At 42.2% G+C, this 447500-nt stretch overlaps 16 protein-coding genes and 2 long non-coding RNA genes across 56 annotated transcripts in view; 12 read left to right on the top strand and 6 right to left on the bottom strand.

Moving 5' to 3' along the window:
• Nucleotides 1-31916, bottom strand: part of LOC118312719 (hedgehog interacting protein) — a 32618-nt gene extending 702 nt beyond the window's left edge. The window contains exons 1-13 of one of the 2 annotated variants that reach the window (XM_035637552.2): nt 31033-31916; nt 26983-27175; nt 22274-22418; nt 20298-20499; nt 14392-14543; nt 12369-12542; nt 12130-12273; nt 11788-11906; nt 10408-10531; nt 9579-9724; nt 8396-8477; nt 1993-2141; nt 1-1837 (exon numbers count right to left, since the gene is read on the bottom strand). The exon at nt 1-1837 is cut by the window's left edge and continues 702 nt beyond it. In XM_035637552.2, the coding sequence (XP_035493445.2) occupies nt 1641-1837; nt 1993-2141; nt 8396-8477; nt 9579-9724; nt 10408-10531; nt 11788-11906; nt 12130-12273; nt 12369-12542; nt 14392-14543; nt 20298-20499; nt 22274-22418; nt 26983-27175; nt 31033-31338 (2133 nt within the window). In that variant the 5' untranslated portion in view covers nt 31339-31916 and the 3' untranslated portion in view covers nt 1-1640. Of the gene's footprint in view, nt 1838-1992; nt 2142-8395; nt 8478-9578; nt 9725-10407; nt 10532-11787; nt 11907-12129; nt 12274-12368; nt 12543-14391; nt 14544-20297; nt 20500-22273; nt 22419-26982; nt 27176-30435; nt 30577-31032 lie in introns of those variants that run through there. The other variant, XM_035637553.2, reaches the window with a different exon arrangement.
• Nucleotides 31917-66234: 34318 nt separating this feature from the next.
• On the top strand, nt 66235-83700 carry si:dkey-27h10.2. 2 transcript variants are annotated; one of them, XM_035637584.2, is made up of 10 exons: nt 66235-66407; nt 67557-67766; nt 67906-68001; nt 68866-68904; nt 69104-69180; nt 69670-69766; nt 69859-69945; nt 72981-73226; nt 73440-73535; nt 82791-83700. In XM_035637584.2, exons 1-9 carry the CDS (start codon nt 66374-66376, stop codon nt 73490-73492), a joined length of 939 nt encoding a protein of 312 aa, XP_035493477.2. In that variant the 5' UTR covers nt 66235-66373; the 3' UTR covers nt 73493-73535; nt 82791-83700. The 2 variants fall into 2 exon arrangements, with proteins under 2 accessions (XP_035493477.2, XP_035493476.2); XM_035637583.2 differs by lacking the exon at nt 82791-83700 and adding an exon at nt 81528-82139.
• A 3075-nt stretch (nt 83701-86775) lies between these two features.
• On the top strand, nt 86776-116591 carry frem3 (Fras1 related extracellular matrix 3). The gene is made up of 24 exons (XM_035636736.2): nt 86776-91987; nt 92438-92527; nt 102856-103002; nt 103832-104062; nt 104155-104280; nt 104523-104774; nt 107676-107825; nt 107916-108125; nt 108768-108965; nt 109056-109220; nt 109547-109729; nt 109860-109990; nt 111074-111232; nt 111430-111733; nt 111803-111934; nt 112021-112352; nt 112804-112996; nt 113086-113190; nt 113684-113811; nt 113909-114043; nt 114251-114377; nt 114498-114685; nt 114777-114923; nt 115014-116591. Exons 1-24 carry the CDS (start codon nt 86959-86961, stop codon nt 115554-115556), a joined length of 9405 nt encoding a protein of 3134 aa, XP_035492629.2. The 5' UTR covers nt 86776-86958; the 3' UTR covers nt 115557-116591.
• Nucleotides 116592-116764: 173 nt separating this feature from the next.
• On the bottom strand, nt 116765-125428 carry smarca5 (SWI/SNF related, matrix associated, actin dependent regulator of chromatin, subfamily a, member 5). Its single transcript, XM_047333823.1, has 25 exons — nt 125132-125428; nt 123910-124026; nt 123635-123801; nt 123435-123535; nt 122745-122845; nt 122436-122615; nt 121760-121915; nt 121536-121667; nt 121304-121372; nt 121080-121189; nt 120742-120968; nt 120489-120610; nt 120201-120353; nt 119981-120113; nt 119593-119741; nt 119356-119478; nt 119160-119267; nt 118906-119019; nt 118694-118816; nt 118455-118587; nt 118232-118350; nt 117866-118078; nt 117653-117763; nt 117046-117105; nt 116765-117010 (listed from the first exon to the last, which is right to left on the bottom strand). Exons 1-25 carry the CDS (start codon nt 125216-125218, stop codon nt 117005-117007), a joined length of 3114 nt encoding a protein of 1037 aa, XP_047189779.1. The 5' UTR covers nt 125219-125428; the 3' UTR covers nt 116765-117004.
• A 1173-nt stretch (nt 125429-126601) lies between these two features.
• Nucleotides 126602-135408, top strand: usp38 (ubiquitin specific peptidase 38). 3 transcript variants are annotated; one of them, XM_035636740.2, is made up of 12 exons: nt 126602-126659; nt 126736-126799; nt 128336-129026; nt 129958-130093; nt 130316-130445; nt 131015-131116; nt 131519-131677; nt 131864-132057; nt 132137-132230; nt 132327-132433; nt 132814-134140; nt 134771-135408. In XM_035636740.2, the coding sequence occupies exons 3-12, from the start codon at nt 128345-128347 to the stop codon at nt 134942-134944; spliced, it is 3105 nt and encodes a 1034-aa protein (XP_035492633.2). In that variant the 5' UTR covers nt 126602-126659; nt 126736-126799; nt 128336-128344; the 3' UTR covers nt 134945-135408. The 3 variants fall into 3 exon arrangements, with proteins under 3 accessions (XP_035492633.2, XP_035492632.2, XP_035492630.2); XM_035636739.2 differs by having other exon boundaries at nt 126628-126799; XM_035636737.2 differs by lacking the exons at nt 126602-126659; nt 126736-126799 and adding an exon at nt 128195-128212.
• A 2564-nt stretch (nt 135409-137972) lies between these two features.
• gab1 (GRB2-associated binding protein 1) lies at nt 137973-190122 on the top strand. 13 transcript variants are annotated; one of them, XM_035636774.2, is made up of 14 exons: nt 137975-138510; nt 138621-138778; nt 174157-174285; nt 174656-174821; nt 177310-177538; nt 177719-177811; nt 178289-178974; nt 180437-180531; nt 181055-181355; nt 183759-183851; nt 185470-185563; nt 187321-187396; nt 188039-188167; nt 188287-190122. In XM_035636774.2, the coding sequence occupies exons 2-14, from the start codon at nt 138707-138709 to the stop codon at nt 188443-188445; spliced, it is 2322 nt and encodes a 773-aa protein (XP_035492667.1). In that variant the 5' UTR covers nt 137975-138510; nt 138621-138706; the 3' UTR covers nt 188446-190122. The 13 variants fall into 13 exon arrangements, 11 of the variants coding, with proteins under 11 accessions (XP_035492667.1, XP_035492670.1, XP_035492663.1 ...); XM_035636770.2 differs by lacking the exon at nt 187321-187396 and adding an exon at nt 186234-186357 and having other exon boundaries at nt 137978-138510; XR_004794191.2 differs by lacking the exon at nt 187321-187396 and having other exon boundaries at nt 137973-138510; nt 188287-188306.
• A 1078-nt stretch (nt 190123-191200) lies between these two features.
• inpp4b (inositol polyphosphate-4-phosphatase type II B) lies at nt 191201-364885 on the top strand. Of its 11 annotated transcripts, XM_035636274.2 has the most exons (24): nt 191201-191319; nt 202310-202381; nt 251104-251292; nt 257966-258010; nt 267367-267485; nt 272613-272729; nt 294387-294466; nt 312603-312714; nt 315774-315843; nt 318279-318426; nt 324923-325053; nt 331514-331618; nt 335396-335504; nt 343554-343737; nt 350244-350579; nt 351726-351864; nt 355100-355272; nt 356101-356224; nt 357589-357715; nt 358022-358162; nt 358525-358622; nt 358818-358930; nt 359748-359902; nt 361914-362104. In XM_035636274.2, exons 3-24 carry the CDS (start codon nt 251208-251210, stop codon nt 362086-362088), a joined length of 2886 nt encoding a protein of 961 aa, XP_035492167.2. In that variant the 5' UTR covers nt 191201-191319; nt 202310-202381; nt 251104-251207; the 3' UTR covers nt 362089-362104. The 11 variants fall into 11 exon arrangements, with proteins under 11 accessions (XP_035492167.2, XP_035492168.2, XP_047189601.1 ...); XM_035636275.2 differs by lacking the exon at nt 202310-202381 and having other exon boundaries at nt 191213-191319; XM_047333645.1 differs by lacking the exons at nt 202310-202381; nt 251104-251292 and having other exon boundaries at nt 191251-191319.
• LOC118312028 lies at nt 233213-234883 on the bottom strand. Its single transcript, XR_004794139.2, has 2 exons — nt 234624-234883; nt 233213-233893 (listed from the first exon to the last, which is right to left on the bottom strand). It is a non-coding gene; the product is annotated as an uncharacterized LOC118312028 (long non-coding RNA).
• Nucleotides 364886-365765: 880 nt separating the features above from the next.
• On the bottom strand, nt 365766-369323 carry LOC118312025 (interleukin-15). Its single transcript, XM_035636281.2, has 6 exons — nt 369185-369323; nt 367646-367704; nt 367341-367428; nt 367081-367125; nt 366486-366614; nt 365766-366170 (listed from the first exon to the last, which is right to left on the bottom strand). The coding sequence occupies exons 1-6, from the start codon at nt 369251-369253 to the stop codon at nt 366066-366068; spliced, it is 495 nt and encodes a 164-aa protein (XP_035492174.1). The 5' UTR covers nt 369254-369323; the 3' UTR covers nt 365766-366065.
• Nucleotides 369324-369748: 425 nt separating this feature from the next.
• LOC118312026 lies at nt 369749-371818 on the top strand. Its single transcript, XR_004794138.1, has 2 exons — nt 369749-369890; nt 370129-371818. It is a non-coding gene; the product is annotated as an uncharacterized LOC118312026 (long non-coding RNA).
• Nucleotides 369906-377545, bottom strand: znf330 (zinc finger protein 330). Of its 2 annotated transcripts, none has more exons than XM_035636279.2 (10): nt 377427-377545; nt 376889-377075; nt 376787-376806; nt 376617-376687; nt 376135-376211; nt 375297-375423; nt 375072-375176; nt 374889-374935; nt 372118-372235; nt 369906-370485 (listed from the first exon to the last, which is right to left on the bottom strand). In XM_035636279.2, exons 2-10 carry the CDS (start codon nt 377006-377008, stop codon nt 370220-370222), a joined length of 951 nt encoding a protein of 316 aa, XP_035492172.1. In that variant the 5' UTR covers nt 377009-377075; nt 377427-377545; the 3' UTR covers nt 369906-370219. The 2 variants fall into 2 exon arrangements, with proteins under 2 accessions (XP_035492172.1, XP_035492173.1); XM_035636280.2 differs by lacking the exon at nt 377427-377545 and adding an exon at nt 377175-377420.
• Nucleotides 377546-378521: 976 nt separating this feature from the next.
• On the top strand, nt 378522-394750 carry rnf150a (ring finger protein 150a). Of its 2 annotated transcripts, none has more exons than XM_035635990.2 (7): nt 378522-379283; nt 384998-385248; nt 386364-386435; nt 386664-386746; nt 386946-387042; nt 387211-387421; nt 387806-390326. In XM_035635990.2, exons 1-7 carry the CDS (start codon nt 378830-378832, stop codon nt 387925-387927), a joined length of 1290 nt encoding a protein of 429 aa, XP_035491883.1. In that variant the 5' UTR covers nt 378522-378829; the 3' UTR covers nt 387928-390326. The 2 variants fall into 2 exon arrangements, with proteins under 2 accessions (XP_035491883.1, XP_035491882.1); XM_035635989.2 differs by lacking the exon at nt 387806-390326 and adding an exon at nt 390333-394750 and having other exon boundaries at nt 378530-379283.
• A 555-nt stretch (nt 394751-395305) lies between these two features.
• LOC118311885 (aminoacyl tRNA synthase complex-interacting multifunctional protein 1-like) lies at nt 395306-402307 on the top strand. Of its 2 annotated transcripts, XR_007031388.1 has the most exons (5): nt 395306-395752; nt 397635-397834; nt 398609-398777; nt 399116-399416; nt 401071-402307. XR_007031388.1 is itself a non-coding variant. In XM_035635994.2 (4 exons), exons 1-4 carry the CDS (start codon nt 395380-395382, stop codon nt 399280-399282), a joined length of 909 nt encoding a protein of 302 aa, XP_035491887.2. In that variant the 5' UTR covers nt 395306-395379; the 3' UTR covers nt 399283-402307. The 2 variants fall into 2 exon arrangements, 1 of the variants encoding a protein (XP_035491887.2); XM_035635994.2 differs by having other exon boundaries at nt 399116-402307.
• An 884-nt stretch (nt 402308-403191) lies between these two features.
• On the top strand, nt 403192-421128 carry tbc1d9 (TBC1 domain family, member 9 (with GRAM domain)). Of its 4 annotated transcripts, none has more exons than XM_047334089.1 (21): nt 403192-403938; nt 408721-408831; nt 410473-410591; nt 411139-411367; nt 412171-412432; nt 412994-413201; nt 413358-413564; nt 413695-413859; nt 414168-414318; nt 415195-415409; nt 415520-415637; nt 415767-416052; nt 416193-416322; nt 416636-416734; nt 417006-417074; nt 417348-417594; nt 417700-417765; nt 418142-418225; nt 418373-418441; nt 418972-419075; nt 419181-421128. In XM_047334089.1, the coding sequence occupies exons 1-21, from the start codon at nt 403818-403820 to the stop codon at nt 419988-419990; spliced, it is 3870 nt and encodes a 1289-aa protein (XP_047190045.1). In that variant the 5' UTR covers nt 403192-403817; the 3' UTR covers nt 419991-421128. The 4 variants fall into 4 exon arrangements, with proteins under 4 accessions (XP_047190045.1, XP_047190044.1, XP_047190046.1 ...); XM_047334088.1 differs by having other exon boundaries at nt 403193-403938; nt 418139-418225; XM_047334090.1 differs by having other exon boundaries at nt 403193-403938; nt 417348-417588.
• Nucleotides 421129-423641: 2513 nt separating this feature from the next.
• On the top strand, nt 423642-427000 carry ucp1 (uncoupling protein 1). 3 transcript variants are annotated; one of them, XM_035635991.2, is made up of 7 exons: nt 423642-423802; nt 424051-424187; nt 424471-424669; nt 425427-425624; nt 425744-425845; nt 426197-426377; nt 426509-427000. In XM_035635991.2, exons 2-7 carry the CDS (start codon nt 424062-424064, stop codon nt 426621-426623), a joined length of 921 nt encoding a protein of 306 aa, XP_035491884.1. In that variant the 5' UTR covers nt 423642-423802; nt 424051-424061; the 3' UTR covers nt 426624-427000. The 3 variants fall into 3 exon arrangements, with proteins under 3 accessions (XP_035491884.1, XP_035491885.1, XP_035491886.1); XM_035635992.2 differs by having other exon boundaries at nt 423664-423802; nt 424054-424187; XM_035635993.2 differs by lacking the exon at nt 423642-423802 and having other exon boundaries at nt 424055-424187; nt 424428-424669.
• Nucleotides 427001-427074: 74 nt separating this feature from the next.
• Nucleotides 427075-434332, bottom strand: elmod2 (ELMO/CED-12 domain containing 2). Of its 4 annotated transcripts, none has more exons than XM_035635996.2 (9): nt 434048-434332; nt 431588-431735; nt 431466-431494; nt 430361-430458; nt 430123-430252; nt 429215-429348; nt 428418-428486; nt 428141-428274; nt 427075-428031 (listed from the first exon to the last, which is right to left on the bottom strand). In XM_035635996.2, the coding sequence occupies exons 2-9, from the start codon at nt 431730-431732 to the stop codon at nt 427865-427867; spliced, it is 906 nt and encodes a 301-aa protein (XP_035491889.2). In that variant the 5' UTR covers nt 431733-431735; nt 434048-434332; the 3' UTR covers nt 427075-427864. The 4 variants fall into 4 exon arrangements, with proteins under 4 accessions (XP_035491889.2, XP_035491890.2, XP_035491891.2 ...); XM_035635997.2 differs by lacking the exon at nt 434048-434332 and adding an exon at nt 433858-434009; XM_035635998.2 differs by lacking the exon at nt 434048-434332 and adding an exon at nt 433862-433993.
• gprin3b (GPRIN family member 3b) lies at nt 433693-442059 on the top strand. Of its 2 annotated transcripts, none has more exons than XM_035635988.2 (2): nt 433693-433794; nt 439153-442059. In XM_035635988.2, the coding sequence occupies exon 2, from the start codon at nt 439241-439243 to the stop codon at nt 441437-441439; it is 2199 nt and encodes a 732-aa protein (XP_035491881.2). In that variant the 5' UTR covers nt 433693-433794; nt 439153-439240; the 3' UTR covers nt 441440-442059. The 2 variants fall into 2 exon arrangements, with proteins under 2 accessions (XP_035491881.2, XP_035491880.2); XM_035635987.2 differs by lacking the exon at nt 433693-433794 and adding an exon at nt 436552-436988.
• A 4350-nt stretch (nt 442060-446409) lies between these two features.
• The window catches only part of zgc:154142 (uncharacterized protein LOC555481 homolog), a 17757-nt gene continuing 16666 nt past the window's right edge, over nt 446410-447500 (top strand). Inside the window, exon 1 of the mRNA XM_035638294.2 lies at nt 446410-446639. Coding sequence (XP_035494187.1) covers nt 446483-446639 — 157 coding nt within the window. The 5' untranslated portion in view covers nt 446410-446482. The remainder of the gene's footprint in view (nt 446640-447500) is intronic.

Below are 447500 nucleotides of genomic sequence, written 5' to 3' on the forward strand. Positions count from 1 at the left end.
TTTGAGCTGCTTCCACAGTGACTCGGTGGCCCCTCAGAATCTCTGAACGTCTCAAATCAAAGACACATTTCTGACAGTGCTAACGGCAGCATGTGTCAGAAGAAAAAAAAAAAAAAATAGACAGACTGCTCCGAATTACTCTATGCAGGCACAGACATGCATTACTTTTATATTTGAATAAAAAGTCCTCAGTCCAGAAAGAAATGTATCCTCACGTGTCTTCCTTGGAAGCTGCATATGTATATAAGTACAACATGAAATGACATGAAATGACAAAGCTTAGTGTAAAACTGCTTTCTATAAACACCATTCTCTCCCATATATTATTACGCTTAAAAAAATAAACCCTCCTCTATGATAACAATAGTAATGCTATAGTTTTTTTTTTTTTGCAATGCTAAGTATTACTTAGGTAAGCTCTATTGGAAATATACATCACTGCGCTAGCTCTTCCCTTTTTTTGAGTCCAGGTTCAGTTTCAGTGTGTGACACAATGAAAGGAGTTTGTTGAACCATACCGTGCTAGTGTGGTGTGTATGTGTGTCTCTTGTGTGTGAAACTACTACTCTCAATACGCTTTTTAATAAATGTTTAAATTCATTTTGTATAATAAAGTGAATAAAAACAAAAATGAATACAGTGCATGGGAGCTAACAACTCCGTTCAGATTGTATGAAACTGGCTTTGACAAAGTAAAATGTTCTCACTCAGTCGTTCCTATTCCTGTGAGGTGACAGTCCTCTGTGGTAGATCCATTCTGTACATTGATAGCAAAAGTGTTGGAAAACAATGTACACATACTGTATACAGTCATAGCTTTTTATGACAATGTGCCCGCAAACTAAATACAACGTCAAAAGTGAGACAACATGGTTTATCCCTCTTGTATGAGGGCCTTTAGAATAGTCAAGCACTGTGGGCTCTGACCCATGGTTCTCTAGACTTGTCAGCCTTTTAGAGCTGAAACTGAGGTTCCTTCAAAGTCTGTGTATTGTGTGTTGACATTTATTTTGGGTTCTGGGTACTCAAGGGACCATGAACACAATTTGGATCTTGAGCCATGCCACTCCTCACAATTTGAATCCTTAGAGAATCCCTGAACAATCAACTGTCTCCACTGAAATGCCTTAAACTCCATCTTTTTTTTTTGGGGGGGGGGGGGGGGGGGGGGGTCTTGAGTAAGGCGACAGATAGCCCCTGAAAAGATCCAAAGTCTCAGGTCAAAATGGTCTATTCCTGTTGGAGCTCCTGTTCCTGTGGAGGCAGACGTTTGCTGAACGAGAGAGGAAACATATTAGTGGAACTTCCATAACTTGGCCATGCTTGTCAATCATCTCGCTGCTGTCTGCAGGTCTGTCTGAAATGTGAACACGGCTTGGATGCCAGGCCCGGTCCACAAGAGCGAGTAGCTTATAGGTGAAAAGAGGACCGGTTCATTTTTGGTGATGTTGATGAAAAGAAGTCTGACGGGGATCCTTTGTGTGTGTGTGTATTCGTATGTTATGTGTACATGCCTGTGTGGGTGTGAGGGATGATAAGAGGCCATATTAAGGGCACCTCGATAGAGTTTGCTGGTGGTGGTAGGTAGATTTATGTCAACTTGAGGATGATGGTGGGGAGCAGCCCCCCTTTGCGCACCCCTATACGATATAGCTGGTCAGGTCTAGGAGGTACGAGGTCATGTCAATGATGTGGTCCAGTATACCGTCTTTTTCCTGGTCATTGGGCATACCCCGCTCACTCTTCTCGCACTGGGTGCCGGAGTAGCCGCTCTTGCACAGGCACTTGTTGGGCTCCATACAAACTCCCCCATTGCGACAGACTGGTTCACATTTGGCTGCGTCACAGGGAGGGAAAATAGAGACGATTAAAAGTCGTGAAAGAAAACACACGCTGGTGTTCTGGGGAATTCATTCAAGTCCAAAAAGAGATCAACTAGGTTTTTGATGATTTATGGATGTTTGTCCAGATGATACTGCTCAAGGTACTCACCAACTCGACAGAAAAGTCCCTCCCAGCCGGGGCTGCAGCAGCACTTGCCAGTAGGAGTGCAGTGTCCGTTCTTACAGTGTCTGGAACAGGCTGTCATCAGCAGCTCTGGAGGCTCCACCGGACGCTGGCACTCCTTAGGGGCATGAGGCCTGCAACAGTTGTCAAAAAGTAGGAGGGAAAGTCAGAATGTGGTTGACACAAGCGTCCACGTGGCATGGTTACAAATTAAACATGTTGGTGGATATTATGGTGACTAAGAGTTCAGTCTTGAGTTCCACAGCGAAAATGTGAGTTCATTTGGTGGGAATGACCGGTATAGATGGGTGTCATCTGCGTAGCATCGAGAAGCCATGCAAGCAGATAACTGGACCCAAAAAAGTGGAGCATATTATGAAGAGAAGGGGCCCCAACATCCAGCCTTGGGGCACCCCTTTGGGGAGGGGATGGGATAAGGACATCTGACTTGGCCAGAACACGTTGCACTTTGCCCATATTGGAGCGTACAGATGGCAGGATGCTGTAATCCACCGTATGAAAAGCTGCCGATAGATCTAGCAAGATAAACTTCAGCAGGGTCGAGTGAAGGCTGAGTGGTTCAGAGAAATGGCAACTCATCCGACCACCTTTTCAGTAAAGGAGGCAAAGATATCCGTTTAAAGGTTAGTGTCTGGTGGAAGTATGAGTAAATTTTAAAGGTGAAAATTTATGGTGGCAAGGTGGAAAATAGGATTATAATCTCAGATGATATGCAAGGATTCACCATCAACTTCCATCAACTTCTGTAAATAACAATTACGTAGGAATACAATTGTTTTTCTTTCTAGATTCCTAGATATTGTAGATTCATAGCATGTCAGTTGTGAATGTCCTGTCTAAATTGAAGTTAAACTGTACAACTGGAACAATATCCATATTAAGTGTGGTGATTTTATTATTTTGACTCGTTTTATTCTTAAATTCTCTCTACTTGAAGAACAAAACAAGGCACAGGGTTAACATAAGGTTCGCATACAAACATGATTTGAAAAACACACACACACACACACACACACACACACACACACACACACACACACACACACACACACACACACACACACACACACACACACACACACACACACACACACACACACACACACACACACACACACACACACACACACACACACACACACACACACACCATGTGCGTAAAGTCTGAAAACCACAGAGACATACTGTGATCGTTCCATATTAAGACAAACAACCAGACACGCACAGCAGCAAATGGGCTGAAACAATCATTTCATATCACGCTCTACAAATCTGGAAATAATACAGCGGGGGTGTAATCAAGGTCAAATGTGAAGCGTGCGTTACCGCCTGTCGCCCACTGGCCACACACACACACACACACACATTTGTCTATGTGTTTGTATTTGTGGAAGAGAGAAAAACAGAAATAAAGATATATATAGCTGATGGCTCTGTTGTACTAAGGAAAAAAGCAAATTAGTCATCAATGTTTGTTGGACATTGAAGGACACACACTCACAAGGTATCGATTAGTGTGTGAGTGTATTTATACCCTCATTGCTTCCCTCTCTAGAACAAATGTTTAATCAGCAGTAGAAACCAAAACCAGGTGGAGGTTGTACATTCTCCAACCAGGGTGATATAACAAATGAAATCAGCAACGTCTTTCATTATCCGTATTACACGTGTGATTGCAATCACTCTTAGATGCTCTCAGTGTCTCACCTGTGCTGACCTATACTCGCACAGTAAATTTTATTTTTCTACTTCCTACTGTACATGTTTGACTTTGTGGAAAGCTACAGATTTCAGGTTCCACTAAAAAAGCTGTCAGCCAGTGAATAAAAGAGCGTAACTACAAAGTTGTGAAATGACGACCGCATTTATTTAACTGCGTGAGTGTTTACTTCCCAGTTTGAAAAACATGTTCAAAGGGCTCTGACAGTCACACCGACCGACGCCACTGTGACTGTGTGCGTTAAGGTTGCTTTCATTTTGGAGGATGGATGGTGGATGGGAAGGTGGGGTGTGTGTGTGTGTGTGTGTGTGTGTGTGGGGGGGGGGGGGGGGGGGGGGGGGTTGATTCCCATGCTCCCATCAGCACCCAACTCCAGACTCCATCCACACTGGCTTTGTTGTTGCAGGCTGCATGTAGTTAAAAAAAAGGGCGAACGAGGGAAGCAAACAGAAAGAGAGGGAGAGAGAGAAAGCGTAAGAGTCCCTGGAGGATTGGGGGGGTCTGCAGCTAACACTGTTAATAGTAGACAGGGGTCAGCAGCGCTACTAAACAGTTTGTACGACTGCCAGGGTGGCTGTGAAAACAGCACCTGCTGGTAGCGCCACTTGACAAAGGCAGCTGGGTCAACAGCCACTGTGGGAATTCATCAACTTTGGGAGGGGTGGTGTATGTGTGAGAGCGAGGGACCGGGAGAAGGGTGACGGTGCTCACACACGAGGTAGTTACATTGACAGAGAGCGAGATGACGATGATGATGACGACAAAACTCGGATGAATGAAATCGCAGCTCACGACCATCAATAGAAAATTGGAATAGAGCAGAAAAGCCAGCAAAGTGCATGACTGCAAACGTGAGGCGGAGAAATAGGAAGAGTGACGTGGGTTAAGAATGTCGTTCTGTCTTTACATCAGCTAAACATTAACATATCTAAACACTGACTCCCATTTAGATCTGTGCCATCAGACCAGTGAGGATGGACCGCCTCAAATTTGTTCCTGATCTATTTGATTAATATGTTTTCTGTTATTTCTGTGTGTGTGTGTGTGTGTGTGTGTGTGTGTGTGTGTGTGTGTGTGTGTGTGTGTGTGTGTGTGTGTGTGTGTGTGTGTGTGTGTGTGTGTGTGTGTGTGTGTGTGTGTGTGTGTTTAGCTTGTTGGCTCGCAGGGCCTATTTGATTGACATGAGGTATATGTGAGAAAAGGGCTGTGGAGTGGTGTACATTGTGCACACTAACAATGGCTTAATCAAACGGCCCAGTGTGGTCTCTTTTGCTGTTTTGTCATCCGACTCCATTGTTTGGGGGCTTCTTTTGTAGCTTCATTCCCTGTTTTAATTGTGCAAGAAATTTACTGTGTATTGTAGGAGCCAGGGCTATTCAGCGCGACTGGCAAGCAGCTTTGTCAAGGGGAGGACCACAGCAGAGATGTAGGAAGATTTAGGAGGGATAGGAAAATAAAGGAAAGGGTTTTTTTTTTCTTCTTCTTCTTTCTGCAGCGCGCTGGGAGCTAGCATACCACACGCTCACACAGGCTCGCAGATGTGCACGTTCGCGTGTACCCACCACCCACACAGTAAGACAGAGAGGCACACATACGAGCGCCCACAGTTTCCTTCCTTCTCCTGCACATCCAATGACTTGTGACTTTCATGGCTGATGCAGTTCGTTAAAAAAAAAAACGTCCCAGGACCCTATGTGAAGTCCGGAGTCGTCTTAAGGTCTCTGCTCGCCGTAATTCAAAATGTGCAGCATTGCAGCTGGTAAAAAAACGGAACGTGTAAAAAAAAGTCTGTCATAATAAAGCTTCCCTTTTCTCCTCTGTGGTGAAGGGCAGTAACAAACACAATAGCAAAGTGCATTTTACACCAGAAATCAGCAGGAGGTTTGGCTCTATGTATCGATATCAGGCTATTGCCAAGGACCAACTGGAAGAGTGAGGCAGATTATGTTCACGCATGGATGGAGGGCAACATGTGCCTTTTGAGTTATGATATTAAAGACATGCAACTTTATTATATGGCTCCCGTGGCGTATTACTTATCTGAAACAAATCCCTGTCTTGTGCTGTATCATAGTGTCATTGTTTGTTAGCATGTTTCTTCTCTCAAAAAGAAAGGCGTCTTTTTCTAGCATTTTTTTGCTCCTGGCATAAATATAATGCTCTCACTGTACAAATAATTATGTTATTAAATGCAGACTCCCTGGGACTGAAAAGCAGCCAAACTTGCCAACAAATACCTGCCTACAGTATGGGAGGAATCAAACTGTGGTTTCACTCCATTTGAGGACGACTGCTTTGTTCAGTTACTGTTAAAGGGAGATTATTGAAAAGCAAAACAACATTGCATTGTCTCAAATCATACTGTACATTTATCTACACATTATACTCTTAAATTACTACTATTTTTGATAATCCCAGAAAGCCTGTTCATGTTTTATGTAGAATAATTTGAATATACTTGTCTTTTCCTTAAATAAAACATACATGCATGGCTGCTTCTTTACCTTTGGGATTAACAGAAGAGAATTGAAACTCAGAGGTTCAGTTGTTCTGAACCTTTAAACGCATCTCAAGGTCATCGTATGGTGTTATTATGAGCAGACACATTTCTATCCCATTTCTACACCACAAACAAGAACTGTCATGCTTTCTCTCTCTGTCTGCCTCTCTCTTTCTCACCACACACATTCAGCATGTTTCAAAATGCATGGTGGCCTATTTATTATTGGAGGGGTACTCAAACTGACAAACAAATACCTAGAAATGAAGTCATCTGGTCAGGACATGTTTACACAAATACTGCTGAGGGATTTTATGGCTGATGTTTCCCTGTAAGCCTTTACAGCTCACCCGAACAGTCCCCCTCCCATGTTCCCAAACACAGTTGATCAAAACACAGCGCTAGATGCTATACTGGACCACAAAAACCACCATACCCTAAAACAAACCTCTTTCGGAGAAGGCTGCATGGTCCAGATGTCCCTGCAGTATGAAAGAGAGAAAAAAAAAAAGGGGAGGACCACCAGACTTGATAACGCGCTGAGGTCAGACACGTTAGCTACCCCATTTACTCTCCCCTGTCACCCCCTCTCCATCCTCCCTGTAACAAGATCCTAATAACGGAGCCAGAATGTACTAGGAGTCAAGAATCCAACACCACAGGGTCCACGCAGACTAAACAAGTCCAGCTGATGGTGGTGGAAAGAATTGTTCTCCAGGAGAAATGCATCCAATGGCCATGCCAGAAAACATAAATATGGAGTGGGCCACCAGGGCCCCTTTGAAACATCTGTGGTGTAATTAATTGCGCTAATGCCTGGGTGGCACTGTCGTCACCCAGGAATAATCAGCTGTGGATACGTTTCTATTATTGTTTGAGGCATGCAAATTTCGCTCTCTCCACGCCTGCTTCTCTTACATTATCTGCCTCCCTTAATCAAATCTGGTCCGGCCTAAAGAAATATTATTCGTTTGGAACCTTCCCTGTGCATTCAGTAAGTCCACAGTTGGACACGACCCACTTACTGACCTGAGCAGACGGGCCAACCCTGGTAGGATCTCACTCTCTCAGCTTCCTACAATACGGTTCTGGTGAGAAGATTTAAATATGGAGGGGGAGCATCTTAAAAACCAAAGAAGTGATTGATTTCAATTACAAAGGCTGCTTATGTTTGCAGGGATTTCTTTACTGCCGGAGTAAATTATCAAGACAGAAAAGCTCATACATCCCTGCTGTATCGTGTGAGATAAATTCATGCCCTGTCTGCATATTTTGGGACTTGAGTGACAAATGTTGACCACTTGCATGTACTCGGCTTTGCACAAACAGTTTACAGATCCATCATTATGGCAAGGATTTCCATACTGTAATGCATATGGTAAGTATTATGAAACAGTGACACACACACACATTCACAAACACACACACATACACACTTGAATTATGAAGTTGCACTTGTGCACACATTCCAGTTGTTTAACATCAAGTAATTAAGCACTAGCCTGCACGGACATGGTCTGGATTGCACCACTCCAAGACTACTGCAGCGTTGTTGAACTCCAATCACATAATGAAAAATAAAACGTCCACAATACATTATAAGTATGACCATGTGCATACGTTTTCGACATGTGCTTCAATAGAATGAGTGGAGGTCTCTTTGCTTGACAACAGGTGTCTTTGTATTTCCCTCACTCTCAGCAGAATAAAAACCCTGCTGTCCGAAAATAACCATCGGGCAATAGTTACTAAAGTGAACGTGGCCAGCATTTGTTTTGGCCAAGGCAGATGGTGATGTGATGACTTGTCGAAGCGGCATAAAGGTTCTGGTCCCAGCGATATGTTAAATGAGTGGGAAGGGGACACGTGTGAGTTAAGAGCACTCCAGCAGGAAAATTTGAAAGAAAAAAAGTCACCACTGTGAAACGTTATTATTGATCCATGCATGTCAGATCTTCATATGCAGTTTGTGGGATTATCATGGTCACACGATAAAATTAAGCCAGCATGAAATCAGGGGTGGTTGGCTAGTTTGTTGGAGTCTCATTAGATGGCATCTATAAGTAATAAGACTCAGCTCTATACCACCATATTCTACAAACAAATGAGACTGCCCCCAAAAGCAAAATAATACGTTTTGATTGTACCTTTTCGGATCCATCAACTTGTAGAGTTTCCCACTGTGTGACTGTGCCAGGCTTTTGCTGCTTGCCAGTATGTAGACTTCACCTGAAAAAGAGAGGAGAAGTTACACCACAAAATCCATCTGCACGATTTGCAATACATCTTTTTCTAATGTGCTGAATACTTCCCAGTGATTAACCTCATGCTTGAGGTCACAAACATGTGCAATAACACTTAAACATGAGAAAAGGAGACAAAAAGACAGGACTAAGGACGAGATGAGGAGAAGCGAGCATAGCTAAAGCTTCTGCAATGCTGCACTTGCCAAAGGACTTGCAGAAAGAGTTTAATGGGACAATTGGATACTCATGACTGGGAACCAGGCGGATAATTTAATGAGGAAGAAGCCTGCGAGAAAATTCCATAAGGGGACAAATTGTAAACATGTGCCCCCCCCCACACACACACACACACTTCCACGAATCTTGCACCACTTGCAAATCATGATCAATCGCAGGGATCTTTAAATGCCTCATCAAATAAGTCCAACACCTGGCCAAAGCTGTGATTACACATTTCTGATGGCTGTGTCGGTGATCCACATCATATGTTCATTGTAATCAGAAACACCAGGGCCGACAGTTAATAATTCTGTGAGACGTCTTGTGGGGGTCAAACTGATTAAATGTTCTGTATCATACTAACCCGCTCACCTCAGATCACCCTTTCTTATCTTAATTCTGCAGCCACCAGGTAAACAGTAACACATCTCTTTACCCGTCCAAAACACTGCCTTGTAGGTGGCCCAATAAACTAAGTGGGTCTTTGGAGTATCATTGCTATTTTATGGAAATGACAATTAATCCCTCAGGAATTATATACTATTTAATATCCTGTTGGGAATGTGCCACAGGGGTAAAGTCAGTTTTCAATGTCTTCCTGCTAGGTGTTAAACTTTCCATGATATAAATTAAAATATGAAAATTGATAACTGACTCTAAGCCAGGACTTTTCCAAGGTTTTGACATCCACTATTCGTCATTTGAAGTAAAAAAGTTGTCGAGGGTTCCTGTTGTAAAAACCTCTGAGTAAGTTCAGAAACGAAACAACAGAAGCAAGAATAAGCAAGGAAAAGCAAGACTGAGAATTCAAGACGAGACGGAAAACAAAAATAATCAAATTCCTCTTCATCGTTGCCCCACTAACCCTGTTCATCCTCTCCGAAACCCAAGATGTGTCCCATGAGCATCGAGCCGCAAGATCCAGCCGAGCCCAGACACAGAGCTTTCTCCTGCCACTGTTCACCAGTTGCTGATGTTGACAACGTCGACTTCTGGAGGATTCGCAAGTTACTGGGGCAAACAAAACACATACACAGAGTAGGGTTATTTACTACAGTTACTGCTGTGTCTGTAAATCTCATATAGACTGTCAGATGACAATGAAAAATATCCCATTTCTTACACTTATGAAATACAATGCATTTAATTTGCAGACGACTTTAGAGCTGAGATCTGGAAACAGGGACAACTTTTACTTCTCACAACAAGGTTCACTGACCCATTTTCCTTTTCCACCTTAAGTCTTAAATGGCGTTATTAAAGACCTCTGCTTTTGGTTTCAAAATAAACAATAATGCTGGAGCCTTCGCTTAGCCACAACAAAATGCCTCCAAATTGTAAAGAGGCACAGAATTAACTGACCACACACTAAAAAGCAAACTTGTTTCCCCCCATGTGCGAGGAACTTTGTTTACTTTGGCACGGCAATGCTAAGGACACATTCTGAGTTGTGTTGATCTAAAAAGAGAATAAAGATGTTTCTAATAACCCTAGAATCAACTGAACTAGGACACCAGATGACACCACAAGATGAAGCTCATATAATGTATGAAAAATAAAAATGGAAGGAAGGCCCAGCTTTCTGACATCCGTGTACACAGGGAGTCTATGAAGATTTCACAGTATCGCAACTTAATGCTCAGTTAGATTATTAATCAGGACCGTTTCAATAGTCAGCCGTTTCTCTTACTCACCCATTTTTATCTCCAAACACATAACTGCCGTACAGTCTTCGTGACTGGCAGCCCCTGTAGATGAAGCCTCCCACAGGTGGTGCCCCTCCACTGGAGTGCAGGTCATACACAGAAGGCTCATTTTCTGAGGGACAAGGATGTAAAGGTCTGATTTAGGCACTTCTTATTATGCCGGTTATTGTACGTCACCAGCAGATGGTTTTATCATAGTATATTCCGTCTCACTGAGAACCAAGTCACTAATCACAATATTCATGAATCTGCATCCTTCAGGGGCTATCATTTACTGATTTACTTAAAGGTGTATTACTGTTAATGTCTATAGTAAGTGTTGTTTTGTTTGTGTGGGAATAGAAATAAAGATTGAGTGTATGGTTGTATGGTTCTTATTAGAGACACACATCAATCTGAGGCAGGTGAAGTTACCCAAAGAAAAAATGGTCAGTCTTGTTATAAATGGGACAGAAAAATAATTGAAGACTTCTTCTTCTTTTTCTTCTTCCTGGGATGTTGAGGCCATGTGGCACATTTTTTAAAAACAATTGACTTGGCAGGGGGAAATAAAAATTGGAGGTTTGCTGCCTTTAAAACTTTATGATCCAAGACTCAGTCTGCTAATTTCCCAACTGTAGCCACTTTGGAGTTTGGACAACTGGCTAAATAAGGGATCTAGCCAAGTGAGAGTTGGTCTGTGACAAGAACCAGCACACTGAATTACTGTAGTGAGAGATCAAGGCTGTAGGATTCCATTGGGTTGCCAAAGCAACTCTCATAGTGGAAAAAGATAACCAACCCAGTGTGATTTCAAACCAACAGCGCCAATTAGTTTTCTTTGTGGAAAGAAGTAGGCAAAGCATTGTCGAGGCACTGGTGTTATTGATTATTTTTCTTCAATGTGGGAAGAAATGGGCCCCTGTCAGCTGTGCTTTCAACAATGTTAAACCATCATCTCGACAGTGACTGTTGTTGACAGCTTTAAATCTTACTTGTGGACAAATTCTCACATTCCCTCAGCAAATCTAAAATCCACAAGGGAGGAATCGTATTGGGATCACACAATTTTCACATTAAAACTTCACAGTCTCTGCGCTCAACCCGGTGTGTGTTTTCTGAACGTGTTGCCAAAATACCATGTTCTTACAAAATGAAAGACATTTGTGAAAACATGTCAGTTTTAGCTGAAACAAATCCGAAAAGGTTATCCAAGAGGTTTATAGATGTTCATTTCTTTCTCAAGACGTAATGCCATCAAACAAAACCCAGGCAAAGATTGCACTCAGTTGCCTTTATCGTGAGCTACATCAATATTGCAAAAATGATGAACTCCTTCCAAGATTAAAAAAAAAACCTTTGGAAAATGTCATTGAAGTTATCACCCACCATAATCTTTCCCCTTGGTAATCTCCAGTATTCTTCCTGAAGTTGCGTTTTTGCCACTGGCATCTGTACAGAGGATTAAGAGACTCCCGTTTTCCATCTGAAGCCGATCAACTGCACACCTACAGAACAGGACACCAGGCATAAATACAGGAGTATCTGAAGTGATGTCTTGACACCAGCTAACTACAAGGTAGCATATTGGCAAAAGAATAGCCTGAGTTGCGTAATTCTTTCCGGAATAACAACAATTATAAAACAGGGCATTAGGGGTAGCTGCTATGAAAAATATTTTTTTTTGTTGTATTTTTCAACAAAAAAAAAAGGTACATTTGTTTCACTCACCTGCCTGGGTCATGTAATCCATGGGCAAAGATTTCAGGTGGCTGGTTGGTGCTGTTGAAGTACGGGTTGTTTCGCGGTATGGAATAGGGTGACGTACAACAGTCTGTGTCCACATCGACCCGTAGGACGGACCCTGTGAAATCACTGCATTCAAACACACAAACAAAAAAACATCTTCACAATGGTACCAATCTTGAGATTGTAACGTTTATACGTGATTCTTTGACATGGAATTTCACCTGAGTCCATCCATTTCCTCCATGTCATCCAGGGTGATCATGCCATCTCCCAGGATGATGTGCAATAGACCATCAGGGCTGAACAACAGTTGGCCTCCAAGGTGCTTCCTATGCAGCTCCGCTACTTCCATCAGCACCCGGACCGTCCTGGTGTCCACTTGGTTTGGGTTTTTCCTGAGGAAAACATTATCGTTGTCATTTTTGATTCAGTCGATGCAAAAATTACTGTTGCCATGCGGCAAAGTGACTAATATGACAGTGACAGTTGGCCTGAAAATGTCCCTCGATTGTGAGAGAGGCCACAGAAGAAATTAAATTTAAATATGTGGCATAAGACATGATTTCATACATGAGTAGACACTCTGATTACTTTAAAGGATAATGGTGTTGGTGGGTGAAATGATACCATGAATAAGAAAAGCTGACGTGACATACCAAACAAAATCCCACATTAAATGAGATTAAAAACTCTTGTCGTCTGGAGACATTTAGTCTGAATCTATGGCAATACCTCATTCAGTTAAAGACAGTGGGTGGAACTCTGAAGATGTAACACAGGCTTCAAAATGTTGCACAATTCCTGTTGCAAAGTGAGGATTTGGCTTCACGGTATCAGTTGCAAATATTTAATGATGCGTTATTTTGGGTAGTTTTTGAAAAACTGTTTGCCAAAGGAAAAAAAAACAACTTTCTTTAACTATCGTCAAATACTTTAAGTGTCATTTCTCGAGTGGACCCTCAAATTAAAGACTATATGCTGCAGTCACAAAGACTGCATGCCAAGGCTATAATTAAGATTAGATCATTAAGTTAAACACACAACTGTGATTATGTAAATTAAAATGTAACACTTAAACACGTTCATGGGAAAATATTGTTTTCTTAATCACAGGTCATTGTGAAGGGTGTGTGAAGTGTCAAGACAGCAAAAGGCAAAATGTCGTTGTCATCAGACAGTGTTGCAAAGGAACAGCACCAAAAGTCAGTTTGCTGGGGTGTTTGACCTACGTTCCAAATCCCTGTAAGACAAAAATTGCTTTCATTCCATGTTTAGAAAAATGACTGTGTCCATGAAGCTTTCAGATTTACTGTAATTAACGTGGTTCCTGGTAAAAAAAAATATGTCTAATGAATGTTGTTAGTTTAAATGGTCATAATGTCAATCCTTGTAGGATTTTGTGATCAGAAAGATTCTCTTTTTGTCACTTATTGCATCGAAAGTGCCAACTGTACCTTTTTATACTATTAAAAAATTAGAAGATGAATGAAAACATACTGAAAGCCAGATTGTGAGAATTTTCACTCACCTCTGTACATCCACACAAACTGACCACATAGTAAAAATCCCTTTTGCCTTTGAAATGTTTTTTTTTTGCAAAGGCAAAAGGTATATAATAATCCACAGTGATTAACAGGTAAATTGGCTTCCGCCCTGAGGCTGCGATCATAAAAATACTTGTATGTGTGCAGTTTTTAAAAACTAAGACGATCTCTGTTTTAGCGCCAAACCAAAAAATAATCCCGGTCAATACAAACGCCTGAAAAAACATATCACGTTCTCTGGGCATGTGGGTGCCGGTGTAAACAGCAGGCAGATTTTCTACTCTGCAGTTGGTTGCTTAGTTACAGATAATACTATGAGTGAGAAACAACAATGGTGAAAAAGTAAGAGCGGAGATTTCTTTCACTGGGCAAACGACAAGGTGGAACGGTTACGGATAGTAATTGCTAGCCAGGCTTTGCAATCACCGCTTCAGTGCAGACGACTGCGTCGTAATTTTTTCTAAACTTTTCGGTTTTTTTGCCCGGCCCAGACTACAACGTAGCCCCAGAGTTTTCAAGCTTCTCTTTTTTAATGGACGCTTGAAAACTCTGGAGTAGTGTGGATGGCAGGCCTAAACGTAGCAGCAGTGATATGTGAAACGTAGTAATGTGGATGTAGCCTGAGGCAGGTGAAGTTTATGTGTCCTTTCAGGCATTGAGCTTTGAACACTCACACACACACACACACTTCTCCCATTACCTTGAAACGGTGTATTCAACCACACGGAGAATGTGGTCGTGTGGTCCGATGGCCCAGCGCTCTTGGTTGGTGGTGTAGGAGACGTAGAGCTTTCCATTCTTCTTGTAATTGGGGTGGAATGCCAGGCTTAGCAGGCCCCTTTCATCTCCACCCTGCAGTCAGATGAGAAACACAAAAGATCCAGGAGTTAATTATGTCCCTCCTCGGCTTCTGCTTTGGCTGTGTGGGGTTGGAATCACCCCCCTCGGTCATCTTCATCATCACCAAGAGACCACAACATGAAATCCTCTACACACCGATCACCCCCCACCCACTTTAATTCTTCAACCTCTCTAATCCCTCCTTTTTTTATTTATCCATCACATTCCCTTTCACACCCCTGCTATTCTCTCATTCTTTCTTTTTCTACCCTCGCCTGTTTCCCTTCACACCTTCACCAGCCTCCTTGAATATACCATTACCAACCATTATAAAGCATTTGACTCTGGGTAGAGCTGCACCTCCTCTACAACCCTGCCTTTGCCCAGTCTTCTCTCCAGCCTGGTTATGTGCGCTTGTCCTTAGGGTCGGGGGCCCCTGTGACGCCCCGGCCCTCCCGGTGGCCTCCATTGTGCAGTGATTTGTGTGTGTAATCTTTGGGGGATATCCGTGAATGCTGCGCTGAGTGGCTGAAAGAATTTATTAGCTCACTCACAGTTCATAGAGAGCACAAAAGTGCAGAGTACTTCAGTCCATGCTTTTTGCCCCCCGTCCCCTCGCTCTTTCCCGGGTTTACTCAGAAACCATGCAAAATTCGCTGCTTGGGTGGGGGTGGGGGAGCGAAGTAAAAGAGGAAAAAAGAAAACCTAAACAAGGAAGAAGCTGCCAACTCCCACTGTCTTGGCAACATGTTTAGAAAACATCTAAATTGCTTGTGTAATATGTAAACCTTTGTCTCACCCCGGAGGCCGCTACATCACTTGTCACTACCCTGGTGGTCCTCCCATCATAGTTAGTTGTAATAATCAACTATAGCATTTCATTCCCTAAGCAAGCAAGCAAGCCATGCTGGCCCTTTATTTATGTTGTACTCAGCTTCACCATTTTTTCTTGACAGATAAACTGAATGCCGGGCTCAGGTGTGAAGGATGTTTATAAAGTGGTCCCTGTATGTGAGTGGGTATCGCTCCAAAACAGCTTGGTTCGTTTTCACTTACAGGGTTGTCTCGTCCTTCAGGTATTCACTCTCAGAAGAGTAAAACGAGGGGGAAAAAATCTGTCTTGTTCTGCAGTGGCAGGCTCTTGTCTCTGTCACACGCCAAGGGACTGGATCTCGTAGTTCTGCATGGACTGCGTTAGGCCCAGCCCTGTCAAAGGCAGCAGTGACACAGGCCGCATGCGAATGCACTAGAGATGACTCTTAAGTGAAGGAATGCACTTGAAGTACCAACGAGCAACAACAGAGGCCCACACGATAAGCCAGAGGGGTTCAATAAATCTGAGAGTAAAGTGAAATGTTGTGAAAGTTGACAAATAAATCTCCACGCCAAAAGGCAGAGATCCTCCGCAGCAATTTACGACTAATACTAAATGTCAGATCATTGAAGTCAAATAAAAAAAGGAGTTATGTGGGTGTGGATGCAGAACATTATACAGCTGCATGTTAGTTGGGAGCAGAGGGGACTGCAAAGTTTTATCTTGGAAAAGAAAAACTCTCCACCCCCTGCTGGATCCATATGTTGGATTTGGGGAGGCAGTGACCCACAGCCACAAAACAAACTCACCATATGGAGTGGGTCAATCACCACAATTCCGAACAGGCTTAGATGAGGAGCCAGAGGGGGGACCACCAAGACACACAGTGGTTAAATGGGCTGAAATATTAGCTCCCTCGCTAATGACCAGCTCCTTCAGCAAGAGGCGAACAGCAGAGCTGGCACCAGAGCCGTAAGAAACAAACTTAACCCTAACCCCAACACTGCATCAGAGAGCCTTTCACTGCAGAGGAGGTACCTTGATTAAAAAAGAGAATGTGTCAACTTGACCACTGATCGTGGTAAAATTGCTGCCAAAGCTGCAGTAGGTAAGATATTCTCATTCAGCTCAAAAAACTAATACTATGAATAAACAAGCTTGTCTAGAGAGTGCACAAACTGCAGGTTTCCCAAATTTGCTGTTATATTACTACAACCTAGGCTGTGTTACGCTTCATATTTGCATCATTCAATTCATTTTTTTGTAACTTTTATATGGACTTCACTTCCATCTGCCATCTCCAAACCTCTGTCAAACTATACAAAATACTCGGCTGTGTCAACTTGAATAACAATCCCCTTCATTTTTTCCGCACATCTTTGTCTTTTCTTTTTCTTTTTTTATGACTGCCATCAATTCTTCCACAGCCGGGCAAGGGTTCGATTGAATCTCTCATGAGGTATTATCTCTTCATTTTTCCACAAACACCTGCCTCTGCATTCCTTTTTTCCCTCCAATTCGGTTCTCTGGGGTTCCGGCTCTGGCACTGTCAACGTGTTGGCGTCATTCCACAGAAAGCTGGGAAAGTGAGGTGCAGGGATGAGGAGCGTTTTGTTATCTCACATCTCACGGCACATTACATGGAGTGCTGACCCTGTCCGAGTGGCGGAGGCAATGACACACAGCGCTATGATTTCCAATTCTGCGGGGGCAGCTGTCTTTGAGTGCCGGTGACGCCATGCATTGTTACCCTGAACCTTTTGATCCTTCATCACTGGCTCGTGGGCCCATCCTCCACCAAAAGACATTCCACACGAGTTGACTGGAGCAAAACAATGTCCACGCCCTTCACTCAAAGACCACCTGAAGCCTGTAAGCTCACATGATTAACCATATATTGGGAACCCTCCACCTGTTAATACATTAATCCTACGGCAAATACATTGGAATCAATCCTGTCACCAACCAATATTATGATATAATCCCTAATTATGATATCAAATTTTGGTGGCCAAAATGATCCACAATAGCAATATTATCGCAATATATGCAGAACATTTTTAAATTCATCTTTAGCTTTTTTATTGTGTGTTTTGTCTCTTTTTTGACAATTTACACGACAAAATGCTAAAATTTCGGCCAGATATTTTGCAGCATTACAGCAAAGAGATGTGTCAATTATCTAAGAGACACTTATATTAAATTATTTATACCACGTTATAATATGTATAACGTGGTATATACATATTAATAGCATATCAATTCTACATTTTTTTTTGTTAATTTCCAGATTATCATGATTACCGGTTGCCTGCTACATGTCTGTGAGAGCACTTCAGATGTCATGAGCAGACATCCCACTGTCTGAGGATAATGGTGAGATCAACCAGAGTGTGACCCCACCCCAGCTTCTCGGCAGGGAAAATAGAGAGGATGAGTAAGGTTACTTATTTTAGTCTGTATTGGAGCAGCCCCGAGTCTCTGATGACACCGAGAGTGCAGAGCAGCAGACAGAAAGAATAACATGAGTTGAGTTATTCGTTTTAACGCTGACATATTTTATGTCCCCCCCCCACACACACTCCTGTTAAACAGGCTAAACGGTAAGCTTTGGTGTGCTGCTCACAGATGACTACTGTCACCATCAACTACTGTCACCATCAAACATGTGACCCTTGAGTGTCTTTCCTGAAGCTGTGCAAAGCCAGATGTTGCCATTGTTTGAACAGAGGATGCAGCTTAGTGTCTAACAAAAAACACGATATATCACAGAATATAGAGGTTTACAAGCATATCAAAGAGTATAATATTTAACTATTCTATGTACATATTTATCTAAATCAACCAAATATTGTATGCTGGAAGTTTTGCTATTGACAAAACACACAGACCCGAGGAGATGGGAGTCGTACAAAACCTGCATCATACTCATAATTTAACTCAAGTCATCTTAATTAACTTAAGTTTTATTTAGTTGCCTGCTGGTTAATTTTTCATTCATGGTGGTGACAGAACTGTATGTATTGTTGAGACTATAAGTTGTAATTGACTGTATTTTCATATTGTATGGTATGTTTTGTAAATAGCTAAACAAGAAAACTCACTGACTAGAGTGTTTCTCTCTCTACTGTGTTAGATGTGGAGCTTGCATGTCTGAACGCTGCAGTGTAAAGAGTTAAAAATACTGAAAAAAATTAAAGTTGTAACTAAAAACTTTTCAGTATGTATCATTGACAAAAATGTTGTGTGTGTGTGTGTCTGCAAGCGTGTGCGCGTTTGGTGGTGGTGGTGGGGGCTGCAGTACAGAGATTGAATTTCAGGAGAAGAACACCCACAGTGCAGCAAGGAGCCCACACCACCGCAGTGGAGCATTGTTTCTGTGCAGTTCAGCTTAATTGGCACCGGGGGAATCCATGGAAGGAGGGGGATAGAAGAGCAGGAGGAAACACAGAACATTACAATCAAAGCATGTGCATGGGTCCGATGATAAACCTGTTATCTGCCTCGTCCCCTGGGTGCCTGTGTTCCTCTCTCTGTATAGAGGCAGCTCCATCCTGTTGATGCTGCCAGTAAACACCTCAGCCCTCCCCTTGTCCCGTCCACCCCGTGTGGCTGGGAGCCCGTTCTGGCAGCCAACATCCCAGAATAGGACCCCTGGGGCCTGCGGGGGATTGAGCCACGTCTAATTGTCATGATGACTTTATCCACAACCAGTTTGGTTTGAATCATGATAAGAAAGCTGAGCTGAGTATCCTGCAAGGGGCAGTTGCATATTCAAATGCTTTGCTCCGTTTGACTCCTCGTAAGCAAGGGGTCTTGTCAGTGGAGGAGCAGGAGGCATGCATGATAGATGAACTTCCTGTCTGGAAGTGTGCCTCCTAAACATCCCAGCTACCCCATCTCCCTGTGCGATCTAAACAATTACTGAACAATTTCCAAATTCAAAATCCAAGATCCAGTTATGATTTTGGATAAGAAAATAAATAGCAAGTTACTCCGGAGATTAGATTGATTTGAGAGAGAAGTGCCACACCACGACAAACATACTCTATGAGACAACTGATAAAATTCCAGCATCTGCAATAGCCTCAAAAGATACTGTATAGATGAGAACAGATTTACTTCTTCATTAATTTTTACTGCCTTGCCAGTGTTTATTTTTCTCAGATAGGGCGTAAAACACACGTAGAAGATGTGTTTACTTGCCCCTGACATCCTGTCAAGCAGACGAGGTAAATGCAACATCGGTGCTACTTCCTGTCGGAAATACAGACACATCAGTCCGTTGGGTTCTACTCTCTCTGTGCTGCAAATTACTCAACCCCCATACATTTTTTTAAAGAGAGAAAGACATGGCAAAAAAGTATCACAGACACCCGATAAAAAAGCTTTTTCGTTGAAGTGAATAGAGTTTAGACAAGGTTGCAATTTAAACCAAAGAGAAAATTGTTTAACTGTCATTCCAGAGTTAGTCACTATTTAAAGTATTGAGTAAGTCACCAGTGAAATTCCTTACAGGAGCAATGTGGGAGAGATTAAGAAAGCTGTTAACCCATCTTGTGAGAATTAGCAGAAAATTAGCAGTGAGCACAATGTGCACTGTACATACAGTTAATTGGGAGATAATAACATAATGATTAGCTGTGATCACATTTGATGAATGACTGCTTGTTTGGTGCACTTACATAATTGAATGCTAATAGTGAGCAGGCACCACTTTCAAGGGATTTGTCTTGGCTGGAAGTGTCCCTCGCACGTTTACATAGGTGCAAACAGTAAAGACCAGGATTGTATCTGTACCAAATTACTTCCCTAATATAGAAATATATCAAAAGATTATTTCATACTCCCTCAGCCAGGTAACTTCCCTTAACTCTTTCTTGCTGACATCTGTGCTCAAACCACATCCATACTCTCATACCACCGATTCAATTCCTTAGGATCAGTCCTACCTTCAGGCCGCTCTGCACCAGCTTGTGGATGTCCAGGAAGGGCTCCTTGATTAGCTCGAGGTCATGGTTGAGTATCCTGACAGTTCCCTCCCGCTCCAGGACAAAGAGCCGCTGAGATCCGTCCCCACAGTGCAACACGGCCACCGGCTGCCTCAGACCACTCAACACCTCATGGGCACAGTAGCAGTTGTGTTTGTGTTTCCTGGGTAACGAGGAAGATACAGAAGATCAGAGACTGACAGTGGCGGTGAATTAATCCACTTATAAGTTGGAAGGGACATGAGAAAATGTGAATCTGTCACTTTGCTGTTTAGGGGAGTAAATACGACAACGACTCTATCAAAGTGTGCTCTTTCATCTCTTCTGCTATCATTTTTGCTGGTTTACTAATTTGGTGATTTTGCCATTTGCCAAGGTGGGGGAAGAAACAGTGGAGCAAGAGTGTCACTGACAATCCAAACACATCGACTGTGCACCAGCCTGAACCCCCCAGCGCACTGCACACCATTGATCTGAGCCATTTTTATGATCTAAGTTGGCAGAGGATTATGTCTGCCTTTATTTTTTTACATAAATTATGCATTCTTAACCAGGAAAAAAAAAATCCAGTTTTTCATCCTGTCTTATTCCAACCAGTATCCCTCAAATGTAAAAACGTGTGGTCAGATTTTCAATCTGCAGTCTTTAATATGAGAGATAAAGTTTGAATGTGTACCACTATATCAACACACATTCAAAATTCCGTCATAGAGTCATATGCGCATCAGTCAGGCTGTGATAGTCACCAGCAGATTATGATATCCCAAAAATATTAAAGGACATTTTATTCAGAGCCATGAAATATTATAGGACTAGTAATACCCATCTCTCTCCTCTAGATCAATGAGCTGTCTCACAACCATCTGTCCTCACCAATTTCCCATCTCTGTCTTTCCATGTTCATTCAAAAATACCAGCTCATTCCGCAAAGAACTCCGTGTCTGTGTGCTTCCACTTCATCTTTGACAAAATTAGCGTAGGAGGTTCACAATGACCCTACCATATCTACCCTCCACTGTGCAGGTATCTTTCTCACCTGTAGAAATAGCCACTTGTGTGCAGAGGCCATACATTTTAAGGTCAGAGATATACTTGCATGCTGTTCAGCAGAGACAACCAGATGCGTCATGAGAGCGATTGTTGAAATACTTGCAACGCGTGTACTACGGATGTTACCGGATTATTCCACTAGAGGGCACACCACAGAAATCCGACCGTACAGAACTACATGGTTACTCTGGAGGAGGCCTTTGGTTACTTTTGAGACAACGGCAGAAAAGGCGTGACACCATCGTAGATGATTGAATTTAACAAACATCGTGACAATGGCGAGTATGTGTCATGTGTGCTCCTGCACTGCCCCTTACTGTTTATGTGCACATTGTATCTAAGTTTATCTGCTCTATGGCCCTTTCCCCCAACCACCAACAAACAGGAGTTTATGTCTGAGAGTAGAACCCTCAAAGGGATAAGGTGCAGAAGCAACAAATGAACCCTTGACTCTCAAACTTTTAGAAGTTATTTGACTGAATGTTGGTTGCTTCTATTCAGGTGCAAATGCTTCTTTGCCTTCTTGCCTCAGGAAAACTGAGATGAAAGGCACCCCTCACCCCACCCCACCTCGTGGACAAAAGGCCAAAGCCCTCTGTGATGTACAGACCTTTGCAGTGAGGAAGACAAACAAAATGATGCAGGATAAGCATTTTCATTATGTGAGCAAAGCTGAACAAAGGCAGTCAGGACAAACTTTAGGATTAGGTGAACATCTCTGACTGAAAGTATGGACCATGTCAAAATGGACCAGTGAACACAAAACATGTGACAGAGGCTGCGCCTGTTACTACAAAAACATAGAAATTTCGGCTGAATGTCATGAATTTGAACTTTGGACTCAATCCTCAGAAGGAATAAAACATGGTAAAAGCCAGACTACAAACCTGCTGATATCTTCTATTGTCTCATCTCCCAAGTAGTTGGAATCTTGCCCTTGTGGTTGCTTTCGTTGAAAATCTGGAAAGCATAGACTGGAATCTCTCCTCCCATAGTATTGGCAGAACTCATCCACATCGGCTTGAAACAGTTCTAGCAAAAAAAACAGATACAAACATAGACAGGCTCTTTCACTCACTGTGCACACTGCATGGTTAAATGACTTCACAAACTGGGCTCACGGAGCTTTAGAAACACAGGAAATCAATGAATATTATCTTAATGTTGTTTTTATGGTACTTAAAGTTGTAGATTGTGTCTGCATTGTACGTGTGTGCTTGCCTTGCATGAGTATAAGAGAGAACGGAAGAGTATATGAGACAGAGGAAGACAGAAAGGATGTGATGTGTGTGTGTTGGGGTGGGTTTGAGTTATGCTTGACGAGCCAAACCAAATTCTGGCTAGACTGGGCTGAAATGAACAAGTGAAGAGAAAGTGGGCCAAACCAAATGGATCACAGATTTTAGACAAGGTTCCGCAATGAACTATGCTTCCTCCAGAGGGGAAAGGTTACATTCTCAATTTTAGTTTACGCTATCATTATTTTGATTCATGAAATGATGCCTGTGCCCTCGTCCTAATAAATTTCTACAAAAAAGAAATCTCTGAGCTTGGCTTTCGTTGAAACCAGTTCTGCAGCATGGTAGTCGATGATGAAGCTCCTGAAGGATCCCTTCATTAAATAATAGCTACTTTAGATTATTAGTTTGGATTGTCAGCGTGCACCATCTGCCAGGGTCTGGTGAATTTAAATGGAGAAGGGAAAGCATATTGGAAATGGATAGCAGCACCTCGGCAGTGGCTATACGAGGTTTCCTCCTGAGGTGGACATCCAGGCTTCAGTACATAATGAAGAATTTGAAATATACCCAGTATGAAACCGGGCACGATCAGAGCTGAAATTTTCTCTCTTTGCCATTAAAAACTTTATACAGCAACCGGCTCTTTTTTGAGAGTTGGCTTGGTGTGTTGGTAGTTTACTAACATTCCCAAAGTAGAGTTCTTGAGAAGGATGATATATCAAGGGGGGAGATTTTTTTTAATATTCTCTATACCTTCACCCCAGAGGCAGAATAACATAATTCTGACAGACACAAGGCAAAGAGAGCCTCCGATATGATTACGACAAACTATTAACTGTGCCTTTTAAACTCTGGACAAAAGTATTTAAATTCCAAACAAATTTAAAGATGTTTTTTTTATGTTCTGCAACTTAACACTGTATAAGAAATAGCAAATCCAAGCAATGATGCCCTGACATGCCATCACAAAGTCTTGACCTTCCAGCTTGTAAAGTAACTTTCCCTAATCCAGCTGGTCTGGAGCTTCTGCACACACAGACTGAACACACCCGAACACAAGCCCAGTCAAATTATCAACAAAAACAACACTACGTAGTATAAGCAGAAAGAGAGAACCAGACGATAAACACTGACACAGAAACTCCCATAATTCATGGAAATTTAAAATGATGGTATTGAGAACTTATTTTATTCCGTGGGCAACATTTAAACCTGCAATGAGAATACTTTAAATTCTAGCTGTACAGACAAGTTGAAGTATACACCTTGTCACAAGTCAAAGGTTCACTCCACCGATGACTCCACCACCGATGATGGTTTTCCTTTATAAAACGGTTTACTCACTTAATTGGAGCTGAAACCTTTTCCTTATTTCCTCAATTCTTGGACATCCAGAAATGTTCTTGTTCTATGACCACTTCAGACAAGTCTGGCTGTTTTGCATTACTGAGCAACACATGGGCACAGCATGGGAAATGAAGTAATCAACCTGTTAAATATGCCATGTAATTCTAAATAAACAGAAATGTTTTCAGGGTGAAAGATATCATTTGTTTTTGCTGCCAAACAAAGACACGATGTCGAAGTATACTGGCTGGCTTGTATTTTACAAATTCAGCATGTGAATTCAAGGTAAAAGTGCCATCACATCATTCCTTATTTCCCTTTAGCCTGTTCGTTTACCCAAAATGTTTCATTGCCAAAGCACAAAGCGATCCGCATAAACATGGGAGTCATGCACAGCTACGCCTCCAGCCAGTGCAGTCACAACATTATTCTCGGCAAAAAGCGGTGTGTGCAGTGGTTCTCAGAGGCCCTTTGCGACCTAAAAACAATCCTGACAATATTGTTTCCTTTAGTCAGTCCCTCGGAGGACAGAGGAGAGCAAATACACCAGTGATAAAAACACAAACAGGGCTCTCCCTGTCCCTCCTTTCATCTCCCTCTCCTGCCCCACACCAACCGCAAGGGCCGACCGCACCAAATACTAGAGGTGATAGGATATCCCCTCAAACATCTAAACACAACATGAGGATCAAACACACACCGAAACACACACATCTCTGGCTTTACCACCCACCCTCTCGTGTCTGCAGTTATCTTAACCATGCTGGTTGGGGACGGCGGGTGCAGGGAAGGAGGATGAGTGAAGAGGGGAGGAAGATATAAGAAAAGAGAGGAGTGCAGGGAAGGTGGGAGGCCCCGTCGGCAGAAATGAGAGTCAAGGCAGTAAATGTCTCTACTGAAAAATAGGTGCTAAGCACGCGGCCCAATCAAGGGCCGGGAGGAAGTCTCATGGGAGCAGGTTGACAGTTATGGATGCCGTAAAGGCTACTGTTTCATTTTAAACACCTTTAAGAAGAGGAAGAAGAAGAAGAAGAAGAACTACAGGAAGCCCATGTAAAAGAAAAAAGATAAACAAGACAGAGAGAGTGCAGAGGAAGATAGAAAGGGAAGTGGAGAAAGGGAGAGAGGGAGAGGGAGAGACAGAACTCTGTCCATATTCCTGGCTCCCCAGCGCTAAAGTTATACTTCCATCTGGTTATCTTCCAAGGCAACCTGGGTGGCCCACCCTAAGTACTTGACATCTTGATGCACTTCAGCAGTTTTACATACACACAACCTTTGTAGAACAATAAATGTGTCATTCGTCACCACATATGCTGATCTGTGGAGGGTTGAAGGGGGTGTGAGCGGGGAGGAGCACGGCAGTGAACAGAAAGGGGGGGGTTCTTCTCTGGATTCCTCTCTTGAGCTTTTTGACTCTCCGAGCCCATATGTCTGTCAGCTTATGAGAAAGTAATGTCATTCCAGACGAGTCTTCTTCTTCCCTCTATTCTATTCTCTGCGGGGTCCCGCTCGCCACCCTCAGAGTGGTTCGAGCGTTGTACATTACATGCCAGCAGGCCATTAGACGCAGACTTGGATGGATGGACTCGGGTGGAATGTACGCGTTTGATATTTGACTTGAGCTGCAGCATACCATGTGGGTGGGTTGCAGACAAGTGTGTTTGAAACTGTTCTCTGTTTGCAAATCTCGGCAGATCTAATCAGTCTGTGGCGACAGAGATTGGAAGAAGACTTGGCTGGAGGAGAAGAGACAGTCAAAGAGTGTTTGATCATGTTTGGTATGCACTCTGAAGGCACAGGTACCTGTGATCTTGCATCCCTTCAAAGGGAATTCTTCTGAAGACCAGATGCTTTCTGGGGGGGGGGGGGGGGGGTCCTATCATTTAACAGTCCCATATCCACTAGGAAAACGTTGCCCCCCTGTTCTGTGGATCTGCCATATCGTAGTAGAGCTTATGGTCAGAGACGACAGGGGCCGGCAAAGCAGTACTTCCACCTATGTTTAGATTCATGTGAGCTTTCTACTTAAATTAAAACATACTGACGACAGAGCATGAGACACAGGTTTTTAAGTGACGGATTATGTCTGAGAAAGGCGAGTGCCAGGCAGTCATGTCTAGACCACTGCTAGGGTGAGTATGCATCCCGAAAACAGAATCAACTCCAGGAGTTGAGTCTGGAACAAGCTCATAAAATAGTTCATTCAGCTCCAATCAAGTTGTCTGGTACACTGGTCAGACTGGACCTGCTTTTGTTAGTGCATATGAGAAATGTGCTCTCACATCAATCATTGCAAATTTAATATTTTCCATTGGCATGTAAGGAAACGCCTAAAATCTGTGTATTGTTACTACAATCAAATCTTAGGAAAAATCAAAAATCTTTGCAAGTTTATGTTGCTTCAAATAAACTTTCAGAATCTAAACAAACCCAACAGAAACAGAACAAAGGTTGCTGCACCTAGTGCCATAAACGCAGTGAGACTGAGAGTAGTGCACATTAAAAAGCACAAATATCGACCAAATACGTCTGCGGACTAGTCAGCAAACTAGTTTTGTGTCTGCATAGGCAGAGAGTGGCGGCTTAATTTACTGATGCATTAAAGTGCAACAGTAAAGCAGAGAGCGAGGCAGCGAACAAGCAAACGGGTGAGACGAGCTCAGCAACAAATGGAGGTGAGGTCAGATGAGGTAAGAGCTGGATAAATAAATAATCACAGACCAGACTACTGACGCACCATTTCTTGCATAAGTCCAAAAATCTGCCACTTCTACATGTGCGAGGCTGAGTCTCGATGAGAAATGAGGCCTGATGTGAATTTTAATTTGTCACAAGCAGAAGTGTCATGTCGAATGCAGGAGGGACTGCAAAGAGCAAGCACAACGTATTGCCTACTTTCACGTTCCTCTATTCATGTGTGTGTGTTTGCTTGTGTATCACTAGAGTAACCGCACAGAAGCTCTAATTAAAGTCACATTCATGATCATTATTAGCGGTGTAATTACCTGGTATGTGCCCCCTGCAGGTGTAGTAGAACTCGCGGCAGAAGTCCTGGCAGAGCCGCGGCAGGTCTGGCTCCCTGTGTGGCATCTTATCCATGTCCAAGGAGTGGAACAACACCTGGGCATTGGGGGAGCAGCGAGCACACTTGATCTCCTCCAGGAGACGTCCACACTCGGTGTTGTTGGTGGAGAAAATCTGGAGACCACAGGCAACAAGGACCGATGCCTGATTAAAAACGGTGGGCTGTTAACTTCTACCTCTGACTTGACATTGCACAGGGAAGCCAACGTACGGAAATATTAACACCATGGACATTGCACCACAAAGCAGGGAAGGTTAAGATGGCAGCGTGATCTTTCAAACGTCTATTATCTTAAATTCCTCAAAACTCGAGACGCCGTTTAAGATTTTTCAAGAACTAGAACAAATTATCCCAGCGAGCCCAAATTAACTTTTATGGGCAAGTATTAGCCCCATAAAAGTTTGCAGCTAACTTCGTCAATGCATGTATAATCAGCCCATGTAATGTGTAACATTAATGGTTTTAATTAAATGTTTAGATTGTCCTGACAATAAAAAACAGACGCCGTAGCACTTTCCATCCCTCAGCAGACTTTTCCACTTAACAGCTCCAAATTAGGTAATCCCACCCCAGGTAACACACAGAGAGGACGGGATCTCTACCCAACAAAACTACTCTCCAGAGATACAACAGCACAGTCGGATAGCAACTGCATGTTAACAACACCTTGCTCCCATATGTTACATGCAAAGTGAGACAAAGTCTCTGGCTCGCAACAAGGTGTGAAGCAACCAGTTGTTCCTGCTTCCTGCTGCCCAGAACATTACCTCACACGTCACGTCATGTGCTGAGCGAGAATCGTCGAGTTTTGTTAATATCCTACATTATTCTTGAAAAGCGGTTCAGTTGGGATAGTTGCAGCAAGGGTTGGTGTTGTGCTGAACAATTTGTTCACACAGCAAAAAAAAAAAAATTGCATCTCCATTGCATTGTGTGTAAAATTAACATTTTGCTTTTTACGACCTCATGTACACAAACTGAATCACATCACAGCCCTGAACCCTGAAAAGCACACTAATATTTAAACTTTTCTTACGCTATCCAAACAACATCGCATTGCTTATATCCACTGCAATATAATTTGACAACAATTTTTGGTAAATGCTGAGGTTTCTGAACGCCCTGTGTCTGTTTGGGGAAATAGACGTTGAAATCTCATTCCCCGCCTACTTACCCAGGTTCACAAACAGTTAAAGTCAAATACAGTTCCCCCATGTCTGACAGATCTCAGGGCATGAAATGAATGGAGCCAAACAAGAGCCTCCTAGGTTGACATGGGGTCATTACACAAAAGTACACAAAGAGTTAATCCAGAAGAAATTAGCAGGATTATTTACATAACAAATTAGCTGTAATAAAACACAATGTAATCTGTTTTAGGTCAAGAGCTGTGCTGCTTGGGCAGGCAGGCAGGCAGGCAGGCAGGCTGGTAGTGCTTTGCTCTGTGTGAGGTCCATGTGTAAACACCAATTTAGAGATAGACAGACACATCATTCCCACTCTGGTATCAACAAATTAGCAGTCTGTCGAAGTCAATTACACCAGCCGACCCAAGGCCAACATATGGACGCCGTACACTTCGCTCTGATTGCTGAGCAAACTGCAACTGGGGGGAAAAGGATTTTCTGTTTAAGTTGTACAGAGCTGTGTTTACCCAACAGGTGGCAGAACCCTCTGGCAGAACCCTGAGGGTCAACCTGAAAATACACCGACATACCACAGTGAAATCCCTCTGCACAATAGGCAGCATGAAGAACAAATTGAAGAGAAAAACTGAATGAACTCCAAATTGAATCATGTTATTGCCCTGACATTTCATCAAACTGTTGACATTTTCCTAAAAAAAGAGGGAGGGGGGTGGGGGACCCTGTATGTGCGCTGTGTTCTTCTGTCTCCATGCCCTCTACACTCATGCCATGTCGTGTTGTGGGCATGCCCGCTCTCCTGCTCTAAATTGCCCATTGATTCTGTGTGCCATGGGCTGGCACAGGGTCCGCGCAGAGTAGCATTTGTGTTCTCTCAGCCGTGCCCCGTGTCCATATGTTGCTGGGATGGGCTCCAATGTTGCCATCATCCAAACCAGAACAAGTAGACCTTTGTTTGTTGTCTTTTGCTGAATCCCGGGGCGAGTGTGTTCCTCAAAAGCGGGGAGAAAGATGGCAACGGGGCTCAGCTGTTGCACTTTTGCTGAGGACACGCTATAAAAGCGGGTCAGGAACTGAGCCGCATTCGGCAACGTTGGAGCCTACAAATACATTTTTTAAATACCATGAACTCGGATCCACTTGACATTTTCCAAAAAGTTGGCTTCCGACCAGGCGGCATGTGCGAGAACATTCATGTGGAAGAACGGCTGTTGTATGATTACCGCCGTTTCTTGGATAGCATCTGCATAATGGCTTCTGCCACTCAAACTGCCGGAACAAACATTTGAATACAGAATGCCACACTCGGTAAAAATCACTCGTCTTCTAATTTGCAAGAAAATCTGTGATGCTCTGCAGACCTCATATGGTCAGAAGGACTGGGGGGGCGGCACACACTAAACACTAAGCTTTAACAAAGCACTTGTCCTCAGGGGAATAGGTGTAAGTTAGTTGGCAGGAGGATGTAGTGAAGGACACACACACACACACACACACACACACACACACACACACACACTCTCTCTCTCTCAAAGGCATTAACGCTTGGACAGGGCTGATGACTGGGGGTGGGGAGGGGAGGCGAGGGGGGTGATGTTCTCCAGCTTCTCCCATTAGCGAAACCAACAAACACAATGGTGTTGTTGTTATTCTTTTGCCATAATCAGAAAGGGGCTCCGTGTGTGGGCAGTGTAGTGGGGAGGAGGAGGAGGAGGAAGAAGTCGAGTTCGTCCTAGTCGTCGTCACCCCCCCCCCCCCCCCCCCCTCTCTCTCTCTCTCTCTCTCTCCCCCCCTCTTCATTTGCATGACTTGAACGAATTAAATGATGCAATATGTCTTTCTCGTCGCGACACAAAGTGAGCTACCACGCAGCCACCGAGTGATTCGAGGGGTGGCGGTTGGTCTCCGCACGAGAATGGCCCCGGCGAGGAGCCGACGGAGAGTCCGCTACAAGTTTGGCGTCCCTCCCTTTTGTCCTCCCACGGAAACCCCGAGCAGATGTTTTTAAAAAAGAGCCCAGTAGCTAACGCGACGTCCATGCTAACACGTACGTCGGCAGATGCTAGCGCGGTGAGAGCGCGGTCAGGTAACGCGCGAGGGCATCCGGGAGTTCGCTCCGGAACAAACACAGAAACAAAACGAGTGAACGGGAGGAAGAACAAAAAAAAGTTGGGTCTCATCGAACCCAGCGACAGCAAGCGTAGGGAGAACAGAATAAAAGTTACTACCTTTGTTTTGTTCTCGGCGGTTCAGTAACAGATTAGCCCGGAAGCCATTTCTCCTGACAGTCGTAGCGGAGGGCAGCGAGACGCGACGTAAATCGGCGAGGGGTTGCCATGGTAACGCCGGAGCGCATTGGACACGCTGAATTAGAGCTGCGGCAGATTGTGTGAAGACACCGGATGAACAAAAATAAAATGAATATTTCAAATTAAAAAGTGTATATTTTCTTGATTTCACAACGGGTAAGCAAACCATATCACGACAATAAACCGACTGGTCACGCATAAAGTCACCGATGTGTAATTATTCGGGATTTCAAAGTCAATCATATGGGTCTTTTTTTTTCTTTTTTTTAAACTAATAAAAACGTTGATATGTCCCTGCAGCCATATGTTAAAACAAGACTTCTTCATCGGGACAACCCGAGGCAGCATGGCCCAGGGCAATTCCACCCCCCCATGACCCCCACGTCCCCCAAATTCGGCAATAAGACAGGCAGACAGGCTGTAAATGCAACTCGAAAGAACAAGACAACTACAACCCATCAGCATCCTACTTTGGACAATAAAGCAACGTGGTGCATGGATAAGGCTTTAACCTACCCTGGCATCCCTGCTGTGCAGGATCTGATAGGCGGCTCTCCTGGTGGGACAGCAGGACACGCGGGGGTACAACCTGTGGCAAACTTCCCCGCCGCCGCCGCTGCTGCTGGTGCTGCTGCTGCCGCCGCCGCTGGTGCCATCAAGCAGCACTTTCCTCTCCCGTTTCTTCAGCCGCTTGGGCAAGCTTCCGTCGTAACATCGTCTCCTCCGGGGGCTGATCTCTCCCCTCTCGCCGAATTTCGCGTCTCCACATTCCCACACGTTGACCGCGATGGCCAGGACGAGCACAAATTGCAAATGCTTCATAGCTTATTTAAAAGAAGGAAGAAAAATACTACTGATAGAAGTGAGCCGAAAACAAACAAACAAATGACCTTTTTGAAGGTGGGAGGATTAACCTGCTATGCAATATATGTCGTTTTGCTTTTTTTATTTGGGCTATATTTCTCCGAGCAGCACAAGTCAAATGACAAATGAGCAGGTGTCCTAAATATGATTCGCTGCCCTAAAGAAATGTGTCTTGGAGAATAAATAACTGTTGCTTCTGCTTATGATAGTGCAACTCGGGAATAAGAAATGGAATAAAAACTACAATAATAGCAGAACAATGACACAATTTATCCTGATGAACGCAAAAAAAAAGAAAAGAATAGTCAAGCCCCCCCCCCCGCAAAAAGCACCGTGTTCTGCAAAAAAATAGAAGAGAAAACAAAAAGAGCAGTGTCGTTCCCTTTTCAGATGTAAATCCTTCTCGAGCACAGCGCGGCGGTTTGTGCACGCACGGGGGGTCAAAACGCACAACACATGAGAAAAATAAAAGTTGCCTCTCTGCTAAAGTCCTCGGAGCGCTCACATGTTTCCCCGTGCTCTTTCCTCCTTCTTTTTAACCAGCGCGCGAGAAGAGGAGCGAGCACCGTGACGTAGGACTTGACGCGGGGGCGCGCGTCATGTGGCCGCAGCAGTCGCGTCCACGTCGAGGTGGAGACCGGTTACCTGCCTGTCACACGGCCGGAGCGGAGGGGCGGAGGGGCGGGGGGCGGGGGGGCCGGAGGGGCGGGGGTCTCTCCGCCGAGCGAGGAGGCAAAAGAAAGCGATCGCCCCCCTCCTCATGGCAATCATCCTCTTCACTCTTGAATTTATGATGCAAAGCAAAACATGTTGACGAATTTACTGGCTTGGGCGACTTACTGTTGCTTCAAGCCTTATTTTTTATTTTTTTCTGATTAAACTTTTGGAGGCGTTTTGAAAGTAACTTACACCGTGCTGTTGATACTGTTATCAATATATTAGAGGGATTCAAATATATGTTAGATGAATTTCATTTGTCTCTTGTTCTTGAATAACTCATGAGAGAGGCAATGGAGATTTATTCAATGCCCTATATGTATATGGGGAATATTATGTTGTTGTTTGACCCTTGTTCCTAAATACCGTCTAAAATGTTCATTCTGGTAGAAATGCATACATGAAGATTCATATAAAAGTGGCTTCCATGTGAATCAATCACTGACCTGATGCCCATCAATTTGTTGCCCTGCAGTTGTCTCACACACTGTAAGACTCATTCTAATGCCAGACCGAAACCTGGGACAAATCTTTCATCCCCCTCTTCAGAAAAGTCACATGAAAGCGATCTGAGAGGGAATGTCCCAGTCCAACCATGACAATTACTGGAGAAACAACAGCCTCCCCACTCTTTTTTTCTTCTTTTCTTTTTGGGATACTCAGAGAATCTAAAATCAGTTACATTAGCGGCACCTGTTCTTACTTGGGGGTCTCCAGCATTCACCAGAGCCTCCGCTCAGCTTATCTACAGGAATCTGGAGCGGGTGGAATCCAGGAGGGGTTGGTTTGATTGTGGGCAATTATGGAAATGACTGTGTGCTATGAAGCCATGGCAGACCCTGCCAGATCTGACCCCCCACCCTCCACATTCTTTACGCTGCCCAACTGGAGACATTTCAGGACCAAGTATAGCCAAAGTCCTACTGCCGTATTCTGAATGTAAAGGAGGGAAGGAACAGGACCATGTGCAGGGAAGGAATCTGCCACCAACCACCACCGACAACACTTGAGCTCCGGGCCGAGCAAAGGAATAAAACTGCGCCGCCGAACAGCGTAAAAACATGTGGCATGCAGCTGTGGAGCGGAGAAGAGTGCATCTGCTCGGAGAGATAGACCATTGGAGAGAATCACAGCTTGACAGACCTAAGGAAGAGACTCAGAGCAGACACATACACATCAAGAATTAAGTAAACAGCTATGTAAAAAGTCTTTTGCAATCTACACATTATTAAACAATTATTCAGTATGAATTTTTGGTTTCAATATATTTAGTGGGGACGAATTCTGAAGCTCCCTCTGCTTTAATATGTCTCCTTATAGGATCATGCTTGCGACTCAATATTGATCTGAATTAAACATTAGCGTCATAATTCCAAGAAAAGAAACCATCTGCTTTGCCCTTTTTCTTTTCTGCAGGGTCAGTGGGGGAATTTTATATGCCCTCAGCTTCTGACCCTCAGAGAGGATATCCCAGAGGATGATGGTTAGGGTTTTCTGTGACCACATCAGGATCAACAACATGAGTCTGGAGGTCTGCGAGCTCTCATTGCCGCCTCCACTGTTTCCCAGACGGAGGAGCTGTTCAGAGTTGACTCAGTTCTCTCTAACCTGTTTCTGATTCTGCATTGTCTGCTCACACATACACAACGAGACTGATGACAGAACTACAATTTGTGCTTTTTTAAGTTCTTCCCATTCCAAGTAGGCAAAAACCTCCTCACACCTCAGAGTTGATAGTGGTTTTTGTAGAGGTGGCCAACATCATGTGCATCCAGCTGAGCTCATCTGTGTGGGCTGCCAGAAAGTTAGATTTGACTCCGTAATAATCAAAAAACAGTGAAACCCATGAGGCAGAACATTAAATGAGCCTTAAACACTTTCTCATAGCGCCACCATGAGGTTCATATTTCTGGCGTTGAAATATCTCAGGAGGTACTATGTCCCTCTCAGATTGAATTGTAATCATTTTTGTGGCTTCTCTGACTTCTATCAGGTCAAAATTTACATTTGTAATTTGTTGAATACTTTGGTTTTTGACTAAATACCTGCAAAACCAATGCATTTGGATTTGTACTTAATGCAAGAGGTTAATTGTTTTTGATTCATTGTGGAGCGTCTCATTTCAGCGTGATATCACCTCGCCAACACGAGACGCATGTGCCATCAGGCCTTATATTGCTTCACATTTCCCATAGATGTTGTTTTTACTTAGTAATACAGTGCAATGGTGATCCTCACACAGATTTATTGCACTGAACCAATGTAGTGCACAGAATTGTCCTTAATGCAGGAGCAGAAATGGGCCCATAGTTTCATTAGAAAGTTGAAATCCAAATACCTTTTTTGGACTCACATTGAAAAGGCTCACAAAGGTGTTACCTGAACGGAGTACTAAGCAGACACGAACGCCAGATATTTTCTGGAGTTTGCCTTTCACATATGATGAACGCAGCGGGAGATTGTCCCATTTAGACGCGTTCGCGCCAACAGGACCATTTCCGGAACATTCTGGGTAGATCATGCAGGAGGCAGGACATGAGGATGATTCCGCTACGGAGAGCAGTGTTTTTGTTTACAGTCATCGACGCACCCACTCACTCGCTGTGAATCTTCCAGAGATGTCCGATGCGGTGTTCTCACGTGGGCTCGCTGTGACATTTTGAGGGAATTTACAGTACATTTAGGTACATATCTGAAAATCAGACTTGTGTATTCTCTCAACGCAGAATTGGAGCATATACAGCGCAGTGCATATGGTATGCATTCAGAGAAGCAATGCGAAATCACATATATTACACCATTCTTCTCAACGCCATCGCGAACGTGAAATCATTAATGTCAGCCCACTGCTAACAGCCGCTCAACCATGTGTGTACTTTTCTTTCACGGCATCCATCCCTCACCTTGCAGCACACAGCAGCATTGTGTTACTCTCACACCTTCTTTAATGGCCCAGCTTTGGCAATTGTACGCCCTGAGGCATACAGCGCTCGGAAAGTGTTCACAATGTCATTAATAGTCCTGACAACAGCTTAATGAGCCTCTGCCATCTGTTTATGAAAGCTTCGGGGAAAAGCAGGAGAGAAACCAGAAAAATCAGATCCAGTAGCAATTTCCAGCTGTATGAGTGCGCCTGATTTCCACTTGAGCAGATATAAACACATGAGGACATTTTAAGTGTAGTGACTTATGCAGCGTCATCTACAGGGAGTCAGTGACTGAGCCTGGGCTGTCTGCCCGGTATCAACAGCCTCTAAATCACTGGCCTCAACCATCGGACCACACTACCTCGCCTTTAGCTTCCTCGCCCCTCCTTCCCCTGTACCACCCTGGAGTGTCCTTAGGCCTTGTTTGGCTAAAGTATACACATGGCATGAGTAACTGAAGCCACCCAGGGCTCCCTGGCGTAGTGGCACGAGACATGTACCGGGTTGCACAAGTTGAGAAGACAAAGTGTCCTGTAACTGTTTACGCGATACTCAATGCCCGATGCATACAAATGCATACAAATACACACAATACAACGACACAGCTCCGGGGAGATAAATAGAGCAACACTGACTTGTGCTGCTCCTGACTGGAAATGTAGGAACGTGACCGGTCGTCCACTTGGGAGAGAGTTAGCCTTTTCTGATGGTTTTTTTCCGCCCAGTAACTGTCTAAATTCCAACTCTGGGAACTTAGAAGTGGTCCTTCTATCTCGCTTTGATCACGTCTTTTTCTACTCCCAAAGTGGAGAGAAGACAAGGATTGAAGTGACCTTAGCTCCGTCCTGTTAGTACTTGGCTAATTGCCTCTGTAGTCCGCTTTGAAAAGGGACTATTTCCACTTCCTCCCTGTTGCAGTTTCTTTGGTCCTTTCTGAACCCTATAATAGAGAATAGCACAGTCCCCCTAAGGCATGTAAGAGGTTAATGGGCGGATTGATGACTCTTTGTGGTCACTTGTTTGTAAATGTTTCCATCAGGGTTAAACAGATCCCAAAGTAGTACCATGTCAGGCAACGTACATATGTGTGCAAATTGCAGATTCATTACAGTGAGAATCACTGTGCTGCAAATGAATTTGGTGGGACGGGGTTGAGGGCGTGAGGGTGGTGGTAAGTGTAGTCTGGTGTGGGCAGCAATGATGGTGGTCCCTGACTGTCGATGCGCTCTCCCTTCATTCCCTCCCTTTACTCCCTCATTCCCAGTACCCCGCCGTCCTCAGCCCATCTGTTCCTGCCTGGCCTCTCGGGCTCTCCATCAGGTAGGCCCGAGGTATTGAGTGCTCCTCTCATCTCATGGCATCTGAACAAGCCAGGCAGAAGAGCGTGTGTGTGTGTGTGTGTGTGTGTGTGTTTGCGCGTGCACCTTAGAGACTATGTTTTGTTTTTTATACGTACGGTCTAAAAGGTTTGATAAATGAGGGCCCACCAATGTCATTAGCTGGCTATGAACTCGCCGCTGAGCAGATCAGCTCAAGGGGAAATATTTAGCGTTAAGAAGCAAAGTGAGTGAACGTTGTGTTCAGACATCTAGGAAGAACAGGTGATATCAAATGGCACATAATTCAAATCCGTTTTTCTGTTGCTGATTTGCTCGTCAAAGAGATTATTTTGACACCATTTCAGTGTTGCCCCCTTCAGAAGCAGTTTCTACCTTTAATAAAGAACCGTGCGAGTAAGTTCACGCCCCAAATTCTTGCTTGCTTGGTGGATATGGAAGGCATCAATACTCACTCTAAACTTTCACATTTCATTTAGCGAAACTGCAGTGTTGCTTTACTACCACATACTGTATATTGAACTTTTATCATTCAAACAAAAAGGCTAGCAGAGACACGGGGCTGATTAATCAATTCCACCCTTATTTAGATGAAGCAAATGGAAAGTATTTTTACTTCCAATATTTGGAAAAGTAGCTCTCAAGGTGGTCCTCAGCATTCAGCGCTTGGAGGGACGATCGGCTTCATAGTGCAGCGCTATACTGTCCTCTCAAAAGTGGACATTATATGTCTTTCCCAAGGCTTGTGGTCAATTTTGAAATCCCAGTCACACAGTTTCTTTGCACTGGAATCGTTTTACAGCAGAAAAGGAAAGAGACCAAAGGAACAGGCTTTCCAGTGAAGGCAGTTAGGTGTGGGATCAGCTAGAATTGTTTTTCTCTCTCTCTCATGTCCCATTCAAAGGTCACTGTTTGGGAACCCACTGTGTTTGATTGTCCCAGGGAATTGTTTTGAGGTCTCATTTCAGAGTAAAATTTCCTTGTCTGGCCGTCAAAAAAACAAAATGAAAACTTCCCCTTTGTCTGGGTTCTGATTACCAGGCGTGAGTCATTTTTATAATATGTCATATGCCAGGATGTTTTTGTTCTAATCCTTTTTTAGTTATTCCAAGGTACGTCTGCCCGAAAACACTGCCCAGTTATTACAGTAAACATTTAACACTTTTCACATTGCCTCCCATTTCAAACTGGTCTCTTTTGGGTTCTTGTTTCAGACTAGCCGTGGAAGGTATTTGGTGTTAGCTTTGATACACCAGCTTGGAAACGGCAGTGCGCCAGATTTGCTACTGCTTTTGTTAGCCTCACTCACTTTAAACTCGGTGTGACTTCAAAATGCTTCATTCGTTATGTCCAGATGCATTTCCAGCTCGCCCCTGCTTTTATTCTTTATGTATCGCCTAGCACTTAAATAGCTACAAAGTCTCAGAATTGGTCATGCACAACTGCATGTTAGTCAGATGTGTTTCGCCTCCTCGGGGCCTTAAGGTTTTCATTAGCAGCAGAGTGAGTGTTGTGTCAGATGGTGGTCCTTTGTTGGCCCCAGTGATGGCAGGTTTGAGTCAGTTGTTACATTTTCACACACACAAGAAAACAGGTTACTGGAAAGAATCAGGTGCAATCAGCAAACCCCAGAATGGGTTTATATCTACGGTAATAACCTTGTTCATGTGAAATCTGTGTTTGCTACATGCATGGTCATTTCATGTTGCAATTTGGGGAGCGCTCAGGATTTTTGTATGACATACTTACATCCTGTCGTCATCACCTATGTGGGTTGCGACTACCTTTACTTGACATTGATTGGTTTGTAGACGGGGCGTGTGTCTGACGTTGGTGTGTTGTCAATTCGGTGGGTAGCAGTCTTTCCGTTTGATTGGTGAAAATGAAACAAACCGTTACCACTAAAAATCTATTGATCAACTGATGGAGAGCACTTGCTTCCCCGGCCTAAGGCCTCTCTCAGCGGGGTCCATCACAGACGAATGGGGTCAGTGCCCTGTCTACCACTGTATGTACCCTCTCCCATTCCCCAAAACCTCCAGCACATTGACACATAGACAGACGGGCTGTCTCTCATTTGGTCTGAAACCTGCACATGTCTTCCATACGTACGCTTAAACCAATCTGCACAACAACATAAAACATGCAAACAGTTGCAGGCTTATTACCACCAAGCACTCACAAACATAAACACTGCTTCATTATCTTCAACTCCCTTCATAGCCATTTATAGCAGGCAGCAAATTAACTAAGGTCAGTGACCACAAACACAGGACGCATGTTTGTACTTTCTTGTGGGAAAGAGCATTTTGTAAATAATTTTAGAAACAAAGGATAAATCAGTGCAAAACCCAAGCAAAAAAGTTTATCTTCAGCTAATTGCAAATACGCAGAACAGAACTTTTTTTGGGTGCAGTCCCCACTACATTCCAGATGCTGATAGCAGTATTGGACCACCAAGGACTTTGGGTATACTTACATGACCTGTGATGCACAAAGACTGGATAAGCAGCAGTTTCTTCTGCTGCTGATCCTTCCTCTCCATGTCAGAGACATGTTTTTGTCTGTAAGCCTGTGACTTTTTTTTCACTAGTCTATAGGCAGATTTTTGAATTCTGTGCGTGGCCATATAGCTTCAAAGAGATGAACACAACAAGAATATTAAAAACACTGTTGGACAGAACACAATGTCCAAAGTTTTCAGAGGCACTGTAACTCCAGCTCCAATGAAAATGTCCACAATCAGAGCTGTTGAGAAACCTGCAACTTGTTTCTGGAAAGACACACTATGATGTTATTTATGCATTTATTTCTAAAAGCAATGTATAGCTGCTTTCAGACATGCACTTAAGTCCGAAAATGTTCCTAAAACTTCTCCCCAGGGGGTTCCTGCTGTTGTGAACACGTGTGACTCGGACAATCTCCTGCTGCATTCTTCATATGTGAACGGCAAACTCTACCGTGATGTTGACATTTGTTGTTCAGAGTGAAATGGCTCCACAACTACTGGCTAGACTGCAATTTGCGACACACACTAATATTCCCTTGAGATTCAATTGTAATAACTATGGTGATATCCCTGACTATTCCCTCACATCATAATTGAGGTCAAATTTTTAAATTGCCCAATACATAAAAAAAACCTTCAAAATGAAGGACATTCCCATCTGCCTCAACTGTACTTTGTATTTAGTGCTAATTGGCAGACACATATTAATATGCTAAACTCCCCCTAACCCTAAGTACAGCCCCACTGAGCTGTTACAGTCAAATAAAACCAAAACTACCTCCATGGAGACCACAAGGAGTAATAAAATGTGTTGGTTGTTTGTTTGTTTGCTTGTTTGCTTGTTGGTTTGTGTGTTTTGTGATTTTGGAGAACCAAGACTTTGGCCTATGTACATAATGAACTTTAAACCATAATCGAGAACAGCGGTATTGTCAGAAAAAAGGTGGCCTGTGTGAGCAGGTGTTTGCCGTTGATACTCGTGGACGTACAGTTTGTGATTGTGTGCTGCAAAATGCTAGTTTTACATTCCGCCTTTACCAGAGGGATATAAAGAACCAACAGCAGGCCGCGGCTCGAGTGAGTATTCCTCAGACACAATGTCTTTGATTAGTGGGGTTGTTATGATTTTACAGGCCAAGACATAGAAGCCATATGGTATGTTTTTTATTAAGATGCCAAATGAACTGAGCCTTTATGTTCTTGTGGTGCACTCGGCCCACCTAAAGAGCTCTGTGAATTCTGATATGCAAGGGAGTGTTGACTGAACTCGACAATTCTGGTGAGATAAACCAGCAAGGAAATTAGATGACGGATCGTTCATAAATCATTTGTGCACCACAGTACAACATTCTGATGCATTTCAACACTTGTGTTTCCTTGGGAAAGGAAACCCCCCCCCCCCCCCCCCCCCCCCCCACACCAGTCTTTCACAACATGTGGCTTGCATGCTGTTTCAAGGAGAAAGAGACTGCCAAGTATCACTGCGTACTCCAAATATTTGTGTGGTCAACTGGACAGTGCTGTTGTGGTTGAAATCCCATCAGTAATGTTCAAACGCTCCTGAACCCATTTCATGTTTTACACTACGCTGCTCAAGTGTTGTGCATCATTTATTTTGCTGTTCAATGGCTAAAACGTGGCAGCTATTCAGAGGGGGGGGACGTCTTTCCGTTGTCCTGTTCTAAATGAACGGCGTGAACTTTTGGTACACATTGTAGCATTGGAATAAGCAATGAATGTGAGTTTCATTACATTATAAAAACAAATAACAAAAACTTTGTGTGTTAAGGGAAGTTCTGACCGGTTTGTGGATTAATACCAGTGATCAGGTGGTTGCATTGAAAGGTGCTTTTAAGCTTTTACAAGTTACTTTTGAGTCCCAAATCTGAAGTGTGAATGAGGGTGGAAAAAAATACTCTACCCTCTGTAATTTCAGTAAATCTATCGATCCTATCTGCAAATAATTCTTTAGTTTGCATCAATAACGTTTTGGGAATCTCTTCTGTCATCCCATTTGTTACTGTTGTGAAAATTTGACTTTGTTGCTTGTATCATTTACAGGGTTGGGTTAGGTTTGCTACATCCTATAGTTATGGTCTGTGTATACATGTCCATGAACGTTGTGGTAAAACACAAGATACAAACACTCTTTCCACTCTTCCAGTTGTGAAATTGTAAGTATTTTTGAATAAATATAGTAATTGAAGCTGCTTTCCACTCTTGCACATTTGTACAAAATAAAGACTTTTCCCAATCTTTTGCATTACATATGCACTTCCTCCAGTGTTTTCCTTTGTCTAGCTTAAAACCTGGTGCTTACAAGGTTGTGTCAAGGTTGTGTTTGGATGGCTACCACAAAGAGTCAAGCTATATCAGGTGACCGATATTGTATTTTGCAGTATGGTTTTCCACAGTCACAACATACAAACTCAGTTGCTGTAAGCTCTGTGTTGATTCATCACTGCTGTAGACCTCTGGTGTTGACGGAAATGTAACGTTAGAGCGAAACACAAACTGGAATTCTCCCCCCTTTTTTTGAAACGGAGGAAAATAATTCCATTTATTGGAAATGGCGTGGTCTCCAAGATCAACTGCAAAATCCTGGACAATCTTAAATCACTGTGCCTGCAGCCTCATTAGCAGCAGCGGAGGGGAGGAAGCCGTATTTTAGCAAATGTTTGCATACCGACGTGTGACAACTTCTCCAGTGGCCAAACAGAGAGGTGTCATGTGTTTGTACCTGTCTTTGTTGAACGCTGAGCAACCAGCAGTTTAGTCATTTTCGACCCTTGTAGATCTATACGGACCAAGTTATTTTCCATCATAACATACTGTCTAAAAAAATTGCCTTCTCGCAAAAAATTGTGCAACCTTGATGTAAAATAATTGCAGCAATTGCAGAAAATTGTTGTACCCCCACTAGGAGAGTGTCAATTTACTGTATCTGTGGCCGACTTCCCCATATTTCTGGTCTGGTTATCGACTTTTGAGAATTGTCATGCATTTAACTTCTTTTTTCTCATGCAAAATTGTAGAATTTTATCGCTGGTGGTACTGTGTTGCTATTGAGAGAAGAAAGACTTTAAACGAAGCCACTGGAAATTATTTATAACATGGACTATACACCTTGAAATGTATATGTCTTGTCCTGTGGTATCAGAATGATGGTCCGTACAATTTAACATTTCAAGTTAACAAAATACCACACATACTGTACATAAAGGAGGCAGAGCAGTACACAGATTATGCCAATGATAATTGTTTAGTGGGTTGTTTGGACTTGCTGTGTATCACAGTGTGGAGTCCTGGCTAAATATTTACTGGTGTTTGGGTGGGGGGGGCATACTTGGCCAAGCTTGTGTCTCTGGTTCAGGAGCAAAGAGATGGGGGGGATGGGCGGGGGGTTAAGATGGTGAAGTCATCGCCACCGACTGACGTTGTTAGCAAACCAGTGACACTTACGCCTGACCCTTTTACCATTTAGGGGGCCATGGACTGATATGAGTGTTATTGACCCAGAGGCCATTCGTGGCATGTTTAGGGTCTGCAGAATATATCCCAAGCTTTAACCTATACAACGGAGCCAATTATAGCTGCGAAAGGCCAAACAATACAATCCATCAGTCAGGTTTTTCGGGTAAACAGGAATGGGCGGCCCATGTCGGGGTGTAAACTCCAAATCCCAGAAGAAGCTAAGGGTCAGTGGAGCTGTTTGATTGTCTAATTGGGGGGTTGGACTCTTAGTGAGTGTGTGTGTCTGAGAAAAAGAGAGAATGAGAGATAAAAAATAATAATAAGAGAGCGCAAGGGAAACTGTGTGTGTGTGTGTGTGTGTGTGTGTGTGTGTGTGTGCATCCCTGCTTAAACACGACGGGTCTGGAGGCACCGAGACACCTAATGAATGTGTGTTTGTTCTTCAGACCCCACACACCTCTGTTTATTTGAACATGGGATAGTGTTCCTGAGCTGTTTTATCCTCCGTATGTTTGCCACTTAACACGTGAACCGCAGGGTTGGCCTGTGCTGCGCTGTGCAACACATTTCAAAAAAAAAAGAAAGAGAGGGGAAAATATTAGTCAGCCTGATAATAATGTTGGACAAACAAACTTTATCTTGTAGTTTGTGGATACAGTGTTCCTCTTCATTATTGTTCAGTCTTCATTATGGAGCAGGGTGATAATCCAAACAGCTCCAGTGCAGACGGTGCCAAAGGCAACGGGCCAGCGGAAGATTGGCGGTCGGTTTAGTGTCAATGATGTGGTGATGTGGGTCAGGGATAGCAGCAGCAGCGGTCATTGCACAGTGGCTAAGAGCCCAGCCAGACCACCGGGGAGGAGGCCTTCGCTTCTTTCCTCGGCCATCAATCACTCACATACACATAAGCAAAGATATATACAAGCAAACATGACCAGACGCTCATCTTTGCACCTCACCATTACGTATAATTTACATTTACTTTTGAAAGTATTACCTCCGCAGAAAAGATGGTGTAATTCTCACTATGCTGTATATTATTAATGCCACATCTGTAGATTCCAAGCACTGATTGATATGTTATTCTTATATGACCAATTTGTTTTTTCTTTAAATGTTCCCCTCGGTTTTGTGAAAGTGGACAGTGCCTCAAAAGTGTCAGAGAATGAGCCCTGAAGGCGAGGGTGTACCGAAGATGAACTAGCTCATATGATGCGACATCTAGACAAGTTTTAAGGCAAAGGATGTTCATCGTTGCTCTGAACATTTTGTCTAAAAGGCAATATAAAAAAAACCTGCCACGTGAGGGAGGGCCGAGATGTCTAAAATCGTTCCAATTGGGATAAACTTTGACGCGTTCTTCTCTGATGCATTCATAGTATTGCATTAATTTGTTCATACAAAAAGTGACACGAGTAATTGTGTGAAGAATCAACATTTGGACAGGTTGAACAGGATCTTCTGTTGAAGTCTACTGACACGTTAGAGCCCCCCGGGGTCAAAACGGGGCCTTGATAATGACTGCCCTGCAGCTTTACACTTGCAGATAAGGAGGTTTAAGTCTCTTACATCAGGTCCCTCCCTCAATGTTCAGAGCCATGTAGTTTAGCTTACATAGGAAAGTGGCCAAACTAGGATGAACACAATTCCATGTTAATGTGACACGTGTCTTTCTTTCTACCTTGAATAGTGTGTTCATCACCACAGGCCAACCAGGGCAGACAATATACAGCATGTGGAAGTGATGAAGCTGTAATCTTTTGGTTTTGGTTATGAAATACAACATCTCAGACTCCAGGGATATAATGACAACGATCTGGGCTCATTTGCATCTTTGCGCCTGGTGTTTTGCATTACCACGAAGATTCCCTCTGCACCAAACCTGCTCAGCATTACATGTGTCAGTAATGGTGAAGTGTGTCTGTGACCTGTGAGACCTCGGTGAGTCCTCTGCGGAGGCCTGCTACTCATCTGGTGTTAGCCGTTTCATGCTGGTGTATCATCACTGACAGTTATTAATGTTTATGGTTATCTGCATGAAATTCACTCTGACAGTGTTGATGAGAGGGATGAGATGAGTGTTTGGGGCTGTGGAGGAATTTTGTGAAAGTTACGATGTCATTCACGGCGCCGTGTGCAGCATGATGATATATCTGACTCAAATGAGCTTTGTGATTCAATTAATATAAGCTTTTTAATTCATAATACATCAGCATGGACCGGTCACTTGTTCTTGATTAACTTCGCACGCACGCGCGCGCACACACACACACACACACACACACACACACATACACACACCCTGATGTAGCACCTCTTCAATTCACACCAGCACTTGCTATTCTTCGCTGGTGGTGTGATAGTATTCGCTGGGAGTCGTTCCTCCTGAGTCTTTCAGTTGTCTGAAACACTCTACTTCAGCGCAAGGCCTTATTGCCCACCCAAAGAGGTTATAGGGATTCTCGACTGCCCTCTCTCTCCCTAAGTGGGTGGTCCTCTGGGGTATGGCTGAGGCACAGGTGGAGCATTGTAGGGGTGCTCACAAAAATAACCCCCCCTCTCCTCTTCATCAACCACCCCTTTCCCCCACCCGTTTTTTTTTTCTGCCACGCCTGCTCTACAGAAAAGGTAGACTAAATTTTGCAGAACCCTCCATTGGACCGTTAAGGCACTAAACACTGAAGGTGAAATGTTGACATACACAAACCTGTGTGTTAGTCACGCTGGGAAAAGCTGAGCAAATTAAACACATATACAATACAGATGTCTCTCTGCCATTTCAGCCAATGAGAGCTTCTTTCATACATATTTTTTTCTTGACGGCTTTGAAAGTGCCATCATCACAAGGTGCCTCACAAAACATTATCCATAATAACGTTTTCCCCACAAATACCATGGGCAACAAACTCAAAAAAAAAAAAAAAAAAAAAAACACCCCTCCCCTACAAAAATATTCCCATGCTCTGGTTTTGTAAATAATTATAGTTCTGCTGAATCTGTTTTATAAAGTTTACATGGTAGGTTCAGTGCACCCTATCTGTTATTGGGAACCCAGGAAAACCACCAGTAAGATGTTGATATATGGCAGCTCTGGTGTAGTGCACAAGGCATGGATTACTTGGGACCATAATAAACAGGAGCATAAAGAAGGATCTGTCCAGAATGGGGTGCCCTGCGAGGGGTGACTCTCCTCCGACCTCCTCGTCTTAATATCAGTGAGTCTGTCTCCAGCTTTCAACCTTCTGGGTAGGTAGAGATGCAGGATGTAATCAAACACACACACACACGCTCTATCTCTCTCGTCTAATACAATTGGACTGTGTGACATGGTTGGTGAGAGGCTGCCAGCCACCTGCTCGTGTGTGTTAACAGAATGATTTACTGGTACTGGTTGGGACTGCAGTCTTGAAGGTACAGACAAAGAACACATGTTTTTGATAACCATACAAGCCCTGAAATGACAGGATATCAGCAACGTACAGGTAAAATGATGAGAAAAAAGAAGTTTGGCACGCAAAGACTCATAATAGAGACATATTTGTGCAGGAATATAGCAGGTGCTCCCCATGACCAAGCTGCAATGCCAGTGTGCACAAAGACTTGGCTGTGTGCTCCATCCACCTGCACTTTGGTAAAGAGATGCCAGAATTTCTGATTCAATGAACCATTTATGAAAGGTTGAGTAATACACTGTCTGCAAGCTTTCCACCTGTACACCAACACAGAGTGCATTGCGCCCCCAAAAAAGAAACTTGAAAAACTTTTTGATGGGCATCCTACTGCTGAAAAGCAGTGTCAAAAGATTGACGGCTGCGGCAACATTGCCAAACGCGCAGTGACAGGTACCCGCAGACAATGATGTGACTGACGACGGGTCGTCCAACTTCATGGGAGGCTAAATATCCAATATCAGAGTTCCTATCCTCTGACGTCTCACATAACTTCCTGCTCAGATCTTTGCGAGGGCCAGATGGTTACATTGGCCACTGGGGATTGCAAGAAGCCCAGAGAGACAGTTTTACAATGTGCAATTATGGGACAGATAAACTAAACGCTCAACAAAGCAAGGCATTTCCCCGGCTTCTAGACTTTGATAAGGAGCAAGCTGCATTCCTTGGTCAATTTACTGTCTTCAAAATTGAAATACCAGTACTAATGAAGACTCTTACTGTGGCTTGAATAGGAGATTTTTGTCTCAGTTTAATGAGGCCACAGCACTGTAGATATACTGTAAAGCATGCTTCACTGATCCAACTGTGGAACCATTGTGTGCTTGAAAAGCTTTGCAAAGCACTCAAAGCTGTTTGATTTGTTTTCGGGCTTGGTCACATGCCAATTGATGCTAAAGAGGATAGAGTTTCTTGACCAATGAGCGGGGCTCCACATATTGCTACACTCAGAGTTCAGCCTGTTTTGTTCCACATTAACATTTCACAGAGAGATCAGGCGCCTGCCCTCTGCGCTTTCCTCCAGGGAGCAAGAATCCCCCACAAACTGACACTGATACAATCTCCAGGTAATGGCTGCCTGCCTGCAAGCCAGAGGGTGTCTGAGGCTATACTGTGTGTGTGTGTGTGTGTGTGTGTGTGTGTGTGTGTGTGTCCGTGAGTGTATGTGTGTCCGTGCGTGCGTGACCGCACCACTGGTGTGGTCACAGGGCCAAAGTTCACTCAGAAATGTGTGGCCCGGGGTCGAGAGGTGCTATGGCCTCCGTTAACGGCGAGGGTAGAGTTTCAACCTCCAACCTCACCCTCTCCTCTTTCTCCAGGCTCCTCTGCCACTTACATTTCTCACCGTGACACGTATGACGACCCCCACCTTTTAGTCAGGTGACAGAGGCTTGATGGAGGTGAAGAAAGAGCCGACAACAGAACAGGCAGGGCAGCAGGGTGTTAAAAAATAGAATACATTTCACTGGTTTGGTGGTTCGGTTGTGTTGACTTGAAGAAGGCCACCGTAGAAGGTTGAAGAATTTCAATACGGTGACTAAAAATACTGTACTTCGGTGTAATTTTGATGTACTTTGTGCAATATACTTTATACTTCTACATAACAATATTTCGCAAGTAAATAATGTAGTAGGTACTCGCAAAATTTAACTCGAAATTGATAGTTTTCCAGTCACTTTGCAGGTGAAGAAATTGTAGTCGTTCTTCCGCCTTAATGCATAGTGAGTCCTTTTAGCTTTGTTTTGGTCTCCACCAACTCTTGAGAAAATGAGCTCTATTTCGATGCCAAATGCTGCAATATTTTCACAAAGCAAGTTGTTAACTTTGACTGATTAGCATTTTGTGCTGAGCAGGTACAGTAAGTCACCTGCCTCAGCTACAAAGCTGCGTGTGGTGAGAGCGAACAGTAAAAAGTTGTAGTAGTATTAGTAGTAGTAGTAGTACAAGGAACTTAAAAAAGGTATATGGAGCTCAGGGTGATTGAGTGATGAGTATATGTGTGTTATTAAATAAAATAAATTAAAGCAGTGATTTGATCCCTTTTTACACTAAAAACATTGACTAGAGCAGCTTTAGGTAAAAAATACAAATTTTAATGCTTTTTCCACCGCAACATCCAGCGCTGCTTTTTGGATTACAAATCAACATGAATGCTCGACCCTGCTGAAGTGTCCACAAACAGAAGCTTTCCCCCAGCTCTCCAAAGCAGTTTTAGCAGCGATCTGTTCTAGTAATTTATGGTATTACTGGAGTGCATCATGCAAATATGGACACAGACGCAGACATGCCCACACAAACACATACACACATTCTCAGCCGGCCCCGTTTAAGTGTTCCCCAGACAGTATGTGATCCTCAGACAGGACAGTGCTTCCTCCTCGAGTCATCGGGTCTTGTCTGAAGGATCAGTCTGGCGAGGTCATCCAGACAGAGAGAGAGAGAGGATCTCTCTCTGCTTTATGATGCTCCTGAGCCAGGTCTGAAGAAATGTTGTGGGTTGTTGTTTTTTTCATTTCTGGCTGATCTGATGTTACTAGCAAATGTTGTTGACGTCTTTTTCAGATTCCATCCATGTTTTCGTGTGCGTTCATGAATCCTGCAATTTCTGTCTTCCAAATTTTCTATCCTTTTATTTACACTTTGCTGTCACTCGACCTTTTTGAGAAAATAGACTTTCTCATGTGAGTTTTATTAATTTTCATAATTGCATCAACATTACTTCCTATGCTGTGTTCTCTCTGTTGTATTTTTGTGCCTTTGCAGCTCTTTGCCTCCACGCCTGGTTCTGTCTCGCTCCCTCTGTCTCTGTCTCACTGCTGGTGTTTTTCTGAAAAATAACAAGGTCTGGGGCTGTGCGTGTGCATGTGTTTTGCGCTGGCTGCACAGGCTGGATGGGCTGGCTGCACTGGGCTGGCTTCTTGTGTGGTCCCCCGGCAAACTTTATGATTTATTCAGCTAAAGGCAGAGGAGCACGACCCCCAGTGACCACAGAGAGAGAGCTGCACGTGGGTTTAATGATTTCACCGCAAAAATGTCTGCTATGGCTGGGCCTGCGTGGAGCTCAGAGCCCCCCCACTGGCTAAACGGTGGGGAGGGAGGGCTTGAAAAGACAGCTCGGCTGACCGGCCTGAGTCAATTCAAACACTTACGACTACACATCTACCGGGAGGGATTACGAGGGAAGAAGAAGACGGACAGAAAGCTACATCCGATTGGCATGTTCCAAATGTTTTAAGCTCATGTCCTTCAAGGAATGCTCAGTGATTCCTGTATGCATGTTGTTATTCTTTAACACACATTCTGTGCTATTTTTCTGTCTCTGTCCCAGCCCCCTCTGAGCCTTGTAGCCACTGGGAGATTTCAGAGGCATTATTGAAATGTGGACACTGAGGATGATGTAACCAAGCTTTCAAGAACAGGGAGAGGGGGCAGAAATAATAGGAGGTGGGGTGGGGTTGGTGTTTGGGGGGGGAGGTATTTGGCATATTTTTCTCTGTTGGTGTCCAGGTCTGCTGGCTGGAGAGTGACTGCTGAGGGCTTGGATCTGGATGCTACGCTCGGTGCTGCTTCTCTCTCTCCCTGTTTGGCTACAGCTCCCCAGAACAAGATGATGTCATTCACAGGGATTTGTGAACATTCTTGATAAAGAGACAAAATCTCGGGGGCGAGCCTAATTATGCTGAGTGTGAACAGGTCAGAGAGCTATACCGCTCCTCTTTTCTCATTCAGGATAACTCATCTCCTAGTGGTTCGAAATGATTTTTTTAGTTTTAATTCTTGCATCCTTTAAAGATTATGAATCTGGAAAGAGGAATATTTTATGCAAACCAACTATGCTTGACGTGGAATTTATGAATGACTGCTGACAGATAATACATTTTGACATGTTATAGTAGAAATGGCAAGGGTATAAATAATATAATAATACAATTAATAATGGCTGAATTCCATTTAACATCTTCAGTTTCATGTGCATGTTGTCACTGTCACACTGTCCTGGTTTTACAGGTGAATGCAGTCATTTCAGATTCAAAGGGCATTTCAAAGTTTCGCACAACACTGAATATGTATATTTTAGTTTTCTTGTTTTCAAATCTGCGCAATCACCATTCACTCAGACAGTTACGTTAAGATGCTGATTCTGACTGTCTTGCATTCAGAGTAAAACATTTGCGGACATGCATTGCAGTTAGCCAATGGTGTTGTTGATGGGGATTTGGACGCTTTCCACCGATTCTCCTGGTTCTGACGGTTCGATGGATGCGTCAACCGTTCAGATTGACAGCTGGGCTGCTGAGCTACGGCCCTTCGAATTTTACAGTGTGACGCTGCCAGCTCTGACGTCATCACGCCGCACTACAAAGATCGTTTTTCAGAGACAGATAAGAACTCGTCTTTGATAAACAGTTTGAGTGAAAGTAAATGAGTTTTGCAGTGAGTCCGTCGGACCATGTCCCTTCTAAAGCCTGTAACTTCACTCTGCTTCACTTCATCAGCATGACATTTGGCACAGATAATGTTCAGATGTTGTTCTATGGATTTCTAGAGAAAGGGGCTTCATCTGGGTTATTTCATTGGGGTATATTCACTCTGAATTCTTTTGGCGAACATGAAATCTTTCATTTATGTTGTGTTCCATCTTTATTTACCCAAACATCTATACAGAATTTATACATCTATACAGAATCTATACTTTAGTGTTACCTTTATACAGATACCAAGATTATTCATATAGACCTTGTAGTTGCAAAGATATACCCATTTCATTTTGGGCATGTCATTTTCGAACAGGGACCTGCGAAAAGGGCCTCGAGCTTAAAGAGCACTGGTCACATGAATTTAACAAAATTTCAGTTTTAAAGATTTGCTTCTGCACATCAATCTATACCGAGGGCTTCCTGTCATGGACAGAAGCTCTTGCAGGATAGTGTAACTTACCTCCCGAGCAGCTCTTTATGTGTGTCAGAGGGTGAAGCCATATCAAACCAGTCTCGTTACAAGCTCATTCCACAACCCCAGGAGGGATTACACAATGGTCAGTGCGTAGTGGGTGTGACACAGGCTTCTCCGTCATCCCCAGGCTCAGAGCTCACACTGAGTAATGAGTCCACCCAGCAGAACCTCAGCACACGCCCAGGGCCCAAGGAAACGTATGCGCTCACCATGTCTGGTATGACAACCCCCCACCCCCCTCCGACTAGCCAGGAACAGAGACTCATATCTGCTACTCTGTCTTTGATCCCCAACAATCCCTCCCACAAAACATATATTGTGGTTTTTACATGGTGAGCTATGTAAGCTTTCCAGTAGCATCTCAAAGGTCTTCAGTAAACACACAGATGTACACACACACACACACACACACACACACACACACACACAAACGCCTGTGTCTGCCTGTCTCTCTTCTTTCAGTATCTCTTTTTTTCTTTCTTTCACACACACACACACTCATGCTACCAGGTCCAGACATAAATCAATATGACTCAAAATGCAAAGAAAACACTGACCCAAAACATACAGAGAGGATGAAGGCATTTATTTGCTCAGCGTCGTCTGCGATGATAAGTGAATGGACCCTATAGTTTGCTGAGAAAATGGAGGTGGAATTAATTGATGTGCAAGCAGAGTAATTCAATGTCCAGGGGTCTGTTGAGCCCATTACAATCGACTGGGGATTTTCTCGTGATATAGGTCCTGGGTTAGCTCCTGAACGGACCTCCATTACTGCTTGGCACAGAGAGAAAGTGTGGAAAGGGTAGGAAGAAAAATAGGGAAATCCACCCTGCAACTAATTTCACTTATAACTGGGGAGGAAATGGGGGTCGGTGGGTGGAAGGGGTGAACGTCAGGGCGGGCAAGGAGAGGGTCCTTCTTCGTCTCCTCTTTTGCTCTGTCTCACCTTCTTGTCGTTCTGGCTCCCTCCTCCCACCTCTGCGCTTCCTCCTGCTCCCTGGAATAGTTTGGTAATGTCAATCAGTTCCAAGTGTGACAAATCCTCGCTGCTCCCCTGCTCTCCGACCCTCCCCTCCTCACACTGCCACCCTGTCCCTGTTTAAGGAGCGTTTGTTTTGGGGCCCTGTCACCACCCGTGGACTGTGTGGTTCCAGCCACGATGGTGGCGAACCGTCTCTCGCTAATTACCGCACTCCCGATGAGTCACAGAGGGAGAGAGACAGAGAGGGAGTCGCTCTCCGCTATTTTTGGCCCCTGACATCGGCCCCATAGAGACTTTCCCCCTCGGTGCCAGCCCCTCTCTCTCCCTCAGATCTCTGGACCTCCTCAACAGATGAAACGAGCCCTCTGAGGAGGGCCTCCGTCTCTGGACCCGCTGTTCTGTTTGCTGACCTGGTGTGAACAGCTGCCTGTTTTGGTTTAAGTCGAACACACAAGCATCCATACACGCTGTGTTTGGGTTTGAAGGCCTCTCTCGGCGGGTCCTCCGCGTCCTATGAGTTATGACAAACGTTATTATGCTCCCTTTCACATTATTTTAGCACATGCTGCCAGAGTAGATCGCGGTGTTTGCCTAGACCATGGGTCATTTGGCCATCCGCTGTTTGAACAGCTGTAATGAGCACTCAACATTAATAACTTCACCATGGAGAGAGAAAGATTGGCAAAAGATGGAGTCTCCATTAATGGAAAAAGAATTGAGACGGTAATATTTGCTCAGTCAATACTGTGTCGTATTTTTTGTGATTTAGGCAACGGAGGACCCACAGACTACTCAACTACACTGCCATTGGTCACAGAATTCATTTGCTTCTATGAAACTATCCAGTCATCTGACTGGTGGGAGTTCTACATTTCTCCATGTTTATTGGTTGGAGAATAGAAAAACATCCTCAGGGAGAAAGCGCTTGCCATTAGAAATTTCCATTTGTCACATTTGGAAACAAGCACATTTGTTTCATTTTCACAAAGACATATTGGGAGTAGTAGTAAAAACTACTCACACCGCTTTTGAGCCACCGCAGCATGACCCAAATTAGACTTTATGTGCCACTTTGTAATGACTAGCTAGAGCCCCAATTTTACCCTTGAGAAGACTTAAATAAGGAGCCATTTGCTCTGGCATCAGTGGTGTAGGTAGCAGAGCAGCAGGCTGGCTGGCTGGACATGTGCTCTCAGCCAGAGCAATCTATCATTACCGGTGTAATAAGGGGAGCAGCCTTTTTTTCTTTTCTGTCTTAAAATTGAGAGCAAAATGAATGCTTCCACATAAAGTGATAATCATGAAGTTGTGCCAGAATGAGATGCTGCCAGAAATCCACAAGTACTCTGTTTTTTTCTGCTTTAGTCTTTTTCATCCCACTGGATTTGGAGAGCTCATCGTTGGCTGATTGCTGTCTAACTTAGAGTTGATGTCCACGACTGCCAGGTCTTCCAAGGTCACAAACGCAGCTACTATATTTGTATTTTTTTCATGTCAAGGTTCAGGATTCTTATATTGCCATCTATCTGTTATCTCTCTCTCTCTGTGTGTGTGTGTGTGTGTGTGTGTGTGTGTGTGTGTGTGTGTGTGTGTGTGTGTTCCACAAACTTTTTTCCTTGTGCAAATTAAAGGATGCTCAAGGTCATTTTGGACATCCCTCAACCAGCCTAAGTTTTCATCTACCTTACTGTTTGACGTCCTGACCTGCCATCCGAGAGAAAGAAAGATATTGTAGTATTGAATATTGCCCTTGTCGGGGTCTTATTACAGTAAGGTTTCACTTTGAGACTGAGTTTAGGTCAGCCGCTGTGTTGGAAATCACTCATTGTTGTGTGGTCTCTCTTCCATTTTCCATTGTGTGGTCAAGAGAATTGCGAGCGCCTTGTACAGTGCTCCATCCTGCCCAGTCAACAGAACAGTGGGGCCTCTCACAGCAACCAACAGCCATTTGAAGATGAGGTTTGTGGCTAGTTTCCACTCACAACGCCAAGCTGTCTCTGATTAGACCTGGGATCTAATTTGAGAAGGGGGCTAAGAGTGGGTTCGGGGGTGTGGGGGGTCTGTGTGGCGCAGCCATCCTCTCCAAGAGGGCTCTCCGCTCAAGGGCTTGTGTGCTTGACTTTCTCTCAAGAAATACATCCTGATGGGACAAACAAAAGTACAAGACGCACAGGCAGAATTGGAGATTTATATACGACCAACATCCTCCCTGTGTTCTGTTCTTTTTCCTGCAAACTGCAGAGGAATCCTTAAAACCCCCAGCCATCTACACACACACACACACACACACACACACACACACACACACACATCCTGGTCCCAGTAATCATGACGCTGGTCGACCCTCTGACCCAAATGATGTATTTCTGTGCAAGTGTGTGTTCTGGCTCCAGTCTGGGTCATGCATTGTCGGGAATGTTGATGAAAAATGACAGGCCATTATTACATGCCACGGCTGTCCCCTCCTCTCTCCCCCTGCCTCACCAATGATAGGGGGGATACTCTTGAAAGATACTTGTGTCCGTATCGAAAACCACAGCCGCTGCTCAAAAAAAAGTGCTATGAACACCCATTTATAAAGAACTTTGTGGAATCTAAACTTGAATTTTTTCCGTCCCTGTTTTGATCAGCTACCACCTTTTTTTTTTTGCAGCCGACCTCCCTCATCCTACTCCATTAGGTTCTTATGGACTCAAGTTTCTCTGCGGAGGTCATTGTAGTGCTAATGTTCCGCAGGGTGGGGAACAAAGCGCAGGGCATGTAAAAGAAGCCCGGGTTCCTGAGGGAGGAGATCAGGCAGCTGCAGGCAGGGGGTGTGAAGGTTTAGGTTACCTGCCTCGCTGCCTGAACACACTGACTCCTCTTCTCACGACCCGGGACCACCTGGGTAGCTGGCGCTGCCCCGCGGGGAATCAGATCATTTGGACACAAGCGAAAGGGACACATGAAGCGGAGTTCACGCACACAAACAATAAATGATGATCACACACCGAGGTGATGAGCCCACACATCTCCTGCCTCCACTGACCCATATCGGCTGAGCACAACTCCCAGGGTCTCGCTCGGGTGTCAAGAGGTGCCGTGGCTGTCAGTGACGGTTGACCCTGCACCAGTTCTCTGATATCTCCTGTCACACATCACTGCCCAGGAAGCACTTTCCTTTCTCCTCTGGTCTCTGCACACTTCATCATGCTGTCTGACTACAACAAGGTTCAAACCCCAGACTGCTGACCAGCGTCTGCGCTGTTCGTGTGTGTGTGTGTGTGTGTTTGTGTGTGTTTGTGTGTGTGTGTGTGTGTGTGTGTGTGTGTGTGTGTTTAGCAGCTCTTGTGGATTATATGTGAGATTACTTTCTTTTTTTTTACCATAAATCATTACATTTTTGCTCGTAGTTTGACATCGGTGTGTGTTTTAGGTTCTGTGCTTAATTTACATACCTAAGGTTGATACTTGAGTTGAACTGATGATGATGATTATGTGACAGGGCTGAACGCTCTGGTTTTTTGGAATCAGATCGTGAGTGAAAAACAGACTTTTAACTTTTTAACTTTTTTAAGAGCAAAAAGGGAAATTTGAACATCTATAATTCCATGACCTCTGTGCAAAATCAGTTCACTGATGAGGATCATGTGCTACGATTGAAAGCTCCAGAACAGCTTGGATCTTGAGGTAAAATAGTTTTGTCAATAACAAGATAAGGAGAAAATCAACAATATCGTCCATATTTCCATTAGAGTTTTCTTAAACTTTTCTTGTGTCTTTATGTTTTTATATAATTCCCTCTATATATTTATATTATTATAATTATGTACAGTATATCTATTTTATAATAACAATGTGAAGACAGTGGGAAAAGTGTTGCTCATAGCGATAAACCTATGGATAATTATCACCTGAATCTGACAAATCATCTTTATGGAGCTTTGTATTGAGTTTCAGCTCACCACGAACCACAACTATTACTTTCTTGGCTCACTGCTCTCATGGTGCAGTCTTCAGGCACAGCAGGCTGTTTTTAAGTGAAGAAAAACCCTTTACCTGTTCAACATCACGCAGCACAAGGACAACGTTACCAAGTAGCAGCTGGAGAGCATAGCGGAGCATTTAGCAGTTGAGAGACAGACATTTCCTCCAGGAGTTGGTAGAGCACTGGATGGGGAGGTACGGTTCATGTTACCCTGCTGCTGGGTGCCAAAAAATATTTTACTGTTGGTCTAAGATTAAAAATAAGAGTGCCTGCTCAGAGGTGTTCCAAAACTTAGGAAAGATCACCTTAAAGAAAGCCTAATGTGTAATTTATTAGGTGGGGGCATGCATGATTTCCTCTCAACTCAATCATAATACTTAAAATATTTCTACAGTGAGTAATGTTTGAAATAATGAGCAGCTATGGCCACAATTGGTGGTAATCAAAACTAGTATATGAAAATGAATGGAGTGGAACACCACACGGCCGGTATCTGTTCATATTGTAGTCCATATATAGCACATGTGCACATATGAATTACTTTATTTCAGTCAGCCATAATTTCCACCCATTTAAAAGAGCATGCAGATTAAAAAAAGACGCAGTGTGCCGAGAATAGCTCTTGCCTTAATATCTGGAAGCATTTAGATGTTGTTGTTTTTGCTCAGCAAACACTTCAAAGTGGAAAGAGTGCTGCGGTTGACCACAGGGGAATGAATATGGTTTCTGATCAGCTCGCTAAATACCTTCCACAGAGTAAATATGAAGGGGGGGGGGGGGGGGGAAGAGGTTAAAAAAACATCACAAGCCACCCTGGTGTAAATGCTAGCTGCTACTCACAAATGTGGTCTTCAGATGGTTTAAAATCTAAAGTGGTGTGTGTGAGCTCTTTATGTGGGTTACTCCACTGCAGTGTTGCCGTTGCAGCTACATAACCCAGCACCGCCGTCGCCCCGCAGTCCTCCCCTCCTCACAGACCAGCGTCTACCACTGAAGCCCATGCAGCCTTTTTTGGTGCTCTACAGTCCATCTACGATCGTGGCATCTTGTGTGCACGCGGGATCCGTCACTGGCCTTGGAAACATTTGTCACTCCCACCTACTTTTCAGTCTCACGTTCCGGATGGTGTTAACATAACTTCTTTTTTCTTTTTCCTTTTTTTTTGCCGCTACAGAGCAGCGCCTAACTTTATGCTTCGTGACCTGCAAATGCAGCGTTACACGGAGGAGGTATGTGAGAGTGTGACAGGTTGTTGTGGTGGTTGACAGCACCACGGTGCTGCTCACACTCACACCGTCTGCCCTGTCCGTGCCTCTCTGCGTGGCAGCCCCGCCGTAGTTCAATCGCAATCTTCACGTTTCCTGCCAAACCCCTGCTAATATTGCTCTTGACCACAGTCCCGGTTGGAACATGTGGACTGCAGTTTGACATCCACTTGTGCACAGGTCAGGATCACGGGTCAGGATGATGATGTGCACCTTCCTCTCCCTGTGATGTAATGTAAACAAGCCCAAGTGTATTACACCGGCCCGCTTCCTGCCGCTCCGTGTGTGGCATGGTGCGCACGTCAGCTGATGAGACATAAGGTCGGTCTGTTTGTGCAGTTGTAAATACATGGACTGTGAATAAAAGCAGCCAAATTACCAAGGACTGTTTTGATTTTGCTGTCAGAGTGCGGTGGGGAAATTTTTGCAGAAATTGATCATGACATGAAGCTGACAATGACATGAAAATCATTTTTGGACGCGTCTTTGTTCCTTTGAACATGGACGCCAGGAGTGAACACGTATTGCAACATGTTGTGTTTTTTTGTGGAATGATGAAATAAACAGAGCACAAAAGTTCTGAGAGGAAAAAGCTGGTGTTAGTCAGCGATACATGAACGTCAGGCATCGCTGAATTTCATTGTTGCCTGTTTCCTCTTAATATCTATAGAACGAAAGCCTATGGTTCGACTAAAAATGGTGATGCCTTGCACACTTTGTTACAAACTACACACTTAGGTCAGCCAAGGAAACATATTCAATGAGCAGCATTACCTGCAGTGTGTTGTTTTGATCTGGGATACTATCATTACACTGTATTGGTGCAGATGGGCATCACATAAAAAAAATTACGATAGTGTTGGGTCACCACGAGTCTCCAGTATCACGAGGGAATAAACGTTATATTTCCAAGAGATATTTCCTTCAACGAGTGTTTTGATGATGGCAGTGAAGGGTGCCATCTACAGGCACTCCCACACACCAAGTCCAAATTTCACACGAAAGAGAGAGTAAGAGTGAGTGAAAAATTCACTCGGAACCAAGCATATAGGTGAATCCTGGCAATGCTGCTTAACCCTTTGGATTTCCATAAGATGAGGGGGAAAAAAACATTCAGAATTATGATGTTTCTTCAGAAAAAAGATAGCATTTGTGGCAACGCAGGAGCGTAAAGGGCAAGGTGCAAGCACAATGTCCTCAGTTTGACACAGGAACAGGGACCCTTGATGAATGACATATAACTCTCTATGTCTCCGATATGTACTCCATCAGAACTCCTTGTTGGATAGTCGTTGGGTCGGAAACCCCCTGGTACCATTCCTTTTCCAACGTTGAAAATGTTATTTCACCCTTTAGTTGGAGGGTGCTTTGATATTTCAACTCCTACTGTCCACATGTCCAAGTGTTACTGACACTGACGCTGCAACCCTTCATCCCTTCTTCTCAGCTTTTAAAAATTGTCCATTGCCATTAAAAAGAATGAATTCAGAAGGTAAGATTCCCCATACACAGTTAATATAAATTGACAAATTGTGCATTTGTCAACAGCGTGGGGATTTTCAAGGATGACATCAGGTTTCCTCATGGATAGAAGCTCCATTGCAATCGATGTGATGTGAGTGAATGAGAAAAAGTGCTCTGTAAGGGTGGTCCATTTGCAAAGCCTCGAACATTTTGCAGTCGGTGATGAATATGTCCCTTAAAACATACAGAGGAGATTTTGTTTTCAGAAATAACAGGCTGTGCTGTGAATCTAAAGCTACCAAAACTTAAATTGGAAATTCATCTTTCATTTGGAGTCAGCAATGCCCCAAAACCCATTGAGGTGTATCTGTTGGCGAGACAAAGGCAAAGCAAAGAGAGAAAGTGGCAGGGAGCACGGTGCCATGACCCGGAGGTCGTTGGCAGTAGATAATCTGGTATGAGAACAACTGATAGCCTGTCAGTAATGATGGGGCCTAATGCCGGAGAAGAAAAAGGAGGGGAGCCCCAGAAGAAAGAAAGAAACCTACTGAGAACTCCCCTATGTTTCTTGTCATCTGTGTGCCAAATTAGGGTGGGGGTGGTTGGTGGGGGGAGGCAAAAGAGAGAGTGCAGATGGACCACACCGACTGACTGGTTGGAGTAATGTGGACGTTTTCTGTCCGGGGTCAGATATTTACTCCTAATTAGCTGGAGGAATGCGACGCATGAGAGCGGAACAGATACGTTACCATTTTGGCCGGAATTTCCTCTCCTTCCGTGGCATGCGCTGCTTTAACCTGATTAGGTATGGCACTTATCAGGGGAGATGAAAGCGCTCAGGGGATGGGTGACGCATTGCTGGACACCCCTGCTCCGCTCCCACTTCACCCCCGTTCCCACCACGACCCTCCCCGTGGGCATTGATGGTTGTATGGTGTGTCATGGTAGAAGGAAAACTCGGCACGTGATTTACAGTAAGGCCGACACCGTGCCCCTCGTTGCGGAACTGTTGCGGGGCTGCATCAAAAGAAAGTTGTTGGGAACAAACAAGCGGGAAGTCTTTCTATAAAAATATCTTTTTACTGAAGGTTCCTAACGTGAGATGAACAAGTTTTACGAGGTGGGGAAAGGGGTGTGCTGTTGTCAGGAAATGGGACAGTGTCCAGTGTGTGCATATGCATGTGTTTCCGTGCAAGTGTCAAACCAGGTAGCAGCCAGAGGAGATTTCATAGTAGCACTCTGATGAAGAGAAAAGCTAGGCACTAACTTCTTGCTGTTGATGGGTTAAGAGGCTTTAAAAGGCAGATTTAGTCTATATTATTCTATACTTGGTATTAGCAGGCCTGGTCAAGTATAGATTTAATATGCTGCGGTTTTCTTGAATAAAGGGCCAATCTTGGCATTGGGTTGTGGTATCTTTCTTCCACATTCATCACGTAGGCTACGGTAAGAATAATTTAATTAATATAATGAATTCAGTCTTATCCTGTCAATCACATGGGCTTTTTGTAGACATTTTTTAAAATTGAGCATGGAGATTTATACCACCACCCCTTACGTGACTCTGGTTAGTGGCAACCATGAGGTTGACATCATACATTTGAGTGAGATGTCTTAAATACTGTAACATTGGTTATTGTTTGCATGCTGGATGTTGTGTGCAAAGAGAAATCTGCTAGAAGCGCAATCTCTTCACGTGTGTTTCTGATGGGGGGAAAAACGTGTTAATCTCCATGTTGAGGAAGAGGCTGGTGGTCTTCCGACTAATGTGGTTCTGGACTCCGGCTAAACATATATTTTTCAGAAATTCTCAACATAAACAAAATCAATCACCAGCTGTCACACGAACCACCAGTGAAGTGGAACTCCATGATTACACGCTGTTCTTATCAGTGTCCATACATAACCTCACCTTTCTTTTTGAAGGTCATGAATATTCCTTTTACACTAAATGGCGTTACGATCTGTCTTCCTTCTCTGGCTGCATATTTCAGAATGGAAATGATGTCAGAATTCACTATTACTGCCATATGTCATATGAGAGCCATCACTTCTGAATGCAAGACCTACCTCTGCTCGTAGCCAGCGGCACATCTGTGTGCCTTCTGTGGTGGACTCTCCCTGCGTGGGCTTTAACCCTGTGTGTGTGTACGTGTGTGTGTGTGTGTGTGTGTGTGTGTGTCGGCGTGCGTGTGTGTGTGTGTGTGTGTGTGTGTGTGTGTCGGCGTGCGTGTGTGTGTGTGTGTGTGTGCTGTCACAAACAGTCGCAGGTGCGCCCCCAATTTGATTGCAACATCAAACGCCATCTTAGTCTCGATCAAATACACTGAGCGTGTTCCCCGCTACTCAGAACTTCAACATCCTGTACGTGATGTCCGACCCTGAGCATTCTGGGTGCCTCGGAGCTGATGGCTGGGTGAATGACCTGGATGGATTATGTGTGATGTGTGTTACAGTAAATGACAATGAGGTCACCTGTAATTTTCATCCTGTACCCCACACAGAGCTTGTTCCGCGGCTCTACTGCAACTGCTACTTGCTCTTCCTCTCTTCAAACCTATCTCTCTCTCTCTCGCAAACACACAAACACACACACACACACACACACTCACTCGCTGATGGTCTGCATTTGCTCAGGAGTTACTGGAACGGCTCTGGAACCAGGACATCCAGCCTCACAGCCTGCAGGTCTCACGGTTCCACTGATTGACCTGATGAAGACCAAAGGCTCCAATCACTGAGATTTGTGTGTGTGTGTGTGTGTGTGTGTGTGTACGTGCGTGCGTGCGTGCGTGCGTGTGTGTGTGTGTGGGCAAGGCAGTGTGTGAACACGCTTGCATGTGTGTCACCACCTGACCACACACACGGTTTGGATGAACCATTATCATTTGCACATTAGACTGTTGAACATACTCCAGAAAATCTGGGGCCAAAATCCTTCTTGTCCTTCTCTTCTTCTTCCTGCTGTCTTCCTTCTTTAATCCCACACAAGAAGACCCACATCAATGAGCTGCCGGGTGTGTGTGTGTGTGTCTGTGTGTGTGTGTGTGTGTGTAGATAGATACCAGTTGATTTGTAACTACTGCCTAGGTGGCACAGTTCAAATGCCGGTGTGCCGAAAGTGCTGTAGTCCTGACTGACTTTAAAAACAACCGCAAAGCTGCAACTCCGTTTGTTATTGTTACTGGTAATTATCAATAATCGATTCGTTATTTAGTCAATACAACGTCAGAAAATTGTGAAAAAATATTTCATGATTTACATTCACACGACTGTTGTCTCACTGCTACCTGAAGAAACATGCCCCCACCAACAACAGATTAAAGATCCAAATGAATTATTAAAAAGACAAGGTGATATTGAAAAGCGTCATCAGCTGCAACACTATCTGTGTCCTGTGGCTGCTACCACTGTTTTTCCCCCCTGTCAGTCTAATCCCACTACACTGCCGACTAACTGGAAGCCAATTTTAGACTCATTGTGTCTTATACCACACACAAACATTTCTGCCTTAGGCATTTATTTTTTTTATAATATTGCACCAGCACTTTCCTTGGCATTTACATTGCACTTGTTGCCTGCAGGCAACGCCTTCCCTCTCCCGTTTCCACAGCTAATACCTATTTATACAAGAGGTTCTGATGTTTCACTTCCCCATCAAACGCGGTAACGATGCCAATAAGCTGCTTTCATTCATCGAGCGCCGGCATCAGCTGAGAGATAAATCCATTCAATAGTGTGTGGGTGGTTTGGTCTGAGTTCGCTGGGTGGTCATATTTGGGAAATGTGAAGTCCAATAAAGGTGTATAATTTGGAGGGCATTTTCATCCAGATGTATGCGGTGGGTTCAACACTCGATGTTATATTTACAAGCATTGTCTTCATAATTCACTTTGGCAGGAGCGTTAAATTTAATGACGTCCCCCGGGAACTGTTCGCAAAATAAAGCACAGATCTTGCAGAAAATTGGATTTAGCAGAAGATTCACTGTGTGTTGTGTTTGGAGGAAGTCAAAGTTGCACAGCAATGAATTTGTCCTGCTCATGTACACTCAGACCGGGAAGACAACACGGTCATTGTTTGGCTGGGAAGATTTCCTGTGGATACGAGGTTGGCTGGTGTCACTGTACATAACCAGTCGAGGGATCAGGGAGCCCCATCGAGGGAAGTGAGTGACAGAGGGCAGCAGGGGAGAAAGAAAGGAGCGAATGAGTGTTCTGGCTTTTTGACCTCTTAGCATAAGAAGTCCTCTAAGTTCAAACTCCAGTGATTATAAGCTGAGCTGGTATTTAAAGTGCCCTTAGTACCCCCCCCCCCCCCCCCCCCCCCCCCTCACCTCCCCTCCCATCCTGTTCTGCCTCCCCCATTCACTGCAGGCTCGTGTTAGCCCTGTGTGCATGTGAGACAGTGTCTTCGACTTGCATATAAGAGAATAGCCCATGAACCAGTGTGTGTGTGTGTGTGTGTGTGTGTGTGTGTGTGTGTAGGGGTTTAGTAGAGTCGGTGGGCAGGGTCAGGGGTTGCCTGGTGGGGCTCTGGAGCCAGTGGGTCTTCTCCATTGTTCAGGCTAGAGGAGCCAAAGGGGGGCAACGAGTGCTGATGCCGAATGTATTCCCTGCTTACGGTAGGGGGTTTACAATAAGTGTGTGTGTGTGTGTGTGTGTGTGTGTGTATGTGTGTGTGTGTGCGTGTGTGTGCGAGGACCTTTGCTCCCACAAGGGGCGGGAAAGGGAGAGTAATTACAGATGATATAGGACCAAAGGGAGGAAATTGATTAAAGAAAATGGGTGACCAGGAAGTAAGCAGTGATCTTTGTTTCCCCTTCAATTAAACTGAAATGTCTCAGTGGTCGGTCTCTCTCTCTCTCGCTCTCTCTCTCTCTCTCTCTCTCTCTCTCTCTCTCTCTCTTTGAGCTGCATATGGTGGAGAAGCAGGAGTGTGGGGGGTTCTTTCACAGAAAGGGTGGAGGGGGTTACAGAGGTGATGTTGATGGATGGATGTACTCCCGGCTCTCTCTGGAGGCTGACACTCGTGATAACCTCCATATGCTACTGTATTCACTGTGTCCATCTGAGGAAAGAACACCATCTACCTGCAGCCTGCACTCTTGAGGAAGTAAAGAAGAGAGCCATAAGCTGCATGCATGTTCTGACCACCATTGCCACTGCTTTCATTAGTTAACTGTGAAGGCAGCAATGTTGTTAAATAGAAACTCAGTGGGCCAAGAAAGGCATGCAGTCCGACGGACACGTGCCCTCGGGTTAGCTGAACTTAGCTGGAGGAGAAAATAAAGCAATCGGCCAAATTGTGAACCAAATGCTGTAAACATCCATCACAGATTGCACACTGACTCCTTCTTTCAACTTTGAATGTTCTTCTCACAGTTGACAATCTTTAAAATTATATTTTTGGATGCACTGACTCTCAGTTTTACCTCCAAATGAAGTGCTTTAGATCATAAACACCACAACGAGCTCTCAGCAAACCCAGGTTGTAATCCGCTCATACTTTAGGGTACAAAATCAGATTTTGGAAAATATGATATTGTTTTGTTTAATATTTTCACTTTTTCCCTGCTTGTCTTCATTCAAAAATGTATTAAATTTGACGCTTGTTCATTAATTCTTCAACTAAACCATCACTTGCCTACATTTGACATTGGGAATGTTTATTTTCAATAAATGTTTCAAGGAAACCCTGGAAATAAGTATTGATACGGAGTGAATTTTCATGGTGAAATAAAGCATAGCTGAATTCAACAGAATTGAAAAAAGTTCATAAGAATATGGGGGGAAATGTGTAAAAATTAAGTTTCCAGTTGACTGTATCCTCAAACAAACTTTGAATTCCCCCCTTTCACTGTTGCCACTCTGTTACTTGCTTGGCAAATGTGAGTATACAGTATGAATAGTTTTACAAGGCCAAGGGAGAAATAGAAACAGTGAGGGTGGTGGTGATGTGTGAGTGTGTGTGTGTGTGTGTGTGTGTGTGTGTGTGTGTGTGTGTGTGTGTGTGTGTGTGTGTGTGTGTGTGTGTGTGTGTGTGTGTGTTTGAGGGAGGGGGGGGATTTGAAGAAAGAGAAAACAGGTTGTCAGTGTGGTTGAACAGCAAAATAGCATTTTCTCCCTCGGGCTCAGCCTCCACAGATGTTTCATTCAGGCCCCATGGCAGGGCCACTCTAAAAAGTGCTCCAGTCCCGACACAATTCAGCCCCTTTGTGCGCTGAAGGGGAGAAGCTCAGCCCACTGTTTACTGCTCGTCCACCCCCATTCCCCCTTGTCTAACCCCCCTCCTCATGTTAGCAGGCGGAACAATTGGGGAGGGCCTTGCCCAGAGCTGGGGCGGTGTGGCAGGTCAACAGAATGGGCTGTGAATCCTGTGCCTCTGAATCCTCCGGGTGGGTGGTCCAGCTCTCTCCCCTCTCTGTGTCTCTCTCACACACATACACAGAGTAACACACTCTCCTCTCCCCTCCCCTCCCCTCCCCTCCTCTCCCCTCCCTTCCCGTCCTCTCCTCTCCTCTCCTCTCCTCTCCCCTCCCCTCCTCTCCTGTCCCGTCCTCTCCTCTCCTCTCCCCTCCCCTCCCCTCCTCTCCTGTCCCGTCCTCTCCTCTCGGTGCTCATTAGCTCATCCACTGGGCCAAGCTCTCTGATATGGTGATAGGTGGCCCAGAGAGGAAGCCAGACAGGGGTCTTTCTTCAGGATTAGTGGACTCCCAGTTCCTCCTCACTGCGAGCAGGTCCCGCACAGGCCCCGGTCAGGCCGCTCGGCAAAGGGGGCCTGCGTTGGCCCACGTGGAGCCTGCCAGTGACTGGGTGGCAGTTCACACTAATCCTGCCGCTGATTACCACTGGCATGGGGGAAATAAACAGTAATAGATGAACCTACAACGCTGCACACACATACAACTCCACCCACACAAGGCAAGTCATGCTGACAGTAAAGTGAGAGTTACACACTATAATTTCAGGTTCGCAACTGATGACTTTTTCCTGATTGATTCATATGCCCATCATTTCATTCAACTATTTGGTACAGTGAAAGAAAATTGTGACAAATACTTACCTTAATTCCCCAGAGACCAAGAAGATGTTTTCAAATGTTTTGGTTGCCCAAAGATTCACATGTCATCATGTTTGAGAAGCTGCCACCAGTGAAAATTTGACATTTTTGCTTGATAAAATCAGCGCAATTATTATGCTGTTGTCAAAAATAGTTGCCAATTCATTGACTTTGTCAATGTCTTTGCCATTAAAATACATGATTGCTGTATTTTATGAAGCTTTTGTATCTCAATTCCTTATTCTTTTCTTCTTCTTCAGCACCTCAGACAGGAAATAAATGTAGTTTAAGATAGTCATACACTCAACAAGAAGAGAGGAGCAACTGTCTCATGCCTGTCTGGCATTTTTCCCCATAGTCACAGCGACATCTAGTGAGTAGAAAATAGTAGTGACAATAATGATAAAATTGGTGAACACTATCAGTTTCTCAATAGAAAACAAAATACAATTGGTAATCATACCTTTATGTTGAGACAAATTGATCCCAGGAAAATAACATTTTTGCTTTCACATTAAAGTGAACAGTTAAAGTTGGTACCAATGTTCCATCTCGTTCAGTCGATCAATCATCTTGAGATTCACCTCGAACCATCACATAAATGTTTTGTGAGCAATGAACATCTGCTACCTCACATTGCTGTGTAGCGAGAGGAGACTACCGCAGCAGAGTTCGCACTGCGTATTTCCTTTCACAACATTTTAAGCAACATTGTACATCCTGTAGTGGCTACAAGCATTGATCCTCTTTTTTTTGGTTTTCTTAGATGCGAGCAATACTGTGAAGCACTGAGTAAGACGAAGCGAATGACAGCATCATCTCGGGGTGTAGAGCTTTGATAAAAACATACATCTAGACTGTTGCTGCCATCAAACAAGCGCACGATGGAATTGATTGATCCTTCCTTCTTTATCATGGGTAAGGCTACTTATATCCTTGTGTTTACCATTGAAATGTATTGATGAAGTCGCCCAAAGGTTCTTTCTGTTTTTCAGATAATTTACTGCAGGTTGTAATAATGAGCCAGAACTTCAATGTGAACAATAATGTATTTTTTAAGATGATTATTGATGATTAAAAATGCAAATCAGATTGGTATGAGCTATATTGTACGAGAAACGCATAATTAGGCAAACGGTGCCACACCTCGAAATAAAGTACTTGCATGGCTGGTTCCCTTTTCTGTTCTCAGTTAAAAAAGCTCCTGTGAGGGTCGGAAAATTTGTTAATCCATGGTTTCACAGAAGACCCCCCCCCTGTAAAAAAAAACAACCAAGCCCATAGGTCATCTGTGCTCGCAGCTTATTGTGACCCATAAATACCTTTAGTTGTTCGCGTTGTATACAGAGTGACAAAGTGCACGTCAGGTAGCACATGCAGAAGTTTATCCTAAAGGCTTTCTGCCGAAACGCCTTTGCTCATGTTTAATGTTGTTAAAGAGTTTACTTTCAACCCAAATCGTGACATTTTCCTAAACCCAACCAACAAGCTTTGTTGCCTAAACTGCAACTTAAACTTAAGCGTCTTCCAGTTAAGCTCTCGAGCAGAAGGCCCTGAAGGCAAACTTCTCCCAACAGCTGTTGGGTGGAGGTTTAGGGGTGATGGATGCAACCACAAAGCACTGGACTTTGACATGGACTTTGACATTTGAAACTGCTTTTCATTTCCTGTTCGAAACCAATTTCAGTTTCTTTTAACCATGACCATTCCCCAGCCTTAACTACGACTTTATCATTACAATCGTGACGTCGATGGTTGTCCATCCATAACGAAAGACTTACTTTGACCCAAACATGACCATTCCACGAGCTAAACTACATTTTTATTCTTGACAACATGAGGTCCAGTATGCGTGCCGCCATAGGGTTACCATTTCAGGAGATGGTCCTATATGGTCAAATCCGATGTAGCTATCGGATATGATAGTCCAACATGAACTATGGCTCAGGTTGGGGAACTTGTTGGTTGAGTTTGTCGAATCTTAACTTGATTATAACCACAAAAAAGTAGCCAAGGTTTTTTTGTGTTCACCGATGGTGTTGAAAATGGTTGTATCCTTTCCCGCAGGTTTGGTTTTGGCTTCGGCCATAGGAGATGAGACAACAACAAATAGTGGGTCCACAGTTACATGGGAATTTGACGACCAGTTGTTCGACAGGAACAACTATAAATCTACCACTGTACCCTCCACCACCAGTGTCTCCAATATCACAAGTAACATGAACATCACAGACAACATCAACAGCACCACCATGGCCTCAACAACAAACCAGAAAGGTGAGAACCATTATCTGAACTATTGTGGCCTGGTATGTACACGTTGTAAATGTTGTATTCACCAAAAATCGAATCTATTCATGACCAGGCATTCCTGCTTCTTGGTTTTCTTGTGTATTCTCGTGTTTCTCTGATTCAGGGGGTGAAACTACTAAAGGTGGCAAAGACTTGGCCACACGTAAACCCACTGGTCCATTCAGAACCACATCTGCAAATGACAAAGAAAAAGACAAAAGTGAGTTGAGACTGCAGATGAATGAAGCGCATTCTACAGATTTAGTTTTTGTGACTTTTTTTTTTACATTATGGACTCAATGTACAATATAAAAAATGATGTGCAATTACAGTAAAAGGAATGAATGGTACGTCTAAAAAGATATTTAACACGACCCACTATGAGCGAGCAGCACCTCCTTTATTTCACACTCGTTGAATCAAAAACATTTAATATAATACAATGAAAGATTGTGTATCAAGAGACTAGGCAATGTGTCATTATTGTTTAAGATGCTGCTTTCATTGACCAACCCACAGGAAATGATCAACCTATACTCAGTTCTCAGCTCCACAGAGGTTTTCGGCATCTCTCAGTTAATTGTCTTGGTTTTACAATGTGCACTTTTACTGTTTAGATTCATTCTCACATTTCTCATCAACCTCTGGCCCTGTCAGGCAGCTACTTTGAGTGAAAAGGCTGTAATAATAATCCAACGCCACACTACCTGCCATGTACAGTTAGGACCAACAGACCGTTAGCAACTACCGGTGAACACAGTAGAGCATTTAACAGCTAATAAACCGGGTGTTACCCTGAGCAGTTGGAGGAGACTGAGGAAAATGAATAATGAACTTAGCTACACTCATCAGGTGGCTATAGAAACACATCTGTAAATCAATGTCTAGACGTATCAGGCAAAGGATCGCCAACACAAAGTTATATTTCACTGCTGTGTATTCAGCTTGCTCTGCTGCCCCCCAGTCGACATAGAAGTCAGCCTTGCGGCTTTAAAACGGGCAATATTAATAAGTTGTTGGTAGGTTTATTTATTTCACGAAAAAAACTGCGTCTCTAAAAAATAATACTGTATTTCTATAACAGCAGTGACCCCCAGGCCACGATCCGCAGGAAACACCACCGGTGAGTCATATTCTAATGTGGCCCAGCCGCCCAGAACATTTCCAATTGTATTAAATGTACAATGCACAATGTATATTTCAAGTTGTAGTAGGCTTAGGCATAGATGATAGATATATGTCTTTGTTTTGGAGCCGCATTGCTTAGCCACAGTGTGAGAGATGGCTTCGTCTTTACTAACATGACCCTGTCGCTCCTTCAGGTATTATCATCCTCCTGGTCATCATCGTGGCTCTTGCATTTGGAGTTATCTACTACATTGTGCGGAAAAGAGGAAGAGTAAGTAGGCATCAGGGGATTTCTACGTCTACCACAGAACGGGAATAGTTACCGTTGATTGTCATTAGCAACAGCCCACAGTTTAGTTGGAGCAGGCTGAAACTGTGCATAGCAACACCTCTGAAACACACCGTTTGACTTATTACTTCTAGTTCATTCAATCGATTCAAACAAGTTGCATTAATCTGTACAACCAGGACATGGTTGCCATTACATTTCAGTTTTTGTATGGATTAAACAAACAAGATGTAAAGTGTAGTGAGCAGTAGAGGTGCCGGTAGGGTGGTTTACTCACATGTGGACAGAACCAGGCAAGTTTCTACCCCCCCCCCCCCCCCCCCGCCTTCTGTCTATAAGATATGGGCGGAGCTAATGTTCTGCGGGCCGCAGCTTCATATTGTGCACTTGCATACGACAGCGGGGATCAATCAAGTGTCACATTGAATGTTGTGCGGCTCGTGTGTGTTTCTGAATCTCCTCTTCCTACAGCGATACTCTGTTGACTTCACATCCAGACAAGATGAAGCCAACATCCCTCTCAGCATTGTGGATCCCCAGATGCCCGCTGACACTGTTTCTCAGAATGGTCAGTCCAACTCTCCCGCGGACAGCAGTGAACGTATTTGTCCTTGACCACTGATGCACTCAAACACTGATCGCTGTACATTTTTATTTTAGGTCTGCAAACTTTTGGAAGTGCAGAAACTGCCACGAAAGAGCCTCAAGAACCGGAGGCAACACCTGCAGCACAAGCGGAACAGACAAGTGAGAGCAAACCTGTGACTGATCAGTATTTTTTTGTTGTTGTTTTCCTGCTGTATCAATGGAGCTCAGAGAAATAGGCACAGGTCACCTGTTTTAGGCGTGAGTTTAAACGTGTTGTGTGAGCTGATTGCTTTCTTTCCCCTTTCTCAAGATCGGTCAAAGTGAAAAAAAGAAGTACAGTGCGTGACACTATATCGACTCTGACACTAGTACAGATTCCGGCAGGTACAGCATACAGAATATTTAAACTTGAACGGAAAGTGCGTTTACTTCTCTACAGGCACTGACCTAACAAAATAATACTAATACAAATTATTTTTAAAAAATATGTTTTTTACCATACTGTATGTTGAACCACTTTGTCAGATACAACACCACAGTGTGTGTCATGTTATTGTGAACAGTTCATGTGGATTTTAAAGGAAGGAAATTAGACATTATGCAACCGCACTCACACAGAGCACAAGGAGCTTGTGTAAAGGCAAAAATCGGTTACGGACTTCCACTGAAACTTTTGAAATGTCTGTGGAGGGAAACTGTGTGCACAGCTGACAGTTTCTTTTTATGAAGGGAGGAAATTTTTTTCAATGTGACCTGCAGTACTTAAGTCCACCACTTGATGGACATGGAAGCCAAGTCAGCACATCACAAAGCAACGCAGTGTGCCTTGACTGCAGCCGAAATCCCATTGACCCTGTCATTTTACAATCTAGTAAGAGTGAGAGTTATTCTGGATAATTCAGATTCTGATTACCTCAGACTTCATAATATTTATGAATGTGAGGATTGCTTCTTCCGCGAGTTGTATGTTTTTATGCTACATTTTTTAATTATAAGATTGGTGACATATAGTACAATGGGCACAATCCAAAAACTGAAAACAACTTGATTCATGCTTCTTATTGTCTTGACATTTTCATTTTCTTTTTGAGCATGAATGAATTGTTTTCTGTTGGGTCAGAGGTCTATCCACATTGAAAGGTACGGGGTGCAGTCATGTCCGGGCCTGCCTCTTTGCCTTGAGCCACACTTTGTTAAAATGGACAGTGCTGATGGCCGCTTTAAAAAGCAGCTACCTTTCAAATGGATCTCTTCCTCTCATGGGAAAGAAATATTGAAACCCTACCGGCAGTCAGAGCAAGTGGAGATCCACATTTCTAATAATGCCCCTGGGTTGGTTGCTGCTGTTGTGCTTAAATTTGAATGCAGAAAGATTTATCTGATGACGACTACTTGTCCAGTGCACTCAGACTCACTTGTTTTATCTCAAGTGCTACCGAGTTACTGAAGGACAGACTCTTGACAAATTATGGTTTAGAAAAAACTCTAATTCCACCCAAAGCTTATCGTTTACAGCACCTAGTTGAAATGTCCATTTACTGCACAAGACAGGAAATAAGCACAACTCTGCTTAACAACAAGCCACTCCCTTGACCTCACTTAGTCCTACTCTCGTGATGAGGGTAGAAAATGAACTTCACAGGGCTCACTGATGACGAAAGTAACTCAGGGCAATAATGGAAAACGGTTTGAGGTAACTAGAAGATGTGAGCAATTCTCAGAAGCTTGGCATCGGCATCACAGTGGTACTGTGGTTAGCACTGTTGCCTCACAGCAAACCTCTTGGTTTGACTCCTGATTGGCCAGGATCTTGTCTTAGTGCAGTTTGCATCTTCTCCCAGTGTCCGCAGGTACTTTGGCCTCCTCCCACAGTCCAAAGACATGCAGATTGAGTTTAGGTTTTTTTGATATCAAGACTCAAAATTGACCATAGGTGTGAATGTGAGTGAGAATGGTTGTGTGTCTCTGTATGTTGGCCCTGTGATGGACTGGCGACCCGTCCAGGGTGTACCCCGCCTCTCGTTCAATGTCAGCTGGGATTTGCTCCAGCCCCCTGTGACGCTTGTAGGATAAGTAGTATAGATGACGGATGGATGGACAACATGGGTGTTTTATGGCAAAGGATACTGAAGTGAAAAAAGAGGCAAAACGTAGTCAATTGTTAGTCAGATATCAAGATGGATGCAGATAAAATCATCAGAAATCTGATTTGTCACTTCCTGTGAATTGAGTCTCAGTAACTCTTCTTTGTGTTTCTTTAATTGATACATCAAAAAAAACAACCTCTTTCATCAGAGAGACTTGGGTGAGGATGATAACGGTGACACACCAATAAGTACAGTCCACCCAGTGAAGCCAAGAAAACTGCGTCACTGACGCGCTGAAGAACAAAGCAGATCCCTTTCAAGGTGCACACGCAGGTTTTTGTCCGTTTCCAGTCCCGGCATATGGAATGAAACGAGAATGCTGAGCCGACAATCGGGTGGACAGTCCACCTGTAACAAAGAGCAGTCGTCGGGCCGTAAACCGGACGGACCTGATGATTTTCTGGAGGTTGGAATGCCGCCTGAGGAGCCTGCTCAGTCATGGCAGAATTATGTTGTGTTGAACAACGGTCACCTTCGTCTCCCCTTCATCTCCGCTTTCCCTCCACCTAACCCTGGGTCAGATAATGACGGGGCCGCCCTACTTTCCCACAGTCTCCAACAGCTGCCTGGTTGTAGCTCATTAGGACCTGGCCAGTAATCAGCCGCCTCATTACCAACATGGTGGCCCCCTCACATGCCTTTGCCCAAGAGAACCCCCCCCCCCCCCCTCGCTGTCAGAGAGAGCAAAACCACCCCAGGCTATATAAGTGAAAATACTGTTATTATGTGGCAGCTAAACACAGAATAGACTGACCTGAACAGCCAAGCCGCAGCGTCACAGAAGCCTCGGATGAAAGGGAAATGTCTCAACAACGTTACACAATTGATTTATTGCGAGACCATACAAATTGCAGTTTCGTGACTGTTGATTTTTTCCAATATATCTCAATAGAACTCAGCCCTGTGTGTTGCTTCAATTCGTCCACATGTTGTTCTGATTCACATTCGTGATGTTAACTAGACACAGAATAGAGAGCGGCATCAATATTCTCGAGAGCCACTGACAAATCTTTATGGTTTGCTCTATTTTTTTTTTGTCCTTCACAGCTGAGGCTGATGGGTCTGTTGCTGAAGCCAGCGCTGAGTCTGCAGCAGCTCCGGCACCTTCTCCAGACAGCACTGAGGACGAACCCAATGAGGACGTCGTGGAGCAGAGTCCTCCTGCACCTGTGCAGCCCAGCGGGGAGGAGAAAACTGACGACGAAGGCGCCGACTCCAACAAGACCTCAGTGGAATCGCTGAAAGAGACAAACGAGAACAACAGCAACAATGCTGACTTCAGTCAGAAGCGAGGTTGGTATTTTGAAATGTAGCCTCACATAGACAGTCTACATACACGTCCACGGATTATACTGTATGTCTACAGTACAGTAGACGTGAAACATTTACTCCAGCCCTGTTTGGGGGTTTATTTTGACAGAATAGGGACAGTGACAGCTCCTTTACTGTGTTCACATGGTTTTACGTATTAAACATCATAATTCACTCCTTTTGTCTTTTGGGCAGATCTGCATTCCAGCAACAGCTTCTGGGACGTTCCCCTCAACTGCCCAGTGTGACATCATTGCCTCGCTGCTCTTGTCCTGTAGCTCAAAAAACTTGGTAAGACAAAGTGGCCGAATTTACTCCTCCGATCCGATAAAGGACAGACGTCCACCTCCCAAACTGCAAGGCAGCACACTACATAGGACCACTGGGAGTGCTTATAGCCTCCCGTCCTGAATCATACCCCCAGCAAATAATGCACGGGGATATAGTCATCAATATGTCCATCTTTCTGCACGTCCGTCCGTCTGTAATGATTTAGTATCTGCAGCAGAAGCCAGAAACAATTTGCATTTTTTCACGAAAGGTAGTGAAATGGTTCTTTTTTATAGTGCTGTTTAAATAAAAAATAGATGAGTCATTATCATTATCATTTAAAATGGTGAAGAAATCTGCTTGTCCCCAAGAATTGTAAATCACATTGTTAGCCTAGTGTCCAGTAGTTCATAATAAATGAATAACAATATGGAAGCTACATCCAAAACTGAGCCTCATTACAAGAGACAGTGACACACAGTATATCATTATTCCAAACTTAGTTTTAATTGCTTTCATTCTTGTAATTAACTCAACTGCATCACACGGCCTCCATCATCATTATCACATGACCAAAGACTCACACTTCATGGTCATTTATAGGCCTGCGCCCCCAAAATAATTATGAAAAAGCGAGTACGAGTAGTAACATGGGCCCTCTCAGTCTTATCATCACGTGCTTCAGGATGTGAGGCCCACATCTGCACCTGCACTCCCTCCCGCTTCCTGTCCGCTCAGTGACCGCCGGGGGCCGAATGCCCGAGGGCCCGAGGAATTCGCGCTGCTCTTAACAGCTGATGATAAGCTCACATCTTAAAAGCTGACCGCTCAGGAGCTTTGTGTTCGCAGTCACGGATCATCTCCGTTCTCACAAAAACACGCCAGCTTCAGAAATCCCAAGCATCCCCATTTCAGCAGGTGTAATCTGTTCCAGTTCCATACTGCCTCTGTCAATAATGTACCAGTCCACAAAGGCAGGGGACAACTTAAACAATGAACTGAAAAACATCATAGCGAACTATGGAATCTAATGGGATAGTGTGATGTGTGATTTGTCACTGGAATCTGTTTTCAAATAGGCCTTTTTCACAGCAGACATTTGGACTTGTCATTGAAAGGACAAACAGGCACGATTAATAAACATTGAAGATGAATCTGTTCTATTCAGGTGTCCCAAAAAATCCTTTTAGAAAATGTTAAATATAAATCAATCAAAACAAACAAAAAATGTTTGTACTGACCGTTAGCTACGTAAGGCTTTAACCATTTCATCTCTTTCTTGATTAAGTCCGTTTATGGTAGATCTTTTTTTTCATACCTATACTCTGAGCTCTTAGCGCCGATCAACTCTGCATCAGGTGAGGAAGTAACCATCATAATGTGCTGACTTCACTAGCCTTTAACCAAAACCACCATCTCACCCTCACCTTGAAGACGATCGGGTCGACCTAATTTGTCAGCGTCTCACCTCTTCCAACAAAAGCATGCCTTGACCTCATAGGGGCCCGGTTTCAAAACAAACTTACCTCAATTGTTGGGCGAAACAATCAGCTTGTCCACCTGCTCCCATTTGTTTGGTGCACAGTTCCTAATTTGTCGACGGGGTGTGAAAGGGAACCGATCCCTGACAGATTTATTATCATATACAGTATATGTATCTTTTAGTTTGTCCAAAAAGGGTCATTTGTATTCCTGCAAATGACTTGATATTATTTAATAATAACATTAATATTTTAGGATGTGCGAGTTGCATTACAAACAGCTCAGCTTCTGCATTTTCAGGAATTCATCTACAGCGTAATTTCCCTTTATATGTCAAGCATTTGTTCATCACTTTAAACATTTATGACTAAATAAACAACAAAGTTAAATTTCAAGAAAAGAAAACAACGTATACTTAAACCCAATCAACTTCAACCTCAAAACTTCCCCATTTTTTAAAACTTTTTTAAGGATATGAGGAAAAAGATAATGAACCCAAAGGGATAAAGACTAAAGTTCCCTCTGAACATGAACACTTCCACCATCATCAGCCTCAAAACTGCATCTGCAGCATGTTCTGCAGGTGTAGCCCTTTAATGACGCGGGTGTAATTGCTATCTTCACCACTCTGCAACTGCAAAGTTTTCATCCTCCGATTTTTCTTCGACCCAAACTCGGTGGTTTGCGGTAGGAAGTGTCTGGAGGAAGGGGCAGAACCGTCCTCCGCCAGCTGTTTTCTTCTTCTTGTAGTGTGAAGGGGGTGTCAGCTTGCCCTTTTTTCCGACAGTCCCTCCCTTCTGTAAAGCTGCCCAGGTGTAATGCTCTACCTGCCAGTCTCAACCACATCAAAACTCACGAGCAGGAAGCCTCCCCTCACTTGTCATTACTGAGATAAAGATCATGCATTCACCGCATACACGATTTGGGGAGAGGGAGAAAGAAGCAACACCCCCCCCCCCCCCCCCCCCCCAAAAAAAGGAGTATGTTAACATTTTGCTGGTTGTCAACCAACGGTTAATGGTTGTCAAACCATTTATTCTCCTGAAGCCACACACAAAGGCTCTTGAGAGAAAAACAACGCTCTTCAGCCGCAGTTCCTATACCCACCTCGTCTTTGTGACCTGCCTCTGAACCAGCAGCAGCAGCTCCTTCCAATGAGAGACGCTGCAAATAAAACAAGCTGCTTTGGGCCGACGACCAGCCTCGTTGGTCTCACACAGTTAATTCTCAGTCTGTCGCTCTCTTTCCCTTCCCTCCTCCTCGCTGTGAAATATTCATCCCAGACGGGACAGACATTTTCCGCCAACATTAGCCATCAAACATGAAAGACGAACTCTGACTGGAAAATAACACTGTGAAGTCCCAGGTCTAATTATGCTGGTTTAGTTTATGACCTGTCACTTCAAATCCATTATCCACCGGCGCAGTTTTGCAAACAGCCATTCAACCTCAGTTTCCAGCTTGCTCATCACTTCCCATCCCAGGTGGGAATGAGTAAAGAGTTTCCCGAATTGCGTTATTTGCTTGTTTTGCGTTTTCATGTGTGTGTTCATTGTGTCATACTCTGGCGAGCTACAGAATACTTTCTCAGAGTCTAATCCCTACCCAAAAATCCCTTTATAATTTGAAGATCAACGGATTTTCAGTGGAACTTTGTTTGTTTCAAGTGGTTCCAATCAAAAGACGACACACGTTATTTCAGAAAGGGATTCAAAGATACACGTTCTCACATTCTAGGGTCTTTTGCAGAGGGACATTTTTCATCTCAAACCTCGGGCATCTTCACTTCCAGCCATATCAATAGCATGTTTGACAGCTTATACCAGAAGGTCTTGCACAAGAATTGTTTTACATGCTGTCACTTGTGTGGGTATTATGAGAAATTTTAAATACTTGAGATGAACAGGTCATTGCTTTCCATCACCTTTGAGTTATGATTTGTGGTGGTTTTTCTACCCAGGGACCAACTTGAAACATCTTAACAATTGTTTTTGTTCATTTTCTGCAAGGGGAAGAGTGCGGTCACAGGACAGACTACTTTCTTACAGTTTTAGTAAATGATCTACCGTCAGACAGCAATACAGCTATTTGCACAGATTGCACGAGTCAGTTGAGGTAACAAGGTCTAAGACTTATGATTATGTATTACGATTTTTTTCACCATTCCATTTTGTTGGGAAACATTTTTTTGGAAAAAGAATCCACATTTTCGTTGGGGCCGTCTTGACTCATGTACGACAGATTGAAACCTCCCTTTGTGTCTGTATGCACCCCGTGTATTAACCTCGCATGTCAGCTTCCTGCGTTAGGCCTATTCATCAAAACCCCGGGTCTTGTCCCTTTCCTCCTTTAGTCCCTTGACCTGAAGAGGTTCTGGTTTGTCCTTTTCAAAGGTCATAGGTCAGACAGTCCAAATTAAAGGGCTCGCAGTGAATAATGTGTCCTCAATGTCAGAGTCAACTGGCTCACATTCTTTGCCTGTCATTGAGCAAGTCTCTGCAGAATTGGATGTGTAGCGGCTGCTGTGATGTGAAGCTCAAACCAGGATACATTTCAACAAGAGCACTGCACATGACAGAACCTGAAACACATTAAAAACAATATTTGTGAGGAAAACATAGACGCAGACGTGACAAGCTAACCAGAGCATCAATTCTCCCTCACATATCTAATTCAAATTATTTTAATATTCAAACATACTGTTTTTCATCCTGCGGCTCATCTGTGAAAACAGGAAACAAATATCAAATTATTATAAAACATCATCAAGTGTGTTTAGAAGAAAGGGTATCACCCTAACTTATGTCTTAATTAATGTTTAATACATAATTTTCATGAGCAATTAATTAATTTATTGTACACATATAAACATTAGAAAGCTGTTGATAAAGAGACGTGAGTCTGTAATTTCTATTTTTATGTTTATTATAAGCGTTCTGTCTACAAGAAGTTTCACAGAGTGAAAACCTTCCTAATGCTTATAAGAGCTAATAAATCAACTTATCATGTTGGAACCCGATCCAATCCACAACTTGGCCAAAAGTTGTTCTATGTTATGGTTTATAAAGATTTATCGGTCCGTAAACCATTTGTAGATTTGTTAACTAATGACTAAGCCAATAGGCTTTAAAAAGCACAAAAGTATTCTCGTAAAGGATTTCTCCCTTGATGCCCCGACTGATATTCTTTAATTTAAGGAGATGTCCAAGTATACCAAGCCTTCACCTTCCCTATTTACACCATAGACATTTCAATTCTCCCTTTGTACTTCAGTTGATACATTTGGCATGCGGCCCACAAAACAATTATTTGGCTTTGTTTAGCGCTGCATGTTTCACTCTACACGACTCTCTACAAAGGAAACAAGGGGGTAACATGAAAACAATTTGTAGAGGACACACAAATATATTTCTATAATGAGAGCTCATCATGGGTTAAGTTGTTAACAATCACACCTTTGACATTTTGTGATCTATCGACCGAGCTACCTCTACTCTGCCTAGCAACTGATGCTTTGTTCTCATTGGTAATTCACCTCCTGTAACGAGGAAACAGCCGTCCAGTTTACGTTGAAGTAATGACAACTTACTGCAGTTTAGAAATTTGTCATAGTCACTGCTACGCAAGGATTTTAGTTTTTGTTTGCTGATTCCCTGGGGACAGGATTAGGTAAATGCTTTCATTATATTGATGACTTTGAAGAATTCACTGCTCTCCTGCTGTCACTTCACCCAAAAATGTGTGTACAGCTATGTGAGCGCCGTACAAAAATAAAAACCAAAGAAGGAAACAGGTCAATTTAGGTTCATTTAGGTTGTAAAATAAATGAAGGTTGTCTGCATAGATGTGTATTTACAATCTCTGAGCAAGGTATTTGTCAGAATTGAAATCTTAAGTGTTCATAAATCACCTAAACTGCTGTAGTCAAAGTCAAAGTCAAAGTGAACTTTATTACTAATCAAAACAATGCAACAGTCGTCACACAGAGGATTAAAATTGCGTTTCCCCATACTCCAAATGTGCAGTAATATATAACACACAACATATAGGATTGCAAGGACAACAACAAATAGACACAACATATGCAGACAGACAGTGGACATATACATTATCAAAGATAGTCACAGTGCCAGAGACAGTAACCACATGCTGACAACTCTGTATGGTGTGTACTTATAAGGTGCTAAATGTTAGCATGAACAATGATGACGATGATGTCAACTGTTGTTCAGAAGATAACATAAGGTAACCAGTTGTGCTAGCTTAGCTTAGCTAAGCTTGTTAACAGGCTAACCTGTTAAACCCGAGCTATGTCCGAGGCTGATATGAATGTTACCCGATGATGGCATCAAATGTATGGTCTGAGTTTTACTGCAGTTATTATTATACAATCCGGCCCATTCTTGTCAAGATTAAGTCCGGAACAAAAGTAGTGGACCAAACAACTGTTTGACCGACCAATGAAGCACAGCCGCCATTTTGACACGAATAGCAGATGAAAACAGGTGTTATTAATCACATTAAAGGGATAGTTCAGTGATTTTGAAGTGGGGTTGTATGAGTTACTTATACATAGTTAGTATGTTACCTTATGGACATGGTGATCAGCGATGTCATTTAACGGAGTTTGGAGGGGAAATGGAAGTAGCGTAAGTCAAAGTCCCACTGTTTCAGAGGGGATCACCGAAAAGTGTCCCCTCCAAACTCCGTTAAATGACATCGCTGATCACCATGTCCATAAGTAACTCATCCAACCCCACTTCAAAATCACTGAACTATCCCTTTAATTAAGACTCTGTTTTTACCTTTTGACACACGTCAAAATGGCTGCTGTGCAAAAAGGTCTATACTGAAAGCCAGGCTGCTTTTCTCCTGCTCTCCTCCTCCTCCAGGCTGGTTGAAACATTCCTGTCCTGACTTTGTGCAGTTGCTGTGATCAGGCCTGTTGAGGCCTCCTTACAGACGGGCCTTCATTCACCTGCTGCTGTTGCACTCTGGCATCAGGTCCACATTCCTCGGGCAGTGTCAAACTGTCAGAGTCCCATCGTGGCTTTATTACATCTCTGTCTCTCATCATTCACACAGAGTTAGAACCTCAGATGATGCTGAATGAAGAGTTTGTAAAAAGTTTCCTTTCTAATGCTTTGGGGGATGAGTTTTTTGATGTTGAAAAATGAAACAACCAGGATTTTTTTCCTGAAATCTGACAGCGAAGCCAGACAACAAGTGTAAAATATGTATAATATGTGTTTTTATACAGCACAATACTAAGATCCCCATAAATTCAGACCCAGTCCAGTTACTTGTCACTGACTTATTCTGAGTATTATGTTTCTGCATTGCTTGAATAATTCCAAGTTTTTATGTCTTATAAGTTTAATATTTCCATATGTTATAATATTTCCATATGTTATAATATTTCATGTCAGTAACCCTAAAGACACTCTTCACAAAAAATGCTTACAAGATCAGTTCAGTAACACGTGACTTTATGTTCAGCTGTGCACCAACGCCCTGTCACACATTCAGCAGTGTTACGAGTGAAGATTTTAATGGGAATTTAAAATAGTTAAATATCAAATTAAGGTTTTTTACTCTCCACAAAGGGCTATTAGAAACGTCATGTTTCCTTCAAAAGCAACATTTAACAGGACAAAAGGACTTACCCTCAATAAAAGTATCCACAAAGTCACAATTTTCCCCCCAAAATAGGGTAAAACAATGTGAGTTTTGTGGATTTTCTCTTTGTGTGTGACTGAAAGGGATGAACACGCAGGGGATTCAGTTGAGAATTTTTCTTCCACACTCCCAAATCCCCCTTGGAATGCTTGGTCTTTCAGCGGCCAGGTTTCACTATGGTGGCTTACTGGTCTCCACAGATCCCTATCTGTCCCTGTGGCTCAACTCAGCTCTGCCGCATAGACTTAGATCAATGTGGAGTCTCACCTGCAACCTGAGCCTCAGTAGTCACATTACTGGTCTAAAACCAAACTCTCTATATAGGATTTGGTTCAGATTAACTCAGGTCAAATTTGAGTTGGTGAGTCTTTGAGAACAAAACACCTCATTGACAGGTACAACTGGGTTGGAGCGATTGTCAAAGTGGGAAAATATCTGCGTTCTCAAAACCCTGTCGAAAGCATCCGCCACTGTCTTCAAGCACCTGGTGTAAAACGACCGTTGACACAAATAACTAGTCAAATATTTTCGATGAAACCCAAAATATTTATGCAGCTGCTTCATAGCTACGCGTAAATCACATCAATAGATTTGCAGTGGGATTATGTCAGCTATCCTTTCCCTCAAACAGATGTTTCGCCGTAGAGGTCAAAGTTCGTGGCAAAGGCCACATAAACTTGGCCAAAGCAGAAGTTACAAGTGGAAAAAGCAGGTGATTGCAGGACCCGGGACTGTGGGACAAAATATATTGTCTTTAATGATCTGTTCCCCTTTTTTCTCTCTCTCTCTCTCTCTCTCTCTCTCTCTCTCTCTCTCTCTCTCTCTCTCTCTCTCTCTCTCTCTCTCTCTCAGATTGAAGAAAAGATGAATGAAGGACACTTCTTTTCATACTGTTTGAAAATTTCAATTGGCTGTTGCCTTCCTAAACTAATGTGTTTTCCAAATTAAATGCTGAGCTCATCTTTTGAACAGTGCCTTTACTGGATCTACAGACTACCTGTTAATATTTTGGTACACTTTTGCAGTACGTATAAAAGATTTTTAAATTGTTACTGATGATCCTATTGATGGTTAGCAATGTAAATGAATTCATGTTGTTATATGAGTAAATACAAGCATTTGCAAGCTATATTCACTGCCCCTTCCCCAAGATATCCACAAAAGTACTTACTTTTCTTTACACATTTTTACACTTTATAAAAAAATATCCGTGAAGGTTTTTTGTATGCATTTGTATCATACGAGTATCATACAAATAATAGATACAAAGAAAGTTTATAATTATCATATTTAAGTAAATCTTCTGTGTAAATTTATAATTCAATTTTATTTTGATTAATTCTTTTTTCATTTTTTGTTGCATTTTGCTTTTCCATGCTCTTCAGTAGTAAATGTTCTGTTATGCTGAAAAATTGCTAAGATGTGAAGGTCATTTCATTTTATTAAATCAAACTATGTCCCATATCTTTACGGCCTTATTGACCATTAGACAGCAGTTAGTAACAGATAGTGGTTTTGGCCTCAGAACCAAGATTGACCCTGTGGTAAGTAAGACTTGATATTTCTCGTGTCTTCCTTAACCTGAAAAAAAAGAAAAATTGCTCAATTGCCATTTGTTAAGTATGACATACTATATCTCTGCTGCTCCCCTGCTGACTTTTACAAACTGTTCTTCAGATAGCCCCGCACTTGTTTTAACTGTGAGTGCGAACAGGAGCTCCAGGTGCAAACACACTGAGTTCAAAGTGACAGTGTGAAAAGACAGGAATCCCCCCCGACATTGTGCTGCACACATTCCTGGGTCCGTCGCATGGTTTCTCCTTTTGGAACCAGTGTTGTCTAGGTGTAAATGTGTAGATACATCATTACTGGTGCTAATTAAAAACTTTAACAGAGACTTGGGTGGAGGAAGAATAATATTTTTATGATGCAATGTATTAGATATGTCAGTGCGAGTAGGATAGAATATCTATTTCCCATTTAGTAGACAATAAAACTCACTTTATTGATGTGTGGCATTTGAGCTCATCACTAAAGAAACAGACTATATGTATATATATAGATTTCTATTTAATTTCATGAGCCAAATAATATTTTTATTATTTCCATCTACAGTGGTGTGTTGCCCAGTGTTTGGGTCTGATCCAGCTGCTATATCCAGCCTGTTTCCATGGGCTTCTGCTCTCCTTTAAAGACAAGTGATAGCGCCGGGCCGGCCTATATCAATCTGCCCGCAGGATGCTTTAATCCACCATTAAGCAGATGAAATGTTGCACTGAGCCTGCGGCGCAGCAGTGACGGCAGGAGCGGTTCTAAAATTTGTGCCCTTACCCCCTCAAACCTGACCGCAGTCATGGACACCCTGCACCAAACCACCCAGTGCAGCAGAACACAAGCCTCTTCCTCCCCGGAACTGGATCCAAATGTCTCAGGTCTCAGTATCCTCTATTAATACACTGTGTATATTTACAACAGCCCGGATGATTAGGATGCTAGCGAGTAGCGCTGGAGCAAAGAAAATGTGAGGGCAATCTTCTTTGGCTATTCTAAGGAGACAAGGAGTTTATTGGGGGTGAGCGACCTCTCTGATATCAAAGCTCACTTTCCGGAGCGACTTCACACATTCTCCCGTTGGTCCTTTAATTTTTTTTTCTGCGTAACCTTTATTTAATCACGTAATCTTGAAGAGATTAACATCTCTTTTGCAAGAGACATTTGAATACAGCAAGAAAACCCATATGTATGTACAGTGCAAAGACAATAAACTTACATATATAGAACAGTGCATTTCCATAAAAAACACCTTTAATTATGTTTCTTGGTTTAAAGTATGAAATCACTCAGTGGGGTTACATGATCAAGATTATTTTGCATTTATACAACATAAAAAAATCGAAATGAATAATTCCAAATCACGTCCTTAGTTTGATGCATGTCATTTGATGCATGTTCTTTCTCTCTGTTAAAGCTTCCATATATATCTCCACTGTCACTATCCATTAAAGACAAATGATCTATGTACCAACCTTTCTGTTATTCCTGGGAACCATCTTGTTTTTGTCATGTAGTTCATTCAAGAGAGAGGATGAGCAACATGCGAGAAGAGGACAGTTAGTGTTCATTCAACAAACGGTTGACCTTCTGTATTGTTTCCAGGTACACACATACACACACACACACACATACACACAAACACTTACACTGATACTCATCTACGCGTGTCCGGCACAGCTGGACAGCTGTTTGTCAGCTGTGTGAATGGTCGAGATGTTCTGGAGCGATAAACGCAAAGGACTCGCTTAGAATGTGAAGAATGATCTCTGAAGCGACTCTGTGGAATGTTAGAATGATTTAAGTCCATTAAGTCATATTTCCTGATGCATTTTTGACACCAATAACTCAACCAAACTGTCTCATTATTATAACAAATGATCTCTATTAATTTCACACCTAATCTCTTTTTTAACACGAAAACGCAGGTGTTTGCTTAAGATCTTGCATTCTGTGTTATTTGAGGGAAACAGGTTTCTGAAGAGCTTAACAATGGAGGAGTGATGGAGAGCTGGATCTTTGAACACAGTTTCCACTTGACAGACGGAACAACTGCACTGAAAGGAAAGAAGAAAAGTAAATCCCGTCTTCCCTTTGGGTGGCTGTTCAGGATACAGGGATGGGATCTAGCCTGTCTTTGTTTTCCATCTATCATGAGGTCATTAGTGCCTGCTGTCATCATGAGCTGGCCCCTGGATGAAGAGTTGATCATGGGCGGCAGGGCCGGCCTAAACCCAGCCTCAACCCAGCCTTCCGCTGTCCGTTTACCGTAGAAGCTCATTAACTTAAAGGCACGTTGTGTCTTTCTTTTATAAATTCGACAAAGACAAGCTAATGGCATAATGAATGCCCTGCTGCCGATCAAGAACACGCAAAATCAGTGTCTGTTTTCCCACACTCTTATACAGTACTTAAGCTGAAGAGGCACTTTCATTTCTCTTGGTTCATGGCCAAGGAAACAATATCAGAACTGTCTCTGTCCTCAAAGAATTTGGATCCAAACACAAATCTACGTTGCTGTTGTCTTGATATTTAGCAGCACACACCATGGGAGGAATGTGAGTGAAATCCAAGAATAACAAAGTATAAAAAGATTGCAGTGTTTGTTTCTATAGTTACACCCGGCGGTGTGAGTCCCCTTTTTATTCTTGGCCGGTCAAGTGAGGAGGGCAAGATTTATTTAGAGGAAGCAATGAAAAGTGTGATACAGAATGCCTGGATGAAATGGCACGTTTGCTATTTGGCCCACACTAAGGGGAAGTTTACTGAGTCTGTTGTCCTAAAAGCATTATCGCGTCCACTAAAGACAGGAACTTCTTTGAAAAATTCATAAATTAAATTGTCATAGTAACTGTGTATGTAATGAATCAGTTGCTAAAAGGTGTCAATGCAGATATTTCCCTTCAACACATTTTCAATCTTGCATTCTTGCATTAGAGATTCATCACTCAAGACTCTTTGATCAAAGGATTTTTTTTTTCTATGACGGCTTCACGTGATACATTTACAGATGTAAAAGAAAATGTAACTGACTGTAAGATAAGTCCTTCTGTACGGCAACGTTCCATCACTACATCACTGATCATAAAATGGAAAAATGTCAGAAATGTGGGTCACAATAGAGAAAGAAATGTGTGACAATGTTTGAGCAATGCACACAGATCACTTCATCGAGTGTCAGGCCCAACTCAAAAGATGATCCATAAAAGGCTACTAGGTATTTTTATCTTAACATGACCTTGTGCACCATACTGAGTACACATTCTGACATTCTCACCGCATCCAGTATGACTGCTTGATGTCTCCGTGCTGTGCTTCGACAGTATTACTGCAGAAGAAGCGAAGCAATCGTATTTTTCACCTTTATTGTTGGAATTACATTTAGATTTTTTACTTTGGCTTAGGAAAAAAAAAATCCCAACATTATGAATCAAATATCTTAAATCGCACATTGGCTCAATTAGAAAGGGTATTTCCATTTGAAACAGCATGATTTAAATTCTAGCCACGGCAGGACCAATGTGTGTTAAGTAACTGCATCTTGAAGAGCACTCATTTCAAAAAACACTGAGCACTTGAGCAGTATTTGGGCTGTGTTGCGTTTTGTGTGTGAGAGACCAAATACTTTGTCTCTACACCTGTCCTGCCAGCTGAGGCCAGGTTATTGTCCCTCCGTGCGGGACTAATGGCCACTCCGGTGCCGAGGTGTCCCTCTGACACGACCTCAGAGGCACTCTGACCCGTGAACAGAAAACAAAAGCCAGTGGAGGATCGTTTCACACAGCTCATGTGTATTGTCTCATTTTATTTATGACAAAGTTTGAATTTTTTGGTTAATTGTTGTTTACTGATGATATTTCAAGGAGTAAACGTAAGAACCTTAAATCTATGCTGATGCAAAAATGTATACAGTATAATCTAGATTCTCTCTAACACAATAGAACAAAGTCGTCTATAATAATCATATTTTCTTCAATTCACCCTTTGTCTGACAGTTGTAAGAGGCTGAGTTGTGCACTAATCATCACACACCAGAGTAAATAGCTGACAAAGGGACTTTTAAACCACTTGTAAATATTATCCAGAAAAATTGCTGTTCATTGCTCTATTTATTCAACTAAAGTGCACTGATGGGTGGATGATGCACTCAAAATACCTTCATTTACATGTAAAAGTTAATTTACAATTACATTCTTATGCGCACATCAATTTCCAGAAGTAAATCTTTAAAAAGATCAAGGAATGATCTGTTGTTATATTTTCAAATGTATTTATAAATTATAAATAAAATATAGAGACAGTGACAAGGTTTTGATTGAGCACAGATTACACTATATTAGGTTACTTTAGTTTTTTTGCTCTGACTTTTTTTTTTCTTTTGCACTGAGACCAGGGGAGAAGGGGGAGCGTTGGCTGGGGGAGCACTTTCACAGTCTTGTCCAATGGTCTTTCTTAAATTAGCTTTGGGGGCAGGAAGCTCCCACCCTGTGCTGACAGAAGGAGGAGCCTGTGCCTGTCACTGTCTACTGTTTCATTATTACCTGCAGAGCCCTGCAGCATTCACCACACTTGTGTGTCTGTGTGGCCACGCAGAAAGAGACAGAGGGGACAGACTCCAAGGCCCAAATAATCAGAAACTTTCTTCTTTGATGCTCTTTTTCCCTCAAGGGAGAGTTACCTGCCTGCTACTGCTGACTTGTAGAAACAAATTGCAAGGCAACTAGCAGTGGACATGGCTGGTTGTCAGCAAAGTTGCCAACTTTGTAAAAAGTGGGCATTTTTGAGATGCCTGCTCGTGACATTTTCTTTCAGCTTCTGTTTTGCCTCAGTAGATGCTGAACCATTTGACCCTGCTCACCTCTATCACCACAGATCAGGACCTAACGAAGACAACATCATCATTGCTAACAATGGGATCAGGGTGCCTTTTGGGAGGTCTGTATATCTAGAATCAGTGAATGACCTGGTAACAGAAGTACAGCCTGGTGACCGCTGCCACATCACAGTTTTGGACAACGACCCGCTGGCCCAGAAACCTGGGATGCTGACCCCCAAAAAGTTCCCCTGCTCATTTGGACCAGATGAAGTGAAATACACTCATTTTGGATCTCGGAGCCCCAGCAAGGATCGTGTGAAGCTGCAGCTTCGTTATGACTCCCAGACGGACACAGTTATCATCCCTTTCATGCTGGAAGTGGAGGTGGTTTTCCAGCAGCTTGAGATCCTCACCAGGAATATGCCTCTAAATGTAGAAAAGCTCAATGGTGACAGCAACCCTATTGACAAAAAGGGTCTGGAGTTTTCCTTTGAGGATGGTGTCACACAGTGTAAGATCACCTCACTGGCCGGCGCTGGAGGTCTTCCCAGGTATGGCACTCTTTTGAATAACCCCAGCAATGGCAAAATGATTGACTGTGATGAGTTTGTGAAACAGGGCATTCGCTACCAGCACACTGCTAAAACAAAGTCACCAAACAGAGACTATATACCAATGATGGTGGAGCTGCAGGACAATGAAGGCAACACTATAATGCAAGAGCATTTCCAAATGATGGTTAGAATCAGAGAGGGTGCAGAGAATAGTGCTCCTAAACCCAGCTTTGTTGCCATGATGATGATGGAGGTTGATCAGTTTGTGATGACAGCTATTACAAGTGACATGCTGGCTGCTGAAGATGCTGAATCTGACCCAGATGATTTAATCTTCAACATTACTTCACATCTGAGCCCCCAGCAGGGTTATATCATCAGCACAGATGATCAGAACTTGCCTATAACTTCTTTCTATCAGAGAGACATCAAAGATCTGAAAATAGCCTACAAACCCCCCTCAGAGGACTCAGAAGTAGAAAGGATTTTCCAGCTAGAGTTTGAAATTGTCGACACTGACGGTGCTGTGTCTGATTCATTTGCTTTTATGATTGTGGTGAAGCCTATGAATACATTGGCTCCTGTAGCAACCAAAAATACAGGGCAGCTATTGTTTGAAGGGCAATCCCGAGCACTCTCAAGCTCCCAGAATTTAGAGATTAGTGATGAGGATAACCTAGAAGATGTGAGAATCACTGTTGTTGATGGCTTAAAGCATGGAGACCTAACCATACTTGGCACTCGCAGGAAATTCTTTTCTCCTGCCGATCTAGACGCCGGCATCGTGGTGTACCAGCATGATGGCAGTGATACCTATAGTGACAACATTATTTTTAGGATGACTGATGGCAGTAATGAAGTGGAGTTTTTGTTCCCTATCACTATTGCTCCCACTGATGATGAGCCCCCTATTATCAATGCAAACACCGGTCTGGCGCTCTTCAAGAATGAAGTCATGCAGATCTCTCCTTTCATCTTGAGTGCAACAGATATTGATTCAGAAGACTCAACCATTAAGTTTATATTGGAAGAACCCTACTCCACAGTTGGAGAGCTGCTGTTAAGACAAGTTGAGCCTCCATCTGACCCGTCTCTCTGGAAGTTCAGCGAAACAGATGAGATGTTTGAGCAGGTGGTAACTGAGTGGTTTCAGCAAGATATTCTTGATGGAAAGCTGTTCTATCGTCATATCGGACCCCACAGCACCACCACTGTGATCGATCAGTTTGTGTTCCGGGTCCAAGATGATAATGACCCTCCTAATCAGTCAGGCGAGCACATGTTCACCATCAAAATCCACCCTGTTGATGACCTTTCCCCAGAGCTTTTCCCAGGCACCACCCTTCACATGACAGTTCAGGAGTATGAGCTGACACATTTCAAGAAGAAATACTTGTGTTACAGTGATTTGGATTCAGATGACAGGGACCTCAGGTATACTATCACTAAGAACCCAACTGACACAGATGAGAACAATCCAGCCCCCTTGGGGGAAATTGTACTGACGGACAGGCCTGACACTGTAATTACAGAGTTCACACAGGCACAGGTTAATCACCATAAAGTAGCTTACAGGCCTCCAGACCAGGAGCTGGGCATCACTCCAAAAGTAGCTCAGTTCACATTCATTGTGGAAGACACAGCTGGTAACACAGCAGATGGGCTATTCACCATTTTCCTACAGCCTGTTGATAACAAACCGCCAGTTATCACCAACACAGGGTTTACTGTAATGGAGAGAAGTACTTATATCATTACTAGGAAGGAGCTGCATGCCTCTGACACTGACACAGATGATGAAAATATAGTCTTTACTGTGACCCAGATTCCTCAGTATGGGCAGCTACAGTATTTGGGGATTGACATGTTAAACAGCGAAACATTTGTGCTTGAAGACATTACAAATGGCCGCCTAACTTACATCCATGGTGGAGAAGAATCCCTCAGTGATTCTATCAAGCTTGATGTCAGTGATGGTTTCCATGAGGTACCCATCAACATTAAGATCACCATTGAGCCCGTCGATGACGAGACCCCCACAATTATGCTCCCAGCCGGCCTGCTCGGAGCCACCATCGATGTACTGGAGAACGGAGCATCAGAGATTACAACTAATGTCATTCAGGGCCGTGATGAAGACACAGATGACCTCATGCTTACTTTTATTGTAGAAGAACCTCCCAGACTGGGTGAAATCCTGGTTAACGGTGCACCAGCTGAGAGATTCACCCAGGAGGACATCATTAATGGCATGGTGGTGTATGCTCATACTTCTGGTGAAATTGGTCCTTTCAGAGAGCATGACTCCTTCAACCTCACTCTGTCTGATATGTCAGATCAGTGGGTCGTTGGTGGCAACAAGGTCCAAGGTGTGAAAGTTCATGTCACCATTCTTCCTGTTGACAGCATTCCACCTATTGTTAGTGTCGTAGAGCAGTTTGTTGTTGTGGAAGGGGAGAAAAATGTCATTACTTTGGACCACATCCAAGCTGAAGATATTGACACAGACAATGACGATATCCTGTGCACAATCATTGTCCAACCAACGTCTGGATATGTGGAAAATATCTCACCAGCTGCTGGCTCTGAGAAATCCAGAGCAGGGACAGCCATCACTGCATTCAGCATTAAAGATGTCGCCCTTGGTCATATCTACTATGTCCAAAGTATCCACAAAGGGGTTGAACCAGTGGAAGACCGTTACACCTTCCGTTGTTCAGATGGTATTAACTTCTCTGAACGTCATTTCTTCCCAATAGTCATCATTCCAGCCAATGACGAGAAGCCGGAAATCTTTATTCGTGAGTTTGTGGTAATGGAGGGCATGAGTCTGGTAATTGATACACCAATTCTGAATGCAGCTGATTCTGACATCCCTGGGGATGAGCTGCACTTTGAGATCATCAAACAACCCACACACGGTACAATAGTTCAGCAGCTCAGCACTGGCACCATCCCTGTAGATAAATTCAACTTGGAACAAATCAAAGAGGCATCCAACATTGTGTATGAACATGATGACTCTGAAACCAAAGAAGACAGCTTTGAAATCAGACTCTCAGATGGGAAACATAAAGTGGAAAAAACTGTTCTTATCATGGTTATTCCTGTTGATGATGAGACACCAAGGATGGCTATAAATGATGGTCTTGATGTGGAGATTGGAGAGACAAAAGTCATCAGCAACAGGGTTTTAAAGGCCACAGATCTTGACTCTGAAGACAAAGACCTAATATATGTTGTGCGGTATGGCCCTGGCCAAGGTTACCTCCAGCGAATCAGCAAGTTTGGGGACGTTTTAGGAAACATCACCCTGGGAATGAATTTCACACAGGACGAAATTGACAAACAACTCATTCAATATGTACACACAGGCCAGGAGGGAATCCGTGACCTGATGAAATTTGATGTCACCGATGGCATCAATCCCCTTATTGACCGTTACTTTTACATCAATATCGGAAGCATTGATATGGTCTTCCCAGATGTTGTCAACAAAGGCGTGACTCTCAAGGAAGGAGGAAAAGTCACTCTTACCACTGACCTCCTCAGCACCACTGACATCAACAGTCCTGATGAATACCTCAGCTTTAGCATCACAAGAGCACCTAGCAGAGGCCACTTGGAGAGTTCTGACCAGCCAGGTGTTCCCATTTCCACCTTTACCCAACTGCAGCTTGCTGGCAACAAGGTCTACTACATCCACACCTCTGATGATGAGATGAAAATGGACAGCTTTGAGTTCGAGGTAACAGATGGTTACAATCCTGTCTTCCGAACCTTCAGAGTGTCCATCACTGATGTAGATAATAAGAAACCTGTCCTAACTATAAACAAGCTGGTTGTGGAAGAGGGAGAAACCAAACTCATCACACCATTTGAGTTGACAGCTGAAGATCGGGACACACCAGACAAACTGTTACGCTTCATAGTCACTCAGGTGCCAGTGCACGGGCAGCTGCTCTTCAACAATACCAAACCGATCACAACCTTTACCAAGCAGGACCTAAACGAGAACCTTATCAGCTATAAGCACGATGGCACAGAGACCAATGAAGACAGCTTCTCTTTCACTGTCACAGATGGCATACATACAGATTTCTATGTCTTTCCTGACACTGTGTACGAAACACGCAAACCCCAGATGATGACCATTCACATCAACACAGTGGACAATGGTGTGCCCCAAATTGTGGTTAATAAGGCTGCAGCCTCCCTGAAGGTCCTCCAAACTGGCCACGTTGGCTTTGTGATCACCAGCAAGGCCCTTCGATCAGAGGATCGCGACAGTCCCAATAGGGTCCTGAAATACAGTGTGTCTGAGGCTCCTCTGCATGGCTTCATCATGAACACTGCCCTGGGAAATGACAGCATCAACACCTTCACACAAGGTAAGCTAACATAACACCATTAAATCTTTCTACTAATTAATATTTTGAAATTTACAAGAGAGTAAATTGATATATTTGATATGAGGTTTACTCCATTATTACCGGAATCTGTAGTTTCCCTCACTTCTACAGAGCTTTTTACAATTTTGAGCTCATTGTATAGGTTTCATGGCCAAAAACTTCACTGTTTATGTTCACTGTCACTCAGCAGTATAGCAGGGTGTTGTTTTCAGCAAAGAAGCTCTGTTAGACTTATTATATATTACCTGCCAAGCACCAAACAGCACACACACAAAGTTTGCAACTACCAGGTGAACAAATATAAGTATTTAGCATCTTAAACAAGGAAATAATGTCTGAATACTTTGTATCACATGCCCTGTGACCTATATTACTATGTAGCCTAAGGGTTGTAACTAAAAACTTCTCTCCTTTTTGTCATACCAACAGCTGATATCAATGAGATGAAGATCTGTTACGTCCTGTTGGATGGGAGCAACGCCACAAGTGATATCTTCTCCTTCACAGTTGAAGACAGCGGTAGGAACCCTTCAAAAGTTCATACTTACATGCACTCACAGCAAACTGGGGCCCATTATCAAGGAATCATTTGCCTCGAGGCTGTCTTCAGACTTTATCCGTCTATTTTAATGGCTTCTTAAAATTGAAACTTCCTGCTCTCTGTCAATCTCCTGAGTGTTTGCATCACAAAGACTTAAGGCAGTTGGCCATGACTGACACCCAGTGTAGAGTCGCCATCTTTTTTGCTGGAAAGGGTAGCAGGTTTTAAGGACAGGGGTCAAAGGAGACTTAAGCCAAACACTGACTGTCGGTAGGTAAAAGTGAAAGAGGTGGGACTACCGCATGCTTTAAACTTTATTGTCAATGAACAATAGGGCCCATTCCCTCAGGGTGCGTGTCAAAGCTTTTAAATGTCCCCTTTCATCATCTGTTTGAAGGGACACTGTGAAATTGAAAGGAATGCACGATCAGATATTTTGTTTAAACTTCTTAGAATCAGTCTCACAAAAACCAAAAGCAACTTTCTGTTTGGCTTTGTAAATATCATTGCGAAATGCGAAAAAGAACAATATTTTTTTAATCATACCTTATGCTTTAAAGAATAATTGGTATTACTGCTAAAGCTTTTCAACGTTTTCTTAAGGACAATATTTAAATGAAGAGATTAACATATTTAAACTCAATTTTCTAGTTTAAAAGTTATCAGCATTTAATATGGTCATTTACATTTGAAATTAGATCCTTTCCTTTCTTTTTAGGCTAACTTGAGCGCTCCACAGATACTCATTGGTTTCAATTACTCTGTGTTTTTACTGAAGATTATATTTCCTTATGGCTTGCTGTCATAAAAGCATCCCTTTTTAAAAAATGTATTTATATCTTCCGGTATAATATGAGAACCTGGTGGTGGCTACTTTAAAATATCTGTAAACATGTTCTTGCTTAAATGATCCATATAAACACGATACAGACATGGCGATGAGTTACAGTATAATGTATAAACTCTGGGGATTGCAACATATCATACCTTCCATAGATTTACTGGGTCAGTACTACAAATAGATGCACAGCAAAAACATGCAGCAGGTGTCCTTAGCTATGTTTACCTGAGTTACGAAATACAAAACAAGATTTGAAACAGCAATTAATAAAGGAGGGAAAGTTTAATGTAATTAGTGTAATTATTCTGGATTGAGGGTCGTGTTAATGACAACGCCACCATTACCATCAGTGCCATTGAGAAGCCGCAGTCAGGATTATGTGAGCATTTGCCAAATTACTGTCTTTTTGTCAGCAAAGTGAAGCCTCATATTAACCTCAACTGAGTGCCTACAAATTAACTATTTCCCCAGAGTGTAAGTGGACCAGGTGAAAATTTAGCCCTGACGTTGCTTGAAATAGACAACATAGCGATTATTATCCATATCTATACTGCTCACCGATATTGTTACTAATATTTCTTTACAGTATATTGGTTCTTTGTCAACAAATGTTACCTATAAATCTGCCTAAAGCAAAGCTGTTTGGTATGTCTGTGTCTAAGTGGTGGTTTAACCACCGGACGGTAACAAAGGCTTCAATTAGCTCAGCAGTCCTTTTTTTGTTTGCTTTCCCACTTTGTTTAAGCTTCCAGCCAACTCATGTGAACCAGGTGCAGCGGCGCAGGCTACGACATAAAACAAAACCATGTTTCTGCATGACCACCTTTCCCATGGCACAGGCAGGGCCTGACACCACTGCACATATATAATTAATAGCATGTGCATATGTTATTCCACATGGTAGATAAAGTCAGGGGATACACATTCAGCACACCACATATACATAGTCATTCATGCAAGTCTGTGCACAAAAAACATCTGGTAAAAAGATCAAATAACAGATAAAAGTGAGATGAGCCAACCAGTGAATCACTAATGTGAGGTGTTGAAGAGGTGACTGCTGGAGTGGGGCGGTAGGGGGGCATTATCCTGGACATGTTGGGGCATGCCGTTGGAGAGAAGGCTAATGGTCAGCCTATCTAGTAATAAATCTAGGTGAGTAGGTGAGCTATTTGTGAGGGAAACAATTACTCTGTGTCAGTAGAGAATTGCACCTAGGATATTCCACTCAAACTGGCCTTAGTTAGTAATCTTCTCCCAGGTTTCAAAATTTGAGTTTACTGACTAGTAAGAATTGAACTTAGATAAATAGAAATTTGTTGCTTTTCAGAAATTGGTCTGACAGAGAGACAGAAACAGAAAAGTAAACTTCAATTATCCAAACAGAGAGTATCCTTACCAAACTCACCACAATTATTTCATGGGCTTTAAACCTCCCCTTTAAACAGTAGTGTTTCTTAGCCTGAATCGAGTTTAATCATTGTGTTTCATGACATAGCATTACAAAACAATTTAGCTAAATAAGTTCGTAAACACACCTTAAGTGTTACCTTGTGTCAGATGCACTGATATGCACTGATATGGGCAGCTGCTTAAGGGTCTTAGCAGCCTTTAAAAGGGACCTGTCACTACATGTACTGCACTGATGCTTCTTTACAGGTGGGTCGGTAATACAAACACACACACACACAAATCATTAACATATCCTAATGGAGTAGTGTGGCAGTCTTATAGGCTCAAATGTTCGCAACATGCATGTATGTCCAGGACATGAAGAACCTCGTCAGACTTTAAGGTGCCATGTGTGAAGTAGGAACAGCTTGTGTGCGGCCGGGCACAGCTGAAGTGTGTCTGTCGTAACTGTGCAACAACTGTGTCTTCGTGAAAGGTCAGGAGCGGACATTTAGCTTCATGTCGAGAGGCTCAGTGTGGACCTGCTGGTCAGTGGTTAAATTCCAACCTCTGAGAGGAAAGTTAGCTCTATCGAGTCAGGACGCATCAGTCTTCTCAACTTCTCACCTCTATGCAGAAAGAGAGAGATGAACATGATGACATGTAGAAAACATCCACAGCTGAAATACACTGGACAGACTGATCATATATTTTGACCAAAGCAGATGCTCAGGGAGTAAACCAGAGGAAGACGCTTTTTCAGATTTTTGGGGTCATATTCAGCGAAAGATATTTGAATCAAGCTAACTGGATAGTCTCATGTGGAATGTATGAGTCTATGAATAAACATATATACAGAAAAAAATGTACATATTTTAATTTACTTTTACAATGTACCTTGCTACCTGTTACCTGAGCATAGAAATCTTTTCCAAATGTTGATTTGAGCATTCAATTTGATACTACTTTCCAAATTAAATCCAGGTGAGACTGGAGCAGCAGTATTTTACAATTTCTCGAGAGCCTTACACAGTACAATGACCCACCAAAACTCTTAGAAGTCAAACATCTTCATTGTGAGAGCTGAAGAGATAGTCGAAAGAACAGCGATGTTCTTTTATCATGAAATCATATTTATTTTATTTGTTTGGCTGCAGCAATAAAAAAAATTTAAAGAAAGTAGCGTCATTATATAAAAATCAATCTCAAATAACTGTTTTGATGCCTGCTTTATCATATAGAATAAGTTATGAATTCTTGTAAAATACTCAAAATTCTTGTAAAATACTCAAAAAATTAAAAAAAAACTTAACCCTCCAGGAATGGTGTAGCAGTGACCCTCAGACACAGACTGTTGTTGTGTCACTGTCTGCTGGGAATTTCTATGGGAAAAGCAATAACCTGTGTGCAAGTGAAAAGGTCAGAAACTCCCTACGGCCATTCAAGGTATGGGATACTCAGGCAATATACTTGTTTTCACAAGAAGATACAGAGCTTACATATATCTTTGTTCATCGGACATGGGCCAGTAAGCCACAGGCTAAGAGAAGAAACGCTTACAGACGTGTCGGTACATCGGTAGGTTTATGTTCATTTGTAAGACTCGTGCCTGGTGCATTAGGTCAGATCTTTAGACTTTGGAATACATGTATCTTCAGCAACCCTGACTATTCTTGTCAATCTTAGTTGCAAGATAGTCTTAGATGTCATTGTAACACTTATCAAACTCTGATTAAGAGATACGGAATTAAAGACAGAGCCTCTGCATTCAAATGTGTTGAATCAGTCTCTGTGCTTCTCCCAATAGCAACAATATAGTCTTCCAGCCCTGGAGAGGGATCATAGACCCCAGTGGGTCTATGTTATGTGATCATACAGAGCCCTGAGAGGAATGCACTTCCTTGGAGACTCCAGACTCCAGGGCCACAGACAGAGCAGGGCCTGGAAGTGCAGTGGTATCCCGAGCAGACAGGTGTGTACGTGAGAGGGAAGGCTCAAGGGGGATCCCCTTTCAAAGTCTTCCGTCACCCCACTCCGAGCTCTGCAGAAATCCAAGCCATTCTCAGATAGCCCGATAACCCGCGGAGTCCACTGTTGGAGGTACCTGCTCTGGAGGGACACCCACATGGTGCAATGACACCATGAAAAAAGGGAAGCCAATGAAAAGGAGCTTTAAAATGTGAAAATGATTGGTTGTACTATAGTTGGACTTTGTTCAGTTCTAGTCAACACGGTGCGAAAGTTTTGCTGCACAGTAGGAGTGAAGGCTGATTGACAGAGCCATGTTACACCCCGACTTCCTAACTGTGGGGATCTTACACGTCAGCCATGTCAACAGTCACCAGGAGATTTATTGGTCGTGTCCCCTGTGACTAGGAGAACCTGAGGCCTCTCAGCCCCCCTCCACCACACCCTACTCTCTGTTCTCAATCTCCCTTCCTGTTCTTTTTCTTTTGTGTGTTCATCTCTTTTAGCTCGTCTCAATTTCCTTCTGTTGGATTTTTCTTTATCTCGTCTGTCTTTCTCCTCTTGTCCTTTTTCTTCAGCCTTGATTTATGGCGTTTTCAAGGCTGCTTGGGTGGGGAGTTATGATCTATGGCTCCAGTGGTTATTCTTATCAGCTCTCATATGGCAAAGCTGTCATTGAGTTACTCTTATTCTTGACTTTGTCATTTTCTTTTCAGCCACACCAGTAATGTGGCCCTACCCATGCTCTACTCGGCTCAACAGTTTGGTTCAGACTAAAATATTTTGACAACTTTTGAATGGATTGCCATTAGAGTTAGTTATGTTTCCCAGGGGATGTATCATACTGATTCTAGTGACATTGACCATGTTTGAGAGAAATGCATCAACAACTACTGTTGAAAACATTTCTGTTGTGTTCCCCTTAGAATAATTCTTTTCTCCCTTGTAATAATTTCTATCATCCATGAAAATGTTTGAGGCAACATTTGTGGACATTTGTGTTCTTACATGCAGCCCCTCTGGAAAATTTCATGGAAACCTCCAGACTTAATTGCATGTCTGAAAGCAGCTTAAGGTAGCAATTATTATTAGCATGCTGACATTTCGCTCACAGTACCACTGTGCCCAAGCGCAGCCTCAAAACTGTGTGTGCTACCATGGTACAAGACTGGACATTGTCTGTTGCAATCCCTAGATTTTGTCTCTTCCTCATTCATCACTCTGCACATAATAGCTGGGTGAAAGACAAATGATTCTTCTCAGTGACACATGTTGTTATTAGATTTTTTCCATAGTTTTGCAAACGTCTGTGTCACCATGTGCCACCCAGTGTGGCAAGCAAGGGTCAAAGAGGATGTGGCTATCAGGCCCTGTCAAATTATGACTTGCAACATCCTACCGAGATCTTTCACTAGCTGCTCTGAACCAAGGCAGCAATCTTGCCACTGCATGTGTTGATTTACAGCAAATGCTGCCACTGTCCGGATAGAATGATTACAGTTATGGATTCGTTTGATCATGCAGCATTGATGACATGAATTCCTTGGAATGCAGAAAGGAAGCTAATTTCGCGCTAATTGAAAAATCATTATTTACTTTTCAAAATGTGCAAGAATCTAAATGAATATTAACTTTTGAGATCTGCATGATTTAGTACAACATACTTCATTCAAAAAAATGCTTAACATACTTGGAAATATTCTCATATTTAAATACCAAACATAGCTGCCTGGAATCTCCCCAGTATTTATATCAACAGGGTGATTAATGAGGAAATGCATTAACGGCCATGCTTGTCACTTGATGAGGATATTCTTAGAAAGTTGCTCTTCCTTGCATCATGTTGGTGGACGTCAAAGCCTCATATTGACCTTCCTTTCCAACGATATATCTGGCCTTACCCACTATCCCCCTGCACCCTGCTATGTATGGTGCAGGCCACACGGCTGTGTAAATATGAGCTGATGAAGAATTTGCTGCCCACTGACGCGAGTGCGGGGAGAATCTGACGCTGTAATGTCATGTATATGTTTTGATGTTGGTTTGCTGACGCAGGATATTGGGTATTTGACATTCTATGAAAAGTATTCTCACGCTGAGTCATTCTGCCACGCTGCACCCTCATCCAAATTATTTCACAGTTTTAAATCTTTTCTGATCTTTAGTTGAATGCTGTAAGAAAAATAATCTATACATGCCACTTTGTGGGAAACCACTATGTGACATACTGAAAGGATCCTGTTAGTCTCACTAAAGTCCTAAATCGGTTAGAAAAACATCTCCTCCTCAATATTCCTTGCCTGCCGGTGCCAGTTATTATCATCAATCACAACGGAGCTAATTAATCAAATAGCTGCTAAAAGTGACATTTAGAAATATGTGTAGCCTATAAAACTTTTCATCCCAGCAGAAATTATGATGATTGTCAGTTTGAACAGCGAATGGAAACGTGAGATGCGCCAGGGAGCTACAGTGTGTATTGGATTTAATGACCAGTTTAATATAGTACGTGTGTCATAAAAATTGTAATAAATTACACCATCAATCATGCTTAAATTAATGTCTCAGCACCTTTTTTGGACTTTGGCAAATTTTTTACCAGGATCTTTAATTTGTCATTTTCTGTTCTGGGGAAAGTTAAACTGATTTTATGTTTCTCCAGAGTACTATAACTGTGTTACCCTGGGAAGTCTGGCATCCTGATTATTTCTTGATTTTTTTGCCAGCTCCAGCCTCAGTGTCTGACACCATGTACAATAGAAGTCAGAGAAAGGGAGATTCCCATCTCTCACACACTGGTGTGAACAAAGTGGAGGCGGGAGGGGAGGGAAGCCGTAGTGGTAGATCTGGCCCACCCAGACTGTGGCCTGCCGTCCCTCTCAGTTGTTCATCCCCTGAGCGAACAAAGCCGACACAGGGAGGAAGGGGAACTTGGAGTGTGTGTGTGTGCGCGTGTGTGTGTGTGTGTGGGTGTGTGTGGTGGGGGGGCGGGGGGTGTACAGCTGTCACTCTGCTCAAGGTAATATGGGAGTCTGGCGGGAGGGAGGGTTTCAGAGACAGACGGACGGACGGACAAAGACAATGAGAGCTTTGCCTGATGATCTTGAGCCGAGCCAGGAAATAGTTTTTCCCATCGCCATAGTTATATTATTGTGTGACTTCATACCACTTAGCGGTGGATGAGAGTGAAGGCGGAGGGAGGCCTAGGGGAATGGAGACGTGGAACTGACCGTTTGAAAAGTACAAGTAGTGTTGGTCAAAAGTCATTTGGTGTACTGCTTGTACAGCAAAAGAAAAGCACCTGTTGACCGCACAGTGTTGAACCCACCGAACAGGCCAAGGGAAGTCAGGCAGATGTCACTTATTCACATCTCCTCAGTCCTTTTGACTGTGAGTATCTATTCACTCTCCAAGGTTATTTGCCTGTTCATTTAAAAAAAAAGAAAAGAAATGTAATTTGAGCTTGAAGGTTCATCGTTCACCTTGGACATGACAGTTCGACAGACAATTCTCAGGATTTGGATTTGATTTTAGACCAATTGTCGAAATAAAGTGTGGCTTTTATTCTGTTCTCTTAGGTTTCAAAAGGTGATATATGAATAAAATCTCAATAACTTACTCTCCTACATTACAGGCTAATAAAAAGACCCTGAACCAGTTGACATTTCACGGCCCCGGTGGCAAGTCGTACAATCCTCTAACGTCATTTCACATACGTCACACATGTACATATCAGGTAGCACTGTGACAGACAGTGAAAGGTAACACATTTCATCAGCTTTTTTTCTTTTTTCTTTCTCAAATCAGTCACTGCAAAGGCGTTGTCTGTTTTAACCAGTCAGTTTGGCCAGCGCCATTTCATTTATTTGATTATTATACTCTTTATTTATTAAAAGAAAATGCATTGAATATAGTTATAGTAATGTACTCCAATTGATTCACTCACTGCAGTGATGCATAAAAACCCCAAACTTCCTGATTGCCTGATGCCAAAACAGAGGCGGCTTTTTCGTCTTGGCCGTGTTCATTCTATTAGCCACCGATTTAGTTTCTCCTCATATCAGCTCCAAATACTGCAAGGACACACGTACTCCAGCACAGAAACAAGAATCTGATAATTGAAGCTCGTAGCTGTACATCAGGTTGAAACCAGGTTGTTTTCTTTTTCGAGCCGAGAATTTGATTCCTCCTTGAGCGCGGATCGGAGCGAGAGTCTTATCAGTCAGGTGTTTCTTTACAGAGCAAAGTACAGCTTCTCTGTAGTTTCTGTACGGATCACCACAAGGGCATATGTTCTCTGAACTTGTTTTATGCATGCACTGTATCAACACTTGAGGAATTCGGGGGCCGAGCAAAAGCAGACATGATACATGTTTCCCATATTTTTAGCCGTGACTGTTGGAAACCTGAGCGTGGAGCATGGTCGAGGGCGGCCGCGCCCACCGCGCTCTGCTGCTCCGTGTCGCCTCTGCTCGCATTCATGTGTCTGTCTGTGTGCGGTAGGTGGAGTATGGTCGAGAGGAGAGGCGCTCTGATTATTATAGATGTCTGTTAGTGAGAAGAAAAGGAAACGGCCCTTTCGCGCGGTCTCATCACGTTTTCCAGGTGCCAGCAGAGACATGGTCCAGGGAATAAGAAATAAAAAACACTTCTCATTATCAGCTCCACCTGAACACGCCTCTGCGTTTTTTGGTGACCCTGGTTTGTCCCCGTTGTGACACGAGATGGCTCTGCTCCACTGTTGACATGTGGGCTTGAGGAAGTGGCCCCTTTCCCATCGGGAATGCCCACACTCAACCCCCCTAGTGTTTTCATTCTCCCCACTCACATAGCATAGAAGAACGCTGCCTCTTTTCTTCCTCGCTGGGGCAAAACTGAGCTCAATGCTGGCTCATTGTGTGGTGAGGCAGAAGATCAAGTATGATGCCCAGTTCCCCTTTGTGTTTTATCATTTCTGAGACATACTGTCTATCACACCGTATAGCAAATTATTACAGTTGATCCCATGCCTGTCCTACCAGACCTGCCAGTGGAGTTGCCTCCCGCCCCTGAGGGTCTTCAACAGAGTTAGGTCAACGGTGCTGCTGTCAGTGTGAGCAGCCGTGCAAGACTAAAGAGAGACTACCCTCTCTAACCCCTCGGATTCAAAGAACCCACTGAGCCTGACCCATTTCACGTCTCCCCAGTCACAGGTCACCAGGCTCCTCTCACTGGAGGATAAGACATTAGGGCGTTTTACCGCTGTTTGTTAGAGAGAGAAAAAATCCACATCATCCGACAGCACCCATAATCCTCAATATCTCTGGAGCAGTCAGTATCGAGTCTCTGACCAAAACTGACAGTTAGAGGGATTACACGAGTCATGAGATAGTGTGGATTAAGGACAGGATTGGTCCCATAGTTGTGGATCAGTGGCAGGTGATTTCTGAGCTGTGGAGTATTCACGTTGAGTGTTTTATGAGCACGGCCTCTCTCACAGAAAGGGAGAACTACATGAAGGGCACTTTGCATATTAGATTAGATTCAGTGTCTATTCTGCTGATTTTATCCATTATATAATAAACTGTGGTACGATAATTTAAGAAAGTGCGATTATGTCTATCTGGCAAAATCCAAAGTCTGTCTTTGCAGTCACTGTTTGAGGTCACTGTCGGAGCCAAAAGGAAGCTGCCGCCCACACTTAAACTGTTCTCTTGTTCGAGAGGGATGGTGATAGAGCGTGAGCATGGTGGATGTGAGGGGCCAGCTCATTAATGAGGTAAACTAAAGTATGACAGAATTTTTTTCCATAAGCAGACAGTGTTTGTATGTGCCGTATTCAGGGGGTTGAGAATAAAAGAGAACATCCGGTTGAGGTGGATGAGAATCAGGGGAAATGGGAGGCTCTTTGGGGAAGCCCTGGTATTAAGTTATCACGTTTCCCTTCCAAAATTAAAAAAGCCCATTTGATTCCTTTTATCCCTTAGACCGAAGCAGATTGCAGTTCATACGCCACACTGGCTCCTAATATGAACAAAAGAGGTTGTTTCCTTTCTAATGCAGTGCGGCCGAGGACGTCCTTCGAATTGAGTGCTGAGGCATTAAGCTTTCTTTCTCTCTCTTTAGGTGGAAACAAGCTGAAGCCTCAGCCCTTCCGGCTCAACTGGGCCTGGATCTCTCTGGAGAGGGAATACTACTTGGTGGACGAGGACGCCAAATTCCTGGAGGTGACATTGAAGCGCAGAGGCTACCTGGGGGAAACTTCCTTCGTCAGTAAGTGTTGACACGTCATGTATATTTGAAACATATTTGCTTGTCACTGGATTTTGAACCCACTGGTGTTACTATCATTAGTATGATTATCTTGAATTTTTAGAAATTAATGTGATAAAACTGCTATATTATGTATGTTCATGGATGATCTGAACAGATCTGAACTGAAAACACTATTATATTTTTATATTTTTCACAAAGAAGACGTAACTTTTTCTTATTTTTTTTAGACTTGTTTTCCAAGGGAGCTGCGATTTCTGTAGCATTTGTGTTACATGAAGGATAATGGCACTAGACAACATGCCCTTATTAAACTGACAATTTACAAAGAATTGTTGCCCCTTTAACCGTTCCCTTAGTCTGTGTTATGTCATTTACGTGTCGTTTTAAAGGCCAACCTTGCTATAAAACATCAATATGACCCTCATATCAAAAAGTCTGTTCAGATTCTGTTAAGGCTGCAGGGTGTCCTCAGTTCACCCGCAGAGTTAAACTGAAGAAAACCTAACAACTTTTTTCCTAAATGGTGCAAATTCTTTTGTTTCCATGTTTTACCGGTGCTCAATTCCCTCTCGTCTGTGACAGAGGTGTGATTGAGAGCACGTCTTTCCTAGAAAAGGTAATTAGGGAAATGTCAACATATTGGTCTCTGCCATGTGCATGCTACAAATTTATGACAACATAGTTTGTTGCCGTATGCTTCTTCCTTTGGAAAGTGCATGGGACGTGCAAAGGAGTAAAACAAAACAACACATATGAAATTATAGACTCAGATTTGAACCTAGAATGAATCTAATCTGTGTGGAAAAACTACCTCCCCCTCCCTCAGGTATTGCCACTAAGGATGGCACAGCCAAGAAGGATAAGGACTTCCGTGGCAAAGCCCAGAGACAGGTCCAGTTCAACCCCGGCCAGACCACAGCTACCTGGAGGGTGAAGATCTTCACAGACCAGGAGTTTGAGACCTCGGAAGCCTTTGAGATACAGCTGTCAGACCCAGTCATGGCGGTGCTGGAGTTTCCAGACATCGCAACGGTGGAGATTGTGGATCCTGGAGATGGTAAGAATCAGATATTTGAGTTTACCACCAAAAAAAAAAAAGGGAACTTGAACAGACCTGAATATATTTGATCCGTTTCTCTTCCGAAACAGAATCGACGGTGTTCATTCCTCAAGCCGAGTTCAGGATTGAGGAGGACGTCGGAGAGCTGTTGGTGCCGGTACGGCGCTCGGGAGATGCCAGCCAGGAACTCATGGTTGTTTGTTACACTCAGCAAGGTGAGATGAACCTGTATGCAGAGATGAGAGTTAATGAAAAACAAGCAGGGCGGCGGTGGTTCAGGACAACGTGAGGTCGTCCTAAATTACTTCTGACAGAGTAGGACTGTGACAGAGAGAGGGCAGTAAATAGCAACGCTGTATGAACATGAAGTTCCCCTTCTTTTATAATGACCCAGTATCCCTTCAATGAACAGCTGCAGTTAATCCAATATCGTCTCTCTTTTCCCATAATTCCTCAGCCACGGCCACTGGCACCATACCCAGCACTGTCCTGTCCTACTCTGACTACATCACCCGGCCCGAGGACCACGCCAGCGTTCTGCGGTTCGACAAGGACGAGCGCGAGAAGCTCTGTCGCATCATCATCATCGATGACTCCCTGTACGAGGAGGAGGAGAGCTTCAATGTCAGCCTCAGCATGCCCATGGGCGGCCAGGTGGGCGCCAACTTCCCCACCGCCAAAGTCACCATCTTGGCCGACAGCGATGATGGTGAGTGGCGTGGCGGTTCATCTATGAAACTGAGTGGACGGATAGATAGATAGATTGATAGATATAGATCTAAGTTTACCCTTCAGAATCTTTAGTAATGTAAGTTATTGCACTTTGTGCATATAAGGAGAAACAGCTACTCATGCAGCTATTTTCCTTTGATGGTCTTTGATTTGGATTCTTAGGTACTTATGGAAATATGAGGTCAGGGACAGATGGCGTCATGTGCTGTCGCGACAGTCCTACAGAGGGTCATGCTCGGTGTCCCTTAGATGCCCTACTTTGCCCGTTTGTATCTGCACACCATTAATAGACCAGCGACCACGGCCACAGTTCCCGAAACAAAAGCCCTGGATACTGCACTCGCGTCGATGGCTTTACAGTATTTTCAGGTCCATTACCTTTTCCATGCCTCAGACCAACTTCTCTGTTTACACACTCGGCTTCATTCATCTCCCACACTCTGTCTGTCTGGCTTGGTGTTAGAAACGAGATAACAATAGACAGGTATTGGAGAGTGGCGGAATCAGTGAATGACAGGCGACATCTGCCCGTTTGACAGATAAAAGGACTCCGAACCTCACTGTGCTCCTCGAGCGACCCCCCGTCCTAATTGGCATTCAGTGGAGCTCGGGGGGAACCACAGGGCATCCCTTTGTCTGCTGGGACCAAAAGGCAGGTGGCGGAGAGAGAGGGACTATTGTGCCGGGAATCCAAATGACTGGCATGTTTTGACCCTGCTCCTCTGTTTGATGGTAGTCAGTGCGAACCTGCAAGATATAAGATATTAGACTGCCTGCATTTCCATTTTTTTTTTAAACTGGAGAAGGAATGCTGCATTTTAAAGCCATAAATCAAAAATGTGTCATTGCCGTAACTAAATTCACAAACTGTCAAATTCCTTGAGGTCCCTCTAGTCCTTCTTCTGTAACAACACCACACATTTCTCCTCTGCCTCTCCCACCTTTCACCGAGGGCTAATTTTACTGCACTTCCTTCTTGTAGTGACAGACCTGCTCGCTGAGCAAGCATCCCTCCCATGCAATTTGGAACAGAGGCACAATTGACATTTATGTATAAATAATCAGCATGCATTCCCAGACACGTGAAGAGACAAGAGACGACCCCTCAGTGTAAACCTCTATTGTGGTTCCACTTCTTGGTGGGTCCTGAAGAAACAACACCCCACCGTAAATTCTGGTTCTCTCTCTGTGTGTGTGTGTGTGTGTGTGTGTGTGTGTGTGTGTGTGTGTGTGTAAAACCATCTGCCTGTCTGAGTCAACTTGTAGTTTGGAGTCTCGCCAGCATCAAGCCTCTTTTGTTGTTGTATTTGTCTTGCTCTTCCTCCCACTGATCTTTGAGGTTGCCATGTTGGCACTCATTTCCCCCCATACAACCCTCTGGTTCTAAAATGGCTGGCCTGGAGGGTGAAAGGCAGTTGAACGTGAGCCAGTAATCCGTCCTCCGGCATCAGTTGTCTGTTGCAGCATCAGTAAGCATCTAAATAGGAACAAGATTTGCCAATACTGCTTGAAAAGTAATAATTGAAGGAGCGGATGCTGATTCGGGGAGACGGAAACCTTGGATGTCTTAAGCAGAAGTATTTATTATAAGAGCTCAATATATATCAAGGAGATTTCTGTTTCGTTTACACAGATCAACAAGGTGGTCAGTGTACGGCGCCCCAAGACAATCTGCCTGTTCCCGGTCTCTGTAGTGTATTTAGTTTAGGGTAATGTCGTCATCTCCCCGCGACTATGACACCTGGAGAGAGAGACTTCAGCTGCTCGATGATTGTTGTGGCTTGCCACAGACAGGTTGACCTTGCTTGGTGCCTGAGAAGACTCGTCTTAACAGTTTCTCAGGGGAGGATAGACAAAATTCCACGACACCGCTCAAGCACTAATAATCGAAGGCAACCGTATTGTGAAACGTGATGTTTTTTGGCCTGCGGTCTTCGATGCATTGATTGAAAAACCTTTTCTGAGAACATTTAAACTTTAAATATATTAATATTTGATTGGTTGAAAGGCACATCCCAAACTCAGTAATTGCTTTAGTGCAAACATCCAACTGCTGTATTAGTTGTATTGTGTGTATGATTGGTCTTTCAAGTATTGTTCAATAACCCTAATGAAGGCCATGGGCTGAATGGCACCACATTTAAAGAAATGGTTGCCATAAGTGACACTTACTGGATAATGCAAAAAATTAGTTTTTGCCAAGTATATAGCCCAGAAAAGCGGAAGCTCAAAGTCTGCACTGCTATCAGTCGATCTTTAAGAGCACTGGCCGGACAGAGTGTGATGAAAACAAGCTTTATACGCTGGTGAAGAGAGATGAATTGTCAATGAGTTCCTGCAGGGGTCTGAATTCTTGCCCTCTTCCCTTTTGCAAAGTGGAAGGCTGCCACTCTGTCTCTGCCAACCCCCTCCTCCCGGGTGCTTATCAGCTGCTCCATCATCGCAACTTCCCTTCACTCATGCATCATTCTGTGTGCACACACAAGCACACACCTTATTCTCCAGGTTCAACTCAGCCCTCTGGCGTCGAGTTCAGACAAGGCGGCCTGGATTGAGATAAGTGGAGGGGAGGAAGGTGGACGGAGGACAGGATAAGAGGGATGACAGACAGCTCTCTTCCCGTCCTGACTCAAAGAAGGAGGGAGTTTGCTCGGCTATTCATGTCAATCCGACCCTGATCAGAAAAGCCACAAAATATGTGGTCAAGATATGTTCAGAAATCAACCAGAAATATGCAGATTGACAGTTTATGTTTCATATGACATGATGGTAAAGTTACTTTCCAATGACGTTCTGGCAGCTACTTTTCTGGCATACTGACCGGAGAAGGCCGGGTGGAATCTGTGCCATGTCTCATCTTCTTACTTGAATCCCACAGAGCCCTCGTTGTACTTTGGGGAACCAGAGTATGTTGTGGATGAGAGTTCAGGCTACGTTGAGGTGAAGGTTTGGAGGACGGGGACTGATCTGTCCAAGACGGCGACTGTCACCGTGCGCTCCAAGAAGAGCGATCCCGTCTCAGCAGAAGGTAAAAATCAGCATTTTGACAGAATCGACAGCTGTCAGTCGCAATATTGCGTTGCAGCGTTTATTAACGGCTTCCTCCTCCATCTGGCAGCTGGACTAGACTATGTCGGCATCAGTCGCAACCTCGACTTCGCCCCCGGAGTGACGATGCAGACGTTCAGAGTGACCATCTTGGATGATCTGGGTCAGCCGGAGCTTGAGGGGCCTGAGACCTTTGACCTCGTATTACGGATGCCCATGAATGCTGTGTTAGGAGAACCGAGCAAAGCCACCATCACCATCAACGATACCTTCACTGACTGTAAGTGTAAAAATACAGAAACAAAACAAATATATATTTGTATGTCCAAGTCAAGTATATTAAAAGTATTATATTTGCTGGTCTAAATTGGGTTTACAATTTATCCACAAATGTGGAAAAACTGGAAGCATAGCATTTGTAAGCGTCATGTAAACAGTTAATAATGGTAACTATAACACACTACTATTATATATTTGTAAGCACACATGAGAACATTGTTACATATTTGTTTATATTAATTGATTATACAAATGTACAAATCTTTCATATGCTCTTTTAAAAGTAGTCATGGGTTTAAAGTTTTTGAGACACATTAACATATTGACCTATAACAATTTCAGAGTCTGTTATGAAACATTTATTTACCGTTATAATGCTTATATAATCATAAGCCAGTGACATATCAATATGTATGATTGCGAATGGTATGTTATCCTGCATATTCAGTGTTGGGTGCTTCATAGCAGGTATACATGGTTACAACTACATCATCAAACTCTTTGAAATGTCTTTATATCTGCTTGTGATAACACTGTGGTGTGCCAAGGTGCTTTTGAATCAACTTTCATTTTTTTTTTCATTTTTGGCCTCATTCCAATTCGGCGAGACTCTCTTGTAACAGGTTGATTATTGCCGTTACAGTGCCAAAGGTTCAGTTTAAGGAAGGAAGCTACAAGGTGGACGAGTCTGACGGGGAGGTAAAAGTCATAGTGTACCGTAGTGGAGACATCCGTCTCGTGTCCACCGTGCGCTGTTACACCCGCCAGGGCTCTGCTCAGGTCATGATGGACTACAGTGAGAGGCCCAACACCGACGCATCAATCATCACTTTCCAACCAGGTGAGACGCGCCTCTCTCCATTTTCAATCCATCCGTTCTGCTCTTTCCTCGCAGCACTTAATTAAATGTGTTGTGAATCCTTTTCGCTAGGGGAGACCGAGAAGCCGTGTGTGGTCAGCCTGATGGATGACTCTGTCCACGAAGAGGACGAGGAGTTCCGCCTGGTCCTGGGAACTCCCAAGAGCAAGTCTCCCTACGGAGCGTCTATCGGGGAGCAGAAGGAAGCACTGGTCACAGTCACGGATGAGAAAGACAGTGAGTGTTTTATCAGTGTGTGATTATACCGAGCGGGATAAAAAATGTCCGTCAGGATACAGTGCAAATAAGTACATATGATTTTGGATCGATGCATTATTAGAAACTGACTAAGCTGAGCTTTTTTACTGCATCGGACAAAAAGGAAATGTCCAATGTCCATATTTTTATATTTCCAGAAGCAAGGAAACCACTTGTGTTGTTGTGATATTTATCTGCTGAAATTTAAAAGTTCAGATCCATGAGGTTTTCAAGTAAATCAATCCTGGTTTACTGGATATTGATGGTGATTTTTTCTCATGAGTTCCCTTTGTTTCCCATTCTAGAGTCCATCATCCGTTTCTCTGAGATCAAGTACAGTGTGCGCGAACCCCAGGTCAAAGGAGAGGTGGCAATAGTAAAGATTCCTATCCTGCGTATCGGAGACACCTCGAAGGTCTCAGTAGTGAGAGTGCACACCAAGGACGGCTCTGCAACCTCTGGAGAAGACTACAACCCAATGTCGGAGGGTAAGAGCCTGGTTTGGTGGCTACAAGGTTACACAGAAGCTCATCCGAGGCCTCCTGTCACAATCCAGTGTTGGAGATTTTTTTTACATTTCTGTTCGCTCCTCACTCACGCAGCGTCTTTGTTTCTTAGATGTCGAGTTCAAGGAGGGCGAGAAGGAGCACTTTGTGGAGATCGAGATCCTATACGACGGCCAGAGAGAGATGAGAGAGGCCTTCACTGTGCACATGAAGCCCGACGACAACATGGTGGCTGAAATACAGGTGAGACAAAGGCCACGCAATGAGAAACACACACACACACACACACACACACAATTAAAATAGAATAAAAATGGCGGCAAATCATGCGAGTGCACATGTACAGAGCTGCATATGTACACACGTGAGCGTGCGCCATGTCATGTCGGCCTGTGTCAAAATAGCCAGGCAGCAGCTGGCATTGCTGTCAGCACGCCTGAACCACGGAGTTATATAAAAAGCTTTTCCCGTCGGAATGAGATGCTGAGGGGAATGTCCCAGCAGAGCCAAACAGTAGACCAACCTATAAACAGAACGGTGTCATTCTACCCCTGTTCTCCACATCAGCCAGGTACCGTTCACGTGACAGAAGGAGCTTTACCTCGGACTAAACTGTTTGGAGCTTTCACTGTATGAGAAAGGAACGGCCCAATGGCACCCAATGACCACGATCCCCATAATCAGTTATTCTAATAAACGGTCAAATGTTTCAGTGTTTTTTTTATCTTCACCTGAATCAGAAGAGACTTTGTCACAAATAATCATGCTAATAACTTAATCCACCCACAGATAATAAGGCCTTTGTGCAAACAGTAGCTAAATTTAAAGTTTGTCAGACTCATGAGCACTGAGTTATGGCCCTGTAAGTTGATCGTGTTGCTGCAGCACCACATATACACTGTGTGTGTGTGTGTGTGTGTGTGTGTGTGTGTTTGTGTGTGTGTGTGTGAAATACCAACAAATGTTGCAGGATTGCTCAGAGAGCACAATGCTCTGAATTAAATACTGGCTGTCAATCCTAACGACTGTGTCCCATGTGTAAGGGAAACACCGAAGAGGATGTTACAGCTATAGATTTGTCTTGACACCAAGGCATTCAGAGAAAATAAAGAATGTTTCATCTGTGCTCCGCCAACACTGGTTTGTGAGTTACAGGGGAAGCGATTTGAAATGAAGGACCATCTGGCAGCAGCATCTGCATCTGAATCTAGTCATTTCTTCCTTTGTCGGTGGAAATGTACTGTAGCCTCACTGGTTCATTTAAAGTGTTGTTCCGTTTCTAAAAGTGGACAGCCGACTAATGACGCCCTTGCTCGTCCTTGCCAGATGAACAAAGCCATCGTGTACATCGAGGAGATGGACAGTGTGGCAGACGTCACCTTCCCTGCAGTGCCCCAGGTGGTTTCCCTGCTCATGTATGACGACACAGCAAAGAGCAAAGACAAGCCCCACCCGGCCAACGGATACCCTGTTGTGTGCGTCACGGTGAGTTGTTTTTTCCCACACTGCCCTTAAGCTTTCCAACCGAAAACAATCAACAACAACAACAACGGTTCCAGTGCTGATTATGATTTAGAATGTACAGTCTTGGCATTATTCTTAAGAAATTTAAAGCGGAAATGTGTCTTCGTTCAGCATCTGTCCTGCCACCGGTTTCATTCCGTCCTTCCCTTCTCTCTCAGGCCTGCAACCCCAAGTACCACGACTTTGATAAAACTGGTTCCATCTGCTCTGTGGAGAAGATTAACGACACCCTCACCCAGTACCGCTGGCTGGTCAGTGCTCCCACTGGGTCAGATGGCGTGACCAGCCCCATGAGGGAGGTGGACACCAACACGTTCTTCACCAACACCAAGTCCATCACTTTGGATTCAATCTACTTCCAAGCCGGCTCCAGGGTTCAATGTGCGGCACGAGCCTTCAATGCCAATGGAGATGCAGGCCTGGAGCTGTCCAGTCCCATTGCTGTGGTCAGCAAGGCAGAAGGTGAGTGGCAGAAGACACTTGGGAGACAAGTGCAGATCGAATGGCTTAACTGACCTAAACTCTCGGCAGGTATGTGTCAGCCTCGTATCCCGGGAACTGTTGGAGCCGAACCGTTCTCCGCTAAGATCCGTTACTCTGGCCCAGATGACCCCGACTTCCCCAACCTAATCAAACTGACCGTCAACATGCCGCACATGGATGGTGAGCAGAAAATCATTCGGCAACTTCTGATATATGGTCATTTTTATTCATTCAGCAGAGTGACAAGCTTTCCCCTCTTAAAACAGGCATGTTACCGGTGATCTCCACACGACCCATGTCCAACTTTGAGCTCACCCTGAGCCCGGACGGCACTCGTGTGGGCAACCACCGCTGCTCCAACTTGCTGGACTTCAATGAGATCCAAACCGGGCACGGTTTCATCACGGATGCAACGAAGAACCCGGAGATCATCGGCGAGACTTCGCCCTATCAATATAGCACCAATATGCGCTCGGCCAACTCCCTGCGCTTCTACAGGAACCTCAACCTGGAGGCCTGCCTCTGGGAGTTCACCAGCTACTACGACATGTCAGAGCTCCTGAATGACTGTGGAGGCTCCATAGGCACCGATGGACAGGTAGGAAGAGCAAATATTTGAATATAAGGTTTTAGGGTCACACCAGTTTTCAAAACTAGACTAAGATTTTATGGCAAAATCGCAAGGGCAAATTAAATCCACGCAAATTTTTGATTTGGAGTTCCGTTTGAATTAATGTATTTATTTGAAAACATTTTAAATATTTATATTCTTATTTCACCGCACTGCAGTCATTACTTGCATTAGGCCGATTCCCATTGTGCTCCTCTGGAATAACACTTAATGGGGCAATAAGCGATTCTAAAGCAATAGACGTTTTATAAAAATCTGCGCATATTTCCTCCCTGTCCGTTGGCCGTCGTTTTTGTGAACATTAGTGAACGTTGAAGGGCAAATGTGCACAGCTGACACTTTGCAAACGGTCTTGACAAACTGGAGGAAATTACTGAAGCTTATTGGTTGCGTTGCATTGCTTTCCCCACTCATTTAGGTGCTGAACCTCGTCCAGTCATACGTCACCTTGCGCGTTCCACTGTTTGTGTCCTACGTCTTCCACTCTCCCGTGGCTGTGGGAGGCTGGCAGCACTTTGACCTGCAGTCAGAGCTCAAACTCACCTTCGTCTACGATACAGCTATCCTGTGGCAAGACGGTATTGGCAGCCCCCCCGAAGCCGAGCTGCAAGGTACGTCGTAGGGACCGGTGCTGCTTGGGAGAGAAAAATGTGCATTAATTTGCACAGCACTGTAAAACCTATTTCCTCTGTTCTCATAGGAGCCATGTTCCCCACCAGCATGCGTATAAATGAGGAGGGCCGTCTGGTTGTCAACTTCAAAACAGAGGCTCGCTTCAGGGGACAGTTTGTTATGTCTCATCCAGGTAAGAGAGTGCTGCACGCACACACGTGCTGCACGCACATACATACACACACACACACACACACACACACACACACAGACACACAGACACACACACACACACACACACACACACACACACACACACACACACACACACACACACACACACACACACACACACACACACACACACACACACACACACACACACACACACACACACACACACACACACACACACACACACACACACACACAACCTATTCTGTAGTGTCATTCAATACAAGCAGCCTCCTATAGCATTACCCTGTGGCCCACATCCTCTCTTCATCTATTCCTGGAGTTCCACATTAGGGGGTCCTTCCTGTGTGAAAGTGCCAGAGGTCATTTCAGCAAATGTCAAAATCCCCGCTGCGGAGTTTACAGTTGGAGAGCAAGGGGCAAAAAAAAAAACAATACAAAAAGGTCACCAGTTCAAAGATTTATGACTCTGTGTGCGTGTTGGTTTCCAGGAACCAGCGTGTCGTCCATGGTGATGTGTGCCGACCACCCCGGGCTGACGTTCACTCTCGGCCTGGTCAGGACCGAGCCCACATACAACCAACCCATGCAGCAGTGGAGTTTTGTCTCGGACTTTGCTGTGAGTCACGACGCCGTGGAAACTCTCCCACCGTAGTACCGAGTTCACCGACTTAATGCAAAGTACTGACATTGTTCCTGTGTGACGTGTGCTGTAGGTGCGAGACTACTCTGGGACCTACACGGTGAAGATGATCCCCTGCATCGCCTCCCCCAATGGGGAGTTCAGCATCCCTCCTGTCTGCCACCCACGAGAGCCTCTGACCTTTGACATGGACATACGCTTCCAGCAGGTGAGCTTGGACATCCTGAAAAAAAATCTAGCAACCTAGCATTTCACCCACAATAGTGAGAACACATTTTTAAGAGGACAAATAACCACCGTAACATTCATTTAAACTTCAAAATAAGATTACGACGGTGCTTTTGTTGTCATATCTCCAAATGTCATGAGCACCCATCTGTTCTGGGTACGGTAACCCCTGTGTTGTGTGTTCCAGGTGAGTGACCCAGTTGCAGCTGAGTTCAGCCTCAACACCCAGATGTTCCTGTTGTCCAAGAGGGAGCTGTGGTTGTCCGATGGCTCCATGGGCTTTGGAGAGGGGAGCGACGCTGCTTTTTCAGAAGGTGCAACAACACTGCCATCTAGTTGTCTAGTAGTCAAATTACATCTGATTGGCCATGACCCCATGAAAAAACCCATGTTGTAGTCCCCTCCCTTACCATTTCCCCGGTCCTTTGCTTCAGGCTCCATGATCTACGGCCGTGTGATGGTGGACCCAGTCCAGAACCTGGGCGACTCGTTCTCCTGCAGCATTGAGAAAGTCTTCCTCTGCACCGGAGCCGATGGTTATGTCCCGAAATACAACCCCACGAACAAGGAGTATGGATGTCTGGCAGACTCTCCCACCCTGCTGTACAGATTCAAGATCCTGGTAAGGTGTAAAGGAGAACACTTTGCGGGTTGTTGTGGAGGCCAAACGAAGTAGATCTCAGTTCTGATTCCTGCGTGTGTTTGTTCTGCAGGACAAGGCCCAGCCAGACACTCAAGCTTCAGCATTTGGTGATGTTGCTTTTAAGGCCACACTGGCCCAAGACACGACCGGAGCTTTGACTTTGGTCAAACAGCCGGGATCGGATGGCTTCACACTGTCTTCATCTCCACTTTTCCAGGTCTCGATAAATATCCAGCTATATTCATGAATTGCGTAGGAAAAATACATGAACGAAGAAGTAACATGCTCAAATATCTTTCTTCTCCAGGTGGCTGCTGGTCGAGAGTGGTTCATCCACACTATCTACACTGTCCGCTCCAGAGAAAACGCCAACCGCAACATTGGCAAGCGCAGTGTGGAGTACCTCCACCACAGCATGTCCTCCGTTGAGCGGCCCCACGCTCGCCAACGCCGCGCCGCCCCAGCGTTGTCCAGCCCCACCGCGGCCCAGGACATCGGCGTCGACAACAACCGGGGCACCAACATCCAGCACATCGCTCTCGACCGAACGGACCGCATGGTGGTGAGCCAGCATCAACCCTGGTCGCCTCACCGCGACCCTCTCCTGGAGCGCCCCCTGCTGGAGAGTTCCGGCAGAGAGCCGGCCGACTCCTCCACCGTGCCTATGTTAGTGGGCCTCGCAGGCCTGGTCCTCCTCGTATGCCTCATCGCCACTGTTGTCATCCTGCTGCTCCGGCGCAAGAGGAGTGAAAAGAACACCCAGTTCCCTCCTTACACCACCTCCTCATCTTCTGCCTACAGCCAAGGCCCAGCGGGCATGTGGAGCACTCCAGACAGCTCTGAGGTCTAGATGTGGACCGGCTCCAGCTCGAACACCTGCTCACAATGAAAAAGACTATGACAGTCTCACTTCACCATTGTGCCTTCAATGCCCAACTCTTGTAGCACTGACGAACCAAGAACAACCTGGGAAAAGCACAATAAGTCAGCGCCGTGGGGCCTAAACGCCGAGACTGCACCAGTCTTCCGAGGCTCACTGATCTCTGATGATTGTTAGTTCTTGCTGTAATGTACCATAAGTTCTTGCAGCCTATTCTGAATCATGGATGTATGTAGAGGCCTTTAAAATATTCACCTGTCTCACCAGTTGCCAAGTTGTAATATATCCCTTTTTATTCTTTATCAAGTGTCTGCAAATGCATGAAAATCACAATTTAGTAAATGCTATTATTTACCAAGTAAAAGGCAACCGTTCAAAAAGTTCATGAAAGAATTTCCTATGTTCCTACTTTAAAAATAATTAGGTTTTTTTTATTATTACTGTAATTCACTCTGTTCATTATTTTGTTGTGTGTAGGGCAAAGTGGATTGGATGTTAGTAGAGGATGACCTTAATGAATGATGTGATAAATGATTTTTAATATTGATATTATTTGCCTGTTGTGCTTTAAAAAGCCTGCAACCTATTTGGCTCAATACCAAAGTGGTATTGAGTTAACAATACCACTTTGGCGTCATTGAAAGGGATTTTAAATGTTGTCATTTGTCTTTAGAATGGAGTTGGAGTTTTTTTTTCAGGTTATGTGGCTGAAGTCAGATGCAAAACAATCTGTGTACATACCAATGCAGGACTCTGGGAAAAAAAAAAAAAGGTATTACACCCTGGTGAAACTTGAAAAATAATTAACTATTCATCTTTTTGGTTTATCAATCAAGTTCTGGAAAAGCAAAGGTGCGGTATAAAAATTATAAATACTCTACAGGTAACAGTATATTTGAATGTGCCAATAGTTAGTAGAATTTCATGGCTTATTAATTTTGTCACTTTCAAGCGTTTGGATGTTTGTACAACTCAACTGCCAAATATAAATGTCCTTTTTTTGAATCAGTGTCTTATTTAGCAGAGTGCACACATTTTTCTTTTTTCTTTAAAAAAAGGGGAAGTTTATTTGTGATGTTCAAAAAACATTTTCAACTTCACATAGGAAGATAAAGAACAAATGTTGTCTTTAAAAAAAAAGCTACATATTGTTTCAAGCAATGGAATGTAGTACAACCAACAGGCATAAATACATTTATTTTAATGAAATACTAGTAAAAAAGAGAACAGACTAGCAATCAAAAAATAAAAAAAAACCCAGCACAGCTGCAGTGTTTAGGTCAGTGACAACAAGGAGCACATCCTAAAACCTAATACGACCAGATCAGTCCATCGGGGTGTTTTACACAGTACAATATCACGGCCTGCAAAACAAACACAGACACTAGAACTAACAGTACCGGAGCTGGCTGCACGCTTCACAAATTCTGATACTGTGGCTTTATGAACAGCTTCACAACTTGAGCTTCTTCCTGCGTCCACGACCGTCTGGGGTTCCCTCCGACTTTCTTTTCTGAGCCTGGAAAAAGAGGAGAAAGAGATGAGGAAAGATTTACTAGCAGCAAATAAGAGTATGGACCAAAAAGGGCACTGGGAGACGTTCGACATCGCGGCTTTCTGCCAGAAAAGTCTGAAGGAAACCGGGTGAGTTTGTATGAAGAGTGAAAAGGTCTGTACACGGAGCAGGTCATAGTTGATTAGTGGGACATTATTTTTCTACTGTTAACTTTTCAGTATTTATTCAGTTTTATTTTAAGTTTTTGTTAGGTTTAAGTGTCAAAACTACTTGGTTTGGTTACATTTAATCCAGAAAACCTCTTTCTTCCAGATAGCTTTGAAGAACAACCAAAAGTTGTCACAGAATGTCCAGTGAATTAAATTCAGACCATTTTATTTTGGCAAAGTTCTTGTAAATATGCTTGTGTTTAGAAATTTGATTAAATTTAGAAAAGAAAATAGATATTTCCATTCCACAACATAAGGTATAAAAAAAACAAAAAACATAAACCCCCCAGCTCTGGTGAAATATTGTTTTGAATATGTACAAAGTGGCTCGATTGACTTACTGAGGTGGTCTTTGGGCCTCGTTTCTTTTTCTCCGCCTTCTCTCTCTCCTCCAGCTCCATGTTCTCTCTCTCTATCAGTGTAATCAGCGTGTTGCATCGCCTCTGAAGCTCCTATACAACAAAATCACACAAAAAATTGTTTTAATCATCACGTAAGTTGGTAAACAAGTAAATAAATAAATGACAAATGGTGCAAAGGGGTGAAAAATTCACCATGGCAGTCCTGGATTTGAGGAACCAGTCGAAGCGGAACTGAGGTGAGTTACGGATGCACTGACGGAGCTCGTCATACACGCTCTCCTTGTCGAAGCCCAGCTTGTGTAGCATGCAGATGAGGAAGCGGTCCTCTTCCTCCGTGTAGTTCTTGCCTTTGTTGGTACCGTAGGAAATGCGGAGCTGATGGAATGGAGCCTTGTAGCGACCGATCTGAGCAAGGAGAAGAGAAACGCATTGAGGGACCGTTAATTAATTAGCAACAGAAGATAATGTGATGGAGAAACTGTTCAGGGATCAGAGCAAGATTTAGAGTTACAGTGGCTAATGAGATAAAGGTAATTACGTAGATTAAACCACGGCTACCTTTGAGTCTAGTGCTTTCTTGATGCTAATCCTTCTCTGAATCCTGGCCTCTCCCCTCTCTATCTGGGCCATGATCTTCTCGATATCCTGCAGCTCATTGCAGCGCTCCCAGAAAACAGCTGGAAGAACAAACACAAAGACATTCAACCACAAAATATGTGCCTAAGGCAAACGTTAAGGGCTTTGTTTTTCTGGGAAGGGGAGAAAATCAAGATTTAATTACCAGAATACTCCATGACCTCTTCTGGAGTTTTCCCCTCCACTTCTCTGGCAATGTTCTCAATGTCATCTCTTCCCCACTTCTCGTTGGCCTTGATGAACTGGTTGAAGTCACGTTTGTTCCAAATGGTAAATCCCTGCAATGACGGTGCGCTTGATTAAAGTGTGCACAAAACCCAGGTTTGTTTGGATTGGCAGCACATCCATCCTAAAATGATAGTGCTGACTGATAATATCCAGTACCTGTTGGAGCAGGTTCTCCTTCTCCTCCAGTTCCTCCTCTGTGAGAGCCTCGGCCTCATCGATCTTACCCTGCTCCTCTTTCTGCACCTGAGCAGAGTTTGGCATTTCTGGATTACGAGGAACCTAAAAAGACAAGAGCCGAGGAACGATTTAGAGACATTTATAAAGACGTTATTAGCAAAGATGCTCTCGTCTGATGAATATATTTGTACCTTGTAGCCAATGGTCTTCCGATAGAAGAGAATCTCCTTCTCTAGAAGCTCAAAGAGACGTGGAGGGAAGAACTGGAAGTCCTGCACATTTGGCTGCTTGGGAGGACGAGGAGCCTGGGAAATTGAGTCAAAGAGAAAACTGTTATGCAACAAACAGGATAACAAGCTGTCCATCATTAGAACATTGTAATTACACATTCTGTTGCATTCATTTTTTTCATCCTCAGGGTGTTTAAACAATGATCGGGCTATACCTTGGGTGCTTTGGGCTCACTGACTCGCAGGGCTTCTCTAAAGTAAGCATCCACTGCGTAGTTGGCTTTCCTTTCCCTCTTGGGTGGCTCGATCCAGTTGTTAATGACCTGAATGAAGACGAGAAAGTAACAAGGTAAAGCCTCAAAGGTTCATGTTGTTGGAAAGAGGAATGACTGATGTGAACGGACTCTTTACCTTTTTCTTCTCTCTGTAGTCCTCTCCTTCAAACGTGTACACGCTGCTGTTCTCTGTGTCCATGGTGAAGTTTCTCAGAGTGCTCTCGCCCAGGGAAGACATCTTCTCCTTCATCTCCATAGTCTAGCATATGACAAGATCGGAGTATTAATGTCGGTGTAAGATTTAACATTCAAACAGAATAGCTGACCTGATGTATAACCGTCCACAGACTCTCTCTTACGCATCCAGACTCACCTTTTTTTCACCTCTCTCCAGGATTTCATCGATGTCATCATCTGTGATCTCACTCTCTTTGGACGCAAACACGTGCGTGGCACCATGGCGAATGATGGACAGCATCTCATCCTTACCCAGCTTGTTTGCGCTTGGATCCACGAGTCTTCCTGTTAAGAACAAAAAAAGGAGGACATTGAAATCTCCCATATCTTATTACCATGTGAATTACAGCACCAAGTTCGATTTTGTCCTGCTATTTAAACTTCTAATTCTCGATCATTTCAGTCAAATTTGTTTTTTCAAGATAAGGGAGGTACAAAAACTGCTCTTGCCCTCCAACATCATTCGCAAAGATGCTAAAACGTGCCTTTACAAGCAGGGCTGACATTACAATCAAACGATTTACCTTGCTGGATGACAATGGAGTCCAGGCGTAGTTTCATCTCGGCCCTCTCTACGATCCTCTCCTCTACTGTGTTTTCGGTGATGAAGCGAAAGACGCGTACCTGCTTCTGCTGACCGATCCTGTGAGCTCGGTCCTGGAATGAAAGGAATAGTGTTCCAGTATGCAGTATCCCCTCCCTAGTGAATAGGCAACGGGGAAATCACAGCTTTGGGACACTCACCATGGCCTGCAGGTCAACTTGAGGGTTCCAGTCCGAGTCGAAGAGGATGACAACGTCGGCTGTAGCCAGGTTAATACCCAGCCCACCTGCTCTGGTGCTCAACATGAAGATGAACTTGGCGCTGTTGGGCTCGTTGTAGGCATTGATAGAGATCTGGAAACACACAGAGAAACTAAACACGTCAGTCTCTTTTATTACGCTTAATGTACAGTTATCTGACGGTTTGTAATCACTTTGTGTAAATCTAATCTCTCATAGATTAAACAATTTGAGGAGTAAGCCTCTCACCTGTCTTTCCTCGTGCGGCGTCTGACCATCCAAGCGGCAGTATCCGTAGTTCCTCCACATGCAGTAGTCCTCCAAGATGTCCAGCACCCTGGTCATCTGACTGAAGATTAGCACACGGGAACCTGGGAAAAGGGGATAATGGTTGTTAATTAAATGTACAGAAGATTGACACAATTAAGCGCCTTTTATTAAACAATGGAAACAATAGGGTTATATATAGAGACCCCACAGATCCCAGTGATGAATCACATACCCTGCACTTTCATCTTGGGTAGCAGCTTGTCCAACACTGCCATCTTGCCACTGTTCACAACCAGATGGAGGTCGGTTGTGTACGGAGGACCCGGCTCGGCTCCGTCAAACAGGTACGGATGGTTGCAGCATTTCCTGAGCTGCATGAGAACGTTCAGCAGGCGCATCTTGTCCATCTTACCCGCGGAGTTCAGAATGTCAATGTCCTTCATCAGAATCTTTGTGTACCTGACGGGTTGTAACGTGAGCCCATATTACATAATTGCGTACAACTTTTTCACGTCAGTATACGGTTATTTCGAAAAAAGATGCCCTGGGCTATTATTTTTTAAAGCTTACCACTCTCGCTGCATCTTGCTCAGGCCCACATACATCTTGATCTCTTTTTTTGGGAGCAGAGTTTTCTCCACATCCGCTTTAATACGACGGAGCAAGAAAGGACGTAGGACCTACACAAACAAAACAAAAAAACAGGTCAAAAAAATAATTTTTAAATAAAAATAATATATCTTAAAATGAACTGTTCAGTTTTAAGTTGTCAATTGAGTGCATTCAATACATACCGTGTGAAGACGCTCCACCAACTTCGTGTCACCCAAGCAGTTGTTTGTGTCGAACCAGGAGTCAAAGTCCTTAGGAGGGAAAAATTATATAAAATTAGTACCAGAAGGCAAATACACCTTTCCACTAAATAACTGGAACTCAGGATATTAAGTTTTCAGTTCAGAAAGCAGCGAGTTAATACTTCCTAGTAATGTCACTCCTTGATCTTGTGCATTCCTTATCAATACTCACCTCTGATGAGTTAAAGACGTCGGGCAGCAGGAAGTTGAGCAGAGCCCACAGCTCGTGCAGGTTGTTTTGAAGAGGCGTTCCAGTCAGCAGTAAACGATTGGTGGTCTTGAATTCTCGCACAATTTCTGATAGCTGTGGGGAAACAGAGGCACCTTTAGCTTTAATGGACTATCTAAAATAAAAAGTTTTTTGTGTTAAGATCCATTTTACTGTTCGAGTCTGACCTTGGATTTCTCGTTCTTGATCCTGTGGGCCTCGTCAATAACAAGGTATCGCCAGTTGAATTTCTTGAACACGGCCTTTTCAATGATGAGCATCTCATAGGATGTGACACACACGTCCCACTCTCCTGGCAGCAGCACATCTCTGATCAGGGCATTCTGTGAATGGAGCACAAATTTTAATCATGAGCATAGTTTTGGATTATCACTTCCAAATTAGCCAGAGTTATTTTTCGTTGGTAAAGCTAAAGTTAACCGTAGCCTTCAGTGACAGATTATCCACCTGAGAAAGAATCTCTTGCATGCTGTTGACATCTATAGCATCTCTCTTTCTCGCCTCCACACATACTCATTTTGACCCTCCCAGAGAAAGAAATTAAATCATTACATTATGTTGAGTTTTTTTTTTTAGATCACTGCTGGAAATAAAGCTGGTGTAACTTTTAATGTAATTTACCTGAATCTTAAAGACAATTTAGTTTTGGCCCATTTCATTAAGTCCAAACTAGAAGCCAAAATTGAGAGGCTGAAAATGCTGATTCTACAAAATTGAGGCTACTGTGCTAAGATGTGGCATGGTTGACACCAAACTTAGTTCCCCACTGTAAAACTAGCAAATAGGGCCATTACTAAAAATCAAACAGAATCCAGATAATCACAACATTCGGACAGAGCTTACCCTCTGCTCTCTGTCTCCGATCAGGCAGACTGCGCGAAGAGAGGGCACCCATCGTTTGAACTCATTCATCCAGTTGTATAGCGTGGACTTGGGCACCAGCACCATGTGGGGACCCGGAATGTTTCTGTAGTGCTTCATATAACCCAGGAGGGCAATTGTCTGGAGAGTCTTACCCAAACCCTAAGAAGGAGCAGACAGAGTGAGTTTGAGGCGGGACAGTAGATGATTACACAGGATACAAATATTTCATATATACATCCACATAAATGTATGGCTCAAACATTTGACAGCGGGTCAAAGAGTACTCACCATTTCATCAGCGAGGATGCCATTGATGCCATTCTCATACAAAGAGATGAGCCAGTTCAAACCACGGACCTGATAGTCCCTCATTTTTCCAGTTTTGACATCTAGATGAGAGAAGAGAAAACAAATAAACATCCCTTCTGCACGGGGTTGGACCATCTGGCGATTTTATATCATGATCTTTAAAACATCTACAATTTACTCGAAAAAAACAAAAACATTTGTATTAGCTGAGTAGCTGCTGCCAGAAAAGGACTTGACGTCAGTTGTGTTGCAGTGGTTTGGCTGTGCACAATCAGATATTTCTCAAATATATAATATTCAATATTATTTATATTGGATTCATACATTCAAATATAGTTAACCCGAAGACTCTGAGGGATTAGACTAGTCAGAGGATAAGATAAATGCAGCATGCGAGGGTTTAAGTGTGACTGGGGAGGTAATATTTTATCTAGCTGAGGATACGGTGCCAAAACTGTGGACAACATGGGATTTAAGACACTGTTGCACACTTTAGATTAACAGTATGATCATTTAAAAAGTGTTAGGAAACATCACAATTGAGTTTGTGGATCAGGGGTGTGTGTTAGGTAGAATGCCAGAGACTACTTCATCCCATAGTATGTATTCAATGTTCTGTTTTCAATGTTCCTTCCTCTCAAGCTTAAATAAAAATGTGTCTTTGCTTACAGGAAGGAGATTCATCAAAGCGAGCGCAGACATTAGTGGTCTTAGTGCTCTCGTTCAGTAGCTCTTCATCCTCCTCTTGCTCTGTGCGGCGATGACGGTTGCTGTCAAACACAGAAAATACACAATATGTCACTATCACAATGGGAGCAGAAGTGATGAGGTCAAATAAGTCTGGACTGTGTGCGTGTGTGTGGACTCACTCTCCAGCCGACAGCAGGTTTTGTTTCTCGTCTTTCTTGATACGAGGGCGTCCTGGTTTCATCTTCAGTGGAGAGGTGGGGGTCTTCTGTGCGGCTGGTTGGATGAAATGAGCAAACAACTCTGTTTGCTTCAGCAGATACTCGAATCTGTTGGTCCGGTCTGTTTGCTATATACACACACACACACACACCAAATACAGGAATTAGTTTTTCTCCCGTATTTATCTAAGAAAAGGGAGTTGTGGCATGCGATGTACATGCTCCAGAGCCCTTACCACTTTCTCCTCGTAACCTGGAGCAGAATCTTTGGTGGAGGAGGACGATGCATCTTGTCCATCAGGACCGGCATCTGAGGAGGACTCTTTTCCAGCATCTGAAGAGTCCGACTTCTCCTGAGTAGGAAAGATGTGAAGTGATAACGGTTGAGTTTAATGGCTTTTGTGTAGACACACTGATTAGTAATAACCGGCTCCGCTCCGGAACGTTCACTGCAAGTTGGAGGAAAAACACGGATTATGGTCGACATGAAACCTCGGATGGGGGGGGGGGTCTTTTACCTCATGGTGTCTTTGCATTATAATACATTTTTTTGTGTCAATACACATTATTAGAGCTGAAACAGTTAACTGAGTAATTGATTAGTAACGGAGTGCTAAATTAATCGCCAACTATTTTGATAATCGATTCATCGGTTCAAGTAGTTTTTATGATTAAAAGTCAAAATCCTCCGCTGAAATGTGACTATTTTCTGGATTCTTTGCTCCTCTGTGACAGCGGATGTATCACATTATATATATTTGGTGTGAGGACAAAACAAAACATCACCTCGGAGTTTGGGAAACACGGTCGACAACTTTTCACCATTTTATGAACCAAACAACTGTTCGATTAATCGACAGATGAATCGATAACGTCAGGTGCAGCCCTAAACTTCAGAGTCACCGTTGACTTTGACCTGTTAACTCCTGTGATGTTTGCATGTCGCAGCGGAGGTTGTGTCGCAGACCCCGGCGACAACAGCGTCTGTCCCCTCTGACAACAAAGAGGCTGCCGGGACAGCGGAGCGCGAAGACGCTCCTTCGTCGGTCTTCAGGCCGTTGAGTGAATCTGACCTGGTAATGAGCAAATAAAACACTCATACGACGACCTGCGACGCGCCAGTCACTGGAAGGCTACCGGGGCTAAGCTAACCGAGTGGGCGGTTATGAAACGGCCCGGCCCGGCCCGGCCGCTGCCGCCGCCCCGTGCCGCAGCCCGAGTGTCCGGGACGAGGCTGCTTCTGCCGAGAGCTAACGCTAGCGTCGCTAGCTAACTAGCGTCGCTAGCTAACTAGCGCGAACACAGCTCCGTCCGCACCGACGGCGTCGAAGTGAAAGTTTCGCGCTGCCGAGCTGGAGAAGTCCGCGGCCGACGGTCGGCCGGGTGCCGGAGATACGCACTCTTGCGGCGGGTTTCGTGAGAAACGTACGCGGCGTTGAGAGGAAGCGCATTTCTCACCTCCACTCCTCCTCCTCCTCCTCCTCCGGCTTCTTCAACTTCAGTCGCCTCTTCCCGCTGTTCCACGCACTTTTCGCTCTCGGACATTCTCTATCGAATTTCCCCGACAATCCAGGATATATCGTCCGTTATCGGGTGTCCTGTGTGGTCCCGTGTACGAGCCGTTGGCGGTTTACCGAACTTTGTCGCGCGAAACGAGAACTATCCTCTTGTTTTTAATGAAAGACCGAACGCACCGGTTCATCACAGGCAGCACTCGCGCGCTAGCAGGCTTATTTTTTTCTTTTTTTCTCAGGCACCCGCGTTCTCACGGCGCTAACGTTGCCCGGTGCGCGTACTATCGCGAGACTTGGTGATGATGCCTTCAGGACTATTTGTAAATCTTGGCTTCAAACAATATCATGCCTGCAATATTTTCGTGACATTCCCTCCTAGGCTGTTATCGTTGCTGAAAAACAGTCATTATTTTGCCTTTTCTTACAACAATGTCTGTGTCTCATGATTCTAACATTCATTTAATAAAGCATTTACAAGAATTTGGTAATTTAAGTTTAATATAATAATAATAATAATAATTTTATTTATATAGCACCGCCTTTCAGAAGCAGCTTAACAAAGTGCTTTCACAAAAACATACAAATCACAGACAATTAAAAAAAGGCATTCCAACAATAATATGGTTTTCAGGTCACATATCTGTATTAAAAAAAAAAGATATACAAAGACGACATCACATAAAAGCAAGTCTATATAAATGGGTTTTAAAAGTGACTGAGACATATTCTGCCAGCCTTATCTCCTCAGGCAGGCCGTTCCAAAGTCGAGAGGCCCTGATGGAGAAAGCTCGGTCATCCTTAGATTTGAGCCTCGACTTTGGAACAACTAGTAAAGACCCACCTGAGGATCTGAGGCTGCGAGCTGGCCTGTAGGGGATCAGCATTTAATGTAGCTTGGAGCAAGACCAAGCTGTGTTCTAAAAGTAATTAGGAAAATCTTAAAATCAATTCTAAAATTTATATTTGCTCTTTTTATTGTGGTTCCTTTGATTGCTCACGATCTGCGGATTTTGAGTGTAATAAGTGCCTCTCATGTCTGCAACCTTCAGCAAACTAAGCTAAAATCATTAAGTATATCAGAACCATTTGTAACCCCTACTTAGCAGCTTGCGATATTTTTAATGCGGGACATTTACTTGTGATTAAGTATTTTTTACATTGTGTTTTTTATGTTCTTCTACATGAAGGATGTGAGATCACCGGGGAGGGGGTGCACGAGTGGTATTTGAAAGCACCACATGAAGTGTACATAAACTTCACAGAATTTAATAAATATCTCATCGATCGTTGAACCGCATTTGAATGTTGCTATTCGGAAAACGTGCATAGACGTCGTGCGCAGAATAGCTTTGATCTATGATCAAAGAAAAAAGATTCTTTACTCTCAAAATTCAACTGCAGCAACAGGCAACGTCAGGACGAAGATTTCTTCGCACAGGGGTCCTACCAACATCTCCGCCCACAGAAATGACGTAGGTGGGGGGTTGATCAGCTGATTGTGACCGAACAAATGAACCAAAATAAAACGTTTTTTTTTCTTTTTCAAAGTCGTTAAACTTCGACTGACAGTCCAGGATTTTCAAGTTGGATACTGTTGACATGCTTTATTTGGGTAAGCACACAATATAAAACCTTTTATCACGCTCATATACGTATTAGCGGCATTTGTGCTAAGTCAGTGGCTCCCAACCAGCTAATGCCAGGCCTGTTTGGCTGCTTTGTTAATGTTCTATTGTTACAGGATGTCAATAACAGCTGTCACTGTGTAGCAGGGGAGCTGCTCCCAGAGGTTCAGAGTTGCGTTTGGCATCCGAGCCATGTTTTAACCGTCGGACGCACACAGTTGTCTGTTCATGCTAACGTTGCAGCTAGGCGTTAGCTAGCTAGCCGCATATTCCCACACGACCAGCACGTTATGCTCAGTTGTCGAGATGAAAAATAAGATATGGAGGAAAAAAAAAAACAGATTTCAAATATTGTTATACACATGTCACGTCATCATATTTTCGTTTGCCTTGGTTCTTATTTTGTCAAATCACGTAATTAATATGTGAATCGTAATGTGGTAATGAATTTAAAAAATAATAGTTGTACAAAAAACACCACATTATATGAGTTATCTGATTAGATAGAAAGATAAACAGTTTTAAGATTAAGATAAGGGGCTTGATTTATTCCCAGAGGGAAATTGCAGTGTTGTTCAGTCACTTGACATGGATGACGAAAACAACAAGGAAGGTAACAGCCATTGCATTTAAATGCAAACTTTCAAACAGTAACTAAATAGACTAAATTAAGTATATAAATAAATAAATAAAAGATAGTGGGATGGAATTATAGAACCACTGTACAATGGCTGTAATATAAGTCGAGTGTACATATATTTTTTATTATTAATTGATTAACCCAGCCATCTGTTCATCCATCCATTTTCTGCTTATCATCAAGGGTCAGGGAAATTTATTATTATTATGATTAATAAACTATATTATTATGAGTTATTGTTATATACTTTTTGGAAGTGCTCACAAAAATGTGATATGAATAGGAATATATATATATATATATATATATATTTTCCTGATTTAATTAATCACCCAGTGCATGGTTTTCACTGATATATTCATAGGTTGTCCAAAACAAGCATCAAATTGCATTTTATGAGATATTATTTTAGTGAGCCCAATTACTATTTAAACCTTAAAAACCATGGTAAATACGCAACCACTTTTCATCTGTTTTAGACCTGTTCTACTTTTCAAGTACATATTCTGAAAATATGTTTTACACTGGTGATTTAATTACATTTTTGATCAAAGATTAAACAACATCAATGCCTCAGTTACTTGGCTTCTATGAGGCTCCGTCTATAGCAGCCATCGCTGCCCATTCAGCTGAGTAAACATGTTCTATGGTTGTATGCCGACAGTGTTCACTCAGCGAATGCAGACAATTGGTGTGCTGTGACAGTGGGTGTGAAAAGAGCTCCACGCACCAGCGGCACCAAACTCACTCATGTGTTCAGGTGTGATTTAAACAGTGTAGACAAGTTGTTAAATCGCAATTGGAACACGCATATTTATGTTAAGGTGTAATTGAAGACGTTGTGCTTACGATTTTACAAGTCATCTAATTGTTTCCTCTGCAGATCGTCATCATGGACAAGATTTTGGAGGGCCTCGTGAGCTCTGATCACTCTGTTCTAGTGAAGAGGGCCATTGTGAAGAAGGTAGTGGAAGCAGCGGAGAAAGAGGTGACCGAGGAGCAGTGTCGGGCGCTGTTTACTGTCACCACCCGTCTCATCTTGCTCGGTGAAGATGCCTTCCAGAAGCAGATTGGCTCCCAGGTTTTGGAGGCCTATGCACGCTACCACCGCCCAGAGTTTGAGCGTTTCTTCAGCAAAGACTTTGTCGTCAGTCTTCTCCAGCAGGGCTATGGCCAGCTGAACCACAGAGACCCAGCCATAATAGACTACATTCACTGCTGCCTGCGGCTGCTCATCAGCTGCCCCTCAGTGTTGGAGATCTTCAGCATGATCCAAGTGGAGGTTTTGAGGATGGTGTGTGAACGCCCGGAGCCCGCCGTTTGTGCCCGCCTGAACGCTTTGCTGTCTGACTTTGTGCAGTGCATCCCGAGGGATAAGTCGGGCGTTTTGTTCTGCCAGCAGCTGGTCAGGACCATCAGTTACTTCCACTGCTTTTCCAGCCAAGAGCATGAGCTGAGGGAGTATGTGGGCCAGGTGACCAAGGTTAGCACACTTCTGCAGAACATCTGGAAGGCTGACCCCGCCACTCTGCTCCCCTCACTGCAGGAGGTCTTTGCAATTATCTCTTCCACAGGTGAGACACCTTCATCCCTTCCTTTCAAGATGGCTTTGATACATTGTGATGCAGTGTAGTATTTCATTCTAGAGGGGGAAAAAGCCTTGATTTTTCTTTAGAGTAAGTTATGGGAGAACTGGGTTTAATCGTGCAAAAGGTGGAATAATAATAATAATAATTTTGGATTTTATTCATACATTCGTAAAAATGTGTTGTTAGTGCATGATTGAGCACTTGCAGACAGTTACCATGTTTAATTTTGGTTTGTCGGGGGCCTGCCAATAGCTGACTTTGATTCACTGGCGTACAGGTTGGATGTTAATCCAACAACATTCACTATCATTGACACACTGATTGTTTTATTGTTAAAATATTGTTTTACAAACCAGTTGCTGTGAAGGTGTAGTTGAGTTCAGAACATTTCAGCCGCCGTTTCAGAGACTGAAGTGTGAAACGGCACAAAGTAAACAAACAGACAGGCTGCACTTTCAATGAAAGAGTCGCACTGGCAGCATGTGACAGTGAGCGATGCTAGCAGAGCTTTTGTGGGTTAAAAGGTCAGTCTGCCTTTATTTCAGTGACATTATTCAGGGGAGCTGCACTTGTAAAGTGAACTTCGCTCCATGGTTTACCGTTTCTGGTGGAGAAGACGCAGTCAGAAAAAAATCCACAGATCCACACTCCTCTTTACAGGTGGTACACAAAACAACTGTAGGACACAATAGAGAAGTGAGAGCAACAAAGGAAATGTGGTGCATGATATATTTTGATTATGGAGAGCAGGTCTGCTGTTAAAATCATTTAAATATGTTTCTTAATGTTAGAATAGGTCCACTTGAAGTGTATTAGTGGACTATTATGTATGAAGAAATGAATGTTGTACTCAGATACTCAACACAGACCTTGGATCAGAATTGAGGGTTAAAAACTTTAACAACAATTCTTGCAGACCCCGCTTTTGAGCCCTCCATCTCCCTTGCCAGCCTGGTCCAGCACATCCCCGTCCAGATGATCACCGTGCTCATCAAGAGTCTCACCACAGACCAGAATGTCAAAGACGCGAGCATGACTAAAGCGCTCTGCAGGTAAACCCCACACATTCACGTCTTTTGAGATAAATTACTAATGTTGACAAATTACGTGTGTTCCTCAAGGATGAGTTATGCATTTTTTTTTTCTGTCTTCAGGTTGCTTGAAAAAATATACTTTCACATTTCCCCTGCACATATCGCAAACTGTACATCTCTTTCATGTCAACAATTTTGCACAGCATCTACACTCAACACGCCCTCCTTCTGTCTGTCTAGGATGATTGACTGGCTCTCTTGGCCTCTGGCCCAACATGTTGACACCTGGGTCATCGCTCTACTGAAAGGACTCGCTGCAGTTCAGAAGTTCACAATCCTTATTGATGTCACTCTGCTGAAGATTGAACTGGTTTGTAGTGAGAGCTCCTTGTTTTTAAACATTATTCTTGGCCTCAGGAAGGCTAAATTGTAGAAACTGTGTACTTTTAAAATCTACAATAAAAACTAAAGCTGCTTTCAGACATGCAATCTAGTTCAGACATTTTCCCTCAAGTTTTTCGGGCTGGGTTCTATGTGAAAACGTTAAATGTCCCCAAATGTTGCTCCGGACACTTTCCGGAACTTTCCTGCTAGCCCCCGTCTAGCCCATGTGAGAATACAGCAGGAAAATCTCAGGTAGATTCTCAGTGAGTGTTGGTGACTGTAAACAAAAACACATCTTTCCACAGCTGATTGTCGTCATGTCCTGCCTCATGGATTCTCTAACCAGACGCCACAGAATGTTCTGGTAACGTTCCTGTTGGTGTGAATGCGTCTGACTTGTAGAGTCTTCTGATGTGTTTGTCATATGTAAACGGCAAAACAATTTTTTTCCGGAGTTCATGTCTGAAAACAGTTTAAGTTAGATTGTTGTAGTTCTTCGGTAATATAATTTAAATAAATGTGTTCATGGCATAACGATTATTTTTTAACCCACAGGTATTCAGTCGTCTATGGTACCCTATAGTGCGGCAGGGGGCGCTAGCTGTGCTCTCTCATATGCTGCTGAGTTTCCAGCACTCTCCCGAGGCCTTCCATTTGGTAAGGGATCTCCCGTCTCCTCACAGCCCATTTCCCTCTCATATGGCCACTTTATTGGTTTTCTCATTTTCTTCTCCTCTGGCTTAAATTACTTCAAAGCTGCATAGACATGTCCCAGAACCCCAGGCTTGGCACTGCTCTCCCACTAATGACGTGTGACGCACTGAAATGCAGAGCAATGGCCCTTGAGTTGGCCAATTTCGCTGGTATCTGAAAACACGGAACGGTCTCAAAGACACTCCGAAAATGAGATTGAACTCTCTGCGGGTTCCTAATGTGCAGCCACCCTCTGGCTGACCGTGCCGCAGATTTGTATGATTAATATTAGCAGTGCCTTCCAATGTTTTCAGCACCACAGTGTGCTAATCATTTTTCTCCTCCCTTCATCCCTCACTGTCTTAGGTTATTCCACATGTGGTGCATCTCGTCCAATCCTTGAGGACAGACGGTCTCCCCACCAGTAAAGCTTTCTTGCTGCAGTTCACCGAGCTCATACACTGCATGATGTACCAGTACTCCGGCTTCCCCGACCTCTATGACCACATACTAGAGGCCATCAAGGTAAAGAAGTGCAAGATACCTCATGCTAAAAAGGTTCTTATGTGATATTTAAAAAAACAAACATTTTAACATTTAATAAATAATTAACCCTCTCACAAGACTTGTTGTTGATTTTACCAGTGAATTAATAACCATGGTGCCAAGTTGGTTCGGGATCTGATAGAGTATCTGAATATGTTCTGCCAGGATATCCCAAAACCTGGAGAGGAAAAGATCAAACTGGTGTTGAATCAAAGTGCCTGGACATCGCAGTCAAACTCCTTTGTGTCTGGTCTGCTGAGGCAAGCGGGGAAGTCTGAGACGGGCAAGACGGGCCTGGTCAACCTGGGGAACACCTGTTACATGAACAGCATCATCCAGACCCTTTTCATGGCTACAGAGTGAGTCTCACACATACACACACCCACTTTTTAAGTTTTTATGAAACATTGGATTCAATATGAACCTTCTTTCTCTCAGTTTCAGGAGGCACGTTTTATCGTTACAGCTAAACGGCTCCAACACACTGATGAAAAAGCTTCAGTTGCTCTTTGCTTTCCTTGCGCACACTCAGGTTAGTTTTGCCTTGTGTAACGGATTTACAGAAAATATGGTCACTTGTTGATTGCAACAGTGGGATGACAGTTCGGCGTGTGTGTTTGTCCTATAGAGGGCAGCATATGCTCCCAAAAACTTCTTGGAAGCATCTCGGCCTCCCTGGTTCAACATGGGCTCTCAGCAGGACTGTTCTGAGTACCTCAGGTTTCTTCTAGACAGGTACTGAAGCCCTCCAACAGACTGTGTCAAGTTTGTGTATCGGTTAAGATTTTAAAAAATATATATATTTCCTGTGTTGTTCTCCAATGCCAAATTAATGGACATAATACAAAGTGTGTGCATCGTTTCTGCCTCACTGAGAGCAGAACATAAAAAGTCTGAATATAAAAGTGTTTTTATTTATTTCATAAAAGTCATATAAAGTATTTGGAGAGTTTAGTGTTGGTGACTGGAGCTAAATGGTGTAAACTGTGTTTTCTCAAGAACTACGTGATACTGTAGGACTCAGAACTTGTTGTTAAGAAAAGTGGTGCAAATTATGATCAATACACAATAGTATTTTCTCACGATGTTGATTGTCTCTGTGTCCTGATGTCAAGGTTACATGAGGAGGAGAGAACAATTCAGGTCTTGGAATCGGCTAAGCTAAAGGTGTCCTCCTCCGCTGACCCAAGCGAAAAAGACTCGACAGGTCAGACTCCTCCAGAGGAGGGGGAAGAGTTGCCTTCGGCTCCCGCGGAAACCAATGACGGGAAGACTTTGACAGAAACGATGTTCGGTGGGAAGCTGATCACCGGTATTCGCTGTATGCAGTGCAACTGCATCTCTGAGAAAGAGGAGCCTTTTACAGATCTGTCTTTGGCCTTCTGTCCCTCTGCCACCTCTCAGAATGGCCCTCAGACCGAGGGGCCCCCAGAGCAGCCCAAGGTTCTCTGTCAAGGATCTGTTAATGGTGGCAGTGAAATTCCTGAAGCAGGCAAAGCCGCGGCTAGCAATGTCCCGTTTGTGCCAGTGACAAATGAGCCTCCTCTCTCTGTGCCAGACCTGGTGAACTATTTTCTGGCCCCAGAGACCCTAGATGAAGACAATGCCTATTTCTGTGAGAAGTGTAGCTCCCTCCAGCGGGCAGAGAAGACCTTGAAAGTGGTGTCTGCACCCGAGTACTTGATCCTCACCCTGCTGCGATTCTCGTATGATGCCAAATGCCATGTCCGGAGGAAGATTCTGGACAACGTCACCATCCCGCCACTCATGCGACTTCCAGTACACGGCCCTTCAATGACTGCACAATGTTCCTCTTCTACCTCTTCTTCTCTGCAAGTGGATTCTCTTGAGAGCAGCGAGAATCTGGCCAAGAAACTCAAACCATCTCAGAAAGAGGAGGATGAAGAGGAGAAGGAGAGGATAGATGGAACAGAGCAGATAAATGGAGAAGAGGCCATGCCAGTGCTTTCCGTGCCCTATGTCCTCAGCTCAGTGGTGATCCATTCTGGTATGTCATCCGAGAGTGGCCACTACTACTCTTACGGCCGTAACATCAGCGGAGCAGATGGAGCGCAGCATCCGGCCAATCACTTTGTCCTCGAGGAGGACGTGGGGAATGGCCAGTCCGAGGGAAGCCTCGGCACTTGCTCCGCTCTCTCAATTCCTACTGGACAAGGAGACACAGTCCCCGATGGTATCCAGGAGGCGAGGGATTGGCTGCTGTTCAATGACAGCAGAGTGACATTCACATCCTTCCAATCGGTGCAAAACATTACTAATCGCTTCCCCAAGGACACAGCTTATGTGCTTATGTACAGAAAACAGGCGCTACAAGGGCAGGACGCAAATGGGGGACTCAATGGAATGAGATTGAGTGCTGAGCCTCCACTGCAGAAAGAGCTGCTGGATGCTATTATCAAGGACAATAAGCTGTTTTTACAGGTAAGTGAGGGTCAACCAAAGAAAAACCTACTTCTCCCACAACATTGTGGTACACATTTAAACACCCAGTGACCATAAATCACACCAAATAATGCAAACCAAGTGTGAGGTGATTCACATTTTCTTCCTGCGGAGAATTCCTTTGGATATTCCGGCTGCAAAACTTATTTTTCATGTTTTATTTCATGCATTTGACTTATAACGTCATTACTGCTAACCCCTCCTAAGTGTGAGGTTATCATGTGAAAGTATAGTATTATAAAAGATTGGCTCTTAGAGAAAACAGACAGCTATGGGTCTGAACATAATTTTTTTTTCCTGACTGTACTTAAAGCCAAATCTGAAGTACCCTGTTATACGGTGTCGGGTGTAATTTCACGAGTCATTGAACTGTGTGCTGTGTTTGGTTGACGTTCCACCACACTTGTGGAAGTGGAGTGCATAGCCTCTAGGGGGCGCTGCAACAATGTAAATTGACAACACTGGTGCCCTGTCAGTCACATAGAACTATGACACAGCAAAATTAACACTTTGACATGTATGTGTGGGTGTGTGTATGACTCTCGATTAATAGTTAAAAAATGAACTGATGTGTTAAAAAAATGTCTCCTTCCTTCATGGTGTCAACAGGAACAGGAGCTCAATGCTCGGACCCAGGCTCTCCAGGCCCCTTCATCTTCCTGTTCATTCAGGCCCAACGGTTCAGATGACAATAACCCACCAGGGAGCTGTGGCCCATCTGGAGGAGGAGGAGGCGGAGGAGGGGGAGGGGGTTTCAATACCATTAGCAGACTGGTATTCTGAACGAAATAAACGCTGCAGGAAACCTGCACAAACTGGCACTAAGGGAGTCCTGGCCTGTCAGACAAGAGCCTGAACTGTCATACCACAGATGTGCACATAACCTCAGAGAAAGCGGCACTGAAATGATCTAAGAACACACAAACATACATTGAGTACATGTACTTGTTCTGAAACTAGATTTGATTATGACTTCAATAGTTTTTACACCACTGTACCGCAAGTCAACGTTTAACTATGTTTGTATTTATTTTGTTTTTTTGTGATTTCAGTATTGTAATCTTGAATTGATCCTACAGATTCAAACCGAGGTAGAAAACACCCATTGGTGCGAGTGTGTTCTCTCCCTAAAATGAAAGTAATACGGTGAAGCATAAATTGATATTATAGAAGTAACTTAAATAACCGTGAGTTTCCTGATGACCGTTTCCATTTTACTTTGATTAAACTGTAAAATGTGTCTGGAACATACTCGTGTTAACTGGCTTGTTTATTACCTCACGCAAACATGCAAACACACGGAGGTGCAGAGCACAGCACAGAAGACAACGTGCAACTATATAAGATCAACTTTTTTGGATCTGTCATAGTTCTGAACACGCAGCTCACAAACGTTGTTTTTTCTTTTCTGGTTTGCATGCAGCTTTTTCTTCACAAGCTGTGGAGTTTGATTTTCATCCTTTTTAATGTGTGTGTGTGTGTTTTGGTGTTTTATAGGTTTCATATGCCATGCAATAAATGTACATATGACTTAAATATCATTTCTGAAAAGTAATGGATTAAAGTATATATGTGAAAAGTGAAAACTATGGGACATTAACAATATAAAGAAATTTTCAGTAAGAATATTCAAAGCTGTCCCCATTATCTTAGCTAGTGTGACTCGGGGGTAACTTTAAACATAGGTAGCGGCACATTTTAATGTATTCCTCTGATCTGATCATTCAGGGAGACTTTTGTGTTCAGGCGGATTTTTATGTGCCTTTTGATATTTAATACAGACTCTTGATATATGAGCATATCGGTGGGTGGATATTGAGGACTAAACCATAAATGTAATATTGAGATATGAAAGGACAAATGTTCAAAATAAATGAAAATTCTGGAAGAAAACAACATTATCGCTCAACTGAGCAATGGAAAGACGAAGCAGAAGGTGGTTTCTGGAGACCTTAAATGAATTTATGTGGACATGAACCAAACAGCAAAGCTCCTGTTGTTGTGCTGGAGTGTACCCAAGGGGCTGTGTCACCTTACTTGCCACATTTCGGCATTATTAATCAAAACGAGCAGATGTATCCTCACATTTGTAGCTTTGATTGCAAAATACCTCTTCACAAATGGAAGTAATAATGGACAAAACAGACTGAAAGGAGAACTTGGAAAATCACACGCACTCACTACTCCCGACAGTCTTAGGACATATGACAGTTGTACTAATAATATATTAATTTGCTATGCTATATATTGCTGTGCTATATTTGACCTATTTGCAATTGATCTGTCAAAAGTGCATTTGGAAAAATCAACCAAACCATTACTTTTTTTTGTTGTTGATACGTTAACTCCTGGGGATGGCACATTATTTTGTGCCTTTAAATTGTGTCTCATCTTAGCGAGTAGAGTTATGCAGCCCTGCAACTGCGAATATCATCAGTTGACCACAAGTGTGCTGTCATGCCCACTTAAACAAAAGATTTATTCATCAATAAAGCAACAACAGCAAGAGACAACATTAAAGATGCAGCAAATCTATGGTCTATCTTAGACGTACAAATCTCATGAAGTCTGTTGCACGGCACTGGAAAATAATTCATTAACTTGAATTGGTGTATTGTGTCTGCAGCCTTTTAATTGCTCCCTATTTCTTCATCAATACCGAGGAGGCTGTCGAAAGAGGCAGTGCAGTGTGCCTGTACTATGGAAAAGTCATTAATCACACAGACTAACAGGGAACATCCTCTGGGGGAAGTGTTTATAATTACAATAGCATTCCAGTAAAGATTCCTCAGATACCAAACTTAAGGTCCAGGAGAAGCACGTCTTTGCCAGTGGATTAGACCAGTTATATAGACGCTCTGTTGAGCCCAGGAAATCGATCAGGTTTCGGGAGGCAGATTGATATCAGATTTACAAGTATAACCGTTTCGCCCCCTAACCAATGTGGACAATTAAACCAGTACTGGTAAATAATTTGTTACATCCAAAGGAAGGATGCAAAGGAAAAGGATAAAAATCTTTCAGGGATAGTGTTTGTAATTTTGAGGTCATGTTGATAAGTAAAAAAGTACACAAATGTATTTGATACCTAAAACATACTGGATGCGCAGCTTAATTAGGCTAATAAAATATATATTTAAATATTTTTTGTACAATGATACATAATCGCAGATAATGCAGATAATGCAGAGGTCAATGGATCCACATTCCTTACATAGACATTACACGAGTTCTTCTTTGGGGAATACCCCCCACGCATTATGGATTGTGTCGATGAGACGTGCAGTGATTTATTGGGACCTTCCGGTTCACACCGAGGTGGCTCCTTCCTTTGTCGTTTCCTCCAGCTGTCTGGGGACACTTTTTTTAAATTCACGTAGAGGCGCTTTTTACAACCGCGGCTCATCTATCAAAAATCCCGCTCTTCACTTGTTGTTGGTCGTCTGTAGGGACGGTTTGAACTACATGTCCCATGGTTGAGGCTCCACAGTTTCCCCCTGCACACCGCCGCCTCCCCCGGTTCGTCCTCCAAGACAGCGCTTCAAACAATCCGGGAGTTACGCGAACATAACTTCCGGCTAGAACTTTCAAAGCAAATCTCGTTTGACGGTTTTTTTTTGTTTTTTTTTTTTAATTGACAAAGTTGTGCCTCATGGACACGAGGATCACGTCCAAACTAATTGTAATTAATAACTAGAAATAAACGTGGACAATGCCAGTCGCCGTCGTGTCGAGCAAACCCGTTGAAAGTAACGTTCTTTTATTTTGAAAGCAGCGCCCCGACACGTCCCGTTTCCTCTCGTCCGCTAGCTTGACGCCCCCCGTGTTCCCGAGGAGGGTGAGTTCAGGGAAAGACTGAGCCGCCCTGTCAATCACAATTAAGGAGCCATGGGAGTCAACTGCTAGGGAAGCTCGGCGGGGCCGCTGTGTTCACGGTGACAGCTCGGGTTCCTCCTTTGAAAGAAAAACAACAAAAAAAAACCTGCGCAGAAACGACAACTATGCGCCGGCTCACGGTGGGACATCCGCACCTCCCCTCGCCAACTGGGGAATCGCTCCACTTTGCCGGGAATTAGCATGAGGCGTGACATGTAACCGAGGAAAAAAACAACAAGAAAAACAACCGTAGCGACTTCCAGTGGCCTGCGTGTGTTTGTTTTTTCGTTGGTCGCCTACACCGCGTTGCAATTTGGAACCAAACACACGAGTCGCCCGTTGCTATTTGAACAAAAAGGCGGCGTCGCGGAGGTTCGTGCCCCCCCCCCCCCCCCGGGTCTCAGGATATACCCGTTTATTGGACTGCAACTTGTGGAAGAATTCCGGTTCTGTGCATTGTCAAGGGAAACTCGGTGAGTCCGCACTAACTCGACGCTCTAACTTCCCCGACCAACTTTTTTTATTATTATTTATTTATTTATTTAAAAAGCCTTTTGCGTGCGAACGTGTGTTTTTGTTTCAGGCACAAGAACGAGACGATCCCGAAGAGCAGCGGCGGCGGCGGCGGTCGCCACTCCGAACCGCGGGGAGAGCGAGGAAGGAGCAGCGATGAGCGGGGGGGATGTGGTGTGCTCCGGCTGGCTGAGGAAGTCTCCTCCTGAGAAAAAGTTGAGACGTTACGTAAGTGCACTTCGTCTCACCTTCGTGGCGTCGGAACGAAGTTAAACTGTTACATCGACGCGTCTCCCCATGCACGGCTGCGTGTCCTGGTGACAGACGTGTACGTGTGTGTGTGTGTGTGTACGTGTGTGTGTGTACGTGTGTGTGTACGTGTGTGTGTACGTGTGCAGGCCTCGTCGTCTGTGCCTTTTAACAAGTCCCTGTTTTTGCTGTTGTATTTGTTAGTTGAAGCCTGAAACTGTGTGTGTGTGTGTGTGTAGGTGTGTGTATATAAGTGTGTGTATGTAGGTGCGTGTATATATGTGTGTGTGTGTGTGTGTGTAGGTGTGTGTATATAAGTGTGTGTATGTAGGTGCGTGTATATATGTGTGTGTGTGTAGGTGTGTGTGTGTGTGTGTGTGTGTATATGTGTGTGTGTGTGTATATGTGTGTGTGTGTATATATGTGTGTTTGTGTGTATATGTGTATAAATATGTGTGTATAAATGTGTGTGTGTGTGTGTGTGTGTGTGTGTGTGTGTGTGTTCTCTGAGCTCAGTTTGTAAACTGAGTGTGACTTCACCATGAGTTAGCCAGTAGTAAGGCTGCGGTGTTGTTCAGGGGGAACTGAAGTTGGGGGCACATGGCTGGTGTTTTGAGACTTTTTTTTTTTCTCCCATGATGGGGCTGTTACTTCCCAAACGTTTTGGTTTTTTCCCCCACAGCATTTCCCCCCATGGCTGTGTGTGGATATGATGTTTTATTTTTCCCCTGAAGAGTAACATAATAAGCTGGTTGCCCCGAGAGGAATAATGTCTTTGCAGTCACAGTTCGTCACGCCAATGGTTAAAACGGGTTTACGCGGCAAGAAACAGTGCGTTGAAGGATGACCAATTTCCCCTGCACCGTTTCAGACAGCGGCTGTTAGTGAGTTGTCAGATGTACATTATGAAGTGTTGTTTGTCACAGCCACTGTAACAATTAGTGTTTACTGCTCCACACTGACTGATGAACTTTCACACTCGTGTTACTCACACAGATCCCCATCTGATGTTACATGCTCCCAAGTGATGTATAATTTTTGTGGAGGATATTCTAGCAGTGTGATTGCCACTGTTATGTGTGCAATGGTTTCGTAAGCCTTCAACAGCAAGCAGGTGAATAACTTGCTACACGCTTTACTTGTGGACCAGTGGGTATCTCTGTTATTGATGTTTGAATTATGAGGCCCGCAACTTGAGAGGAGGATATGTTTTCATACACACCACAAGTCCAATGAAATGTTTCCTCTGAGAGCAGTAGAACTTAAATTGTGGCAGAAACACGAGCTGTCCGTCATTAGTGATCGATTAGTGTCTGACTTAAGGAAGAGGAGGACAAAATCCTACTTCACTACTTGATTGTGAGAGTTTTCCTGTGTTAGAAAGATCAAAACATTTTAACTGCCAGGGGTCACCATATGAGGTGGGTGGGGCCTTAAAGTTCCCACGTCGGCTTGTGTATCACTTCCACATTACTCGATATGATCTCCAAAAACCAAGTACTGTCATAATGACCTAGAATTGCTCTTTCTCAACCTGTGTTGTGAGAATCATGCGAGCATCTTTTGATGCTCCTTACTATCAAACAAGATTATTGTTTTTGTTTTTTTATAATTTAAACCATGGCGGTTTGTTGTAGTGGGCCTTTTTTGTTGAGAAATTTAAAATCACTGGTTGGCCATGACAAGTCAGTAAACAAAGTCAACATGGGAAGGTTTAGGTACCTGCTACTACTCACCTCCATTTTTTTCCCAGACTTCTGTTCTGTTTATCGTAACATATAGTGACATTCACAAAAGACCGTGTTGGCTGCAGAGGCCAATTCTATAACAAGAGCTAAAACCAAAAATTATCATTATGGACCAATAATCATCACATTTCAAACCCCATTTCTACACTGACTTTATGGTGGATACTCGAGCCATCAGGTTAAGACTTCACATCGACATCACAAGGTTGGCCCTGAAAAAAACGTCCATGCATAGAATATTCACATACACTTTGAAGTTGGTCTCCCAGCGTCAAAGTAGTTTTTCACCGCAGTTCATCAACTTGATTGGCAAATCAAACTATATTCTATATTCCATGTTGCAATACAGCCACAAGATTTTATGTGATTTGCAAGTGGCCTTTTCTCCATTCACATAATACTGATTAACAGATAAGTGGGTGGTTGGTACATGGTTCCCCTCCCCGTGAAAGGCCACAGTGCTGGTCACATGAGGCTGTGTAATCTGCAGAACCGCTGACTGTCCTTTTTTTTGGCAGATGACAAATTGTTCGAATGTTACCTATCTGGCAACTCACCACCAGCTGTTTGAGTGGATGCCCCCCCCCCCCCCCCAAAAAGAGAGTTGTGTGGTTTTTATTCTGAAATAGAAACCACACAACTGGCAATGAAGCATTGTGGGTTTTATACGGGAAAGGATTATTGGGAAACGTTTAGGGCTGAATCTGGGAATTGTTTTGGTATTTCATTGGTTGCATCTTTTTTCTATTGTTGTGTTTGAAAAGAACTGTGTCAAGAGGAAGAACTTACTGGAAGTATTCTGCTTTTAACTTTGTTTCCTTGGATGACAGAGCAAAAACTGTAATTGGCTCAATGGTCATCTTACTTTTTAGTTACATTCCTGTTATGTTTAAAATGAATTAACTTTGCTAAACCAAGATTGAGCAGTTAAACTTAATAGGCAGTAAACTTTTTATGCACTTATTTCTCACCAAATAGTTTGTCAACGAGGGTCTGATAAAGGAATTAATAAAGCACTGGTTTGATAAGCACTAATTGAATTGGAACTGATACAAATCATTTGACTATCCGCTTGTAATGATACTGCTAATCCCAATTCTTATATTCCATCATATTTGGCCTTTAAAATTAATCAGATTACAAGTTAAACTGTCTCTAACAGGATTGAGGATTTTCATTTTACTTGAACCCAGGCTTCCATGTAAATAACCCTGCAGTTGTCTTGTATTTAAACAGATGATAATACCTATTTTGTTATTTCCCTCGAAATGTTAGCGGTTTCATATTTGCTCCTTTTTAAATATCCAAATATTCATGTTTTTGTGCTATCCTAAAATGTGTTGCGTTAATTTTGGGCAAAATCAATTTGACGTCCTCTCACCAGTGAAATGTACTTAGGTCAAGCAAATTCTTTTGACAGTTTGTTCTGCCAGCAGCTGATGGTTTTTCAAAATCCTTTTCTGAGGAAAAGAATTTTGATATTTCAAATGGTGTTAGTGAAAATATTGTCCCTTAAATATGCAGATTTCTCCCAGCTCCAGAGACTTACCTATTTCATGGCTGAATTATGTAAATGGTTAGTGTTATTCTTTTATGTTTTTAAAATGAACTATGCTTAAATTATGTATTGTTTAAATCAGCCAGATCTGATTCTTAAAATAACGAAGAAATGTTATCATGTATTTAGAAGAAAACTCTCTCGAAATCACTGCATTTGTTCTGAAACAAGTTGTGCACGCTCTGTTCTTACAGTCAACATCTGGATAATGACTGGATAATGGAAAAAATAAAATGAACCAATAGAACATATAACAATTATATGGGAGCATGGGATCACTGTTTTTTTAAATCCCCACCTCCAGACTGAGCAGCAGTAGATTAGAAGCCGGGGCCCCGCTTGCCTGATCAACCACTCAAAGCAAAGTTTGCCACTAAGGCTTTGCTGCTGATTGGTGGAGCTCAAAGGTGAAAGCTGCATGCGTCTGAGCAGCCACAACCGTCATGAGCTTCACACACCATTGTTATCCTCTTAATTTCTTACCAATAAAGTAAGCGTGAAGAGGCAATTCTCACAAATCAACCAAATTGTGGTCACTGTCCCATGATGTTGGTCAGTCACATCTCAGACAGCATTTAATATTCAGAATATGTGCCGTATTTACATTATTACCCTAGAAGTGGATTATTTCATTGCTGCAGTCAACACTTTCTGGCCATTAATATCTCATTCACGGACAGTGTGAAGGTATCTAACCACTATTGCTTTTGTAAGACCTTTCCCAGCCAGAGTTTGTCATAACTGTATCCTCTGCGGTTTTTCATTTCATTGACACTGCATTTTCCATCGGTTCTTTCTGTCCTCTTTCGTTTCTCTTACCTCTCAATTCTGTCGGGGTCCACTTTTAAAAACCCATTTCAAAGGAGCAGCTCTGGGACATCTGCAGAGTATTATCACAGGGACCTGAGGACTTGCGGTGATGAAGTTGCAATGTCCTTTTTCATCACCACTCTCACAAGAGATTTTGTGCACGTGAGAGTATATTGCCACATTATATCATCATGATATTAAAAAGAGATGGCGTGTTAGTTAGAAGGACATTGAAACAGGATTAGTAGGTAAGCAGATTGCTGGTTTGTCAACTGTGTATAACATAGTTTCATGTCAGTATCAGAATTTCATTCTTAACTAAAAGACTGTGGTTTTGTTGCTCATCCTGAAGAAATATGAACCACAGACTTATCAATTCTTATGTTAATTTCATCCCACATTTATTCTTGATCTTAATTAATTACAAAGAAGAATTCAACCCAACAGCTGCTTTTTTTATTTATTCTAATGCCCAGCCCCACTTTGGCAGAGCATTTTGTCAGTACATTCCTCCCACTGCACAAAGCAGTATGGACCATTATAATCCACGTAGTTCAGTGGCATGTACCCACTGGGAACAGATTAGGATTTTGCTGTACACTTTGTCCAGCCCTTAAAAGGGCCTCAGTGCTGGAGCACAACACTCCAGGGTAAACCGGATGAAGGAAAATATTGAACCCCGAAGGTCCTCCTCGATGGCTGTAAAGGGAGACTGAGGACATAGTCCATGCCGATCTTGAGTCCTCTCAGCTGGGACAAAATGCATTTACGGTACACACCACATTGATTGTTGGCCATTACGTCAGGAATGACGGTGAAAACAATTGTCATTTGCAAATTGCAGAAGAGAAATATGTACGCAACAAACTTGAAAGAGCAGTCAGAGACGAACACAAAGGCCTAGCTTTTTGATTAAGTAGCGGATTCATTAAATCTGCTTAGCAAGTGGAACAGAGAACAAACACTCACTTTCTCTTACCACCCCCCCACATGCTTGGAGAAACAAACGAACAAGCAACCTGTACGGGATGCAACAGAGGGGTATTTGTGCAGCATTAGCCTCTTAGTCTAACAAAGAAAAAAATTACTGGAGCATCCTGACGAGTCAGCACTGCATTTGGACCGAGCACACGTCTGGTGTGTGATCCACCACAGCTTGAAAATGGATTGCATGTGCCATTTATTATTTATGTCCATTACAAACAAATAACCATTAAATATTAATATCTGTGCTACTACAATAGTTATCCCTACCGCCCCACTTTTGTTCCAGACACAAAATATCATTGCTGTGTTATACATAGGCATATCTGTTTCATCGTTGCCAAACTGGCGCCCATTCTAGACTGTAAGAATACAATGGATACAGCAGTAAACATCTGTTATATTCTCAATGTGATACTTTTATCAGGAGGTTTTGTTTTGTAACACAGAGCACAATGTATATGTTTTTCAGAAGTGGACATCTTTTGTGTTCTTAACTGTTGTTTTTGTCTCAAAACACAAGAAGTCGACATGATTGCGGTTGGTCTCCATCTTCTTCTGGATATTTATTGAGTGTAGTAGTATGCTTGAAATCATGTCTCTGCATCATAAAGAAAAACACAACCACGGAAATAAAACCGTGGTAAGAGCAAACCTCTTAGGAAGTTGGTCACGGAGAGCATTTTTTACGCACATGGTAAATACCTCAGTCTTTGCCATCTTTCTTTGTTATACGCACGTTATCCGCCAACGTTTTTTGTGACAGCAGTTTTGAGAGAGTTCGAACATGAATTGAACACATAAAACACATGAAAAAAATTACCAAGCTGCAACCCTACGTGATTTCACCTATTGGCTGTGAACTGCCGTCTTGAAGCCCTGAATTTAGCATCTTGACCAGCGCCATCTTGTGTTTTTTACTACTAGACACAGGAGCGGAGGGTGGTTCTGACTGAGGGCTTGTCCACTGTGCACCCACTTACACCTGCAACCATGCACCAATTGGACGAGAACATCTGTCAATCACGCTGTAGCCACACTCCAATGTATACCGCGCTTTATCGTCTATTTCACTCTAAATGAGACCATAATTTACATCATGCTGTGCTGAAGGAGACTTGAAACTAGAGATGATTCCAGAGGATACAGTCTTCAGGCACTTCCGCTTGGGCTTCATTTTCTGGACCCGGTGACTAAGTCCATCTTTTATATACAGTCTATGTAAATCACCCAATCCGAGCCGTTGTTGATATTGCAATGTATCTCTGTGGTACTAACAGCAGTATTGAAAGGAATGAAACAAATCTAGCGCTGGTGTGTTTGTTCCCTCATTGGTATGCCACTGTCTCTGTCGCCATGTGGTCACCATTTCACTGTCTTACAGTTCTTTCTGTCATGTGGCTACCACAGCCTCCATAATTCACAAGTCCGTCAGTGATGAAGACTGCTGATTAGATTATTTGCCATTATTTGTGCTTAGGCCACATCCACACTAATACGTTTAGTTTTAAAACGCTCACTTCTGCTAGGCTTACACCTGACATCCACACCACTTGAGAGTTTTCAAAGCCCTAAGACTTTTGGAAATGCAGCTGGCCCCATTTAGTTTGAAAACTCTGGGGTGGATTTAGTCTGTACGAGGAGAATCCAAGACTTTTGGACACAATGCCAGACTATTTCACCTCCTGATAGGTTCTTATTATTCAGGACATATCCTTCCCTGATTTGTCTTATGAAGTGACCCTTTACTGGAAGAAAACAGATGACAAGGCAAAATGGATAACACATTGTTGTTAGCCTTGTTGTGTTTGCTAGCAGCTGTGAGCAGTTGTGCATTTCTTTTTAATATCCACTGCACATGCATGTTAGTGTGGACAAGATTATAGCTGATATAGTTAAACCACTGCCTTTTCAAAACAAAAACGGTGTGTACGTCGTCTTATCCGGTTCTTTTCACTGCAGATCATTTTGTGTTTGTTATGTAAACTAGATACCGTGATGCATTTAATGCAGGTTGTAGAGCGAAAGGGCTGCTTAGATCAGTGTTTAGATATCTTGTTGGCTCTCCCATCAAGACATTTACTAAAGCATAAACTCTGGTCTTTTTTGTTGAATAATGTGAAATTAACCCAAAGGTCACTGTAAAAAGGCAGGGCATGTTTTTTGTGACATTTTAAATAGCTTTACAGTTGAAAGTTGATGAAGTGGAACATGTTGGGTGAAGGATCAGTTAGAAACTGGCCGTCAGGTGTATATGTTCACCAATATGTGCTTATTATCAGTGGTTGAAAATGTTGTGCATGCCATAAACATTTTCTGAATTTAAAAAAGGGGTTTCAAATCAATACAACACAACAGACCTTAAAAAGTCATTTTTAAATTAATTTGTGTCTCAGAATCTGACCAAGAATGTATTGGGTTTACATCATGGGTGGCGTTCTGTTCGGATTTCGCACAATTTCTCCCTACATGTTTATTGTTGTATCCTTCTTTAAACGTGATCTGACGCCTTCGTGGAACAATGATGTTTTTGAATTAAGTTTGGTAGGTCAAGGCTGATGTGAAGCAAACAGATGCCTCTTTTTGCCTGGTGCAGCTGTTTACTGACCTGTGTGCCAAGTCCACAAAGCTGCTCGGGGAGTGACTGCAGAGAACTGGTTCTCATGCAGACTTGGTTTTCCTGTTTGAAACTTGGGAGCAGATTCTGACTTGGTTTTTCTGTTGGAATATAATCCTGTCGAGTCGTAAAATTATCCTTTTGTGCTATTTGTCACTCTGCCAAGTTGAACGGTTTCAAGTGCAGCTATTATTAAACGCAGATGACGGAAAGTCTTTGGCAAGGCTAACTGTACACATCATCATGTGTTTTTTAAAAAATGTCATTTCTTCTGATTCAGCCATGTGATTCTCCCATGTGCATTGATGTGCATAAATTTACAAAAATTTTCATTAATCAAGAGTCTTGCAGATTTGCTTCATAAGTTTGCTCTCTATTTCCAGAGTGTAGTTGTAGTCTGTTGTTGGCACTGAACAAGGCCAATAGGAGAACGCAGATGGCCAAAGACAGTCGACTCTAACAGACAAAAAGGCTGTAGGGGTCTCTGTTCCCATCAGATTACTGTGTGTGTCGTTGAGGGGGGGATAAACAGAAGTTGGACTGAATTTATGATGATGTGCATTCTCTGAATTCTTGCAAAACAGATGGAACTTATTCAAGACTAATGGTGTAGGACTATAAATATGTGTGAAGTGCAGACTGGGATATGCCACAATGGCAATCAATAACTTTGTCATCATTGCTGAGGGGGGTAAAGAGATAGCAAATGGGACGAGAAAGACTGCAGTGCTCCTCAGAGCTACACCATTAGACAGCCTCCAGTGAGAGCAGCCCTCTGTTCTCTCCCTCTTCCTTTCCGTTCACAGTGCTTCTTGGCAGGCACAGACGTCAGGAATGTGAGGTTGCTCAGTGCTCCTCTTTGCTGGTCTGCTGGGGTGTGAGCGCCTGGTCCTGGGCTGCTGCTGCTGCTGCTGCTGGCCGTGCAGCTTAGGCAAGGATGGGCTGGACTGCTCTGCAATACACTGCGCAGCAATGCAATGCACTGGCTGATTGTTGTTTCTGCAGCACTGGGAAGGGAGAGAAGCCGTTCCCTGGCGCCCCAACAAGGCATGGCCGCCCCTTCCTGTGTGAGGCGCTGATGGCTACCAGATGGTGGGTGAAGAGAGAGGAGGAGGGGTCCTATACTCTGTCCTTCTTATTCTCTCTTTATCCTTTTTGCCTTTTTATATATACTTTTTTTTTGTGATTGCATTCTTTTCTTGCAAAGTCCTTTTTTTCATAACCTCATCTTTATCTTTCTTTGCTCCCACAGCTTATAGTTCTCTAAATGAAGGATGATGAAAAGGTGAGCATGATTGTGAACATGAACTTGCAGGCTTCAAGCAAAAGAGTGCTCACGTGATCAATGGCTCGCTGAAGAAGTGTTTACTCTGAAGGCCTATTCATGTTGTAGGTTTTCTTTTAAGTTCCATGTCTAACAACAGGCTTTACTGTCACTATAGCTGCGATCCCCATAGAAGTCTGCACACACACACCTGTTCAGCAGCAGCGGAGCAGCACGTGGGAAAGGACTGAGTTGCGTGACCAGTTGATTCACTTTGAATCACCCTCTCCTCACCAACAGGAGGCCCTCTTAACGCGTAGCATTTAGTGACCACTATTAATCCTAGATGAGCCTCCAGGGTACATGCACAGTCACAGATGACTTTCTACACTTGCCTGGTGAAATTACCTCTCATACGCTCGTTTGGTGATTTGACCTGTTGGTGCTTTCATGCAGCCTCACCCTGAAGTTTTTTTTTATTGTTTTGTCTTGTTTCATATGAGCGCTTTGGGTACCTGAAAAGCGCCTTATAAAGTCAATATATTATTATTATTATTATTTGGAAACAAAACAGACACTGTAGGCTTTGGTGTTTTTGCTTAACAATGACTTTACAATCGATTGATCAACTAAGTATTTGGCAGTTATCTTACTGTTGATTTACAATTTGATTAATCGATTAGCTTTTCAGCTCAAAAATGAGATTTCAATGTTGTGCAGTGTTCAAAGATCTGCCAGTCAATTTGAAAGTGAAAGGGAGCGTAAGAGCGGGAGTGTTTTGAAATTTGTTCGCGCTTTTCCTTCATATTCATATCGACCACAGATTGCATCTGTAAATCCTGATTGCATTTGTTAAGGATTTTAAATCAGCAGTTCAATTTGACATCACAAGTTACATTTTGACTCAATGTTATCAGTGCAACCTTGCCTCAGGGCCACCACTCATGGACTGGAAAATGTCTGACTAATGTGGTGTTTATGATCAAGAGAAGCTATTGCTGCCAAACGTCTTGTGACCCAGACCTTTGAAAAACTTTTCTCTTTGTTGGGTAGGCTACTTTTTGTAAAGTACATTGTATAGTACATACAACTTCTGCACCGTAGAATGGTATTAGCAGATGCACGTTGCACCATAACCAAATAATTACGAGAAGTCCAAAAAAACTGTGTGCAGATCCTCCAGGCTTGCTGAACGAGACTTTTCCTGGGAGCTTTTGTCATTTTGCCCCAGCTCAAATTGAGCCACTGCAGAAGTATGGTGCTTGAAAGTGTCGGATGATTGTAGTGATCAGCCCTGAAGGCAGCACTTTTCTGTCGGAGAGTGTGCGACTGTATCTTTTCACATTTAACTCCAAAAGTTCACCTGTCATTTCCCACACGCCCACACACACACAGATGCAGCTGGCACTTTAGTTATGTGGTGCTGTGTGATCTGACCCTAGCCGCTGTGTCTGCAGCCCCTTAATATAGCCCACTGCTGTCATGGTAGTTTTTGCCCCTCTTTCCTAGCTCAGTGCTGTGTGAGCACCAATATGTGTGCATGTTTGTCCCATCTTGAGGACAGGCTTCGTTGAGGGGGGGTCAACCGAGAGACTAGAGACCACATGCGAAATATTGCTACTCACCTGTGTTATTTCCCAAGCTACTGTGAGACAGACAGGCCCGCAATAAAATGAATTTTGTCTGTATCGAATTTCCATTAATTTGTCTTTTCAATAGGTTTTGAAAGTCAGTGTCTTTTGTGTATCAGAGAGGCAGAGTCCCCATAACAAACCGACGTGGACAGAGAAAGATGGATGGCTCTTTGCTTTCACCAGTGGTCCTGTTGTGGCCAGTGTCCCTGATTGCATTAGAGTTACTATGGTGCTGCCCGATATCTTTGGCCTGGCCTCAAGCCAGAGGACGTGGTAAAACTTTCTCACACACACACACACACCCCCCCCCCCCCCCCCCCCCCACCACCACCACCAAGAGAGATGCAGGGATGCACCAGAGACCCCTGCTCTCAGAGAGTATTTGTTTCAAGCCTGACTGGAAGCTGAGAGTCTGCAGGACCTACTCCCCTTATCCACCTACTTTCTTGGCATTTCTCGGAACTTTCCCTGGCACTCCTCTTCTTTTTATGCTTATTGCCGGTTTGTGTTTGAAACTTGTGGAATATCTTGACCTTCTTCGCCTCAGCCCTTTAAGCCATGGCTTTTGGAGAAGCAACTAGTGTTTGAAATTCAAGCAGAGCTGAAGGTTGGTTACATCTTACTATTTCTTCACATTAAATAACAATTCAGTAATATAATCAAGTCTGTAAATAGTGTTTTCTGTGGTGTGGTGTCCCGTTGAACCCACTGACACTGTGGGAAGTTGCACAGGGGATTTCCAAAACAAGCTTTTTATGATCAGCAGCTGTAGTTACAGGTGTTTTATGTGACAGACCCATTTTGGATTTATGTTATATTCAGAGAGAACTTTAGTCACATAATAGTATTCTTTTGCGAGGCATATAATAACATACTAATTAGTAGTTGCACTAGCTTATGTGTCAAATCATTTAAATCTTGGAGACATCTTGAATGAGAACTTGTTCTCATCCAGTTCTTGTAACTTGTCGCGATTTGACAGGTCTTTATTCCTATATGCCACAGTCATGTTCCAGTGTGGTTATTTTCTTTTTACTTTATTGTCACGTACATACTTGGCTGGACTGAACAGTTTGACTGTGTACAGTCCAATAGAAGCTGAAAGGAGAATTTTTTCAGGCCCTTGTCAGCGGTCAAGGAACAGCGTGATCATGTGAACCAAATCCGCCATGCCAAAGGAATGTGTTGAATTCTAACGATGCAGCTTTGACAAGTGCATGTGACTGTGCGAGAGTGTAGATTGGCGAGGAGAGCAAAAGCAAAGGCAGATAAGATGAAAACTGGAGACTTTAAGTAGCAGGTATTCAAAAGAGAGACTGCCCTGGGACTGTCAAGGTTGTTGCGGAGCAAAGTGTACAACGGTTTGACCTCCTGCTTATCTAAAGAAAGTATAATAACTGTCTGACCAAACATCAAGGAGATACTGTGGGAATGTGATAAACGTGTGTTTTGGGGGGGGTAACATATCCTGAAGTCAGATGAGCCGGTCTTTATCTCTAGCACAGCTTTGGTTCTCATGCCTGAGAATTGGCTGCCATCTGCATTCACAAACCATCCTCAGAGTATGCAGATTGAATAGGGGACTGTATGAACAAGGGTAATTAAGTACATTGAGTCTGGGAACCATTTTCAGTGAATCCTCTCATTGGCTATATACAGTATAGAGGGGCCTTAGTAAGTGTAGTGTAAGTATATTAGAAAGGGAGTAATAATGTCTTTCCGTCAGTATGTGTCTTTTAGATGTGCAGTAAAACATAAGGACAGTCAAATACCTGTTCCTTCCATAAGGGGCTGATGTCATTCTAACAAGAAATGAATCAGATCATCGGAAGTCGTTTAGTCATTTTCTGATGGGCAGGAAAACGGTTGTAAAGATCTGAAAATGAAACCAAAATGTTCTCTTTTACTTCAATTAATGTCTACAAAATTTACGAAAACTGTATCAGAGGGTTTTTAGCCCAGCACATGTACAGTTGTATCACTTTTCCACCAAATAACCTCTAGTTCTTGAGCCGGTTCCGTTCAGGATTCTCTGAACCTTTGAGCTACCCAGTGGACCAGCCCACGTTTCCACCAGTTTTGAGTGAAACCATTGTAATGGAGCACAGCAGTAGTAAGTTGTTGTTGTTACAGATCTGTTACATATTGTGCCAGATCTTTTCCCAGCTATTTCTCACTTGCCTTCTTCACCCTTTTTCCAAATTTTTGAAAATGACACATTTACTTATATCGCCAAAGTTCACTGCTATTTGTTTTGTTCCCTCTGGGAACCAACTTGGTCCCGAAACATATTATTAACAGCTCAAAATTAGGTGCGAGAACTGGAACGGAACCTGTGTGAAAAAGGGGGTAACAGTAGACGTGACCAACAGTTGCTTTTCCATGTCCCAAGCTTAATATTGTTTCCTACTCAGCTGGGTAAAAGGTATTGATTGGTGACCTGGTTTCGCTCTTGCTGCCACAAGCCAACACGAGTGCATTTACACCACGCTGGAGGAGCAATAACTGCGAATTAAAAGGAAGTGAGAAAGATACTTAAGTAATAGGGCAAATGTTGGCAGGCTATGATTTTGGTTTTGGATGGCTTCTGTCATGCACACCTACGTTTGAAATTCCTGTCATTAAGACGCCATATTTAGGGCCCGAGCACGAGGTGCGCGGACCTGGGGCATTGCATGCACCAGGGCCGCATGCACCGAGGTGCAAGGCCCTATTGTTTCCGTAAGGATTATTATTATTATTCTTATTCAGCATCGTTCACTCATTTTACACCCTGTTCCCATATGCGAAAACGGATGAAAATTGGCACACACGTCAGAAACTGCTCCCGCTACTCAGGCCTAGAGGCCCGGCACTGGGTGTGGCCCAGGGGCTTCACAGCGCCCCCTGGAAAAATCAGCAGGTATAGGAAAAAAAAATTTGGAGTATCCTACATAAATGAAATTTGGGTGGCAGATACATCTTGTCGGACCTGACAAAAAACCTCTTGGCAAAATTTCCTATGACCAACAGGAAGTCGGCCATTTTGTGTCAAAATCCATATTTCACGTGCCATATTTTAATGAACTACTACTACAAATTTCACATGAGCTACTTCAAATTTGTTGTGTGTCATCTAAAGACCCATGGGATGAAACGATATCAAAAGCTTGAGTGTACGTCAGAGGCCCATGCTGTGACGGCGTGGCGAAAATGTGGCGAATTTCGATCCCTCGCCATGAAAATGGAAGTCGCTCGTAATCGAAGGTACATGCTCCGATCGGACCCAAACTTCTCAGGCATGATAACAGTCTCGCCCTGAACAGATTACCATGTCAATATTGGACATAGGTCATAGCGCCACCTACTGGCAACAGGAAGTAACATGTGTCTACACTTTTACGCCCTCTGTCTTATAGGTTGACCACATCATCGTCAAATTTGGTCAGCTAAGTTGTAAGAAGTTGCTAACGTGGTACTATGAAATTTGTGACCATATGTCAAACGCTGTCGCCATGGTGACGCCTTGTTCGCCATAAAATACGAATACATATTTGAGGCACTTATGATGCTTTGTGTCTCACGAAACTTGGCAGACATGTTCAGAGTGGCAAGACAATATGTCCGATATGTGTCTTTTGTCCAATTGTGTCAAAATGGCTCCATAGCGCCCCCTACAAAACTTAAAAGTCAATTATCCCACCTTTAAATTTGACGTAGAAGAACCAAATTCGGTGGGCTCATGTACCTCCCGACGACCTACGAAAAAGCCTCTTGGAGCAATTAGCTCCGCCCAACCGGAAGTCCGCCATTTTGATTTTACCTTGGCGTAAGGGGCGAACGGAAGGCCTCGTACTTTCGCGAACTCCTCCTAGGCGGTTCATCGGATCCACCTCAGACTTGGGCAACGCGTAGAGGAGGCCTTCCGGATCAAACGATATCAAAAGATTTTGTCTAAATCGAAAGGCGTGGCCGCGGTGAAGCGTGATTCGCCATGAACAGGAAGTTGCTCCAAATCAAAGGTACATGGTCTAATCTGATCCAAACTTCTCAGGCATGATAACAGTCCCGCCCTGAAAACATCTTCATGTCAATATTGGACATAAGTCATAGCGCCACCTAATGGTGATAGGAAGTTTGAAATTCTTCTTTTATGTCCTCTGCCTCGCAGGTTCACTGGAGCAACCTCAAATTTGGTCAGCTTAGTTGTGAGACATGGCTGATATGATACTTTGAAAATTTTGACCATGTGTCAAACGCTGTTGCCATGGTGACGCCCTGTTCGCCATCAAATACGTTACATATTTGAGGCACTTATGATAATCTGTTTGTCACGAAACTTGGCAGACATGTTCAGAGTGGCAAGACAATATGTCCGATATGTGTCTTTTGTCCAATTGTGTCAAAATGGCTCCATAGCGCCCCCTACAAAACTTAAAAGTCAATTATCGCACCTTTAAATTTGACGTAGAAGAACTAAATTCGGTCGGCTCATGTACCTCTCGACGACCTACCAAAAAGCCTCTTGGAGCAATTAGCTCCGCCCAACCGGAAGTCAGCCATTTCGGATTTTACCTTGGTGTAAGCAGTGAACGGAAGGTGACGTACTTTGACGAACTCCTCCTAGGCGGTTATTCGGATCCGCCTCAAACTTTAGCAACGCGTAGAGGAGGCCTTCCGGATCAAACGATATCAAAAGATTTACACCACATCGAAAGGCGTGGCCGCGGTGAGGCGTGATTCACCATGAACAGGAAGTTGCTCAAAATCAAAGCTACATGGTCTAATCTGATCCAAACTTCTCAGGCGTGATAACAGTCCCACCCTAAACACATCTATATGTCAATATTGGACATAAGTCATAGCGCCACCTAATGGTGATAGGAAGTTTGAAATTCTTCTTTTACGTCCTCTGCCTCGCAGGTTCACTGGAGAAACCTCAAATTTGGTCAGCTTAGTTGTGAGACATGGCTGATATTGTACTGTGAAATTTTTGACCATATGTCAAACGCTGTTGCCATGGTGACGCCCTGTTCGCCATCAAATACGTTACATATTTGAGGCACTTATGATGCTTTGTTTCTCATGAAACTTGGCAGACATGTTCAGAGTGGCAAGACAATATGTCTGATATGTGTCTTTTGTCCAATTGTGTCAAAATGGCTCCATAGCGCCCCCTACAACATTTCAAAGTCAATTCTAACGCCTTTAAATTTGACTTAGAAGAACCAAATTCGGTCGGCTCATGTACCTCCCGACGACCTACCAAAAAGCCTCTTGGAGCAATTAGCTCCGCCCAACCGGAAGTCAGCCATTTTGGATTTTACCTTGGGGTAAGCAGTGAACGAAAGGCGACGCACTTTGACGAACTCCTCCTACGGGACACGGGTAAGGGAATTTTCCACTTCGTGGCTGAGAATGAATGGGCATTTTCCTGCCATTGGTCAAAGGTCGTCACAATGGACTTGCGTCCCTGTTAGGGTGTCATATGGCTGTGACTAAGATCACGAATTGGACGCAAAGTGTGCTGAAGCCACTGCGCCTGTCGGTGGCGCTATCACTCCTTTCTGGGCTGGGGGGGGGGGCCCCGGGTATTGCCGTTGGACACAGGGGCCCCTACCACTTCCCTAACTCGTACACCTGTCCAACTGATGGACCTTTTTGTCCACTTCATTCACTTTGTAAATTTTTGGGTGTCCGCTTCGTGGTACATTTGTCGACATCGCAGAACTTGTCATGGTAGTACAGTACGGTACAGTAAATATGTCCAATCGGAGGAATATTTGTCCACTCTGGGTAAATGGCCCCCTTTTGCCCAAAACTCGCTTGCCGACTCTGGGGAGGGGTACCAGGGGCCCCCGGGGCCCCCGGGGGCCAAAAGTCCAATTAGCCCAGAACTCACTTGCCGACATCGGGGGGGAGAGGCCTGAGGGGGGCCCGGGAGTACCAGGGGCCCCCGGGGGCCAAAAGTCCAATTAGCCCAGAACTCACTTGCCGACATCGGGGGGAGAGGCCTGAGGGGGGCCCGGGAGTACCAGGGGCCCCCGGGGGCCAAAAGTCCAATTAGCCCAGAACTCACTTGCCGACATCGGGGGGAGAGGCCTGAGGGGGGCCCGGGAGTACCAGGGGCCCCCGGGGGCCAAAAGTCCAATTAGCCCAGAACTCACTTGCCGACATCGGGGGGAGAGGCCTGAGGGGGGCCCGGGAGTACCAGGGGCCCCCGGGGGCCAAAAGTCCAATTAGCCCAGAACTCACTTGCCGACACCGGGGGCTTGGGCACAAGGGGCCCCCGGGGGCCCCCGGGGGCCAAGAGTCCAATCGGCCCAAAACTCACTTGCCGACTTTGGGAGGAGGGCCCGAGGGGTACCTGGGGGCCCCTGGGGTAGGTTGCACTTCCACCGAGTGGACATGTTCCCCCCACGGAGGAGGACTGTGCTGGCCGGGTGGAAAAGACCACCTTGCCTTTGTCCAGTTGGAATACCCTGACCTCAGCTCTAAGGTATTTTGAAGTGTACGTACACTTCGCCGCCTATTTTTAGGACCCCCGGGGAGCCGGGCAAGGGGGGGTTGGGGACGTCCACTCCGCGACATGGGCCGCTTCTTGCCACTGGACGGTTTCCGGAGCCCGCTTCCCTAGGGTGGGGAAGAGAAATCGTCGCGTCCCGACCGGCCGTCGCGAGACCCGGCGGACGCGTGGAGAGCGGCTGCCGGCGCGTCCCCGACGGCGAGAGTGCGAGGGCCCGATCATCGCTGCTCGCAGCTTTAATTAATTTTTATGATTGCTTTATGTATGCAAACCTGATCATTAGCAGGATAAACAGACTCTTTCAGTCCCCTAATAATCTGATTAAAAGCCCAGTCAGAAGCCCAGTAATGTTCAGACCTTGCTAAAAATAAACTAGACCATTTGGAAACAAATTCCATTTGTGTGAAGGGGGTGAAACTAACGCTTAATACTTTGTTCAGCAGTTAGACGTTGTCATGTACTGTAACTGCTCACTCTGATTATTCTTTTTTGTCTTTAAATTAGTCTTTCATTGCATTTTTGAATTCCTTGACCTCTAATGCGACGTTCGCAAAGCCCATTCTGTCTCCTGTAGTTACTCAGCAACATGTACTTTCTACCACCAGTGGTTATTTCTGTGTCTCTCGCTCCCACAGGAACCAGTTGTGTTGGAGTAATGTGCACTGTTTTGTTTTTTAGCTCCATTAATCATGGTGGTTATTTATTCCTCTCACATGGTGCCACGCATTGTCATTCAGCTGCAAGTGACCCAAGAGAAACCGCTGCTGTGACAATGTCGTCCATTACTTTGTGTTGCTGTTTGCCAAGAAAATATTAGGGCAATGGCCCATGACATTCAGTTGCTTTAATGTTGGTTATATGTGTGTTAATGTTTTGTCATTATCATCATCTTCATCATCAACAAACATGTCGGTTGTTGTCATTATTATATAGGAAGGCTCTTTTTTTGTTTAGCTTTCCGTTATTTTATGTAAAAACAGAGGGCTGAGATCAAGGCGGTTTATTTCAAAGAACATACATTTTTAAAAGCAGTTAATGGATAAATATGGCGTTAACAGGGGGTCAAAACCTGCCATTTGGCCTCTCCGCAGGTGTATGCGTTAAAGACAAGTGGTGTGTGTCTTTGTGTTTGAGACATGGTGAGTGCCGGTGAGTTGAGTACGAATAAGTGCAGGCTGTTAGAACAGATCTACAGGCATTCATGCATTCACACACCCACAGAGGCCAACCCACAGCAAAAGAGAGAGGTAATTAAAAAATTAAAAAAGCTGACTTTTTTCTGTTATTTGCTTAATAGGTGAGTTTGAAAAATATTTTGCATTGTTGTCATTGCTGCCTGTATTGGTGGCTTGAAAATGAATGTGTCGGAGGGATTCCACGCATTCTACACGAAACGTGAATCACTGGATGGAAAACGCATGAGCACACACGCAGCACACAACCTCTCAGGTATGCGTTCTCACCACGCACATTCCCTTTCAACTGAAAGTGAAGCAGTATCATCTGAATGTGACAATAGAGAGTGGAGGTGTGTACCAGTTTCAGGGGACTGGCTGTAAAAGGAGGTGTGTCCTTGAGGTTGGCTGAGTAACAAGCCGAGGCATGCTCAGCAGCTCAGCTCAGAACAGGACACCAAAACACGGTTAATGCAACCACTGAGAATCAGCATGTTGTGTTTCGAATCTATGAAAGGCCACATTTCGGATTGGATTTATTTGAATACATGACACTGCATGCACTTATTCCCATTTTCAATAATTCATTCCAAATTTTCATTAACTGGAATAACTGGGAATCTAAGTTATACTTGAATCTTGATTTCTTATGTTCTTTTCTGCCGAGTATCCAGACACCACGACTCTGAACACAGAAGTGTGTGTCAGAGTCCATTTCCTTATCTCTGCACGCGGCATCTCAAGCCATTTCCTAGTGGACGGACTCTAGCAGGAGAGAGGGGCTAATTAGATCATGTCTAAGGCAACCTCTCACTGGCAGCTAAATGTGATTTGGAATAATTTTCATTGGATTGATTGGATTAGACTCCTGCTACTCACTGCATGGATAGGGATTAGGTTAGACGCGCACACAGGGTGGACTAAACAAGATAACATGGTACCTATTATCCAGCTTTTTTTTGGTGGGGGTAAAACCTTGAATTGTATTCAATCAAAAAGCCTTTAATATAGAAACTAGAAGCTTCATTGGTGCATACATTTAGATTATTATTATTATTATCATAATATATGCCTAATTTAACAAATAAGACACACTCACACATAAATTAACACACATACACTCACCCTCAGATGTGTTTGGTGTGGTTCCCCCTGCAGGAAGAAGTGGGGCTGTCCTATAAGTCTGCCGCTCAACTCACAACCTACTGTAGTGTGAAATCCTGTGGTTCACTGAAGAGGCCTACAAGGCTGTGCCATTGCAAGCTCTTACCAGAACATTACATGCAAAAATATATCAGTATCGGGTCTACATCATTGTAGACTGACCTCTTTTCACTGACTTGTGCATGTGCAGGAGTGAATCAAATGCCAAAGTGGGACGGTGCACTATTTGGTATGTGGGCGCAGAATGTTGAACAGTTGCTGATATATTTGGGATCTACCCACCTATCTTGAGCCGGCGTATCGTAGGTGTACTGTACCGTAGAAGCGTTGTGAAATGGGGGATGGGGTGGGCAGTTGTTGCCAGGGGAGGTGGTATGTTATTTTCAGTCCATTGTGTCTACTTCCTGTGGGTCAGGGGTTATTGGAGCAGGGTGTTGCAGACTTTATGGAGTAAGAGGAGGGGAGGGAAGTCAGCAGGGTAGGCAGGAAAGTGGCCATACTCACTCAACAACAGTGGCTGGTCAGCAGCTCCCTTACTTCGCTCGTCTCATAACGTTCCTCTCCGGGCAAAGCTTGGACTCTTCAGAACCAGGTACAGAGATATGACTTGAGTTTTAATTAACACTGATGCAGTTTTTCTCCACATTTTGTTCTTATTTTGATGATTTGAATACTGTTTTAAGCATTTCACAAGTATTCGCTTTGCAACTCGCAGCAGAATGTCAGGGATGCAGTCAACTATCAAGCCATTATTCTTCCAACATTGGTATGGAGATGTTAACCTTAAAAATATGGATGAGAGAAAGTGGATGGAAGCTTCATGACTCTTGCATAACCTGAACACTACCTTAATGGTGGTGTTGTTCGGGGAATCGGCTTGTTAAGAGCATCAGTAGTTGCACTGCGATTGATTGTTAAAGCAAAATGAATCTTTTATTCATATTGAAATAACTGAAATCTTCAGATGGCAACCTTTATTGCATGCTTGTATAGGAGTGTATGTTCATGGAGCAATGCGATGACTGTACATCACAGAAACACATGCATGATTGTGCAGTGTGTATGTAGGATGGACCCAAGATATGATGTTTTTTTCTGCATTAAATTCTGCTAAGAAAACAAGACAGCGTTATCCTTAGCCAGGAAGTGGCCATCATGAGTGTGGCCACTTCCAGCGAGAGCAGTGACTGATAGCTCTCGTGTGAGGGGGAAACTTGTGTTTGTGAGCAATGTTGTATTCCAACAAGACAGTTCATTCGTTCTCTAAGAATTATTTCCTCTTCTCTCAAAGTCTTTGTTCTGTGGTCAGGTGTCACTTTGTTTTGACGGTGAAGGGCAGACTTGGTGCTTGGTTGTTGTGCCCATATATTTTATTGGTCATTCTAAAGTTCCTACACCTGACAGTGTGGAGATAACACAGTCCGATGACAGTTTACCAGCATGCCTGCAGCTTTTTTTTGGTGATGGATAAGTAGCTTTACTCTGTTGCACCCATTGTAATTTTTAAAAAGTATAAATATTACAAAGGTCAACATAGATTTTCACGTTTATTTCAAGAATAGATGCTGTTTTCCCACAAATCATTATGACAAGCACGTAGCACACACAGTACAGTTTCATTCATTTGAAATATAGGCTGGGCCATGTATTAAAAAGTATTATGTCATACAGGTAAAGCAGTGGTAACACAGTCATCACTGTAAATGGCTTGCAGGGTTAACTCTAACATGGATGATTGTTGTTTTAGACAAACTAGAATAATGCTGCCTGATGCATACTGTATAAATGCAGCGGTGCTTCATACTATTTCAGACCAATGAAGTTTAAAAATGAACATCAAACTAACTACCTCCTGCAACTCAGGTCAAACATTTTGCACAAAACAAAAACCCATGCTGTATAATGTGAGCAAATCATCAACTTTGGTTGTTGAGTTTTCTTACAGTGCAGTTGAGACTCCTTCTGTACTTTCTCCTCTCAAAGCAGAGATGTTAAATATTTTAGTCCAACATGTGATAGATTTCCTTCAGTAAGTTCTAAACGTCCAAAGAGGAAAGACGGACTATCACTGTCCATGTGCATTGTTTTCTGGACAAAGTATGAGACAAGTTAACTGTCGGTACAGAAGGGGTTCTAAAGTTAGCCCCCGACAAACCCCCAAACACGACCACAGTGACAAAAGGAGGCAAAACAGGAAATCTTTTTGCCCAGAGTGTGTTTGGGGAACAGATGACCAGGAAGATAAAAAGCGCTAACAAAGTGGAAACTTCCACTGAGGGATGTTATTTTGCCTTGCGTGTGTTTTTTCTCTCCTTTTCTCTGTTTCACAAAGCCCCGTGTTTCCTGGAAAACACAGTCCGAGGTAGTCTGTTTTAGTTTTGATGAAAGGGCTTACAGTGCGAGGGCCCAACAGTTTCCTATATTATACGTAACTACTGACACTTCTGTGCTCCCTCAGTCATACATGATGTGAAGCGTTGTTAATATTTAAACCTGCTCCCTCCGAGTTAATGCTTTACCCTGTGAGCACGGTGTACGTCTGAAGCGAACCTATCTGAGAACTGTGGAGGGAGGCTGAGGGGGTGGTGTGAACCATCCTTGTTTTATGAAACTGAAGACCACTGCAGTAAGGCATAGCACAGAACTATTTCTTCACTTCCTCATGCTCTCTTCTGCTACCTCTTCCCCACCTTCTCTCTCTCTCCCTCTCTCTCTCCCTCCCTCTTTCTGTGGATACTCTAATGAATGATATGGAATGATTACTTGACGGAGAGTTCCTGTCCCCGCCCTGCGAGAAAGAGTCGGTGCAGCAGCAACAGCAGTTGCACACTGTCCAAGACAATGGAGTAACGGCAGGACCATGGTCTTGGACTTTATGGAATAGGTACAGGGAAACACCGTTGGTTGAGAATACCCCTCCAACAAGGCCGGAGAGGATGTGACACCTGCTGTTGAAAACTTTGGTAAGCACCACTTTGTCCGTCACAGATATTTTCTGTCAAAGCTTTGGTGGAAAAAGCTGAAGTCTGGCGGTCGTCTTCAGTTTAAAGTTGCTAAATTCTTCCAGCACCTGCTTCTGTATATTAGAGCTAATGACAGAGAGGTTGTGGTTACATCATATTATGTATAATAGTTTGAAGAATTGTGACACCATCTTGTTTTCGGGTAACCTGTGAAAGACCAATGAATTAAGAACACCTGTTTGGCCTTCAGGCGTGCTTTCATTTCAATGTTGGTCTCTGTGTGCGCTGTTTGCAAAGATAGCAGTATGACTACCAGGGTCTGTGTTCTTTGGACAGTTACCGTAGATTGTTGGGGCTGGGGTCAGATGGTGTCTGGCTGGGTGAGAATTTCACAGCTGCACATGAAAGCAGAGCGACTGTGGGATCGTGAATTGAGCGAGGGAGCGAGGGTGTGTGTGGCTGATGAAAGGAGGGAACTTGTTTGTTTTCATTATAGAGTAAGGTGCTCCTTATGGATCAATACACTGATGATGAGCATGCATATAGCATATAGGAGGTTGTCTTTGTCCTTGTGTTGACGAAGCTGCTGAATCTTGGTGTTTTAGTTGATATATGTTTTCCGTCTGTCTTTAAAGTATTTTGTAATATCAGCAATGTCCACAAAACTGAGCCACACACGCACACACACACGCACACACACACACACACGCACACACACACACACACACACACACACACACACACACACACACACACACACACACACACACACACACACACACACGGTCTTTACATTACACAACAGATGCCAGTCGACCAGTTTATTTCTGCCAAAGTAGGAATGCACAAATGTTACCTACATAGTTTCGCCAGCTGCATAAAACAACTGTTCTGTTTTTTTGGTATGGAGCCAACGTATTTGGCCTTGTTGTCTGTACAGAGGCTGGTGCAGGCTCACATTGCTGTGCCAGTGTCTGTACAGGGCATCATTAATGTGCTTTGTGGTTATGTAATAATTCAGTGTTAATGTTTTAAATAGTTCCATATAATTGTTTCTTGAGAAAATTCTCAAGTTGTTATTTTGTGGTTCACAGCTGGGTAATTTAAAATTCTGAATGAGAAATGTGTCCGTATTCTGTTACAGCATCATTAATAATATTATTTCCTAAAATGGATTTTTAAATAATTAAGTAAATATTATACGCATATACGTATTCAGTGAGGTCCAAAATACTCTTCCCTGGTCTCCACTGTATTTATATTTGTTAGCTTTTTTGAGGATGGAAATTTCCTAACTGTACTCTGTAGACCTGTTACTCATCATTTAGTCTTCTTGTAATAATCTGTCAACTTGAAAATGGCTCATCAGATCGTATGTGAGGCCTTGGCGTGCCGATGCGAGGTACGCAGTCCAAGGGTTTGCAGAACATTAAAAACTGATGTGTAGTTTCTGAGGGATTCTAGATTGGAGCTTTGGTTCTTGTGGAAGAATTGAGACTGAAGATTCTCACTGTTGTGTCTCTGACCTGTGTGGGAAGACGGGGCGGATGCACACAAAGCAAGGATGTGATGTTTCAGTGTAACAAAGATTTGTTCTTGTTTTCTCTTGGAGAGGAGCAAAAAACGAAGAGGTCGACTCTCACATGGGAGCAGCGCTATGCTGTGGCTGTGAATGATAATTGATAAGTTCAGAGACAGTTGGGAGTTAAACATCTTTTTTGTTGTGGGTGTTTCTAGGATGGACATGCAAGTGTTCAATAGGACACACACAGAGGCACACATAAGCTAATGTTGCTCTTACTTCAGTCTGTTTGCCTGGGTGGTCCTATCTTTAGCCCCTTTCTCACCCTATTCCGCTGTCATAAAAGACATTTATATTTTCCTACTAAATGGTTTATTGGGACAGTCAATCTTTGTCGGTCAGGGCTGTGTGATATGACCAAATATAGTGTGTGATGATAGAGATATGTTGTTTATTTCGTTGTGTTGCACACCACACAATTTAGGGCAATATGCTTTTGTCTTTTGGACAATTCTTTTGCGTTCTTGCACATGGCACAGAGGCAGGCAGGCAATGTAAGTGAGGTCAAAACAATCACACATGGAGGAGATTGAACTTGAGACGGGACAGGGTGGTTCAGGACAGGAGGAGAAGGACTCTGACCAGCCAAGACAAAACGAGGAGCTTGTGCCTAAAAGAAGGTCTACCTCAGAGTCTTACACGTACCCCGCCCCATAACAGACTTGAACACCACTAACCTCTTTTACCACTTATGCAAGAATTATGACAAACAGTGCAGGGAGAGAGAGAGAGAGAGAGAGAGAAAGAGAGAGAGAGTATGGATGAGAGCCATGAGAATACAGTCGAGATCTCAAAACAAACCCCAGACTGATGTTGCAAGAGCCTCCTGCCCATGACGCATCGTATAGCAAAGAATCTCCAAGATGGACGGAGTTAACAGCTGCTGTTGCATCTTACATCTGCAAAGATATAATCTCAATTTACTTTGTAAATTATATTTTACACATGGTGTTTTCTCTTTTATTCCTCACTGTTTGTCTGGGTGTGGCAAAGAATAATCAGAGAGATTGAGAACCACATTTGGTTGGACAAGATAATCAAATCATCAATGATTTGCCTGGTTGTTCTTATATAATTATTTCCTATCCGCAGCTCTCTTGAAGAGAGCTGTTAAGACTCTCTCTCCCCAAATCACATTTGTGAAGTTTAGAAATTAGTTGGACTTCTAAAGTTCAGACTACAGGACTTGCCGTCTTGTGATCGGGATCAGCTTCTGCACCTCTTGTTGTTGTCTTGTCTCCCCTCGCAGTTGATTTGTAGATTCCTGTATGCATTCACAAAACTCAGTACGCATTTGCAGATTCTTTTACACATTTACAAATCTAACTACACACACACACACACACGCACAAACATACACAGATTGAGATACCGTTAGACAACTCTCCAGTCGGAACGATCCGTCTGCTCTTCTGTGTCATCTTGCATACAGATGATGCCTCTTTTTTTGTTTTTCATCATCTTTGTCCTGCGCTCTCATTGGCTGTAGTTGACACAGATTTATCTAGATATTTAGCCCGCTGGAAATCTAGTCCGAGTCTGCAATGTGTGGGTGAGCCTCTGGAATCGCGCCTCTGAAGAGCTCACAAATGGCGATTGGCTACTAACGATTGAACACTGACTGGACTCAGATCTGGGGCTTCTGTTGGCGCATTCCCAAAATTTTCCTGCAAGTGAAAAATCGGGCTTCAAATTGTGTAACGTGAACTAGGTTTTGATTACCCGGCAGCATTACCTGTCTTTGTGCTGATGATTGGCCACTTTGTGTTACAACACAACACAAAAGCACACGATTTCCCCCAACATGCAGTTGTTAAGTTAGTAAAAAGTAAGAATAGTTGTATCAACCAGGATTTTAAAGTAGACTGAATAACAAAGCAATGACGGGGTTGAAATCATCTGGGCTGGAAGATTATCTTATTTCTTGACTCAAAGTAGTAGGCACTTTTGGAGAGGTCTCTCACTTTGTTGTTGTTGTGATTTTACTGCACTTACTGAGCCTCGAACCTGCAGCCTCGGGTAAGGGAGACAGACGAGCTAACCAATAGGCCTAAGTTGTAGCATCAGTGGCTAGCACGTCTCTTAAGGTGTGAGGTGTGGCCTGCACAATTTTTTTTGTTTTTGATTTAGAGAGCCAGGGCTTCGCTGAAAACCTGGATTTCTTTTTTTGGCGCACAAACGTGTATTGCTTTAGAATCGCTTAGTGCCCCTTTAAAGCCCCCAGTCACTGACAAGGTATCTTTGCAGAATCAGGAAAAGTGTTTGGGGTCAGTGCTATGCCAAGGGAAAGCTTTTGTGAAGCAGCCATGTAGAGGAAAGTGTCCATGCTGTGGCATCTCTGACCTATTTTTTATTGAGCGTGCAGATGGGAAACAGAATCATAAAGTCTCCCCAGGAAGCAGAAGAAGACTCACATCTAGGGAAGAGGATGGAGCCGTCAGATGCAACTCCAGAAAGAGAAATGCAAGGAAAGGGATTTGTCTATAATTATTTCAGCTTTGCACAGACCTCTGATTTGAATGTAAATGAAGAAATTAATTTTTTCATGCCTGTAGTCTGAGGACAATACTACATAACAATGGCTAGAGTCCATCAGGAGAAGCAACATGAGGGTGAGAAAAGGCAGGTTGTAATGCCATATTGACATGCTTAATCTGATGTCAGCCAGGACACAACACAGTGAAAGATCATTCTTAATCAATGTAAATAAAGAGAAAGGCTGTTGCAGTTGTTGTTGTTGTTTTTGTACCTATAGTTTTACTTCCAATTTCTTTAAGAGTTTCATGTAATTAGGTCAAACAGCACTTGTAAGAAACGTGTGACCTCCAATGTTGCTCTCTGCCCTTCAGCCTGAAAGCTTTGCCAGGTAGAGTCACAGAGTCGGTGTGTATTTGCAATAAAATTGGACAATAACTGATAGCGGTAAAGGCCAAAATTATAAAGCGAAGAGCCAGATTGTAACAAATATGGAATAACTCTGTTTGTAAATTAAATAATTCCACTATTATCAGTTGAATATGTCGGGCTGCACTCCCACTGCATTTTTGTAAACTTAACGCGCACCCTCTAGTCTCTCTTTGTCCCTCCCCCTCTGATTTAGCAGTGGCAGTTATGAGGTTCTGGGACAACCTGATTACATAGAACAGGAAGTCAGAGGAGGGAGAGATCTCAAACTGCAGACCCTCTCACACACACTGCGACATGATAAGGTCAGAATTTAGGCGCAAATAAGTATAACAACAACAACAAAAACAACCCGCCTGCTGACTCACCATCAATGACAGAAACTACAAGACAGAATGAAAACTGCTCTGGTTATTCAGCATGTAAGGTAGGCTTTTCAGACACACACTCAAAATATTCATCATGATTTATCGGTAAGAATTAGAGATTATATTGAATAGCCTCTCTTAAAAAAAAAAGAAGAAAAGAATTAATGGGCTATTTGGTGCACTCTCAGTCCCGGTGATGACAGTTGCAAGATAAGTGGAGGAATCCCACCTGCAAATGACATAGTTGTTTGTGTGTTTCTATGCAACATTTTTCTTCCATACATGTAGGAGTTATCCCACGAGTGCTGCGGGATCACGACACAGAGCTCAATAGTTCAACAAAGCTTGTTTGGAGCCTGTGATATCAATTCACATTCCTTTTTAAAAAACACTGGTACAAGGTTTTGACATATTAGGGGTTTATCCTCTTAAACTCTAAATGGGAACTAACTGGATTATTGTGTTGCTTTGAGCTAAATATAGTACGCTGTGCATTGTGTCTTAAATGGACTGAATGGAGATAATAGATACTCAAAATTCTCAGTGATGTCTGTGCCCAATTTCATTTTACTCTGCAACTTTACATTTCAAATTTAGTTGGTATAAATAGAGGATTTAAAAAATATATGATTTATTATTGTAGCAAAACATACTGTGTTTCTAAATAATCTGGCGTGGTTATTGATATAATGGACTTATTCACACCTAGTCGCACCAAGATATATTATTATATATCCATCTGTTTTATCTGCGATATAAAGTAGATGTGATACAGATAGATACATTCACACACGTGTAGTTGAATGTCCTGTTAGCCAGACAGTTCTTTTACTCTGGCATTTGTGAACAGAATATTGCGCCTTTCACCAGCCGTGTCAGCTGCGGTTCACATCAGGTTGAGCGTGCAGTGAATTTAGCAAACAAGACTCCATCATGCCTGACGGTGATCTCTACAGTACAAATCAAGAGTGTTTACCTTGGGGCCAGAGACTGGTGGTAGAATTGCCTAACTTTTAACCACCCATCCAAGATGCTGGATCCCAGTTCCCTGTCCTTCCAGCAGGCGGACGGCCGACGGCGTTTTGCTGAACAGCCTCACTCAGACAAAGGACATGCACTCTAACTTGTACGTTAACTGCCCTCTCTGGTGCTCAAGGATGTAAAAATAGCTGTTTAGCAAGAATCCCGGAGATGTCTTTCTAACAAAGAGCGATTTATACAAATTGCGGCACTCAGCATAGAGAAGCTTTTGTCCCTCCTCTCCTTCTCGTTCTGTAGACCTCGTCACCGAGGCCAAGAGCGCCAAAACCTCTGACGCGCTTGACACTCCTCTCTTAGAAAAGCCTTTGTTCAGCACAGTCTTAGGGTGCTGATAGTGAGGCGTAGGGAAGCACTGTGGTCTACGAGATTGCACATTTGCTCAATGCTTTTATGTCAGACTGCAGAGTCATGGAAATATTTAGAAGTTTTGTTGCATGTCTGCGTCACCAGATGCAGTCATTTCATATTCAAATATTTGCCCGAATAACCCAAAATGTCACTTGTACTCTCTGAAATCACTCCTCGATTTGTGTTTTCCCCAAATCCTCCATGTCCCCACATGGCACATGACTGCCAGCATTTGACAGCCCAACGGGAGAGATGTTATGAATTTGTTTCTAGGTTTGAATTGCTGTGGAAATGTGACTCGCTAAAACAACGCCTTGTCAATCATGATCAAACTGTTTTTTGTGTTGCTTAAGTGTAACCTTTCATTAACTCAGCCTTAATGATCATGAGAAATTTCCAGATCCTTTCTGGATATTGACATTTGAAAACTGGCATTTGTTCAGGTACATGGCATTCATAAATGATAACACCAGATCCCAATTTAACATTGTGGTCTGAAGCTATTACAGCAAATCAAATAGAAGAAAATGTTTTCTAATACAGAAGTATGTAATGAATGGATATATTATTTTACACATGTACACTGAGTAAGATTAGACCTGATTCATTTGTGTTTTTCTCACATCACACTAGGTGACCTTAGTCCTTCTAATGAGACCTGCCCTGAATAGTACACAGATCAATACTGACACTCTGGAATCTATTGTGTGTTTAATTTCCTGCTCGGGAGAGGTACACTGTGTGAGCGTTAAGCTAATATCAGAATGGTTTCTCTTTATGTCATATCCACTGACCATAAAAAGGTGGTCTGTTTTTTTGCCTGGCCATGAAATGTGGTCTGGTGGTGATTTCTTTCAGATGAAATGATAGCACATACTAATTTGTTCTGTTATCGCCCAAAATCTTGACCTTCTTCTCCCTCGTCTTCGCCCTGTGCTCATCCTTCGCCCCGTCGCTCCCTCGCTTGGCCGTTATCACTGGGTTTTTCTGACGAACAAACAGCGAAGCTGTCCCAGTCAGGATGAGTCAGTGCAGCTGGGGTGCAGGTCATTTACCCACGGCCTACTCAGACGGGACAGATGGCCCGGCCACTCGCATGCTGCGAAGTGCTAACTCTGCATCCAGAGTTTGTGAGCTAATGCTGATGCTAACACCTAAGGGAACTGGAGAGAGTTCATTTAATGATGTGAAACACAAATCAAATGTGTGCAGAGGTAATAACGCACCTTTCCTATTGTCATATCAGTCATTTTCCTAATTTCCTGGTCTGATTGGGAAAGAGGGAAAGCTCTGCTGATAATTTGGCTCCTGGTAAAAAAAACACCTGAATGAAGAACATCAGAGGCAGCTCGGCTAATGGTCTGCAGCCCATCCTTAACGTCCTGCATCGGTTGAATATTGTTTAAGAAACATTCATTTTTATTGTGAAACTGCTTCGTTCAGTGTTCCATTTTAAATTACCAGGTCCGTTTGTTTTGGAGAGGTAATTCTCTGCTCAGGACACCATTACCCTGCTATATCTTTACATATTAAATAGTTGTTTGCTGCTGTATTACCTAAAGAATTTTATATATAAAACCTTAAACACAAACTGGCACACATGAACCACTTGGCACACAAACTCTGATCGCTGTACACATATTGTCTTACACCAGTGTCATAGAAACAGCAAACTGGTCCATGTCCTGACAAAACTGCCTTGTTTGACATCCCAATTGCTGCAGCTGCAGAAACCCCAGCCTGTCTCTGTATCATTTACCATTAGAGATATAGAGGAGGAGTTTAAGTATGCAGTTTAACAGCCTGTGATGGCAGTACATTAGCATTAGCAATTAGAGCACTTAAAGGCCTTTTAAGCTGCATTAAGCTATCTAAACCATGGCGCACAATTAGCCTATTAAGCGCAGTAAAGCTGGAGTTGGTGGAGCTTGAGTGGTGGTGTTGGCAGGATGCTACGCGAGCAACTATTCTCATGACATTGGGCGAGAGGCAGGGTTCACCCTAAATAGGAAGCCAGCACATCACAGGGCTGACATCCAGACATAAACAACCATCGCACTCACACCTATGGTCAATTTAGAGTCATATTCATGATTCTTTGCCCTGTGGTGTCTTGCAATGTCTAAGTTTGGGGTTTGTTTTGAGCACCTGACTGTAGTTTTGTGTCTCTCCTCCGTCAGCATCCTCTAAATGATTATATTTTGTTGAGTGATATGTGGTACAACGAACTAAACAACCGGTAGATGTTTTTCTATCGTAACACAATATATATCATTATATTTGACAGCCCCACACTGTTTGGTAGCACAAGCAAAGGCAAATGAGCTATAATAGATGAGATTTGTGATATGTGTCAGTTATCAGTCAGTATTTAAAAGACATAGTTTGACTCTTATTCTTGCTAACTTTTTCACTACATGTTTTCTCTTTCAAGCTTAGAGTTGGATGAGACCTTTTGCCTCTGTCATGCTCCAGTGATGTTGGATTAGGAGGCCTCTGACGGCAGCGTGACTCCACTCAGTTGGCATCTCGTCCTAACCCCCCTCCCCACCCCCCTTCTCCTTCCCCTATCATCTTCTTAGTCAGACCCTCAATACCATCTCTGTCTGGACCCCATAGGCTGTAGGAGCTGGGTGGGCGAATAGCGGGTTTCTTCCTGTGTCTGACCCTATCAGAAGACACAGGGGCGCTTGGAAGTAGGGGGAGGGGGAGAGAAAGGGGTTGGCGGGGACAGCTGCCATGCCAGGGGAGCCCTCCCCATCCCAGTCAAGTTTCGTCCCATGCCGTCCCATTCCTCACTCTGGTGCAGTGAACACTAGACTCCTACAAGCTGAAGTGGGCCCTGATTGTTGAGTGAGCTTGAGTGGTTCAGAATCTCTTGGTGTATTACGTTTGGCTGGAATAGATGTATGTGTAACTTGCAGTTATTAAGCCCTGGAATCTGGGTTTGACTATTTTGGATTTGGCCCTTAATTCAACACAACACCCGCTACAATGGAATATGCAATAGTTAAGGCAGGACCAAAAGCTTCATGGTCTTCTTCATGAGCCACGGAAGGAGGTATGTAATGGTGGACAACTCCAGAGTTTGGCAAAAAAACACCTACGGTTCAAGTTCTTTGGAGAATTTAAAAGATGTTTTATTGTTTTTTGGTTTGGTTAGCAGGAAAGGAAAACCTCTAATTGTAATATACGTTATGATATTTCAGTCTGTTTTTGTCGAGGCAAAAATATCAAGGTGTGTTCTCAGAGATGGGCCAATTGTTAAACATAGGCACTGTTTTTACATTATTTTGTTATTTGCATGTTCAGCAGCTTAATATTTTCAAACGGGAAGGGAAACCCCATCTTTGCAAGTACTTGTGATATCTCACATGTGTCTCTGACTTTTCATCGTTCTGCCCACTTTTTAGAAAATACAGAGATACACATGATGTATCGCCATTCAGCATAAAAGTGCCCAGATAAGATTTTTGGTCCATATTGCCCAACTGCAGTCTGAATGAAGCAATCCCCTTAGTGGAACTGCACTTTAAAATTCAGACACATTGCGCTGCCAGTCCAAATGTTCTTATTAGAAAAAGGAACACACTACTAATATACTTTAAATCCGCCAGCATTGGTTCAATGTAGGAGGTTGGGAAGAAAGCTGATTACTAGCCACTGCTGGATTTCACTATAACAGGGTAAATGCAGTGGTGCATATAAATGTGTTGTCCAATTTCTTGCCTTCAACTGATTTCTCACACTTGTCTGGCATCTTATGTGTATAATAAGTGTGTATAATACGTGCACGTCGGTGTGATGTGGCCTAGCTATCCTAGCTAGAATTGTGTACAGTGTTTTCACTCATTTATTATCATGTAAATGCTTATTTTAATGCATGTGTGTGGTGCTGAATGATCGGCGCAAATCAGTGGTAGAAAGCAGAGCAAATTTGTGTGTGTTTGGGCACGAGGATAGCTGTGTGAATGCACACAGATTGTGGAGAGATGCTCCAGCTACCACACAGCTTGTCACCCTAGAACTAGCAGTACAACCATGCAGCGGGTGCAAAATCTCTTCAGGGCTGCAGCTCTTTGAATCACTAACCTATGCTTTTAAACTGAGATTGACCCGTAACACTGTATCGCCTCAGGGGTTGGAAGTATATTTTTGGTAACTAGAGCAGTTTACTTGTGGACTTGCTTTTCCCCACCATAGCCACTTTAATAATATTCATAACAAGAATCAACAAGTTGAAATGAATATTTAATTCGGCAAGTGACTTTAGTCCCTGGTAAATGAAGTGAAAGGTTAAGGGTCAAGTGCCTCTTAGAGTTAATATCGAACACTGTATGTATTCCTTTTATGGTCACATATTGACTTTTCCTCTCCAATGAACCGTTCACTATTTTTGTTTTGTGAGTATTTTGTCAATTAAATATGTAAATGTGGGTCTGTTTATTCATGTTTATTTTGTCTCTCTTTTCCTGCTGTATTAATTTTTGCTTTTTGTTTCCCTTTATGATAATTGCGTCCCTTTTTGTATAATTTATTTTCATACTGTATTACTAAATAATAACTGTATAATAGATGCACGTTGTTGTGAACCTGGGGCATCAGTGTTGCCATGGTTCAGTTTGGTTTTGTAATAGTGCAGACACCTGTGTTTTGAATGTGTTTGTCACGTTTACTTTATAAAGCTTGACAAAGACATAAGATATTGACATATCTGCAGTATGTGGTTCCTCTGTTAGCTTTCTGTCTTCAGCTTGTGGTTTTGATTCAGCAGCAATAAGTCTTTTGGGAAATCCACACACTACTCTGTTTCATTTAACTGTAGATGACCTGTTTTCTTACAAATTTTTAAAAGGAACACTACTCAGTGACTATAGAGCAGTTTTGACAAACAGGTCTCACTCGCCTCTGTCCTGAGCATATACAACACCCAGTTGTCAACAACTCTCACCCTGGGCGGGCCTGGCCATGCTGTAACCCAAGCTCTTGGTCCTTCTGTTCCCCACAGGGTAACTTGACCCAGGATTGCTTTGTCATGTGCCAGAGAGAGAGAGAGAGGTCCCCTCTCCACACCCACTGTCTTTATCCAACCAGCACAGACACACCAGTGTTGTCTTTGCTCATTCACTTTAGCCTTTACGTGCAAATTTGATATTTAAGCTCCTCAATTGGACTGATGTGGGTGTGATTATGTAATGCGGGCCTTTTGAACAACAGTGTGTGAGACATGTGCTGCATGTGTGTGTGTGTGCAGTATGTCAGTGTGGGATGTGAATGGTCTTTTGGTCCTTTTTGTATGTTATTGAATATTTTAGTGCTTTGGGATTTTTTTGTATGCCTTAAAAATCCAGGGCCTTGCATCCTGTTTTTGGAGGGAAAGGTCTGATGCTCTTCATGCTGTCTCAGTCCGGGGCTTGGCCCACTAACAAAGGACACCCTGTGGATTGGAAAACAGCTAAGGGTTGAAAAAAACCCAAGCCCACAGCATTGTTAATACTCTCAAACTCTTACCCCAAAACAACAACAACAAAGCTTTAGTTAGCATTCCTCACACTCTGTCGGTATGCTTCCTGATCTGTCCAATCTCTGTCGAGGTTGTTTGTTCACTGAGTCTCATCTATCATTTCAAGCAATGCTGGGAAAGTTGTGCTATTCATCTCATTTTGGTGTTCATGTGTTTTTAGTACAACACTATTTGGCTGTTGAAACTTGTACAAAGTGTCCTTACTTAGGCAAAAGGAGGAAGTGAAACATTTTTGGATAAATCCCTAAACTGCATCTTGCCACCAACTCTGGTAATCCTTGCTTGTACTTTGTGGAGAGCTTATTTTGAAACTGCCATGACTCAAGAAAGCCAAAACTTTGTGACCCCCCCTTTAGTCTGCATTTAAATTAATCACAGTTAGATATGTTCACCAAACATCATAATACAAGCAGGGGTACGGTGTCATTGTCGTGGCAAAATTATTCAGCTTCTGGCTTTGTATTTATTTTGAAGGTGTGGAGAGGCCTTTCCCTTTCATTGACCTTTATCTTTTAAACGATCAAACCCATGATATGACATCCAGGCATGGTATGTAAAGTTTTGAAGTAGTATTTTAAATTAACAGTGGCACAGGGGGTAGCCTCAGTAATCACTTACTGATTTATTGAATTATCCCTGATAAGAAGGGAAATAAGTGGTCTGTCATTGTCTTTCTCTTTTACATCCTTAATGTGCTGTCAGATAAGGATTTTATAATTAAACTGTTCTATGTTTATATAAACTGAAGTCATACATTTTATCTGCTTATGTTGCTTTCATCTTCTGCTATGTCCGAATTTAAACTGCCTGTTGTCCTCACAGACAACAAATCCCATTTGGCAGAAATGACCTAATTGCCTGTTTCTCCTTATAGATTTGGTTATTCACTGCAGCCAGGGTGCTAAACCAAACTATGTGGCTTTTGTTCTGGTTATCCCCGGCACATATTTCTGGTTGCAGGGCTTGTTCCCCTCTGGCCCCCGGTATTCTTCAGCGAGGGCAGTGCAGCTGGTGGAGAATGCACACAGAGACACTAGCTATGCTAGGGCACATTGGCTAAACTCGAAAAAATAAAGCATTTGGCCAGCCTGCGGTCAGTCGGGAATGGAGCAGTCATTGTGAGAACACCCGTCTAACCCTTGGCCTCATTTCTGTGCTCACCCTACAGGCATGGAAGAAGCGGTGGTTTGTTCTTCGCAGTGGCCGTCTGACAGGCGACCCAGATGTGTTGGAATACTACAAGAATGACCATACCAAGAAGCCCATCCGCGTGATCGATCTCAACTTGTGTGAGCAGGTACGGTTCCGTGTTGCTACCAGCCTGCAAAGTGAAGAGGCCTGTTCCACATTTCTGCAAATAGAATTATTTCTTAAGTGAGCCCAGTTTTAGCCAGCTCTAATTGATGCCCCTGTCTATTCACAATAACTTATTTGATGTGTTTACCTCACAAATAAATAAAAGGTAGATTTGAAAAACCTGCCAGGTTGTCTAACAAAAACAGGCCACTGTTCTGAAGATGTTTTGAAGATGCCCAATTATTTTTGTTTCCAAAAATGTGGCTTTTGGAGGTTTTACGTTCGGGAAGCTTTAATAGTCTGGCTGGTAGATATTTAGTCCTCCGTTTTTTTTTCTTGTTAAGTGAAGCCCTTGTCGGTTGACCCCTCAGGTGGACGCTGGGCTGACGTTCAACAAGAAGGACTTGGAGCATAGCTTCATATTCGACATCAAGACCATTGACCGTGTCTTCTACCTGGTGGCGGACACCGAAGAGGAGATGAATAAGTGGGTTCGCTGCATCTGCGACATCTGTGGTTTTAATCCCACTGATGACGGTAAGGATCTGCCTTAGATATTTATTTTACAACCAGTGCTGAATTCTTTTTTGCAGTTAGTTTCCGCGATCATTTTCAGCCCAGATAATCCAAAACAATTCAGTAGTTCTGGCCACACTACAGTTTGTACAGTGTATAGGCACCGCACCACAGACGTGTTTCTTTTAGATGCAGTGGAATCGATTGCACAAACACTCTTCATTAAACACCTTCTATGATATACATAAACACAAGCTGGATTCCTGTGTCACGGCTTTAAATCAGGGTGCATTTCACCACCTGCAGTATTCGAATATATTGCTAAAATTTAACAAAAAAACTATATTAGCTCATCTACTACCTACTGTAAGTTTGACCGGTCTCTTTTGACTGTATGACCTCTCAAATGTCTGCCTCCTTCCCTCTCAACGAGTGAGGTGAAGGAGTTTAATGTGCCAGAAGAATGCCACTATTCTGCATAGTTCCCAGTCAAAGACTAATGATCCATGTGTTGATCCATGTGTTGTGTTGAAGCTCACATTACTCCAGTTCCTAGTATTGGATAATCAAAGCATTGCGTGCCTTTCACTCTCAATGCCTCTCTCTTTTGTTCTGTCCCCTCTTACCTGATTCTCTTGTTCGCCTCTGTCTTTAAGCCCTAATTGCAAACTGCGCTGTTTGCACTCTCAGTTTTGGTCCTCTTTCTCCCTCTCCTTATCTGAATGTGTAAGCGTCTTAGTGTAATGAGCGTCAGCTTCAGAGTTGCACTATTTCCCTGGCTGACATCACGACACTAAGATTCTTCTAGGAGAAGAATGTACTTTTTAACCCTGGCAACTGAGTCACTAATCATGCCGCACCAAGGTCGTCCTTTCCACAATATTGTGACTATGCCTCCACCTCAGATACGTAGCTAGCTTTGCAGGGCAACCCTGATAACAACATTCATGGTACTTCTGCTACAGTTTTTATTTATTGAAAAGGGCTGTTAAAGCCCTGATGTGAAAACAAACAGTGTGATTATTCAAGGAGACACTAGGTCAAGAGACAAAGATCTTTGCAGATAGCTTCGCTCACAGTTCTTCTTAGAAAAGAGTGTCCTTGGCTCTCCTCGTTTGTGGCCACTTGCACTTCTCTGCATGTGAGACCCAACTCCCACTCTTCTGTTGTGTGTGGCCACGCTAGAATGCTTCTTGACCGAGCAGATATTAGAGGAGAGAACATTAGGTGGGTTTTGGAACAAAGCCTCTGAGAGATATTGTAGGAGGTGTTATTATATATATATTTATGTGAGCAGAGGGGATTTTACCTTTCCCTGTATATGAATCAGCATTTAAACATTTGACTAACAGATGGGAAAGAGGGCAGAAGGTGGCAGAGGAGAGAGGAGCAACTGATGCATGTCGAGAGAGAAATTGACTTAAAAGAAGAGAAAGTGGTTACCTTGCATGTGATAAAAGCACGGCAATCATGGAAGAGAGTGGGAAGAAGAACTTCGTCAAAGGAGGAAGTAGAAAAAAGGTGTGGAATAAAAGCATAGATATATTTCACCCACTGTACACATCGGCCATCTCTGCTCTACAACAGTCGGCCAGAGCAGACGGTTATGAAAAGGATGTCTAGTATTCGGAAACTCACTGTGACAAAGCAGAGACCTGGAGGAAACGTGGTCTCAGAAAGAATTTGTGGGTTTTTAAGGCAAATGGAGTTTTCAGACTGTTTACCAAGTTTTTAAATGGGTTTCACTAGTGTGCTGAAGAATGATGAAAATACTTTCTCATAATGATGTTTTTTTGTTGTTGGGTAAACTCAAAGCAATGAGTGCAGTGAGATTAAACTTGACATCAGTCGTCATTGCCAGTTCCGGTCAGGAACCAAGGGTTACCAAGAAGTGGTACGGTGGAACAGTAGGATTAGAAAAAAAAACCAAAACAACAAAAATGTGGTCATAATACAACATCACAATTAAAGTAGGATCAATACAAAGCCAGTAAATCCAATGTTTTCAGTCGAAGTCCAGCTGCTGCAGTTCATACAAGTTCTGCCGACTAATATCTGACTTCAACTTTACATAAAGTGTATATCTTGCTGATGATGATCAAATGTGTGTTGCAATGCCCTGATTAATCACAACAAAGCAACTTTTCAGTGTGTAAGCCTTATCAGTCATTAACGGACATCTAGTCATTGACATTTAGTCACTTGATCATCAACAATCATGTCACTCATTCGTTATATTTCCTTTTTTGTGTGTGCAAAATAGCACCCTTGATTTTCCCCCCTTTATATTTACTTTTTCGTAAAATGTAATAATTTCCTCTGTTCGTTGAGGTGATCATTAATTCAGCGGCGTAAACCCACTTCCTCTACAGTGAGCTGTGGAAACCCCTTTATCTAATTTGAATGTGTGTATGTGTTTTGAGGTCACATGGCTTGAAAAGAAGACAACATGAGCATAGACAGTTTTGAGAGGAGTTAATCCCACATCTTCTCGTTTCTGTCCTCCCAGAGGCAGCAAAAGCTGCTCACCAGTCAGCCATCGGTGGCCTGATAGTGGACACCCCTCCTCATCCGGCACTGGGTAATATTGTCGGTCCAGCAGCTGCGGTGCTGTCCAGCGTTCCTCCTCCATACCAGCCGGTCAGTGTGCGACACCTGGACTCTCAGTCCAGCTCAGAGGAGCCTCAGGATTACCTGTGGCTGGTCAACTGTGAGAGTAAAAAGCCTGAACCCAACAGGTGAGATTGTTCGCGTGTCAATGTACTCTTATACGTACTGTATATTTTATGTATGAGTGTCTTTTTTTTTCTATGTTTCTCTCTGCACATCCCTCCCCCCCCCAGCCCATTTATTCTTTTTGTACATTTCACCTGTACTGCCACTCTTGTCCTTGTCTCTGCTGTGTGGTGTGTGTGTAGCTCAGTACAGCTTCACTCTCCACTGGAGGGAGACCAGGAGTATTTGCTCCTGGAGGAGTGTGAGAGCAAGACTCTTCCCCCACAGGCTAGTCTGTGAGTGGCCAGCCATCCAGCTGGAACGGCCTGCTTGTGTGGAGTGCTACACATGTTTGTAAAAAAAATTAAATAAACTAAGACAGACGAACAGAGACACACAACACATCATACACACGTAGTGCACTGTACTGTGGATTTACATGCCGTTCGTAGATTAATATTAGTGTTGATTTGTAGGTGTTTCAATCTTTAGCATCTGGCCCCCATTCTTGATCAAAACTGACCGACATCACTTGCATGTTTAGAAATTACAGCTAACAGCTAACAAGTCACACCAGTCGTCCACTTCACCCAAAGAGAGATGCTCGTATGGCCTGGTGTGCTAAAGATTAGTGATCAGAGGTGTCGGGCTATTAACAATATTAGCAAACACAGCCGTCAAGTTTTACTGTGACTGTGTGGATTTCTTAACATCTCTAAATCGGCATGTTTTTTTGGGGGGGAATATTTGATTTTCTTGTGTTTTCTTCCCAGAGCCCATGCGGAGTGTTCCAAGTCTACCTCTTCAGAGACGGACCTGAACGACAACCTCCCCTCTCACCGCACGCCTACATCCTCCACTTCCTCGGCTAAACACAACTCGCACAACGGCTTCTTCCCTCAGCACCCGGCCCCCGCCTCGGCTTCTTCTATCTACGACTCTCCTCCGTCACGTGGTGCCTCGCTCTCGACCGACGGCGGCCTTTACCACCTGCCTCGCAGCTACTCCCAGGACACTGTGCTGCTCCCAAAGTCGGCCTCCTCCCCTCCAGCCCACCCGGACAGCGGGGACGCTTTTGAGGTTTATGTCTTTAACACACCATCACGGAAGCCTTCGATGGAAACGCAGCTGCGCAACCTTTCCATCAGTTATGATATTCCACCCACACCTGGCGCAAACTCTACCTACCAGGTGCCCCGCACGTTGTCAGCGTCGACAGGTGTCGGAGGCTCAGAGGGTGGGGGAGATGTAGTCCCCCCTCCAAGACCACCTAAGCCTTCGCTCAGTTCCACCTCAGGACCCCCACCGCCCCCTGCTGAGCGCTCACCTACAGACACCTATTGTGTGCCTCGCTCAGCCTCAGAGACAGATGGGAACTACTGTGTGCCTACTAGTGCTGGGAATAAGGCCTTACGCAGCAACACTATTGGCACTGTGGACTGTTCACGCCTCCGCAAAGGTTTGTGTCGGAATTTTTTTAATTTGCCCTTGGAGTAGAAATTTTCCCTAAAAATATCCCTGATGATCCTAAAATATCAAAATCTAAATATAGTGTTAATAGGACACGTTCACTCACAAAGCCACTTTCCTCTTTAAAGTTTTGGCATTTTTTGTGCAGTGATATTTTTTTTTTATTATCAACTTGACACATCATAAGATGCCATATGAGGCTTTTGCAGAGCTTTCTTGTCCCTTCCCTTTCCACTTTCTTTTGATGGATGATAAGAGATATCGCTCGAGCTCTTGGCATGTTTTCACTGCAATCCTGGTTTGCACCTATGCTCTCCTGTTTTGTTCACAATCGATAAAATTGTCTAAAGCTTGTCAGGCCTGAACACAGAGCTTTTCTGCAGATGCCTTTAGGGTCTCGATGATAGAGGAAATTGACGATGGTTTTTGCCGCATTTCCAATCTTATATAATGGTAACAATACTTAGTTCTAACATAAAAACAAGCACTTCTGACAGCACATTCATGTTTAAAACACTGTTTCATCCATTAAAGTAGGCGTTCCATAGCACATAACAGCAATTTATCTGCAGCATTGCTTGTTTACACTAAACAAACTAAGCCGGCATATTGCCGCCCCCGGTGTGTGATTTATAGATAGCTCGGCGATGTTCTGGAATCAGAAGTGTAACACAACGGCCTCGACGTTGGTGTCCCACCGTACCGACTCTCCCTTTTACGCAGATATCGTATCTGGTTGGGTGACTTCTTCCTCTTCCGGCTTTAAGGTGGAACGACACTGTCCCCCCCATTTCCTGTGTTATTTTCATGCAACAAGAGATGCCTTTATTATGATAATTGTGTTAAATTATAATATAAAGTAGTCCGCATTTTGGTTCCTAATGCACAGACCAGGCTCTCCACAGGTGTAAGATAAACCAAAATGAAAAAAAAAACCCACATTGAATAGGTGAATTATTTGAACTGTGATAAGCATGGGATTTCATCTGACCTATTAGAAACTTATGTGGATTGTTTTGTTTGGAAGCAGACAGTTTTTCTTTAAAATGACCTGCCTCATGGACTCACCCACTTAGTCTTCCTCAGCCGACACTGTCATTTGCTGTGCATGCTCTTCTCAGCACAGCTGTGGTTCTTGAGGCTGCAAGTGAAATGCATTAGAGGCTTCATCAGTGCATAATGAGTATGCCAAAAAACATCAGTAATGTACCTGACATTAGAGCCCTTAGCTCTGTCCCGCTAAGTAAATTAATCTTTGCATAGTCATGAAATAAGAAAATGTTCAGCAGGCCTTTATTGTGTAAATCATTAGGATGACATTTTTAAATGTAATATTACAAATGTGTTCCACAGATAAGATTATTATTATTACTACTACTGTTTATCCCATTAACTTCCAGTGTCTATTTTAATTGTATGTACATGTTGTAATTTGATGCGCTTCTTTGCAGATTTCGGATCCCAGGACTGCTATGACATTCCACGATCATTCCCCTCGGACAAAAGCTGCTCATTTGACTTCAACGAAAGCTTCAACACCTACTTCGTAAGTCATGAGCTCATAACACTGTTTATACACGCTATGGATTTAAGAAGTGACACACAGGAAAGGTTTTCTGCGCAGAGCAATGGCCTTTTTTTTTCTCTTTTTTTTTTTGCAATACCCTGTACTCTATTCCAAGGCTGCATTTATATCCTTGCTCCATGACATTGAGCTGTGTCATGGGGCCCCATGGCAGGAGAAGACTAACAAATCTGAATTATATTGTGTGCTCAGTTTCCCCATCACCTTCCAGGGAATCAAAAAAAAAAAGTATCGTTCAAATGTTACTTTCTCCAGGCTAACATTTGTGCACAAGCACAATATAGCATAAAGTACATTCTTGAAATACACAATCAAATCAAAGGCTACAGTCTTGTGTGACAGGGAGATTGACAAAACAAACTGCAATTTTTATCTTTGGTAGTGTAACGACTTTCAGAAATGCTACTTTTACCACATCATTTTTGTTTTCTGCTTTAGAGGCAGCCGTACACATCCGTGTCTCATTTTGTTTGTGAACCCTCAGAAAAACAAAGGAATGATGCCAGTTGGTAGCCAGTCCACAGAAGAGGTGGACCAGAACTACGTACCCATGAGTGCCAACTCGCCGTCACATCATCACTCGGGCAGTTTGTCAGAGCCAATGCACGAACCCAACTATGTGCCCATGACTCCGAGCACCATGGAGTTCTCCTCCCTGGGGAAGCAGGTCCCCCCGCCCGCACACATGGGATTCCGCTCTAGTCCCAAGACCCCTCCTCGCAGGCCAATGCTCAGTGACTGCCAGCCCCCGCCTGTGGACCGAAACCTCAAACCTGATCGCAAAGGTGAGCAGATAGTCGGTGTGTATGCATGCGTAGCTACGACTTTGTACGAGTTTGTAAATATTCTGTAGATTTGTCACGTTGGTGTGGTCAGTTTTATGTGTGTGCTGAAGTCTTAACCTGTGTCTGTCTGCTCAGAATTCACTAATCCAACTCCACGCTCTGTCTCACACTCTGCTGCTCTCCTCACAGTGCTGGCTCATGGTCATAAAGTGGTCATTTCAAAAACATTATCAAAGCGATCTCTTTGTTTATCATAATTTAGTTTCCATCATTAATATGGTGAAAGTTTCTCTCTTATTTTGCCTCCCTTGGTTTGTCTGGTGTTTTAAATGCCACCTTCGTCCTCTGTGCCTGTCCTTGACCAGCTAATTTCACCTCTTGATAAATGAGTTTAGTCCCGCTACGTCTTCTATATCCAACACAGTTAGGCCCCTTGTCAAAAGCACTTTTGTCCCGAGCTCGAGAGGCCCTGTCCACCATTTTGGAGGGGGCTGGTCCCTGTGCCATTGAGTGACCGAAGCCCAGAGTGGTCACGTCCATCCCCTTTGTTCCCTTCATCTGAATGGAGCTCTTTGATGAAAGACCTAATAGCAAAGGGAACGAAAATCTGGGCAGAGTGAAAGCCTGAGTAATGGGAATGAGAGAAAGAGAGCTGAAGAGAGACAAGGAGTCATCACACAGGCAAAACTAAAACCTTTTTTAGGGTTGTTAATGTCACTGAGGACAAAGGGACATGTTATGGAGATTTATCAGAGGGGAATCCTCCCTGCCATTTTTTTTCAGGACTTAAAGTTGATAGATTATAATTAATCCAAATCATTTTGAGAGTTCTACTACAGGCAAACCAATTTGAGGGCATCGCTCATATTTCCCCAACAAAGCCACAACTAGAAAATTCTCATAAAACTTCCATGTACATTCACAGTCTTGAAAACCTGCAATCATTTTGGCACAGGGGACACTACAATAGAGTATTTACAACCCTTAAATCCTGCATGTTAAATAGTTTGTGGTACATGGTGTATTGGAGTGTTACCACCAACATTTATAAACAGAGGTTTACTACCATTGTGTTTTTACAGGCTGATTAAAAAATCAGCCTGTAAAAACTATAATTATAGGTGCCACAAATGTGAGGGGTACCACTGTATTTCAGCTTCAAGACTATTGTTCTTGATCCAGTAGATGTAGAATAGAAGTTTGTCCTCCATCAAAGCCAGAGAGTAACAAAAATATTGCCTGTTTGTAGCTGGGGCTCTGTCATTTTCAGTTTCACTCGCTATCAATCACTTCTTCTTTTTCCCTTCTTTGTTCACCGTCCAGCACTGTTCACCACAGCATCTTATGTGACTGACTTGACGGTATTTGTTTTAGGAGAACTCAGACAGAAGGATATAGCATCTGGTTAAGTAAAATCCTCATTAGCTTTCTCTTCTGATGGCATCACACTGATTTAAAGACCTTTGTATTTTATGATTTGAATGGTGATTCATGATATCATAGTGTAGATTCAGCCCTCTTGGATCTTCTTACAGCTTAATGTTGCACATAGACCAGCATAAAGCATTGTGAATTCAGAATATGGACAAAAATCTGTTAAGTAGAAATCACTGAATATTGTGAGTATGATAATCAGACTGACACTGAAGATAAGTAAATGATAATGAGCAACATCAGAGCAATTTAAATGAGGAATGTTATGTCGAAAGTACTGATTAATACATTTTAGAATAAATCACCTGCTCCTTTGATTGATCCGTGGATATTGTTTTATTCCTCTATTTACCATGAGCCATGCAAAAACTCATCTTCACTCTGGATTAATTCTACTCGTCTCTATCTACGATATACATGTTTTCGTGAACTTCTTTCTCGGCTCATCTCGTCTGTACATTGTGAAGGTTTTGACATCTGTGGTCAAGGCCAGTCAGCAGCGAGTCATCAGCTGTCATTTCTTTTCATTAACACTATTTGTGATGGATTAAACTTCCAAAAAAATGTGGTGATCAATGTGTTTAGTGTAAAAAGAAACTACGTGCCTCATCAGTAAGTTCCACTGTTCTGCACATTTGTTTGTGCTCTTCTCACCATGACATGATTTCTCCGTGTACTCTCAGTGCTTATACACCTCATCGTGCATGCACAGCTGTGATGTCAGTCTTTGTGTGGGAAGCCGTGGTGCATGGAGTGAGGTGCATGTTGGGCAGTATGGGTCTGCTGTTGTCATGACAATCATCCTCCTAATAACTGTGCTGTACAAAAAAAGGTGATTGGGTGTTCGTGAGGGTGTCTTCAAAGTCTCGTCTTTTTGCTTTGCATGGCAGAGTAGTTCTTACAGTCCGATCCTAACTGTTGTAATCACCAAAAATCTTATAATAAGCAAAGTCTTCTTTCACCAATCAGGTCAGAGTCCTAAAATAATAAGAGCAAAAGGTGTTGGTTTAGAGCGAACCGACTCTCAAACCGTAGGTGAATTCCCAAGGGGACGACGCAAGGGTAGGTAACCCACACTGATCTGCCATTTGTGTACCTGAAAACTTTTCATTCTCTGATCTGTCCAAACTCTATCTCATCTCGACTTTTTGCATGATGTCGGTAGGGTTCTGTGGGATTTTTCTTGTTTCTCAAGCAAGTTGGTCCTTTAAGAGATTGACTGTTTGCAGACACCACACTTTACTATCTGTGAAGAGCACAGTCATCCAGAGGAAATCAAATAGACTTAATAAAAACCTTCTTAAGGTGTTTTCACACCTACTGTATAGTTAATCTTGCTCTGGTCCAAATCAGTTTGTAAACACAGAGTTTTTTTTACGACTACACGACAACTTTCAATCCGCTTATTGATCAAATGTTGTGTTATGATCAATAAGCGGAGTATGTTATGACCCTATGATCATAACAAAGAAGGAGGTTCCTTGTTGCTAGTTCAATTGAGATCTCAGTTCATTCTCCACAGGCTGCTACAGTTTGCATGCTAAGCACATGTTACGACAGGAGCCAGTTTAGCTCAAACTTACGTAGTAGTAGTGTACCTTGTAGTTGGGTTAGATCGAGGTCGGACCCCAATCCCGCCATAAGCAAACCCCCCTTAGAGTTGGTTTGGGACCAGACTAATGGTCTCAGATGAACTGTGTTTTGGTCCACACCAGATGGCGACTGCCGTGTTTACACCAGTCCAATTTAACCGGACCAAAGAGTGCAGGTGTGAAAACCCCCTTAATGTGCTAAATACCAGAGGGGGTGTAATGGTGTGCACTTCATGCACGGTGGATTGCACTTGTCACAGTTATGGAGGCCATGAACAGCTGCAACATACCGTTAAAACCTAACTCTTATCCCACCTTCCCTAAATATCCCCTCGTTCAAGGGCCATAATTTACTAACATTTCTATTCCCAAAAATTTCTTGATATGTGTTATTTTTTTATGTTGTGCTTCAGAAACACACATTGAAATGCATTAGTCGTTGTGGCTATTGCATTTAATAATAATTGCTGTTGTAGCATTTATCATAAAATCACTTGCATGGGCTCTGGAGAGAAGCAGATATATCTAGCACATCATCCAATGATGGAAAGACTCACATGAATAACCATATTCACTCTCCTGCTTGTGTACATACAGTTTACAATAGTAGTTTACTATACTTTGGGTAACATAAATTGCAGGGATAAAAATTCAAACACATTCTTAAATACTATTTATTGGTTTCTTCATTCATTTGTAATTTGTAAAGCATTAAATAATGAAATTAGAAGGAGGTGCACAGCAAAAAGTACTAATAATTATTTTTTGCCAGGATTTTTTTTAATAGAATCTGTAGTTTTTCAGCCAATCTGATTTTCAGGTCTTTTTTTAACATTGTTAATTTAGATTTTTTTGTTGAGAGAAGTGGAAAATATGAGCCATGGTTGTGCGGTTTACATGTAAATCTATTATGTTGTAATTTGTTCCAGTCATTTTGTGATGTACGACACCAAACTATGCACACATATGTTGAGTAACTCAACTTTTTATGCAATGGTTTCTGCTGTTGAACTTTGCCACCCTTACACACATGAAGGTTAAGTGTGTGTCTCAAGCAGTGACTGACTGGTGTGTGTGCCTTGCTTCAGGAAAACCAGCTCCACTGGAGATCAAACCACTGCCAGAATGGGAGGAGCCCAGTACGCCTGTCCGTTCGCCCGTCACACGCTCATTTGCTCGGGAGTAAGTATCTAAAATGTTGTGCGGAGCCTTTTTCATAACTCTACATTGTTCTAACAACTAAGGGCATGTTCACACCACTCTGCCTTCCCACGAGCCTTGTTCATATTTTTGGTTTGAAGTCGAGTGGGGATGCTGCGGAACATCTTATGTGAGTGAGTGTCCTGCTTTTCAAAGTTGAAAAATTGAACTTTTCAGAATGTGGGACAAAGATAATAAATTGCTGCACTTCATCTCCTGGTGGATAAAGCCAGCGATGTTTTTATGGAAATGATCTGCATTGTCTCACCCGCTTTTTATATTACCCCAAAAAAGCAGTGGTGGATTTGTTCTCTTTTGTAGGAACATGTCTTTTGGTGTGAACATACCTTTTTGTAGTGAATACAATTAGCCGAAGATGTAGGCACTAACTCTTCATGCATTATTGTGGTCACTTTGTGACCAAAGTAGCACTGCTCATATACAAATAGGTCTGGGATCAGAGCTGCATTATACCGACTGCAGTTTGTTGGCTTTATCTGGGATGAGGTCTATTCCTGTGCTCAGTGCCGCAGGGAACTTCTTGGCTGCAGCGGCTTATAGCTGTGGATGTTATGTCTGTATTATGTTGTGTACTCACAAGAGACTGCATTTGCCTGGAAGTCGGTGTGTAAACATTGTGAATGCTGCTCAGTCTCTCTAGGTTTCCAATGCCAGCGAGACCCCCGTCAGTGCATAGCATGGCCTCCAGCACTGACTCCGAGGACTGTGAAGAGAATTATGTAGCCATGGTCTCTAATATGTCCACAGATGAACCAGTATGTAACACAAAACTATCCTCTGATATATGAAGTTGCATGATTACTTTTTTCTTTACCTTTCAAATCACAGAAAATGCTATAGGAAACGTGATGAATGTTTAATTTGATTTTATTGTGATAGTATTTTTTGTGGTTGTCCCTAAATCATTTAAAATGTACAGTACAAGTCTGTACAACAGACGCACCATAAATATATTAGAAGGTTTGGTATGAGGTTGACAAAACTTCTTAGGGTTGAACATAAAACAACCTACAATGTCAAGTTGCAACTTGTCCAGAAAGTATTAGAAATCTAATTTCCAGTCCTTGCTCCTCTCCCTGGGACATTCTTTAATCTGGACTATTTACTAGTTGCTGCAGATGGACTCCTCAACACTTTAACTCTTTTCTTTGCAGCTTCTTCTCCTCCTGCCACTCAGTTTTCTTATCCTCTGTTTTTTTATCCTGCTGTATTTTTGTTTAAAAAGAAAAAAAAGAATACTTGTTTTTGCTAAATCAGTACCCTAACTGTTGTTCAAAAGACCCATTTTTTTATTTAGGCAGTCGGTGAAATTCAGTCAAGTAAAAGTGTCTTGTAGACATAAACTAATGAAAAAGGCACACTTGATTTCTTCAGCATTTTTATTTCTGAAGATTAATACTGGGCACATTAGCTATACACTGATGGGATGAGATTTCTGTCAACAGTGGATACTTTCTCTTACAGTCCGGGTATTTGATAAAGCATTTTCCTATTTTTCTCGCTGTAACACTATTCCCAACATTTGCTTAATTATTGTCCACTGACTTCCTTTTCTTTCTTTACTCACGCTAATTTCTCTCTCCCTAGTTCCTCATTTCTCTGACTGCGCTAGGCTCTGGCTTCATTTTCTTTTTCCTGCATTTTGTTCTTGACCATCCTTTGTTCTCTTTTTTCCCCCTCCTCCGTCTTTGCGGCTACTTCCTTCTTACTGTGTGTAGAGAGGAGTCCTTCTACTGCACGGTCCCCATCACCCCTGTAAAGAGGGAGGTGGAGGAACTTGACACCATAGAGGAGGTGAGCAGGGTTGCCAGGTTAGACATGCATGGCCTGCCCTGTCAGAACACGAGGGGTCACCAGTTTCAGGCGTTAGTAGATGAGAAATAAAGGAAGTAAAAGGAAAAGACTTTGCAGTGCTTATATCAGCCCCTGACACCAGCTACAAACTGTGGCTTGGATTACCATCACTTACCTTACAATTTGTATGTTTATAGTTTTGTCACTATTTGTTCTAATAACTCCATCCCACTTGTAGTTAGAAATTAACAACGCTATAGGTCCAACATGTACCTTTGTGTTGTCACAATACTATAATTTTGATTTTTTTTCGACTCAATGTTTTTATCCTTATTTTAAATTTAATGTTAAGCTATAATGACAGAAACACATAAAAGCATACAGTGTCCCTGAACCACTGCTTTATTCAATTTTAAAACATGGAAAGCTCCATAAAATATCTAAACATACAATCTGGGCTCACAGAACTTGGTGTGAAAGTACTAACTCTTTGATAGTTCAGATATATCAAATCTGTAATCCAAGACATTTTGGTTATTGTGACAACACAGGGTTTTATTTGAACCTGCGCTCTGTTTTACTCTGACACTGCCTCAGCATTTCTCTTCTCTCAATAAAAACATCCTTTTCTGGCTTGTGTAGAACATGAAGCTTGTTCCGCCCATGACCGCGGATGGTGGTAGCAGCCCCATGATAAAGCCAAAGGGAGACAAACAGGTGGAGTACCTGGATTTGGATCTTGACTCCGGCAAGTCCACCCCACCTAGGAAGGTAGGAAGGAATATGATGATGATTACCCCAGCTCCTTGAGCCGCACATTCACAATTGTGAAAACTTCTATGGATTTTCCAATTCTGACCTTTACGAACATCTTGGTTTTCCCTCTCTAGATTAAAAGCAATGGAACTGGTATGGCAGCATCGGATGAGCGCGTTGACTATGTAGTTGTGGACCAGCAACGGACACAGGCCCTTAAGGACACCAGGGAGGCCTGGAATGATGGCCGCCAATCCACAGAGACGGACACCCCTTCCAAAGGACCTAAGTGACCCCGTTGCCCTAGCCGCCAACCCACCCTTCAAACCCCCAAACCGCTCCGCCGTTTTCACCCGTGTTGGCTGTGGTTTGTGCTTTGGGGCGGTCCAGCTGTCGTGTTCCACCTCAACGAGATGCTTTATGTGTCGAGGCCAGTGGAGCCTTATAGCCACTCAGCAACTGTCTTTAGTTTACAATGCTGTCAGACCAAAATCAGCACTGTGTGTACAGTTGTAGGAAGAGGTGCGGGCCAGGAATAAGCTGTGTGCAGTATGAAAGCAGGTGGAATGACTGGACTTGTCCTCCGGGTTTGACTTAAGTGGACTCACGAACTTTGAACGTTCACTGCCTCCTTTATTGGATTTTTTTTCTTGTTTTAGTTTTTTTCTGTTGTTCACCTTTCAATGGCCAGTGGGCTGACCCAGAGTTAACATTTCCTTAAATTATAATGCTGTTTGCTGTTGTTTTGAAGTGAAATCACTTGATAACATGATCACATTACAATGCAACACTTGGCAACGAGTTGGCAGAGCTAATAGTTAACAGTGTTGGTTTTTGAGTTTATCCTGTTTGAGCAGGGTGTTTCCATGGGCACTGTTCACAGGTCAGTTTTACTATTTCTTCACTGTGTCATAGTGGATGGCTGAAATTGAAACTGTCAAACCAGATCCCTAGAATTTTATTACCCTTTTTCTTTCAATACAAAGGCAGTTGAACTTGTTTATTTTAGATGTAACTAAGTGCTCAATTAAAGCTTTGAATTCATTCAAGGTTAAATCCACTGAACATGATTTTGATATCCATTTACTTTGTAAGTGGAGATGCTTCAATCTGTTAAAATGGAAGTGCAAAGACTGTACAAAAGTGTTATGTATATAAACATGAAAAGTGTCCTTTATTTGTATGGAATTTCCAGTGTGTTTGGCTCAAAGGTATGTGGATTCTGCAGGGTAGAATCCTGTGCCTGTCTTAGGTGGTATCAGGACTTGTGATTAATGAATGAATTACTGTGAGTTTTTAGAACGTGACAGGTTTTTCTATAAGTTATGCAAAAGGTATCAAACTTAGGCTACAGAGAGAAAATATCAGGTACTCTTATAAATACAAACTAATACAGCTATCCACTTCTAATTTATTTCTCAAGTTATTTCATCTGGTGGATGTCGTATCCACTCTCTGCTCAGTACTGTTGATTCATATGGAGATACATTTGCGAAAGTCTGTTAAAATGCTTAGCTTGACAAGTGTCGGTCAATTAGTTTCACAAGATCATTGATATTCCTAATTTCTCTCTCCTCTTAGGTTTTATTAAATTCAAATCGAAGTGGCATACAGTGTTGGGAGATCGACTGCCACGCGTAGTCAACTAGATGCATCTTTTATAGACAGTGAAAAAGTCTTTGTCTGCATAAATCTGTGCTTTACTAACCTGTGAACTCTAAGTCAAAAGTCCCAAGCATGTGCTGCCACGAGATAAAGTCATTGCTGTACATATTTTGCCATGTGTAAGATTAACATATATCATTTGAAAAATGTGCCTACTAAGTCGTCTAAATTCTACTTCACTCTTTCCTTACCGCAGTCTCTTTGTGATACAGACTGCAAAGCTGATGAGGGTTTTATCTTTTTTAATGAATCTCAACAGAAAATGTAAATTTTAAAAAGTGGACTAAATAAAATCAAACCTCTTATGCAGGTGTTGTCTTTCTTTAATACGATTTTCAATTATGATTGGGAAATCACAAAGGAAAAGAGGAGATGAAGAAATACTGTGGGAAGAAAAATCCCCAGTAAGATTATGTCCTGCGCATTTTGAGTGTTTAGTCAATTGTCTTTTCAGTCACAGTGGGATTGGAAAACTGATGTTATTCACACAGGCTTGCATTCATCTATCATTCCCATCTCTATTAATTCCAGAGTTTAAATGAAAATTTGACAAATGAATTGTTTTTTTAATCAAACCTTTCTTGATATTCAATCAGTTATAGCCTGCAAATACAATCTTTATCATCTGGCTACATGAGGATGAAACAACCCTAGGCCTGTTTCACGGGCAGACATTATGATATGTCACAGTAGAAAGAAAACAACAGGTGTAAATAATGAAACAAATAATGGCTGAATTCAATTTAGCTGACTCACCGTCGTACTGTCATGTCTTACTGAATTAAACAGAGCCATCAATCATTGATGTTATTACAGACCCCTGTGCTTCATGTCAGAGCCCTGTGTTAAATCACCTAATTTCACACAACCAAATTGAATATGTACGCTGTTTCTCGACTACACAGCTGAAACAAAGACGCACTTTTGAAAATGTTTTTCTCAGTTAATTGACTTCTTAAATCGAAGCTGACCTAAGCCTGAACTAGAACCATGGTCTCTTAAGAAAAATGCAAGAAGAATATGATACCGATATACAGCATATTAGACATTATAAGAGAGAAAAATTTGCTTCATATAGCTATAGATATGAAGCTGAGGCTTCAGCCTACACCCTCTCGCTCTTTTCTTTTGTTGCTTTTTTATGTTCATCTTTTTTAAATGCTAGAAAAAGCATTAATGTCAATGTTTTATTTATTGTTTCTCAAACTTTAGACGGAGTATGCTGTGTATATAAGTTGAAAAAAAATAAAAACTAAAATAAACAAATGTAAATGAACTAAGATAGAAATTAACGAACTTAAAAATATAAGTCAGGTAGAAAAAAAAGTGCCTTCATCATGGAGCGTCACTTCCGTCCGCCATCTTTGTCTGATGAGCGGGTGCGTAGCGGCGTCGCGAGCGTTTTTTTTTTTTTTTTTTACGATCTCCGAAGTTGGTTTGTGTCCGTGCACACACGCACAGAAACCCCCGCCGAGTCACCCGGAGATGTGTTCCGACCAGAGGTAAGGTTTGTAGAACATTGACTTTTTTTAATCTTTTCTCTCGTCGAGCTTTCGCTAACGCTATCCCTTGTTGCTAATGCTAGTTTTTTTTATGTCGTGGTTACTGGGACGTTCCTCCCCGGCGTCAGTGAACCAGTGAGCGCACAATGACATGATCAAGTGTGAAACGAGGGCATTCAACGGCTGAACCTCTCGTTTCACCGGCTCAGTTGTAAGGTGTCAACTGCTCGTGTGCCGCAATGATGCTAACGACTTGTAAAGTGTGGCTGATCCTGCAGGGTGTCGAAGGACGACTGCATTCGTTGAGCAAACAAGTTCATTCAGAAGTACGTTTTACCAAGGAATCTCAACTCCAGGGTCCGATTCGGTTGTTGTTAGACGACCAATTCATTTACAGTTCATGGAGAGCAATGCCTAGTAAGTTCCTTCTGTCCTCGAAGGCTCCCTCCTCGATGAGTCCCAATGGAAAAGTTTGTGCAGTTACATTTAAAAAAAAAGAAAAACGTTTAAATGAGTGAATTCAAATCCTACAGCAAAGAGACATTTAAACTGAGTCTTGAAACATAGAAAGAAACTGCACAACTAAAAGTTTGAGCAACTTCCTGCTTGTGAAAAATGCTCAGAACTTCGTTAACTCTTCGGGCCTTAATTAGCTCCTTGGGACTTGTAAGGCGGTTCCGTAGTTGTCAGTAGCATCCGGAAGGATCCTCGGTCCGTTGCTGTCCAGATTACGATCAAGAAGTGGCAGCTCAGGGGAAGTTCAGACAAGATGTGGCAGAGAAAGAAACCCTTCAGGTGAAGCTGCCCGCGTGCTGGACAGATGTATTAAAATAAAAACCCTCCATCTGACTGCAAGGCGCTGCAGGGAGTTCTAGCCGGCACACGAGTGGTGGTGCACGGACAACAGGTGTAAAAGGGGGGGGGGGGGAAATCATCAGAAGCAAACCCTACCTGTGACTCGATCACGAAAGTCGACAACTGAAGTCCCAAAGTAACATCGGCCCTTTTGAAAACAACGGACGTGGAAGTTAAAATGGAGCAATTTGGCCACACTGAACAATGAGGTGTTTTTGGGGAAAAAACAGGAGCAGCGTTCAATGAAGTAGCTGCCGCGGTAGAGTGGCCCTATTTTTATTTTAAGTTCATAAAATAAAAAGTAACAGTGCATTAGCATTTGAGGAACAGTCCATTTGCAGTTGGAGCTGTATTTAGATTTTCACTCCCAAAAAAATCCACAAAATATGTAATTTGTCCAGGTGTGCCCACAACTTTTGCATTCAAATGTAGTCAAGTCGATTTTTTAATTTTATCCATATAGCACATTTCATACAGGTAGACCCAATGTAGGTCGCTTGATAAAAGGCTTTTTTATGGAAATCTTAACCCCTAAGGAAAACCGCGAAATATAGCCGGAAGCCAGAAACAGCTGTTAACTTGAATCTTACTGTAAGAAATGATTTATTTTTGTCAAAAATATCTCGAAAGTTGTTTGTGATAACTTTTGGATGGATGCAGAAAAGGGGAAGTGTGTAAGTGCAAAACATTTTAGGTGACAATGGCTCTACCATCCTCGTTTTATTTATTCTGTGTTAAAGGATAATTGTTTATTTTAACCAGGGTTAGTGTTAAGCATGGACCCTTTTACAGCTCGTCATGTTAGGAAAGCTTGCCTCCAACCAAAATCTCCTATAAGGTCCCCTAGAGACCAGACCAGTAATTTAGAATCACCCCTCAAAACCAAAATATCACAATTCCACCATTTTCTTTTTTACCTGCACTGGCCACTAGATGGAGTTGTTGTTTGAAGAAGTATCTGATTGTCCTCAGCTCATGCTGTATGCTTTCCCTCTGCCCACACCCCTCCAGTGCAGTCACTTCTCTTGACACCCTCTTCACTGCTGTGGCAGCCTAAATAACATTTAGAGTTTTCTAGACCATGAACGTAACAGGCCGAGATGCTCTGGGCTAACAAGAGGCATTGAATTGTAATTTAAGTGCTTTCCCCCCAAAAAACTCAGATGTCCATGTGGCTGTTTTCAGCATGACATGTTTCATTTGTTTGCCAAACATACAATATCCAGATGAGCGGTGTCTCCATTGGCAAGATGCATTCAAGGGTGATTTGGGTGGAGAAAAAAAATGCTAATTTTCTTTCTTTTTATATTTAATAAGCAAATCCAATGTTCTCAACAAACCAAAACGGCTACTTATCATAGATTCATATATTCAAAACAGGCTTCCAGTTCACTCAAAAGCAACATATGGGCTGACTGACCTCAGTCACATCTAATCAAATAAATCTGTAGTACATCATAAGATATTCTCCATGTCTTTCATATCAGTGGCTGTATATAACCCTTAATCACTGAGCAAATAATCTAATTAAAGCAAATGTCATTGTCATACTGGGATTATAATTGCTACTATGACATGCAGCAGCTTGTGAAATGCTGCCGTCGGGAAGCTTCACATTCACAAGCTGAATTTTTTTAAATGTTCATGTCACTCAGATGTGGCTGACTACCTTTAATTCAGTGTTCATATGAGTGGCTGGATTTTATATTCTTGCTGTTCAGGGTTCTCCACTAGTAAATACAATGTCCAGCTGGATGGAAATAGCCAGCCGGGAGGGAAGGGGTGTCGGGGTGAGAACAACTGTTTTGTTTTTTGGTTAGATTAATTCTTCAGTTTTCATTGTTCAGGAGGGTTTCATCGGGAGCTGATCCACAGAGGTCTCCTCCTCTCCAGAACAAACAGTCTCGATGATTAAAGCTGGTTTAAAAACCCTGGGTAAAACGCTATCAAGCTAAAGAGCAGTCTTTCTCGAATGCTCCTTGGCGAACACCGGACGGAGGGAGTACGGGCTGTTTGCCAAGCTGTTGCTAACATTATCTCCGCTTGTTTTTAAGGTTAGGATTCCTGCAGTGTTCATTGGCTTTAAACGGTAAGAAAGTAGTCGGTTGCAAGTTCCTAAATGCTCTGGCCAGCCAACTGACAGCCGGAACTTATGGAAAACTGTGTGTCAGAACTGGATTACTGATAAAGTCACATCTAGGCCTTTGCCAGGGTTATTTTCATCTGATACAAGATTGTGATGTGATCAAGGGGACCTGCACAACCAAGCCCCATCTGTCAGCATGTTTTCAAGTCTGCTCCAAACATGTAACCAATTCATTTATATAAAATGCCATCTTAAAATTATTTAATAATTAAAATTATATAACTATTTCAGTTGCAGTATAGGTGGAAATATTGGATCATAGGAACCACGCCTCCTAACACAGTGAGCTTATTCACCAGGTAATGGCTGTATAAATGGTTGTTGCCATTTCAGCTTTGGTATCGAAATCTTGTTAGCAAATGCCGATGTCTTAGATGAACACTCATCAAACTTTTTCTTTTTTATCAGTTAAAAGCATGCACCTTGTTCTTGTGAGAAAAGCATTTTCAGCACCATCTGCGCGTCTACCTTCACAGTCATAGTTGTGTGATGGTGCAGCCTATGCTGTATTTTGGGAAGTGTGTGAGTAACGGGGGCAGGCAGAGAGCCCCTCTAGCTTCTTAACAGGGCCAACGGAATAATTATGAGGGGAACTGAGCGGCTGTTCCACGGCGGCAGGGAGCCTGTGAGCTTTATTGAGCTGGGCCTGTCTTTTTGGACTGATGAGGGCGAGGTGGCCTGGGTCTCTGTCTTGTGGGGCCTGTTACACATGTCTTGGGACAACTGTGATGTGTTTTGGCCAAACTGCAGGTGGGCACAGTGACAGACGGGTACCATGAATGAAATCTCCAAAACCGACTGAAGGAGCTGTGTAGTTAATGCTCAAAATAAGAGTAGGTCGGGGGATTTAATGAGAAATTGCAATGGTGCTCTTGTCAACAAAATCCCACTAACGACATGCCTGGGCAATTAACACCATTAGTATGAGTGAAAATTAGGCAGATTTATTTCATATTAATTGGGAACTCGCTACAAGTGTTGAAATTAAACATTCCTCGGGAGTAGTTAATTGACGGGGTAGTGGTATCTGCACGTGTCCTCTGCTGGATGCACTTGAAAATGGTGCCATAACAATTTTATATATTTATATATATAAATATATAAATATAAATATATATATATATATAGTGGTAGATTAGATATTATTCAAAAATATATACATTTTTGATTGGAAATTATTAGTTTTGTGGCAAGACGTACTGTGAACTGAGTGAGCCGTATGGAAAAATTTAAATTTGCTTTATTTGTAAGCGCTTTTCACTAAATTAACATTTCTTTCAATCATAGTCATTTTGTATTGATTTATTGACAGATTTTGTGCTACACTTGGTTGCCACTAGGTAATTATATAAACCTGCCATAGTACTAAATAAAATGAATACAGTCCAGCAATAAATCCTATATTCATAAATTTAGTTTTTCTAGCCCATCAATGTAGGTGGACTTAATGTTAGAAATATCTTTTCTGTACAACAAAACAATGCAGCAGCACCACCGCCAAAATAGTCTGAACACAATTTTTTGCAGGGCTGTTATATCACACTGGTTTCATTTTTAATGGGTGTACCTAATGAACTAGAAACAGAGTGTATACACTAATGGCAATACTCAGACTAGATGGGGCCAATATTGTTGCAATATTGTGTGTGTGTGTAGTATATGTAGTGCGTGCGTGTAGAGATTTGTAACCGTATCTTAATCCGTGTGTGCCTAATCAGATTTGTAAATGTGAAAAAGAGTCTGCTAATGCCTTCTGAGATTTGTGTACGCGACCAGTAATCTGCAAATCAGCTGCAAGGGGTAGTTTTTTTGTTTTGTTTTTTGGAGACCGACATACTAGTCGGGGGTTCCTCCTAGTGAAAGATCGTGTAGTGTGACCCTCTGTTGCCAGTCAGTCGACTGCAAGACTCCAATCATAGAGACAGCAAGTCCTGTAGTGTGAACTGCACTGCGATCCGACGACTTTGAAAGGTGTCTGTAGTCTGAACTTGGTTTAAGAGAGGTGACCAAGACGCCGGTGTTCACTGTGGCTGAGCTCTTGTAATCCTGTTTGTGGACCGGAGAGACTTCAAGAAGGACAACAAGTTTTAAGCGTCACGTCTGGTTTCTTCCAGACACGACGCTCAGAATCAGTTGTCCAGGCGGCCGGCCAATTCAAACCACAGAGGAGTCCTTGTTGTTCCAAATTTCTGCCATTTAAGAATTATAGAGGCCTGTTGAGAATCTTCAATGCAGCAGAAGTCTCTGAGCTCTGCAGGCACTACTTAGACTGCATTAATAGCTGTGAGATCTTATATCTTAAAGCTGTGTGCCTTTCCAAGTCCTGTCCAGTCAACTGAATTTATAACAGGTGGACTCCAGTCGACGTGAAGAGACATCTCAAAGATGTTTGAAAGAAACAGGAGGCACCAGAGCCAAATTTGAAGTGTCAAAGTGAATGCTCATGACACTGTGCCGTTTCCATTTTTTAAATTTGTATTTGCTTTGTCATTACGTAGTCATCAGTGTAGGTCAATTATTTGACCACAAGGCTGCTGCACAAAGAAATGTGAAAAAAGTGAAGAGGTACTTTCTGAATACTTTCTGAATGTACTGTAATTTGTGTAACCACTCAACTCACCTGTCTCGCCGAATGAACATCCTGAATCTTGGATGTACTTCTGATCAAATGTATCTCATTACAGTTTTTTCCTGGCAGCCTTGTACCGAGTCATCTGTTTACCGTATCTGTCGCACTCCTGGCAGCCGGTCTGTCATTCTCTTAACCCTCAGCCCACCCAGTCAACCCCTCATCTCGCCCACATACAATCTATCTGTCCGCTTCTCTTTCACTGACTGCCTCTCTTGCCGTTCCTCTTTCCTTTCAATTTCAAAAACCTCTAATCACATTATGCCTGAACCGATGCTAGTTTGAATTCTAAAACAACTCTGCATGCAATCAGTGCTCAGTGACTCCAAATACACTTGCTTTTTTCTTCTTTTTTCTGTCCTGACAAAAGTAATTTCTTCACCTTTTTCTACTCTCTGGTCAGCCATACAGCAACCTTCTCTTGACAGTCTCTTACCAAAACACCAATGTGGCATTGATGGGGGTGGATAGGAACTTTTTTGGGGTTAGGGTTGAAAGATGGAGATTTATTTATCATTAAGAGCATGATTATATGTAAAATAAGTTGAAGGTAATTTTGGATATGTCTGCTTAAATATTCAATATTCAGTCCTCCATCCTTGTCAGTGTGGATACGGGTTGTACTGTATATCGGGAAAGGAAAAAAAGCATGCTTTTTTTTTTCTGTATATTTCTATATCAAGGCAACTAGGGCTGCAACTAACGATTATTTTCATAATCGATTAATCTATAAATTATTTTCTCGATGAATCGATTAGTTGTTTGGTCCATAAAATGTGGATTGTGTTTCCCAAACCAACAGTCAGCCACTGCCCGGCCTCACCTGCCTGCTTGTGCCCTGACTTTGACATGATACTGTGGATCCCATTTCCTGGCAGTGGGCCAAAAGTATGGATGAGAAAAAATCAGGTTTGACCTCTTTGTGTGTTTGATTGCGATGTCATCAGCAGAGATTTGGACCAGTAAAACCATTACTGCATTGGAAAATGTGCTAATTGTATTTAGAAAGCAGGATCCAATGGGCAATCTTAATTCAGCTTATGATTTGCGTACTTTTCCACTCCACAGTTTCACTGCATTTATTGCACATTGGCACTGGACCATTAGCTACAGTGATGGTTATTATATTACCGAGGATATAACTGCATAGTTATATATTCCTCCAGACGCTGCCTTTACACTTCATAACGAGGTTCTATTAATTTTTAATAGCTCAAGGAATTTGCCTGAAGATAATACAAAACGTATCCCTCCTGATAATGCACTATTATGCTTGCGCTAACGTCAGTCACTACATGCACAAAAGGACAAAATGTTGCCCAACAGTTTAGTTATTTATTAATGAGATTTGCTAATAGTGAGCATTGTTAATAATCTGCTTATTACAGATCACTGATGCTATGTGCCAGGAGAGAAGTTAATGTTAGTGCAGCATTAATTGTTGGCGAGAAAGGGATTTCGGTTGTGCATACTAAGATAAAAATCTTTGATCAAGCAGCTGCCTGGCGATGGCATCGTGCGTTCTTCCTCCGGAGCGCTCACTGTAGGAGTCCCTCGACTCAAATATAGATTGGCTCGTTGGGTCTGGTCTTGGATGTGTCTGGATGTGTTTCTGCCTCAGTCTTCACTTTTTGTTTTGTTGCGTGTCAGCTGTTCATTTGTAAAGCAGGTTGTCTTACACAGCATCTCGGAGCCCACCAGTCTGACAGACTGTCGGCAAAGGTTGTGTCACATTATCGTCAGGAAAAATCTTAGGTCGGGGAATGTATTGAAAAGCCGTGTCTCGAGGGCTTGTTGACTTTAAGTATCTAATAAATGAAATAAACTTGTTGTAAAGGGAAAATGCTTAATGCCTCCCTTTGTAACTGAGATTAATCATCATTGCATTTCTCAAGGGAAATTATTATATATTTTAATAATCTAGATGCTATTCATGCAGATTACCGAAAATAGCAATTACTGTGACTCAGCTGTAAGGATGCTAAACCCAGCTCGTTCAGTCTCTACACCCCCCTTGTAGGGTTGGTGTCTATAATGAGTTGGAAACCTGTTTTGCAGTGCAATATCCCACCACCTATAGTTCTGCATTATAGATCATTAGTGCTGGGATTAGGTAACAGCAACTTGTAACATTGCAGTTCCTGTGGAAAAAGTAGACCCCTTACACATTAAAGTTCTCCATCGCTACAACAGATTTCCTTCAATTAGAGGCCATGTTTTGGATCAGTACTACTGTTTAATTGGTTTTGTTGTTGCAGTTAGTTAAATTATGTAAAAAAGGAAAACTAACGGCAAGTCAACTGTTTAATGGGGTTGTCTACTGGATTTTTAGCATTACTTGGTTAACAAGTAGGCCAATGACACGACGTGAATGTTTTCATTGTGTTTGTATGTAAAACACCAAATGATGTAAGAGTAAAGAATCTAGAAAATATTCACATTTAAGAAGCTGAAATCATAGATATTTGCCTTTTTTTCTAAATAAAAACTACTATTGATTATCAAAATAGTTGGCGATTAATTTAGTAGTAGTTCCATATACATCTTGTTTCTTTGTAAATTCAAAGAGTGGCAATCTCTTCAATGTGCTTTACTTGAAGCTAATTGGGTTAGTGTTTTATTTTGTGGGCGGCCAACTGCCGCGACTGGTTGTTGTGAGAGGAACGAAATGAGGGAGAGAGGCCCACCATCCTCCTTTCTGTCGAGGATTTTTTTTGTTTGTTTCTTTTAATTCCTGATTCGCCTCAGCAGATGAGATGCCTGAAGTATTTTTAGCAGGGGCTTGTTGCCGAGGTACATGAGAGGAAACACATCTCAGTCCGGCTTCTCTGTGTTGTCCCAGTGAAAACGGCTATCCATCTGTGTAATAGGCCTTGTCAAAAGTTTACTGGGAATCAGCAATTCACTGTGAGACTTGGCTGCGTTTGCCATCGAAAGGGAGTCTGATAAACTATAAGAGCCCATTGAGGCAGGGAGCAGGCTGTGATGCATAGTGATATCCTGACAGCTGTCCCCTTCTCTTTCAGGATCCATTGTCAGGACTCTAAACCTCTTCAAAGCATTGTGTCTGTACACACTCCTCTTTAATGCCTTATTACATATATGCAAGTGAGAAAAATGCAGTTATTACTTAATTATTAGCTTTTCTCTTCTCAAACTCTTATCTTTGTTACTTGCTTCTTCATTGATTACATTTATGTATTAACATTTTGTATTTGTTAATTTACCTTCCATAGGACTCTGTGATCATTATCTGCCTTTTTGAGTTCAGATATTGATCTTGTGCAATATAGATGCAATTTCAGCTTTCTGATGGATTATAGACATTCAACTACACCAGTGACTTCTGAAAAAAAACATTATTGACAAGAATAGAGGTCGACTGAAATGGCTGTTTCCGGGCCGATGCCGATTATTACTAATCTCAGAAGCCAATAACCGATATCTGAAACAGATATTTGTCTGCTTTTACAACATTATTAGCATTATTACATATTACCAAACAATTACTTTCGGAAAGGCACGAGACAACTTGAACTTAATCCATTATTTACGTTACTTTTTGGATACGTTGGTGTCATGACTACTCATTGAGCAGTTTCCTACATTCTGCTTTTAACGAAGAGAACAGCAGCAGCCTAGTTTGCTGATGTGGCATCAGTGCAAGCCATCAACCAGATTAATTGCATTTTGAGACGCCCTTGCTGGAGTGTAAGACACATTTTGTTTTTTTTGTTTTTCTTATATATGATTTAAATTTTGGATTTGGTTTAGTCATAAAAAAACCCCAAATAGATTTAATTTACTTCACAAACTTATTATCTGTCATTTGACAAAGAACAACAGCATATATTGTGCACACTTTAGTTCATGTGATGAATTTACACAGCACTTTCTCTGAGAATTTTTTTTTTTGGTGTACATGTTTGTTTCATGCAGCTCCATCTACATAGGCTCCTTCCTCGTATCCAGCCATTTTATGTGGGAGGGGGCAGAGAGAGAGAGAGGGCTGCATTAGTTTATATGGTTCAAATAAATCACGCCATATACAGTACCGGGTGCATTCTTTAGTTATAGGTTCCCTCAACAAAAGCAGTTAAACACTTGGCCAATATGAATAGCAGTGAAACATCAAGACAGGAATATGTTGAGGATACATTTCGTGTCCCTGGCTTGGCATGGTGAAACGCCTTTCTAAACCTGGAGTCTGTCCAGGTGTCAGTGACAATGACGCTGATTTATTGGGGCAGAGGAGAGAGAAGCAGGACAGAGGCTGTGTTTCCCTCCAAAGCCTTCCATTTGGTAAATGATGCTTAGGTGTTCACTTTTCTTTGTTGACGTGGGCCTGAAGCCCAGCATCATCCTGCAGTAATGCAGATGAGTGGATAACACAACACTTTTGAGCACATGCTTTACTAATAATGTAACGCAGCCTGTGGTTTTTAAATGATCAAGCAGTTTCTTCACAAACAGCTGATCTAGGGATTTTTGTATTTAAGTAGTCAAGTCGGAATTGGATAGACCTACAACCAGCGAGAGTAAAGAATTATGTAACTGTTGAGCGTGCAGAGGAGATGCCTGTGATGATGATTCCACAATGTCTGTGAAGTGTGGTTGTTTTTGTGGGATAAATTCAAAAATATCGGGTACTTTTAGTCAAATGCTCATTCATCAGTGGCAGCCATCTTGGCTGTTTATAAAAGTCGCTTCTCTCTGCATCATGGTATACACCCCGCCCATGATCAGATAAGTGGTTGTGATTGGACCGGCAAGATTTCTACCAGTGGGAAATCACTTTCCAATGGAGGGGATCCAGCCTTAGTCTGACACAGCAAATTAAATGTGCTCATGAGAATTTGTCTGGGTCCCAAGCTAAAAATTCAAGTTTTCCATCTGGAAATTGTTGACCACAGATGATAAAACCTGTCATGCTTAGTTTGGTTCATAGGTCCGGTTCTAAATAACACAGTCAGGGTTGCTAAGAGTATGACAAGTTTTTTTTTTATAACCTGCCCTCCTGCTACTTTGTCAGGGCTGTTTGGTCACGACACTGCCCTCTGGGACCAAGCATTTTACAGCCTGCGGGACCACCAGTGGCCATGGCTGCCCACTGCTCAGACCATTTAAACATCGCCTCCTTCGCTGCTTCTTGCCGTTCACCCCTTGTCCCCGAAAATGAACAGAGGTGTTTTTTTGTCAAGATGTTGGGGCAGGGAGGATTGTTCAGGCTGCTGTGCTGTGACTGCTGCAAGCTCCTCTTAACAAAACAGTGAGCCTGCAAAGAAGCTTTTCCAGAACCGACTGTGCTGCGGCGCTGCTGTCTCTTCACGTCTGTCCTCTTTTCTTCCTTATGTGTGCAGACATATGGTGGATGGACAGCGCTGCTTAAAGAAGTGATTAAGGTGTCATCTTCAGGCTTCCTGTTATAACCGGTAAGAAAAAACTGTGGGAATTATCAGTAAATGAGTTGATTGCAATTTCAGCTTTTGTCAATACATACTGTAGATCTTATTCGCAAAGGTGTATGAAAAGGTATGCAAACTTGAATACAAACTAATTAAGACAACGCGCATGTGTACATTGTCTTAATTTGTTCTGAGAAGTGTTTCATATTTCACAATTTAATTGGTGACTGCTCTGGATGAGAAAGTCAGTTCTATAGTATCAATTTAGAAAAGTTATTACACAGATTACTTGTGCATCAAGCCGGTGAATGTATCTTCTTTGCTTCATAAGCCACATAACGTCTGTGCTGTCGTTACTTGCAAATTAATGAATTGTGTGTGTTGCTGTAACTGTGTGGAACCATCCGTGGGAAGTTTTGAAAAAATTGGCAAGGAGAATCTCCTCCTCAGTTATGTGCTATTGGTAAGAAAAAGCACAGAACTGCGTGTCAAGTGACTTGTAGATGACAAGGTAGACCTGTGTGTTTACTTTAAGTCTAATGTAAATTTGTTTGCGTTTGCATTCTTGTGCCGTGGGTATTTGTGTGCACACACATTTCCATCTGTGCGAGTGTAGGTGCATAATCCAACTGTGTGTGTAATGGATACAAAGTTCATGAAGGGCTTATTGACTAATCACATATTTTTGTACGCAAGCCAAAGATGCACATTTAAAGCAAATGCAGTCTGTTGTTGTTTCAAAGCCTCTCCTCCATAAACAGATGAGTGTCATTTGCTTTGTCATTTCAGACAATATGTTTTAAATGCCAACCTGCTTAACGCACCCATGAGGAAAAGATACGTTTTGTTATCAGTGTTACACCGAAAGACATGTCTACTTGCATGCTTGCATACACACATGCAGAGACTTCTACTCGCCCTGTCACACAAACGGTTAAATATCGTTTATCAGTCATTTGAAGAAAATGGGGGTTATGTGAGTTTGCAGCTCAGGTAAAGTTCAGCACTGATGTACACGCTCTGGTTGTAGAGTTGGGTTCTCTGAGGTGAGCAGACCAGAGCAATTGTGCAGTTGCACTATTCCTATCTAGTTTGGAGTCCCTGCTCTTTGAGTCTAGTCCGTCCAAACGACTGTCTTGGTGAGATTAACTGCTCCTTCTAGATGAGATAAAGCAGTGTTCCCCAGGAAGATAGATGGGCACATTTGCATGCTGGGCTGTCAGTTTCGCCCCTGCCAGGCTCCTCACTTCCTTAATTTCTTTTTACGCTGTCCTTTTTTTTCAGCATTTTCCAATGTCTGGCTCTCAAAAGGGAGTACTACATAAATAACTAGTAGTTAGGGTATGCCATGATGGCTAATGTATTATTCACAGTTGACTGACAGTGGTCCTTAATTTCTTCTGCTTTAAATGTGACTGGTGGGTAAAGGGGACAGTTCATGCAAATAAAAAAAAGGATTGTGGCTAATTAATAGACCATGGTGTTAGGTTTTCCAGGCAGTTATGTTGAGGGTTCATTCTGACAGAAATTACTTGTGCAGTATTACAATGTTAGCATCTTCATCCAGTTCCGGCTAATTACTGAAATGAGATTTGTGATTAGTGGACTAACATGATCGGCTGTGGCTCAGGAGGTATAGACAGTCGTCCACTAACCCTAAGGTCGGCGGCCCGATCCCTGTGCCCCCCAGTCCACATGCTGATGTGTCCTTGGGCAAGACACTTGACAAGTGACTAAAGTTATATTAATAATGTCTCAATTTAATTTATTGAGACTGTTGAAAAAAATCTAGTTTATAGCATTGTCACTTTAAAATTTTAAAAGTTGTGGTAGCCAAATCGTACATACAGTATATGTACATGATACATAGAGCTGTACAATAGATGAACGAAGGAGCATTATATGCACATTAGCACAAAAGGGGCAGATAAGGAACAGTGCCGGTGTGGGGCCAAGTTGATGACAGTGAAAAATTATGTGGAAAATGGCAAATAACATCACTGTCACTCAGAGGACTGATAGATTTTTCCAAACACTGGCTGATCACTGGAAAAAAAGTTGTATATTGTTAATCTGGAAACTCACATTGATAAGGGAGTTACAGACAAACAACAAAAGAATGTCACAAAATCGAAAATCAGTTTCCCATTATTGCCTAGACTATGGTGGCTCACTGTAGTCTTAATTTGTCCTGCCGCAGATTCATTATGATCCAATTCATTATTATTAAAATGACATAAAATATCTCAGTGTGCAGCACTCTTTTCTCTGCTGCCGTTCTCTCTCACAAACACATCGACCCGTCTGTCATAATCGGACTGGCTATCTTCAAAATCCTAAGAAATCCCGCCACATCGGGTAGCCAGTGGATTGTCCCAAAAAAAAAGAATTCACAAAGTTTTTCCCGGCATAACACCTGCCTCCTGTTTACCTGTCATTTTGGTGCGCATGGTGTAGAGCAGACAATGCCTAGAGGTAAATATTAGAGAAAAACAAATATGGAGTCTTCCAAGAGTTGGTCATCCGATCAAACTGAGTTGAGCAGTGGTCAATGGGGCCTTGGTCAGGGAGGTGACCTTTAGACGTCCTCTGCAGAGTGGGGAGAATCTACTGAAAGATGACCATCTCTGCACCAGGACTCTTTGTGCTGTAGTTAAATGGCACTCTGACTCAATACAAGGACTTAAAGAGAATTGTTATTGTTGCATCTAATTTTACCAAATGCCAATGTATATAAACCATTTAGTTTGTCTGTTGTTTTGAATATTTAATTATTTCCTCTAACTCCTCATTCATTCAGTATTCCCAATAAATGCAGCACTCTGTGTCACTGATGTGTTTGGGAGCCAAAGGGAAATATTTATGATAAAATCAGATCCCCCCCCCCCCCCCCCCCCCCCCCTTCTGAAACTTGAAAACTGAAGTTGCTGCATGAATTTGTTGGAGATGAAATGACAATTGACTTCCAACATCTGTGTCCACCATCTGTATTGTTCCAGAGGTAGCCTTTTCTGTTTCTTCTCCATATGCTCTGGCTCTCATGAGATGAGTCGTTTGGAGTCTGAATGTGTTGTAATGGAAGCCTAACAATGTCCCCCGAGCTCTCGGCTCACGTTGACAATGACTGACAGACGGTTTCTGTTGATCAGACTCAAATCCCTTTGGAGAGTACTGCCTACTTTAGCTCATGAATACACATCAGAATAATAATTCCAGAAATCTCTCTGTCTGTCGATTTGTCTCAATAACCGCTCATCCGATTTAGCAGCCGTGTTGCCGGGGACCCTTGGAATTGTAGTGTGGACTATGAAGACTTTTGGGAAGAGCGGTTGTCATGACCCTAACCTCTCGCTTATGTTACTTACCAGTAACCATGTTTTACCCATTGGCTCAAAGCAACAGTCCGTGATGTCGCTGATAGCACCCGAGCATCAACGGGTTTAAAATAAATGGAGGGGTTATGGGTAGAGATGGGGCATTGGAAAATGTGAAAGATTAGCCTTACGCCGACACAACCCCAAAACCGCTCATTATTCATTCTTCCCCCCCTGTCATTGTGAAGTATTGCTGTCTCTTCAAGTTTTGACACGCTCTTACCAAATCCACAAGGGGCCTTTCGTTTAACTGCTGTTCCCTTCACAGTGCTGTTAAATGGCTCATTAGTAAGGCGGATGTGTCATGTGCTGAAGGACAAATGTATTGGCTCTGCAGCATTACCTGGGCTGTCATATACATAAAGAATGGTGAGCGGAGATTAGCGTTGTCTGCGCAGCTCCAAAATACTATTGGCTCTGAAACCAGGAAAGTGATGCATTCAGGATATTTTAATAATCTTATGACATTAATTAAATAATCATATTGGATAAGATGTCAAAGGTGTCCCGCTTGATGCTGTTATGAACTGGCAATGCTTTATGCGTGTGTAAACATTCATTTTCCATCTCCATTCAATGTTTTTGGTGCTCTTATATGCCAGAGTGACAAGTTTAACCTTGGTTATTAGTCTACCTTTTTCATATTGAATTGTGCTACCGATATATGGGGCTTTAGAAATTAAAAATTGCAGACTCTTCAAAAAACGGTACAGAATTAAATTTTCGTTTCAGGAGTTTATAAATTCCCTTCGATACCGGCAGTTCAGTGAGACATAGCCTGAGTACTAGGGTCAGTAGAACACAAAAATGATCAGAATGTTGAGTTTCCTGATTAAAGAAGCAGAGGATAGAGTAAGGTGATCATGTTTAGTAACTTATGGTTCAGGTTCACTCATAAGCAGAGGCAGATTTTTTTTTATTCAAGTAAATACACATGTAAAGTCCATTTAAAGTAAATGTGAATAGGGGAAGTGAAAAAGGAGTCCCATTTCTTTTTGCATAATACACACTAAGGAAGTAAAGTTTTTCATTCAGATAAAATCACTTTAAAATGCACTGAAATATTATTCATCAAAAGTTGGAAAAGTCATAGTTTATGATATGTTTAAGTTTGGTAACCTCCTCTTGCCTTCATTATTAGGCATTTGTGACGTGACTTTTCAATTGGGATTTGTTCAGATTTCTCCAGTGTTTGTCCATGTAACTTTTTTATTTTTTATATTTTAATGTACGTGTGGCGTTTTGGATCTGTTTTTTGGGGTGGATTTGTGGTGTCTTGTAGGCCAGTGCAGGATTTAAAGTATGACACAATAAAAACAACTTTGAAAAAAACATATTTAAAGTTTGCGTATGAATCACACACAATGGCTGACAATGACATGTAACTATGAATCAGTCAGTGACCGACTGTCAATTTCATTGATGTGAATATCAGATGAACAATATCATGAAAGCATCAAGTAAAATTAATTTGATAAATGGATAAAAAAATAAACAAAAACAACAAACACCATGACCTCCCCACCTCTCTCCCTCCCTGTATATATTCCGACTTTCACATCCTGTCTTTCTTTGCTATCAGTTCAGGGTAAGAAATAGATTGTGTCCTTGCTCGACCAATCAATTTATGTCAGCTCACCAGGCTTCTCTCAGCTGGGAGAACACTTGTTATTCACAAAATGAAATAATGGGCCACCATAAATTCTGTAGAGAGTCGCTGTCTGTTTCACTTAAGAGGGAGATCTTATTTAGGGAGATCTCCACAAGATAACTCTCGATAGCATCTCCTATACTGTCACCAGTGCTTCTGTGTGACCCCCCCCCCCCCTTGCACCTCCATTTTCAAACCCCTTATGTCTCTGGGGATTTGTCAAAAGTAAACAACTGGCAGTGAGTAATGCCTGCTCATTTTACTTTAATTACAGTATGCACTAAGACAACGGACCTGTTAAAACAGAGTATTTGCATATATTTCACCATTCTTTGATATTTTGCAATTTTAACTGGGGTTTCGAATAATTAATTCCTGCTCCTCAGTTAACCACCATCACAACTGCCTTAACATCCCATGATATATCCTCTTTCTTTTTACTAACCACCATGTGCTGTGACACTCAATATATAACGGTTTCTGTCCTAAAGCAGAAAACAGCACCTCGGTATACACATAGCTGTACATTCACTTAGTCATTGAAATTCACGAGGAGAGGGGGAAAAAAACGAGGCAAATTTTTCAAGAGCAGGTTCACAAGCACCAGGCCATTTGTAAAAACCTGTTCAGATGAATACACACGAAATAAATGTTAACTCTGCTGACGTGCTATTAATAAAAAAATCCTTGGTGTTTGATTTAGAGGCAAAGCGAAGAAGGTATGTGCAAGGGGAGGTGTGGATTTTATAAATGGGCACAAGGTGGAAAAGCCTTATCTCTGGCTAACCGATGTCTTATGGGCTTCTTGACTCCCTCAAACAGATTTGGACTCTTTTTCATGACTGGTACACACTAGGCGGATTAGCCAGCCAATCCTGGATCAGTGAAACAACGCCATACAGGTGACACCCAGATCGATTATATCCTCGGATGACTTATTAGGATGTTCCAGGTCTGGCCGGTTGGGAACTAAATTAGTTTGTTTCCAGGTGAGGTGAGGGGCTTGTTCTTGTCATCACAATGCCTGAAGTGCCTTTTGAATAGGTTGGTGGTGTTGATTATCACAAAGCACATTATGACAGCATATAACATATTTATATTTATGATAGGCCTTTTTCCCAGCAGACATTTTTACTTGTTATATCAGGACAAGCTAGCCTGGTGTAGCCAATTGCTCCTGCAAATTGCTTTCATATGCAACTAACATATTCTGCTAACTTTTGGTTACAATGCTATAAGTATGACATTCATATAGAGCAGGGAAAAGTACTGCTGTTGATGTAGTAACTGTGGCTGTATCAAATGCTTGATTTGTCAGATCTATGAATCACATGCTTCAGACAAACAGACCTTTTAAACGTTTAACCACGGCTGTGCTCTTTATAATATACTGACTTCAATTTTATGGTGGATTTTCAACTCAAGATTTTTCATTCACGGTGTATTTTGCTGAAAAACCTCTGAAAGCTGGAAGCAAAACTAATCAAGAAGAAGAAATATTATCCATTTAAAAGAGCCTGTGGTGGTGCCTGCAATCAGCAGGTCTCAAACATTGGCCATTGTGGCAGTGTTGATGCTTGGAGCTGTTAGTTTACTAAGCAAGGGGAAAGGCTGACGATTAACTCTTGCTGCTCCCAAACACTGATCTATGTAACCTGCTTTGTCTACAGTTTCCCCATAGCCCTAAAATCCCAGTGTGCTGAATTACCCACTTGCTCGTCTGCTAGCATGTTGCCCAGTGTGTGAGATTTGGAGATCAAGGGAGCTCGGTCAACGTGAAAATGTCTGATAATTTGACCATGTAAGGTCCATGGGAGCAAATGTGCAACTTAATGAGTGAAATGCAACAGAAGAATAAATTCTTGGAGTTCAATTAAAAAATAAATGAAAAGCATACTACTGTATGTGACAGTTATGGTATGTTGTTATGATCCCCCCTTTTACCTTGTTTAACCTTGTTATTTTAGCAGACTATGAAATTACCCTCTTCATTTTTCTGTACATACCTCGAAGCAGTAAGCAATGGGGGTCAAGTAATGTGACATACCACATTTTCTTGTTGGAGAGGTGGCAGCCAGCAAGAAATTTAGAAATTTGGAGGGCAAAATGAAGCTACGTTCAGAGCCACGTGAAATGTGCATAGCAATGCATTACACTGTCATGGTGGGAAAAGAGATTGCAGGCCCGTGTTCACCAGGGAAATGTGCCAATTATTAGATAATGTTCAGAGCAAGCCGTCATGGATTAAAGCTTTGCAAGAGTCAGGATGCTCATGAAATGAAGATGCCTTGATTAGCATACAGTCAGCTCTTCCAGCTACTATGAGAACTTTGAGGCTGAACAGAGGATCCAGCCCCTCTCCTAAGCTACCTTGCAGCGCCTGTGCAGTAAATGCACTGTCAAAAATCAGTTGTTCAACTTCAAAAATCTAATTTTAATACTACTAATATGGTCTTTTTGAAATTTTTATAAGTTTAAAATAATCTTTTGGGTGAGTTTGAGAATTTGGGTTTGTGATTTACTGTAAACAAAGACCAAGCTTTTGTGAACTCCTGGCCTGCAGTTTATCTGTCTTGTGATATCACATGCTAATAGTCCACCCGTGGTGATTGTTGATCCAGTTGCTACAGGGTCTGTCCTTTCACCACAATATTGTCAGGCTCCCATAAAAATCCCATTCGGCTAAATGAGATGCATTAGCCTTGTGGGGAACATACTCTTCATCAGCTCGCTTTTTTAAACTGGAGTGATTAACACATCTTCTTTAATAGTGCTTAGAGGAGAGACTGCTCTCACTTTGGAAACAATTCATCATTATCTTAAGCAGTAAACTGTGGCTATAATGGCAATGATAATTCAAAATTCTTAAAAAGAAAACACTTTTGATGAGGTCTTTTGTGTTAAAGCATCAAATAGTGCTTTCATGCTTTCTAAAATGCTGCCATAACAAGAATATATTGCCCTTTCACTGTCAAACAAGACAGTCATTAGGATTCATCCTCTGAGCATAACAATGTCTGTACCAAATATGTGAATCTACCCAATAATAGTAAAGATATGTCATCAAAAGATGAAAGTCAACCTCATCCTGGCACTTCAGGCAAAGACTGGGAAAACCAAAGACAGTAGACCATGAATGTTTGTCCCAAATATTTAATATAATATCCAGTGTAGTATAAAATGATTCATTCTTGACCAAAATCATGGACCAACCGATCGCCAGCGCAATAGCTAGAGCCCTAACTATTGAGTCACAAGATTATATATTACAATGACTCGTTTTTGAGATGTTCTCCAATTAAGAAAGGATGAGAAATATCCTATAAATAGTACACAATAATCTTTAGAGCAATTATGAGAATGTCCTTCTACAGGTCATTTACAAGGCAGATATATGAAAGATGACTTTTCAATAATTATTTAGGAAAACAATTGACCAATTATCATTCAACAGAATACTGTCAAGAAAATAGAAAAAAAACAGGTCCAGAATTGTGTGACTATTAATAGGTCTTTGAAATAATAACTTTTATAATTACAAAGATTTTTCAGCTATTTTGTTATGATTCAATGCTTCAGCCTCTTTGTTTAAAAAACAACAACAACATCTTTATCGTGAAATAGAAAAGAAAGATTGAGATCATGTGAAACCAGAGAGGACAGGCATATTGTGTGTGTGTGTGTGTGTGTGTGTGTGTGTGTGTGTGTGTGTGTGTGTGTGTGTGTGTGTGTGTGTGTGTGTGTGTGTGTGTGTGTGTGTGTGTGTGTGTGTGTGTGTGTGTGTGTGTGTGTGTGTGTGTGTGTGTGTGTGTGTGTGTGTGTGTGTGAGAGTTATTGAAGACGGCTCGTAGAGAAAAGCTGACACACTGAAGTCTTCTCTCTCTTTAAAACCCATCAGGAAGCAGGGGTCTAACACTGGCAACTCTTAAAACTTCAACCAAACCAAGTCGGTACAATACAGGTAATATTTTTGGCTTTTGCCAAGTCTCTTTTGTGATTTCAGTTAATTTGCAATTATTTATAATTCAGTTCACAGACTGAGTCACTACAGATGGACTCCTTGCAATATAATTATCTATTCAATATTATAGCACTTTTTCTCAAATTTTTCTTAACTCACTTGTCAGGTGAACTTGTTTATTCAATTGTTTTCCTGACATTTTATTTTTCATCTTTTGTCTCTACACAGTTGGCAGGACTAAATGGTAACACAATATAAACCTATTCTGCAACTGACTGTGAAGTGATGCGAATATTAAATCTTGTTTATTAAATTGAGAATATTAATGGCTATTATAAGTCCAAATGTCATTATTTTTATAGAAACCGGATTTGGCTTAAATTGTACATTAATTTTGTCCAAACTTTGAAATTTTGAATAAAAGTTACGAAATGTGTATTGCAAACCCAGTATATTGATATTAGTTTTTAGCCAAGTTGCTGAACTCTGCACTGGGAATTAGCCAAGAGCCTGATAAGCATAGACAAGTGTGGGCCTTGATGGGTGTTCTGCTTGTCGTCCTACTGTACAGTGGTTTCACCAAACTCTTTTTTTCTACCTGCAAGTTGCTTTTATAATATTTCTGGACTCATAGCAGGCATCTTTGTGTTCATGCTGACATGCATTGAATAACATTCTGTGCTTATCTTTTCGTACTTAATTCATATTTTGCTCATTATTTTCTGTTGATGCTACTACTGTACTCTGCTTTTTGATGCTAACTCTAGATGATACACGTTTGTAATGCTTGAGCGGCAAAGCTGGACGTAAGGCTCTGCAGAGAATGGCTGCACAGTGATTTTGTGTTTTGCAGGTTTGATGAACCTGGAACAAGCTCTCATGTGCACCCCAAGTGACAGGCACACAGAGAAAGCTGATAACGAGACTGACAGACCTGGTAAAAAATGTAATGGCTTTTTTGACGGTCCACAAAATGTATGTTATGAAAATACTGCTGCAGCTTTGAAGGATTATTCTTCGTAGCCTGGACATGGTAGAGTTACTTATCCAACGTCTGTTCTGTGATTGAACCACTTGTAAAGTTAGTGTTCTATCAAATTGTTCCAGTAAGTATCTGCCACTTCACCTGTCACTTATGATTTGTAGGGATTTTACAAAAACGCATGAAGAGCATTCTCTTTTCATACTGTACAGCACATTTTAATTACCATGGATATATATTGAGGGTTTCCTAGTTGGTGCCTCTGTTTCATGTACCGAAAGTGCAAATCACAAACTTTTATTAGGGGATTTTATTGCCTGTTTGCGTTGAGAAAGCTTAACTTTACAATCTGAAAATTGCAAATCCAATCCAACTAATAGTTCATAACCGGTATGAAAATGTTTTATTGTGGGTTTTATGCAAGGTTTCAATTGGTTAGGCAGCAAAAATAACCAAGGTCAGAAAAGAATTATTAACTGTCATGGGAAAAAGTAATGGGATTTTAAAACATGGGCTTATTTAGAAAAACAAATTTCACACTTTAGCAGAAGCCTGCACAGCCAGCTGCCCGTGCTCAGAGCCATATTAAGTTTCTGTTGTCCGTGGTAGTCTCCTCAGGGATGCTTGTTGTGATATGGCCGCTTGAAGAGAGAACGAGAACTACAGGCTATCAGCTAGCGCATAGCAGTTGCCACCCACACAACATCGGTTTGGGACTGACAATAGGTTTTCAGGGAAAGTGTAAAAAAAACAACAACAAAAAACTTTGGAGAGAATTTTTAGCATCAGTGCCTTAAGCTCCATATTGTCAGATGTAGCCCTGTAGTGTATGTGCGCGGAGGCTGTGGGAAGAAATTAAATGTGGCAATGCAGCAGATTTAAAGAGAACAATAAGAGTGAGTGAAATAGTGACTGGGGCTTACAACTGGCTGATCAGTGTGGTCAAGTCCGTGTCGAGGCAGTTCAAAGAGAATAGATGGTCTTTAAATTATGTAATTTTAATCAGTAGAGACTTCCATTGAAAAATGAACATTTTATTTTCATTCAAATAGGGCCCCTTTTTATTCCAGTTGGTTACATTCACGCCCTCTCATAGTGCTGATTAAGCCTATCAGCGCCAATTGAAAATCTCTGTATTTTGCAGTTTTACATCTGCACTTTGCATCATCTGTACTGCTTTGCCAGGGCTTAAGAGGGGAGAAACTGTATGAGAAATTTTGTGAAAATACTCAGCTTAAGTCTTTGTAAAAATTAAAACAAAGAGGAAAGAAAAGCAGGATCAAAAATAGAGCTGGTCTTATTTGTTTTGCATTGGTCTCTTTTTTGGTTGTATTTCTTTACCTGTTCCTTTACCTTATTATTAGGCACTTATATGTGGGTTAGACAGCAATGTGAGTTAGCTGGTATCATGTCCTCAGCTCTCTGGCTCTCCTTTTTCTTCTTGTCCTTCTCTGCACCTCGCAGTTTCTTTCCCCGTTGTGTCTGCGGCACACAACTCCCACGCAGAATTGCCAACCTGTTGTCACAGGCAGGCATTTTAAACATGTTGTTTTTTACATAGCAGCTCCGTGGTTGACTTTCTCAGCATTAATTGCTTTCATGGCCACAATTACAACCCTTCATGCGGCCATCTGTAGTCCCAATGTTGAGACTCTATTATTGTATTTCGTTTATTGGAAATAAAGACCTATTTCCAGTGTACGTGGGATGGTTTGTTGCAGTTCCCTCTCCACATCCCTATCCCTGTCCTCACCTCGATGCAGGGCACCCAGTGGGCTTTTACCCTCCTTTTCAACTCACTAGGGGGTCTGCAGCACTGACATGTCTAACTCAGTGGAAATGACTCTTCAAGGGCTGAGAAAGCCCTGAGAGACGATACCATTTTCTTTCAAGACAAATCCTCCCGTCAGTGTCACAGTTAGTCGAAGACTAAAGGAGTGCGAAGGTCTGAAACACACAGAGCTGTCACCTTCAAAGGAGAAGTTGGAGAGTTCTTGAGGGTTTAACTACAGCTCTGCTGATCACCCCAACTTGCAAGGAAGGACCAAGATGAGCTTTGTTCAGATTATTTCCCCAGTTTCGGGTTTAAAAATTAAAATCTTCAAGTACAAAATCAAAGTGTTTATTTTGTTACATTAGTTTTCATCACCAATCTTGATCTCCGTAGATGTTGAAAAATTGAAAAGACAAAGAAACCTCTCGGTGCTTTGTTCTTGTTGACTTGAAATAACGGCTTTCATTTGTACAAGACTTTCTGCATTACCGGTCTCTTTCTCCGTCTGTCTTGACTGAAATTGGATATTGCAATACAGTCTTATGATATGGTAATATTCAATTCACCAGTTTTTGGCAAGTGGGCACTTCTTTTGATAAATGTGCCTATGGAGGTTTTGGTAACATTTAAGCCTCGGTAGTATGTGCAATAACTGAATGTTTGGCATCAATTCTGAATTTCCAGTTGCAACGACTGCAGTTTACCAGCCACATTTAAGTGGAGCAGCTGGTGACATACAATGAGTGAAAGATGTGGTCCGCCACAAGGAACTAGCTAGCCATTTTATTAAGTAAAAAAAAAATTCAGTGAGCCTGCAAACTCTTATCATCCACTGTGTGAAAATCGGTACAACAATTATTTATTACCATGCAGAATTCATATCTTCCTTAAGAGCTCTCACTGTTATAGTTTTCGCAAATGTTGTCAATATTGTTGTCAATAAGTGTAATTTGACCAGATACAGCAGACATATTTTGCAAATAATGGTAAAGTATTTAGCATGCCGTGCACATTTTATGTAGTCATGAAAGAATGTGTGGGTCAATTCTTAGTCCCGTCTGCTCTCTTTGTAATTATCAATTAGGCTTTATTTCCCAGGAGAACAATAACTCACTCGCACAGTGTTTGGTGGAAGATATATCTGCTACATCTGCTCTGTAAGAACAAAGCAGTATCTCAGGACTGTGCTGCAGTGTGACACAGTAAGAGAGAGAGGGAAACGAGTAGCTCATCATGTCATGCTAAATACACGTAAAGTTTTCACACAGACTCCACGTAAATTACAGTATGTGGGAGTTGATGGATGTTTCACAACATTGTTTCCGTTATACCTGACCAAACTCTTTTCTAGAAATCATTTGTACTGTACATTCTGCTTGTGAAACTACAATCAGACAGCTAAGGTTAATTAAATGACATATGATGTATGGTTTGCCCTGACTGCTGCACAGTTCTTCATCTCTTGTACCATTATTCTGGCTTTTCACAGACCTGAGCCCGAATAAGATGACTGAGACCCCCTCCTCTGCTTTTAAGGGCTCCCTTAGGCTCCCTGGATGAAGCTCAGATTCATCACTTTCTTTTGAGTAAAAGAGGCTAGAGACATTATCTCGGTCAACTATCAACAATGGGTTTTGCTGTTTCAGATTGAAGTTAGCAGGTAAATTTGAAAATGATGCAGTTACACCCCCTTCATTCACTGCTCTCTCCCCTTCTTCTCTTGAAAACATCGCTCCTTCAGTGTGTGTGTGTGTGTACACGTAATTATAATTGCAAATCAAATCAGATTTTTTCCCCAAATCGTTCAGCCCTAACGTATACAGTCGTTAAAATGTACATGACGAAAATCTGAAATGCATTCCTCTGGTTTAGCTTTGCAGCTTGAACAAAATGCTGAGCATTTAACTTTTCTCCTCCTTAGCTAATGTTTACAATTACAGTGGCAGCAAATTGGAGATTGGTGGCCAGTTTACATATCAAACGATGCTGAGGAGGAACTCTTTGGCTTTGGTGCACTGGGATGTGTTTACTCTGCAAACAACAGTTTAATTGGGAAAATAATTTTTCCAGCTGCTATAGATTTGATGCAGAGGGTGTGTGTTTGTGCGGGTATGTATGTGTGCGCTTACAGTATTCAGTACAAGACTTCTAAATAATTAAAACCAGCCGAGGGGAAATTAATGGACCTCACTTGTTACTGTGTTCCATCGCGATAAGACCACCAACCACAGGATCTCTTTAAAAGACCTATCAAGATTCACTAAATGTGACAGTTGCCATTCTGTGTTCTGATGGCTAATTGATCCTCATGGAGATTGCCTGCAGAGAGAGCTTCTCACAAAGTGCAGGAACTGTAGGAGTATTGACAAAATGCTGGGAAGACTCGGATGGAGGTACACATGCTATTGAGCAGGAAAGGCTTCCTTGGGGCAATCTTGATTCTAGATCAATGTTATATAGTATGGGATGCAGCCTGGAGCCTCTTAGATGCTTCAGTTCATGAGAGTGTAGGTTTGACATATCTGCCCCAAATATAGATCGACACCGAGTAGTAAACTGTAGGTAAAAGCACTAATGGCCGTACGCTACTGTATAGTGCTATTCAGCCTCATGCTTTATTAAGAAACATCTGATACAAGATGTGTTGAAAAGGGCAGAAAAAAACTGGTGTCTGAGTATTTCATATTCGATGCCCTCAAAGGGCCTTGTAGCATTTTGTATTTCAGAGGACTCACTTATTGGAATAGAAACAAATACGAAATCCCACTGTCCTTTCCAACAATTTTACAGATGCTTCCTCTCCAACTTCCTCTTCCCTTCTCATCTTTTCTCGCATTAAATCTCTCCATGGCGGGGGGGGGGAGTCATTAGGAAGTGGACAGATGCACTTTGTCAAGGTGGCCACGCAGTCCCCTGCCCTTCAGGCTGAGTCTGGCTGAGCTTGGTGCGCATGTTGTTGCTCTGACAGGAAAGCAAGTGTAGAACAAGGGATGAGGGAAGGTGTAAAAGAGGGAGGGAGGGGGATGTGGAGGGAGATAAATGGATATCTGTGGAAGGAGGCATTGGTAATGAGAAAAAAAATGCAAAGAACATAGATGGATAGATGTGTGCAGTCCAAACTACTATTCTTGTGTGGAGCTTAGTGTCTATAATTTGATCAGAGCTGCCTGCGTTTTCATCAGTTATTCAAGTTAGTTACTGATAACATTTGCCTTTTATTCCAAAAATAATTACCCTGCTCTTTTTTTATGTTAGATATTGTTATCCTTTACAGAGTTTACATGACTTACATTGCTGCTAAATCCTTAATAACATACCCTTTATTTTCTCCAATTGACCACTTGTTTTTTTTTACTATATGACAGAAACATTTTGTCACAATGGAATGTTGAAAAAAAAAATCATTCTTGCGTTGTCTTTAATATGCAAAGGTTTGTGCCCCCCCTTCCCCAATTCCTGGTTTGTACAAAACATTTTTGATGTGCTTTGGAAGAAGCTATAAATGATCGACTGTATGGAGATGTGCAGGAACATGGTCTCCAGCCCCAAAAGAAGCTCATACGACTAACAGCCTCTGTGTCGGTGCCAGTTGTCGGAGCAATCTGGCAACCAGCTGGACTGTCATTTGGTCCAACGGAGGTGACTTCAAAAGTAATAGGATTTCTTGTCCTGCAGAAACAGACTAGTCCTTCTGTGTGCGTTTGACCAAAAAGCATCGAGAGGCATAAGGAGAGGAAGTCCAGGACAATGTGATACTTTCTTCTGACTGGAAACAAACTCGATGTTTCCCCTCAGGTGGAAACATTTTTACTTCCAGAATCATGTTTTATTGCTTTTTTGTCTTTAATGTTACAAGCTCATTTTTTCCCCTGCTGGCGTTCTTTGTTATATTTATAAGAAGGGTTACAATAGGAAGATCAATATTATAATAGGCGCTGGTGTGACTGGTGTTCTTTGACATTTTTCTATCTCATTTAAGCATGAGCACACAACTGACAGTCTTGTTAAAATAGTTTTCAATTAGATACTCTTAACCCCCCCCACGCATGCACACACACACACTCACACACACACACACACACTCACACACACACACACACACACACACACACACACACACACACACACACACACACACACACACACACACACACACACACACACACACACACACACACACACACACACACAGAGCTCTACACGCTTGGCTTACACAACAGAGATGAATTAAACGGTCATGTTCAAGAGAAAGCTATTTATTAAATCCATATTAAAAAGTAAAAGCCTAAACTGACTGACATCTATTGAACATTTACAGCTTGGAGGCCTTCTCTGCCACAAAGCTTCAGTTGAGCATATAATAAAAACAACTTTGTGAATGCGATAACTCGGGAACGGCTTTAAGGAATTTCTTCAAGTTTGGCACAAGCATTCACTTGGACTCTGGGATGGAAATGCAAAATTTCTCTTTTTTTATGATAACATTTATGGATAGTTGATGGTACGATAGAGGAGAAGTTTTGGCACCTAATTATATAATTGTCATTGTCTCCTGTGGATGGAATTGTGAACCCAGCAGCGTTGACCCTTGCTGAACAGAATTTTCTGTATGCTTTCTATGACATGACACAGGTTGAAAGAGGATAAAATACTAACAAACCGTTACTGCTATTTAATCTATTCACATTTCAATTAGTTTATTTATTTTCTGGAATGCCCCTGTCATTGTAAATTCATCCAGGTGTTGGTCCAGAACAGGAAAAACTCCCATCCTTGATCATCCCAGCCCCTACTAACTCACTCATGCCTCAGCAGATTTATGCTTCATTAGGAAAGCCCCGACCTGAAGCAACACAAGCACCTCTGTGCCCCAGTCCTATTTTTATGAGTGTACTCTACTACTGTCTTGGATTCATAGCCCACCTGTCCTTTGAAAAAACAATAATGAATAAGTGGATTGTGAAATTTGATGACGGTTGCTCTTGTATTCCCACCTGTAACACACTGAAATGTGTCTTCCTCTCCTTCACCATATTTCCTCTGGTGGTGTCAATTTGCATTCATTTTAGTGAGTGCAATTCCCCACCTAATATTGCCATATTTTTTAAGCAGGGGCTGCAGTGGAAAGAAAATAGGTGTTGCTATTGTGAAATTCAGTGACAGTACAGTTCATTGTGCTTGTTGTTGTGCACTAGAAAGGTGAAATGAAGATTCAAAGCATATGTTTTATAAGACATGATGAGTGTTACCTTATTGGTCCCAATTGCCCCTGTTGGTTTATTTGTCAGCAGGATTATGCAAAAACTGCAGAATGGATCTCCATCAAACCGGTCAAATGATGGGACATTTCGGCATGGATGTGGACCGAGGATTTTTGCAAGATATTTTTATTATTATTATTTATTTCAGACACATACAGTAGGTCCATATAAGTAAAGAAAAAAAAATAGAAATACAACACAAGGACAGCAAAACAAAATTATATTTGTCACCAATTTCTAAGGGACACATGGATCTTAACAAAATATATTTAGAGGACTGATATGTGTGTGGAATATCTGCATTGCGCTGAGACTGCTCTGGTCCAGCTGACGAACGCTCGTAATTTTAACTTTCCTTGACCTCAGTTGGATCTCTCTGGATTGGTGCATCTCATGTAACTGGTCTTTCTCTATCAAGCTTGGAGACATATCCTACCTTTGTGCTAGTTTCTTTTGTCTTTTCCCACAGGGATTTCTTTCTTAGTGTCCTTTTATTTAAGATAGACATTTCATTCCGATGTGAATGATATACAACTGTATGCTCCAAAAAAATCATCTACTTTATCCTGCCATGCAGCAATGACTTGGATGTCTGCAATTGGATGACATTGACCCCAGCACTAGCAGCATTATCAATCTCTCGCCTAGTCCAAATGTCTTGTCTTGTCAACACCAAGGTGTTTTCAGACTCTGAGTTGTCCGTTGACTATCAGGTGACAAAGTTATATAATCCTGCTTCTTCCACATTTGATATATAACCAAGATTAGGGCAATCCCTACATCAATCCAATCATCTGCAGTTCTAGACAAAGTAATACATGTTTTTATCTCCTTCAGACTGGACTGTTACAGGGCTCTGGATTCTAGTATTCTAGGCAAAGCATCCCAAGACTACAGCTGACATGAAATACCGCTCCCAGGCTGATAACACATTCTAAGAGAACCGACATCACATCAACCCTTGCTGCAATGGACAGTAACCTGTGTGTTTTAGAATTTACTGCTTGTCTTTAAAGCCTTGTATGGTCAGACTCCTGCCTGTGCCTGTGATTTGCTAACTCCCTGTGAGCCTGATTGCTGTTCGAGTTCCTCTGGCAGGGTCCTGCTAATGGTTCGAATATCTTTGTATTGTATCGTGGGTTTTCAAGATCTCTCGAGGTTCACTGGTAATGAAACTCTGTACAAAAAACCCCACAACATGTCACGCTGTGTTGCATAAAATAATTTTCCTTCTGAGAGAAAGGAAACAATACATTATAAATATAAGTGCAGTTCCCATAAAGGCGGTGAGGGGAACAACAATAGCCGGCCCAGTTCATGGCTCTTGAGAGGTTTTGGTAAAATACAGAGTAGAAATAAAGGAAATACTGTTTACTTGACATGAATATGTCCTCAGGGGAGGGTGAGGCCTCGCATAACATACAAAGCACTTAGTGATCTGACAAGCACGAGTGCAGAAACTGGGTCTGCAAAGTGCATCTCGTCTCACAGGTGCAATGCAGTATGCTGACCCCTCTTCATCAAGCCTGCGTAACATTTACACCCTACTTATGATTCAAATCTTAGAGATATTTGGTCCTGAAATTTTCATGTGTTCCTTAAAATAAAGGAATAAAACAGGATGTGCTTGTTACCAACAGTAAAATAAACAGACAAAGGAAAACAAAAAACAGACGATACAACACATGCTGTGGCATTTAAGTGCATTGTGTATCCCTGAAGTGGTGTTCCCCTTCTTAAAGTGGAAAGAAGGAAAAAAACACACACATTCAGACTGTGGTAGGATGATTTGGAAATGTTCACTGTTAAAATATTCATGAATGTAAAAACAGGGATGATATTTGATTGGAGTAAAGAGAGGCAACTTTGTGAAATGTAGATTAATAAAGATATGAAGCTCAACACAGGTGAGCACGATTTAGTAAAACAATGACATTTGTTCATAAGGACATGTGTAATGACACAACACATGTTATATATAAGATATTATAGAGTTTGTTGTATCTTCTAATGGCCTTCATGAAATGAAACAAGCGCACTTTTCCTTCATGGATATTTAGTTGAGTGCTGTGCCAAAAACAGTGTAAAATTCATAATAGGCTGATAGCAAAAAATAATCTACCCAAAATTTCAACATTTGAGATTCTCACTCTTAACGTGTTTGGCCTCTGAATCGAGGCCTTTAGAATGCAGTCAGTGCTTATGGCATTTGTATGAAGTTTTATTAAGTTGTTTAGAATGCTTGTCTGCTTAACTATTCCACCTAAATCATTTTCAATATTTTATTGTACTGATGATATGGATTGGAAGCAGCATACAAGTAAGGGCTATAAGTTATTTTGCTCGCATGTTCCACTTTGACTTTTTGGTGAATTGCTTTTGAAGTTTCAGAGATGCACACATACAATTGGTAACTGCTACTGTAGTGGGATCGGTTTCATGGAGAATAATTTTTTTTTTTTTTTTTTTTTTTAATGTTTTTTTTTTTATTGAATTGGAGATATTAACACACACACACACACACAGTTGTATGAATCCTTGCCAGGCCAGCTAACACAGAGCCATCAGTATGCACTGTGCAGAGCAGAAAGTGATGTCAGGGACTGGCTGTCGAATTGCCCCAGCGGTCCACCGTTCCACTTGTGAATGGGTCTTCACCTAATATCTAATATCACGAAACCATTTCTTACATGGGACAATGGTTCTCCCTGGACCATGGTAACTGTGTGTGTGTGTGTGTGTGTGTGTGTGTGTGTGTGTGTGTGTGTGTGTGTGTGTGTGTGTGTGTGTGTGTGTGTGTGTGTGTGTGTGTGTGTGTGTGTGTGTGTGTGTGTGTGTGTGTGTGTGTGTGTGTGTGTGTGTGTGTGTGTGTGTGTGTGTGTGTGTGTGTCCACCAATAGGACATTAGTGTCCTCTGGGGAGAAGCTTTTGTGATGGATCAGCCTCTGAATTGGTCCCATGTCACAAGCTTGTTACAGCATCCTGCTTCAAAAGGAAAAGACTGTGGCAGATTTTAATGACCATAACTGATAGGTGCTTCTACGAAAAAGCGTAACGTACTGTTAATCTTACCCTGTTAATCTCTGTTACACACCTGAGACATGTTCATTTGGTAACACCTTTCAATCGTCACTTAGTAAATACACAAAAGATGTGCCTGTTGTAACAATTTTTTTGTTGTAAAAAAAACAAACAAATCTCTTAATCACATCCTAGTATCACATGCAATTTAACCCATATTCCGAAGCCTACACCCCGCAAATTATTTGCAACAGTCAGGAAGCTGCTTTGTCACTATTTTACCGGCCTGCCCACAACCTGCAATATTTTCTATCTGCAATTACCTGCTGATTCTAGGTCACATGCATCTAATTCCGTCTTCAGATTAAAACACTAGCGATTTTGTTTGCTCCGTCCAACTGTTTGTGAAAACTTATACTCTACATTCATGTCTTCATAGACACACACACACACACACACACACACACACACACACACACACACACACACACACACACACACACACAGTCCCTCTGGTCATACCCTCCATCACTCAGAGTTATAGGCGCTACACTGTACCTTCTGGAGCAGCCAGAGACTCATCCCCATGGAGCTGTCGTACAAGGTTCAGTGCCTCATTTTCAATTGTTCTTTAGACCCTCATAAATCACCCTTGAATGTTGTGTGTGTATGTGTTTCCGTATGTTATGATCTCTACCAGCTGTTCACATATTAGCAGTGTGGACTTTTTAATAGCTTGATGCACCTGTCATGTTCTAATTCATTTACACTCTTCAGGCGACTGTTATAGGCTGACTTATCTGAACTTTATTTTTTCCTTTCTGTAACATTTCCCCTTCTTGGTGAATTTCTGTCTACACACAATCATCTTGGTTCATAAATCTCTAGGCTCGTAAATTTTTCCGGCTCTGCCACTTCTGCTTTCCCACACTGTTGACACTTATTTTCATGTCAACATGTCTCGCCAATAAGCTCACTTGCTGTACTCTATGAACAAACTTGTTGTTTCCTTTCCTGACCTGTGTTTCTCCCTAAACCTGTCATTTTGTCATTTGTCTCACTTTTTTTGCAACACATCCACTGTTGCCAAGATGCTACTTAGTTTATCTTAAATACTACCATCTGTTATTCATTATGTCAGATCCTGGGGAATATCACCTATGGCTCATTTTTTAAATGTCTAATGAATCCGCCCGGGAAACAGCATCTGTCATTGCAAGATTATAAATCCACCTCTTGGTCTAATGGTTCGTTCCAAGATTTGGCTCATGGTTTGTTCCATTTTTGTTGGTTCATAATAAAATCTCTTTAAATGTTATCCTTTCCCTCAGCAGAACTCCGGATATATATTTGGGATATGTGCTGCAAACACCGAAGCTACACAGTGAATGTTGACCTTGTCTCTCAAACAAGTAGGCTGCTGGTCATTCTCAACATATTCCACATCTTCACCTGATTCTGCTGCAGTTCTCAGCTCAAAAAGTTTTCAGACCTGTAGCTGCTGGGTTTTTTCTTCTTTTCTTTTTTCATGATTCCTATGTTTTTTAGTGCTATCAGACATGATAAAATATCTCCCATGACCTTTAACCCTCATTGCAAGCTAAACTTTTGTCTCCTTTGGCTCAAACAGCCCTTTGGCTTTGTAATACAAAGTCCATTCTGCCCAGTCTTTTCTCTACTGTAAGTCTCCTCTGGAGGAGCAGCATTAATAAGAGCTCCTCAAAAAGTGTAACTGCGTGTCTGGTTGTCTTGGGCCATGTGGTGACCACAACAACTGCAACTGTGTTTTGCTTTTTGGAACTTTATGCTTCATCATGTTCTAGTGTTGAATTGAAAGTCTTGAAAACTAAATTCTAAAAGTGCCAAACTGCCATTTTGCATTGGGTAGGATAAAAATCACTGACACTGTACTTCTTTGGGTCCTCACCGATACCCCAACCAATTTTTAATTCGATCACATGAGGAGTTCTCGAGAAAAGCAAAATTCAGAAAGAGCAGATTCTTCCATTTATAGTTGGATATCAGGCGAGCAATTCAAGTATATTGTTAAAGATAAACCAAGCACTGTTCTTTCATTTCTCTAACTTTCATTTCTCTAACATTTCATTTCTCTAAAATTTATTCAACATAAAGAGACTGTTTCATGTTATAAAATCTTTTCAAGCAGTGACCCTCTAAATTTTCATCAAAGATTAGTGTCTTTTGTTTTTATTTCACTTATGTGTATTACACAAGACATTATTTGTGAAAAGCATTTACAGTTATGTAATTTAAAGTGCTGGCAGTGTTAATTAGGCCCAGTGGGCATTTGTGCAATTGCATTTACATCATTAGCTTCAAAAGAAGAGCAACAATTGCTGAAACATCACATAGGATGAACATGAATATTTGACGAGTTTCCTGTGTGACGTCACACTGCTGTGACCATGCAGCTTGCTCGTGGTGTCTCCAGTTTGGTGAACTGTTGTGTTGATGCTCACTCTGGGGTAAAACCCATTGTAAAAAAATAAATAAAAGAAAAGTAAAGAGCTTTTCCTTTCAACAGATTTTAATGAGCGTCATCATTTTTGTTGAAAACTCATTATTTTCATATTCTGTCATCTCTAAGCTTATTGAATGTGGTGAGAAATCAAGACCAAGTCATGATCATCGTTTGATTAAATCATTGCATTTTGCATCTTCAAAACTGTACTGACTCACACTGGCTGTCACGTCTTTGCTTCAATTAAGTAACTTTTTTTGTCATCCCTCACGTTACTCGTTTTGTTTGCCGTTTTATTTTGATACTCTCATCTCACCTTGTTGCAAGTCATTTAATTTCCTGTTCCTCCTGTTGTTTCCCATCCCATGATCACCCGCACCAGCCCTAATGTGTCTAATCCTCCCCCCTTTACTTTGTGTATATGGTCTCTGTTTCCCCTTTTGTCTTTGCCAGTTGGTCATCTTCCGCATACCAGCATTTAGCACGTTTCTAGTGAGGTTTTTGTGTATTACCAGAAACATAAACAAGAATTGGAGAAACACAATGAAACCACATAGTAGATATTTTTACTTCATCAAAGCCACAAATCCTCGTTTTTGAATATGTGATACATGTCAAAACTAGCACTACTTGCTTTGGCATTGATTGACTCAATTCATTTAGGTGTAATTATGATATACTGTATTTCTTAGCCATTTTTCTCTTTTAGCTACTATTTCTCTCCTAAAGTAGGCAGGCAGTGAAAATGATGCATGGTCAGGCGACTTGGTTGCAGCTGGTCCTGTCTATCTTCAGGTTGTAGAGGGATAATAACAACTGAGACTGCTGCCAGTCGGCAGAGATCCTCATAGGGAATCTGCTCACTGTGTGGTAGCGATGATATACAGTGTATGTTGTCTTCCTGCTGGGGCATAATAAGAAATAATGCAAATGCTTTTGGCAATTGTTGTCACAGGATGCTGTTTTCCTGTAAGCTTACTAGCTCAAGTCACTATACAGATTCTCCCACCCAGAGAGTGTGTATATCTTTTCATGTGGAGCAGAGAAGGGCATGGTGGGGAAATATCAAACTGGTTTTATTGACCAAATCTTCAGGGAATGGTGGCAGGCGATTCCTTAAGACTCTGTTTTCCTGATTGTGTGACATCAAATCCTCAAACAACAAAGTGCAGTTGCATTTTTCAGGTTTAGACTGACCTAAGTGATTGATCGTCAGTTTGAAATCACTTTTTTTCATGCTGTCAAAGTTGGCCATCAATCATTGTCCGTCCTGCAGGCAGGGCATCAATATGGTGGACAGTAATTTTCTCTCTTCTTTGTCACACTCACGTGGACACCCACACACACTCTTCCGCTTACTTTGTCCTCATTATACACATATGCACATTTGAAGGTGGACTTTGGGCTTAATTTCATGTCCAGATAACACTACATATTATCACTTCTCACTCTTCTTGACTGTGTAAATTGGGGCCATGACTTTGCAGATGCGAGTTGTAACAGCAGCTGTTATCTCCTTCCATCTCCATTCTGATACTGATTCTTTGCCATATGTTGTGCCACGGCCCAAATGCTGTTACAGCGCCTGATTCTGTTTGTTTTGAGAAGTTGACTGTACTTTTGTGTCTCTCATCTGTAGAGTCTGTCTCACATCTACTTGTTTTTTTGTTTTTTTGTTTTTTTTCTGATATGTGTCTGACTTTTCAGCAGGTTCCCTCACACTCACACCAAACACTTAAAACGTTGTATATCTACTAGCAGAAAACACTGAACACAGCAAATAGAAAAAATGAGTGAGGACTTCAAGATTTCTATTATGGCACTATATTTCCCTATGATTAAATAACATTTATTTGATCTACAGTGTAACTTGCACTAAATTCCTGAATGAAATTACTCAGAGCAAAGTGTCCACTGTGATATGAAATCAATGTTCAAAGTGGGGGAAGAACTGCTGGAGTTCATGGTACTTTGACATTTTTTTTAAACATTTATTTAACATTAGCAACATTTCCCCTTATTTTGAATTATAACTTTAAATTTCGCTTGATGCAACACAGGATATCGTTGGGGCACAAAGATACCAGTCATGTTCCATATGTGTCCCCCTTTATTGGAATCTTCTTCACAGGCAGGAGAGGATATTTCAGGAGCCCCCTAGATGTCTATTGAAGCCCATAAACAGACAATGGTACAGAGTGTGACGGCGCATTTTTGTGCTTCTGCAAGTGTGTATTTAACAAAACGATTAAATAATTCAAACAAGTAAATGGGAAACCAAAGGTTCCTACGGTTTACGAGACAACAAACCCTGACAATACTCAGTATACTGTTGTAGTTGTTTGCGTTCATGATGATGGGAGATGCAGAAATCTTGACATTCCCATGACATTTATTCAGAGAATTAGAATTCGTACCTCAGCCCTTGTCCTCATCAAAAGTGTCCAGCTGCATTTTTGATGAAAGCAGGCTCCTCAATAAACCTCTTCCTTCTTTAGATCTTGCAATTCCCTTCTCACTTTGAGATGATCAGATTTCTCTCCAGCAATCCGAAAGTCCAGCCACATTCCAGTTGCCTCTCATCCACTGGGTTAGTCTCTTGCGTGCTGGTCTAGCTGTGTTTTTTCGTCTGGGACATCTGGCTACCCATTTATGGTCCATATCAGCCTCACACACGTGCAAGTGCAATATTGACTTGCCCTAAGCACTGATAACATCTCCATTTAATCCACAACCACCTAGTCTCTGAGAGTGGTTTAAGTATATGAAGGACACATCTTATCTGTAATTTTTCCATGCTACATTAAGTCTCTAAATATTGGTTCGAATGAATTCGGGATCAGTTGAGGTACTGGGAGTCCAGAAGAGCTGTGGTTAAGGTCCTGAAACACAGGATTTGAACAAAGTTTTGTGGGCGTCCTGAAAAAAGATCCTGAAAAAATAGTGATAAAATGAAATGTATTTGTGTAGATGATTGTGGGTTGTGGTTTAGCTGATAATTGCACTGCCCAATGAACGGAATTTGGCCAAATATGATGGTGAAAATACCTGCTCTCGACTTATTTCATGACAAAAGAAGTTGATGATTGAACGGAATTATAATTGATGCTCTGCAGTAGGGCTGAACGATTAATTGCATTTGTGATAATATGGCGATATGATAAAACGTGATTTTTTAACCGCAAGGGACGCGATTACACGGTTGACGTGATACGCGAGCAAATGGAGCACTCGGTTCCAAGAACAAGCATCAGTCACACTGCACTAACCTGCTGCGCAATGGCCTCAAGCTCGACAGAACAGTCGGAAACTGATACAACGGAGACTTTAGTCTGGAAGAGGAACAGCACGTCGGTTTTAAAAAGGACGATGCTGCGCAGCGTCAGGCGTTGTGCAGAACATGCCGTGCTACTGTTGCTGCTTCACGGGGCAACACCACCAACCTGTATCAGCGCTTGGCACAGGCGGTCTTTTTTCTCTTTCAACCCAGATTGTTGTTCTCAAAGAATTCAGCTCTGCTTGTTAAGAATTCAGTGCTTCTTGTTGTTAATGTCTAGCTGAGTCATGGCTACGGCATGCTAAACTGACACCAGCTTCACTGTGAAACAAATGCCACAATGAGCGCTGATGATTGCCACAATTATAAGTCAAATACATATGCAGATTGTGGTCAGGCTGTTTTGTGATATTTGTCACGACCGTGTGCCGCGACTCCATTCGAATATGAATGCAAACAAATGGCATTTTTTTTGCAATACAGAATGGAAAACTCTGCTGCTTTTGGCTGCACACCCAAACGGGAAAAGCAGAGGACCTCCTTCCCATGTAGTAGTCTATGGAAGTTTCATGAATAATGCAGAAAGCATGAGGATTGGGAGGTGGAGAGAGAGGATGCCAGTTGAGCTTTAAACATAGACTATTTGACATCTGAGTGAACATGGACTGACTGTAGATCTTTGCTTTGACAAACACATCCCTCACTCGACTGTGCTTGTCAGCCTGACAGGGAGCCAGCCGACTTAATTTTAACTTGCGTGTGCGTGCATGTGTGTGGTCCTGAATTTACTGGGTGTCAGTGATTTAGAGTTGAGAGCCATCTTGACCTAATAACTTTTAACCCTCACTAGATCATGATTGGTCCAAAAATAGTCACGTGACACATGCAGTTGGAAGATGGGAGGCCAAATAGTTTTTCTCTACATGTTATAGTTTTGAAAGAAACTTGAAAATGATTTTGAAATGAAGAAAACTGACAAAAAAACAAACAAGATCAGGTTTTTCTGTAGGACTGATTGTGGCTTGTTTGTCTGTTCAGCACCATCTACTGATGATATTGGGCTGTGAATGTGAAATTAAACTTTACACACTACAGCCAGTCAGTGGTTGTATTCAGTTGGGTCTTTACATTATAACTGATGTTCATAAATGTTGATGTTCGACTGAGTGTGATGCGTCTCATGCCGCTTGCATCTATTAATGATACATGTTTTTATTGCAGTTTCTAAAATTAACCAACCAAACTCTTTTACAGCCAGTAAATGCCTCAAAGCAAAAACAAGGCAACTGTAAAATTGCAGGGAAAAAGGAGAACTGGGAAAACCATCAACAGAAAAGGGAACGATAAAAAAACCTGTGTATAATAATTCAATTGTGTGGTGGTGGCAATATAAAGCTTTCGCAAAAACAATAAAATGGTATATAGATAAATTAGTGAATAAACCAAAGTTGATAAAAGGCACGTTTATGTAAACAGGCTCTTGTAAAAGACTTAAAAGATGATTCACCAGCTTCATTGTTGTTTTATGGCTGTAGGGTTGTGACCACCATAAAGATTGTAGAAAGAAACACACACACATACACACACACACAGCAGTGCAAAACACTTTTATTTTATTATGAGCCTAAAACAGAATAGATTTTATGAAACTGTTGGAGCAAATTAAGACCCACCACAGTCTAAGGTAATAAAAAACACTTATCTAAAAATTTCTGATTTGGCCAGCATCAATATGTCCACAACGGTAGTAATATTTACTTAACCATAACTTGGAAGCTGCTGAAAATCCGGCTCAAGTATGCAGGTATACAACAGTGATCAATTTATATTCAGCCATACATAACACAATGTGATGATGAAGCTCAGATGTGGGATTATTAGCCTGCACACGTACAGACTGAACTCAAATTGGTCAATACACAGGTCTGTCCCCTACTGACGTATCTAGTTACATTGGATTTTAAGTTCCATGTTAGATAAGGTATTCTATTACTTTTCCTGATGTTCTAGGTTTTTTTCAGGGAAACACTACACTGCTTATGTTCATATTACAGGTGCATCTCAAGAAACAATATTGCAAAAAGGTTCAATATTTTATCATTATTTTAAAATTGAATGTATCTTAAACTGCAAAGTGATATTTTGAGCAATCAACCATAATTATCGAAATTAAAATGGAAACATTTCTGTTTAAGGTGTAATGTGTCTATGATGTATACAATTTTTTACTTTCTTAAATAAAAAATAAGTTTTTCACTATATTCAAATTTTTTCAGATGCTCTTGTGAATAACATAATTAATTAATATAATGATGGATAAAATTAAATGGCTCATTGATGTGCTTTTGGATAACATTGGCGGTTTATCCCTATAAATATAGGGAAAAACTTGAGTAAATTAGACTTTGGCTTAATAAGATCAGCTTGTTGTTGGTATTGAGCTTTTTGTGGGATTTGTTAACAAAAAATATTAAATAAGTTGCCAGCCTTATCCCTATCATGTCATCGCAATAAACTGACATATATCATTATGACTGTTAAATTAGCTGTGATTACATTAGATGGATGGCTAGATTATCCGCTTTGTGATTTTTGTTTGAGACATTTCAGAAGTTCTTGGACTCAATTCTCCATGAATAACAATTCCTGCAGACAGTTGAGCTGTAAAGACTGCAACTTACCAGGACCCCACCATGTACTGCAGTGTTATTGGATGTACACAACAACAATAGGTTTCTCTCTCTCTGTTGTAAACTGAGTTTTTGCAATTCATCCCACTGCTGTGAGTTACCGTAAACATTACCCACTCCCTCTGTAAACGCAGTGGAAGCTTGGATAGTTCAATCTGAACACTTGACTGGCCAACATAGTGCAGGAGGGGACCTTTCCATATAACTTACGTTGGAGCATCACTCAAGCTAGGACAGGTGCATAAACAGTTTTTTTTTTCTGTCACTTCAAATAAAAGCATATCCTATTAACACAGTACATAGTAATTAACTAAATAAATCAGAAAGTAACTTGCTGTTAATCATGCAAATATCATGCTTAACTCACTTTAAACCATTTTTTTACTCAACATAAATTGATTAGACCAAACAATTCACAAAACCCTCAAACTCAGCATTTAAAAAGTATTGTGAAGCACAAAGACATGTCATCCATTTGTCCCAGTGGTTATGATGGTTTCAGTTACTTGTTCTCCACTTGGACTCGAGACTCGTTTAAGCCTCCGCTTTTATCTACTCGTCTTCCAGTAGGTTGGCGACTAATAATAACAGAACAGCTCCAAAACCATGCTTGTATTGTATCATGCAGATATCATCTGTCACACACCATCGCTGCCTGCAGATATCAAATCATAGGAGGAGTCAATTACAGCAGGATTTGTAGGATGGAACATCAAGGAGGGAACCTTGGCTGTAGAGATTTCACATTAAAGCTGCTTAACAACAGGAGAGAAATGTCAATAGCACTCTTTTGTAAATGTTATATCACTGTTGGTCCATGTTAACATCCATGCTCTTGTGTTGAAGGATCATTGCTCACACATTCTGTGTTGTTAAGTTAATCTTGAAAGAACCTTAATCCCAAGACACCAACGAGATGCCACTGACCATCTGCATATTGACTTTACAGTTGGAGGAAATGTCCACAGCAGTGATGAAATTTGAAAGAAACTCAGAAATATCTTCGAGAACAGGGTCCCCCCCTCCCAAGTGCTTTATCAATTATGGAGGTAGCCGGTGCAGTTTTAGGTACAGCAGGCAGTGAAGCAGCAAGAGCTTCAGGAGACAGCTTCCCCATTGTCCCACAACCCACCGCTCCCATTATCTGAAACCATGAAGGTTAACAACACCAAAACAACAGCACAAGCCATTATTATTCATTAAGTGCAGTCTACTGTGACACCACTGTTGGCTGCAGTGCTTGTTTAACGCTGTTAAAGGATATCACTGAGAATCGCTTTGATTTGGTGTTGAGAGCAGCAAGTAAGAACAGGTGCCTGCTCAATGTTGCCTTACATCATTGTCTAGATCCATTAGTAGTCAGAATGATTAGGACTTAAAGAAATTGTTTTCATTCAATAAGATAATCCAGTGATGTCAAAGTCATTGAGCCTCTACATTTTAACTGCATTTAATGTCCACTGGGCACGTTGATCTCATTGTGCACAAAATATACTTGACGGAACTCTACTACGTCACCCAAGGCACCGTTTTCTGTTTATTGGTTGTCAGGAAGAAGTGTAAACTTTTAAGACATCAAATTTAACTTCGTAAAATGACCAGGGTTGTTATTTATGAATATAGATCTGCAATAATCACTGCTTGCGTCTGGCCCAGCATCACCTAGTAATTTTTAAATGGCACAACTCGCATTCATTTAAAGTCATGTTCCTTTTTGGCAATGTTTCAATATTTACTGTTTCTTTTACGCCACTATGTTTGCTCACATTGTATCGGCTTGCCACTTGCTGTAGGAAGCATATAGTTGGCTATGCATGTGTATATGTAGTAATGAGCAGTTAAACTTTATAATACTGTACAGCTGATGCAGTCATGTGGAGTCTTTCCAAAAGAATTGGATCGAGTCTGAGAACTGCCCTGCCCGTCGTGGAAAGTGCACAGCTCAAACTGCCGTTTTGAAGCCTTGCGTTAAGCATTTTCACCACTGGCATCTTGTTTTTTTTGCAACCAGATGTAGGTGCGTCGCTCCATCTGTAGCATTAATCTAGCATTAATCTTAATAATATCCTCTAGTGTCATTATTTTAGAATTTAAAAGTGTGTGCTTGTTTGAGATTATAGAGGAGAATATGTGCAAAGATTCTCCTCCACTGCAACCCAATTTCAATATCTGAGTCAAGCTTTAGATATTTTTGTTGTTGTTGTTAAAAGAATAGTTCATCATGAAACGGTGGCGGGACAAATTGGAACATGGCAGGCCACCACGACCTTGGTGATTTATGGAAAACACTGATTTAAGTGAGTTAATGAGTTGATCTTGTCTGGTATTAAATGGTTATAATAATAATAATTAGAAATGCACTCAGAGGCTACACTTGCGCTGAAAGCAGTCTCAAATATTTATTGTTACATTGTTAAAATGTTTAAGTATCAAGCATTTAACCTTTGTAAGAACAGGTGAATGTTACTGATTGACAAAATGATGAAATTATCATAACTTGACAATTACAGGAGGGATGTGCAGGCCAGAAAAATACCACTACATTGATAATGCCACCGGAAAACTAGATTATATAATACATGTATTTTGTGGGCATATGCGTGGCGGGTAGCTAATAATATCAATGCTTTGGAAGAACATTTGTCATTATAGCTGCAAGCTGCAACACGTGGTTTCTAACCCCTTCGCTCTCAACAGAGGGAAGCTTCTAAATTGGCTTAAATTATGCCAATTGAGCGGTTGAGTGACAAACCGATGAGCGTGGGTGTTTTAACACTCAGGTTTCCCATGTCAAAATGTTGTCTGAAAATTCTGGCTGAACAAAGAAAATCATGGGGAGTGAGACCATAGGAGATGGTGCTATTCTTCTTAAGTTGCTGACTTTTTCTTGCCTTGGAAAGTCCCTGCCTCAACCCCCCCACCCACTGTGCAGGCACTGCAGCACTACAGCTCTTCCCCTGTTAGGTGGTATATTTCCGTCGCCTGTGTGAACCTCGTGATCAAAGCCTCAGCAGAATAAGGCTCAACGCAGCAGGGCCAGATCCTCTCTCCACAGCTGTAACAAGGCTGAGAATTTAAAGGAAATAACTTTACAGTCATGGTTTTTCTGCAATAATGGAACATATTATTGAATAATACACAAATAATTAACAGTTACGAGCACAGACATACTGTTCATCTGTGTATATGTAGTGTCAGTATAATGTAGTCTTAATGTTGTGTGAGTACATCCGATGCAGGTACAGTGATTTTTTTTTTTTACAGGCGATCAGTAGCTTCACTTTAGGTAGCATAACAAGCATAATGACAAATATTGCTGAGCTGATTGAACCCTGTCTTTCGACTTGCCTGATTCCATTGTAAATCTTTGCTGATAGATCTTTTGTTACAGCCTAATTACGTCTTGTGCATGCTGGCAATGTTTAGGGAGTCCCAAAGCTCTATATTGAATTCACTTTGAGGCAGCAGATTCAATTTAACACAAATAAAGACAATAGGCAGGGAAAACTCATTAAAAACAGACTCTTAATAGGCCTGATCAACGAGAACCGTGTTGTATATCACAGAAATACGTCTGTTGTGGTGCAGGCTGACAGCTTCATGAATCAATGTGGCTAATTAAATCAGACTTAAAGAGTTATGTCTTAGATTGAACTGAGGCAAATCCCTTGAGAAACTACTCTTATTTTCAGAAATTATTGCAGGAATCGTTCTTTTTCATTAGCATCACCTCTTCTAGAAAGATAATTTCAACATTTTTACTGGATTGGATTTGTTACCATGAAGCAGAACATACCAGATATTCCTCTGCACATTTGTAAACCATGAGGAAAAAAACTATTATCCATGCAGCAGCATTCTGAGCAAGTCATAAAAGTGATTGGGCTGTCTTTGTCTTCACCCAAGTGATTAGCCTCTGTCGGCTCTCTGAAATCTTTCTGTGACACCTTTTTGGGCTTTTTATCGCCCATTTGTAGCTTTCATTCTGGACGCTGGGAGAAAAATCATCATTAGCCGCTGCCGCCTTATCTACTCTTTATTTTACCCCTGTGATGAGGCTTGTCGCAGGGATTTGGCCGATAATGATTGGTGCAGCAGTGTAAGCTTAATGGCTTCTCTTTATCTTCAAAGGCTTTGATTCCTCATTGTTGTTGCTTAGCTGACAATTAAGGGGTAAAGGCCTTAATGGTAATGGGTTTCTGAGCGGGTTTTTTTAGGTACACTGTCCAGCTGTGGTCCTGATTTATAAAAAAAATAAATTAAAATTAAAAATCTGAATGCAGTAAATTGTATGACTGAAAGAGCCTATTTCCTTTATGGTGCTTGTTGACTTGTTTACAAATTAATATTTGTTTAGTGTCATGGAAAACACTGCTGGCACTCTAGATATACCTATAAATAAACCTGTCTTGTTCACCTAGCAACCGACTAATTTTCAGAGGGCAACTTGAAGAAAATGTGGAAAAGTCTCTCTCTGGCCACATCAGAGAATTTAGGCTTTATTTAAACCATTTGTCACATGTTTGCAGGTTTGTTCACTTTCCTGTTTGCAAGGAAGCAGTGCACTCAAAGATATTTAATGTAAGGGTTTGATTGCTTTTAAGACGTCCATTCATTTGGATACATACATTTAACATTAACGATCTAATAAACTTAAAGTGATTTCAACAAATAAGCGTACAAATTTGAAACAAATTGGATTTATTGATAAATTCGGTCTCTTTGATGTACAGTATAGTAAGGCTGAGTAAAAGTGCCATCAATTCCAAAATCCGACTGAAGTCCTCCCCATCTGGTCTCAAGTCGTCTGTTAGTATTCACTCATCCAGATCCTTGATCTGTGCATACCGCAGCTTGTGTTTATATAATGTGCATCCATACAGTACTCTCCCTTAATCTTCAAAGTTCACAGTTCAGCATGTTCTGAAGGACTTGACTTTACAGATGCCTAATTAAAGCTACAGTAGGGATGTGCCTTCACTTCTTTATAGCCACTCTGGATATTTTCGTGCAAAGTGAGGGAAAATAAATTCAGTTCAGAGTGTTTGAGACATTGTACAGTGTCCCATCTTGATTTTTCTTGTGTGTTTTATCTTCCAAGGCTGGAAGATAACTTTCAATCACTCCTTGCATAGATCTAAGTCCGTGTAGATCTTTTAATCGTTTTGGATTTATTGATGCTTCTAGCACTTGCAAGAAGAGAACTGGCTGGGTGGAGCTGTGGTCTTTAGCAATATCCTTCATATATCTCTTATATAGTTGAAAAAGAAGGGTAGGTTTGTTGCCCAACGCCTCAATTTGGGTTTGTAAACATTCGGAAAAAAGTGACAATTGGAAAAGTCTGAGTTTGTCTTTGCGGTTAAAGGTGCAGTGTGCCTTTAAACAATGCCCTTAGGTATGAACGTAAAACCTTATGATCATATTTCCCCCCCTTTAAAATTGAATGTTTTGTGACTTTTTAATATTTGGAAATTAACAGTAAAATGGATTAAAAAAGCTAAATGCACTGGTAAACCTGTTTTACAGACCAGGGTGGTGGGGAACCAGTGAGGGTTCTTGTCCTTGTTTGGTTGCCCTACCAGACCTGTCTCCACATGAGGCTCATTGTTGGCAGGTAAAGAGAAAGGCCAGGTGACACCATTAGTCAGGGAGGCAGCACATTAATGTCTAATTGGTCCCCAGGCCAACTGGAGAGTTAGCAGTGATTCATTCTGCAGTGCTTTACGGGGAAAATAAATAACGTTAGATTGATGTTATAATTTAGAGACCTTACTATGGCGACAACATTTATGACACAAACCCCCCCAATGTTTTATTGATTGAAACAGTAGATTTGTATATGCATGTAGAATGGTTAATTCTTCTAATCATGTCCTTAACCAACTAGATGGTCATCCTGACTGATCACAGAGTGGCAGTAAAAACCCATATTTGACCTGGCTCTTGGTTTGACAGCGATGGCTTAAGATATATTTAAAAAAAATTCCCCACTGTGCTTCTGAGAATGGGCTTTGCAAATTAGCAACAAAAACCGGGCTGTTGTGTCTCTGTAAATGTTCACAGTACACATAACTGTCATTGTTGAAAACACACAACGACTATACCGACGTAATTATCCCCAATCACCACAGACTGATATGCATTCCTGCGTGCTATCAAGTACATTAAAAGAAAAATGATTGGCTGTGGTGCAAATTATGAGCTCTAGAGTGCTAGAGGATGCTTATGGACACAATTTTCTGCAGCATGCTGTGTGGAAACGATGTGTTCTCTGTTGTACATTAACGCGATGATTGTGATGATGGTGAAGCTGACAATCGCATAAATAATTTGACTCACACATGCTCTTTCCCTGGGTTGGTTGTATCATGTTAGTGTCCTTCTTCCCCCCTTTGCTTCACTGTCTGATTCTCGCTCGAAGCTCAGCTGTGTTAAGCTGTATTGTATTGTTGGTGCATCAAGGAGTCAAGGAAGCTTGCACGCATTGCTTCAATCCTCTGAGCCATGCAAATAATTGTGTTCCTGACTGATGTCCCATGCATTTTTCATACTGGGGCTTGACGGAGTGAGCTACGAGTAAAAAAAGTTTTTTCCCCTTCCCCCCCTCCTTTTTTTCATCCTCACCACCAATACTGTATCTTTCACCTCCTCACAACCCTCTACCTTCACCTCATGCTCAACCCTCCACAAGCACATGTCCAGCCTCTATCATTGAAATCAATGGAATTGATTCTCCTGGGGTTAATGGATTTTGCTGCCAAGGTGAGGAGGATGCACTTTAATCATGGCAGATCTTAAATATTTTATCAGGGACAGCCAAAGGTTCAGAGCTGGAGCTGGAAATGTAGAGGAGAGAATGATAAGGTACAATGTGCACCTCAACACGATGGTCTACAGGATAAATGTTGCTAACCTAAAATAAAAGCAGCACAATAGTAAGTGGAAGAGGATTATATAATGTGCTCCTGTGACAAACCGGGTAATGCATTTGACACTTGGTAAGAATAAGGTATTAATGTTTGTGTACATTTGACCGAGTGCATTGATCATTATTCTTACGAGACAATTTCAGGACTAATAAATAAGAACACTAATTATAACTCCAGATTTTGACGATGTCAAACTTGCTCTGCAAGAAGGTTCAAGGACGAGAAGGCTAACTCCAATTGTGTGTTCACAACAAACGCAAAGTGAATTTTTTGCTTGATGAGAATGCAAAGTCTATGTAAAGAGCAGGCAACGCAAATGACATTTGTATTTAAAATTTGGGGTATATTTTATTAGGTGATAATATTCTGCAGTAGCTAGCTAGTTGGAAAAGAAGGATGGATTACACTAATGAATGCTGCCTGCAAGCTGCAATTCCCAATTAAATGTTGTTCAGTATTTTTTTTTTCTATATCGTCATACATATCATTCTTGCAAATTTCCTTGAAACTGTGTAGATGTAAAGGAATGGAACTTTTACTTTGACATTGTAGTGCTCCAATTGTTTTTGTTCCCCCGATCACGGTGTACGTAGTGGAATATTTGAAGAAAATTAAATGGAAGGCACTTATTTTTCTATTTCCACATTTTGCAGTGTATTGTGAAGGCTCAATTTCTTATGCACTGAAGTAATACATGGTGCCACCAACTTTTCATTCTCACGGGCCGGAAAATAGTGGACACGGGGATGGGAGGCAGATATCTACTCACTTTTAGCCCAAGAATTTGACTTCTAGTATTATGTAGACCGACCATTTACAATGGAGTTTGAAATTTCTATTGGTGGATTGATGGTGCATGCAAAATATGATCATCTTTTGCATGCACATCCTCCATTACTGTGTAGGTTTTTTTTTCACCCCTCTGCCAACAATTCTGTGCTTATATATGTGGTGCACTGTGCAGGTCACACTTTTCAAGGAGTTCACTGCTACCAATACATTGTGAGCACTGCCTGTTGCTTTATGTTACATGTGCCACAATTAAAAAAACAAACATTTTCTTTACCCTTTGACTTTGAACTCACCTTAAAACATGAAAAAATATGCTTGCATGTTAGTTTATGAGCCTCCCCAACCACAAATAAAATACACATTTATTAACAACCCAGAGATGAAACCCAAATTGCAATTAAGTCCACAGAGTTAATGTGTGTATACTAATGAGTTGAGATAAAATCTGTCCATACTAATGTCTCATGAATCTGCCCCCTATATCTATCAACACTCACACATTGTGATTACTGCATGCTTCCTCTGTCATTTGTGTCTGAATATAAATGTAGATGATCAACTCTACTGTTTCTTAAAACAGTTTGCTCATCCGAGTTCACACCAAACACTAAGCAAATTTTCGTTTTACTCGCCCAAGCTTGGCTGCAGGATCGTTTTTGAGAAACGCGAGTAGACACAACCCGCGAATATCCGCCTCTTCTATTTTGGACACGGACGTCAGTGACATTGGAAGAATCTCAATGCTAGTTGGCTTTTGCGACATCGCGTCACAAGAATATTTCACTGGAGTTCAAGTATCCCAACTTGAATGAGTAAAGTGAAGGATGCAAATTTTTGCATCTTTGCGTAATTTCACGTTCCATCGCAACTGACGCAATTCACGTTTTTGTATGTTATTTCACACATTAAAAAAAACACTTTGTGATTGGTGTGAACCCACCATAAGCGTTGGATTTAGAGGCAGCACTGGATTAAATACATTTTTTTAAGTTTTGGCACAGTGCGTCTGAGAAGGGACAAGGTAATGTACAACACACCTGGGCTACTCTGTCTATACTAATGTTCACAGTACATATAACTGTCATTGTTGAAAACACTCACCGACTCAACAGTGTACCAGCGTAATTATCCCCACTCTCCATAGACTGAAATGCATTCCTACTTGTTATCAACCTTTCATTCAATTTGCAATCTTAATCTTGGTGTAAATGCTCTGAAATCTGATTTATTTAAGGCTGCAGCTTATTTTCCCACTGCTGACTATGACGGTCTTGTAGGATTTGCCTAATAGTAACAAGGTCAGAATTTATTTTTTTTCCAAATGAATACAGTTATGCAAAAAGTGATATACTCATTAAATTAAATGACACACTTTCAAAACATTTGCTGAGTCTGTCATTAAACTAATTCATAAAATATTTATCCTCTGAACATTCTTTTAATTATATATTATACCACAGCAAATTTGCACGTCTCCTAGAAAAACATTTCCTTACAAACTCATGACGCACTCATGAGTCCTCAGTGTGGAGGACACAGACATGTTTTATATTCAGATTCTGGCCTTCCACAAACATGTTTGTTTGTCTCAGATGGTCTGGATAAGTGAGAACTTAGGTCACTTATGCTTGTGGAGGTTCTGCTCCATAGCCATTGTAAGAAATTCTAGAATTTCTTTTGAAATTGCCTTTTATCATCATGTCCAAAGCCAAGTGTGTTATTCTTGATTTTTTTGTAATTTTGTTTGCTTATTTATTAATTGCTTGATTGTTTGAATGATTACTTTATCAATCGGAAGATGTTTTGTCTGTTTTTTTATGGTTGGCTAACTTAAGGCTTTGTGGGAATCACCCTTCATTTCTTTGACATGTAAACTTCACATCCTGGTTTCAGACACCTGGATGAGATAGCTGGTGTAATTGGGATACTGTGGCATGTAACTGTGTCCTCAATCAAACATAAATACTTACAATTATATCAATACGACCAATTTGAATGGAGAAGCTACATCCAGCAGATTGGTAGATGCAGCAAAGGCCTAACAATAAAAAAGCAAAATTTCTACATCTTCAACTTCTGAGGTAACTTAGTTCAGTACAGAAATCAGATTTTATGGATGTATAGAGTTGAATAACAAGGTTTATGTAGGGTCTTAAGGCCATAAAAATGCGTGCATATAAATGTGCTCAGTGTAAGTGTAATTCTACTGCTAAGCCTTATAACGAGTCACCCTTCAATCCAACATATTATGCAATTCTTAGCCAATGTCAAGTGGTTCTCTCTTCCTTTTCCCATTTGAAATCTGTCCCTCCCAGCTCGTATTAATATCTCACTTTTCCAGCAGGATAAGGCAGATGAAAAGATTAGAAGATGTCCGGGCAGCTGTCTCTACAGGAGACCTGTGATATTGCTTTAATATTCAAGCTAGCCCTCAGCCTTTACTTTTGAAGTAGCCAAACTCTAAAAACGAATGTATAAACGTATAAATGACTGCTTTGTTTAAGATGGCGCCACACAGCCTTGCATGGCCACTCGAAAGTCCAGCTGGTTTTCTTCACCTGCCTCTGCATGCTAATTTTATGCGTCGGCAAAGAGAAGTAAAATGTACGAGAACAGGAAGGCTGATCAGGAAATGTGTTTCGTTGACTCGCCGTGTCATTTACCACAGGCTAATGCAGACACACAGTAGTTAATCGCTATCTCTTTACCTCAACCACAAGGTGTGGTGTGGTAGACAAACATGGTGATCTCTTGCATCCATGAGGGCCTTGTTGTCGCCTCGGCTTAATCTTTGTGGGGCAACACGTTCAACACAATATTCATCTGAATACAATTGAAACTGTAACTGTGTGGCTTCACATTACTCTTCTGAAGCTGGGGCTTAGTAAATGAGGCACAGAGGGTATACGGTCATTGTGGGACAGTCATACTTTTTCCTACACTTAACACAGGTACCAATGCAATAGCTTGTTTTCACCAAAGAGGAAATGGAATTAAATTCTATAGAGCCACAAACCTAATAAATCATGTGGTGCAGTAGTACAGTGTCTCCGCTGAATCTCTGAAATGAACAAAGGATGCCGCTAACTCGAGAATGATCTACATGCAGCTTGTTTTTAAAAAGCCACTATAATGACAGTTCCAATAAAAAAAAATCTATTATCACATGTCATGTAGTCTACAGCAGGTCTTATAAGTCATTCAAGGGTTGATGTTTTTCAGATTGCAGTTTTGCACATGTAGGCGTCTTTAAAAGACTTTTAGAGTCTGCAAAAGACGACAGAGGATCATATATCTTTGATACGTAAAATAAAGATGAGTACGCACAGAGGAGAGATAATCTTTCCCAAATCTGTCCTTGTCTTCTACAAGGAGTGTAGGACTCACTGCATTCCATTATATGACATATCCTAATGAAAGCACTTCCATGTTGTGGCTTAATTGACAGTGGAAAAGTAGCTCAGTCATAATTACTGCACTTCCTCCTCAGCAGAGGGTTTGAAGAATGAGACATCTGCAGCATAAAAGAGGGCCCTGCACATGGCAACATGAAATCAGAAACAGTACATTAGATTAAATATCATTTCGTTCACTGCAGGACATGTTCATATCAATTATCCAGTTTGTTGCTCAGACTAATTTCATTTCATTGAAATATTTTTGAAATTTATAAAAAGATACTTTTCATGTTGATGGACTGAAGGTGTAACAGGAAAAAATAATCCATTTTATTTAATTTAATTTTTCCATTGTTTATTGTTTCCTTTATTTTAACTTGTTAGTGTGAATAGTCATGGTTTGGTGCTGCAGCTTGAATATTTTGAGCACTATCACAGGTCTCCAGTAGAGACGAGTCCACCACTCTGCTGCATGGACGTAGCTTCTCCGTCTAATTACCATTAATGGAGGACAAGGGCAGCAGTAAAAATGTGTCCTCTGAATTACCGTAGATGCTTGTTATATTGATTAGCACTACACTTTCATTTCAGTGTGTCAGTCATCATTACATCATCATTTTTTCTGTCTTATTAATACTTTTAAGTCAGTCTGGCTGGGGGGACACAGTTGCATGTCACAGTGTCCTAATTCCTCTGTAAGTACTCCAGCTAGCTGATCCAGGTTTCTGAATCCGAGGTATGACATTTATATGGTCAAGAAATGAAAAAGTGATCAATAGAACTCCCACAAAGGCTCAGTCGGCCAACCATCCTACACCAAGTAAACAATAATGACAAAATCAAGAATGACTCACCGCCTTGATACAAGGACATGATGGACATGGACAAAGCACTGGTTAGAGCAGAACCTCCACAAGCCAAAATGGCTACTGTATCACTTAGTTCTCCCTTATCCATTGCATCATATCATCCACGAGAGACAATCTAACACACCAACAAATCTGTTAGTGGCCTGCCAGCATCCTAATATAAAATGTGTTTTGTGTCCCCTCTTGACACTGGTGAAAGCCCAACTTTTAAAAAGCTTGCTCACTCAGGACGGCTGTGAAATTTCCTTCTATGTGCATTTCAGAAAGGATTGCTTGAATAATGGAAGCTACATTGTGTGGGGTCAATTGTGTGCGTTCTTTTCCTGAAAAGCCAGGGCAGATCTGCACCGGTATAATATATAACTAAAAGAATTTTTTTTAAATTAACCTTCATCCTGTGAATACAGGGCAGCAAGCAAAAGGTGAACATGGAATAACTACTGTAAATGAGACCATAGTTTTGAGGAATTCGTTCAAAAAGTTATTTGAAGTATAAAATCAGTGCAACATCAAGGCAGCAGAGTTGTTTTCCCGTGGTGTCTGCATTGACGTTTACACTGTGACGGACAAACACATATCTGGCTACACTTAACCCCGAAGGGTAATTATGGCATCTTGCATTGTGAGTAAAACGTCGTGAGACACTTGAAAAGTTTTATAGGGCAAACTGAAAAATTGTGTCAATTTTGATCACAGAGACACCTCTAGGTTTGTTTGCCCTGCATGTCTGGGCCCTTTCACCAGTGTGATCAAGAAGAAAACACTGACCAGCATCAGTACTTATTATTTCTACAGCACCAAGGACTGCACACAAATTAATTAACAGTTTGTATCCGCATGTAGCCAAGCCGGGCGCTAAACCTCTCCGCCGGTCTGTGATTACCCATCAGCGGCCTAAATGATTTGGACTGCAGTTTGTAATGCTTGTGTTGCAGTGAGAGACATGCCCTACCCCTCAGAATGGGGCAGACAAACAACGGGAGCATGTGGAGCCGAGTATGCCTGCTGTCAGAGAATGACAGCAGGCATGCTCGGCTGACAGAGTGCAGGATCAGGAGGCTTCTCCTCTCAGCTGTCTCTGTGCCCTATACCCTCAGCACCAGCCTGGCATGAGCTCAGAGTTTGCTGATCTCTCGTGAAGTGGTGCCCTGCATTTAAATATAGATAATTTATACATTTTGGAAAGAAATGTAGTGGAATTTTTTTTTTATTGTTAGTGCATTGTATTTGTGTAAGTTTGGAAGATGTCCTGCTGGCCTGGTATGAGAAAGAGCCTCATTGCAGCATCACCACTGTGCCTCAGATGCTGAATGACAGCTATGATCTGAAATAAAACCTACATTTTTTACCCCCCACCCCCATCCTCTCTTTCCTCCCTGTCCTGCAGGCGGCCTGACCTTTTCAAGTAGAACTCATCCCTCAGCTCATCCCTTCTCAGAGAGCTCTTTAATGTTGCAATGTTGCTTCTTGCTTTTGACTCACAAAAACAAGACTGTAGACTCTGTTTTTATATTTGTCTAGGAATTTGTCTGCATCTAAATGTTCTGTCTACGGATCCGTCCGCTAATCGGATTTAGCCCTACATTGTTACTGACGGATGCTTCAAGAGGCCTATTTTAGAGAAGCCTAAAAGCGGAGGTTTGTCTGTGTGAACGTGCACTGGCTCCTTTGAGCCGGAGTGGGATTTATGGTTTGTGGCTGAACTAACACCGTGCACATTACCAGATGACTATATATGCTGGAAAGAGAATGATTTATTCTCCAGTGGTCCAGTGGGAGACGTGATGGTGACATTGGTTTTAAGATTTAATTTTCTTGTTTCTTTATCCTGAGTCCTTTCCCTGGCCTCTTGAACTCTAGATGTAGATTTTGAGCCTCTGTGAACAGAATATCATTTTTTTTATATTTAATATTTTTCATCAAGTTGTATAGAGTTTTTTTGTTGTCATTTATGAATTTGGTTCTTTTGTATTAAAAAAACATTGCAGCAGAGAGAGAAAACTACCAATGATTTGCTGAGAAAAAAACAAAAAGCAGGTGCTCTTTGGATATAAGGAAATATCATGAAACTTTAGAAAGGGAGAAAGGTTAGAAGGTACATTACTCTGGGATCAATGTGTCTGGCATGACTGTTTTTGTTGGTCCGTCAGTCCGTTCTTCAGGTTAGTAATTAACATTACTCAATTCTAATACTAAATAACTCAAATCAAATTTTCTGTAGCTGACAGATTAGAGGGTAATGTTGCCTTCCTGCAGTCCTCCTAGTTATCACCTTCTCTGACAGACCTGTGAAGTGGGAAAACATAGGAGTCATACAAAATGCATCATCATGCTTCTGTGGTTTGTGTTAAGTCTAAGCCTGGCTTGTACGTGTCAAAGCTTTCAAGTAACATTTTGAGTTGCTATTGAATATTTCCTCATAATTAAATCCTCAGCCCAATTCTTAATAAAGCTGGTAGTAAAAAAATAACTAGGTGCACCCACTCCATGGCTGAATTACCGTACTTTAATGGTTGTAGTAGAGACGCAGGGCATCAAACATCACAATTGTTTTGCAGCTTCCTGTTTTCATGTGTTGTTATTGTTTTTTCGTCAAGAAGATGATTATGGACAATTCAAGCACAGATAACACCTGGATATACAGAGTTCTGTTGTAGCCGAGCTGAGGTTGGATCAGTATTGGCCTTTTCTTGTTGGGTAACATTCCTGATAAAGAAATATCCAGAGAATCAACCTTGGGTAATGAAAAAACACTTCTGCTGCTTCAGTACGAATGATACACAGATGCTGGCACAGTGGCGTGTGTCTGTGGCAGCCAAGTAATTCAGAAATATAGAAGAAACAGCTAATCCATATCTATCCTGTACTTTCAACATTGCTGGTCCTCTTGGGGAGATTGAGTGCTCTAAGCTATCTTGCTTCCACTGTGTCAGCGCCACTGGTAGCGTAGCTGGAGTCCCTCTCTTTCTTCTTTCTTCTCTTCCTGTCACAGAAACTATTGTTACAAAGGAAAAAAACGTATCGCTGCACTGTCTTTTACCTGCAGCACCTTTGCCACAAAGAGTTTATAATTGTAATCGAACCACAACTGATGACTAGCGATCAGCCAAGATGACGAGACTGAGTGTGTGAGAAGGTGCCACAGTGATGTCAATAGAACAATAGAACATAGTTGTTGTGTTTTTTTCTAGCACGTGCAGTACTTTGAACGACAGGTTGATTGATTTTCATTGCTCGTGTCATTACTGACCATGAAGTGATATTTTCATAGTGCAACTTCATAGTAAGAGATGTGCGACGAGATCCACAGCGCTTGCTTTGAGGAAACACAAAGAAATAACTTTGTAATCGGAAGTCTATCTTTGAAAATCTTTGGGAGATACCCACTTGATTTTATTTAACAGAACAAAGCCTGTGGAATTTGTCCCTCATCTCTTATTACGGAGTTGTTGGCAGGGTTCCCTTCAAAGCCAGTGATTTGGTGTGATTAAGTCCGTGACCTGTCAAGTCCATCTCCTTCAAATTGGAAAAAAGTAAAGTTCTTTGTCAAAGTTAATGAGTGGATCGCTTTTATAAGAAGCTTGAATTCAACCACTGGGATCCCAGCAGTGGTGCAGTAAAATAAAAAAAGGGATGCTGTAACCTGAAATGACAACACATGATGAGAAATCAATAGCTTCATCTCTCCACATTGGCTGAAAGGAGAAGGAGTGAAAAGGGAAAGGGTTTGGGGGATGGGTGTCGGTTTATTTTTAATGTGAAGAGTATTCATACGGGCCTTGACAGACTGATTGTTGGTCCCATTAGACCAGATGATACAGATGAATACAGATAATGTAGGGACAGAAACCCTGCATTATACATATGCAACATGCTCTATACTACTGCCACGGCCTACGCTTTACACATAGTGTACACCACACATATTAGTTTTATAGTGACACAAAACTTAAATTTCTGTAAAGGGGTTATTGCTAACTGTTCACCCTGTCCATACTTGCCACAAAGTATAGTCAAGATTTTTTTTTTTAAAGTTAAGCCACAGCTATAAAAATCTATATCTTTCCAAATTAGTCTTTTTAGCACCAAATTCCCAGGAGGTGCTGGAAAACATTGCTGGGCCTTATCTGCAGCCACCGCAAGGCGACATTGGATCAGTGGCAAAATATGGATGGAATAATTGCAGCAACTAAAAGAAACCTATTAATATACTCCACATATGGTCATTTCCCTGTATGTTAAAGATATACTTGAAAAATGTTTAAGTCTTCATTCCTGTTGTCACTGGGTAATAGTTAAATATAGCATAGGGACACTAGGAAGGAAGAAAAAAAAAATAAAGTTATTATTAATAGGAGAAATGTATGGTTGTAATATCATGACTTTTTCTCTCATTTAATAACAGCTTTATGCTTATAATATTATGTATTTTTCGTGAAACAGTACTCTTTTTTTCATTACATTACGACTACATTCTTGTTATATGACTTCTCAATTATGACATTATTCTTGTAATATTATGATATTATTCTCGTTATATTACGATATTATTCTCAAAGTCTCCGCTTTTTTTCTTCTTCAATTTGACCCTAATACTCCGTTACACCACGTGAAGTCTTTTATTGGTCCTTTTTTTAACAGTGCTAGTTTTCCACATTGTTTTTAAACAAAAGTCTCAAACGCTGTAATATTTTTAATCTTTCAGTCTTCCCTGGCTTGCTTGGGCTGTCACCCGCTGGTGCAGTGTCATCTCTTTTTCATGAATCTCTGGCACAAACATGTTAAAATCAAAGAAAGAAATTTGTTATTGTTCTTGTGTTTGCTACATGCAGCGTGCTGATTTCTGAAACAACAAATGAGTTAATACCAAAATGTGCTAAACAATACAACAAAACAAGCTGCAAATCTATGCAATAGTACATATTCAATTCCATAAATATGTAATTTCTTGTGCATGGATAAAGACAATTGATTTTAATTAGACCCTGAGCAATGTTCTGCCCTGCTCATTTTGGCCACAGTGTGTATTTACACCCTGAGAATGGGATGTCCCCTGCTGTGGCTTTTACTGCACTACAGCTGTGTGACCCGAGGAGAGGCAACATGCGCCCCAGACACTACTCTGAATCAAGGCATTGGTTTTCCTCGGGTTAATACTGTGCTGGAGTGTATCACAAATTCTAATGGGCCTCAAGTGCTATTGGAATGGGTAAATGTGAGAATCTGTTATCCGGGCTTTGGGGCCGAATAGCTAAAAAGGGCATGCTTATTTTTCTTCTCCTCTCCTCAGAGTACTTGTTCTATTCTCCATCTCTAGTGCATTGTCTATTGATTTTCTCCAGTCCCCTCTATCAGTCAGGCTTTAATAAGACAACACATGTCGCCTTTAAAAGAAATGCATTAGAATGTTTATGGATCAAGCAACAGACCTGTTTGCCTCTTTGCAGAGTGTTTGAGCGCACACACGCTCGTGATTGTGTTTGTGTACACGCTTTCATTAAAAAAGAAGAAAACATTCATCTTGATTGTTTCAGGGAGTAAGCGGGTGGAAAATAAGGGGTATGTGGCAATGGAGGGATGGAGGGATGTAGGGATAAGGATGGAGGGAGTGGGAGAAAGTGAAGAAGAAACCTCCTGGTGCAGAGTGGATTCATCTTCTGTCTTATTGCTCCTGCAGGGACCAATTTATCTTCATTTAGGTTTTTGGCACCAACCCAGACCAGTCACCTCAAGAAAACACCCATGTGGCCTGCATCTGTGGTTTGACCAGTTGTTTTTTCTTCGATATTGTTTGAGTTAAAAGAATAATGTCACAATCTAAACACTTTGTTTGAATTTAATCAGACAGAAAGAAATATGTGTTAAATTATATTTGTAAACAGATAAATGAAGGCCTGATTTGAATTCATATTATTGTAGGACGTACCATTTTTTTTTTACAACCTACATAAATATGATTACAAATCCATCAAAATAAATAACCATATTAATTACCTATACCCTCGAATACAAACCGGAGCGACAGGCGCACCAGGTCTTTATCGTCGTGGTTAAAGTACGTGGTTTGGTAAATTTCTCAGTTAAGTTTAGTAAAAAATTGTGGTTCGGATTAAATAAGTACTTTGTTTAAGGTAAGAGGTCCCAGCCATCCACTCCAACCCCTCACAACCTGGACTCTATACACTGTCACCTGATTCCCCCCCTTGTTTCCGTCGTGGTTACTATGGCAGCTAGAGGTTGCCTAACTACATAGAAAAGGTAACTCTGGGTCGTAATTAGCTGCTTGCACAGACAACCTGCTAGGAAAGTCTCCTGAATTGAGTTACCTGTAATTGAAAAAAAAAAACACAAGCGAACACCCTGAACATTCCCCATCTCGTTAAATCGCCGAAGTTAAACCGGATCAGGCCCGGTGAGAACTTGAATGGTGGACCATCTGGAAATACCAGGTGTTGCAAGGTCAACCCAGTCAACTTGGGATGCACAAGCCGATGCATTCTTAGTGCTTCCTCAAGCCTGAGGAAGAGCATACGGCATAAAACCTATGCCAAATCAAATATGCAGATCATGAATCAGATGGGATGATCCACTGTGGCGTCCCCGAACGGGAGCAGCCAAAAAGGAGAAGAACAATTAAATCACACACAACAAATTTATAGCCGGTGCAAAAACTTTTTATGTGATTTCTTTATTCATGGAGTAGTAATCATACAATTTACAAGACAAAGTTTGGGGTTGCCAGATTGTGAACTTAGATGTAAGCGTTTCTCATGTATTTGTTTCATCTTAAGATGTCATTGCCTTTTAAAACTTATTTGCTTTACCTGTCTGTGACAGATTTTTAATGTGTAGTCAAATAAATGGATACCAGCTGGAGGAATCATTTCCTTTTTTTAAATGTTCCAAATAGTTTTTTAAACAGAGGTTTGACATGAGTCATGTTAATAAATTGGTGGTAACGTCCATTGAAGATTGTGCAAAGTTTCTTCGTAACTCGTTCACTCAACGGATACAGAAACAATGTGTCTTAGTATTCATATTACATTTTGCTGGTGTCCAACCCTAGCCTTATTTCCTCGAGGACTTTGAGGCTTCTGCCCTGTCTGTGTCTTTATCGAGCTTTAGCTCAGACCACAACACCCTCTCTATTCAGCAGGGTATAAATTAACATTGATTTTAGATATGGCCTTACTGTATCATCATGGCCTTGGTGGCCAAATAACTAACAATAACCTTCACAGTATGAGGGGGTGGATATGAGGCGATGGCAGCAAATAAATGCACAGGGGAAGATAGCTGCATTATTCTGTCAGTGTACCTCGTCATTACACCTAATTGCTGATTAAAACTAAATCTTTGGTTGCCTATTCTTCACAGTATTTGCAGATCCCCAGCCCAGATGTACACATTGATGCAGATACACTATCAACCCAAATGAATGCCCATATCTGGGCATCATTAAACGGCAGAAAGTTGATTCATGTCCCCTTCATATTTTAATTCCCAATAAACATTCCTCTAAATATAGGTGTTGGCTTTACAAGTACATGTCACTGTATCATCAGAGTAGCAATGTAATTAAAACAGTGTTGCATAAATAACATCTAACAAAAATCAATTTCTCTGTCTAACCTGTTGATTAAGCCCTAGGTTATACTCAGCAATTACACTCCACATTAAAAGCCCCATCCCCCTTGTCTTCCATATGTAACTTCCAAAATAACATGCTGCATGATGCTGGCTTCACCGTATGGAGCTAAGCAGTCAGATGCTTGTTAATTGTTTTGCTTCCAGAAAAGGAAATGGGAAGGGGTGGCAGAGTGGCAAGGGCGAGAGGGGGGATGTCGGAAATCTGAGGGACCCCTGCTGCCATGTCTGGATGCAGCAGTGGCTGCGCAGTGAGAAGAGAAAAGGGGAAGAGAGGGGGAGAGTGGGCAGAGTTGTGTCTTTCTGGCTGTGTTGCGCTGTGCAGTCTAGTCGAGGTGCCCCACTGACAGCCCAAGATTGATGGATAGAGCTCGGTATCGCACATAACATCAATTCTGTCCTGCTTTCTCTTTCATTCTCAGTCTCACTCCCTCATCAGTCCTCGCTTCCCCTCTCTCTACTGCTCTTCCTCCCTCCCTCCCTCCCTCCCTCCCCACCTCTGCTCCAGGTCCCTCGTGGTCCCTCTCTTCCATATTAGTTTCCAAAAGGCATCTTTAATGCTGCAAGAGAGCAAGCCGTGAGGCAGCGAGGCAGCGGGGCGAGCGGATTGGTATCTTTGTGACAGCTTTTCCGCTTGGCAGGCTGTGTGCGAGCCGGGGAACTGGACTGGACTGTGGTGTTTCGCGGAGGAGGTGGGAGAGGATTTGGAGGAGCAGGGGGGAGAACTGGGAGGCAAGCTGGACAGATGGAGGACGGCACGCAGCACCTGGGACACTGCATGGTTGACATGAAGGAACTGAGCGCCAACCCTGAAGGACTGACTGCTGCTGGTGAGCTGACTGCACTGTGTTGTCTGTCTGTCTCTTAATCGGTACCCTCCTTCTCTCTCCTCTCCGTCCTTCCTCATGCAGTTTAACTCTGAAACACCGTGGGTGGTATCACAATCGATTCTGTCTCCTGCATAGTACGCTACCACTATTTCAAAAAAAAAAAAAAAAAGCCTATCCCAGTGATGTCTATTTTAAAAAAATGTATATTTTCCCTTAGTTTGTTTTTGCAGTGTTTCTCTCTAACACAAACAGAGACAGAATGTGTGTGTTGGAGAGAGAGGCGAAGAGAGAGAAGGGTGGAGGTACCAGTAAGAGTGAGAGAAGGAAACAATTTAAAATGCACAATGATCAATAATCAGCTGATTGAATTCACTGCAGTTTTACTGTCTTATCTGGATAGCTCCCGCCTCAGGGTCAGGTTGTAATTATAACAAAAGATCAATTATAATACCTGCCATTAATGTAAAGTGTACCCAGTTGATACCTGAAAATTATTTTGAATTTTTAAAAGTGAAATTAACATCACCGGTCCTACCAGTCAATTGATTTTTTGGAGTGCTTTATTCATAGTTAAATAGTTGGGGGGTCTCAACAAATTATACAAGAGCATTGATATTAAAACCTACTGGCTGCATTTCTGCAAGCTTCCAATTATGTATTTGATCCTCGCAGTGTGGCTGCATTAAAATCACAGATCGTTTGTCTCAGAAACAGAGAGTGGTTACATGGTTTGGGTAAATGTTGAATTTGATTTAGCACCAAACAGTGAATAAAAAAAACCCCACTGGTAGTTGTCTGCAAATTCTCATATCTATTTGTGCAAATGTAGATGTATGCCTGTGTGTACGCGCTTTGGCTTTTTACTGCAGTTAAAGCCGGAAAGTACTGTCACTAATGAGCACTGGCAGAGCGAAATAGAGTTCTCGGTGCCCATCACAACAGGAGAATCCTAAAGAGATTAGCCATATCAGTTGATGCCTAAAAGCCTGCTCTCCAAGTTTAATACCTTTTGCTTACCAAAAGGACACATGCTGCATGCAGAACCGCTAAGAAATTACATTGGCATGCAAGCTCAACACCATCATCTTCCCCGTGGGGATAAGTAAATGGATTCGTACAAAGAGGAATGAAAGTGCAATTCACGGTGTCTTGTCTCCTATGCCGCGAAGCACAGAGATGCACGCTGAACCACCTGCATGCAATAGTATACACATTCAAACACACATAAGTATATAATGAAACATGTACACAATTGTAAAACCACACACACACACACACACACACATCCACAGACGCACTCCCACACAATAACTCGAGAACCCTCGACGTGTGCTGCTGTAAAATCACGCAGTCACAGTTGGGAGATGACATCTGACAGATGTGGGAGTAAAGCAGTAATGACAAACACCTCACTGTATCTCTGTTTTGTTTCCCTTAGCATCCCAGGAGACAAAGGGGAAGAACAAAGCACATAATTACCATGTTTGACACCAAAGACAGGTTGACAACCGCACATTATCAGTCGCAAGGTGAAATAGTTTATCTCTTCCTTCATGACAGGAGAGAAAAGTGGGACCTCACTGGGTGCTTCTCTGTACTTATTAAGGTGACACTGAATTTTACAAACACAAGTGGTAATCATCTTTTTCTAACAATTAACAATTCATACCAAATTCTGCATATACTGTAGCCGTGAGAGTTTTCAATTAAAGTTGCTTCACAAGTGATTTTCATTGGACACACGCTTGACATCACAAAAACTACTGTGCAGCCAAATGTTTCAATCTGTGTCCTTGTTAACCCTCCGCACTCCATTTTCCATTGACACAACATTCAAGAACGCGTCAGTGCATCCAACTGATTCACAACACTTAGTTAAACTCTGGCAACAAAACCATCTGCCTCCCCTGCCCCAATCTCCTAAGGCAGTAATGTGACAATAACTCACTCTCCCATTCAGCACCACTTGTCCTAATGGCATGCCTGTTTTTTTTTCTTTCCTTTTGCCAAACATCAGTCGAGTTGGAGGTATGTTAGCCTGGCTGATGGGTGAATCTTCAGAAAGGATCATGTGCAGGTGTTGTTTTAGGAAATTAGAACTGAAGAAAATAGAGGAAGCAAGAAGAGTGAGATCCAACAAAAGGAGCTAGGAGGAAGAAAGAATACAATTATTGTTGGTGCGTCTGTGTGAATCTGTTGTGAGGGTGAGTGCAATTGTGTGGCAGTGTTTGTGATTGGGTTGGGTTTACAGAGAGATGGCAAGTTATATCCCTGAAATATCAAATCCCATCCTGAGCCAGACATATAAGTGAATTATTAATATCACCCCAAAACCCAGAGTAAATAGTTTTCCAAATTATAAACAGGATTTGCTTTTAGGTGCTGGCTCTTACATGTAATATCTATTCATGAAAAAGATAAGCAGGAGTGATTAGGAATGTGTACTGTACGCTCTGTGAGAGGGTTTATCAAAGCTCTTTTTGGAAATTGCTTGATTTTCTCAGTTGAGCTGGAAGCATATGATTTGGACTGGAGCGACGATGGGCTGTATTTTGGAGCTTTTTTGCAATTATTTTTTGCGGAGTCAGGAATAAGCAGCCTTCCCATGTGAAATGTGTGTTGCACCCTCCCCCACATTTTCTTCCTCTCACAGTATCTGCTGTAAGCTAGTGAGTGGTAATCACACTGTACAGTGGGTGAGGAAGCAGGGCAATGGGAAGGGAAGAGGGTTAAATGATCGTCTGCGAGACGGACAATTTAAGTCCCTGTACATTAATTAACTTTGTCATTCCAGAGAAATCACCTAGTCTGCTCACATCCTAATTTATGACCCTCTCCTCTTCCTTCAGCGTGCCTTTTTCCCCACCGATACCACCCGTAGACAGAGAGGTGATATATTGGAGGTACAGTGGGGCTGTGCTGTTATTCCTAGAGCCAGATGAAACTGCAGTATAGCGGACGGGCACACCTCATTTGCTTTGGGCCCCTCTGGGAGTTACTTCTACATGTGCTGCCTGCCTGCCGCCTTGCTGAGCTTATTACCATATTCATAATGCCAGCAGATATCGATTATAAATACCACACCTGTGCCACTTTTCTCCACATACTTCTCCACACATTTGGGGCTGGATCACTGGTACGCTTCATACGCTAAAGGAGTTGGGATTCCGGTGGACAGCATAGGTGGTTGACCTCGACTCGTGTAACAGGTAATTAGTGTAATTAGACTATGTGCGTTTGTTTTGGTCAGCCCGATTCTCACCAAGGGGCTAGTGACATGCATGTGTGTTTGGTGCTCCAAGACACAAATGGTGTCACAATGTACATTACAGTAGTTCGGTCCTCAGGTTGTGCATGCACAATTTGCCCAAGATTTTTATAACTGACTCACCGAACAGCAGTTTCCAGACCTGTATTGGAACAAAGACGCAACATTACGTGTGTGGCCTTTCCTAAAATATAAAGCATCTGGCTTGATCCTTCCACAAATACCCGAACCTCTACCTACAAGTTGTGCCGTAAAATCCAGACATCTCTTAACTTCAATCATCCTTCACTAGTTTGTGTATAGTGTGTAGTTGATAAGGTGGCACCAGAGGCAACAGCTGGCATATTTCAGCCCAACCTAGCTCAAGGGCTCTTTGTTGCTACCACACAACACGTCAACAAGGCTTGTTAAAATTTCATCAGCACTCACAAGGAAGCCTCAGCGGTGACGATATGAGTAGACATGACCCTGAAGAATGGAAAAACGATAAGAGTAATGTGAAAACTAGATAGCGACGCAGACACCTTATTTACATACTTAATTGACCTGTTTGTGTGTAACCAAGTGTGAGTGTCTGCTTACCTACGTACGTGGCTATTCAAATGTAGCTCATCCTGACAAGTGGGACAGCTGGCAGAGCCCAGTTCTAGTGTTGCCAACTTCTATGCATAAAAATAAAGGACGCCCTGTGCTCCTGGGGGGCCACGAACACCACAAGAAAAAAAACACAAGAAAGCATTTAGATACATACTTAAAGTTTGAAGTGCTTTATTAATAAGAACATTAGCGATAACTTATATTAAATAACTTAGAAAGTTCTTATTTCAAATAAGCAACCATAAATTGATTCGACAATTTTTGCAAATTTAAAAATTTGAAAAAATATTCCTCTTTCCCTCAACACTCCTCCACGAACAGTCATTGGTTCGTCAGAAAGTTTTCTTTCTTTTCTCTGTGGAGCAGTAGAGCAGGGATAAAGTCCCCCTCCACTCAAAATAATGTTTTTCTTCTTGTTACTTCTCTTGCGTGTTTGAACTTCTCTGTGCAGAATGATATATTTGCAGAGTTTGACATTGCAAGGCTGTTTACACATTCATCTTCTGAAAGTGGAAAGTTGCAACAAGTTCCGGAAACAAATCCTGCTCCAGTGTGCAACTTTCAAAAGTAATGTGGAACATGAAACATCCAGTGCACATTCATACACTGAGAATTGACTTTACAGTGAAGTTCTTGTGTCGAATAGTTCAACTTTTGGAAATGAAAATGCCCATACATTCTGGATTTTAAATGTGGGAGAAGGTGATTGAACCTTTTTTTCTGACAAATCATGTCAGACACAAATCATTTTTCAAAACAGTAATTTGGGCCACGGAAAACACTGGACACACCTTGCAGTTGTCTTTGTACTAATTTTCACCGACAAGACAATAAAGACAATAAATAGCACTAAATCTTTATTATTTATTTTTTTACAGACAGTCAGAGAAAATTTCTCAGTACTGTGACTTTACCTATGGGGATTTATCAGGGAAGGGATATATTCTGCTTCTTAACTATATGTTAGTTAGTGTGCCCATGTTATAAAACTACTATGGGTATAAAACTACCCTTTTTTCCTCTTACTTTGTCAATGGCTCATTGCAGGAAACAGCTACCTGTTACTTAAATTGTTAATTTGACTGATTGATTTTTCCCACCTGCAGATTTTCTCAATATTTCCCTTAATAATGTGTCCTTGGCAGATGTTTATTCTCTTCTCTTTCCAGAAGGTCAGTGGTTGGTGGCTTATGCTTTGGTTACGCAGGAAGCATTAATGTCTTTCCAGTATGCAGTTTTGCCCTGCACTTTCCTTAAAATTGCATCATTTTGTTGCATCACAGTTGATTAGTGAAACTTCTCTCTTGGAAGTCCATGAAGACATGGTTTGCGATGAAAGGCTTTTCAAATAAACTAACCCGACTAATTAGAAATTAACTAACCATGACCTGATATAAAAACTACCAAGAAAGTTTGGAGACCGAAAATTATTTACGTATGTTGTGTAATTATTTCAGAGTGTGTATTACATGAGTTCTTTGGTGCCCTAACATTACAAAGCATTGACTACCCATGGGCCATTAGCAAGGTCGATGAGCCTTAGAGAGGCCAATCTAAGTTGTGTCGTCCCCCCCCCCCCCCCCCGTCCTCCCCCAGCCCGGAAAGAGGAAAACGGCATTAAGTGGTTTAGGAACCTTTATGTGTTTCACCATCACGCAGGTGTTTCGTCTGCTATGTGGTTGAATGGTTGTGTGCTGGACTGGGAGAGAGATGGATGAGGGACAACACTGGTGACAGATGATAAAGCAGTCCGTCTGCTACTTATCATCATGACATGATCCCTCAAGGACAATGGTTTCCAAGGAACCTTTGTCCACAAAGATTGCACCCACAAGAATTGTAGTGTGTTTGTATAATGTTAAATGGACAGTTAAACTAATCGCTGTAGCATTTCTGGGAGCTTGCCATAGCTTGCCAATGTTAATAATGTTTACACCAATGCGTCAACATTTTTAGACATTAACTGAGCTTGACAGGCTTTGTGTGTGTGTGTGTGTGTGTGTGTGTGTGTGTGTGTGTGTGTGTGTGTGCGTGTGCGTGCATATAATATATATATATTTGTTATATATTTATTGCTTATTTATGAGTCATCCATTTTTTTTTGGCCCCAATCCTGATCCAGGTCTTTCAATATTGGGTGCCTGCCGATTCCAAGTGCAATCCCATACTTGATTAACTTACTTGGATGTTGATTAAATGGCCTGTGTCCGACACATCTAAATGACAGAGCTGTAAACTATCAAATCTCACAATCTAATTTTTTAAGAGCTTTTTGAAGGTCATGTCTCAAAAATGCAAGTGCAGTTTATTGATATATCTTAGCAAAACGCTCAGAATGCTCACTTTGATGGATTCTTTGGAGCTGCAGAAACCCTTGTTGTGTTTGATTTTCGATTTAGGCCTTTATCTACAGCTGATCCACCGTAACGCCAGTGATGTTTATTTTAAAGTGGCAGCAAAGTTATTGCTTCACTGCTTTGCAGATGCTGATCATTTTTGCTAATGATCGTTAGCGATGGTGAGCTAGTAACCTGTGACACATGTTCAATATTTTAGCATGTTGGGAAACATGCTAAACATTAACAATTTCTGACTTGTACATTTTGCGAATGTGAAAAAAAATTGCGAAAAAAAATTGTATATGATTTGGGCTCTGGGAAATTGTAGTGGGGAACAAGTGTTTGAGGTTCTGAATCGTGTTATTTTCTCAGACTCCTCCATTGTTCTAATGCTTTCCTCTTTCTTCCTTTTATCTCCCTCTGCTTATATCTCACCTCGCCTCTGTTTCGCTCTCTCTCTGTCTCTCAGGTGTTATTCTAACACCCAAGCTGCCTCGAGTGGAGTTCAGCCTCGGTAAGTCCTGTGTTTATTCTGTGATTTTACTTTATAGGGAAGTACTGAGAGTGAAGCTATCCCACGCTTTGTTGACATCTTTTTGAGTACATTAGATTGAAGACATATGGAATCGCTTGCATGGTTTCACACTTTCAATAAGGTAAAATCCTCTTCCCCTGGCCCAGAAACACAACAAAAGTTTATGGGTTATGAGCCCTCTTGGGTAACATAAATCCAGATAAACACATGCCAACAAAGAGTCACTTGTTGAAAGGTACACTAATGCAGAAGTCAGTCAGAATTAGAGACATATCTGTAGATCCTTAATCTTTCTCAATTCTTACACATGCACACATCCCAAGTACTGTACAGTGAGAAGGGATAACAGAAAATAATCTCAGAAAACATTAGTCAGAATGGTGAGAGGGTCCGTTTGAATTTCTGCCGAGGTGGCCTTATTCATTAAAAAAAAGAAAAATGCAACTAAGATGGATTCTATTTCTAGACAATTCAGCGTTGCTCAGGTCAAGTTACCCAAAGCTAAGATATTTTTGATGTGGTCTTTGACAACTAAAACTGACAGCATCAATGACTGGCGTCTCAGCTCCCTTTTTTCTATCATTTGATGCAACTGCATGAAAGACTTCCATTTGTTCTGTTTACAATCAATTGGAGACTGGATATGCAGTTATTCCAGGAATGCTACGATTTCCTTTTCAGAAATCTCAATCTTATGAGGATCATTCCACAAACGTAACCTCACCAGTGTCACTTGATGACCTCATGGCCGGGGATATTGTCCCATTTAAGTCACTTACCTTATAAGACAGTTTTCAGCATGTTTAAACCACAACGGCGTCTTGATACCTCACTATTCCTAACACTCATGATGGTCCCATTATCATAACATAAAGGTCAAAAATACAGTTAGACATAATCGTATGCGATCACGTACAGAGACGTAAGAGTCATTAATGTGAAAACACACACACTCACAAGTAAACAAAACTGCGATATGTGCATTTCGTAGATTCAGGCATACAAATTAAGCTTTTGTACTGTAATGTTAGCTGTGGTTTGTACATGCTCATTCTGTTCATGTTTATATTAGAATTATACTTTGTGGGCTGAGGGTTTGCACTTGGATAGACAAACGATCTGAATGTAAATTCTCTGTCATGGCAGAAAATACAGCTGAATGCATGTCCCACTTTAATTGCTCTGGTTGAATGTGTGCTCAATGGGCGGTACTCTGTCAAACCCACAAGGACAGTCTTTGTTTTTACCAAGATATGTGCATATGTCATTTCTGAAATTTATTGAACTTAAAATAGTAAGACAGGAAAAGTTGTTTTACTTGAACCTCTATAAGGAGGTGACATGATTAAATGTGATGTATGATGGATTATGGAATGGTTAAAATTAAAAAAAATTAAAAAATAAGGAATTATTCAAAAGCTGCTCTGTCACAACAAGCAGACAGGAAATAGTCTGAAAGTCTACACAAACTATTCAGTGGCAAAAATTCAATTCTACTTTTTGAAAGGCAGCACAAAAAATGCATCCTTTAATTCTGCTTTATAAATCCTCAAGTAAGTTATTTCAGTAACCATGATGTAACCACCTGATTTTCAATGGACCTTAAGTATAGACCTGTGCTACATGACAGGGGAGGTCTGGGGGACTCGTACTTTTAGTAAAGAAAAGGTAATTCTAGTGTGTAACAGAGGCCAGTGCTGTAATTTGTAAGGTGTAATGTACTTCCTCTTTTAGCCCCTGTCAAAACTCTGGGGTTGCAGTTTTGTGAATTATTTGCATCTGCTCCACATCACATAAAGGTGAAAAATGTATACCGAGTATGATGGGTAACTGTTATTAGTTAATTGTATGCCTATGCTCCTGTGTATGTGTGAAGATGTCTGTGTGTAGATTGTGTACAGGAGGGGTGTCCAACCTTTGCAATTCATGTTGTGGCTAATAAGCGTATAATTATATCACTTCAGACAAACATGCATTCAAGGGGCTTCTCTTAGATGGTAATGATAATGAAGTTCAGTTTACTCATCACAACAAGTACCACTTAGCCTCTGACAACAGTTATTTAATGTTTTCTATGGGCATCCGGCTATCTTCAAAAAGAAAAAGGAAAAGGAAAAAAAAAATAATATATATATATATATATATATATATCTCGATATCATGACCAAAGATAACCTCATGTTGTGTCAGGGTGCTAAGGTATAATCCTACCAAAAATGAAAGAGATTTACAATTTCATGAACGAGTACAGATATCCTCTATCAACAACCTTGATGAAAAGAAATATTGATAAAAACAAATTGCTCTTTATTAATCTTATCGTTACTCCCAACCTCTGCTCCCCATCAGAAACTTAGATTGCTCACAGGGGGAGTAAAGGTCTGTTTAGAAAGTAAGTCTCTCCATGGCCTCCTCACAATTTAAACAGTAAATTATACACAGCAGCTCTTAGATGTTGATATGGTGCCAGATGCTGTGATGTGGCTTAAATCATGATGTCCATTGTCTATGTGATAACCTGTATACTGCCACTAAAACTGTAATATAATAGTAATGGTAAATTAGGTTTCTGGAGTGTTAAAAACTAAAATCAGAAATATTTTTGTTATTTTGCTGTTTGATCATCAAATAACTTTTACTAGTGTTAAGTTTGGCCTCTCCAATGATCTTTTAAGCCTTAAATCTATTCAATTATTTACCTTGCTGTTTTATGCTTCCTTTTGTATCAGTCGTGTTGTTTCATGAGTTACACTTGGACTGAACACCAGATACTATGATTGCTGTGTGTATGGACTGCGAACTTGCTTACTCACAGTTATGGGCTGATATCCGGTGCCTGGAGCCAGAGCTCTGAAAAAAGGATAAGCTGCTTGACGGCCTTGCCCAGGCAAAGCATATTTTTGTTTATGAAGTCTTCCACTCCCAATCACCCGCCTCCCTGATGTGCCTGATGATCTCTGCTTCTGCAACAACACAATCTCTTTGAGTTGGCCTTGGTGCACACTGACACTGTACCAGTCCACCTTGAGGGTCTAGCAGCTAAGGAGAGTGGCCACTCTCTCTCGTAAAGTGAGCTGGGGGCAGGGCCAACGGGCCCCGCCACTTGCGTTGGCGCTGGACATTTCAAAGCCGCACATGGTCACCCTGATGTGGTTTGTACAGGAATAAGTTTGTACAGGAACAAGAACCAAAGCTTCAGTGTATAGCTCCACAGTGAATCCAGCCAAAACATTTTAGTCCGAATTTGACAGTCTGTTCAATTAGTAGTAATCACTCTCCTATGGTTGGCATGGCCTTGACATGGAATAAAACAGAAAAAGTATAAAACTATGCAACCTTTAAAAAATTGGGCTTCTATTCCAAAGCGAATTGTTAACACCCCATCGTGTTTGAGTTGGAGTGTTGCAAGACAGTGGTTAAAAAAATTATAACATTGTCATTATTATTTCAAACGAAAAAAATTCCCCTATGAATTTTTGCACTTTTTGTATGCATATGTCTTGTGAATGGCAGCTTTACAAATGTTCTTTGAATTATACACAATTTGTTTAAGATTGTGGTGCTCCATTCGCATAAAAAAACAAGAAAAGCAAATTACACACATTGTATTAAAGTGTTCTACTGATTAAACATCATACGCTTGTCAATACCTTATACATTACATGAGTGATAAGCAGCACTGTGCAGTGGGTGAAGGACATACTTATCTCAAAACAACAGCCCTTATTTTCCCTAATTTTCCCCCAGACAAACTGGCAAACAGGTGTGCCAAATGGCGACACATGCAAATAACGTTGTCAAATGAATTGAAGCGTTGAAATAATTATCATGATGAATAATCTTGTTCTTGAGATGATCATATATTTGTGTCCTGTGGCAATTCCCAGGGCTCCCCTCTCTATTAAATGGAATTTAGATTCATTGTTGGGTCACAGAGGCCCACTGCATTAAAACTCATTTCCAGCAAATTCATCTTGAAAGAGCTCAGCGTATTCCAATCAAACAAAATAAATACAGCATAGTAATTTTAGCCTCAAAGGATGGGCAGATATTATTACTCCAATTGCTCAATTGTTATGGTAATTTAGGAATCAGCCATAGTTTACTATAGTAGAAAACCTTGAGTGAAATTGTCACCTCATTGTCAAATAAATTTTTACCCAACCTCCAGTCATTGCAACAGTCCTCACTCACATTTGCCCTCCTCTCTGTTGGGCTCTGGAAATGCCAGTCTTCAGTTAACAAAGCTGATTTCATTCCTGCCTTTGCTAACCAGCAATCCCTTGAACTAATAGTTCTAGCTGAGACTTGAATCAAACTGAAAAACTCTGCCACCTCAGCTATGCTCTATTCACATTGCACACACCTATGTGTTCAGGTTAAAGGAGGGGTTAGGCTGGCTTCTTAATCTCTAACTTGGAAATTCATTCAACTGGCGTCTCTGAACAAATATGCCTCTTTGGACTGCCAGGTTGTTAAATGTCAACGCTCAGGTAAATGTCTCCGTGGTTGTAATTTACCATTCACCATGACATTTTTTTTTGCCATTACCACATTCACTCTACACCAGGTGTTATCCTTCCAGCATTAATTCCATGTAGGAGAATGCAAAGCACTGTTTCAAAATGATGTAAAATACTCATTTATGGAACAACAAAATTAGTTTAAATAAGAATACAAAAATAAGAAAGGTTAGATGTTTTTCTATCATCACATGATAAATTACTTCATTTTACACTACCACTGAATTTCTCTGCTCTGTCAGTTATCCACCAAATCCACTCACTCTTACCATCCATCTGAAAGCTGCATGCTGATCTCAGAACTGCTAAGAGCAAATGGCGTAACTGATCCCAGGCTTAATCAGTCAGTCCTATCTTCCTTGTACCCCAGCATCAAAAACTGCTTTTTACAATAACAAAAACAGCTGTATCATAGACAACACATTCAAAACATTTCTCAGTCCACCATTACCTCCACCAGACACAAAACTCTAACCTGATCTCTTAGTCTTTCTTCTTTTCATAGCAGGTGGTGGTCATCCATCGGTAATCAATTATATGAACCACTCAGAGACTACTTTTCTCCCTGCTCATATTAAGAACTATCGGCTGGTCTTGTTTCTTCCATTCTTATCTAAGGCTTTCAAAAGGGCAGTTTTCAAACCGCTTTCAGAATTCCTCTTGCAGAACTCTCTCCTCGATCCAAATCAGCCGGGCTTTAAGAGCCACCACTCCACTGAAATCGCTCTCTTATCTGTGATAGTAGCCCTACGGGCTGGTAGGGCAACGGCTTAGTCCTTAGTTGTTATCTTACTGGACCCATCATCAGCGTTTGACACAATGAACCATGCCATCAGCTATCCATAATCTTTGACACGGGCATCTCAGGCGAAGCACATTATTGGTTTGAATCCTACCTCACTAGGTGTTCCTCCAATGTGACATGGCAAGAACAAACATACTTATCCGATCAACTCTTCAATGGGATACCTCAAGGCTCAGTGCTGGGGTCTCTCCTCACTGTGATATATAGCACCCTTCGGGTTTGATTGTCCCCTAATTGGCTTCTCATATTACTGCTACGCAGATAGTACCCAACTATACATGTCATCCTGCCAGATGACCCCTACAGCCTGGGCACAGATCTCAGCTTGTTTTTCCGACATGGCAACTGGCATGAAGTAACGCCACCTTTGACTAATCATCTCTATGTCTGAACCCTATAAATCTCTTAATAGTCCATAAATCTATCCATCACAGTATCAACACAAAAATTGGCTCTGCATCTCTCACCCCATCCAATGTTGCGAAACAATTAGCTGCAATGATATGACCAGTTATCCTTCCCTAACTATATTGCATCTTTCTCATGGCTGTGCCACTTTTAAATTTATGACACCGAAAAAAAATCAAGTCTTACCTGACTCAATTTTTTAAATCTGATTTCCAGCAGTTAAATCCATTATTTGAATCTTGCACTTAAATAGGCCATAGTTTTTTGCTCCTTCTCCATGTCACTCTCTCTTTATCACCCCTCTCACTCATGCTTCCTTCCTTGAACTCTAAATGTCTCTCCAAAGGACTCTTTCCTCTTACCCTTTCCTGCCAAATTCTCCCAGCATCATTATATCTCTGACCTTAGAGGGTTAGTCAGTGTCCTATCCCTGTAAGTGAACCAGTCCGGTGAAGCTTGGTTGGGCACCATGTCCCATTTTCAGTCACCAGACTGCTTGGAATTAACTAGGCAGTTTCTGCATTATTCCTAGGTCATGTGTGAATTTGATTGCTGCATAACAGAAACGGAAAATCATTTTTGAATTGTGTTAACAATAGAGAGCTAGTGTAATTTAGAGAGAGGAAGAGCAACAACTCGGATAGGTTAAATGAAGACATGATAAAGTGGACTGAAAGGAAAAAAAGGATAAGCCTCTATTGCAACCTTTCTGGAGTTAAGCAGTTACTGTATACTGTATGCTTTTCATTGCATACAGCACTTAAATATTTTTGTATTTGCTGTCTATTTTTTTATTACATGCACATATATGCCGTTAGCATGAATTAATATGAATTAGTGTATGTAAACCTTTTTTCATGACTTTTAACTGCACACAAACTCCTCTGGGGCCTAACTCAAATAGGTCTCCCTAATTTATTTTTAAAAATGGGGGTCACAATGTCTAATTAATTGCCTGAACAGTCAATAATTTGCCTTTTAGACAAACGAAAATTTAGAGCTGCTCTGTGACCCGATTTCCTGCATGACTGCTGTCAATAAATCCATTACCGTAGTGAGCTTGTTTTGATTTAAATTGTGCTTTACATGTTGTGGCTAACTGTAGTCCTTATTAAGACTGTGCTGTCAAAACTGAATCTTATTTTTTTTTTCTTGCTGTCCGCTCAAGTAAAATATGTATCTAAACACACCTGCATTGCAGATTACCCTGTGAAGTTTGAGGGTTTTTTTGGCTGTGCATATTTCATAAACATATGGGATATAGGATATTTGTTGTCCCATTGCTCATTGACGCATGTGACCACACTCGCACTGTTCTGCGGCCTCAACAGAACATGCAGACATCGGCCATCTAAATAAATGCTCAGATTATCAGTGGTTTTATGGCAGCTTAGCTAACCCAGCAATCAAAATCTATGTACAGTAAATACATAGCAACCCACAAACAGTAATTCGTACTGCGTGCCAACTTAATGCATGTTTTATTTATTCTTACAATACCTCCTTTGGTTTAGTTGGAAAACCAATGTACTGTAGATGTCAGATCTGTTCAAAACGTGATTTAGAGCAATTGAGCTAAGATCCTGTGAGCCTTCAAGTTCCAGACTGGCTAACTGACCAGAAATAGCTGTGATTGAAGATTCAGAAGAGGCCACTAGTATTAGATGTGGCAGTGACACCAGGAAGAAAGTGAACGAGAAGATCAAGTACCAGGGCCTGAAACAACTACTGGAACAGATGTGGGAGGTGAAGTCCCCATAGCAGTAGGAGCATTAGTGGCTCCAGCAGATTCCCAGTACATCTGAAGTCTCTGTGCAGAAGAGTGTAGCTCATGGACCTCCAGCGCTCTATAACAACATCTATGTATGAAGCCATTTCGTGCTTGTTGCCTTCCTAAATTCCAATAAGACCACTTACTCTCCAATGTCAATACCACATCTTAGCCGAGCGGAGTGGTTTCAATGTTTTCTAAGAACTTGAGTTGCAGTTCTAGGTCGACTTGGAGCTGTCAGTCCTGTGAAGCGCTTCTCCGTTCCCTGGGCTTTGTTGTAAACAATTTAAAACTCTGTGTATACATACATTTTGTGATTTAGAAACCCTTCCATTTATTATTCTACACCACTAGTTAAACTTCAAATACATATTTATCTGCTGTAATTGGTGAACACTTACAATTTCAGATCAAATATGCTGAGGGGGGGGGGATGAAGTCACAGATTAGAGAATAGTTTTTAACTTTGTATGTTAACATTTTTCTTTTGTTGCTTTTTTTTGCAGGCAAGTGTGTGGAAAATGCTCAGTAAATCACAGCTTTATTTGTGTTGCTGTTCTTATAAAAGTCAAGGACAGTCACCATGACAGTGCAATCAACATTCCAGCATCTCTTCCTTTTCAAAAGCCTCCTGATTGAACCTCTTTCATCTCCACTTGCTGTTCAGTTGCTTAAACAACAAAAGTCTAGGCCAATGAAGATGGAACACAACAAAAAAAACAATCCTATGCCTTTGCTGTTTTTTAATTGAATTTCCCCCACTGAGTAATGTTATCCAGACTTTCTTTTTTCCTTTTTGGAAGTAGCGTGTGAAAGTGACTAAGATTTACAAGCAGATCAATTGCTGTTTACATGCCGGAATTGAACTGGGTAGATAAAATATCGCTATTGGACAGGATCCCAAAAGGTTGCTGAATACAAATTTGTTGAGTGTATACAAAGGTCCATTAATACATAAAATCAGTGACTTATGGTGTAATTTACTGGTTATCAGGCTGCATGTTGTTATAGATGTCCCTGTGAAGCACTCGTGAAAAGAGCTTAAACTTTTATTTAATGTTTAGAAAAACTGTAACCACAGAAACAAGCACGCTCCTCTGCCCAAGGGGAACACACATCTGTTTTGTTGATTTAGCACCCATGGTCAGAAGTGTAACTTCCATCAGTATGTCTGACTTACACAAAGAGATAACAAGGATGTCTTGGTACAGTCTTGCTTATCGAGGATAGATGCATCAGCTGAGGTGTGATGGTATCAGCGAGTGTAATCTTTTCACGGGGAGTTTCCATTCGTAACCACAAAGCGCCAGGTTTTCTATGAAGGAATTGTGGGATGCATATTCTTCCCATCCAATGGAAGCCAGCAAAGCTGAGTGACTAGCTTTGTTTGTTGTCAGAAATTAAAGTCCTAATAAAGCTGCTGTCTCTCTGCCAGAGGGAGTTCCCTTTGCCTAGCTGGTATTTTAATCAACTGCTGAGGCAACAATTTTATATCTCGGCGTATGTAAATGTTATTTATATCCTCCATCTTTTATTGTGCTGTTTTTAGAGAGTGAGGACCGTAGATTTAGCTCCTCTTCCTTCGTGGTGATGCAGGTCTTTAGCGCTCTAGCATGTGATTTCTAGTGTGACGGGAGATATTTTACAAAACCTCTTCCTTAACGTTTTTTTTCTTTCTCATCTCAAATATTTTTCATCATGCATTGCCATGTTCTTCATTTGTGGCACAGTGTCGTATGATTTATGGCAATTGTAAAATCCTTGCTCGCCTTCTCATCCTGATTGTTGTGCACTCCTCTTCCCTGCTCTCCTCTTGTCTTTTCTGTAGCCTGTAATGATCTGGTGGCCTCAGGCAGAGACAGGAAGCCCAATGCTTTGGTCCAGGTGGCTGTCATAGATCCTCACACGCAGCACCTCGTCACTCAGGCCTGCACAGAGATAGTGGAGGTAAGGCGACCCACACAAACACACCGTCACACAAGCACCATCCTCTCCCTGTGGCACTCTGACCTTCGATGTTTGTTTGTTTGCTTTGTCTTGGTAGGTGTTCTCTCTCCATCTCTGTCTGCCCTTCTTTTCCCTCAACTTTTATTTCCCCCCATTGGACTCAATGAACTGAAACAAACACTGAGTGTTAACCTTTTATTTCCTGTGGAAGTTGGGTCCAGACGTGTGCGTGTTTGTGTGTGTGTGTGTGTGTGTGTGTGTGTGTGTGTGTGTGTGTGTGTGTGTGTGTGTGTGTGTGTGTGTGTGTGTGTGTGTGTGTGTGTGTGTGTGTGTGTGTGTGTGTGTGTGTGTGTGTGTGCGCGCGTGCGTGGCTTTCAGTCGGCCTCATCTCTCAGCATGGGCAGTGTGTTTGTGGGTTTAAAAATAAGTCTACCTTACTGTACAGTGAGAGTGTTTTGTGTTTTTTGACCTCCTTAAATGCTTCCTTCATTACCTCCAATGTCTGTCGCAGTGCTATTGCAAAGGCAACAGACACACAAGTGTTTCTTGGTGGCAACAACTGCCCCCTGCCACACTGTGGAACACCCACTTACACACACGTGCTGCATGCACACGCACACTTTTTTTTCTCTCTTTCCTCGTACGAGGCCAGAGTTTCCTGATGCATACAAAGGAGACACTTTTATTTTTCCCGCTAATCCAGTAAAGCTGAATTAGCATAACTGTTCCTTTCAAAGACTGCATTTCAACTGCTTTTTCCCTTCGCTCACTTTTAAGGGAATAGCAGAGTGTGTATGTGTGTTTCAGGGAGAGAGAGAGAGAGAGAGAGAGAGAGAGTGGAAACACAGGATGTGGTAGGATACTGTATGCTGGGCTCAGCCTGCTCTGTAGACACTCTGAGTGCTGCTGGAGTTTTGATTTCATGGCTGTAATGTTCAGGATGTGGAGTAGGATCTGAGGATATGGACTGCTTTCGACTTCGCAAAAACAGGGTATGTGCACATTCTGATTTACCAAGTCCGTTTGAAAAGAGAGGTTTGCTATCTTATGATGAATAGTGTTTTAAGATCTCTCTGCTTAAGAGCTTTCTGTGACATGTATCTATTTTATTAGTCTCACCTCTCCTGTGTCCCATTATAGAGTTAGATCACTAATGTTATTTTGACTGAGAGGCAGCACAGCATTATCATAAGTCCAGTGTTACTTTGAGATACTCCTGACAGACATGTTTGTTTCCTGTTAGGAATAACAAAGGTCACATGTCAGGACACTGGTGTCCAGTAGGGTTTCCCAATCATACACAACATGAAGAACGGCCGATGTCCATTAACCTGTGTGGCCAAAGGAGGACCTGTGTTTGAGTGTTTGTGTATTTGTGCGTGCCGGCCGGCCTCACTGTGTCAAGTATGAATTTGAAGACGGCCCGACTGCCACTTGTGTTTCTCCGGTTTGTCACATTCCCGGGATGCCTGCCCTCAACAGCTGCTGCCAGCTTCGCTGGACTCTGATTCTTGGCTTGAAGGAGTCTTGGCTGCATGAACCCTTGAGTATTAGCCCTGCTCATGTGATAGCCGTATTATCATTATCCATGGTATATGTTATAAGATTTGAATTTAGAAGATAAATGATGGAACCTGCCAGCTGCTTCAAAGCCCCTCGCTGGTCTGACATATGAATTACAAGACAGTAGTCAGAGAAAAAGAGCTGGTTGGCATTTACTCATGTTGGATCTGGACTTACCAACTCTTGAGCAGTGTTTTAAAACTAATTTCCCAAATAAGACTGTTAATATGAGTGCGTAGTTCACTCTCAGTAATGTTAATACACTGTGCAATGGAACTGTGATGCAGTGCCATATTTCCACTGTAGGCAGATCCTTTTTTATCTCCACAGAGAAAGAGCTTGTTTCGGTGTGGGTACTGTATCTTGATCTAGTGTTGGTAAAACAGAAAGAACCAGCGACAACTTAAGTAGAGAATCTAAAGCCGGTAATTCTTTTTAAAGAGGAATAGGAAACATCTTAGACAGATTGTATTTGGAGCTGACAAATATAAACAAATGCTATTTGGTGTCTCTTATTGAGTGTTTGGTAAAGAGATATGTGTTCTGTTTTTTCTTTGAAAATTGCAAATGCCTTGTTTTCCACACGTGCAGGCTTTCTCGATATGTTTAACATGACACAAGAGACAAGAAACACGGGATGGAAAGAGGGGCATTTACTGCCAAACCATAATGTGTCTGTGCAGGGAAAATCCCATTCTTCCAACATGGGCAGTGGGTCCAGGAGTGGTGGGTACTTGAGGGGATTTGACGTCATCCGGAGCCAGGGGATAAAACGGCCTTTGATGTCATGCTAGTCAAGCCAAGCCCCCCCCCCCCCCCCTGCCTGGAGCAAATCCAAAAAGTCTAGTCTGCGTGTGCAATTATGAGTGGTCAAGGGAAGGAGAAAAAAACTCTGGTGTAGGGAATCTCAAGTCTGAATCCCCCCCCCCCAATCATACTCAAACACACACAATCACACACCCTCTAATGGCCTAAATCGGCCATTCCATGGAGGTTTGCAAGCCGAAAAGACAAGGGAAGGGAGGGGCTGCTGTCTCCCGTAGCATATGTTGACCACTTGTTGGACAGATTTGCTCACTTCTCTGTGTAAATGGAGACGGGCTTACCACTTTAGCTCGTCTCAGCCCATCAGTAGCACTACGAAAATCCGGCCACAGCTGAGGCTGCCAAAAATGCTGGTAAGTCTGAATGAGGCCTATTCAGTGTGCCTGTGAGAGAGGCGCAAGGGGTTTTGTGTGTGTGTGTGTGTGTGTGTGTGTGTGTGTGTGTGTGTGTGTGTGTGTGTGTGTGTGTGTGTGTGTGTGTGTGTGTGTGTGTGTGTGTGTGTGTGTGTGTGTGTGTGTGTGTGTGTGTGTGTGTGTGTGTGTACCTGCACATGAGTATAATGGCCCTGCCTGTCTTTTTGTCAGTGTACAGTACTGATATATATATATATATACAGATTAACCCTGAGATCTAGAGGGTCCACTGTGTTCGTACCTGCCGTGCTGAATAGGACTGTGTGTTTAGGATGTTGGGGTACACAAACCACAGAGCTTCATGGGACTGGGCATCAAGACGGGCATTACCATGTGAAGAATGCCTGAAACAAGAGGCAGTGGACTAGTTTTTTATTTCCGCTCTGTTAGCGCATGGAAGATTCCCGAAGGATCAGTGGCACAGTTAGGTGGTCGGTCCATGTGTTCCCTCCATATGTATGTGTCCAGTCAAACAGATAATTCTGTCTTTTTGTGTGTAAGTTCACTGCTGTTCTTCATGCGTGGGCTCTCAGTGCTCAAGCAGCCCTTATTGTAGCCAAGGGCAAGGGTGAGCTGGTGTTTCATTCTTTCGTGAGCAGCAGTGAAGATGGTTAGGCAAGTAATCTGTATTTGCCGTTATGAAAACCAGAATAATGCCGTGTTTTGGGCTTTTTTTGGCAGTTATCAACCATTGTGGAGGTTTATTAGCACTTGGGATTCATCACAGTATTCATTTTTAAACACTTTTCCGTGACAAAGATTGAACTGGTATCGAAACGTCTGTTGTCTAATGCCAAATAATTGTGTTGTTTGGAGTCTGTGTCCACTGTGCTGATGCCTGATGTCTGGAGCCTTGCATCAACATGTGATGTGCATATAACAGCACTGTTTCCAAGTATTATCATTCATCACATTTCAGAGACATTGTGTGTTAATGATATGATCTAAAATCATTAAAAGCAGCACTTTTAATTGTGTTTTTGCCGACATTTGTTATACATAGATCAATATTGGGAAAATATGTGTCATATAGAAATATATCAAGGAACTGATTTGTTATCCATAATCTTTCTTTTTTTGATTTCTTCTTTTTCTCTTTTCTTTTTTTTTTTAACTCAAGTCTCATTACCAGTCTCATTACCCCTCCCCAGTCTGTCCCCAAACAATCCCAAAGGTTTGCGTTCTTGAGACGCCCATCAGAGCAGAGCGGAGGAAGAGGAAGCCCCCAGTGTAAACACACGAGCAAAGTGCTTTGAGGTGGTACAAATAGACGACAAATGGGGTAAATTCCCAGGAAAGCCCCTCAGCTTCTGGCAAAATAAGATTCGTATTCATTGAAATTACAATTTATTGTACTGTAGAATCTTTACATTTAAAAAAAATCCTCCAATTATAGGCCTATTGCTCATACCAGAATAAATTCAAAGGAAACAATGATCTTGAGAGATGAGAGAATTGCCTCCAGAATGACACAACACATGTCCAACTACCCTTAAAATCTTTGCAAATCTTATCAAATCTCCAAGTGATGCTGTTTCTTCATTGCTTTGCAGAGAAGCATAAGTCTCTTAAACCAAGATTCTTACAACAACAACAACCATCTCCTGTGTTTCAAGAACATTGTTCTCAGAATATACTTGAAACATGGGACATTTGTGCTCATCTTTGTTGAAAATTCCTCCAAAGCAGGACAAAGTGCACAGGTGTTAAGAGAGAACACCCTTTTTACGGTGAACATTTTACAAGTGCTCTCTCAAGATTTCCATTGAAAAAATATGACATGGAATTTCAAAAGGCTTGGGAATTAAAGGTGATACCCGGGTATTGTGATTTCAGGGAGCTTGTGAGTGAATATTAGTTATTGTTATGCAGCCCTGTGGTATGTTTGAAACCCCAACACTGGCTGCTGATGCTGGTTTAATCCCATTGCCACAGCGCTGCTGTGTTAGTTTACCTGTCAACATTTGTTGCTCCTGGCCTGCGGTCTCAGTTGGGAGACTGTAGTTATACCAGAGCTCCAGGTAGACCCACCAGGAAGAGCTCTATCTTCTCCTCCCAGGAGAAGCAGCAGGAGAGGCAATGGGAAGGGGGAGTGGGGGGGGGGGGGTTGCTGGAAGGAGGAGTATGGCAGACTGAGCCCAGCTGCTGGCTCATTTACACCCTCGAGCCCTCTCCCCTCCTTTTCTCCCTTTGGCTCCCTGCGATTTTCATGAGCATGTGTGTTGCAGAAACTATGTGTATGAAGGGATCCACACAATCACACGTGCACATACCAACACCCATGCAGTATCTCACCCATCTTCTGTGTTGTCCCTCTTTTTGACAGGCGAACAAAGACCCACTATTTCTGACAGGGGTGACCTTCCCGTCAGAGTATCCTGCTAGCCCAGAGACACTAGTCAAGCTAACTGTGTATGATGCAAAGGACAAGAGCCAGGAATCAGTGAGTAAATAGTTGTTGTCCTTTGTGTGTGTGTGTGTGTGCGTGTGTGTGTGCGTGCGTGCATTTGTTGTATGTTTTGCATGTTGAAAATCCAGCATGTGAGACAGAACGACGATGATAAGAATGTGTTCAAAGCCAGTGTGAAGCAGTCATCTTTCCAATTTTGGTTGTGTAGCACTGAGCTTTAAACTTTACAGGGGACGAACAGGAAAAGCTGTGAGAAATCCACTGCACAATGTCGTTATGTTTAAATTCACCCACAGCTTTGGAGGTGCAAAAAGTTGTGCTTAAATAAAGCAGGCAGTGTATTATGGCACTGGCGTGGTAATCAGTCATTTGATTCAGCCTCAGAAGAAGACCTTCGCCTTCATTTTTTGAAGGAAAGGGTGTGTAGCCTTTGATGAGCATCTGAGCATGGCAGCCCATCCTTTGGCAGTGATCCCCCCGGGAAACGCACCCAGAACATCAGTGGGAATGGGGAAAGAAAACCAGACGTAGAATCCTGAATTGGGCCAGGCCTTCTGATTTAGATTTTAAAACAGACTTTATAGGAGGCTCGATGTCACTTGAGGTGACGAGTTTCGAACAACTGTTTGTTACTGTACACGTAATAAAACTGTCACAAGCGAAATACCAAAAGCCATGTGAGAAATTTATCAAACCACCCACTGAACATGTAGTACATGCAACTGGCTGCCCACCGTGACGTCACCCATTAAATCAGTCAAGTACCAGACAAATAAAGATTATTTAGCTGTCATTCCTATTTGCAGAGCTAAGTGTACACAACATTTAGTCCTCATCACCACGTTCACCATTTAAAATGAAATTTGAACCTATTAAGGAAATGTTTAGATTCAAATTTTTGAAAATGGGAATCATTCATCCACATTTTCCATCTGTTTGGTGCATCAGGTTCATCTTATGTTTGTTTTAATCTTTGGTGATCTCCCAGTTATTGTAAGTCAGTTTTCAACTCAAGTTTAATGTTCAGAAAAGATATGCTTCATGTTATTTCTTTAAAGAAGTATATCATGGCATGCTCTCAAACATTCCCACAAAGATAAGTATTATAGGATTTTTTTTAAAATTGTATCATATTACGATCTCAGACCAAGCTTTACTAAAATAGGTACTTCTCCCTCTAAACACCAGTCTGCATACATTCCTTGGTTATGCAGTGAAATCCGTTGGAACAGAGGGAGCATCCTCAGATCGTGTCTTGAGCTCCGTCAATCCTCCGGACATTTGTTCTTGAATCTGCTGCAAATACCAGATCCTCTGGATAATTGAAACAATATTCTCATTGATGTCAGTGCCGATATGAAGGGGAGATTAACTGAAATCGACTGAACAGAAATGGGTAATTCATTTGGTCCTACATGCATATTTGGGGTGCCGTTTTTTGAGAATTGGGACAGTATATGCAGTAATTGTGCCATGAAACTCTGCACCTCCTGCAGACAGTGCACTCCTCAGAGAAATGGAGCCTCCATGTCTGTTTCCTGGTAATAAAATCAAAGAGGGGAGCTGATTCTCACGGCTAATACAAACTCCACCCGCTGATAATCCGTCCAGCAGTAATGTATTCATCCTGCTGCAGCTTCTACCCAGATCCTGTCATGCTGTGCCAGGATACCTTTGTTCACTGAATTTGCAAAGTTGGTTAGGTGACATTGATGACAGTTGTATTGTTGGAGTCTGATGAACTGAAAAAATCTGCTCTGCAAAGTACAGTTGATTTTACACTGTCAAAAAGGTGTTAAAATATTTGCATGTTCATCATGTAGCTCACCATTTATTTGCATTTTTAGGTACAGTATGTGCACTATAATGACATTAACCTATGTAAACAATCATTTCCCTCTTAGAATTCAGCCGTAAACATCATCCCAGAAGAAATTTGCTTTGATAGGGAACAGTGATTTATTCCAAGGTAGAGTATGTACTGAAAATTCATATTGAACATCACATCAGATGTGAACAATGTTAAAAACCTCTCCATCCACTTCCTTGAGTATTTCTGATGTACTTCAGTGTGCTCCCATCAGATGTTTTTACAAAATTGAACATATAGCCAGGCAAACTGGATGCCTGTAGATAAAGATATTTTACTGATGCCCAGTAACGTGTTTACCTCTTAGATTCAAGTTTGTAGGAATCACGTTTCCTTGATTGGTGCTGTCCAAGGGTAATTTAAAGGTTGATTTTGAAGGATTTATTGTTGGATTTAACTAATATACAGTCAACTGAGACCTCACCTTCCAAGTGTGTAGGAGAATTCACTGTAGCCTTCAGGTAAACGTTGCAACGCCAACAGCCCTCTCTAGTGTCTATGTTTGGTTTGTCCGTTCCAGGCTACTGTAGAAACCTGGTGCTGCAACATGGTGGACTCTGTGGAAGAGGATCCACTGCCGATGTCGATTTTTAAAAAAGTAACAAAAAAAAAATTCTTAGTTTCAGGTGATTATACTCACAATTATAAATATTTATACTCCATCTTCTGCCGATAGATTCCCTTAAATCCTACACAATGGAACATTTCTGTACAGGCACTGGATATGAGGTATTTTATTAACTCCTTTGGCATTCGTGGGTCTGTCTCACATTCTCTACCTCACACGTTCTCTGAGAGTGAATTTTCTCAGCAGCTCCTGTCAGTCTGTCAAGAATATCACTGATGTACAATACAATATTTCACTCAAGCTCAGCTTTTAGAGCTTAAGGCTGAACCAACAGACTTACAGGACAGGTTCTGTTGATCCTTTCAAACTCTTCTTCACCCATTTCTACGTCCCGCGCTGCCCTCAGAGGAAGACATTTTGAATGATGAGCTGCATCACAACTTTCTGTGACCATTAAAAGAAAACAAGCACCAATCTCCATCATCCTTTCTCCCCGTAAGACCCTTTGGAATCCTTGAAGATCTGTCTCTCCTTTTATTCTGTTTTGTTTTTTCTTGCACCAGTGCTCTCGTGCTGTGGTTGACTCTTTTGGATTTCCGTCTCCGCTCGACTGGGCACAGTGTGCTTGTCTGTGTCTCATTAGAGAGTCTTTAAGTGACACTGGCGTGACCCTGAACATGAGCTGGCACAATGCGTCAGCCCCCATCCACTTAAGTGGCAGATCGGGAATCACTCAGCCAAGGCTCACTCATTTCATGTTATTTTTTGTTTCATGTTTTTTTTTTTTTTTTGAGGGTTAGCAAGCATCAGCCAGCAATTTGCTGTGTTTTTTGCATCGGTATGTTTCTCAAATCAGCTGTCTAATGCATTGTATATCACTCTCGGCTTCGGTAAGAGGTTTTTGCCACAAGCTGATTCCCTACAATGGAAAAGTATATGCTGCACATGGTAATCACTAGACATAAATATGTACAGTTAAGAGAAACTTAGGCTTTTTTTCTTTTTTGATATGCCGACTTTTTCACCATAGGAGTTTTGCAGTGGAAATAAGAGGGGATGAGATTGAAACACTGAGGAGGAGGAAACCGATGGAGCGCGGTTTACAGACGACTGCTTTAACATTCGTAGAGGGCCGGGGAATTTCATAGTAGGATGATTTCCCCCTGCCTTGGGGCTTCCCATTTAGATATTCTAAGATGACACTGGCTGCGTGGTCATGAATATTTGAGATCACGCACAGGGTTGAGAGAACGATAAGTCAGAGTGGAGGTGTGAAAAGGAGTACGACCGGGTTAGATATCTCTCAGGTGTAACTGATCCCCCCCCCCCCCCCCCTCGAACTCTAGTTGTCAAAGGATGACAGCCTAGTCCTGCTCTGTCACTGATGTCTTACCTGCAACTGCACTTTGAAAGGCTCCGAGGGGCAATAAATCACCTTTCAGCTCTCATTCTAGTCACTTCATCAAGAAATACTCACCGTGGCTGAAAAGAGCTATGCTTCACTCCACTTAAAGCAGTTTTTATCATAGGCTTAGCCAAATCTTTGAATCTCTGTTTATGTCACTTTAGCATTATATTCAAGTGTAACTGCTGGATCTCGTCTTGAACATTGTTTAAATGAGCATTGGTGCAAAACAAAAACAGGTACGTGCAGGTAATAGTGTAAAAAGTTTCAGCTTTTAGAGTTTGGGGAACTCCTTCACTCTCATGGATTAAACCTCAGCTGTCGTTCATTATCCCAAAAGTTCATCAGAAAGCAGAGAAAGGCTCATCTGAGAGAGGCCACATAAACGGTCCTCAAGCTAAACGCATGTGAAAACGGCACATAAGATTATTTTTGTGTGTTGGTGCATCACATTTGTGCTCACTTGCAACTGTGAAGAGGTTCGAAGACGCGCGGCTAATGACAGACCCGTGGATTGCTGTCAGTGCAAACCCATTACTGAGTGTTCTCGTGGTATAAAGGAATAAGACAGCTGCCTCTGTGAGAACCCTTCTCTCTAATCACAGCCTCATTTATCCTGCGGTTGCTCTATGCACTCTGGAATGAACGTGTAATGCAGTTTTCAGTTTGCATTCCTATTACTGGCCTTGGTGAGGGATTTTGATTGGTTTCTGCGATGTGCACAATGGTGTGACAAACAAAAAACCCTGTCTGAGTGAAACAGGAAAATGGAGCATGTCCAGCCATTTCCATAAAGCTGCAATAAAATGTATTCAATCACGTAAAACACAAGCAAAGGTTTTTTTTACTGTGTTGCTATATTGGCCATTTCGTCCCGGGGGCATGATGAACACATAAACACACACACACACACACACACCATATGCACTAAACGGATAGAGCAAGATACCTTTTATTCAGAAGGCAAGGGAGAAAGAACTGATCAAAGTTCCATCTCAAATTGCTTGCCAGTTTGACACACACACACACACACACACACACACACACACACACACACACACACACACACACACACACACACACACACGGCCTGAGAAAATTGGATAGAGGTTGTATGAAAGGAGCCCCAAAGTGTGGAAAAAGATGTGGTATTGTTGGATTTTCAGTGGGTCCCCTGCTTGACTTTTCACACCAGTTCAAATATGATTTTCAAACATTTCCCTGGCGGGAAGAACATTTTTCCACTATGTTAAAACTACATGCAGTTTTTTGTTGAAATCAAATTGGATAATTCCCGGTTCACTTTCTGTACAAATCAGGGATGACTACACTGAAGACTCGGGGTAGAAATCCGATGCTGTTCATTTCTTTCAGATGCCTTGTTTTTACGTTGTGATGTCATGCCCACATTTTAAGATTTCATCCTAAGTGTTTTCATATCATACACCTGCACATTTTCCTGGGTTGTAGATTTAATTTTGAATACTGCAATTTTTTCTCATAAAACTATTCTCAATAACTCATATACATTCAGAACATTTTTTGATTTTCTCAGGGACCTTTCCGTATCATCCTTCCCTCAATTCTCACTGTCCCTGCAGCTGAGAAGCCCCTCATAGCATAATGCTGCCCCCACCACGCTTCACTGTAGGCATGTTACTAGCCAGGTAATGAGCAGTGGTGTTAGCCCAAAATAGGGTTCAGAGTTCTGGCCAAAGCGTTCAATTTTTAAATTATCAGACCAGTGATTTTTCTTTCTTCCCCTGCTGATCTGAGTCCTTTACTTGCTGCGAGTCAAACCGAAGCAGTTTTTTTTTGCCTTTTACTCAAAGTGACTTCCGTCCAGCCACTCTACCATAAAAGCCTGATTGATGGATTGCTGCTCGACGCACGTCTTTCAGGCAGGTTCTTCCAATCTCCCCAGGGGACTTCTGGAATGACTGTTAGATTTTTTTTCATCGTCACCTCCCTGACCAGTCTCAACAGTTTCAATCGTCACAATTATTGAGGCCACTGTTCAAAACTTTAGATATTATTTTCCCTTGCTCTGATCTCTTACTTGCTGCAGTTTTATTATGCCAATCTACAGCTGCAAATAAAAAAACCAAAACATTCTAATTTAGATTCTGGTCAATGAAATGACCACTGAATGTAAAGCGAACGAGGCCTGTGTTGTTATTTAGAATTTAAAATGTAAAAATAGTATAATTTGATAAACAGTGAGCGAGTGCTTTGTACCAATGGGCACTGGGCAAACCTTAATTTACAAAAGTTAAATATCCACTTTCATGGACATTGATGTGTTTGACGGACAGAACTCTGAATTCAAATGTTCAAATTACTAATACATTTTATGCTAAAATATCTCATAAACAGAAAATTTTTTGTCAGTCAATACTTACTCAATAATTTTGTGTTGTTGTGACTGTTGCAGATTCTCTTTTGCTGCCGTCTACCTGATTTAAGGACTGTTTGTGTGGCAGATATTAGCCGCCTCTCAGGAGGCAGTTTGAGCAGCCACCGTTCCGTGGTGAATTGTCGCTCCAATTATGAACTGCTGAAGTATGGAGAATCCCGGCCTCGGTTAATCCTGCCCTGTCAATAATCATGATGTGTAAAATGCCGTGACTTGACATATTTTTGGCATAGCCAGTTGCTTTTAGCTGGATGAGTGTCAATGTGGTGGGAATTTTCTGTAAGTGCACGAGTTTACTGCCAAAAAGAGGGGGTGGGGGGCAGAGCAGACAGTCGGAGAGATCTAGATAGGACGCACACACACACACACACACACACACACACACTTTTACAAGAACCAATCTCTGAGATATCCAAGAAAGGTCTTGGTAGTGATTGGGTGGACAGCTGAACAGTGATAACCTACGAGAGTAACAGTCCTCAGATAAGGACTGTCTGTTGTCTGATGGCCACTTTGCTTCACCTCACCATCACTGAGGCAATGTCAGCCAATGTCACTGACGTGTTGAAAAGTGCGGCTGTTCAAGTCATCAATACTAAAATCACTCAAACGCTCTCTTTCTTCCGTAGCAACTTACAACATTGAAGATAGTTTAACATTTTTTTCTCCATTCTAGTGTAAGGTCTACTGCTTTAATGGATTGCATTTCATGCTAATGGATGCTACTTTCTTGTCCACTTTATCGACAAAGAACTTTTTTAAAAGTGAATCAATACATAACAGCATGCCCTGCCTTATCAAATTTGGCGTGCTTGTTTTTTTTCCTCCTCCAAAATGAAGGCATGCTGTGTCTAGAGACTCCTCTAGGATTGATATTTTCTGTTGTCATCTCAGAGCATTTTTATTCCTATTAATCTGCAACATCAATATTTTACACCTTCCTTTGTTCATAACATTTTTTCGGAAAAGGTAACATAAAACGTACATTGTTTGTTTTAATAGTTATTAATACATGATGGTCAACGTTTTTTTTTTCCCTTTTCCTTATAGTCAAACATTTAGACATTTGGAAGTGGTCCAGCAAAACCAGAGTAAATGGTAAATGCATTGACACAACGCTCTTCTATCTTCTTAAAGCTGCAATATGCATTTTGTGGACATCAAGGTTGTACGTTGTCTCAGCTGATACAGGAATAGCAATGTCTCCCGGCAGCTTATTCAAGTTTGAAGCCTCAGCGCAAGAAAAAAAAAGTAAACCAGAAGCACGTTTGCGAATCGATTGACAATCTTTAGCTCCCGGCCCTGACTTTGGCCTTCTGTGACTGGTTAGAAGGGCAAGGCTGCATCGGAAACTTTGGAGGGAAATAACTCTGCTTTACTGCCAAGCTGATCAATGAGTCTTTGTCAGCATCCGCCATACATTTGAATATATTTTGAATCATATTTTGAACTAAAACTTTTGGACAAATCACTTTTCACCCAACACAATGCCGTTCAGGACCAACTTTGTGTTTGCTGTCTTTATCCCTAGAATTTGAACCACCACCCTTGCAATGAATGGATGACCCACTTTATCTCCTGGGCCACAACTGCCCACATAGGTTTTATAGTCTGACCTGTTTGTGTGGTTCAGGGCCCAAGGACACCACAGTGGTGAAACTGAGAGAACGGAGAAGCGCTGCTCTTTAAATTTTCTCAAAGTTTCCATTGGGTTCAGGGCATATTATGAAAACAATATATTGCATGCCAGGCTGAGACGTGTAGTGGATTCACAGTTAGTTGTAGTTAGAGGTTAATCAAATTTAATTATACCTGGGCTTTTAGTAGCAAACGGGGTGAGTTTCCTGGTGTTTGATTGAACCAGAAACTTGTGAAAACAATTGTGTGTGCGTGCGCTTGAGAATTGCTTGGCTTTAGGCAGACAGCTATGATGTGATGCCCTCACTCGTCCGGGGAAACTTGCTGTAGTTTCACTGAGTATGAAATGGCAATGCTGTACACAGAAGTTCCACTTTTGCCACAATCACACTCTTCCCATTCCAGCTGGCCATAAATTATGCTCATTCATGTGCATTTTAGCATTCTTACCAAGCAGACGACAAAGAGTGCATTTGATGAATTGCACTTCTGTGAACTTCCAGCTGCCTCCCCAAACCCGGAAAGTGTCTCTCTGTTATCTTCCCAGTAGCCGCCAAGCATCACGGGGTGTCTTCGGAAATCCTCTTTCATGGATTTGCGTAATGTCAACAAATTTTTGCTACAGTCAAAATTGGGTTGCTTTCCCAGCCTCACTAGTTATTCACATGATTATTGAAGCTCTGATTTGGTTTTTTAACACTGTTCCCATTACTGTTGCCAATGGCCTCAGCATTTCATGCCACATTATAAGCAAAAGGGAGAGGATAGAACACCAGACAAGAAAGGAGCGTGCATCCCTTTTTGCCTTGTATGATAATTGGTGGAACGTTCACTTTGGCAGAAACAATCCTGGATTTCTTTTTCAGTTGTTGAGTAATATTAAAGGAATTGTGAAGCACGGATCAGTAGAGGCCACATGGATGGAGACTGTGTAACTGGTGTTATTGAGGTAGAGTCTGTATTGTTTGTGCACACAACTTGCAAACCAAGCTCATCATTAATGAATCTGTGGCTGCTTTTAGAATTATGGATGCATGATATATTTTATGGCAAGCCTCCAAAACCTGAAAGGGATTTGCCTTTCATACTACAGAAACGTTTGAATATAGTAATGAATTTAAGTGCTGCTTCACCAAGTACTGTACAGATAGCGTTAGATTGTCCTCAAAGCTCTGCCTGCCTTTTCTCATTGAAAAGGAAATGCTGTCAACTTTAGCATACATTACTTGTAGAAGTGCTGGAGCCACACAGGTGACGATTGAGTGGGGAATAAATGGTCTGTGACCCCGAGAGAATAGAAGGTTTAAACACTCTGGAGCATTTTTATTGACAGCTGAGCACTTCATTTTACCATGTCAGGTTAACACTCCATATGTCTCACGTACCATCTGAAAAGCCCCACGGACCGGCTGTTAGCTGAGCAACATGTCACACTGGAGGGATGTGTCTGAAAATATTGCAGGCTCTTTCCAGAGCCTGAACCTCTAAAGTGTTTCCTCACCGTAACGATATCATTTTCATTGGCTGACAGTACTTCACACTCGTGTTTACTGTATTTAGGAAGGCACCAGATAATGACTTTATTTTCCCCCACATCGTTTTCACTCCACCGCGTTGACATGCACTCCAAATAAAGTGACTCGTGGTGCCAATGAATATTGTTGGAAATTAAGTGCACTCTAGGTTTTCGTCGCAGGCGTTCATTCGTGAAAACAGTTGTTGGTATAGTGCACACTCATTAAAAGCAGCCATCCAAGTCTAAGCAGAGAAGCTAATTACTTATGAAAACTGCTGAGCAGATGTCTGGCGCTGTTGCCACGAGGAGACGCCCCTTTCTTTGCGGGGCAAAGCCACAAGTTAACACAAGTGACGGTCTATTTATATATACATGCATTACGAGGGAGCCTCACTGGAGACAGTGAGTTTAGTGCCAACTAATTAAGTTCATTCGAGAATTAGAGTATTTAGTGTGGGGCATTGTGTTACACTGAAAGAAAAGAAATTTATGAGAAAAATATTCAATTACACATACTGTGCTACCTATGTATGCATACAAACATGCAACAAGAACAACATGCATAAGTGTTTAAAAAAAACAAATAGGTTTAAAAAAAAACTTGATAAATGAGGAGGAATCACAAACTAACTGTCCTCGTTTTTTCCCGTGGCCATCAAACAGAAAAGGGTTATGGATACATTCAACATCTTTTTGGGGCTATATCTCACGTAATCAGCCACTGGGAATGCAAGTCACAATATTTTGTGTGTGCATGCAGCTGATATGCATATAAATGAAGCGTGGCAAATTGTCATATCAAGCACCAGGTGACCACTTGATGCCGAAGAGTACCTTTCCAGGAACCCTCGCCCCAAAACACCTTCCGTGTATCATCCCACTCCAATCTCCTCAAGGTGGGATTTGTCTGGATCAATTCCACGATGCATTATTCATTTGAGAATTTAATCAAATGTCTCCTCCTCCAATCAGGCCAAGCCCTCACCTCCCAGAAACCTCCCTCGCCTCTCCACCCATCATATCGTTGATTGTTTGTGTCACCTGCATCAGCTGATTATCAGCCAAATGAATTACTGGGTCACAGGTGAATTAGACGCTTGGCTGACTCTAATCCTTTTTTTTTCTCTCTCTCTCTGGGAAAAGTAGCTTAGTGTAAGTTGGGTTTTTTTTCCTTCATTTTTGAGAGGGGGAGAGGGGGGAAGAGAAAAAAAGTGCTCGAGAAAATCCCCTTTCTGCCTGGCTTCCTGCGGGTTTCTGCAGTGTAATGGTTTCCTTTCAGAGAGACACTGGTGGAAAGTGCTGGTGTGTGTGTGTGTGTGTGTGTGTGTGTGTGTGTGTGTGTGTGTGTGTGTGTGTGTGTGTGTGTGTGTGTGTGTGTGTGTGTGTGTGTGTGTGTGTGTGTGTGTGTGTGTGTGTGTGTGTGTGTGTGTGTGTGTGTGTGTGTGTGTGTGTGTGTGTGTGTGTGTGTGTGAGAGAGAGAGAGAGACGGAGAGAGGGGCGGTTACTTTCCATGGCTAACTGCAGCGACTGATGTGCTTGCCAGCCATGCTAAGGTCTGTACTGTACTGTGGATGAGCAAGCCTCTGGACAAGCAGGTCGGAGTACGTTATGGTCACGCTGGGCGGTCGCAATTAAAACCCTGCAGTTGGTCAATTGAGATGGATGTAATGCAGCATTCTGTGCCAGTTAATCATAACTTTCCCCATCGGTCCAAGCGCCAGTGTGTGTGTGCAAACACTAGAGGATATCGCCACTTGTACAGCAGTCTGCCTTCTAAGTGAGCTGATGGAAACAATGTTGCTTTTCTCCTCCTCCCCTCACCCAGGGAGACTGGAGAGTTAATGATCGTGGGGCAGAAGGGTTCTTGTCACTGCTTTGTTGTTCCGTTCTGTTAGCGCAGATGGAGTAATCCGAAATCAGCCGTCACCGTTTCCCCTCCGCACACCCATAGAGGTTGGGAAGCCATTAACAATTTCAAAGAGGCCTTTTTTTCCCCCTCCCCAGAAAATACAAATACATATTTGTTTTGATCTTTTTTCTTCTTCTTCTTCTTTTTTTGGGGGAATAATCTTATGCTCTATTCATGAGTGTACACAAATCTATTCATCTGCTATCTTACAGTCACCAAGGACAAACTCTACTTTCACATAAGCAGTATATCTAGTTCAAAAGTCCCTTTTGTTGGCAGTGTTCCACATTGAATTGCTAATATGTCATTTAGGCAACTAATATGGCTGTGGTGAGCCGAGGAACAAAAAAGAGCTTGTGGCTGTTGCACTTCTCCCACTCTTTCCTGCATCTTTTTATTTACTAAGGCAAGGTGGTGCGAGCCGTCTGAAACGGCAGCTTCTGTACAGACTTAGCTTTGTGTCCTCCCATGGGGGGGGGGGGGGGGGCGCGAGAGGGCTTGTTCTGAAACTCCTACACAAAAAATAGTGAGCGAGTGCGCTGCTAGAGCTTTTAATCTGTAGTGTGTGGCTCACCTCGTGCACCGAGTGACACACACACACTAACACACAAATACGGACACACACATGGACACGTGGGTGCACACACAGTCACACCTGACACATTTCTTTTTTCCATTGTAAAAATGATATAACCGATGTGAAATATAGCTAACAGCAACATGCCACTTTCACACATTCAAAGGAGCACAGTCACACGCTCTCGCAGCTCTCCTTATCCTCTGATAAAAGCTTCAGCAGGGGGGAAGAGCTCATTGTGTTCCAACATGTATGTTTTCTGCGAGGCCTCGGATTTGACTGTGCAATGGCATAATTGAGGAGCAGCCTCTCTGGATCCTACGGGACATCAATCCCTGTCTGTCTGCCTGTCTAGGCTGTTAACCACCTCTGGGCTGCACCATTGATCTCCGTAATTGTCTCCAACTCTTCAAAGAGAGCCGAGAGTTGGTTTGATCCGAGCTGTTTACTTTCACAGCCCCTATAGCCCCGCTCTCTGCAGAAGAGCGCTATCAACCACTTCAGGCATGAGCTAGCATATTATTGTACTATTACTGTGTGTGTGTGTGTGTGTGTGTGTGTGTGTGTGTGTGTGTGTGTGTGTGTGTGTGTGTGTGTGTGTGTGTGTGTGTGTGCGTGTGCGCGTGCGCGTGTGTGTTAGCCTGTAGCCTTACAGGCCTGGGGGTGAGCGAGCAGCTTCTTGCTGTTACATAAAGGCAAGGGAACTGCAACCTGCACATTCCCCTGTCATCTTTCCATGGGTATGTAAGGAAATGAGCACACATTACAGGCTCCATTCAGCGCTCTGTTTGTCTGAGAATTGTTTGTCTTGAGGCCAGACACCGAATAAGAGTCACTCAAGCCAGGCCCAAGGTGACAGTGACAGAGGTGATATGACAAACAGGATGTATTGCTTAGCGACTTGTTTTTGTGGCTGGTGAAATGATAAAAGTGCATAATTTCTCCACTCTGCATGCAACTTTCCTTCCGCTGCTGCATTTGCTGGCCTCAACGTGAACCACCGAGTCAGCGAGGGAGGAGCCGTTAACCACGGCTTCCTCTCAGGTCGAGATGATAGCAGCCCTCAGTAAGTTGCTGATAAGAAACTCTTGCACATTGTAAGTGTATGATCATGTGAATTGGTCTCATCTGCCAACAGGGACAGAAAAAAAGGGGTCTATTAAAATGCAACTCCGTCGAAACCGCTTTAAGTTTACTGCGCTGTAATTTAAATGTAGTGGTAGAGTCAGTATGGGGGATTTCAACGGGGCTTTGGACCTGCTTACTAAGTCATGTTTACAGACTGTGAGTGAAGGGAGCCTTGATTTTTATCACCGAGTCTGCAGTGGGGTTAGCTATTAAAGTTTATGGTCCGAGTTTGTGTGGGGGGAAAGGGGGTGGAATGGTGCTTCCAGTGTACCAAGGGCAAGCTGCTTTTGCGACAACTTGAGTTTCTTCTTCTCCGACCCGAAGACGTCCTACCTGTGAGATAAACACGGACACGGGGCTCTGGTTTTCTTATTTTATGGTATTCAAGCACATCTTATCATTCTTGGAGCCCCCTGTAGTGCTTGGAGGCTTCGTTCAGAAAACCTGCGTTGCCTGATGGTTGGCCAGGCACCAAAAGGATGTAGCCAAAATGTTATTAAGTAAGGCAGAGCATGCACTGTATAGAAGTAGGGAGGTGTGAAAACTAATAGTGGTTGGAAGGGCTTCTTGGTTAGGGGCAAGCATCGACAAGCTGAAGAATGTGTGTGAGCTGTTTGTCTTTCTCTCGTTTTTGACAGAGAATCCGAGATGCCCAGGAACCTTTTTTTGTGAGCTCTTTTGTAAGAAAGAGGGAAATGAACTATCTGCCTCTGTGCATCATCTATCATACATGACTCTTTAGATTTCTCTGTACTTACAGTAACTGCACGAGAAGGAATCCTAAAAAGGAGTTTCCCCCGGGGGAAACCACAGTCTCTCAGCAGTCTGCTTTCAGTGAGTATTCACCTTTCAGGTTGAAAAAGTCCAGCCTCCTGTGATTGCTCGTAAAGTCTCTGAGTCAGATGCAAAAATATCATCTTTGATCCTGTGTTTTTAGCGCAGAAGGTGTGTCACTTGCATGTTTCTTTTAAGAGGCGGAAGATATTGCACCACAGAACCAGTTTCAGTGTACCTGTCACATTCAGCTGCCTCCTTCAGAACACAGTGTATGTGTGATGTATGATTTTTTTGGTTTGTTGTTGAATTGTTTGTGGTTGCATTGTGACATTATCTGATTAAAAGGAAAAATGTCACAGACCCGGAAAATATCCTGTAAAAAAAGCACAGTCGAGAGGAAAATTCAGTCAATGGAAAATCTCAAACACCCCAAAATATGGAGAATTGATATTCAGTGCAACACTATCAAAGATGGGATAATGATTGACTTTGTTTGTCATTGTTGCCCATAATTCTGTATTCCTCAAACAGCCGGCTAATTAAACGACCAAATGTATTTAGTATTGACACAACTTCTCCACCGAGGCTCCAATGTTAACATCACAGACATTATAATGATGAGCAATCGATAATAACAATGGACATAATACTTAATCATAGTATACTGTAATATAACCCTTGTAGTTGATCCTTATAAAGTCCACTTTATAATTGAGTTTAGATATGGATTTTTCTTAAACCCTCCACGTGTCCTCATGGTAAGTTACACTTGTCTGACTCCAGTGTGAGATAAGGATAATTCACTGAATAATTTGAGCACAGACGTTAACTCGTGGAAAGCCATGCCAATTACCAGCCCACTTCCATGATTTTACACTCCGTAATCTTACTCGAGTTGAAAAAGATTAAAGTTTTGGTTTCTTTTTTATCAAAAGCAGACCCCGAAGGCATTTGTCTCTCCCCTGTTTCAGTTTCATGTTTGCACATTGAGACTTTGTTTTACAGTAGGTGCATTTCGTGGCTTTGATACATTTCAAAAGTTATTCATAAAGCAGGCAGAAATAGCACAAATGATTAATAAGGCCTGTAATGGCAAAAAAGGCACAAGGAGAACACATCAAAGTATTTTGTATCTAAATACAAATCCGTGTAATTGCGCCGCCTCACATTGCTTGGAGCGCGCACACTGCCTCAGGGCCAGCGTGAGTAATAGAACAAGAAGTACACAGCACCTTGAGCCTGCTGTGCTCTCCCCACACAGGGCAGACTTAACGACCGATTACACTGCATCAAATTCTCAAGAGCAAAACCCGCCGTATTTGGCCGGAAAAATAAGACAACCCTCATTACAACATGCTCCTATTTACCAGTACTTGTTTTTAAAAGAGACGTTCTGAATAGATAGGACATAGATACTGTAAGTCCAAGGGGTTGACAGTTGATCTGTGAAACCTTTTCTCTTGTAAAAATGAATCATCGAACGCTTCCATTGGGGGGAGCTGACACTCCGAAAAATGACACACAATTATCATAATAAAAATAATCAAGGCTCCAAACTACTGAACCTTCCCGAGGAAACTATTTTGCGTTATATTCCAGGCCATGGCAGTATGGCAATATTCTTTGTTGGTCCAAGAGTGATGGACAGTAGTTCTGTTGTTTGGTCGTCTCGTTCATGTAGGCTGTTGGGGGAGGGGCATACGGGTCTGAGCTCAGCTCTGAGCTGAGTCTTTGACTTTCTGCAGACTTTTCTTGGGTTTTTTCTTCCTCCTCTTCTTAGGTCAATAGCAGGGGAACGAGGTCAAGGTAGAGAACCATGAAAAGAATACGTCGGGGAGAATGGGAGGACAATGTTGAGGTTAGACGGCAAAGAAGGAGAACATCAGCTCACCTGGGGAAAACACCACAGCCTGCTTTTGTCTCCGTGCCTGTTCTGGGTTTTGGGGTGACTGGTTGTGTGAGAGCCTCTTGTTTCCATCTGTAGGTGAACTTCGGCTGCCAGGGGGCATTTGTCTTGTGATGTTTACATGGACTAACACGCTGCCTACAGATTTATGTGGGGGCCATGAATAATGCGTGTGTGCATGTAGAGCTGTGATAGTGTTCAGCCGGCTGCGAGTGCTAGTTGAAAAAAATGCTAAAACGCAGGAATTAGGTAGGACTTAGGCTTTTCCCTTTCACAGCCAGGAGCCTCACACATTTTCACTGAGCTCCCCTGCTGAATGTAAGACCAATCCCTGTCTGTCTCGGTGTGCTTTTCAGGAACTCCGTTTGAATGCTCCATGTATGAATATGTCAAACATTTTGAACTTCAAAGTAGTGCATTAAAAAAAAAGCCCAAATGCAGCATGCTTAATTCATGTGTTTGAATGATCTTTGATCCAGGATTCTCCATGAATTTCGTCATTCAACGTTCCTTTCCTTTTTGATGTCAGATTTAAACAAATTCTTATTGTATGAAGAATTATTGAGAGGCAGTACACAGAAAAAAGACCATAAAACACAAGACGAAGAGGGGAGACCAACTAAAAATACAGAGTTTAACATTTTCGGCCAGCGCCTTCTTGGTTTTCTTGAAACCAGAAGTTAGGACCCAGGAGCATGGGGCGGGGCCTGACCGAAGGCTCGTCCACTGCACGTCCACCTACACCTGAAACCTGCACCCATTGGACAGTACTAGCTGTCAACCACACGGCGTCCACACCCCAAATGATGCTTTATCGTCTATTTGACTCCAAACGGGACCATAATTTTCAAAATGACTTTGGAAAAATTTACTGTGAAGTAGATTTATATTCTCATAGTCTTCTACAGAAACAAACTTATTTTTGCAACCAGTGGAGCTGCACTCTGCTGGTCATTCCAGAGAATACAGTTTTTAGGCACTTCCACATCGGCCTCACTCTTTGGACCTGGTGACTACGTCCGTTTTTATTTACAATCTGACTCCAACGTTATAAAAATTAACGGTATAAACCTAAACTCTTTTTCGCTTCCCGTGAATAACGAGAGTAAAAGAGCCTTTATAGAATCCAGTGTTTCCACCTACACTCCCTAATCCCACACCCCACTCCCCATATTGAAAAGGTTGACTCCCCGCCACCGCGACCTCCGGTGCTCCATGTATTTGTGCGTGCTCACAAATGTTAAGGTGTCAGGGTGGATGTGCGCGTACATGTGTCCTCAAGTGTTTGTGGGCGCGTCTCATTGTGTTTGCTTGTGTACCTGCGAGGGGTGATAAGGGCCAGTGCAGAGTGTGTCCTTTGTTCTGGCAGAATTACTCACCCCCCCCCCCCCCCCCCCCCCCGTGTCAGCATTGGTAAATTAAACCCTGCTTGATCCAGGGTTCAAGACCAGATAGCTCAAACCTACGCTTTACGCTTTGTGGATTTGTTTACGATTGTATCGGTGTCCAAAAAATGTTTTTGTATTTTTTTTCTTCTCCTGAGGAACCTGCGTGTGTTGGTAAATTAATAGTGTGTTGAGTGTGTGGCAGCAAGCCTCTTACGGCGATGCTCAATTAAGTAAGTGTGATATTTTTGATTAGTGATAAGTGATTGTTTATGTTATATGCAAACACTCTTATGGACATTTACGTTGCACAGTGTGATCGCACTTCACGTTAATTCACGTAGCCATAACAAGCGTTTCTTTTCCTGTCCTCCATGTGAGTCACAGGCTGCAACTGAGGAGTGACACACAACTCTGTCTCTGCCTCTCTCTGTCTCCCCCCCTCCATCCTCCCATACCTCCCTCTTTCTTCCTTTATATCCTTCTATATCCCTCTCGCCCTTTTCTGTGTTGCTATCTTGGTTCTCTACCCATTTAATTGTCTGTCTTCCTTCCTTTTTGTCTCTTCCTCTTCTGTGTTGTTCTGCCCTCCTCCTCCTTCTCCCCTCTCTCGCTCAACTGCTTGTATTTGTCGACTTCCTCCCTCCCCTCTTGTGGCTCCCTCCTCCTCCTCCTCTCTCTCTCTCTCTCTCTCTCTCTCTCTCTCTCTCTCTCTCTCTCTCTCTCTCTCTCTCTCTCTCTCTCTCTCGCTGGTCTCACTTACTGTCAAGCCATCCACAGCCGCAACAACGGTAGCGCCAATAGCTCACTCTGGCCAGTTCTCAGTCACGGTGCAGGCTGCGGTGTGTAAGCGTGTGCGTGTGTGTGTGTGTGTGTGTCTACATGTGTGTGCATGTATGCCTCACGTGTTTACAATGTATGTATGAGCCAGTGTTGCCTGCCAACACTCTAAAGAGCAAATGTACATGGAGTTACTCTTAACTGAGGACCGAGGGGAAGATCTGTAGGAAGACTGGAGTCCTGGAGCTCATTAAGAGGAAGAAGGAAGAAACAACATCTCCTATCTCTCTACTTTATTTCAGTCTGTATCGCTTTCTGTCGACCTCTGCGTGTTCCTATATCTCTTTTCTCCACTGGTTTACTCGCTTGCTGCTGCTAGGACTAGGACATAACTGTAAGTGGACTGTAATGTGTTCCGTGTGTGTGTGTGTGTGTGTGTGTTCCGTGTGTGATGTCACTGTCAGTTGTTTGACTTACTGTGGCCATAACTTGCTTTGCCCAAGTGCACACATTTGCATGTTAGCATAAATGGCATGTCATGACATCTCTAATGACTTAAATAGGCCAATTTGTAAAGTCCTGTTTGTAGTGGAGGAGCAGCATATTATCCACGCAGACACTGCTGACTTTCCTGCTATGAATATGCTCATATTCATAAATGTGTGCCAGATGCATATTATTCAGCGTGTGCCAAAACTGTCACTGCTGCCATTTATATCAAATGTCATTTGTTGGCAAAGCATCTGAATGAATGTCCTCTCCTCCAGGTATTCTCTGCAGTCTCTGTCTGTCTGTCTCTCTCTCTCTCTCTCTCTCTCTCTCTCTCTCTCTCTCTCTCTCTCTCTCTCTCTCTCTCTCTCTCTCTCTCTCTCTCTCTCTCTCTCTCTCTCTCTCTCTCTCTCTCTCTCTCTCTCTCTCTCTCTCTCTCTCTGTGTGTGTGTGTGTGTGTGTGTGTGTGTGTGTGTGTGTGTGTGTGTGTGTGTGTGTGTGTGTGTGTGTGTGTGTGTGTGTGTGTGTGTGTGTGTGTGTGTGTGTGTGTGTGTGAGACAGATAGGGAGAGACAGAATGATTGAGAGAGTTGGTGTGTGTGTGTGTCACTCTGTCACCCAGGGCATGGAGAAAATCAATAGATCTACAGCTTGAGTTGGACCATTTACCTCTGCCAAGTGATGGGCAGACACTGTGGCCTTCAAAGGTCCACAGACGAGCTGCCTGCAGATGTACAGTACGACGGCCCTGTGTGTGCCTTTCATTTTTGGTCCCGCAATGGATATTCATATTTCATATATTGTAAAATCATCTTGCCAGCGAGAAACTCACTTTTTTTTTTTTAACTATCAAGGGGGATCGTGGATCAAAAGTTTCTCTCTCGTAGCTCGTGACGGGCACGGCCAGTGGAACCAGTCAAGGGAATGAGTGAGAGCAGGCGGAAAGATGGATAGAAAAAAAGAGTGAGCCAGTGCATGTGAGAAGGGAACAGAGCGAGACCATCATAATCAATCCTCCATGATCCTGGAAGAGCATCATTTATCTTCTTTTCTCACTCTACTCCTCCTCTTGCCTCCATCTTTCTCTCATTTTCTGTGGTAGAGCCACTTTGATCTTGCGTAACACGACGGTCTCCAGAGCTTCATTACTTTTAGAGCCTTCATCGTGCGGGGCCATAAAAAGATGCTAAGGAATGGATTTTTAAGACCATTTACCAGGCGTTCTGTACCGGCTCGCAAGTAATGGCTACATAGGGATATAACGTTCCTCCACGGTGTGTAATGCCCTTCTGTGCCTTGTGATGTGGGGTTATCAGGGCAAACTGGGATTGGCCATAATACATCGGTGCCGAAGAATATGACGTTGTGCATATAAAGTGCTGCCCACTGGGTACCCTGGCTCTGTTTAATTCTTAAGGACATGGCACTGAATATAGTTATTGGGTTTGTGGTTTTTGAGGTTTCCACCATTTTTCAGTATTATATCTTGTAATGTTTTTTTTTTCATAGCACTGTTGAATGACCTTGTGTTTTAGTCTCTTCCTCTTTTTTTTTCTGTGTGTGTCTCTCAGTGTTTGCCTACTTGTGAGTTGGCTGGGACAAGGGAACGTGTTTGGGGTAGTGTTTTGCCATAAGCATAAAGGGATTCGTATGGGGTAGCAGGGAGAAAATGATTGAGAGAAAAGGTCAGTAGACAGGATGGCCTTTTCTTGTCTACAGAAGACTGCAAAGAGACCCAAAAAAAAAAAGGGGGAGGGGGGGAGAAAAGTGAGTGCATGGGTGGCAAGAGGGAGGAAGCAAGATTAAAGCTTGAAGTGTAGCCAGAAAGCCAAACAATTGAGGAAAAGAAACCCACGAGACTGTCAGAATAACTAACCCCAAAACAGCAATGCAAAAAATATTTTCAGCCAGAGACCAAATGGAATCTTACAAAGCCAAAAGTCCCGTCTCTCATTACCTTTATAATAGGGATTGCAACAGTCATGAGACCTATGTGTCAGGGTGCTTGCTCTCATCCGTCACGGCCACTTAACCACAGCTGCCATATGACCCCAGCTCTATGACACTGTTACATGTCCTCTCTCGTGCTTTTCTACAGTATTTCACTGCAGAGATGCACCAACACAGACATCACAACTCTGAAGATACTGATCCTGTTTGGATACTGTACGTCACAGTGTGGAACGCCATAGAATTATTGATGATGTAAGGTGGCACAAGGTCGGGGACTGCTTTGACACTAAACACGAGTTGCTGGTGAAGTTTGTAATGGAGGATTTGTCATGTCATGACTGGAGCTGAAACAATTAAGCAAATTAGATGATTTTAATTTCAAACTTTTGATTTCAGAAGTTCAAATATGTAGGTAGGAATTTCTGGATTGCTTTGTCACATAAGTTAGAATACATTTTATTGACAAACGTTTTGGATCAATTGAAAGGAATATATTCAATATATATTGAGGAATGAGGCACATCTACCGATTTGGTGGGCCGACATTGCCGTTGCATCCCATTTTCAAAGGCTGGCTTGTTGTTGGAAAGGAGTAAAGAAAATATACCAAAGCACCTCAGTATCTCAAAGAACAAGCTGCAGATCCTTTAATTAAGATCTTTTTGTTCACCCCGTAGGATGAAATACGTGGAATCCCCTTTGTACCTGTTGTTAATTACCTGCATTTTGTTTTAGCTCTTTGTGGAAGAGCCTGTGACCTTGGCACGTTCTTAACCCCCCCTCTCCTCCTCCAGTTACAAGCTAGCATGTTGATGATGTTACTTGCAGGTGCAGCACTTGTCTCTCTCTCTCTGTGTGTGTGTGTGTGTGTGTGTGTGTGTGTGTGTGTGTGTGTGTGTGTGTGTGTGTGTGTGTGTGTGTGTGTGTGTGTGTGTGTGTGTGTGTGTGTGTGTGTGTGTGTGTGTGTGTGTGTGTGTGTGTGTGTGTGTGTGTGTGTGTGTGTGTGTTCGTTCCACGAATGCGGATCATCTCTCTTCTTTACTGACGGGCTCGTCCCCTACCTCTCTCTCCGTGACCCAGTTCTGGTGCGCCGACACCCCCTGTTCACATCACGCCTGCAGCAAACACATGTTGTGTCAGTGGAGGGAGAAAGGGGAGAATGAGGTTGAAAGTGGTAGGAAGGGGGAGTAGATTACATGTCCGCATGTTTTGTGTCAACAAGGGAACACATTTCTTTTTCTTTTTTAGATCACAGGGCTTAATGTGATTTTTGACACATTATGATCAAAAGAAGTAAAAGACTAATCGAGTTGTCTCCCTCTCTTGTTTTATTCTTGGCGCTGAAATACTTTTGTCTTCTCTCCGGTTCTACAGAGCAACTTCCTGGGTAGTGCCACATTTTCAGTAGGTGATCTGCTGAGGGCTAAAGATGAACGACTGACCTTGAGTCTTAGGTAAGTGTGTTGTTTCTGTCTTTGTCGATCCACTGCTCTCCACGTTCCTTCAGGCTAACAAAAAAAAAGAATCCGACTTTAGAGTCCAAAGACTACCTCTCTTCACACAAGAAACTGACAGAGCAACTTAAGCGTCAAACTGAGATGAGCTGGGAAAAGAGACCAATCCACAGATGTTGCAACAGCAGTTTCAGGGTTGTTGCAGTAGCTGCCAGGGTTGTTTGTATCAAGGATGTTGTGTTGGCGTGGGGGAATACTACTGTGATCTGCTACCTCTTTTTTTTTTCTTTTTTCTTTTTTGAGAGATTGGGGTGGGAATAAGCGTCTTTACTGACAGCGGTTAAATGAAACAAATGAAAAGGAACACCTGTCTTGTTTAAGTGGGGGCGGAGGGTGTTGGATTTAATTTTTCAAAGACATTATTATGTCAAAATCATGAGGTGGTAAAAAATATGTTTGCTCTGCAAGCAGATGTGCTAAAATCAGGTAACTGCATGATTAAAATCCAGCAACCAGGAGAGAAAAAGTTATATTTAAAAATAAAATAAAAATAAAACTGCCTCAAAAGTCCATTAAGAGGTCCGGATTGTTGTGTCCTCCTGCAGCGGCCCTGGGTCCGTGTCTTTCCCACTCTGCCCCATTTCACACTGAACTGTCCTGTCAGTAAAGGCTTGAAAAATCCCCCCAAAAGAATCTTTAAAAAAGACAGGACAATCATTTTGCAATTTTTGCAATATTGCTACAAGGACACCTTTTAGAGGACACATCAACACGTCACAAACAACAGATAAGTCGTTTTCCTGAACATGATAAATGATGTTTACCTCTTATGAAGTGCTTGACAAGGTTTCTAAGAAGTACAATGAAATTCTATACAAAGATTAATGGCTACCAAGGTTTGAAAGTCACGAGATGGTGTTTTTCTGTTAGGTTTAGTGATTTAACACCCGGCAACAGGGGCGAACTTTAATGTCTGCTAATTGTTGCACATCTTTCACCGTGCGTTGACCTCCAGTGGTTGAACTTCTCGCCATGCAGCAGTGATGCACAGGTGCACTGCAGGACGCTGTGACATCGTTGTTGAGTGTGGTTAAAGGTGCGGTGCACCCATTGTTGATGTCAGATGTGCTCGGAGGTGAAACAGGTCATCAGATAAAAGATTAACAGGTTGCTCTTTAATCCAAAGTGCTTTACAATGTCTCTCTCATTCACCCTCGTATGTTGCCATGTATGCAGAGATAACACCAAAAAGGTCTTAAGTCTTTGCTCTATTGTCTTTTGTCCCACTGGGGTATTTTCCTTTTCTTCTGTTTTTTTGTTTGGTCACAAAAACCTCCACCTGAACGGAAGACATTATGCTCGGGTCTGTCAGGTAGTCACAGGTGATGAGTGTGTCCGACTGGAACAAGAGGCATCACGTGGCCACTGGGGACAAAAGGTAGAATGTTGCCCAAAGGTAAAGTCTTGTCACGGGGACAGAATCCACATATCGCAGTCTTCACTGAAAAGCTGAAGGTCTGCGGTGGATACATGAAGGGGCGTGACAGTTTACCATGGGGACCAGGGACTAGATTTCATCTGCTGGATCGCAGGCCATCTTTTAAATGGAAATACTGCATGGACGTGTGTATTTGTTCTTGGTTTGGTCTGTGGCTCTTCCCCGTGTCTGTGGCTTAAGCTTTTGAAATTCCCTCTGCCAGTCAGAATAAACGCCTTATGACTTTGTATGCGAGTAGTGCATGATATTCCATGGTCAGGATATTCTTCTTTCACCTGTAAACTGTTGAGAGGGAAATTGTTTGTGCAGTCGGAGTGGTTTCCCTTTCCCTTCACACTCATACCTGTGTGAAAATATGCTGCTTTGGCAGTCCTCTCTCTGATTTCCTTCATTTTTGCTCTCTTCTGTTATGCTTTTCATTTCCCGTTGGTGATCCCAGGTCACTGGGTATAATTATATCTTGCGCGATTGACTACATGCTGAAGTGAGAATAGAGCTTACAGACACACCCTCCTCCCATTTGTGTATGTGCATGAACACTTTTGTGAAGGTGTTTTTCTGGCTGTTGACTATCACAGCTTTGTCATTTCACTCCCCTCTAGTCCCACTGCACTGTGTGTTTCTGGTTGTTTGTGTTGTTCGGTGGCAAATTTGTTATTCCTGCAGATACCACAAAGCCCTCCCATGATATTTAAAGTGCTGCCACAATGCTTTTTAATAAGAGGGAAACAATTTTCAACAGTCCCCCTCAATATTCAGATGTTTTTGTTATCTTTACCACTATTGCTGAAGCTCTATATTCTTTAGGGCATCCAACACTGGGGACTGGGTTGTAAAGAAAAAAAAGGAAAACATGTTTCTACACCGGAATTATATATATCTATATATATATATATATATATATATCTATTAACCCTTTGTTTTCTTTTTTTCTTCTCACAGCATTACAGGTTTATCTTACCTCTTATACCTATGAAATATTCAAATGAAAAAAGGAATGAATAGGAGTTGACCAAAAAGTCTGGACAGTCTGCTTTAGCTGTTATCACAATATAATCATTATTTAAAAAACATCTAACAAAAGTCCAGCACGCTATTTTCTAGACAACATTATGATGCTATTTTACAAAGAATGACTGTCCAAGCATTGGTTTGTATTTAAATGTAGTTTGAAAGAATCTCAGGGGACCACCTGTACCTTGCTAAGTAATGACAGGCAACATGTTCATAATCTTTGTATGAACTCACACACACTTGGCCTGAGGAGCTGTAGCCGGTGTGCTGTTGGAGCTCGAATGTGTTACACGGACAGTCGCCGATGCATACCTAACACACACTGACACAGAGGAGGAGACTCTCTCGATTCGATATGCTGTTTGCTTGTTGGTTCATCCAGTGAGAAAACATTTCAAAGATGAGTCTTTTTTCATGAGCATGTATGATTCATTCCGGGCTCCTTGACCTGTGGATGAGCCTATTATTCACAGTTCATATTCATTCTTCAGGCCACAGCCGCATGGTTTCTGCGGCACTGACGCGGACGGGGCTACATCTCATTCAGCCCTCCGAGGAACAGATGCTTCATTTCAATACGGTGTTCTAATCCCCGCTCAGTCAGTTAATTTGAGTTGACTTCGCTCAGCGGAGGGAAAGTGGGACTACTTTGTCTCCATGAGGCAAGGATTGATTCCCCTCAGTGAATCTCAAAACCAATATGACTTTGACCAACTTCTCTTCATAAGCTCTAGATTTATAGTGGTGCTGAGCATATGTAGAGAGGAAATTGGTATTTGACCAGTGTGCGTGTGTCTCCAGTATGTGACTTTTGCGTTTATGTTGGCCCCTCAGTAAAGTTCACTCTGCGATATGGCTGTCCACCTCAAAGCTTACCCCTCATTCTCAAGAATTCACACTGCATTTCAGCCCCTCTCTCTGGTCCCATGCCCACTTTCATGTGAGGCTGGTTAGGATGTTTGTCACGGTTTGTTTTTGTTTCCTGTAAGGCCCGACCGGTTGGATTTGGGTCACTTTTTTTTAGGGTTCATGACAGTGTTGTTTTGAATGGTTGGGAGTGGTGGGAATATAGACTCAGTCCTTGTGAAGATCTGTTTCTTTTGTTGGCACTAGAAGCTATTGAAATGATGATGAGGATTTTTCACCTTCCTGCAGCTCTCAGACCACCAGAAAGCGCACTGAGGTGATCCAGACACTCTCCGGCTTTCAGACAGACTCAGTGCAGGCACACATGCCCAAATAAAACAACCTTACAACAACACAAAAAAATACTAGTTGGAGGATTGAGTTGCTTCTTTGATCTCTGGACCTTTCATAATCAAAGGACAGACATCTCATTTAAAGGGAATTATCCATTATATGTTTGGTCAAGGTACGGATTCAGTCCGGGTTTGCCTGATGGTTACCTGTAATCCACCTATAAAATATGTCTGGGTGGGGGAAACACCCACAAAAACTACAGTTTGAATCTGTTATTTAAAGGGTGCTGTCGCTCTGTGAATCTGTGAGTAAAGATGGGAGTGAATTCAATCAAGATTGGAAGCTGGAAGCTGAATAGCAGGAATTTATCGCTGTTTGTGTTCTGATTGAGAGGAAAAGTCCTTAAAACTGAAGTCATCTAAAAGGAAATCGGTTGGCAGTGTGGTCGCTGTATAATCTGACTGCTGGTCTGAGATAGTGCATCTGTATGCATGGCTACAATGCTATTTGTGTTTTGATGTAATAGTGTCGGGGCAGCGTGTCCTCAGTATTGTCTTGCCTGGGGCTATACCTCTGTTAGAGGTTTCTTTTAAGGTGCTTAAGCGCTACCACAAACTGTAAACACAATATCAACATAGTATCACTATTTACAGTTATGGAGTTTCGTTGTTTTATGCTTCCATGAGATATTGAGCAGCATTCTAATTTCTTTGAATGGAAGTACAATGTTTACACTTTTATTTCCGTTATGGTCTCCACCATATACTGAGAAGAATATCTGACTTTAGCAGCTATTGGCTTCTCTTTGGTCATCACTTATGTCTTTTTCACACTGTGCTATTTTTTAGCCCTGATTTTCCCACTCGTCAAATAATTCTGGAACGACTTTGGCAAGACTACCACAACCGAGTAGAGAAAGAGAAGGGGTGGCGTAGTGGTCATGACCGAATGTAGTTTGGAACCCAGACACACTAGTCGGGGGTTTCTCCTGGTGAAAGTTTGTGTAGTGTGTGAACCCCTGTCGCTTAGTATGAACTCACAAGGACTGCAAGACTACATTAGTACATTAGTTACGAATAGTGCCTGCTGGTTGGTGATCGGAGTGTACAGTTGGTCTATCAGCTGCCTGCTGTTGCTGAAATCCAGCTTGTCAAGAACAGTGAACATTAACCAAAACGGTCAAGTGGCAAAACCAAAACAATGACCTGAAAGATGCTGAAGAGTTCAATAGAGCTGAGCGGAACTGGTATTATCCGTGGCGCTGTCACAATGAACAAACCCCTTTTCCATTGGAAATAATTATTTTCAGTCCTTAATCCTGGAAAGAAAAAGGAAAAAGGAAAAGCCATAGCTTTGATTTCTGCAATCACTGTTAACCCTAAATATGCTGTCAAGATATAGGCCTGTGAACAGTGACCTCCATACTGCTTTTCCCTGGTACCTGCAGAGAGCTCGTAGTAAATCTCTCTGGTTATATGTTATATGGACTTGGACTCCTTGCCGATACCCCCATGACCATCACTCACACAGAATGAAGGAGCTGCTGCACCTTAGAAATGCCCCCATATCTTGGCTGAATAATGCGCCACATGCAATGAAATAACTAATCATGATTACATACCAGGCTCTTAATAGTCTCCTGGTTTCAAACATAGTGGGGATACATACTGTACAGTACATGATCTGTATTATTTACTGTAGCCGCATATACTGACTAATGGTCTTAGGGTTGGTGTTCGAATGTTACAGCCACTGATAGCCGTACAAAAAGTGAATTAAATGGTGAGTTAATTTCCTTTGGTTAATTCATCAAGTGTCATTTGTTCTGGATTTTGTTGCATTTGATTTGAAATAATTTGCATAGATTTTGCAGGTTTTTATCCTGCCTCTCTCTGCAAACTCCGATGTGAGACGTTGTGTCGTACCCGTTTCTCCCTGCAGTATAGACGTTGCCTTGCTCTGCAGACACGCACACGTCTGAATCTAGCTGGGTTTCAATGGGGAACCGGGAAGAGCAACATTACCCATGTGCTAAAGGGGCAGATATGATGTCAGTGCCACAGAGGTGTCTCAATAATGCATGTTTGTGTACACGTGGGAGAAAAAATTACTATTAAAAAAGGGAAGGGAGACTCCTTAACCTAACCACAGCAGTAAATGATGGTGTATAAGTGGGAGACAGGTGATGTGAAAATGTGCATACATCATATAAAGAAAAGTTTGCTGATGTATCAATAAAGAGAAGAGAGTATAAGTATGTGGTTTTCAAATTAGTGGCTCACTCTCCAGTTTTAATTTTTGCTATTTCCGGCCCTCGTCCCCTGCACTCATTCTCTTGCGCCCTCGGTCCTCTCACACTGTAGTTCCCTCTCGCTCCTCTTGTTATCTATAAAACTTTCACTCTCAGTAGGAGAGGCACTCTATGACCCACTTCTACAGCACAGTTTGAGATGCGATTTTGATATGAATTTGTATGCTTGTGTTGTGTGTGTGCGTGTGTGTGTCCATCACACTATGGCAGAGATTTACCATGGCAAGGCTACATTATCACAGACCAGTGCCTCTGCTGCCTGGTTTCATGGCTTATTCATCCATTCCCATTGGATAGAGCCTCTCTTTACTATTCCACCAGTGAAAGCTTAGCCTGCCTTCATCATAATATTATTTTTATACTATTCCCCCAGTTTTTTAAAGTTATTCACAGAGAGACAATTCTCCAGTACACTGATCTTATCTGAGCCTGACCTGAAAGCCTAAAGATCAACAACTATCTGGAGAAGCGCCGTGTGTGTACATTTATCACACAGCCAGTTGGTCAGGGCGAGTTAGTGTAAGGTTGAGGTTATGGTTAAGGTTTTTAAACGTGTTCATTTTTCAAAATGATTGCATTGCGTAATAAAAATAATGATTGTGTTAATTTGATGTTTTTTCTCATCGCCCAGTGGAATTCTAAATTAGTGATCTCCATCTTGAAAAATTACATGTCACAAAAAGGCCTGACAGTATTTAAATATGAACTTCTGAGAGTTCATGTCTGCGTGTGCTCCAAATGTAAAGCAGAATCACTAATTACACTACTCAGAGGAGTGATTCTTCTTCTCTCCCTTGTGGCAGTCACACACACTCACACATGTCGCCATTTCTCACTGCAAAGTCATTAGCGGCTCATTTGAACATGAGGAATATTTAGTCTGGGGGGAAAAAAATTTAAACGAAATAAGGAGGATTATTATTAAACATATAAATGTCTTTATTTATGGTCCCTTTGCGTTTTATCGGTGTAGCAGTGAACAGAGGAACATATGTACTGATGGGCGGGGGAGACTAAAAGGACACTTAAGGCCACAACATTTGAGTGTACGGCTGTTGGGAAACATTTTATCTGTAGTTAGCACATGGAGGGGGATGTCGGAAACGTGTGTGTGTGTGTGTGTGTGTGTGTGTGTGTGTGTGTGTGTGTGTGTGTGTGTGTGTGTGTGTGTGTGTGTGTGTGTGTGTGTGTGTGTGTGTGTGTGTGTGTGTGTGTGTGTGTGTGTCTGTGTGTCTGTGTGTCTGTGTGTGTGTGTGTGTGTGTAAAAATGCATGAAATGCACACACAAAGTTAACCACGCACACATACATTACATAAGTACGTCCACACAGAATTGCTGCACAAATTGTACAGTATACAGTACAGTACACTGTAATCCTAACAAACACAACCACACACCACTTGTGTACTGTATGTCAAAGAGGGAGAACAAGCCCTGTGTTGAGCTGAAATAAATGCACATATGGCCCCCCTCATTTTCCTCCTTCGACACTAAAAATGCTCCGTTTCTGCACAGTTCCTCTGCATAATCTGTGAGATCCCCCAGGCATTAGGGCTCATGGGCTGAATATGAAAATAACTAATATGGCCAATGCTGTACCCTGGCATCAAAATGTAACTTGGAGAGAAAAATGGCGGGGGGGGAGGACATTTTCCATTGACAAGGTGCCTCAAATACCAGCCATAAGTTTTTTTTTTACCATTACAATAAACTGAGCAGGGATATCAGGGGTAACATCTTTCACATCATTTAACATAAAATCCATATCAAACGATGATAGTGCCCTGGTAAGTCCAGGTCAATCATTCATCAGGTTGGGTTTATCTTTAGATCATCTCTTTGCAACAAAACACACATAGGTCGAAGAGATGAGGAAATGAGATGTGGTGTTAGGAGCCAAAGGAGGAGAGAGATTTAATAAAATCTGGTCCGACATGGTGCTGAGGCATGCTAGGGGCACAGCTCATACCAAGTCCTTGTCTAAGTGATGAGGTGATGATAATGAGGACATAATGGAGACAGGAAGAGAGGGAAAGGGAATGTGTTTACAATCATGTCTCACAGTTTTGTTAATTTTTATTTTTTTATTTTCTAAGCCAATCCTCTTTTTTTGCTCTGAGATTAAATTGTGGTTTTCCATCACTGAAGCTGGGGCAAAGTACCCGAGCAATGCAATCTCTCCTTTTGCGCCAACTCCAGTGTGTGCACCAGAGAGAGTGAGGGTCATGCATAATATCCTGTCTGACTTGCTGTTTAATATCATCCTCAATAATGCAATGCACTGTCCACGTAGGCTTTTAATGGGTTTAAATATTCCCATGCTTGTATTTCTTGCACACTGCCTTGTAATACTAATGTCTTTTGTCTTTATTTTCTAATTTACCTAATCAATTCGCAGCTATTGAAAATACTGTAGTTTTGTCAGTGTAAAAATAGACATTGCACACATTGCTTTGGTTAAAAAATACAATCAAACTAGAAATACCAACACACAAGCACACATATACAAAACTACTTAGATGTACAGCTGAATGTATTTCACACATTTATGTATGGATGTAATATTGCAGTCTACCAATGATATGCAAAAGTTATGCAAAAGATTGCAAATATGGACTCAAGGTAACAGCTAAGCCTTCCAAAAGGGAGAACATGTATAGTATGCGCATGAGACCAGTATCAAAAATGTACATTTATGATATATTGTGTATAAGTATCTTTTTTTTCACCAATGACTATGTTTAGTGTGAGGATTTCTGGGTAGAACAAGGTTTGTTTTAAAGACTCTGCACGCAGGTGTTTTCGTTTATTCTGGCTCATTGCACATCTGGTCAAGTGGAAGGTGGATGGAGATATGCAGGTAATTTAGTGTCCGTGTACTCAACAGGATGATAATGGTAATTATCAAAACAATTAAAATCACCAGTGGGGGTGTACCCTGAGTGTTCAAGGGCCACTAAGTTTTATGGTTTCTGGATAATGTTATCAGCATCATTTTACAAATAGCAGATTTTTTTTTAACGTTGTATTTTTCCTATTTTAGTGAAATTTAATTCTTAAACCGCAAAACACTTAAAGTTCATCGACACAGATGCTAATCCTCGTCTCACTACAGCGTGGGCGAGTTCGAGCAGAGCTCGACTGTCATCTCCCAGATCTTACATATTCTGCATTTTGGCACAACCCTGATTCAGTGCAGTTATCGATTCAATTCAATATCCAGGATAAAATAGTTTGAGAGACTTGTGAAGCCACCAAGGAAAGCTCTATTTGTTTTGATGTCTGATTCCACTAACCTTGGGAAATCTCAAGAGTAACCAGCACATCTCCGCTCATAGCATCTCGGCAAACAAGAACAACTTGCATTTATTCTACTTCTGTTTGTCCAATCATGCGTGCCGCATATGCGATGTGACATGTATCTTCTATTAGCATAACAAGAAGCTCATATTGACTCATAGTGTTGACACTGTTTGGAGTAAACTGTGAGTTAGGCTACACTGCAGGGATATGCTGCCCGGGCGCATTTCTGTTATTTTTGTTCACAAACATTTACATAAATGGTCAGTCAGGTCTGGTTATTCCACGTGTGTGCATGTGTGTGTGGACACGTACTCACACGTACAGAAACGCACACAAAACTCCACAGGGGCTTGTGAATGTTTGGCCAAATCCTCCATTAAATTGCCTTCATGTTTTTGTTATGAGGGCTTACTGTGTCTGTGCAAAGTCAAAACTGAGACTGCTTTCATTTTAGGTCAAGGTCAAATATACCGCCTCATCCCAGTAGTAGTGCACTACACCATGGAAGTGTGTTTTAGTTAAGTACAGTAGCTGTACTGATTTTGACCTCAGAGAGGGAAAGGGGCAACCACTGCGCAGAGAAAGGTACGTTCTTCGCACTTTGCATCTTTTCATGTCCAGGAAAGGAGGAAAACACAGAGGTTCTTTCATTATTACACTGTTCATGCACGCCTGTATTTGGACAAAGGTCGCATTCCTGTGCTGCACCGACATGTCAGTCTGAAGTTATATTTTGCAGGGGGGACATAACTTTACATAACCCGATCCCTTTGACTTTTTAACACCCCGAGAGGGAGACTTTGAAAAATGCTAATTTCCTGCCTTGTCTATACCAATGTCCAGCCCTCTTATACATTGAGAAGGAGAGGAGAGCTCCGAGCCGCCTCCCATAACCCGATCTCATCTCAAAGGCAAGTTTCGATAGCAGAGTTAGTGCTGGTTGTTAAGATCTCAATCTACACCTTGCACATATTTAGTTTTCAAAAGATTCAAAAAGCTTCTGTTTTTAAACCTGGGCCCTATTTTCCGCATCTTTTTGCATCTAAATGATTAATAGGGACAAAAATGTTTGGAATAGGTCCAATATTTAGTGAGGAAGCTATAACTGGCACCCTGAAACAGCTTCAGTGTAATCCAACTGGGCATTTCTCCACATCAGAGTACTTACGTTAAAAGTGCTTGTTTTTTGGCAGAGACACCCCTAGATTATTATAACATGTTTGACAATATTGTAGAAAGGATACTGTACTTCCAGACATAGACAGTTTTGTTAGGGAGTAAACAGCCATTATGTTCCTCTGATCAAAGCAGCCAGACTCTTTTGACAAAAACAATAAGTTTACCCTCACAGAACACAGGAGCTGGTGGTCAACAGGAAAATGTTCAGTTCAATGAACCAAAAAGCTGTAAAAGGAAAAACTGTGTCTACATCAGACTAATTTTGTCGGTGATCTCCTGACTTTTCGTCGAGCACCGCCGGCAGGTTAAGATTTCCCCTTGTTCAACATGCTAAGGCTAGTGTTCGGTTTATGAACAAGCTGAGAGTTCAAACTTTACAATTTGTAAATTATTCTTCAATTGTGTATGAACTGTTTATTCAGCACAGCAGCCAAATTCATATTGTTTTGAGATTTGGGATATTTTTTCGTGCAAATAGATTTTTACAGAGGTTTTTTTACACACAGGATAAGGTGTGAGCTTTTAAGCACACAATCATGTTATACACAACTTTATTCAAACTGGAAAGTATTCACCCCGTACTGTTCTGTTGTCTGATAATCCCAATTTGTACACACTATTTCATTGTTGTCATTAAAGCGAGCAATTTCAATTTTTCTTTTTAATTTTTATCTTCAAAAATTAATTCAGTGATCTGTTTGATGCCGACATTCTTACTGTCATTTTTATTTTTTTATTTTACTGCATTTATTCAGGTTGTGTGCTTTCTTTAAAACTGAGGCAAGAGATACCTGAGCTGAGAGCTCAACCACTTCAGATTAAAGAAGGATTCATTTGAATTGATCTATCTCCTTATGTGAAATATGAAAGTTGTGCCATATAATGAGGATTTTTAGGTAAATTGTGGCCTTTACACAGTTAAGGAGGCAACCTTATTGTATAATGTCTTGTAAGTTGTTAGTTTTTTGTTTTTTTAAATCCATCCTACAGGTAAAAGGAAGGCAAAGAAGACGGCATAATATCTGCAACTCCTGTGCTTTCTCTGTTATGTCTTTCTCTCTACCTTCATTCCTAGAAACTCTCTGTGGATTATGAGGTGCTGCTGAGTGTGTTAACCTGCATCCCTCACTGCCTTTCCGCAGACATTCACTCACCCCTTTTCATCTCTTCTGTGTGTATAGATCTATGGCCCACCACCCTTCCTACCATTCAATTCCTTCGCAACTAAGAGTCAATGGAGCACAGAACACCTATCAGTTACTGCCTACCTATGTCAACATGCCCAAACAATCACCGCTAGCAACAGTAACTCTCACACACACACACACCCCCACACACCAACCTTAGATCGTCTTCCTCTCTATCACCCACATACATGCCCACACTGTCATTTGCATACAGCATCCCCTTCAATCCCCTGATCAAAGTGATGTCGGGACACCGATAACGGTTTGTTTGTGCTTCTTCCCCCGAGGCTGTTAATGAAACCTGGTGTTCCTTATGGCTTCATCCTATTAGGTCTCACGGGACAATGACATAGATCAACCTGACACAATACTGTCGCAGCTTTACAGGTGACAGTTTGGTAATGATGTGGCAAGAAACAATGATATGCCACAGAGAGCAAGGAATTGCTCTCCTGCTCTTTCCCATTCCCTGTCTCTTTTCTTTTATTCTTTTATCTAATTTTGTGTGTATGCCATTTGAATGAATATTTCCCTAGTTGTTGTGATGTCTAATGTAGACGTCCTGGGCTTTTATGTTTTTTTAATGTGTCTACAAGGTCGCAGGTGGTTAACATATTGATCACATTGATCACACATACAGTAAACATATAATCTGTTCATCGACTCACAAGGTGCTGTTTTGCAACTTCTACTTGTTACCTTAAGGACAAATGTCTTAAGAGACATTTGCCTAATCAGTTTGGGGTGACGAGGGAAAACCTCAAGACAAAGAAGTTAAGATTCTTGGCAAGAGCTGAGATTCATGATGTCAGAAGAGAGTGTCGCTTTCGTCAGATGTGATGCATTCTGCACCGTTCATCAGTATTTTGGAGCTGGTAAACGGTGAAAGTCGGGCAGCGCAGCTTTAGTGCATAGGCAAATAAGCGAGTATGGTCAAGTTTGGACTTCAATAGACTTTAGAGTTAAAAGCTAAAACGCCACATATTTTACACATCAAAGACTGTTTACAGGTCTTGGCGAGTAACTACTGCCTGTGAAAATAATTTACTGAAGTCTTTTGTGGCTCCAAGGAGAGCTGCGCAAAAATCTGACAAATTGTTTCGATTCGGTTTGGGCCTGAGACAATAAATCAACATTGAAATGCATGAGAGGGGGGATGCATAAATCGCATGTGTTGTATAAAGGCCATTATACAGTATAAACGCTGTATATATTTCATAATGATGCAAACATTTTTTTACACAACTTAAAAGGCCTCTAACTAAACAGCGTTTGGTGCCATTTGTTTTCACAAACACATTGGTCCGTCTGTCACAGTCGGACTGACGGTTGGCAGCACCGGGAGAAATCCCGCCCGGGACAAGTGCCCCGACCTCGGCTGGCAGGCAGGACTCCCAAGTTATGTCTCCACCAAACTTGGTGAAAATCTGGCCATATGTTTTTTAGTTATTTTGTACACACACACTCAGATACACTCACACAGAGGGGTGAAAAACATTACCCTGCTCGCGGCTAAGCTGGTGCACACGGTAATAAAAATCTGGGGCTGTGGAGTTTTTCGGCATTAAAATTTTACTTGTTGCCTCTGATGTTATGTTTTATGAACACAATCCCAACACCCCAACCTTTTCGTGACTTATACAGTGTAGACACCCGTCTTGATAAACCAGGCCATTGTGTGTACTAAACTTTAGGATGTTAAAAAATAGATTGACATTCACTTCACATTAAATGTAACGCTACAACCTGCAGCTGGTTAGCTTAGCTGGAAGACCCCAAGTCCTTAAGCAGCAATTTCAGGAAGTCTCTGTGCTCGGCCAGCAAATAGTCCCGCATGTAATCCGACATAAAACCACAACCTGTCATTTTTACGCTTCCTTTTTTATGTTAAGTGAGCTTTGGAGGTGCTGGTACACAGATGTAATTGCCTTTGGACAGAAATAAGTTTCTGCTACTAATGCAGAGCTGAGTGTCTCCTGGTTTCAATCTTTATATTTGACCGACAGATATAAGAAGGAATCTTCTTATAGAAAGAAATCAAATAAGAAATATTCCTTTAACGTTTTATTTCTTCACCGTTTCCTCTTCGATCCACTGCTCACTACCTTTACCTGAGAAAAGAAAAAAATGAATGTCCTTCAACTAAGTCCATGCATGTCTCTAGATACTGTTGGTTGGCTTCTTTTTCCAAAGCAGTTACAGGACAAAACAATCTGTCTGACACAGATGATAGGAAACTTTATTTTGTCAGCTTTTTTTTTTTTTAAAGTTTGTTTAAAAACGATTATGAAGCCTTGTTGGCTGGCTGTGCAGGCATCTGCTCTCTCTCCCTGTTTGAGAGTCATTACACATAAAAAGACGATTGGAGTTTCTCCTCCGTTTTTCCGAATCAGATTTTTTTTGACCCCCCCAACCACTGAAGTGTTAATAATGTTGTATTAATTGAGTGAGTGGTGATGAAGGTCATCATCTGGGCACACATGACGCTCTGTGTCACTGCGCCACCTGCCCTCTCCCACTCAACCGTTGCCTCCGCCCTCCCTCATTCAATTGCCATCGATCTGCATTAAGCTTTTCAAGGACTTCGCACTGTACGCCAGCCGCCTCCTTCATTGTCAGAAAACAAATACATATATCGCCCACATCTTTACTGTGACAATATAGACATATACAAAAATCTTTACATTTATTTGTGCTATAATGAGTACTGTGTGTATATTACATACGGAAAAGCTACTAGACATTCAAATGTATATTACGTGTTTCTACCTGTGATTGACACTTAGTGCCCACGTAATGCAGCATGCACTGTATCTGGTCTTAAATCCAATTTAACACATAGCTACTGTCCTGTCCATTAAAGGACAGGTTCACATGTTTTAATGTCTTTATCAAAATAGTACCCACATGCCCATTGAAAAAGTTATTGGTCACAGTAACTGGCCTCGGAGAGTTCCCTGCACAAAGCAATGTAAGTGATGTGCAGGGGAAAAAATTCCACAATCCTTGTTCTGTGCTGAGCTGACGCAAATAAGAGACTTGAGCAGTGTGATTTCAATATCAAATTCCTTCATGTCCCTCTGCTGCAGCTCAGCAAGAAAGAAGTGCCCGTGGACACACAGAGTATTTATCTCATAAAAAAATTGTATCCCTTCCTGATATTTTCATTTTCATGTCGCCGTGTTGGTGACAGCCGCAGCAGGTGGCACTACCTGTAGGTTTTCTGGTTGTCCATCTGTCCTGAGGGGAATTCTTTCAAAATTGACACAAACATTGGAAGTTGGAAGTCAGGATTAACTAATTGGATTTCGCCTGTCAAAGGTCAAGGTCCCTGTGACTTCACAAAACATAATTTTGGCTATAACTCAAGAATTCAAATGCTAATTGTGGCTAATTGTCACACAAATGACTAATACAAATGGCAACAAATAGAGAGCACAGCGCATGTGTGTTGGAACAACTGCAACGCTGAATCTTGTGCAAGTATGCATCTTGCTCTAACTAAGCTCCTTTTCTGCATGTTACCGATGTCTTTTTTCTCTCCATTGCAGACATTTGCATGTTGTAGAGATTGAGCGCACTGGTTAATTCTGGACACATCAGCTTGTTTTGATTGGAAATCTGATGCTTGTTCGACCTTTCAAGCTTAAAAAGTTCTTTCATTTCCAACCAGATTAAATACATACGTTAATACAGGTCACACCGGTTGTTATACATTCATTTTAGATTCTGAATATATATTTTTTCCGGCAAGTCCAATTTCATCAAGAGAAAACCAGGGCAGATTTTTCCTTGGGAATATTCTTCAAGTGGTCCAGACGAGCCAGAGAAGTGTGCTCAGCAGGGTCCCCTGGTTATTCTGGCCCGCTCTATGAACAATGACTGCAGTGTCGTCTTATTGATTGAGTCAGTCCTCCAGTTGCAAAATGTGCAATTACTGTTGAGTCACATGATAATGTCATTCATCCCCAATGAAAATCTGGACCAGCAGTTTCCCGCAGACAGCCGGCGTTTCCCATTATTACAGTCCCGAGTCCTAACATCTGTCCTCAGTGAAAAGTAGCCAGCTCTATATTTAGCTCACCCGTCAGCTTTATATAGGTCAAGAATCCCATCTACACTTTCGCTACTACGCTTCAAGGCTGTCGCATTGTCTTGTTGCCTGTGTAGGAACCTGTTAATTACTTTTTCTCTGGCCACTCCCCTTCCACAGACAATGTGGGGCTTGAATCTCGATAATATTAAATGAACTGCCAAATTTTCTGTATACATATACAGTAGATTCACAACAAAGTAAGCATCATATAGCTGCTTCTGCAGTGAAGAATACATTAATTCATTTATTCTTGGTAGGAAGAAAACTTTACCCTAAAATGAATGTAATGGATCATTAGTGGACATTTTGTATGAATATATCTTTGAAGCGATAATCAGGGAATCAGTAGTTATTCAGTTGAAGTAAATGTAGAGACTTTAATTTTATACAAATAATTTACACCTTTTTCCTAATTGGAAAAGTTGTGTCAGAAATTTGGACCAAACTGTATGGTTCATACATAAAAACATAAAAAGCCCCTTGAGACAGATATTCCATACTTCCAAAAATGTGTTAATGAATGAGAGAGTTTCCCTCCAAAAAAAATAATTCTTTTTTGAATTGTGCAAAATACACAGAAGACATTCTAAGCGCATTATTTTTGTCCCTTTAACAAAGCTGTCAGATTAGGTGTTGTCAAAAAAGAGAACCCGGGCCAATTAAATTTCAAATAAAAAAAGGGAGCTCGCAGGCAAAGAACAATCTGCAAATCTGTTTCCTTGCCAGTTCTAGCAGGAGGAAATAAAGGGATGGGAGACGATGAGATCTGGAAGTTGAGGGGAAGATTTAATTCGAGGTCAGTTTGTGAGCAGCCTAAAAAACTGTAAAAAAAAAAGAAGAAAATAAAGTGTGTCACTGCAAATCAGACTTTCCTTCAGGACGTTCACCTCCGTCTCTTTTCTTTGCTTGACTTGAGCTGAATGTGCAGTAAACCTACACTGTGGTGACAGAGCTCAATAAAACCATCTCTGCCTCCTGGAATAAGTTTTTATCTCCTCACAGACAATAATATGTAGAGACATATTTGAATAAGTGCTGAGTTAAGATTAGATTTTTTTTTTAATCAATTATCTTAAAGCAGTCTCTAAAAACGTCTTCTGTCTGTTTAACTGGAAGGTTTCATTAGTGGATTGAGGCGGAGCAATCTGAAGAGTAGGGGGCCACCGTAACCCCTAAGGTTTGCCTTGGGAGGACTATCACTGAATGTGATGCATGTTAATCTCCACTTCCTCGATTATTTGTGGGCCACCGTCGGTACATACTGATTCTTCAAAGTCAGGGTGACTTTCTTTTACCGAGTCCTCTGTGGCACAGAAAAACACAAGGGGGGGAGGTGATGAGGGTGAGAAATGGGGTTTGGGGGGACAGGGAAATGAGCAGAGGAGTAAACACTGAGACAGCTGTCTGGCAAGGGACAATGATTAGATTTATAAACCAACCAATGTTATTGTGTCTGCCTGCGGACTGCTGTAAGACATTAAGCACTAACTGAATCTCCCAGTGTCCCGCCACCACAGACACACTTCCTTCCTTCCTCCTCTCCTGCATTCCCTCACTTTCTTCTCACCCACCTCTCCTCTGCATGTCTTCCTCCCTGTCCTCTTTTCCCTCGGGTAGATTTTTCCTCCTCGTATCCAACCAAGATGGATTGGTCTTGAAAGCGTGCTTTCCGGTTCCATCATCATCTCTGCTGTTTTTTTCTTCCCTCCTCCGGCAGGGGTGTGTCATCCTTCCCCTCCTCTCCCTAGACCATTAGCTGCCACACAACATCCAATATTTTCTCCAGCTGGAGTGGAACTGAGCACATTAGGGGTGGGTCTGTTAAGGTGATCAGACTTGCTCCTGCGATGCCCAGGGACTATTTTTCTTCATTTGAGAGTGTCTGTCTCGCTGCCAATACTATAGATTTTCTATCAGCTCCTTAATCATGGCGCCATGATTTGGAAAGTGATTGGTCTGGCTTCCTGATATGAAAACTCTAGTCTAAATTTGCTCTCTGTCAGGGCACAAAGCCTGGGTTATTAGATGGCCGTTTGAACAGTTACACGACATGTTCCTACCCTCACCCCCATCAGCTTCCCACCGGCGTGGGCTCGGCTTTATTCTGCAGGCTCTTTTCTGCAAAACCTGTCAGGAAACAAAATCAACCACAGCGCAAGCGTCCATGTCCTGATTTCACTTTTCTTTAGTCAAACAGCTTTATAACCTATTCAAGGCTGGAAAATAAGCTGAGACCCACAGAGGGGTAGTAGCCAGAGGAAAAGATCATTTCACCGGACACAATTTTTATCCGGCAGATTAAGAGGTTAATGCAAAATGTTTATTTTCCTCTCCTCCTGTCTCGTAGGTCATCTGATGGTGTGTGCGCAGCAGGAGCAGTGGTGGTGAGTCGTCTGAAGATGGGGGAGATGGAGGAGGTCGATGTAGACCACATCACCGCTGACATTCCATCACAGAAGGTAAGATTGACTGGACGGAGCAAGAGCCTCCGTGCTCCAGGTGCCTTGTGCTAATGCTGGGATTAGACTGGCACCTCTCAAATCCCCCAACGAGATTAAATACATTTCAGTGAACCCTAATGAGGAGGCGTACATGTGTGTTATCTCTCTATCATGTGTAAAGAAAAAAGGACCGGTGCGAGGACTGACCACATTACCTTTCTGATAGATCTGTCAGATTTTTGTCCTGTAACCTTTGTTCATTTGACCAAGATATTTCCTCAATGTAGCGCTCTCGCTGCTGCCCCCCTCCCCCTCTCCACTCTAATCTCACACAATGCATACCGCTTAACTCGGCGCTTTCCTTACGTACGTAATGAGGGCAGCGAAAGAGGAACAGACAGTGTTCTCCGTCAGAGTTTGACAGTAAACTGAGGAGTGTGGCTTCTAAATGGGATGCTGCCACACCAGAGCTGAAGTTGTATGTACTCTGAGTGTCTTGATTTCTTGTACATGTCCTAATGGAGACAGTTTTGTCGAACATTTGTCTAGCAAATTGTTGCTGTAGAGCCAGTGGTGGAGTGAAGAAGGAGCTTTAATGATCTTTCTTGATCTTTAAAGGGGGAACGTTCAGATTTTCTTTCACCACAGCACAGCTCTGCGCGGCAGCATGGAGACTTGCAGTCCTTGCCTACTGTTGATTTGCTGTTCTGCGTGTGTGTGTGTGTGTGTGTGTGTGTGTGCATGCGCATGTGTGTGAATCACTGTCTTATATAATTGACCAACGGCTTCTACATGGATGACTGGCATTCAGTTCTGCCCACCCCTGTTGCTGGTGCAGGGAGGGTCCCTGCCAGGCTCCAGAGTGTCACTGACAATCTGCCCATGTCGCCTTGATGAATGTGTTGCCTTCTGTGTGTGTGTGTGTGTGTGTGTGTGTGTGTGTGTGTGTGTGTGTGTGTGTGTGTGTGTGTGTTGTCATAGCACATTTCCCCTTGTGTGTGGTGTTTCTGTTGTGGAAGATGAGGGGAATAGAGAGGGAAGGAATATGACAAATACTAGGGAGGGCTGACTTGGGACACAAGAGCGGTTCAGTTTACCTAAGTCGTGTGTTTGTCTGGCTGCTTGAACGTACCGTAGGCGTCTGTGTGTCTTTGGGCGGGTTGTAGGCACTCGTGTCATCATTCCCTGTCATTGTTGGGTCGGCTGCTGCGCATGAATATCCCACTGACCCCGCAAAAAGCAGTCAGCTGAAACAAGGAAAGAGACTCCGGTCACCTTTGATCTGATCCCTTTCCATATTTTAGTCATCAAAGAGCCGTCGAACACATGCTGCCCACCGCCTACAATCAGGCCGGGTCTCCTTCCACAGCTGTGGCCCTTGGCTCATTGTTAATACTTTTCATTATCAGTCGTTGCTTTTACGCTCCCTGAAATTTCCAGATGGTTGTTTCTGTCAGTTCTGCTCAACGGACCCAGTTTATTTTGACTTTGTGTGCGGGTACAGCTGTTGGATGGAAGTCTGTTCTATCCAGCATCAGTCTCTGAGCTATGGGAGAGGTGAGGGATTGTTCCGAGCAGTCATTCAAATTCAATTCAATTCAATTCAATTTATTTGTATAGTGCCAAATCACAACATACATTGTCTCAAGGGACTTAACATTGGTGAGGTCAATATTACAGGGAAAACCAGACAAATCCCACAATGAGCAAGCTCTGGGCGACTGTGGAGAGAAAAAACTCCCTTTTAACAGGAAGAAATCTCTGACAAAAACTGACTCGGTTGTGGGCGGTCATCTGTCTCGACCGGTTGGCTTTTCCTGCCACCTCCCCTTTTAAAAGTGAGCTAATGGAGACTACAAAAGGAAATTTGCAAGAAGATTTGCGGCGAATGAGTGGGGTGCTCTGTCCAGGGGTCACCCCTCGCCTCAGTTTTCCAGAAATGTTCCTGCTGTTTTGAACACATCTGATTCAGACGATCTCCTGCTGCGTTCTTAAACCCCACGTAGTGAAAAGTCTGCTTTCTTCTACGTTTATCTGAAGTCAAGGACCTATTGTTTCAAACTTTACTAAGAATTTCTAGGGGTAAATCTGCCACTTCTGCAATTGTAGACTTCGTATCTGCTGTTTACAATGACAACAGACAAGTGGCTCAGTGTTCTATGTGTAAAAAAAAAGAAAAGGAGAAAGGGTCTGGAAGATTGGATTATTGAATTTTTCTGGTTGTTTTATTATCTTCTTTTTTCCCCAGTAACCTGTTATTCTACATAAAAAGCATTCTGCCATATATGTCAATGCATAGTAACTTAAAACTAACTATCAGGTGAGGAAGCTGCAGTCTATTAAATATATAAAGACAGAAACAGCGGTTTATGAATTACCAACCCATCACCCAATCAGTGATGTCACAGCAGGAGTTTCCCTCCAGCCGTCACCTGCTGTGACATCACTGATGGCTGAAACAACAGCAGCTCACTGCCGCCGCGTGTGGGGAGTTTCCTACGGGTCTAGTCTTTAAATGGAGAATTTGCAAAGTGCATACAGCACAGGCAGTAGCTAGTATCATTAACAGGCTGTGTTTTGAAAATTACATTATTGCGAGCTAACAAAATAGTTATTCACTCTTTAAACATCCAGGCATTGTCATCTGCTGTTGATTTCAAAAATCGGTGATATCACACTGATGTGAGCGTGTTTATTATTTCACTTTTAAAAGAAAGATGAATCTGGACCACTGAAGTTAGTTGTGCAGCCAGCTTGGATCAATCCAGCTGAATTAAACACAATACTTATGGGAGCTGCTGACAGCTTTGCTTTACTTCATGACCGACACAGCTAACGTGGGATTTTAAAACCCAACTAAACTGTATCTGTGTCTGTCAGATGAAATATGGTCTCAGGCTGCACTTGCATATGGGTGCGGTCATCTCTGTTGTGCCTCATACGTAGTAATCATCATCAAACCACACAAACTCCTCGGAGAAGTACTTCACCATTCCTGTCGTTGTCTCAAAGAGAACATTTTGATGTCTAGTAATATATTCTATCTCTGTATCTCTTTCTGTTCTTTTCCTTTGCAGTGTCCCTTGGTTTGTGAGTCTGCGTCCCATAGCTGCGTTGACAGAGAAAATAACCCACTGACAGGGCCAGGTATGATTCACACCCTGAACACCTGTAACATCACCGCTCATTGCTAAATATTATGACAATGGAAGAGAAAAAAATCTCCAATTTACCTTTAGACCTATTTCTTTATATTTTGTTTCTTTGTCTTTGCAAAAACAGTAAAAAAAAAATGTAGGAAATGGCAAGAACTTCACGGAAAGCTTGAAAGGATCCGTTTAGACTTCATTGTAATGCAGAATTGTGGTAGTTAACATCCTATGACATCTTCCTTTATCCAAAAGGCACTTCATGTTGATATGCATCTAATTAGCATTGAACTGCCCTTGAATAATTCTTCCATCGACATGATTTGAGATATCTGTGATGTATCCCATTTTATTTAAAAAAGAAAAAGTAAGTCCAGAAAGAACACCTTTACCCTTACAATAATTTACACCTACTGTGTAAAGTCAAAATACGCCATAGCAGGAGACTAATGTAGCGGCAGCACGGAATTGTAGCCCTCTCTCTGGTAGAGAGTGATAGAATTGTAGAGAGAAAATAAAAGACACGTACAGACAGAAAAAGGATAGACTTGAATAGGTCACGACTCCTGCTGTGTTGAAACTTCAGAGCCCTTGTTCACAGGAGACTTGGGAAACTAGTTTCCTTTTTTTTTTTTTTTATCCCACGCATTAATTTGTGCCACACATCCATTTTCTCTTTTATCCGGGTTCCCACCACCTCCCTAAGCCCCCCAGCAGCCGCACGCCTGTTGTCATGGTGTCACTGTCGCTTACTGTCGCCACTGTGATTAGCTCGTGAAATGCGGCCGTGTTTGCAGGTGCACATCTGCAGCCCGTCAAAACAATGCCCTCCCTGCAGACCCCGCCAGATTGAGTAATGTAATTTAGTCTTCCAATTTTATTACCTTTCAAAATGAGCACACAGCGAGCGGGGAGATAGGGGCGCCCACGCACAGCATGTCTCGGGAAGTCATTTTCTTAAGAGGTGTCGGGAAGGGAAACAGAAGCGTCTGATTGGTGGTCAGATTAGTTTGGTGGCAGGGGGGAGTTCAGGGGTTAATCCACTTCTCTGTCGGAGGTGGAAGTCAGCAACTGTCGCTCTTCCGATTAAGGTTGTGCCCTCACCCCCCTCCTCTCCATGTGTCCCGTGCTCCACATTCATTTTTGCCATCCATTTCACTCCACTATAATCCCCATGCCAACAAAGTCTGAATGTCCCATTTCATTTAGACAGCATTTGAATCTTTTTTGGGGGGTCATTGTGGGGCCAGTCTTATCCTTGATTATAATTAGTTTCAACATGAACAGGAAAAATATCTTGATTATCTGTATGTATATCCACTTACAGATAAATTCCACGGTAACAAGAGAAGGATATTTTGCAAATTTTTGGACATTTCATAAACTAATACATTGTTTTGAATTCAAGTGTTAGTCAAAAAATTCCTTTTGAAACCGACTCTACACAATTGAAGCAGTTGTTAAAACTGTTAATTAATATCCTCTTACAACATATGAACTTTCACTGTGGGCCACTTCCATGAACCCATCTGCGTTGGCGGGCATCACTGAACTTCAACACTCGAGGACAGACGACGTAGCACCACAAAGATTAATGACTTGGACACTTCGTCAGGTGACTTGGAAAAAAGGGACAATCTGTTGCCAGACCAGGATGCCGTATGAAGGTTTTGGTAAAGGGAGCATTCTCTGTAGGAAGGAGCAGACGTGTGGATCCCACTTTTGATTTCAAGGAGAGAAAGAAACATTTTATTGGTTCCACGCTTATTTGAGTGCCTAGAGCGAGATTGTCTATGTTTCACCTGGGGTGCCTCAGCTCCAACTTATTGAGTGACTTCCTTTCTGACTGCCGCTCTGAAAGGCACACAGCTTTTTTTTTCTCTCTGCTGCCAGCATGCAGATAAGAGCATTAGAGCTGTTTTTCATTTCCAGCCTTTTCGATTGCTGCTATTAGCCACTCTGTACAAAAATGGAGAAGATGGGGCTGAATATGAATTGGGTCTAATAGAAGAGTTGGATGGTGGGTTTTAGCAAGCGAAGTTTCAAAATGATACAACTTTCTGTGCCCTGCTTTTGTACAATAAACAGCCAATTAAAGGAAATAATAAGAGGACAAGGTCTGTATTTCAGTCTGCTTGTCTGTTGTATTGCCACTGGGGTTGAAAAAGAGAGAGAGAGAGAGAGAGAGAGAGAGAGAGAAGGCCTTGGTAGATGAGAAACACCTTATCTATGGCAGACACAGTTATTGATTATGGAATTTAATTTGTTCCGAATACCACAGGTGACTTTTGAGTTTCTGTCTGTGGCGCCCTTGAGGTTGCCCCTGTCGAAGCTGTTGTGGTTCTCGGTTTTCCTTTTTGTAAAATTGAAAAATTTGCTTTGTCAGATGGCTCACTATGCCGTTCTTCCCTCCCCTTGTCTCCCTCCCTTCAGTGTTCAAGAACCCGGTATGCAAGGTGTACAGATTTCAAACGGTGGACAGCAAGTGGATGCTTGTGCGAGAACAAATGGAGGAGTGCACATTGTCCTTTAGCATCCCCAAACAGCTGCTCTCACTGTACATTCAAGAGGACATGAATAGGTAAGCATCTGTGAAATCCGACTGTTACATCTTAATATGTCAAAGCCTGTTTGCGCATTACATCAGAGAGCTTGTTTTCTGGTTGTGCAATGGAGGACAGTCACAATTTCAAAGTAAAACGTGTGTACAGTATGCATATGTAACTCATAGATGTCTTTACCAACCCAGTTAAATGAATGTAAAGTTTTATTTCAAAGTCCTGCCCATATTTGGAGAGGAGTTAATTATTCAGATCTGCTTAACACTTCAAAAGAGGCTTTTATGACCATGCATCCAGAAATGACAAACATTGTCTTTTACATACACACACACTCACGCACACACGCGCGCGCTCACCGTCTCCCAGTCCACTCACTGAACATCATGCCACCTGTGCAGAATGCGTAACCGGTAATAACTGTGGGTTTGATACTATGAGTCCCTAAAGTCTCGGGGCAGCGAACATGACATCAGCAGCTATTTTGTCTGAAATGCAAAAGAAGAAAACCTGGGGGTGGGGGGGGGGGGGGGGGGGGGGGGGGGGGGGGGGGGGTTCTACTCACCGTGCGCCCACACAATCTCACTTTGTTTCAATAAAGAAGTTGCCTCGTTAATTTGCCCTTTTTCCATCATGGCATGAGTAACTAAGGTCTGACTTCATGCTGTGTGTAGTGCGAGTAGTTTTCCAGCAGTCATACAGTCACAGTAAAGTTATTCAACGTACAGTCTGTGGCATCTTCATCCAACAGCATTTGACATCTCCTAGTTTTATTACTCCCTCCGACATTTAAAACTGATCTCTCCTTTTCCTGTTTTGGATTATGTCTTGCAAAAAAAAAAAGGCAGATTTGAATAAATGTGAAACATTTTGGAAATATTTTGGAAAATAAATACATTTTGGAAAATAAATACTGTGCGAGAATGAGGACAGGTTAGGACGAGGACAGAGGGTGATGGTGTTTCACCAGTCTGCGAGTGTGCACCCGTAAGTAGATCAAAGAGTCCCTTCCCTCGGGCTCGACTAATGTTTGTCAAGACCGATCATTTCTCAAATTGCCTGTTGTCCCTGGCAACCCCTTTTCATATACTTTAACACACACACGCACACGCACACACACACACACAACATTCCATCCACACACACAGCTTCATAACATAACTTCTTTATGCTCAAAAAAACGTAGGGTCACACGGAGTTCAAGGACACATTCACATGCAGAAAAATAACACACACACACACACACATACACATTAAAACAAGAGTAATTATTGACCGATTGACCAGACGAGCTCTGTTATCGGTTTACCAGTCAAACAGATGTACTGGTATCGGTTCACATGCTCACGTAGTCTTCTCCACATGTCCCCTCTCAATATCTCCGACACTACTTTCTGTTTAAATAAAAGATGATCAGTTCTGCAAACTGATGATTTAAATTGCAGCTAAATTTAGAAGACAATTATTGAATATTTATTAAATGTCTTATCTGCATAATGCAGCTCATGAGCACTCAGCAGGCTCCAAACCATGACTTCCTTATACCAGGTTTGTTTATTAACAGGCATGTGTAGCGTAAATCCAGCTTGGTCGTTTAAGCACCTCTCCGATAATCCTCTTTAAATGTTGTCTTTCTCCACGGTGCCTTTCCATTTAGCCGATTTCTGTCAGCCAGCTCCACACTGGTGCTAACTGTATGTTTTTAATGATTCAGTTAGTGCTGCAAAGTTGTGAGGGCCGCGACGGATGATGGGTGGGTGGCTTGGTTTGCTTCCCCTTTGATAATCTCAGATGTTTCTTCTTTCGGTTTGTTCCCTTTCATGACTACAGTCCACAGTCGTCTTCTAATCTAACTCTGGGAACACGGAGGTGACTGATTTTTGTCCGTTCCTCCAGTAAAGACACATCGCCTGCGTGCGTGAAGATAATGAATACATGTGTGGTAAAAGAGCTCTCTGGTTTCCTTCTTTTTCCTCTTTATAAACACATGCTGTGATTGTGTGTCAAGAGGATATAGGTGACATTTTAACACCAGGCTTCACTGTTTTCCATTGCTCTGTACATCCGGGACCACATTAATGACTTCGCCTGTTGGAAAGAGCAGCATGTGTTGTGAAAGAAAGGTTTGTTCTTCAGTCCTCTCACGCAGGTTTTATTGACCCCACACACAAAGCCCTCTGTGATTAAATTGAAGAGGCACTATAACGCACCATGAAATAAAGGTGCCCACATGGCATGGGAAATGTATTCTATTCTCCATTCTAGTCATCTCCCCAAGTAATTTTAACACATTGTTCCACTTGTCCTTGGTTTTCATTTTCTAATATCTGCATCATGCTTCAAGTCAAAATAAATGGCCAAAGTTCAGCAGCCCCTTTATGTTTTAATATCAAATCCAAATAATCGATCAATTGTAGATTTTTCGTCGTCTTTGTAACGATATCCTTATCTCTTTTGTTATCTTGTAGGATCCTGTTTTGTCCATCCATTTGCATAATATTTTCTATTCCGGTTGATTTATATTTTCATCTACCTATGTTTTTTTTTTGGGGGGGGGGGGGGATATTTAGCTACAGAAGATATTGCATTAATTCAGATGCTTGTAATTACTTATAACTCAGCTCTGACACAGTTGACTCTATATTGTTTTGTATCGTGTCATAATTATCTATTTTGTCAACAAACCCTGAGCAGTTTAACAGATTGTAACAATCATCCTTAAACAACAGAAGAGGCTTAGTAAAAGGGATAAACTCTCACTTCAGAATTCATTATCTTAAGATATATAAAATGTGATTTCAACTCTCATACTGTAAATGTGTTTAACTTTTTGCTGCTTCACTTGGATGTTTGACCTTCACTGTGCAGAATGAGGAATGTGGAGATGTTGACAGTAGAAGGCTGTTTTCACTCATCTGTCACCACTTAACTCATATCTGAGTTCAAGGTGTGGACAGGCGTGATTTTTAAGGCGCAGGCTACAGAGGCCAGTCGTTACACGAGCGAGATGTGTCATCTTGCATACTCACAGATTCTGGACGTTTCGAATGAGAAGGGAGTGGTAGTTGTAATTTTAAGAATTTTACTTGGTAGATAAATAGAGTCATTTTTATATGTCTTAAAACATGCCTGGAGGGAATCTTTTGAAATATCAAACCAAATGTATTCCCCACTACTGACTTTACAGTATAGGTTCAAAAGAAGGACAGCATCCAAACTTAAATAACACAGTTTACTAAACTTGTAAAAAAAATAAATGTGATTCCACTGTATAATATTAGATTTAATTTGTTGTTTTTTTACCACATTTGAACCAACTCCTTGATACATTTATGCATCAACTGTTTATTTGAGCACTTTTTTCTGTAAAAGTCTGCTGTTAGATGTAATACCAAAAGCCTTTAATGACATTTTGACCCTGTTTTACATGCATTTACTTAATCAGCCTATACTTATTCTTATCACACTTTTCCTCAATCGCACCTTTACTCTTTTCAGACAATAGCGGTGATTACGGAGGTGATACTATATCTCTGTATCTGCCATCCCATTGCCTTAGCGCCCTCATTTAGCAAAGCAGCTATGTTTTATTTTAACCTGTCTTTTTTATTTACAACCGGATCATCCACCCTGACCTCCACTCAACACTCCCAGGCACACAATACCAGATCAGAGACACACACACCGCGGTTTGACACACTGATCCACAAATAGCAGTTGCAGCTGAAAGGTATGGTCAGAGGACTACGATTACTGTGAATGACTGCAATCTGTTAAAAGGCATTGTACCATTGATGTACCGAGTAACATTTCCTCTATAAACCTGAAAATACCAGAATATTGCCCCTTGATTGGTTGAAATTGTCCATTTACGTTATTAGGGACCACTTCAACCCAAGTGGTTAGAAACAATGTATTTGATTGAAACCAGGGAGAAATGTGGAGTGTCCCTGCTCAGACCTGCCCAGCTGGGAAATCTACCTTAATGCTGTCGTCTTGACACACAAGGGTCCCACGGTCAAGAAATTGTTCTGCCCTGTATTTCTATTAGTATGCATCAATAAAAGAAGAGTGATTATTTTTTCTTTTTATCATTTTTTTCATGTAACACACTTAAGCTATTTTATTTTTTATTTAAAAAATGAGGTTTCGAAGCCACTCATTTACAAAGATGCTAATCTCAGCCTTTGCAATATTGAACCCAACACTATTATATCATTATTAAGATCTGTGCAATATAGTCATTATTTATAATAACCTACCTGCCCTTGTTTTATGATGAATGTTGGTATATGACATGGAATGTGTGTGTTTTACTGTTATATACAGATGATTGCAATATAGTTTCTTTAATCACTGCTGGGAGGGGCTTTTGCAATTTCGTTGTATTCATTGTAATATCTTCTTATCTTATATTTTAATGTATATGTATATATATATGTATATGTATATTCATCGCTGGTCCCTGTTAAAATCCCTTTATAATTGAGGATGGCGTCAAGCACTAATTATATGCCAAAAATAGAAGTCACGCTCCCATCGAACAATCTGATCTCTGATCTCACAAGCGCTCCTGCGCTGCTGCCCACAGCACCGCAAGCTTCCTTTGCTCGTTATTATCTGGAATGTATTCACTTTGTGAGCGAGCCCCCCTGTCTGTCCTTCAACGCCATGAGCATAACTTATTTGCAACCACCTGCAGAGTCGCTCAGCATGTGGCACCTTGAGAGGTTTTGTCCAGCTGCAGGAGAGAAATACACAGCCAGCTAATTTCATTTTTGCCAGGCCAGAAAACTGGATCTCATGTGATTTGCAAATGTTGTGAGATTTCTGCTGCCACCTAAAGCCAAAACTGACATATTTAGAAGTTTAAAAATCAGATAACAATTTACTGGCCAATGAGGTTTTTTTAATAATTAACAGCCTTGATCTTGATTCGGATCCCTTGTTTTTAATACTTTCTCTATTTTATTTATCCTTTATTTTACCAGAAGGGTCCAATTGAGATAATATATACCTTTCCTGGTCAAGATAGTCAGCAATTGAAATAAACAACTTTCATATATAAAAACAAACAGGAACAAAAAAACTCACGAAAACACAGACAGAGTCTTACAGGGATCAACGGCAAAAATGAATTATGAAAAATAAAAGGCACAACACATGTTGAAAGCAATGACATTTTTCTATATCTACATGCTAAACACAATGTCCTACATGTAAAAAAAATTTCATCATCATTCTCTGCTGGACAAATGATATAATAGAGACGCTGTTCCTGAAGGATCTTAAATCTACTCTGGTATGCCTGTACTGATATTTCTTGTTTATCAGCAGATCTATACATATATTATGTTATATTATATAAATTTAGCTTCATTTAACACAATGTTTTAAATTTCTTTTAGATAATCCAACCACAGCATGTATTTCCAGAAACAGTTTTCCTCTGTCTGGATAATGTTCATTGTTTGTTTGAGTTTTTTCTTTTTCTTATCTTTTGAAATTTCTGCCTCTCTCTTTCTCTCCCTCTATGTCTTTCTCTGGCTTCATTTCCATCACCCTCTTCTGTGTATTGAAATACTTCAAAGTCATCTAAAAATAACTTCCTCACCTGGAGGAAGCCAAGAAATGGTCTGGGGAGACGATCGGTGCCTAATGTGTTATAGTAGAACTACAGTACAAAAAAAAGAAATAACTACTCCATTATGCATTCAAGCAATTATGCCTGGTCTTAACAATAAGTCGAACCAACAAGCATTTATACATGCAGCCTTTCATTTATAGACATACAGAATACAAAATGCATGAGGAGTAATCACAGAAAATTGGTCTCGTTATCATGAAAGTAATGTGTATGACTGCGTTTGTTATCCTCAATGCTGCTGTGTATTAAACCTCGGATTTCTATAATATCCCCTCCATTTACCTTTCAGTGAATGCTGCATGACTGTTTTCTGAATGATATCTGTCCATCTGATGTCGCCATTCACATGCAAATGATGAGCCGGTGAAAGAGGCTCTTCTTCCTTGGAGGAAATCAGCCTCCCCCTCAGACACAGACACATGCACACACACTGATGCCTGGCCACTCTTAGTTTCTAATACAGCAGCTCAGAAGGGGTTTGGCCTTAGGCTGCAGCCACAGATGAAAGGCAACCACTAAAGACCAGATGGGAGGAAGGTGCAGGGGAAAAATTTGACAGAGCAGAGTGGACAAGTGGACACCTGAGGTTCAGAAATTTGTTGGTGTCTGGCTTTGTTTTTTGGGGGGGGGGGGTGGTTGTTTGTGCAATTCACTTTGTGCTCACACTGGCACATTTTGATAACTTGAAAGCAGAAGAAATAGTTCTAGCACTATGATATTGATCAATTACTTCCTCCCTAAAAATATATCATATTATCTATGATGTCTATTTTCAACAAACTATAAAAACAAAGAAGGAACACTAGTTAAGATTCTGACAGTTTATTGATCAATTATCTGTTAAGATCTCATAAATTTGTGTTTCTCTGTAGGGTGCAGGATCTGAGGGAGCTGGGGGAGCTTTCTCCTCACTGGGACAACTTGAGGAAGGAGGTGATGACGAGATATGGAGGAACCATCTCCTCCTACCAGGAGACTTTGGCTGACCTGGACAAGATTACTGGTATGACTGCACCCACTTCTAAATTGTGCATCCTCTATTGCAGTGTCTATCTTGTGATGAATTCTTCAGTGACACCTGCAAAGGGTTTTGCATCTCGCACATGTAGACTGTGCAATGGGGGGAAAAAAGCAATTTCCCCTCTGGGAATTTTTTCTGATTCTGATCTGAGGTATATGCCATGCCATGCCATGCATACACACTTGGAGATGAAAGTGTTCTGGTTGTGTCCTTGGTAACAGTACAAAGCTTTCTTGAATGTATCAGTTCAGTGATGTCATCCCATGTCAAACTACGAGCCATGTGACTGGTCCAGTAAGTAAGTATTTTTTTTTTCTTTTCTTATCATGATTTGTCTTTGGATGTAAATGAAAACATTTTCAATTTTCCCAAAGAATTGGAATAAAATTGAAATGTAATTTTGTGCATACAACTGTACTTTGAAAAAGCCCAAGTAAAACTACTGGCTGTGGTTGGCATACCAGTTAATTAACTATGTCCTTCAGAGGTAAAATAAAAATATATATTTTTTGTTTTGTACATGTTGATTCAGTAATAACCTGATCATAGCTGACAATATTTTTGGCAGCCCGAAAACTGTCTGGTTAATTCAAGAAAGAGAGGACAACTTTGACTTGAGTGATGGATTCTGGGTGATTTGTGTTGTTGGAAGGCTTTAATGAGAGGTTGGTTCATCTATCAGGTTTCATAAGGGGCAGTTGAAATATGTGTATCCATGTGCCCTTCTGTGTTCTGTTAAAGTTACTCTTTGCACTACACATAAAAACTGGTACAAATCTCAAACAAACAAAAACATGATTCTTGCATCTCATTTACAAATACTCAGTGTTATATTTACTATGCAAATATTTTTGCTCAGTTTGGGGTTGTTGGTTTTTTTTTTCCAGATATTTTCCATAATAGAATTAATCTAAGCTGTTTGCTATAATGTGAACATAGAAAGTAATGAGGCTGTTTCTCAGCTGCCCTTGACATTCAACAAGGAAACATGGAATATGTGATGATGCCATAGAGGGCTTGTGGAGATGGGGTGTTTAAAGTGAATTTGGAAATATGAAGGTGACGTATTTTTTTTGTTCAGATTAAATACCTGAAAACAGGATAAAGCCTCACACTACATACAAACAGTGGAGAAGTCATTGCCCTTAAGCATACACAAGCCCTTAAGGAGACAGACTTTTATTGTACAAAACAACGGCTGTTAGGTGTCCGCAGTACATTATCAGTCTCTTAACAGGACAAGCAGAATAGACATTAAAGTTCACTGATCAGTCTCTCGAGAATTTCCCTTCTTTGTTTCTTTTCCTTTTTCTTAATAATCTCCTCCTATGCTCCTGCTGTGGCCATAGAAACATTATGGCTGTTGATTAATTTGACTGTCATTCCCCTAATGAGGTATTTGTTTCTGTAGCTTTTTTGCTTTGCCCAGCTGATAAGAGATGATGGTAGTTAAGCCTCTACACTCACTGCCTGGGCTCTAAGGGAGGGAGGGAGGCTGAGGGCGAGGGAAATGGATAATGTGGCTTTGGTTATTATAGTTCCAGACAAGTTCCCTGTGTGGCCCAGATGTTGCAATAAATGGCGGAGCTCTCGCCACACTCGGCACTCTAATCCTCTCCTACATTACCTTAACAGGATGACAGACACAAACAAGCTGGGTGAGCAATCTGCTGCGAATGAATTATTGATAGCTAATATGATTACAAAAGGTGGAGAGCTGAATGTGAGGACCAGTGGATGATGAGCAGACACGGGGGAGATGGTGATTGAAAAGATGATTACCAAAGCTAAACAAATGGCGACAAATATGAAGATTGGTTCCACGTTCTATTGATTGTAGGCTGTACAAATTGAGAACCCTTTCGGGGATGCATCAATATGTTCTTTCTTTCAAAATGTTCATATGGAAAAGCTGAATGTCCAGATGTTTGTACGCTCATTGCTCATAGCTGTCCTTAAATAGGATTATAAGTGCATTTACCTTAATTAGAGGCTGACTCTAATGCACATTAATTTGAGGAGTCGGGAGGATTTTAATGCACAAAGTGGAATCTGTGATCTGTGTGCAGGGATCAGACGGAGTTTTCCCCTATGTTTATTTCATTTAAGTTTTATTTGTATGAAAGAAAAAGAAAATATGGTATGAGAAGCTGCAGGTAGCAGAATAAGAAGAGTAAAATAGAGACGGTCTCCTCTGGGAGGTTGAGGCATAGTCTCTATGTTGAAGTTCTACACCATATCCATTTTTAATGATGAGCTGACCTCAGCAAATACTTCAGATGCTCTAATAACTGTGCTCCGTTCATGAATTAATCATCCCTACATCCATTGTTTACGAGCCGGCAAATTAAAGGCACATAAATAATTATGTCGGCATGGTGTTTGATGGACCTCCAGTGTTACTGGCGCACATGTGACAGTTTATCTTACACTCCACTTATGGGATAATTACATTTTTAAGGCCCAGAGCTACATATTTTAGATCAAGGCAGCGTCATATATCTGTGTGGTCGCCAGTAAAGCCAGTTATTGTACAGATTGCAAGAAGGATAAACGATGGCACTGGTCAAATTGCTATACTCTTCAAGGATTCAAAATGACAGTTAACAAACCACTGGGGGATGGAGGGTTGCTCCTTGTTGGAAATCCATTCAGTAATATTAGCAAAATCCTGCTGAAAAAAACCCAAACTATACTAGAATGGCACTCACTAGAACATACCTCTGCCAAGGTTCAACATTCAATCAAGCCACACCAAATTGCACACTCTCATAAATATCAGTGTCATAAATAGGATGAATGAAAAAAATTTGGTCCATGCACTATTCCTGGGAAAATCTTTGCAAATGTCAATAAAATGCTCTCCCATGCAATGTTAAATGGTAAATCCACTGTACTTATATTGGGCTTTTGACCACACAAAGCGCTTTACAGCACAAGACACATACAGTGCTGCTATTTAGCACACTTTTTCTGTCACACTCATACACTGTCGGAGGAGCCGTCAGAGGCAATTTAGTCTTTCCCAAGGTCCCACTGGCATGCAGACTGGGGGAAAGCAGGGAGCGAACCGCCGACCTTCGGGTTAGAGGACGACTGCTTCTACCTCCTCGGCCCTTTGGAATAAACATTCCTGGATCCGCCCCTTTGCCAAAATGTAATGGGTTCGATTTGGCTGACAAACAAACCAACCAACAAACAATGTTAACAAACAATGTTAACAGGAATAAATTGTATGAATGTTTTTTTTTAAAGAAAAAAAGAAAAATTTCGCGGTCAGACGTGACTGACTTGTCTAATTCACACGCTCAGACTGATCCCACCACTCTCTCAGCGTGCGTCCACTCTTCCTCTTGTGTATACAACATCTCCAACTGTGGATTGATTCAAAAAGCCTGCTGTGCTCTCAGCATCACAGGAACATGAAGATAGAGTCCTTAACATGCTTACACAGACCTACATTGATCCGACAGACCTGACACTTTCAAACCTCCAGTGGTGGTTGTATGATCTTGTGGTGTTGTTTTTTTTCTTTATCTCTCTCTCTCCTTCTCAGCTTGTTCTTCGGACGCCCAGGCAGACATCTTTAAAAGCATAGGATATTGGTTTTTCATCCTCTGAAGGAATAAAAGGTGCACAGAAAAGGGGCTAAGAGCAAAGAAATGACGGAAAAGATTAAAAGAGGAGATACTGACCAGCTGTTGGTCAGTACAGCTGGCACCCAGCACCTTCTGTCACATAGCCAGCCCACCTGGACAGACAGATGGGGATCTGATACGGCTAATTCATCTAACCTACAACAGTCACTGGCTTGATTAGCCCGGTCCCCAGAGCTCTACAGCCAACACTGAGACCCCACTGAGCAGGGATGACAGCTCAGTCACCGACTGGAATGTTAGCGGTTGGAAAGGACTCGTCTGAGCACAGAAACGCGTCGAGGTGCACAGACGAGACCAGTCATAAAGAAATTTGCACAAGCAGTATAGGTTTTTATTGTCTAGCCTCCTCTTCGCATTGAGGTAATAATCACTGATCACAGCAGAAAGGTATTCTTTGAACTGTATGAATTGTTTAATGTCCAAAAGTTTGTCTGTACGGAATACTCTAAACATTTAGTTTTATAGACTACATATTTATACATGTGGAGGTGATTTGTTGTATTTATTCATTTTGATTTGTTAGGGACCGTGTGCAATCCTTAACATAAATGTGATGTATGGCACCAGTTAGTTTTCGTCTGAAATGTAAACATCTTCACAGTGTCAGAACAATACTTACCAAAAGCAGGACAAGACACAGTACAAAGCTCTGCACAGTAGTACATTACGTCCAGACAAATTAAAAGCAAGGGTGTTTGTATGCAGTGCAATACTGTGTATTGGTCTTCATTATAATGACTCAACAGATTGTATAGCTGGTGTTCACAAATGGCATCTGTTTACATTTGCTCTTCAATAAGTTGTTGCAAATCTGTTAGTGAGAAGACGTGATTGATTTTTCAGTGCTTGAAAATAATAAGCCATATTGCTGTCAGCTTCCGCTGAGTCATAAGTGTCATCCATTTCTGTGGTAGCACATTTCATCTTGAGTGGGTCAGCGGTTTTCAGCTTTATATACCGTAATGGAGGTGCAGTGGATTTGTTTTTATGTTTGGCCAACCTGCCATGTACTGTTAAAAATCTGTGGCAGCTAACAGGTTCTCTCATCTACATTCTGTTGTGAACATTGAATTTCTGTAATAAGGGGGGCTCCGACTGTTCCGTTTCTGTTCAGTAGAATTTACTGAACCACGAAGAAAGAGTCCATGTATAGAACTGTGAAGTTTGGCACATGTCAGACGGACAGGTGGGAGAAAGTGTGGATACTTAGAGTTTACTTTGTCTTCTTGTCATTATGCTGCGGTGAACAGATGGTGTGAGCCACAGTACAGAGAACACACCTCGCTGTTCCTCACCACACTGCACACTTTACTTACCTGCACTCCAACGCAAATGAAATGTCCAGTAACTCAACAATCTGTGACATATGAGCTGACAATTATTATAAAATTGCCAGTCATAATATTTAGAAACAGCTGCAGTTAAGTCAAGACTACAGCTTGGTAGTGCTTTAGATGTCTACAAACTAAAGAATAGAAAGAACATGACATGTCACACAGGCTGAAAAAACATCTTGTATCTTGCACAAGAACAGTTTCTGTTGGTTTTGGAATTTATTTGTAACCAGATCTGCATCACATTGACAAGAAGTTTAAAGGCGCGTGTCCTCAGAGAATTTAATTAAAAGTTTAAATGCCAAATTAGATGAAACTGTGTAATTTGACGACTTTGGTCTTCTGTACCTGTTCTGAATACTTTAATTTTAAGTGAATTATGTGTACAAAACTTTTTAAAACTCTCTTGATTGTTTTTTTTAAAGCTTAGCCTCATCTCAAAGAGGATCATCAACCCTTTCTACATACTTGAGATTTGAGCTGCCAACGTGGAGAGTCGGATTGGGATTTTGAGCTTAACTATAAGCCACAAACAAAGAGTATAATTTGGCAGAAATAATTTAATTGGATGTTTTTAGTGAAGTTGCAGTGGTCCTGTGCTTAAAGGATTATGCCGCACATTAGTGGATGTTACAAGCGGCTGATTGAAAATGAGCTACTTTCGAGATGCTTGTTCGCCTCTAATTGATACCTGATAAGTGTAGATGTGTGTTAACTGATCTTGCTTGGGCAATTAAGAGAAGGAATGACTTCATCACAACCCTACTGTCCCGCAAAGAATAATTTGTAGTCTGCTGTTTTTCTGTGTTTGTGTAATCCGTGACATTTTATGTTACTGTGCTGCTTCCTTTGGTACGAAATGGGTAAACTGGGTTTTACTCATATGAAACATGGCTGTACTGTAATTTGTTAAGCGGTATTCATGTACTTACTGAGCAACCACTCACTGGAGATAAATGAAGTTATCATTGAATTTCATGCCTTCTTAACCATCACTTTACTTTGAATATTGCAACAATTAATTTGTACAAATCTACTTTACGATGTATAATTGAATCTACACAACAGCTACTTCTACAACCCCTTATGTTAAATGGATTGTAGTTTGGTGCCATTGTATTATATTTATGTTTTAATTTGTCACTGATTTGTTCATTGAAGAGATCTCAAGTCATTCCATTGCACAAAGGTTTTCTTTTTATGGGGGAATCAAAGAGAGCATTTGAACATCAGTCCAATTTTTTTTTAAATCTAATGTTTGTTAATCTACTTCTTTGTCGTTGTTCCTTTTTTCATAAGCACATTACCAAGATGATAAAGAGAAAAGCTATATAAAGCAGATGGGAAGAGCTTTTGGTAATACAAGTGACTATATTAGGGATGTTTCTGCCTTTGAAATCTTTGCCACAGTTAAATTGCATACTCATGTCTCTGGGGGGGTTTTTTCAGGTCGGTCATTCAAGCCAAGCTGCTGCAAAGCCCAGAAATCCCTGGAGTTCATCCCAATCAACTTGCACACCCAGAGGATGAGGGTGACGTGCCCCATAAAAACAGGTATTACACTACTGCCTTCGCCTTGTCTTGATCTTGTCTGATCAATACACTTACTGACGGACATTTTGCAGACCTACTCAAAGGCACCGTGGTTCAAGCTGTTTGAGCTGAATTGTCGGTCCATTTGTAAGCTGATGCTGCCGTGCTTGTCCCCTACTGTTGTCTTTCTATGTCTGACTTCTCCATCTGTCAGGGTCGTTCAGCGGGCTCAGACAGGGTGGTTCATCCTTACCCGGGCTAAAAGGTGCAAATTCACTTGACCCGGGGAAAGAAAGACCAAACGCTAATGAAGCCCATTGCGTTTTTCCAGAGAGAAAGACTACGGCTGTCTGCTCCACTGCTGCTCTCTGGCTGGCAGAGCCTGTTATTGTCCTGGAACTGTCTCAATGTGTTAAGGTGACTAACTGCTGCCTCACTACATCTGCGAGTGGACTCCATTTCCACCATACACTCTGTGAATGATGGAAAGTTATAGACTGACAAACCTTGACATAAACTACAATTCTTTCAGTGAAGACATCAGGAATGACAGATAAAATAAGTAAAATCAAGTGGACATACAATCCTGCTACTTTCTCGCACTGTCGAGCAGAAAAAAGGGGGAAACCTTGTGATAGAACAAGCCTCCGGAGAGTTTGTAAATTGAATTGATTGACACAATCAATCCACGCCTTGTCTTAGATCCAGGCGGTGGTGGTTTATGAGTCTGTGTGAGTAAAGCATACCTGCAGTTACATATCTGAAGGATACACGCTGCCGAGTGGCTGCGTGCTCACCATAGAATGACTTCATCCCCTTTGTTGCATGTTGTTTACCCCTTCTCTTTTTTTGCATATATTTCCTGTCTGTATTTTAGCTGTCATTTACATTATCCACAAAAGTCAGAAAGGCACAAAAAATCAATCACACACACAGATAAAATGTACTTGCTGTCATGAATGCAACCTGAATATTAACAATTTCACAAGACAGACATTGACTCCTAGTTGTTTTGGTTATGAATTGTCCAAAAATTGACCCGGGCAACTCTGTCACATCATCATGATTTGGCACAATAGGACCAGAAGCTGTTCCTATTGTGGCAATTTCTGTTGATTAAAGACCAAAGTCAACACTGGTATTTCTATAAGTTTAATTCATAACCTGCAGATTGACTCACAACACATTCAATGATCAACTGAGTACAGAGGAAAGAAATAGCAGGGTTTTGCACCCTCTAGTTGGGACACATATTGCTTAGTGCTAAACTAATGCTAGGTTACATGTCTCCACCTTGAGACGTATCTGGCCGTCTTCCAGGACATCTTGTCTTGTCCTTGGGCACTGAGTGAGACACTGATGTCTGACATTTCTACTTCTCACACACTTATCATGCATCAGTCAATCTGGTCATAAAGTAATAGAGAAATACATATGAAGAATACATAGGATCTAGAAATTTCTACTACATCCCTCATCAGCTTCCAACTTGCAAACACTGCCAAATGTTTTGGAAAAAGGTGGAGGATTTAACTTGACTTCCTGACAAATGTTTTGTTCCTGCACCACCTGGAGGTATGTCTGAGGCCGAAAGCACAAAAAGAATGAGGTCGTTCATTGGTTCACCGCTAGCGCATGCATATCGTCACTCCTCCTGGATTTCTAAAGATGGCAGACAGGTTTGGGTCAGGGTTGGTTGTCGTTGCAGACTCCAGTGACCACCAAACTATTTTTTTTTAATGAATATATTGGTGTCAAAAACAAATAATCACTACATCTTTGTAACGCCAATGTAGGTACCTCTCTTTTTTTTCATTTTTTCCGCCACATTTACATATCTGCCACTCTCAAAAGAAACGGAAATACCAATCTACTTTACAATCAATCACTTTGCCATCTCTTATGCTACTGCTTACTTCGCAGTGAAATTGTGTTTTCATTAACAACGTCCTCTCTGTTGGAAGTTTATTAGGTACACCTAGCTAAAATGAATGGAGTTAGAGATATGTTGATCAAACTATATGGTCATTTTGGCTGCAGTTTATGATGCTGTTGTATTGTACTGCATTATACTGAGAGGTGTTTCTATTATTTTGTCCAAATAACAAGAACCTCTTTGAATAACGCAATAAAAAAAAGAAAAACAAAACAAAAGGTTGTACCAAAATGGCTGAATTACACATTTTCTGTGATGTGAAAGGGAAATACACATTGAATAAATGATTGCAATCAGCCAGCACAGAGAACATGAACCAACTCCTCACTGTAGCTGAGTCTCAGTATCCAACCATAGTCAATTGCTCTATTGTTCCCTTTGATTTTCTGAAGTGATGAATTTCCTGGAGTTTTGGCTATGCAATCCACTCAGCAACACTAAACCATTCATTTTCATTTTGTCTATTGATCATCCAGCAAGTAAAGGAAATCGTGAGGGGAAAAAATCACTCTGAGCCCAAAATGGTATCCATTTGTTTTGCTGGAATTGGCGGTATTCTTTCTCTAAAATGACAACTGCTAAATATTTCCAGCCTTAAAGAACTTAGCTTGACATAGCTGAACTAAAAGCTTTGCTGTGCAGTCGTTTGGGTCGAGCAAGAGGATGTTTTGTCATTGTTAAACTGGATCGTTGAATGGGTTGAATATGATTTATAACTACTCTCTTCCCTGCCACAATCAGTTTCCTTTGTCCTCTCCGTACTCAAACAGCTTGTCCTCTTGCTGATGTATTGAGAAGTGGACGTGGTGAGAGAAGTAGCAAGCAAATCAAGGACAAATTGATGTTCTGAAACTCACCATTGTGTTCCAGTGCACTTCTGCTGTGGGAGAAGCAATTAAGGGAGCTTGGACATCAGAACACTCCAGGGGCCAAACGTGTGGCGGACGAAGGGCCTCCTGGCGAGGCACAGGGATAATTAATGGGGAGAGCAGTGGGTAGAAGCAATGCCCCGACATCAAGCCACTTTTGGTCTGTTGTGGTGGTGTTAAGGGATTGGAAGTTGTTGGTCATATCATTCACATCTCCGTGGCAACACTTGGAGCTCTGTTTTGTCATTAATTTCAAAATCCAGCAATTTTTCAAGCATATTTTCCTGCTAGGTGGTTGGAGCTGTGGACTGTTACGATCCTGGGGGTGTTCATTAACTGACCTGGCAATAAACAACACCAAAATATATCCCCCCCCCCCCCCCCTTTACTTTACCTCTTCACTGTTTTACTGATTTTATTGTCAGCCTCATCCATTACTCATTCAAAGCAAGGCCTGTTGTAGGCACCTCTGTGCCCGCCTAGCCGACCTGTGAGGTGTTTATTTATTTTTGATACCGGTGTGCAAAATGGGATAAAGAGCTTTGTCATTGTCCGTCCTTCTGGTTCGACATGGGGCCAGAGCTACAGATGACTACCAGAAGACTGGTAATATAGCGATTAGGTCACATTAAGAATCAGCCACAACTATGTACGACTAACAGCAAATATACTAGTGAAGTGCAGACTTCGTTTGTGCATTCATATTGGAATATCTGCCCATGTATAAAAACCATTTGTGTATTTATGTTATATATTTAAATGGAATAGGAGCACCATTTCACTGTGGTATAGGTGCTGAATCAATGCTCAATGAACTCAGCCTCACATGTGGAACACCTGTGGAATGCGCACTAACATGTTCCACTAAATACTTGAATATATGGGATTATTATAACTAGTAATAAACCAGTCCAATAAGTGGAGGTCATTTTTGGAGGTCCTCCATTGGCTTTGGTGTTTCCAAGGTTTACACATTCTCATCTCTTTTTGCAGATGCATTCTATGACATTGTCACCGTCGGTGCCCCTGCCGCCCACTTCCAGGGCTTCAAGTTTGGAGGTCTGCAGCGTCTCCTCAGCAGATACGAAGCAGAGAAAAAGAGGTAGGGCGGAAACGTTCACAGCATGCAGACATGGTGTTTAGAAAGAATGGGGAATTTGATACAGGACACATGCTGATGTGGAAACAGGTTTGTATTGACAAAAGAATTTAACTTGGGCATAATTGATAGTGACAGGCAAATTTGTCCCTGGCCAATGGACTTGATTTGCCGAGCACTATACAGTTACTTACAGCCAAGCAAGCTGAATTTAGAGTGAAACTCCACTGCGTCTGACAGCTCAATTTGACTTGAGGCAACAGGCATGGTTGCCAAAAAGGTTTGCTGAGTTCTCCTGCACTTGCCTGGGAAGCTTTTTCTACTCCCCCTTGAAGTTGTATGTTAACTTCTCACTGAGGAGCTTTTTCTACAACTTCCCAGCTGGAGCCAATACTTGAATGCACTTGAAATTCAAAACCAAATAGTTTGACTAAGGTTATAAGAATGGGAGAAATTCTCAGCTGAGAGTGAGATGTGTTGTCTGCACCTGGATATAAATCTATAAATCAATAAGCACAATCAATCAAAATTACTTCTAACTTCTTAACCTGAGAAACTATACATTTTCAGAGGATAAACAATGAGTAGTGTAAAAAGAAGTCTGGCCTTTGCTCAGAGCATTTAAGAAGTTTATACAAAAATAGATGCATCCATACATTCAGTAACTGAAAGTGCAAACCTGAGACCAACAGCATCCTGCAAAATTGTCTGTCTTTTCCTTTTGGATCCAGAAATTTAAGTATATGTCACTGGAGTTCAGTATGTGGTCACTTGAGTGATGCCAGAAGAAATGAAGGATGATTCCCCCCCCAGCTCCCCATAGAGTGCAAAGTCATTAGAGACCATGCCAGATCCAATTAGTTACAGAGTTTGCAGCTCAAGAAAGAGGGGAATATGAAGGCGGGTGAGGTGTGAGTATAAAATGGATAACTTGATGGGAAAAAAATAGTTGGGGGCATATGCTGATAATAATAAAAAAAACAATGAAAGGACTTCTTTACGCACAAGTGAATTTGCTGAAGATGGTCAGTTTTTATCTGCTAGCAGGAGCGATGATAAGGTTAGCATATTTTTGAAAAACCACTGAAGTGAAATCACTTTCTTTGAATGAAAGATTAGACTTCAGAAAGAATTCACTGGGGAGACGGGGCTTTTTGTTTCATATTTGACTTAGCTAATCACTCACTGTAGCTTAAATTTTTCCAATTTTCCGCCTGGCTAACTGACTGCGGCCTGCACTGAGCCTTATCCATGTTTGACCTGGAATGCAGTCATTTGCCAGTCGTCGTCAGAATTGGAAATAAACTCGAATTTCTCCGTGAATTCATTGTGGCCATTGTACTGAGGGTGTGTGTTTACTTTAAGCACATTCACTATTTTGTGGTTTGAATTACTTTCATTACACATGCACCAAACGTCTGACCAAATATTTCGCCTGGAAGGTCCCGATTGGGTTTCTTTATGTGCTCAAGTCCAGTTGAGAGTCCCCTAATTGCACTGCAAGTCAGCCTATTTCAGCACAGTAAAGATTAATGTGTGTGCACACCCAAACACTCATACTTCTCCCAGTATGTCCCCTCGCCTTTCAGAAGCAGCCCTTTGTAATCACATTTGATTAAAAAGGGAACAATCTGCAAAAAATGTGAGACTTGGCTGTTCAATGTGTTATTAATTCATCAAAGGGAAGATGGAAAAGGATTGAGGAAGGGAAAAAAAAGAAAACCGGAGCACAGAGGTGTTACCATGAGGGCAATAAAAGAGCCATTCGTCTTTGTTCCCTGGACACAAGAAGAGAGGGAGGAGGGCCCTTTCCAGATCCATTAAAAACCTGCATTGGCCAAACTTGGCAATGGCCAGAGTATGCAATGTAGTTTGTCTCTCAGGATGGGCCAGCAAAGAGTTTAATCAATAGCCACACTTAGTATTCCTCTAGATACCCTGCACATGTACACACAGGGCAAGAGCATTTATCTTTCATTAATGCGTACAGTCCCACTTAAATGGCTGTTTTAAAAGTCACTGGATTTTTATCCGTTTTTAATTGAACCCAATAGACATAGCAGTGGATTTGCTGAGGTGGTCTAATCTTTCATTAACAGCCTCTGTTGAATTATTCAGCTAATCCGCATAACGGTGCCACACTCTTTTTCTGGGTGACAGATTTTATGGAACTTGAACATTGCCACTTTTTATTTATTTTGTGTGTGTGTGTGTGTGTGTGTGTGTGTGTGTGTGTGTGTGTGTGTGTGTGCCTGTGTGCCTGTGTGCCTGTGTGCCTGGGAGTAGAAGATGTAGTATGTTTTTAACCGGTGTACAGTTTTCCAGCATAATGTTGGACAGTTGCCTTTTTTGTAAGGGCTGCTGTACTTTTACAGTGCAGAAGCTGTGCAGTCGAGCTTCTCTCTACATGTGTCTTTGAATTCTGCACTGGGAGATGGGAAGCACTGTCACTCCGCCAGGCCTACTGGTCAAGCTGGACTGCCGGATGACACATTTCCTTGGACCCAGAGAGTGGTTTAAACTACATCGCACACATTTAATAGAGTCTCCCGGGGAAGATGTTCAGATTTAATGTGACTAGCAGCATGTTGTCCAACGAAATAACTTTCTCCCAGTGCTACTGTGGGTGTGTTTGAGGGACTAAACATTGGCACCGACTATGTCTCTATGCTAATGGAAAAAGCAGCTTGTTAGTTGTTTTTTTGTTTTTGTTTTTTTTGCCTTCTCTGGAATCAGCCTGCTTCAGGATGGAGACGGACACTGGCAGTAGCCATGAGGCTTATCTGGTCACAGATCAGGGTTTCTAGCCTGTGTGTGAATCACTGAGGAAAGTGTTGGCTGGTTCACAGAGAACACTGCCCAGTAGAGAAATCAACAACAGATGGGGATTGGCAGTTAAAAAAAAAGATCAGCTCTTCAAGCATTTATCTACAGCAAACTGTATATTTTCTGCTGTGGCCATGTGGCAGTGGCCTGGTGTGAAAACTATGATTAGAGTGTGTTGTCTGAATGACGAAGGAGGCTTTGGCAGTCACCTGCAGTGCCGCAGGGCACTCTGCTGACGTTGCTGCATTTTACTCCCGCTGGCTGTCAGCAGCAGGCCACAAGCTCTTCATTAATTTTCTCTCCACTATTAATTAGCCACGCGCTGGAGATGGTGACTTAATTAGGCCGCTGGGCCCAGCAATTTTCTCCCTGTCGTTACTGTTATAACCAATTTCTATTGATCATTTCGGAAAAATCGAGAACAAAGTTCACCCTGGACACACTGCTCGTTTTAGCTTTCTTTTATGAGACTGGAGTCCCTTTCGGAGACGTACCAGATTGAGTGGGGCCCCACTAATGTCTGAGCACGTGGATGGGTCCTCTTGCCAGATCCGTTGTTAAACTTGAAGAAGAAGAGGAAGGGCGATAAATTCATGAATCAGAGTGCAGATGCGAAGCGCAGTCAGGTGCACCAAGCATATTGTGCAGACGAGTGTCAATACACCTCCTGTGTTTTTATGGCTAGAGGCGCATGGCGCACTCGGGGGCGCAAATAGAAACGAGGTGGGATTAAGAAGAATCCATTATCATACATTATCAGAGAGTGTGTTGGGGTCCGGCAGCAATTCCTCCTAAAAGCATTGCTCTCCCAACAATGATGTACCGACATCAGGTAATGGAGTCTGGAGGAGCTTCACCTAAAAGGAAAGTAATACTCTCTCACAAAAGTTGCAAGTGAAAATATAGCACAAATATGACTCCTAAGGCCAGATAGATTTCAATATTGTTTTCTGAACATATGGAAAATCCAGCAGCTTCCATTTTTTTTTGGTCGTGTTGCTTTTCTTTTTTTTTCTAAATCGTGTCTGCATTCAATTAGCTTACAGTACATGTACCAGAGATTTCACAGCTGCCAAGGCCTTTACATGTCTGTGCAAACTGAAAATCACTCTAATGAAACTGGACGTGGGCCACAAATACAATAACTGTGCAGCTTCATTTTTCCAATCACACCACTCTTGAGTTCAACCAGCACATTTATATAACCAGTCATGACTCCGCTTTACAGTTCCCTATCGAGGCTTTCATCACAGCCACGAGTCAGCCTGCGTGTTTCTTGAAGATGGCACGGTCGCCGCTGTGCACTGCACTGCATGACCTGGGATTCTGTTTGTACCTGGCACATGTGACTGAAGTTTGACGGTGTGTTTCACACAAATGGAAAACAAACCTGACACCTTCACATGGCTTTATAGGGAGTTAATCAGCTAAAAGCGGAGGTCTTTCAACGTGCAAGCTGTTATGGATGATAGCCGCTGATAAAAGTTTCATATTAAACTTAGCTCTGCATCCTGGCATTAGTGCCATAATTGGAGTATAACTTTTTCTTCTTCTGTGCAATTAGATGTCTGCAGGTATTATTTTTTTTATGACAGAAAAAATTGAAAAACAAAACATTAGATAAAAGGAGATTTTAGAGAGGTCTCCAATAATTCAAGTGACAAAAATATCAACCATGTACGGTACAGTGCCTTGCTCGCACAGAAAAAGCAGGTCACCGTGGTTAGATGCTGGTCACTCTCAACAGAGATAATGAGTGCTATTATTTAATTGATGTACACTATGTAATGGAGTTTGCACAAATAAGTCCCTTTCATCTACTGTGGCTCGAATTTGAAAGAGACGACTTAAAGGCAATTTGTGGGCACATAAAAAAAAAGCTCGTGAGGTGGTCCTGATGTGATATGCCTCAGTTTCTGCCTTTAGGGGGAGAAAAAAATCAAAACAGTTCACTTAAAATGCTCTTTACTGTAAATGTAAAATACTATTTGTTTTGTAGACATACACAGCACAAAAATATTCACAAACAAGATGCCGAGTTAAAATTGCCTCACGTTCATATCATGAATATCAGTAAACATTCATTTACTGTGTACAGCAGTTGTACACAGTGACAACGCACAAGCAACGCCTGGCGTAATAAAAGAGAATTCCCAGCACCACTATGAATGGTTTTATTGGGAGCCTCTGCGTCAGAAAACATATAATGAAAAGTACAATGAGCCATCTAATCTTTTATTGTCTTTTCAAAGAAATTGTCCACGTTCTTTGTGAATATTGTAGATAATATAGAACTGGAAGGCAAACAAGACCAATAGATTAGACTTTCAACATTGTCTGATTTAAATGGCAACTGCATAAGAACAAAGTGTTTAACTTTAAAGTAATCCATCCACCATTTAAATATGTCTGCTTTCAACCTACAAAGGGTACACAGGTAAAGACGGAGGGCTTTAATGAGTTCCGGTGTGCTGTGATTTGGCTTGAAGGAGTCTTAGACCTAAGCTGTTTTATAGACATGAATTCCGGACATATCTGGAAAATTGGGTCTGGACATTTTCCTTGATTTTGCTTTTCACATATGACGAATGCAGCGGGAGCTTATCCGAGTCAGACGCATTCACGCCAACAGGGAAATATCGGCAACATTCTGTGGCTTCTGCGTAGAGCATGCAGGAGGCAGGACGTGACGATAAAAGCCTGTTTTTGTTTCCCGCCATCACCACGCCTATACTCAGTTTTGCTGTGAGTTCTTTGGTGAGTTTCCTTCTCTATTCTCACAGGGGCTCACAAGGACATTTTGCAGGAATTCTAATAGGGGGCTGGCGGGAAAAGTTCCTGGAAATTGTCAGGAACATAAAGCCACTCTCACATAAAGCCACTCCACACAGAAAAACCTAGGAAAATGTCCAGACTTCAGGGGAAAAAAAGACTTATTTGTGTACTTATTTAATATATTTTTAATGCAATTCCCGATTTTTCAAACACATCCTGTCCGTCACATCCTCAACAAAAGATGAATATTTGTAAATCCACAAACGTAGTATTTATACCAGCTCTGTTGATATGTTGGGCAATTTTTCTTGTTTTATTGGCATCGTGTTTTTAGAAACTTGGCACACGGCTCTCCCATTTGCATATGGGATGGGAAAGCCAAGGTTGAAATGACAAGCAGATCCTTGGCTGCAACATCCCCTTTGGTTTTTCACACATTTATGCTGTTTTACCTTTGCATGGTTTGCCGTCTTAGTTGACCCCGTTTCGACTGACAGCATTGCTGATTAGGCAATTAAAGTTCCTTGCCTTAGCCGGCCTTAGAGGGGATCAATTCTGTCCTCTAGCATCAGGTGGCGGGTCCCTACATTCATTATTGCTGGCATAGTCTCCCTAATGGGATCGGATTTGTACTTATGAGTCAACAGGGCCGTTATTGAATTTCAGCAGCAGAAGAAATTCACCTCTTCCAGCATCTTCTCCTTTGCCTCTTTCCTGGAGTATCTCTATTGTTGCAGTCCTGCAGGATTTTATAATCTTTAGTTCCACGTTATGTCGTAAGACGAATGTAAGCTCACAGGCAATCAAAGGAGTTTTCATACTTGACTTTGTTGCAGTAGATTATTCAATTTTGGCTTAGTATTTTAAGGTATACGTCAATGGAAGTTGGGATAACAGAGAGTAGAAATGGCGGTGTTCTTTGCCGTTGCGTATTGCACACTGTTCGCCCCGTGTCTCCCTCTCACTTAGTGATTCCTTTGATTAGCTCCGAGCTTGTGGGTGGTTGTCCTCCAGGGGGCTCATTAGCTGTATTGACAAGGCCAAGATTTTTAAGTTTTAAGTCAAACACAGAGTTAGTGGCTTGGACCTACTACGCCTAATTTTTTAAGACCTTCAGATTTTCACACTTATTGATACATCAGGTAGTGCTGTTCCCCTCAGGGCAACTTCTAAGGAAGCACTTTCTTGCTGCAGAGTGCTGTATTATGCACCAGCCTTTTGTGTGTGCCTCTCTCTCTCTCTCTCAATGTCAATTATGCCTTAGGATCTGGCTCTGGGGTCTGGCCTACATAGGGCTTGCAGAGCTGACTACTACCTGGGAGGGTTGCAAATGACTACCTTGCGCCACGCTACATCTGATGGCAGCGAGTCAGCGGCAACTCATTGAAAGTCACTGGAACTTTACCCGAGGAGAATGTTGATTGGAGTGCCCTGAATCTAGAAACTGACAAAAGGTGTTTTTGTCTGAGATTAAATAGCTCCCCCAGAAATGAAAAATGGATTCATTATTCATTAAGCAAAAAGAAAAAAAAATAGCATTGACATTGGACTGCAAGTCCAATTTAACAGTTCACACTGACTACCTGGAAAGCATTGCTGCTGCACATTTTCAAGGCAGCAGAGAACTGACGAGCTCAGAAAATATTGCACCATGATGTTAAATTTATAGTCAGTAAATTCCCATTATTCAACTGTTTGTCAATACTAAATCTCAACTCCATGAGTATAACAAATCAGATTAGAAAAGCTTTTCTTCTTTTGATAGTTAACATGTTTTTTCAGTTCCCTTCTTTAAGACACAGAGTCACATTTTTTTCTATGTAGTCAGGTACTGAATCTGATTTGTAGCTAATAGGAAAAGGAGCACTTGTGATTCCCAGTCGGACTTTTACCGTTCTGTAGATGTTGTCGCTGGAGTTTGGAGCTGCTACTGTTAAAGTAAACAAACCAACTCGGAGTGGTGCGTCACTTGCTCTACAACAGGTAGAGACATATAAATCAATTTCCCCTCTGATCTGGTCAAGATCAGTAATGGCGTTTTAAAATACTGTATTATGATAACAGCCTTAATTAGAGTCTTATCACAGAACATGTTTACAAGGATAAGAAGAGCACTAACTTGAATTACACCTCATACAATAGGTCATTTGATCAGCTGTTTATGTTTTGAATTATTTTGTTTCAGGGCTGTGTAGCTTGAATTCCTACTTTCCCAGTTCTGGCACACACCAGTGGCAAGAGGACACTAAGAGAACCAGCAGCGCCGATCTAAACAAAACAAATGATTTGAGCTTCTGTCCATGCAGCTACAATCTAGTTACGAGCAAGTGTGGCCCAGTTTTCAAATCAGATTTGGGCCACTTTCATTTCTATTTTCTGGTCGACAGCACTGTATCTGGCCCATGACCATTTCAAATCCGTATTAATGTTTGTTTTTTTCCTTCACCACAGCTTCAGCACTGCCTACCAGTGTATCTACTACTCACCAGAGCACACAGCCAAAGCTCAGGAGGTACTCAGCACCATGAGCCTCCTCCAGCCCCTCATCACGAGCTTAGCAGACCAGCTCCTCCAGGCCGCCCAGGAGCACTCTTCAACTGGACTAAAGAATGTACTCAAGAACCTTTCTGACAAGGTGAGGCAGCCCCCGATCTTTCGCCCACACTCCCTTCCATCCCAACTATCCTTTATTCCTATTTGCTGGAATGCACAAAGCACCACTTTTATTCTAGGGACACATAAACAACATTGATGGGTAATACCTGAGCCTGAAAAGCCCTATTAGCTGTGGCAATAAGTTCAATTAAACCAATATTCATCCAAAAACAACTTCATTATTTATTTTCTGCTTCTGAGCCTGTAAGCAACAGTTTTCCCTGTGGATCTGTTCAGGTGGATATGAAACCGACTACTAAATGTTTCACTTCTCAGGGGAGTGACCATGTAAGAGTGATTTGGTGAGGGCTCTAGTAATATCCCTCTGATAGATCCGTTGCAAATGAGAGCTGCAAAATCCACAGACTCTCAAAATATCTTAAAAACTTTAAAACCCAGCAGTTATTTTGATACAGTTGCACGCACGCACACACACATGAACACGATGAACAGACAACCTCAGGAAAAATCCATAACCCATCATAAAAACACTAAACTAACAAAAGCGAATAGCAGCGTGGTGGAGGTTTATGGAGTTGACGCATTTTTATCAGTATAATTAATGAATTACATCTGCTGCTGTCAGATTGCAATCTGCTGTGGGAGAGATTGTTTTTGCCACAGTGGAATAGAGACCAATCAGCCTGCTTAATTGGTACATTCGCTCTGTCACCACTTCCTCTCATCCTTGATTAGACACGCACACATTGGCCAAGTAAACCCCTGGCCTGGTCAGCACAGGCAGGACTGCTCTCTGATTACAATCTCGAGCGTGTGTGTGTGTGTGTGTGTGTGTGTGTGAGTGTGAGTGAGTGAGTGAGTGAGTGAGTGAGTGAGTGAGTGAGTGAGTGAGTGAGTGAGTGAGTGAGTGAGTGTGTGTGTGTGTGTGTGTGTGTGTGTGTGTGTGTGTGTGTGTGTGTGTGTGTGTGTGAGTGTGTGAGTGAGTGAGTGAGTGAGTGAGTGAGTGAGTGAGTGAGTGAGTGAGTGAGTGAGTGAGTGAGTGAGTGAGACAGGAACGACAAAGTACTTTGTCTGGTGTGTGTGTGTTCAAAAGCTAATGTTCAAGTGACATCACTCTTTCAAACTCCAAAGCCTCCCAATCATGAACAACATCATATGATTTATATCAATATTTCCTCCTGCACACCGGGTCATCATCACAAAAATCCTCTTTCAAGCCGCGGCGTCGTGCTGTGTGCGCTGAGATGAACGCACACTGTCGAGTTGTGGCCCATTTCGATGGATGTGTGACCACTGCTCCTACAATGGTATGAATGTTTATCAACTAAGACTGACCACAAGATAAAATGTTAGACTGACTTAACAAATAGTTTCATCATGCTGACAATATTATTTAGCAGCCCAACATGTAGCTAAGTGAACAAAAGACATTTGTGTTTTGGAAGACTGCTTTCACGGCCATTCTGAAGAGGAGTTTCAAATGCAGGCAGAGGACAAAGTCGTCTAATAGGCTACGAAAACATAGCCAGGCTAGCTTTCATTTCCTGCAGGCATAGGATAAGATAATCTTATCTTCATTACTAAACCTTTATTAGTACCACTACGGGGAAATTTGCTGTGTTGCAAAGGGGGAAGTAAAAATAGAAAAATCCATAATAAATAAGTTAACATGTACTATACACACAAGGAAATATGAAATATACAAATAATATATACAGTGTCACCTGAAAATATACAATAAAGGCACTGTGGATGCAGCAGTAAGATGTTCTAGTTCACTAGGCTGGATTTGTAATCTCTATTTGCATCATAAATACAGAAACCGTCAGAAGAGTGAATTATGAATGAAAGGATGTTTTGCTCTTTCTCTTAATCCTGAGTAGATGAAATAATTATTGGGAAGTTGCTTTGGTGTTTTGGTGCGTAACTCTACTCTGACCGTGTGTTGAAGTTGTGAATCCACCTTAACAGTCGAAATTAAAACTCGGACCATTCCATTTGTTGTTGGGCTCTTTTACATGACATACAATTTAGTGATGATTGGATCTCCGCCTTACATTTTCACTTGTCAGTTCCATTTATATTGTAAATTGTAAATGGAAAATTTGGGAAATTCAATTATTAGGTTTCTTTCTGGGAGTTAAATGAAAAGATCAACAGACATCCTGTGTGAGTCCATCAAACATGAAGCTGCCACCATCTGCTGGTTAGCTTAGCTAAAGAGAAAGACTGGAAACAGATAGTCTATTGCTGTCTAAAGTTGACAGAATCCACTTTCCGGCACATCTGAAGATTGATAATTAATGTGTGGTATCTCATTTGTCATGCAGGCGTAAGGCAGCTATCAATGAATGACAAATTATACATTATTATACATGTTTCTATTATACCTATTTCTACACATAATCAACCAAAAAATCACATGACGTTTAGAAGTTCTGAAAGAAAAGACACAGTAAAAACAACAACAACAAAAACCACTTCATATTCACTCTAATGGTCAGACAGATTCGATGTCCATCTGAAAGACATTTTTTTTTTTTTTTAAAAGGTGAATGCATTTGAGTGGGACTCTGCAGTGAGTGTGAAGTTTCTTCAATAAAGACAGTGAGTCACACCTCCAGAAAATATTACGAGGATTTAAGGACCTTTTTTTTTTATTAAGTACTCTCTGCCTCAGACTCGCTGCTTCTCGGTTCAGCCCACCTGACTCCAGGCCTATCAATATTTCACTACGGAGTATACTTCTCTTCCGTTCACCCGACGGCGGATGTGCTGCTGCTTCTCTCTATATACTGTGTATATATGATGATGATGATTCTTTTCATGATAGTAATGATTTCACACTGAAGATAATCTCAGTGAAAAGGCAATTGTCACGCAACTCCCCTCCCCCCAGCTGTGTTCTAGGACAAGTTATACTATCTCTCTGACATAACAGTTACCTGCAAAGAGCTGTGTGTATGCTCATCTATATATGATTGTGTTAAATGATATGTTGTATAGTTATATGCGCAATAGTGATTGTCATCATCATCACCTCATCACCAAGTGCTGTTGTAATCTAACCAGCTCCATCCATTCAGCCCGTTAAAATACGGCGCAAATAAGCTCTATTTTCAACGCAGCCAAAATGTGTTCATCCCTCAGGATAAACCATTGTAAACCGTTCGGGGTGAATAAATTCCTATTGTTTTCCTCTTTTTTAAGATCAAACATAGCTTATTTTGTCTAAACCCGAGTCCTAGGAGGCCTTCTCTGACTTGCACACCCGCTCAGTCAGGATCATACAGCAGATATGTTGTAGAACGACTTGCAACAGAATTCCTCCCCATGAGATTTAGCGCATGTCAGATCTCTAAAACAGGTAGGTGTGGAAGCGCCACACTGAGGAGGAGTTTTATCACTTGGAGAAGCAAAGTTGCTTTGGTTTAGCCTTGATAAGAAAGCTTTTTTTTTGTTTGCCCAACGGAGTACACCTCTGATGTTTCTCTTGGAACACAATACCTATGTGGATCCTGCCGTGCAGGGTGCTTCCCTGTAGATCCTGATCTTAAATGATGCAAACCTGGAACTGACTGAATATTTGGGGAAGAAACTGAAAAAAGAAACTGACATCTAATTTTCCAACTTCTAATGTAAAAATGCAAGAAAAAAAGCGAAAAAGTTCTCATATTCACACAGTCATTGTCAGATACGTGAGTTCTGTGACCCTGTGGTTAATAAGTGCAAATATGACCCAGATTGCTTTAAATACACAGTGTCTTTTTTTCACTCATCTCAGGAAAGATAATGAATAATACATGGTCTCATAGATTGCAAATTAACACTGAGGTCAGATAAGCAGAGTTCAATTTGAATATGAATTTACATTTTGAAGTGGTTTGGTTTCTGAATCAAGCGGGGCTCATTTTTTTAGTCACTTGGACATTTCCCTCTTTAAAAGGGTTCACGTCTTTCTGTCCATATGTGTGAATCACAGAATCATATTCCAGCTGGAATGCCTTTTTTTCAGGCAATTACACATTTCCCTTTATCCATAGATTTTTAGCCCTTGCGTCATTGGGTTACAGTAATGGAACTCACTCGTACCCACACAAAGGCAATTAAAATGCATATGAATTAAAACACAATGGTGTTTTAAGTGTAGCCATCGTCTGCTCTCTCGGCCTAAACATTCATCAAATGACCCATTCAAGTCTATAGAGCCTTCGAAAGAAGTACAGAGGAGATAAGGCGGGATCAGATGGACCAATAATTGTGATGGGTTTTTGTCTTTTTTGAAATGACTGAAACACTCTTAAATCAAGTCAGCAGTTTATTCTCAGTAAAAGCTATAATGACTCAGATTTTAAAAAAGTGGTCAAAGTAACAGAACTACAGGTCAGTGTATTATAAGGTACATAATAACAGGCCCTATTGATTTGAAGGGGTCTTCTTTAGGTGTAAACCTGTAAGAGGAGAGGAGAAAATCTGAAGTAGCTGCTGGTAGCGTAGTAAAGGTGGATGATTGTAGAGGTTTTCAGTCACATTCACTGGTGGTTATTTGACACAGCATCTTCAAAGGGAAGTGACTACTGATTCATCATCATTATAGTAGCTTTATCTTTTTTTTAAAAAAAAAAAAAGTAACTTTATGCTTTCATAGATCGCCCCTCGCTGATGACTAAAAGTGTGATTACTTCTAGTGAATGGAAACGCGTGTTGAAAGCATGTGAAAGCCACAGAAACGACCATAGTGTGATAATTATGTTTGTCTGCTGTTGAGCTTTTAAAACAGTGGATGGTGAACCGAGTCATGTGCCGAACGGAATCAGATTCAACGTACGACTGAGCTGCATCAGCGCGGGATATCCCAGCATCATGAACGGGAATGCTCTCAATTACTGATGTTCTTATGCAAAAGGGTGTTGACTCAGGAGCAGCCGGACTTTAACCTCGGCGGGGCATGGGCCGTGCTGAGGTCACACCCCACTGAGTCACTGTTCTTTTAGCTCAGAAACAAGACAAGGTCAAGACCCTGTATATGGCTTGGCCCTGTATAATCAATGTGTAACATTTAGAATGTAATTGATAAACTGTTGTGGAACCACGGTCCTCTTATCCACCATAATTATGGTGTCATTGCATTGTATTTCCATTCTGCTTTATAGTGTCAGCTGATGTCAAACGTTTATCTGTTTGTGCATCACCTGAAGGAGCTGGCAGGGAAGGGTAATTTAATTTGATTGCGCTCCTCTATGTAATGTCTGCAAAAGTTCAGGGTAAGAAGCTTAGTGATGTCCCAGAAGTTGTTAGATTAGTTGTGTGGTGTTTTTTTGACCCATGATGTAACTCTTCACACCAATTCATTTTTACTGAGAAATGCCAAATGGGGAAACCCCCAACACTCGGCCAGCAAATGTAACTTTAGTATTAACCCAACTCCATCACTCACTTACTCAGTCTTTAGTCAAATTCAGGGATGTAAGCACTTTCACTGTGGCTGGTGCAGTCAAAAAGTGGCTGAACTCCATAATCAGACGTGTTTGAACTGAACTGTATTAAAAAATTAAAATAAAAAGTGAATTGGTCAAATGTGTTGTAAATGAATATGAGAGATGGAGAAGATGTGAGTGGAAATAGCAGAATTTCTCCGATAGAGAGAAAAGATTCTCCTTGTTTAACAGTCAGAGCTTTTCTTCAGGTGCGTTGTAGATTATGCAATGATTATATGAGAGAAGTCATGTGCATATGATTCTTACGAACATTTTTTATTTTTATTTTAAACCTTTTTCTCATGTTACTGTTAACTGGGTAGGTGTGACACAATCAGCAGTCAAAATCAATCCTATGCTGAAATCCCTACAAAGTGTCCGGACTGTCGTCTTCTTTGCTGACTGTGCAGTCTTCACGTTCACAGTCACTTTTTCTGTCCACATCAGGGCGGCAGGCATTTGCGTGACAAATATAGGTTTTTCTTCTAATGGAGTCTTGGCGCGCCCGCGATTTGTTAGACTGCATTTTGCTGTGGTAATAGAATTGCTTATTGCAGCGCTAACCCAATTACTCTTGAGAGCCCTTATCATTTTTCTACGCAGTGGCGGCGGCGAGCGCGAGGCTCCTTGGTGCCGGGATGATCATCAACTTACAGTAGCTGGTGAATTTGAGATCAAGGGGAGGTGTGCTGCCGGAGTAGCAGGCTGCAGGAGGAGTAATTGAATTGTTTGTTGTTTGTTGCTGTTTTCGTTGCTCGCCGGCTGTGCCGCAGTAATGGAGAGCAGCTACTTTATGGCGAAGGAGAGTGTTCATCTTCCTTGTTCCTTTTCCCTTTCTCAGTAGATAGTTACCCGCTTCCAAGCTCACGTCCCCCGGGTTTTTCCTTCCACCCACTCTCCACCGCCAATGTGACAGTCTCTTTCTGTCTCACTCTCTTATGTCTGTTTTGGTTTTTCTGCGCTTTCATTTTCATTTGTTGTGCTATCACACAAAAGACTTCTTCCTTTTTTTCCCCCACAATTTATCTCTGTTTCTTCTCTGCCACAGACAGAACTGTTTGTTCACACACTTAAGGATGAATTGGTCAAGAGTGCACTGCTGGCACTGCATGCAGCGCAGCCCGGGTACGTTTCCAAGAACCAGAAGCAAACCCCAGCGCAGGCGGGCCAACACCAAGGCCACATCCACCAGTGCAGTGACCAGAATCAGAGCCCCGTCCAGGGGCTTCCAGGCCACAGTCCAGCCCCGTCAGTCACCGAGAGCACGGTGATGTGTAATAATGTGGACGGATCACAAACCACAACGAAAGGAGAAGGTGGGACCTTGCCTCTGAAGCACCAAGACTCCATACCGCACCATAAAGAGTATGACGAGGAGGAGTGGGTGAGTCTCACTTCTAAGTCACTAAGAAATCTTTTAAAAGCTGCAACTATTTATGGTTTGAGTTTATTTAAGTACAGTCTGACAAATTGTTATTTTTACTGCCGTTCCTCAATGGAAGGTACACATGGGAAGATAAGATGTATTACAGATAAACCATTTTTATGGCAGATAATCTAAATTACTTTCCAATGTGATTCCATGCCAAACTTTACTTGATTTTATTTTCATAAGAGCTTTTCTCAAAGGAGCTAAAACATTTCATTCATAAGTTATTGTGTGGTCTCCCTGTCACTAAAATCGCAGCTCTGAATCTGCTTCATTTCATTGAAGTGTTTGTGACTGGTCTGTTTGTGTGTGAGGACAGTGTCTGCTGCATTGACAGCAGGAGTTTGTCAATGCTTAATTACCTCTCAAAATATTACTCGCCTTTCTAACTAAATCATACTTTTTGAAGCAACAAAGACCAAAATGCATACTACACACACACACACACACACACACACACACACACACACACACACACACAAACAGTTGTATTGTCATATTTTTTCACACACACAAACAGTTGTATTGTCATATTTTTTACACACACAAAAGTGAATAAGGCATCTACTTGTCAGTAACGGCAGGAGCTCAGGAAAATAGATGCAAACAACGGAAACACTTTGATTAGAATGAGAATATCCAGACAGCAATTTCCTTCTGACCTTTGGACACAAAGCCAGTTTACTAAAGACTGTAAAGGGAAACACCCCTCTGCTTTGTTTATGAACATAAAGGTTTACATCATATATATATATATATATATATATATATAAGACAGCCCGACCGATATATCGGATCCTTTCACAGACATATATTCTATATATTATGTTTGCTGATATGAAATATTTTAGGTTTACATTTTACCTTAATAAAATTGTTTTTTTTCTGAATTCAAGTTCTATTTATTCGATTGTATTTGTTTTCTGTTTATTTATAGTTATTTGTAATAGTTAAACTGTACAAATATCAAGCATCAGTTACATTTCTGTTATGTCGGTCGGGCTGTAATGTGAACTGTACACACACACAGTGTGTAGAGCGCGTGTGCGTTCAGCGAGCGACTGCTGTCTGACTGCTGGTGGTGCACTCGGCTCTTTTCAGGACAGGGTGTGGGCCAACGTGGCCAAATGTCTCAACTGTGTAATCGCCATGGTGGATAAACTCCAGGAGGAGGACAACACCAGACAGGAGCCAATCCCCGACCAGCAGCTCGCTGATGTCATCACCTCACACAACCCTGGTAAATAACTGCTGTGTTGAGTGTGTTCTTGTGAAGCACAATCATCAGTTGGCTCCTGTGAGAAAGTTCGAGTAAACGTGTTTTATGTACCGGCCATAAATGGTTGTGAGTTTTCAATAGAATCCTTCTATCATTTAAAGTTTTCTAATGTTTGCTGGTGAGTATTGATGCTCAAAACAAAAACATTAGAAGGAAGCATGTCTTCATTCTAGCTCAACAGCACGGGGGTTTTCTTTTGTTTTCATGGACATCCGTCCACCCTCCAAACCACTTTCCTGTACGTATGCTAAGAAACGATATATTTCATTTAAACTCGACTGTTAAGTCAGCTCTTTAAATTGTCATTGTTTACATTTAAATGAATGATGTCTTCATATCAATATAAACATGGCTTTTTCTGTTGTCGTCATTCCTTCAACAACAAAAGCAGAACCCAAAGCCAAAGTAATGATTCTGATGAATCCAAAATACTTAATTAATAACTACTACTTTCTGGGGAAAGACCTACCGTAGAAAAACCTCGCTCCCTTCATTCCTGCAGAGATTAATCCGTACACCTGTCGGGAGCTCAGTCTAAAATATGCAGCATAACAAATATCGAAAGCAGCACAAACAGGTGATTGTTCTTAAAATTGTTATTAAATATCTTCATATGTGGTAATTGAAGCTTTTAAATGAAACCCTTCGATGTCTGCAGACAACCTGCTGTGTGTAAGACGGCTCAGATTCAGTAGTGATTTAGACATCAAGCGTTTCATCCGAGTTATCCATAGAAGTCTGCAAAACTGGACACACTTTCAAATACAATGAGTAAATATGGTTCATGATTAAGTCTTGGAAATTCAAAGGTTGTTTTTTTTATCTTCAGTTAAATTGATATTGTGATTCATCATTGGTTATTAACTTTATTAACTTTAATCACACATGTACACTTTCTCACTGTAAGAGAAAAAGCTCTGCAGTCTCAGTTTTAACGGCGTGACACAGGACTCTGGTCCAACTTGGAGGCTCCCTGTTGGTTAAGCATTAGCAAAAGGGAAACTTAAATTGTTGCCAGAGAAGTGGATGAAAGCAATATTTGATATGCAGAGCCGTTCACTGTTGACCGCAAGCTGCCCAGTCTCCCCTCACACCCAATGAAATCCTGCCTCAAGCTTGTGTCGAGACAAGTGCCCAGTCTGTCACAGCGGCCAACTGGCACGCGACGCGGCGGCATTAGCCTGACCAGGCGACAAGGAAGTGCGTGCGTGTTTGTGTGTGTCTGTGCGCTGTGTGTGTGTAAATGCACTTTGCATCTGTGCAAGTGTTGGTTCATACATATATTTTTGTGCCTGTGTGCAGAGCTGGCAGGTAAGAAACATGTGTGTCCGCCCGATGTTCAGTCTAAGAGATGAGCTCAACCCCTCCAAAGCACCTTTATTAAGACGCAGAACAGGCCCGGAGCGTGCAGTCATCTGCTCGTCTAAATACAAACATGGACAAGAATAATGAGATAGGCTTTTATCACTTTCCGAGAACAGTGAGGCCCAGGCTTTTATGACGGGACGTTGTGGGGGTTTAGATATTTGGACAGGTGGGCTGTCGAAGAGATGACAGCTGGAGTTCTGTTTCCTCCTCCTCTCTGCAGAGGCGGTATTTGCTAAATGAGATAAGACATGATTTTCTCTGACAGACAAGGGCAACCTTGATGTGCTATACATTCTCGATCGTATCCAGCTGCGTCTGTCTGTCTCTCTGTGTTTGCGCATGTACACACTGTCCACCTCCTCCCCCAAAAAACGGGAAAGCAACGATGGGAAAACTCAACATCCCTTATCCAACAGTGCCCCCTATGAGCTAGTAAGGGGAACTGTAAGAAACCTTGTTTATCGGAGGGAATGCAAAACCCCCCCACCATGAATCAGAATCGGTGCGTAACAAACAAATGAAAAAGCAAGTGCTGTAAGTCCAGTACAATGAGAACGATGAAGACAGGAGCCTGAAGTATTAGAGCAATAGGTGGAAAACTATTGCTACTAAAGCTGGACAGGTTGTGCAGGAGAACACGAGGTGGAATGTGCAGAGGTGGTGTGTTCGTTAATGTAACGCATAATGTCCATGAGGTGGACGTTCAGTGCCAGTGAGAGTCTCTGACCATGTTGAGGAGCTGCAGAGGTAAAGAAGCTACAGCTGTGTCCCGACTCCTGCTTATTATTTCTAAGCAGGTGTTGAGTATGTTTTACAAAACTAAGTATACTCTAAGAAGGCAGTATGCAAACAGCACGTTGAGTGTGCCTTACAATGGGATACTGAATGATATAGAGGAGCTAATCACAGCTGTGACCGCCAATAAATCTTAAATATATTAAATATTGAATCAGTATATTTTGACAAATAGTAAACAGTGCTTGAGATTCTCGCCAGGGGGCACCAGAGGGCACTTCTGCTGTTGTGCCAGCTCCTCTAATTAACTTAGCTACTCTTGACTAACTCAACCTTTTTTACACAAAGTGTGATTTATCAATATAAATAATTTGGTGTGATGTGATCTTCATTCATTTACAATAAGCTGTACATCACCCTGAGGCAGTTGTAGACATCAACTCCACATGTGCAATTGATTGTGTGACACAAAGCACAAACACAAATACTTGTTTGGTTCAACTGTTTCAGGGCTATGACATCAGCGGCGTGACTGGGTATATCTCTACATTATTTATTATGGCCAAACCCTCCAATCCATATTTCTACTTCACCAAGCCCATTGCATTTTGCACTGGTGTGTCCACGTGAACCAGATATTCTTGGAGACACGGACACAGTGTCTGTTCACCCAAGATCTTTGTGTCTGTTCAGGCCCAAGTTAGAGAACAACAGTACTTTAAATGAAATAATTGACTGGATGAAAGTTTTAATATATACAGTTGGTATCATGCATTAAAACTTATGAGCCATTATTTGATGTCCTTCACAATAGAATAAATATTGCTATTAAATATGTTATGTTTGGAGTGTGTGTTTCTAAAGTTAGCCGCCAAATGATGCTTTTTGTTTCCTGTAATTCCTCCTCATTATCAGGGAGGCATGAATGGTTGAACAGGTTTTAAACTCACAGATAAACTGCCGGTCGTGTTGTAATCTACAAATACATCATAACTGTCAATCCATCTCTGTCCGCGCCTCCACCACTATCTCCATCCCACACGTTCCCACATCTATCTTTCCTCCTTTCCCATCATCCCAACCTTCTCCACAGGTGCCTGGAGGGAGCAGCTGTGTCCTCTGGTGACCAGGTTAAAGGACTGCGTGATGGAGGTGGCGGAGAAGGCCAGGAAAGCCATGACCTTTGTCCTCCTGCAGGAAGCAGCCTGCAGCATACCACAGGGCTTCCTCCTCCAACAGAGGCGAGATGTGGTCTTCAGTCAGGCAGTAGGTGACAACACTGACATAATTGCAATGCAAATCCCCAAGATGATTTAAGGGTTTCTTCAGTAATACATTGGTCCTAGTTTGTTTCTTCTTCCTCCTCTTTATTTGCTCTTGTTTTAAGGTCTGTCCTGGTCCTGCTCACGTCAAAGTTTATTACATAATTGATAACCCCAAAACATTCTTAATGTTATGAAGTGTGTTAATCAGTGTTACCAGTGTGTCAGCAGATGGGTGGAGTGTTTGAGTGATGGGTGAAAAATATAAAGTTGATAAATTAAATTATCAAGGCAGAAGCCAACCAAATAAAAAAAACAGTGCTGGCAGAGCGAAGAGAGAGATCCGAACAGAAACAGCCAGATCTTATGTAGTCCTGGGAGACTGGCCAGGTTCTCCCAGTCCTAGATTAACTCCCCATACCAGGGACCTGCGGGGCAACACAGATAAGGAAAAACCTACACACAGGAGGCCCTGCTAAAGCAAAAGGGATGTCACCAGTCTTTAGCCAGTTGAGCTGTAAAGCAGTTTATTATCTAATGACCTTTGTGGTCTAAAGTGCAAAACACTCAATGTACTTTGCAAGTTGAACTTGTGCCTCATTCCCAGGCACTGTTTAATTTTCACAAACAATAACGTTTAGGCTCTTATGTCAAAATAACTCTTTCATTTTCTTTAACCACAGGTTCCATTCATTTGACAAACTGAAGTTTGGTACATTTTTATGACTAATGTACATAAACTAGAAAACATGGAGACTTGTACTACACACCTCTTACAAAGAAGTGACAGCGGCCTTTGTGATCTGTGTGTGCGTGTTTATTTGTTTTTCAGATGGCAGCCTTAGTCTGTGGTTTCGTCATGAGGCTGTATGCAGGAATAGAGGACAAAGGATTCCTGAGGCAGCTCCACCTGGTTGGACTAGTAGCCCAGTTTGAGAGCCTGCTCAGCACCTACAGTGAGTAAATGTGCAATAATTTAATCAGAACCGGAAAATCTCAAGAACACAGCATGATTTTACTTTCTAGAAAGGTAAACCCCAGACAGTTGTTTGGTTTAAAATTGCCACGGCTAGGATGATGAGTGATCAGCATGGAACAAATCACAGCAGGCTTATAAGTCGCTGTAGTTTTTTTTATTGGCATAATGAATTCACTAAACATGTTCCAGGTGTAAATCAAGCACATGGATGCTCCGAGGGCGACCTGGTTGATCCTGCCAGTAGCATATGCTTGTCTCAAAGATTAACCCATGCAAGTCTAAGTACACACGGCCGGTGAAACTGCGTCTGGCTCATTAAAAGGATGGATGTGAAGACACGAGTACACAGACTCTTTCTTGTTCTGCACCACCCTGATCAAAGTTCTCACTCATGCTGGTTTGCTAAAACTCATGGTGCTGCCGCTGACCCTGCTCAAGCCATTGATGGTGTTACTTCAATCACAGTTGCTGAAGCTTTTCTTTCTTGCAGTTACTTATGTTTCACCTCAGCCAATATGTCGAAGGAGGCTACAAAAAAAGGAAGTGTCAAACACGGTACACCTGAGTGGAGGAAGGAGGACCATTCGCAGCAGCACATATTTCAAATGTTGAGTGGCGGAGACATAAAAGGGGTTTTTATATCTTGAGGCCAAGTACACGTAGAGGAGCACCAGCACGCCACAGTGCCTGGGCTTTCACCGTAGTCAATGCACCTCTTGGACACATTTTTAAAGCCCGAGATTGAAAGACTGTTGAAGATCTTTCATATATCGCTTCCATCCACTTCTCACCTGCAACACTTTGAAGGAGGTTGAGTCTCATCAGGTGCTGCAGGCTGCAGCAAGACTGGAGGATCCTACTTCAAGGCCTACTAAGGGAAACTTGGCAAGACTTTTTTTCCCAGACAATGAGCGAATAGCCTCTTCCCCAACCTTCCTCTCTTTGTGGCGCTCAAGACTGACTGGAGGAACAGCCCGACAGAGGGTCCAGACATTTTCCGACAAGGAGCTTGCATTGAAAGACTGGCAGTTCTCACCAAATGTATTAATATGAATGAAATCAATTAAGAAAATCTTTAAAGAAAATGAATGAGTTCTTAGATGTTTGGACGAATGATAACAATGTATATACAATAAAAAAAAATTACAGTTGTATTTATCTTCTGGTCTGGGCCAGTACACATACAACAGGGGCCAGTAAAACTCTGATCTACTGCCCCAGGGGGACAGTTGGGAAAGAATTGGTGGAAAATAATGTACTATGATAATGCGTCTGCAGTATCAATAATGGGCAGTTTCTGGATTATATTCCACTAATCTTGTTTTGCCAAACGGTTTTAAGGTGAAGAGATTGGGATGCTGGAAGACATGGAGGTTGGAATCTCAGACCTGCAAAGAGTTGTGTTCAAGATCACAGAGGCCAAGACAGACGAACTCAGTGACCTCCAGCCTTTAGTGTGTGGCCGACGGTGAGGCATTACAACCTTCTCTGTTTGCTGTGTGCACTTTATTCTGACACGTTGCATCAGTCTCTCTGTTTGATGATCACATATGACAAATAGTACTACAACCTGTAGCAATAGCATATAGTAGCAGTCTGTCCCCCTGCATCCACACCATCAGTATTATAGCTTGTCGCAGCCTGTCTCTGGTGTCTAATTGCACACAACTTCCAAAACCTATCAAATTCTACAGCATTTGCAAAGTGTAAGTGAATTTTCGTTTTAATCCCGCTCTGTCCTTTTCCTTCCACTTTGTTCCTCCTTCGCATTCAGAGACCACTTCACTGTGGAAGTGCCATTACCAAGACTGGTTTTCCAGACTTTGCCGGGGGAGATCAAGGAGGGCAAACCTCTACAAGTATTCCCGGTGCTGTTTAATGTGGGCATCAATGAACAGCAGACTATAGCAGAGAGGTATCGGAGACACTCTTTATTCACCACGAAGAACATCCAATCTGATGCACCACCATTTATGTGGACATCTTAACCCTGGCCAGCTCCGTCTTTTTACTTTACTCTTGAGGAAATTGCATTTATATCAAAGGCAGTCTAACCTCCCAATGGCACTTTCACGTGACCTTACTGGCAGAGGATTGTTCAATATGTATTTCTATTGCATTCATCATTTCTCTAGGTTTTTTCAATAACAAATACTGTTTAATGTAGCATTTGCTGCCATATTGTTACACTGAATAACAAACTGTCTAAAGAGGTTTTTTAGCGAGTGTCTTGATGCTCCATGATAACTGCCCATATTCCCTCTGTCGTCCCCTCAGGTTTGGAGACATCTCCCTACAAGAAAGAATAAACCAGAGGAACTTTGAGATTTTAGAGGCCTATTTCAAATCATTAAGTGAAAAGGTGCCACTAGAATGTAAGTGCAAAGCAACTCTTACTTGCAGTAATCCTACAAACATATGTGGGGGGGTTAACAAGGTTAACAAAATAGTTGTTAACCTTTGGCTTTTCATACAGGTAGTAAATCAGAGCTGCTCTGCACTTGTATTTTTATCCAAATCCAGAAACAGACCCAGTCACTGACGATGTGTTTTCTGTTTTCTGTGGACAGGTCTACCGTGCTTTCAAACACAGACTGACATAAAGGAATTACTTGAAACCCTGGGCCAGAATGTAGTCACAAAGAAGAGGAAGAATGTGGAGATACTATGGATTGCTGGAACAGTGAGTAGTGTCTTGGCAATGTGTAGACAGATATGAACTTGCGTAACTCTCTATTTTGCATAACCAGGGTAACTCTGGTGATGCAGTGTAGATACTGATCTTTTACCTGATATTCAATATCTGGATCCCCTCATTTGTCAACATCATCACAAGAAGAGTTAGAAGAGTCATAAAGATAATAAAAACAAAATGCAACCAACCAGCAAACCAAACCAAGCCAAGCTGATAAAATCCCCCATGAGAAAATGAAATCAAATAGTGTTCCTCCCTTGTTTGCGTCTATTCTGTATCTGCCCGTTGCATCAAACTCCTGCAGAAAGGCCGACGCATCAATGTCATTGTCTTGATAATTGTTAATCAGTCCACTCAGTTGATCAAGCTGTGGTTGCATGTTCTAGAGATTTAGATAAAGTTTTTCTGCAATTGAATTGAAATTTGCGTTGTCTCTCACAGATGTCATTAGATGAAGAGGATGGGGTTTGGAATGTGATGATTTTAGTTTGATAGAGTCAGAAACCCTCTGGGCTCGGACAGCAGCGACTGATGGTGGTAGCTGCAACGTAGCGGCATTCACTAGGGGCTAATCACTTTGCAAAGTGGATGGATCATGGACATGTAATAATAATAATCAGAATCATAAACTTTATTTGTATATAAAACACAGTTTCAAGGTGCTTTACAAGTTAACAAAAAGAACTGTAGACAAACGAGGAGAAAAAATCAAAAGCAGTTTTTGCAACATGCAAAAAATACATCTAACAGGATTCAGTGTTTGAAGAACTAATGGCGCACGTGCACATTCTACTCTTCCCTCCAGATCTGCCGGAGGTTAAATGGTATCAGGTTCACAAGCTGTAAAAGTGCCAAAGACCGGACATCCATGTCTGTCACGTTGGAGCAGTGTGCCCTCCTACGTGACGAACACCAGCTCAGCAAGGATTTCTTCATCCGTGCTCTGGATTGTATGCGGAGGTAAGATATAGCAGATTGTTTTAAAGCTGCTCTGGGTGCAAGTTATTGGTCCGGACACTCTTGGTTGTTCTGGATTATACTAAGTTAGTTCAATCAAATTACCCCAAAAAAAATATATATATATATATATTTCTACTGTGACCTGTTGGTGTGTAAGTGAAAGCTCTGTGGTTGAAAGCTCTAGAAACAAACAGTTAAACTACATTCTAACAACAAATAAATATCCAATGGATACAGTTGACAGAAGGCCTTGTTTGTGGGCAACATTCATTGGGCTGGAAATGAATGTTTTTCAGAGGTGATGTGTCTCAAAATCCTTAGACCGCGCCCGTGAATGAATATGAATATATACTGGGGTTTTTTGTAACATCAGAGAAATTGCCTTAAAGCAATAATGCCAATCATATAGTAGTTATCTCTCAAGTTTATTAAATCCTTAGGAGACGTTTTTACAACCGTAACCGATAACTTGCACCCATTAATTGTGTCTGTCAGCAGCAGCTTGACATCGTGCTTTGCACAAACAAGAGGCGTTTTGTCTGCACCCTCTCCTCAAGCTTATCACCATCATGTGTGCCAGTATAAACATCGTCATGTTTTTCATCCACCGTCACCACCTTCCCTCACACACTCTTAAGGCAACCGTGCATGTTTGCATCAGTGCTGCAGGATCATCGCTGCCTTTAGGTCAAACATCTACATCTATGCCAGCAGGTCAAGCATCTACATCTGTCGAAATCAAATTAGGTCTAACTAAAGTACTTTTTTTAAGGGCGGTTGGTGAAGCGCGTGTCTGAACATACTTGTCGAGTTGGCTGACTCCAGTATACTGATTTGATTTTTTTCGTTGAGAACAGTTACCAACTTAAAAATTCAATTCGTTGTTTTTTTTGGTACTATTTTTATGGTGGTAATAGGGTTGGGCCATGGCTGAAAATTAAAAAAAAATAATTCTGGCAATTATACAAACTGGACCAGTTCACTGGATTTTTAAGCTCTTTACACAATAGGGCGTTTGTTTTTTGTGAGGTTTTTTTGAGTGTGTGATTAATTTATACATGGTTTATGTTTTCGAACTGTTGTGTTTGTCAGTACTTCCTTAGAAAAGCTGAATATTACACTGCGAAAAACCGATGTCGAAATCTAATTAAAGTGTTGGTACGGTCACTAATTTACATCTCTGCCAGGATGAAGAGTTCAGATGACAAATATTCACAGGCAACTATTTATAAACTACAGGTTGCAGACGACTACAGCAGCTGTGTTTTTGTACATGCTCTGCAATTGTGATTTACATAACCAGCTGTTCTGTACATGCAACGATAAATACTGAGTGAGTACATACAGTACTTACAGTGTGGTGTCGTCAGTCCAGCCATCAGGTTTCTCGTGTATGCTGTTTTCTTTTGACTTGACTAAACCTTCAGGCATGTGCTCGTTTTGTCTTTTCCCAGATAAAGTACCTACGAATTGTCACTTGTTGCTTACATGGACCTCACGTGGCCTTTAAGTCTAGTTTATTATACATTATGAGTGAGTCAAAAGTCCGAACATATATAAAGTATATGATTTACTTCTTCACTATAGAGACATCTCTTTGAGTCCCGCCAACAGAAAGTCAAGTCTGTCATAAACAGTGTGAATTGACTTAAGTGAAATGAATCCAAAGGGAAATCAATACCAGAAAAAACAAGTGTCAGATAGAAAATACACCCTGTATAAAACTTTTCATCAAGCTGCATGCCTCCATCCTCACCCAGCTCTTCATGAGCCTGCTCCTCACTGTTCTGCTCCGTCCATCAACTTGCCTGCTTTGTCTGTGGATGTGGCTTCTTTGAGGCAGAGTCTGCGCTAACAGCTCCGTGTCTGCGTGGGCCTTCTGGTACCGGCCTCTCAAAGTGAGCGGCCCGTTGTAGAAGTCCCACTCAGACAGCGTCCGGCCTGTACTAACACCACTGTGTTTTGATCTATCTCCGCTCGTTCTGTTTCACTCTGACGGGCGCCCCCGCAGTCGGCTGACCCAGGGCGACATTGGGCAGTGGGAGGACCCTGAGGCCGGCGCCGTGACAGAGAACAAACCAGCGTCACGACACTTTTACCCCATTGCCCTGCTGCTTGTTAGCTCCCACTTACTTGTCGTGTGGCTCATTTTAAGTCTTGTTTTTCTGCTTGCAAAATATCAATAAATTGCTGATAATGCCATCTTTACTTCCTCCTTCTTTCTGTGTTTGCTGGTTCTTCTTTAACGAGTGGTGGTTGATAAACCTGGTCTGCGTAATCCGATCGTATCAAGTAGCATACCTCGCCATTAAAAGTTTACAGCTTCCATATTTACCGGAACTCTTTTCTGATAAATTATTGATTCTTAATATCTGACTGACTGACAACTAAATCCACTAACAATACACTTTAGTGAGCTCTGTGTAGCCACGTGAGTGCAGCTCTTTGCAAGTTGTTTCATCTACAGTGGCCTCTGCAGAGTTCAACACTGCAACTCAAGAGAAATGCTCTCAAACAATGAAACCAGCTTCATTAATTTGACGACAGACATGATCAATTAATAATAAAAGACAAGCAAATCAAGCACATTCATCAATATTTATGTTATTACGTCTATTGAAATAGTCCTGTTTTCTGTGAAATTGATGGGACTTTTGGAACAGAAACTTTTCTTTTTTTACCGGGGGTAGTTAACCGCTGACCTTTGCACCATTCAGTGGACTTGAACCGATTCTATTTCAATAACCTCACCCGGAGGCATCTTCAAGAGAACAGACAAAGCCTCACTTCCTGTTTCAAGGCATATGGGTCACACTTGAGGGTAACGCCCCCCCCCCGTCGTGTGTTTGGAAATCTAACCCTCAGGCCCTCGTCCCACACCACGTTTCACTCTTCTGTTCTGATTTTTATTTTGTATGTGATGGTTTTTCCCTTACACAATCCTCTGAAGCATACAAAAGACAACCAGGACAGTGAGTCAGCTTTAAAACCGGATGGTTTAACAGCACAACCTGTGATATCAAGATGTTTGTTTGTATAAAAGTGTGAGTAGTAACTTGCAGGCAAACACAGCAGCAGCTGAGCCTCAGCTGTGGAGCTTGGAGCAAATGTTATTTCCTTCCTGTTAAGACAAGAAGAGTTATCCAGAGAAATTATGAAGCTCAGCAACTATATGTGATGATGTTTGAAACAGGAAAGCAAGATCTAAATTGTAATGTAAATGCATGTATAAATGTATGTAATGTATAAATTAGCTGTGTATAAATGTAAAAAGTAATATTTTTACTTTGGTTGCATTTGGCTTTTTTGGGGGGACAAATTATATGACTATGTTCCAAGATATAACATTCCCAGAGGTCGTGTCTTAGCCAACTTGTCGGACATCGTTTTCATATTTCAGGGTAAAAACAGCTTCCTCAGAACAGACTGCAATGAAATATGAATGTTTGTTGAAAGTTACAAGGTGTGTTTTCAGTGTTCGGTCCCATCCCCTGAGCTCCATCAGCACATTTATCTCACCCAGCAGTCGTGGAGATGTGAAATATTTCACTTCCCATTCTTCTCCTGAACAAACACTAATGGGCCAAGTTATGAATGAACTTTGAACCTCACCAGATAAAACGGTTGGAGACAAACAGCAGCTGTGAGATATAGTCACAGAGCGTTTATAGGAAGTCGTGAGTGCAACAGTTCTGCCTCCCTGCAGGAGAGTGATGATATGATTAACGGCTGGCCCAGGTTCATCTTTACATTAACGCATTATTGACACAGATATAGCTGGGAGGATTATGAGGCACGTTTTCAACCTGCGCCATAACATTTCACCGACATTTCTGGCTTTTAACCAGCCTCTTCTAGGGGCTTGTGTATGTCACTCACTCATGTTCCCTTTTTTTTCTTTCCCTTTCTGTTCTCCCCTCTCACCCCCCCCCCATCCCCCCCACACCCCCCTCTTTATTTGACCATCAGAGAAGGATGTCGTATTGAGAATGTTCAAAAGAACATTAGATGCAGGAAGTATGCCTTCAACATGTTGCAGCTGATGGCCTTTCCCAAGTGCTACCGACCACCAGAGGGGACCTACGGCAAAGTTGACTCCTGAACGTGTGCTCTGTCCTGCAAAGCTGCTCATCCCGTGTTCTCCAAGTACTGGACGGGAGAAAGTCAAATATCATTTGTTACTAAAATAACACGCGGAGTTGTTTGTTTGGTCCTTGGTTGCCCCGGGGATGAATGTTTTTTTTCCATCTCTTACTCAGTTTGGCAAAATACAAAACGATACAGTATGTGTTTCTTGCAGAATTAATGCACTTACTTTTTCTGTCCTCCTCTCGTTGTTTGTACGTCTGTACAGTGTGTTAATGATCATTTGCATGAAGACTTTATCTTCTGCAGACCTTTGAGTTGAGTATACTCGGTCACACGAGGTCAAGACTGAACTTCCATGAGCAAACTGTTAATGGCCTTAATCCATGTTTGGATCTACTGAACAGATTCCAAACTCAAAGTGTCCTCCTCGTGCAGTTCTCCAGCAAAGGATCTGTACATTTGCATAGTTTCACATATTCAGGTCCAAACTTTCCATGCACTGTTTTTTGACATATTCTCATTATGTTCGACCCCACCGTCGCCTGGGGATTCAATTAACATACACAGTATTTCTAAGCAGATGCTGAATCCCGTTGCCTTTTGAGTAACCGTCACATTCTCTTACTAGTTGCACTTGAGTTTTCTCCATAATATTTGTATATCTCACGGTACGTCTCAGTGAAGCCACGTGAAGTACAGCGAGACGTTAGAATAGGACGAGGTTAAAGGACCATCATTTCTGTTTAATATAAAACAAATTCCATTATTTATTTTTGTATTTTAGAATGACTTTGTATTCGAAGGGTATCTAACGCATGTTAAGGCTGTATTTGTTTTCTTACACACAGGACATTTGCCTATTTATAATTAAATAAAGGAATAGTTTGATGTGGATATTTGTGTATGATGATGTGTAATAATTAACATGCTGTTGGCTCGGTTCATGTTGTGCATCTAAATGAACAGGTAAGTGAACTACTTTGGAGAATAACTAACTGACTCTACGTGTATTCAACTGACCTCTGTCCAATTGGTTTGCAGGATACGTTCAAGAAAAGCAGTCAAAGGAGAAAAAAGGTCTGTTGTCTGAAATGGAAACATGAATGTTTTCTATCATGAACTAAAAGTGCTTAAAGCCCAAACAATAGATTTAAATTCTCCAAAAATCAAAAGGAGTGTCAGAAACGGGTCTTTTTTATTCTGAAAATGTGACTCGGAAGTTTGTATTTTGCTTCTCCGTTGAGGACACTTGCTGCATCATCTTGGATAAACAGCAGCCGTGACATTTGACTCCCTCTCTCGACTTAAATCACTACAGACACCACTTGTGGCAGAGCTTCACGAGGCGATGAACGAATAATGACAGATGTGGATGTCTGGTACATACTGAACATACTCTGACTGCTGAGGAGTGGATCATTAATGTCTATGGACCTGGTTCCCTCTGACTCCGGTGCCGTTGTTTTGTGGGAAAAAGATTTATTAATTAAACTTTTTTTTGCAGCATATTGCTTCAACATTGAACCAACTCAATTTAATTTGTCACCTACATGTTGTTTTGCACGGTTTCTGTCAGGTCATCCTCATGTGCGTGTGTTTGCCTACAGTATGTTCAGATTACGGTCTCTGAAGCAACAACGCCTTCATCACTTCGTTGTTTTCCTGTCTGCAAGCCCACTAACAGGAACACGACTTGTTGACAAACGGAGCTGCAGCTCGAGATGGTAAGATTAATGAAGGAGGAGAGGAAAGAAAAGAAACTGAAGGAACTATGTAGGAAGGGTATCATTTATTGGAGGGCATAAATACTGTTTATTAGGCAGTACAGTCAGGTGTTTCCAGCTTTAAAAAATGTATACATTCTGTGTATATGCTGCAACTGCATGCTACTTCCTCATCTCAAAACAGTGTCATCATGTACATTCACAGCTGTTTCAGATATATAAAAATGACATGACATTTCATAAGGAAGGCGTGGTTTGTTAGTCTCTGATATTTACAAAAAAATAAAAACATTTTTATATAAGACAATATATACAATTACAGATTTGTAGCAACACGTGTTTGCATCATACTACATATTCCCCTTTGTTGTCATTTTTTCCAAAAGGGTATTTAGTCTCTCCAGGAATATTGTAATATTTTGGAGGGAGTATGCTTCACAGGGTCGACAGCCAACCTAGAATTAAGAGAGATGCAATTAAACTTAATTAATAAAAAAAAATTGATATGACACTAACACTTTGTTTAGTATAGTGTGTGGTATTGGTGGTAAAGAAATGAATGTTTCATTTTTGAGGATGTTGATATCCATAAAAAAGGATGATGAGCAATGAAAACATTCTTAAGGGAAGAAAATGCATAGCCACACTAGAGATTGTGTCAATTCTAGCTTCATCAGTGGTTCTGCAACAATGACAGGCTTTCTGTGGACGCATTTCGGTCATACCTACAAACACTCCATGGAGGATTTTATTTTGTAAACCGAACTTACAGAGCCAGAGTCAAGATGGTCGTTGAATGCAAGGATGCAGCTCGCTTTATTCCCCTTGACTTCTTCTTCATCGAGGACCATTATCAGCTCCAACATGTAACATTTGAGCGAAACATTTTCACAGTTCTCCTGGAAGAGAGAGAAGAGCCTCAGTGTGGACGCAGTCAGTTACAGAGGAATTTCATTGACAGGTATGAATTGGACTTCCCCTGTCTCTATAGCCGTGTCATGTTGGAGGAAACAGCATGCTCGTTTTTATAACAAGACAGAAGAGCAATCATTACAAATCAGGAAATAATGTGAATACCCCCCCCCCCCCCCAAAAAAATGACTAGAAACACTGAATGCTGATGTTGTATCTGTTGTAAGCCACTATTACATTACACTCACCATAAGAATATAGGAGGTGATGGTGTGAGTGTGGCCAAAAACAAATCAGTTCATCTAAGTTTAAGGTTTCCAAATTCAGTTTGAACACTTGATGGACTAAGTTGTTCAAATATGCTCAATAAAAGGTCGTGACCTCTGAGGGTTTCATCCGCTTCTTTTGTTTTCTGTCAGCCGAAGTTAAACCTGAAATGTTTTTACAACTCACTTCAATGTCGTCAATGGACGGAGCATACAGCATGGCGTCCGATTTCTGAAAGTAAAACAACAAATTTGAAAAGTTTTATTAATTAGGGTTATAACCAAAAAATACAATAAGCTATATCCACTATATGTGTAAAAGGGTGGTTTCTACATTATAAACAATTGCTTTCATCATAAGTGGTAAAAAAAAAAAAGGTTTAAACATGAGCAACATTTTTATTTACAAAAAATAAATATATAATTGTATTTGATACCTTCTCTCACCTGAATGGTGTGTTTGAGCATCCCCAAGCAAAACTGTAAATCTGCTGTATCAGCTACAGAAACAGCGACGGTTGAAATACTCAAGAAGCTTTAAGAGAGTAAAGAGACAGTGATTACCAAACGTATTCGTTCTGATAATGGTGACATCTGTCTCATGCTTCGTGTCCCTTCTAATCTGATGTTCTGTTTTTTTTTAATGCCCCCAACATTTTCTCACAGGACAACAGGCAGAATATAAGACAATATATAAAAATTGCCTCTGTCATTTTTAGGTATAGTATCCAGTATTGACACTGTATGCCTACCTGAGAAGTAAGAAACAAAGCCACACCTGAGTGTTGTGGAGCTGGAACTGGACGCTTTTCTAGAAATAATACAAGGAGATGTTAGTATGTCATTCTGCTGGTTATATTTTAAAGCTTGAATGAGACTAAACTGCAAAAGTGCAGCTTCACAGCGTCAAATGTACCGAATTGTATCATACATGTCTTTTTTTTCTAGTTCAATTATGATTTCAATCTTGAACAGACACACTCAAGACCCAAAGTTACAAATGAGGTGAGTGGAAAAAAAATATTTTTCATCCGCCAAGGAAGTTATGTTTTCACCCGTGTGTTTGTCTGTTTGTTTGTTTGTAGGGTTAGGGGTTAGGGTCAGTGAGCCTCAATAAACATATTTCATTCTTCTTCGTACATGCATGGCGGACATCCTCCGAAAAAATTTAACATAAAAGGCTACCCGATCTATCATGCTTCTTTTTTTCTTGCTGTGTATTATGAAGACCAATACATCCATTCATTGAAAACACAAACAGTCTATTCTGTTATTTGAGATCATAAAAACACACGGAAAAAACGAATCCTTCAATTAGAGGTGACGGATTTATCAACAATTCTTTTCAAGACTTATTTTCTCTTCGTATTGTTCATAAAATCTCATAAGATTTAATGTTTTTCCAGTCCTTGTACTCATACCGTCACAATTTCTGTGTACTTTAGATACCAATGGGGGGAGAGGCTCCTGCTTTGTGTCCTGAATCGGAGACGGGACCGTCTGAGTTTGAGTTCCGCCAAGTTGTTTTGGGCACGTCGTCTGCCGCTGACCTTTTTTACAAAGTGGGTTCCCTGTCTGTTATTGGCTCAATAAGTGACCAGTTCTGTTAATGGATTGCATAGTTTAATATAAATAAGCTATTTCACAGTTGTGATTTTTAAAAGGACATTATCACCAGGGCCCCCTGAGAGTGCTCCGCCCCCCTGAGTCAGGGTCCGCCCCTGTCCATGACCCAATGACTACTGTGCTTTGCAGCACAATTTAAAATGAACATCATGAACAACTGTGTCGAAGAAGACTTGAGACTAGCGATTGAGACCATAAACTTTTCCATCAATCAAGTGAGAAGAAGAGTCATTTTCTCATCGACTTCCAGAAAACGGACTTCTCGTTGCAACCGATGGAGTCGCCCTCTGCTGGTCATTCAAGAGAAGGCAGGTTTCAGGCACTTTGGCTTCTCTCACCGGATTGTGAGAGAAGCCAATTGTCCTTGACCTACTATCTACTCTTCCTTGACCTCAGTGGAAACCGTCATGAGGTCAAGGAAAGGAGTGAAGGAGAACTGATAGGACTTAGGGAAAGTGGACTGCGCTGCTCAGAGAATCCGACTCCACTTTCACTATACGACGGCGGATGTTATTGACGTCGTTCACACCCTCCAACTGGAGGAGGAGCTAAAAACATAAAAAAAAAAAAAAGTGATCTGTCTCAATCGAAAGTGAAACTACACCGGAGACCGATTTGTTTGGTTTAAACAAAAGTGCGTTTCGGTGCCGTTTGAACCGACTCACCGCTCGCTGGTCCCCGGGCCATGACAGCTGGACGCAGACCACCGGGGGGGGCCACATGGAGTCCATCATCTGCGCAGCGGTCGCCCCCCAACCCGACGGAGCCCCAGGCCAAGATCACATCGTTGCATTTCCCCCGCGTCGGTAAGGCAGCTCCTCCGTGTCGCCCCGGGTCGGGTCCGCTGTGACCAGCACATGGGTCGAGTGTGCGCGCGCTCCGGACCGTGGCTCTGCCGTCGGTCCCGCCCAGCACCTCGGCGGAGCGGCGCGGACGTTCCCGCCTCCTTCCACTCGTCACTCGACGTCCCGGCGTGCGCGTCAGGGCCGCGGCGGACAGGAGCCGCGCTCAGGTCGTCATCCCGCTCACTTCCAGTGTTGCTGTTGCCCGGCATGAATTTCTTCTGATTCCTGTTTTTGTTTTGTTTTGAACTCGCTTTCTGGAACGCAAAATCAAGAGTGTCCTGCTTTTCAGGTTTCAGAAAGCTGGATGGTCAAATTATTAAACACTTACGTTTTGTGTTACCACAAAAGACAACATCGAAGCAGAGGGCAGCAGCTGCTCGAAATGTGTGTAAAACATTTGCAGAGTGCATATTCTCATTTGAAATTGGATTTGTCGGATCATAATTTTGGCCCCCGGGGGCCTCCGGAAGCTCTGGTCCAGCCACGACATTGGCAAGAGGAGAATACACGTCGTCTCTAGAACTGGGTAAAGAAACCTCAATTTTTTTCAGAGTGTGAGTTTGTTTTAATAAATCAGTGAAATTTTTGCCTTATATCATTATAATTTGTCTTTATATTCTCCTACTTCCTGTACAGCAGTTTGTGTTGATTTAGTTGGACAACGTTAACAGAATATTGAGTGAGTTAACGGATTAGGTATCTGTACAGAAATGTAATATTGTTTCGATACCCAACCTTCGTCATACCAACTCAATTTTACACAGATTCGCCATAATTCTGCAACCGTAACCATGGTGAACATCCACTGAAGATCACTCGGATCTATGGGACAGGCTCTCCAGTCTGTGTCTCAGTTCAGGCAGCAGTCCCGTCCAACTTGAGAGCAGCCAGGGAATCAGTAGCCGCTTCCTCTTCGCCCTCTTCCTCCTCTTCTTCATCTTCCTCCTCCTCCTCTTCGTCCTCCTCCTCATCTTCCTCATCGTCGTCATCTTCGTCATAGTCGTCCTGTCGGTCTCCACCTCCGGACGCTAAGTTCTTCCAGTAGGCGTCGTACCCTGACGCACCATCGTCATCGTCGTAGTCATCGGCTCCAGCCTGGCGGCCAAACTTCAACGTCCGAGCTGCAGAAGAACAGGCATGGAGTCATTTACTTACATCTGCTGAGAGATATTCTGTTTCTTTTTGGAAAATCTGGTTCATGTATTTCAGTTATTTCAGATCCTTTATTGGATTATATTTATTTCATTGTGCACAAAAGTAGCTTTTAGGATACTTCCAGCTTGTGTCACCAAAACAATCGCTAATTCTGTTTTCCTAAAAAGAAATAAAACAAATTAACTGTGATCTTTGAAACTCCTTAAATGTTATTTAACAACATTATTGATTTTATATATATATTTTATATTAATTTTTTTAATTATTATTATTAAGATGATTTGAACAGTCTATAAATAGCTAAAAATCCTTTATTTGTCCAACAATGGGGATTTGGGAATCCTATGAAGATTCTGTAATTACCTTCAGAACAGTGACTAGTGCTGTTAAATGACCTGTTTTTTGTTTTTAAAGGTATTTTATTTGGTAATTCAAAAGCTTTCCTCAAAGATTACTGATAATTTGTAATAACGGCTGTTAATGCTTTCAAACTGGTTAGAGAGCGACTTACACAGAAAATAATGAAATGAACGCTACAACAAAATGACGGATGTGGACGATGTAATTATTGGTACTTTCAACATGTGAAGGTGCTGGGAAGCATCTCATCTCTCTTTTAAGAATTAATCAAACCATAATTTTGACTGTAATCTTAAATCAGCCATTGTAAGTACTTAATCACATAATTAAAAAGTTAATATCTCTAAAGCCCTGTGGGAGACTGACTTTATCTCCTTGTCTCACTCTCACATGAAGATAACATTAGATAGAATACCTGTGTTATGCTGTGGCCAACAGGGTCTGTCGATTAATTACTGGCAAACTACTAATTCCATGATCAAGGATGAACCTTCAAGCTCAAGCGGTTCCATCACATTACACTTGGATTATACTGCAGTGCTTCAATGTTGTAACTGAAGTAATCATACACGAGTAAATAAGTAAAAAAAACAAGTGACACTAGGTCAGATACATCTCTTTTGGTCATAAATAGTGTAGTGTATTTTTGTCCATATATGGAATGAGAGGGGAATATGTGTTTACATCTCTTTCTTTGAAATGCCAAGATAAGGGTCTCCTGATGACCCCTCACCTCACCTTTTGACCCCTTTAAGTTCCATGTCTAACATAGCATAACTTGATTCTAACCAGAGGTTCTTACACAAGTAAACAATGGACCTATAAATATTACCCCCAAGAAGAGTCGGGAGGGTTGTCATTTTGGCCGGACACTCTCCAAGCTCTGCAGAGCTTGAATCGATGCTGGTCTTTTTGTAATAAACCTTTATATACAATCAAGACGGTGTCGGCGGACTTCTCTTCAATACATCTTCACATCATCGCTACTTAGTATACAACAATAGCAAAAAAAGAATTACATATATTGTATTAGAAAAGACAAAAAACTTTCTAAGGAAAATGCTTTAAATATTTATGGGAAATGAATGTATTTCTCAATATTCATTTCTCGCTCTCGCTTTCGTTTTTTAAAATCATGATTCAGCATGGAAGTTGAGGCTGAGTCAACATCCTCCCAACGGCATTTACTGGAAACAAATAACAACTGTCAGCCTCGTCAAGGTTTGTGTGGGACTCACTGGACATGCTGAGGTCTTTGGTCTCCTGCGTCTCGTGGCCGCACTTGGGACACGGTGGAGCTTTGCCCTTCTCCTGTTTGAAGACCTTACTCTTGGCGTGGTCGTCACAGTAGCATGCCTGAGAGGACAGAGTTGAACGGACGTTAAAAATCATCATATGGAAAATGTTGAACTTCAGAAATGAATCAGACCCCTTCGGTTGAGGATTTGAGTTATATTGAAAAGATGTTTGTAAATGTATTCAGAATCAAAAGCTGAAATCTCTTATTCATAAAAATATTGATCTGGTGCTCCACATTGTGGTCAGGTGCATTCATGCTTTTATTTTGGTGAGATGTGTCTGGAACTGACTGGAGTCCGTCTACCTGTGACAAACTGAAATGAGTCAATGTGATTTATGAAGAGGCAAACCTGTGAATGTACAGGCACTCTGTAGACCACCACAATAAAATCGTGGGAGGAATAGATCAGTGCAAAGTTATAAAACTATTTCTAAAGCTTTGATTGAGCACATGGCCCTCAGTAATTGTGAAATAAATGACCACGGTGACTCTAACAGAGCTTCAGAGATCCTCTGCAGAGACAGGAGAATCTACTTGAAGGATGATGAGATGCAGTAGTCATTCAGTCAGGACTGTATGGTAGACTGGCTAGAACCAGGGGTGTCAAACTTAAAAACTGGCCCGCCAAAGGGTCCAATCCGGCCCACTGGATGACTTTGCAAAGTATGAAAATTGCAGAAATATCATTAATCAGCGTCCGCGCCGGCACAGCGTCCGCCCCGGCATCACCAACTAAAGCTTCCACTTTAGTTGGTGTGGTGATGCCAGCATTATTACACGAGTAGAAATGTAATGTGTTTATGGAAAATTAAAAGAATTTCTAGATCTCAGCAAGTTGTTCTAATCATAAAGAAGTGAAATACTATATTGTTGTTCAGTTCCAAAATACATGTGACTAAAGTAACGTTTTGTGCCTTTGTAGATCCACTGTGAACTGTAAATTGTAATGCACATGCAAGGACAGTAGACTGATTGAATGTGAAAAAACTGAGACATATTGATGAAATTGGACTTATTTTTCTGAAGACATCTCAGGCTGTTCACCATCTTGTAAATGGATGGTTCATTAATTGAGAATGTTTTCAGAATGTACTTGTACTTTACACTAAAAGAAATGGAAAAATTTGTAGGAGTTGTTATTTATAGGTTATTATGCAATGGTTTTACTGGTCCGGCCCACTTGAGATCCAATTGGGCTGTATGTGGCCCATGAACTAAAATGAGTTTGACACCCCTGGGCTAGACAGAAGCCGCTGTGACTAAAAGGCACTCTGACAAGTTTTCTCAAATGGCATTTGAAGGACTGAAGGACTGAAGGACTCGTCTTGTCTGACGAGACAAGAAGAACTTGTTAGAACTTTAGGGCACTGCTCATCACCTCGCTAATATCATCCCTTTGAGATTGCTTTTAGCAATGAAAAGTGCTCTATAAATGAAATGTATTATTATGATTATTATTATCCCTGCAGTGAAGCATGGTGGTGTTGGCAGACAGGGAGTCTTGTTAGAACTGAGGGAGGAATGAGGAAACACAATCGTGTCTCTACACCCCCCCTTTCAGTAAGGCAAAAATGCACACACAAAAAAAGAAGAATTGAGGGAAGGATGAAATGCAGCCAAACACAGAGATCCTTGAAGAAAACCTGAGTGCACACAAACTGAGACTCTGAAGCATACAGCAAAGAGAATGCTGGACTGCCCCCAGTCAAGAGCCCAGACTTTACCCGATCTGTGGAGAAACCTGAAGACAGCTCTTCTTTGAATTTGATGCAGCGTGAGGCCAGTGTGAATGGGTTAAACTCCCCAAGTCCAGGTGTACAGAGCCTGTGGAGACTTGCTCAAAAAGACTCAAAGGCGTGACTGCTGACAGGGGGTGCAGTGTAGAGTTCAGCATTAAGGGTCTAAACACTTAACATATGTTACTGAGGGATTTCTTTTATCGTTTTTCAGGAAATTTGGACAATGTGGTCAATATAAAGTAGCGTGATTTGAAAAATTGAATTGTCTGTGTATAATGGATGTCTTGTGGATTTTCTTTATTTCATCTTTCGCTTTGTTGCACTAGACATTTTAGGGAGTAGCAATTGAGAATTGAGCAAACATGAAAGAGTGAGCCAGCTGACAAATCAGAGCAGACTGAGCCTTTTTTGGGGGGTTGGTCCATGAGCTAAAATGGAGCATTTCAGAGAGAGGGTGTAAAGAGGTGATACAATGATGTACGGTATTCGACAAATAATGTGTATCTTGAACATTACAGCATGTAAAACTATTCTAGCAGACCCTCAAATTAGAATTATGAAACTGTAAATACCAAAATATGTTCACTTTAATGTGTATGACTTTTATTCTAACAGTTCAGAAAGAACGTTGCAAATGTAAAACAGTAAAGGTGGAAAAAAGGTGGGGCTTGATTGGAGTGTGTGAGTAAAAATAAATGCAGTCTAATACGAAAGTCCTGCAGTAAATCCACTGTTGAGAGAGGTACTGATTCAACTCTATGGTCACTTTAAAAGGCTGCAGTTTGCGGTGCTGTTGAATTGTATTGCTTTATATGCACAGGTTATTTGACTATTTTGTCCGTGCCATTTATATCAATGTGGGTCGGGCCAAATAACAGAAACACCTCTATACCAATGCAATAAACATTATAAGATTCATGATAGTAGGATTTAGTGCCAAACGTTTGAGCTAGGCGTATATTCCCCTCACCTTACAGCGCAGGCAGGAGTGTTGTCCCAGTCTGTTACAGGACACACCTGAAGTAGAACGTGAGAAAAAAATAACTGTAAACAATCAAGAATACACATTATCCACATGATTCTCTTGGATACAGACACTTCAACCACAAAAGGCCAATGAATGACAGCTTGAAAGGAAATCTCAATGACTCACACTTGTATGTTTCTGCCTGGAGGATTTGGCAGCTTGCCTGGTGCTCAAACTGATCATCCTCACACAAGAAGTTTTGGCAGAAAGAGCAGCGGAAAATTCGCCCTCCTGTTCAGAAAGTTAAAACAGCCAGTGGTGATTTTTTAGTGTGACAGTGATGTGACAGAGTGAATTTCAATCAAACTGGAAGGACGGGGGGATGAGAGATGGGGGCGTGGAGGGTCTTACCATGATCCCAGACACTACGCTCACACTCAATGCAGTCTGCATCCGTTAGGGGACATGCACAGGCGTGAGTGCTCAGACATTTCCTCCCATGGCACACCCAGGCTTCACAGAAGTCACACACTGCCCCCTTGTGGTCGTGTTCAGATGTAGAAAAATACATGTCTCAGTTTGCGGAATTCAACCAAAACTTGGTGGAAAAAACGCTTTTAAATCTATGCTGAATTATGAAAGCAATACACATATCAGACACTGATAATTGGTCATTGCGCTGTAATTGGTCATACAGCTTTAACATGTTTAACATCTTTATTCTGGCTTTCATTTTAAGCATTATTATAATCGTGGCCATAATTGTACGGTCCCAATTGTACTCGCACAACACTGCAATATTTGTGTAACAGTGGCATAGAGCGATAATAATCCATTTCAGTCGACTGATGAACTTAATCCACATTATAGTGTCTTGTGCTGTTGGGACACATTTTAGTCGGTGTCTAATTTGTGTAATGTCTGCTCATTTTATACAACACCACCACTACGACATCTGTATGATACTGTAGGACTGTAGGTCAAGATCACTTCTATCATCTCCCAAAATAAATGTTTCTTTTGATTTCAAAGTTTGCCGTAACACAGGTATGACACAATAAAAACATGCTTAATGAATAAATCCACATTTGCGACCAAAACCATGAACTAAAATAAAACATAATCAACAAACCTTCTATTACATTGCTGCAATAACCAAGTATTCCCATTGGGGCTGACAAGTGCAGACTGGTCCCGGCACAAAGAAACGTTCTTATACCGAATTAGTTTATAAACGTTGATATCTTACCACCATGGCCATCCCAGTGCTGTGAATCCCAGGATGTTTGACGACACAGTCTGACGACTTCATGCACTTGGTTTTGCCTAACAACACAAACGTTGGAAATTTCAGGTGTCCAACAACAACAACAGCAACAACCACAACAACAACAACAGCTAAAAAAACAACGACGACAACGACACGGCTGCAGGAGGCATGATATTGAAAGGCAGGAGGGGTCTAACAAAGCATTGTTGCTCAAAAACTATTAACGCCAAATCAGGGAGTCTGATTTGAAACTGTTTTTTATTAATGAATATATCTTAGACCCGATATGTAAAGGTTTACGTCTTCAGGAGGAATGAATGGACTCGAAGCCGAGTGCCACAGGCGTCAGAAAGATACGAGACAGATTATTACACTGTTGGTTTTGTCAGAGAACTCACAACGGTGGTAGGAGACAGAACATCTACTGTATCAACACAGACACAATCCAAACAGTTGCTCACCACACTGTGCGCAGACAGGCAGCTTCTGCACCGAGTTACAGAAGTAGCAGAAAGCTCGGTTCTTCTGTTTTCTACCCCAAAAAAACAACAAAAAAGAAAGTGTGTTAACTCGTTGACCCAGTCACAGTCTGCTTCTTCTTGTATCGGAATGAGGTGTGATGGTCACTTACCTCTGACATTTGTCACAATCCTGCAAAAACAGATCAAAATGAAATGAGTAAAGAATCAACTCGTGCACGTCTTTGTAGTGACGGTGTCTGTCGACTACTCGCCATGTTGAAGTTGCAGGGGTGTTTGGCCACATCGACGTGATCCCGGTTGGCCCGGGTCTGTTTCTCTCGCTCCTTACGACTCTCGGCCTTTTTCCGAGCACCCGTCTTCTTCTTCGGCATCTCTGCTCGCTGGTGTTCACTGAGCTCGCGGCGGGGTTTGGGTTTTCTTTTTCTCACTTCCGGTTACCTGTAAACGCGGAGCACAACCTGCTGAGGTGTTTGACAACGTCGCGCGCTAATGTGCGAGCAGCCGAGCTAAGCGAGGGCGACCCCCGAGAGACTTTACGTGTTATTTATTCCTGATTTCTGCCGTTGACGACTACACTCGCTTCCTGACGAGGCTTCCGCTGCGTGTGAGCTTTCGGAGAAAGTGTCGTGCACGAGTCACACGGACACCACAGTAAACGGACTGCGGCTGGAACCGCTTTATATTTAGTCCGTCCAGCATTTGTATTAATGTTTCTGAGTGATAAACAAACGCGTCACAAGAAATGTACGATTCCGATTTAAACATCCATGTTTTTTTTCTCTCTCTTACCGAAGAGATGAGCACCGTGACATCCACCGGGTCCGACCAGGAAATCTGAACGGACGGAAACACACACACGACCAACCATTCGTTCCTACATCTGAGTTCCGCGTTGGAAGCTGTTCACATTTCAGATGTCGGTGTTCTCCGAAGGCTGTGTCATTGGTGTGTTTAATGTATTATGTTTAATACGTGTTCTGCTCCGTTTTGAAATCAGTAACGGTGCTAAAAAAGAAATGTAACTCTCCGTCTGGCAGTTATAAACGTTTTTAAGTCATGACTAGACCAGGCAGATAAATAGAAATAACCTGGCATGAAACCAAACTCTACTGAATCTGGACACTTAACCTGTCGATTCAAAGATTCCTTGTGAAAACGTTCAACATGAGAAGGTTGTGTACAGTAAAGAGATGCCCGAGAATTGCTGAGAATGTTTTGTTTTTCCCTTTCAACCTGAGCTTAACAATATAATAAATTTACCAAAAATAAATGCAGGTCATACTTTTCTTCCATCAAAAGAAATGCAAAAACAGAGAAAAGAAATACGAACAACAATAACCATGCAGGTGAGGTGGACAGCTTCCTGGTTTTAAAGATCAGAAAACAACTCCCTGTTTCAGGTGCAGGCTAATGAACCTGTATGAACTGGTTTCAGGTTTCCTGCTGCCTCTTCATGTTTTCCAATTTCATGGAATGTGTCAGTTCACTAAAACTGGTGCAAAATATGTACAGTACGGTAAACACATTAAAAATATATATTAGATGTAAAGACAGAATTAACCACATTTATTAAATGGCAAATTTACATACAATTTTATTACTGATTGTTAACGCTTGTGTTAATGAACATTTAAAATACAAGAACAATTTAATAGGTCAACCATAATAAATGGTAAATGAATTAAACCCTTAAAAAAAAAAAATTCTTCTCCTTTGACCCTTAATGTAGTCAGTTTTATGACACCCACCCAAATGCTCTAATTTATGATCATTATCACTGCATTTCAGTGGCAGTGGTTTTAGGTGCCCTCTTGCCCGTTTTAGTTCCTCCACGTGCCACGAGGCGTCATAGGCCCTCGCTGTCCACGCCCACGTCACGTGTTGATGAGCGAGCAGCCAATCGCGAGCGAGGAGGGAAACAGCTGACGCTGAACAACACAACACACACGGCGTCGTCTGCTCCTGCAGGTGCTGCTGTGTAGTGGACTCGTGCACGCAGCGCGCGCGCGTACAGTCCCCCCGGGCGGCTGGTCGGTGTGGGGCTGCTGCAGGACCCTGGCTTTCCGGCCGGGTTGATGCGTTTTGCAATCTGTGGCTGCTTTTGCGAGAGGGACGTGCTGTGAGCTCCCCCAGCGAGGAAGAGGAGGACGCCCGGTGCTCGCCGCCCGACCGTCCCCGGCCAGCCCCGCACGATGGCCCCGTCTCTCGTCCGCGCGTGCCGCAGTCTGGCTCTCTCGACGTGGCTGCTGTCCTTCTGCTTCGTCCACCTGCTGTGTCTGGACTTCACGGTGGCGGAGAAGGAGGAGTGGTACACCGCCTTCGTCAACATCACCTACTTGGACCCCGTCACGTCGGAGGTGCGGACGGAGAAAACCGAGTGCGGTCGCTACGGCGAGCACTCGCCCAAGAGGGAAGCCAAGGGGCTGGTTCTGCTGCCCTCGCTCCCGCAGGACAGGCAGGCGTGCGACCCCAACGTCCGGTTCCCCCCCGCGCCTCACCACGCCGCCTGGGTGGCGCTGGTGGCCGCGGGCAACTGTACGTACAGGGAGAAGATCCGTAACGTTGCCAACCTCAACGCCTCTGCAGTTGTCATCCACAACGTGGGCAACAGCAGTCCCAACGAAACCATAACGATGCCCCATCCAGGTAAGAGAAGAGACAACATGTCAACTTTTGTCTTCCTCCAGTATTTGCTTTCCTTCCCTGTCCTGACACCTCTCAAAAATAGTCCACTGGCTGCATGTTCATTCCTGCAAGCAGAGCATTCATCCCACCACCACAGGTGTCAGGTCATGTGTGTCTCAGGAGGCCTTAGAGTGCAAATGTCCCCCAATCGACTGTTGGTTGAGTGTTGGACACCTCAGGCCTAGATGAGTGTTTTCATTCCCCCTGCTGAAGCCCCCACACATCCTCTGCATCTGTGCAATCATGCGAACGATCAATTGGTAAAGAAGAAAACAAGCAATGGCTGGCAGCACAAGCAGAACCACTCATATCATATATCCATGATCCAATGCACAGATTTGCTGAATTTGCCTTAAGAGTCGGTTATAGATCTTTGTTGAAGTGTGATTGTAGTGGAAACCTTTGTAGGCTGTGTAATAATGTAGCTGGATGAAGTTTGACCTAATTCCCGGTGCTCACGTCAAAACACTGCAATTCTGGATGTCTTACTTTTTTATGATATCAAATGTCAAAATAATTTTTGCCTACATGAAAATCTGTTACTACTTGTCCTGATTTTTTTGAATTATAGGCATTAGATTGTTTTCCACACATACAATGTGAACATTTGCAGGTAAGCACAGTAAATGACCCCTCAAGACAAAGCTGAAGAGCAACAACTACAACAGCAACAACAACTTTTGAATAACTGAAATGAGTGAATTAACACTGTGTGAACAACATTCCCAACAAACATCTTGAGATAATTCATGGCCTGAAAAACACAACTTCATGTTCTTCAGTAAAGAGTCACATCTTCCCTTGTTTGCTGGGAACAGAGCAGGCTGATGCATAGTCAATTGAACACTTGACTGTTCAAATAGCATTAGGCAGCCGACTTAATTTGCTTGCTACCTGTTCGTGACAACTATATATTACTAGGCATCGACCGTTTTTTTTTTCATCAGCCTTAGCCGATGACCGATACGGACTGCCCGATTTTCTTGAGCCGATATTTGGAGCCGATACTACTTTTGCTCCCTCAATTTAATAGTTAAATAGAATTAAATTCAGCGGGTTGTCTCGTCTGATCTGAGGTCTTAGTCAAAGTGGGGTTATGGCCAAGGCCGTGGCTCGCCTCCCTGGGTAGAGGGAGACGGGGCTCACGTCGCTCTGGAGCATCTCGGGAGTTCCCACCGCACCGGGACTCGTCCGCCCGCCAACGGGATCCCCTGCGCAAAGCCTGCGGAGACAAAAAAAATCCAAAAAATCCCAAAAAACTATCGGCGAACGTAGCAGCCGCGCATCGGCCAATGCCGATACACTTAAAAAACGCAAACATCGGCCGATACCATCGGCCGGCCGATAAATCGGTCGAACACTAATATAAAACCATGGTTGAATCAAGACATCTGATTCACAGAGATAACAAAAGTCACAGGGGAGGTTGTTCTTCAAATAAACTGAGGAGGAGGTAAGAGATGTGTGATGTACACATCCACAACTCTGCTGCCAGATGCTCAAAGTGTTTTTATGAAGGCTGTGATGCCTTATTGATCTTTGTGGGGAGTTTATCTATTAGTGTGTTGAGCCCGGAGCTCATAGATAATCAGTATTTCACTGCTGGGATCACTGACACAGGAGATTGAACGACTGTGTTGTTTTGTGAGGCCGTCTTTCTTTTTTTTATGTTACCAGTGCCTCGCACGGCAGCTCCGCCACCGTCTGTTTTCTGATTGTGTACGTGTGGATGGGTTAATGAGAGGCAAATTGTGAAGTACCTCTCTGTTAAAGTAGGAAGCACTGTACTCAGTGCAGTCCATTCGCCATTTAATACATTGTTGTCACCGACAGGGCAGGCCGTCATGGCTAAACACTTAGTTTCATCTAGTGCAGCAACAGCTCTGTAGCTCTCTTACAGCTGTAATAACCTATTCAAGCCTGCTAAACAGTTAAAATATTATTTCTTAGTTTTAGAGTTTGGTTTTCAGCCCTTATTTCTATCTTAAGCGCACCAAGCACACTTAAGCGAACGGAATAGATGCATTATTTGTGAGAATAAACATTGACATTTAGGCCTCGTAGCTAAGCAGCCAAATTTTTTTCCACTTGACTTATATTTCCATTGGGAAATGAGCTCTCAGTCTGCTGCTAGTTTTCATAGAGTCGTGGCTGACCTGACTAACACACCTGTGCCAGGCAACAGCACAATGCATCTGTCTGACAAAAGGAGAAAATAGATGTTCAAACGTGAAGTGTACAACACCTGACGACTTGATATTTGACTGACGGTGTCCGTGTGTCACCGTCACCTGCTACGCAAAGCCTCTTCATTTTAAGTGACTAATCTGACACTCACAATTTTTTTAATTTAGTTCTCTGTCGTCTCAGTGATGTACATGACAAGGGTTGTCGTGTTCTCTGCTTGTTGCACCTCCTTCTTGTGGCTAAGAAATATCATCATTAAAATAAAGTTTAGGTGAAATTTGCTGCTAATGCGCCTGTGCTTTTCTTAAGCATTTTTTTTGTGCAGGTCTGTTATGTAGAATTTAATATTTTTCAATGAATGTATTAGTCATTTTAATTGAGATTGGTTTTCCACTTTGTCTGTTGATGGGATCTCCAGGAGGCTATTTGAACAATGATCCTGCTCATAGAAAGGCCCCAGTGCAGATCCCTGGTGCACATTTGCTATACCTGCAGTGAAAGATAAAAGCAACCAGGCTATGTGAAAGACGTTCCTTGCTTCAGGTCGTGACTGAACGTATAAATTTAGTTATTTAAAGAGCCAGAAAGGGCAGTCAGGAGAGGTGTGATGACAAAGATAGTATGGAGGGGGAATGTAACACAGAGACACACAGTGACAGAGAAACAAGTCTCAGTGTGTTGATCAAATGTGAGGGAGCACTTTCCTGACCAGAAGCCAGATTTTGAGTCCGTCCTTCCCGAGGCTGATCGATGTCAAATCCGTGTTACCGTGAAGCCAGGTCAAACATATTGGGTTCCCGATTCAGATGGTGTAAGTTTATCCCGAACCAACCTGTTGACCTCCGCGAAGCTGTGAAACTCATGTTCAAAGTCCAGTGAACTGGAATGAAACTCTAACACCCAATCAGATTTAATCCCCTAGATGAGTTGTGATGAGGGTTACATCAGAAGTCAGATGTCTTTCTCATATCAGTGCAGCAGCCAATTAGCTGCTTAGCTCAGCATAAAGACAGGTAACGAGGAAACGGGTAGCCTGAGGTTGTCTAAAGGTTGAATGCTTATCTAATTATCTAATGACCCCCCCCCCCCCCCCCCCCCCCCCCCACCGAACGAGATGTTGACTGAAAAATGTGTTATTTATTCCTCCTTGCTCCCACATTTTGGCCAAGTGGCCACGAAGACACGGATCTCTCCCTAAGATCAGCCTCAGTCTTAGACGTTGCCCTCCTGTTTTAGAAGCAGCTATTTTTGTCTGCTCTGGCTGCGTCACAGTGAACAGAAGGAGATAAGAGTCAAGGCTTAGAGAAACCGTGCATGGCTGATTATGCCCTCCGTTATTTCTGTTGGCTGTGAAGCTGAGGCCGCCCATACATGGCCAATTTCTTTTTAAGTCTAAATTCTTATGCCACAGTTTCCCTCTTGATCTTTTTTTGCCTTTTTGACAAAAACACCTGAGAGCAACAACAGAGTCCGCTGACGATTAAGTGAGTTTGTCTCTACGAGCACTGTTGATATGAAAATATTCACTTGTGCAGCTTTAATTATCCCCTCTACAAAGGGACTTATAAAACCATAAACCAGCATGTCAGAACTGTGTGTATCTGAGGTTATAAACAAATAAAAAGAACCGTAAGAAGAGGTTTCCATGGTTGTCATGCATTCATGAGACCTGACAATGAACTTATTTTGCAGGGGTCGAGCACTAATATCTTTTTCCAACCACATTCACTTTAGAATAACGGTGAAACTGTCTTCCAACCAAATGCTTGTCTTATATAATTGTTTTTGTCAGCGAGAAGGACTAAGGCCAAAACTTAAAGGATGACATGTGAGAGCCATGTTTGCCGAAGACTAATAGACGTTGTGTGTTCAGCGGTGTACCACCATCTGTTTGCTGTTCAAACGGGCTTTTGTTTTCTCTGTTATTGTTTGTTTTTAGTGTCTCTAACGTACATACACCCATTTTGAGGAAGCAGCCGCTGTAATACACGGATGAACCTCTGTCATCACAGTGGAGATAATGCCGACTGGATTACTTTTTGTGTGTGTGGATAGGCTGTTTTTGCAGAGGATGTTAGGTATTAAGAGCTTTTTTAACCCGTGTTTCCCTTACGTGCACAGTTTTTTGTGTCTAATTGAGGCGTTTAACTGTAAAGGAGGCTTCTGTTGCTTTAAAATATTTGCTGTCAAATTCATCTTAAATGACTTTAATAAAGAATCAAAATCTTACATTTTTCATTTTTTAGATAGTGAATGTGCTGATTCTCCCAGATACATGAATTAAAACAATGGAAAAGACATCATTTGGGTCTGACTACTAGACCTTGATTTAACAACATACCTGTTACATAACGGGATTTATGAGCATGACACTACTCAGCATGAAAACGTACCACATCTGTTGGATTCAAAGTCTTTAACTCCTCCGGAAAACACAAAGCATCTCCTCTGTCATTGACGATGCCTGTGTGACAGAATCACCCATTTAAAAATAGCTCTGTGCAGCGCACGAGGATTTTGGATTTGTGTCTTTGGTTGTGTATCTGACGTGCTGTACAGGAGCTGCTGTCGGTGGTGGCAGGTTGAATAAAGATACTGAGCGATAGATGGCGTGAAGCACCGCAGGGAGCCACCCTGACTCCATGAAACCATAAACAGACAACAGAGGGAATATGATGTAACTGCGCTCAGGCGGTTTATGCAGTTCTGGGAATCTGTTCGGATGACAGAGTAGAGCTTTGTTTTTTTGTGTCTAGAAACTGTTGACGTGTTTATGTTGGCTTTATGTCCTTGTTTCATCCCCTCATCACAGACAATTTTTAATAAAACGTCATGAAGTAGAACCTTGACTGATACTGAAGTACCAATAGACAGTTAAAATAGCCTCAAACGTTGGTTTGTAATGTTTGTCTATAACATTCGCTATTCATGACTTTTTAAAGAAGGTTTAACAACTCGGCTGATCTGCTCCGCTAGAACTGTGTGGGTGTGGTTTGATTATAGTTACACTGCAAACATGAGCAAGCAGCTCGGCAACTGTCGTCACAATTTGAACAAAATGTTTGAAAACCCAAAAGTATGTGACTTCACCTTCACATACGAGTCACTAGAAGAAGAGAAAGTAGGTTTTCAGGAGCTTTACAGTAAATCAGTCGATGGTTGTTGTTTTTTTTGATTAATTTTGATAAGGATCGCGTTAATTCGGTCTTTAAGGACACGTGCCCAAAATTTGTACTTACAAAATAATACAGATTTTACATCTGAAAAAAAGCTCTCTGGTGTCAACACAGTTTCTAAATGTCCTCAAACATATCCCTGGCATTTCTGTACTTTTTGCGAAGTACAGTGCAAATGTAACAAGAAATTGTTACTTCTGACGCCGATATCGATAAATATATCTATATTTCATTGATTCATTATTTTGTGGTTAAATACAATGAAAGATGTTTTAGTCAAACAAAAAGAAATGTGTGTTTGCTTGTGTGCAGGTACGGGTGACGTTGTCGTCATCATGATCCCAGAGAATAAAGGTCATGAGATTGTGGCCTTGCTGGAGCAGCACGTCGTGATCACGCTGCACATCACTATAGGAACCCGCAACCTGCAGAAGTACGTGAGCAGAACATCGGTAGTGTTTGTCTCCATCTCCTTCATCGTGCTCATGATCATCTCCCTCGCTTGGCTCGTCTTCTACTACATCCAGAGGTTCCGCTACGCAAATGCACGGGACCGCAACCAGGTATACCAGACCGTGTGTTCTTTGTTAAATCACAGTGTGACTCAATGACCTGATGTATATCTGTCTAGAGGGGACACTGGGGGTGCAGCGGTGCTGGGGTATCGCGCTTGACATTGGTCAGTGCACTTTTCCATCTGGTGCAGGGGCCCTGTTAGGCTGCAGGGAGAGGCCTGAATTAGCCTGACAGCTGGCTGTACACGAGACGTGGCAAACCAGTGAACCATCACCCAGCTCAGCCTCCTGGCCCTCGCAGTCGACTGTGCAAATACTTGCTTTTGCCATCTCCTTATTATCAATGACAGCCTCTGACGTTCTTCTGACGTCTGTGATGACAGTACGTCACTGTGCCTGTTATGATAGTAGCCGTTGCCACGGCAACCATTCTTTGCTTTTTCACTTTGAATTATACTGATTTATGTTGAACGAGTAATTCATGCTTATTGAACAAATCTGCTTTAAATCAATTTCCAAGGCAGCCTAGTAGGGTGAAACCGATTTTAAGGCACAGAGTTGTGTGATATCTAACTATTATAGAACTATGTCACTGAAGCCACTTGTCTGTCGGTTCTATGGATCCCCTGTATTACCACATTTATCCAGTTCATTTGATAATTTTTGTTTATCTATATACATTTGTGTACCATGCAGTACCTTAAATGTAAGTTTTTCACTTCCTGGGAAATCTGTATCTTGAAATGACATTTTCGGGATTATTGTGTCTGACTCATTGGATGGCACAGCTTTCAGAAAATACAGTACATTCAAGAAGGATGATTAATCTAATTATCTGATATCTTGTTGTATAAGTCATAGTTGTATTAAAAGTAACTGGTCATTGTAACGTTGTCTCTTGGATCTGACAAGTTGATTTCTTATGTTTGTGGTCACTGGTTTAAGTATCAGTGGTTCAGTGGTGGTGTGTTATTCGCTGATCTATACACAACAAAAACATTGTCGATCTTTTGCCCAATTAATTCCTTCCACAGACTAGTTCGATTATTATTGTATATTAAAAGACTAATGATATACCTGCAGTCAGTCCCTGTTTTTTGTCCACTGTTGAAAGGCTACTCCTCTTGTCAGTAATAAAGTATGTTTTTTTTCATGTCTTACAGAGACGTCTTGGAGATGCTGCCAAAAAAGCCATCAGCAAGCTTCAAGTGCGCACCATTAGGAAAGGAGACAAGGTAAACCCTGTACTCTGCACTGAAAACAGTTCATCTCACACTAACTTCAAATCCTGTTTAGTTCAGAAGTATTCATGAATTTACCAAAAAATATGTTTATCCACATGGAGGGCATTATTTGAATAATTTTGTACGTATGTCATGTGGTATATAGATATATTTTTATGAATTCATCAGTCTTTCATTTTACATCACTTTCAAATTCTGTGCCTTTGTTCTGTGCCCTAGGAGACCGACTCTGACTTTGACAACTGTGCAGTTTGCATTGAAGGTTATAGGCCTAATGATGTTGTAAGGATATTACCATGCAGGTAAGGTTTTGGTTTTTTTTAAATCACTGTTTAAATGATTTGTCTCCATGTGTCTGTTGGATTATTATTTTAGAACATAAAGAATGAACTTCTGCTGTAACTGCTGATGTGTTTATCCTGTAGAATACTGTACATATATGTATTCTACTGTGCACTGCATGTTAAAAGTCATTTGTGCTCTGCCATTTTGTTTTGACAGACATGTCTTCCATAAACACTGTGTAGACCCATGGTTACAAGACCACCGGACGTGTCCCATGTGTAAAATGAACATCCTCAAAGCCTTAGGAATCCAAGTAAGCTCATTTGAACTCATATGTGTTATATTTGCCTTGTATATAAATGCTCTAATTTCTCATTTTAGGACTAATCCAACATTTTAAAGTGCAAAACATGAAAGTGATGAAGACACAATATAATGCATGTCAAGATTTCTAAAGAGATTTTTATTTGGCATGCTCCAGCTCAACGCAGACTGCTCAGATGAGATTCCTCCGGACTACGAGATGTCCGTCGGCGGTCAACCCACCAACCCCATCAGTGGGGCGAGTGAAATCACAGTGAACGAGAGCTCGGTGGTGCTGGATCCCACGGGCAGAGCGATAGGCCTGCAGCAGCTCCAACCTGATGCAGAAATGGCCCTCGAGGCGGGGGAGAGCCACATCTTTGCCAGCAGTAAGTACAGACACATCACACTGACATCACTCTGTGACAGTGGTGGCAAGTTATTTACAGATGAATTGTCCTTAGAGCAACTTCAAAGTACTTGAATATTACTTTATTTCCAGTATTCTCAATTTCTATGAAGGTGAAAATGTTGCGAAATGCGAGCGCTTGTAGAGTGGATTTGTGAACCTGTAGAAAACAATGTGAGAACTTAGTGAGACAAAATTTGAACCTGTATGTTGAAATTTTCACTCACAGAAAAAAATCACTCCTGTGTTATGAATTTGAAGTCACAAAAAAAATATTCACAAATGTGTAGATAGATATTTACATGAATATAATGGCAGCTGCAAACTTGTAATCTAACATTAACCGATTATTATTTTTCAACAGCAACAACTCACTCGTTACAACCTCTCGAATCTGCCACTGCAACTTCACAAGTGACGAATCTGCGCCTTGAATTTTGCAACATTTCTTGCAGTCAGCGTGTTGAGAAACTGATCTGCACTTGAAGCTGAGATGTGAGAGAGCAGAGCAGGTCCCCAATGCAGTCTACAAGCGCATTTTGCAACATATTTACCTTCATAATGTCCTGCTACTTTATATATCTGTTATACTACATTTTAAACTAGCTAACTCTACATGAACTAGCTGCACCTCGGGCCGCTGTTAAACTGAAATGCTTCTCACATATTGATGCATCAGTATTCATGATTTATTACTGTAATACATACTGCATTTTGCAGAAAATGCTTTTTTACTTAGTTAAGCTGGATTTTTAATACAGAGTATGTTTTACATGAGGGTACTTCAACTTAAGTATAGGATCTGAATAACTCTTCTTTCACCGTTGGTCTGTGGGGAGAGATCTGCAACTGCAATGTTGGAAATTTTTCCCACATATTCAGACTCCTGAATGAATTCGTAAGGAATCAGTTTTCTAACAGTGTTATCCTCAGTGCAGGGTAGAGGGAGTGTTCTTCTGAGGCCTGAACCAGGCCAGCAGCCACCTGGTCTGTGTTTCCCGATTCAGATCCTCTTGGGTGATGCAGAAGGAAAAGAACATTGTTCCCTATTTTAGAAAGTCCCAACCAAGCCGACATGCAAATACCATTTGTTAATGTTATACTGTACATTTTAACACCTTGTGCAAATGCCCAACAGCTGTTGCTTTAACTAATGACTATTAAGCACCTGCTAGCTATTACCACTTTATTGTCAGTGTATATGTGTCTGAGTACATGCACATGGTCGTACGTCATACTCCCAGAACACAGACAAGAGCCAGGGTGAGTCACACCTCTGCTATATTGTTGCTATCGTTGCTTGATTCAGGGATAAAAAGGGGGAAACTATTTTTTGTTATGTTCTACTTCAAGATGTATAAAATGTTTAGCTGTTTACCAAGTTTCATCATTCTTTGCACATGAAGAAGAGTTAAACACTATGACCTTCACTCAGGAGCAAAATTTAATCTGTAAACTTGAAAGGAATAGTAATGTCACACTTACAACGACAATTACCGATATCGACTGATATAGTATTCATAACAGTTTTGGCCATATCGCACAGCTCGACTATACATGCATATCATTGTACTTTCCAGTTTCCCTCTTCAAGGCACTCACGGCATGATGTCAAACTTTTTGTGCTTAATAAGCAGTAGATCGGCTCGCCACAGGTAGGTATTTCTCCTCGATAACAATTACGATGTAAATTAGAGGCGATCGGTCTCATGTCCAACACTAATGAGACACAGGGACAATGTCACTGACAGGCAGTTAGCACAAGATGAACAAGCCAATCTGTCACGAGTTCTGCCTCTGAGGCTTGGCAGTGGCGGAGCGCCGACCGTGCTGCGTTTTATACCTTGAATAATGAGCGCTGTCGTTAATGGTATCGCAGCTATCAATCTTTCCAGAGTGTGTGTGTGTGTGTGTCTGTGTGTGTGTGTGTGTGTGTGTGTTATACTTAGACCAGAGTTTTTGCTTATTGCGGTCTGTGGTTATGTCCTGTTATCTACCTACAGGTACATACAGTATCTGTCTATTTGCTCTATAAATTAAATTTGTAATTTTATTATTATTATTTTAAGACCATTCTCACATGCACATGTTCTGACGTATCACACACTTAATAAAAGCTGATTAGAGTTTACAGTTTTAAAACCTTGCTTGAAACAAACCAGTTCATGATGTGATTCTGTCAAGTGTTATACCAAACATCCATTCTTGAAGGTTTGGTTTAGGTCACACGCCCCATGTGTTTCATGTTTTATCCACTAAGTCTGTTTTCATTTGCACTTTGATGCATTTAGTTTTTATGGGCCCACCGACTTTTCGGCTTTAGCAAAGCATAACTCTTTTGCGATATTTTTACTTTTTCTCAATTTCCTTTTCCAACTCCTTGTTGATAATAGTAATTCAAGGTATTCATGTATCTGTATATTTCTGTCACTTTTTATATTTCTGTGGGAAAAAAAAAAATAATAATTTAAAACCCGGCCAACTTTTACACATTCATAGATTAAATAGATGCTGTTTGTCCATCAGACAAGCACTGTGACTACTCATACTGACCAAGTCAAGTTACAGTTTAGTTTTTTTCAGACTCACTGGTTGGTGAACAGCTTAGCTTCAGATTAATTAGAGAATACATTCTTGCATCAAATCAGAATTTTGTCACCTTTGTTGTAATAGCTTCATGGCCAGGAGGAACAATTACAACAATATAAGAACTTTCTTTTAATGCAGAAATGGGCGTGAGTACTTAATCAAGACTGGAATGAATGTAAACCTGTCCTTCAAGTGACGATGGCACTTAAAGGAATACCTCCCTCTTCAGAGGTATTGGTGTTACTGCAGCCCACATTTTGACCTGTCAAGTAATAAACTACTCCCCTCTCTGCCCCCCCCAGGTGAGCACCAGCCGCCACTCAGCAGTGATTCTGTCACGTCTGCCATCATGGGCGTGGAGGTGTGTATGTCCGAAACAGACCTGTCCACGGAGCAAGAATGTGACGAGGCCAAATCCTGGGCCAGTCCGAGCTGAGAAAACCAAAACAGCACGAATCACCCGGAAAAGGAGGATGAGAGCAGAACAGGGTGATCGGGGGGCTCCCGGAGATTCCTCCAGGTGTTTTGCACCTGGAGGAAGTGAGCTCATAGAAGATGGGCAAATGAGCAACACAACCCCTAGCAGCACAAAACACCCCATTCTGTCAGACTTGTCCCTGAGTCTGCAGACATGTCGCTTGCTCGTTTTCTTGTGGTGGTCTAGTTGCTGTCCACGTAACGTTTATCACACCCTTAAACCTAGCATCAGAAATACACACACAGTAAGTGAGATGTCAGTGGCCTTCACAGTACTGACAAGGCAAAATATGTTTCTCCTCACTCTGGCAAACCAAAACATGCTGCTGGACACAATGTGGGGCCGGCAGCCGTCAGGCCTCAACTGCAGCTTTAATTATATATAAGAGAAAATATGTGCTGATTATTTGATGTCTTGGTATGAGATCACTGCCAACGTATCAGTGTTACTGATGTGACAGATACATATAGCACATTTAGAGCTCATATTAAAAATGTCCCTAATAGCTGGTGTGAAACCAGCATTTTTTCCAGCTTCAGACGTAATATTTTATCATCCCCTGAACACTTGAAGCTTATGTATTCACGTCCATGCGGCCATGTGGCATTAAGAAGTTGAAACATGTATGCACACTTTCTGCTGTAATTTCTAAATGTAACTGTTTCTCTTACTGTTATGTCGAGACTTTCTTTTTTTTTTTTTTTTTTACTACTGTTTTACCAACTGAATAGTCGAGAGGAAATGACCAATCGCGAGGTCGACATTTCTGTCCTCACATCTGACAATCATAGCTTGACACAAGCAGTTTGAAGTGATGTCACCCACTGCCCTACTGAAACTGCTGCTGATTTACAAGGCACCACAACACACACGTGTTGTCTTACAATGTCAGGAAGGTAATGTTCCTGTTGCTAAGCACAGCTGGCCACAGCGGTTGTCACTACCAAATTCTGGCAGTGTGTACGTACTGCAGACAAACTTCCTACTCTGGTCAAGCCAGCCAATATAAACATGTCGCCAAGTCCGTGCCAAGTCTATCAGTGATATTTTAAACATTGCTGTTGTTCATGTACATGTGATTCTCTTGGCTGTCAATCGAGTTCGAATGACAATAAATCTGTGCATGATATGAAACTGAAGAAATTAGCGCATAGAATTGGTGAAAACAAGGGAGGGAACTTTCTCCCCGGAAATGGTCAAGGTTTTGATTTGAAGGATTTGATGCTCTGAGAATTTTTATGGCATGAAGAGCTTACCGCATGAAAGTGCGGTATGAGTGCCATTTTCGCTGTCAGCATGTTATTGTATGTAGCGTATTTACACGGAAAAAGAAACAAAATGAAGTGTAGTGAAATGAGTCAAAATGCAGACTTAAAAAAAAACACTTGATGGGCCCTGTGCATCTGCATAGCAACTTTGCTTGTTTCAGAACGATGCTGTTTCTATTTCCCCATCCCGTGCCCATGTTTGAATGGAAAATGCACTTACGCCCATGGGTGTGTATAAGTCTTAAATGAGGTGTGGTCAGGGGCTCTATTAGATGGAAAGTGATTGCAAAAACCTGGTCTGAAGTCAGGGGCGCAGTATTTCATTGTTATTTAAAGGGCACATTATTAAAATGGTGCATATAACATAGAGGTTTGCGCACGCGCTGTCCAATATGTGCCAGACACAGATGGTCTGCCCATGTGCAAAGTGAAACCCCTTTCCTCTGCAGAGAAGCTACCTGGCCATTCGCCATTGTAAGAGCAATCTGCCAAGGTGCAAGCACACAGATTTTTAAAGGGAACAGTGGAAGGCCTGGATTGATTCATTGCTTGTTTAAACCCCAAAACACACCCATGATTAACTAAGCGTCTAAGCACAGCCCTTTAAAAAAAAAAAAATCCGCTGTTAAAACTCTAGTATTGAGAAAGCCCTAAATGCACTTGTGCCGTGTGCTTTAGACCATGTGCGTAGATCATTCAAATATAATCCACTGTCTCTCATTAATTCTACAAAAGTACTGCAGAGGCTGAAAACATTAACATTAATTGTGAATAGTGATGCAAGAACTGCAGAACGATCTTGGGAAACAAAAAATAAGTACTAAACACATTTAGTTTTCTTGCCACAGTGGGTTGTTTGGCAGCATGTGAACTGCATCATTTCCTGGTAGTGTAAAACTATAAAGTTAATTTCTTCTTTCGTAAAAACCCTTTCCTTCTACAATAAATAGCGAGTTGGGACACTGAGACACTGAGACACTGACTGTTGATTAACATTTAAAATCTGCTGCAGTTTTTTAGTAGAAATCCTCTCACATTCCTGTAGACTTGCACTCCAAAAAAAGAAGAAGCACAGACCCACTGACTCCATCAATGGAGCCAGTGGAATTGAACTGGTCCTTTTCTCCTCCAGTCACTGTTTCCATTATGTCCTGGAGCCAGCTGGGATTCTGTTATGTAACACACACACGCACATGCACGCACGCACGCACGCACACACACACACACACACACTTCTTTGGGTCAGTCATTGAAGGATCATTGGATCTACTAGCAAATGGTTCTGTGTTTCATGAAAGCTTTGGTATTTTAAATTCTTGTAAGTGTTTTGTGAGACTATACATTTAGATCAAGCCCATAGGCAACATTCTAGACACTATTAGTCCCTAAAGTAAAGGGTTAAAAATACCTTTGTTCTGACCGCAGTGTTTCCACCGTGACATTCTCTGTCTGCAGTTGATTTTCAGGTTTTCAATTACCTCATTCCAGTTGCTTGCAAACCTGCAAATTCAACACGACTGAAATGTGTGTTAACACTATGGCAGAATGCATGAATGTACTGTACATTTTCATATACACAGTGCATTGGTACTGTAATAGTCGTTTTGTAATAGTCCTGTTTGGAGAAAGAGAGTGATTTATGCCAGCTCTGTAAAATACAGATGCTTAAATCTCAGCCAGCTTAATCTGGACCTTTAAACCTCTGCACGTTAACATCAGCTCACATGATAGTGAAATAGCACAACGCATAAGATAAACCAAAAACAGACTCAATATCTGCTGCTCTCCTTGTCTTGCGTGTTTGTTTGTGGGTTATTCTTCTGTCCTCTTCTCACATTTGCACACAAGCACAATAAACGCTGTCTGCATCTGACCATTAGTTTGGTCGCCAAGCAACGAGACGAAGCAAAGCACATTCATTCTCAGCGTCGGATCGCTCGAATCCGGCTGTACTGCCTAATGAATCTGGTTTGTCTAAAGGTGGATCAAGGCCTTGTTTTTACAGAGCAACAGGGCCATCTCTCGATTTTTGTCTGTTTACTGTGTTTTAGTAACAAATCTCTCTTGGTAATGAGTAATGTCTGTAATGACTCCAGAAAACAAGATTGTTATCCTTAATTGTATCTGCAACATTGCACAATGCTTTTATTTAATATGTCTCCTAATCAGGTTTCCTGGAAAGAACGGTGTAATTTGCTGCTAATTGTGGGGAAACAGAAATGTCCTTAAGAGAAAAGCTCCATTTTAACTTGAGTTTATATTCATACATTATTTGTGAATTACTAAAACCTTTATCCTCCTCATTTGTTAATTTTGTTTTCTATTTTTTTTTATGTTCTTATTGGCAGGGACAGTTTATCACATGGTAGTTACCACAGTACAATTGATACCAAATAAGAAAGAAAGAAAAAACTTAAAACGGAAGCTGAACTATGAATTGTGTTAACTTGCTTCTTGACAAAGTTTCTAATTACTTTGAATTAATTAAGTAAAATGAATATACCAATTGAACTCTGTCTAAGTTTCCCCTACTGTGTAACTAGAATCATATTACATTGTTCTTTCCAGGCAAAGACTCCAAGACAGGATGAACCCGTACAGTTAAAAAAATACATTTTTACTTATTATTATAATTATAATTATTGTTATTATTATTATTAATATTCTCTTTTCACACTTCTTCTCATTGTGTAAACCTTCCTATATTGCACTTTATCTCTCCAGTGAATAGGGAGTAGCTATACTGAATGACTCGATAAAAAAGTCTTTTTACATAGAGCTTTTAAGAAAGAGGGCTACAGTACTGAAAATAGCACGAGTGAATTGTTGCTTAATGTATTATATTGTGGTCTTTTATCTGTAATGTTGTGTATGTGTGGTGGGGGAGGCCTGGTGCCAATATATTGTAAACTATACTCAGCAGAAATAACAGCATTGCTATTTTGTAATATAAAAACAATTCTATGTATTATTAGAGGTGTCTCTGTCCTTTTCTTGTGCCACGTGTAGGAATGTCTTTGATTTTGACTTAAAATTGTAATTATTTCAATCAGGTTTTTCCCAATTTTGTAAACCTGTTCATTTTGGTTGCAAAAATAAAAAAAATATTTTACATGAGTAACATTGGAAATACCAGTGTAAAAACACTGTTACAAAAAGGTTACTAAAGTTATTTAAGTAAGGTATAAAGGTATTTCATTAAAACATAATTTGATAATTTGTTTAATTATTTGGTTAAGATGGGGCTGATACAATTATAAGTTTTTTACAGTCTGTATAAATAATCAGTAACATTCAGGCTTAATGTCATGACACAGCACCTCCCACTGAAAATGATAAAGTAAAATTAAACGGAAATTGAAGTATTGAGTAAATGTACTCGGTTACATTTCACCACTGAATATCTATTGTATTGGTATTATTATTGTTATTCACTATTCTAATATCGATGAAATGTTATTGTTGTAATATTTTTCCCCCCCGTAGAGGGCAGTAATGTGCCCAGTAGCATTAAACAGCCAAAAAAACGAAGAAGAAAGAGGAAAAGAGGCGGAGGAGGAGGACAGATATCAAAACCTTTCTCTCCAGACACTCTCTGGGAGAATGGGTCGCAGTAAGGAGCTCAGTGACTTCCAGCGGGGCACTGTCATCGGCTGCCACCTGTGCAAAAAGTCCGTGCGGGAGATCTCCGCCATGCTGGACCTGCCCCGGTCCACCGTGAGCTCCGTGATCCTCAAGTGGAAACGCGGCGGGATAACGACGGCGCTGCCCCGCTGCGGCCGACCGCACAAGCTCAAGGAGGAGCACCGCCAAGTGCTGGAGAGGGTCGCGCTGGAGACGTGCCTGCCCTCGGTGAAAGCGCTCACCGACGAGTTCCAAACCGCCTCCGGGGCCAGCGTGAGCTTCAGGACCGTCCGCCGGGAGCTGCACGAGATGGGCTTCCGCGGCCGGGCGTCCAAGTACAGCGAGTCTAAAGGTGCGTTCAGGGGGCGTGGGGAATGAGAAGCTCAGCGCTCGAGACGTAGGTGTCGGGGGGTGTCCACATACTTTTGGCCACGTAGAACATGAACACATGAGTGCTGTCCATTGATGCACCCTCCCCCTGCAAGCGCTCCTGTGAAAGTCCAGCTTGTGCATTTTGGGTCCTGCAGGGATTTACTCCCATTCCAGGCGAGGGTTTTTTTTAAAGCTGTAACTCAAAATTCTAAATTTCAAACCCTGCAAAAATCACTATATGCATCAAGAGAAACCATCAATTGTTTCATGGACACTTTGTGTTGATGTTGCTTTGTATGGCTGCATGGTCTGATACCTGGAAAGCATTACTGTAAGATGAGATCACCAGTTTGTAGATTAATTTGGCGATTATATGAAAAAAGTCAGATGTTGACATGAGCTTCCAGGTTTTCAAATTTACTGGTTTTGTAGTTTTCCTTTTTTTGTTTTTGACTGTCAATCTAACAAAAATACATATACATATATATATATATTGATTAGTTTTTTTCTCTCCACTATTTTCTGATAGTTTATACACTGATCAATGTGAATAATGGTAAAAAGGGGTAAATATTAACATAGTGTGCCTCCACACGAGAATGTCACAACATTAGCAAATAAAGCAGGGCCTTTATTTATTTATTAATATTATACTTAAGTGGTGCCAATTTTTAAGGAGAACAAGGCTTGGACATGAGGCCCGCACTGGCTGTCTTGTTTTTCTCTCTAAACAGCTACCTCAGGATATTAGAGCATAAATACCATGTTGTCTCCCTGTCAATGTACATCCTGTCCTGATCAGAAGTGTGAAGCAACTTTGTGCACATTATCATTTTGAGCAATAACAGCCATATACACACCAGCAACAGATTGTCTTTATAGGGAGAGAATATGTAAACTAGGAGAGAAACAAACTTTTCTTTCCCTCTTTGCTTTCCCTTATATCTACCGTACCTCAGACAACTCAGTCTCACTCTCCTGGAAGTCTTCCCACATGAGCTTGACTGAGGTCCAACAGATTTTGGGTGATAAGTCCTGGCATGCATTGTGTATACCGGTTCATCCCGAATGTGTCAGACGGGGTCTTGGCTCTGCAGACCAGTCAAGTTCTTCCAGAGAAGAAGACCATTTGTTTATGGACCTTGTTTTATGCATGGAGGCTGTGTCATGTTGAAACAGGAAAGGGCCATCCCCAAACTGTTGACACAAAGCTGACAGCACAAACCGCACTATTGTTTAAATGTCATTGCACTGTATGCTGCAGATTTTCAGACAGTTGTGGCAATAGATGGCTGGGTTTGTGTTTGGGTCCACCATATTGGTCCAGACTGAAATATATCCCCAAAAAGCGGAAGGATTGCGTTTTTGTTTTTTTACAGACATTTATGGTGCAAAGATGATTAATCCTATGACTTTGATGATCCCCCGCCTTCCGCCCCTGGGCCATCAACCGGTTCACGTTTGTGGTTTCAAGTGAAACATCTCAACAGCAGTTGGCACAACATTTGGCACAGACATTCAGGTTTCTCTTGGGATTAGTTGTAATAACTTTTGTGGTATCTTGTGTTCTCCTCTAGCCTCATTATCGGGTCAAATTATCAATTTGTCCTATAGTTTGGGTTATGACCAAATACTGTCAAAATAAATGGCATTTACATTTCGCCTCAGCTTTACTAATGTTATCTTGATGAAATGCTAATGTACTGTAAGATGGGGAACATGGTAAACATGCTAAGATGCAAATGTTAGCATTGTCAGTGAGAGCGTGTTTGAATGCTGTTTTGTGATTTGTGACGTTAAATGTCCCTAATGTGTTTGTGTACCCAACTGATATGACAGGATTTGTCTCTCTTCCATGCCAGGGGGAGGAAAGACGCACACGCCCCTCGGCCAAGAGGATGCCCAGGTGGACGTGTCTCGTCTCGACTTGCGCGTTGGACGCATCATCACAGCCCTGCAGCTTCCAGAGGCGGAGAGTCTGTACGTGGAGCAGGTCGATGTGGGAGAGGTTGCTCCCAGGACGGTGGTCAGCGAACTGGTGAATCATGTACCAGTTGATCAGGTAGATCATTGTATTGATCATTATATAATTCGTGCAGTAGGATTAAAGAATTTCTTGAATATCATATCAATTTTTTTTTATTAGGGCTTCACCTTACACGCACTCACATTACACCTACATGTGTATGTGATTGTTGAACATTGACTCCCTCCTACCTCCATTTGCTCCAGTGAAAGGTTTTCCATGTGTTTGTCCTGTGGCTGCAGGGATGGTTTTTTTCCAATTTTCTCCAGCCACAAGAGCTTCACTGAGGTCAGGCACCTATTTTAGTTGGTAAGGCCTGGCTCGTCGTCAGTGTTCCACTCCATCCCAGAACTTTTGGATGGGATCAAGGTCAGGGCTGTGTGCAGGCAGGCTTGAAGCAGCAAAGGGCCTTTTACCTACATGTACCCGTTGCCCTGAAGTTGGAAAACACATTGTCATTTTTCGGTGTAGCAGTAAATTTCCCCTTCATTTCAACTATGGAGCTGGAGGAAATGTAAAAAAACAGTGCATTTGGACACATACTATTGGCCGTATGATATACAATTTAAATGGAAACCCATGCCTGCTGAAGTTATGTGTGCAAAACATTGTGTGACTTTGCCGAAAACTTTTCCTGCGACCTTTCCTGTCAAAAAGACAAATGTTACACATCAGCTTCTTTATACATTGTTGCTGTTGCAGTGATACCCCCTTTTTCAATGTTAACCGTGTATAACTTGTTTATCTTCTCTCTTGTATAGAGCGTATGGGCTGTAAAAAGTGTATTTTAATCTTCTGTCCACTATGCAGATGCAGAACCGCATGGCAGTCCTGCTCTGTAACCTGAAGCCAGCCAAGATGTGGGGAGTTGTGTCCCAGGCTACGGTCATGTGTGCCAGCTCGCAAGACAAGGTGGAAATCCTTGATCCTCCAAGTGGAGCGGCACCTGGAGACAGGGTGACTTTCCAGGGCTTCCCAGGTACAAAAACCTGATTACGGTTCCCTCATGATCACATAAACGTTTGTTCTGGATCATGAGAGAAATTGCGGGGACACTTTTGGTCCTAAATCAAACGGTGGTCCTATAAGATTGTTGTCATTGCACATTTAATTGTTGCCCTTAATTCCACTTGAAGGAAATCTTAGTGGGAAGAGTAGTTTCAGAGTAATTTAGAGTAGTTCAGAGTAGTTTCTGCAAGCGCTTTGCATACCACAAACACTGAGCAATTGTCCTGAAATCATAAATCCTTCCTGTGTCAGAGTGTAGTAGAGAACAGGGATTTCTTCTAACGCATCCAACTGACCTCTCTGTTGCAGGTGAACCCGATGAAGAGTTGGATCACCAAAGTGAGGTCTGGGAGCGAATTCAGCCAGACCTTCGCACGGACGGCCAGTGCGTCGCAACCTACAGGGGAGTTGCCTTTGAAGTTGTCGGCAAAGGAGTTTGCAAATCCCAAACCATGGGCGACAGTGAAATCAAATAAAGCATCATAACAGCTGAAATTGCCGAGTCCAAATCCATGCAGCCAAAATGATGTGAAAAGCAAAGAGTGGAGGCCCATGCAGCTCCATCTAGAAGCGCACGGTTGTGGAAGGAGGTGTACAAAAATCACAACAGGTACTTTTGTCGTGAAAGCCAAGGAAAAGGATAGAGACACTTATGTTGCCCTCTGTGGACAGATATGAGCATTGGTGCTACTTTTTTTTTTTTTTACTTCTTACAATGAAAATCTGTAGTTTTTCATTTTGCCAAGGGGGGGCACTACAGTAGCCATGATAATGTACAGTGTGTGTGTGGGGATTTGTGGAAGTGAGACATGAGGCAATGCAGTGCTCAGCACACAGTCATATCAATCTTGATGAGAAAGAAGAGGGATGTATGATAGAACTTTAAAAGCTTTCCCCATGCAAGTGGAGCGGTCATTTCCACTGAACTGTGGGTCAAACTCGACAGTGCAAAAGTCCCATCGAGAAAAAAAAGGGACACGTTCAGCTCAAAGGGGCTTAAGTTGCTCATTGTCATTCTGTTATGACAGTTCTGTGTTTCTTCAGTTTGAGTCTGCCTCTTGCAGATGATGGAAATGATTCACTGTCATGTGACGGTATACACTGCCTGTTGAATGTTTTTATGTCGAAGGATGTGTCCTATGGAATACAGTGTTATATGTGAGATCCAGACAATGGTCTCTTTGATTAACCTGCATTTGTTAAACTTGAATTGAAGATTTGCGTGTAAACATGGATGTTTTATTCACGTTTGGATCCCTCCTGCTCTTTCAAACTGTTACTCGGCTCTTGTTGTAAGAGGTTAGTTAAACCTTAACTTATGTGTCCTACTTCAAGGACAACGTTTCTGTTTCTTCAGCTTCCAATATGACTGATAATAAGACTGCTTATCGCCTAAGGCAAAAAATAATGAGTCGTCTTCGGCGGATCAAACAATAATCCAAGATGATTTGGGTTTTAAAAGAGGCTCTCCTTGTTTTTTCACGTGAGGGGGGGGGGGGGGGGGCGAAAACCAAGTCCATAAAATACCCTCAAAAGAAAAACACGAACAGTCAGTGTTCTTCTTCCCTTATTTTAAAGGGAGAATCGAAAAAGAAAAAGAAAAACAATGCATGTAAAGAATGGGGATGTGATTCAGGAACTAAGAAGTGGAACAGACTGTCCGAGACACGATGTTGCTGGTAATTGTTTGACAGAGCCGGGGGGCTGAGAGTAATCGTATTGCCCTTTACATTTACAATAAGTTCTATTCTTCGCATGTGAGTAAGCCATACATCTTCTCCCCTAGAGCCCAGAGAAGATTATATCTCATATTTCTCAGAAAAAACACAAATCACTCTGGTAGTGACTACCATTCGTAATGGTGTTTTTTTTTTTCCCTTTTCTGTTCCACTAAATTCAACAGTGACAAGGAAAAATAATGTCAACCCTGTTTTCTGTGACGATGTGATCTGATCTTAATCTAAGTCAAGTGTAGAAGAACTCAATGTAGCACACTAATCAATATAATCTTCCATGTCTTTCATGGAATACACTGCTGGGGAAACAAACAGTGAAGTTCCTTCCACAGTCCTTCACCTTTGGATGACGAACGATGTTCCCGTGTTGGTGTGCGGTGCACCTTTTATGCCAGAACACCGAATTATTCAATCTTACTTTCATCAGACCACAAATATTTTCCCAGCAGCATAATGAAGTGTCAAGATGCCCCTAGGCAAACTTTTGCCTTACTTTGATGGGAGTTTCTTTGTTTTTGTTTGTTGTAGAGCGTCGTGTCCTGCCATGGACACCAGGCCGCATGCAACCATGCACCGTGATTCACGTGTGGTCGGCCAATGAACACAGAGGTTAACCAGCTCCAGTGATTCCCTTGGCTGTTCCTCTGGACTTATCTCTTTTTTTTTTACCTCATTGATCATTCTGCGTCGCGCCATTGGAGTCACGATAGCCGGGGGCCCACTTGTAGCCACAGAACTAAAGAGTCTCTGTTTTTAGAATTTGTCAAACTGTCAAACATGAAAATCAACAATTATCTTCATCGCAATTCCTGTGACATCTTTTTTTTGGGGGGGGGCAAGATATCTGCAGATGTTTCTTATGGACTGTGTGTGTGTGTGTGTGTGTGTGTGTGTGTGTGTGTGTTAGCCTCACGTTTTGTTTTTTTCAAATCTAAACTTTGAATGATTGAGTAAATATGGACGAGCGCAATACTATCATTTCTTTATGATTAGTTAAAATAGATTGTTTGTTCATGATTCTAACTTGCATAGATGGGGAAAAACAATTCTTGCAACTGTACATTTTTGTTTGAATGTTTCGAAATGACAAATGAGTTGTTTTCCTAAGAAAGAAGTTGAAAGGCAGACTCTGTTTTTGTTTTTTTTACTAATACCACAGGCTGGTATTTATAAGAGCACTTAAATATTACACACCATAGAGGAAACCAAACTGGAGAGAGTGGAGGCACTGTAAAGGTTCTTGACTCATTTCCGTCCCTGCACCTGCAGTAAGAGCGTGTGTCGAGGAGTCAGTCCCGTAGGTGTGTGCAGCCTTTCGACTTGCTGTGGTTCCTCGGAGGGGAAAGTTTTCATCAACAACCAGCTGAGTTCAGCCGAGTCGACCGATGAACAAAGTGCCACCCCCACCTTTGTTTTGCATCCTGTTTTTGAAAGACAACAGAGAGCAGGAAACCCAACAAAACATGTTCACATAATGTGTCCTGATCTCCCAGAAGTCAGAAGACACGAGACGGACTAAATCCGCAGAACAACATGTTACTTGGAAAACTGTACACACGTGTACTGAGGAGAACTGATGCTGTTTTTAAGGTCAAATGATAATTTGATTATGTTTTTTTTCCTTCTTTTAAAAGAAATGTTTACTGCACTTTGTAGTTTATTGATATCTAAAAACTATTCATGGCATTTGAAAGCATTCTCCTTTTGGCTTTTAGAGCCTTAAACAACGGAGAAACTTTATGAATAAAAAGAAAAGGAAAACAAGTGACAATGCCTGTTTTGACTTATCCAGTGAATTAGACATCTGACAAATAAAAGAGCCGTCATTGGATTAATGCAAAAATCATAAAAATGAAATAAAGCAGACCTGCTAAGAGTTTGGCAACATCGCCCACTGTCGCCCGTCTACACTTTGATAGGTTTACGGTTTCCACTACAATTTCAAACAGTTATTTGAGTTATTCGTTTGCACCGGCTCTCCTGCAAATGGGTCCTTGTGATTTAAACAGATTTGCTAATTGTTTCCAATCGTTGACCAATTTGGGTCCTTTTTTCTGGTCCCCGTAGTCCTTTTTCATTTTTGTTAGTTATGTTGTTTATCTGTGCGAGAGACCTCTCGTACCCCGCTGTCACCATCTCACGTCGTGTATTATTATTATTATTATTATTACACGTTGCACACACAGTTCTTCCAGAATCGGGCACTGGCTCGGAACCGGCCCTTCAACTGCCTTGGTGGGGTATCTGTGGTCAGTTTCTGCGACTCAGAGTTCAACTGGGGGGGGGGGGGGGGGGGGCGAGCTCACTTCTGCCCCCGGGGGCCCGTGTTGCAGGTTGTTGTGGCCCTGTTACTGTTATTGGAAATACTCAGATAGATAGATATTCATGTTCACGACTTACATCACAGCCCTTTACTCAACGTGTCAGGGACCTTTGATTACTGCTCATTAATAAGAAAACGACAGTCCAGATATTTTTGTGAACAGCAGCCGCCAATAATAATAATAATAATAATAATAATAATAATAATAATAATAATAAATTTCATTTATAGAGCTAAAAGCTATCTCAAAGTCATCACTAACACACACACACACACACACACGCAAAATAATGATAAGGTACAGAGAACGTGAATAATCTTCATATTGAAACTCATTTATTCATTGTCCTTCCTCACGTGCGTCCGCCTCCTGCTCGCTCACGTCTCGCGATGGCCAGCCCGTGACGCGCTGCGCTCTTTATTTGGAGGAGGAGGAGGAGGAGGAGGTGGAGGAGCGCAGCGTTACTGTCGGGCGAACATCGGAGGTGTCGTCGTCGCAGCAGCAGCAGCAGCAGCAGCAGCAGCCGCCGCCGCCGCCGCGACGCCCTGAGGACCAGCGTCAACTGTTCATCTCGATCGGCGCTGAGGCGGATTTTGCGCCACGGCGCCGTCGCACCTGCCTCGGGAGCGAATGGACAACAAAGACTGATCCCGGCGCCGCGCCGCGCGCCAGCGGAACGCCGAGCCAGGCTGCGCGAGAGAAAACAGCAACCCGCAGAGACGTCCGTCCATGTAACAGCCAAGGGACCGTTTGTGTGCGCACGATTCTCCTTCTCCTTTGCCTCCAGGACGTCCACAGACTGCAGGCCGGTCCTCGGCGATCCGCAGGTTTAATTATAGCAACGCGCGCGTCTTCCCTTTGGCTCCGACCTCCGATTGGCTGACGGCGTCTTCAGGCGCCAGCGTCAACGACCCCTTGTTCCAACGACACACAATACAAACAAGGAGAATCATGTGGGTCAGTCCCGAAGACGTGTTGCTGGCGGGCGCGTTGTGGATCACCGAGAGAGCGAACCCCTACTTCATCCTGCAGAAGCGGAAGGGCCACGGGGATGGAGGCGGAGGGCTGGCGGGTGAGTCCTGGCTGTTACACTGCGATGGATCCATGGGATTTGTGTGTGTGTGTGTGTGTGTGTGTGTGTGAAGAAACACATGGATGGATGGATGACATGAGGAGGGTCACGTGACCAATCAGCTGTGCCAGGTGGCGTTTCATCTGAATTTGTCTTTTTTTTTTTTTTTCAATTATTGATTTATTCACAGTGTCACTCAGCCTGCTGTCAAAAAAAAAACAACCTTTGACCTGAATAACTGATGCTAAACAAAATCCCTACAGGGGCAAAGTGCAGCAGCACATTATCTACTGTCTGATCGTACACAGCTGCTCCAGGGATGAGGTCACGTCGTGGTTGTGTGGGCCATACTTTGGCTTAAATGGCTTATTTCTGTCTGCAAGGCAAATTAGATTTACGCAAACAGTAACAGTGCTTTCACTTGTGCAGCAGCTGCCTGTGGCCTCAACAACAGTGAATCTATTTGACCACCAAGCAGCAGAGACATGTTCTGTCTGCTCGCTGCTGGTGCTGAATCATTCTCCCTCTTCCTCCTCTCACTCCTCCTCCTCCTCCTCCCTCTTCCTTATTCCATCCAAAATGGGTCAAACAGCAGCAGCAGCAGCAGCAGGGGAGAGGAGCAGGAAGAGGGACAGGTTGTGGAAATGTCTGGCCAAGGTTCACGTCGTAACACTTCTGCCGCCCCTGTTTATTTTTTTATGTTATGAAATTTGCTTCATTCCTCGACTCCAGCTGTTTGGAGTTGATCACAAAGTGTGTCACCTCCTCAAGATCAACAGACGCGATACCATGATGTATTATGGCACGTGAAAATCTTAAGCAGATATTTGTTCCGGTCGTCACGGTTGCATTTAAATCTGATCTCTGTTCAGTTTAAAAAAAAGATTTTCAATTACTGTTTAAGTCCTTATGGGCTGAAACTATGATGCATTTCACTAGATGAAGCAGGAAATATAGAGAAACAAACAAACATAATTTTGTGTCTCTGAATTTTGTGTTTAATTCATTTTATTTTATTTTTATATTCATGTCGCAAGCCGACACATTCATCTCTCTAACCTGGAAGTTAGGAACGAAAAATATCCCAAAAATCATTTATTCATTGACATTATAACCAGATGGAAATATCAGTTTTCTTAATAATCCAATGAACTAAATATCTGACGAAAGAATGTACCACAACAAATTGATGATGCAATATATTTTTAAATTCAGCCAAGCAATGGTTGCCAATAAAACGGCCAGAGTTATGAAAGGAGAAACTCACATGTATGTATGTATGTATGTATATATGTAAACATATGGCAAATTTTCTCTGATGGTATAAGTTTCTATCAGTTCATAGTGTGTATTGTCATATCTTCTAGCCTCAGTATGACAGATGACGACAAGTTGATGGTCAGATCTAGAATTGACGTACAACTGAACACAATGATACAACGATACTGATTATTCAATCCTCTTCGAATCCCATAATTTTAACAAGCCACACTCTGCCCTGCAGTCTCCTGTTTCCCAGTATTTGCTGTGTTTCTTTCTCTGCCAACACAAATGACGTGTGAAGTGGACTGGTGCTATATGGGATGATGTCATCATTGTTATGTAAATGTTGAGCTTGCTGACTTGGACTGTGTGCCAGTTGGTGCTCGGCGCACTGTGGCACTGGCACCGTCCTCGAGCAGTTATCCCGGGGGGGGGGGGGGGGGAGCCGTCGGCAGCACCCCCGGGACGGAGCGTTTGTACAGAGCTTTAGGGACAAATCTGGATATATTCTACTCAACAAGTCTTTGGCTCCAATGTCAGAGCCGGCATGGGGCCAGTGAGGGCTGATGGAAAATGGCAAATGTGTGTTTGCTTTGATGATTCACCACCTTTTGAAAAAAAAGTATATTTTAGGCTTCTGAAAACTGTAACAACGTAAAAGGGAACAGGATTCGTAGCCTGCCGTCAAGCCCAAAAGACTGGGAAACCACTGGTTTACAGTCAAACAATGCACAATAAATACTCAATGCTGCAAATACAGTTCTGCGCCTAAGCAGTTATGTGTTCAACGTCATTTGCATCATGTCTTAAAATGGACTGACTACCAGCCTCTGATCTTACAGTATAACCGAAGCATTGGGACAAGCACAACTGGAGGGACACGTTAAGGGAAGTCTCACTTCCAGGTATCAGTTGTCTTTCAGAGAGGATGCTTAATAAAAAAATAAAAAAAGCGGTCATTAACGGTTTATCGCACCGTTAATGAACTCAGAATCAGGCCATCGTGTCACTGGTTACAAAACATGACACAATAGTGCTTGTATCATAAAGTTACACAGTAATGAGAGTCGGAGTACAGCGCTGGGTAACACAATCTGCACTGTATGTTTGTCTGGAAGTGTTTTCATGTCAAACAGATACTGACCCTGTTCTTTGTAGGCCGCACGGTGATGTCGCACTTTATGGTTGGCGATTTAACGCCAGCTCACATAGAAATAGTGAGAAGCAGAACAATGTAACTAGTAAGTGGATGCAGTGAAACTTGCAGGTGATGTTTATGATCCAGGCTTGCCGCAGGATTTCTGTTATTAGATACAGTATTGATTTTAAGTCTTTACTGTGCCCAATGCAGACACCCTACACCATCAACGCTCCCCCTTACGCTGTTTTGTCTTTTCTTTTTTATACAAGAGAATATAAACAATAGAAAATGACTGGCTTAGTTCTTTTTGTGAAAAAAAACTCATGTTTCAATTAGAGGTGATTTGGTCTCGCTCTAACAAAAGGGAGCTCTCTGTTGCCTTCACAAAGCTTCACATGATTTCGTGGCTCACTCTGTTCAGGAGGAGGTTGCTCACTTTGAGGAATTTTCCAGCCCCGCAGAAATAATAAGCAGAACATGCACCTTTGCGGCGGCGTGCTGTCTTTTTGCTTTGAGGTCGTTTACCCGCTCATTCAGTTTGTGGAAGGAAGTTGTCACTGTGCAAAGCAGAGGTGTGAGTTGGATGAGGCTGTCACGTGGACTTTGGTTTGGCCAGTTAATGCTGCACGGGCATGTGATGTCCAGGGTTTCATAAACCTTCGCCCCTGCAATGGAGCCACATATTAAAAAAAGTCTCTCTCTTAAACGTAGACACAGGCAAACTGCTGCCAAAACGCCTGAATATGCAAAGACATGAACAGAAACCGGCTTTTCTTCGGTCTGTTGTTGCTTTTGGCTGGTATCAGTCTGACACGAGGGGGGGAAGGGTGGATGTCAAGTGGTCTTACACCTTCGGTGGTCTCCCTTCTTGTGTGTAACCTGCGAGTTTCCTGCGTTAAACCTCAGCTCATATGTCGTACAGTGGGATGAACCAGTCATCACGACGCACACAGTGTACAACTACGGTCCAAATTTGTTGCTCACCACAAGACTTTCAAGAAAGAACAGCAGATACTCGCGTTCGCCGTGTCACTCGGGTATGTTCAGGTTCTGTTTAAACGCCAAGTGGTTAACACTCGTCCATGTGCGAGCAACTGTGGCATTTTTTCGCTTAAGACTGTTCATGACCTTGTGATCAAAGAGGAAGTTGTGCTCACGCTCACAGCTGGTGTCTGTTTGTCACAGTCGGATAAAATCCAACTGTCACGCTGCATTTTGTCATTAGTTTCAGTGCAATTAAGACTGCAGTCAACTACAGCTGATTACCCTGTGTGTGTGTGTGTGTGTGTGTGTGTGTGTGTGTGTGTGTGTGTGTGTGTGTGTGTGTGTGTGTGTGTGTGTGTGTGTGTGTGTGTGTGTGTGTGTGTGTGTGTGTGTGTGTGTGTGTGTGTGTGTGTGTGTGTGTGTGTGTGTGTGTGTGTGTGTGTGTGTGTGTGTGTGTGTGTGTGTGTGAGGAACTACCACGGAGGCCCTTCCATCAGATTCTCTTGATGGAAGGTTGGTTAGTCCAAGTCACAATGATATACAGTTCTTCCAATATCATATCTGTCTTTTCTCCAGACTTGCTTTCTTTATCGTTGAAAATAGAAACAAGAATGCGGCTCAACTTCCCTCCCTTGTCCTCTCTCTCACCTCCTCCCCGTCTCTACTACGTGACTCATTCTGTGTTTGCTGAAGCTGCTGAACAAAAATAGCTTGTCTCTCGTGGCGGTTGAACAACAAACCTAAACTGAACCAGCGTGGAATATTGTCACCTTCGGACTGAGAAACACTGACATCTGTTGAGCCTTGACATGCATCATTGTAACCGGAAGGGTATAAATCCTCTGCAACAGATTATTTCAGTACATTCCTTCTCTCATGGGGACGTTTATCTTTTATCACCTGCTCAGCTCGTCCGACAGCTTAACTCTCTATATTTATTGCCTGGCTTATTTTTTTTCCACGTCCACAAATGCGACACTATCATGACAAACTAACCCAGGATCACACATCCTGTAAACAAAGGCATTCAATGTAGAGCAGTGACATTCAGGCCGCAGGATGTTTTTTTCATTTACACTCAAATCGTACGCCACATTAACTCGTGGGTTTCCCCTTTGACAAGGCATAACTAAACGATCAGAAAGTTAATGCCCTTAATTTGTCATCCATCTCACATGGTCACTCATGTTTGTGACATGTCTGTGGGGACTGTCGTTTCACAGCTCAATAAATGTCAATCTGTAGCGCGAAGGTTTCTTTTTTTATTGCTCTGGGACGGACACAATGGGATCTTTTTGTCGTACTTGTGAATGGACTGTCTGTACTCTGTCTGTCTGTGTGTGTTTGCCTCTCACTCTTTAGTAATATTTTTTTCTGCGTTTCTTATATTGTAGGTTTGCTGGTTGGGACCCTGGACGTCGTCCTGGACTCGAGCGCTCGAATGGCTCCATATAGGATCCTCTACCAGACTCCTGACTCTTTAGTTTACTGGATCATTGCTCATGGTATGCACATTTGAACTCCTTTATTGAAAACATGGCTATTTGGATTTTAGTTGGTTGATTCAGGGACTAAAGGGGATTTTATCCTCTCATTTCAGTGATACAGGTATGAGTTAGTCCAGCATTGTCCCCTCTGTAATTTCACCCCCTGCCCATCCGTCCTCTCGTCTCGGTACGACACATGATGTTCTAACATCCTGCAGTTTCCCAGGCCAGCTGCCCACATGCCAAGCATTACATCACGCCCCAGTGGTTTTAAAGGGCATGATTACAAGAAGGGGTGCAAAGATCGATGCTCAAATACGCGTGTCGTGGAGCTGATGTTTTTCAGTGAATCACTTGAGTGTTTCATTATGATTTCATGTCATCTGCAGGTGTTTACAAAAATGTCATTTGCACATTCTCTATATGCAAACCATCAGTTGCTATCTCCATTGTTTGAGCAACAGTCCAAAAACCCAGAGATATTCATTTTAGTATCATGGAAAACCAAGATATTCAGCAAATTGACACAACTGAGAGGCTAAAACCATTGAATTTTGGGCATTTCTTTTTTAGTTGACGTAAACTGATCATCAAAATTGTTACTGATTAATTTTCACACTGACTAATCAGTTAATCCACTATACAAATACTGAAAAATAAATAAGGGGACATTGCATTTGCTTTGGATCAGCCTGAATATACAATATTTTCAGATCTGCTTAAGCTGAAAACCTCAAAAAAGAAAAAACTAAATTGAAATCCATTATTCGATGAATATTATCTTCTGTGTTACAATTTGGGTGTGAACTCCTTTATTTATTTATTGCATGTATAAAAAGCATAATATTCGTGGTCTCTATCTGAAATGGAGGCCTACTACAGGCTTGCCCGGCATTGGCTCCCCTCCCCTCCCAGTTCTTACTTCTGCAGCCCAGAGCGAGCAGAGTGTGGAGCAGTCTGGCAGACGTAGCTAATGCAGCGAATGTGCTCTCACTGAAGGGCTGTTTGCAGCTGTGTTGAGGGATGATGATCCACACTGGCAGCCATTATGGCAATGAAATTGCCCTTTTGCCACAAAAAAACCTCAACCATTACTGACAAACAACAAAACGGCCATTCTACCGGTGCCGTTTGAACGTAAAATGGAAGATATGCAAGACATGCACAGCTCCCAAATTGTTGTGTTGTTCAGCTATTGGGCTGCAACGAAGGATCTCTTTCCCTATCTGGTATTCCTTCAAAGATTTTCTGATTAACCGATCATCTTTCCAGTCTTTCTTTAAATATCTGAAAATGGTGAAAAGCGCCTGTCGTCATTTGCCATAGTTCAAGGATATTTCTTGTTTTTTTTTCGATCCATAGATTGAATTCCAAAGATACAGTTTACAAATCATAAAAGACCGATACCAATAATTGTTCACCACAGGAAAGCTTGAATTTCGAGCAAATTTTCCTTAAAAATAGATTTTTTTCTTTCTGACTACTAACTAAAGGATACATTTACTGATAATTACAGCTCAAATCTGCTTCCTACATTTTAAGAGACATAATAAGACTTCGTGGCACAACACTCTGATTATCATTTCGGAAACACTACACCTCCTGTGAACTCGCTGCCTGAGTGCTCTGACTCCCTCCTCATTCCTCCCTCCTCTGCAGGAACCTCCCGTAAGGAGATCACCGAGCACTGGGAGTGGCTGGAACACAACATGCTGCAGACGCTCTCCATCTTTGAGAACGAGAATGACATTACCACCTTTGTCAAAGGGAAAGTCCAGGTAATTTAAAAACTTTTAGTTTTATGTTTCGAGATTATGGATGAAAAAATATCTTTTATTAGTTGGTCTCGGTGTGAAGCATGCACATCCAAATAAGTTTTACAGGTGATGGATCACACAACTGTACTAACAGACATCTACTCCTGTTATTACCAAAGAGCAAAACAAGCCTCTTACAGCAAATACTCATAAACACATCTTCCATTATGCACGTCATTGTGACCTGCTTGGTTAATAGTCACACAACTAACTTCCAGAGAGGACCAATTGCAGCATTGCTGATACTTTCTTCAGGCACATAAATGCTGATATAAAGGAAAAAAATATTATACAGGTTATATATATATAAATGTTGAATCTAATACATCACAAAAAAAATCTCTAGAATAAACAACATTAGTTTCATCAATTGTTTAAGAAGGAAACAAAGCGCATGTTAATGGTGACCTGTCCAATTTTGACAAACAGAAAATGCTGCATAGTCGTGTAAAAAAACGCCCGTAGCTCATTTCATTCTTTCATCCTTTTGCTTTACATCTCGCCGCAGGGCATCATTGCCGAGTACAACAAGAACCACGACGTCAAAGAGGACGACGACACGGACAAGTTCAAGGAGGCCAGCGCCAAGTTTGGCAAGATGTTCGGGATGCCGGAAGAGGAGAAGTTGGTCAACTATTACTCGTGCAGCTACTGGAAGGGCAAGGTGCCTCGGCAGGGATGGCTGTACCTCAGCATCAACCACCTCTGCTTCTACTCCTACTTGCTGGGAAAAGAAGGTTGGATTATAGACCCTGTCATGTTTCACACAGAGGCAGCACAGAGGTGCAGTGGTTAGCGATCATCAATTTTTTTGCACCTCCTATTGCTCACAGCTATTTCTGTTTGATAGATTTTTTTGTTATGAGTAACCTCAAAGCATTAGAATAAGAGATTCATCTTGTTTCATAAATGTATTAGAATTGAAAGTTCACATGAAACAATGTTCTGTGTTTGTTGCCTTTTGATATGTTTGCATTTATTAATAGCTCATTCAATATCTAAATATGTGAAGAAATCTAATTTTCGAGGCTATACGTGCATGATACCTTTTAATAATTACACGTCGGTGCAGTTAGCCATTACCAAAACTACACTAGAGCTGCAACAGTTAATCGATTAGTAAATTAATCTCCAACTATTTTGAAAATTGATTAATCAGTTCTACCAGTAGTAGAGATTCTCTGATTTCAACTTCTTAAATGTGAGTGTTTTCTGGTTTCTTTGTTCCTCTACAACAGTGAACTAAATATCTGTGGTGTGTGGACAAAACAAAACATCATCTCTGGGTTTGGGGAAACTGACATTTTATGGAACAAACAACTAATCGATTAATCGGGAAAATAATCGACAGATTAATCGATTATGAAAATAATCGTTAGTTGCAGCCCTAAACTGCACCATCCATATTTATGTTTGCTTCTCAAGGGAAAGCCTTTTCCAAGTCTTCAGCCATATCCAGAATACTTGCCTAGGGCACTGATTTGTCTTATCGTAATCATACACACTGATATATCCATCTTGACGTCTCTCTCTCTGTTAGTCAAACTGGTGGTGCGTTGGGCAGACATGACCCAGCTGGAGAAGAGCGCCACCCTTCTGCTGCCTGACGCGATCAAGGTGAACACCCGCAGCAATGAGCACGTCTTCTCCGTGTTCCTCAACATCAGCGAGACGTTCAAGCTGGCCGAGCAGCTGGCCAACATCGCCATGCGCCAGCTCCTGGACAACAAAGGCTTCGAGCAGGACCGCTCCCTGCCCAAGCTCAAGAAGAAGTCGCCCAAGAAGGTGTCGGCGCTCAAGAGGTGAGAAAGAACTGATGCAGAGCAGGCACACTCGGGCTCATCGATGATAAATGATGTTTATGAATGTTTACGTCTTGCTGTCAATTGAACTGTAATCGTGTAGTAGTTGGTTATCCAGGATTCTTCAGGATGGAGAGTGAAAGTGCTGCGAGTTGCATTACAGTCATGTGTAGGGAAAATAAAAGGATGTTGAATTTTTGAACTCCCATTTTGGAATGGCCTCGAGACCCCAGATTTGTTTGGTCAGCACATTTTATGTAAGCATGAGTTGGTTTCGCTGCAGTGCACAATTATATCAGTCTATTTGCTACTGTTGGATGGTTGATCTTACATAACACAACATTACATAGATCCAGTCATTCATCCAAACTGTATAACATCAGGAAATGAAACTATGTAATTCCAACAGCATTAGAGTAAGTAGTTTGAGTTCACCTTTTTGCTTGTCGAAGCGTTATAATTATATTAATGATTCAATGTTTGCGACTTTTTCAGCCTCAAACCAAGCTGTCACTTGATTTATTTACAAAAGTCGTCTAAAGAGGAGTCTGCATCTTTCAGGGATCTGGATGCGAGAGCTAAGAGTGAGCGTTACCGGGCGCTCTTCCGTCTGCCCAAAGACGAAAAACTGGATGGACACACAGACTGCACCCTGTGGACCCCCTTTAACAAGATGCACATCTTGGGACAGATGTTTGTTTCCACCAACTACATCTGCTTCACCAGCAAGGAAGAGACCCTGTGTAGCCTCATCATCCCCCTGCGCGAGGTGAGTCGGCCTGTCCAAATATGTCACGGAGTTGTCAACACCACTTAAAGAAAACGCACAATTTTTTTTAAAATAAAATTTAAAAATAAAATTTTTTTAATTTTTTTTTAATTTCATGGTGACTGAGTTTGTGAATGTTTACCCGTCCTCCTCCAGGTGACCATCGTGGAGAAAGCAGACAGCTCCAACGTGCTGCCCAGCCCGCTGTCCATCAGTACAAAGAATCGCAAGACCTTTCTGTTCGCGAACCTGAAGGACCGGGACTTCCTGGTGCAGAGGATCTCTGACTTTCTGCAGCAGACCACCTCCAAGATCTACCTGGAGAGTGAACTCACGGGCAGCCTGAGCAGCTCCGACGACGAGGTAGGAATCATTGACTTTTATATCCTAAATATCGTTGTTGTTTTTTTGATTTTTTTTTTTTTACATTGGTAGTTTCATTTGACCGAATAAAAGCTCTGGGAAATAATTGAATGGCACATGTCCGCTCCAGGTCTACTCCCAGCAAGGATCCCTGCTTTCCAGCAGCCCACAGAACAGTGTAGGTTCAGAGGGGGAGCGAACATTTAACCTCAATGACAGCAGTGTGCCCACAGCTACACAAGCCCTCATGACCATGTACCGCCGCCGGTCGCCTGAGGAGTTCAACCCCAAGCTGGTGAGTTCAGTTTCAATTTGTCAAATACAAAAACAAAAAAGCAATTTATCTTGTCAAGCGTGGTACAGAACAGAGAAATGCCTTTATCCAATACTGCTCTGAGCCTACTATATATTCTGCTTCCGTTTAAGCCTATTTGTAGTCTTGTATTCTAAGTTATTAACATAACCTGTATTGTAGAATACAGAAATCAATCTGTTTTTGAAATATATTGAATATTTATATATTGAAACTGGATGACACTGCTGGAATATAAAAAGGTTACAGTACTTCAGCATCTCATGAAATTCTTTGCCCTCCCCTCTCAGGCGAAAGAGTTCATGAAAGAGCAGGCGTGGAAGAACCACTCTGCCGAGTACGGACAGGGAGTGTGCATGTACCGCACCGAGAAGACCAAGGAGCTGGTCCTCAAGGGGATTCCTGAGAGCATGAGGGGGGATCTCTGGCTGCTGTTCTCTGGTGAGGAAATGATGAGCTTCTATCGCATTCATACCGATAAGAATGTGGCCACCTGCGCGTCCCGGACCTCCTCCGAACGTGGTGAGAGAGTGATCGGATCTTAAATGCGCCCCGGGTGGTTCTCGGGTGCGTCCACGCCTTTATTTAAAGCCGCCCACTTGTGACTGGATCCCCTGAGAGCTCTCGACAGGGCCTCGATAACACATAATCAGATGTGCACACGCTCCACACTTACCTGTTTACAGGCACAGTCATGTGCTACTGTACGCACCAGCTGCGGCTTGTACTCACTCTTGTCAGGTTACAAATGCCCTCCAGTGACCCACCTAGAGTTTACTCTGCTTGTTGCCATGGCCGCATCATGTTAACCCAGGTCACACTCAAAGTGGGCAAATGAGTTTTCCTCACACTAATTTCTAAGTGGGGAAAAAAAAGATAGATATTTACAAAGCTTATTTGAAACATTCTTTGTTGTCTTCATTCTAGACCAAAGGTTGTAAAAACCGGTTTGGTGGGAGGTCGTTCTGGGACATGTTCCAATTAGGGCGTGTGCTGACGTTTGTCTGTGCTCAATAGAACCTGGAACCTCTTTTATATCTGGAACACGGACTAATGTGAAACGATCTGCTCCGAGTTTTGGATTCCAAAACTGGATTCCGTGGGTTTTGATGGGAGAGATTTTACACTGACGCAGCTATCAAACGTTAAAATCGTGTGTGTGTGTGTGTGTGTGTGTGTGTGTGTGTGTGTGTGTGTGTGTGTGTGTGTGTGTGTGTGTGTGTGTGTGTGTGTGTGTGTGTGTGTGTGTGTGTGTGTGTGTGTGTGTGTGTGTGTGTGTGTGTGTGTGTGTGTGTGTGTGTGTGTGTGTGTTCGTAGGCGCGATCAACGAGATGGCCACTCACCCCGGCTACTACGAAGACCTGGTGGAGAAGTCGATGGGCAAGTACAACCTGGCGACAGAGGAGATCGAGAGGGACCTGCACCGCTCTCTACCCGAGCACCCGGCCTTTCAGAACGAGATGGGCATCGCGGCCCTCCGGAGGGTCCTCACCGCCTACGCGTTCAGGAATCCCAATATTGGATACTGTCAGGTACGCACACTCTTGTTTGTGTTTCTACGAAGTGGAGTGGCGGAAAGCTGGCAGTGCTTGACGATACATTGTTTTTTTCCGGGGGGATCTTCTCTGTCTCGACTGCACAGGCCATGAATATTGTGACGTCAGTGTTGCTGCTCTACGCCAAAGAGGAGGAGGCTTTTTGGCTGCTTGTAGCGCTGTGTGAGAGGATGCTGCCCGACTACTACAACACTAGAGTTGTAGGTCAGTATGAGCTTTTTCCCCGTATTCCTTCTTTTGTGTGGTGTTCATGTCGTGTTATTTTAATTTGATGTTTTTCAATGCAATCAAAGGATTTTAATGTTGTTTGAAAATCACCTTTGCTCCCCCCAGGGGCTCTTGTCGACCAGGGCGTGTTCGAGGAGCTCGCCCGGGAGTACGTGCCGCAGCTGTACGACTGCATGCAGGACCTCGGAGTCATCTCCACAATTTCTCTGTCCTGGTTCCTCACGCTCTTCCTGTCCGTCATGCCGTTTGAGAGCGCGGTGGTGGTGGTGGACTGCTTCTTCTACGATGGCATCAAGGTCATTTTTCAGCTGGCGCTCTCCGTGCTGCACGCCAACATCGACCACCTGCTCGGCTGCAAGGACGATGGCGAGGCCATGACTGTACTAGGCAGGTGAGGATCCATTTCATACGGTCGGAACACAAATCTTCTATTTCACCTTTTGTGACATAACTTCTTTTACAATCATGAAAGATCTCTTGATAATGTCGGTACTAAATACTGTATCTTCACCAATTGTTTGTGTACTGTAGGTACTTGGACAGTGTGACCAATAAGGACAGCACTCTACCCCCCATCCCCCACCTGCACTCCTTACTGACAGACAACGGAGAACCACATCCAGAGGTCGACATCTTCAAACTGGTCCGCAGCTCCTACGAGGTATTTGACCCTGGTCGATGAACACGGTTCTGATTTTGGTTTGAGACGCACAGATGTAATTTTTATTTAGTCCCTCCCACATGTTTGTTGGATTCATGATTACAAGTCTTTGACTCTTTCTAAAATTCTAATGTTTTTCATCTATTTTTCTCTCTCATGGAAGCTGTAATGTGACAGCATTTAAAAGAATATAGTGTGTTTTCAGTTTATATGATTTTAAACTCTTAGGTTTTCTGTGTCTCATCTCACAGTCAACATGTATCTTTACCTTCATCTCTCCCGCTCTCTGTTTCTCCCTCTGCCTTCCCATCAGAAATTTGGCTCCATCCGTGCGGATGCGATTGAACAGATGCGTTTCAAACAGAGACTGAGGGTCATCCAAACCATTGAAGATACAACTAAACGCAACGTGGTAAGGACGTCCAAGTGCTGGGATTGGGTGTAAATGATCCGGAAACTGTACATGTACATTTACCAGAGTCCTTTTGCTCAACCCTGTCGAGCCAAGAGCATAATAGTAAACCGGAAACACACCAAGTCTCTTTTTTTTGCGCAGGTCATATTCGATTTCAGTTTCGAACTAGAAAGAACCACATTCAGGTCATTATTAGATACTCTGCTCCTCATGAACACCTGATGTCATTCTCTATGTTCTATTTTTACTCAATTTGATTATGTTTCAGGTCAGAACTATTGTAACAGAGACCGCCTTCAGTATTGATGAGTTGGAGGAACTCTACGTGCTCTTTAAGGTGAGTTATAGTTCACACAGAGACTAATTGAACCGTATCACCTTTTCTGCACCTCCAGCTTCCACTTACAGTCCTGTCTCCGTGCTAGGGCTGAAATATAGACAGTAAATCATATTGTCGTTTGGTCTCTACAGACAAACAAATAATTGTGCCCTGGAGTTATAATTGGTTTCCTTTGGTACAGCTATTCTTGTCATGGCTGTCGTGTTCTCTTTTTTTTTTTAAATTTCACATGATCTCATCCAGTTTTTAACCCCGTCGTCCTCTCTACAGGCGGAGCACCTGACCAGCTGTTACTGGGGCGGCAGCAGCAACCCCACAGAGCGCCACGACCCCAGCCTGCCCTACCTGGAGCAGTACCGCATCGACGTGGAGCAGTTCAAGGGCCTGTTCAACCTGCTGTTCCCCTGGGCCAACGGAGCCCACTCGGACCCCCTGGCCGTGCGCTTCTTCCGTCTCCTTGACCACAACGGCGATGCTCTCATCAACTTCAGGGAGTTCATCAGCGGCCTGGGTACATGTGTGTTTCCATGGAAATGTACTTTGCGACGATTCCGATCTAAGAAGATGGATCTCCTCTGCGCACAGCTCTTCTCTAAAGCTGTTTTTTTGTGTTGTGTTGTAGGTGTTCTGTGTCACGGGGACCTCATCGAGAAGCTGAAGCTCTTCTACAAGATGCACGTCTTACCCGGTGAGTCTGCGTGTGCATCGATGCCGTTCAGTGATGTCGGAAAGTTGTCTTTAGGGAAACCACAGAAGATTTGTGTGGAGCAGGATAATTAGCTGTTCAGAAAAGAGGTGGCTCAATGGAAATTGTCGGTGAGAGAGAAATTGTGACACTCACCTCACTGGGTAAACAACTTTCTATGGTTTCCTCTTGTCATTTCACAGGAAATGGCTGTATTAGTGGAAAAGTTGTCTTTTTATAGTGTTATTGATCCCAGAACTATAATAAACGTAATTGATTCCAAAGCAACTAAGATGCATTTTAATGAAATTGAAATAACAAGAATACTGTTCACATGCTGTTCTCACAATCCAAGATTAATATCCTTTTCTCCCAGAAGTCACTCGTGAACAGGAGGAGCCTGACTCTGCCTTTGAAGCCACTCAGTACTTCTTTGAAGACATAACTCCAGACATGTCAATAGGTGAGAAGCTGAGATGAACTGTTTTTTTCTGCGGGAATCAAATTTGTGTTGGCATCCTTTTGATTTTTCACATAGTGCAGGTTAAGGAAAATTATGTAATATGACCACAACATGTTGATCTCGTTCGCTTCCTCCTTCTATGATCAGGTCATGACTCAAAGTGCAGAAGTGAGAAGGATGACGGCTTCGTCAGAGTTACATTTAAGACTGAGAAGGGTAAGCAACATGGCTAAATTGATTACAATCTACTGAAAATATGCCCTTAATCCTGTTGGGTGAAATGAGCAGCTGGATGTTTGAGCTAACTCATTTGTCAAAGTGCTCATGTGTGAAATAGTCCTGACTAGGAATTTGTAAAATCTTTGCTCTTCATACCAAGTTTTGTGTTGGATCAAAATGGTAAATGGACTGAATGAAGCTATTTATTCTCATCATCCATCTGAGAAAAGGGCTTAAGTTCGTTCAGGACGCAAAACAACTTGTTTGTTCATCCACCATGTGGATGCACATGGTGGATGAACATAAATAAGTACGTATTTTGAAAAACGAAAAGTTTACATATACCAATGAGAAAGGAAAAAATATATATGTTCAGAATTACTCATTAGAAGACTTTAGTGTAATTTATATAGTGATATTTTCTTTTATTGCAGACATGGGTGGCATGGTCATCTTTAAATAAAATTTAGAAAAGAAATAATAATTTAAGCTTGTGATGAAAATACATGTCACCTTATTTTTTACAGTCAAGAAACTGAACAATCCTGATTACCGGGACTACCTGAAACTGTGGAACCAGGAGAGCAAGCCTAAACTACAAAACACAAAAGACCTCCCCAAGCTGAATCAGGTGGGACCCCCCCCCCGCTACTAGTTTTATAAGAAACAGTATGTTTGTAAGAAACCCTGAATAATCTGGCGTTGAGTCTAAAGGTCCCTATGTTCTTTTCTTCAGAGCCAGTTCATCGAGCTTTGCAAGACCCTCTACAGTATGTTCAGCGAGGATGTTGCCGAACAGGAGCTCTATCACGCCACGGCCACGGTCACCAGTTTGCTGCTGGAAATGGGAGAGGTGGGAAAGCTGTTCTCCTCCGCCCCCGGTAGAAAGGACCACAACATGGAGGGTAACTCCGAGCGGAGCACGTGTACGAGAGACTCCGAGGATCCCGAATCCACCCAGGAGGCCGGGCTTGACGGCGTGCTCCCGCAGCGGGACGACGGAGGCACTTTTGTCCACGCATGCCTGGAGGACAAGCCGAGCCCCCGCGAGGAGGGGAGAGGGGACGGAGGGAGCGAGCGGCTGCCGCCAATGCAAGACATCAAGCTGGAGGACTCGTCTCCCAAGGACACAGGCACATCCTCTGCCATGCTCATCTCAGATGATGAAACCAAAGATGACACGTCAATGTCATCTTACTCGGTGCTCAGCGCCGGCTCCCACGAGCTGGACGAGAAGCTCCAGTGCGAGGACATCGCAGAAGACACGGTGCTGGTGCGCAGCGGCGACGACGGCGGCGAGGCGATCGACCGCCCTTGTGGCGGCGGGCCCCTCGACAGAGCTCTGCCCCACAGCTCCAGCATTGACAAAGACTGGGCCATCACGTTCGAGCAGTTCCTGGCCTCGGTTCTCACCGAGCAGGCGCTCGTACATTACTTCGAGAAGCCAGTGGAGGTGGCGGCTCGCATAACCAACGCCAAGAATGTGCGTAAAGTCGGGCGCGCCCTGCTGTCGACGAGTGACTATGAGATCTCACTATCCGGCTGAAGTTCTAACAAGAGATTTCACACAAAAAGACTTGTTTTAAAAGGGATACGCTGTTAAATGTGTCTCAGTGAGTTTTAGCTGAGAGCGAAGGTAAATGTGTATGATAGTTGAATGAATGTGACCAAAAACTGCTCTCAGCAATGTATTTTCCCAGATGTGAAAGACTTTTATTATAACAATCACTGGATCCTGTCCAGAGGGAACAGGACGTTACTGTTTAAAGGTTTGCTCAGATTAAATCAGTGTGTACATGTAGTAGCTGTACTTTATAAGACATTACGCGTAGGTGTTAATATTGTAATCTGTAGTACTCTTAGGCTATGTAGATGTAAATATCCACAGATACAGTCCAGTTTCAAACTGGGATATCGATAGTCTACAGTGCGTACGATCACCTAACATTAAATGACATCAAACTGTTGCTCCCTTACTTAACAAATTTATTTGCTGCTAATCAAGTCTTTTTTTTTTTTTACTATTTCACCATAGATGATATATGAAAAAAAAGCAAAATGAAGCTGTGAAAATTCAATGTTGGAGTGAATTTTCATGCGTTATCTTGCAAACTCTCTTTAGCTCGTCATTACTTTAATGCAATGGGTCACTTTGTTAGAAACTACTCACGCGCGAGCAAACACATACCTATAACTCCCTGCATATTCACTTCCCAAAAGAATGTTCCCTGTAGTTGCTCCAGTTTTTTCCCCCCATATAATAATAATGGTGATGGAAATGGCACAAACGATAATTCAACCACAGTTTTGTCCAAAATGTTTTGATGTTTCAGGGAATCAAAGGAATGCAATTGTTCTGAGAAAAGATGATTACACTAAGAAAAAGCTTTTGAATGAGGACCCTGCACTTTCTTTCTGTTTACAATAATGTGATCTACTCGTATGTGTTCGCTTGCCTTTTGCCTCGCAATTGTCGTCTGCACTCCCAACTAAAATGTTGCTCCTTCAGTTTTCTATTTTGTAACATATTTTTTTTACCCTTTTTGATCTGTATTTTTTTTTTTTTTTTTTTTTACATTGTTTTTATGTGAATAGTTTTTATTTTACATTGCCATGTGTTACTCTGGATTCAGATGCATTGTGTATCACTCTATTTAATTAAAATTTAATTTTGATTGATTCAATGCTGCACAGTGATATGACCTCCTTCTCATTTTAATTGACCTTATCGAATTCAGTGCCACTACGAAGGAGGGCAGCGCAGTGTCACTGCCATCTGGTGGAAGCGAATATCCATTTCCCAAAGTTCCAAAGAATATTAGCAACAATAAAATAATAGTGCTATCATTTGTTCTTTTTAACAGAGTTTTAAAATTTCTTATTTATTTCTACCAAATCCATCAGTACTTTAACTTTTGAAACTTAAGGCCCTTTTGCTGATAATAACTTATCATTCTTTTTTTTTTTTTACTTAAGTAAAACATCTGAAATGCGTCTTCCACCACCCATCTTGTAAAACTTTGGTGTTAATACAACATATCTTGTTCTGTGCAGTCCCAAAATAATCTGAAGGACCTGAGACACGGCCATCTGCTCCAATTAAAACTAAGAAAATAAAACCTACTGGAAATAATGAATTTGTCAGGTACAGTTTGTTTTCCTCTTACTTTGAGCCAACTCTGGCCCAAAACACTGCACATTCCTAAAAATGATGATACTATTAACTGGAGCAGAAGACGGTGTTAGGATCACTTCATGACAGCAAGTACAGCGACGTGAACCTTCGACACAACTGTATTCAACCTGGGACAACTGTATTCAACCTGGGTTGGTTGCAGGGCCTCTCGTTCGCTCTCTCTGTGGACCAAACACATTGGGGTTGTGCCTCAGGTCGACCAATCACAGCACAGTGAGCTCACTCACGACAGGGATTCTCAGCAAATCAGAGGCGTCCCTGCTCACGCACATGGAAAACTATCAATCATTAATCAGTCAGGAACAGTGTAAACCGGGACCCCGTGTTGCTTACTCTTTCAGCTCAAATAACAGAGTTGTGTTGTTCTCAAGGAAACCCTAAACTCAGGTTTGACCACATCTGATAAATTATGAAATATATGGCAATTACATTGCTGGGAAGGACATCATGGAAACTTTTTGAAAATGTCACTTGTCATTTCCTTTCATCACTGCCAGATGTAGTCATGTAGGTCCTGCCACCATGGAACAATCTGTGTAGAAACATTCATATAAAACTAAGACTTAAAAGCAATAAATAGTAGAAACATTCCTCTAATACTAAACAAAATGCTAGGTTAGTACTGCAGCTCTAAATCTGTCAGAATTTTAGTACATAACAATATAAATGAAAGGCTTGAGGGGACAATAAGAAGCTCTAGAGCTGCTTCTATTATATTTTGTGCTCTCATTTTGCAAAATTTAAAAATGTTTATTATTGTCATTGAAATAAATATATGTTACACACAGTAGACACAGTCTCAGGAGCAACCCTGCCATAAATCCTGCCTTCGTGATAATTATTAATGGATGTATTTCTAATAGTCTTTCTAATAGTTTGCAGCATATTCTCAAAAACAATTTCCAGTAGGATTTAGGGTCCGTCCCATTTCCCCTCACATGGCCCTACCCCTCTGTTCTTCCACTCCACCTGACCAACCTACGTTCGAAGGGCTGTTTGAAGTGGTTTGAAGGGGCAGATAACATCTACCCCTTGATCTTCAAAAAAGGAATGGGATACCCTACCCTACACAAAAAAACGTGCAAAACGCAGGGGTATGGCCAAGGGGCCAAATGGAGGAAATGGGACAGACCCTTATTGTATTGAATCACACTACATCTTCTTTGCAAAATCAAATTTTCCCACAATCCCCTACATACTTTAAGGTTGGATTCAGGGCAAGGTATTATGCAACAGTCACCACTGCTGCCAGACTGCTGAGGCAAACAGTGTGATGCAAAGTTCGTATTTGTTTCATAATGACCTTTGGCCACCAGTTCACGTCACTCACTATCCCACCTTTCTTCCCCCTGAGCGTATTCTCCTTAAAATCTGTGTCCACTTTCACACAAAAAGTGTCCGACTGTGCCTGTTAATTAGAAATCATAAATGAACTGTAGCATATAACTGGGAATATATGAACACATGGGCACGTACTGCATGATACAACAGCTATACTGCAAGAGTTCAAGCTTTTTGGCTGATAAGTCAACTGAGCAGACGATGTCATTTAGCCAATCAGCTGCAAACTCTGTCCCTGTCATTCACACATGTGCTCTGTCATCGGCAGCGTGGAGACAAACCGCGAATGAACCTGACTGATAATGTTTTATCATGACTGTTGTTGAGAGCAGCCACTCATCATCTAAGTCAGTGGCAGACACAGGGCAGAAGGAAAATCTGCAGATATATAAACATCGAACACAACGCAAATGTGAACCTCAATATTTTTTGTAAGCAAGAACATAACATTTTGAAATGTTCATGATGGGGAATATACCACAGTCTGGACGAAAACATGCAGATTTTAGCTGCAGTCACAGAATGGGGAGGCAAAATAGTTGTTTTTCTGAAAAGGGCCTGCACTGTGGGGTAATTTGAACATTGACTTTCTGACAGTCAGTGGACTTTGATTTGCCCTGGGTTCACAGCAGCCTACAGTAACGCCTCTCTGTGGCTGTCATAAAAAAAAGGACTGCCAGAAAATATATAAATAGAGCGCAAAAGATGTTTCACTCATTTTTGTGGAGGGAGGCCCTTCATGGATTATAATCTGGCCCGTCAAATACTGCAACTGTAGCAAAACAACCAAGGATCAAAGGGAGCCTTAACTTTTAGACAATGTAAGTTTGTTTTTAAATTGTCATCTTTAATCTCCTTAATCTGTAACTTTTGGCTTTTTAAATATACAATCTCTCAGTATATAATACAATATATGAGGTTAAACAGAATCCAACAACTGACTGGACTTTGCATGTCGGTCTCTGTGCGTACCACCAGCAGGAAACATGGAGTATATAATACAATATATGAGGTTAAACAGAATCCCACAACTGACTGGACTTTGCATGTGTGTCTCTGTGCTTACCAGCAGCAGGAAACATGGTGGGACTTAAACCCTCGGATGTTCCTCCCCCACTGGGGGTGAAGATGGCGAGTGCGGGGGCCGCAGCCTGTATTGCCGACATTGTCACATTTCCTCTGGACACAGCCAAAGTCAGACTACAGGTACCTGCTCAGTAACACTGACAAAGAAAATGAAATAAATCATTAATCTCTGCTTTCAAAGGACTTCATTCACATTTACATAAATGTAGCAGATATCACGTTGCAAAGATGATCTTCAGCTACGTACAGTGTGATGTTGGCTACTATTGACCGACCAGCTTGTCTCTTAACTTTGACCACCTCAATATCCCTGAATTATTGACCCTTGTGTAGCCACACACTGCACTATTTTGTCTGAAGGTTTCTCTTGGTTTTTGGCATTGAGTACAACCCGTGACCCCAGATTCAGGGAGAGAAGAAAGCCATGGAGGGGATCCGTTACCGAGGGGTGTTTGGCACAATCAGCACCATGATCCGAACGGAGGGGCCCAAGTCTTTGTACAACGGGCTGGTAGCTGGTCTGCAGAGGCAAGTGTGCTTCGCCTCCATCAGAATCGGCCTCTACGACAATGTCAGAGATTTCTACACAGGGGGAGCAGACAGTAAGTTCTTTCAAAGTGCCAGTCAAAAGAAAAATTTCAGTTGGGAACAAAAAAAACCTTTGTTGAAACATGCAAGTGGAGTCAATTTCAGTTGTACAGCCCAACATCACACGACCATGTGGCCTCAAGGGGCTCTATATGTAAAACATACACAATACAACACCCTTGCATCATTAAATCCTCTTAAAAAATAGGAAGAAAACAATCAGACAGAGGTAAAAAGTGAGAAACGTGAGGAAGAGCAATAGTGAAAGGATCCGTCCTCTTCCTCTAGTGCAGGCAGATGTGCCACAGCTGTTGTTTGTACAATAAAGAGAAGTAACTGCAGCAGAAGTCTTATATTGAGATTCAACTATAATTCAAAATATACTAAAGTGTATTGAGTTTCAGGCAAAGTGTATGAAGACCTAGGGGTATGATAGAGAATTAAGATTTTTTTTTCCTATAGATAACAGATAACAGCCAGAAGCTCCCAGTTTTACCAAAGTAAAAGTATCATCACCATTATTCATTGTTGGGTAGTTTTATCCGTCTCGAATCTTCCTTGTATGATCTGATCATATATTTTACACATAAAATCCTTATACAATACTTAATAATCTGTAAATTAAATGTAGTGGCGTTAAAATGGCAACAACTTCCTCCTGAATGTCCTGGAGGAAAAGTCTAAAGTATTGCATAAAAGTGAAATACTCTGTATTGAGTAAATGTACTTGAAACAGTCAACCAGAGGTTGTTCTCTCCTGCTCTTCTCCAGACCCAGGTGTGCTGGTGCGAATCCTGGCCGGCTGCACCACAGGTGCCATGGCGGTGTCCTTTGCACAGCCCACCGACGTGGTCAAGGTTCGATTCCAAGCCCAGATGAATCTAGACGGAGTTGCTCGCCGCTACACTGGCACCATTCAGGCCTACAAACACATCTTTCAGAATGAGGGCATGCGTGGACTATGGAAAGGTGAACCTTGGAGAAAATACATGCATTACATTGTCTGAATTCTCTTGGGTCTAATCTGTCATGGAAAATAAGACCCAGAATTGAGAATGATTAATAAAATGACTTTCTGTCTTCTTTAGGCACATTACCCAACATCACTAGAAATGCACTGGTCAACTGCACAGAGCTGGTTACATACGACCTGATCAAGGAGGCCATCCTTAGACATAACCTGATGTCAGGTGAGAGAGCTTACGCATGTCTGTATGTGTGTGTATGAGCCACAGTGAAACACACTGTACATGCATACACAACACCATCCCAGGGAGACAGCTGATTGGGCAGAAATCCACACACCCTCTCACCCCTTCGGCTCCTCCACAGCTGATAACAGCACACATGCTGGTACAGGACACTGTGTTTTTTTTCCCTCCAGTGCTGTAAATACATTTGTTCATAAGACATTTATCTCTATCGTTTACACCCCCCCCCTCACATTACATAATCCGCTGACAACACTTTCTATACTCCTTAGAAAAACAGACCGGTTGCAGCCATTTTTCACCGCTTGGTTCACGACCTTTTCTCCACAGACAATCTGCCTTGCCACTTTGTGTCTGCGTTTGGCGCCGGCTTTGTTACCACGGTGATTGCCTCCCCGGTGGACGTGGTGAAGACCAGATACATGAACTCGCCACCGGGCCAGTACAAGAGTGCCATCAACTGCGCATGGACCATGATGACTAAAGAGGGGCCGACAGCTTTCTACAAAGGGTGAGCTCCCTCTCTCTCTCTCTCTCTCTCTCTCTGTCTCTGTGTGACCCCAGAGGAAAATATCTGTAACTGAGGTCAGTTCATTATGAAAGATACAAATATTTACTTGTCTTGTTTTTGTTTTTTTGTAGATTTGTTCCCTCATTTCTGAGGTTGGGATCATGGAATGTTGTGATGTTTGTCTCATTCGAGCAAATCAAGAGAGCCATGATGGTCACCAAGAAGAGGATGGAGGACCCAAACTGAGATTAGCATTTCAAAGTTGGGCTGAGAGACCTGAAGCACCACCGAATGATGAAATCTATTGATATACATTGTGTGGTGACAACGAAGACAATCCTTTTGCTGAAGAAAGGACTAGTGGACGATCTACCTTGTATTTGACTGTTATGTTGAACTTTAAGTTCTCCTTTTATAATTTGTCATGATGAGCCCGATCCAAATATTGTGGGAGCGAACGATATGAGCACAAGCTTGAAATGACCTCCTTTGGTCAGCTGAGTTTGCACTTTAAGGGATCTGTCAATCTTAATCTGCCAGTTAGACATTTGAGGCAGCTTAAACCGGTGCACGTTTATATTAAAAATAATACCGGTGCCATAATAAAATGTAAAACATCTTTATGAAAGTTCTAAATATATTTCATTTGTTTTACAAACCCACTGCTTGTTTCTTTAACTTGCCACATAGACACACATTTTCAAAACATCAAAATGTGTATTTATTAGTTTTCTTATTAATTTATAAGTGTGTTAATTACATAACTTCCTCAAAAGCAAATCACAAAAAATAGCAAGTCATGAAAATGTAAATATCTGTCTTCAGACATACACATTCGTGAGAAAGCTGGCAAACAACTATTTTTATGTTCAATTCAAATCAATTATCATAACACAACACAGATGTCACAAATGCTATCAGTGGAGATGTTGAAACGATGTACAACGATTAAGGTGACAACACCACAATTGGAATTCGTGAAGTTTTAGCCTTGTTCTCCGGACATTAATATCAAATTCCTGAGCAGGACGAGTGTGAGAGAACAAATACAAACCCGACAGCTTAAAAACATGGGAGTTAATCAGCATTATTTTTTTCAAAACCTTTAACAAAAACAATTTGGCTTCCTGCTTACTGAAAGTGCTTCAACGCTCAAAAAAAGACAGCTGTTACGATCACTACAGTCCTCTGCAGCAGCTCTCGTTTCCCCCTTTGTGAAAGACAGTTTACCACTGGAACGGCCACTTCTGAGGTATAGGGTGGTAGGTTTGTGCTCTACTTTAAAACAATGAACGAGAACAGAACTAGTGACTCAAAAAACTAAATGTAAGAGGATTTGTTGGTTAGAATTATCGAGGAATACGAGTGGCAGCGGGTGAGCTTCAGTCTGCTTTTACCTTTTTTCATGTTCACCATTTGCTTTATGCTGAGGCAACGTCAGGGGCAATGGAGAACTCAGAGGGACGTGTAAATCCATTTCAGTCTTTTTATTTCTGTTGGTTTTTAGGATGAATAGACAACGTGAGGGACACGTCAGGGTCCTGTAGATGTGTCCTGACTATGGAATGGAATTTTTCCCTGTACTGATTGAACTGCATGATGCTCTCTGGCTCTTCTAGCACCCAGAACTTATCAAATTCATACGCCAGGTAACCTAGAAGAGAAGAAACAAGAAAAAAAAGAGATTTAAAAAAAAAAATTTGAATAACAATAATAATGATGAAACAGTGTAAATAATAAAGAATGATGTCGGGTCAACTCACAGTACAGCTGATGAAAGTGCCGGAGTCCTGGTGCACCATGAACTGTGTTGTAGAAATGTGGTTTTAAAGCACCGCTCTTCAGTAGGCTGTAGGCCATCTCGGTCAGGTTGATCCCAACTATGGCATATGAATACCTAAAACATATATTCAGAATAAATGTGTGGATGGTGAACCTGAAAATTTGTAGCAAAGCTATTCATATTCTATTTCTCTCTAGGTCTACAGAGAGTCAGAGATTTTAAAAATACACTGACGGTCGTATATAAATATCTCTTACCCTAGTTTAGGATGGTTTGCATGAGACAACACCTGTCGAGCCTCTTCGGTGTAATTTTCACTGAAAAAACTGAAAACAGCAAAAATATTATAGGATGAGAACAGCTTACGTATGAGGACGTATTAACCTGTAAACATGCATTTACTGGGGAAAAGATATAAATATTAATAATGTACAGATTTTTAAAAGGATATATTCTTAATTCAAATTATTGAGGTTCAATTTTATTAAGTACATGTTGACTAAATATATATACTTTTTGAGAGGTACTGTATTCAGCATTAGCAGTCAGATACGCACTGATGTTTTGCTGTTTGTGGGTTTACTGCAGAGCTAAAAATCAATGAAAATGTCTTTGTTTGTGAAATGACAGAGGGTTTAAATGTAGGCTACATGACTGTAAGGTGGAAGATGAGTTGAGGCACACATGCATGATTCCACACAGATTGATCATTGACAGGGATCTGTGGCGTGTCACAGCATATGTGTCCAGTTTCATTTTTACACACTGATCCTATAGGGTTTGAAAATGCAGCTTTTTACAATATGAGAAGGAATATGTGAAGAAAGTTATGTGAATATGCAATTGGATGCAAATTTAGATTTTTCATATGTTGAAGACAGTGCAGTCCTTTATAATAATAGAAGGAAATATTATGTGTGGAAAATCTTGGCTACAGTTGCATGTACAGAAGGGCTCATGTACAGGTGTGGTTGACGTTTTCAGGCTCCAACTGACAAACAGCTACTTAGGTTAAGACTGTCCAGAGGAAACCTGGGACAAAGAATGTACTCACACAAGGTTGATCAGTCCCAGCATGCCCATTCCTCTAAAGTCGGTCTTGGGGTCGTCCCCTTGGAATCCGATGTCTCCCCACTGTTTGGTTAATCTTGATTCCAGTTTGACTGTTGGCATCAACAGGTCCCACAGCTGAAGATACAAATATTCATAGCACACATATCACATTTAAATTACCACTGCACTGTGTTACAGGTAGAGTGCTTCTGAAATGCTGCTAAACAAACATTAAATAAATACATTTCTTTTACAAAAATGAGTCTGGTCCAAAGTGTCACAGAATTGTAAAAACATTTAGTGATTCCAACAGAACAAAAGGACTGTATAAGGAACACCATACTAATACTTTGTAGGGCTTGATTCTTAAAAATTCCACAAGATGTTAGAGATTCTGGTCCATGTCGACATGACTGAGAGACATTACAGTACATCTCTCACATGCTCATTGCTCAGCTCTTATAGTTACATCAAAGTCTGGAAATTTGAGAAACTAAATGTTTGGATGCCAATGGAGGCTCACAAAGCCAGGAGCATTACATCAATTATGCAGTCCACTATTGTTGTTTTTGTGCTTTGCACTGGCATTGCTGGGAAAGAGGAGCTGTGGACACATTCGCTGCGTTCAGACATGATGCACTGAAGTCCAGTGCCTGGACCTTTGCGGAGGGTCTGTATGTTAGAAAGCAAATGTCTGCAAATGTTGCTCCGGACATTTTCCATAACTTATTTTGCCAGACTCCTAGGAAAATTCCCGGAAAAAATCTGAATGAGCCCATGTTAGAATACATTTCTCTGGTAAATTCAAAGCGAGCGAGGGAGAATGTTGATGACTATAAACAAAAACACCGCTTTTTCCAGCCAAATTGTCGTTTTCTAACGTATGGATCCAGAAGCAGGAACTAATACCTTCAACAGCATGGCCTCGTGTTCTGCATTCTCTGAGCTGAAGACCTCCTTTCTCAAGTCTTCCACAGATATATACAGACTGCCGTATCCTGTTATTTGTAAGAGACAGGTGTGCAGGCTCTCCTTGAACCTAGAAAAGTAGACAAATAAATCAATGAATTAAAAAAATACACTTAACTGAATATGATAAAGAATTGCATGTAGAAAACTCAGACTAGCAGTTAGGCTGTAATCTTACAGGGGATCTTTCTGCGGTTTGACATTCTTCTCTTTCATAATTTGATCCACACATTGTCCTAATGTATCCTTTCTGCTTTCCAAAGCTCCTCTTAAAACCTACAGGGGAAAGAAAGCACAGGACAGTGGGGAGGAAGCCACAGGAAAAATAATGATACAGCAAACCACCAGACAGAAAAACTGGCACAGTGGCTGCTATACAATACCTGCTGTCAAACCACAGGGGAAAAAGAAATGTCAACCTCAAAGACAATGAAAAAGATGACCAAGCACTTCTGTTCTCACATTGAACTGGAACGTTGATTAGAAAATGCTTTGGTAGCTATATCCATAAATGACAAGGAGAGTTAGTTCATCAATGGTTGGCAAGTGCAGTGAAAGATAAAGACTGATTAAGTTCACAAGATAAACTTTTACAAGGTTTCACACATACAGAAACGTATAAGATATTGAAGAGGTGAGTAGCACAGCAAACTCATCGGGTTTCCATCTCCCAGATTTGAAAATGGGACCACATTACCCCATTCCAGATAATGCTTCCCTACACATTTTGTCTATCTTCAAATATACATTTTCCATAGCAGCCAACACAGGTAGAGTGACAAAGGAAAAGCTTCCGGTGTGCCTATTTGTGTCTGCTTCCCATTTTGATTAAGTAATCTGTGTCTTCGCCTATTACATCTTTGATTTATGCTTGTGTCTATGGTCCCAGTATTTGCAGCCTATAATTATATTTCACTTCCTTGACTGTGTTTTTTTGCACGCGCTTTATTATTTCCATTATCAACAAATTACTAAATTTGCCTAATAATTTTGTTAGACTAGTAGATTTGCATTTTACCAGTTGAAATGTGAACAAAAAGAAACAACTGACTAAGGGCAAACAAGCCCATCAACTTTTGTTGATCAGCACGTTTGATTCTGTATTTATCTTTCAACAGCTATATAAAGAAATGTATCGTATACGTCATCATAGTGAAAGTTATTCTTAAACTACAACTACTGACGTTGACTCTGGCATTTGCCCGGTAGCAATCCAGTATATAAAAAAAAGATGGAACAAATAGCAAAACTGACAGCTTACATTAAAGGTAACATTTTCTTACCTTGTTCTTAGATGACCTCAGGGAGTATTCTACAACAGGGCAAACAAGAGATTAGTACAATGAGGCGGGAAAATGTACATTAAGCATCAAAAGTAGACCAGATTTAGTTTGATTTAGTTCACCTGTTTTTGTTGTCCTCGTGGCCCCCGGCTTGAATCCTGAGCATATTCTCTGCAGCTCACATTTCCCTGTGGCCTGTCTGACGAACCACTTCAGCCAGTATCTCAGGAAGGATGTGTAGACGTACTGCCATATGTACCCAAACATTGTCTGTGTGCAAAAAGTGAAAAGACATCAATCGCCTGAAGGAATTATTAAACAAGAACAATAACGACCGTCCAATAGGAAATATAATATACTTTTTTTAGCATTTGTCTGACAGGAAGGACTGTTACAAATACTTTGGGACAGCTGTGGAAGAAGCACTGAATAAGAGAACAACTACCACATGGCAAAAGTCCTGCTGGCACATTTTAAATAAGTAACCAAATTTAAAAATTCATATAGGCTTCATGAGCACCCAGTATTTTCCATTACCATATCTACTAAATTGACTTGATGTGTCCTCAGTAGAAGTACTTATCATTAAATGATTAGTGAATAAAGACATGCGCAGCATTTTATGGAGTGGCGGGTTGAGCTGTATCTGATTTCATCTAAAAAGATTAAACATTTTGAACCTATAACAAAGCATCATACCCCGAGGAGACACTTTATGAAGTACTGTTATATATGATTGTGGTTAGTTTTGTTTAATTTTGCTTCAGTTTGGCCTGTGGATGAACATATCTACAGTATTGTAGTTATTATTCTCCGACTCTTAATTATAGCGACTGAATGTCGTTTTTGGCCTGTGGGTGTGAGAAAACACGGGGAGAGCTTCCTCTTGTCACTCGGGTACCTTTCAACGTCTCCGGTCATCATACCGACTGTAGCGGCTTTCCCTTTAGTCACTACACACTGCTGCATGTCATTGACACTTTGAATGACGCGTGCCTTAAGAATAACGTGGATTTATTTATACAGTAATATAACAGATCCAGCTCCGAACAGACTTGATGGTTCTTTGAGCCATATCCTGCAGCATTCAAACTTTGTGATACAAAGTGACACTGTAGGCCTCCCGGCATGCAACGGAGCACCACTGTGTCCCCCTCCCTGTCTTCATGCCTTCCCACATGGTGATGCTCCACGGCCCTTCCCTGGCTTCATGCCTTCCAACGTGGTGATGCTCCACTGTCCCTCCCTGGCTTCATGCCTTCCCAAGTGGTGATGCTCCACTGTCCCTCCCTGGCTTCATGCCTTCCCAAGTGGTGATGCTCCACTGTCCCTCCCTGGCTTCATGCCTTCCAATGTGGTGATGCTCCACTGTCCCTCCCTGGCTTCATGCCTTCCAACGTGGTGATGCTTCACTGTCCCTCCCTGGCTTCATGCCTTCCCACGTGGTGATGCTCCACTGTCCCTCCCTGGCTTCATGCCTTCCCACGTGGTGATGCTCCACTGTCCCTCCCTGGCTTCATGCCTTCCAACGTGGTGATGCTCCACTGTCCCTCCCTGGCTTCATGCCTTCCAACGTGGTGATGCTTCACTGTCCCTCCCTGGCTTCATGCCTTCCAACGTGGTGATGCTCCACTGTCCCTCCCTGGCTTCATGCCTTCCAACGTGGCGATGCTCCACTGTCCCTCCCTGGCTTCATGCCTTCCAACGTGGTGATGCTCCACTGTCCCTCCCTGGCTTCATGCCTTCCCACGTGGTGATGCTCCACTGTCCCTCCCTGGCTTCATGCCTTCCAACGTGGCGATGCTCCACTCTCCCTCCCATCCACACAGAGCATGACACAAAGAAAAACAAAGAAGAGCAGACAAATGGCTCTTAGCACTGTCTGTGCTGCATGTGTTGAGCTCACTGCAACACATGCAGGTACAGACACGTGTGTATCGACCTCTCTTGGTCAGTGATTCATTCCAATGGAGTGTAGGGCTGTAGCTCGAGACACCACAGTGACTATGAGCTGTTTAAACACGCGTTGACTATTAACACTCAAGTACAGCACATGCACATGTATATAGATATGAAACTGCCCAGGGTTCGGTGCTGGTGTACATGAACTTATTAGTTGTCATGCGACGTCAAGGACAGCACCAACACAAGTCTGTCGAGGCACTTTGAATACCGTCGAGATACGAATGCACACGACGCGTCATTGTGGTCGTGTACAGAGAAGAAGAAAAAGGGAAAGCTAGCGAACATTCAAACGGTAGCTGCTACTAGCTACAAATGCTAAAGCTAACCTCGGACAGACGTGAACCGGTCAGTTAACAGAGATGTGGTGAGTTGAACGTTATAAAGCGACGTGAACACTGAGTATTAATATTAATATTAATAGAACTACTTGCTAGTCATTCCGGCGTCAATGGCGTCCGGCTGCAAAACGCCCGACGTCACGGAGTGTTTGGACAACAGGTTGTCATCGTCCCCGTCTGACTGGTAGCTTGTAGCCACATTACGGCAACCAAGACCACTTCGTATACAGCGATGTTGTGCTCGACGGCGCTTTAGCACGACGACAAAGTGAATCTTACCGTGCTGCTGCAGAGACAACACTGCTGGAACGACAGATAAACCCGAATAGATCTTCACTTTACAGCGACCAGTCGCGTGCGCACATCAACGTTTCTCTTGACAACGGTCGGACTCTGGTGCGTTCGCGTTCACACGGGACACGTAGCGGTTGCAATGCGCGAGCGCTTTATTAACATGGGGGTGATATAAATTCACATTTTTCAGGATTACACGTGGATACTTGTTTTGGGTTTTCCTTTAGCGCCGTTTTTAAACTCCTGCCATGTTTGATAACTCCGAGAAACTTGGGTTGAAGTCATTCGTGAAAACCCTGAATAACACGACGTCGTCGAACGTAGCACACGCCACCAGCCCTGCTGCAGCGCCATCTACTGTCCAGCTACCGTACTGCAGTCGGCGCAGATCAGCGCTGGAAAGACCAGCGGGAAGAAATCAGTGATGCATCAATACATTTTTACAAAAATCCCCATAAACATGAATCAGAAGATCTCATTTAACCATTGATTTTGACTCACACACAGATAGCTGGTAGCCTACAGAAATTAAGCGCTAATAATTAATCATATATGAAACGGGCCACTTTTAATTGTTTGATTTTATATCCAATGAAATCATCTTAAATCAATATTGCATTTTCCTGTCAATCGGTGAGAAGAGGCCAATACAGGGAAATATGTTTTTTTCTTACCTATAGGTAAGAGGAGATCAAATATTGACCTCATGACCTATGGTTAGCAAAAATCCCTAACAGATTTCCATCTGAGACAGAAGACTCTAGTGCTGACAATGGGTGAATATCCTAAAACAATTGGTTTTAGGAGCATATTTTTTTCCCCTTAAAATAATCAAAACACTGTAAGAAAAAAAAACCCCACTGACACTAGACCTGTGTCCCCAGCCCCGGTGCAATCTGTGTTGGCCCCCCATCGAACAATGTTGAAAAAATCGGACCCATAGTTGAACCTGACTGCTGACCCCTGATTATAAACTATGCTTCACAGCTTGAAGAGGGACAGAGAAATACAGACAACCTTTCTTGGAAATATTTATTTGAAGCACTAACTGGATAGTAGGTCCAAATGGATGTTAAGTGTTAACCCACTGACTCACTTATCTCAAAACTGACAGTATTTTTGTTGAAAATGATCATAGTAAGCAGATCAGGTTCGTTTCATCTCATACAACTCGGACAAGTCAAGTTTTTGCTCTGCCCAGACGAACCACAAGATGATGCCAGATCCACAAAATGAGTGTATGCGTTACATTAATATTGATTTCAGTCTATTTTGTACTCATCTCTGGCATTAAGTCTCTATTATTCCATAGATACCATTGACTGAAGTCACCCTCTTTCTGTGTCTTTAGCTACAGTTGGTTGCAACAGACCATTGCATCTTTATTCTAAAATTATATTCATTCTCACCCACTGTGTCACTCCCCACACTGGCTTCCTGTCCACACCCCGAAGCAGAAGTCTGGCATATCTGCAGTGCATGAAGCCTTTATGCGGAGTCGCTCATCACTGGTGCACTCAACTTTAATTAAGTCGTGGCCTACCTTCCCAACTAATCAGTCCCTCTGGGCTTTTAAAGCCAGGAGGTCTACCTCATGCAATCACTGCATTCCAAGAGCAGCTCCTCAGACACCGTCTGTATGTGAAAACTCCCCAAAGTAACTGAGGATTAGATTATCACAACTGTCTGACAGATTATTTTTAGGATGAGCCAGGAAGTAGACTACAATGGTGACCTTAGATCAGTCATAACAGCGCTGACGGACGTGATGCAAAAATCAAATTCACATCGAAAACAATGATTGTTTTTCATTAAAATGTTTTGTTTTTATTTGAATCCTTTCTGCAGAGGCCTGATTGAGCAAAGTACCATTATTCATTGAATAAAAGTCAGAAATATAATTAGAATTTTGAGTGGCAGCATGTGTTTGTTCTCCCATATCATCCTGTGACCCTTCAGATTTATCTCGTGGCCTCTTAGGGATTGGAGCACCTTGGCCACAGCCCACCTGCTACAATTAGGCACATGCACACTATGTCTGCAGTGGCAATGCAGAATTCGAAATATGTTGGTGAATGTTCAATGCATCTGCCAGGTATCCAATGAATGTCAGCTGCACCTGTGGGAGAGCCGCTGTAAGTGTCCTGATTATAAAGGGCATTTATTCAGCAGGCGTCTTGAAACCTTTTGACATTTTTTTCATATTCAAATTTCAGATTCATGCCACGAAGGTCCCCGATACCACATGGAAACTTGACCTGATATAAAGCAGTCGGCTAATTAAAAAAAATATATATATATATAGCAGCCTAGACAGACCTGGCTCTATACATCCATTTCCGAATGAATGAAAATGGCACAGTGATGTGAATTATCGACATGGATTATTTGAGGAGAGAGAGAGAAAGAAAGACCAGCGCTATAGATTTCTAGAGTAATGATGTGTGAGAGTGAGAGCGACCCCCCCCCCCCCCCCCCCCCCCGGTTCATCCATTCATCTGGTCCACTCTGCTGCACCATGCACGCTGCCTGCCTGCGCCGCCCGGACCAGTTCAGTCTGGGATAGCACCGTGGATGGCGCACACCACGACGACAGGTGCATTTTGTGAAAGGTGCACTTTTTCCTCTCCTCAGCCGGGAGGCAGAGCAAATCCAAAAGAAGCCACCGGAGCGGCACTCAGCCGTCGGACGGGCGATGAGTCATTGCGCACGGTCGGTCCGCCGGGGTCGCCTGGAAAAAACATATTTATATATATTTTTTTGCGCTTTTTCCTGTGGAGGATCGATACCTCTGATACCCATCTTCTGATATAAGGCGTGGCTGTATGCTGTCACCGACGCAGGGTTGATTTGTCCACGTCCCGGGGTTTATCCCTCAGCCTCGCTGACACGGGCGCGCGAAGCGGCGCGCGAGGCGTCTCTCGAGGTAAGCCATCCTCCTCCTCCTCCTCCTCCTCTCCCCTCGCCACACCGGCTCTTCCACCTCCGCGTCAAGCTGCTGAATTCGCTTCGCAAGGTCAAACCGAATCGCCAAACGTCAGTGGCATCCGGGAGTGTTGGGGTGGGACAAGGGCTGCGGGATGTGGCAGGGATCTGAAGTGGCCCACATGGGTCGTGTGCAGCACGTCGCGTGAATCCCCACTCTGCACGCACGGTTCTTGTTATTTCCAAACTGCTGCAGGGGCGTAAAAGCCCCTCGACTCCGGGCTGTTTCTCTCACAGCAGACCTGATCACGGCCAGGACGTGCTTCCCAGAAATATTTGCACTTTGCCAACAGACGGGCAGATGCGCACACTGACGACATGGACTACACCTGTCCCTGACCCAGAACAGTCTACTATCGAGTCACGTTGGGAAATGATGCTTGAAGATAACAGGCTGATTATGATCGTTAAAATTGCTGACAGGAAGGACTTGCTGTATTATTATTCTTTGGTGTTACATATATAAATGTGATCTGATTATTATAAAATCTATTGTGCTCGTTGTTTCTCTCCCCAAAACAGCTGCAATGTGGATGCTTGTGCCGCTGTATGAAAGGGAATTAACTCAAAGGACAAGGCGTTGGAGTTTAACAGTAGTTTCACGGAGACGAACATTATGCAGAATTGATTATCATCAGTGTACTGTCACTGAAATTGACACGGCCAACATGGTGCTCTCTGTGGACCCATTGACGTGTGTACACCGTGTGTCTGCTGCTTCCTCTCTGTTTGTATCTCCGGCTGTGTGTAATCAAAGTCTCGGTCCCAGTGCAATTTCATTTGTCTGACTCCAATGGGTCAGATCTTTCAGACGTCTTTGCTGAGTGCTGCCATATTGCTTGCAGAATTGGCCCAGGTGCTTTGACACACTGAGGAGACGGACTGAGATGGAGTCATACATCAGGCCTGGGATGAAGAGATTTGTGAAACTCTAGTTCGCTGCTTAGATTCAAGAGTAAATTGCTCACAGCACAATAGAAGATCTAAAGACAGGTCATGTGGGATTAAAAACTTTTCTGTTTGTTCTCCACGAAAAGGCCCATGAAAAAGGAAAGATGGTTGTTTTCAGGGTGCACTGTCAATAATCTGACGGATTATTTTCTAAAAAGGAACTGGACATAATGTACATTTTTCTAAAATGAATCTGATGAGCGATCAGTGAACTTGGTTCTTAAGATCTCTCTATCTCTTTATATACTGTTACACTCATTATAGAAGCTGTTCTCAATTGATCTTGCCTGGTAAAATAAAGGTAAAATAAAATAAAAATTATTCTTGGTATATAAATTGACTTCAGATTAGATTGGACAAACAAACTAATAAATTAGGGATTCTGAAACCAGACAAGGCTGCCGTGGTCAGATGAGATGCCGGTTAATGGGGAACAACCTCCAATTTTTAATCAAAAATATCCTTCTATCTGTGAGCACCTTTAGCCTATATCTGTCAAAGGCTTATTTCTGTGCTTTGCTTACTTGATTTCCAAATTTGTAAACCTTGCTCTGGTTTGAAGCAGCATTTTTGCATTCTATTAAGCATTGCCCCCACTTATTATTTTTGTTGTTGTTGTTGTTATTCAATTGGAACAAGCCTCTTTATATTATCTTAAAATTCTCCAAGGTTTAAAAAAAATAAATCAAACGATAACATGACCTGTCCTGAATTGTTTGAATCTCGCTTTGCCTTTCACCACAAGCAAGTTTCTTGGAGCGTTACAGAGACAGAAGGAAGAGACACTTGATCACATTACAAGGGAACATCGTTTGTTACTAAGACGTTGTTTCATACACTGTATGATAAAGCATTGTTGTTAAGATTATATGTTACAAATTTGATGGTTAGGCTTGGAATTGCAATATGAATCTAAATTCAAAGCAGTGATTAAATTAGTCAGTTACAGGTCATTGATTGATCTGGTGCGTGGCCCTTTAAAAAAAAAATGCATCATAGAAACTACATGGAATGCCAGATGCATGCATTTTACATGATGATAATCTTGGCCTGGAATTCTATGAGTGTGATCTAATTATTTTTGTCTGAATTAAGCTGTAAATGTTGTGAAAAGTGAACCACAGACTGAATGTATTTATTTTCTCCTCCTTTAGGGACTTGCACAAAGCTACTGGTCACATATTTTGTTTTGAAGTTTGGACTGAGACAATACTTAAAGACTGAAACTGTGAATCTGACATCATGGGAACGAACCCAAAAAGGACAGTGGCAGTCCAGATGGTGCCTCAGCTGGCTGTGGTGGAGACACTAGACAACATGGAGTCTAATGCCAACTGGACTAAAGAGCCCAACCTCAAACTCTCTCAGGTTTGTCCAAAACCCATCGTCACATCTCCCGAGCACAAAGCGGATAACGTGTCTCTGACCGCTGCTCCAACCAACACCATCACACATACCCAGAAAACAGCTGCCAAAGTAGGTGAACAAGTTAGCAGCAAACCAGTTCCAGCCAATGGAAACCAGACGCAGTCGGAGCATGTGACAGGCGCAGACAAACAGATGCCAGACCTGTCTCTACCTGGCCATGGTGTGGGAGAGGCGGGAGGCGACAGGAGGGATTCTAACGCTAATATGAAAATGTTAAGCCCGGGTGATGAAAAGGATATGTGTAAGGCCGGTGTGCCATCTGCTGTTACAGCGTCAACGGTCGACACACAGGCGAGTGACTGCACAATAAAAGGGCAAAGTGCTGCAGAGGAGGCGTGTTCAAAGCCGGCATCCTCATCCAAGGCCACAGCACGAGAGGACAGTAGTAAACGTGTTTCTACAAATAATAAAAATCTTAACGATGCCTGTGAATTAAGGCAAACAGCATCTGTGCACCAACAGGATAATAAAGGGAGTATATCATCTCCCCAAAACAAGGACACCGCTGTAGCACAGAAATCTAAAGAGTCTGATCATATACAAAGTTCCTCACAAAGCTCCGTCAGTCTGCAAGAGACTCCCAAACCCCCCAAAATCATAGAAGCTACAACTACTCTCAGTTCCACCACGCCTCCATCGAAGAGCAAAGAAGCAGAAGACAAGTCAGGGAATAATAATTCAAGTCCAACACTACCCGAGAAGGATTTGCAACCGGAAAAGAAACCTCAAGTCTCCTCAGATAAACATCAGCCAGAGTCCTCACAGAAGGCCTCCTCCACTCTGCCCGAGGCTAAACAAAACACACAGGCGTGTGGGCAGGTGGCACGAGTAGCCGGCCAGACCAACACAGCTGTCTCTGAAGGGCAGCAGCAGCCGCCCTGCAAACTCTACAGGGAGGCTTCGACTATGACCTCATCCCTGTCCTCCACCCCGATCAAGCAGCGCCAGGATATGGAGGTTCAGGCGGTGGCAAACACGTGCAGTAGGGCTGTGGCCACAAGTCCGAGCCTGCTGCCTTTCGCCGTGGCTCGCAGGCTGAGCGGCGGTGCCGTCCCCAGGGAGGAGCCGCAGAGCCTGGCTGTTGTTTATCAAATGGACGGTGGCGTGGGTCTCCATCAGACGAACAAGAATTCTCTCTCAGCCTCTTCTGATCCGAGGTCAGAGAGGCTCACAGTGGAGGCAGAGATGTGCCACAACCAAAATGCAGGTGTGGTGTTAAAGGCCTTGTCCCCGCAACCAGATATAGGGCCAGGGGCTAAGCCTAAAGAACTGGGGGCAGCTTTGTGCAACATCCAGCCAGTTTATCAAATCAACATTGAACACAGCAGCCACAAGGAGCAAGGGGAGATGGGTAACTCCCAATATAAAATTGGAGCTCAGATGTCTGCAGCAAAAACAACTACTGCACAAGCTCCCTCCCTCAAAACAGGAACACACCCAGAGGCAGCCGGTGCTTCCAAGTCTGGATCTGCTGACAGTAACAATACCGCAGTGTCTCTGGCTGCTGTCACAACCAAGCCTGACCAAGCCCTGCCCAAAAAAACAGCAGCAAACACCACATCCAAGTCAGAGCCAACTAAAAAGAAAGCTGAGGGCTCAAAAGGAAAGAGAAAAGAAGTTGGGGGCAAAGCCTTGACAAAGGAGGCAAAATCTGGTAAACAGAAGATAGAACCAAAAAAGGAAGAGGATGACCACTCAGGAAAGCAGAAAGAAAAGAGCATCCATGACGTCGTGTGGGATGAACAAGGGATGACTTGGGAGGTGTATGGGGCTTCTGTGGACCCTGAGTCCCTTGGTTTTGCCATTCAGAGCCACTTGCAGTGCAAAATCAAGGAGCAAGAGAGGAAACTGATTGCCCAAACCTCCATCCGAAAGTCAGTCTCCGGTGCCGACTCACCGCAACGCGGCAGGAAGAACAAGAGGAGGCAGAAGAACGTTTTCAGGTCGATGCTGCAAAATGTCAGGCGGCCCAACTGCTGCGTGCGTCCCCCTCCCTCCTCCGTCCTCGAGTAGCGCGGCACAGAGGCGGCCAATGTCAGACTCCTCCCTTTTTCCTAGAGGTCAAAATGTTTGTCCTCTCCATGTCACGACTGCAATGCCAAGTGAAACATTAATGGGTCGACGGTCACTGTAAGTGAGTAAGTATACAGGAATGTTCTAGCATAAAGAGTCAAACTATTTGTGATGTTTGTGATCAAAGAGAGTAGGAAATAGAAATATAAGATGAACAACTCAAGACTTATTTTCTAGCGATAGATAGTATAGAAAAAAAAGAGAGAGAACTTCTAACCGTTTTTAAATAACAAAGGCAATAATTGTGAAACGCATGTATGTTAGTTACTATGGCAATTGTGCGACCTAAAATGAAGTCCAAACCATCACAGCACATGGCACTGATCATGGAATAGACATATTACTGTCAGGATATTTGTGCAAATATATTAAACCAACATCTCATTACATTTTGTGTGTTTGATATATGTTTTTGAGCTCTTTAAGGCCCTTATATTTATGAGGTTGCTGTATTTTCTGTTCATGCTCATTTATTTTTTGGTAAGTGATTACGCTGTGCAAAAAAAAAAAGAAAAAAAGGGGGGGGGCAAAAGCTGTTTAATCTCTGTTCTTCTTTGGTTTTCTATTAAAATAACAAAAAAACATGCGTCATGTCTGATGTCTTCACAGATACTCAAAACAAGTGCACAAGTATCCCTTTTGTGGTCCACTTAAGAATATTTCATGAGTTATTTTAAAAACGTTGATGGCTTGGGGGCAAAACAAAAAGTAAAGGCCTTGAAATTAGATAAAAGACATGAAGAGGTAGTGTTTGTGGATGTGTTGAAGCCATGCTAGGATGTGAGGTGATCAGGAATCATCAGAGCGGTCTGTAAGGAGATGTAAGTAAGTGTTAGACTGTAGCTGACAGTGACAACAGGTACAGTAGGTCATAGACTTTGCTGATAAAGACTTTGCTCCCAACTTTTTCCTCTGGGCTTGACAGTGAAATAACCACCCCTGCATTTTAGGTTTTCAGGTGGACCATGTCAGAAATGCGTCCTTTGACATGAATCCAAAAGTCGGCATTGCTGAGCTTGATGTAAAATCTCCAGGTACAGGGTTTAAAAAAAAAATTCTACACATTTTCATGAAATAGTTTCATAGGTCAGTGAAGGGCAGGAAAGAGCCAAATCTTGGGGATATTGCCAAGAACAAAATGTACAGTTTCGGGGCACTGCTTTGCCGTGGCCTAACTCTGAATTAAAGATTTAGGATTTGTGAATCCATCATTTGTGCAGAGTGACGTGATTGGCAGCTATTTTGTTTATCAATTTGATGATCAATTAATAATTTATGCAATTTCTAGCTTCTCATATGTTGACGAATGTTGCCTTTCCTCGTCTTGTATTACAAAGTAAATTGGATATTTCTGGACTTTGAACTTGACAAAACAAGACATTTCATGTCTTCACCTTGGGCTCTGGAAAATTGTTATGGGAATTTTTTTCTTTCAAGTAAATGGGCATATAGACCAAATGATTAATTTGATAGAAAATAAGTATTAGAGGCAGCTCTACAGGCGCAACATTCCTTGTCACATATATGTCATTCAGTTAGATGTCATTTTAAGATCCTCCGCTCTTCTAATCTAATTTCAGTTTTCAGGTGAATTGTAGGAATTACTATTACTCTTATTTGATCTCCTGGCGTCGTTGTCCAGTGCACTTACATGATAAAAACACATTTTCAGAAGGCCTTGCATTGACTAAAACACACAAAGGAATATTCGCAGGAAAACCCTATATGATGGTGAACACGTCCTTTCAGTGTGAATTTACTGTTCTGACTGCTGGTAACGCTGATTCCACACGACTGCTGCTATTGTCTTAACAAGCCTGTCACTTGCTGTTAATATCAGGGAGTGATAACGGGGGAAGTGTCCTCTACACCCGTAGTCCCTGTGCTGTGAAATGTCACAACCTGTAAAGAACAACACAGACTGAAACTACTAATCCTTACACCTTTTTTGATCCACTGGGATCGGGGTGGACAGGTACGTTGTACTCATTACACCTGGATTTTGTGTAGGAACAAGAGCCTGTCAGTGTTTCTGGAGGCAGCAGTGCCCCCCTGAACTCCTTTTATAATATTCTGCCTCCAGTAGATTGATGTGTCCTTCCCTCCCCGTTCTATTCTCGGTCAGTTTCTCCTTTGACTCTGTCCATCTCGGGAGGCCCCAGTCACCAACCTCAATTCTCACTCTTTCACCCCGGCCTTAATAAGCTGTACTTCGATTTTTAATAACCCCCCTACTCACTGTGTCATTATGCCTGGTTCCCATTTGGAAGTGCAAATTAGATCTGACCACAGGCGGTGGCTAGCGCAGAGGGAGATTCATTCCAGTGACGAGATACTTGAAGATGGATTTCAAAGGCACATGCACAAATACCACCCACTGCCACAATTACCGGAGGACAGCACTCGGCTGGCTTTCAACATTCACCTCAGTGGCTGTGCGCTCCATGCCCTCCTTGGGCATTTCTATGAACACACATCACAGGCACTTTGCAGCACTCCGTAACCTTATGTGAAAGGAAAAAACATGAAAAATAATATTGATAACTACATATATATATTTGTGTGTGTGTTGATAGAAACCATATGTATATCACTTCTTTTAGGGCTAGCCATTTTTGTCTTAAAAATGAAAAAGCTGTAACAAAAACAAAAAAACCCACTGTTGATTATATGCGGATCTTTGAAACACGTTAGTGGCCGTATACCACTGACATCGGGCATAAGAGCAAAAATATAATAATCTCTCAAGTGTGACCGCTAAACAAGGAAACTCCCAGGCTGTGTGAGAAGCTATAATTAAAGACTGATAGTCCATGAGAGGCAGCAGGAGCCCCGTGTCACAGCCGCAGGGCCTCCCCCGACTCACGCTGAGACGTTGGAGCTAATGGCGCAGGTATGCTGCGGAATGTGTGCCGTTAATTATTTGCATGGATTCAGTTACATATAAATATCATTTCATATTTGTAAATGTTTTGACCCACAGATCCCCACTGCAGCTGTTTGAGGGTACTTTTTTACTAACAAATGATATATTCTGGAGTCACTACAGAAATGTTTTTCTTTCTTTTTTACTGTTTAACATGGTCCAGTGTAAACATCACTGTGTGTAAGTCAATGGCAGCACCCTCAGATTGTCGGGGATTCAGGGCGGCAGCAACATTTTGAGCTATAATTAAAAGTCCTACGATATGTTGTTGTTGTCCTGGTACTGGGATTTGAGATCTGTTTGCAGTGACCCAGTTAGCTTCATAAACACAGACGCTTCTTCAGCTCACAAAGAGGCCCTTTATAGGAAGCCCTGCGAGTGCTAAAAGGAGCACCATCACAATTAACCAGGCCATCGTCAGGACAAAATTTATTTGTGACAGATCAGATACACTTTGATCATGGGGATGAGTGTTAATTACTATTTACAGATCATATTTTGAGATAGTGGAGTGGGGTAATGAGAGGCAGCTGGTTATCACAGTGTTGCAATTTAATTCTACATAAGCCAGGCTCTGAAGCTGCTCTGGAGATTTGACTTGAAATATTGAAAAAAAAAGAAGAAAAAGAAATCCATATCATCTTTCTTCCTCTGTGCCTGTCCCTGCCTCTCTCGCCGTGCCTCCTCCCTCAAACCCAACTCCCCATTTGCTCTCTAAGCCTCCATTTCTCTCTGTACAATGATGATATCATAATGAAGCATGAGCCAGTAACAGTGAGGTCATTAACGCTTCTTCTGCCGGCCTCACTCTGCAGGACATTTCCCATATAATTGCTTCGCTCCCTTACTTATCCTCGTGTTGTATTGGCCAGATAGCTGGAAGTCAGGCTCGTCCTTTCGATGGCCGCTCCGTTCCCAATGGAATATATGGCCTACATTGGTTTGTGCTGCAGTGTTGGGCCGAGTGTGAGTGTCTTCCTTTGTCAAACACTTCCAGGTTTTTTGCAGAGTACCCCTTTTGCTTCCTCTAACATTCATGACTTTGCGGCTTCACAACATTTTTTATATATGTCAGTTTCCTTTTTGCTCTCTGACATCTCATAACTACGCGCATGAATGGAGCATTCTAGAGCTCATCACTGATTGCTTACCGTTCAGCTCCGAAGCATATGCCACTCTCACCTTTGTCACGGAGTGCAAACGTGCAAAGATGCACGTTTGAAAAAAAGGCTCCACTCGTACACAAACACACAAAGGTCACCTTCGCTGGCTTCATTAGAGACTGCTTTATTATGGGTGACAGATGAGCCCATAAATCATAGGTCCCCCTAGTGGAGCGAGAAGATCCAAAACAAACTGAGCGCGGATAACAGTGTGACACGGAGAAAGAGGGGAAGGGGAGGGAGATAAATGGATAAGCAGACAGTCTCTGGAGCACTCATACACGAACATTTATGAAAGAGCTGTAACTATCCTCATTGTTTATCACATAAAGTCCTTGATAGACTCTTGATTACACCAGAATGTGCGTTTTACAATGAAAAAATTATAAACAATTATAATTCGGAGGATGGACAAGTGCAGGCAAAAAAAGAATCATCTGACTGTGATGTGGTTTATGTTGTGGGTGCTACATATTTTCATTTCCAGCAACATGTCTTTGAAAACCATTGAAGTGATGGCTGTACCAACCCTTAAACCATGAATAGAATGAATAAATCAATAAATACAAACATGCCATAGTTAACTTGTAAAACAAACTGTTCCAAAGGTCAGGGGCTTTTACCTTCTCTATCATTCAGTTCCTCTGAAAGATAATCCTAATGTCCACTTAACTGCACTATCAATACTCATCAACTGAATCGTGATTAATGATACTGTATGATTTATGGCTCAGTCCCATCCATCCAACACAGGCTGGTATGCTGCAATACCACATCTCGAGTGAGGTCAAGGTTCATCTATGCTACTAAAGTCCAGATGTACCTGGACCTCCTTGTGTCTCAAATAGGCTGGTGAGTCTTGGACGAGGCACAGTCCGGTCCATCTTCTCCACCATGATAAAAATGGATTTGGAGGGTCGTCGTCGGTCCAGGGGTATGAGCACCCTGGAAAAGTGTCTGATATTTCTCTTTTTGGCCATGACCGGCGCCTGCATTGGCCTTGTGGTCGTCTACTTCACGGAGAAAGCTGAGTCTTCTGCTCACGAAGAAGGTGAGTGTGTATACTCAGAAAATACAATGTATTCTATTTTAATACCAACACATAGCACTGGTGCAGTGGTTTAAACACACACAGTTTAAAAAAAGGGAAATATTCCCAAGTAGCTGTGGGGAAATACAGCAAGACAAGACAGTGAGAGATGTCAATAAAAAATGTCACCTCATGTACTTTACTATGGCACAAGTATCTGTCCACCTCTCACTGATTGAAACATTTAGTCAACACAGAGTTATCAGTTGTTGAAGGTGCACAGAGTAGAGCGAAAACACATATGCACAGAAGTGCGGGGTACTTATCAGGTAAAAGTTAGAAATGATGCATGTCATTGCTTCACCAGCAGTGTTAACTGTGAATACCACACACCAAGTAGCACCTGCCCTACCCCTCTTCTCCCACATCTCTTTCCAATTTCAATTTCTTTTCATTTAGGAACTTGTTACATATTCTGGCTTCATACAGAGGGGGGGAAAAAAATCCTCATCATAAAATGTCAGATACTGTTTGACACGGAGCACACCGGAATAAAAGTCTTTGCGACACGACTGTTGGCAGATAGGACAGACTGTGAGGAGTCAGGACTTGCACACTATTGTCGCAAGTTACATTATTTATAATTTATTCATACAAGGTTTCAGTGTTGGATCTTCATCGCTTCAACAACAAAGTAATAAAGCAGCCTATCTTTGAGATGTATCAAACGGATTGCTGGCCCAAAGACTAAATGCCTTGTTTTTACTTAAAAGAACCACAATATGAGAGTAACGCTTATGCCTAAATGGAAAATATAGGCTATATTCCAGTTTTGTTGTTGTTCGGCACAGCTGCGCTACAGACACAAAAACAGAAGCTGTT

This window comes from Scophthalmus maximus, chromosome 8 (assembly GCF_022379125.1).
Source record: "Scophthalmus maximus strain ysfricsl-2021 chromosome 8, ASM2237912v1, whole genome shotgun sequence".
In the NCBI taxonomy this organism is placed as follows: domain Eukaryota; kingdom Metazoa; phylum Chordata; class Actinopteri; order Pleuronectiformes; family Scophthalmidae; genus Scophthalmus; species Scophthalmus maximus.

Coding starts and splice junctions, on each gene's coding strand:
- smarca5 (XM_047333823.1), bottom strand. CDS start 125,218: ATGTCCGAGAGCGAAAAGTGCGTGGAACAGCGGGAAGAGGCGACTGAA. Junction 120,969..121,079: donor AGCAAGATGCAGCGAGAGTG/GTAAGCTTTAAA, acceptor ACAACCCGTCAG/GTACACAAAGATTCTGATGA. Junction 118,588..118,693: donor AGGAGAACCTGCTCCAACAG/GTACTGGATATT, acceptor CCGTCATTGCAG/GGATTTACCATTTGGAACAA.
- gprin3b (XM_035635988.2), top strand. CDS start 439,241: ATGGGAACGAACCCAAAAAGGACAGTGGCAGTCCAGATGGTGCCTCAG.
- rnf150a (XM_035635989.2), top strand. CDS start 378,830: ATGGCCCCGTCTCTCGTCCGCGCGTGCCGCAGTCTGGCTCTCTCGACG. Junction 379,284..384,997: donor CATAACGATGCCCCATCCAG/GTAAGAGAAGAG, acceptor GCTTGTGTGCAG/GTACGGGTGACGTTGTCGTC. Junction 386,436..386,663: donor CCATTAGGAAAGGAGACAAG/GTAAACCCTGTA, acceptor TCTGTGCCCTAG/GAGACCGACTCTGACTTTGA.
- usp38 (XM_035636740.2), top strand. CDS start 128,345: ATGGACAAGATTTTGGAGGGCCTCGTGAGCTCTGATCACTCTGTTCTA. Junction 130,094..130,315: donor ATGACTAAAGCGCTCTGCAG/GTAAACCCCACA, acceptor CTGTCTGTCTAG/GATGATTGACTGGCTCTCTT. Junction 130,446..131,014: donor CTCTGCTGAAGATTGAACTG/GTTTGTAGTGAG, acceptor TTTAACCCACAG/GTATTCAGTCGTCTATGGTA.
- frem3 (XM_035636736.2), top strand. CDS start 86,959: ATGGCTGGTTGTCAGCAAAGTTGCCAACTTTGTAAAAAGTGGGCATTT. Junction 114,044..114,250: donor TGGACATACGCTTCCAGCAG/GTGAGCTTGGAC, acceptor TGTGTGTTCCAG/GTGAGTGACCCAGTTGCAGC. Junction 114,924..115,013: donor CTTCATCTCCACTTTTCCAG/GTCTCGATAAAT, acceptor TTTCTTCTCCAG/GTGGCTGCTGGTCGAGAGTG.
- LOC118311885 (XM_035635994.2), top strand. CDS start 395,380: ATGGGTCGCAGTAAGGAGCTCAGTGACTTCCAGCGGGGCACTGTCATC. Junction 395,753..397,634: donor CAAGTACAGCGAGTCTAAAG/GTGCGTTCAGGG, acceptor CTTCCATGCCAG/GGGGAGGAAAGACGCACACG. Junction 397,835..398,608: donor ATCATGTACCAGTTGATCAG/GTAGATCATTGT, acceptor TCCACTATGCAG/ATGCAGAACCGCATGGCAGT.
- tbc1d9 (XM_047334088.1), top strand. CDS start 403,818: ATGTGGGTCAGTCCCGAAGACGTGTTGCTGGCGGGCGCGTTGTGGATC. Junction 418,226..418,372: donor AACTCCAGACATGTCAATAG/GTGAGAAGCTGA, acceptor TTCTATGATCAG/GTCATGACTCAAAGTGCAGA. Junction 419,076..419,180: donor ACCTCCCCAAGCTGAATCAG/GTGGGACCCCCC, acceptor TCTTTTCTTCAG/AGCCAGTTCATCGAGCTTTG.
- LOC118312025 (XM_035636281.2), bottom strand. CDS start 369,253: ATGATGGACTCCATGTGGCCCCCCCCGGTGGTCTGCGTCCAGCTGTCA. Junction 367,429..367,645: donor CTTTGTTTCTTACTTCTCAG/GTAGGCATACAG, acceptor ACTCTCTTAAAG/CTTCTTGAGTATTTCAACCG. Junction 366,615..367,080: donor CGTCCATTGACGACATTGAA/GTGAGTTGTAAA, acceptor TCTCTCTTCCAG/GAGAACTGTGAAAATGTTTC.
- gab1 (XM_035636770.2), top strand. CDS start 138,707: ATGAGCGGGGGGGATGTGGTGTGCTCCGGCTGGCTGAGGAAGTCTCCT. Junction 174,286..174,655: donor ATCTCAACTTGTGTGAGCAG/GTACGGTTCCGT, acceptor TTGACCCCTCAG/GTGGACGCTGGGCTGACGTT. Junction 186,358..188,038: donor ATATGTCCACAGATGAACCA/GTATGTAACACA, acceptor TGGCTTGTGTAG/AACATGAAGCTTGTTCCGCC.
- elmod2 (XM_035635996.2), bottom strand. CDS start 431,732: ATGTTTGGGTACATATGGCAGTACGTCTACACATCCTTCCTGAGATAC. Junction 431,495..431,587: donor CACGAGGACAACAAAAACAG/GTGAACTAAATC, acceptor GCCCTGTTGTAG/AATACTCCCTGAGGTCATCT. Junction 429,349..430,122: donor ACGAGGCCATGCTGTTGAAG/GTATTAGTTCCT, acceptor TTGTATCTTCAG/CTGTGGGACCTGTTGATGCC.
- si:dkey-27h10.2 (XM_035637584.2), top strand. CDS start 66,374: ATGGAATTGATTGATCCTTCCTTCTTTATCATGG. Junction 68,002..68,865: donor TGACAAAGAAAAAGACAAAA/GTGAGTTGAGAC, acceptor TTTCTATAACAG/CAGTGACCCCCAGGCCACGA. Junction 73,227..73,439: donor TGACTTCAGTCAGAAGCGAG/GTTGGTATTTTG, acceptor TCTTTTGGGCAG/ATCTGCATTCCAGCAACAGC.
- znf330 (XM_035636279.2), bottom strand. CDS start 377,008: ATGCCGAAGAAGAAGACGGGTGCTCGGAAAAAGGCCGAGAGTCGTAAG. Junction 376,688..376,786: donor GATTGTGACAAATGTCAGAG/GTAAGTGACCAT, acceptor TTTTTGGGGTAG/AAAACAGAAGAACCGAGCTT. Junction 370,486..372,117: donor CAAAGACCTCAGCATGTCCA/GTGAGTCCCACA, acceptor GTTCTTCTGCAG/CTCGGACGTTGAAGTTTGGC.
- ucp1 (XM_035635991.2), top strand. CDS start 424,062: ATGGTGGGACTTAAACCCTCGGATGTTCCTCCCCCACTGGGGGTGAAG. Junction 425,625..425,743: donor CATGCGTGGACTATGGAAAG/GTGAACCTTGGA, acceptor TGTCTTCTTTAG/GCACATTACCCAACATCACT. Junction 426,378..426,508: donor CCGACAGCTTTCTACAAAGG/GTGAGCTCCCTC, acceptor GTTTTTTTGTAG/ATTTGTTCCCTCATTTCTGA.
- inpp4b (XM_035636274.2), top strand. CDS start 251,208: ATGGAGGACGGCACGCAGCACCTGGGACACTGCATGGTTGACATGAAG. Junction 251,293..257,965: donor TGAAGGACTGACTGCTGCTG/GTGAGCTGACTG, acceptor TCTGTCTCTCAG/GTGTTATTCTAACACCCAAG. Junction 343,738..350,243: donor TCAAGAACCTTTCTGACAAG/GTGAGGCAGCCC, acceptor TCTCTGCCACAG/ACAGAACTGTTTGTTCACAC.